Genomic DNA, 550,944 nt, shown 5'->3' on the forward strand with positions numbered 1-550,944 from the left:
ACGCAGAGGGTAAACCCCAAACAAAGAGTTAATTAATGCTGAATAGATTATGGGCAAATGGGCAAAACCGCACCTTTAGATAGGAATAATTTGTAGTAGGAGGATGAGGCCATGGATTTCTTGCAGAATAACCCAATAAATTCTTCGCTTAGTTATTGTTTGATATTGGAAACTTTTGCCATCGGTAGCCAACCAGTCAATAAGTCTCTATAGAGAATCTTTTACATTGGAATAATTTGAAGAACGAGTCCATGGATTTCTTGTAGAATATCCCAAAAAATTCTTCGCTTAGTTTTTGCTTCAAAGTGGGTCAACCAGTCAATCAATCAATCAATCTCTATAGAGAGTATATCCGGGTAGTCTCAAAAAGTATTTAATTACTACGCAAAAAAGGCTCATGCGAGCGTACAATAAATAGGTGGGCGATGTCGCTTAATGTCCTTAATGTCCTACGATAATACAAACATATATTTATCTACGAGATGCTTATGCACGGAATGTACTTAGAGATGCAGTTGCTTAGGCTTAAACTTTGGAGTAGCTCTGGGATGGGGGCGTACATTTACAGCACATAATAATAGAACCAACAAACAGAGGGGAGGAATGGTTGAAAGCAAATCAATTACAGACTAGAAGAACAACACTTGAGTGGAGAGATCGGGGGGATCGGGGACTTCCTCTAGCAATAGACGGGATCCGTTGTCGCTGTTCCCGCTGCTGCTCCTCCTGTGCTCGGATGATACGCACTCGCGGCGTCCATTTGGATGTTCCACACGTTGTCCACTCCCGTGTTGCTGTAGTAATAGTCCGCTGCAGCGTCCTGCTGCTGCTGCTGGTAGTTCGTCTGCTGGTAGGCGGCTGCCTCGTCGTAGAACAGCTCCACCGTAGAGGGTCCACCGCCATTCAATGTGGACTCGAAGACACTGAAGATTTCGGAGCTGGTCGTGTAGAAGCTATCCTGGGCAGAAGGATTGTGGCCGTTTGTTCCTGCTCCTCCGCTGATATCCAGGGACCCAGATGCAGGCAGTTGATAGCCATTCAAGTAGCTGTAATCCTCGGAACTGTAGCCGGAACTGCTGCTGCTGGTGAGGCTGGAGGTGTCGTCGCAGCTCTCGTACAGGGGCATGCCACACGGATAGCTGGCGGTCATCGGTGGCTCGTAGCTGGCATTCATCGACTCCTGCACCGAGGGAAGCTGCTGCAGCTGCTGCTGATGCTGTTGTTGCTGTTGCTGCTGAAGGCTCTCCTGGTAGTAGCTGGCGTTGGAGCTGTGGGAGGAGAGCGGCGAGTGCAGCATGCTGTAGCCACTGTACATCCCATTATCGTAGGCGCCTGCTGCTGCCTCCTGCTGTCCGTAGGCCGAGTACAAGTCCCCGCCACTCCATTGGCTTCCATTGGTCGCTGGATAGCCGCTCTGCTGGCCATTGAAGTTCGAGGAGGGAATGTGGTGGGGTGTGGATGTGGACAGATAGGCTGCTGCTGCGGCGGACGCTGTGGCTCCCTGGAGCTCTGCCTGACTGGGTGGTTGCGGCAGCTCCATTCTCTTCCGCTTGCTGCCTGCCTCCTGCAGCAGCTGTGTCTTGGCCTGTCGCTTGCTGGGCCGCAGGCTGCAGAGTTTATCGCTGAGAGCCGCATCCCGGGCCAGCATCACGGCCAGGCTGCGGACACGTCTGCCCCCGGCGAGCAGGCGTCGTGCCTCTGTGGAGCCCTTGGCCTCTGGACGCGGATGATCGTGTGTGCCCTTCGCCTGGAAGTAGATCCCATTGCCGTCCCGCCGCCAGAAGTGTGTGACGGGGTAGCCGCAGTGGCCGCGGCAGGCCTGGATCTCCAGTCTTCCATTGCAGTTTCTGTACAAGCAAAAAGGAACGAATCTGAGATTAGCATCTGGCATTTAATGGGGAAGTCTCCATCTATCGGACTTACCTATTGGGACACTGTTTGCCCTGCTGCTTGCGCCGCGCCTTGTCGCAGATGGCGGGTCGCAGGTGGACGCTGGCTCCGTTCGGCAGCTTGCACTTGGCGCTGCACAGGAGCACTCCGAGGCAGCTCTTCTTCAGGATGTTCACGTTGTGGTTGTTGGTGTTGCGCATGGCCCAGCCGCTGGCATGCTTCCTGGCCTCGTCGCTCTGCAGTCCGTAGATGAGGCGACAGTGGCCATTCGCCCAGTCGCTGAACTCGTCAAACTCCGCCACCGTCGGCATCTTTGAGTCATTGATGTCCCAGTCGATTTGGACACGGGATGTGGTAGCCGGTGGACTGGCCACTGGCACGGGCACTGCCACAGGCATAGGAATGGGCATGGCCATGGTCATTCCGTTCAAGACCATTTTGTTGTTGTTAATGTGGATTTAGTTTCTTTCACTCTTTTAATTGTTCTTCACTTTTATTCTCGTATTGAATATCTCTTTTTTTCTTCACACTTTTTCTCTCTGGTTTTCTTTGAACGTGGCGCGACGTGGACGTCCGTTCGCAACGACTGCGCAAGATTGACTGTTGGAACCTGGTCCGCGCACTGAAGTTAAGTTCCCTTTGGCCGAAGCAGCGACAGCGAGCGGCAGGCAGGGGTGGTTTCTCGTTTCGTGCTGCTATTGGCTGCCGTTTATCCGCGTCTATCCGCACTTATCCGACACACACATGGATACACTTGGGTTACACACACTCGCAGCAAACTGGAATCATTATGTGGGTCCACTTGGGAGTGCCTTTGATTGGGCGACGGTAGCCAGCAGCTGGCGATGGAGAATGGAGCTGCTGCAGTTGGGAGCAGTGCAGGGCAGGGGGGAGTAAGGAGTGGTTCTGCCCTGCTCTAGCACCTGCGGAGTCGAGTGCAGCAGCACGCGCGCGCCTGTTCCCCTGGAAGCGTGCGCTCCACTGGATAATTTCATGATACGAGCTCCACAGTGCCCCCACAGTCTCCCTACTCCAGGCCAAAGCCAGAGTCAAAGCTAATTAAGTTTCAGTTCGAAAAAAACACAAAAAGAGTTCAACAATGACTGGGGGGAGGAGAGGGAGGTGGGACTGCTGTGTGTACTGTGGATTTGGGGGGCATGCACCTGGCGACAGATGCCACTGGCAGCCGTTGGGGCAGCAGCAAATGAGTGCCGGAGGCACAACAAAATGGAGTTCCTGATGCTGGATATATAAACTAACGGCACTACTTCTCACGATCTCAAAACAAAGATAAAGAACATAAAATTAAACGCTTGCAAAATATAAAAAAACGAAACAGAAACACAAATCACCGTATGGGGACGCTATCTCCATGGAGAGATCGGTGGAAGATCGTAAAACACACAATTTAGCACGCAAAAAAAAAAAACCGAAAGGACACGGACCACTAGCAACCCTTAGGACTAGGAAAGAAGCCAAAAGGATGCAAAGCAAAGAAATTCCTTCAGCCACGATCTCAAGTCAAAGATAAAGCAAACAAATACAATCATTAAGGAGAAGAGGGAGATGGAGAGGAAGTCCCGGTGCGGAAGGGTAACGGGCTAAGGAAACTCCGTAATTTTCACACTTCCGACAATCGACAGCCGACAGCCGACAACCGAAAGCCATGCAATTATGACACGAACAAGAACGAGCGAAGAAAGAATGAGCAGCCATCCCGCGGTGCGGTGCAGTGCGTCGCTCGTTTTCTTGGGAGATCGGACAGCTCGTAGCACGCGATAGCATAAGCAGCATCAAAGGCAAACCAAAAAGGATTACATCCCAACCGATACGAAGCCGAAAAGGGTGCGCCTGAGGGGCGTTGACACGAAAGAAAGTCATGACGTTGCATTAATGCTCGAGAGAAGGCGCAGGGGAGAACGCGCTCTACCTGGCACCACACAGCCTCAACTACAGCCTCTGCCGGTGGGTGTGGCCCCGTTAATGATGACCGAAAATTAACTTCGTTTATTCGTTTCAATTACGAGATCACTTTCCAATCAAATTTATTTGACACTCGCCCCGCGGGGGCCACATACGCAGAACAGAACTTCTTTGCTCCATTTCAATTTCGCTTCTAAGCATTTCCACGATTAGTTGTGAATGTGGCCATAAAATTTAACCAAAACTTGGGCATAAATGTCATCGTAAATTGAATGTTGACTTACCCCATCAGTCCGCAGAGTGTCTGTGTCTGTGGCTCAATCTGTGTCTGCGGTTTCGTGGGAAGGTTACGCCCATAGGAAGCAGCAGCCTCTGGGCTTTTGAAGGGATTTCGGAAACGGATTAGAAAGAGTGTCACGAGTGATGAGCATATGGTATGGTAGGGAACCAGACATGAGAGAGAATATTCCATGAGATCTTTAAGCAGAGGAAAAGTGTCGATTTGCAGGCATATTTTGAAGCTTTGCCAAGAGATCTTTGCCTGCACAATAAGTGAATCAATCTTTCAGTTCATTGCATCGAGAAGTGCCTGCTTTGACTCTCTCTAGGGACAATAGAAAGTTGCATTATGATTTCACCAGCTTCCACCCCGGAAGGAAGCTTATCAACCAGTGCACATCTCGGGATAACAATTCGCAGCTAATTAACTGGAACTTCCTGCATATAATCGGAGGGAGAGAGAGAGAGTTGGCCACAATTAAAACCGCATATAGGAGGAAATCATTCGAACGACTAACGAGGAGAGGCACAGTCACATCAACAGGGAAATCCTAATGCCAGCGAGATCCTTGCAGTCAGATAAGGCCAATGATCGCAGGATCATGGCAGGATGGATGGTAAATGATTTAAAGCCAAGCCTCATAATTTCTCATTGTTCAACGGTCGAGCATTGGACATTTCCACAAACTGATAAATGAAACAGAAAACAACATAAACGACAACAGCTCCGAGTGAGAGTCCGTCCGAGGGAGATCGAGTCAAAGCGATAATACGATTCACACTCTGCATGGGTCCCGTCCGTCCCGAGGAGCACCGCCGCTGCCGCCGTTGCGATTGGAGTGTCCTGCGGCGAGGGAGATCGTGGGCCTGCGATAGCGGATTGGACCCGGAAAATGAGAAAATTGAAATGTTGCCAGCAAAAGAGGGAGAGAGAACCTAAACTCACTCGGACATTTGGGAACTCAATTCAAATCCACAGACAAGTTGATCGTTTGACCGCTTGTCCGTTCGCTTGTCCGTTCCCTTGTCCGTTCCCTTGTCCGTTCGCCTAAGTAGCTCTCTGGGACTCTCCTTCTCCCTCTCTAATCTGTCCAAACAAACGCAGGTCGGGGGTCAAATTCAGGTGCCCAGGGGTCAGGTGTGGTGGTCTCTTCTTGTGGTCTGTGTCTCTTGTTAAGGTCCATGTTCATGTTAATGCTCATGTTAATGGGCTTACATCAACAAAATATTTATCTTTACACTGCATTCCATTGTCCGTGGTCCTTTCTGATCCTTTTGCCATCGAGGAACAATCGATTATGAGAGAGACTGAAGGATTACACAAGCCAGCACAAATATTTTCATATTTTTCCCACGTTTCAATCATTTTTTCTGCATTATATTTGCATTTGTGTTTTGCGTTTGTTTTGTGTGTTGTGGAAATTTGTGGAAATTATGGCATTGGATTACATGCGAGATATTTAGAGGAGAATCTCTGCTCCCTCCCACACTCCATCGATGCTGGGAGATCCGTGAGATACCCGCATGGCATACCATCCGCAGCTTGTTCCACAGCGCGTGGCATTTCGTGTGGCATTTAAACCAAAATTCTCTTCCGAGAATCCTACCCGAAAAATTGCAGATCTTTGATGTTCCCTCAATCCCTCAATCAAGGCTTTGGAAAATGGAAAATGTATCGCTCGCTGGACACATTTCGCACCGTAAAAAACACCGCAGATTATTCACACTTGCCACACGGTGCATGGAGCACGGACTAGGACAAAGCGATTCGTGCCACGCAATAAAATGTAATTAGCAAAAACTCTCGAGGAAACCAGGAATAAAAAACCCAAACTGTTAAATTTCAGGTACTTCAGAGCCAATACAAAAATTCAATAAAAAAACACACGACAATCCGACACGGCGACGACACTTTAGACCAAACAAAGACGCCCTGTTGCAAGGGACACAAAGGACACACGACGCACACCCCTCGATTTCCACCCGATGCAGGGTCCCAGGGACCATCCACAGGAGAACGATCCTCAAAGATCTAATGCTTATTCAAGCGCAAAGGACGGGTGCAAGAGAAAGAGACTTGCGCAGAACAATTCAGAAATTGTTTAAAATTTTTGCAATTTTAAAAAATCAAATGGCAACAGAAAGTGGCAAGAGTTCCGCCAGAACTGGTCGTGCGCCGCGTGTCGAATGCTGTCAATATTTCCGGTGTGTCTAATGACAAACGCATGTTTACACGAGTGCGAACACATCCGGCGATGGCCTCTGATTGCGGAGGCTGGAGAGACCAGGAGACCATTTCACGGGCATCAAAGGATTCATCCACCCATCGAAGCGGCAATTAAATGGATTTGCTCAAGCGTTTTGGCTTTATTTGATACGGCAATTTATAAATGATGTGCACAGCAGTGCATTTGCACCCTTCCTCCTGTCATTGGATGATGAACGATGCCTTAAAATCCTTTATTGAGCCACTGAATGTTTAAATCGGCAGTTTAGAGTCCCAAGAATATCTAACTCTAGTCCAGCAGCGCTCAGAGTGGTGTATCGTTGTCGTGTCTGCCTTACAAAAAGTTTATTCAACTGCATTTGAATGTCAATTAGCTTAAATTGACTAGTTTTGACTATTACCAGAGCGAGAGAACTATTAACACGAACACGAACACCACACACACACAGAGGGCAAACACCATTCCATTCCATTACCAATTAAGGGGCAGTCAGGAGATGGAGCTGGAGAGATCCATAACATTAGAAGTGGCAGTGGCAGTGGCAGTGGCAGTGGCAGAGTGCATTCACCTCTCTCTCTCAGTAGCATCATGCATTTGCATTTGCACTCGCATGGCTACAGCTGTAGATGTATGTATGTATGTATCTGAAAGATACATTTTGGGACTGCTGCTTCCGCCTGGCATTGGAATTGAAACTTGGAATTTTGTGCCTTCGATTGAAGCGACACAAAAACTCCGTCGCACTCAATTTAATTTAATAAAATTTCATCTCTGCCGCAGAGTTCAGTGCAGGCTTCGGGGTTTTTGGGTTCTACAACTATTTTCGGGGTGCCTGTTGGCCCTTGTGTAATTATTAATAATACAATAATTCCCTGCTCCGACGATTGTTGTTTTGTGTGCACATAAAACGCACTCGTAAACAAAATGGCTGCAAAGTTGTGTTTATTCAGATACGAGGAGGCGGCACGGCACATAACTTCAATTAATCTCAATTAAGTGGCAAATATTCCTAGGGAGTCCAGTCAACCAACGTCAGTCCAACTTTGATGGAAAGTTTCATTTCATTCCGTTCCCTTAGCCCTTTTTTTCGAGTTTCGAGTTTGAGTTTTGTTTATTGAAATTTTGGGGGTAGATCTACCGCCAATTGAGGGAGGGTTCCGCCTTGGGCCTTGGGCACATCAATTCTTATTGTAGAGCTCCCGATCCGGAGAAGGAGGACTTGCATTTATTGGCGTGTTAGCGCCATAAAATATGTTCGTACACTGTGGAGCTATTAACAGAAAAGAATCGTCATAAATTCATTGATGGGATCACTCTTTGCCAGACGTTGAAAGATGAGAGTATGGGGGGAATTATTTACATCTCGAAGAGAACTCTTTTTCGATCCTTAACCCTCGTCTTGTGCTACAAATGAGACATCACACGCTCCTCACTACAATGCCACACATTGTCCTGAGAAAAGGAGAGCAGTAAAGGGAGCAGGCAGCGCAGAGAGAGACGAGTCCAGAGTGCACTCTTGAGGGCTTTTGTGTTATTTTTGTTTCACATTCGTGGCATTTTGCTCACTTGAGCAGCGAAGGGAAGAGGCAGAGGCCTGCTCTCCTCTCTCGAACTTTTCCCTCCTCATTCATTTCCATATTGATTACAAGAAATACTTGGTAGAGGAGAGACCTTTCCTCCGAGTGGAGATTAGGGCCCGGGATCGGGCACTTTTGTGCTCAAATTATCGCATTATAGGGTAGCCCCGAGAGGCCTTCGGCTTGGCCTTCCCTCTCGAGATATTGGTCTATTGTTTCCGGCTATCATTTATGCAAAGTCCCTGCCCCCTTTCAGTCCCGTTGCTTGAATTGCGATAATTTCCATCTTTAAATATTCATTACAAGACGACGCGTCGTCTCATGGGCTGCCTATCGCTTTGATTGATTACTCAAGTGGTTTATCGTGCGGCAGTGGCACACAATTGTTGCATGAGTTCTTGGGTTTCCTTTGGGCATTGTTATGCGAATAGGATTTGGATTTGTTGCAGGCTCAGGCTCAGGCTCAGCACGGGGCGTGGTGTTTCTTTCATTTCTTTCATTCACTCAACGACAGAAAAACCCACAAGAAGGAGGCCGCCGCCGCCAGGCCTGCATGTTGGTCACTTGAGAGACTGGCGACTGTTACTGATTCATTCATTCATTTCGATTCACTTGGATTTCCATTCGTATTAAAATATCTTCAAAAATTTGCATGGCTGGGCATTCTATGGGTTTTCTAGTGGCAGCTGCAAAAATGTAATCGATCTGTTAATTTTCGCATTTTGTGAGGCGGGGGCCGACCTCCAAGGGCGTGACCTGAGCCCTTCAACTAGCCCCGAAAGGTTGCATTCCCTTGCCTATAGATCTCTCCCCCAAAAATCCCCTTCCACTTCATTTCTGCCCCAACGACAACAACATCTGGAAGAGGGGGAATAATGATGATGCGTGAGAATATTTTGCATGTCTGCTGCAAGCTGTTGTTCGGCAACAACGACGACGTCATCAAGCCACAGGAAGCTTCAAGCGCGGCAGCCTGCCACAGCAGCACACAGAACCCTCAAGTGGCACACACACACACACATACACACACAGTTCGAGCTTCCATCTATCAAGAGGCCACTCATATATTTGCAACAACTCGAGTGGGTCTCCGGTTGAGGATCGCGGAACGGGGCATGGTTCAGGGCGGTTCTGAAGCTTCTTTCTGCGACGGCTTCGCTGGCTCCTGCGGTGCTGCGGTGTGCATATGAGCACTCAAGTGTCCGGAATAGCCGCAGAGGCTGGCAGCAGCAGCAGCAGCAGCAGCAGATTGTCGCAAATTGTTTCAATTTTGAGCGTTTTCGTTGCCTGATTGAATTGAGGCTACTCCGCGATGTGTGAAAATGTTTTTCCTTGTGATCTCCAAAGGGAAGATGAATATTCATTTGCTGCTTCCTGTGGCTCGACACTCAGCTGCCGCAATTAAAATGCAAAAGCAGTGCCACAGAGGAAGAGAGATCCCATAGATCCCATGGAGTAATTACCACTCTCTGGAGTATCAATCAACGACTGAATGTGCCCTATCGTGGGTTCCATTTTAATTGAATATTACAAGAGGGATGTACGCATTAATAAGGAAATCAATTTAAATCTCAGTCCGCATGAGAAAAACTAAACTCTAAAAAAAATCTGCGGGCGTAGGATCTACTTCTGCGATCCCCCTGCAAATCAGGGTGATGTGTGTGTGTCGTCTAACGGCTGCCACTGCCTCTGCCACACGCAACACACAACACAAAACTCTCTCAAATCACCCGATGAATGGGAATGAAGCAATAAGTTTCAATTGAGAATTGGAGTTCAGGCAGTAATTAAGGGAGAGAGAGCGAGAGACAGCCTGAAGGTCATGAGAGCATTAAATTACGATTCAAAGAGACTTTTACCTAATCTATAAATTATTCTTAGACCACAAACGACGTCTAATCTTAGTTTGTGCTCTAATCAAACCGATTTCGTATCAACTTATCTGTGAATAAAAATATTTTCCTTCCCTCCATTGCCCGTGCGAATCTTTTGCAGCAGTTCCGCGTTCGCAGATCTCCCATGCGGGTGTTTTGACATTTCCCACAGTGAAAATCGAACCGGGGTAAATGTCTTTCCTTCTCCTGCTACTCGTGCTGGCCATCAGCTCTTCCTTTGCTGAGGATCCGCCTGTGGTAGAGCTCTCCCTGGGACGCGTGCAGGGCTCAACGATGCAGAGCTTCCAGGGGAAGACAATCTACGCCTTCCGTGGGATTCCCTATGCCAAGGCCCCAGTGGGGCAGCTGCGGTTTGCCGCTCCGCAGGCAGCCACTGCCTGGGGGCCGGAGGAGATACTCAAGGCCACCACCGATTCGCTGGTCTGCCCACAGCCTGGCATTTCGCTGCTGATGAGCGAAGACTGCCTCAAGGTGAATGTTTTCACCAGGAACCTGGAGCAGAAGCCTCTACTCCTCCCCGTCATCGTGTACATTCATGGAGGGGCGAATGTCCTGGGCAGCGGCCACAGTCTGTACGAGGCGGGGCCGCAGTATCTGCTCGACCACGAGGTGGTCTTCGTCGCCTTCAACTATCGCCTGGGAGCCCTGGGCTTTCTCCGACCTCTGGGTGGCAGTGTGACGGGGAATTTCGGATTCCTCGATCAAGTGTTGGCCCTGCAGTGGGTGCGGGATCACATCTCGAGCTTCGGCGGAGACCCAGAGAATGTCACTCTACTCGGGATGAGTGCGGGCTCCATGGCTGTGAGCCTCCACCTGGTGTCGCCGCTCTCCCGAGGACTATTCCATCGAGGGATACTCATGAGTGGCTCCGCCACGAATCACTTTGCCATCGACAATGTCTACTGGACACAGAAATTGGCACGAGAAGTCGGCTGCCCCATGTTTGATGGCAACGATGTGGTGCAGTGTCTGCGGAATGTGGCCTGGACACGTATCGTGGAGGTGTGCAAGGGCTGGGAGTCATTTCAGTTTGTGAACATGAAATGGAACTACGAGATCGATGGACACTTTCTGCCCCGGCATCCCACGGAGCTAATGGCAGAGGGAAACTTCAGCCAAGTGCCGCTGCTCGCGAGTTTTACGGCCAACGAATTGGATTACACGGCACATGGTAAGGGGATCCTTGAACTAAGCCCTTACTGATGTTCCCTTTTTAGTTCATCTGGAGAACGAACCGCTGCTGCATGATCTTGGTTCTAATTTCGAGGAGTACGCACCCGAGTTGTTCCTCTACGAGAAAAACTCTCAGCATTCTGCAATCAGCCGCCGCCTGAAGGAGTTCTATTTGGGCAGCAACACCTCAGAGATTTCTGCGCACAACATTGAGCGATTCGGCAACATCTTCTCTGACGCCATCATTGGCCATGGTGTGCATCGGTTGGTCCAGCTGGCCAGGCACTTCACACCCGTCTACTACATGCGAACGGATTACGTGGGAGAGCGCAGCCTCTGGGAACCAACGGATGAGCAGGGCAAGCCCCTGGGCGTGGGGCATGCCGATGATCTGCAGTATGTGTTGCCCAGCCTCTGGTATGGCACTCAAATGGCTGACAATCACACGGATCTCTTCATGATGGAGCGCTTGACCAAGTGGTTTACGCATTTTGCCAAAACGGGGTATGGGTTTGCACTCTTTAAAGAGTTTAAAGAGTCTCCTTTATGCCTCCTTCCGTTTCAGCACTCCTCTAGCCACCGCAGAGGAGGAGGAGCACGGTTCTTGGCCGCCCTGCAATGCCACAGACACGGCCATGCTCTACAATGATGTGGTGGCAACGTTGGGTCCGCCTGCCTATGCCGAACGTTATGCCATCTGGGACGAGCTCTTTCCCACGCCCGCCCTGGGCGGAGGCGTGGCTCGGAGGCAGCAGCTAAACATCGTCGCCATTGTGGCCATTGCCTGGGCCACCAGTGTGGCCTCCAGGCTCTTTGGCTCTGTGCCTCTCGATGGAAATTAATGTAGCAATTAGGTGTGGAAAAAGCTTATCAATAGGCCGTTTAGATAACGACTAATGATGGTCTCTCGGCACTGCAACTATTTACTTTGATTAATTAATCAGCAAAGGCGTGAGATTTTTCGTGTTTCCAGTTCCACGAATAGCCCGCCGAGCGTCTCTGCCGCTGCCGCTGCCTTTGCCTCTGCCTCCCCTTGGGGCAATTAGTCTACGCTGAGGCGAGGCGTGGCGCAGGGGCAGAGGCTGGGGCTGGGGCCGGGGCTGTGGCTGGGGAGGCAGCAGCTTAAATACACATTAATTTGTCTTTAAATGTTTCTGGCTTTTGGTGTTGGCTGGGGGGAAGCTTTGAATGAATGTAATTGTCAGCTTGGCTGGGGACACATCTTGCAGCCTCCTGCTCTCCCCCTCCCCCAGCCTGTAGCAGATTACACACACACATGGGAAAGGACCCTGCTATTGACATTTACGATTTGCTCTTGCGTGAAACATCCCAAACAATGCGAAATGCGGATACAAAAGGATTATCAGCCGCCACATACCCATGCCCCATGCCAGTGCTTACTGGTGGAGGGGGTGGAAAATGGAGAGGGATGAGGGGGAGCTGGAGCTTCATGTGTGTCTGTGTCTCTGGTTTAAAGCTCAAGCTAAGTTATACAGCGGAATGAATGTCAGACAGACAGACGACTCCGCTCATTAGCAGGGCTTCCGCTCTGGGTCAAGTCGCAAGGATAACCACAAAGGACACACCACACACAGGACACACACTTTACGCAGTGTAGAGGTAAAGTTTGGGCCAAAGAAAATATGGAAAATTAACTTGTTAACTTGGGAACAAACCCAGACAACGAGGGAGCCACCAGGAAAAGGCAAACATTTAATGGGAGCATTCCCTTTTGGGATGCCACACACCAAAAAAAAGGTGCACACAAGTCAAAACTTGACAAAATGCATGACATGACATGACATGCCACATGACGAGGCACAAAGGGGCGGGCGGACTATGGACAATGGGAAAAGGGGCAAAACATTTGCAAAATTTTAATTAAATTTCCATTCAAAATGTGCGCAAAATTGCATTCAAATCACACACGAAAGATCACACTCGAGATTGAAGGAGTTCTCAGCTATTGAGAGAGGGTTAAAGGATAGGTAACACCTTTCCACAGAGTGTGGCAGCAGCTGGAAATTCAGGGAAAAAGAGTTGTAGGGGAAATGGATATGCACAGAACCCACAGATCCACAGATCCTCATCCACAGATCGACTGACATCGAGTGGCTTTTGTGACTCAATTACAATAAGTCTATTAAACTTCTGATGCTGCGTCTGTCTGTGGCTGTGGCTGTGTCTGCGGCTTGTCTAGACAGCAGAGCCCACAAAGGAGACAGAACTCTGAGGATCACCACACACAGGGTACGCACGCTGATCAGTCACAATGTCTCTCCCTCGCTCGCTCCTCTTCAGATCATCGTCTCTCTCTCTGCTGTCTAGCGCGTGCCCCTTTTGACTTTGGCTGTGTGCAGGGCAGAGCCGTCTAACAAAACAGAAACCGATGATTCCAAGCGATGATCATGAAGAGTATGATGGAGAGGCTTGTATGGTCGATGATGATGCGAAGGTGTTCCAGCTGCCGATTTAGAGGCTGCGGCAGCGGCTGCGGCGTCTCGATTTCACTTTCGCTACGCTCCACCCCTGTGCGCCTTCGCCATAGACTTTATTTCGATGGAAAACCTGGGTTCTGCGAGTCCTTTGCTCTTTTTTTTGTGACGCATCATCATCGTAGTGCTCGTCCTTTTCTGCTGCGGGTTTTGATTACGCGTTTATTGAGTTCACAAAAGGAGTAAACATTTTGAAGTAGCGCCAAGGATTTCGTGAATGCTTTATAGGCTTGTCAGCAGTCCGAACCCGTCTGATCCCCGTTCCCCTGTTCGTTCTGTCTGTTCCCATCTCCAGGGTATCCCCTGCCTGCCTGGCTGTGTGTGTTTATGCGTTCTGTCAACATATCGGATTACGCCCCACCACGGCCCGACTGATGCGACCGATTCGAGGGTCTCATAATCGCTAATGACAATACAAATTGAGAGAGTGGCATGCCCCGTGTGTGTCTGTGCTTGTGCCTGGGGAGAGGGTGGAGGGCAGGACGCTTTGTTATGCGTAATTTCTGGGAAGTTAGACCCAGGGCCACTTTTGTCCAAGCAGCAGAAAATCCACGAAGAAAAGAGTATTATTTTGGGTTTCAATTGAGTTTCGGATTGAGTTCCATTAAACGTTCCGTTCCCCAATCGATGATCGATGCGAGTTCGTGGAAGGCAACGATCTGCCACACGGACAGGGGCTGGACAGAGGTCCCACTACAGGAATCGAGAGAGAGAGTTTCTCCATCTTGGAATCATAAAAAACAACTTCATTAATTTTCCCATTCCCCATTTTGGTGGCGCCTCAATCTCCCTTGGATAGGCCTACATCTCAGGGATACTTTTGTCCGTAATCAAATATTTAGACAAATGTAAATTGCTTTTGATTAATGATTGCCCCGCACTTGCCCCGTCTGAAGGCTCAGCAAACATCAAAGCGACTGCAAATGGTCCTTCCTGCGCGTTGCCTTTCTCCTTGCCTCTCCACTCTCCAATCTCTACTCTCTGTGTGTTTTTTATGGGTGAAAGTGTTCTCACATCAAACGGCCACAGAATTAATTGTTTTTACCCCTCAGATTTCCACGTTTTAGTTCTGATATGAAGACCCATTCGATAACACATTCGATAAGCAAATGAACATGCCACATACGAGAGGAATTGAATCGTTTCCATTGTCTCTCTCTGGCTGTCTGTCGCAGGTCTGCTACTCCTCCAAAAAAGGGTTCCAGTTCGAGTTCTGTGTGTGTGGTCTTTTGTTGTCTGTCTGTCGCTTTTGTTTGAAGAACTGAGCCAAAGCTGGGGACACAGGAGATGGAGACACAGCCACTGGTTGCCCTGAATCCTACACATAATTATGCCCAAGAGACTACCCATCGGAATGCCAATAATCAACTGCACCACAGCTCCGCCCACTCTCCATAGAGCAAAGGCATAGATTGCCATCTGTTTTTGCACCCAATTCGATTGATTCGATGGCCATAAAAAGCGCAGCAATGTTGCAATGGCAACATCATTACAAGCGCGTTAAGTGCCACACAGACACACGAGTGCTCCGAGTGCCTCCGTGTCCTTTGCAAATATTTGTTTGCAGTTTTCCGATATGCGACTCCCCGACACTCCTGCCACTCCCAGGCACTGCCACTGTGTTGTCAAATGTGATTATTAATGTGCTTTAAATAATGAAAATGAAACAACAAACAACAGCCAGGCAGGGCACCCTCAAGCGGCAGTGGAAATCAAATCAGTTCACCCTCTGGGGTGAGGGCAGGACAAGCGTATGCTAGTTGTCACGAGAGGGTGTGATGTGATAGCCAGGACTCAGGCAGAGGACCGACCGAAGGACCAACTAATGAGTGTAAACAAACGGATGGAACTGTGTGGAAAAAAGACAGGAGTACAGAGAGAGTACAACAACAAACAAAAACTGCCACAAACTGTTTGATTTGTCGCTTAGGACTAATGAAACCGAACATTAGAGGAGAGAGAGCGAACCGCACCCCTCCCCTGCCTCTTCCTGTACATTTAAGGAGCAGACACAGCCTCGAGGAGAGGCTTCAGGGGATGGACTGTTGCAAATTCTGTGTGTGTTTTTTTATTCCGGGGATGATGGGTGCCCTGTAAGTTGATTACGTGGTTGACGTTCGACACTGGAACTACGACAATATGAGGGCAGGCACAGAGTGTTGCCACTGCCACTGCCACTGCCACTGCCACTGTGTGGCAGCTGTAATTTCTGGTATTTCGCGTGAACTGCAGCGTAACTCTTCTCCCTCCTTGGGGTTCCACCTGGATCTATGTACGTGCTCGCACTGGCTAATGCTTTCTGCGCCCTCTTCTGGGGGCACACACCTGAGAGGTGCTCAGACAGAGGCCTGAGTTAATGTAGCGCCACATACAGCCCATGGTCAGTGGCAGGGGCAGGGGGCAGGGGGCAGGGGCAGTGGCAGTGCCAATGGTCTTGGACAAACAGCAACTGGAACAGTTCGGAGTTTCGGTGCTTCGTGGGAAACTCTCTCGAGTGGCATGCGGGTGTGTGTGCGGTGGTTTTTCCATCCTTCCTTCTTGCCTTGCCACTGCCACTCGTAGTGCCACAATTAATGAAATTGTACAAGGTATGCGCCTCTTGTGTGTGCCACAATTCCAGCGTTTGATTAATGGAGTCTCCCGCCAAAAGGGGAGCACAGCTCTCTGGGAAAACGGAATGCTGCGAGTGGGCCCCAGGCTGCATAGGATGGATGGGCTGGGATGCACTTGTTCTAATGGATCCTCCACAGACACTCAGGTAAAGGAGGATCCCCATTATTGAGCAATTAGTTGAGCGATCAACTAAACTGTTGACAGTCGAAGCATCGACTGAGCGACTGAGCGACTCAGCGACTGATTGTTCGATTGATCATTCATCAGTCAGACGAGTGCAACTTTCTTGTACGTTAATTTGTCATCAATCAGGTGTATCTTCAAGCTGGAGAGAGAAACATTTGGTCTCGTTTGTACCCACCAGTAGAATTTCTGACAGGAAATTAAACAAATAACTCGAGGGCTGAGGAATGCGAGGGCTTCTCGGATAAATCTCTGCTGCTGCTGCAGAGTCTGAGCAGAGTTCATCTCGAGAGTCGCGTCTCTTAGGGTTTTTCCATTAGAGAACCGTCGCCTCCTGCAGGGAGGGGCGCCGCATGTCAGTCAGTTAGTCAATAACCGTGCAACACGATCCATCATCCATCCATCCAGACATCATCCAGCAAGTTGAAAGCTGCAGCAAAAAGCAAAAGGATCCAGGGGATAAAACTATTATTGAAACCCGATGCCGCGCGCGATGACAACAGACAGAAACACAGAGAGAATGCGCTGCTGCTGCTAGTCCTCGTTGATGTTTGAGGCTGACAGACAGAGGGACAGACAGGACATCCCTACATACAGCCCAACTACAGCCCACAGCATGAGAGATGAGAGGCCGCAGCTTGCGATCGACTCGTGGCACGCGACGAGGACCTCGGCAAAGCTGCCACTTGAAAAGGTTTTCCAATATGCAACGCCACAGGATCAGGAAAATTATTAAAAATGCTACCATCCCCCTGGTTGCTGTTACCTCTGTTTTCCCTCTGCCTACTCCTCTCTCCGCACTCCTGCTAATGGTTTTCTCGCCAGCTTATCAGCACATTTTCATATTCCATCTGATGGATCGCCCACGCGCCTCACGCAATTGTCTGTTAAATGCTTTTCCTTTCCCTCTCTCTCTATGCTAATTACTTGCTGGAAAGTGGCAGGTCAGAGGTCAGCAGTGGGTGATAATAGGGTATAGATCGTGGAGCATGACATGCACCATAAACTGGGATAATGCCAGGCATCAACAGCGGCACTCGCTCTCTCCCTTTGTGAGGGAATTTTCTATATTTCTGGGCCACATGCCTGGAGCCTGCTAGAGCTAGGCTCTCCACTGCCGAGAGTCCGTCCTAACCCACTTCCCAGAACATTTTCGCGCACCCACACCCACACAGGTTCCGCCTGCTTTCTGCCCCTCTCTTCTGCTGAACTTCCACCCAATAAATAGCTGGCATTGCTGCGACCCAAGTGACTCATAAATTGTGATGTGTGCAATGCACATTATCCATCGCAATACAGAGGAGACTCCGAGTCGTAGTCTGTGTCCGTCCCGAGTCTGTTGGTGCCTCCAGGCGATGGAGACACTATTTCTGCTGTGTGTTTGCTGTTGCAAGTGTTGCGGCTTGTCGTTGTTGTTGTTGTTATTTATGAGTTTTGTGATGTTTGTGCAAATTTTTCTATGTAAGAGCGACAAGCGCGCATTGGCGTGGAGATCTTTTGGCTTTGTTTTGCCACAGAGTCTGCTCCGCAGTGGAACTGTGTCTTGGGGCCCCTTGAGGCTGCTTATCGCGCGTCAATTGCCAGACAACTTCATTGCTGCCACAGTTGGCTGCAGCAAAGCGAGGCAAAGAGATTCCTGCGCATTGATGTTGACAGCAGGAGTTCCAAGCACGCGTTGCAACCACAGAAGGAAGTGTCAGTTGCACCACAGACACAGCCACAGCCACAGAGCTTTGTGGTGCGACTGGGAGGACTCCTCAGAGTCGTAGCTGCAGATGGTCTGCCGTTCTCGCGTTGCAATCTAATTACATTTTGTGGCCAAGAGAGCGAACTGGCAGTGAAATTTCCCAACTGCTTTTTTGAGCGATTTCCATCAGTCAATAAAAACCATCCAAAAACCAAACAGCAAATGCCAGACAAGACACAGCCACAGCCACACGCTGTAGTGTGCCACAGTCCAGTCTCCTCGGGTCTCACTCAGCATGAAATGCAGCCAGGAACCTGGGGACTTGGGAGACTCCTCCACACTCCCATCTGATATCGAGGAGGCCCTGGGGGCATAGACGTCGCTCTGGGAGGATCGTCGCTCTCACAACTTTATTTGCGCTGCGCGATTCGCGGAAATGCAAATCGAAATCTACTGCCAGATGCGACTCGATGCTTGGCGACTCCGCTTGGCCTCTTGTCCAAATATTTCGCTGGAAATTGGAATGCCAATTCCAAAGTGAAACTCTCTCCCTCCTCCCTCCTCCCGCCGCTGTGCCCCCTGCTCTACTTTTGCATCTAGCAAATTATGGCAACATGCAACACTCTGTGCAACATATGCTGCTCCCATTCGGATGCCTCTGCTGCTGACAAGCGAAAACAATTAAAAACTAAAGTGGAAACGATCAAAAAGAGCAACCCCGACATACATTCGGATCCATTTGGATCGCAGATAGCGGAGAGACCGCAGTGTGCCCTGCAACAATTTGCATAAATTAATATATTAAGCCAAGTTGCAACAACAGGCGGTGGCCCTCTCTGGTGGCACACCCCCGCAGGATGCAATGATGCTATGGCGTGACTCATGGCATGGATTGCCTTCCTCCTTCCCAATTGGAGGGATAGATGGATGGATCGCTGGATGGATGGCAGAGCGTCATATGTTGCAAGTATGCTAATGAGCAGCAGGACACGAGCCACGGGGTCGAATTGGAAGCCACTTTTGACATTGTCATGCCCTGGAGCGTAACCAAAACTCGAAAACTCGAAAACTCCGATAAGAAGAGTGGCAATAAAATTACGAAACAAAATAGTGGCAGCAACACACAGATGTGTTGTGTGCGGTGCGGCAACAATCATCAGCACAGAGGTGGCATGTGCGGAGGTGGTCGCTGCACTGAGAGAAATTATCGTACTTTTCCCTCTTTTTGTGGTAATACATACATATATGTATGTACATAAATAAATAGTCGTACAATGTACTTACCATTTAGAGCTTCCACTGCCACTGACATTGGTTGCCTACAACTAGGCCTGCAAAGATAGAAAACAAAATACATGTAGTGAGCATGATTATAGTTTATTGTTTATCTTAAGCCTTAACTATGTGTAGCTGAGTAGTAGCTTAGAAGTAACAGGAATTTACAACCGAATTTTTAAGTTAAATTGAACATTAAAATAGTTTTTAGAATAGTTTGAAGAATGTCTGTGTCTGTCATAAATAGTTCCTTACTTCGGAAATCATTGAAATAAAATGTTTGAAATGTTCTTCGTTCATCGAATTATTTTAGATCGGAAACAAATGATAATACATGTAGTGTGCATGATTGGGCATGTTATGTGTCTGTAATAAATAGTGCCTTACTCTTAATTTTCCCTTTGAAATCTCCTTCAAATTTCTCTCAGTGCATGCAAGAGCATTGGCACGCGATCAGCGACAGCGAGCACCCATAATGCACGGCACGGCACGACACGTACCACAACGACTCAGTCGCAGGGCTGTTATCGGTTGCCCCCTTCCGACTCGACTCGACTGTCATATAATATATGCACCCACACAGACGATGACACCCAAACCTCCACCAACTCGTAAACAGAAACCCTAAAAACCCATCGAATTGGAGGAAAACGCAGCAATAAATATGCCAATTGGCTTCATCACTTCGTCACTTGGCAACTGCCGAATGGAAAAGAGGATCAACAACAAAACAATCATGGAGTAGTGATGTAGCCAAGTGGCATTTATTTCAAGTACAGTAGGTGGCAAAAGCTAGACATCCTTCGTTTGGCGACGCCAATTCAAGGGAAAGAGACGCTTCCATATCTCATAGCGGTCAGAATTGAGATTCTCGTGCAGAATGAGCTGATCGCCAATGTCCAGATAGTAGCGCTTCTTGAAGCTAAAGGGACGCCAGCGAATATCCCTCAGGGCAGAATCCGTAGGTTTATTGGGATCCCTGAAAGAGATTTTGTTAGTGGAGAGATTGGAGGATGGAGAGTAGTGGTTACCCCTTGTAGGCAAAGGCTGAGAACATCCTGACCATTATGTCCACCATTCGGAACTCGTCATCATCCTCCGTGAACATGCGGCTGATCGATGGCTCCACAAACAGATACATGAGATCGTCGTGGTGCACCACCCCGTAGGGAGCATCCTCCGGGTAGTAAATGTGACTCCTGCCACCCTGATAGGCGAATCTATAGTAGTAGACCTTCGTGGATCTCGCAGCAAGATGCACAAATCGATGAATCCCAAATCCCGTGAGCGCATCCGAGTAGAGGGAGGAGAGGGCCGCCAGTGAGCGATTGGCATCGATGGGCTCCTGCTGGAAGTAATGCTCCCGCAGCTCCAGGCTGATGTTGCCCGCCCGAGGATTGCTCTCATTAAACAGAAAGAAAATGGGGGCCAAGGTCTCGAAGTTCGCATTGAGAGTGCTCAGCAGTGAAGGACTTTGAAGGATTGCTACGTGAAGGAAGAAGCTCTAGGGTCAGGGAGGATCTATGAAGTATTTTTCAGGGACACTCACAGAGGGCGGGACCCACAAACTCATCCTTGGTCATGCCCGTTATGACGGGCACCTTCATGAAGTCATCGTTCTGGTAGCTCTGCACAGGACTCTCCACGAGGAAACGCTCCTGCCCAAAGTCCGGCTCGACCACAGGTTTCCATAGAATCAGTGGATTATTTCGCCCAAAGTCAAACATTCGCGGCAGGCTGTTCGCGTACTCCAGATAGTGTTTCTGTGTGGGGGAATACAGGATGAAGGCTGAGGGACACAGGGGAATACTTCAATCCTTACCCCTCGCATGCAGTCAATCATCTCTGTGGTGTTGTCCGTGTGGCAGTTGAGGAGCGTCGCCTGCCGCATGGCCACCTCCATTTGGTGCTCGGGCAGCGTCCACTGGCCCGTGGCGGCGCCACTCATCACAATCGCACGATGGAAGAGCCCTCGTGACATGGGGGAGACCATGTGCAGGGTGACAGCCATGGCACCGGCACCGTAGCCCAAGAGTGTGACGACATTGGGGTCCCCGCCGAAGCGGGAAATGTGCAGCTTGATCCAACGCAGCAGCTGCACTTGATCCTTGAGGCCCATGTTGCCAGGCGCCTCCTTGGTGCCGGTGGCCAGGAATCCCAGCGATCCCAGGCGATAGTTGAACGTGACGAGGACGAGATTGCGGTCCATGAAGTACTGGGGACCCGCAAAGTTCTTGCTCTGCCCCGAGAGGGAGTAGAAGCCGCCGGGATGGATGAAGACGATCACTGGACGCCGCACGTTCGGCTGCGATTCGTTGGGCAGCTCCTTGGTGTAGACGTTCAGCCGGAGGCAGTCCTCGCTCACATCATCGCTGACGAGTCCCGGCTGCGGGCACTTGGGGCCATCGAAGGTGGCATCAAAGACATCGTACCACTGCTCCACGGGCTCGGGGGCTTTGAACCGCAGTCGTTCCACGGGCGCCTTGGCATAGGGTATGCCTCGAAAGGCGAAGAAGTTGCGACCCGACTGGGAGGGCAGAATGGTGCCTCTGATCTTGCCCAGTGCCGTGGTGATGACCAGATCGGAGAGCTCCTTGTTGTATCCAATGGGATCGGTGGCATCTGGCGGCTCTTCCTCCTCGGCATCAAGGGAATGGCCAGCTCCCAGCAGCAGGAACAGCAGCAGGATGAATCCACAGAGACGCCACATTCTGACTGAAGGCTGGAGCCACGTATTCCTCGCTTTTATAGCAAGGAGTCGCCCCACACTCAAGTGGAGTCCAGTGCAAAGAAACGCGGGGATTATGTCACCATAAAGTGCTCCGAATTGATGCGATTCTGTCTGTGGAGTGACACTGGGCGTTTGGCTTCCATGTTCTTCGCGTTGTTCCCTGGGAGAACATCTCTTCCCATATCCAATTGCATTCAGCATTTGCAGCAATCCATAAATAACACGCGGGCAGCAGGAGTCTCTGCCTTCCACTTCCCACACACACCCAGCCACAATCGCAAAGGGGCATGCCACAGTGCTGCGCCTACGCGGCAGATACTCAGAGTTCGAGTCCGAGGCAGATTCTTGCTCCAGTTTTGTGTGTGTTTGCCCAAACGTGAGAACTTGTTTGCGTGCTTGCGGCTTATTAGAGATTAGGTGTGCTGCTTTCCTCCCTCCCTCCTAACCTTTTGTGACCTTCCCATCAAACGCTAAACACCAGAGACACAGATACAGATACAAAGATACAAAGAAGATCCTTAAATGCCCGCTAATAGCGTTTAATGGCGAGCACAAAAGGTGCGCAAGTCATAAACTTTCGAGGCGAGGACACCACCAGCACCACACACCCCTCCATTCCACTCTACTGAAACCCACGAGGCAGAGACAGAGATCACCACAGAGAGAGCGAAAAAGATCCCTTGAGAGCCCGATGAAGTGTGTTAAGTGTTCCTCCATTGTGTGTAGTTCCTTCTCCTTCCTCTTCATTTGTTTCCTTTCTTCCGCTCTGTACGGTTCCTTTTCCTTTCCTTTCCCTTTTTATTCCTTCCTTTCCTTACCCTGCGAGTTCCGTGTGAGAGCAGCAGACAAAGGCGTGCTAATTGGATTTATATTGGTCGATTCTCGGCTCCTCTACAGCCAAAAGGGTCTCGTCTCTGGCTTCTGCTTCCTCGCCGGTGTGAAAACGTTTTGTTAGCCAAAGTAATCCCATAAATATCCTCAGATATTCCCTCAGATGGGTAGCCATAAATTGAATGATTTAAATTGTAGCCCATTATTTCTATTGCGATAGAAAAGTTACTCGTATTTATAGGGGAACTCAATCGTTGGAGAACCTAAAGCTGCTGTAGGGGCTCCGCCACAATCTCTTTGCCACATTACTTTTTTAGGATGCAGTTCCAGTCGTGGTTGCAGCTGAGGAGCTTCCTCTGTGGCCAGCCAGGGGACATATTCTAGATTCTGTCTCTATTTGGTAATTCTGTGGTCGTCGTCGTCTCTTCTTCCATTACCAGGTAATTGTAGCATCAACGTGAGGCACGGGCCCGGCAGGTGGCAGACGTCTTCGAGTGACTTCGAGAGACACTAATGACGCAACGACGATCTCTTGCCATGCGCCACAGGATATGTGTCTCTGTCTGTGTCTCTGTTTCTTCTGTCTGGGCGAATCTTGTCTCTGGCAAGGTGTGAGATGTGGTGTACGCTCGAGGGAGGTGTGAAGTGTGTGTTTCTGTCTGATTTGCCCTCGGGGCGACGTCCAAGTGAGCTGAGTTCTTGAGACCCCGTGGAGATTTTGTGGCATTTTCCTTATAAAAGTGATTTTTTGGCATTTAATTTTCACTCACGATTTAATTAGTTGGCAAAATGTTGACATATTGGGAACCCCAATGCCTGCAGAGTGCCGTTTGTGTGGTCTGCCAGGATCGATCCTTGGAAAACACTGATAGCAATCGAAATGGAAATAAATAAAAAACTGATGGCAATCTGTAGAGGTGGATCCTTCGATCCACATTTTGCACGACTGTCATAGGAACATAATTTATATCCCGAAAATTAGCATCGAATGGAAATGCCTCCCTCAGCATAAATGTCCTTTGACTAATGAAATGTTTACGCTCCTCAGAGCGGACCACCCGTTCCCCTGTTTCCCCCCCGATGGCATTTTTCGAGTGGTGGCCGTTGACGAGGTCGTTCTGGGCCAAATGATTTGAGTAATTTATGGCCCATGGCCCACAAAATCGTGGTGGCTGCCACACACACACACACCCAGCATCTACCCCTCCGTGTCCCTCCCTCCCTCCCCTCTCGTTGTTTTGTTGTTTGCCTTTCCGAGGGTTTTCCACATAAAAATAGAAATTTTCGCCATGGTTTTTTCGGGGTTTTTCTATTGCTAATTTCTAATTCTATTATTTGCGCGGTTCCTGTGTTTGGTTCCTTTGCCAATTTGCATTTCGATGATAGTACGCCCGCGATTTGGCTGTTAATTAGTGGGTTTGTTGTTTGGTTTTATGGGGCATGCAGAGAGCCAGCCAGCCTGCCAGCCAGCCACCTTTTGGGCACGCGACATTTCGCTGCCCATGCGGGAAACGGGGGAAAATATAGATAATTTTATTGCATTTATGGCTGGTAAATGATTTCCATTCAATCTGTCTCTTGGCTCACACTTCTCCCCCTGCTGCTGCTGCTCCTTCGCTGGCACTTTAAATATCCATTAGACCAGAACCAGCTGCTGCTGCTGCTGCTGCTGCTGCTGCTGCCGTGTCCCGAAATATCAATCACTCTCCTCTGCTCTGCACTTCCCCTTGGCATCGGGAGTCAGGAATCAGCATATGCAAAAAGACTGTCGCTAAAAACTGTCAAAGGCAATTGTCGGTGGCTTTGTTTGGACTGTTTCCATGGGGCGGGAATCACAGACAGACACAGAGACAACGGAACAACAGATCGCTCGCTCTTCAGTGGAAGAGCCAGAGTGATTGATCATGTGAGGGGAGGGAGCATCATCAATGCATCAATCTATCAATCTCGAGTGGGGAGGAGTCACAGAATAAATGAACGTGGGAGTTTTTCGGTTATTTTCGATGTTTGCACCTTTCCCTGAAACGCATTGAATGCCAGGCACGTGCTTGCCCTGGCTCGAGGCATGCACCAGGCATGTAAATCTTGACTCCAAGTGTCGTCTAGCCTCATGCCTCATGCCTCATTCTGTAGCCAAAGAAGCCAGTAGGCCGGCCGGTCCACCAGCATAACTTGAGTCCAAAAGGAGAGCCTGCCTGGCTGGCTGGCTGGCTGTTGCAGCTGTTGGGTTGGCGGCTTGCCGCAGTCTGCAGTCTGCTTGCCACTTCCTCTGCTTCGTGGTCTGCTTGCAGCAACCCGTGCCGTCTACGTGCCCTGCATCCATTGCATCCACTGGGATCCCCCTCCCGCAGCCCAAGCCCAAGCATTCCCACTGCCATAATTTTTGTTTTGAAACTAAATTAATTGTTGTTATTATTTACTTTGGTTCTTGGCTCTGTTCTGCGTGGCTCCTTCTCTTTAGCACCTGTTTCTCCTCGTGTTTCCCTTCGCCTCTCCCGCTCATTGGTATTCCTTTCGGACCTCTTTGCTCTGTCGATCTGTAATCCCCTTCATTTTGATGGGCGGCTGATAAGTTAAGCTCTCTCATGAGCGAGCATAATCATTATCATAATCATAATCGTAATCGTAATTAAGTTTAAACGGTTATTCGAACCATTCACTTATTGGCGTCTGCTGACCCGCTCTTGAGGCAGGTCCGGTCCAGTCATGCGTGCCACTGGATCTGGGATTGACTCTTGATTGTGCCCCGCCAGCCTGCCGCATGCGGCACAGATCTGTGACCAACAGATTTCGCTTGCTCAGGCGACAATTGAAAGTGAATAAAAATGAAATCGGAAATCCAGTTTTCAGCTCTGGTTTATCGTCGAGATTGTGTACCATTTAGCCGTATCTTATCGTGGTATCTGGGACACAGAGGCATTGGCTTAACCCAAGAGAAGGTCAGCGTAGAATCATCGTCTAACTTCAACTGGGGAGATGGTTGATGTCAGATGCCTTCGATTGAGTACCGATCCCCACTCCCATTTACGTGTACGTGTACGAGGTACGAGTATGAGGGTCTCTGTCTCTACCGTTCTCTGGGGTTCCTTGTCCCCAATCAAACTGCTCATGAAACCAAGGAACATTAGGGCCATCGATTGAGGGCACCTCCCAGCTGCCACACCCCCAAATCCATCCCCAAATTGAGTGGCTGCAGTGGCTCTCATTCTGCAAACAAGCGAAGGAAGAACCGAGGGATGGATGGATGGACGGACGGACGCGTGGCTCCAGGAGCTGCCTGCCACTTGCCCCCAGAAGGTGATTACGCTGCCAATTGCCGAATTTTCAACAGTCCATTTAGCTGATTAAAGAGTGTGGCAGCCACCACAGCGACAGCCACGTTGCAGCGATGCGATTTCGGGCAATTTGAGTGATGAAGAAATGGCAGGGTCTTTAAGCACCTTCGGTGCGAAAATTACAGTCCTCGCTGCACATAATTTTGGCACCTTCTGCGGCTTCATTACACAACTTCTGGCTCTTTTTGTTCGATGTAAGAAGAGATCTTCGGTGCTGGGTTGGAGAGTGTTTTTGTTGCTTGGGTCCCAAAGAAGTCATAAACTTAAATTTATGAGTCATAATTTTATGATCAAAAGTAATTCCCTCCCCGCGGGAAGAATGGCTTTCGGGGCTGCTAGGGCCATCAGAGCATTCCACCCTTGTAATTGGGTTCTAATCGAACTCATTTATAAGAAATACACCAAGAACGGGGAGCAGCTCCGCCTAAGAGTGGGTCTTGTCTCCTCCGAACAAGAGGGCCATTAGCAAGAGCTCGGTTTACCCCTACCCCTTGCCACTCCCTCCATCCAACCACCGCGAGACATTTGTCAAAATTTCATGTTTTTCGTTACTTGTGGGTGATGCTCGTTGGTTGCGTTTGTGTGTTGCTGGCAAGTATCAATCATTCAATCAGTCAATAGACAAAATGTTAATCCATGAAGCCCTACGGAGCTCTGGCTCTGGCTATGGCTTTTGGGGCTTTGGGATTTTCGTGGATCTATTAGTGGACCTCCCAGCGTGACGACCAATTAATTGCGTAAATGGAAAGAAGTGAACCTTTTGGGCCTGTGCCACACATCACACTCCCAGGCAGACTTCGAGTTACAGAGTTGGAGTCCCAAATTGGCAGAAAGAACGTTGCCATAGGGGCCTGCTTTTCTCTCAGTGTAGCTCCATCCAGCAAATTAATTATTCAAATATTTTTGAGGTCTCGAAAAGCTCTTGGAACTCCATTTCAGAGTACACCAATTCCAATTTTTATTGATTTTTACAGATCGATGATTAATCTCGTGCGCCAAAAACACTTTTGGTGCCCCCAATGACAGGGCCCGGGGGAGAGCGGAGGGCACGCGCTCATTAGGCAGTTCCCAGCGGGACTCCGCCTCGGAGGTCCACGTATCTATCGTTGTGGGGGGGCCTCTCTGTGGCTCTTTACCTACATTAAACTACGCAATGATTGTAAAATAATGTTGAGCAATTAATTGCAAAAATCCCCCTGCCCCCAAAGGGTGTGTTGCAGCTGCTGCAGCATGAACCATGAACCATGAACCCCCAGGTGAACCGCAGAGTTATGTTCCAGTTCAGCTGTAAAATTGTGAATATTTCTCTATCATTTCTTTCTCTCCCTCTCTGCGCCTCCGCTGTCTTCTGGCCAATGTTGTTGAAATATGTATTTGTCACCCGTATCATTTGCTGTGCGTTGCTCTGTTTGGAGGAGCGTTAAAGCGACAACAAACGGCAGACACAGAGGTTGAAGAGGTAACACAGGGGGGCAAGCAAATGGCCAGCAGCAGCCATTAATTTCTGTAAATTTCCGCGCGCAGTTACACAGTTACTCCTCTCTCTCTGTGTCTCTTGAGGGCCCAATCCCGTATCTTTGGGTGCCTCCCACTCCAACTCCTTTTTTCCACACATTTTAATTACGGGTCACAGTCGATGAGCAGCAGCAACAGTTGCCGCTGCCACTGTGCCGCTTTGCATTTCCTGTCAACAGTCTTTTCCCTTTTCCCTTTTCCATTTCTACTGGAACGCCGCCTGCCTATTGGCGGCTCAGCTCGGTGCGGCTCCTCCATTTCTTTTCTTTTTCATTGCTTTCAAAGACTCCTCTGATGACACGGCTTCTGCGTCTGCTTCTGTCTCTCTGTCGTTGGTTAATTGTTCCCATTGTATCTGTTGTAAATGTATTTGTATCTGTATCCGTATCTGGGTGCGTTGTGTTTTTTTTGTGTATTTGTTGCCTGTATTTTAGCTGTGCCCCAAATGGCGAATGCGGGCGATGCGATCAGGTGAAAACACACACGACACGGCAGAGCATTAGCCCCCAGGAGCAGCCCTCCTCGCACTCCTCTTGTGCCCTTTGGCTGATCTCTTTCTGTGGCCCTGATATTGTTACCACTTTCAGCTAGGCCCAACGCCACATTTAGCCCTAATGGAAGTGCGTAAGAAACTGCATTTATTCTAGAAATTTCATTTAAATTTGGAGTGCATTTAAAGGTTTCGGAATATGTACTATATCTGGAATGGATTATTCAGAGTTATCTTCTCCATTTAGTATCCATTGGTAGGTTTATTTTCTACCATAAATCATTGAAATTAGAAATGATTTACCAAACATTTCAGAGATGATACAATCAGGAACATTCTCTTGATTGCTCTGCCTGCCAGTCGTTTGCTTGTTTGGCGTTGGGCGGGGGACTATATCCATCCTTCGACGGCGGAACAATGGGCGCCTGATAAGCGGCGCATAATAAGTAATTAAATTTCTGTGATTCTTATCGGCTTGCACACACACACACACACATATGTAAGCCCCTCTACATCATCCCCTCCCTCTTCAGAACTTTAAAAACTCTCAAAGCAACACAGACACAAACACACACAGCGAAGAGCACAAATACTCCAAACAGAGAGAGAGCAAGAGAGACAGAGATGAGATGCAGCGTGGCTGCGTTTATCCGACCAATCAGCAATGAGCAAATGTCGCTGCTGCCCTGGAAGAAGTCGCTGCCTGGAAGGGAGCTCTCTGGCTCTGTGTATCTGTGCATCTGACGGATACATTTCAGCACACTCTGTGGCAGCTGCGGCAGCTCCTCTGCGCCCTGTTGGCTGCTGCTGTTCGTGGCCGTTGATTATGCGCCGACGTCGGACCTCCGATATCCCTATGTGTGTGTGTTGTGTGTGTGTGTGGAGTGTGGAGTTTTCGCCAAATTATGCGGGTGGTTCCGTCGTCTTTCCATCCATCTGTCCGCCCTCGCTCTCTGCTCCCCCGCTTGCCACTTGCCTTCTTTTTGTGTTGTGGGTTTTTGTAGGTGGAGCCAGAGACAGAGCCCAGTGCCCAGTGCCACACAGAGTAAGAGCCAAAATCCATTCCTTTTGTTGACAAAACTTGGCATCGCTCGCACGCCGTGGCTCCGTGTCTCCGCTATCCGCTCTCTCGCTCTCTCTCTCTCTCTCTCTCTTGGTGTATCTTTAGCGCTGAAGTTTGCTTTTGTTTGCTGCCGTAACGCTGCTTTTGTTTTTGTCTCTTGCACGAGGAGGAGTATCTGGCCGCACACAGTACCCAGCACAGAGTTGCCTCTCACAGGTTGCCACACGGTGAAAGGTCGTCGTCGTCGCGTGCGTTTCACAATTCGTTAAATTAGCGACGGCTAAGAGCGGGCTTAGCCGTGAGATCTTTATGGATAATTGGATGACAATGTTCATCGAGTGCAGTGGCAATAGTGAAGCGAAATAAGCTACAAAACTAACTGCATTAAAAGTGCTTTCATTAGTGGCATCCATTGGGATCGACTTTCCACACTCAAAACACTGGGATTACAGCAGCTGATCACTCATTTGGATTCACTTGGAATATGGTTGTAATGTAAGTGCATGCAGCAGCAGGGAGTAGAGAGATAGAGAGTGGGATATGGATTATATGGAGAGAGAGAGAGAGAGAATCCTACAGAATAGGACTAGGAAGAAGAGGCACCTCAAAGGACAGCACTTCCTTAGATATCTCCTGCAGAATGGACACCCAAATCATTTGACACACATCCATCTACATCTACAGATACCGATCCCAATCCCCATCCATGCCTCCAATGAGGCATCTCTCTCCCACACCTCCTCCATAAGAATGTGCCACAAATCAAACGCTCATTGAGGGGCGAGCAGAAAATGTAAATGATTTCCAACGCTTTATTATCACACGCTGTGGCCCTGTGGCCCTGTAGCCCTGTAGCATGGGGGGTGCACCATGTGCACCACAACTTAGTTAATGTGGCACTCCAATCGCGAGCGATCCATAGAGATGCCGCCGCAGGAGGGAGACCACACACACAAATGCCCCACAAAAAGGCGGGGGCGCATATAGCAAGGGCCATGAGGTAAGAGGCCAGTGAAAGGGCCTCGAATATAGAGACATATTTTCTAGGTGACAAACTTATTATGAGAGTTTCCCGTAAGCCAAAGGGGAGAAGAAGAACCAGAACGAAGTGAGATGCAATCAACATCTGAGATAAGCGAGCGACTAACGAGCGCCCCAAGAGACACCCAAGTGTCAGGCAGTCAATTTACGGGCCCAAAACAAAGCGCTAAGAACACGGACAGCCGACAGCCGACACACAAGCGACTTGCCACACGACGCACAGAACAACAGGTTCACAACACGGAAAACTCAGAGAGGGGGAACGGACCACCAAGTGATTGAAACGACACGACACCAGGTATCGAAATAAGCATCAGAATCAGAGTTAGAGTTAGAGCTAGAGTCAGAGTCAGAATCGGTGTTAGGGCCACAGTTATTAGCAGAGGCTTAGGCCAAGAGGCGAGCCAACCTGCTGGCTTCCAAGTACACATAAAAACAAAAACCGCTCGGGGCTGGGTGCCTGGAATCGAAACAAATTTATGGCTAATTGCAGAGACCGCGAGCCGCACTAAACGATCGGCCACACACTCCACTCCACACTCCTCCCACACACACGTGGGGGGCTGCCCCTTCAATCAAGTCTCGATCAACTCTCAATCTCGTGTCTGACTCAGCCGCTGGCGCTCCACGCTCCAAACTGGCGCTCAAATTACGATACCAAGTCGGACTCGGATTGGATTACAACTGGAGTTGGGGCTCGGACTGGAGACTGGAGACTGATGCTGAGGCAACGGTAGATTTATGCGTTTCATGGGCAGGAGGCAGCATCGTAAATGCTGAAGAGCAGGCAAGGCATTTCATTTGATTGACAGACACACAGAGCGAGCTTCACAGTTTAGGATGCAATTAAGATGGAAATTGCTTAAACGAGGCACTAAAAGTGAAAAATAAAGGGAACACATCCCACATCAAAGTAGAGCAACGCAATCCCAGGGGGATTACTCATCCAAATCGAACTTCCTTCCACAGAAATGGCTACAGCTTCAAGTCGCAGCAAGTCCCCAGCAATCATCAACAAGATCCCCAACAGCAGCAGCAGCAGCAGCAGCAGCAGCAGCAGCAGCAGCAGCAGCAAAGCCAGCAGAATATTTGCCACTCTGCTGGAATGACGGTCAAGACAAAGCGGGACTGGGACATCAATGACGCCATTGTGCCGCATGTGGCAGACTTGGAATTCGACGAGTTCAGCGAGTGGAGCGACGGGCACGTGCGGCACATTTACGCGCTGCACAATGAGGAGGCCAAGAAGCACATCTCCGGCTGGGCGATGCGCAACACCAACAACCACAACGTGAACATCCTCAAGAAGAGCTGCCTGGGGGTGCTCGTGTGCTCCCAGCACTGTGTCCTGCCCAACGGATCGCGGATCAATCTGCGGCCTGCCATCTGCGATAAGGCGCGACGGAAGCAGGAGGGCAAACAGTGCCCCAACAAGAGCTGCAGGGGCGGTCGGCTGGAGATCAAGCCCTGCCGCGGCCACTGCGGCTATCCCGTGACCCACTTTTGGCGCCACTCGGGGAATGCCATCTTCTTTCAGGCCAAAGGAGTCCACGATCACCTGCGTCCCGACCCAAAGAACTCGAGTGTCTCGAAGCGGGCCTTTGGCAGGATTCCACTGGGTGGGAAATCCTCTGTGGGGGGAAGTAATCCGAAGAAGTCCGTCATTGCGGGTTTGGTGAAGCAAGTGAAGCAGCAGGTGAGTCCACACAGTCGCCTCAGCAAGAACATCTTAACCCCAGAGGAACACTTTTCTATCTTACAGCAGAGTCTCATCGGAAAGGGCATCAAGGGGCATCGTGCGACGGTGGCCAGCAATCCCTTGGGCCACTCTGCCGCCTCCGCTTTGGACATTTACGCGTTCAATGGCTGCGGCAAGTGCCACACCACTTACAGCCACTGCACCTGCCACAGCTACCTCGAGGGTGGCCAATCCTCGAGCTACGCGACCAACGGCGTGGCGACGGGCGGTTGGCCATCGCTGACTGGTGGCGAATCAACGACAAATCCCTGCGAGAGCTCAGCGAATGTGTTCACGGTGAACCATCAGCACATCACCTACAATTATCCCACCATCTACCATGCCACACCGGCGGCTGCCACGGCACCCAGCAAGTCCCCGGGTCTACCCTATGCCTGCATCTCGGAGCTGGCAGCGGCCTCCTACCAACAGCAACAATCCTCCTCCTCCAGCGGTGGCTACAGCAACGCCATGTGCCACCAGGGTGCCACTGGGTGCCACATTCCCTACGAGTCGAGTCCACAGTTGGCGACGCCGGAGCCCGAGTTCATCAATTACTCGCAGATCAAACAGCATCTGGGTGCAACGGGCATCCATGAGGAGGCGGCTGGCATCTGCAAGGGGGAGGGGGAACGGGAAGGGGAGGCGCATCCAACGGTCAAGTATAATGCCACCGTGGAGACGCAGCCGCTGGCGTATGCGGAGGACAACTACGACTATTACTACAGCAGCCATCGGGAGGGAAAGGGACTAGTCCAGGACTACGATCTGCAGCAGCAGCACCACACCCACGCCCACTCCCATCCGCACCAGCAGCAGTTCCCTGGCAGCACCGCAGGACACTTTTACGAGAGCGCCAATGGCTACAACGGAGTCAGCTACTTCGATACGGGCACCACTGTGCCGCCCGTGTCCTCAGTGTCCGCCTCCGCCGCCACATCGAACCACGATCATGGCAGCGCCTCTGGCTATGGATCCTACTACGATCATTATTCCTCGTACGAGCAGCAAATGGCTCAGATCACACAACCCCCCTCGATTGTGGCGCCAGCGCAGCCGCCCCCACCGCCCACGCTCACGTACCATCACCATCATCATCACCACTTGCACCACCCAGCGGCAGCATCTGCCACCCACGCGGCACACTGATAGGGAAGTACTTAAGTAAAAGGAATCACTCACTAGCCGGTAGCCTTTAGTTTAGTGATAGTGATTAGTGGCGAAATCTTAATTTCCGTAAAGTTTTTGTGGTGTTGAAGAATTGTTTTCTTTTTAAAATAAATTATGAAAAATGTGTTGATGTTCACGACTTTTGAATTGTCGTTGCAATCAGCGCCATCTGTGGTGTTGCGGCGAAAACAGGGCACCCAAACTCCTCTATGGGTACTGCGAGCACCAGCTGACAGCATGTTAACAACTTGTCAGTCGCTGTTAAGCAAACAACATTCAGCAAAAGTTTAAAATAAATTATGAAAAATGTGTTGATTTTCACGACTTTTGAATTTCCGATGCAATCAGCGCCATCTGTGGTGTTGCGGCGAAAACAGCCCACCCTAATGCCTTGGAAAGGTTACGTAAATGTCCGCTACGAGGACTGTGGGCGCTAGCTGACAGCATGTTAACAGCTTTGGTGGCAGCGGCGCTGTGCAGTCGCTGTTAAGCAACAAAAGTTAGCGAAATGTGTCGGGAGAGCGTGAATCGTTCTCATTTGAAGATCAATCACCCAAATGCAGTGGATAAGTTAAAGAAATTTCCACTAAGGGGCCTGAGGGCGCCAGCATTTTAACAGATTGTCAGTCGCTGTTAAGCAGAAAAAATCAGCAGAAATTTGTCGGAAGAGCGTAAATTGCTCTCTTTCGACTCGGGCATGGCAAGGTGTGAACATCAGGTACAAACGGAAAAGCTTATTACATAGCTGGTACAAAGCTCACCTGACACAGCTCGTACTTGATTTTCATGGTATGTTGAAAGCTGATTTAAAAGCTCGCTACAATCAATCGAATCCAACACCGAAACGAGCTTGCGTCGTGGCGTAGCTAATTAAGTAACTTTTGTACATTTTCTACCGCCGGTTCCGCCACACACTGCACACAGCACACCTCCAACAACCTCCTAAGCAACATAATGGTTTACCAAGTGAAAGACAAGGTGAGTGAATCATTCGCGAATAAGTGTGAATAAGTTCCGGCTCCAAGTGTGGAATAACCTTCAACCCCAACCCAATCGGTGGCATAGAAAAAGAAGTGAAAAAGTGGAAATGGAATTGGAATTCCTCTACTCTTTATTGCTCCCACATTTCGTTTCATTTCATTCTCCACGCTTTTGCCATACGCTTACGTTCGCTTACGACGAATAGTGTGGGGACGGCGGCGGGGCGGGGGGTAGCTGCGGTGGCTGTGACTGTGGCCCTCATGCAGTGTTGTTGTCGCTTTGGCGGCGGCTCCAACGAATGTCTGTGGGAAAGGAGGAGGCGACAGAAACAGCGAAAACAATCGAAAAAGAAAGCCCAAAAACCAGTCTGAGAATAGCATAGAGAAGCAGAGAGAGGAGGAAAATAAGAAGAGAGTAGTGTAAGGAAGGGTATGATATCATCTCTTGAAGATGACCATTCCGTTTGTCCAAATGAGAGCCTAGAAAGTAGTGGAATTTTTCTATTCATTCGAACTTATTATTGAGTAATCTCTGGCCTGCCATAGATATAGTCCATGAATGTGAAATGAATAAATGTACTAAGCGAGTGTGTGTGTGTGTGCTCAGAGCATGAGTTAGCTATAAATCGCTATCGGGTCTCGGGGTTACTCGTGTAGAGGGTACAGCAGGGTGTACTGTTTTTTACGCGCCATTCAAAGGCACAGAGGCCGGAGCGTCAGGCGGCGTCCCCTTCGGAAAGGGGTGGAAACCGGTTCAATGATTGCCCTGCAATTCGCCTTTCCCCTTTACCACTTGCACGAGTATCATAAATACAAATACAATTTCAAATATTGCGTCAGAGAGTGAATATTTCAAGTTCCATCACTTGGTATTTAATGCACTGCACAAGCAACCTAATAACAGGTTCACATTTGTTCCACTTGTGGTCTACATATTTATACCCCGTAAAGCCACAAGAAAATGTGTTCCTACTTATCAGCGGGAAGTGCCAGAATATTCCTCAAAGTAAATACAAAATTTAATTCATTTTAAAGTGATTTAATCATGGAATGAATGAATCATCGATAGATCACTCATCTTTAAACGCGATTCCCAGAACTTGTTCCGTTTATGTTAATTCTCTCCCCGAAAACCGGATCTGGTTTCTCCCATTCCCACCCCGGGGGAGTCATCATTCCCCCACCTGTCCACCAGTAATTCCATTAGAGCGATTTTTTCGACTCCTACGTTTGCGATTACCATCGCGCGCATACCCGCAAATTAATTAGAGGTCACCGCGGAAAACGTGACAGAGGCGGAGCCCCCAAAACACACAACAACACCCAGCCCCAGCCCCAGCCCCCAGAACAACCTTTCATTTCACTCTCGACTGGTTCGTGTCATATGGAATTTATAGGTACACATACCACATACATATGTATGTATAATTTAGAAACAATTCTTGTAGTATATTGATTTCTGTGCGGAATTCCGACATGGCCAGAAAACATTTCAATCGTAATATCGGATCGGATTGGAACACACTAATATGTGCATAGATGTAGAAACAGAAACCTCATTAACATCTGATTAGCACCAACAGGGGGTTGGGTTGGGGATTTTGGGGTTGCCAGGCAATACTTTGTGGCAGGCCTTATCGCGCACATGTCAGGCGATAAGCAGAGGGGAGTGCTGTTCTAGCAGCCCCTGGGGAGATCAACGAACAGGCAGACGGATGGACAGGGAAAAGTGGGTCAGTCAAATGGGGTTGGAAAATCTACATGTTAAACTAAACCTCTCCTCTTTTGCATCTCCCCCAGGCTGACCTCGATGCCCAGCTGCAGCAGGCAGGCAACAAGCTGGTGATCGTGGACTTTTATGCCACCTGGTGCGGCCCCTGCAAGATGATTGCACCCAAGCTGGTGGAGCTGGCCACGCAGTACGCCGACAATGTTGTCGTTCTGAAGGTGAGTCCCTGCTAGATATCCCCCCTGAGTGCTTCGCTTATATATAAAAATCCATATCTATCTGCAGGTCGATGTGGATGAGTGTGAGGACATTGCCGTGGAATACAACATCTGCAGCATGCCCACATTTGTGTTCCTCAAGAACAGCCAGAAGATCGAAGAGTTTGCTGGCGCCAATGCCCAAAGGCTGGTGGATGTCATTAAGGCCAATATCTAAGATGGGAGTGAGGAATGCCATTCCTCTGCGACACCTCTACGAGTTCTACATAACATTTAGTTAATTATTCCATAAGCGAAGATCAGGAGGATCAGGATGAGGTTCAGGAGTGTTGTTTGTTGTCCCCCAAAAGTGAAAGAGAACTGCAGTGCAGCTCCTGAAATAAATGGAGAGGCGCACTCGCAGCAGCAACAATAAAGTGAGATAACTAGTGGCTTTTAATCGTTTAAATATTTGCTTAATCAACAATCAAAAAACACACACAACAAAACGAATTGTAGAGACATTTGTACACCACCCACATAAGCGTAAAAAACTTTATAAGAAAAATAAATGTAACACCCGTTCTATCCGTTTGTAAAAAGAGATTCGTTTTGGTATTCATTCAATGGATTCAAGTGGCATGGGATGACTCTTGAAATGTCATATTATTGCGAAATGGTAGGTAGCCAAGTCAAATATCAGTAAAAGGCCCAACGAGCTTCGTAATCATCCAGACAATTGCTGCGATTAAAATTTGCGATTAGATAAGATACGAATCGGGAGATGGCAAGATCAGCGAAAGTTTCACTTTTTACCCTCTGGATAACCCATGTGTGGGGTGACAGGGAAGAAATTGTAACCTAGTATTTATCCTTTATCTCCTGGAAAACACTTTCCCATTATTCCGTTTTGATTTGAATGTTGAAATATAGCCAAGACTTGAACCACAACAGACAGTTACAGTCTGCTACTATCCAATGCAACCCTGTGCCAGCAGGTGCACTCACCTTAGTAGTCGGAAAAAGTGTTTAAAGTATTTATTTTCTATGCAGAATTTAAAGCCTATGGCGGGAAGAAAGAAGTAGGAAAAAACAAACAAGTAACTTTACTGAAATGCTAATGTCGATTCGGTGCTAGTCCCTGGGGTCCGTCAAGCTCAACGTCATTCTCAGCACCCATTTGAAAATTTTAATCGAGGCTAACGTGTGTGACATGATGTCAGGATGATTTCTGTTAATAAACCGGAATACCTTCAAATATTTATTCTTGGGGATTGTCCGAACCCCTCCAGCTAATATGCGTCAGGCTAAATGGGATTCCATCCAGGGCCAACATACGGCCATCTCTTGAACGTGGATTGGGAACCCCTGCATGAATCCCAATGGCGATATTGTTGCCACGTTCTGAGCCAATCCCACTAAAAGCAATCTCCTGCATGGATCCATTTGGCATTCATTGTGTTATTAAACTTTTATTCAATTTTCACACATTTTCAAAAAGGTAACGGCTTCCTGAGAAGTGTAACCGTACGGAATGCGGCTTTCACCTGTGGTCACCCACTTCCGCTAGCAAATGTTTGCTAGCAAACGTATTTTTCGAGGCTTAATGTAAATTGACATGTAAATTTTACATTTCCGTTCCCACTCACCTTTTTAGTTTTTGACTTTGGAAACATTTCAAGAAAATTAAGTCTTGAAAACCAAACCATCTTGTGGAGAATTGATTGATACATTGGATAAAATTATAGTTTTAGCTCGGAGACTCCTAACTAGCTAGTAATATCAAATAGAAGATCAAAGTCGAGGAATAGTGCTTGCACATGTAAGTATGAACGTATATTATTTTTGGTATATTTCTGTGGGATTTCTGTGCTCAAATTGAGACGCGAAAATTTCCATCACTTAGGATTTCAAAAGCAGGTGTAATTTACCTTGCATACCTGTAATTTTTTGTGACGTATGTATTTACCTTTTTTCGACACCTTAGTTTTTTGATATAAATTTCGCACCATGAAAGCTCCCTTGCTCTGTTAAGGGAATTTTGAAAGCTATTTTCCTTTGCGAAGGAACAACTACTGAGAACAACTAAATATAATATAAAATATATTAATATTTGACTATTGACAATACATGGTTTTTAGTATTTATTTATTTATTTTAAACTAAGAATTAACTGCTAATTATGGAATAGGAATAATTATAAATTAAATATGAGTACAGGAGAGGAAGGAAAAACGATAAAATTTACAAAGTTGCTAAACTAAGGTGATGGTTGGTAAATTAAATATTTATAATTTATAATCATGGCATTTTGCGTTTGTGTGGTAAGACGCATGCAAAACGTAACACCGAAATACATTGGTATTGGTACGAATCACTGTAATACGCGTGTACGTGAGCGACAGAGCCTTGTCCTATGCAAATAGATAATAGATAAGGCCGTGCCGAGCCCTGGTTTGGAGGGAACTGTATAATCTATCGGCCCCAAAAGCGATGGTGTAAAAACCCACTAGTTTTAGCCTAGATCGGTGGTAGGAGTCTGTCAGAGTCCCTATCAGAATAACAATAGAATTTCGTTGTTGCGCGCGCTCTTTTTCAAATAATTTCATGATATCAGTTAACATACATGTGTCTCTACATGTTACACTTACATACTGAACACAAAGCTCCCTTGCTTCTAGAAAGGGTGATTTGAATGAAAAATGTAAATACAAATTGGTAAAATATAAGGTCATAAGGCAGACAAACCAATAAAAATTAGTATTTACAATACGTCAAATTGATCCTTTAAACGGATTAAATTATTGTTTCAGTGCTTAAAGTCTTTGCAAGCTAGTAATATCAAATAGAACATCAAAATCGAGGAATATTATGTAAGACTACGGTATATTTACGGTATAATTTGAAAATGCAAGGGTATAATTCGGTATATTTCCAAGAGTCTGCCGCAGTCACACTGGAAAGCGTAGAGAGAGAGAGCGTAAAATAACAACAAAAGCAAAAAGCAACAATAGAAAGAGAGAGAGAGAGCAAGCGGTGCAAAAGTTTATTCCGATTTATTCCGATTTTTGTCAAAGCTTCGCGTGTGTTCATTCGGCTCCGTGCATTTGGATTTGTGTTTTTTATAGACAAACATTCCCTCTCGTCGGCCCGTGTCCACGCGAGTGTGTGCCCGCAAAAACACAAAAACAGAAATAACAATAATTGTGAAAAAAAAGACAGCGGCGGCGGCCAAGTGTGCTTGGAATTTGCATAATTTCGGGTCTTTCTTTCGTTCTGTGCTCGGAATTGTATAATAGTGGAGAGAGGAGAGCGAGAGGCAGGAGGACGGCCAGACGAGGCATCTAGTCCTACCCTCCCCACCCCACACAAATGGCAAACGCAGCCACGCGCTGCCAGCGTCGCTCTCTGCATCGTAGTCGTCGTGGGATTCGGGGATGCAGCAGCAGCAGCACCAGCAACCACAGATCTGCAGCAGTAGCAGCAGCTGACGCCTGAATCTGATTCTGAATCTGAGTACCACCCGAGGAGAACCTTGCACCGTGCCGCATAATGCCAAGTGCCTATTACGCGCCACTCGACCAGCCACTAACATCGACCGACGACGACGACGAGGAGGCGGACATCGAGAGGCATCAACAGCAACATCAGCGGCGCCCCAAGGGTGCCGCCGCACCCTCTATACCGTTCCTAGAAGCCCATCACCATTCACCCATGGCCCACCTGCGCGTTGCCAGTGGTGTCGTTGGTGGCAGGCGACGCTGCTTGCTGCCCCTCGTGCTCGCCCTGCTCTTCCTCATCGCCTTTTGCTACTTCACCTTTGGCGCGGACACGCGACTCGCCCTGGGACTGGGCGGTGGCGGAGGCGGCTCCGATGACTCCGATGATGGCATGCACAGCCTAGGTAAGCAATCCCAATCCCGTGGCCTCTCCCGCTTCCGCGTGATAGCCAGCCAACGCAAGACAATGCCCATGGGCGATGCTCAAGATCTCCAAATCGAAATGACAAGAAATCGAAAAGATTCAAGAATTCGTAATCCATATAGAAAATGTGAGTGAGTTGCCTACCCTCCCTTCTAACACTCTAGATGAGTTGCATGTTGCACCTGTCCAGCCCACTCCCGCTCCTCAGTTAAATGCATTCTCACGACGTACTGGAAAGTGATTTACGACAGAGAGAAAGGGAGAGAGAGGGAGAGACCCCACTTTCACTTTCTGTTTTTCAGCGTTTTTTGGCTTTTGGCCAACGAATAAAACGGACTGCGATACCCTACACGAGCATGGGGCATACCCAAATGGGGGGCACTGTGACAGCCACTTCTGCCTCCTCTCCGACGCGTTTATTTTCCCCCCGGCTTGATGAGTAATTGGCCGCGGTTATTATCGCATGTAACTGGTCGATCCACATCGCTTCGGTGTTGGTTGTTTGCTGCTGTTTCGGCTGTCAGTTTCTGGTTTCAGTTTCATGTCGCTCTGTTGCTGTTGTTACTTTTTGTTATATTATTTATTCCCCCTGCGCGGTAATTGGTCTAATTTAATGGCATTGTCTTGCAACGGGTAACTACACGCGACAGATACACTCCATCACACTCCCCCCCCATCGGCCACCGCTTTTTTATTGCACGAAGCGAAAGCCGCGCCGCGCCGTTGGCAAGGTCACATTTTCCAAGTCTAACTGGGGCTTTCCACTTCACACGCCTTCACCAAAGTGGGCACAAAGTATAGGTGGAGAATGGGTGTGACAATAGTTATTCTATGGATAGTAAACCCTCACATGCTATGGGGAATAACCAATAGAAATCCAAAGCCTTCAATCATTTTCCTTGCCGGTGTGGGTAGGGTATTCAAGCTGCTGCTAGCCTCCTTTCTGGCCTTCTCGTTGGCCGATGGCCGATGTGTAATTTATTAGCCAATTTCGCACTGTTTCTTCGTTGTTCCGGGAATACCACGGTGTGCATGGGCATGTCCATTGTGGGGCAGCTATCGATTGATTTTGCTTGGCTAAAGAAATCTGCAATTAAGCGTCCGACACCCATTGGGGTATTCGGATTCGTAATCGTGCAAACAAAATTTCATATCTGCAGTCTACGACTCGTACTCACATTTGAATCAGTTATTTATTTCTGAATGGCACACCTACCCACCCCTTATTTAATTGCACTTTTCCTTCCTTCTCTACCTCTTCCACTTTTTTCAACTTCCACTCAAATCAGTCCAGAGTTCGCATTCGTTTTGGATTCTCGTGAGAAAACAAACAAATGCAAAAAGTACTTAAGAGGGAGAGGGGAGTAGGTATGGGAGGGTGTTTCATAAGTGTTTCCACTTGTTGCCCTCCCATAATCTGTGTCGATGGGTGATGTGGGGGAATCGGATCTTCTCTTTATTGTGGGATTATCTGTTTGTTTCGTTTCGAGTCGATTTCCATATCTTTCAATTGCGCGTGTCGAGTGCTTGTGCCGCTTGCCCCCCCACACACTTTGTTTGTGTATATTCTCAGGCGTGCCGCTTGCCTCATGCCACAGCAACTCAAATTGCCATCAAACTGTTTAACGCAAATGTTTACAAATTGTAAATTTCCGCCTCTCCACACAGAATGGGAGAGAATTGAACTTGAGACCCAAAAATACTTGTGCCATGATTCACATTCATGAATCAAGACATTAAACAAAGTAAACGGATTCATGAATGGATTTACTTGGAACTAGAATTAGGAACTAGATTGGAACTTCTCTGATAAATTCTCAAATAGGATTTAGTCTCCGAAAACATGTCTCGTACCATCAGTGCGGCTAAATGGATATCTAAAGATTGATTTACTTTTTCGGGCTTGAATCATTATTGAATAAAGGAAAAGTCCCACAAGTCAATAATATGTAGATAAAGGCCACGCATCACGAATCACGTATCAATCCGGTGACTGTTTTTGGCCATGCCTTGGTGCTCGGTGCATGGTGCTCGGTGCTCGGTGCTCGGGGAATTCAGAATGAGCTTCCTAATCAGCGAGCGATTCCAATCGCCCAATCGAGACTTCAGGTCTATCCGTCTGCGTTTTGATTCATTCCCGCAATTCATATTAATATTTTTACTCGCGTGCGTACTCTTTCTATGGCCAGCAATTAATCATTAAAATGTAGGGTACGTGCGTGGGGAGGTATCTACAGATTGCCATTGTCCCCATACCATTGTCAAGTGTTTAGTTTATCAGCCCGCAGCCGCTGGGGGATTTGATTGGACTGGAGGGGAGGGGGAAGGGGAAAGAGGGCAAGCCAAGTGCAAACACACATGTGACGGGGAGACGGTGTGACGCGGGGGGACTGCCCCGAGCCATCAAAAGTTTTACGATTATGATTGCTGCCCCTGTGATATCGACAAATAAACAAACGGCCAAATGCTCCATTATTCGGAGTATTCCACGTGAATATTCATCATCACCGAGGGGCGGTGCTTTCCTCATTTGTGGAGTCAATATTTAATAACTTATTAGTGTGTGTGTGTGGTGGTGCCATTATCCCATTGCCCCTTTTGTTATCAGGGGAATTGTTATATCGGGGAGTTTCCAACCCATTCCGATCCTGCACAGCAGTTGCGTGTTTTCCGGATTTCAATTTGGGTATTTCGTGGGTTGGGGAGGAGCATTTTTGGTGCCATAATGGAGACGCCTCACGCATTGGAAGAGATCTCCGGATAAGGATTCCATTATTCCATTGCGTATAATTAACCCTTTTTCTCCAGCTACGGACCATGGGCAGGGGAATGAGAATAAAGTCATTAAAGGCACGCGGCTGTCGAATGCTGACGTGATTCTACCTCGAGACTCAGACACTGGGGATCAGGGGTCAATGGGAGGGGTCAGTCTTTAGCAAATTGTTTTCTAATTGTAAAATTCTGATTCATCGCTAATCATTCTCTCTCTCTCTGTGCAGATGGCATCCTCTCTCGTGCTCTCAATGAGACGCTTCATCTCTGCAGCGAGGGTCTCTTTGATCAGCGGCTGTACGTGCAGGATAAACCGATGGAAGAGTATGGAAATCTGCCCATCATTTATTTTGTGACGCCCACGTATCCGCGCAGGGAGCAGATACCGGAACTGACGCGCCTCGCCCACACGCTGCTGCATGTGCCACGCCTCCATTGGCTGGTGGCCAACGATCAGGAGGGATGCAATGTCTTTATGGATCTGATGCTCAAAGGATTCGGTAGCTACCCCACTTAGATATCCTGCCAATATCCTTCTAATTCGCTCTATTTTGATACCCTCTAGGCATTCCCTACACTCATCTGGCTAGTCCCATGCCCAGCAATTTCCGCAAGGCAAAGCCTGCCCCAAGGGGCGTGGCCAATCGCAGGGCTGCTCTGCAGTGGCTGCGGCAGCGGAACCTCACCAACGGCATCCTCTACTTCGGGGACGATGACAACACCTACGACCTGAGGCTCTTCTCCGAGATCCGTCAGACGCAGCGGGTGTCCATGTTCCCTGTGGGCTTCATCGCGGATTATGGCGTCAGTGGTCCAGTGGTGCGAAAGGTGCGTAAAAACCAAGAGATGATCTGTGGAAATGAAGTACTGATCTTCTCTTTCAGGGCAAGGTTGTGGCCTTCCTCGACTCGTGGCTCGCGGGCAGACGCTGGCCCGTGGACATGGCCGGTTTCGCGGTGAATCTCCAGTACATGGCACAATTCCCAAACGTGAATATGCCGTACAAGCCGGGCTTCGAGGAGGATCGCTTCTTGCGTAGCATCGGCCTGAGGCTCGACCAGATCGAGCCGCGTGGCAACAACTGCACGGAGATTCTCGTGTGGCACACACAAACGAAGAGCAAGAAGGCGGCGGTGGTGCGGCTGGAGAGCGAGTATCTCGACGGACGCTCCAATCTGGGTGCACTCTTTCGCTCACTGAAGATCATGGGCGTGGCAAGTGCCTCGGACACGGAGGGTATGTGCAACGCATTTTGATCTGTGGATCCCAGCTAATTATTACTTTCTTGTAGGTCCCAAGGCGCTGATCAGCAAGAATGGCAAGGCTGCGGCTCACTCGACAATATTGAGCTGAAGATCTACTCCCCATATCCCAACATCATTGCTGGATTAATACTCATCATTCGGAAACGATTCCCCAACTGAATGAAGCTCGTGCTGGCTGCTGCCCATCTGTTCTCTCTTGATCTTTTGTTGCTGATTGTCCCCCTGATTGTTAATTAGTTTTGTAGATACTCTCTATCCCCTCTCCTCTCTTCTCTCGTGATAATCAAATAGGAAAGACAGACAAACAGACAGGCTGGATCCGTTCCGTCTCTCGTTACTTTCTTTTTTCGCAAAGACAATGTTTAGAAATCACTTAAATTAGTCGCATTTTGGAGCATGTTTTAGCGTTTTAGTTAGTGGCTGCTTGTAGGTTGTAAAGATGTGCCACACATATCATAGGGAGGAGAGCGCTCTCCGATCGAATCACAGTTCCCATCACATATTGTGTGGGGTATGGAAAGCCTTTAGGTTAACGAAAATGTCAGATCTACGTCATTAAATAATTTAATATAATATAATATGTAGATGTATGTACGTGTATAGGTATAAGCGTACCCCTCGTGACAGAGTGGGCAAACGGCAGACCCAAGAATACAATAATAAATGCTACGTTTTTGAAAGCTTACTCCAGCAGAATAATTTCACCTTTTTCCCTACTTCTCAGAGAGTGTCCTCTGCAGGTAAGTGCCCCCGCTTGGTGTGTGTGTCTGTGACAAGTGTCAACGGAGGAACGGAAGGCCATGGGAATGTGGCATAAAACAGCAAACAATATTTTTCAATTAAGTTTCAGCTCATCCGCATTCGCAACTCTCTTTTCTTACTTCCTCCTGAGGTATGGAAAATGAAAGAATCGCCCCAGCCCGAAAACACTCATTTCTCTTGCTGCCTGCAAAAGACGAATAGCACTAAGAAAAAGTTGCAACATTTCATCCCCGTTTATCTCCTAGATTTCGGAGTAGAGCTTAGTGGAGAGAATCATGGAATACCCTATAGAATGCACGATTGGAATGAATATTCGATTCTCTTTTACTTCGAAAAAGGTAAGTAATATATCCTCCTCCTATTCCCTATCCTTCGATGGAGCGAATGCAAACATTTTCCTGGCTCTCGATTCTCGTTTCCAAGTCACCAAGGTGCAGCTGCATGCGGCAGGTAGTTCTTCTTTCTGTGGCACAGAGAGAATCATTGGAGCAGCGGTAGCCACTGTGAATGGCACGAACGTGTTGCATATGCATCTTCTTCAATGTGAAGTTATGAGGCAAGAAGTTTCTGTGGAGCAGCAGCAGCATCTGCTACGTGTGAATGGAGGCGGAGGCGTACAGCAATTGGGGGCAAATAAATAGTCGTTCGTGGAACTCGCTCGAACTCTTTTCTGGAGCTTCGCTTTTCCTGGAAACTTGTTTGGTTGGAAAATTGCTTTAAAGTGCGGCTGGGACAGGGACAGAGGCAGTGGCAGTTCTTTCATTAATACTCGAGTAGCAGCACGCTCAGAGGCAAAGGGTTTTCTCTTATTTAAACGAGAATCGTAAGGTAGGAGTCTCACACAGCCTGTGGGATGTGTCAAAAGATTCATTCGTCTCTTCCTGCTAGCTGCTCCTCCATGTCAGCGCGGCTGTCGAGAAGAGCCAGAGGCCAGGGGCACGAGCCACGGCAATGGCCAACGCGCATTAGGCCATTAAAGCTAATTATACAGATGCCCCACAGCCACTCCGCCACACAGCCAGTCTGCCTCCTGGCCCAGGACATGCCCCATTCAATCCTCTAGTGCTTCTGCCTCTTCTGGGATGGCTGCCACACGCCTTATTAAACGCAATCGTAATGCGAGTGCCACAGCAGACACAACTTGATGATGAGGTCGGGATTGATGTTGCAAATGAAGTCGTTGCAGAGCAGCCTCTGCCCTGCCCTGCCGTCCTCCTATAAGCCCTGATTTTGCGCCCACTTGAACTTTAAATGGAAAAACCGCAAAGCCATGGATGCGGACACCATGGCAGCGGCAGAAGCATAGGAAATGGAATACGGAAGTATTGCAGTTTGCTGCAGTTCCTTCCCCGTACCCCCTGCCATCCCTAACTACGATCCTTGGAATAAGTTTCTTTATTCATGGAAACGGGGCTCGAGTTCATCGGTTTCATCAGCGCGCGCGATACACATAGCCAGCACGGGCCAGATCTTCAGCGCCTATTCGATGCAGTCGATGGAAGGGTCCGAGGGGATTCCGTGCACGTAACGCACGTCCAATATTGGGGAAGAGGCGGTGGTTACCTGCCCCACGGAGTCGTAGGCCAGAGAGACGCCGAGAACGGCGGCGCCGGTTTCCCTGTGCAACTTGCCGCAAAGCCCAGCGGTTCCTGACTGCTATCGCTTCCGCTGGAAACTCTTCCGCTGGAAACGCTTCCGCTGGAAATGCATCTGGTTCTTGAGAAAAGTAAAACACAGGCTCAAAAGGCGCCTCACCTTCCACGTCCGTTGGGCTTGATTCCACCAGATTTTCGCTGGAGAACTGCTGGCAGTACAGTTGCATCCATTTGGCTTCCTCCTCCTCGCGATCATCCACTTCCGGTGGATCAATTGTCAATGAAATGTTCGACATTATGTCCCAGCTTGCTTCCTTGTTTTGCTTGTACAAATTTCAAAGACTAATCCGAAAATTGATTGAACTTTGAGACTCGGGAGACTATTTTGCGAATAATTTAAAATTTACAAAAATTACCAGAAATTTTGTTCTATTCGAATTCGGATCCTGTGTGTAGACTGAAATAATACTGAATATCGAAACCGGGGGGCCGGCTACTTTGTTAGCTTGAAGTTTATAGGCCTTAGAATTGTAGATAATCATGTACCACAGAAATTTCAAAATACAGGAGTGGAGCTGCCGTTATAAATCGAATGCCAATTACCCCGGCCACACTTCCTCTCCCTTACCCTTACCCTTTACCACCCTCCCTCCCCGCAGTAGCTTAACAAGTTAATTTCCACAATGTTTGTGGCTTGAGTGCGAACAAACAAATTGCGTGGCATTTCCGCTGGCCTCCCAAGGGGGCGCAGGGGCACCACAATTCGGAGTGGCGACAGCAGCAGCAAAGAGAACAACAAATCAATTGGCTTACAACAACAACAGCAGCAGCAGCAGGAGCAACAGCAGGAGGCAGGAGATGGGGTTGACCCTAAACAACCGCCAATCAATGCTGCCGCCACACGAACACGAGGGGGACACACGGACACAGGGACACAAATTGAAAATTGACTATTGATTGAGAGCGTTGGCCACACGCAGCACACGAAAACTATTGCCACTGCCACACCCCACCAATACTCCACCCCTCCACTACCCCGCGCAATATGTCCTCACAGCAGCAACAGGAACAGGAATAGTAATGTGTAAATTATTATTACTAATACGACATGTGGTCGTCGATGGGTGAATGCTCGATGGTTGAACATAAAGGAGAGAAGAGAGTGCGGAGAGGGTGAGAGGGTACAGTGTGCGAGGGAAGTTTCTATGGATGGAAGGGCCTTTACTGCAAATCAAATTCTCTGATGTCGGATTTTCTAAACTATTCTATTTTGCTAAAGTCTATTCCAGCGAAAGTAAACGCAATGTAACAATGCGATTTTCTGATAAGTCTGGTCCATTAATGTCTCTATAAAGTGGTTTTAATTAATGGTTAACCACGGGGTTAAAAACTCTCGGTGTTTCTTTCGTGTTCGCGGAGATTTATCCATTTATCTCGATATGTTTTGGATAGCGTAATGTGTTAGAAAGACTAAGTGGATAACTTTTTTCAAGAATCACCTTTCCCATAGGAAATAATAGTAACAATAATACAGTATTCATTTAAAAAACAAAATACCACACAATACCGCAAAAGTGAACTTTGGCTAATTTGAATAAGTTTTCACATCAAATGAAATGCAATTTGTTTGCAGGTTACCTTTCTATTTACTTATGTACAAAAATATCTCTAGAGAACTATATGGGAGTTTTATTCTTTGTCGACATTTGTCGATCCCATTCTGTAGAACAATTTGTTTGGAAAAATATTCTAATATGGAAACTTTCTACTGCTCGGAAACAGCTAAAGGTCTCAAGCACAGTCCCAAGTGAATCAGTCTCCTTCGCGTGTATACAGAAAAAATCTAGCCCTAACCTTTGGCGCAACCCTCTCAATTGCTCGACTTTCGATTCCCCGATTCCCAATTAAATGCATTCCACGCACACACCAAATGTGGCATACATTTGCATACACATGTGCGTATATGTATGTATGTACGTGTGCTGCAGTGCTTCAGTGCGTGCGACCGGGGGGAGAGACTGTAGAAGGCAGCAACGGTGATCTCTCTCTCCTCTGGCCCCCAAAGCGTTAATGCAATAATAAATTTTATTTATACACACAGAGACTGGCACTTACACTCTTTTGGGGTAAATGCACTTATACATGGAGCCCACATTGACACAAACACACACAGATACATGTGTATGTACATGTATAAAAACTAATTACACGCCACAATGATTACATTTTACAACGCCATCGAGCATTTTGTCGGGCAACAACTACAACGACACAAGCAGCAGCAGCAGCTGGGGCAGGAGGAGCAACAGTAGCCGCAAGTGTTGCACAAACATAAAGGGACCGATAGAGAGAGAGAGAGAGAGAGAGAGGGGGGAAAGAAACTTTGGGTCCAAGCCCGAAAAATGTTACGAGAATTAAAAGAGACTAAAAGGAAAGGGTTTTCCAGAGAGGGGAAAGAATAGAGAGGAGCTGAGCGGAGCGGAAGGTAGAACGAGTTAAACATGCCACATGCCCCACGGCATTTAGAGGGGTAGAGATAGAGTTATAATAATAATAGTAGCAAAAACTTTCCACTCAATGAATGACACCTTCGGGGTGCCACACCACACCACGCCAGGCCACACCGCACTCCCAATCCGATCCGATGGCACAGGGGGGGCACAAGTGTAAATTTATGCACAAATTTAAACGCAAGATGGAAGGTGGCAGGGGCACGGGCGAGTTCCCATGGAGCGAGGCACTTGGCTCTGCCACTTCTCTTATGTAGCTGGAAAACCACACGCCAATTGCCGCCACAGCGTGGGGCAGCCTTCGCTTCGCTCCACTCCACTCCACCAACAGAGTGAGTGCCTTGCCACTGGGACGGAAGTCTACTTTTCGGCGCAGTCAAAATGCCTGTGGCTGTGGCTGCCGCAGAAGGATGCACTGCTGAACGAGAGTCAACAGCCAGCATGCCACACATCATCGTGCAGCAATTCGGTATTTCAGCATTATTCAGGCATATTTTAATCACCACAACAATATCGCATCAACGCTCTTCAGAGTGGGAGAGCGAGAGTGAGGTAAACCATTGAACGGACGCTTGCAGCCCTCCCAATGCTATGCCCCATCCGGCCACGAACATTTCATTCACCTTTCGGTCTTATTTTTTGCACTGTTTGTTCTTTTCTGTTCTGTTCATCGCCCTTCGAAATGCGATTATTGTTCAAGAGACAGACGGACAGACAGACGGACAGACGCTCCTCAAACATGGTTTGTGCTTTAATTATAACTGCGGGGCAGACGCAGCATCTGTTCACCCCACAGGAGACGACTCCACAGGGGTCCAGGCAGAGGGATCGCAGCGTTGCATGCGTTCTCTGAAAAGAGGTGAAACACGGACACGGACAAACGAACACAGTCCAGTGGCCATTGGCCCTCTCCTCGCTGCTGTAATCTTGTTGAATGCTCAACTTTCAGGCGGCAGAGGACAGATGGAAGAACCGCTGCCAGCACTTTTGGTTTTATTGAAATTCATTGAGGCTGCATCCGGCTGGTGATGAAAGTAGCCCTAAAAAAACATTTAAGCACTCTACAGGCACAACATGGCAGGCATCCATTCAGCAGGGGAATCTTCAAGGGTTTTCTCTCTGTCGCCACTATTCAGACCCTGCCACAACGATGCGTCAGACGCACATATCAATGGTCATGTGGCGGACAGTATGGTACACGGACACGGAGACTTCAGGAGTTCAGAGCTACAGGACAATGCGATTTCCATTGCCATGGCCGTTGAGTAATGTGTGAAAATTGTATTATAAAATTAAAATGAAATGCCTTTTCCCTTACGGCTGCAATTAAAGGCTGCCTCTGCATTTCCATTTACCATTTTCCCATTTGCATTTTCATTTCCATTGGTAATGTTAACGTCGTTTCCAGAACGAGGCGTACCATGAATGAGATGCATTGGGGCAGGACCCCTTTTGACCATTGAAATATGGCGAAAACAAGACAAATTATTGCATTTTCTCTTGCTCAACGTGTGGCACAAACGAGGGTAGAGAATCATCCATTAAAGAACTCGTTTCGTTTTCCCCTTTTTTAAAGGAACATCAAAACTTTGGAGTCTCCCAAAAACTAAATGCAAATTTCATTATTTTAATGTGTTAAATATTTAAAATTAATCACATTTTCAGTGGCCAAAGCACGAGGCAGGAGGCAGAATTATGTCAGTGGAATTATGTTTCAATAATCTCTCATCAGTTGCCACACAACCGATCCGCCAGACTCCATCCTACAAATATTCGTGCCTCGGGCCAGGAGCGATGTTTGCACATTTCATTATGCAACACTTTCATCGCATTACACAAACAAAATCCCCGCCACTTGCCACTTAATACAGTTAAAAACATATTCGCGGCAGCATATAACCGATGGATGCGAGAGATTATGCTTTAATGAGGCGCGGAGGGGGGGCAATGCCACATAATGAGAATCGCTGGTAATGCCACAGAATGCAAATAAATGCCACAAATTCATTGAATATTAAATATACAAAAAATTTCACCATCACATAGAATTTCGAGTCCCATTCCCAGACAGCATGCGGGGGTGGAAAGTTTTTAATTTCCGTTTCAATTGCCGGGCGGCCTGTCGGACCGAGGCTTCTCCCTGTGTCCCACTGTCAGGCAACACAACCAGGAAAGAAATTTTTAACAAAACATCAATTCTCTGCCAACGGCAAACAGGAAATACAAATATTCCAATCCCCAAAAAAAGCATAAAGAATGCTCTCTAGGGTGCCCGAACACACACTCCTCCCGTTCCACCAAAATGCGTGACAATCGAGCCTTGCCCCTGCCCCAAAAAATAATATTATCTCTGCAGAAAGAGAGAGAGAGAGAGAGGGGGATCTCCTATCGGACTATTTGGATACACGGAATAAACTACAGAGTAAGCCGGAAGGAAGGACACGACAGGACAGGACTTCGCGTACTCGTGCCCGCCCCGTGGCATGTGTGTGGCATGCAGCAGTTACGACTCTTAACGGTGGCTCTCGAAACTTGTGAAATCTAATAAATGGCATAAATCGCGTGGAATCGTGTGCAACAGTGCCCCCAGAGTAGAGTGTTGCAAGTGCCCCACCACCACCCACACACCACCATTTGTGGAGCAGCCACTTTTATGATTATTTTTCATTATCAAAGCAAACGTTGCTCTCCTCTCTCATCTCTGTATCGATGGTTAATACAACAATGCATGCCGCATGCCTCATGCCACTCACATGTCCCCACTTGCATGCTCCACCCCCCCTTTACCGAAAGAACATAGACGACAAATTGTTGAAACTTGTTTACTGCCATTTTCCGCTGGGAATTTCCCAAGCGAGGGATGACAAAAATGGGAAAATTTAATAAAAAGGAAAAATTCAAATTTCGAGTAGAGTCCATGGCCCTCTGCCTGCCCCGCGACAACATGTCGTATACGTAATACACACGTGTGACAGGAGTAGCAGTGGCCGGGGTTTGTTTTAATTAGTCGAGGGATTAACTGCAACTGCCCCAAATTGAAAATAGTTGTCCTTCTGTTGCAGCTGTTGCGGGGCATGGACGGGCCCTGCCTCTGCCTCGCTCCCTCATGAAATATGCAACACAAATGTGGCGCAAATGCGGCAATAATTCATCGCTTGATTAGCCATCGATGCCACAAGGAGATGCTATGAATGTTGCGTCGAGAAGGCCTCTCCTTGCCTCATTGTTATGTGTGGAATGTGTCTCCTGTTTGTGCCCCTAAGTACATCTTGGCCTTACAGCTCCTTGCCTCCCAGAAGTGACCCTAAGTAAGGCCTGTGCCTGTGCCTCTCTGGTTCTTGGGCCTTAGAAGGTAGTTTGGTATTTATGGCCCACGTCTGAGGCCTACATGGAAGCCCTGTCTTTGTGTCTTTGGGTGGCAGACGGAGAGCCTAAATATCAATTTCATTTGTGGAATATTCGACTCCCGCCTCGTGTTAGCAGCTTATTGGAGCACACACTGTGTGTGCGTGTGCCACATGTCACGCTTTCTCTCCCTTTGCTTGCGGGGGTGTGCACATATTTGAATAACCTTACATCTGTTGCCTGCCCCCCACTCAAGCCAAAGGGAGCATCCAGTTTCTCTCCCTCCCCAAACATTGGAACTACAAAACGTTTCCTCAATAATTTTCCCAGCGGCTGTTTAGCGAAAGTTTTCCACCCCTCCCCTGATGCAAGCGGAAACGAGCGGAAACTTCGGATCCTTCGCTTGGAAGGAAGCAGAGTCATGATTTCATTTCCGCCCTTTGCTTCTCTCTCCGCTGGCTGTGTGCATTGATAGCTGCCTCATTTGCGTCGTTCTCTGTGGCATTACATTAACCGTGTCGCAAGAAGCTTTCGTTCAAAGTGCAGCAAAGGGTCTCCCTTCGCCATCCCTGAATGATTTACTCCGCATACCCTTTTGCAATAATTAGCGACCTCTTTCAGTCGTTGGGGGCAGCGCACTTGTGTGGCAGGGGGCACTTCTTTAATTGAAACGTCAAAACAAGAACAAAACTTTTCGTTGGGGCAGGCATAACAATATGCCCCCTGCTTACCACCCATTCATTAAAAAACTTTCGTGGCCAAGGCGCAACACGTTCCTCCTTTTCTCATCATTTCTCGACTCGACTCGACTCGAGAGTTCTCTGGCGGGAGAGTCGCAAAAAGTTTTGCGATTGTCAAAAAACTATAAGAAAAGGCACACGCAAAAAACCGCAAAAAAAGTTGTACATTTTCTAGCATTTTCTGGCTCTGCTTTCAGCCGCCTTGCCCCACCCCGCTTCACCCTTGGAAAAGTAGCAAAATCAAAACATGGCAAAAACTACGAAAAAGTGAGGGAAAAGGGAAAAGAACATCAACAGTAGGAAAATCAAACGGAAACGGAAACTCTGTTTCTGTGTTTCCTATGAAAAGTTTGACATTTGATGCCACCACAGAATGAGGCACGCGGCACGAGGCAGGATGGGGCACTTACACCAGTGGCAGATTGCAAATTAAAACAAAGTCTGGTGCTACTGCTGCTGCCACAACATTCGGGAATTAGTTTCGGGATCATCCGCAATGTCCGCTGCTGATTAAACCCACCGGAAGGGAAGACAGTTCTCCTTCTCCTTTTTTGGGGGCGAGTTGGATGCCAGCGACAGTAAATCTTTCATCCATCTTGTCCGCCAATCCCTGTCTCCTTCCTCCCTCTTCTTGCCACAGCCACTGCTGCAGAGGCAATTTGTCCTCGTCCGTCGTCTGCTACGGTTTTGTCTCCACATCCTCGTGGATCCTTCCACACACACTTGTCATCCTATTTATGAGTTTATTATTTTTCCCGCTTCACTATTATTTAGCCAGGCCACCCGTCTCCTCTTGGGGAAACCTCTGGTAAAGCTGCTGCGGAAAATCCTTTCGCTTGGCGCTCAAAAACTTTCTTTCATTCGCAAGTGATGCAATTTTTCACAACTTTTAGTGCAACATTTTTGCCAATCCGCTCCAGCAGCACAGTCTCCCTCTCCTTACCCTCGTGAGTTTATGGTCATGTTATTTATTTAGTCTGAAGTCCTCTCCGCTGCCACAGAGAGAGAAACAACGCTGGCATTTCAGGGTAGAAAAGACTCAGGAGTCTGAATTAATTAGAAAAAGAAGGGTCAAAGATGCACGACAGAGAGCGAAAGAGCGAGAGAGATCCTGAAATTCTCTAATGCGTGAAAGGGTATTCCTGATTCGTTTCGTACACACTGACATCGCATCTTAATTTTCCTCATTTTGTCCATTTTCCCCTTTTGGATATTTGTTGTGTTTTAATCTCTTTCCCTCTATTTTTTGTTGGTTGCTTTTGCAGTTTCTTAAATTGTTTGCAATTTTTGTCAGTGGCGGAGGATCTTTCATTATGACAGCAGAACGAAGGACCCAAATACTCGTCCCCCTGCCACGCTCTGTGGGTTGTGTCTGTTGGTTGCTGATGCAGCCACAAATGAGAAATTTTTGGGGTTAAAAGATGGAAAATTATGAGGCAAAAATAGTTCTTTGGCAATAAGAAAATTTCGAAATTTTGATTGAAAATTGCAAAGATTTGGATGGAATTTCTGTTTCTGCAACAATGGGATAAAGGGAAACATATGTATTGTACATTAGAGAATGTAAATGTGGAGTTCCAACCCCCCACCCCTCAAAGAGAGAATAGAAGAGAAAGCCAAAATGCAAAATGCACATTCGATTGGTGAATTTTTAATGGAAAACTTTAACCTTCGATTGCGATTGCTGCCATGTTTTTCGGGTGGGTTTTGGAAGTTTCAGGAAATGGTGCAAGAAATGTTGTTATTTATCATTCATGCCGCATGCGGCATGCAACCGCACAGCAAGCAAAGAGAGGAGAGGGGAGATTCCACTCGCACAAATCTCTTCTAGCACAAAACTCAACTTTCGAACACTCGAGGCAGTTGGCCCCCCTGCCCTGGTCCGGTCGGTCCCTCTCCTATGATGAGAACTCTTGTGTTTTCTTTCGGTTGCAACTTGTTACAACAAGACACTGCCCCTTAAGACACTCTTCTGTGTTGGGGGCAAGAGAGATTTCTCTGTGCTTTCTCTGTTCAAGTATTTACCACTCATATGCATAAAATGTGCAACAGACACGAGCAGCAGGAGGAAGCAGCAGCAGGAAGCAGCAGCAAAGTGCTCCAGCATTTATTTTATTGACTCACAAACGAAAGAAGGAATAGGAATGCGTATACCAGGATACGACTCCAATTCCCAGTGGCACTGATGCACAGATAGAGCAGAAGTTACAGCTACAGCTACACCGCTGCTTCGACACCTGGCAGAGGAACTCCCAGGACACCCATTCATGGGTTTCCCTCCCTCAAAATCTCTCAATTTGCATACAAAAATAAACGATAAATGGTTCAAAAGTTCCATCCAGAGAGCGTGCAGAGTGCAATGCACCTGAGAGGGGGAGAGGACAACATTTGGACAACAATTTTGCATTAATATTGTTTTTGAATCTTACGCACCATCCTTCCACCCATCACCCACTTCCTACTCCCTCCCAGGGGAAGGAAAAAGTCTCATAATATTTTTCACATTTCATTTCATTGGAAAATTAAATTCCTGGCATATTTTTTTTGCTTTTGGTTGGGCAAATAATAAGAAACCGTACCGCAGAATCAGCAGCAGCAGCAACAGAAGGCGCGACCCAAGAAACAACAGGAACAACAGCTGCCACAAAAGGTCTCCTCCGAAAGGTTGCCTCTTGCCTGGGAAAACATCATATGGCAGGAGGATGGAAGCACGGCCCAAGCATTTCCATTCCTGTCTGTGTAATCAAACGGGGGAATCGCCATTTCAGAGAGAGAGAAAAGGGAAATCTTATCAGCAGCGGACATTTCAGCCATGGAGATTCACACTCGGATGGGCTCTGCTACAGCTGATCTTCCCCTTATTATCTGTGTCTTTGCTGCCTTGTTATCGCTCTCTCCCACTACACATGTATCTCCCTTTGCAATCAATCAACTGCTCCCATGCAAGGGCCACTCTGCTGGAGGTACTCCTCCTCCTTTGGATTTCGGCATTCGACATTTCGGTTGTTGATTTTACTATAAAATAAATACATGAAACGCAGCGGGGCAGCAGCAGTAAAAAGGGAGGGAGAGTAAAGACAAGAGTAAAGAATATAAAATATAAAGTCCACACACACCACACACTACACTGATAAGGAAAACATCAGTAGATACTATGTAGAAACAGCAGCAGCGGCAGCAACGACAGAGACAGCGACAGATGGAGGACAGCATGAAATCGAAATCAAATCAAAACAATATACAAAATACTTGTAGATGTCCCCAGGCCAAAAGAAACGAATCAAAGAATACCCTATAAATAGTGGAAAATCCTTTGAAATATGTGTCATGTGGATATGCCATCCAGTGCGAGGTCTGTGCCACGCATTGATAACACAAACTGAAAGACGGACAGACAGGACAGCCGAAGGGACAGAACTGAGATGTGAAAGGAAAGGGATAGCTCTGATTGTGTCCGCATGCGATGTGTGTGAGATATGTATACGCGGCAAGCGACAATTTCATTCATGCCCCAGCCAACGACATCGACATTGGACATTAGCTTCTAGGTCCAGCGACAGCGACAGGCCATAGCCATAGCTTCAGATTCCAATTCACAGATTCATTCACTACGCATTTTGTAAGCCGAGAAGATGTTCGTTTCGGGACACAAAAAGAGACAGAGCTGCCGCTATCTGCTGCTGTCCCTTGCCCAGCCCCTCCACCCGCCGCGGGGGGCTGTCTGTGTGGCGTATCTGTGTGTGTCGATAGTCGGCTTTGAGCAGCAGCCGAGCCTGGAAACGAATGAAATAAACGAGCGAGCAGCAGCAGCAGCACTACCAGTGGCAGCATCAGTGGCGCCAGCAGCAGATTCCTACTCATTCGTGTTTGCCGCTTCGTGGGCAACGGACGCATCCTCGAGAGTTTTTTTCTGTGACATCCAGAGGAAACGGAAATCGGAATCCGAATTCGGACAAAGGGTTTTTGGCGGCTACTCGTTTGAAACGGAAGTAAGGATGCACTCGAAACGTTTTCTATTCGGTTTTTCTATCCTGTTGCGCCGACGCATTCCACAATCCACTGTTTCCCCTTGCCCCTGTCCCTCTGTGTGTGTGCTTAACGTACCGGAAGTGAATTTGCAACTCATTAATGTGTGAGGGCTCTGTTTTTTGTGCCCCAATGTGCATTGAAATGTGAGAAATGTGTGCAGAAAAGTGCAAAACTTTGCTAAAAACTAAAAAATCTGCTTAAATGCCATAAAGAATGTGTGAAAAGTGGGCGAAAATAAATGGAAAATAACCTCAAACTAGTGTAGAGCCACATGTTCGACGATTAATGAACCCTGAACCTCATACGTGTTTCGTGGTAGATCCGTAGATCCGCGGATTCGGAATCGGAATCAGCGGCTAGTAGCGATAAGCCGATCCGATCGGTTCAAGAGTTCAATAAAAATATTTATTCAAATGATGATACAGCATACAAATACAGCCAGCGGCAGTTTTTATAAATAAATAAAGTGTGTGTTGAAGTGTGTGTCAAATGATAAGCGACGGAGAGAGCGACTGTTCTTTCTCTCTGGAATTATGAATAAATTGTCCTCCAAGAGATCTACTCTAACAAATAAATGGGAAATAATCTACATATGTATAGCTGATAATAATAACAGAAACGTGTGCAAATATTGAATGCTGTTGATAAGCAGCTTCTCTCCCTTCGATCTTCAATTGGAAACTACTACAAAGTTGATCGAACTGTAGATCTGCGAATTTTGAGATCTCGAATGATGATAATCGTTGATTGCCGCAGCTAAGTGAAATATGAGATCACTTTTAAACCCTTATATGCAATATATTCTAGTTTTTAGGGACTAGTAATCGAAATCGAAATCAGAGTACAAAATATTTACACGATTTACACGATTGAATGATTTTCAATGGCTATTCTCGTGGAATAAATATGGGATCTGTGAGGTGTTGGCATGGGTTGAAAGTGAGGGTTATTAATATTTATAAATTTCTCCCCAAATGTTAAAGTGAAATGTAGAAAGAGTGACTCGAAAGAGAGCTTACCCCAAATGTTAGCAGCATTTTGATACATTTCCGATCTGTTTTCCTTTTCGTAGGATTTGTCTCTTTTACGGGTTTTTTCCTCTCTTGGGTAGAAATTACACTCGCGAACGCGAAACACTTCACATAAAAAAACACTTGAACAGTGAGACATAAAGTGAGAGAGAGGCGACAGTCAGACGACACACATAAACCCATCCTAAAGGTGGGGATTACTCACTCTCCCTGCTCTCCTTCTCTGTCGACTGTCGGCTGTCCGTGAGCGTCAGAAAGGAGTGCAGGAGCGGCACTCCCCTCTTGCCGGGTTTTCTTTAATTTCCTCAAGTGATCTGTCCGCCAGAGTGTCGTCCGTCCACTTGTTGGCCAGCACGCACTTAACCCGCACTGAGCCCCAAAAATGTCAGACTCCAAGCATGTGGGGCATGTGGCGACATGCTTTCCTGTCGTCATGCCCATCAATCTGCCTTAACCCCAGCAGCCATAGGGGCAGCAGGAGACACGTCTGCTCCGCCTTAAGGTGCATGCTGCATACGCTACGCTTCTCGTTTGTCGTCGGAGTGGCCTCCAGACACATGACAAACCGACGGGGATTAAGTTTGTAGAGCGGAGGTCCAGCGGAGGCGCGGGTGGGTTTCTCCTGCAAAAGTGTAGAAGTAATCTGGTTAGAAACGAGAGTCCAAATACTTATTTAAGGCTTCATTACGGATGAACCACATACCCTCCTCTCTGCTTTCTGCTTATGAAAATCTCCCGCCTAAGTGGGGCACAGCAACACGTGCAGCAGCAGCTTTCAATTAGAGCCAGCCAGCCAGCCAGGCCCACACATAAGAACAAGTTGGACAACAAGTCCTGGAAACACCGCTAAAAGGGAGGCTTAACAGATGGCAGCCTGGAGCCAGGTGCTACGAGTAGTTTCCTTTCACCTTTCCTTCCTGTCCCTTCTGCCTGACCACCTGACTCTTCCTGGTCTCCTGGCCTCATAATATTTTTAATTACAAAGCCATAAAAATTAAACGAACCAAAAGTGCGGCGACGACTGCGGCTACGACTGAGACTAAGAACTAAGTAGCCGCTCACAACGACAGGAGCCACCACAACAGCAGGAAAAACAGCAGGAAAACAGGGATAAAAAGGAGAAGGCAAAAGGGGCAAGAGGAAACAGGGGCGTCTGTGGAAATGGCTACGATTTAAGCCACATAAGACCAACCAACAGTTCGGAGGGGGAAAGAGGCAAAAGCAGCAGACAGCCAGACAAACTGCTGTTGAGCCATCTCCGCCTCCCTCTGCTTTCCGCCTGAGGTGGCAAAGAGGCAGGAAGCTGCCACACTATTTACAGGGCAGGGCGATTGCTTGGGCAACACCTTCATCTGGGAGTTGAGAGACCAGGGAACGGGCCTTCTGCCTGCCGCACCCCTCCTTCGGGCTGCTCCTGCAGTTGACTGCAAGTCTTTTCCTTCGAAATGGCACAGGGGATATTTTTTTGTTTCAATGCTTAAATGCAAATTTTGCATAATAGTTCCTGCTGCATGAGGCAGGGGCAAGAACTGGCATCAAAATCTAAGTGAGAGCATTGCCAAATTATGCAAATGTCTGCCTGGCTGCTGACTGCTGCTTACTGCGAGCAAAGCAAGCGATGAAGCGACGACTCCTGCTGCCAGTTGCAGTACAACGGTGCGTATCCGTATTGATTTGAAGAGCACTTTGCAAAAGGGAATCTCGTCACTCCAACAGGAGCTGTGGTTGCAGATGGAAAGAAGGGTACCACAGCACTAGTCTGTGCAAATCTCTTCTAAGTGGATCATAAGAACAGGAACAGCTCCTTTCATATTTCTACCCAAATAAACAAAAAAATGCATACTTTAAATATCCGTTTTATCATCAATCGCTTTAGCCCTTCCCCTGGATTTCATTTACATCTATTTCCCAGGCAATTTCCTTCCCTTTTCAACACTTTTCCCATAGTTTTACCCCTCACTTTACGGCTGAAAAATCACAGAGGGGCCGACTCTGTAGCCTTAGCCCCATTTTAATCTCGTTTATTAGCCATTTTTCAAGTGATACACATAATTTTCAATTTTCCAATTTCTCGCCCAACTCACGAACGATTTTCACCTGTTTCCCCTCCGCCCCCCCTCTCTCGTTTCACCTTTCACCTTTGTCTTTATTGAACATGGGTAAAAAATGCATTTCATATTGCATCCACGTCCATCCAGAAGGAGGAGGACAATGTGGAGTTGTAGGACGCAGGCAATGGACAAACATGGCGCCCCATTTGGCTCGCGGAGGCCATTAGGGGTCCATCCATGGGATGGGGGTGCAGTGTAAAAACACAAAATGGGAACAAAGCCAACAATAACAAGGAGCAGCCTATCCATGGAACACGCGCCTGCTACCATAGATGCCAGGATGAGAGACTGGAATGTAGAGTAGCAGCAGCTCCAAAAAAATAAAAAACGAAAGAAATGAATATTCCTGTTGAAAAACTAATAGAAGTCGCAGGCGGAGGAGCTTATTGCCGCTTGCGCTCCAATTTTCCAGCTGCCCTTTTCAGCAGGAGCCCTGCTCCTTTCTCGTAAATGCAGGATGCAGGAACAAACTGCTTTCCCTTTATGCAATAACTGCGTGCTTCCTTACTGCCTTTCGTTGTCAGCGCTTTCCATTCCATTCCGACTGATGATGGGGCTGTTACTGATGCTTCTGCAGCAGCAGGACTAGACGCACTCTTCAAAAAATGATCGAATAAACGCAATGCAATCGTCCTCGCAGAGGATGCGCTTCTGCTCCATTCTTTCAGCCCACGAACTCATACTCCACCCATCCAAATCCTTCAAAGTTCATGTTTCCTCTCCTTCGTTGCATATGGAACTTCTTTGCGTACTTTGTTATTAGATTTGCATGCCATGCAGCCAAGTACCAAAGGACGGGACGACGTCGACGACGTTGACGTTGGGAAGTGTTTCCGCCTTGCAATTCATGTGGAACATATGTATGAGGGGTGTGCGGCCGGGAGGAAGGGAGTACGGCACGCATGACCCCATCCAGGAAGGTGAAACTCTACCGCCCCGCCACGCTTCACCCTCCACTAACAAGTTGTTGCAACAAACGTAATTGCATTTACGTTGGAATTTATGTTAGTGAAAATTTCTACGCTTTTTATTAGTTTTTGTTGAGCTGCGAGGAGGGACGAGGAGGCTGAGAGGAGGAGATCACCAACGGATGGACAGAGGCAGGGCAGGTGTCAGAAGGGGGCATGGAATATCAGATTTACAAATTATATGCATCTACCTTGCCTTTTCTTTATGTCTGATAAAATAAATAAATTTCAGAACATTTTTATTATTATAGATGTTCTGAGGCTAATTTTCACATTTTTTCACCCCGCGTTGCTTGCACAGAGTTAAAGAGTATTCCCTAGTTGTCGCTTTGGAAGCAAGCGATTTCTTAGCTGTTCTTACACACTCTCTCTTTTTCGCTCGCTAACAATCTGCTAAAGTTCTTTACGCTCTCTCCACCGCTCTTTCACTCTCTGCTCTCCCCCTCCACCATCAGCGAAACTCAACTGCAACTTCACCTTCGCTTGAAAATTGCATTTTTACCAAAATGTTTGCTTCGTGCTGGAGTGCGAGGGAGTGGGGGCATGTGAACATGTGGGAGAGCAGAAAAAGAGCGGGAGAGCGGGTGTGCAAAAGAAATATGAAAACAAATGGCTCCGTAGTTTTCTGGCTTTGGCCAAGTAACCGTAAGTTTTGTTTGTTCCGTTATGCCAATGGCAAAACGGGCAAGGGGAATACATGCACAAGAAGCGTGGGAGGGGTGGGGAATGCTGAATTTATGGGCACTCTGGGCTGTCCTGGTTTTTCTAGTATTTTCGACTTTGTTTTTATTTGGATGCGGATAACAGATCAAAGGCTTAACCCAAAGTGCATTATCGGGAATCATCAGCATCAAAGAGAAGACCAGTCCCAAAACCACTTCTATTTCCATTATTACTATTCCCCAAATCTTGCCAAATTATATCCATGCATACCCTGCCACTATTCCACGTCCATTTTTGTGCAGGGGCAAGAGAGGGCTAAGCCGCTTATCGGCTTTGTCCGCTGCGGCAGCGACGCCTGCAGCGGCAGAAGCAGAAGCACCAGCGTGGAATGACCCGCGGGGCATCTCGGGTCGTCGCCGCTGACAAGAAGATAACGCAATAGCTTCCTCTTGCCACAGATAGTATGATGCAGCAGTATCTCGACTCCACTGTGGCCGTGTCTGCATGGGGTGCAGTCTGCAGTCTTGCAAAAATCCCGTAATTGAGGTTAGGGTGAAACGGCTAAGCCGCTGAAAAAAGCAGCGGTCTTGGTAAAACATAATTTCGTAATTATTTCCACACTCGACAAACAAAAAACCGAAGAGCGCACAATAAGTGCCAAGCGCCGCGACCAGCAAACGAAATGGAGTGCTGCTTGTCGTAGGTCAAGTTTAATCCGCCGGCATCGGGTTGAAAGCGCACTGATTTTGACCGTTTAATGTTTTTAAACCATTCACTGATCTTAGCTGCACTTGAATTTACGAACATTTTCATTCGCGACGCGCAGAATCCATTAAAAAACGCAAAATACCGGCGAACTTATTAGCGCAAAACGAAGAGCACAACAAAACAAAAGAGATCAATTGGTTGGTTCGCTGGAACCAGTTCATCTGTAGATATCTCTATACAATTCCGATGCCCAGTTCATATGGATTAGTTCCAACTGCAGTTCCTCTTGTTCTGGTTCTTTATCATTTCCTTCTTTAATCCGCATGGACGCTTGTGGCGGAACAAGAAAAATGGCAAAACTAAGCGATAAAACATATAGGAAACTGCAATTTGGCCAGATTGGCGTCAGCTGCGTGATTTGAAGTCATTATTTACCCTTTCGCAGTAGCGAACGAACGCAATGCAATCTGTGACAGCCACACACAAGTATTCCGACAGCCAGCATCGAAGGGAAGCAGCAGCGTCGATGGATGGAAATGGACGAATTGATGTACCAATCCCCCTTCCCCACCCAACATAGTGTGGCGTGTGGCGTGGGTCGAAGTGCAAAATAGTGTTAAGTGCTCTCACTGTTTCTTGCAGCAATCATTGTCAGCAAACACCCTGAACCGCAATCAGACCTCAGGCCCAAGCCGCAGCAAGGGAGCAGCTTCCGTAGAGGAGACGAAGCCCAAGGAGCAGAGAGGAGCGTTGGGAGGAATGGGATTTATATGCGTCTGCAAAGTGCAGGGAATGCAGAAAGCCAGACAGAAAAAAAAGCGTACACTTTTGTGTTGGCTTTTTGTGCGCCGGGCACCCGCCCGCCCGTACGATAGCTGCTCTAAAATCAAATGCAAATGCAAACAACAGTTGGCATCAATCGAGCTGTCGAACGCCACGCCCACTTTACCCACTTTATTGCTGGAATTAATGATGGAGGAGGAGTATAGGATGGAATGCGTTATTCTCTGGCTTCTTCTTGGTTGCCTGGCGCCTGGTCCCTAGTTTTGTGTGTGTTTTATGTGGAATCAAGTGGAAATTCAATTGATTTGCTTTGGCTTTGCATTTGGCTTTCAGAAAGCGATGAAGCGATGGGGCCAGGGGGATGTGTTATAATAATGGACGGATGACTCCTCCACTTTCTGGATGGCATCAAAGGAAAACATCAGTAGAAACCACACCACACCACAGAAGTGCCGCACCCGCACCCTGCACACACTCCTACTGACAAATGCACAAAACCTAAAACCCACTTGAGCGAGAAATCATTTTGCAAATATTACACAAGTAACGCCATTCTTCTCCAGCTGCTACTGCTGCTGCTCCTTCATCTATGGTTTCTGCTGGTGTCAGCTTGTCAAACGGGGAATGCAACGAATGGATAATGGAAATGTCTTTAATCAAGTTACGGCCATCGTTGCGGCGGCCTTTGTGTCTAGTCTAATGCAAAACTACATTTATGAAGACAGTCCCCTAATGAACTATTGCCCTATCCTTTCGTTGCAGGAGAAGTGTGAATCCCTTTGGCCAGAGCAACGTTCGATCGCCCAGCCATGGGCGCACTGTATAGACTGGCGGCAGGCCTAGGGCTGCTGCTGCTCATTGCCGCACACTGCCAGGCAGCGCGAAAGAGTAAGTTAAAAAGCGATCTTCCAGCAAATAAATACTCAATCAATATTTCGAATAGATCCCCTAAAGGATCCCCGCATCTGCGGACGGCCACAGTGCGAGATCGAGAATCCCAAGTTCAACTACGGCGAGAAACTCTACAAATACGAGTACACGGTGGCGCTGCGCACCGAGTTCGCTGGATCGGGGGACAACAGCTCGGATCTGGTGCTCAAGGCCAATCTGGACATATTCTTCCCGAAGCCCTGCGAGGGTTACCTGCGCATCAACGATGCCAAGCTCTATGACCGCCTGGAGGATGTGGACAGTGAGCCCGAGAAGCCCAAGGAGGTGACCTACGACTACTACGACAGCCTGAACAGCGCCGAGAGCGTGGATGAGTCGCAGCCGTCTGGGGACTTTGACAATCTGCATCCCCAGAGCACTAGCCTGGCCGTTGATCTGAGCAAGAACCTGCTGCGCTTTGCCTTCCACGACGGCCTCATCGGCGAGGTGTGTCCCCTGGAGCTGGAGACCCCCTGGGTACTCAACATCAAGAAGGGCATCCTCTCGGCCTTCCAGAACACCATGATGCGCTTCGATGTGGACTTCAACACCACAGAGACGGATGTGTCCGGTGAATGCCTGGTGCAGTATGCCCTCGAGGCCACGGACAGTGTCTACGTGACGATACGCAAGACCAAGGACATTGCCAGCTGCCGACAACGCTATGCCACGCACTCAGTGCTTCAGACGACGCCCTACACCTTCCGCGATGACAAAACCATTTGGCCCATCCTCAACTCTCAGAGTTATTGCAATGTGAGTGGGGGATAGAGACACTTCCTTGAGCCAGAACTCATTGCGATCTCTGTTTATTTCAGCTGACTGTGGATCAGAGGATGTACCGCGAGATCAGCTGCCTGGAGACACATCTCCTCGTGCCCTTCTCCAATGCCAGCTCGGGAGCACTGACAACCAGCCGCAGCCGATTGCTGCTAAAGGAGGAGGATAGCTACAGCGCCGGGGAGTTCCTGGAGCAGAGTAAGTTATCGATTTAACCACTTTGTATCATAGCTAACTTCTCTCTTCCTAAAACAGATACCGAGTTCGTGGAGCGACGCGCCACTTTGGTGTTTGATCACACGCCTGCGGTGAAGCCAAGTCATGATGAAATCAAGGCCGCCCGCGAGCAGCTGTTGGAGATGTGTGCCGTGGGTTTTCCCAATATTCAGCGCGAGTTCATTGACATCTTCTCGAGCTTCCTGCACACCTGCAAGAGCCTCGACTACAAGACGCTCTCCGTTTTGCTGCAGCGTTCGGCCGGCACTTGCGATCAGGGGCGGAACCATGTCCTGGAATCCCTGCCGTACATTGGCAGCACCGCCTCGTATCAGGTGATGCGTGACCAGATTGTGGGCGAGAAATTGCCCAAGCACATGGCCCACAGCTGGATGACATCGCTGTCGTTCATCACGCGCCCCGACGAGCAGACCCTCGAGACGTTCTACACGATTCTGGAGTACGCAAAGCACAGACTGGATCCGGAGTACACTCTGGGCGCGACTGCGGTGGTGCACAGCTACTGCAAGCATCACGAGGCCTGCGAGGAGAGCCTGCGCGTGCAGCAGATCATCAATCTGCTGGAGACAGAGTTCCTCAGCAGATTCCAAATGTACAAAGGCGAGCGAAAGCATCGCGAGCGTCTGGTTGTGCTGCTCAAGGGCCTCGGCAACATTGGCGTCATCTCTGCGGCCTTTGCGGAGCAGATCCAAGACATGATCCGTGACGATGCGGTGCCCGTGGATCTCAGACTGCAGGCGATACTCGCCTTCCGGCGTGCGGACTGCCTCAAATATCGAAGCTACTTTCTCGAACGCTATGCCAACTACACGTTCAATTCGGAGCTGAGAATCTACAGCTATCTGCAGGCCATGCGCTGCCCGGACTACATATCCGTGGGCAGCATCAAGGCGATCCTCGATCACGAACAGATCAACCAGGTGGGCTCCTTTGTGTGGTCACACCTCACGAATCTCGCCAAATCGAATTCCCCCGTGCGCATCGAGGCCCAAGGACTGCTGCTCAACGACGAACTGTCGGAGCGATTCAAGCTGGACATCCGCAAGTTTTCGCGTAACTACGAGCACAGTTTGTTCTTCGACGAATACAATTTCGGGACCACCACCGATGCTAACCTGATCTTCGGCACCGATTCCTATCTGCCGCGCATCGCCAGCGTCAACTTTACGGCGGATCTGTTTGGGCAGTCCGTGAACTTCTTTGAGTTTAGTGCACGGGCGGAGGGACTGGAGGAACTGGTGGCTGGTGCCTTCGGACCCAAGGGACCCTTCAACGGTGAGCTGCTGCGCAAGAAGCTTTCCTTCCTGAACCGCTGGCTGGGCAACGAGAGCGCCGAGGAGGAGGACACCATCGAGAATCTGCTGAGTCTGGACAACCTCAGGCTCAAGCGGAAGGCCCAACAGGCAGCCGAGGCTGCAGGAGGAGCCGGACAGGAGGAGGAAGACGAGGACTACGACTACGAAGAGGCGTTAAGTGGCTCCAAGAGGCATAAACGCGATGCAGGAACTGCCGCAACCGCCCGCAAAGATGCTATCGATCGAAATGTGGATAAACTCGGCTATAAACTGAAGTACGACTACAGCAACCCGCGGGCCCAGTTCGGTCTGCGAGTGTTTGGCAACGATCTGCGGTACTACAACGTGGAGTCTCTGGTGGAGGTGATGGCCCTGGCGGCACAGTTCAATCCCTTCGAGCAGGCCAATCGCGTGCTCTCCGGCAAGGAGTTCACCTACACAAAGTCGCGGGTCTTCCTCGATGCCTCCTACACGGTGCCGCTGGTAGTGGGTCTCCCACTGGCCATTCATGCCTTTGGAGCCTCCTCCGTGGACCTGCGTGTCTCTGGCAGCTTGGACCAGATGGAACCACCCACCGACTGGCACTTTGATGTGCAGGGAAGATTCAAGCCCTCCGTTTCGGTGGATATCATCTCCACAATGCAGACGGACATGTTCTGGGGCGAGTCGGGGATCAAGGTGAAGAGCAATTTGTACTCCAACTCGGAGCTGGAGGCCACGCTCAAGGTGCGAGGCCGCAATCTCGTCTCCTTCGCCTTCAACCTGCCGCAAGACAAGAACGAAATCTTCAGCGTCCGCTCGGAGCTGCTGGTGATGAAGCGCAACGAGGAATTGCCCCAAGCGGGCATACCCAAGCGAAGCTCAAACTCCACCTGCACTTGGCCGGTCCTGGACCGTGCCCTGGGCCTGCAGATGTGCTCCCATTATAGTGTCGCGGATCTGAGCAATGCCACGAGTGCGTATCCCAGTCTGCTGCTTGCGGGGCCCCTCAATCTCAGTCTGATCCTCAAGAAGTCCGATCTGAGTGCCAAGAAGTACGTCTTTGAGTACAGATGGGACCAGCATGAGCTGGACAACTTCTCCTTGGTATTTACAACTCCCGGATCGAAGGTGCCGCGCGTACTCGTGGCGAATGTCACCAGTGTGCCGCACGCCTTCAATGCCTCGGTGGCGTTTGTCAATGGCAGGAATCGCGTTTCCGCTGGCTGCAGCTATGACGGCGATCCAGAGTACCGGCGGCTGGATCTCTACCTCGACACCAACGGCAATCGATCGCTGGATCTTGGCATGGAACTGAGACGACAGCAGGACTTTACGGCTTGGATCTACAAGCCACGAATGCTGCTGGCCATCAATGGAGTGAACATCACAGGCCTCGTGGGTTCCATCAAGATCAACGAAAAGAACGGCATACGGCAGCACGATGTGGATCTGTCCTTTGAGACGAAGAAACTCCAAGCTGTCGTGAGGGGCAACATTGTCCAGAGCGAGGTGACAACCTCCACCAATATGACCATCAAATATAGGGTATGTTCCGCCTCTAAAGCACCCTCTGTCCATGAACTTTAATGTCTTCAATTCCTTCTACTTTTAGTTCCAAGCTAACACCATCGAATCAATCAACTTTGCGGGTCGTCTGATAAACAATGGAGACAGAGCCAAGACCGAGTATCGGGGCAACATGAAGCTGCGCACCTCAGCCTATCCGAAGCTGAATTTCGCCTCGAACGCCACTTGGTTGAGCCTCCAGGGGCACACAGAGGGCATGATTACCTACAACAATGCCCCCGACTATGCGAATCCGAATTATACGAGCATTCTGCGTTTGATCTTTGCCCGCTCTCAGTCGGAGGATCTGATCTGGGAGGGTTCGCGCACACGAGCGAGCGTCGAACTGAAGCTGCCACGATCGAAGATCGATTATAGAATTATGGTCAAGTAGGTAGAAAGTCTTCTATGTGCAGGATTGGCTTATAAATCTTTACTTCCAGACACGAGGAACGCAGTAAAAATGGAACGGAGCATAATGTGATTGTGGGCTTAAAGTACGCACCGGAAAGGGAGGTCACTGGCCTTTTTTCTGTCCATTTGCCAAGGAGAAATCTCTTTGCCATCGATGCCTACATGAATGTGACGGTGCCAGAGTTCAATTCCTGCACTGCCAGCTTGAAAGTCAACGAAAAGGCACCCAAGGAGTATATGGTAGAGTGTAACCCTCCTGCCACCCTCTAAGCCTTGAACTAATTCTAGCTTCACTTTTGTAGATCTTCATCAATGGTTCTTGGTTCACTGGACACTCGATTGCCCTCAAAGGCAACTACAAGGATCGCAGTTCGCGTGTTCAGGCGCTGCATCATCTCAAGCTGATTGTCGAGAGTCCCTCGTTCGAGGCGACTTCGCTGAACATTGTTTATCGCCGCAATCAGCTGCTGATCTTCTACGACCTGCAGGCAAAGTACGGCAAGGATCCCTACGGTCTGACGGTGCAGTATGCCGCGAATGCCCACAATCGCAACTCGAATGCCGAAGTGCGCTTTAAAGTCAAGGAGCGTGACTACTGGATCAATGCAAAGCTGCTGTCAGAGCAGCCGAAACTCCTGCAACTGGAACTGCACATTGACAAGTAAGTGGGGGGAACATGCAACGGAAACATACCTCAAATATTGATCAATTATTTCCATAGAATTCGAGATGTGCACATCAAAGTGGGTCTGCTGAACGTGGAGAAGCGCAAGGAACTTTCGCTGGAGCTCAAGTGGGATGCGAATAGGGATCCCAGCCAGAGGCTGGGACTTCTTGTGGAGTACAACAATCCGGGAACGAAGCACTTCGATGGCAACGTGATGGTCACCTATCCCGAGCGCACCATCAACTTTGGCTTCAACACCTTCACGGGCGGACCCAAATACTATGGCAAGGCGCATGCCTCGTGGTCCATCACCGAGGTGATTGAATTCGAGTACGATGCAGGCATCTTGCCCGGCCAGACGCTTCACAATTGGGTGCACGCAGAGCTAAGGACACCCTTCGAGGGTTGGCGCACCAATAGCCTGCGGGCGGGGATCTACAACCAACAGAACCTGATCCTCGTGAACTCCACGCTGTTTTGGGCCGACGATCAGAAGCTGGAGCTGGGCTACAAGAGCGACTACGAGATCAGCGATCAATTAATCTCATTTGACGTGCGCTTTGGCATCAACAGCACCATCAAGGACATACCCACGATCAATGTGAAAGTGATCCACTGGCAGGATCCGCAGAAGGTGGACACCGATCTGTATCTACGCTACAGCCAGAACGAGACATTCAGCACCTACGGCATGAACTCAAACTGGGAGATTTCGCGCACCAAACGCCACCACAATGTCTCCGGGAGAGTGCACCTCGTGAGTCCCTTCGAGGGTTACCAGAAGGGCGGCCTCGTGGCCCGATTCTCGCTGAGCGATCAGCGTGTGGTAAGCGGTGCAGCGTCCCTGAACTTTGACGTGCGAGAGTTTACCCTCACAATGGATGGCTATGTGAAGAAGTTTACGGACAACATGCTGACCATTAACATAACGACGCCCTTGGAGAAGTTCCGCACTATCAATGGCAGGTTTGGGTTGAACGAGAAGAAACGCCACGCGGTGGCAGAGGTGCGTGCACCCACAGCTGCGCTGGGAGTTGAGGCTTTGGCGGACATCAAGAGTCTACTTAGCTTCGATGTGAAACTGAGCGTGGCCACACCCATCGAAAGCTTCCAGCAGGCGGCTATTGTAGCGCAGGTGAACGCCGAACGCGTGGACATGCGTGGCATGTGGAACAATGCGACGCTGGGCTTTACGGGCGTCTGGCACATGAACAATTTGACAGACTTTGAGTACTCGTATCTGGTGTTCACACCGCTGGCTGGCTTCGAGGAGAACGGCTTCATTGCACAGCTGCTGAAGCGGGAGACATTCGTGTTTCAGCTGCATGGCAAGTTGTCCAACTATCGGCTGGGCGTGAAGATACGCGGGGAGCCCAAGTCGGAGCTGATCAATCAGCTGGGCAGCCACAAGATGCAGCTGGAGATGCTCTACGACGAGGACTTCAAGCCCGCGAATGCGGAAACGGACTACACACCGGATGCGGATGAGGAATACTTCTCGTACTTCACCTCCTTTGAGGTGGACTCCCTCGTCTGGCCCACCATTGTGGGCACTGTGGATATCCAGGAGATTATTGACTTTTATCTGATTGTGGGACACGTCCATCTGCCCCAGGGACGCCTCGAGTTCAAGGATCGCCTTCACTACCCAGACTACCTGAATGTTCACAATCTGCTCACGCTGACGACACCCTTTGACGCCGCGCGGGATGTCAAGTCCATTGTGGAGTATCACATCGATCTGAACTTTAATTCGTTCTACGAACGCATCAAGTTCAGGGTCAACGATGTCCAGAATCACATCCAGGAGCTGGGCTTTGAAGTAAACTACACAAAGGTGCAGGACAATGTGAAACCCAAGGCCCATCATGTGCAACTGAAGCTGACGACGCCCTACGAGCTGCTGCAGGAGATTGACATACGCGGACGCCTGGAAGTGGATGACAATGCGTACAAGGGGAACATCACCTCGATCACAGCACACACACATCTCTCGCTAGCTGCCTCTGTGGAGGTACGCATCACACACACGAGTATATCCTCTCCCTAATGAATCCCTCTTCTCTCTTTCAGAATGAAGACAACTTCCTGGAGACTGCTGTGGGTATACTCCTCGAGACAGATGTCATTCCGCACTATGCCTGCGAGGCGTACTTCAAGAAGGACTTCTCGGCCGTGGACAACTCCATTGACATTCGCTTCGAGGTCACCGACAATGGGACCGTCAATAAGCTGCAAATCGAGACGGACTGGCACACGAGTCCGCAGCATTATGTGAATGCCAATGGCAGGATTCGCACCACAATGCTACCACTGCAGCAGGCCTCCACCTCGGTGCTGGCCACCAAGGGAGCCAGTCCGCAGCTGAGCTTCGACCTGCAGTTCCAGAGCAGAGACGGACAGAGCATGGCCTATGGCACGCGGGCCAACAAGAAGCAGGATGTCTTCAACATCGAAGTGTGGACGCCGCTGAAGAACTACAGAAACATCTCGATGCATGGAACGATTGTGCGGAACCCGCGCGACGCCCAGCGCTACGATGTCTCTGGCTTTCTGTACAGGAACATGGCCACCTATGGCATTGCTGGAGCTGTACGCATGGGCGACGGCCTGCCCATCGATGCCACGTTGCGTGTGCAGCCCAAGGCAGGCGGCAGGGACGGGGTCATCGAGATGAACATCAATGAGGCGGGGCCGAAGAAGATTCGCTTCTCGTTCAGCGCCATCGAGGACGGCAAAATGTGCCAGATATCGGGTGGCTACAGCGTCAGTGACGACGGCATGGACTTCTCGGTGCTGGTGGAGAGCACGGAGCCGGAGATTGCGCGCATCAACTTCTACGGCACGTTGAAGCCTGGCTCCGAGCGGGGCGCTCTAGTGGCGGATGTGAATCTGCAGACGCCATGGAAGGAGCTGGGCATTGAGTCGGTCCACCTACACTCGGACGTGGGCGTTCACTCGGACAGGGGCAAGATCGTGGGCGAGTACCAGATTGGGCCCTACATCGGACGCGGCAGCTGCCTGTGGTCGTGGATACTCGCGGAGAACCTGCAGCTGGTGCTCGAGAGCTACATGGAACGGCCGAGTGCGCAGCCCCGGAAGGTGCACGCCAGCGCCAGGTATCTGAATCCCGGCAAGAGCTTCCAGCAGATGCAAACGGGCGGTCGCCTGAGCGTCGACTCCAAGTGGAATCTCGATGTGAACGGCAGTCTGCGCTACGCCTCTGTCGATGACTTTGAGTTTGGAATTCTCACGCAGCTGCCGCTGCCAGTGGGAGATCGGCATCAGATCAGCGCCCGCTACAGGGGAAATGTCATCAGCCAGCAGTTTATCGATCCGAATCTGTTCCTGGAGGCCTCCTACGAGGCCCTGGAGGCACAGAAGCAGCTCCTCTCGCGCATCTCCTACCGCAACGAGACAAACAACCTGCAGGGCCTGGCCCACGTGCAGTGGGGAGCGGTGAAGAGCCCCGCTGTGGTGGAGGGAGACTTCCAGCTGCTGCACAAGCAGGGCGTACGTCGGGAGTTCTACGCAAAGGTCATCACGCCCAAGTTCAAGGAGGAGCACACCTTCGCCTTGACCGGACACTACGACCAAAAGGACAAGGAGTACCACAATCTGGTGTGTGCCCTGGACTACCCAGCGAGTCGACGCATCAGCGACCTGGATGTGTCCTTCAATTCCCTCACGAATATGCATGGAACCCTCAACAGCACGACGCCCTTCCTGAATGTCACCTGGTTCAAAACAGATTTTGAATTTACAACCAAAAGGTAGGCCCAACATCTGACTCGATTAATTGGATTCTAATTCAGATTTCTTCTTCCCTTTTTATAGTGGTAAAAGCTATCGGTACTGTCGCTGCTTTTGGCCACAGGACAGCGCGTACTTCAAGCTGCAGAGCACCTACAACAGTTCAGCGGACAACAGCAATCACAATCTCAATGGCAACGTGGAAGTGGAGGTGCCGCTGACTACGCGCCACAGGGCAGACATTGCCTACGGCCTGCAGAAGCGTCGAAATACGGATTCGGGCAATGTCAAAGTTGTCTACAACGAACAGCAGGTGCTCGATGGCAAGTACAAGCGGAACGAACAGCAGAAGACTCCCCTCTACAGGGAGACCACAGACATTACACTGGAGAACGATGTCAAGCCCCTGGGCATCCATTATGTCAACACGCGGGACACCAGCGACCCCACGGGCGTGCGGGACATTAAGCACATCGAAGTGTACGAACTGAGGAATGCCAAGAACTTCAATCTAACAGGAGAACTGCACACACGCGTCATGATCAACGGCCAGGACATCAAGTTGGTGGCCATCCATCCGAATCGTGCTGTGGTGCTGTACACCAAATATGAGGAAGTGAGCCCCGAAGTGGTGCGACAGCACACAAAGCTGGAACTATCCGAGACGGCATGGATTGGCTACAATCTGGAGCTGGGAAACTTTACAACGGTATGTGGGGAGAGGAAATCATTCAATCTATCATTATTTATCGCTCCTTCTATCTCCTACTCTCTATAGGTTGGCAACGAGTCCCAGAGCTTCGCTTTGGACATATTCTACCCGAAGAGAAACCTCACGACCTCCGGCCAGTACTACATCACGGACAACCACTTCAACTCGGATCTGTCGTTGCAGTGGGGCGGCGGGGATCTCTACCAGCAGCCCAAAACGATTCGCAGCAATTTGCATTGGACGGCAGAGCCGCTGCAACGCGGCGATCGTGATCACAGAACATTCGGTTTATCCGTGGCACATCCCTACCTCGAGAAGGACATCAACTGCCGGGCCACGTACTACCGCGGAGCGCAGGATCTGCTGCGTACGCACCTCACCATTGATTACTCGGAGCAGCCCGAGCAACTGATCGTACTCGGAGCTCAACTGCGGGATCTTTACAGCCAGTTGGGGCACACAAACTACACCTTCAAGATCTACGGCCAGCACCAGGCATCGGAGTTGGATGTGCAACTGAATGGCACTCTGGCGGCACGCACTTCCTACTACAAAACAGAATCGACAGCGCACTACAAGCGGGATATCTTCCCCGCGCGATATGGCAAATTCCTGGCCCTGCTGGATCTCAATAAGCGGGAGCTGGAGTACGAGCGCCAGTCGCCGTTCCATGCCGTGCGGCTGCATCTGCTGCCAACGTGGCAGTATCCCGTCTACGGGCTGAATGCCACCATCTGGGACACGCCGGACACGAACCACACTGGCTATGTGTACGTGGATCTGGCGGAGAGGTTTGCCCGCATGGACTTTAACCTCACGGAGGATGCCAGCCAGAATCTGCAGATGGTCGGCTACATTCCGGACACGCGCAGCGGCTACCTGGACATTTGGCGGAACTACGACGAGATACGAGTGATCGATGTCAGCTCCTATCTGAAGATGAACCACTCGCGCCTCATCACCGGCCGCTTCCACTGGCGCCCGTCCATTCGCGGCGAGCTGCGGGAGAAGATCCATGGCGTGGGCAACTCTGTTTACAGCTCCTTCTCGGAGGGCATTGACTTCTGGATCAAGTCCATCTACACGGAGACGGTGGAGTCGGTGGGCGTGGTGTGGGCCACGGCACGGGAGTACAACAAGGAGTTCATCGAGGACATTGGCCAGCTGAGCGTGCTGGAGGAGGACCTGAACGACCTGCGGCTCTTTGTAAACAAATCCTACGAGGCCAACGACTTTTACATCAAGCACGTGGTGAACTTTACGCTGACAATCCTCGACGAGCTGGCCATCAGGGACCACATCGAGTCGCTGCCAAAGATCTTCACGGAGCTGTGGCAGGCGATGGGCGACTCTGGCAAGGCGCTGCGCAACAGCATCGTCTGGCTGATTGAAACAATCAAAACGACTTACAACAATCTGCTGGAGGCAGTGAGCAGATTCTTCCACGGCGAGAGCCTCAGCTACGTGTCCACGCTGATGGAGAAGGGCATCGAGAAGTACGACAAGTTCGTGAAGGAGCTGCACATCAAGTTCATCAAGTACATTGAGAATCTGTGGCACAAGTCGTGGACCCTCGCGGAGAACCACTGGAAGAACGTGCTGAAGCGCTTCGAGCCGCACATGTTCAAGATGATCAGCTTCATCGAAACGACAGCGTGGGACCTCAGCAAGGAGGTCTTTGACTTTATCTACAAGCGCACAAATGAGCTGGCAGAGTCGCCGTACTTCAACAAGGTGTCCAGCTTCACGGCGGATGCGGAGCGACTGTACAGGGACTTTAAGGCCAACGATGCCATCACAAACATCAAAAAGTACTCGACTCTGGCATGGAATTTCGTCAAGGAAAAGTACTTCAAGCTGGTGCCCTTTGGGGCAGAGCTAAACGAAGTCTTGACCGAGATCTGGCAGGAGCTGAAGGAGCTGGAGAAGATCGAACAGGTGCAGATTATGGTGCAAAAATACAACGAAATTGTGGCCAAGATCGACTGGGTGGCCGATGAGCTGCAGCTCGAGCATCGCCTCCATCAGGTGTACGGCCTGTTGAGGAATAAATTCAGGAACTACGCAATGAATGCTCTGGAAACGGCGGACATGTATCGCGAGGCCAAGACCAAGTTCGTGTTTGATCCCGAGGTGGGTATCATTGATCTGGAGCAGAAGCTGCCCATGTCCTGGCACGCGTTCAATGAGACGCCCAAGTTCGAGGAGATACCCGAATACCAGATGCTCTCCAAGGTGCAGAGTTTCTTCTCCGAAACGAATTCCTCGATTGTCATGAAGCTCTACAACATGAGGGCGCATCTGGATCCCAAGACATGGCTTCCACCCTACTATTGTGAGTTTATTGGACAGAGAGGTTGATTGAGAGATTCACCTAATGCATTTCTTTCCTTTAGCTCGCGCCTTACTCATCGATTCGCGCCACTACATGACCTTCGATCAGCGCTATGTGGGCCTCAATCTGGACTTTGATGCACTCGCGAATCCCCAGTGCAGCTACCTGCTGGCCCACGATTTCTTCAAGCGGAATTTCACTCTACTGCTGGAGCCATCATCCCAGAGTCAGGGCCTCACGCGAAAGCTGAGCTTCATAGCCAATGGACAGCTGATAGAAATCGATCTGGCAACAGATGTACGTGACAGTGGGATCATTTGTGACCAAGATATAGAACTCTTTTCCTTCTCCCTCCCCAGCACATAAGTGTCAATGGCAATCCACAACCGATTCTGCCACTCAAATTGGGTGCTGTAAACATCCACAGGGAACTGGATGTCCTCTCCATCACCTCGGACACACAGTTCAGCCTGCACTGCAACGTGCAGTTTGATCTCTGCTGGTTCGAGGTCAGCGGCTGGTACTTTGCCAAGACCGCTGGACTTCTGGGTACCCTGAACAACGAGCCCTACGACGAGTTCACCATGTCCAACAGTGTGATTGTCAATGAGACGCAGACACAGGCATTCACCGACTCCTGGAGCCTGCAGCAGTGCCGCCAGACGCAGCCGTCCGCTAGACCGGCCATCACCAAGGAAGTGAGCGAGACGTGCAGCAGCTTCTTCCGCACGGGCATACTGTCCACCTGCAGCGCTGTTCTGGATCCCACGCCCTTCTACGAGATGTGCCTGGATCTGGGCATGAAATCGTCGCCCATCCGCACCGGCCATCCGGCTGTGAAGGGAGCCTGTGCCGCGGCATTGGCCTACATTGAGGCCTGCACGGCCCTGAAGGTGCCCATGCGTGTGCCCTCGCAGTGTGTCTTGTAAGTGATTCAATCTACCTTCATACAGTTGTGCTTTTCTTGACTCTGCTTTGTGTTTTCCCTTAGCTGCCAGTTGGCGAATAGCTCGTATGTGCCGGAGGGAACTTTTATGGAGCTTACAGGGGCAGATATTCCACACAGCAGCGATGTGGTCTTCATTGTTGAGGCCAAGGACTGCAATGCCAATCTGAATGTGTCCAAGAACATTATGACTGTCGTCGGCAGCATCGAGGAGCAGCTACAGGCCGCCGGACTGACCAACAATCGGTGGGTAGTCGTAGTCGTAACCCTTCAATCCTCTGTTTTACATTGAATCTGTTCTGTCCCTGCAGCTATGCTGTCGTTGCATTTGGTGGAGTGGCGCCATTTGACCGAGCACGCAGCATCATTTACGAGCACAACGAGTTCACGGCAAAGCCGGAACAGCTATCGGATTACTTTGGCCACATCAACACCGGAAACGGTAGCAGCAGCGACATCCTAATGGCCATTTCCACAGCAGCCAAATTGAACTTCCGCCCGGGTGTATCGAAGACATTCATCCTGCTCTCCTGCAGCCGCTGTTCCGCAAAGGACATGCGCTTCGACTACACCTCCATTCTGCAGTACCTGCTGGAGGAGGGCATCAATCTGCACATCCTGGCCGACACGGAATTCGACTTTGAGCGCAGCCGGAAGCTGCGTCACTTCTTTGGCATGGACCGTGACCTCGTCTACTCGAAGCGCTTCCCTGAGGGCGACAACGAGACGCGCAAGCAGGTGCACATCCCCAAGAGCAATCTGGGCATCTGCACGCCCCTGGCCCTCGAGACAGAGGGCTCGGTGTTCAGTGCCCGCAAGCTGCAGCCGGAACGCAGATATCCCATCAAGCGCTTTGCCACAATCTTCGCGAAGCGCGTGGCTCTCAGTGCCAAGCCCATTCAGGGTCAGACATGCGAGTGCTCCGCCCACAACACGGGCGTCTCATACGTGGCCTGCTCACCCCGCACCCTGCCCGAGGAGAAGGGCAATCTGGATGATTATGTGAGTGGGGGGAAGAACCCATAAAATTACTCTAAAGACTATAATTTTGCTTTTGCTTTTGCTTTTCTCTTAAAGGATGACTTCAACGACTGGGAATGGGATGACGAACTGGATGCAGCGGCGCCCTAAAGGAAGGAAGTTCTTCTAGTGCTTAGTAATCCACAATTTAGTTAGAGAGTTTTGACTAGTTATGGCACTATGCCATGGCATAACTAGCGGACATATTTTGTAAAAAAAATAAATCACATTTGAAAGCCATTTGTTAACCAGTTTCTATGCGCCATGCGGCCCACTCTTTGGACTCTGACTAAAAGTTGTCTGACGGGAAAATGCTTTGGTCTGGACTGGCCTGCTTGGACTATCACTTTTCCAGCTGCTACTGGGTGCTGCCACTGCCACTGCCACGGTTGACGGAAGCAATTGGAGCAGGAGTACGTGCAACAACCTTAACCCTAAAGACTGGACTCCATTCACTTGATGGCCTCTTGAACGAACGAACGACTCCACTTGATACCCGCTTGAACTCAATCTGGCTGGCTGCCTGGCTGGCTGCCTGTTGATATAATAAACATTTTCCACCTGGAAAATTTGCACAATGGAAATTATGCGAGCGAAATGGTAATGGTAATGCAATACTTTCTATTTCGATGTTACATCAGGGCCTTTTGGCCTTCCGATCCACTTGCGAATCTTTCACTTTTGGGCGGCGTTTTGGTTGTGAGTTTCGGAGGCTATAAAAGCTAGCGGACAGATGGCAACCATTCGCATTGCTCAACAGAGTTTCAGCCATACAGCACACACAACAGGATATACAGGACACAATGTGGAGACTCGTGAGTACAGTATAGAAACCTTTTCCAGATCATTTCCATGTCTTCCTTTCTTAGATATTGATTTGCGGTCTGCAGATGATTTGTGCTTCGGAGCACAGTGACGAGGGATGGGCAGGCGGGGATGGAGGCAACTACGGTGGCAGCGGTGCCAGTGCCAGTGGCAGTGGGAGCAGCGGTGGCGGAGCAGAGGGTTACTACAATCATCATACACCCACCACATATTCGGAGATCTCTAAGCACGTGCCGGTGCATGTGATCGAGAAGATTCCGCTGCCCATACCTCATCCGGTGGCGGTTCAAGTGCCGAATGTGATCCGGCTACAGATACCAGAACCCTACGCTGTGCACGTGCCCGTCCAGCAGGAGATCCAAGTGCCAGTGTACAAGATAGTCCCAGAAATAACCGAACGGAAGATACCCTACACGGTGGAGAGGCCCTATCCCGTTGAGGTGGAGAAACCCTACCCTGTGGAGGTGATCAAGCAGATTAGGATTCCGGTGCCGAAACCCTACCCCGTACCGATAACCATCTACAAGCATGTCCTGCAGAAGGAGCATGGCTGGTAATGAAATAGGAGTTGAGTACAAGGCTTAACGCTCATGTTTAACGAGTTCTACAAAATGATGTTACTACATATTTAAATACAGAGTTTAAGCAAACAAAAAAACATGTTTTGATTTCAATAAAACTTTATACACCAATCCTTTAGATCATTATCTAACGATACTCCAACTTTTATGGTAATCGCTTGACATTTACGCACGCTACCATTAAAAGTACCCACGGGTTGTGTTCTCAGCTGGGTTCCATAGCGTTGCAAAGACCCGTTATGTGTCGTGTAGAATGTACAGTTACATGTGTACAAGGAAAGAGCTTTCCGAGAAGCTATCCTTGCCAAAAACCAAAGCTTTTTTCTTCCTTTCTCGCTTGTGCAATACATAATGGCCGTATACAAAGTGCGTTTACACAAGTACAGTAACACACACACACACGAATAGCTGACACACACACACACACATGTAGAGGGAAAACCCTCCCAAGTTCGTTAAACTTTTGCGAATAGAGAGATTGACGCGTGGGGCAGGCTTTTCCTCAAACCGATGACGTGCGCACACTCAGCCCACCCTGCCCCCCTGCACTGCCCTACTGTTACCTGGACTCCTTTTGCGTTTGCTATATTTGATATCCTTGCTGTCCTTGACGCTCCGGACAGAACAGAACAGAACGAAACGGAACGCTGCATGGGGTGCAAAAAATTTCCGCGATTGTCAAAGCAATCAGTGATTTCCATTTGTTGCGCACATACGAGTGGAGTCCCTCACCCTCACCCTCTTCAGCTCCAGCTCCCTCTACTCTGTCCATCGCTCAGTCAGTCATTCAGTCATCCAATCAGTTAGTCAATCAACCGCAGCAGCTGCTATAAATTATTTATGCACAACTTGTAGCCAACAGAATATACGCAGAGTGTATCCGAAAAGGATATGTGCGATGGCGACTGACTCCGGGACTAATACGACACATGCGACGGAGTACGAGTGTGACGATGTGTTTGCCTACGTGTTGGGAAACTTTAATTTTCCATCTGTGTGTGGATAATATGTAGTTATCCTCACCCGCTACAAGCCCTTCCATTTGTTCCCTACAAACTTCCCCGCTGGGACGTCGCAGAAGCCTCCTTTGAATGCATGCAAAATGAACGAGCAGCAAAGACTTCCTTCGAATACGAATATATTATTCTGGGTATAAAGTCAGGCCACAAGTTTTTCCTAATTAGATTTTCAGTGCCCCACCCCAGACCATGGAGGGTACTTGTTGGCCTAGAAGTTTCCCTACGACTTTGCTCGCCATTAAATTAATTATGAAAATATGAAAACTGATTTCCCACATTGGGGATATTGGATATTCGATGGGAATCGATTCAGTTTTAAACGTCGCCTAATGGCCACAAAGTGCAATTGATGTCTTATCGTCTCCGCTGTCCTTCTGCTGCTGCTGTCAGTCCGAGGACCTGCAGTCCAATCATTTGGAAAATTTCGTAATTGCACTGGCAGTGGGAAGAGCATCGGAGCTATCAGTCGATAATTGTCGTGCGTGTAAGTGGGAGGTGGGTGTCCTGCGGTTTTAAAGGTCATTAAGCCAGGACACAGCACAACAGAAAGCGATTGACAATCGTTGGGTGGGACAGGGGGCAGGGACTGGGGCGACTGGGGGTAATTAATATGGTAATAGCCTTGGGCAAGGCGTTGGCGGGGCGCTCCTCTGATAGATTTCCAGTCAACAATTATCCTTTGAGAGAGCGTCGCTCTCAATAATTACGGTTCATTATCCATCGATGGAAATCCCATTTAGTTTAGGGATTTCTCTCTATATCTAACTCTATTACTATCCCTAACCCTATTCGTATACCCCCCAAAAGGATTTACATTCAATAGACGAGTCCCAATTGAATTCATCTGTGGCCTATGCCATGCCATCGATTGGGGGCACACATGCCTCGTTTTCATTCGAGTAAAATGCAAATTAAATTGTCGGAACATTTGGTATTACTCGTACAGCAGCAGCAGGAAGAGTCGCAGCCAAAGCTGTGGCTCTGCCCTGAAAGTCTGATGCAAACAAATTTTCAATCCTAAGCTCATGCGAGGACACACAGAGGATATACAGAGGATACATACAGGAGATGTGTGCTTGTGTGTGTGCCCAGAATTTGGGATTCTCACGAAAGGGGGAAAACTTTTGCCATAGCAGAGAGAGAGAATTGCGATTCGTGGAATTAATTTAAGTTAATTGATTTTTCTGCCAGGAGCCGACGGGACGCCGCCTTTCGCCTTAGTCTGTGCACGTGCAAGACGTTCGTTCTCCCTTGGCCAGCAAATCGAAGAGGAAAAGAGGAAGTGGAGGAAGGTCTGGCTGAGAGCGGAAATTGACAACTGCCTCGAGTGTTGAGTGCTGTAAGGGAAATACATTTCCATTCACACTCTTCCTTCAGGCGCCCCATAGAGATGTCACTGATGTGTCGGGATGCTTGACAGCTACGGTCTGTGGTGGGGTCCTTGATGAACTTCCTTGGGAGGGAACTTCCTTCTCTCTCCTCTCACTTCATGTGCGGCTAAAAATAGTCCAACTCTGACAGAGTGGATGCCCCGTGTTGTGACTGTGTCCCTGTCCATGGATTCGATGACTAAAACTAGCAGCAGCAGCGGAGCAGCAGAGGAGCAGCTGAGGCGCAGCTTAGGCTAAAGTGTTATTAACGCCGGATTAATCAATTGCCCAGCGACTCGAGAGTTTTTCCACCAGCATCCCCACATTCACATTGTTTATTTTTTATTTATATTTTTAAGCATTTCAAAGACTACACTCAGCAAAACAGAGCCACACAGAGCTCCTCCTGCGGGCTCCTTCTGTCTCCTGTTGTCTAATGAAGTGTAAAGTGGTGTGAATGCATGGTAGAACCATCCTTTGATGGCGCCCAGTCCAGTCTCCCTGCCCCCAGTGGAATATATGTGAAAAATCCCTCTGGCAAAATTATTGATTGGCGTCTCTGTCTGTCCGTATGTATAGGTGTATCTGTGTGTGTGTGTGTGTGTGTGTGTAGGTGTGGATACAAGTACTTGTCCCTCGTGTGCTGCTGCTGCTGCCGCTGGGCACAATTTACCTCTTATCCCACCCTAATGTTATAATTAGTTTGCCCAACAGCCAATGCCTGATGTCCATGTCCATGTCCATGGCCATGTCCGTGTCCATGTCCATGTCCGTGTTGCATGTTTGGGTTTCCCTTTCTTCGAGAGAAAACCCTCTGCTTCCTGCGCTATAAATAGCCGCCATTGAAGAACCACCGAGGGGACCCCAACCCAGAATAAACATTAAAAATTGTATACAAAAATATGAATCAATGGGAAAACACAAAAGCCAAAGCTAAAGCATACTCCTCCCTGTCTCTATTGGTTTTTGGAATAATGACAAATCCCCAGCAGAGGGTAAAAGTGAATGGAGGAGCCACACTAAAGTCATAAAAGTCGCGTGGACCAAATTAGGAAGAGCTCTGCTCTGCTCTGCTCACTGTTTGCCATCCTCCAGCTACAGTCTCCCTACTTTTCCACATCCTCCTACGTATTTTATGTGCACAACAATTTTAAATGACTTTGAGGAGACGACCCAGGAGGACACACACAGAGAGATACACACAGTCCGGATATACAGAAGCGGCAAACGTAAGTAACAGATAAGATTAGAAGCCCAAGCCCAAGCCCAAGACCAAGCCCAAGCCAGTGACAACAGGCAGGCAACATGGCTCTCCTCCACACCCCCTTTTGAGTGTGCGCTCTCGCCTCTACACTCGAAGAAAGAGTCCGAACACAGCCATGGTATCCATCGCATACTTACGTTCTGCCAGAAATGTCTCACAGTGCAGGCCGTAAGCGAGTCAAGGTTAAGCTCCAAAATCGCTCGAAACGAGCCTCAGACTCAGGCACATGGCACAGGCACAGGCCATCAAAGGCAACAAATATTTTCACTTCTTTTTCTCACATTTTCCTTCTTTGGTTTTCCTTTTTTTCTGCTTTACCGTTTGCCGCTGCTGCTGCTTTTGTTTTGTTACGGATGTTGCTGCTGCGCGTGGCAGGGAAAACAGCTGGCTGGCTCGTAATGATTACGAGAGTTTTATGAGCGCTCGCTGCAGCCCCCCCTCTAGCCCTAAAAGGGTCTCCTACCCTACCTGGCAGCAGCCACCTCCCACCCCCCGCAGCACTCTATCATTCGCACATCGTTGGGTAAAGTTCGGAAGCGTTTATTGAAACACCTACACTCCCGCCTCCCACCTCTTCGCTTCCTCAGAGATGGAATAAAGTTAAGCGATTATGGGGCAGAGCCTACTTCTACGATTTTTTCACTCCCGCCCGGTAATGGGAAACGGTAGGCAGTGCAAAGACTGTGGATATTAAGAAAAATATATATGCTCCACATAAAAAGTAATGCAAAAATCTAAAATGAAACGTTTAAGATTCAGCTGAAAGCTGTCGCTAAATTAAGGCACTTTTTGGAGTGAAAAATTCAATTCTGTTTTTTTTTGCAGGTGGAAAAGAGTCCTTGGGATTCACATTTGGTTTATGTTTTTGTGTGGGCTTATTCCCTATATTCTCTTTTCACTTTCACTTTGATTTATGGGCAAAACTCGTGTTTATGGTGTGTCGCAGAAGGTTTACTTTCATATTCTGTCATTTTCTGTCCCCGTAATTCTGGCGCCACCTTGCTGTTGTCTATTATCAAAATTGTGTCTTATATGTATATATCCTCCCACTCCCTCCTGTCTCTCTCCTTTCGTGCAGAACTTTTGCACAGCATTTGGGTTGCGTGCAAAAATAGCCCAAAAAGAGAAAGAAAATAAAAAGGAAATCTAAATGAGAAAATGTTTGTGCAGAATGGCACATAAATCAAAGCACACTCCCACACAGATCCATATGTATGTATGTATAGACATTTATATACATATATAATGTGAATGGTTATGTATATGATGCATGTACTTGATGGCTTTGCATTTGGCAAAACTATTTAAATATTATTCCAAAATGAAGGGCACTTCCTATCGCACTTCCCAAGGTCCTTTCGCTCGGTTCGTTCGGTTCGAAGTGCGTTGTTATCGTTCGGATATTTGCATGGAACATACACAGAATATACTCATATACAGACAGATCTGTTCCTGTGTGTTTGGTGTGATGAGAAGGCATTAAAATATAACCTTGAGAATGCCAGACACGTATTCCTATACCCCTGCCACGCTCTGTACTCGGCAGCACTCAGTCAGAGGCTCATAATGACAGTCATCCCTCGCACTCTCTGTGTCTCTGTCTCGCTGGCTGGAGAGGAGCTTTAAATCTTGGTTGTTAGGGTTTTTGCGGTCTTTGCAACCCTTCAGAGCCCTGGGAAGTGCCTTCAATTTAACGTTCGAGCGGGTTTTCATTAGTTGGGATTAGCTGATCAATGTTCCGTGTCGGGGGAAGGAATACCCTGACTACAGTTGAGGCATGCCCAAACTGCCAATCCCCCCCACCCCCCCCTGTTGGTAGCTAATCAATCTTCATGTAAGAGCAGAACACTGTTGGCTGTCTTTAAACATCAACCACGTGGGGGCTGTGCTGCTGCTGTGTGTCCTTCGGACCAGTTTGCCAGAGCTACTTTTTGGTGGCACTTCACCTTCGTGCCAGCCTCTGCCACTCTCTCTTCTGCTGTGGCAACTATCAGTGTTGAGTGAAAATCGCTGATGCATGGTGGAGCGGCAGTGGCAAGGCAGGGAAAATACATTTTTCCAGCAGCAGCAGCAGCGGAGAAAGCAGCTTAAAGGTTGTGTTCGTGACCTTTGCCAGGCGTTTTTATGGTTGTGTCTCCAACGTTCAACGTTCCAGTGCCCGCCTGCGATTGCTTTGCCTTGCTGATTTGGCAGCCTCACACTTGCCACACGCCACAGAAGAGGCGTGGGGCAGGGACTCCTGCTAGTTGGTTGAAAACTCGTGGCATGCCTCGAAACGTGCCATAGCTCTCAGAGACGACACCCGCACGCTCCCGCCACGCACATTTATGCTTTCTTTTCTATATAAAGAGCGAGAGAGTGCTGCAGCATCCCCGTGCCCCAAGCAGCCACTGCTGCACATTGCGTATACGCAACGTTGTCACAAAATTGTTGCCACAGTTCCTTTGCAGCAAGCAGCACCATTTGACCTTTAGTTTATTTGCGATTTTGCTCTGGTTTTTATTTCCTGCTGCAATCTGCAAGCCAATAAATAATACACGTGCCACGCAAACTTTCCTCCTGGCCAAACTTTTCTGTGGCATTTGAAATTGGTTTTTGGGGCTTAAATTTATCGCTAATTTCAGCTCCAATTAAAGGACACACACTGCAGGGCTGCAACCATTGCAGTGTCCTGCCCGTCGAGACCAGAAATTGCATTTCCTAATTGATGTCTGAATCCATGCAGCAGAGACCCAAGTGCGATGTGATGGCTGATTGATTCCAAAGTGCAGACAGGGCCAAAGAGAGGGGCAGAGACTCTGTCCTGCTGTTGCATTCCTTTGTTCCATGAACATTTTGATGGCAGTGTCACCTCAGAGATGCCTGCCACACAAGATTGCCTCATTGCCACATTGCCTAGGCGCCTCCTGGGCCCATTAATGGTCTCTCTAGGCTTTGCCTCGTTTTATGGCTGCCACGCAGCAGGGGGTTCTGCGGCTCGTAATTGATATTAAGACAAAAACGAGCCTAATGGGAACCCAGCCCCTCCTGCAAACAAAAGCCGCAGAAAGTGGATTTATTTTTAGCCACACAGAAACTTTTTTGGGGCTCATAAGTTTTTACGATCTCGTGAAATTACAGAATATGAAAATGAATGGATATTGGAGTCGTATAGAGAGCTCTGGCATTAATAAACTAGTCCCAGTGGAACCCTTCATAGATTGTGGAAGGTTCTGCGTAAATCAATCGCAGGGATCGAGGCGATCTCCCACCAGAAAGAAAACCAAAAGGAGACCTTCATAATTCACAGAAAAATCAATTTGTGGCATCCACAGTCCAATAAATCACAGGAAAAGGTTACATAAAGTAAAGACTCTGGAAAAGCTTGCCAAAAAAATGAGAAAAAAAATCTAAAGAAAAGAAAAGAATGGAAAAACTTTGCAAATAAATGGAACAGGGGACAGGGAAGCCGTACCAATGGCTGCACTCGAGCAGAAATGATCAACTGCAGCAGGCAGCCGGCAGCGGCAGCCGGATGATTGCCCCAAGGTAAATCCAACAAGGAAGCTGAAGCCAACAGACAGTGCAACCAGCCAAAGCGGATGTATCACCGCACCATGCGAGTGCAGGAGGCACGCAGGCAGGCAGGCAGAAGGCAGTGGCAGCCAGGAGCCACGAGCTGAGCGCCTGAGCCGATTGGAGCCTCCAGGCAGACAGACAGACGGAGAGACATCCCCTGGCAGGGGCTGCCGTGACGTTGCACATGCCATCTGCGGTCTGTGCAGCCTTTAAGCCTTTTTAGTGACTGCTGGTCTGAGCCGATAAAACGCTTGACTGCTGCCACTACCCAATCCCCCGTTCCCATTCCCATTCCCATTCTCTGCCACTGCCACATGGCATACTCAAGGGTAAAAGTTTTGGGGGGCAATTTATGCGTAATGGACACACGCTAATGAAGCAAACCGAAAGCGTGCGGCGGTTGGAGTCTCCTCTGGCCGTCGCCGGCGGCGGGTTCCTAATCCTTGACACGTGTTGCCCAATACACACACACACACAAATAGAAAGAGACAGAGCTGGCAAGAGAGAGAGAGAGACAAACAGACTGCGAGGCATTTGAAATGCGTTCCCACAATTATGGAAATGATGTACATAAATAAACATAAAAGAGAGACAAACCGAACAGTGAACGCTCTTACAAACGAATTTATTTCAATTTCTGAATGTTTTTTGCTGCAATTAAGATGATTAAAATATTCTTAAATGTTACTTTTGCAAGGGTACAGCAAAAGGACATCCATAATGGCCAGCATGCTGATGGTTTAGGCTTCAACGAGAAGGGAATGCAAAGAAACGCAAAAAATGGTCAACAGCACAAGAGACAGTGAGAGAGAGAGGCAAAATAAAAACAGACCCCAGAGAGTGGCGGCATCCCTCCTCCTGCATAGGCAGAACTCATCAGGTTTTGTGGTCAAAAATAAATAAAACAAAAGGCGAAAGCAAAACGTTCCAAAGGAAATGACAAATGAAAGACAAAGGAATATTTAGCAGAGAGAGCAGAAAAAAAAGGTTCTGTTCTCTGCAGAGAGAGATGCAAATGTGGAAACGTATTAGTCGTTGGAAGGGATTTCCAAATGAATTTAAAAGCCATGTCCAGTAATCCCCCCCAGCTGCCATTGACAGTGGACAATCGACAATCAAATGCTGTCATCCCAAGCCCTGCAATCACCGAATTGGCCAGTCAAATTTTCTCAATCTCCCAGTCCCTATCTCCAACCCTGTCCCTGTCCCTGTCTGTGTCCATGGTCGCTGTCCAGGGCCAGCTGTGGCCATACATCTTGGCCGTGATTGCATTTCAATATGTTTTGCCGGACACTCCAAGGGAAAGCAAGAGAGCCGAGAGGGAGCTGTGGCAAGTGCATGGCTTGAATATTTGGCATTTGCCAAAATCCCAACCCCAAATCGAGGGGAGGGAAGTTCAAGGGCAATTATAGAAATGCAGACCAGACCCACACTTCCATCCCTCGCTTCCCACACTTTTTTGCTGGTACTTTTCCATTCAAGCTGCGCTGCGGCCGTGACGTTTCGTTTATCAACAAAAAAGGGAGCTCTAATGCGTCGCAGCCCGAAAGTAGGCAACGGATGCCAATGGGAATCGCTCTAATGCGTCGCAGCGCCAAAAGTGGGCTACGGGGAGTGGGCTGAATCCATTCAGTTGCTAAAAATAAAAGCCCAAAACGGGGGAAGGAAATGAATGACGCATATTACATTGAAAGCGCTCTATAAATGGCCAAAAACTAAGGGAAAGGATAAGGCAAAAGGGAACACAAGCCAACTCGTTTGCTGCGGAAATGCAGCTGCCAGCAAATGAAGATGGAGGCAAATACTAGTGCAAGAGTCGGTAGAGAAATGAGCTGCTAATTGCGTGCCCAAAGGGAGGTGAAGGCACCCTTTCCGAAAAACAAAATAAAATAAAAACCCTGACCAGATGCGGCACAAAGAGAAAATTCAATGGAAGAGAACGGACCACAAAGTGCTGAAAAGCAATGTAGAGCACAGATGTAGATACAAGTGGAATGAATGGCAGCGTCTGCTACGAGTACGAGTATCTGAAGGTACATTAAGAGTAGGTACTATACATATGTATGTATATGTGTATGTGTGTGTGCAGTAACTGAAATGGCTGCAGCAGCAGCACCAGCACCAGGGCTTTTAAGATACGAACCAACAAGGAAGGCTACGGATACGCGGCCAGAAAAAACTTAACGAAAACAGAAGAAAACTTTAAACGGTATTTTCATGCAACTAAACATTAAATAAATGTAGTTTTGCAATAGATTTTGTGCACTTTAATTGTAAGATGAAGTAATTCCTGCAGATAGTATGTAGCTAGACCCAAAAAATTAATATAAATCACTTCACTTACCCTCAATATCTGCATAAAAGTGATCACAAAGTGCCAAAAAAACCACGAAAATAGAATACAAATTAAAACGATATTTTCATTCAACTAAACATTAAATATTTGTTATTTTGTATAAATTTGTGCGATAAATATCACTTCTTTTACCCTCAATATCTGCAAAAAGTGCAACAACAAAAAACGACGACAACAAAAGAAAACTTAAACGATATTTCCAACCAACAAAAAATGAAATAAATATCACTTTGTATAGACTTTTGTGCACTTTATAAATGTAAGATGAAGTAATTCCTGCAGATGATGTGTGGCTACACCCAAAAAATGAATAAAAATCCCTTCATTTAACCTAAATAACTGCACAAAAAGTGCTCTAATAGGATCTGCGTATGGTGTATGACACCCTGAAAAGGTTCCTCCAACTGAGTTCCAGCTTTTTATTTTAATATAATTTCCTTTAAAATAAAACACAGAGAGAGAGAGAGAGAGAGAGAAGAGAATACTTTTAGTATTTTAAATTAATTAACATGGCCAAAAGAGGCAAAAATTGTCTGTGGCAGCGACAGGGAGAGAGAGAGAGGTGGAGAGAGAGAGTTGGTATGCCATTAAGTGCTGCTGCAGTGGCGAGAGTGGGTATAGCCAGCCGCCTGCCACTGGGGCACGAACATTTTGAGCCAACAAAGGGAAAGAAGAGGAAAAGTTTTTACTTTTGGACCTCCTGCCGAGGGCTGAAGCGGCAACAATGTTGACGACGACGTCAACAGAAAGTTTCAGCTTCGCTGAATCCTGAAATTTGTGCAGCTTCAGCTTCGCCTGGTTGCCGCTGCTGCTGCTTGTTGCATGTTGCAACGTGTCAGCGGCACAACAGGAGACACATCTACGCCAGGCCCCTGTTGACAGGTCGCTTCGTGGACGTGGACGTGTACGAGTGCGTTTGACAAACGCCCCCATTGACGTCATTAGAGTTAACCCTTGGCCAAGGCCAGCCAGCCAGCAGCCAGCCCAGCATTTGGGGCTTACAACAGGTACATGCAGAGGGGGTGGAATGAGGCGGGAGTGTGGAGAGCCTCTGCTGACAACGTCAGTTGATGTACAAAGCTGCAAAAATGCTTTTGTGGCTTAAACCGTCGCGTCCGAATGGAGCCATCGAAGCGTGCCAGGGACACGAGGCGACACATCATGTTGCCCCATGCTCCATGCTCCATGTTGCAGTGTCAATCCCATTCCGTTGCAGAGTTGTGCTCCCAGCGGGAGGCCTTTGGCTGATGGCTGGAAAAAGCAGCTTAAACGGCAAAACGATTGGAATGACGATAATAATCGCATCGCTCCTGCCCAGAGAGAGGATTCCCCCTAGGGAAGTGCAACCCCCCGGTGGCTTAACGATGGCCATTCTTCTGGTATTTTTGGAATGCATTCCATTATGTCATACGCAACAGCTGTGGCATGCAGATACATTTGTATCTCTCCATCTGTGTGACAATTAATGGGGAAATTAGCAGCCGCAAAAGGTAAATATAATTTTCCCATGCCGCTTTCCCCCAGGCCACTCGTTGTGCACTTGGCTGCAAGTCCAAAGCGAATCGAAATTCGGCCACAAAAATTAATTTCCTCAATGGGGGAGATGGCGGGCGTGCTGGCAGGGGGTGTAGGAGGAGGCAAAGACAGCGACAGAGACGGACAAGAAGTCATTTGCGTCAACCATCCGTCCTGGCAGCTGACAGCAAATTCAATTTGTAAATTTTCATCTCATTGTTGCTCTTTGCCGTAGTCGAGAGTGGTACAAGTGGGCGGTGGGGGGCCAGAGGGTGGTATGGTTGGCCACAAACGGCTGCAGCTGTTGGCAACAGTCACACAGGCACGAGAGGCAGAGAGCAGACGGAAGAGCAGCAGCAGTGGCAGCAGCAGCAGTGCCATCCCAGAGACTTCTCCTTGTTGGCGGGCAGCTTGGTTTCAATTGAATCAAATTCAATTCAAATTATTCGATAAAGTGAATTCTCCTTAAGAGATAGAGAGAGAGAAATGTCATCAAATGGTAGATGGAAAAACTTTTAGAGGGTATTCCTACATTTCATTCTGCAGACAATTCCGAATTCAGTTGATAGATGCCAAGACATTAAGCAAATTGAATTAAATTCCATTAAAATTAGTTCATAAATCTAACAGTCTATCGAGATACGAGATAGTTCTCTCTCTCTCTCTCTCTCTCTCAGTGTTTTCATTCTCTTTGCGGATTATCTAAATTAATTTTTCCACACGTTTATAGATGGCAGAAGACAATGTTTTTATTTGCGTTTTTTGTTCGCACTTTTCATTCGAACGAAGCGAAACGAACGAACGAATTGACCTTGTAACGAATATTCGCAAATTGCAGTGGCAACAAATGCAACACCAACATCAAAAAACTGCAACAACAAAAGCCAAAACGCTGCACACGACATGCCACACACACAAACCACACACAAACACACACAAACACACACACACACGCGATTGCATCTGTATATACTCGTTTGTGTGTCTGTCTGTCTGAATGTCTGTCTTTGCGCTCGACAGGCGCTAGTTTTAATGCTTACATAAAGTGGCGTGCTGAAAAGCTGAACAAAAATATTTATATCCATAGAGAATCCGCAAAGAGAGGTGCAGAGGGGGGCACACAGAACGGAGTCAAGACTGCAGCGAACTCTGGCGGTATGGCGTGCCTTGCCCGCGATTAAGTATTGCCTATAGCCTATAGACTATAGTCTAGTATATATCCTCTGGCCACGTGCCACCTTTGATTGTTTGATGGAAATCTATAAATGTTTTCGAGCACTGAAATGTGGTTCAAGGTGCAGCTACAAAGGAAATCTAATAATAATCCCCCCAATGCCTACCGTCCTATTGGATCGATAGAGGAACAATTATCCGCATGAACTTCTCCGAAATCCTATAGAAGACCAATTGCATTTCGAATTAATTAAAGCATCCAAATCATTCAATTTTCCAGTCATTCAACTCCCCCTGCAACTACGGGGCGTATGAGTAATTTGTCTCGCAATTAATTAAATATATGCAACAATTTGGATGGCAGCCATCAGAGAGGCAAATATGCAACAGTTATGGGTCAACAGACACATAATATGAGAGAGACAAAGGAAAGTGGAAAGGCAAAGAGAGGAAAATCAGAGATCAGAATTTGCAGCTGAAACTGAAACCCAGCACGACATCACAGCGGGCGGCCGTCCCACCGCCACTCCTCCTGCCGTTCTTCTCCTCTTCGAAGCGCAGCTCCGATGGGAACGAAATCCGAGTTCAGTTGCATCTTTACGACACGCTCTAGCTGCCCCAGAAGTTGGCCATTTAAGTGGTCGACACTTGAGTGCTATTTTGGGGCACTGCCACTGGCACACAGTGTGCCACTCGCCAAGGGTTCTCCCGATAAGAGTCGCTTCGAAATGATTGCCACACCTTGCGACTGCCTTGCCACTGCCTTTCCACGGCTGCAATGCTAATCAAATATTCGATTCGTGGGCTCTTCTTCGATTAGAGTTATCAATGGAAAGACGGAAAAGACCCAAAACTTGGGCGGAACCTGATTTAGATGAGTCCAACAGGTGCATAAGCCAAAACGAGGGCGTGCGACTGCCGGCTGCTTATCGAGGGATATAAATTAGAGTGGAAATTATTTATAGACAGAGACCAGAGGTTGACAGTTGTTGGGGTGTATTCATGGAGTCGTTAGTATCTGACATTAACACTAAAGGGTAACTGTATGGGGTTAGAGGCGGCGTCGGCAATTCATATTTGAAATTTGATTTGAGCACTCAACCGAAATGAACAGAACAAATTCATTTGCCGCACAATTTGATGTACGATTAAGTTTTATTATTTCTATTTTTACGAGTAGCCAGAGCTACGCTACGTCCGATCTGTGAGCATTATAGTATTCTATAGAGCCATAGTGGCATGTGTATATAGAGCTGCCGTTTCGTAATTACCAGCAATTTGTATTCACTTAGCATATGAGCACACACAATGGACACGCAGATTAGATTGCTCTTGCTCACAGATATGGATGGATAGAGATATGCACACACAGATACACAGATACTAGTGGGAGCATCGTTTGGAAGTTGCTTTGGTTGGTGCTTGGGAGATGTTTGACAACGCACTGCCCCTGCCCATGCTCACTGTGCGTGCCCCAACAGCTGAAAATCTGTACAATAAAATGAAACTGTGATTATATATCTACAAACAGATACGATATATACGATATATGTGTATGCTTCTCAAGCCAACGTGAGCGTCATATTAATTTATGAGCTCCAAAAAATATGCCAAAAGCCAGACAAGAATTGAGCAAGTGCAAAAAATACAACAGAGAGGGAGACAGGCAGAAAGAGCGAAGTCGTCATCGTAAATTCGTGCACAAAGCAAGTGTAAATGTATCTGAGACGAGTATCTGGCGTACTGTAAGTCCGCCTCTGAGTCGTAGTCGACGCTTTGTCGCCATTTTTGGCCAGTTGCAAGTTACGCATTTGTGTGTCGAAATCGAGTACGAGTACGACTGTCGAATGCTTTGCTGCTTACTCTGCTCTTTTTTTGTGTCACTGCCCACAGAATTCCACATTCGAACAACAAAAAATCACAACATTTCAGCAGCACTCGATTCGATTTGGATTTCACATTCACGCTGCGACGAGGAGTTACCAGTTTGTGTCTGTGGGCGTTTATGTACACATGTCTATGGAATATTTAAATATCTGTGGCAGTGGCAGAGGCAACATCAACTTTTAGCTGAACCTCGACTTGCATGAGATTCGATTGCAGACTTCATGGCAAATATCCAATACCCAAAGTAAATGCCAACAAAAGCGCCTGCAATCGCTTTCCAAATAATGTGCGGATTAATAAATTTTAGAGCAAACTATACCAGACACACACACTTTAGATAAACACACCAGAGCCCAGAGCCAGCACGGAACCAACACCCCAAATAAGACACACACGCACACACTGCTAAACAGATACAAACAGATACGTAATGTACAGAGTCAGAGTCGTTTGTGTGCAGTGTGAAAATGTGGTGGTACGGTATCAAATTCAAGCAAGGAATAATGTGGAAAATATCATTAACTTGGCATTCAAATGGGATTGTTAGACAGTTAACTGAAGGGGAAAAACGACACTAGGGCGAAGCCTGTTACGCGCGGAACCCGGTAGGAACGCACTCCTCCTCACGCCCAAGCGACCGAGGGGCGCTGTCGCATGACGCGCTACGCATGTAACCCAACAGGTCGCAAACATGCAGGAAAGATAGAGGTGGTGGAGCGAATTATAATTCGAGAAGTGGAAGGGACAAAGGAATAAAGTTTCTAGTGGGTCTTATAATTATGGAATTAAATAAAAGTTGGTTCGAATAAGAAGACATTTACTATGGAATTATTATTTCGAAAACGTTAATGATATTCTGATTTCGATACCGCCCAATCTTCAGTTTGTTTTCCTTCTTGGCTGCCTTTCAAGCACTTCTCTCCCTCTCTGTGGCGTTAGTAGACGGCAACGGCGCTACATTTAATCTAATCTTTAAGCAAATAAATGGCATCACACACACAGACAGACACACACAGTGCTGCATATATTCCGATTTAGATATGATTGTTTGTTGTGGGTGTCGCCCACTCTCTGGCTCTTGGCGGATTTCCACTCGGATTGCGCTCCTCGGGCGAGGTTTTGGGTTGCGCGTTGAAAACGTTAAAATCACTTTGCAGCCTCCGCCGAATGCCGCTGCTGCCGATGACTGATTGACTTTTAATTGGGGATAATTATAGATGCGATAAGCGGTTCAATCTATCCATCCAACCATCCATACATCAATCCATCTATTATGCCCAATATATAATTGTATTCGGACACGCTCTTCAATTACCGACCTATGACATTTTCTCTCTCTCTAGGGGACATGGGAATCGATATTTGCATGGGAACGCATTCCCAGCCCATTCCCCTGAAACCCGGAATGAAAGAGGTAACTCCGCCATGCTCCTATCCCCTGCAATGCCCTGCCCGTGTGTGGTTGTTGTCCTTCACTCACTTTTACCACATTTCAATTTCCGTTTTTTGTTTTATGGCTGAAAGCATCAATTTTCGTTTTATTGATTTCGATTTTTATTGTCAACAAAAACCACATCATTCAATGGGAATGAAAATGGAAGTGGGAAATGGGAATGCGCGACAACAGCAGCAGTCAAATCGAAATGCAAATGGCTGCCGAATTACAACAGCAACAAAAAAAATGGTTAGATTTTTTTGGTATCGAAACATTTGATACTCTTCCGAAGGAGATACAGATGCTATACAGATACAGACAACGGAAGAACATGGACTATGCATCTGGTTGCAAATGATTCGATAATCGTGCAGAAGACGAGTCTGTTGATGCTTCCCCCTCAAAGTCTTGATCACCTCTGGAAGTGTATCAAAAACGAATGAGAACTGAGCGCACAACAGCGCACACACCACTCACGAATGAAAAAGTTTTCATAAAATAATGAAAATAAAGAAAATTCGCAAATAAATCCAATTAACGCCTCGTGGGTCAGGGTCTGGGATACACGGTCTGGGCCTATCTCTGACCTAAACTCAATTTTGGTAGCATTTCTCGTTGCCCTTACCAATCCCAAACCCAATCCCGATCCCCATCCTTACCCAATCTTTGCTTTTCACTGTTCTCTTTAGTCTTTGTATTTTCTTTCTCTTTTCCTTTGCTTGTTTTTCGCCTCCTCATTTGCATTTTCGTTTCATTTGCTGCGAAAAACGGAAATGGTTGTCTTTTGGCCTTCCTCTGTTTTTCCAGCATTTTGCAGACAGACCGCTCCCTCGGCTCTGGGGGGTCACCTTCCAAAGGAGGAGGCCAAAGCGAGGGATTGGCATGCTACCTTTTGGCCAGATTAACGCAGCTGCTAGCCAACAATTTGACAGAGCGAAAGAGATATGCAAATGTACACACACAGCTATTGGAAGAGCTGATAAATGACAATGGGAATCTCACTCACTCTCGTGTATCTTTCGACCTACATATATCTGTAGCTGCATCTCCACTTCCATCTCTATCTGTATCTCCTTAGATGCGTAAAATATTCCCTCTCTCTCTCGATCAATAAATTTCGGTCCATTATGGTTTCGGTCCAAGAGGGAGGCCCGTACCGGACCATTCATTGCTCGATTTTATGGCCGAGATTATAATTCTTGCCCCAGCTCCTGCTGCCATTACGCATACGCCTTGGTTGTGGGTGTGTGTGTGCGGGTCATAAAATGTTTGCGAATCATAAATAATTGTGCATTAATATTTATGTTTTATACATGCCACATGCCACAAGGAGAGGCACACATCAATTGTACGTTTAATTCGGAAAATACATTAAATATCGCAATTTCTCTACCATTCACAAGGTTTCTCCGCTTCACAACAACGGCTGAAGACGGACCCCACTTGACCTGCAGTTGAGTGAGGGTTAAAAGGGAGCAACGGGTAGCCGCCCTTCCTATTATCTGTCCTGTGCTAATGTATTGGGTTTCAAGGATACGCAAACAGAAACACAGGCAGACACACACACACACACACACCTTCTAGCGAAAAGGATAACAGCTGTCAGCTGTGGTCAAGGATTTCAAGGTGTGTTCTGCGTTCAGTGTTCCGCTGATAGTTGAGCGACAGACAGTCCCCGCCAGCTGGCATTACGCATGTACATAGATATCCATTCATATATTCCTGCCACATGCCACGTGTACGTACGCCAGTGTGTGCCTCTGTCTGTGTGTGTCTTTCCATGCGAAACATATTGATATGCGTCATTTTAACATTTTCCAGTGCATTCGCATCGAAATAATTGACTTAATTAAGTATCTCCCCCCCGCACACTCATCCCTCGATCCATTGATTTATCATCATTCTCCCCACCACCTTTTGTCTCTCTTTCGTACAATCGAGATGCCATTTTTCATAGCGACACCCCGGCACCTGCTTTCCCTTCCCTACCCTTCTTTTCCACCTGTTTTGCGGTGCGTTGCGTGTGGGCCGTGAATGAAATTTGCAGGCGGCCAAAGTTGAGCATTCGCTTCATTTGTTAGCCAAGTTCTCAGCTTCACGCTTCACTCTTCAGTCTGCACTGTTCTCTGGCATTTTCAGTTCTCAGAGAGAGAGTGAGAAATTGAAGCGGATGCGGAGACTGCTCAGGCGTAAAGGAGGCTTGCCAGAAGGTCGCTTTCGAAAGCGCAGGCCAAGGCAATCGCTCAATACAGCCTCCTATCCCATCACATTCCATCCCAGCCCTCCCCCCTGCTGCCAGAGTAGTAATCGAAAGTCCCATTGCCCCCTCAAAGGCTCGCTGAAGCGTTAGAAGCTGCTCCGCTCCTCGGTTCAGTTAGCTCAGTTAGCTAGAGGCAGGTAGAGGCTTTCCGACAGTTCTCTCAACTCACAAACACTCCACTCCCTCCCTCTGCTCCCTCTGTGTAATTAGCAAAGTTTCCTCAGTTTGATTCTCAACTGTGAAAAGTTATTAAAATTCGCTCTTAATTTAAGCCAACTTTTGCCATATTGATTAAGAATCTTGAATGGGTTTTGATTCACCGACTGATTCGTAGCAGAAGGCGTAGAGAGAGACAGACTCTTTAATGTATCTGATGTATTCCATGCTCCAATGGGAATAGTTCTCGCAGCAGATTTTAATCTCATCCATATTGATGAGGGGGCCAACTATTTGCTAGATTCTCTGCCAATCAATTTTGCACTTCATCAATCCGAATACGTATACAGAATTCCCTCTGCTGCCCCTCTTTATGTTTATAGTTTACTTCTTCTTCCATTATTTCATGCGCTGGGCCACAATATTATTTATTTTCTACGCATATTTTGACGCCACTGACGCGTGTAGACCGTGTGGCATGTTATTGCGTGTATTCACTACTCTCTGCCCTGCTTTATCCTCTGTGGTTGTTGTCAATTTTAGTGGGATTCATACGGTTCAATGGGTTCATCTGACTGACTGTCTGACGTATGCAAATGCCATCATCGAAGGAGGGGCAGGAGATTGGCGAGGAGAGTGTAATACAAGTATGATAAAGTCGTAGCCACAGCAGAGGAATCAATCTACCAATTTAAAGCCACGCGCTGCTCTCTCGACGGCAATCAATCTGTGTGCCGAGGGGGCAATGTGTGTGCGGTGGATCATCATCTGTTGCGGCTGTTACTTCAGGGGGGGGAGTCAGAGACACAGAGAGAGTGTGGGAGAGGGTGAGCTAATTAACGGACAGTCGACGGAGGATTGAAAGCAATTGAAAGCCAACGCCATGAGCTCATCCACAAACGATACACCACACACGATACAGATACAGATGCAGATAAAGATACACACACGAGAGAGTGGAGATACATTCGGGAACTGACATCGTAGATACTCTACAAATCCGTGTTTGCTCAATTAAAGCGGTGCCGAGTAGTCGAAGGCAGAGACAAATCAAATTAGGGGCAAACACGTTTACCGTTTTTCGCTTTTGCCACCCCCTCCTGTCGCTTGTCTCTTTTCATTGTTGATCGCTCTCTACGTTCACGGGAGGGGGGGCAATTATGGCGACATCCAATCGACAACACTCATACGCCGTGTGCTCCATGCGTTTATCTCAATTTGCGAAATATACAGATACAGCCCCACTGATTCGGAGTGTACGTACGGCCTGTGGCCCATTGACGGTGCTCGCTCGCGTGTTAACATCATTTCTAATTAACCGCAAAAATAATATCAGAGCTCGGAGCTCAAAGTGCGTTTGAAAGATTCTTAAAAGTTTATCTCTCTCCCACCCGAAGAGTGGGGCTTCAGCTTCGTGAGGTTAATGTACCCTAAAATTCTTGATTTGTCCCCCTCTTTTTGGGATGGATTTCTGTGCACCTTTTGTCATCATATCTGCCTTCTGTTATGGGTTATGGTTTTCAATTCATTTTTAGTATTGCATTGACTGGAGCAAGTGTCATCCTTTGTGTGTGGCCAATTAATGGACTTTTGTCCTTCACAATATTTCTGCGCATTAAAATCGATCCAGAGCCCAGCCCCAAAAACGTTGGACTGTTGGCATTGGCGGACCCTGACCGACGAAGAGCAAACAATTGTAAATTGTTGTGCGACATTTCTGTCTGTCTGCTTTCTCTCTGTGTGTTGCTTTTGGGCCACGTTCCTTAATTACTCGTTCATTGGTCTCTCCACCTGGACGACACTCCCTACACTCCCATCAGTTGCCGCAGAATTATTTGCATTAACATTAACGTCGAGCATGATTCAGCACTCTGCTGAACCCACAAGACTGAGCCTCTTAGCTGGAGCAACAGAAATTTGATTGGACCAAACATCAGAATTGATTGATTGATGGCTAAAGACAGAGTTGGACGAGTAGATCATGGTCAAGGAATGGCTAGGGATAGAGCAGCTCTACTTCTACGTTTCTAAATTCCATCATAAATTCATTGGCAACCGCAAAAACATTTTCGCTCGATTAACTGACATGAAAATTTCGTACAAATCATTTAATGACACTCAATAAATGTGAAACATTGTACATACATAAATATATTCGTGGCATAACACTGCCAAATTTTAAACACAAAAACGCGAAAGCCTATGCCATGCCATGCCACAAATGCCGTAACACTTCATATAACCCTCACAGACACATACACTCCGGTTGATACAGTATCTGTGTGCGCCCATTTCCATCCGTTGAAGCATCCCTCTTTCGTCCGTTTCCCCCATTTCTTCTCATGACTGACATGACGACGACGACGACGACGCCCCCGCGTCAAAATCGAGGCAAAATAAACACACGTGTGAACATGAATTGAATGGCTACCCAAGAGATGCACTGAGATACTTCCCATACATACATAGATATACATACATATGTACATATATACGACGGACGGACGAACCACCAGATGAAGAAAAATCAACGCAAAATTGACGTAATTGTCACAAATTTCAACTTTTGTTAAAAGGGTGTGGGAGGGCAGACCTGCCTCCACATCTCACAGGGGAAACCCCTTGGGTAGAGTCTAGAGTGGTACTTGGGCCACTCTTTGTTACCTGTAGGGAAGCCCCACTGTACTAGAAACATTTCTTTTTGGCTTAGATGTGTGTGTGTGTGTGTGTCTGTACTCTTTTTTTGGAGAGCCTCTTCTCCCTCGACGCAGGCGCACTTGCCCACCCAAAAAAAAAACAGTCGGCGCTTTTTTGGGTAAGGGCAGAATGATTGAATGACCAACTGACAGTCGGACCGACTGGCAACAAGTTTTTGTTGTCTATTTGGCTGTGGATGCTGTCGCTGTCCATGCCCATGCCCTGGTCCTCCCCCATCAATTAATACCAATTTGAGGGGACAAACACACAGATGGCTGGGAGAGAGAGGCAGGGAGAGATACACCCCAGAGATGGATAGAGAAAAAACGAGAATGAGAAATGGAGAGTATCTAGTGGAAGAAGCAAAATAGAAATGCACAAACAAAAGAGAAGAGTGCCAGCGAAACGTGTCGGTGGCTGAGAAACATTTCAATCAGAACAACAATGTCATAAACAAATTAGCGGCTACTGCCACTGCCAGTGTAAAGCAAATTCGAAATTAGTATCTTTGATTTTCTATTCAAGGGCTAAAAATAGAATAACCGGTCGAAAAAAGCCTCCAACGCACTCGGAAATAATCAAACAATAGAAAGGAATATCCACAGTAGAAATAGATAGCATTTTAGCTTAAAATGTAGATAGATATTGCAGATAGACATGGGCAATGGATGGGAATAATAGTCTGAGGAAAAAGTATCTTTCCGTTCTCTTTATCCATGAAATATTCCCATAAATATTTCCCTCTCTAAAAAGTGTTTATATTTCCATATCAATTGTTTGTCTATCGAGTTCTTCTAATTTGTTAATAACGTTTTTTTTTCTTGTTGTTGCCAATAAAATTTCAGTTTATGGCTCTGATAATACAATTATGTGTGGAGCTGTTAAAGCAAACACATAGAGTAAAGATATGCATACGAGTATATGCATTAGATGGGAATAAACAGCAGTTGTATATATAAAGATATACAGACAGACAGATATACACAGATAGACAGACAGACAGACCCTGATCTCTTGATTCCGGCTGTTCTTTTTCTTTATTTTTAATATTCGGGTTTTTATTTATTAAATTTATTTGTTTGTCCTCAACATTTTGCTGACTTTTTTTCACCTCTTTTTTATATAAATAAATAAAAAAAATACGAGAAATGTTCAAGACTAGACTCGCATTTGATATTTCAGTTCGGTTTGAAGCACAATCTGTTGACTTTTCTTTAGCGCTTTTTTTATGACTAATATTATTTATTTTTCATGCGTTTGCCTATGGGATTGTGTGTGCCCGGACTAATTTTCAGACATTTTGGACATTACTCATGAGGGAATTAGCGGGCAAGCAGAATCTCTAATGGAATGGGTAGCAGTGGTAGCAGAATTAGTGAGCGGCAACTTCGATCTATATCTACACTCGTTCCGCATTCAATTTGCATATCGAGATATTACTCATTTTGCACTTGGCAGAACAGACTCTCCATCGGAGTTCGCCATCTAATTAACAGCGAATTCATTGGAATAATTGCACAGTCTGGACTGGACCCATAAAAGTTGTACTTTACGAGTGCCGCCGCCGCCGCCTCGCATGGAAATGCATTCGTAACTCCCCGCTGTGTGGGGGAGGTTTGGGGGTGTCACACTTTGTGTGTGTGCAGCCAGTCGGAAAATGAAATCAAAATTCAGTTGCAGCGCTGGACTCTCTCTCTCTCTCTCTCTCTCTCTCTATACCAGCGAGTGAGTGCAATGCGAACTAAAGCAATGTTAATAATTAGCCTGTAAATTGCACAGAGGGGACGTTGAATATCCGTTGGATATCGTTTGGGTTCTGATGATGCAACCCGCAACGGCAACGTGCGCTGTGCGAGCAGGGCTCTATTATTAGTGTTACACATAAATCAATCAAAAAGCAGTGCACTCTCCCACTTCCACTCTCTTCTGCTGAAGTTTCTCTGCTGTTTGCTCCATTTAAAAGTTGGTTACTGAATCGACATTTAATTAACGTATCTACCACTCTGTCGTCAGACCCTTTTCTACTATATCTACATATATTTACATACACATGTGCTATATGTTGAGTGCCCTGCCCTCGGGTAGAGAGCGAGAGAGACAGAGGGAGAGTGTGTGTTTGCACAGCTGCCGCTGCTGCTGCCAACACTTTTGCGGGAATATATTTAGTCGAAACGGTTTGAGAATCGGAATGCTCTGCGGCCTGAACGCTCTGAAATGTAGTTTCATGATTAATATAGATTTAAATTCCCCCATAAATGCCTAGATAAATTATGCGCCACATTTCATTGCAGATATTTTTGCTAAATGCAAATATTTCTCATGAATTCTTTTGCCCTGCGGTTTTCTCAGGTATCTCGCATGAAACTAGAACCAGAATGGAATGGTTCAAAGACCCTGTCCCTCTGCCATTACCTGTCCTGGACCTATTCTGTATCATCGCTGTATCTGTATCTCTCACAAAATGTATTTTCAACTTATTTTCCAATTACCAGATCCAATTGCCTGCCACGTACACATTTGCTGCCACAGCAGAAAACGCAACAAAGACCAGAAACACAGAGGGAGCAGCGGCCCCCCTGGTCGGTGCCACATGCCACATGCCACATGCATACTCGTATAGATTTCCTCCACCACCACAAATTGGTTGGCCATAATAGCGTAGGGGGGACAGGGAGTAACGGGGCTTAGCAGAGGGTGGGAATCTAATTGGTAGGACGGCGACACATTGAAAAGTGGCCATTGCCTTCTCCCTGTTCTGTGGTTCGTTCTCGCTTGCTCCTTCTCCTTCTCTGGTTTTTGCAAGCCAAGCCAGAAAAACAATCATCCACCCGCACGAGGAGGAGAAGGAGGTCAAAGGAGAGGAGCACTCATACGAGTGTACAGTGAAATAGCCACAAAAGACACGTGTACCAAACACACACAGAGGGGTGGGCACGGGGAACATTCTACTCGTAAGTATTCCTTCAATTGATTCCAAAAACTATTGATTAGAAATTAGAAATGGAAAACCTACAAAGGTTTTCTTTTCCTTTAATTTGCGCCAACTATTTTTTGGATTTCCCAATGTCTCCTCCTCTTTCCATACCCCTTTTGGGGGTAATCTATTTGCGGAGAAAACTCCGCTTTGATGTCCCGCGCACACAAAGGCTCGGCTTCACTGTTCACTTGGCCATGGCTGGAATTATTATTTTGCGACTCTCTAACGCTCTCCCTCTCTGACTGCATAAAGGAAAATTCCCCTGCCCCAGGCCAGGCCCCACAAACACACAGAAGCACCACACACACAAATCATAAAGCTGCTTAGCGTTTGTGCCCACCAACTACCGTCCGGCAATGTCCTTTCCTGTCCGTACGTATCCCGACCTAAACTTAAGGACAAACTTGGCGAAAGGAGCAGCAGCACGGCATGGCATGGATGGAAAAGCCAACGTCAGAGTGGAGCTAATGTGAATGTTGGCCGAAAAAGTGTTACTATAAATAACCTCAGACGACTACGTCTCCTGTTGTTCCTTCCAAATAGCTTGCCATGCCATGCCCTAACCTCACATTCCATATTGTATACCTACAAATTACATATACATATACGTGTACATAAATATGCATATAATGCGGGTGTTTTTCTCTCCCGTTTGTGTGTGCGTGTGTATCTGTGTTATATGGCATCCACACACGCCAACTTTTGTCTGCAGAGACCCCCCACTCCCCCGAAAAATCAAGGAAATACAAAATAAAACTGCTTTCCTCTCTCACTCTCACACAGTGGGCATGTGGAAATGTATAAAGGAAAAGCCAACGGCAAGTGTGTCAAAAGGTGTACCTATCGTTTCGTATCGTACGTTATGTATGGCATGGAAAAGCGGAAGGCGAAAGAAAAACGAAACAAACCCAAAAAAATTATGCACAACTTTTTGACAGTCCCGCAGTCCTTTTTTTTCCACTACGATTTTACCTCTCCTCTCCGTACTTTGCTGTCGTTTTTTGTTTGTGGGAACTTGTTTAGTTTTGTGTTCTCTTGTGTTTTGGGGGCATGCGAACAAAAGTTTTGGAATACTAACTTCAAATGATACGAACACCATGTGGCATGTGTGTTTGGGGCATGCTCAGCATGGAAAATAAGTCTGAGAAAATGGAAAAATGATTACTGTGTGATTACTATTGGATTATAGCCGAAAAATAAGTTCCATCGGAGTATTAAATTCAAAGATAATGACGGACAGACTGTGGGGGAATTCGCTAGGTTCCTGCCTAGAATAAAAACAATATTCTATTAGGACTCAATTCAAATGGAAGAAGATAATATATTCCATATTGCAGAATTTGGTTAAGCTATTGCCAAAACAAATAAACCCCGAGACTTACACACGCTCTAATATACTTACTTATAGATACTTATACTTATTCGTAAGATGGGATTACTATATACACAGTCATGTGTGTAACATCCCGACATCTGGCGTGTGGCAGTGGCAATGGCAGGTCTCCTTCGGTTGAAAGGAATTTCCAGTGCAGATGTTTTCTACTTGAGAATTTCATCCATGAAATTCCTTTCACACATTTCGTAGGAGTCGCTGTCGTGACAGCAGGAGTTTCATTCCATTTCCGTTTCCGGCCCATCCACCCCTAGAGAAAATCTTAAAGCAAATCTCTACCCAAGCACCCACCCACCCCACCCAGACATCAATGAGAACCCCACATTTTGTGTATATATTTTTTAAGGATTTCAAATTCATTTTATTGGTTTTTTTTGTTTTGTTTCCTTTCTTTTCCTTGTGTTTTTGTTGTTGTCTCTCTCTCCATCGTATTTTTAATTTGTTACTTATAATTGTTTTACTTTTTCTTTTCGCAAATTTGTTGGATTTTGTTGTTGTTTTTAGATATAATTTTTTGTTTTTATTGTATGCTTGTTGTATGTGTTTTTGTTTTGTTTTGTGGTTTTGTTTGTTTGGTTTTTTTTTGTAAGATTTTGCAGATCTTCTTTTTTGTTTTTAAATATATATATATATATATATATATATATATATATATGCACTTGCTATATAAACTTAAATTTATCAACTAAATTAAATAATTTGTTTGAATTTTGTTTGCGTTTCTGCTCCTCCTCGTCTGCTCCTCTTCTTATGGATATACATATATATCATTATATATGCATATATTTATCAATAATCTGCACGCACACACATGTGAAACAACGAAAAACGAAAAGATTTTCCACTCATCATTCTTCTTTTTTAAATAAACTTATCGAACAAACTGTTGGACTGAGGAAGGAAAAGTTCCAGCAACAAAAAAAAGATAGGTAGATGGATAGATTATATTAATCATTAAATACAGTTACAAATTAGTGCACAATATTCCGTTTAATACATATTAAAGTTAAGCATACAGATCAAATCATTAGTCAGATAGTAAAGCTCTTCCAGATACTTTCAGATCGATAGATCTTCTGCTGCAGTTACCGTAAAAAGTTAACCAACACAAAAGACTAAAACACACGAAAAAAAACAACTAAAATTGCACAACTTCCTCTTCTTACTGCACATATGTTTCTTGTATATATATTTTAAGTTATATATTCTCAATATTAAATTGTTATTCTCAGACTACTACCATACTCGTACCACTATTTTCCATATATGTATGTATGCGTGTGTGTGTACGGGACATATGTGTGTGTGTGTGTTTCTGTCAGTGTGAGTAAAGAAATGACTCAAGAAATCAAATCATCAATCATATAATATGTTTCTGTTTCTCTATTATGATCAAATGGTCATTGTGATGTGTGAACATTTCGTGGCTGCTAGAAACTCCTGCTTCTGCTTCTAGTTCGGCTTCTGGTTCCTCAATTGATTTCGGTGTCTATTTAGTTTTTAGTTTTATTTTTACTCGTATTTACTCGTATCGTAGTTACCATTAAATTTAGCTGCTTAATTTGTATGCCTATTTATGACTTTTGTCTCGCAACTATAGTTGAACAAATATTTTACTTGTATATAATCATCGTAGAAAACATAAAATGTACGCGTATATAAATTAATTTTTATTCTTTTTCTTTTTACGACTCTATCTCTCTCTGTGTCTCTGTCTTGCGCTACACATCTCATATCTCACATCTCTTACTCACAACAACAACAACATCAAAACGTAATGGGGAATAAAGTCTTCACTTTTAAAGAAATAAATAATAACAGAGGAGTAATTTTTTATAAAAGAATATTTCTGCCTAATAGAAATCTCTCCTTTCTTTTGTGCACTTTTGCACATAACAAAACAATAATAAATATAAACCAATCGACAGCTACCCTTTGGCATGACTATACCTGCTGCATCTTCCATTTTTCTTCTCTATATTTAGTTGGCTTTTTGTCTGCATCCTGCCATATCTTGCGCCTGATACTCGCTTCGCTTTCTCGCAATTGCTTCAAACTTTCGACACTTTTGCCTGATTCTTTGACTCCGATTTCGCCTCCGCCTTCTTCTTCTTCTTCAATTGTTTTTTTAATGCTACGTTTTTTACGATTCCTTTACACACAAATGTTTTCAGTTTTTTGTTTTTTGTTTTACGTGGCTTAAATATTAAACATTAAGATTTTATTTTTGTTTTTTTAATCGTATATACTTATATATTTCTTGATGCGTTTTCCATTGTTTAATTTGTTACTTCCTTTTTTCATCTTTTTAATATTCATTATTTTAGAATCTGAGTAGTTGTTGGTGTGGTTCCTTTTGAGAGTTGTGGATGTTGGATGTTGCATGTTGGATGGATCTCTATGGATAACTATTCATGAGTTTGCGGTGATGGGTTGGTTTTAGGTGCCACTGTCCCACTGTAGGAAAGGGGTTTGCTGCACGTTTTATTGTTGCACGTCGTCGCTGATTGTACAACATTTATATATGTATGTATGAATGTGTATGCATGTAATATATATGTAAATATCTAGAGACATGTCTACACGAGGCCTACACACATATCGAGAGCTACAAACACATGATCGCAAGCGGGGCGCGCAGGGGCATAATGCTGTTCAGGAGCTGACCAACACTGTCTGTCGATGCGCAACACTGAATCTCAATTGCACTCACTAATCACTTGACCGACTGCCTGCCTTTCTCTCCGGTTTTCTCCGGTTTCAAGTGGTGACTTGTTCTCGCGCTCTCATGTATCGCTGATTCCTCGTAATTATTTTCTTTATATAAATATTACACCATTTATTTATCATATGATTTGCCTGCTGCTTCTCGTTCTTCTCTTTCTTTCCTTCTTATTGTTGTTGTTTTTTTTTCAAGCACACTGAGTGCGCCATAATTTTTTTGTGTTAAATTTAACCTTTTGTATTTAATTTAAAAATTATTAAAGCGTTTTTTACTCTCAAGTTGTTGTTGTTGTGGTGGTGGTGGTGTTGTTGGTAGCTTCCGCTGACTGACTGACTGACCGAATGATCGATAAATCGATTGATTGAACGATTGGTCGATGGATGGATCTGTGAATCTGTGGATCGGGGTTCATCGAAATGAAATGTGAAATTCTTTAGCCCTTGCTTTTTTTCTGGATGATGATTTTTCTCCTGGATTTCCTCTACGTTTGTTTGTTCTCCTTTTGTTTTCCGCTTTCTCTGCGTTTTCTTCTCAATTCATCTTCTTCGGTTATAAGACTAAACTACGTTACAACTAAATATCTGTAGTCTCGTGGTTATATACGCTATATGTATGAATGAATATCTATATGTAAGTCATTTGTAATTGTTTCCATTGCTATTTCTATATCTCTATTTGGGCTTCTATTCCATTTTGGGCATTCTTTCATTTTCATTTTCATTTCCCTTCCTTTCCTTTCCTTTCCTTTCCGTTCATCCTGTCATCCCGCTTCTGGCCCTTTCTGGCTGGTCTCTAGACAAAAAGGCTGCTTCGGCTGAGGTTTGGCTTCGAGGAGGAGGAACACTGTTCCACCTGTAGATTGTAGTTCTTGTAGTTTGTTGCAGTTTTAGTGGTTCATGCTGAAAGATACAATTAATCAGTATACAAAATAAGAGGAGTTAATTTGCATAATTTGCTATGCCTCGTTCAGCAGCTGATATTTCTTCCGATCCGTTCAGCGATCAGCCTTGAATGCGGTCTCGTTTTGTATATCTACTTCCTACTCGGGTTTCTTGACCTCCTCCGCTATCCGTAAAATATTCAAATATTCACATATTCATAGTCACAGCTCGCATCGAATCGAATCACTCACCAAAAACTAATCACCGAATCTCCAACTCTCAAAGTTCATGACTTTTGAGAGTCTATTAATAATTTTGGTAGTTCTGTTATTTCTGCTATTTTTTGACACGCGAAGAGCTGGGTCAAGGTCATCACTTTTTGGGGCTTTTGATAAGAGTCTTAAAAGTTAATAGAACGGAAAAGTCATGCAAGTAAAAGCGTTTGTGGGTGATTGAGGAAAATGAGTGGGTTTTAGACAGAAATTACATTTTTGGTTACAGTATTCTACAGAGTACAACTTTTTCTGCCACAAAATGAAATGAAATAAAATGAAATTTCTTTTAAGCTATTCATGGGATAGATCTGATGGGATTTTTACACCCTACCTTCTGCATTTCAGGAACTGCTTTCCATTTTATATATCCCATTTGAGGAAAGTGGAAGGCATTTCCCATTCCAGGAGTAGCACCTGCCGCATCCATCAGGTGGAAACATTTCCCCGCTTGTGTCTGCTGCTGCAAGCATATTGGCATGTAAAAAGGTTTATAGATTTTTCGCCTTATCAGGCCTCTCCAGCACATGCTTCCACCCATGCCAACCCCCCTTATCGCCCTCCATCTCTTTCAGAGGCAGTGGGGCAACAGCTTATGACGTAAGCGGGCCACAGCAGCGTGCTATATTAAATCTCTTGTACAAAACACAGAGACAGATACACACACGCACACTTATGAAGATATAAAACAAAAAGAATAACAAGATACAAAAAAGTTGGTTGTATTTTCAGGCGGCATTTTATCGCTGAAACAAAAAGCGTCACTGACTCCCCAGCCACCGCCGAAACAACCGCTGCACCCACGCAAAGGTGTACCCATAAAGATACAGATACGTATGTATTTTGTATACAATAGATACGAACAAACAAACGAACATATATCTGAAATTGGAGAGGTGCAATATACATATAGCATTACGCAGTCGTCACTCTCGAGTGTCCCTCCACACACTCTGCTCCCCTCTGTCTGCGAAGTTGTGGCATTGAAATTACAAGAGATCTCTGGCTTTGTCTCTGGCTCTTGGCCTCGTATTACATAAAGCCAAAAAATCGTACAAATTATGGGCTTAAGGGAGGGCTAATGGACTCAAGCCGGGCTAATGGCTAATGGGAGTACACATTACGTGAGGCCAAAAACAGAGACTTTCACTTGTCCAGAGATCGAACAGAGAGTGGCCTTGAAGTGAGTGGACACTCGCACAGCCCACCCACCTCAAGGCAAGACAAAAAGAGTTTTTCAGAGACCAAAGAGACGGCGCCAAAGGTGGGAGGTGCACTCATACTCTTAGGCATTTATGGATGGTAACGAAAGATATCTTTTAGAAGGAGAAATAGTTGGCTCCATGTCTGGCAACATATTTGACCTACAGGCAATGACAAAATTGTTGCCAACAAAGAGAACAATCAAAATATATAAAATATATGTATTTTCAAACGATATTTCCAACAGAAAACAACGGATACTTAAATCATATGAAATAAATTAATTTATATAAGAAAAATATCCCCCCTCTGCTAAAAAAGAAAACCAAAATTCAAGAGGAAAAACATTTCAATAAATCAACAAAAAGACTGAGAGGACCACAGCCACTGGCACTGCGAGTGGACAAGACCGAAAATATCTTTAGATAAATGTACATACATACACACGATCTATAAATGAATGAATATGTATATTTCACACACATGAATATATGAAATATTATAAAAACGAGTTGATTGTTGAGGCAGATGTTCCTTATCCTCGAAAAACTGCACTTGGAATGCAGTGGGACACACCCTACACATTACCCTGAGATTTCCCCAAAAAATAAATATTTACATGATTATGTTATATAATTTATACAGAAAACATCGATAACCGCAGACGAGGAGCCACCCACCCACGCACTCACTCATGCAAATGGCGTACGACGCACGATTTTATTCATTTTTTTTATTTATAGTTCATATTTTTATACTCAATCCACACACATTCCACATTCATTCGTCCCTCCAGTTAGTCCGTCAGTCAGTCATTCATTCCCTTCGTCCATTTGTTTGTCAGTTTGTCAAGGAGTCAGTCGGTTGTTGAGTGGTTTCCCCTGGTCGGTAATTACACACTTTTTAAAATGCAGTTTGTGCCATGTAGATACCCATCAAATATTCAGCTGAAGGCCCAGGCCCAGCCCCAAAGATTGCCCAGAGATGGAGAGAGGGACAGAGGGGCGGCTAACCTGTGCGAACGAGCACCTGCTGTAACCCAGTCGTTTGGCCTTTTATAAAATTCACAAGAGAGAAAAAGAGAGGTGGACAGACCAGAGAGAAGTATGTCAAATGTCTGTTGAGCCACCCATCCACCCACCGCCACAGTCAGCTGCTTAACTCTGTCTCAAAGGCGGAGACAGGGTCCAAGCCCACGCATTTCATATCATTTCATATCAGATATGTTCGTATCATATCTCAGTGCCAGAGAGACACAGATAAGAACAAGGTGAAACAGAAAGCTAATGAAAGGGGGATTCAAGGGGATTCCAAGGGAATGAGGAAACACTTGTCACACTAGAAGCTCTCATAGACAGCAGGAGAATATGAGAATAGGAGAATCACAAAAGTAGAAAAGTTTCCATCCAGCATTTTTTTATAGATTTGAAATTGCAAGAAATAAACAAAAAGTATCTTCAATAAAAATTCCATTCAAACTCTTTCAACTGAACAACATTCAATGTTGACGAACGCACTCTTGACCGGGAGGAGGGTCCCCTACCATTGCACGCTCCCATCAATCCATCCATACTCCCATCTGCCCTTACGCTTCACTGACTTTGGCAGCAGCTTCCTCTCCGGACTTCTGTCCGCTGGTCAATCAGTCTAGTGCTCCTACTCTTCCCACCCCTCTCCTATCTGGTTCGAGGGTTCAATAAACGTAAAAACAGAAAAGAGATCTGCAATTTGCAATTCACTTTTGGCTTTCGGTGCTTTGTTGTTCTCGTTGCTTCATTTCTCAATATTCTGTTCTCACATTCATCTCCGAAAGACAGACAGACAGACATTCGCTTTGAACTTTCAACTTTGTTTAATGCGAAAACAAATGCAAGGAACGACCACAGCAATACTCATCATTAATTAGCATACCCTTTCAATGGAATTGAACCTTAAATGGGGGATCGGGGATCGGCAATCGACATGCCAATTATCTATCCCATCAATGTAGCTCTGTCGCTCGTAAAACAAAGTGTGGAAAACTTTTTGGGGCTATAATCGTAGTACGAATAGAATCGATGCGGCGTTACGCCGTATCTAATGTCAATAAACTTTTTGGCTTTGAAATCAAATCAATTTTCGTGCCAAGCGAAAGCGCAGACATCACGAAGGAGGAGCATGGGGCACGGGACATGGCACTGGGGGATGACACCACACAAAAAGATAAAGAAAAGAAAAGGAAAAAAGGGAAAATCGATAGAGGCCCTCAAGACAAATCAATTAAAGAAATTGTATATGCATAAAATACGTTTTCCATTTCATATTTTCTCTCGTTTGCTCCGCAGCAGCATTACTACAGAGAGAAAATGTCAAACGGAATGAACAGGAAGCGGAAACAAGAGACAACCAGAGGGGCAAGGGCAGAGAAAACTGGGAAAGCTGATGGGCCAAGCGACGACGACAAGAGCGGAGAAGCGCAAATTAAAAGCAAATTTCAATTTTTGCAATGACATTGTCATTGTTGCTGTTGCTGTTGCTGTTGCTACTGTTTTCTGCCACTGCCGCATGCCCCGCTTCGCTTTTTGTTGTAACAGAATTAACTACGAAAGTAATTAAAGACCAGGGGCACGGCCAGGCAAGACACGGTAGTACTCAGGCCAGGACCCACACTTTGGTGCAGGATTGGGTTTGGTCTGGGGTCAATTGTGGTGCCCGCAGGCAGCAGCAAGGCAGCAGGCAGCAGCCAGCACGAGGGTTTAAGAGGATGACAAGGGTATGAGGTGGATGGGGGTACGAACAGGAGACTCAACTTGTCTTGCGCGCGCATGAAGGCAATTAACATTACACACAAACGCACCTACACCCTGCGAGGGCAGACCAAACAGTACTCCATGAGAGAAATAGTTCATCTCAACACAAAAAACTTTTAAGAGTACACAATTCTGGGCTTCAAAATGGATAGATGGACGAATCCTCTCAATTCTCAGAGAGAATTTTTTTCGAGCCGCCCTCTCTTTCTCGCTCTCTCTCGCTCCTGACATGCCGCCCACACAGCCACAGGGCACACTGGCTAAGGAAGCCACTGAGGAGGATAATGGGTGGACTGATGGACACAAGAGGGGAAAATGGGATGGATGGGGGCTTACACGCAACAGCGCCGCCGGGGGCGACATGGCGCACAATTTGTGCGCTGCAATAAAATGAAATTAAAATTTGAAACAACTACAGAAGCAACAAGAAATATTCCAGGAAAAATGAGCAGGGGATGGAGGGACGAACGGAGGGAATTGAGTGCACTGCGTGAGTGTGCGTTCGGGGGAGTCTGTGGATGAAACACAGCTGAGAAGCTTAAACGCCATCATCCATCGTCATCATTCTTATTTCTCTCTCCCTCATCGCATTATTATTTCTCCTCTTTTTTTTCCTCTGGTAATTATGATAAGACAGTAATTACATTTATCTGCTGCTGGCAGCATTCGACAATTGAGGGGCATACAAATTCACTCTATGGCAGCGGCCCACACTGCGTGTACGTATGCGTAATGTATGCAAAGCAAAACATGTTGCGTATACGTCATGCGGTGCTGTGCGGTGCGGTGGCATGGCATCCAAGGTAAAGTGCATAGAGAATTAGATAAATTATCAATGCGGTTCTAGGGGATGTGGCTGCGGATGGGGATTACCTTCAAAACTCAAATGAACGACTAACGCAGCGGGAGATCGTCGGGCACTGCAGTTGTCTATAGGTCAAGGACATTCAACGAATTGTTTATGCGAAAAGAGCATCATCATCGCAAATGCGTAAGTGGAAGAATGTCAAACGACTGACGTCATGAATGCGTAATAACCCAATTAAAAAGAGAGAAAAATACAAAAGCGAGCACACAAAAAATGTCAAATAGAAAAACAGAGCTAAATGATTAGGCATGCCCCTGCCCCTCCTTCCGACTCACAGCCAATCTACACTCTCCTACAGGGTAGAGTGTATTTGTCATTCTCTAAAGATTGATGATTCCATTAAAAGAAGGCAGTCCCTTAGCCCCACTCGCCTCACCGTGGCGCAGTGTAATTTCTGTTGGGTAAAAAAAAGAGGCACACACATAGAAATAATTAATCAATAATTACGCTACGTGCGCTGTGTGGGGTGGAGGCAGGGACTAGGGCGATAATAGGCAACAAATCTATTCAATCTAATATACCCTTTGCGGCAGGAGGTGAGGGTATTCTGTGTTGTGTCTTGTTAGGAAGGCATCCGTTCGCTTATGGGCACATTTTTACCGCAAATAAAAGCATTCTTCCCATCCTTTGACGCGTGTCTCCTAAATTAAATAGTTGCCAGAGGGGTATCAATTCTGCGACCCTTGAAATAAAATTATATTCTGTACATTTTTTTTTGTATTTCTTTTTTTTCTGCTGACTGGCACCTGGTCCCAGGTTTAACTTTTCCCCCGCTCTCTTTCTCCTCTACCGTGGGCCGCCCTCTTTCAATGTCAGAGCCTCTCTCTCTCTCTCTCTCTTCCTTATCCTCTCTCTCTGGCAACAATATTATTATTGATTACATGTCAATTTTATTGAATTTGTGCAAGAGAGATGGCCGCTCTCTTCCCCGCTAATTGTATTCCCCTCCGCTGCTGCTGCTGCTGCTGTTGCCTCTTCCCCTGCTTCTCTCCCGCTCTTTCTTTTTATCAAATTCAATTAGACGCACGACTATAACTGTAATTGTATGTTCGCCGTCACATCGAGTGAGTGGAGGAAGAGGGAAAGGGTATGGAGAGAGCAGGAGGGGGCCAATAAAAAGTACTGTTATTGTTGTCTTTTGTTATCAGGACACATGATGATAATGAATGCATCCCAACACAATGATAATGACGACTACAACGACGACGACGATGATGATGTAACCATGAAAAACTATGCCAGGCCAGCCCAAAGTGGGAGGGGATGGGGTGATGTGCATACTCTTAACCCATTTTCTACCCCCCACTCTGAGCCTCTACTACCCATCATTCAACCAACAAAACAAATTAAAAACCAAACAAAAGACAATGAATGGGGGGGCCACAAGGGAAAACGCCTGAAGGCGAACCTCTCCGAGACGCCTAACCCGAGAGAGCGAGCGGCTCGTTGGGGGACAGAGGGCAGGGAGCAGTGGGAGCTGCATAAATGAATCTAATAACTACCTTTGTTTGTTGCCACCACTTGCGTGTACCCTCCCACCTCTCCCCTTCCCAACAATCACCTTGCACCTCCTTCATTCTTATCGCCAGCTGTTTCTGCTGTTGTTTTTGCTGTGTTGCCTCCCAAGTTCTGTTTTAGTTTTCATCCAGTAACCCCCCACCACGACATACCGCTAGCACTTCTTTTAGCATGACAAGTGGCGTCAATAGGTTTTGTTTTTCTACTGATAAGTGAAGGTATGACCCTCCATCCCTCCCTGCAGCACTCGATGGGTTGTCCGCTATTTGTTTTCCAGCCAATTCCTTATCGCGGCATTCAGAAAAGTGTTCGAGAAATCGAATGTCCATTAAATAGAAGGCAAAAGTGTTTCGATTATAATTGAAATGAATGAAGTCCATTTCCCAGAAATTCGATAGCGAAGTCTGAGAGAATATCTCTCTCTGTGTCTCTCCCAAAAACTTTACCCCTCTGCTGCAACTTTGTTTTGGGAGTCATTCATCTTTCTCTTGCCTTCCATTGCATATGTATACCTGCCCATAAATAACGGCACAAGTAAACACAAAATAAAAGAGAAATTTTCAATTTTCATTGTGGCACTGTTTTTCCATGTTCAATTCTATTTTATTTGCTCATAAATTCTGAATGAAAATTGCCTGCCGGCCATTGGACAGACAGCTACAGAAACTGACTATGGGGACGTTTGTATCTCATAGATACACACACACCCCGCAACGAGTGAGATAACTCTCTAGTCTCAAGCAAAGGGTTCAACTCAGAGATAGAGAAGAGCGTAATATACCATATACCCATATACCCATACCCTCCATTCATTCAATGGCTATGAGAATCGGGGCGAAAAGTACGAGAAGTAAAAATAAGTAAATAAACAGCGACTACAATTTGAAAGCAAAAACGACGAAAATAATTGCACAAATGAAACAAAAAAGAAGCATTAAAACGAGCACAAAAACAGCACGAAAAGAGGGCTGCGGACGACGGTGACGAGTCGAAGCCGAAAGACAGGGGAGACAGGGAGACAGAGAGACGGACGGGCACGACGTGTGTGCGTTATATTTAAATGATTTTGCTCGCAGTTTGCCTTCGTTTTGCCGGTGGTGCTCAGACTATAGCTCCGTGTGGATCTCTGCTTCTGTGTGGTGGATCTGGTCTCTGACTGACTGACTGTTGTCTCAATTTAAATGCCACTCCCCTAACGTTTTCAGAGAGAGAGAGAGAGAGAGAGAGAGAGAGAGAGAGAGAGAGAGGGGATGGCGACTGCGAAAAACCCGTTTGCAAAAACCTCAAAAAAAACCGAAAAACCTCAACGAAAAAGTTAACAAAATAAGCAACAGAAAAGCACATTTAATTTATTCTCATTGCGTATGAAAAAACGAAAATAAAATAAAATAAGACGAGAAGGGACGTGTGAGACGCTTCTTACGCGTCACAACTTTTATACCCGGCACTCAGTACTACATCTGCATCTTAGCGGTTATTTGTCAAATTTTACATTTTTTCTTCATCTGTCATCTACATCAACAACACTGCTCACGCCAACACGCTCCTTTAGCTCGCCACCCTCCCCTAGAGACACACTTTGCAGAGTCAGGGCAGAGTCGCGGCAGAGGCAGCGGCAGAGACGTGTAGGGGCAGAGGCCATAAACAGCGCGAGGCAGAGTGTGAATGCTGCGGGACGGAGTGGGTTTGGCCACTGAAAATTAATTTCTTCATTGTGGCTATAATAATGATCCAATCGGATCCCAATTTGGTGATCTGATAGACATGGTAATTCCCTACGGAATGGCGTTTTTAGTTTTCTGTTATCTTCAAAATTGTAGATTTGGGAGGTTTTCGCCCTTTTGCGGGGGCGGAAGGGGGCGGGGCTCATTTTTGAAATACACTGGTTTCAGTGTGAGCATACAGCAGTCTGGTGCCAAAATTTGGTGGCTCTAGCTCTTATAGTCTCTGAGAACTAGCCGACAAACAAGACGGACGGACGGACGGACGGACGGACGGACGGACGGACAGACAGACATGGCTCAATCGACTCGGCTATTGATGCTGATCGAGAATATATATACTTTATGGGGTCGGAAACGTTTCCTTCTGTGCGTTACATACAACCGTTATCCGCACAAATACAATATACCCTATTTACTCTTCGAGTACCGGGTATAAAAATTTGAGTTTTGTTTCTCTTCTGATTTGCATTGCTCATACGCCGCGCAGCAGCAGTTTTTCTTTTCTTTTCTTTGTTTTTGGTAGTGGAAATCTCTGTTAACCCTAGCAATGTTGAGCGTTGGGAAACTGGAGAGCCAGAAAACACATTTGTCTTATTGAATTCTTGGGAAACTCTCAAGCTCTCTTTCATAATTGTTTTCGTTGCTTTTCTTTTGCTGTTTCTTGCCTTCCTTCCTTCCTTTAATTGCGAGCATTGTCTGCTCTTCGCCAACATTTTCTTTGGATTGTGGCGCGTGCGTGTTGGCAAACCCCCGTTTTGAGGGCACTGTTACAAGGCTGAGATCCCCCCGGAGCCGCCACCACCTCTGTGTTCATAGACCCAAAATTGGCCAGACAACGTCGTCAGATTCACAAGCGCGTTGGCAGCTGCATTCTTGTCGTGTCTACAGCCTACGAGCTGCTTTGCTTGGCTTTGGCTTAAGGCTTACAGTCTACGCGCTGCTTATTGGAGCAAGTCGAGTCGCTGAGAGTGTGTGGCGTGCAGAGCGAATTCTCAGAACAAGTTTGGGGCGACCTCCAGCTGTGACCTGAACTTTGGCTCCAAATAAACCGAAATGCCGAAAAGTCATGCAAAGAAGAACAAACCTACTTTAAAACATTTACCAAAACGATGCAGGCTCTAGAAATTCTCAGATCATAATGAAACTTGGCACTTGTATGGGTCGATAATGCCCAAAATAAATATTTGCTCTAGTTATTCTCTATGCAGCGTTCACTGTACCGGATACCCCGCCACTTTCCACTCTTCATCGCACCCTTTCCCATTGATAAACAATCAGAAAATCCATGGAATACATTTCGTTTAAGGTAAATAAGTAAGGCTAATGCCTAAATGCCTAATGCTCAAATACTCGTACTTAGTACCCATGACTACGAACGAAATCGTAATTGACTTGGCCCAAAACAAATGATTGATGGCCTTCTCCTCAGCGTTGTCGTCGTCGGTGTCGGCTTCAGCAGAAAGCCAAGCGACACAAAACAGAAAGCAACAAACAACAATTATAATTGGTGCCAATAAAATTTGTAGACGAGACACACATGTCACATGGAAATATACGATTCGTACAGGGTATAAATAAAGCGAAACAGCGGGGATGGCAGATATTTAGACACACTCTGGGACAGGCCGCAGAGGCTTGGCTAAAGGTCAGACAAAGGTCATGGTCACTCAATATATTTTTGTGATCTTTCAAGAATTTACAAGTTTTTGCCACAGAATTTTCCAATGATTTTTATGCGGCATTTGCACGCAAATTTTGCGGAGGGTAAAGGGGGAACATCAAAAATATTCTAATTTATTAATTACGAGCCAAAAGAGTGGTAGTTTCTTTACTTAATAGCCAGCGGGCACGCAAAAGTCGACAAATGAAAAAGTATTCATAATATTTCATGTTCAAAGTTTTTGGTTTCGGATTGCACGAATTATTTACGAGTATATACCCCCCAGAAATGGGTCAATTGTGAATATTCCTTGGGAGAATTAGAATAGAGTAATTTGCTAAAACTCTGTCAGGAAAACAGATAAAGATAATAGAAAATAAATTAGAATAAAAACGGACACAAAGAGAGGGTTTTCCCCATCAAGTTGTGTGAATTGCGAGCACATTCCATGGCAACAAATAATAATATTATCAGTATTCTGTCTGCTGTTTGTCATTCCAGAGGATAAGACACTCTTTTCGAATGACTTATAGACATTGTGGAGCTCTAACTAGCCGTAATGGTACGTCTCCGTATCTGTTGCCAGGAAATACTCGGAAAAATGTGGAATACATCACGTATATAGATCGGAAAGTAGTAACCAAGGGGTATGTACGAGTCATCGAATACGGAATATACAAGTTCGAGGGAATCTAATTAAAAAAGAATGCCGTGTCGATCCATGTATTGTGCAAACAGCAACCAACAAACAAATTTCTGAGGAATGCCATGCCGCTCTTGTCTCATAACGAAAACTCTCTGGAACGCACTTAGCCTGCGAGCAAAGCAATCAATCAATCAGACTGATGCTCGTCCCATCAATCACATGCGAGAAAAGTCGCACACAACAAACAATGACGAGTGCAGTGGAGAGGAGAGTGGAGAATTACCCTAGCGCTTACTCAAATGAAACCTCATTACGAAAAAGGTTAATATTATTTATAGTCAATAGATTAACATTCAATTATGCAATATGGTTTATGGTGGCTCGAACTATGGGGTAGTCATGCTTTTAATAATAGAAGCAATAGATTAACATAAGAGAATATGTTGCTATGGTGTTTATACTAGTAGGAATGAATAAAGCAGTGGAGATATAATAATAATAGTTCAAGGAAAAATATATAGAGATATGTAGACAATAAACAGAATAATGAAATAATAATGGAGAAAATATACTATGTGCAAATAAAGATATAAATACTTATGAGAAAAGAGAATGGTACAGGGGAAAGCATAAATAGGGCGAGAGGTTTTATAAATATACAAATAATGAAGTGATATATAATAATGAAGTGTTAAGTGTGTATAAAATGTTGTATAAATTATGGTATGAAGGTAAATTATGGTAATGAAAGTGCTCTTCAAGATTGCGCATGGTCAAGGGATTAGTAACCCATAACCAAAGTTAGTAAATGCATGAAATAAACTACATACATATAATGGGAAATTATAAAAGTATTCCTAACTATTGGGATAGGTTTTTCATATAAGAAATCGTGCATATGGGTTTCCTACCCGAAAAAGTGACTGATATTCTTATTTGTTTATAAAGAAGTTCTTTCCTCAGTGATTCATTTAAGTTTGGAGTTTTCTTTTGCTATCTTTTAAGTTCTTTCCCTAAAACATTCCTACAGAAGTTCGTTCTTTAATCTGTGATTTATACACGCTTCTATATGTAGGGGAAGTTTTGCTCTCTTCCTTTTCTTCTCGTTCTTTTCCGGATCGAAAGTTCAGCTGCTCATCGTATTGCAAAAAAGGCCTTAGAGTCTATAGTTTATAACAAATGTACTCACATTTATGCAAATTGTTGTGAAAAATCCAATGTAGTAGAATATATAGCGATGTTTTTGTGTTGTTTTGTGTTGTGTTATGTTGATGTGATTAGATAGTTCGATACGTGGGGCATGTGGCTGGTTTTTGTAGACATAGATATAGACATAAACCATATGTCCAGACGTAGACGTAGATAGTAGTAGTTGTTGTTGTTGTGGCTGTTTTTTGCAGTTGCAGTTGCAAGTAGAAGTAGACATATAGACAAGACGACGACGACGACGACGACAACGACGGCGGCGGCGGCTACGGCTATGAGGACATGGTCCGCCAGGCCGCAACAGCAGTTGGGCGACAGTAGCAACTCCAGGAGCCAATGTAGCACGGAGCTAGTGCAGGAGCAGTGGAATTGCTCTGTCCTGCTGTTGTTCTTGTTGTTGTTGTGGCGGTTGCAAATATGTGGGTGGAGTGGAGGTGGTGGAAAACTTGATCTAGAATTCAGCAAACTCCTTGGCGCACTTCTCGGTGCTGGAGATCCGCAGTGCCTCCTCCTCGTAGTCATCGAAATTGCTTGTATCGCCGGGCCCCTTACACCGTGGTATGAAGGGTGCCTCGATTTTCTTTTGGAAGATCGCAATCCAGTCGGTGGAGGCGAACCACTTCTGGTTCTTAATATCATTAACGCCCGCCTTCAGATTGCCATAGCGCTTGGTCAGGTCGACCTGCAGCAGATTGCGCAGCAGGTCCTTCAGGTCGGAGCCAAAGTGCGAGGGGAAGCGCACCTTGCCCGAGACTATCTTCTCGTAGATCTGGATGGGCTGGTCCGCAAAGAACGGCGGATAGCCGGCAGCCATCTCGTAAACGAGGACGCCGAGCGCCCACCAATCGACGGCCTTGTTGTAGCCCTTCGACAGAATGATCTCCGGCGCCAGATACTCGGGCGTGCCGCACAGCGTCCAGGTGCGGCCCTTGACGCGCTTGGCGAACCCAAAGTCCGTGACCTTGAGGTACCCCTGCGAGTCGATTAGCAGATTCTCGGGCTTAAGGTCCCGGTAGATGAGGTCCAGGTAGTGCAGATACTCAAAGGCCAGCACAATCTGCGCCGCGTAGAAGCGCGAGTGGGGCTCCGAGAAGCGACCCACCTTCCGCAAGTGGGAGAACATCTCGCCACCGGGGACATACTCGAGGACCATATAGAGGTTGGAGTTGTCCTTGAAGTGGTAGCGCAGCGAGACGAGGAAGGGGAACTGGATGGCCTGCAGGATGCGCTTCTCGTTCAGCGTGTGCTCCACCTGCTTCAGCTTGACGACCTTCTGCTTGTCGAGGATCTTCATGGCGTAATAGTCTTTCGTGGGCTTGTGCTGGACGATCATTACGCGGCCAAAGGAGCCCGTCCCGAGAGTCTTGATCCGCTCAAAGTCATCGAGGGCGGCGGTATTGGTGGGGTTGCGTCGCCACTTGTCCTCGAACTCCTCCTTGGCCTGCTCGAGGAACTCCTTGACCGTCTCGGCGGCATCCACCTTCTTGTTGGACGTGGTCGCGTTGTTTCCCATCTTTGAGATTGTACCCGTGAGCGACGAAAGTCGAAACGTGGCGCTGGCAGAGACCTGTGGCTGTTCCTCACTGGAGGCTCCTGCTGCTGCTGTTGCTCCGTCTGTCGTGCTCGCTGCTGCTCCTCCTTCGGATGCTGCTGCGGCTGCGGCCGTTGGTGGTGTTGTCTTTTGGCTTGCGGCGGCGGCGCCTCCTCCTACTGCTCCTCCTGGCCCAGCCGAGCTGCTGCTGCTGCTAGCCGCCTGCTCCGGTCCTCCTCCACCGCCGACGCCCTCCTCCTCGTAGCTGGACTGCTGCTGTAGCTTGCCCTCGCCCGATGTCGAACTATGATGGGATTTCTTCTTTTTTAAGAATTGCAAAATGGATTTAGCTATTTTGCCGACCTAAAGGACCACGGAGAGGAGAGGAAATTGTTGTCGCTGGTTGGTCACGCGCGCGTTGCCTTTGCTTTGCACTTTGTCTCTTGTTTTGTTGGTTTTTGGTTTTTGTTTCAGTTTTAGACGCGTTTAAATTCTCGTATTGGTTCCTACACTTAGTTTACACTTAGATTATCGGCTTAGATTTAGCATTTGGTTTACACTTTAGATAAATTCCTAGTCGCGCGATTTGTAAATGTATGACAGAGATGGGAGATGCTGCAAAGAAGAGAAGAGAGAGAACACGGAAAAATTAGCATCTGATTTGGTAGAGAGACAGAGAGGGGGAGTGTATGTTGTACGCCATGTTTTTCTTTTTCACTGTTTTCGCAGTTTGTTTTCAGTCTGTAAGTCTCTTTTTTTCTTCTCTTTTACCGCTTTGTTGGCACTTTGCGTGGCTTTGCTATTTTCATCTCTTTACGCACACACAAGTCATGGAGTGGGGGAGGGACAGGGAGAGAGATGACGATCGTGTCAAGTGTCAAACAGCTGATGGTCAGGCAGGGCATGGATATTACCTACTCACTCGCACTCACTAACTCACTCACACACACATACACTTGCAGCCACTAGCATTTTTTGTCTATTTAAATTATTAAATCGTTTGCCGCTGCCCCTGCCCCCTCAAACAGACACCTTCCTGCTGATGATTCTGCTTTTGCACATTCACTACATTTCTGTTTCTGTTTTTGCTTGCTTTTTTTGTTTTACTTTTGCCTTTGCATACGCGCGTACGTGTGCGAGCGCGAGTGTCACGCTGTTGCTGGTGTATGCGTGTGCCTGTGTGTGTTGGGTCTGCGCTTCTGGTTGAATATTTTACGGCTTTGCTTTTGGCAGAGTATTCTCCGCGGTGCTAGGTGTTTTCTCGTGCATACTTTAAATGAGGTAAATTGCCTTTTATTGCACATTGTGCTACATTTTTCGCCACTCGCCTCGCTCGAGTTTAAACAAACGCACACGCATACACACAAAAACCAGCCACACACACATACACCACACTCAAACGCAGTGCCGTACACGTACACAGATTATCCAATCGATTTTTTTACACTCATTTCCTTTCTGCTTTTGTTTGACTTTGCTTCGTCTTCTTTGGGGAAATAAAATAAATTTACCTTTTCGCAATATTATTTACTACGTTGCTAGCGAGTTATAAACACATTTAGAAATATTGAATTGAATTTCCCGATTCTAGCACTCGGCTTTACCCGTATATATTTTACTTTTTCTCTTTCGATTTTAGCTTAGATTAAAAATACCCGTATTGCCGCCGAACCGATTGTTTTTTATTTTTCACACTCTTTTCTGCTCTCTCGGCCTGGCTCTCCAAAGAAATACGTTATCCAAAATTGTGCTTTTCCAAGATTTATTTGTTATCGGAGCGCGCGCAGAACCACGCGATAAGAATTGTGAATGGTACTATTGTGACTTGGCCATTTTTACGATTGTGACTTGCTCACTTTGACTATTGTGAATGGGCAATGCAATCTGTTGTTTTTGGGAAAGGAAATTTTCGACCCACAATATACCTGTGCAATATCCCGTCTCGTGCACGAATTAAGTACGCAACTATGAGTAAAACGCCTTAAAAAGTCAGTATATGTGGTATTTAAAGTTTTAAAAGTATTTATTATTGATGCAGCAATTTCTAGTTTTGTCAGGGAATTCTCATCTGCTGTTAACCGAGCAGGGAATTTCTCTCCTGTTTCCCTCCTCGAGAAAGAGACTGAACGATCATTACTGCTTTGCTATTGCTATTTAATGGAAATTTTGACTATTGGATTTGGAACTTTTTTGGGAAATATTGTCAAATTGTAGGGAAATTTTAGACCCGAAAAATATACATCTGAAATATCCCGTCTCATGCTCGAATGTAGAACTCAATTGTGAGTCAAACGCCCTGGTACTTGAAGCGAACATTTTCGACCCGAAATGTACCTCTGAAATATCCCATCTCAAAACAATGAATAAAGGTACATTTTCTTCGGTTTTGATATTCTTCTTAACATTGCCAGTTTTTGGGACTCTTAGCAGAAAAACCATACTTTTGTTCTACTGATGAATTAATTCTCCACCTTGGCTAGTTTCCATGACTTGCCATTATTGTATTGTTTCAAAATAAGGTGTAAACCATTTATTTTGATCTTTTGTTGCGCGCGCTATTCACTAACATGTTGACATGTAAAAATGTGAAGTAATTAGTTTGTTAAATGTAAGGTCATTAGGTATACAATCCAATAAAAAGGCGTATTTATAAGCTTAATTAATTCTTCAATCGGATTATATTATTGTTTTAGTGTCAAAAGTTTTTGCAAGCTAGTAATATTAAATAGAATAGTAAAATAGATAAAATTGATTTGAGAGTAGGGTATATTTGCATGGTTTTTTTAAATGAGAAGCTTTATTTTGGTATCTTTTTCAGGGTTTGACGGTATATTTTATCGACACTTCCGCGGTCACACTCTCCCTAATCAGTGTTGCCAATTTAGCTATTTTCTCACAAGATCTTGCATTCTTCAATTTGCTGGATATATTCCCGGGTAGCGGGAATTGTAACCATTTGTCCAAGATATTTTGGAGTTATTTTTGCTTTTACAGAACATCTTCAATCTTTGCGTATTTGTATGCTTTACTTAAGTACGTTATGGTATTGTTTCCATTTGAAGCATTTAATTGAATCGAGTTTTATACTATCATTGACGAAGTAATTCAGAAGAATCGATTTTTATACTATCGCTAACGAAATAATTCACAATGTAAGGTGAAAATGCCTGAGATATACATGCAAGCAAAAACCGCGTCATGTCTGGATTCAAGACCCAGCATTGAAATGGCTTTAGGCGATGATGGGAAATGATTTTGCAATTACAGCACAGTCTCACAAATTAGAAAGCGCACAAATTTAGAATTGTGTATTTTATGCGCATTTTATGACCAATTAGGCGTTTTTTTTGTCTCCATCAAAATTATCTGGCTATTTATGTATTTTTTTAATCTAGCTTTTTTCCAGTTTAGCTTTTTTATGACCACAAGATTTGGTAACACTGTCCCAATGCACGTGTTTTGTTTTGAGCGCTTCCTTACTTTATTTACCGCCCGCCATTGCCCTCAGTGAAGCAACAAGCCGAGAGGTTGCATTTAATTTTGAAAATATTCCAACAAGCAACTAAGAAAACCTTTAACATGGTAAGAATCATCAATCCAAACATTGGTAAAGTGAAAAATTAACATATTACCGTCTCCCACAGACCGAGGAAGTGAACCCGAAAGCATTCCCCCTGGCGGATGCCCAGTTGACGGCCAAGATAATGAATCTGCTGCAGCAGGCACTCAACTACAACCAGCTGCGCAAGGGCGCCAACGAAGCTACCAAGACGCTGAACCGTGGCTTGGCCGACATTGTGGTGCTGGCCGGCGACACGGAGCCGATTGAGATTCTGCTCCACTTGCCGCTGCTGTGCGAGGACAAGAACGTGCCGTATGTGTTTGTGCGCTCCAAGCAGGCGCTGGGCCGCGCCTGTGGCGTCTCCCGGCCCATTGTGGCCTGCTCGGTGACCACCAACGAGGGCAGCCAGCTGAAGTCGCAGATTACGTCCATTCAGCAGGAGATTGAAAGGCTGTTAGTTTAGGTTTAAGTGATTGGTTTAAGCAACCATGCGTACAAAGTCGTAACATAAATAAAAAGCGTGAAAGCGTGTATTTTTTCCAAATACAACAAAAAATTGAATTTTTCGGCACATGTCTGGCCTTATAGTATGACCGTATGAAACCGGAAATTCGGATTTTGGGAAAATACCAGATAAATACCGCAACAGTGGAGGGTCAGCTGATCCGTTCCGTGTGAATGCCACTTGTCCGCCGAAACTTCGGGTCGACTCTGTGTGTAATTTTGGGGATATTGGTTGATCAAATGACAAAAATGAATCGCGATTCACGTGGACCGAGGGAACATACAGCCAGATTCAAGTGACAAGCAGCTCCCCGCAGCTGCAGCAGCAGCAAACGCAAAGCACGCAGTGCCTACAACAGAAAGAAAAGTAAACCCTCCCTGACGCCGGGATTCGGGAATCCTTAGGATTCGTAGGGCGTAACGATATGAAACTGCTGGGCAAATACGTAGACAAGGGCATGCAGGGGTGAGTACTCCCATTCCCCCACAGAAATTATTAATTAATTGCTTTTCTTGCAGCAATGTGACCCTCATGCCCGAGGAGTCGGAGGACATGTGGCACGCGTACAACCTAATAGCGGAGGGCGACAGTGTCCGCAGCACCACCATAAGAAAGGTGCAGAACGAGACGGCCACCGGCTCCTCCACCAGCAGTCGGGTGCGCACCACCCTCACCATTGCCGTGGAAACGATCGACTTCGACACGCAGGCCTGCGTGCTGCGTCTGAAGGGGCGCAACATCGAGGAGAATCCCTACGTTAAGATGGGCGCCTACCACACGCTCGACCTCGAGCTGAACCGCAAGTTCGAGCTGCGTAAGCCCGAGTGGGACACCATCGCTCTGGAGCGCATCGAGATGGCCTGCGATCCCACCCAGTCAGCCGATGTGGCCGCCGTTGTCATGCAGGAGGGCCTGGCCCATGTCTGCCTCATCACCGCCAGCATGACACTGGTGCGCAGCAAAATCGAAGTCTCCATACCACGCAAGCGAAAAGGCAGCGTGCAGCAGCACGAGAAGGGCCTGGCCAAGTTCTACGAGCAGGTGATGCAGAGCATCCTCCGTCATGTCAACTTTGATGTCGTCAAGTGTGTGCTAATCGCCTCGCCTGGCTTTGTGCGCGACCAGTTCCACGACTACATGTTCCAGCAGGCCGTCAAAATGGACTACAAGCTGTTGCTGGACAACAAAAGCAAATTCATGCTCGTCCATGCCTCCTCAGGGTTTAAGCATTCCCTAAAGGGTAAGCTACAATCCCTGCCGCTTCGAATTGTCATTGTCATTAATTTCCCATTCCCCAATTGCAGAGGTTCTCCAGGATCCCGCTGTGGTGGCCAAAATGTCCGATACAAAAGCCGCTGGCGAGGTCAAGGCTTTGGAACAGTTTTATATGATGCTGCAGTGCGAGCCGGCCAAGGCTTTCTATGGCAAGAAGCACGTACTCCGCGCAGCCGAATCCCAGGCCATTGAAATGCTGCTCATATCCGACAATCTGTTTAGGTGAGTCCCAGTCATCGGATTTCCCTTTTCAAGGGTAATTCCAAGCGGAAGCACAACCCAGACAAGATACATCAAGCCCAATCAAGCGGAGAGATCAAGAGCACAGAGAGAGAGAAGGAGAAAGAACCTTCAACTTTAGCCAATTACCAGCGCGACGACAATTTATGTTCAAACATGGGGACTGCAACTGGCACATGTTTTAGGGAGAGTTGCATGAGGAGAGAGACTGAAAGTGTTCCACCACGATGATGATCCACAGTTCAATCTTCCGCCTGCGTAGATTGTAGATTGATCTCTAATCCATTGGCAGGTTTTATCCATTTAAAGAAAGCACGTCCCAGAGCAACAATTTGTGTGTTTGGCCCCATGGCGACGTGCTCATGATCAAGGCCGTGCGCCGTGCCCCGTCGTTCTCTGCCATTTTTGGCTGTCTGCTTTGTGCCTCTCTTCGCACTGATCTCCAGCTAGCTTGCTTTTGTTTACCATTTTGTACGAATTTAATGGACCATTGAAATTCCAGCAACGAAAGATCCAAAACTGCCTCGCAATTAAACCAAAATTAAGTGTTTATCGGGCTCTCTGGTTGTTCTTTACTTAATGTTTAATGTACTTAAAATTCTAGGCAAAAAGGTGTGTTTATTGTAGCACTTTTAATCAGTCAGCTTTGAATTAGTTGCTCCCCGCATACCATCCGTATCTTCCGTCAGAAATTGTTCAAATCGCAAGTTGTCGTCGTCGTCGCTGTGGTTGTGGCTGCGGCTGCGGCCGTCTCCCCTTTATCTCGACATTTTTGATTGCTGTTGATTGTTTCGCAATTGTGGAACAAAAGAGAGAAGACAGACAGTTTTCGTTAGATGAAAACGCGCATTTTCGCATTGCAAAGTTTCATTTGATTTACCGCCTGCGTTGCTGTTCGTTCCACTGATTCTTGTGTTGCTTCTGGTGGGAAAGGTCATCCTGCTCCTCCTCTTGCCTCATCAATAATCGTTGGAAGTAATCGTTGAGTGTCTCCCGCATGGGCAGCAGGCGGCTGGGCGATGTTGGAGGCGTGCCGAAACAGGCCACCGAAAGCTTTCTTCTGTCCGCCTTCATGTGTGGATCGCATGGACAGGGATGGCCCAGATCGGAGATGGTGTAGTCGGGCTGTCGGTTGAGCATCTTCGAGGGTGTTAAGTGGCCGGCACTTGAGTAGGAACTTGAGTGGAGATTGAGAGACATATACATTGTGTTCGAGTTATTTAACGACGGAGCTGGAGCTAAAGTTGTGCTTGGAAGTTGTGCGTTCATTTTGGTGCCTAAACATTCCCTGCTCTCCTAATCCGCCGCTCCTCACGGCCAGTCCCCAGTCCCCGAGCTCTCGATTTGCGTTTTGATCTGTTTTTCGTTTTTTGGGTCTCGTCTCTGTTTATAGAGCTGTTTTCGCCAGACGAGTTTAGCGCGATTTGCACACGCAAAAAAAAAACTGAACTAAACTTTGATGTAAATCGGATACGTGTGTATATACTGCGTTTCCATCTTTGCTCTCTGAAAGCATTTCTTTGTATAGGTTTTCTCGCTTAAAGTATCGCTAATTACTAGCAGCACCCAATATCAACATTCGTGGGCGACAACTCGAGCGAGGGAGCAGGCAAACAGCAAAAGAGCAAAGCATTTTTAATTTATTTAATCGCTCCGTTTATGGATCAGCAGCACTCTCGCTCCCACTTCAGCTTCCCATTGGAAACGCTCTCAATGGGTTCCACAAGCCACATTTGTACATACATATGATCCACTTGTAAAGTTCTGCTAGTTCTGCATCCATTAACCGATTTCCCTCGCACTCTGGGGCATCGACTACTAGTTCTCTTGCTGTATGCACTTTTATAAATTATTACCAGTTTTTCTAGTCTTCTAGTCCCTCTTTGTCTTACAAGCAACCTCGTCGTGTCTTTTGCATCCAAAACGTGCCCCCCTTTTCGATGTATTTTTCCGTTTTTCTGTTGTCGCAGCTGGCGGCGCATGTTAATGCTGTCTTGAAAGACAATTGTTTATAAGTTTACATATAGGGGAAACAGACCCAACACGAGCATTGGGCAAGAAGTGAAAGGGTTTGTCCATATATATCAGATTTTGATACCCTTAATGGATTGAATGTATCACTGAATATGATATCCATGAATCACTGAATCATTCACTGAATCTTAGGGCCATTCCCACAGCTCTGTTTCGAGAGTGTTTTGTATCACTGGGGTTGGGTTTTATTTGGTTAGCGAAATCAATGAGTTGTCCCCGAGACATGCATAAAATTGTTTCGCGAGTCGAAAATCAAAAGAGGAGAAGAGCGCGGAGGTGCGCTCACCTTATTCGAGTGCTTTCACTGTTCATTCCCATTTCTAATTTCTTTGTCAGCGTTTTTGGAGCGTATCACAAGGTTCGTGCAAGAGGCAAGAGGAGGAGATTCAGTTCGGTTCAGTCAAGTTCAGTTTCCACCGCACCTCGTCACTGCCGGCAAACGGCCTCACATTTAATTAGACATTTTTACGGGCATTTACTGATATTCGCACTCGCATTCGTATCTTGTGTCGCACATTCCCTCGCATTCCCTATCCCCGGTACTACTTTCTGGCTGGCCATGTCATGGCTCTTTCGGCTAGACGTGGCGGGACCTCGTGCCTGGGACTGGAAGTGGGAACGGGGACGGGGCCCGCGGTGCACGCTAATTCCATTATAACAATTGATTCCATTGTGCAATCATTGTCACGCAGTGGAAAACAGCAACAATTATTGCATCTACAACAATGGGCTCTCTCCTGCTCATCGCAGCTTGCGGTTAACGGATGAGTACAACAAAAAACAGATACAGATACAGGTAGCTGAGATATACACAATAATTGTTGCTGCATTGCTTTCCGCTGAGTCAACGAATGGAACCCTAAACTGTATCTGTCAGCGGGGATAGCTTCCTCCATGAACACAACAAATCCTCAACAACTTTCACTCGTTCCGTTTCCACACACATACACACACACCTTTGTTTTTTATGCGTGATTTGTGCAGTATTTCTGCTTTCGGCTGCAGTTTGCAGATAGATGGACGGACAGATTGGGAGACCCGTTTCTGTGGCAGCAGCAGCAGCAGCTGTAACGCGGGTCTTAGCACCAATTTTTCTTTACGCGTGGCACAGTCTTCGAGCCTCGTACACGTTCTTCGATGCGTCCCCCAAGAAAGCCGCTTTGCAACTAATTCTTCAAGCGAAGACATCGACGAGGCAGTGCCTCAGCTCTCTCTCTCCCTCTCTGTCACTCTTGCTGGCACTGCACGTGCTGTGGAACGTAAATGGCTTCCACATGGTGAGAGCTGCGCTCCCCCACTGGTCACCGATCGAATGAAATTCCGCTCTCTGCACCGCGCTCACTCTCTCGCTCGCTCTTTGCAAACAGAGAAGCGGTTTTAATTAAAATTGCGATTGGGATTGGGACTGGGATTCCTCTGCTTCATTGTTCTTACTTTCGTACGCGTTACCTGTTAATGATAATGCTGGCTAATGGTTTATCATTAGCATAATCATTTATAAGGGGTTCTTGAACTGTCAGTCGCTTGTGGTTGCATTGCTCTGGAAAGCCCCGTTCCGAAGGGAAGACACAATTTCCAATTAAACTTGACACCTTATCCACTCTGCATTCCTATGCTCATCACGTGCCATTGCTATTATTTACGATCCAACCGATGTTGGAATGTCAAATTCAATAGCTATCACGATCCATAGATGTCTAACCGATTCATTTGACAAATATTTCTAACAAATTTTCCCTTTCTTTAATTTCAGATGTCAGGATGTTAATCTCAGGAAGGAGTATGTCACACTGGTGGAGTCTGTACGCGATGCTGGTGGCGAGGTGAAAATCTTCTCCAGCATGCACATCTCAGGAGAACGTGAGTATCAGGGGCAACGAAAGAGAGCGAGTGACTCACTCTGAAGCAGCTGAAGAATGGAGAAACTTCTATGAAGTGGGGGACTGGGTAGAGCAGTTCTTTGTGCGTGAATAGATTCTTCTTTCCACAGTCTCACTTCAGTCATTCCTATGCTTTTGCTGAATTTTAATAATCGTGTGCAGGGGCCTGGCCTGGCCTCCCCCCTGTCTGTCTAATGACCTCGTTAAATATTCTATTTTTACATCCCTCATTGCACTGCGCCACGATATGTTGTTTGTGTACGCGTAAATGTGTGTTGTAGATGTATTTCTTGGAGGGGTCTCCCCCATTACAAAGTCCATTCAGAGAGGAATGCATCATCTCCATCGGACTGCCAAAATGTTTGCCCCCTTCGGAAGGGACTTTCGATTTCGTTTGCATTTCAACTTGTAATTTAGAAAGCATTAATTGCACATATTTGTGTGGCTTTAAATAGTCATTTCATTCGACAAATGACTCACGTGTTGGCAACACTTTCCGTTTCGGCGTGAAAATGGGTCGTTGCAGGTTCCGAAATAGATCCAGATCCCATCCCTACCGAAAACATTGTCCTAATGCTCGTCTATCCACACTTGTAAGTGGATTTCTCAAGTACTTCCCATTCCCCTTACGATATCTTTTTCTCAAGTTGCTCAATGAGCAACTGTTTCCCGCTGGGCAGTTTAATCAGCTTTGAATTACATCAACGTATAAACATTGAAGTGGAATTTAAGAGATAACGACCGGGGCCTGGCAACCCACAAAAATGATTCGAGTAAACAATGTATTATCGTGTGGAACCTGCATTAATCCAGCGATAATTGGGCAGGCAAAGAGAGAACAGAGCGAGAGAACCTTTTGGCCAAGTTCATAGATTGAGTCACAGCTGAGACACTGACAACCGGAGAGCCTTGAAACGGGAACCGCCCACGTACCCAGGCAGGCCATTAAGTGGAAAAGTTGCATTTGACTATGTCATGGGTCTAGCATGCAATTGACTTGAAATTCTATATATGTAGTGCCCAACAACATAGAGATCTTACCATTCTGCTGGTTGTTGTTTTTATAAATTTAGTTTTATTTAGCGCTGAATCCGAACTTGCAATCTAGTACTTAAAGAAACCAATTAAGATAAGGACCAAACCATATGCTATACGCAGCAGGGACTGTCAATGCGGAAATGGGTGTTTATAATTTTTTTTAAGTTTTGGCAAAGCCCAATCTTTTTCAGAGGTCGTACAGGTAATAAACGAGCGACTGCGGTGTCTTGTCAGCCTGTCAGCCTGGATGTCTTCCAATTCGCTGCTCCACTGTGTGCAGATTAAGGTCGCAGTGTAGGGTGGAGCCTCGCACATTCCACGGGCAGTTTGTTGCTTGTCCCAATGCTCGATTTTGTAGCACCTGTATGCGTTTGTAGTTTGTGGTAGCAGCTATTCCCCAGATCTGCACTAAGTACAGCCACAACGGGCCACACAGTAAACATACATATGTATGTATGCTGATTTTTTAGCTTTCAACGTAATTGTGCTTCTTCTGTTTATAAGCCACCGCAATTGCTGCATCCTTTTCCACAAGTTTTGGTCGTGGCTTTCAATTGTGGGCCAAAAGTAAGACGCTTGTCTGGTATGATACTTAGCCTCCTTTGGTTGCTCTAGGGTAACTCCTCTACATTATTCTCAACCTTGGCTGGTTTAATAGGCAGACATTTTTAAAGGTGTCAGTAGACTGTCATGTATGGCCAATGGCTCTGGCCAATAAATGCAGTGCAAACGAATTGGTCTGCTCTTCCTCGTTTCTATCAAGGACACCGGATAGGAATCTGTGTGAACGGTTGTCTCTTCATGGATTTAAGTACTTCCAAATCGAATACCCAGCATCCACTGTGTAATCCATCGAAGCCAAATCCTGCTCAAATAACTTGCTTTGAACATATCTTATGATGTTTCAAAGTTGCTTAGCAGCGCGGTTCCATAGCACTTGGTTCCAGGGGTCTTGAGATCGTATTGCGCTTCTTTGAAGTCTCCTCTTCACTGTTAACAGCTCTCTGGCTGGCCTCTCTTTTTAGCACAATTCCATATTTGGTGCATAAAAGAGGATTAGAAGGCGTAGAGACAGCAGCAGCCATATGAATGTTCTTTGTGAAGTTCTATACAGCCATCTCAATTGCTAGTATCTCTAATCTTATTTTCTATAAATCCTTATCTTTCTTTCTTCACCACAGAACTGGCTCAACTAACTGGTGTGGCGGCTCTACTGCGTTTCCCTATGCCCGAACTGGAGGACAGCGATGATGACGATGATGAGGATGGTGCGGCAGGCGGAGATGATAGCGATAGCGACTAGCAGGAATAGAGATAGAGAGAGGATAGAGTAGAGTAGCGTATGAAATGGAAGCTGGCGCGGAGTTTGGGCATTTGTTAAACGAAAAATTTGACTTAGGACTTAACTAGCGATCGGATTATACACGTAGATTAATAGATATATGAACTACAGACAGACTGCGGACTGCGTCAGGGCTTATACAATACACTATTATACAAATACGATACGATACGGATACGATATACAAACTATTGCTTTAGGTTTTACCCCACCCTGCATGGCTGGGCCCAGAGAATCAATTGTGTTCTGTTCTCAAAGAAGGATGCTGTAGAAAATAAAGTCCCGCCACCACTTAATATTATTGCTAACAGATTGCTAAACCTAATTTCGAGTTGCTGTTGACAATTGTTGTACAATACTTTAACCAAATTATAAAGTTTAGCTCCGTTTTTTTGGTCCGCGTGTAAAACGATTGTTCATAATTTTGTAAAGTGCAAAATAAAGATTATATATACATAAAAGTACTTGGGATCCGTTGGATTTTGATTGACATTATCATTGTTTATTGTTTTTAGTACCTAGATCAACTCGAACACAGCGTTCCACCTGCTCACTTCACCATTTTGGCTGCACGGGCGGCGGCCTCGGCCGCCAGTTTGCGAGCCTCGCGTTTCGCCGTCTTTTTAGCCTCCTTGGTGTCGGCGTCAATGTTGCGGCGTTTCTTGCGCAGCAGCCACTCCTCCTTCTCCTTGGTCTGCTTCTCGCGGATCAGTTTGCGGAACAGGTTGCGGTGGCGCGGCTTAACCATGCGGGCCTGCAGGCGGTGCTCATCCACCTCGGCTTTGTGCACCTGCCGCTTGTTCACTTTGTGAACTTTGCCCGACTGCACGGACATCTTTTCCTTCTCCTGCAGCTTGCGCTTGGTCGCCTCATCGACATCCTCATCATCATCTTCCTCCTCGACGTCTTCTTCATCGTCATCCTCTTCGCTGAGGTCTTCTTCGTCCTCGTTGACGCCATCGGGGCCGCCGTATTTCTTGTACTCGGCTGTCTCCTGCTGATAGGCCAGCTGCAGCTGCGCATCGAGCAGCTCCTGGTCAACCTCCTCTTCCTTCTCGGCGGCATCCTCCTCTTCTGACTCTTCCTCACTTTGTTCTAAAGAAAAATGTACACTGTTAGATATGTTTACGGATTAAGGAGATTTCAAAGAACTTACCATGAGTCTCGATTAGAGAGGGATCGTGGAGGGCCTTCTCCTCGGGTGGTATGTACGAGTCGCGCTTGGAGTCGACGAATGGCGAGAGATGGGGCGGAAGTGACTCGCCGAGGAAGTAGTCGTTGGTGGGCAACAACTGGCGCTGATTGACACAGTCGAAGAGCCACTGGGGCTGAATGTAGTCCCTGGAGATGTACTGTGTGCTCAGGCTGGGTCTGTCCACGATCTGGTGGGTAATCGTCTCGTCGTTCTCGGCGAAGGTGGCGCCGGCGAAGACGGACGCGTCCCAGGAGACCTTGCCGCCAAACGAGCGAATGAGGATGACGAGGGGCTCACGGGGAACTTCACGATTGATGAAGAACTTCAGACCCTTGAAGAGGGTGCGCAGGCGAGATGTTTCCTGTGCCTCCTGCTTCATTTTGATGATGCGCTTGGAGTCACCGTCCTGCTCCAGTAGCTCCATGTCAATGTCTGGCTCCTCCTCGTCCTCCTGCACCTTGTCTGTGCGCAGCAGCTCAAAGTTCAGTGCCGCAATGCGGTCCGATACGAAGCTGGACTCGTCCTTGAATGTGTCTGCGCTGTCTTGCAGCAGGGTGGAGGGGAATTGAGGTGGATAGGCCAGGTTGAGGCCGTGGAAGAGACGGAAGTTGGTGAAGCCCAACAGAATTGTGTAGAACTCCACGAAAATGGACATGACCTTAAAGTCAACCTCCTGGCGCGACTGCGGCTTGAAGGGGTAGTAGTGGGGCACGATCCAAGTGACCTTCTGGCCCTTAATCTCGGCCTGGAAGTAGTATCCCTTGATGGAGATAAATACCTTGCGCAGCGACTTGGAGGCGATCACATAGTGCAGGAATTCGATGGTCAACCGCCGGCACAGATTCGACTGCTCGCGGGGAATAAGATGCAGCGAGGGGAACGTGCTGAACAGGAAGAGCAGGGTCAGGCAATCGTCGAGGTCCTTGAGCGCGTCTATGAAGGTCGGATAACGTTCCTTGACAATGTGATCGAGCTTGATTTCGGGGAACAGTTCCATTCTGCGCTTCAGGTTGCGGAAATCTTTGATGGCGCGGTCACGGCTGCTTTTCTTGGCAAAGATCTGAAAGAGGAGAACCATTCAAGACGCCGCTGGCAGACCAGGTCATTCCACGCTCCACTTACCTTGTAGTCGCGCAGGGTCCACACAATGGACTCGTGCAGCAGGAACCGGATGTCCTTGGTGTGGTACAGGATCTTGATCTCCGATGATCCCTTCTGGGCGCGACGCCTGTGCTTGGGCTCTCGAGGGTAGACACCCTTGAGGATGCACAGGCGGCGGAAGTCATTCAGCGACAACTGCAGCTTCCGGATTGCCGCCCGACGGCTAATGTATTGGGTGGCCTCTCCAGCCTCGTACTGCGTGGGACAAGAACAGTTATTTACATGTACATAACCTCACAGCGTTGTCTAAATGCTAAATGTGATTGCGCTACTGCTTACCTTCTTCGGACGCCTCATTGTGGATGTTTGGAAAACTGCTCTTGATTTCTGGTAAAATCTGTTATATACAGATTTATTTGAAGAAAAACACGCTACAAACCAAAACACACGTTTTTTGTGTTGTTGGGCGCGTGGGAAAGAAAGTGTGACCGCAGATTTATCGGTCAAATATACCGACAGACTCTCAGAAATATACCAAAATATGCCCTTGTATTTTCAAAATATACTCTAACTACACCGAAGATCTTTAATTAATTTTCCTCGATTTTGATGTTCTATTTGATACTACTAGGTTATTAGGAGTCTCCGAACTAAAACTATAGTTTTACCCTCTTCATCAATCAATTCTCCACAAGAATAATCAATGAACTCAATTTCGTAGTCAATATATGCTGAGAAGTATATATAATATATACTATTATATACCATAAATTGTCACCCTGAAAGAAAGTGTGACCGCAGAATTAGCGGTCAAATATACTGCATAACCAAAACATACCATCTCTCACAAAACATACTGTAGAAAACGTGGTGGCGTAAATGTACATATGTATATGTATATAGTGATAGAGGGAGTGAGGTCAGCGGCAAATTTGAAAATGCAAAACGTCATGTGCTGCATTTGGATAACTCATTTTATTGAATCTGTTTTTATTGTTTTTTTTATAGGTATTGTATTGAGAAAATAACATACAGTCTAAGTTTGTTGTATTATATAATATTCGTTATATATTAGTTAGTTTGAACATTAACTTCGTTTTGGTTTTCGCAACATGCTTTACTGCAATCAACTGCAATTTACGACTGGTTGCATTTTTAATAACAAAAGTTTATTAAACGGCCATTCTTTTAGTTTTTTGCTTCTTTCTTTCTTTCCATTCTTTATTCGTTTGCTGCGGCTCTGCTACAACTCTGGCTGCGTAACGGCGCATTCACACCGTTACCGACGTTCGTGTGTCCGTGTCAGTGTGTGTGTGTGGTGGTGTCTTAGTGTGTGTCTGCAATGTAAATGTATTGTGTGTCTGCTGCTCGTTCTGTATCTGTATCTTTATCGTTATCTGTATCTGTATCTGAGTGTGATTTGTTGTATATTTCACCTAAATAACTAGTTAACATTTGGTTTTTATTTGCTATAGCTTCGTTTTGATTTACATAAGTGTCGTTTCCGTTCCGTTCCCTTCCGTTCCGATCCAATCGGCTTTAGGTTTCACTCTTCCTTCCTTCTGCTCCCGATTCCCGCATTGTCCTATCCTTTAAAATGCTTTCATATAACTTTATATAATTCTTGTTTCATATATGTATGTATTGTATATTTTTTTTGAGTGCCAGCCATATACGTTTTGCATGTATCGTTTAGAAATTGACTATATATTTGATTTGCATTACTCCTTTTGCTGCTCCTGTACTTATTCTTCTTCTTTTGATGATCTCTCAACCCATGAGCTTCGAATGGGTTTTGGTTCGCGGTTTTTGGGGTGTGTACGGGAATGAGGTGTGTCTCGGTGTGGCAATATGAGTGCGAGTGGGTGTGTTGGGTGTGTTTTGTATAAAATCTAAATGTCGTTAACTAGTCGTACTTGTATAAAGTAAATAACTCGCTGTATTTCATTACATATTCATCATTCGAACGTTCGTAAGGCCGAAGACGGTATGGGGCCCGAGGGGTTGGAGTCCTCCGATGACTAACAGCAACATAGGGGGGGTTGGGGTTGGAATATCTAGTGTTCTTCGATCTGAATATAACTGAAGCCCGACTTCTGTGTTGTTTTGACTTCTTCGTGGTTTGTCGTTATTATGTATATAAATCATTTGTACAATCTTATGTGCTAGAAGCGTATCAGTTATTAAAATTATGTCTGTTATTATAATACTCTCATTGTTCACTATTAAAATTACTCGACTCGACACTCTCTGTACTAATAACATGCCCGTCGTCTTTAACACTCGATCTGTCCGTGCCTGTCCGTTCTGTTCTTTGGTTTTGCCTTTCGAAAAAATACACACTCGTAAAGTAAAAGTCCCAACAATAAGTACAACAATCGAAACTTAACAACGAAAAATCTTTTGGTGGGTAATGATAATTGTATTACACACGACGGCTGGCTATATATGTATATTGACGTTCACGCACTATATACTGATGTGTCCGGTCCCCATTTGCTACATTCGCTAGATCGCATGGCATTACAAATAATAAACGCATCTTGTTCGTACACATATAAATTTGAAAACGCTATAAAATCGTTAAATAAGTCTACCAATATGTTAACTATTACTTTTTACTGGATTCATATATTCATATTTGCTTCGGTTGTTATTATCGTATTCGGTATTCGCTATCGTTATCGTTATTGTTATCGAACGCAAAATCGAAAAACAAATCGAAGCCGAGCGCCAGTTCAGTTCCGTTCCGTTCCGTTTCGTTCAGTTTCACGCGGCTGCCGAAATTTATTGTTTGCTGTGTTTCTTGTGTTATAAACAACGGACGCAACTTGAACGGTCTCTAAATATTGTATAATCGAATATAAGAGTATTGTATACATTGCATTTCACTTGTTCTATTTTAATATTTTTGTATTCGTATTCGTATTTAATATTCGTATTTTGTATTCGTATTAAAAAAGTAATTCTTTTTCAACGGGTTTGCGTAATAAAATCCCACCCACTGCTGGCGTACTCGTAATATATAGTACTTGTTTATAAAAGTCAATATATATATAATTATATTTGTTTTGTGTTGTATATGTGTGTTCTATATAAGTAGTACGGTCTAGGTTTAAGTCTAGTTTATAGATTATTTAAAGCTGAAATCAATGATTATGTGCTCGTTTGTTTCGTTCGTTCGTTCGTCGGATCGTTACATCGTTAGATGGTTCGCATAAGTTATGTTCGTACGAGTATTTCTTGGTGTTTATTCTGGTAGTTTTGTTGTTCAGTTACAGTTACAGACGATTGTTATAGGTGATTGACTTGAGAGCGTACTCGTAGTAATTGCTGTGGCCACATCTCTAGAAATGCTTTCGAATGGTCTGTGCTTTGTTTAGTTTTGTGTGTTTGCTAATTTCATACAAATCTTCGAATCTGTCTTCTTATTTAAGGTTGTTAAAATGCCAATTGATCGGAAGGAAATATAGAAATCAATCGGGCTATACTTACGGTTGGGTTATTCTGCAAAACTAAAAATTTGGTCGGGGACACAAAATTAGCAAACACCGAATTTCAGCTTCTGTTTTTTTTAGTAAGTTTACTTTTTTCACTTTAATTTCAAACAATGATTTTATTTTCATAGTTAAATATTTCATAAAGTATATATAGCATTACTATATCTGTTTCGTTTCGTTTTGCTTTTCTTCTGCTTGTTTTTATAATTATTATTATTATTTGTTTTCTCCTCTTTGTTACGCTTCGTTTATGTTTTTATGAACGTTTTTGCTAATGTTTCAACAATTTTTTTTTGTATTTTCCATTTTGGTTTTTTGTCACTTTTACTTTTTACTTTTTACGCAATTATTCAACTTGTTAAAAATCTATAACCATAACAATTTCATATATATATCTGTGTATATATATACATTTCTTGTATATACTTCATTTTAAAGCGCGACTTCTACGGCCACTCCGACATTTGTGTGTTCAGTGTGTTGTGTGCGTTTGGTAATGATTTTTGGGGCAATGTGGGGACATGGATTAGTGGTTCTTGGCGGGTGAGGGGAGGTGTGTTAATGTTAATTGCGACTAGCTTTTGATTTGCTTTTCATTAAGGAGAAGAGTGCCTCACAAAGCTATGTAAATGTATGTATCTGTTCGTTAACAATTTCTCGATTCAGTTAGTAACATTCTTGGGATATCGTAGCATACTTGTAGTAGTAGTTCCTACATAGGTTTTTGTACTTTTCGTGTACCTTTTTTTTATAGAGAAAAGTGGGCGCGATATGTGTGATTGTGTGTGTTTTTGTTGTGAGTGAGGAGAATCTTTAGTACAAGTAATTGCTGGGTGTGTGTTCTTCTTGTTAGGTTCTAATAAGATGTATTCAGTTAAGTATGAATGTTTGTTTAGCTTTCAAGTATTTGCTCGCTATATATTAATATATATATGTATGACTTGGTTTTTAAATTTAATTTGGAAGATATTTTTTTAGGTTTTTCCGCTTTTGTTTTTTGTTGTTTAGTTTAACATACAGCATGTATAAAAGATTAAGTTAATTTGTTGTTTGTTCTTGGAAGTTGTCTCTGTTAAAGCCTGGTGACCGAGGCAATCTACTCGTGAGAAGTGAGCTTGCTAGTTGGGATATATCTATTATATCGATGATATCGATGGACAATACAGTCAATAGTTTTGGTGTTGAGAGTGTGATAATGAGAGCCGAAAAGCAAAGAAGTCTCTAAGAAGGGAATGATTGGAGTGATCCAAGAAAGCTTAAGGTGTAGTGTAAGGAATTCCCTATTAACATTTGGTTTGGTTTAAGGCATGCTAGAGAACCCCAACACTATCGTAGAAGGACATCCCAAGATCTAAGCCAACCCTAGACTAGTGCATCGAACGGCAGGGATGGTATGTGCCTTATGAAAACAGCGAGAGAGAGAAAGCATTTTTCTGATTAATCTTTGTCGTAGGAGAGGGTCTTTGTACAATGTCTTCTTCTCCTGGCTCCCCTTCTTCTGTTTCAGCTTCTTCTCAGCTGTAGATGTGTTCTCTGGTTTCTGTCCATATTCTATACTTGTAATTATAATATTTTTTATCATATATATACATATATGTATATATATATATATATATCTGTGTGCAATCGAATGCACTGCACCCATGGGGTGTAAGAGCAGCCACTTAGTTACGTTAATTTCTTGCATTTGCATTTGCATATCGCGTTATTCAGTAAGTACATTACATTACAGCATATATATATATGTGTGTGTATTTATAACTATGTCCGATGGCTTCCACAACATCAACTTCAGTTGCTCTGCTGCTGCTGCTGTTTGATATGCAGCTTCGAGCGCTTCGAATCGGTGTACAATATATATATGTATATAAAGTTATGTCACTGCTTCCTCCTAGATCTCTGGTAATAAAAATTATTGCTTTCTGTTCTATGTGTGTATGTTGTGTCTGTGTCTGTGTATGGGTGTGTGATGTGGTGTATCTTTGTTTCTCTTTGTTTGTTGTTCTGTCTGTCATTTCCTCAACTTGATTGCGAGCCATATGCAAACGTTAGATACATTGCCTACTTAGGTATAGTTTTTGTTGCATATATATATGTAAATGTATGTATATAGTAAGTTATCTTTCTGTTATATATAAAATATATAATGTATGTATATATTTAGGTGTATATATGTATGCGTATTATGTTAAGTTATCTTCCATTCGTTTTGCTTAATCTTTTTATGCATTTGCTTTAGCTCGGTTTGCGGCCACCTTTTTTTTTGTTAATACGAGTTTTAGGGTTTTAGTTTTAGTTTAGAAAAATGTTACGTACGTTCTAAATAAAGAGAGCAAGTTGATTTTCTTTCGTATTTCGTTTAAATATCGTTTTATATGTCGTTTATATATATATATATCAATATCTTTATATGCTCATATCTATATGTTGACTTTTTGGGGGACTTGACTCTTCAGTAAGTATATGAAATTAGTTTTGGTTTCTTTTCTTTTTTTTTTGGATTTGAAATAGTCTATAATAAATATGGTTTAAATTTAAATTTAAGGTTCTGCTCGTTCTACACGCCAGCAGAATTAGAATTAGAATTAGGATCAGAACTAGAATCATAATCATAACTAGAATAAGAATTAGAATTGGATTTGGACTTGGAATTTCAATCAGTATAATCGATAATCATAATGCTTTGGTTTTGGTTTTTTTTGCTTGTTTTTGGGTGTGTGGCAAATGCATTAGCAAAATGTTTTTTTAAAGTATTCCTTACATTCGTCTCTGGTTCGCTTTCTGTTCGCTTTGATTCGACTTTAGTTTCGAGTATAATTGTAGCTTACTTTGAGAGTTTCGCTTTTTGCTTTTGCATGTTTAATAAGTACGCAAATTATCACTTAATCAATATACATATGTAGGTATGTTTGTAATGTGGTGTAGGTCAATATATAGTGGCAAGTGTTCGTGTGAGGGTATATGGGGGAAAGGGTATATATTCATTCCTCCGCATTCCGTATGTAGTATGTATGTTTATAGGTCGCTAAACTAGAGATAGAGTTTTAGAGAGAGGCTCTTGGATAAAGCTTTTAGGAGAAGAAATCTTAGTAGAGCACGCAACTGAAAAGCGACAAAAATTGTAGTAGCATTCGTTTGCTGGTTCTTCGCTATTCTTTATCGTATCTGTATATCGTGTATAGAGGGTGCCATTGTGCCAAGATATACATTTTATGGATATATATTTATCTTTTAATCCTTTAGAGTAGTTTAAACCCAAACGCTTAGGTGGATACATAGATAGATAGTAATTGGTTGGGAAGCCATTGTTCTCGTCTTTCTTTCTAATAAGGTTGCTCGTAGTTGATCATGGTAGATCGTAGATAGATAGATAGATAGAGACGATAGATACGATAGAGTTCGTACAGTATAGAGGGATATAGGGTTTAGGGTACAGGGTGCATAAAAAGCTGCGGCTAAACACTTTAAAGTAAATGTCTTTCGAAAAAGAAACGCTGGCACTAACTAACTCGCATTTTAACGTTAAGTTTTTCGCATGTTCGTGTGTATGTGTGTGAATGTATGTGTCTGTGTCTGCATCTGAGTCGGTGTTTGTTTAACAATTCGATTATTTAGCTTTAGTCCACTGTTAATTAATTTGTTATTCATTCATTAATTTGCTTTTGTATATAATTTAGCTAATTGGATGAGAGAAAGAGATTTTGCCCCATCAAAACAACACGTTTTGGGCTCTCAATCTCTTCGACATACATATTTATGTATATCTTCTTCGAAATCTATGCGGTATATGTATATTGGTACACCTCGGTTACCGTTGGTACTATTTTGTCTTTGCCCTTGCCCCTTAACACACATCAGATTTAGAAGGGACAAGTGATTACATCGTATTCGAACATCAGCGACACTGCGACAAAGACAAAATACAACAGAAACATGGTAAAGCCCAACCCCTTGTTCATGCGCCAACGGAAGCAGGCAATGGACATCACCACGAATACGAGCATCATAAACAAAATGGTTATGGAACACACCATGCCCACCGAGTTCACCTCAACGGGCGCACCGTAGATGATGCCATACAGCAGCCAGGGTATCGGTAAGCTTGCAATGCATTCATATTAGATTAGTTCTCAATATTTCCGGGAGCTGGATTATTAGTAGTCTCGTATTGGGAAATGGATTTACTACTTACCCCACAGTCACATCGAATATGTTGCTGCCCACGGAGCTGGAGACGGCCATGTCGCCGAATCCCTTGCGTGCCACAATCACCGAGGTAATCAAGTCCGGAATGGATGTGCCCGCTGCCAGGAAGGTCAGGCCCATGACCTATTCGAAAACGGAGAAGGAGAACAGTGAACAGAGAATCAGTTTGAGGTTCGGTCGGGTTCAGGTTTCGAACGGAACGGAATAATGGAATCGGCAAAAGTACCTCGGGCGGTATGCGGGCCGTGTCTCCGGCCACGTTTGCCCACCACACCATCAGATAGGAGAAGGCCGCTATCCACACAATGGAACCGATGAAGGTGACCGGAAAGAAGCGCTTGCCTCGCGGCGTTCGCGTATCGGGCAGCGTCAGCCACATGGGCACCAGGAGCGGGGCCACCAGGACATAGGTGAGGCGCTTACGCGCCGTGTCCGGCCAGGCCATGCTCAGGGGTTCCGGGTCGTCCTCGATGTCGGGCGCCTTTCGGTTCGGGAAGGGAGCAGGGAGCAAGAGACATTCAATTAGAACCCTTGGACTCAACATTGTGTGCTTTTTGTCTGCTGCTCTTTACATTAGTTATAGGCATAGTATCTCTGTATATAGTACTTATTGTATTTATAATAGAGAATATATATAATATATAATATGGAATTTTTGTTATATAAAATATATAGTAAAAATGCCGTGTGTGTGTGTGTGAGTATGTGAGTGAGTGTGTGGTTCTTATGTACGAGTACGAGTACGAGTTATTCGCTTAGTGAGTGGAGTGATTCGGGGATCGAAGACTGAATTCAATTTGAATTGTGGAATTATGGAGTTGTCTGAGCTATGTATACAGATGAGCATGAGTCACAGATACTTAGACTCTTTTTGGTCATAGTACAAATTTTGTTACGATTTTGAATTGAGAAAAGTCTGCAGGTTGTTTCTTGGGTTAGTTTCCTCTTGTGTGGGGGGCTTACAGAGTGTCGTTCAATCAAAATACTTAGAGTGGTACAGAGAGAGGTGCACTTACTTTCTATCAAAGTTACAAATACAATACGATACGATACAGAGTGAGTGACTTAAAACGTGCAGAGTTCTATCGGCATCGCAAGTTCTATCGGTACAGTGGGTACCTCAGTGGTACAGTGGGCATGCTCGTATTTTGTCTAGCAGGTGCAACAACACACCAACGACACGTCTACCAAGTCAATTAGTTAAATTGTAAACGAAAGTAGAAAGTAAAACTGGTTATAAGAAAATGCTAGAACTAGTTTAAATAGGATCTAAGATCTACTCTACACTGAGTGTACAGATGTGAGTGTAATTTGTCAGAGGCGACACTGAAGCATTTCTATAAGTGATATGTGGGCGGCGGGTGACGGTTCTCTAAGTGGAAATTTATCTGCGGTTGGCACATGCACACGCTCCTGGCCAGTGGCCCCCTCCTCATAGGGCCTGATTCTGATTCCGATTCGGGATCTGGTTTCACATTTTAGTCAGCCTTTATCATCAGCAACGGCTGCTGCTCTGCGGTTTCGACTAATTAATCATATTGGAGTGAATTATTGATTTCCAGGGAATATTTTTATACCTGAGACACTCGATTAAAAGTAATTTTGAGGAACTTTACAGATGTTATGTCTTCGCACAAATTTATAATATGAATTTCTTTGGTATGTAATCTATGACGAGGCCACTACCAAGGAGGTTGAGTGTGCCATGAGACCGCGTGCTCTATTGTCGGGTAATTCTTTTGTTACTGAGTTGAAAATAAATAAAAGCTTCGTTGGTTACAATACAGTAATAGTATTTGTAATAAGAAATTATAAAGATTGTATGCAATATATTGAAAATAGATAGTATTTAGAGAGAGAGAGAGAGCGACAGACAGATAGATAGATAGATACAGAGAGATAGCGAGAGAGAGAGAGATCAATAAAAATTGTTCATGAAACTAACTTTGATGCTAAATTTGCGTGTCTGAATTTTGACCCTCTGCTCAATCCAGCTAGGACGTCGACCACTCAACGATGGCTTTAAGTTGATTATTCAAGATATATTATATATAATTGATGTTTATATATAAGGTATTTTGGGAGTAGATTATACACATTATATAAAAAGAGAGACAGATTGTTGTAATTATAAGCTTTGTTGGCACTTGTTTGGCACTCAAGTTCTCGGATTTAGATCAGATATCGAAATAAAACTTTGGTTAAAACGTTTAAACTTAAACTTGTACAGATAGTAGAAGACTTGGGGGAGGATAGACAGAAGAGAGAGAAGACTGTTCGCAGTATGTAGAATAAGTGTACTTGGGATTTGTTTCGGGGTTCACATAACAAACACATACGGGTACGGATACGGATAGTGGGGATAGATAGCGTTGAAACACAAACACAATTTGCTTCTTTTGTAGTGGGAAATAGATTTTGATTTGAAATATATATTTTTTTTGGGATTTTTTTTCTTTTGAGAGCGAGACCCAACTCGGAAATATTCCATGTCAATCGTGAGTCGAATTCTAATTATTGCAGGGTCAGAATTTTGTTTGTTTGCTTTGTGATCTTTGCATAAATCGATAGAGCCAAAACAAAAAAGTAATTAAAAACGTCAACTAGAAAGCGGTTTCTATCTTCGGAAAACCGAAGGCTACATACCCTTGCAGATCGTTTATGGAATGATATATTGATCGGTTGATGATCTAGCTTTAGGTTGCTTTTGATACAGACACACATGAGATATGATCTCAGAACTTTGATGGCCTCTGCAAGGGGCTGTGGAATGAGCATCCGGAATGCAATGCTACTGCTGCTGCTGCTGCCTGGGGGGGCCAAAGCCAAGTGCTTGCGCCTATGCATAAGAATGTTCGTTTAAAAACCAAATGCCAACGATTACGATATTACGATATATGTAAGTACGCTGGAGCTAGAGCTGGAGCTGCTGTGTCTCATGGGGTGTCATGGGGTGTGGATGGTATGCGCTGATGTTCGATTGGTGTTTTTTGGGGGCGCAGCAATTGAGGCACTACTTTGCATTGGAATGACTGCATCGCGGCACCGCACATTAGTGAAATATGAATGGCAATTGTAATATGCAAGGCATCGCTTGGCTCTCCTTTAAAAGTATTTGTACGAGTAATGTCTGTTGTCTGTTCTACATATATAGTAGGTATATGCGGCTTTTGTTGTGATTTTGTGGGTAGAGATCAACACTAGGTACGAGTTAAGGTAAATAAAATATGGTAAGGTAAAGACACAAAGCAAATGAGTTCCAAATGGGGGTACGATAATCATACGGTACGAGTATATGCAAAAATTTCACTATTCCGAATTAGCTCTTCATATTCTTATTGTTTATTATTATTTCTGGGGCAAGACAAAACACACACACAGATAGATAGATAGATTGTTTGTTTGTTTGTTTTAGATGGATGGATAGATGTGGGAATGTTGTGTGACAAGAGGGAGAGAGAGAGACATAAACATACACAAAGAAAGAAATAGAAAGTACAGGCGCACAGGAAGAGAGGCGAGTGTCCTGTGTCTGTGTGTCTGAGTGTGAGAGATAGTGGGGGTGTTTGTGTGTGTGTGTGTGGTGGGGGATGGGGTGGGTGGAACAGTTGAATGGAAAAGAATTCAGACACAAATCGTTAAAGAATTAACTAAAAATAATCCATTTAAAGTCACACATAGACGTTGCATAAATACATTTTCACTTTCGTTTTAATTGTTTTTGTTTTTTGTTCATTCGTTGGTACCTACACACACATGTAGTTTACATTTTAGAAACACGGATTGAAAACGTATAAATGAAAAAAAGAAACACATCGAAGAGTAAACACACATTGGGTGGGAATTTCTGAAGGGCAGAAAAGAGGGGACAGAACATCAAATATGCACGAATAGGTGGATGAGTTGTAGGGAACACACCATTTTTTTTTAGTTTAGCTTAGAATCAGTTCAAACGTTGCATCAACCAGTTAATCAATCAATCAGTCAGTCAATCAATCAATTAGCCATGTAAGGGAAACATGCCAACAGTTAGAATTGTGAAATTGTGTGTACATTTTTGTAGAGCGCGTGAACTGGTCGCTAAACCCGTGTCTATAGGGTTTTAAATTCTAGACAATAATCGATTAACGATAATGAAATTCCGATATTACAAGTTTATCTTGTACGAAATACACGAGTTATCTCTTCGATATTCAGGCACGTATACCACGACGAATGGTTAACGAACTCAATTCCGATTTACGATATTCAATACAATATATATTTAATTCCTAATTGTTTGCTTGTATGAAGAATGCAGCGCATTGTGTGTGACACAATCAATTTGTTTTGTAAACGAAACACGATAATCACAAACGGAAAATCAAAGAACATATAAAATCAAGGAATAATTGAAACCAAAAAGTCATGCCTAAAATAAATAAATCATGAGGATAAATTCATTAGCACATTATATAATTATGTTTCAGATATATCCTCCCGAAGGAGAACATGGGGGCTATAGATTATCGGTGGGTGCAAAATGATCACAACAACTTACCGAATCGAGCGTCGTGTCAATATTCCCATTGGGCCGATCCGCCAGGGTGGTCTCCTTGAGGTTGATCTTGACGTGGTTCGCAGCCGAGGTGGTGGCGCCACCCCGCTGCGGCTTGGTGGCGTCCAGCAGCACCTTAAGCGAGGCAATGGCGTGCAGCTGCGTTGCCTTTTCGTCCACTTTGCCTGGAACATCATCTTTGTCATTGTAATTGTGTGTGGTTTTTTTTTTGGGTAGGGTGTGTTTTTCGATAAATAATGCAGTATTTTTTTGGTTGTTGTTTACACAATACAACATGTGTGGTGTGGTGTTGGTGTTGAAGGTGTTGTTGGTGGTTTTGTAGGTGGTGGTGGTGGTGTGGTTGTTGTGTGTTGCGAGTAGCAGAGTAGAGTAGCGGTGTTGTTGTAGTAATAGTTGTAGTTGTTGTTGTTGTAGTTGGTATTCGATTTTCATTTTCGGTATCGTATTTTTTGGTATTTTTTGTTGGCACACAACGAATGGAGTTTTTTGAACGCAAAATCCAAGTGTTTTTTTTATTTATTTGATTTTTTTTTGTATTTTTTTTTTGCGAAAAATTAAACGAAAATAAGAAGAAAAAGAAAGAATAAAATTGCATCGATTAAAATCAGAAATAAACGAATTAACCCAGTTACGAGTTTCAGTTTCGGTTTTCAGAATTAGTTTCTTTCTTAGAGATTTTTTAATTTACAAACAAATTTAGGGCCTAGCCCAAAGGGTACTTTGGATTGGATTGGATCGTTCATAGTACGCATATATCGTTTATACGTTTATCTATATGGTAGGTATATTGAAAATATTTTATACAAAATGTTGATGTCAGTTGCGAAACAGCTTTGGAGGTTGCTCGTAGTTAGTACGAATAAGTAGGGGGGAGGGATATACGAGATACGAGATACGATATACGAGTAGTAAGTAGTCTAGTCTATGGAGAGAGTATAGGGATGACAGAGCATAGCGGAAGAGCAGCAGAGTAGATTGATTGTGAAAGAGCGGACATTGGGCTGGGGTAATGGACAGTAGCGGGGGATTCTTAAGCCAACTATGACTACATCTATGGCTATGTATAGTAACTAGATCTAGACTAGAGAACACTACTGATATTTACCGTGTCAGAGTCAGAGTCTCATGGGTATTTGGTCTAACTTTTCGATCGATTCTCGATCGATGTTTTGAGTGTGAACTTGTGTTTTGCACTAAGAGATTTGTATTATTATTAATCGGTCTGGATGTTGGATGCTAATGCTTGGGGATCGGACGGGGGTTTTCTTATGGATTTTTAGAATTACTTTTTATTGTTTGTTTGTTGTTGTCAATGCGGCATGAAGTAATCATTCAATTGATTTTTTTCCTAAGGGGATCGTCGGACTAAATGGCTATTCGAAGGACCCCCTATCTAACATTGCTCCAGTTAGTATATACATATACATATGTGTGTATATATGTACACGATTCAATCGACTTATATCATAGCTTAACTTACATATCTACAGTATATATTGGCATGTGAGTGTGTACAGTAAGTGTGGGTATGTATGAGGGGGTCGGACTCTGATGACTATCTTTTGAATACAGACCTAGAACATGCTCATACATGGAACGGAGCAAAAGCACACTTCTAAGAGATGTGGTATGATGGTACTTGTGCTTTTGGGTCACACACAATTATTGATTATTGGGATCATTGCCATAAGAATGGCTTCCGCTCTGTTCGGTTCTGATCGGGTTGGTTCTTTGCCGGATTTCCACCAAGTGCTGCCAAGCCCCAAAAACACAATTCCCATACAACGCGCGCACATAGACAAATAAACTTGCAAATACACAAAAATATTAGACAAACATTCCATAGGTGACATAAAGCGATACCTAGACAAAAACCTATGCAAAAACAACCCGCTCGACTAGTCGCACATGCAGCCCGAGCCGGAGCGAGCGAGTTGATTGTTTTTTTGAATGATCTCTTGCGACTAAATATACTCGGATATGGGGATGGTTGTGGGACGAAGTGAGTTGTATGAGAGCCTATGCCTAAGCCTTAGCCTAGGTCCAAGTGGAAGCCAATTTCGAATCGAACCGCATTGCTGCCAGCGAGCCAATTGTACTAGTTGCTAACTAATTACAATTTCAATTACGTTAACAATAACAATTACAATTACAATAACGATTACGATTAACACATACAACATTGACAACGCATAGTTAATATATGTACAATCCAATAAATTGTTTTGTTTGTGTCACGCGTCAAACTCAACTCAACTCAATCCACAGACAATTCCATAGGTACTACGGCATACCTATGTATAAAGACATATATTGTATCTCTCGCAAGTACGTATGCCATTGAGCTGCGCTCAAAAACTCTAGGAATTTATGATAACATTTTTTAATGCTAGATATATAACGCATATGTATATATATATATTTATAGATATTGGATATATATTGTTGTTGGTATAAATGTAACTCCAAACTGACATTGAACAACATAAAATATTTTCGTTATTTTTCTTTATTTTTTTCTTCTTGTTTGTCTCTCTTTTGTTTTAATATATTCTTTTTTTAGTTGATAATGTTTTTCTTTTGTTTTGTTGTTTGCAACAAAATGAAAAAAGCAAAGCCAAAAATAAATTAGCAGGAACTCAAAAGTAAAGAATAAATTTTAGGCGAAGCGTGAAACCCCTTTGGGTCGGGGATTCCTTGAATATTCAAATGATAAATGCGTTTTGAGTCAAAAATCTATCAATTGGATAACTTAAAGTCCCTGTCCAGCTATGGATATCATGAGTTTAAAGCGAAACCTCCCTCAATGTATAGCTGGGAGACCCTACTCCACGTTGAGGTAGGCTCCCCCACCACTTGGCTCCACACGAATTCTAACACTTTGCACCTGCGAACCTTGACGAGCACGCCCCAAAGGCCGACCCTGGCTGTTTGTTCGTTCGGTGTGGGCCATTGCCGTGGCAACAACGACTCAACGTTGGGTCTGTCTATCCCATACATATTTATGGGTACGAGTACGAGTACATGCACAGACCACTGCTACTACAATGTGCCTAATCCATAATAAATCAATGGTGATTGGAAATTTTGGTTTTTGGTTTGCAACTGAATCAGTCTGGGAAGGGGAGCGGCAAAGCGAATTCGAGTCCCAGGGCTGACCTTTAAATGATTTTCCGCTCAAGCCGGATGTCCCTCCTGTCTGCCTGCCGGTCCGGAGCCCTAAACAAAAGGGTTAAGCTGTCAATTTCCCCCTGCTTCCCCCCTTAACGGACATCCGCACTGTTTGTCGACGCTTCGTCTGGGACTGGCTGGCGTGCTAATTAGGTAAGTGGCTCCAAGGTCGCCATTAAAAAAGAAATAAGAACCCAAAGAAACGAAAATAAAAGAAAGAAAAGCAAAAGGAATACAAAAAGGAGTATGAAAACACAACAAACCGAAGGCAAGTACGCAACTTAGGGGTAAGGAAATGGAAATAGAAATTGAAATAGACACAGATATAGTTACGGATATGGATATGGATACAGAATGAGCAAAATAAAGCACAGAAGGAGAAGCTCCTGGCTGGCAAGTCAAACATCCAATTAGAAGAACACAGAATGTACACAGACTTTTCAAAAGGAACTAAAACTGAACATAACTTTAGATACAGATACAGGGTACAGGTGGGAGGTGGAAGGTAAAGGTGAAGTTACAGAAGGTATATATAGTAGAGTATATAGAGTAGAGTTTGGCGTAGTTGAGATATATGTTATTGCATTTGTTTTTATCTTATTTTGGATGTAAGCGTGGTGGTAGGTAGGTGGGATTGTGGATTAGAACTGGGATTTGGCAGGGGCTGATTGGGGACTTAGGGGTACTTTTGGTTGGGTTTTCTTTTCTCATATTAGTATTTTGTTAGGCATTAGGCTTTTTTTTTAGGCTTGACTTGTGCAAAACACACTGTGGCAACAACTCAAAGAACTGAAGAACTTACCATCGTGTAGTGGATCTATCGTGTGTATCATTAGCTGTAATAGGCCATGACGGAATTTGGCACCGGTCTGTGTACTACCCGAGGTGCCACCACCGCTGCTATTACCTGTAGCGCCCGCGTTGCTCGAGCCGTGCGGCCCAGAGCGCGTCTCGCTTGCCGCACGCGATGTCACCGAGCCGCCCGGCTGGGTGGCCATTGAGGTTTCCGATGAGTTTGCCGCATTACCCTGAAGTGGAACGAAGAACAAGAACGGATGGACGTGGGTACGTGGATGGTAGTGGTACGGTTACGTTACGGGTTTACACACACAGTTACGGGGAGATTACGGGGATTACAGATTATTACGGATTATTGTTTCGTTTTTTGAGTTTTCAGTTTTGAGTTTTCAAGTTTCATGTTTCGAGTTTCGAGAGAGCGGTGTAATGGTTTTCAGATTTGGTTTTTGGTATTTTTTTGGTAAGCATTATTCGAGAAAAAGGTGAAAAGAAGAAGAAGAAAAGTTTATTATTGCAATTTGTATAAATTTACAAGTTGAGTGTAGTAGTAGTAGTAGTGGTCGTAGCTTTTGTCTATCTTTTGTCATGTTGCATGTATGTATTTATGTATCTGTTTCTTGTTGTTTTCTGGCTGTGATTTGCTTTTGTTGTTGCTGGCTGTTTGTTGGTGTTGTTGTAGTTGTTGATGTTTGTTTGGTGTTCAGCTTAAGGACTAATCGAATCGTTAAGTGCAAGTTAGTTGGGAGCCAATATCTGAACAGAACTCAAGACATTGAAACGAAAACCGAACGGAACAGAACTCAATGAATGTCAAACTCAAGACAAATGTCGAAAAAAATAAACGATTTACCACCCAACATCCAACACAATACGATTCGATACACGGACCACTTAAGATCTGATCAACTGAATAATCTATCTATAGTCCAATGAGAGTTCCTTAGATAGATCGCAAGTCGCTGGAACATTGAGGAACACTAGGATTGCCTGCCATCGTCGTTGGATTGGAGTAGGGTTTTTGTGCAACAAATTAAACAGTTGGATTGGATCTGTGTGTTATATACAGAACATAGGCTCTCGTGGGTCGTGGAGCTGTAGCATCGGGGCATGCTTGAAGGAAGGCCTCAGGGCCTCAGAGGAGGGATCCAAACGATTCTTAAACTTATTACAAAATCAAAACGATAAGTTCGAGGATGAGGAAACAAAATATGTAATGAATAAAACATTTCGTTTTTTTTGGTCGTTGAAATTTTTCTGTTTGTCTGTTGCAACATTTTTTGTTGGGTTTTTATACATACAAGCTTTTGAATGACTTTCTTTTTGGGTTTTTCTTTACTTTTTTCTTTGTTTTTTTAGATCAAACAAAATATACACATATATATTTTTATATACGATATCTGTATTGATATTTGTCAAAGCGCAGTGGGAAGTTTTGTTGTATTTCATTTTGCCTTCACTATAATCAAAAAGAAACAGATAAAACACAAAAACATTTGGAAAAACATTTGTCAGAGAACAACTGAAAACCGAAAAATACTTTTCAATTGATGCGAATTAATTGGCACATTAGCGAAGGAAGCGCACAGGCAGATGAGGGGAGGATCGGTATCGGTGGTAGGTGTAAACAAGTGCAGGCACTAATCATATACATATGTATGTACTACATATATATTACAACTATATTTACATATAATGGGTATGTGTGTGTGGAGGGGAAGGTGACTAATGGGGACTCTAATGAATGAATGGAAACGAGATGATAATTGGTGTTACATATACCCCCGTACCACCCGAACTCGTACGTTCGCTTGGAAAACGAGTCTTTCGTAACTCCATTCATGAATTGAACTGGAACTGCAACTGAAGCTGAAGCTGAAGCTGAAGCAGGTGTAGGGCAAGTCAAGATCAGACCACTTGACCATTGACGAGTCGGAGTGGCTCGTGCCAGGTGAACTACCCCACCAATCCGATTAGAATGCTAATTAATGCCCAGTCATGTTGTTGATCGTAGCCCATACACTATGGGATTTCTAACCCCACCAGCCACTCATTCACGTTTCGGACTAACTCACTCGTCTCTGACGCAAAACCTGAAGACACCTGCGAAATGCGATCCAAACAGAGGGAATATCTCAAAGCAGAGAGAGAAAGAACTCTCTCTCTTAATCACCTTGAACCCGTACTAAAGAAAGATCTGTCAGCTGGTTCTGATTGATTTTGACAAATAAAATTAGCCACAATTAATGGTGGACTATCTGTATTAACCAGAGCCGGAGCTGCAGCCCGTGCATGAAATCACGTTGAAAGTATTTTATAATATCGACAATTCATCACCCAATCGGAGACAGAGGTAAAGACAAAGACAGACTCTGTGTTGGATAGGGACAGCAGACAGCAGGGCAACGTAAGTTACCAAAGCGCTTAAATCACATAATGAATTATTTAAGTCCAGCATGAATCATTCTCAGTAACAATTTTCAAAAAAAAAAACACTCAATTCAACAGCTTGAAAATTTCGCCTGCTGTTTTCGAGTATTCGAATCAAGAGGGCGACCGACCTGAGAGGCTTACCAAATGATCTAAGAAATGCAAATTGTAAAGCAAACAAACAATAAATGAGATTCGACTCACACTTGAGCTCAATTTGTCACTCAACCTGTTTGTCGTTATTTGAAATGAAATGCAATGGGAATCGGAAGAAGTAGCAGGGCGACCCCGAAACCAGTTCCAAGAAAAACCGTTGATATTCCTGGTACTGGGGACTCGATTTTGACGTAGGCATACTTTGTTTACATACAATCCGTGTTTGGAATAGTGAACGCTTAAAGATAAAGCCATACGAGGCTGATACACAAGATCGTTGATCGCTGATCGCTGATCGCATGACCGCCGCTCGTTGTCTCGACTCGAAGCGAGCCCCAACGACTTAGAGCTTCGCTCAGACTTCAGAGCTTCGTCGTCTGAGTGTGAGACGGAGACCGAGACCGAGTAGAAACCGCGCTGGCTGACTGCATCGATTGCGGTCGATTGGCGTTGTAATTTTTTTATATAGCGGGCTTTTGCGCACTCCGTGCATCATTTAGTAACGAAGCTTAAACCGAACCGCATCGAGCTCTGAAAAGCGCGCGCGCTCTCCTTCCCCGCGGAACCATCGAGAACCAACATCGAAAAGAACCAACAACCACAGCGAGAATGTTTCAGAAAAGGATTATCGAACTTATTGTGGTGCTGCTGTACTGGATGGTGATCACGCCAGCGGTCTACAAGATATGCAAGGACAAGAACATAATCCAGGTGGATATGAATCACCTGCTGGACACCGTGGCCGAGCACTGCACCTTTGGCCTCTGCCTGATGGTGGGATACGTGATCCTCTACCGCATAGTGATCTTCATCTACATGAAGCTCAAGGTCTGCGACATCCAGATGTGGCACAACCTGAAGAAGACCCAAGACGACCCCGAGGCTAACCTAAGCAAGAAGTCCCACTACCAGGCTGTATCCACGGAGAACATTGACACTGTGGACAGTGGCAAGAAAAGGCCAATGACACCCAAGATGATACGGACCATCAGCAATCCCTTGCTTATCGAAAGCGATTTGGCCCGCATTCACGTCAAGCACGAGACACGACCGCTACAGAGTGCCACCCTGCCGAGGTTGCAGCACGCCCAGGTCCACGCCAGTCCGAGTCCCAGTCTAAGAAGTGCACCGCCAGTGCCTATGCAGCCGCCGAATGTCTACAACCAAGGTGTGATCATGTCGCCAAAGGTCCTCATGCCAAGACATCCAGACATGGTATAGAGAAGGATAATGGAGAAGGATAACGAGATCCATTCCAAGTATAAGCTACAACCCAAAGATCGAAAAGACAATCGAAATGCCCACGAAATTAGTCAATCATCACAGCACAAGGCTCTTCCTGCAGCAGAAAGAGTTCGAGTGAACTTTAGTTAGCGAATTATTATGTTTTATGTACATATGGATATTTATTATTAGTCGTAAGAATCCCAGTTGTTATGTGAGTAATTATCGAATCGCATATGTGTCATATGCCGTTATTTATGTATAATAAAGAGAGAACAATTTTCAATTTATATTATTCGAAAGACTTATCATTTGAGGGACCGCAATCCAAATGAATCAATCAAGCAGATATGTTTCCCATTTCGCAGCAGAGTGAAGTTATTAAAGTTCTATCCCAGAGGATACCATTCCCTTGTAGCAAAGTTAGCACAGTTTTCGCCATATTATGAAACTGTGAGCTACAGCAAATGAAATATGTGTGCGAACGAGATGGATGGATGTGTTGTACAGAGCAAGAAGCGTAGAATGAACAAAAATACAACTCAAAACTGTTCTACGCATGCGCACGCGTTCTCTCTCACTCATTCACTCTTTCACTCCGCTCTCACTCACTTGCACTCTGCATGCGACGGACGACGTCTGGTTTATGTCTCGGCTCAAGATCAAGTTCGAGCTGTGTGCAAAGTTTCTTTTTGGGGCTTTAGATTTAGTTTACTTTCCATGCAGAAGAAGATTTTTGTTCTCTACGGATTGTGATCGTGTGAGGAGGAGATAGTGTATGCCTGTGTAGGTGTGTGTGTTTGTGTGTGGTCTCAGCTGTGTACGTGAGTGTCTGGGGGTGTGTCTGCTTAGGTGTGTGGGTGTCTCTTAGGGTGTTAAGGGTGTTCAAGTCGAAAGACGGCATAGCAAATCAAACTTTTGACTAACAAATGACTCGAAGCTAAGTACTAAAGAAGAAAATAAGGAGTTGAACTAGTGATCGAGAGAAAGAGTATTTAAAAGAATAGTTATAGTTCAATAATAAGGAATAATCATAAGAGTTGATAGAAATTGGATGTGGAACGCAGTCGGGGATACCAACCAGTTGGCAGATGTTTTGGTTCTAGAAAGTTTCTACAAACCCAAGAGATCCTTACGTGCGAATACCCTATTATTATAGTCTAGGTGACAACTATGAGAATCTACTAGAAAATGTATAGACGTAGATGTGAGTAACGGATCAAACTGACGTCTCCATATTATTTACATTTATATATGTTATTCTGTAGGATCTAAAATGCGCCATCAGGTGTAAAAATAACCTCATCTAACCCTAAACCGGTTTGATATTTACTATATATTATAAATATTTCCCCTAGACGCTAGAAGAAACCGGTTTTCTGGGGGGGGGAAAGACCCCAAAGATGGGTCTAGAAATAAATTTGACTTCGCATTTCCGATTTCAATTTGTAATGAAACCAAAAGTGGGTCAAGGTACTGGAGAGTGGGTCGCTTTCAGTTCCTGGACCTGTTTTCGGATCGAACTCACTCGAATTGCAGTGTCACAGGTGAAATTTGAGTCGAACTCTGGCCACTCAGAGGCTGATGCTGAGTTATTGAGTCGTGCTTTCAATGTCACTGTAAAGATCTCTTAGTCACGGACGTTTCATCTGCGATTGCAAAAACAACCACGAGCAACCCGAGGTGTTGTGTGCCCTTAGTCATAGCAACTTAAACACCTGCCAACTGGTTACTGCCTGGCACGCGCCAACAGCTTGAATGAGTTTCGGGGAGAAAGATGGAGATGGAAGTTGGGTCGGTGTGGAAGATGGACAGATGGGTGGTTAGTGGGTGGATATTACGGTGGATAAAAAGGAAGGAAAAACATACACAAAACGAAAATCAAAAACGAAATTTCGTTCCTGGCAAAGGATCTTCGTTTTCGTTTTACTCTTTGATTCTTTTCTTTTCATTTGGCACACAAAATTTTGGCTTTCAATTTCGCTTTCTCTTTTAACGTTTACGATTTTCTTGATTTACGTTTTTTGTAATTGTTTTTATTTTTTGTTAATTTCTCTTTTTTTTTTTGTTAAAATTTTCAAGAGAGAGAGAGAGAGATTTTGTTGGATTTTTTTTGGATTGATTTGATTTGATTTTTTTTGTTTGCAAAAAAACTTCCCAACTACTTACTGCTGGCATAAGTTGATCTGTACTTCGGACGCGAGTCACCTTGTTTTTGGTAATCAACTTCTTGACGCACTGCTCCACCTCGACGTTCCACTTCATGAAGGTCACGTAGGCGATGTAGATGGTGAACAGGATGAGGGCCTCCCACCAGAAGATGCGATTGTCGCGGAAGAAGTAAATCAGCACCAGGAGGCTGATGCTGTAGAATGAGCAGTCGCGGAAGAGGGGCCACCAGGTGAGGGAGAGCACAGTCTTCGAGAAGAGAGCGCACATCCCGATCACGAATAGTATGTTGAAGACCGCAGAACCAACGATTGTACCAATGCCAACGTCGTCGAACGACACGAAAACGCCAATCACACTTGTGAAGAGCTCGGGGGCACTGCCACCCGCCGCCATGAAAGTCGCGCCGGCCACATCGTCTGTAATGCCGAGCTTTTCAATGATTACGTCAAGGGAAGGCACGAAGAATTCATCGCAGACAATTGCCAGCGCCACAAACATATAGATTACTCCAATGATGTGCAGGATGACAGCGCCGTTTTCAAGCTGTTCTTTCGTGAACAGATCTTTCGGGAATAGTGGCGTTTTCGTGACTGTCGAATTCTCGCTGTGAGTGTCTGCAAAAAAGGGAGAAAAATAAGGTTAGAGTTTGTCTGACATTTAGGTAGCTTCGGGGCATCCTTTCTCATTCCCTTAAGAATTTGGAAAATGTATTTACTTAGTCATAACAGTAGCTAGCGGTAATGAAATCGTCTTCCTCCGTTGACTGACAAATTTGTCATTTTACTGACCTTTACCTTTAATAGTTTTGCCCCATCCCCATGAGACATCCTCAATTAAGTGGCTCGACCTTTTGGAAACACTGCCTGAACAGAACTCCCTTGCTGCAAGCGGCACCTTTTGTGTGCAGCGATTTTCATGGGCAATTATCTTTAGAGTAAATTATGCACCAGCACACTTTGCAACAATTAACAAATTGCACTTATTCGCGCTGCCAACTGTCGATGTTGATTCCGATGTCAATGATGATGATGATGATGTATAGTAGATATGTTGACTGTAGTTGTGGGGATGTTGAATGGTAAATGTTGGTAATGTAAATGTTTATCAATCATTTGCACTTTGAGCAATCATTTTGGCGCGTGTGCCGAGCAAATAATTGACGCGACTTTAATCGCTCGCGTGGCTCGTCGTCGTCGATCGTCGGCATTGACTTCTGACTGATTCATTGCATATTTACACACACCCCGCGGGATCTATCACAGTTTGTTTATCTTCTATAAATTCTTGTGGCGCCGCAAAATGCGTAAGGAGTCCAAGGAAGGGCCTCATTAGAGCCGCTGGGATGGAGTCACCACGGAATTAGAGCACTCCACACGGAGGTTGACTCACTTTGAGGTCAGATCTGGGACAGGCAAATAGACAGACAGGCAGACAGACAAAGAAATTTACTCTAGAACCGGTTCCTGATTCTGTCGCATTTGCATGCAGCTAACGGAGAACGGAGAACGTACCCCACCGCCGCCACACCCACTCAATTAACCCACCTTTACGTGTGGGTGAGGATGGCGGGGCGGGACACTCGAGACCCCAAGCCCGATGCCCGCTGGGAGCATGAGCCACAAATGAATGATTTTAATGAATCACCTGCCAAATGCTTGATGAGTGACGACGACGACGACGACAGCGACGCCTCTAGAAATTTTTCAATTTTAAGGCTGAAGCCTATGTGCCTTCGGCTGGGTGAGTGTCGTGGGTCGACGCCGGTGCCCTGCATATCAAAAGTGGATCATCGGCCCAGGCCCCCCGTGCTTGGGTAACCAGACTCTTTTGATGTCAGTTACACACTCATTCTGTTATGAATTGGTCAATCATTGGGTTAGCGGCTTAAGAAGAAAGCAAATGGTATCGGAAACTAAACTGAAGAATCGCCTCATATGAATCATCTAGCAAGGACCACTCGCTCTTATCGGTTTAAAGCGACTCATTACTCATTATGCCACACATAACTGTCATTAAAAAGATATTTCTTGTGGTGGGACTTTGAGATAAAACTTCTTTTCAAACTCTTCCTTTCATTCAAAATGAATAATAATCATAAAGATTCGCTCTAAGAATCTAGGGGTAAAAGGCAAGCAGATCTAATCAGAGAACCTCGAAGTTGGTCATCAAATTGTTATTGGGTTCACTTGCGAAGGTAACCAAATAATGACTATTAAATATTGTTTTGTATTCTTTTTTGTTGTGCTTATGATTATTTATTGCCATTGCCCATGTGGGCGTCTGCCTCGACGGCTGCCTGTTGTCCCAGTCTCTCAGTTCCCCCCCTCAAACCAGTTTCGAGTGCCGTTCTTGAAATGGCACTACAATTTGACTAAGCGACTGCAGGCAGCAGCACCAGCAGCGGCAGCGGCAGTCGTGCTCAGAGCCCAGAGTCAGAAAGCTTCTAGAGCACATATGCTAGCGGTGGTTGCGTGATAAGCACCGGGAGAGAGAGTGGGGGTGGAACACTGCAGAATAAATTTGTTTTAGATAGCGGGGGAGTGACGTGTTCTTATCAGTGTTCATTCAATATTTAAGCTAAGAAATCTTAGAAAGCTGGCAAAAACTCAGTTCCTAGGGATGGTAGCGTGACAAGACACGAAGGCGCGTGACAAGGCACGAATGCACTTTGAGATTGAAACTATGAAGAAAATATACACATTGAGATGTGAGAAGAAGTTGTTCCTTCTGATTCAGACATGTTCTATCCTCATCCATATGCTAATTTATGCGATGACTGTACTGCAGTTGGCGATGGTCGCGTGATTGCTCACGAGAGCTAAAATTTCGTTGAGGAATTGCTGTACTTAGGAGGCTCGTCACATCTTCATTCACTTAACAGTTTTGTGGCCAATCAATGAACAATTTTTGTGCGCGGATCGTGACTTGTTTTATAGTCTCCTCTGTGGCTCCCATCGCCATACACATACAGCACTCTCCCATCTCGTGGATGCGTCATCGTGCGACTGAGACGCGTTGTTTACGGAGCAGCAACCGAAAACGAAACGTAACAAGAGAACAAAACCACAGAGCAAACAAGCCGCTGCCGCTGCCTCTGCCTCTGGCCTGGCACTCGCATTCTGAATTCGCAATCAGTTGCAAAGTGGAACCCGATTCGCCCAGATGGCAGCCACAGTCAGTCAGAGTCCCACCCGTCACAGTGCCAGCCATGGCTACGGCCAGGAGCCGCTCTTCGTTAGCCGGGCAACCATTCAGCTGCAGTTGAGGTCGCCTGCTGCCCCGCCGCGCATCTACGAGTGGCATACACAGGTCGCAACGCCACCCACGCCCACGGCCAGCCCCAGCCCCAGCCCCACCCCAGCGGCAGCGGAAACGGCAGCGAAATGCATTAAGCAGGCGGGGAGTGCGGCTACAGCGGCCACGCCCAAACGATATACGCCTCCGCGGATAATGGGAACCGAAGCGAAGCCCAAGAATCTTCCACAGACCCTGGGCAACTTCTTCGAGGTGGAGCGATACGAGAGTGGCTGGAATCGCGTGACGAAGAGAGACTTCTAGAAGAGAGAGGCAGAAGATGCAAAATCGGAGGAGGAGCAGATGCCTTAATCGACGAACTTAACCCATTAAGAGCCAGGAGAAGGAGCTACAGTGAACACACACACACAAGAAAGTGAAATTCCATTGGCAAAATTCCAATTCCCCCGACCCAAACTCAAACCAAAATCCAGGCCCCCCATGAATATTTATGTATGATAAAGCAATAAAAAGTATTATTTGATAGATCGAGTGGAATTCTTCTTCAACTTTCGAGCTCCCAATGGGTTAAACGTCATTAGGGGGGGTGGCTGATAAGACCCATTGGCCCGTGAAGAGAGAGGCTTTCCTTTCCGCTACGTCATCAATGTGCATAAATCACGGCTGAACAAACGCACGAAAATTACACAAACGAGAACGGGAGCAGGAGCAGGAGCAGTGGCAGGACCCACCAATGATGGGACAACAACAAAAGTAATAGTAAAAGTTAATAGAAAAAGAAGAAAATAAGCAAGAAAAAAGCGCTTGCCATGGCCGGAAGTTCATTATGGAGGCTCGTAGCACCCGAATCGGAAGCGGCCCCTAGCAAACACACACACACACAGCACTACGAGAGGTACGAGGGGTAGAAACACTCTGTGGAACGTGTGGTACGATAGTGTCCGCATGTTTTCACGCTTCGCTCTGACCCGCAGTGTTCGCTGGCTCTAGTCTGCCGCGAAAGCAGCTGCTAATTTATCAGAGAGACAGCGCGCTTTGGCACGAACGGAACAGAACGGAACGGCACGGCGGTGAAAGAGTTTCAAGGTGGCTCTGGGGAATCGATTAGACCAGCCAAAATCAGACCGAAAGCAAGCGAAACGTGCAATGCACATGCAACATACAGCCAGAGACAGAGCCAGAGCTAGAGCCAGAGCCAGAGCCAGGGTTGTCAAGTGGCTGTTGAATCAATGCAGGCATGGGCCAGCCTCGTCTCTAGTCTCTCTAGCAGCCCTGCCGCAGTGTGCTCAATAAACAGTGGGTGGAAGTGGCAGTGGAAGTGGGAAGGAAGGAGAGCCGGGGGCGCACTTAAGGATTGCCGTAGAAAGTTTTATCACGGCTATGAGCAGCTGTCAATGAAGGTTGCCTGACGGCAACCCTTGCTGCTACCTTTGCTTTGGGGCCACTTTCAAAAGTTATGGCTACCATAACTTGGCATAGTTTTTGGCCCCCAAAAAGCACACACATGAGTGGGCCGCATTTTAGCCTAATCAAACCGTTTCGTCCCCTGGGCAATACCGTTGTGGATCCAGCCCCAGAAGTGCAAACAGAATAGCAGTACCATACCATAACATACACCATGTGCTTGACCCAATTTCAAATAGAATTACACTCATTACATAAACGGCATAAACTGAAAAGGCTTCGTACTTTAATGAGGCAACATTTCTTCAACTAATTTTCACAACTTTCAAGAATTTATGGACACATTAAAGTTTCCCCATGCATAAAAGAGATCTCTTGGAAACTTAGTTAGAGATTCATTTGAAAGTTTTTCGAGTGCAAAACATTGTCATTCAAGCAAAAAACCCATGAATTAATTCTGAACTCACGGCGTAGTCCCCAAAGAGTAATGAAAACCCGACTTACGATATTTCTCAATGATTCAATGAAGGTTTTTCTAGACGAACTTCTACAAATATTAAAAATTCCAATCGGTTTTTTGCTCATTCGATTCGTTTTCGATTCATTAAGATGTGATATGGAATGTTATATGGTTTTAGAATGCAAACTGATGTCTGAAAATCATTGATTAACAAATCAGTGTGTCTAAATTTAACATAGCAAAACCTTTTTCTCCGATAAGATAAGTTTCTTTAGAGTGTTTCATGATATAGGGCTTTGAATGGAAACTGATTTGAGTGGAAACTGATTAGCTCATTCACTTCAGTGCTGCTTTAATCAAACATAAACAATATCCACTTAAAAAATTTACATAATTGAACAAATTTTGATCTAGTATATGCTCGAGAGGTTTCGGTTTCCGATTTGCTTACGCATTTGTTGGCGTAGTAGTGCCATTCGACACATTTGAGACCAGACTACGGATTGCACATTTGATAACCGGTTTCCCAGAGACAGTCGGATATACCGCAATCCCCGTATTTGAATGAATCAGCGAATGATAACGAAGCGTGCACCTGTCATTGATATCGAGATGAACAGCAGTCGAACCCCTCGGGGGCCCTCAATCATGAATCACCCCTCGAATCACGGCTCACTCGGGGTTTTTGTGGAATATCCAATCATAACTGTGTTGTGTGTGTATGTTTTTTGGGTACTGCGATTCCGATTATTCCTGTTGGGAACAGCAGGGCTTGCAGGGTTTATCCGATTAGCTGAGTCAGTCCCCAGGGGGAACGGAGTGGCCAAAAGTCCAGAAGTGATCCAATTGTGCTGCATGTTGCAGCTTGGATTGAAATTAATGCCGAATCACAGTCGGGGGACCAAAACAGACAAACACAAACACAAACACACACAAACACACAATCGGGCCAGCGAGGGACAATTAGTGTGGCCACAAGCAATGGGTGGACCGAAAGGACATGGAATGTGTGTATGTATTTGTCTGTGGTTGTGCGGGGGGAGTAGAGGAGGTTGAGCGGAATGTCAATAATTAAAAAGGCGGGCAAATGTTGTCATTTCAGGACCCCAGAAGCCTACAAAGCAGCAGCAGCAACAAAAAGAGTGGGGAAAAACTGGTAGAAGGAAGGAAGGAAACGACTTCCTGCCACCCACACACGAAGCAGCCATTTGCTGAGCCAACCCTCCATACCCCTACCCCTACCCTTACCCCTTCACATTCATCGTTTCTCGTGGCTTTTAGCATGCAACTCACACGTCCTTGCCAGTACCTCCTGCTCCTGCTCGTGCTCCTGCTCCACCATTCACCTCCTTCGACGTACTGTGGTTGCTTTTTCCTGTTGTTGGCATTTTGATTTATCGATTTAAATTTTGTGTTTAAGGCGCTCCGTGCGTGCTCCGTTTTTTTGGTGGGGGGTTGGGATTTTCCTTTCGGCCAACTCGTTTTCCGCGTCTCGGCTTGTGCTTCTTTTTGTGTGTTCTGCTTCTGTTTCTTGTTTCTTGTCTCTGTTTTTGTTTTTTCTCAATCATTTTTCAAAATGTTTGCATACACAGCCATCCATACATGGTAGATATGTTTATTGTATATTTTTTGGACGCCTGCCGTTTAGGTCGAGGTCTTTACTTAACTTTATATTCTTTTCCTTTCTCGCTTTTTGCTCAGGGTCTGACTGGGCTCGGGCTTGGGGCTTGGGCCCACCCACACGACAAACGTCGACGTTGAGAGCTTGAAACGTCGTTAACAGCCACGTTTGCGTGTGCCCCACACACACACACACACACACACACACAGATACACCATGGTCCTGCACACACACATACATAGTATAGCTCACGGGTGAGTGCGAGAAAAGCGGGCTCGCAATTTGGGTCGATGGTAAAATAGAAAAGCCAAAAGCAAGGCAAATACATACACATCCCAAAAAACATACACACACACACACACACATATATGGTTATAGTAGTAGGACCACGTGCACACACACATACGATACGTGGTATAAAATTTCGAACAAAGGTCGTTGAAGAGAAGACCAGTGCCACACTGTGGCACATAAAAATATATACATATATATGTACATATATACAAACTCACACGTACACACATATAAATAGTATATCCCCCCACCACCACCCCTCCAGATACATATGTATTTCGGGTGACCTGTATGTGTTTGTGTGGGTCTGTCTGCATTTGCTGTTTGAGCTTTTCCCATTTTGGTTTTGTTTTTTCCAAGTATTTCCCGCTGGTTTCATGTTAATTGCTCGTTGCTTGTCGCTTGTTCCACCAATCTGCGTTTATTTTAAAGCTTGATTTACACACAAAACACGTTCATGGTTGAGATACAGATACAGCTTCTACATCCAATACAGAACCGATAAAAAAAGCATATTTATGGTTGATGTCTCAATTGAACAATGTTATTCAGTTTCTGCAAGTGTACTTTCCCTCCCCTTTCAATAGTTTCATGTGTCACGAATTCCAATTTCGATTTCAGTGGGTGGTAAAAAGAATGGGTGGGTGCATGGAGAATGCAGGGATTTGTGGGAGATTTTGCAGATTGACATCATCATCATCATCAATGGAATCCACTTAGGGCCATTGCCAATCCACACTTTATAGGGTGCCCATATAGTCGATTACTGAGTGCCGCATTCAGTCAGCCATTCCTTTGTTCATTCAGCCACTTTCAGACACACTCACACGGAGCACACAGGACCGACAGAACAGACAGAACAGACAGGCAGGAGCAGACCAGAGACAGCTCTGTTGAGTCATTAAAATGAGAAATGGCTCTAGGGTCCGCACGCCTAAGCAAACAGAGTGCAATGTTGGGTTTAATTGTTGGCCAAAATGTGACTGCATCGCACACGTGGAGCACACAGAGAGACAAGAGACGGGGGCCGGAATCAGGGTTAAAAGGTGAGAAAGGGGGAGCCAGCTTGACTTTCGCTGATGGGGCTGTAACTGAACTGAACATAGAAAAAAGAGACAGGCACAAAAAGTGCCATGGACATGTGTGCACAAACATAAATTTATATCATTGTGTGTGTGAGGCGCTCGGCAAGTGTGAGGGGCAAAACTGCAGACAGATGTTCCATTATGTTCATTTGCAGTCGCTTATGCGGTCTGGCCTGCAATGGGGCATATAATTTATGTTCACAATATTACGTATACGCAGAGCGCGTGTTTCCCCTCAGTAGTGGCCACTCCGTGCACCATACGTTACGTATACGCAGTGGCAACACATAAATATCGCGCATACGCCAGACCCGTGTGGGCCCCGTCGGTGTACAAGAATTACTATGTGCCGAAGGAAGCACAACGGCAGCGCGGAAAGAGTCCATTTACTACATAAATATCAGGCATACGAAATGGGGTCCCTTAAACTACGGCTGGTTAAGAATTTCAACCGTAATGGTAACCAGTTTATTTCTTTAAATTTCTGTCCTCAGTGGCATACGAATGGGAGACTTTGCCGCTTGACTTTTAACAACTTTTGCCAACACCTTTGGCATTGTCAGTGAGTGAAATAAACAGTTAAGTAGATGATGGATGGAATGTCTTGCACACAGTCCGCCCCCTGAACTTTATACGATTTGACTTGCCTCTCCCTCTTTCGAATTCATCTGTGCCGCATGCAAATCAAACTCAATTTGCCTTCTTCTTCTCACTCATACGAGTGCAAATCCCACCCTACCCGCCACTTCTTTCTTTTCCTGCCGCTCATTTAAATACAAATGCCATTAGTCAGGCTCCTACTCAGACGCGAAGAAGCGTAAATTCCACATACGAGCACCAAGGATGATTTAAATACGACAAGAGAAGGAGATGTAGATGGAGGTCTGACACTTACCATTGATACCACGTTGATTGCCAGCATTATCCTCGTCAGAGCCAGGCGCTGCATTCATGTTCATCTCCTGGTCCTGCTCCTCCTCCTCGCCGAACATGTGCTCCCCGGACGTGAAGGGGTACATCAGCTCAGCCTCATCCTCGCCCGATGTCTGGGAGGGTTCACCCTGATACAAGGGCGGTGCATTAACTCCATTCAGCACATCGTTGTTCTGGTTGTTGTTGTTTGGGTTCTGGTTGTTCTGATTGCTGCTGTAATGCTGTTTGGCGGACTTGGGCTTGTGTGCCTCAACACCAAGTCCCTGAGTGGCCAGGCAACAGCCAACCAACAGAATGCAGTAGATCGGCAGGCGAAAGCGGCGGCAGCGTTGTGTCTGATGCTGAAGCTGTGGCTGTGGCAAGGAGCAGCAACTGCTGCTGGTCAGCGAGTCTTCCTTTGCGGTTCTGCCTCTTGTCTTTCCTTTCGTTATTGTTGCGGTTGTTCTTGTTGATATTGTATTTAATGTTAATAATACTAAGCGTTTGAAAATATGTACACACTCTTCAAGCATCTTTGCTTGGAACATTGGTTGTTCTTTGGGTACTTCAGAGGCTGAGGCTGAAGCGACCTCCTCCATGCCCCGTAGACGACCCCTTCGACGGCGACTATTGAAATCTATCGTTGTGCTGCTTGTGCTGATTACGGGCAACATGTCGCTGCTGCTGTGGTTGCTGTAGCTTCTGTGGCTGCTGCCGCTGCTTCTGTCAGTGGCTAAGGCTAAGGCTAGGGCTCCATGATCTTTAGCTATCGGCTGCCGCTCCTGCCGATTGGCTGCTTTTTCTGTTCCCACTGCTGCTGCTGCTCCTGCCGCCGCCGCCGCTGCTGCTGCATGTTCTGGTTGCTGCCTCTGCTGTTGCTGTTTGCTGCATGTTGTTGGCTGCAACATTGGACCCGTTGGAGTGTTGTTTTGGTTTTTGGTGTTTTTTTGTTTGTTTCTTGGTTGTTTCAGCTGGCAAAACCTTTTGTTTGTTTGTTCTCGTTGTACGCTTTGGATTTTCGACTTAAGTTGAAGTTTATCTTTCGCTTAGTCGCTTATTGGATATCCGGTTTGGATCGGGGTCGTTATCATTATCGGGTTTCGGGTATCGGGATCTCCGCGATGTTCGATCTCCCTTTTTTTGTTATCACACAAACTTTATATATACAACACACTATACATAAATAACAATTAACACGAAACAGACTGTGAGAGCGTGAGACGTGGGGACAGACACACAGATTTAAGACTTAAGGGGGGGAACAGCGAGAGCGGGACTCGAAATTATGTGGAGTACAACGTGGGCGATATTGCCACTGTCGCTCCTGCTGCTGCTGCTCCTTCCGCTGCTGCTGCTGCTGCTTCTGCTTCTGATGTTGCTGCTGCTGCTGCTGTTGCTGTTGTGGCTGCTACTTCCGCTGCTGGCGTCGACATTAGAAGCCGCAGCATTTCTTCTTCCATTTCCAGCACTCGCGATATTCCTTTCACCTCCTTTTCTGTTCTGCTCTTTGTTGCTCCACTGTTCTCGTGTTCCGTTTATAGTCACGGGTTGGCCTGGCCCGCTGCTACGTTGCTCGCTGTTCTGGCCATTTGTCTGAGGCTATTCCGTTGTCGTTGTCGTTGTCGCTTCCCCTGTGTCCTTTCTGTATAAATGTGTGACTGTGACTGTGTGTGTGTGTGTGTGAGTGTGGAAAAGTTTCCCTGAGTTCTGTAGCCGTTGTGGCGGGAGCTCCTGCTGCTGCTGTTTTTTCTGCTGCTGCTTCTGGTGCCTGATGCCGGAGCCGGAGCTAGACGACAGCACGGTTCGCACTCTGCTAACGTTCTGAGGCAGCCTGGCCGCTGGAAAACCGACGAAGGATACGCGGGCACGACGAGCCTGGAAGCTCATCCAGTCTCTGCCTTCACTGCTGCTGCTGCTGCTTCCTCTCTCTTTTTTTATGGCAAAAGAGAGGGAGAACCCGAGAGCTGATGCTGCTGCTGCTGCTGCGCCTGCGTTGCTTTTGTTTACATTTTCAATGTTCGGTCAAAGGATGACTGCCTGCAAGAGAGAAAAGAGAGAACATTAAAGGATATTCGTTGGTCGTTTCTCTTTGCTTTGCTGATTTCCAAGCACACACCACACACACACACACTTTCTCTCTCTCCCGCTTATGCCGCTTATCTGCGAGGCCTTATCGCTGCTCACGCTTCTGCCTCTGCCTCCCCTCCTTCTGCCTCTCGCTTTCGTTTTCTGCTGTGTTTGTTGTTTTTAGCTTACGCTTACAATTCTTACTTTCATTTTGGGTTTAGTAGGTGACTCGCCTGGCCCACAGACCCACAGACACACACAGAGACGAGGCCCACACCCACAAATGGCTCCTGCTCCCGCTCCTGCTCCTTCCCTTCCGTTTTTTACGGTCCCTGCCTGGCTCAATGTGCGGTTATGTTCATTGTTATGCTTTGAGTAGCTTCCCGCTGTTCGTTCCTAGACCTTCTCCTACTCCTACATCCTTCTTCTTCCTCTTCCTCTTCCTCATCCTCAATCCCCTGCCTAATCTGTTGTCTCTCATCCTATCTATGCCTTTATTTTTAGCCTGGGCCAGAGTTTTAGCCAAGAATTCAACCGTGTGGCATTGTTATTAATTATGTTTTTTTTCCCTCGTGGTTTTTTGTTTTCCTTTTTCTGTTGCTGTTTTCTTTTTTTGTCTATTTTTTGTTGTTGTTTTGTAGCAAATTGCGTAACATTTTGTTCGTTTTCTTTACATAATTGCCTCATCAGGCTGATGGAAAGACCTCCCCAACAGAGTATCTTCTACAGTTTCCTCTGAGAAACTTGAGAACTTTTTGATTCTTTGTGGAAATTTGTTCCACATATTTCCCGTTACCCTCACTGCCCCGGATGCAAACATTAATCAAAACCAAAACGCTGGAATTAACGTAATTACGGATACTATTTTATATATTTTAAAGATGGATATTTAAAGTTATTCTTTGGAGTTCTTGAACAGTTTTCAACCAGATATTTTACTACAATCTTTACCACACTTTTGTAATAGTTCTTCCATTACTTTGGTTCCATAATCATAAAAGAATAGTGAAAATAAAAATCCTATGGATCCTGGAAACGAAACGCCTCATTTATGTAATTTCTGCCAAGGAATTCTTGTCCCAAAAGTATGCCAGTGAAACCGCATCAAAGATCTTCTTACCCGAAGGATTTTTTGGCTAGAAAATGCTTTAAGCATGCTTTGGGTCTCGCTTTGCTAATTGTTATATCATTTGCTTTCGGGGAAACTTTAAAGGGGCGGGGCTGGTGGCCACTTTAAGAACGGGGTCGGATACGGTAACGGACTCAGCCGTGGCTCGAGGCACTGCGGAATGTCTGACTGTTAAATTTTCTTCTTGACCAGCCCGCAAAAGGGGAAAAAAAGAAAAGAAATGGAAACAAGCATGGCAGAAAGCAGAACTTTTGCACACAGCCCAGAGAACAGGCAGAGCAGAAAGCAACGTTTTGACCTCTTTATGAAAAAGGCCTCAAGCACGAGAACGCACACACACACACACACACACACACACAAAACACATACACAGTTACACACAGGCACAGGACACAAACGTAGGCTGCCTGCCATTAACGTTTCTGCACTCACACAGACGACCGAAAAAACGCTTTGCCTGTGCCCGTGCCCCTCCCCACACCTTGCACCAACCATCCCCCCAGCCGTTCTGCGGCTTTTTATTGCTTGATTATATAAAAATTGGCTTTGAATTGGGTTTTCACCGCATGTCTCTGATTTTCCCAAATAGAAAATGTATGCGCCCCGATTATTCCAGGATTTCTGCTACGAGTGAATCCGATTTGGGGCTTGCTTTGGTTTGGTTTAAGTTTTTCCTTTGATTTCAAACTGCAATAAATTTTCCAACACCTCACACGGACACGGGACACAGTCACAGGACACACACACGAGCACGGGGACTGGCAGGCACACGGTTAACAATTTCTGCACACACATACACATAGGGGAGGAGACCCGTTGGACGCACCGTCCGCTCGTTGGTCCTGCGAGGATGTTGTCAGCGCAGCGCCCGAAAACGTTGTGGGGCCCCGACAGGCGACCACGAACCTGGAGACCCACTGGGCACGAAGCCATTGGAAGCCCGATGGCAAAATGACGAACAGTAGACGACGAGGGAATACGAGCGAGAGAGAGAGAGAGGAGACTCCGGCTCCAGGCTCGTGCTCGTGCTCGGCTAATGGGCTCCCTCCCGGCTCTTGTCTCCTGGCTGTGTCTCCTGGTGCTCCGGTATCTTCTGTCTCCTGGCTGGTGCCATCTTTTGTTGCTTCGATTTATAATTAATTAATTTACGATGCTTTCCGTTCGCATATATTTGCATTAACCCAAAACAGGCAAACATACTCTCCGACTCAGCTCACTCTCTCTTTCTCTCTCCCTCTCTCTTCTTCCAGTTTATAGCATACTTTGGGGCTCAGGGAGAGAGCGCGCGCAGCTGTTTGGGCGCTCTCTCTCTCTCTCTTTTTCTTGGCCTTACTAGTCCTCCAGGTAGCCTCCCTGCGTCCTCCCTCCCTCTTCAGACAAACACCAAAAGAAAGAAAGAAATAAACGTTTGTGGATGCGGTACAAACACTCTCAAACACATACACACAGATACTCCCCCAGATACAGATATAAATACACAGACAAGCACACTCCACTCCACGCACAATTGTATTTTGATTATGCCCGGCTTGGTACGCCGCATACCTCGGATATTTCTACGCACAACAATGCCAGCCAGCCCTTCCTCCAACGCCCCCAACTCTCAACCGCACCAATCCCCAGATCCCAGATCCACATCCCAACTCCACTCCCACACCCATTGTCATATCAAATATTTACGGAAACAAGCGGGAGCCAGAGAGAGTGCGAAACATGTTCGGATTCTGACTTTAAGAAGCGTTTTTATCTGTTTCGAAAGTGGAAAGAAAACTCGTGTCATTCAAATAACTATCCAGAAAGTTTAATAGTTTCACGGTCATATGAATTTTGAGTGTGTCTTTTGGGTTTTTGGACATTAGATACGCAACTGCATCGAAATATCGAATAATTCCATTGCCAATTCGATTAGAAAAGTGTTTTTTTTAAGATAAATAAAAGCCACAGAAGTCGGAGAGAACAAATCATTTACAAACTGAAAATGAAGATATATTATGTTGGAGCACTTGTACTTCTTGGACTCGCTGGGGCCATGGCAAATATTGGAGTAGGATGGTCTTTTAACAAGAGAAAATAAACCCGACTCTTTGATTCAATACAATTACGAGGGCGAGTTGAAAAAAAGTAATCGAACTTACCAATATAACGCATTTCTAACCGCCCATAAATAATTTGTTCGATTAGTATTTTCTATCAGCTCATCGCTGGGAGTGTTTCAGACGGTTTTGATAAATCTTGTCGTTTTAACGGGAGTTTTAGCAAAGGTCACTTTTGGATTTATAAGACTAAATTGATAAAAGAAAATTTCGCGTGCCAATAAATTATTTGTATTGCGATAAAAAAGCTCCACTGAATCCAAAGCTAAGCTTGCTAAATACCATGGTGGCTCTACACAATATATTTTAATGGTAAAAAAGTTGCTTACTGTAATTCATTGCACCCGTGATTTTCTAGAGACTATATCGCGTTTCAAAACCTGGAGAAATAACTCAGCGGAAAAAGACTTAAGTGCAACAATGAAGTCACATCGCAAAAAATGCCTATTTTGAGCACCTCGACAAATTATATTTTTTTGAATGCCAAGAAAATTTGAGAAATGGTAATAAAGGTATATAGCTAAAAAGAAATAATGTTGACAAATAAAAAGAAAACAATTTAAATAAATGCTTTATTCTCTAACTCTTATTATTTAAAGGACAGAACTATGCGTCACAGAAACCGTTTTGGCTGTGCATATTGTTAGATCTCTTAAGCGATTTTTGTGAACCAAAGATCTGCACACTTAATCAGGAATTCGAACAAAAAACCGGCTGTTTGTTATGCAAACAGCTCGTATAATTCCATTGCGAATTCGATTTGGCTGGGCATTATTCTTGTATAACTTCCACAGACTGAAGGCACAAGTCAGACACAAGTCAGTTGCAAACTGAAAATGAAGATATATTGTGCGTTCGTACTCCTCATTCTTGGACTCTCTGGTGCCATGGGTAGAAGGGAAAGATGGTCTTTCCTTTGGACTACAGATGAAGATAAATGACTTATTAAAGGAATAAATGGTCAAAAGTCCATATATTAATTGATAAACTAGAAATAAAAGAGTAAACCTATAGCCAAAACTAGTGCCTGCGCTCCCTGAGGCGCAAATGGAGGCCATTGTCAGACTTAAGTGTGAGCACGGCGGATAGAATGGGATCGTACTTGTGGCGGCTCGCCTCTCGCTTCTGCTTTTTGTCGGGCGCCATTCCCAGGTAGGTGTTCAACTCCCCATCGGTGGAGAGGAGTTCATCGACGGCGGGTAGCACCTCGAAGGAGCGCACAAGCTTTGAGATCACAGTCTTCAGCTCAAGTAGGGCAAACTTCTGTCCAATACAATTGCGTGGACCGGCACTGAACGGCACATACTCGAATGGGCCGGGCTTCTCTTGTTCGAATCGCTCCGGTCGGAAGTGGTGGGGATCCCTAAAGATGCGATCGTTGTAGCCGAGCAAAACGAGCGCCAGATTGAGAGTTGTTCCCTTGGGCACGAGGGTGCCATCTGCGAAAAGGGAAAATAAGTGTCAATTGGGTGTCGCTTTAACAAAGTGTTTGAAGCGTCCGCTTACTGATCATGTAGTCCTTGTCCGCATAGCGGCCAATTATGGGCACACTGGGGTACACACGCTGGGCCTCCTTGATGAACAGATCGAGATACTTCATCTGCGCTATCTCCTGGAAGGTGGCATCCCTGTCCAGCTCGCTGCCCATGACATCGCACTGCTCCTCGTACATCTTTTGCTGTGATTCGAAAAATGTCTTTAGCCGAGCAAGGGGAATACTGGGCGCTCAAATACCTGCGCTTCTGGGTGCCTGGAGAGGAGATAGCCAGCAAATGCCACTCCTGAGGTGGTTGTGTCGTGACCCTCGAACATAAACGTGGACACCTCCTCGTAGATCTCCTGGCGTGTCAGTGGACGACCGTCGACGGTCGAGGAGAGCAACGTGTCCAGGAAGGCCATCTTCTTCCGCGGCGAGGAGGAATCCGACTCGTTCTTGACTCCCGCCTGCAGCGTCTCCACGCGCTTCTCAATGATGTCGTAGGTGAAGTCCTGGAGCGTCTTCAGCGTACGCTGGTAGGCCGCATACTCGGGCGACAGACTGTGTATGCGATTGGAGCGCTTGAACGGATGGAAGGCTCGAATGTTGACGCTCAGGCACATGCTGTAGGAACGAAGATTAGCTGCGGATTCAAGGCAAGACCATCACTTCCACTCACTCTTTGAAGGCCTGCACAATGGCAGAGTTGCGGTGCTCCATCGCATTGATGGGCACACCCATGGCCGTGTCACAGATCACGTCCAGCGTGAGGTAATGCGTTTGATCCTGGAAATCTATGATGCTATCCCCGGCGGCATCCCGCCTCAGTTGTGCCATAAACTTCGTGGAGTTCTCATTCATCACCTCGTGAAAGTCCTGCAGAATGTTGAAGTGGAACGAGGGCGTGATCATCTTGCGGTGTTTGTGCCACTTGCTGCCATGGCTGGTCAGCAGTCCGTAGCCCAGCCACGGATGCAGCAGGTCATAAACGGCGGACTTCTGTATCAGCGTTTGGCTGTTCAGAATGTACTCCAGGTGCTTCGGATTGGTGATGGCTATGTGCGGTGTATAGCCGATCCAGAAGACAAAGTTATCCTTGCCGTACTCTTGCCACCAGTCGAATATTGTCGCCAGTATCTCTGTGGAACAGTCACGAGAGCGAGAGCGTAATTAGGTCACTGCGATCTTTGGCACGAGCCCACTTTTTTATTGTTCTAATCGCAATCACCGCCTAGAACAACGACCAACTGATTGCACTATCGGACCCAGCGTCTAGACGGGGCATGGACGAGCCCCCTTTGCTTGGGGGCAGCTCTGGGTTAATCATGACTAACCTGCGGGAGTGTTGCCCGCACGATTGGCATTGCCCAGCACGGGCACAGGAGTGGGTCCATTGAATTCCTTGAGCATTTGCCTGCGACGGCTGGCCCTCAGTTCAAAGTACACGAGAACGATCAGCGGCAGTGCCAGCAAAAACAAAATAGCAAACCACATTCTGAATGACGTCTGAAACCTGTTCGTATTGTGGATGAATTAACACCAGACGGAGTGCGCGCCTGTCTTTTATAGTATCAGCCAATCTCGCACTCCGCTCTCCGCTTCTCGCTCTCCTCTCTGATTAGACAATCCAAAAACCAGTCGTAGCTGTCGTAGGTGCGATCGGTGACTCTCTTCTCCTTTCCAGCGTATGCTACGGAGAAGAATCTGGCTCCGGGGCATACTCCAAAGTTCAGTTTTCTACCGCACGCACCTGGGACTTCAGTTCTCGCAACTTTCTTATCTTTCGGCCATGACAGGGTATTGCTAATTCGTAGTCAAACGAGAAACACAGAGCATTAGGTTTTTAGGTTTATTTATTCGTGTTTTCTCTGATGTTTCTTCTCTCTGCTCTGTGTCTGGTCGAGAGTTGGTGGACTTTGTACCTGTTTTTTTTTGACACGAGAGCCAGACAGCCAGACAGCCAGATGGGCGCAAAATTGGCAAAGTCTCGTATCAGTGGAGGGGCTCGGCATATTCCGGGTTCTGCGTTCAAGTATCATTTATTTTCAGGCATCATAAAAATGCCATTTATAATTATAATTTGTGGGAGGTGGCGCAAAGGGGGAGAACATCCCATCCTGGCGGAGCAGTAGATGGAGTCAAGACAAACTCTGGACAAAAGAGATCGTTCCCTCTACAACAATAGAACAGATGGGCTTGGCATCTGCTTAATAAAGCATATAATATGTGTATTAATCAAGGGCTGAGCATTGACTTTTCATTTGCCACAGAGAGAGAGATGAGCACGTGACACGAGGAAAGCCCATGAATAACATTTCCCACAGAGCCCTTTCCCCCTCACGTTTGCATCTCCCTTTGGGAGGTCATAAATCAAATCCATGGCAAAAAAAAAGGCAAAAGGAACGCAAAAAGAAAAAGAAAAACAGGCAAAAGTTTTGTGAACAGTGTGAAAGGGGCAGTGGCGTTGGCAGGGGGAGAGGGGAATGGCTTTTATGGCATTTGTTTGGGGCTTCTGTAATTCGCTTGACATCTCAATGCTGCTTAATGCCCAAACTTATAACTGGGCGAAAATTTTAATGAATGACGTAGTCATCATCATCAGCAGCAGCAGCAGAATCAGTGGCAGAAACAGCAGCACCAGCACCAGCACCCGCAAGGTCGACTCTTGCCACCCCCTTACCCTGTCAAGGACATGTTTGGAGCTGAGGCTGGAGGTTTTCGGTGGCAGTGGCATGGCAGGGGGGGTACAAACAAACAATTTCAATGAACTTTGATAAATCGCTGCGAGGCGAAGGACAAGTCCGAATAAAACACACACTGTTGGGGCATACTCATTCTGCTTGACTGCTCGACCCTGCTCCACTCACTGTTCTCGTTCGGCTTTCTATTTCCGGTTCCCATTTGGTTTCTATATTTGGGACTGCGACTTGCGCCTGCCGCTGAATGTTCAGTGATTATGTAAATTGTTCTGGCCATTTGTTCGGCAGCTTCCCCTCCGTCCGCCCGTCCAAATGAATTTATTTTCAGGCCCATCGATTGCAGGGCCTATTATGGGCAACCCTCTAAGGGCTTATACGCGTGCTCCCGAAAGAGGTCTGCTTCTGCCTCTGCCTCTCGCATGCGAAACGGAGGAGGATTCTCTGGGGTGCCGCAAAGTATGCAAAAGTATCTTTGGGATACAATCTTTCGGCCAATCATCCCCGGAGGCGGGGGGCACACATGTCGTATACTCAATTAGCCGAGTCGCAGAGTTGGCCCTGACTTTTGGCTGGGCCCACTGCCTGGGCCTATTTCAATGCATCTCAGTTTCAGTTTCAGCCACAAGCAATAAGTAAATATTGCGCATACGCCACGTTGTGAGCACGCAATCCTGCATAACATGTTTAGCACACGTTCAAAGAGAAAACCCCGAGAGCAGAGAGACATGGAGACGACACGAAGAAACCACATTTACTAGCCACTTAAAAGAGAGAACTCCCATGCGGCCAGCCATCCCAAACCAAACCAAACCCAAACCAAGCCCAAACCATCCTTCAACCCCTCGAAAAACTATGCAAAAGGCTAAGCAGCCCCCATAAAAAGCTGTATAGAATGTTGCAATCAGTTAATTTAAGTGCAGGCCAGGCCAACACACGAACAAAAAGAATGAGACGATGCCGCGCACGATGGAGAGGAAGGAAAGAACAGGCCAAAGGAACAGCAACAAAACGAAAAGAAAAATGGAAATTTCAATGCGAAAATATATACAAATGTATGTATGTATGTGTGGGTACGAGTGTGTGTATCTATGTGTGTGTCTAAACAAACACGCACACGGCGGGGGCCACGACGCACAGTGGGTCAAGTTCCACTTTGAGTGGATTCATCCCCAAAAGCGGGAATGAACGGGAGGCAAGGAGCACTGAAAGTTGCCCCAGGACAAAAAGCAAGTTAAATTTCATGGAGGGGTAAGGCACGAACACACTTTTGTGGGTCTTTCGCGCTGTTTGAATGCTTTTCCAGCAATAGCTCGAAGGTTCCGAAGGCTCCCCGAAGGCTGTGTTGCCTTTCCCTATTTTTGCATCTGCCTTGCTGAGCCGCAACTAAACGCACAGCACACAGATACATACTAATACTAATACAAACAACACAAAGCACAAGTGGCTACTAATGCAAATAATTTACAAGTAGCAAATGTGGGCGGCAAACGCCAGCAGCAGCAGCAGCAGCAGCATGACAGCAGCCAACGTCAGCAGAGAGTATCAGAGGGGGGAAGCGAGAGCGAGAGAGAGTGAGTGAGAGAAAGGACAAAACAAAAACGAAAGAAAAGCAAAAGCAAAAGTAAAAGAAAGAGAAACGACACACAAAATGTCGTCAACAAAAAAAGAAATATAAAATGCACCGAAAAAACAACAGCAACAGCAACAAAAGAAGAGAAGCGAAAGAAAAGAGGGAGAAAAACGAGAAGGAGGAGGGAGGGAGGGATGGAGGATGTAGAGAACGACCAGCGGGCACAGGCGGATAAAACAGAGAGACGGAGCAGGAAGGCGGGCAAAAAGGACATTATGCGTCTTTTCACATTTGAGAAAAGGACAAATTTGTAAGGACAAGTGTAAGTGAAGGAAACCGTAACAAACACACACTAACACAAATACAGCAGAACACACACATAAACGAATGCCGCAAATGTTTCAAGACCCTACGCCCCATTCTGGAGGCTGTCGAGAGAAAATCAATGGCAGACCATGAATCAAGATCAGGTCGGTAAAGGCCAGAAAGACCTTTTATTTGGGGAAACACCCCGAACGCTATAATAGTGGAATCGCTTATAGAAGGCTAATAAATACCCTGAAGAACCCAGAATATTCATATTTAAAGCAGTTAAATGCTGGTGATCCCTCTTTAGTCATCTCGGGGATGGTGTGCCAGCCAAAATAGTTTCAAAGTTGACATCCATCAGATAGCGAATGCCCCAACCCTGGTGTTGCCCTGCTGTTCCCATGGTGTCGGTGTCGCCTTCTGTCGCAACATTTTATCAATTTATCTGTGGATAGTTTTGCTGCATCAGCATAAAAAGTAAACAAAATATGGAGGGAGAAAATAAAGAGAATGCAAAAAGAAAAGGAAACTTTTCCCAAGAAATTCTTAAAGCGGAAAAGTGGAAAGTACTTTAATTTTTGGCTGACTGACTTTTTACAAGTTTCGCGGTAAACGATTGTCGGGCAGCAGGGGGATAAATGGAGAAATGGAGGAGGTCTGGCGACCAGGGATGGTGCCGCATCGTCGCTGGCGATGGCGATGGCGATGGCGTTGGCGCGTGGAGGTAATTGAAGTGACGTTTATGAATGTCATCCGTCAAGCACTCAAGGACATTTACATACAAACCCGCACTCACACACACACACAGACACACACACAAAGCAGATAGAGAGACAGAGACATACAGCAAGGCAGCGATGGGACACGCGTGGTGGCGGGGTATTTGGTTGCTTGACAGATGCGAGAGCCACACAGATTTCTTGTTGTTGTTGTTGTGTGTTTGTATACCCGTTAATCGGTGAGGGTATAACACCTAGAGGCAGACACCAACCGATAGACCTACAGAAAGATCTAACATTTTATTTGTAGAATTGTAGAGGATCAAATGTATTAGAATCCCTTGGAACACCTCTTGCTAGCTAGCTGCCAAAGTTTGATACGGATTCAAGGCTATAATCGCATAACCCAAGCGATTGATCTATGGAAAGATATTATTCTATATTCCATTGGAATTCCTCATGCTAGTCATCTGCCTAGTTCTCATTGTGATTCCACCTGCCTTATCTCAGTTTCTATCCCTCAAAGTCTGCTAAAATACTCCAGAACCAATTGCAATATCTATAATAAATTCAAGCCTAATTAGCGGGTATCCTATATTCTCTATACGTAATTTCCTTGTAGTATTTCCTTTTTTCTCCACGTTTTTATAGACAAACACGCACACACACAAACACAGTCTAGCACTCACCACACCAATACAAACATGAGTTGTCGTCGTCGCCGGCGTCCTCCATGGAGGATGCGAATACCAGAGAAGAGAGAGAGAGGAGCGGGAGAGAGAGGGCACGTGTATGTTTCTCCTTGTGGTTGTGTATAGCTGTATGTGTGTGTGTGTGTGTGTGTGAAACAATTTAAAAATAAATACAAGAAACTAGCGCAGAACGTGACGATGGTGGGTGGGGTGATGGCAGAAAGAGCGAGGGCAGAATGATAGATTGAGAGGAAGCTCTGCGCTGACTTTCCACGCTTACAGCTCAGCGACTGTGGGGGGGTAAGCGAATGAGATATGGGTCATGGGGGTGCCACGAGAATAGTTTGAATTGACAAAGGCTTCCCCCGAAATCCATATATCATTGTCTTGTTTGTGACGCTGATGAGCCGAGATTTGTTTATGCACAGCAAATAAGAAGGAAGGAAGGAAGGAACGGGCGGATGGAGAGTGCCCTATCGATGTCATCTGCTGTCAGTTCGATACTCTTTCATCTCTGGATAATCGAATGGATGCCATTTATAAATCATTCAAATCATAATCAGATGCAGATGCATCTCGGAACTCTTGGCATCACCCACGCACAGAGAGGCACAGGCAGAGGCAATTCATCCAATGCTATACATATCCGTACATAGCTAGGGCCTCCTACAATCGTGTGTATATGCATATGGGCCTGCCTGCCTGCCTCTATATAGTGGCAGCCCACTTGGCTTGTCTACTAATTAAAATGCATGCAATAACCTGAAGCCTTTGTTGCCGAGGCTGTTGCTGATGCTGATGCTGAGGCAGAGGCTCCTGTTGTTCAGTCCGCTCTATGCGTAGAAGGACGACGCAGCAGCAACAGCAGCGTTGACAATTTGTACAAAGTGCTTAGACATGTCAGAGAGCAGGGCAGGGCGGGGGCGGTAGGACAACATTTCTTAAGGCTAACAACTTGTGAGGTAAGAAAAAAAAGCGCCCAAGATGCGAATCACGTGTTCGTTTCTTGCAGTGCAATCTGCCATCTATTGATAGGAGAGGACGGATGCCTATGCCGAAAGCCAAATACATTTTTAATTGTCTATCAAAGGCGGCTATTTATAAAACAAAAGATGCCAAAATGTCCTTGCACGCTAATCTCAAGGGAGAAGCACACAAGCACACACGAGGAGCAAAAGCTACAGGAAGGAGCGCAACTGGGGGTTCCCCCCATTATATGTACATATGTCCTACGATTTGTGCATATTTAATGACATTTGCCAACGATTTGCCCCAAAACGCAGTCAGCAACAGTTGCAAAGTGCAACAGCCAATGCCAATGCCTGCAACTCACGTGTACAGCAAACGAAAAATTAATGTAAATTTGCATAATAAAACCAACACAATAAACGGACTATACACAGGTGGAGGGGAGAGGAAAGCCCTTGCATGACTACCGAAATGGCTGTTCTGTGTTCCAAAATGTTTGGGTTTCTCTTGACTAGTTATTATAATAATTGAAATTTAATAGCAGGGTCTAGACAGGACTTGTGGGATGAGATTTCAAAGCGAGCCTCAATAGATTTGTGTCTTCAAAAAGGCACTTCATCAGCATTGACCTTCCCCCATACATCAAATATACATATATCGTATCGTCCGTGTACTTGTTTATATATGCAAATAAGCCCCCCACACACGATTCGATTCCATTCACACAAATGTTCAGATTGACGTCACTTTTAGCAGGTCCGCAGGGGGACTGGGACTGGCTGTAGGTCGTCATAGTCATAGTCATAGCAGGGGCACTAAATTGTAATCAAGCTTCGAGCCCAATAAACTGCATGAGTGTAAATTTCCTGAATGTAATCACCCACCAAAAATCAAAGAGTGCCTGCCTGCCCTTGGCGTGCTTTCAATGGGGGAATACTGAATTGTGGATTGGGGGATTGGGAATCGGCGGAATCCGAATCCGAAACGGAATCAGTGTCGTGCACACGGACTGTAAAGGGCAAACTCTTGTTCCCTGGGTCACACTCAATCAGAAAGAAAATTGGTGGATATAATCGCATCAATGGTACGTACGCATATCTAATTATAGCGATAAGCGTGGGCGCAGGGCGTGGGCGTATGGCTCTGCACGGTTGTTTACATGTTGATATATTCTATATATAGAGCAGAGCGGTTCTTAAAAGGGTGCTCCCAGAGATTTGTATAAGATTGCGGCTCAATTTATATAAACTCGAGGATTAGCTTTCCCTTTTCCCCATTTCCTTCAACTTACAAATTCAATTTTCAAACTCTCGCGCCAAGCCACTGACTAAAGCAAGTGTTCCTGTCTCTTTCACAGATAGTTCCGCTCACGAACTAGTTCTCTAGTATTCGATATGAACGCTCCGACCAGGGCTACATTGCCACACCAGGCTGCACAAAGAAAAATAATTTAGAGAGCTATTTGAGAGCAATTTTGAAATAGGGTATAAAATACTATACTATACTAACATGTTGACAAGCAACAAATGGTCACTCAGCAAATGTTAACTTTTTATGCTATTTTTGTTGGTTGGTGTTCTAAGTTTGAAACCTAATTTGCAAACATACCAACAAAGCGAAGTCGTGAAAACTAGCCAATCTTGTGGAGAATTGATTCATATCTCATCATCAATCATAAATCGGATAAAAGTATAGTTTTAGTGCGGAAACTCCTAACTAGCTAGTAATATCAAATAGAACATCAAAATCGAAGAAAACGATTTAGGATTACGGTATATTTAAATATATATAACGGTATATTTCTGTCTGTCGGTCACACTGCTAGCCACCCTCGACTTGGGTTGACAAATATTTAAATAATATCATATCGGTGATATATTTTGTTTGGAAAAATTATCAAAATGACACAAAATATATCACTGCAAAAATATCGATATATTTGATTTATATATATTCAATTTAGCGCACAGATTAACTAAATAGTTCCCATATAGAAAACCGAAACCTAACATATGTTTATAACATCTTTAATCCTTATTACACTTTTCTGTGTTTTTATACCCGGTACTCGAAGAGTAAATAGGGTATATTGTATTTGTGCTCAAAGTGAATGTATGTACCCCATAAAGTATATAAATTCTTGATATTGATGGATATTTTACCCTAGTACTCAGATCAAAAAACAATATATTTTACTAGCGGCAGAGTGTGACCAAAGGTGAAAACCGCATTCTGTGCGGTTACACATCTCAGGAAGCCGTTTGGATTTGTTTTCCTTTTTGAAAATGTGTGAAAAGTGAATAAGAGGTTAATAGAACAATGAAAGCAAAATAGATCCATGTAGGAGAATCCTTTTCGTTGGATTGGAATATAAAACAGATCTGTATTTGTCGAGCTGCTAGAAACAAAATCGGATGATTTTCTAGATTTAATCGGGCAGTTTTTTTTCCATCTGAGTACTGCCTGGCGTACAGCTGCTAGAAAGTAGTTTGTGCGCGAAAATATTTCTTATCGGTTCCATACGAAAATCATCCGTGATTTTTCTAGCGGCACATTTTTTTCGATCTGAGTACTAGGCTTTTGGCAAACCAAATATCACGATATAAATATATTGTGAAAAAATATCGATATATTGATATTTTTGACAACCCTACCCTCGACATATACAAATTTTCATTTTTTAAAGTGTATTAGCAAGTTGTTAATTTTTTTCCCAGTGCTGCACCCGCAAAACAAAGCAACAAACAATAAGCCCCCCCATTTGGTGTTCGTTAAAATGCAGCAGGATCGTGTCCTTTGGAGATATTTGAGTGCAGCCCAAGCCAGCGACGACGAGACGGTCTGACACCCTCAGCCGAAGCAGCGCAGGCGGTGTCTGTGAGAGGAGAGGGTGTACCTGTATATGTACCCGCGCCCGTTCCACAAAGGCGACGCCAATTGAGAAGTGAATAGCCAAGCAATGGGTAGGTCATGTCCCGGTTGGGAAGTCAAAGTGCAATTACCAGCCCCCAACCCCCTCCAACACTCACACACCAGGGAGGAACTTTGCAGTGTTTAATGTACGAAAACTAATCAGAAAATCCACTCCCCAGCTGCAGAATCAATGGCCAGCGGTAGCAGCGGAGGAGCAGTGCAGAAAATGCTGGTGGAAATAACCACAGATGGAGTGCCGAAGCTCCACTGTCCCGTGTGCAACAAGGCCTTGATCTCCCTGGCTGGATATGTGAAGCATGTGAAGAAGCATGAGCCGCCGGGCGGCTTTCAGTGCCGTCAGTGCGAGGCACGCTACTGCCATGAGGATGAGCTAACGCAGCACGTGAAGAGTGAGCATGCTCCCGCCGCGGATGAGGAACGAAAGCGAAACTCCAAGACTGCAAAGAGCCAGCAAACAAGCGATCCAGACGAGACGCCGCCCCTTAAGGTGAGTGGAATCAACACGAATCCAATGGATTAGCAGCACTCAAACGTCTTATCTTTCAGGAGAGTCTGCCCACAGATGCGAGAGGAGTGCGCCCAGTGGAGTGCAAGTGCTGTTCCGAACGGTTCTCCTGCTCCTCGAACCTCGCCAAGCATCGACGCAGTCGCCCCGAAACCTGCGGCAAACTAGAGCCCAGTCCTGGCCCCTCCAAGGGCCGACCAAGACAGAGAGCAAAGGTAAAAGCAGGTGCATCCTCCTCGGATGAGGATGAGGAGGATGCATCAGCATCAGAAAGCGACGATGACATTCCCCTGGCCAGCAGAATCAAGGCGAAGACGGTGCCGGCACCGCCGCAGCTAAAGGAGGAGAACATGAGCGACCAGCAGCAGTCCTCAGACTCGGGCGACGAGTGCCCCGACTTTGAGCCGAACAACAGCGACGAGGAGGCGGACGCCGCTCAGTTCCAGCTGCCCGCACCGGCCATGGTCAAGGTGGAGGCCTTCGATGAGGATTTCGAGTACCAGGATGCCAGTCTGTTTGTGAAGACGGAGAGCGCGGATATTTTTAGCAGCGAGAAGGACAAGCTGCTGGATGTGCTGCTCAGCACGGACGAGGGCGATGGCCTGAAGCCCTTCGAGAGCCTCAAAGTGGAGCATGCGGGAGGGGGGATCCTAGACGAGATAGCGGCTGTGCCGCTGGGGGAACACACCGAGACGGCGGAGACGGAGGAAGACGTCCTGTCGCTGAGGCACAACTACGAGGAGAAGAAAAAACGGCCCAAGGACTCGACGGGCAAGCGGAAATACCGCAAGCGAGGCACCATCAGATCCCCCACACCCGAAGAGGCACCGACGAGCACACCGAAGCGTGTGGCCAAGATCACCAAAAAGGAGCTGAAGGAGCGGCTGAAGATGATCAACAAGATGGAGAAGACCTGGAAGTGTCCGCACTGCGTCAAGATCTATCACATACGCAAGCCATATGAAAAGCATCTGCGGGACGATCACAAGCTCAACGAGCAGGACATCAAGGACATCTTCAAGGACGTCGACGTGCATGCAAAGCTGGACGAGGAGGTGTTCAAGTGCCCCATCTGCAGCAAGATCTATCTGGTGGAAAAGCGCCTCGAGACGCACCTAAAAGTCCATGGAGAGGATGGAAGTCTGATCTTCAAGTGTCCCTGCTACTGCAATCTGTTCTTTGCCAGCAAGGAGCTGGCCACGGAGCATGCCCACCAGCAGCACAAGGAGCTTCTGTACTGCGAGAAGTGCGACAAGTACATGACCGGCCACGATAGCCTCAAGAACCACGAGAAGAACTTTCACTCGAAGAAGGAGCCGCGCAATCTGCCCCGCAATCTCATCTGCGACAAGTGCGGCAAGAAGTTCACGGGACGCACCTCCCTCTCGGATCATGTGCGCTCCGACTGCGGCCGGTTGCCGCTCTACCAGTGCAGCGTATGCGGCAAGCGGCTCTCCACGGCGGGCATCCTCAAAACGCATCTGCTGCTGCATCAGTCGGAGACGCCCTACCAGTGCGACAAGTGCGGCAAGACGTTCAAGGTGAAGGCCCAGTACAAGTCGCACTTGAAGACGCGGCACACGGAGTACAAGCCGTACAAGTGCCATCTCTGCCCCAAGGAGTACCCCTACAGGGAGAGCCTGCTTACCCACATGACGGTGCACACGGGCATCAAGCGTTTCCTATGCAACAACTGCGGCAAGCGGTTCACGTGCATCTCCAACCTGCAGGCCCATCGCAAGGTGCACGCCGACACCTGCGGCCAGCTGCCGCTCAACGCAAAGGCCACCCAGTACATGGGCGTGCAGCGGGGCAAGCTGCTGATGGGCGCCAAGCCCGAGGCGGGCATGGAGTACGAGGAGACAAAGACTTTGATTGCCCAGGACGTCATAGACAAGGACATGCCAATGGCACAGGAGCTGAACTTCCCCTCTGACGGTACGGCGCCACTGGCAACGGTGCCCCTGAACTACGCTTCCACGCACCTCGTACCCCACATTGTGCTCCAGACCATGCAGGCCGAGGCACGGCGGATGGATTAGCATTAGGACATCCTAGACTAGACACAAACCACACTCAATACAGATGCTTTTGTAACCGATATCAATATTATTTATACCTTACGCACTAGACGGGGCAATGGGGTTCTGGAATCAATTTAATCTGAAATATGGCTGCTGGTAGCGACCTATGGGCATGCGATCCTTGGTGCGCAGCCGACGCACTGCCTCGCGTATGAACTTGGGTTGCAGGGCGCCCGACTCGCCTTGGGCCTCCATCACGTCGAGAGCCTCCTCCACCACCTCGCCCACAAAGACCTTGGCAATGCCGGACATGGCTATGACAACGTTCTGGGAGACCGAACAGCCGGTTATTGTCTGCATCAGCCGCTTGACGGCCGCCTTGGGAAACGCCGAGCGTCGGTACATTTCATATCGATCCAGCTGCTCCTCCGTGAAGTTGGAAACCAAAACTCTGGGCAAGAAGGGAGCGTTTTTTGGGGTTTGATCATCTTCAAATTCCATTCGCTACTCACTGCATGCGTTCGCGCTCCTCCTCCTCGAGCTCCTTCTTGGTCTTGAGTTTCTTAAGGGCCGGCTCGCCAGAGTCGCCATCGCCATCTGCGTTTTTTGTGTCCATGTCGCCGTCTTTGGCATCACGGTCCGCCTCATTGGCCGTGTCCGAGGCAGTATCGCTGTCTTTCCTCTCGCCGGAGGCTGTGTTGAAGAACTTGAGATCGACATCGTCGCTATCGCTGAGTGAGTTGCTCTTTTGTTGTGTGGGGAATAGGATTTCGTCCATTTAAGTGGATTTTGTACAAAAACGAAAACTCGCGTATATAAACAAAAACTCCCCAGGGATGGAAAGTCAACACATTGCGAAATCGAATTGTTTTGCAGCACTGCATTATCTCGAAAATAGTTAAAAGGAACAATTTTAAGCAGGAAGAAATCTGGGAAGCCTAATTGTTCATTTCTTTACTGTTGCAGCGTGAATGATACCATATATATGCCGTAAATCGAGAGAAAAAGGCAACCAAAATATTTGGCACCACAAAATTTTCATTGTTAGTCAACACTGGTGGTGTTAGAGCTGTCAAATATTAAAAAAAATATCATATCAGTGATAATAAAATAAATCACTGTAAAAATATCGATATATTTAATGTTTTGATATTTTTATGTACTTTCTGAAATTAAATTCAGCGCGCTGCGGAAAAACATAAACTATTACTGCTGCATAAATTGCACTTTTTCCTGTTTTCCAGAAAAACTGTTAAAATTCCATGGGATTTCAAATAATTGGGACCAATCAAAATATATAAGAACATTTTGAAAAAATATGACGATATAAAAATATTTTTATATCTAAAAAATATCGATATATTCATATATATTTGACAACCCTAATTGGTGGTACCTCGTGTTTTTGTTCTTTCTTCTGTATCGCCATCGCCAGGCAGCAATCAGTTTTTCGTTAATTTCATCAGATTTCGTTAAACAATGTCCTCAACCGAAGCACTGAACGTGGAGGCGGCCGTCACCGAGAACGGTGCAGCCGTCGAGGATGCAAAGAAACAGAAAAAGCCAAAGCCGAACAACAAGAAATTGCGTCAAGGTGAGTGACCTCTGCGCAAAATGCAATAATTGCAAATGCCCCGCCAACCGTACACGCCTAACTTTCTCAACCCCCTTTCCGCAGAGGCCGCAGCCAAGAAGGCCGAGGGTGGCAGCGATGAAGCTGAAGCTGCCCCAGAGGCAGATGCAGAGACCACAAATGGCGAGAAAAAATCCGCAGCTGCCGCCTCGGGCCAGCCGGCAGCGAAGAAGAAGAACAATAAGGGGAAGAAAGCCGGTAGCGGCCAGACTGAGCCACCAACCATACCGATTTCAAAGCTTTTCCCGTCTGGCGTGTTTCCCGAGGGCGAAATTGTGGAGCATCCCACGCCCAAGGACTTGCCGGATGATCGCACGGCCAAGGATCGCTTCACCTCCGAGGAGAAGCGTGCCCTGGACCGCATGAACAACGACATCTATCAGGAGCTGCGTCAGGCAGCCGAAGCTCATCGCCAGACGCGTCAGTACATGCAGCGCTTCATTAAGCCCGGCATGACCATGATTCAGATCTGCGAGGAGCTGGAGAACACGGCTCGTCGCCTTATCGGCGAGAATGGCCTCGACGCTGGTCTGGCCTTCCCCACTGGCTGCTCCCTTAATCACTGTGCAGCCCACTACACCCCCAATGCAGGCGACCCCACGGTGCTGCAGTACGACGATGTGTGCAAAATTGATTTTGGCACCCACATCAAGGGACGCATCATCGACTGTGCCTTCACCCTGACCTTCAACAATAAGTACGACAAGCTACTGCAAGCTGTCAAGGAGGCCACCAACACCGGCATCAAGGAAGCCGGCATTGATGTGCGTCTATGTGATATCGGTGCTGCCATTCAAGAGGTTATGGAATCATACGAAATCGAGCTGGATGGCAAGACATATCCCATCAAGGCTATACGTAATCTGAACGGACACTCCATTAGCCCGTACCGTAAGCTTGCCCCTTACCCTCACTTACCCAAAACATAATTCTTTATCCTTTTCTTCCTTTAGGCATTCATGCTGGCAAAACTGTTCCCATTGTAAAGGGAGGCGAGTCCACTCGCATGGAGGAGGATGAGTTCTATGCCATCGAAACTTTCGGCTCCACGGGCCGTGGTCTGGTGCACGATGATATGGACTGCTCGCATTACATGAAGAACTTTGACTTGCCATTCGTGCCTTTGCGTCTTCAGTCTTCCAAACAGCTTCTGGGCACAATCAACAAGAACTTTGGCACTCTGGCCTTCTGTAAGCGCTGGCTGGATCGCGCTGGTGCTACCAAATACCAGATGGCGCTCAAGGATCTGTGCGACAAGGGTATTGTGGAGGCATATCCGCCACTGTGCGACATCAAGGGTTGCTATACGGCCCAGTACGAGCACACCATCATGCTGCGTCCCACTTGCAAGGAGATTGTTTCCCGCGGCGACGATTATTAAGTGCGTGCATCCGTGCGAGTGCGTGAGTAAGCAACAAGCAGCAGCAGAGTTTGCATTATAACATTTTTGATATAAGTCCATTCGATTGTTGATCATTTGTGAGCGTATTTCAAAGCGATTTCAATATAAAGAGAGTATTTATGCTCAGCATACATCCGAGGAGAGTTACGCGCTAATTGGGCGCCCTGAATCGTTTAGGCATCAACTCATCCCAGTAGAGACTGTGCCCAGCTCTGACTGTCCTCTTGCTACATGATCTGTAGATGTAGACAAACCATTTGCCCGTGAGGTAATAGAATATCTCTATGTAGCTGACTATACTGAAGCCGTACATAAGCGAGAGGATGCCACCAAAGCGATCTGCACGGGTTAACAAATAATAAAATCATTCCCTAAAGAGCATAGAGATGGTATAACTCACTCAGCAGCACCACCCAAGTGCTGACCAGCTCCGATTTGGTGGCCTGTGCAAATCGCAACTTGAAGTAGAACTTGATGACTGCCAAGGGACGTTCGTTGGTCAAACCTTTGCTGCAATTTAAACATTTTAGTTCGAGAAACAAAGATACAGTCCAAACTCACAGTAGACCCATAAAGTAGCCCGTTTCATTGTAGTTGCGACGCAGAGGCGCCACATTGCTGGTGATGCTGAAGCTGACGCCATTGCAGGTGGGCAGGCAGTGGGTGCATTCTCGTTGGGCCATCTGGTCCTTGCCCTCTTGCAGATACGGATACTCGTCGTAGCCATACCAAATGCTCTTCCACTTGGACAGGCAGGGCAGATCGGGTAGGCCGCAGTATGTAACATTCGTGGAGCTACCAATCATTGGAGGAGAGACGCAGCCGCAGTGATTCATCATGCTCTGGCTGCGACACAGTAGCAGGCACTCGTCTATGGAGTAATACGTTCTGAAACATAACTACTCATTAGTGTATTGCTCCAAGGGAAGGTCTGTGGCTTGTATTCCTACTGGTTGAGTAGTTTTCTGCCCTCTTCGGGAAAGTAGCAGCGTCGAGCTTGGGGTGGGACGTTGCGCACTCCTTCGCTGGAGCTAAAGAACGTGGGCTGAATGGGAATCTCCACAATGGTGTTGTGATCCACGAGTATTTCACCCAAAGTTGTGGACTGAACGGTGGCATAGTCCTCCTGCGGGAATATTTTTAGCTAAAAGAAGAGTTCAATCCAAAGTTTAGAGCCTAAAGAAATGTGAATCTCTCACCTGAAATGCATTGTTAATCATAAAGGTATTGGTGCGATCATTCTCTGGCGTGTCCTGCAGCACAAACTGAACGCTGTTCAAAATGGAATTGGACTCAAACACCACCTTGGGCTGGGCTCTCATCTCGGCATTGTCTTCCTCACGTATGCGCCTGTAATTTGCTTTGATTCGTGTTTAATTTACTCTCCTGAGGGGATAAGATTCACTCACGCAAATCGGGAGTAGCTGGGCCGGCGATAGTTAAATATGCAGCACACATTCGATGAGGTTGGTCGCTTGACAAACATTTGGCTGGTGTTCACTTTAGAGCCGTAGACAATGCCTCGGATTATCAAGTCGCCGCAGTCTGGCGACAATTGACGCAATATATCACGCACCGAGTAGCCGCCAGTGTCGCTGTGGTAGCTCGTGAGCAGCCAGTGGAGTCGCTGCAAGTGCGCCACGTCCAGGCGCGGGGCCTCCAGGGGATTCAGATAGAACTGAGCCAGCACCAGCAGGCGTTCCGCCATTTCATCCACATCTAGGGCCACCCGCTGCAGCGTAGAGTCATCGCTGGAGTTGAACGTCTCCTGGTGCTGATAGCTGCAACGAAAAAAGCGAAATTAGCATGCAAAACACACTCCAAAGAGGTAGTATAAAAGACCTAGTCCGTGGGCATTCCACGATTAGTGCGAGAATGAAAGTTCTACCAGTGTCACTGTCGCTTGTGTCTCTTGTGGCCCTGTGCCTGGGGGAACGTCTAACCTTCACGGATCATCGTGTGTATCGGTTGGAGCCAAAGACCGAAGCGCAGTTGGAGGGACTGAGGCCATTGGAGGCCATTAACGAGAGAGTTATTTTCTTGAACGAGCTGCATCTTGGTGCATTTAATGTGCTGATTTCTCCCAGCTACAATGAAGAGTTTTTGCAGCTACTGCAACGTTTGAAGCTCGCCCCAGAACTGCTCGATGCGAATGCACAAGAGAGCCTCTCGCTGGATATCGAACCCGTGGCGGATGCGAATCGTCGCAGCGATGACTACTCCTGGACGGAGTATCACGAACTGAATGACACCCATCGCTGGATGCAGCAGCTCGTGGAGAAGAACCAAGTCATTGTCACCACCTTTGTGGCTGGCCGCAGCTACGAGGGAAGGGAGCTACTGGGCCTGAGGATCAGCCACAGTGCTGGGGTCGAACGGCAGGCCATTTTCTTGGAGGCGGGAATGCATGCCAGAGAGTGGATAAGTCCAGCCACCGCTACGTACTTTGCCAACCAATTGCTAAGCTCCCAGCAGCCCGAAATCCAGAGCTTAGCCCGATCCTACGTATGGTACATACTGCCCCATGCCAATCCCGATGGTTATGTTTACACTCATTCCACGGTAAGCTTTAAGATTAGTATAAATTTCCTTATCTTACGCATTCTTCCCCCTGTTTAGAACCGCTTGTGGCGCAAGACACGAAGTCCGCAGGAGAAAAACTGCATGGGAAGCGATCCCAATCGGAACTGGGGCTTCCACTGGCGCGAGGTGGGTGCCAGCGATGAGCCCTGCTCGGAGTCGTATGCCGGACCCAAGGCCTTCTCGGAGCCCGAGACGGAGTCCCTGTCGCAGTATCTAATGTCCCTGCCAGAGCCCGTGTTCATGTACGTCTCGCTGCACTCCTTCTCCCAGCTGCTGCTCTATCCATACGGACACACCTCCGCGCTGCCTGAGAACCATCGCCAGCTGGAGCGCATCTTCTCCGCCGCTTTGGGTGGCATGAAGCGTCGATTTGGCACACGCTACACGGGTGGGAATGTCTACGATGCCATCTACCCAGCGGCTGGTTCCAGCATGGACTGGGCCTATGGTGTGCTCAAGACCAAATATTCCTTTACCTATGAGCTGAGGCCCTCGGGCTACAGCTTCTGGACTGGCTTCAGGCTGCCAGCGTCACAGATAATACCCACGGGACAGGAGACAACGGATTCGCTGGTGGAAATGATAAAGGCAGCCGCCTCCATCGAGGGTTACAAATTGCAATAAAAAGTAAAGACTTTTGAATGAAAAGAAGACTTGAAGACTCGAGACTCTAGTGTGTTGACACTTGTGTCTCATGAAATGGCAGTTTCTTGGAGGTTTCTCGGGGGACGTCATGCAATGATTTACCATGCGAAACGGTTGAGACTGTGATAAGGGCCACCCACAGATTAGCCCGAGATATTTACAGCCCCTAACAGAAATGGACAAAGCCAGTCGGGCAGCTCGCAGCTCGCACTATCGGACTATAAATTAGGTTTCGGCTCTTATCGGCTCTCGCCTGGCCTGGCCTGGCCTGGCCTATAAAAGCATTCAACGTAACCGTTCGGAGCTTCATAAAAACAACGACAAGCATGTCGCTGACCAAGTCCCTTCTGTTCGGCCTCCTGGCCGTCGTGGCCCTGGCGGGAGTTAGTGCCGAGCGCGCCCGCTATGACAACTATCGCCTGTACAAGGTGAACGCGGAGAATGCCGACCAGCTGGCTGTGCTGAAGCAGCTCGAGAGCTCCAGCGACTCCATTCTGTTCCTGGACGGAGTGCACATTGTGGGTGCCGATGTCAAGATGGTTGTGGCCCCCCATAAGGTGCCCGATCTACTGGAGATTCTCGGCAAGGCTGAGATCAAGTACTTGCTGCAGTCGAGCGACCTGCAGAAGACCCTCGACGAGACCGACGAGAAGGTGGCCATCAAGGGACGCGCCGGCGAGAGCTACAACTGGCAGCAGTACTACGAGCTGGACGACACCTACGCCTGGCTGCAGACATTGGCCCAGGAGAATCCCGGAGTTGTGACCCTCATCGAGGGCGGCAAGACCTATCAGGGACGCTCTATTCTGGGCGTGAAGATCACCAGGAGCCGCAAGGAGAAGCCTGGCATCTTCCTGGAGGCCGGCATCCACGCCCGCGAATGGATAGCACCCGCAGCGGCCACATACATCATCAATCAGCTGATCACCTCCGAGGTGGAGGCCATCAAGCAGCTGGCCGAGAACTACACCTGGTACGTCCTGCCCCATGCCAATCCCGATGGCTACGTGTACACCCACACCACGGACCGACTGTGGCGCAAGACCCGCACTCCCTACAACGGCTGCTTCGGCGCCGATCCCAACCGCAACTGGGCCTTCCACTGGAACGAGGTGGGCGCCAGCAGCAACGCCTGCTCCGACACCTACGCCGGCCCCGCTGCCTTCTCCGAGATCGAGACCCTCTCCCTGTCCCAGTACATTGCCTCGCTGAAGGGCAAGATCCAGCTGTACATCTCCCTGCACGCCTACTCCCAGTATCTGCTCTACCCCTACGGACACACCGGGGATCTGCCCGACAACGTCGCCGACTTCAAGAAGGTCTACGACGTGTCAATTGCCGCCGTGAACAAGCGCTACGGCACCACCTACACCGGAGGCAACATCTACGATGCCATCTACCCAGCGGCTGGCGCTAGCGTGGACTGGGCCTACGGCACCCAGGATGTGCGCATGTCCTTCTGCTACGAGCTGCGCCCCTCCTCGAACAGCTTCCTCACCGGCTTCAAGCTGCCCGCCGCACAGATTGTGCCTGCCAGCGAGGAGCTCCTCGACTCGATCGTGGCCATGGCCTCTGAGGTCAAGAGCCTGGGCTACTTCAACTAAATCTAACGCTGAGAGATTACTAAATAAAGGATACTCACAGTTTGACGGCATAACTCCGCAGCAGACGCTGGCTGATCTTATTCGCGGTGCAAACGCCGACGGCCGGGAAGGGGCTGTTGGCCACATGCACCAGATCGGGTGCCATATGAATCTCCGTTGGCTGGTCGAGATACTCCAGTGTGAGATTGACAATAACAACGTGTGTCCACACCACAATGGCCGCCATCAGCACCAGCCAGAGTGCTCTGCAAATAAGTTTCTACTTAGCTCTTGATTCCATTTAGATGAATTTTGCTCACCCACTTGGCATAGCGGACGGGTGTGGGGTAAATGAACGGATGCAGTCCATTGATGTAGCTCTGGCGCAGAAACTCCTTGAACAGGCGGCGATAGTTGGAGCGGGACTCCACTTGAGTCATGTTCGTGATGCGTAGTGCCTGAAGTGTGCTCGATTCTCAGTCAATTTATTGCGATGCGAGTGCTGTGAGTGCTGCTCATCAATCAGAGCTCTAATTAAAGCGTGTCAAGAGGCAAGAGGTGGGAGGAGTGTGCAGTGTGCAGTGTGCAGTGAGGGTGGTGTCTCTCCCTCTAATCACGGTTGATGTAGTTGAATATGGGTCGAAAGGTCAGAAAGTATAGAAACTCAAAGGCCGTCACAATGCTAAAGCCCATAATTAGACCCAGCAAACCACCAAATGAAGCTGTCAAAAGGGGGAATATATCAGGGAATATATTTAGGGACTTTTTAGGCTTAGACTCACCCAAGGCGGATAGCCAGTTCTGGAAGATGTCTGTACGATATCTGGTGCTCATCAGATCACTGAAGAACACATGCAGCAGAATCCTATCCGTGTCGTTGCTAAAACAAAATTAATCTATAGTTTCTGCTACCAACTAGGGTTGATCCCTACACTCACCTGCTGCCTGGACGATTGGCAAAGTAGCTGACATCCAGCCTGCCCATGGTGCTCTCGGAGACATAATGATTCGACTGGCAATCGGGCAGACAGCCGCAGGGGAAGCTGCTCGTCTCGCGCACAATCGACAGCGATATATTCAAATTAGCCAAGGCATGCGAAAAGAGACCTAAAAGAGGAGCAGAGTGATTAGTGGACGGACAACAGGGACAGGTACCTATACCTACGCTTGCCCTGTATCATGCAATTGGCATCCAGCACATCGCATACCTTGAAGCTGCCATTGTTGTGAACATAGGGGGGAATGCAGCCACAGAGATCGAGGATCATTACAACCCTGCACTCGAACATGCAATTGATGAAGGAATAACGCTTCAGTCCGTGCATCTCTCGCTCGCTGCCGAACAGGCAGTTTCTCAGGGACAAGTCCATGCGGCGAATGTCGTTAGTGGCATACGTCGACTCTGGGTTGATGCGCACGAAGCTCTCACGCGTGGAGGTCACAACCTTCGTCTCTGAGTTCTCATCCGGAAAGTTGTAGGCATCATGGAGCAGCAGCTGGAAACCGTAGCCGCTGAAGAAGGTGCCGTAGTAATCAGAGGCCATGGGACTGAGTAGGACAGTCAGACCCGTGGGATAGCCACAGCCAGTGACGCGATACGGCCGCTTTGGCACCTGGTAGGCAATTTTCTCTGGGAAATTATTGGTTACACCTCCGAAATAATTGAAGCTGCAGCACTGTCCCTCCATTGTCTCAATGCGCTGGAACAGACTGTCGCAGCGCGTGTTGATGCCCTTCCAGATGCAGCTGGAGATCATGTCAATGCAGTCCGGCGACAACTGTGACGTCAGTGTTGTGAGTGTGATATTATTTAGCTTTAGGATTCTATCATAAATCTGCAGCGAACTGTTGCTGATCATGTTGTCCACGGGCAGCAGAGTGAGATTGAAAAGACTGTGCAACTCCGATCGATTGACACCAGCAGGAACTTGCCTAAACAGAGAAGAAAGTTCTTAAAAGTCTTATAAAAATCGAAGAAATTTATGTACTCACATTTGCTGCAGCAAGTTGATTGCCTTTAGCTTTGATATCTTGTTGAAATTGCAAATGGTTACGGCTGGGAAGGGTATGTTCCAGGTGGGAAAGTGTGAGCTCTCGATGACCGTGACAGTGGGCGTCTGACGGGCCCACTGCCACGAGACAACGACCAGCACAATCGATGTAATGATGGACAGAATGACAACAATCAGCCAGAACAGCCGCTCGTTCCGGCTGATGTCCTGCCGCGTGATGTAGCTGAAGCCGTGCAGCGACGTGGTCTGGCAATAGTTGCGCATATTATCGCTGAACCACTCGCCAAACTGGCGGAAGCGATGGATGGGCTGAAGGCTGTGAGGATTAGATCGCTTTGAGGGATCGCTGCGACTGGAGGCGGCCAGCTGTTGGGCAGCCTGCACTTGCCGCAGATCGAAGATGCGTCGCTTCTTGAAGGCCATCTCTACCGCTTGACCTCTGCCCGATGACTGTTGCCGCGTCGGCTCGTAGCGATTCCTCACGCACTTAATTACCGCCCAACGCTAATGAGCCAGGCCCACTTTAGCCTGTTTCCTGCGGCGACGCCAGAGTATCTGCTGGCGCGTCAGCCAGTTGCAAGTGGGGCGCACACACGTAAAGAATATTAGCTCGAAGACCGACACGAAACTGCAGCCCATAAATAGGCCGTTTACGCCGCCAAAGGTTCCTGCCCATTATGGATGAATGAATGACACTTTAATTTGGCTTCTTGTAGGTCGTTTCGTTAATGGAATATGCCCTTGGATACTTGCCTATGAATGCCAGCCAGGTCTCGTATACGACCAAAAGCTGCTCTTCGCTAATTGCCAGATCGTAGTAGACCTGCAGGCGGACCTCATTCGTGGAATTGGATCCCTGTATGGGACTCACGTCACTCTGGAATTGATATCGATGAAATTTGCACGGCGGCAGGCAATTGCAGTCACTCTCCACCGACGTAATCTGCTCACTAATGCCATCTGTTAAATGGGAAATCAATCAAAAAACTTCACTTTCGTATTAGATATTCATTCACTTGCCATACGCCCGCACACACGGCACTTGCTTGAAGTCGCAAATGGGCCAATAGCTCTCCCCGGGGTCATGGGGCGGTACACAACCGCAGGAACGAAGGATTTTTCTGCTGCGACACTCCGAAAGGCAGTTGCCTAGGCTGTAGGTGGAGTAGAACCACAGGCGACGCTCATCGGGTAGAAAACAGCGACGTTGCTCGATGGGAAGCGCTGCCAGATTCGATGTGAAGCGCGTGGAAAATGGACGCACCATTAGGTGAGTGTCTGACCCACTTGGTATCAGAATCCTCACGGTGGCAGCATCTGTTACCGTTTGGGATTCATGGATAAGCACTTCAAAGCCATCGGATGCAATTCTCGAGGCAGCGTAGTCATCTTTTCGAGGATTTAACACTAGACTAACTCCCAACTGTGAAGTGTAGCGAAGTTGTTGATGATTAAAACTGCAGCAGAGCCGATTATCAGAGGTCCACAGAGGCTTCAGGTCACCCAAACAGCTGTCTAGGCCATTCTCCCAATTGCAACTTTGGATCTGCTCACAGATTGGGGGAGCCAGATCCTCCAGAAGGCGCAACCAGGTGAGACTAGTTTGAGACAACTCCTCCATGGCACCATTTCTCAGCGTTTCCTCCGACACTTTCAATTCCTTGGCTCTTTTCTGTAGCTTTTCCTTGGAAATTGCATTCAGAGAGCATATTGTGACCGCCGGAAAGGGAATCTCTGAGCTTGGCTTCATCATACTGTCTATATAACGAATGGTGGGCCCCTTTTTGGGTGCCGTGAGCAGGATAACGTTTGACAGAATCACCGCAGTACAAATCAAAAGCCACCAGAAAATTCGCTGCCAAGTTTCGGCTCCGACAAACACATGAAAGCCGTGGATGCTGGCCATTTCGCAGTAGATCTCAAAGCCAGTTTTGCGCTTGCACAGGCCATCATCCTTTCGGGCACGCAGGAAGCCCAGAAAACTGGGCAAAGGCAGCTGCTGAAAGCGTTGAATGATTCTCGAGTGCCAGCGGAGGATCTTGAGACGCTTTAGGCTTCTGGTTACGGCTGAGATTTTCCCCACTGGCCTCCTAAAATGTTGCAGATGTGCCTGCTGCTGGTGTTTCTTTGGCCTGAGATAGTCCTCAAAATAAACCGTGTACACAGGAGGCGGAGACTCTGCTGCAGACATGTCTGAAATCGAATGAAGGAAGGTTTTAGCTAGAGTTTGAAATACTTTTGCGTCTAACCTGAGTTGTTCTCCGTATATATAGTCCATGGGAGTGCCGCCCTAATGGCATTCCTGTGCAAGCCACACACGCCCTCAAGTTGTAAAATCCACAATCAACAGAACGTCATCATGGGAGGAGTACTTTCACCTCTCGGTATCCGTGTTTGTGTGTGCATTGATTCAGTTGTTTTGATCACACGCCCCCAACTGGAACAGAGTAGAGAAAAACAATTATCCACACATTTATTTGCCTATCCATAAAGTTTGCTTCCGAGGCACTCGGGCGATAAGCTTCTCAAATATGAATAGGAGGAAATTGTTTATAACAAATAGACTTCCTACTCTCGCTACTCCTCCCCGGCTGCCTGACCCACAGCCGTAATTGTTATTGTTTTCCCCTCGACTTGTTAATGAGTTTATTGTTATCTGGTCTAAGCAAAGTACCCACCCACCCACCACAGCTATTGCACACCACCCGTTCAACTATAACTGCGATATAATATGAAATTCAGGTCGCGTCTCCTTTTTGCTGGAATGCCAAATGTCATTGTCCGTTTCCCTTCTCTCCCCGTGCACCATTGCTAACGCCTTGGACTTAGACTTGCGACTGGGTTTCTTATTGATTTCTATATTCGTATTTTTGTCAGCTGATTCGCCTCGAGTGTCGCGCCTCAGATTACCAATCTGTTTTATTTTGATTTTCACGATTCCCCTTAAACCTATCACGGCACAATGCCAGCACACTCAAGAGTAAGTAATTAATGTGTCTAGATCATCGGGAAAGTGATAAGGTCTCATTGAGAATTGGGAAACAAGTATTAGTTCCCCTCCTGCCATTCCACTAGAGGTGCGATTTTTAGGGGTAAAACTTATTGTACCTAGAGTACATTGATTTGAAATGTGTACACGGAAACTATACCGAAGAAATTATGAAGAAGAAATGAATCAGCAAAGTAGGAATATTTCAGCTGGGACAGGCAGTCCCTATAGCTCCTCCAACTAAACTTACGAATCCCCACAATATTTACACGTCTTATTTTAGCTAGAGTTCAGTCTTTGCATTCGATTTTTGATATTATGTGGGAAGATTGATTAGCAATGTGCACAAGGAAATTGTACCGAAGATATTATTTAGGAGAAATTAATCGGCAAATTTAGAACATTTCATCATAAGAACTTTCTGTATCTACGGCTGGGACAGGCATTACCTATAGCACCTTGAACTGAACTTAAATTAAACTTGAACTAAGCACCCACTATATTCACACGTCTTATTGTACCTTGAGTTCAGTTTTTACTTTCGATCTTTGATATTTTGTGCGCTCCGGAACATTGATTAGAAACGTGCACACGGAAATTATACCATATTTAGATTATGAAATCGCATTATGAATTTGCCAATAAAGAATATTTCATAATCAGAACTTCCAGCTAGAACATGGCATCTACATTTAGGCATTCCCTATTGCTCCTTCAATTAGATTATATTCAATAATATTAATAAAGGTCATCAGAAAATTCTGTATCTACGGATGGAACATGGCATATACATTTAGGCATTCCCTATAATTCCCTCCTTGAACTAAACTTACGAAGCCCCAACTTTATTCACACAGCTCTGGAATGTTTATCCAGTTTAGAACTTCCTGTTGGTTCTGACTTGGTTCCCACACAGATTCTGGGGGTTTTATCCAGAATCCAACCATAGCCATAAATATTTGTTCCCGCATAATATTTACGAGCAATTGTGACTTGAGGGCCGTGCAAATATTTGAATTCAATGGAACTGTAAGAGCCATAAATTTTCCCTGAATTGAAGTTCGCATGGATTTAATTAATTGGATTTTTTTGTTCGTTTTGCTCGTTTTGGTTTTGTTTCGTTTTATATGAATTTTGGCCAAGGCTGACCAAAATCTTTCTAATGATATTCAGCGGGCATTTCGCCGCCGTCTTCATTTGCATGCCACGTGCCCGTGTCCGTGCCTGAGAGAGACTTTCTGAGTCGCGTATCTCGTCTCGCGCGTCTGACAATATATTACACAATTATGGTTCCGATGTCGGGGCCCGATAAGGCCCTGCACGGCCCGGCACGGCATGTCAGTGGCGCTCTGAATCAGCTGCTGCTGGCAGTCAGGCGGTTGGGATGATTCCCAGATTCGCTGATTCTCAGATTGATTCCCTGGTGCAAATGCACTCGTCGACAGACAACGCCTGAGAATGAGGGCTTGGGAATTTGCTTCGCGTTGGGTTATTTTCGGTATATGGCTTAAAAATAAACCCACCGCGTAACGGTGCACCGGCTTGATTTGCGTCACGAGCAACGGTAAAGCCAGCTGGCTGGCAGTGCAACAACTGTATTATCCCTGACCGAATCATCATACGCGACCAATTGTGCTATTTTTGGCATCATTTTGCTGTAAACGAAAATTGTTTTGAATGATAAGAGATGATCCAACGCACCAGAGATGAATCCACTCTATTGTTTCCAGGCAAAGGCCCCCCGGGGAGCAGGCTGTTGTCTTCTCTGCCACGATGTGTGATATGGTGAGTATTTATTATCAGGCGTTGATTTATGTGGACGTTCGCATTCGCGCTCGAAACTAGAGCGAGGCTAATCTTTAGCTGCAATTGACGCAAATTGATTTTGCACTCGAAATCGAACACGTTCGTCCCTCCGTCCGTAGATCTCTTAGGAAGGAACGTGGCTCTTCTGTTCTGTTCCGTTCTGTTACAGAGGGGCACTGCTGTTTTCCCTTCTTTCTGGCCATTTGATTGCGAGGCAACCATTTCCGATCACATCCCAATTAGCAACAAGCCAATCGACAATCCATGTGCTAAACAAAACTTCAAACGATCTGCGAGATCAGAGATCAGAGCGAGGTCTCTTTGTTTTGCCAAAAATGAACAGACGATGACATAATGCGGGCAAAGAAAGTACTCCTCCTCGTAGTACGCTAATGATCATTCCTCCGCTCTATAGATTTTCTTGATGTTGTGGTCTTAATTGCAACGAAATTCCTTTCGTTACGATTGCGTTACCGAAGCGCTTGAAGTGAGAGGAACACAAGACAGCCGTTGTTTTCATCTCCGTTTCAGATCGTTTGGCTCGAATCAATCAAATTGTTTACACGCACATAAATATTTATTATCGTTTTTCGTTTCGTTTGTTTGTTTCTTGCCCAGGTTCTAATTTTACACTCACTCGCGGGCCAGCAAATTGTTTCTCCTGTTATATTTTTTTTCGCCATTTCATTGCTGTTTGTGCCCTGCACTCGGCTGGCGGTTGGCAGTCGAGCGTTTTATTTCGGTTGTGACCCCCAGATCGATCTCAGTGTCCAGCAGTAGATAAGAGATAGCGAGGCTCGCGCCATTCACATGTTTGTATGAGGAGTGGATGGAAGCGACACTACTATTTTTAAGTTGCGAAAAAATCATTCACAAACGTAATGACAGTCGGCACAAATTAGCAGGTTGATAGCCCCCCGAGGAGTGTTCAAAACAAACTCTGCTATCAGCTTACAAATGAGAGCATTCTTAGAGGGATTCGCTGCGTTCTGTTGCCATGGGAAGGCTCCATTAGAAGAACAACTGGTGAGTTTTCATATCGATTTGGGGAAATGGGGGAAACACTCTTTGAGTGCTCTTGAGATTGCAATTCCCCTTTGGGTTGCTTTTTCTTTACATAATTACCAGGCACCATCCATCTGTGACGTATTTGAGAGAAATCTTTCATCAGAAAACGTTATCCCCACATTCCCCCACTTATCAGCATCTCTCAGCGCTCTCAGATCGTGACGTTGTCGATGTCAGACCATACAATATATACAATTATCAGTCAATTAATCATTTTTTATGTATGTATATCAAGGAAAGTTTTCCAAACAAATTTTATGGCTTTCGTTTCCCGTCCTGGAACTGCAGAATGCTCCATGGACCACACTCACATGACGCTGCATTCAATGGAAAAGCTGTTTTTCACTGCCTCGGCTAAGGGTTTATCCCCTGGGCCATTTGGACTCCATTCTGTCTAGAGTCTAGACCTATGCCATCGGGGAGAAACCACAGAGTGGTTTACAAACTGATGACATATTTAGATTGGGGTTGAGAGTACGAGTAAAAGTGGTTAAGCGCTTGAAACCTCAAATAAAGTTCAACATAGATAAGGGAAACCCTAAACCCACGATAGTCAGTTCTTCGACAAATGTGAGTTTATAAATTCAGCGACTGTTGGAATGTAGTTTTTCCTTTTATCCCACATTTCCATACTTTGATGGCCATTTTCCCAGCAGTTCTTTTGTGTTTCGTGTACAAGTTCTCTCGCTGTACGAGTATGCATGAAGATCATCGGCTATACACTCCCACACTATTTTGTATACATGGAGAACATGTTAATGAGGAACACTTGTTGTAGTTTTTTCTGTATATATTTTTTTTGGTTTTTGCTTTGCGTTTTGTTGACTCGAGAGCTTAATACTGTGACGTCAGGAAAGTCATTGAGTTATAATTTAAAAACGAGCGAGCGAGCCAGCGAACGAGCGATCGGTTGGCAAAAATTATAACAAACCAAACATTCTGTGTGGAGTATGATCGAAATCTAAACCAACATTCAGCAGAGGAGGAGGATCGTACGCGTAAGCGGAATTGGAGCCAGTGAAGCGTCAGAGTTTCAGAGTGGAAGCTCTTCCACAACTCGTACCTGAGAAGCATAATATTAAGTTACAGAAATATGACGAGCGCGATCGCGATTCAAAGTGATTTCGAAGCCGAAACCGATTCTGAGCCAGTGTCGGCCAGTCAGCTACGATAAAGTCGCGAGATTAAAAAAGTCAAGTGACACTCAAATGCGTCAATCGAAAGCACAAAAGTGACACAACAGCAGCAGCAGCAACAACAACAACAGCCACAACAGAATGACGGGAGTACAAAAGTCCGACACATGGGAAGAGGCGCCGCCGCCCGCTGGTCCGTTGTCCGCAGGAGATTCTTTGTCTTAAGCCCGTGCTTCGATGTCGATCTTTGTCTTTGCCTTTGTTTTTGTCTTTGTCTCGTGGCCATGCCACTGACCACTGAGGCGTGCAGAAAGCCAATCCTCTTTCCTCTGCCTCTTTCCATGACAAAGAAATTTCACGCAAAACTTTACGTTTGACGTCAGGGCCTACGACGGCTCTGGGAATCTGGGGCTTTCACATCACCGCAGAGTGACTGCTGCTGCTGCTGCTGCTGTATGATGATGATTATTCATGGAATACATTGGAAAGACGAAGGGAAGTGCCATTTGAATGAAGCTGCGAGACGCCGATAATTTAGCTTAATTGATGGGCAGCCCCAGCAATGCAATGAGCAAGGGCCGGACAGCGGGTTGTGTCTATAGATCAACCCCCTCTGCTCGGCCCTGACTTCATTCTGCTTCGTATTTGCATTATGCGAGGCCGCTGCCTGCCAGTCGACTTTGTTTTTAATTGCTCAAGAATAAGTAGCATTTATCGTTCCAGTTGCAATTGATGGTTTTGTTTTGCTTGAAGCTTGAGGCTTGAGGTGGCAAGTGGTCACGTGCCTCGTTAACAATTATTACTCATGTGCCACGTTGCATGCAGACGACCAGTGACCAGGTTCAATGCATTTCGAGCGACAGTTTCCCGCGAACCCGAAACCAAAACCAAACCCGATGGCGAGTCATTACCATTCTGGGGTTTGCATTACAATGGGACACACAACTGACAGACAGGCAGACTGACAGACAGACTGACATGCTGACGAACTGTCGTCTGGGTTGTCTCTGACGTAGTCTCTGGGGAGTCTCTGTTCGTGGCAGGAGGAGAGACGACTCTGGACTGCAACTCGAACTCGAGGTTTGTATGTCAGACTGACGCACGCATCTCGTCTCGATCGACAGCAGCATCGACATCGACATCGAGCCATACTAAAATATGCGCATATTGCACTCACTCTCCTTTTTCTCTCTGTGTTGGCCATTGGCCATGAACCCAGCGGTTGGAATGGTGGAGAATCTGCAGAAATTGGCGCAGATTTTTGGCGACAGTTTGCATAATCGCACCCGAAAGACCCCAAGACATTGCGCAGTTGCCTGCCAGGCAGGCAGGCATTAGCATTGCAGATAAGCTCCAGGGAATCTCTGCTCGCAGAAGTTCAACAACAGCTCCGATAAAAGAGAGATCTAAAAGAGACATCTTCAAGAAGACGACGAGGAGGGCAACGGTTCAATGTCTGACCTTAGATGGCGCCACGAGATCGTTCCATCTGTCTGTCAGTCTGTTCTGTTCTGTTTGTCCTTCTGGAAGACTCTTCTCTCTGAAGATTCTTTTGCGCATCGCTTGGCCGCCTGGTTGGGTTGGTTGTTGTTCTAGGATTTCATGAATTCCACTTTGAAAATGTATTCAGTTCCATTTGTTTTCTGTTTTCCCTTTCGGTGGTAATGCGAATTTCTAAACAAACAAGTCAATTGTTGTGATCGCACTTCGACGAGCCCTCTCGATTGCGTAGAACAGATCGCAATCTAATTGAGAATTCCACATTGACTACGTAGGGAATTCAATTTGGGGATCACTTTCCTATCGCCAGCATCTAATTGTAAATCCCTTTGTAAACAACGCTTCGATTTGGTACTTTTCCATCTAAATATAGATTTCATTGGGGTATTGATGCTAGAGATTATATTCTCTATGACTTTCAGGGCACTTTCAAATAATAGATTGCAATCTTTACACCTTTAAAACGATTCCATCTCCATGGATCTCCTGCGATTTTGGCTAGAAATATTTAAATCCAAAAGGGATGCATCTGATTGATTGATATTGATCAATGCTCTCCCCAAAGATGCCTCTCAGCACCTTTTTTTTTGCACCTAGGGTGTTGGGCTCTCCGAAAAGCTTCTCTCTTGCCCACGCTCTCTGGATCCACTCGGAGAGCGCCGCTCCGCTCGGCTCCCCACAATTCCGAGCACTCGCTCGTCACCGACTCGACTCGACTCGACTCGGCGACTCGTCAGCGCACAAAAATGGATGCCAGATGGCGAAACCAGTTAGTCGCCCCTCAGAGCTCCAACAGCAAACGCAAACTTCTCTGATTTCTCTACGGCAGTCGTTGTCGATGTGCGCGATCGCAGCAACAAAAAAAAAAAAAACAAGACTCTTAACGGGCCAGAAAGATAAAGAAGTAAAAGCAAGCAGCAAACAGCAAGCAATGCAAAATCAAAGTTAGATAAATATATAAGAAAAAAGTTTCCAATGCAAATTGCGAGTGAAAATCAATTGAAAGGAGAACGCAGCAAAATGCCAAAGTGTATGGAAGCATAAAGCGTGAAAATATCAGAATCCAAATCATAAAACACCACAAAAGCAAAGGCAAAAGCAAAAGCAAAAAGCAAATCAAAACCCAGTGAAATAATATTCATTCGTTGTGCAAACTCTCGCGAGGCGTGAGGCGATAACTCCGACTGAATGACTATGACTTCAACAGTGCTCCAGCGGCCTCCAGCAGCAGCAACGTCACCGAAACAGCAACAGCAGCAGCAGGCGGCAGCTGTCACGAAAGTAACGAAGCCAACGAAACCCTCCTCCGGCAACCGCTCCACAATGGCCTGGTCGAATGAGACGAAGATGCGCTTTTCATGCATCGATAACATTGGGCTGAAGCAGTTGTGGAAACTAATTGCCTTGGATACGGGCGCCAGCACGAAGCAGCACAATGCACACCACATCATGTTGGATGTGGAGCAGCAGCAGCAGCAGCAACAGCAAAAGCAATCGAAATCCAACAATAATAACCATGAGGTGAGTGTCCGACAGAAAGAAAGCTTGTAATACTCTCGAACCACAAAAGACAAAAGACAACAGACAACCGACAACCCAACAGGCCAACAGACAGACAAAAAGACAATGACGTCAATGGCAACGATGGTGGTGGAGGATTGTCTTGTCCATCCACATCCGCGTAGAAAGCAACACTACAGAGAAAGTGGCCAAAAATAAAAGAGAGATATGTATGTACATATATAGAGGTGTAGGGGTATGGTTATGGGTCCAGGCATGACGTCTGCGGGGAGGTTTATTTGTTGTTGAAACAACTGTGGGGCCTACCCAACCCAGTCACCCCTACAGCAACTTCAGCAAACTTCAGCACCTTCAGGCCTTGGCCAGGAATGCGGCCTGTAAACATTACTCGTATCTCGAGCGGATCTGCAGCAACAATAAGTCCGTACTCGTAGCACTCGTGGGTCTGTGTCTGTCTGTGGGTCGAAAATGAGTCCGATAATCCACGTAACGTCAATTTGCATACAGCAACGAGTCTGCGCTAATTAAAGACAAGCAACAAGATATCGGACCAAGACCAGAGACAGAGTCCACAGTCAGAGCCGGACATTGCCGGTTATGAGAGGCAGACACAAGACACATCACACATCGGACATGGGCTATGGATGAGGCATCCATTTGGTCACATGGTCTAGCTACATGGACAAACGAATCGATTCATTTCATTTCATTAAAGACAATTGATTCGTTGAGGTTTGGGCATCGGAGATCCCTCTTTTTGGCATTGCGACAGAAAGTTTCTCTCAGTGCATGTCAAATTTCGAGCACAACAGCTGCCTGTCTGTCTTGAAAGCATTTTGATAACTCGAAATCAGCTTTCCTTGTTCTGTCATTTGGAGTTTATTGACTCTACACACATTTCTCACAGTGTATTGCCAGCACTCGACGCTCCTCAAGTGCATCGGCCCACACACTTTGCCTCAGGTTCAGCCTCAGCCTCAGTCTCAGAGCTATCATTGGTTAATTTTTGCCAGCTTTAATTTTAATTTGTTCGCTCTCTAAGATCAAGGCCCAGGCAGCGAAGGCTGTCCCCCCAAACTTTGGGTCATTCATTCGATCTAGTCTAGTTTCTATTTTAAGCACCCGGTTATACCCCCGAATATTATTCAGTATCTTCCGTCTGAATCTCCATCTGGTTTTTGTCGCTTGGGATTGGGTTTGGGATTAGTCACATGATGGTCCCATGGGTGTCCGAACTTTTGCAGCTAACGGCTGTGATTCACGGGCTCTGGCCGAACCCATCAATGCATTACAGGGAAAGGCATATTGACGCATTTCCACGGCTGTCTATAGCGGATCCGGTTTGGATTTGAGTTTCGGCTTTGGGACCTTTCCTTACAGAACTGCGACGCAGATTAATGCCGCAGGGGCAGCGTCTCGAGACTCAAGACTCGAGAGAGTGTGAAAATTCTTGAGTTAATTAAGGCTTTTGATAGTTTAGGAATAGTTTCTCCCTCCTCTCTCCTCTGGTTCCCTTTGGACATGCTTAACGGATCTAATCCTCTGCCAATGGCCTGGCCTTTTGCGTTATGTCTTAACGTAACTGGTTTCCACACTCACTCCCTCCCTCTCTCCCTTCGAGCCGTGCCCCCTCTTCATTCACTCCTCGTTTCAGTAGATTGACGTCAATGCAAATATACATACTATGTATACGTTCATACATGTATACATATACCCCCCAAGCAAACGACTGCGACTATCTTATATACCGATGGTACGGTATACCGTATACTCATCCCAGTCTCAGTCGCAGTCTCAGTCCAAGTCCCATTCCCATCCAGTCCACTCTCTGGCGAGGTCTCCGCTCTTGCAGACACTTCTAGAGGATTGTTTTTGTCTCCTTCCATAGTAATTTTTAATGTCAGGGTTGTGTTCTACAAAAAGCGACACATCAGCAGCACCACCTGGACTTGGAGAAGGCTGCACCTGAGTCACCTCTAGAGGCACGATCTCAGCGAGGAGAACCTGTTTTTGGGGCAAGTTGTTGTACGCACGAATCCCAGGTTCAGGGTCTCGCAAGCCTTTAGGCTGGACCTCAATCGCTACACTTTCAACTCAAATTCGAGCCAATTTTCGGCTGTTTGAATTTTATAATTTTGTTTAATTAAACGCAACACTCTCCTCTCCTCCGCCCCTCTCCAGAGCGGGGGCCTTGACGTCACGCGCATAAATTGATTTGAGCTAAGTTTTTATATCAGTTTTTTTGTTGCTGTTTGCCGTTTGCAGCGGCTGTTTCTCTGTTTCTGTCGGTTAACACGTTCCAAATGTTAAGTAGTCATAAATAAACACCACTAAACTGTGAGCTTAGCTAAACATTGGATTGGTGAATCGACGGATTGCCGAGTCGGTGAATCGGGGAAGGCAGGCAGCCTAAAAATAGCCCAGGGTCTGGAAAGTCGCCTCCCTCAGACTTCTATCCGACTCATCGAATTCACTCAAGCGAAAAGTGCTGTAATTTTACAGCCACACACTCATACTGCCTGCCATCACTGTTGCAAGTTAATTATTGTTTTGCACACTTTGCGGTTTCCCTTTTTTTTTACATCGCGGGAACTGTCACAATGTTTATCTGATGGATGCGGCTTTCTGTTGCTGCTGCTTTTCCCTGACCTGACCAGACCGCTTTTCCTTCAGCGCACACGAGTGGCAAATTGTTAATAATGCGATTACGATTGCAGATAAAAGTTGAATAATAATTGTTCCTTGAGTTTCCCATGCCGTGACGCATTCCGCAACTAAAACTAAGACTAAAACCAAATTAAAGCTTAAATGCTAATTAAACCGAGTCACCCCAACGGGGTGTACGTGCAAAAATGTACGTTTCTGGACGGGGTTACCCTCCACACACTTCACTCCTCCATTTTCGATTCGAATCAGTTGTAAAATGCAGTTGTAAAACGAGTACTCAATGAACAGCGGACGGACGGACTTGCTACACGTCGATCGATCGATCGTTTGATAGATAGCTGCTGCAGTTTTCTATAATTAAACGCCCGACTGTTAAGATCGTATCATTCCACAAAGGTCAGTGCTGACGACACGCCCGAGCAGCGTACCTCGAATATTGGTTAATAGAACTCGATATGCCCCCTACCAATTGCAATTTGCCGCTTAACCAAATCTGACATCTTATTAGCGACTAATTAATACATTTTGTGAGAGCAATGTGAGAGCAGAGGTCAAAGAATAAACATAGTACACATGTTCCCCCGGGGGGTGCTGCTCTAATCCCAATTTAATGCCCGACTGCGCAATATCTCAATCTGTAATCAAACATTTGTCTAAGGCTCAGGCACACATGCCACACAAATGATAAGCACAAGATCATGCGAGAACCTGGCTAGAAGGCTGATAAGCAACACGTTGACCCTGAGAAGGGGTGTTCACTGTACCCATACCCCTCTCTGCTCATCGCACGCGAGACGAATTTGTGCCACATATGCAAATTTGTTAAGTTCTTAATGTACGCTTACGTAAAGATCGCTGGGGCAGCGGAGTGTTATTAACCCAAGAGAAGGAAGGACTGACTGCCGCAGAAATACGCAGCGTTATCTGAACACTTAAGCGATACGATAATAGTGTAGAGATAGCGCTAAAGCTGAAGCAGAAGCTGAAGCTAAAGCTATATAAGATGCTGCGATACAAAACAAGTTCCGAGCGCATTACCTTAATTTGTTAATTAATCAAAGCGTAGCGTAGAGAGGTGATGGGGCGACTATTTTACTCGTATGGGGGCCAGTGGTCCGGTCTATACGATCGCCTTCTACGCTGACAGATTGTTATTTGTTATGGCCAATGCTTATGGCTCAATTCGCAACAGCAACAGCAACAGAAACAGAAACAACAACGATCTTTGCATACTAAGTGCCTCATTAGGGACACGGCAGTGTCGTAAACCACACACGGCGTCCCATAAACCAAGAGCCAGCCCATGCACAAACAAAACGATCGAAATATTTCGCCTGCATTCTGACTGAATAATTAATTAAGACTTGAGTGAATCATTTGAACAACACAACACTTCTAACAATACCCAATAACCAATTCCCCTCTGTTTGATTGCAGCTGCAGATTCCCTGCGACAACTTGGCCGACTATTTGAGTCTACAAAGAGCGGCTCAAGTTCAGGCACAGACCAAGGCACAGACACAGCAACGTACACAGACACAAGCTCCTGCTCAGCAAACACCACAGATGTCATTGCTCAAGTTCTTGGCCATTGTAAGTACCGACATTTAAATTGTATTTCCCATAAACACACATCAAGGAGCAGGGCGAAACTTTCCACATGGCTGCGATTCAACGATTAAACGCCTCTGCTTCCTGCTTGCAACCTCGCACAATGTGCGATTGCTTGTCGGGTCGCATAAATTTCACATTTACGAGGGCCCGGGGCGTGGCTCCCTCTCCGAAGCAAAAGCAAATAAAATTTGTTTGATTATTTATAATCATGAGCATACCATAATGATGGAAGAGAGAGTGCGAAACAGACAGAACCAGTTCGAATCGCAGCCGGACAGAGCGGACCCCATATTTTGACTTTATCAATGAATTCTTTTCACTTACCCATTTTGTTCTCCTCTCTTGCAGAATGCCCTGGAACTGAGCGCTCCCGCCACTCCACATCTCCTCCAGCAGCAGCAAGCGAAGCCCCAGGGCTGGATGCAGTTGTCCGGCCATCCAGAGAGCATTGTGCCCATGTCGACGGGCATTGTGCGGAAACGCATCGTTGGCATCGACGACAGCGAGGTGCACGCCTATCGCCAACTCTGCCAGGAGCCACAAACATCCCAGATTGTGCCCGCGTACTTCGGGATGCGGGAGATGCAGTCGCAGCACTACATCGAGCTGCAGGACCTGCTGGCCGGCTTCAAAGATCCCTGCGTGATGGACATCAAGATGGGCAGCCGCACCTTTCTCGAGTCGGAGGTGAGCAACGCCACGCTCCGGCCGGACTTGTACCAGAAAATGATTGCCGTGGACCCCAGCGCACCGACGGCGGCCGAGAGCGAGGCGCGGGCTATTACCAAGCTGCGTTACATGACATTCCGCGAGTCGCTCTCCTCCTCGCACTCCAAGGGCTTCCGCATCGAGGCGCTCCGCCTGCGCGGTCGTGCTCCCGTAAAGGATTTGAAGACCTGCCGTAGCAGCGAACAGATTTCCCAGACCATCGAGCAGTTCCTTGGAGCCCGCAAGTCCGTGCAGAAGGAGCTGTTGAAGCGCCTGAAGCATATGCGCCTTGTCGTCGAACAGTCCGAGTTTTTCAACCGCCACGAGATCGTCGGCTCCAGCATATTCATTGTTTACGACGATGAGCGTGTGGGCGCGTGGCTGATTGACTTTGCCAAGTCCCGCCAACTGCCTGCACAAATGCGTGTAGACCATCGCAGCGACTGGACACCCGGAAATCGCGAGGAGGGACTGCTGAAGGGCATGGACGAGCTTATTCACGCCTTCGAGGAGATCTACGCACGTAACGGAGGCCACCGCAGCTGTCTCAAGATCTAAAGCAAAATGGCGTCCGGCGACTGCAGCTGGATCTGCCACGCCTACTGTCTGCCCATAAGACTGATCACCCCCATACTCCATTTGTACAGAAGAGACGAGGATTCATTGCATCGACCGTACTGCGTCGCACTTTTTTTTTACTATTTTCCATATTGGAAAAAAAACTCGCCCCAGTTCAAAAGCACCGTTAGATTGTCGCAGAGGAAGCTGGAACTGGGAGAGAGGAACACGATTAGTATTTGATCACCAAACAGCATTTGTTTGAATGAAACAGGTTTAAACTAAGTATTTTGTTGCAAACACTATACATCTAAACACAACAATAAATAAGTTAAGAACATTTACTTGGAATTTGTGTTTTCTCTTCGCTTTTTTTACGGGCCCATTTCTGCGATGAAACGGTCGATTTAACTATCGATGTCCAATATCGTGTGGCTCACTATCGCTGGCTAATATCGTGTGGCTCCCTATCGATGTAGAATTTGATTGCGTTTTTTCGATTTTCCAACACTGGCGAAACAGCTGACCAAGAACTATTTACAATTTTTTGTGTTAAGAAAATGAACACAATTCGACCATGCGGCTGCAAGGGCGTACGAACCTGTTTGAGCTGTGAAAAGGACTTCCAAATAGCCAAACCGTCGCTGCACGAACAGTTCCAACAGCTGGAACCCTGGTCATATTGCATTCAGTGTGAACGTCTGTACTCCGGCTGGGACACGACTGCGGTTCAGGCGGAACACCAGCAGCACGACAAGGCGAAAGGTCTCCCACTCCCTGGGGTTCTAGTGCAGGAACAGTTTCTCAGCAAGGATGAGGGCGCCCAGTTGATGGCCGACTTGGATACGCTGCGCTGGGACATTTCCCAGAGCGGACGCCGGAAGCAGAACTTTGGCCCCAAGACGAACTTCAAGAAGCGCAAGCTGCAGGTGGGCACATTCGCCGGCTTTCCTAAGAGCACAGAGTATGTTCAGCGCCGTTTCGATGAGGTGCCGGTGCTGCGCAACTTCCAGACCATTGAGCAGTGCTCCCTGGAGTACGAGCCCAGCAAGGGGGCCAGCATAGATCCGCATGTGGACGACTGCTGGATCTGGGGCGAGCGTGTGGTGACTGTCAACTGTCTGGGCGATGCCGTGCTCACCCTCACCGTCTATGAGGAGCAGCAGGCGGGCAAGTACAACCTGGATATGGTGGCCGAGTACGAGAATGAGCTGCTGGAGCCACTGCTTCCCGATGAACAGTTCTCGGAATACAAGGGAAAGGTGCTCCGCATACCCATGCCAAAGTAAGACTCTCGATATCACGGTGAGCGTGTGCTAAATGCTAAATTCCCCTTCTTTTTAGCCTCTCGCTGATTGTTTTGTACGGGCCGGCGCGCTATCAGTTTGAGCATTCCGTGCTCCGCGAGGATGTGGTGGAGCGACGCGTTTGCATTGCCTACAGGGAGTTTACGCCCATGTACATTGCTGGAGCTGACCAGCAGAAGGGTGATCCTGTGAGGGAAAAGTCGCAAATCTTTTGGCAAATAAACTAACTTTAATTCGGATTGTACTGCCCCCTGCTAGCGGGTCTGTAGTCCAAGAGCGCCACCTGAGCGGGCAGCTGGACGCCGTGCACGCGCTTTAGGTGGGCTCGGAGGTATCTGCTGGTGCTGAAGATGCTTGTGCAGACCACGCACGGATGGTTTGGGTGCTTGTTGCGAATGTGATCGTTGAGATCTTTGTACTTGGCAAAGGCGCAGGTGCAGTACTTGCAGACGTGTGACTTGCGGACATGCGTCTTCAGATACTGGGAGGAGGAGAAGGCCTGCGGACAGTACTTGCACTTGTAGATGGCCTGACTGCCGCTCGGCTCGGCCACGTGGAGGCGGCGATTCGTCTCGTTGTAATCGTCCAGATCGTTGCGCTTTAGTTCGACGGCCGCATAGTCCACTGTCCACTGCTGCAGCTGCAAACCACTTTCAGAGGATCCTTCGGCCAGGGGCTTACTGGTGGTGACGGGCAGGAACTCGGAGACTATCAACGAATCTAGATTTGCCAGCTTCTTGGATGGAACCGCATCCTCGGGAACTATGGACTGAAACTCTTCCATTATCTCTAGGGATTCGTCTATTAGCAGTGGACTCTCGTCTATTGTCTCTGAAGACTCGTCAATTGCCTGTGAAGGCTCCTCTTTTATGTATGCGCCCTCGTCGTCTATGGCCTCGAGGTCGAGTGCATCTGCCTGCATTATTGTCTCTATCTCAGGCTGTTGCTCCAGGAGCGAGCAGCCTTCCTCGTTTGGGTCACCCTCGTGTACCACATACATCTCGCCACCTTGGGCCTGGATGTAGAGTTGAAGCAGCTGTTGATTGGCCATCTTCAGCTTCATGGAGAATGCATAGATCTGCATGAAATTATCCAGGCAGGTCGCGCATATCATTGGCAACTGGTCTCTGAGGTCCATTTTCTGTGGGACAGTAGCCATTATCCATTAATTCGATCTGCTCGCAAAAACTTGTCTTACCTCTTGGAATGTGGCGTCCATCATCTCAAGGACTGTGTGCTCCGGCCAGTCGCTGGGCCTGTGCAAGTTGATGTCCACATCCGCGCTGCCATCAAAGCAAATCCTGCACAATTTACGCAGGTCCATTATTGTTAGATTCTGCGATTTTGATTGTTTTGTGTTTTTTTATTTTGTTTTGTTTTCTTTTGTGTCCGCAGACTTATCGATAAAATATACCGCACGACCCTAACATATATACCGAAATATACCGTACATCTTAAATCATTTTCCTCGCTTTTGATATTCTAATTAATATTACCAGCTAGTTGAGACTCTCAGCAATAAAACTATAATTTAATCCGATTTATGAAACAATTCTCAACCAGATTGTCTAATTGGCAATAATGTTGCCAGCGGCATGTTGATGGCAAAGTGTAGCTGACTCAAATGAACCCAAATGAATCTGGAACCAGTGTACTCGATGAATTTATCGCCGCTGAAATTTGAAACTTTATTTGTAATTAAAACTTAACAATGAAACAAGTTAGGATTTCTCTTTTCAAAATAAATTTTTATTCAGTTTTTGTGTGTTTGTCGCAATCATTTCTCTCGATTTTTAATATTACTTTGTTTATTATTTAAATCATTTAATTCCTTTTTTTTCGCTTACAATTAATTATTATCGTCAATGTGACGAAATTTACTTGTCTGTCAATAATACTTATCGACAACAGACTTTTGCTAATTTTTTGGGTTTCCTTTCTTTTTTTGCGCCTTTTCATTACATGCATAATTAGTTGGAAGTTTTTATGTTTTTGTTTTTTGTGTTTTTTTGTTTTGTTTTTGTTACTTTTGCTTTTGACATTCGACAGAAATTGTGGTAACGGTTTAATAATTATGCAATTAGCTATTTAAATTGAATTGGTAGTTAGACTTGGAGGGGTTTTTTTGGGCTTGGAGGTTTGGTTTGGGTTCGGTTCGGATGTGGACTGTGGGTTGGGTCTTAGGTTGGGTTGGGTGAGTTTTCGTGCTTAACATTTGCGGTTTATAGCCTACGTTTTTTTGTTGTCATTTAGTTAAATGCTAATTTTAAATATATTTTCTTGGTTTAAAAAATGTCCCGATCGAATTGGTTTTTTTAATGCTCTATTTATTGTTGTTGAACTGTTTTTAATTGCTCTTCTCGGTCTCGGCATGATCATGCGGAATTGAAACGAAAATTCAAACGGATTTCTTCGGTTTTGCTGCATTATTCTTTATTATTTTGTAATACGAACAATTCTCGAATGTTACCATGATTCAATGTGGGCTGGATGGAGTGTGTGTGGGGGTGTGTGTGTTTTTTTAGGGGTCGTGGGCGTGTACCAACCGTTTGCATAATTTGCGTATTGCGTGTGTTACTCTGATCAGAGGAAATTAGATATTACTTGCAAAGTAAGTTAGTAGTAAGAAAGTAGTAGAGTTTTCAAATGAAAAACATTTTTCTTGACTACATTCTTTTCAATTTTAAATTCGTTTATCGTTTTTTTGTTTTTCCATCATTTTCTTTTCATTTTTCCTTTTGGTTTTTCGCGTTAGTGGCCCTTTCCTAATGTAGGACGCTTAGTTTATAGTTCCTTGCCCGCCATCAACATCATCATCATCATGATCATCGCCTCCATTTGGTTTATAATTGCCTAGTTAATGCTATTTTATTATTATTATTTTTATTATACATATTCTCGTACATGTAGAGTTCAATCTTTTAAAGAGTGTAGAAAATGGTTTGCTTTTTAAAATAGCTTCTTTTTATCAAAAAGACATCCATACACATATACATAGTTCTAATTACGCGCCTAGCTGCTCAAAGATTAGCACTAAATTAATTATAAAAAAATTAAATTTAAACTGCACACACTATCTCCATCTCCATTTCCATCTTCAAGTTCCATCTTTATCTGATTCTCATTCGATATCGATACCGTATCGTGCTCGTATTCAACGCAGGATATCAATTTCAGTTTGAAATTTGAATTTGAAATCGATCAAACATCGATAAAACAATACATAAACAACAACCTCATGGGGGACAGAGCAGTTTTCGGTAGGATTACGCATCGCTCGGGGCGTAAGTAAAAATCTTCTCATATCAAATATCAAATGTACTCGTAAATGCAAATAAAACATACTAAGTGAGTGTATACACGTATAGCGCTTAGATCTGCAGTTCCTTCACTTGAATTCCAGCACTCAATGGTGTTCCGTTTCCTAGACTGTGTTTGGGTTCGGGGGTGAGCTGATTTTCATTTCCTTTAAGTAAACTTTTCGTCTGGCTATCAAAAGTGGTTCGTGGTGCACACAATTCTGTTAGAAATTCTCTCGGATAGGACAACACATAAATATCTACTATTCCGGAAATAGAGTGTGAGAGAGAGGGGTATTTTACTCAGGGGGAAGACAGAGGAGTGCGATTAATACGGCAGTGTTGCTTCATCTTCTAATCGTCGATCCATCCATGGGATATCGGATCCGTTTGTTATCGTTTTAATTTGTTTACTTTTCAACAAGGAGGTAGGTTTTTCATTGATCATTGATTTTGGTTTTGGTTTTTGTGTGTAGAAAACATTCACATTAATAGGTTTCGTAGGTGGGTTCCGGAAAGAGTGTTTCGTGTACGAGTTCGTTCTCATTGGGGGCTATACCGTAAATATCACTGTTTTGCTTTGCGTGTGTGAGGGGAGATCGTTAAGGTTCGATTCGATTGGATTGAATAGAGCAGAGAGTAAAGTAGACGAAATTTGAAGCTCATATCTAGGAATACGTTGGGGAAGAGAACTCGATACGAAAACTATGCGAAAACTTCCAACAAAATTGTGATTTCCTGGATTCGATTAGGTTTGGTTTGGGGCTTTGTGTTCTGGTTGGTTGGCTTTGTGGGAGACTCTTCTCGGGCTGCGCTGCTTCTGCTTAGTGTCTGTAGTTTTTCTCGTTTCCGTGTTGGTTTTATTAAAAATATATATATTATGTATGTATGTATGTATATTTATGTATGTATATATGCGGTGATATATGTGTCATAAAATATATATACACCTGTTCATGTTGCATTGTTTTCTTGGATTTTGGATTCTGCTTTCTCTTTTTTGTGTGTGTTTCATTGTAATTATTACTTTGACTAATTAATTGCTGACTATAACTCGGTTGTTTGCTTCGGTTCGTTCATTTTTCATATTCATTTCGGTATTTTCGATTTGCTACAATATTTCAACAATAAATTTTCTAAAAACATTTCGTTCAACGAACATATACTCGTACTCTCCTGCACAAAGGGTTCGTTCGCGTAATGCGCCTTTTAAAAATTAATTTCAATTCACTATTCAATATATACGCATGTATGTATGTATATATATATTTTGTTTGTATCCATTATTATGTGTCAGTTTGTTACCATGTTACACTTAGCTATTCTCTTCACTTTTCACTTGTCCATCTTCACACTCCACTCCAAAAATAAATAGATGAAAAGCAAGATCTCAAATTCTCATAATATGAACGAAAATAAGATTCTTGAAGTTCTTTCTTTGGGATCATATTTTGTTTGCAAAATGTGAATAAAGGAAATCAAACAAAATATTGTTGGTCCACGTGATCCCAGAAATCAAAAATCAATACTAAAGATTAAAATATGGTGAAGTAAACTGAGAGAAAAAAATCGCTAAGTTAAACCTTCTACTGCCTACACTCGCCTGCACATAATTTCTTTCCCATGTTTTTGCATTTGTCAATTAAGTGCTTAAGTATCTGTGTGTGTCTCTGTCTTTGTCTCTGCGTGTATGTGTGTGTGTGTTGCCATTTTAAATACATATCTAATGTCTCATAGGAACAATCTCTTATACATATATATATATCATATATCTTATGTGTTTGTGTTTATGTGTTGTGTCTCTATATAGTGTCTGTCGTCTGTTCATCTTACATAAATTATAGCAAACTCAACGTGTTAATTAACTTATAACTTATACATGTGAGCATCTGTGTATGTGTGCTCTCATGCATATGTAGCTTTTGTGTGTGTCCTTTACCGCGATGTTTCCCTCCACCCTTGCAATTGGCTTGCTCCTCCTCTATCCCTATGCAAATTTTGGCTTGCTTTTGCCTTTTGTTTGCTTAACTTTTATAATTTTTGTTCGTGTCTGTGTGTGTCTGTGTAGCTTAACTAACACTTTTGTTTTTCTCTTATTTATTCGGTTTCTTGTACGGCAGTAATTTTTGCTTTTTTGTTTGGTTTCTCCATAAAATATTTTGGTTTGGTATATGATTTTGTTTCTCTTTTCTTTTTTTTTGCGAAATTTCCTTTGCTTTTTTTTATATTTTGCTTTGTTTTTGACTTAAAAATGTAATTAACAATTTTTTTTTGTTGGGTTTTCCATTTGTTTCTTTGCTTTTTGCATTCGGTTTCGAAGCAGCTTCGCTAGTTTTTTGTTTGTTTGTTTGGTTTTTGAAAAAGAACTTAACTATGCATCTCCCCCCGTCCTAACACACACACACAGACTCCGCACTCCGGCGTATCTAATCCGCGCGTGTGTGTGTGTGTGCGTATCCGTATCCATATCCGTAGCTTAATTGTCTAAATTGAGCGTCCTTATTGCACGATTATGTGCGGAGCTGAGAGCAGCACGGTTACCGTTGCAATAATCGTAAAGAGCGTGAAAACAATTAAACAAAATCTGTGAAGTAGAAGAGCAAAGCGAATCAGCAGCGCCACAAAAACAAAATGGCGGCGGCACCATGTGTCGGCCATCTTTCAATATTTGAGCCACGTGCTCTCTCTCTGTATGTGTGTGTGTCTTTTGTGTTTGTGTGTTTTTGTGGGTGTGTAGGTGTGGGCTTTGTGCCTGGCAAGGCGTTCCGCCGGAAGTTGTGTGGCAGCCAAAGCGTTTGCCAAGCCTAATTGTTTGACTTGGATAGCGGCCATCGAAGCATGCTGGCTTCGGTTCAATAATTCCACACAGGAGTGTGAATATTTGGATGCACATAATGATGTGGCTAATCACAGAAGATGTCTGGACAGCGGAGCATACCACAGAGAGCAGCCCTCTGAATACCATTTGAAATGGTAACATTATAATTAATAGCAGAATATAGCTCCACAAGATTGATTTTGCATACCCAAGCATAGTTGCGGTTAGTCAGTCAATTTGCTCTTAATGTTATGTTAGTGCATGTGAAAGTGGAAAGTGTTTAATGGGAAGAATGTGCACTCACCTATCCACAACCATTGCAGCGAACTTCCAATCGCTTATCAATTCCGCTTCGTCGTCAGCTTTGCGCATGCGCGACGTAATAAATTGCAATTCTTTAAGAATTAAATGGAGATCTTTGTGATTGCAGCCAATGGCCGTGTGATGTTCTTCCACCGTTGTGGGTCGGCCAAAGCTACTGCAGATGTGGCAGAAAATGTAAATTTTTAGCAATGGATCATCTCGGGAGCGTAGAGTATAGAGAAGTACTTACGCGGACGAACCGATGGCGGTTTGAGATCCTGATATTGTATGCCGAAAGTCATCGTCAATGTCGAGAACATTGGCTAGCAGGGACTTGGAGGAGCGCTCCTTCAGCTCCAGTTCCTTCATGCGATTGCTTAATAGTATTGTTTTGCGTGTGATCTTGCGGCCGGGTCGACCCATTCGCAAGATCCAGGGCAGCCATTGTAGGAAAACGGATTTGATCTGATCCAAACCAAAAACCAGAAAGGATTCCAGTCAGCGGAGTATCGTAAGATGAGGTACAAATTAGGCACTTACCCACGGTGGCATCTCGTGGATGTCCGCTGTGCGATGGTGATAGTTGAGCACCACAACCGTGAGCACCACCGACGATGCGACCATGAACATGATGCAGTTGAAATATGTGCCTACGTGGGATTAGGGGTATAGCAAGAAGATATAGAGAAAAGCGAACGTTAGAGCGCTGATCGTGGGGCCTTGCAACTCATCAAAACACTAAGAACAGAAGCGTTAAATCATAATTTACAAAAATCGTACAACATTACTTTAGTTTAGCTTCATTTCATGACAGACTTCGATTAGAGTTACGTTACGGTTAGAGAAAGTAGCGTGATCAAGATTACTGTGTGGATTGCAAATGCTGTACTGTACGACTACTGTACTTTACGTTACTTTAAATTTACTTCACGTTACGTTACGTTCCGCGGATGCAACTATAAAATACGTCTACTCAAAGCCACTACATTTTATGTCAGGCTTCTTCCATGCAGTTTAGTGTTTGAGTTTTTGGTTTCATGCATGAGTTCTGGTGACACGAAGCGAGACAAAGAACAGTCAAATAGGATAAACATGATATTTTTTAAGAGATTTATTGCATAAATTCAAATTTGAACAACTATGTAGATCCACTTGACTGTTCTTTGCTACTCGTAGAATCGAATAAAACATTCATTAAAGCAGGCATGGATGGATTGTGGGGGTGGTCTTTGGGTCTCGGGTAATCGGATAAGATTTCAACTCTAAGCTAATTTTTCTAGAATGCTGTCGTTTAGTTTAGTTTCTCTGGCGTACAGATTATGTATTTTTGGTTTGATTTATTTAACGTTTCTCTGGTTTACGGTATGCTCTCTGAATATTTAATGCTGGATGGTTAAAAACTAAGAATTCTTTCGATTTATGGACTGTTTGTTGAGTGTGTTTTCGATACTTGGGTGCGAGGAACTTACGATTACCTAAAGCATAGATATATTGTATGTACATTGCATATCCGGTTGTAAAAGCAAACGACCCTCAAAGGCACAATCGGGTGGAAAGATAGTCAAGTGCTAGAGAGTGTGTGTGTGTTGATTAGAGTTTCTCTCAAAATGTCAAAGAGGTTCAGCCAAAAGTCTAAAGAAGCAGAGGTTGTTCGGTTGGGTTCGGGTTTCAGTTACGGTTACGGGTTCCAAATATACATTCGGTTCAGCATCAGTAGCCCGGAGTTGGATCATATCATGCTCATCATCGCTTAACATTCGATTACCTACTTTATCGCTCGCTTTTTACAATATTCTTTTTGATTTTTAGCTTTAGCAAACTTTCTTTATGTCTAATGAGTACTTTGTACAATCGTTTTTTCTTGGTTTTTGAATTTATTTTCGATTTAGCAGCTAAAAGAGAAGAATTTTGGTTTGTTTTTTTAAGTCTCTAAGAATTTTTGATTTAGTTTGGTTTTTTTTTGGTTTGGCAAATGATAAACTCAAAGTTACAATTGAATGTTACGAATACCTAGCAGCGGTATGGCCTCGCTGGTTTTGGTAATGACATTGCCGACCAGCAGTGAGAAAACTGTTTGCGATAGTAGTATAGTAACACCTGCAAAATATTTGGTCAAATTTTGGTAAGATTTCGTGTGTGAGTGCATCAGGGAATCATCGGGTCATCGGGGAGGTTCTCATTCATCACCGATCATCGGTGGATCGTTCGTCCGGGTCTAGCTCCGTTCAGTGTCATTGGTAATAGATTGAAATACGAGCAGTAGGGAAGTGGTAGTGGAGACAGGTGCTAGATAGCTTCAGGGTTAGGCTAAATGATATTTTTTGGCTGAACCTTCTCGGAGAGAACACAACCCATCATCATACATACAACAACACAAGACTCATCGTTTGTTTGGCCGGAGGGAGAGAGTGCGTTTCGAATACTTATATGTTCTTAAATATTATCATTATAATCTGTAAAAAAAAGCAATCTTAACGAAATGATACCAGATATGCTATTGTCAATGCTTTAGTAACCGTAGTTTTCAGATAGTATACATAGGTACTTATTTAGTTTGAGTTCTCAAAAAAGGTTCTCAAGCAAAAAATATCATTCCGAGAAATGGTTTAAAAGTGTATCTTGATAGTTAGATGCAGGATGAGGACCGGGACCAGGACCAGGACCGGGTATAGGCATTTGGCAGATATTAGCCTAAGAAAGTTATATAGAAGCGTGTGTGGTTCGGTGGATTTCTTGTGGAGTGATCTGTGATCTGGAGTAACTGGTGGTGGTCTGGCGGTCATGACTGAGAGTTTCTTGTGTGAACGAGCGAGCGAGCGAACGATAACGAGAACGAGCTTCAAGATGGTGGAGTAATACTCATGGACAAACTTAAGGTGTAAAACATATTTTTATATTGTGGTGTGTGGGTGACAATGCATTAAACTGACAATCTAGAAATGAGTTAGAGGTGAGTGATAGTGATAGTGAGCGTGAGAGAACCAAATCAAACACAAATCAAAGCTGTTAGCAAAAAAGTCGAAATCATACAATACAAGATAAAAACTTCTTTCTTTCTTAATTGATTTCATTATTTTCGGTCTGTGTGTGTGTCTTTGACGACGACAGGGCATCTTTAGCATTTACTGGCATCTTGCACAAGAAATTCTTTAATCTTTAATTTGCGTTGTCGTTGTCTGGTTTCTGGTTTATCACAAGTATATTCCCAAACTCACTTGCATTGAAATCTGTCTCATAAGTATCTTTTGTAATTACGTATGGGTGGAATTTGTAGTTGAGGGATTGGCGTTTTGAGCGAAGCGGAAGGTAAGACATAACATTTACCATATATGTAGTACGGATATTCACATACATTTATACGACTAGGCATATTATGGTTTGTTGTACATACATGTGTGTGTCGAATTATAACAGAATGAACCCTTTAAGGCGGAGGCTCTGATGCGATAGAAATTCAAATTTTGAAAGGAATTTACATTTAAGTGGGATTTGGTTTCGAATTCAGTTCGATATGAAGACAGATATGGGATCTATTGCATCATTGAGGCCCAACCGATTCGGTTCTGGGAATAGAGGTTTCGTATTGAAGGGAAATGTATCAATCATTAGGGGCAGCATCTTTGGATGGCAAGTGCTTCCCTCTTCAATGAAGTTATTTGGTGGAAGAAATTGAAGAAAAAGCGGAAATTGAAGTATAGATAGGAAGTGTATAACGATAGATAACGATAGCATTTAAAAGATTGCCCTAACTAATCGTAAAGCCGGTCTTTCTGGGGCTCTGCCTGGTTCTGGTTGTTAATAAGAAGCGAACCAAAAAGTTTGTTGATTGTTAAAATGGAGACAGTTGGAGGAGATATAGTAGAGATATAGTGATAGAGAGATAGAGAGACAGCAACAGAATACAGTATGATCAACTAAGGAACTGCTTCGATTATAGATATATCGATATTGGTATTTGATTGTAATTGATATTTGATATATTTGATATATTATAACTTCAAGTTCAGAACGATTTAGAGAGCGAGAGAGATAGAGAGCGAGAGATAGGGTATTGGGACAGAGAGAACGAGTTATAAGTTAGAATTTGAATTGATTTGATTTGGTTTAGTTTGGTTTTTTGTTGGTTTTTAGTTTTGAGTTAAGTTAGTAAGTGGCAAACTGTTGTTGTAATTAGTAAACATAGTACGACGTACACAAATAACATTTATCAACTTTATTGTCGCTTAGAGTTGCTTAAGGGGGTGGTACGAGTAGTAGTAGTATTTGTTTGACTTGGTTGTTGGTTGGTTATTTGGTTGATTGGTTGATTGGTTGGTTAGACTATTACTTTATTTAAGTTTTAGTTTCATTTTTGGATTCATTTTGAGAGGGGATTATATATGCGAACAATTTAGCAATGTGTGTGAGTAATATAATCGTAATAGATATGTATATATATATATAGATAACAACAATAACAATAATATTCATGGATATACATATATATATAGATATAGATACGTCTATATATACATATATATGGCATTTAGGCATGTACGTATATGTAAATCATATTAAGTAGTTAGTTAATTATTCGGTTTTTTGTTTTTTTTGGTTTTGACAAATTTGAATATATATTTGCATTTTGGTAAGTATGTTTTAAATGCAATCGCTACCTAACAAGGGGATTGCATCAGATACTTGGGGCAATGTCTCAGCTACAAGGTTGAGAAACACTGTGAGCGATAGAAGAATTGTAACTCCTGAAACAAAAGAATTTTGTTTTCGTTTTGAAAAAATACAATAACAACCACACAAAAACACAAATGACACAATCGAAAATGGAAATCATAAAGCGTACGTTTATGTATGTGTAAGTATATCTGTATTTTGTATCTGTATCTGTGTCTGTGGCGGTAGCTGTGTAGTTTGGACATTTTGGAGAAGTAAGTTAATGGGTAATACACATGTTCTGTATGTATGTTCTGTATAGGTGTTTCAGTCTGTTCGTTGTTCTCTTTTCTTCCGTAGAGTCCGACTTCTGGAGAGACTGGAGATTTTGTTTATATTTAGAAGTGAAGTTTATCGGTTGCTTTGATTGGTTTTCAATTGATCTTGATCTCTGAATGAAGTGTGCTTGAGAGTGGATATATGGAGTATATGCCTGAGAGAGTATGCTGCAAACTCAAAATTCGAAACGGTTTCAACTCAAGTCTGGGTTCGGAATCGGAATCGGAGTAAGGGTTCCCTGGATTGGTATTGGCGGAGCTCTCACAAAGTTGTACCTCTCCTGAGATGTGTATGTTGTACGCATTGGAGATTACGATCTGACAGAATGGGCACAAAAAAGTTCACAACGTCTCAGAGTATTAAGTTGTATTTTTGCAGAAAGAAAGAAGTCAACTTTTCAAGAGCTTAGTGGCCAGAGGGGGGTTGGGTGACACGGCAGCGGGGTAGTCTCAACTTTGACCCATTAGTAAGAGGCGTGGGCGTGAGCGGGAAGAGTGGGGAAATAAACTTTGAAAGTAGAGCAAGTTTTTCTTGGTCTCAGAGTATCTGTAAATTGAACTCGAAGTCCGCTCAAGTTCCCGGCCTTGCACACAGCCCTTTCGCCCCACCACGACGCTTTGCTTGGCACACTCGTGCTACGTGTTGCCAATTTGCCACGCCCACATGCGCGCCTCATTTAATTTGCTACGTGCCACAACGGGACATGGTGGAGTCAGAGAGGCTAAATGGGCATTACGAGTTGAAATTTGCACACTGCATGCAAATGATTTGTCAAGTCAAGCTGGGGGGGTTTGGAGGCTTCACTGGTTGCGGCTGTTGGAAAAGGATTCGGTAACGGATTTTGTATCGGAATAGGGTAATATATACTATATATGTAGATAGGGGTATGTACTATATGACATAATATGAACGCATGATGGGCTCGACATCATGAACGGTACGATATTATGTGGAGTTGCAACTCTACCATCTGATCAAATGGATCTGCATAAATGCAAGTTCAAATGTTGCTTTCGAGTTTTGGTTTAACTTTTTTTAGGGATTCGTTTCGTTTAAGTGAGTTTTTCGTTTAGATCAGGGGAGACCTATGGTTCTATGTGGTGGTGGTTCGAGGGGGAGACTGGGGAGTGGTTGTGGTGGACGGTTTAGATGCCAGGAGTTTACGGGTTTCAATATATGAGTTTGTTGAGCAAGAAAGATCTAGGTTAGTTTGGTGTTTTGGGGTTTGGTTTGGTTGGTTTGTTTGGTTGTTGGTGTGAGAATCAAAGAGAATTCTTGCCGCAGAGATTTATATATATAGCTATATGGATATTTATATACTGATATATATACTGAGAGAGAGAGAGAGTTAGAGCGAGCTAGTGAGCGAGAGTTAGGGGTAGAGAGAGAGGCATAGAGAGAGAGTGTTGGAGAGTGTTTTTAGCTTTTCGTTGCATGCGCTCGTGTGGCGGCGTTCGATCAAAAGTTCTGGTTGCTCTGTTTCTTGCTATATTTTTGTTCAGTGTATGGTGGTGTTTCAGGTTCTCTTGTTTCAGGTTGTGGCTTCAGGTGTACTTACGTCTGTTCAGCGTGTTGTCTATATACAGTGTTCGGTATTGTGAGTGTGGGTGATCGGTCTTGATATAGGTATATAGTATAGTAGTATATATATATTGTATATAGTTATATGATTTATATAGATGCTTATTCTTTCCCGAGGCGATGCTTTTTTGTACAGCTTAAAAACAATACAAAACAAGACTGACTCCCGGTAATGAGAGTCATATACCTACCGAGAGAGGCCTCTACTACAACGTGTGGCTATCGTGTGGCTATGGCAGGTACATACGTTATAGAGTAGAGAGTATGTCAAGCATTTAAATACAACATCTGTGTTCTGTCCTAGCTAAATGGCTATTCCTCTTTCTACACAAGGTTTCAGATTCAGTGTCGGTATCGGTTTCGGTTTTGCTTTCGCTTTCTCTACGAGAACTGTTCTATTTTGTGAGTGGCATTTGTACAGGTTATATATCACATAGTATGTATGTTTGTACGTTGTGTATATATAAGCATGATTTATGTTATATGCATACAAAATCAGGGAAACGATTCTACCAGGCAATACTCTGTGGTCTCTCTGGTGGGTGGATTGGTTGGTTGGTTTGTTGGCCTTTCCTGCTTTTGACATACGACAGAATCCACAGAAGTAAAGAGCAGAAGGCGGGCAGGGGAGTATAAAGAAGGCAAACGGCTGAGGCAGCAATAGAAATGTACTACAAGTGCATTGGCTGAGGTTCGAGCCTCGGGCTGCATTTCGAACCAGTCTACCTTCTCCCACTCTTTTGCCCTGCCTTCCTGCTCCCCCCTTGCCCTGTCTGTTTATGTTTGTCTGACTGTACCAAACAAACACAAAAAATATGAGAGAGAGGGAGCGAGCGCAGCTTTTTTGTTTTTCTGCTTCCTTTCGACTTTGGGTTTTTCTCCTGGTAGCGAAAAAAGGTTTTTCGTTGGATTTTTCATAGTTTAAACTTTGGTTTATACAGATACAATATGTATAATGTGTATATATACAAGATTTTGGCTAGATTTTAAATACATTTTTCTTTAATTGCATTTCTGTCTACGTTTTTGATGCTATGCTTTTTAGTTTTTAGTTGGGATGATTAGCCGGGGCGGCAGTTGAGGATCGGGGAAGTCAGGCAATGAATGTGGAGGAGATTGGATTGGGATAGGTTTAGACATGGTCGAGTCTGAGTTAGGCCCGTCCTAGAGCGTGATTATGAGGTGAGCACACACACTAAGGACAAGCGTATTTACAGGATGATCGGGGCTTAGTCGATTCCATTTTAATATTTATTAATATATCATAATATATATGTATATGGTTTGGCAAGCTAATAAAAACTGAAGACAGAAAAACGAAACGATACGATCTAGAGGCACACGTAGATTAAACATAGAACAAACGAATCCAACAAACAAACAAACAACCAAACGACAATAAGAACTCAAGAAACGATTATATAGGACAGCTTTATAGGCAAACACAGCAAAATTGAAATGAAAAACTTTCGTAATCGTATTCGTTTTTCTGTATCTGTAGCTGTTGTATTTGTATTTGTATCTGTACTGTAACTTGTGACTGTGATTGTGTCGGGGGCTTGTGATTTTGTGGCTTTGGTGCTGTGGTGGCTTTGTTTTGTCTTGTGGTCAAATACCAATTATGTCAGAGCTTTCGAATAACCCGTAATAACCCACCCAATGGGAGGATAATCAGATGAGCTTTGGTATTAGCATAGAAAAAAGTATTATAGAAAAGACTGATAGGTAGTAAGATAAAGAAAGAAAATTATAGCGAGAGATTGAGTTTTCCTCTTGCTCGACTCGAGTGTACTTTACGTGGCTTTACGTGGGACATAGAGATAGTACTTTGGAAGGTGTTCGGGGTATACTGGAGTGTTGTCAGTGGTGTAGGTGTGGCTCTAGGTCTATCCACGATCCGGCTCAAATTGGTTTTTTGTGATGGCACACGAGGTGAAATTCCAGAGAGTACAGAGATATATATATGGTAGATCTATTAGCAAACATACGAAGAGTGGTTAGGATAAGTTGATATCATTCCTCATTCGTGTGTGTGAGAGTGTTCTGGGTGGTTCGGAAGGTTTTTCGGTGGTGTTTCTGTGTTCCAGGGTAGAGACAGAGAGAGTGTGGTGTTTGAAGGCTAATTTAATTGGTATTGGTATTTTCGTATTCGTATCTTTCTGCTTGGTTAGTATTCGTGGTTGGTTTTGGTTTCGGTTTTCTTTAGTTCATTGCACTACTGTAGCAAAACTAATGATCAACTAAAAAAAAACAGCATGAGGCACAGCACGACTTTCTGTTGTTTTGTTTTGTTTTGTTTCGGCTCTTGTTAGTAATTTAAGTTAGTTATGATGGATACTGCTCGATCGGATCGGATCAGCTCGGTCTGCGGTACTGTACTTTTAAGCTAAAGCGAATTAATTAGCGTGTGTGTGTACCTATAAGAGGAACAGCATCCGACGTTGTCGGCATGGACTCGGCAACAAGGTTTAGAAATACTGTTAATGATAGTAGTATAGTTACGCCTGCAACAAGAGATACGAGATATAAAGAGATAAGAAACGCAATTTAAATTAAAGTCGAACGCAAAACTCATCGGAAAACTGAAAGATCAAGATCAAAGTCATCATCATTATATTATCGAACAAATAAACAAAACTTTTACACATTTTTACTTGTTAGTTTATACTTTGCTTTTGTGGGTTTTAGGTTTTATCGAGGATTTTATATTGGGGGTTGGAGAGGGGAAAGTAAAAATTGTATTTTATCTTGGGCAGAGGACAGAGCAGGGACTTTAAGTTAGAGCACATGGAGAGAGTGTTTCCCAACAAAAGGCAGTTCAATCCTTACTGATTAAAAATCGTTTTACGCCTGTTGTTTCTTGCTATCGGAAAATGTGTGTTTCTGCATCTAAATTTGGTATGCCTTGCCATGAGGGAAACACTCTTCGATTTGTGTGGTTTTAATTTACTTTTAAGTTCACTTTAGTTTTACTCAACAAAAGACATGCATAGATTGACTATCTTTAAAAGCAGCGTTGAATATATAGAGAATTTAAGGGGAGAGTTTTTTTTTGGGGAGGTTTTTAACTTGGTTTTCGGCGGTTTTTGGGGGATTTAAGTCGTATACATATATTTAAATCCAGCTAAGCCTCATTTCGCTACCTTCGCTGCTTGACCTCACCAAACTCGATAAACGGATAGATAGATAGATTAGATTGATTAACTGCTGGACCACCTAACTATCACTAACTCAGACATCTACTTGAGGGCACTTGAGGCACCGCTGTCACCGCTGAAAGAGCTTATAAAATGCATTTATATTGGGGAATAAAGTAGATCAGATCATATCATATTGTATATCAGATCAATTGTGAGGCATGTAAGATTTGTATTTGTGTATGGACTAATAGGGATTCAGTTGGCATACTCACCCAGTGTCAGCTTCTCGCCCGAATCCGGAGGCAATGTAAAGCCCAAGAGGGCCATCGATGAGATAAGCACACAGGGCACAATTAAATTGAAAAAATAATATAATGTACGGCGACGTATTTGTATAGTAAAGGTGATATCGACATATGGTTCTGGGCAGCAGGCGTAGACTATCGTATTCTTCTTTCCCGGCATGGCTGAACGACAAAACGGATCTCATTAGTAATCATCGGGCAGGGGTGTCATCGATAATGACAGAGACACAAATACACACACACACGGATATGTACAACAGATATTTTTTTTACAGATTATGTACAATTTAAGCATATAACTAGATCAACGAAATCAAGATTCTAGACAAATCATAAATGACTATGAAGCAGTTTTTTCAGTTCGGTTTCGCAAGCAAGTTGGAAAATCAAAACAAATTGGATTATTTATATATTTTTGTGGTTTTTTTTTATTATTTTTTGGTGTGGGATTAAGGCTGATTAGACATTTACAAATGACAACGATCAAACGAAATAACAGTTAGAGAAATAAGCATAATGAGGTTTCGTTTACTAACCAAGCAAGTACCACTCGCCATTTGTTATGAAATCGGAAAGATCCCCTCCATCTTCGGAATTCAAAACCAAATCCAACTGATTTTCAAACGATTTTTGTTTTTTGTTTGTTTGAATAGATTCATTCATATTCATATTCATAGAGAATTCATAGGAAATTCATTTGCAATGGGCAAATCAATTTTGTTTTTTTTTTTGGTCATTGAGATTTGAGTTTGAGTTTTTGGTTTTTGTTTTTTATATTGGAGAAAAAGAACATTTAAGATTTTAGTTTGTTGTTGAATTTGTTGTTGTTTAGATTTTACAAAAAGCCACATTGAAACAACATTTATGTACAGATATAGCATGTGTTCAAGGTGTACGAAAGAGAGAGAGAAAGAGTTATATAGAGAGAGCGAGCGAGCAAAATAGAGAGCTTGAGTTTTTCTTTTATTTTCTTTGGAGATTGCTTTGTAACTTTTTTTGTTGGGTGCAAAATACGTGGGAAATAAAAGCGCTGTAAATTATATTTTTACTCAAAACTTCTTTTTTTGTTTGAATATATTTATTTTGTTTGAATTTCATTAAGAGTCTTTACGTCGTCCAAAAATATTCTTCTGTTGCTGATTTTTTTTTTGGGCGTGGTGTTTTCTTTTTTTCATTTGCCTGCTACCATGCAAAATAGTGGAAACCTTAGAGCTTCTAGGGTATTCCACACATGATTCCTCTTCTTGTGAGACAAACCTACGCGAGAGGCAAATTTCCGCTTCCAACACTGGACGGTGTTTGTGCTGGAAACAGCTGCCATGGGGCATTCTTTGGCCTTTGGACTAAGCTCAGAGTACATTTTGGCGTGTGACCCTAAAATATCCAATCAACTCTGAGCGAATTGAACATTTTAGCCCACACACTTGACTTGAGTGAGTGCTCAGTCTGACAGTTCAGTGCTGTTAACAACACTGCGATCTTTTGGTTTTGTAATTCGCAAAAACGCAAAGAATTGTTCGAGATGATAGGATAAACCAACTAAATATAAACTAGAATATAGATTTGGGTAGATAAAAATATACTTGGAGAGAGCGAGAGAGAGAGAGACAGAAGTTTGGAAAAGCATATAAATAAAATGAGAAATCTGTCAGTGGACGCTAACGTCGCATATCCCTATGGATCCCTGCCATATTCCTATCTAGCAACAGTCGACTCTTTCGCGTTGGTTGGACTTCCCTTACGCGTGTTTCGTGTGATTCGTGTGTGTTTCGTGTGTGTTTTTTCCTGGTGCGTGAGTGAGTCACGTGATTGGCATAAGCGTGATTTTTGTGCTCGAGTTGGAATGTGTTCTAGTGTTAGTTTTAATGTGAGTGTGATTGGTGTTAGTGTTTGTAGCCTAGTGTAGCCAGCGTTCACTGTACTATTAACTGTTTAAGCTGTTTGTTGCGTTTGATATTTGTTCTTTCTTGTTGTGTGTTTTTTGTTTGTTTGTTTTGTCGATTGCCACTTTACCTGATTTCCATCGTAAGTCCAACTACCGAATTTCATTTCGCAATGTTGGTCATCAAATGGGAACCACGTGATGTCTATCTTGCATGTGCTCTTGAAGATACCAGGGGGCACGTACAGACAACTGCCGTTATGTTTGACCACAATGTTGGTGTGATACGTGCCATCGAATCCCTCATCCGCGCTAGATTATTGTACAATTTGTTTTAATGGATTATTCTCTCGATCGATTGTTATTGATTGTTATACGACTGTTATATTCTTTTGCAATTCGATTCATTGGCATTAACCTTCTTTTAATTCATCATTTTTTTCTTTTCTTTCTTTGTTTTTGTGATTCAGGGTTTTTATTTTCGTTTAATTGGTATTCAATATTGATCGTTTCTTTTCTCTGGTTATTTGTGACTTGCGCTTTGGTTTGTCTTTTCTTTTCTTTTTCTTTTTGTTTTGTTTTTTTTTCATCGCTAGTTAAAATGTTTTTTGTTTGGATTGCTCTTCGGGGAGGCAGTGAGCCAGAGGGGATCTAGGTAAAATGTCTCTACTTTTGGGAGCAGTTCTTATAAGGGGATTTTGTGTGTGTTTGTTAAGTGTTTGGTCTTAAGAGCTACAATACCATAAAAGTGTGTGTGTGTGTGTGTGTTCTAGCTCTACTGGAAGCTGTATGAGGGGTTCAACTCTGGGGGTCAACTCAACATACTTAGGATGCCACTCTCTCAGCAGTCATTGACCCAATCGGAATGCCCGTTTGTCTCGCACACAACAAATGCCAAATACAAATATCTTTTGTATCTTTGTGTCTATCTCCTGTGTGTCCTGTGGCACTACCCAATATGTGCATATGCAAATGAACCTCAGCAGATACTCCAAAAATGTGAACGTCCACTTCTATGCGGGTCTCTTGGCAGGAAGCATACATAAATACATTTATATAGAAACCCATTTATTCGAATATATTATATAGTGGAGCTGTATACATTATGTACGAGTATCTCTTAACTTTTTGTCTCCCCGCAAAATGCTGCAATAAAATGCAATTACAGCTCTGATTCTGATTCAGACTCTGGGGGGGACACTGAGTATGTTGCGTAAACATTTTGTGGACAATTTTGTTTTGCATTTTTTGTGGTCAAAAGGGGCGATCCCCCTTAAATCGAGTGGAACTGATGTGTTATGGGTATGTCGTCAGGGACCAGAGGGTAACGAGGCTTATATGCAATTTCTGTGGCATTTAAGTGGAATTTGTGCGCTGATTAGCGGCAGGTCAAGCCGAAAACACGAACACACAATCGAAACAGAAACCGAAACCAAAACCGATACCGACACCGAAATTGAGCACAGATGATGCCCACTCGGGCCTAAGGGATTGCGGTTTGTATCCTGAAGGGAGGCGCGAATTTAATAGTTATTTGAGCTAATTGAAATCGCAGTTGGATGATTGCATTCCAATCTACATTGAGACCCTCGTCACACACACACACACACACACGTTTTCCCCACATTCAAAGTCATTTTAATTTCTGTAAGTAAAACAGTTGTTTGCGGCTGCCTTTCTTTTCACACAAGTTTTGGCCTTGGACAAGTAAATAAAATCATTGCCCGACATTATTAATATTGACGTTGGTCTGCGCCTCCGTCTCTGCCTGTGCCTGTTTCGGTTTCTGTTTTGGGGCATGGAATCCTGACCAGAGGTTGGCCCCCGGCTAAGCCGACACCGCTGTCAATTTCATTTCAGATGCGGCTTACTGGCGTGTTCTTCTGTGAAAGTTGTAACAGATACGGATACAAGATACGGAGATAATGTTGCAATTACAGTGAAAGCTTTTCATTCCGCGCGGCTGGCTCTGGCATTGGCGGTTTAAGGTCCGGTCCGGTTCGGTTCGGTTCGCTCCAGTCCGGCATCTCAATTAAGCAATGTGAAAGGAGCCGGACGTAATCTATAGAATGAATACGTATACCCGTACACGGCTACGAATGAAATCAGCATAAGTAAATGGCAAACAAAAAAAAGAGCTGGCTGCCGGAGCCGATTGATTCGCGGAAAGACGCTCCATAATGAGGCAAGGCAAGGCCATTCTCTCTTTGCCTGTATCTCCATTTGTATCTGTAGCTGTATCTCTTTTTGTTTCTGTATATCTTTATGCCTCGTCGTCTCGCTATTGATCTAAATGATGGCCGCACATTAGCAGCGATGGCGACGCATACAAATTAGGCTCTAGGCGGGGGAGCGAACCCCAGCCAGAGGTAGGGCTGGCTCGAAAAGAAAGAAGAATTAATAAATTAAACGAAATAAAACTCTGGCAGTGCGATGTTTCCCCAAACGAATGCTCAGTCAATCGGACTATCTGCGAGCAGCCCCCGAGAGATACCTCCGAAATGGAGGCGAAAGAGTTTCCCGGAACCGCCAACGCCACCGTCTTTCCATTTGGTTTGGCTTTCTTTGTCGAGGCACGACCCTGGACTCGGCACTCTGACTCTGACTCTGTGCAAGTTCATTAGCAAATAAAGTTGACAGCCGAAAGGTTTCTCCAAGGGGAAACGAACGGTGCCGTGCCAGGACGCTCTTCTGCTGCTCCTTGGCCATCTACTGATTTCCCCTGACTATGCTGACTACATGGCTAATCAATATGATTTTCATTTCAAGCCATTTCTCGCGTAGGCCTCGCTTGGCCAGTTCTTTGTTCTCCGGCCAGTCCTCCATCCCTCCCTACCCCCGCGCTGAGCTTCTGCGAATCTCCGACGAATCAACGCCGGATGCTGCGTGCCCTGGAAATTAAACCCGGAGCGTACGTGTTTTGATTCATTGTTTCAGGTTGGTGGTCGGCATGGTCGGGTAGTCGGTCCGGGTCTGTTTCCTTTCCTTTCTTTTTTTGTCCCTGTCGGTGGCATCCTCTCTCGTGTGACATGTAAATTCCATTTGCCACAGGAGAACCCCATGCGAACATGCCCAATGCGTCAATCAACTGTAAAATGTTCACCCCCCATTAGGTTAAATAAGCTTCGCACTACTGCAAATATAAATTGCAATTAGCTCGCCAAATGCAGCTGCGGCACACTGCACAAAGCACACACACACATGCCACACACTCGTGCGACCAGAGGTGGACAGACACTCCGCCAGGTGCATTTGTATCCGAGAGCTCTGAAAGGCTCTCTGCCGCTGCCGTAGTTTGTCTTCATTTGTGACCAAAGTTTATGCACCTTTTTTCTGTGCAGACCCATGCTCAGGGGACTGGTGGCATTTAAGTTGTTTTTAGTCGGCACCTGGCAACGGATAGGATTGGAGAGCGGCTGCCACCAACACATTTTGACATTTAAGTTATGGCTTAAAATGTTTAAGCCCCCAATGGGCGCATGGGCGGACATGTATTTGGTTGAGTGGGTTTTTTTACGGGCTTTTTGCTGCAGCAGCAGCAGCAGGGATTTGCTGCAATCGTATTCGGTGAATGGGATCGCTTTTTGTGCAACTGGTGGAGGCGGAAACTTTTATTTTTTTTGCACTATGACAGCTATAGTTCCTTATGCGGAATGATATATAAATATAAAGTAGTCCCTTTGAAGTCATTTGTCTATGCACATACTGGGTGTACTCGGAGCACCGCAAAACTTTGCAGTACTTCATTAGTTGGTCCTTTTGCAGCTGTACTTTTGTGTGAGTGTGTTTGTGTGTGTGTCCTTAGATCTATACTGATGTGGTGGTGTGACATGCAAATAAGTAGAGCTTACAAGTTATTCACTTAAACTAGCTTACACACAGACCTAATGGCTATGGCTATTCGTTGGCCAATGATGCACACACGCACACTCAGACAAAAAAAGATATTGGCATATACATACATATACATTACATATGTATAGGAGGATAGTTTAGACAGTTAAACACAATGAGAACAGACAGCAACAGCTAGAGATATATAGAGGCATAGATTTACGAGTAGAATGCTTTGGTTATATAGATAGATAGATAGATAGATGATGATTATAACTGGACACCGAGCAACAACTGGGAGTACATGAGATTATAATTTATATATTTGTGTAGCAAAGAGCTATAATGAACGATAGAAATTATAGGTACAGATATAGGTATAGATATAGCATAGGTATAGGTATAGATATGGCACACACATCGACAACAATTGATTACTCTGATGATTGCCAAGCACACAAAACACACACTCACTCATCCACTCATTCCCCTCCTCTTTTGAGGCAGACATTTTAAAAGCGAATGGCATGGAAAATGAGAAATGAAATTGCAATTATTTGGAGAACACAGAGATGGCGAGACATCGAGAGAGGGAGGAGGGAGAGAGAGAGAGAGATGAAGTAAACATTTGTAATCGCCTCGTTTTTGCAATCCTCGATGCTGTTGAAATGTTTTCCCTTTGGCTTATGAGAGGCAGTATGCATGATGATGCATGAGCCATGGGCCGTAATTACTACTGAAGCGTGTCTCTGTTGTTGTTATGTTTTACTGATTGGCACACACTCACACTCTAAACCACTCGCATACACACACGCATACGTCTAGATTAACTAGTTGGACACATAAACTAACATTTAGTGATGGCAATTTGGATATCAAGCTGTGAATGTTTAGACAGTTGAACCACGGGGGCCCCAATGAATGTTTATTTGCTTTTAGATTAGATGATCTTTCCTAGAAAATATTCCAAACTATCAGTTCCTTGAATGGTTGTAGATTTTCATAGATATTTTAAAGAGTCTTAAGCTGCAGCTGCCGAGAACAAAACTCTTATGAAATATTTATTTTAGAGAGCTTTGCAGCGGCTCAACACATCAAGAGATTATAAAGAAAACTTTCAAGTAAATTCTTTATCAACTCTGAAAAATGCTCACAGCTTAAATTAACAACAAAAAGCCTTCTCTGTTCGGCTATAGATACTTTTGTATCTTCTGGAAAGTTCATCTAACTATAATCTCAAGTTTAGGGTTCTTCTTCGGTGGCTTCGGTGAGTGATAGTTGTAGAGATCTCTGCGGATATCTTTTAACATTAACTTGATGGAGAATGCTTAGCTATCTTAGCTAATATTTTGTGTATTTAGTCGAATGTATTTAGGTTTAACTTAATTATGTATTGAATGGGCATTTAGAAACATTTAGAAACACTAATACATTTAATTTTGGCGTGTGATTTGTTGTGTGTATGGTGTGTATCATGGGTGTATGGGTTAGTAGGTGGCTTTAGGTTTAGTCGGTGGCCAGACAAGCACTTTGCACTGGTAACCTCGATGGTTAGATGAGGGAATGTCTTGGGGTTTGGGCTTGGGTTTAATAACTTTGCATTTGGTATATTTATTTATATGAACTTTTATTTAGTTTTTGTCTTTAGTACGAGGGATTTGATTTCTCATGCACAATACTTGAAAATCTATTTTGCCATCTATTTCAGTGATGTTTGTTCTTTAGTTGAGTTGAGGGTTTTCTTGTTCTGTTTTTTGCAAGCTACGTATGAGTATGAACAAAAAACATTTTCTTTTCTCATTCTTCGTTTTCGTTTTTGATTATTCATATGTATATTTTTTTTCATGTTACTCTTTTTTGTTCTTGGCCAAATAAATTCAAGTACTGAACGTCTAACCAGAAATATTACACCAGCATATTGTTGAACAATCTCTCTGTTGGTTATTGTCTTTCGGAAATAATGTGTGTATGCATTAGCCTTGAGATTGGGTTGAGATTCACAGAAGTTTCGCAGAAGTTTCAAGCAAAAGGAAAGCGAAGCGGACCACAGACAACAGACCACAGACGGTAGACCCCGCAGACCGCAGACCTCGCGAGGAGTCCTCTCTTTTTGCAGGAGGACATTTGATGGCTGATGGTCGGTTACGGTTTCGGTGCTGTTTCGAACAAACTACATACTTGCGCAATATTCTGGTTAAACAATGTTTAAGTTGTTTGGTATTTAGTCTGGGCGATTATTTAGCTTGTTTTTGTTTGTCATTGCATTGGGTTTTGGTTTAGTTTTAGTCTCTTTAGTTCGGCTTTAGTTATGGCTTGATGGCTGGTTTTAGTTTAATGCTTGAATAACGCAGGCATTTCATGTGTTATACAACGTTCGGTTAGCATTACGAATCCAATTACAATGTGAGGCCCACATCAACGGCAAGCTGACAATGTACAGTCCCACTAGACAACCACTGCGTGTAAACTACTCTTATTGAATTAAACAAAATGTAAAATATTCTGGTTATATATTTCTTTTGATTTTTGTTTTCCTTTTTCTTTTAAATGTCACTCTTTTTGGAACAGAAACATTGAAAGCAAATCATAAGTGGGTAACATTGAAACACAAATATTAAATATTATAATGTGGGTAGAGTCGATCGAGGTTGGCCCACAGAACATAAACATTATCTTTGATGTTTAAGTTGTGGCTTTGGTTCGATGTTTCGATCTTTTTACATATAGACACACAAACAATAGCGAGTGGATTATGATGCGTTTATAACACAACAGCTACGTATAAGTAGAGGATATGGATACGGGATATATGGGGGATATATATGGGGCTGGGAATATTGATAAATATAACATCTGATAATATCGTTTGCAATTCAAAAATTAACTCAAATAATATAGAAACGTACAAAGAATAATTAATAATAATCAACTAACGATAGGGTTTGTTGGGAACAAGTTCTCTTCTCAACAAACTCCTTTAAAGCCACACAGATGGAACCCATCTTCCGACAGTTCCATCTGTAACTCTCAAAGTTATCTAATCTAATCTAAAACCAACTAAAGTGCACTATCCATCTACATAAGTTATATAAGTATTTATTTCTATATAAATATTGGAACGCAAACGAAACCATAAGAGAACGGTCAAGGGTTTATCATACGATCCAACAGATTAGATCTAAATCGGGTTATGTTTTCTTACCATTTCTCAAGAGTATATAGGACGAGTATATATAGTATGTATTTAAAGATATTCTGATATAGATATGCCTAGAGTTATCCCTGAAGCTGTTTATAGCGCAAAACACTTTTTTAGTTTGATTGATTCATTTGGGGGCTTGGCAGCCTTTCTATTCGGTTAGTTGTAAAGTCGCTCCCACTGTGGACACAGACCACTTACCTATTGTACATGAGCACGTCGGGTTTCCACAGTTTGTTGGGCGTGATGCGAAGATCCTTGACTCCGCCATATTCCGTCTCGTTCCAGCGCAGATTGTAGTCATTCCATTCCTGTGTCGATACGTTAGATTTGAAGTTAATGGCAGTGCTTACACATCCTTATAATAATTATGTACATATATCTAATCAAATAAAATTCTATTAAATGAACTCAAAATGCGACGTGAAAGAAAATGTGATATGTATCTTTTTTTGGGGGATTCTTTGGGGGTTCGAGTATGGAAAAGTAAGTTCAGAAAGAAAGTAAAGTCTCCAAAAAAATAAATCTACTCAACTGCTCCATCACATGCACAGACATGCACCTGCTATTAGACTACTTTACGTTACGTTACCACAAAAGAGGATGTTGGCCCCTCTCTGTTAACTGATTGGCAAGCTGTTGCGCTGCACACACGCACACACACACGCACTCACACTGTTGCTATGTACACAGATACTCTTACGTTTGCATTATACAACGCACATCTTGACAACAATTTCAAGTTAAGTCAGACTCGCTCAAAACCAGAGTTTCTCCCCCTGGTTGGACCACCGCACATGCGACAAGTTTTATCAACGTTCCTCGTTTGCTCTTTTCTGATCCTGTTTGTCGGTCTGCCATGGCTACTACACTGAGGGAAAAGTTCTTGCAGCATCGCTACGAGTATTTATCTCTCTCTCTCTCTCTGTTTTCTTTCAGTGTTGTCAAACAGTGCTTTGTGTCATTCTGTGGTTGCCTGCAACGCGCTTCCTCCATTGCCGCTCGCTCCTGTCTCCTCAATTCTCACTCCTCGCTCTGCCCGTTGCGTTTTGTGGCTTGCCTACAAGTGGTTCATGTTCATGTCATAAAAGCGGCAAAGTTTTCTCCTCTACTTAGTTTTGCCCCGTGCTCCTGCTCGGCCTTTTTATTGCTGTTGCTGTTGTGTTTATAATTTAACACATTTGTGGCATTTTTAGAGCAAGCAATTGTCCTCACCGACCCCAAGGCTACACGCGCCACACCCAATCCCATACATACACACATACAGAATCCCTTTTTTAAATCACAAAAAATTTAATTACATGCCATGGCCCCGTGCAGCATTAAATTATACGAGGCTGAGGATCTGCATCTGTGCCAGCCAGGGCTCTGCTTTAAAATCGTTTAAACCTGGCTGGCTGCTCTTCTCCGCTGTTATTGTGTGTGTGCGGCTTTTATGACAGCTGTAAAAACAGATGCCTCAGTTGCCCGGATCCCATTAGAGGTGTGGCATCCACCCATCCATCCCATCCAAGCCCTCAAAACATTTTGCAGCTTTTGTGGCGGCAGCGGAAGACACAGATTTTGATGCGAGTGTGGCAATTATTTTGCGAAATAGTTACGGTTGGCTTAACGGTTATGGCTACCTAACTAAATGCTAGGTTAGCAAATGTCAAATGTCAAAATCTTTATAACAATTCTTAGGCTATGATTTTATGAGGTTTATTCATCGATTGATCATCAAGATCTATCAAGATTGATCCCTGCAGGTATTCTAAGCACAATGGAACCCACTGTGGTCTCTATAGAATCGATTTTAAAAGTACTTTTTTTTTGTCTATCATTCCGCAACATCAGTTGTGATTGTTTTGGCGTTCGCTTAGCGGTTTTAATTGCCACTCCACGGCATAATTGAGCCGTCGAGCAGAACAACATTTTGCTGACGGACGGACGATGTGGAACAACTCGCATTTGAAATTCCCAACAGCCAAAAGCCTGCCTGTCTGTGGTCGCGCGTGGCAAAATGACAAACATTCAGGGCACTATTTAAAAGAGTGAGAGAGAGAGAGTGATGCGGTGAATGTACATATCTACTGTCAGTCAATAAACACCGCATGGCCCATCGATCAATCATAAATATTGCCAATTGCAACAGCTCGGACGCAACATTTGGTGCGGTGATGTGAATGTTTTTTGTTCGATTGCAATCGCGAAATTACTAAAATTTATAGACCCAGCTGAGACCCCCAATCTCTTACATTATAAAATGGATGGGGATGGGTATTGGGCTGGGGGATGTAATATACAATCTACGTGTTAAATAAATAATTTAATTAATTTCACAAATTGACAGGGCTTGACGAGGCTAACATGGACCGAGGCCGTGGCTGACCGGAAATAAGTAAACTCCAGCTAAAAAAAATGGCGTACAAATTCCCCGCTGCACTTCCGCTGTCCTTTCGGTGATGTCCGTGTCCGTGTTCATGCATATATCACTGTTTTTCTCTCAGACCAAAAGATAAGCGCTCACACACAGTGGCAAACATACTTCCAATACATTAAGGGGCATGCAGTACGAACAAAACGAAACGAACATCGATTGAGGCACTCTACACGATGCGATCTCTTGGGCATGCAGCACTCAGTGTTAATGTATGTGTTCTCTGTGGCTGGGGCTTCTGTTTAGAGTTGTTTTGTTTCGGTTTGGTTCGGTTTACGTGTTTGGTTTTTAGTTGCTCTTAGTAGAAAGGAAACTGAAACTAACTCGAATCGAGCTCTAAATCAAAAAAATTTAAACGATTTTCCGCGCTGGAAAACACCATACATAGTTGTGATTGTAGATCTCTATGTAGAAAAGTTATAAATTCAAAGAGAATAAAAAGGAAATAGCCAAAATCAAAGTTTATTTAGCTGCTGTGGTGTGTGTGTGTGTTGAGTGTGAGTGGGAGGAGTATGTCTTGTGATTAAGCAATGTTTAGTCAAATATTTAAGCTCGTATTTAGTTGTACTTATTTAAAAGATGATTTTTAAATAATCTAAGACACACACGAGTAAAGCCAACACAAATCTCATCGAGAAAAAGGAGCAGGAGCAGTATAGGAATGGATAGATTGAAGAGTATCTTACAATAGAAGTTTTGGAATAGATGGAAAGATAGAGTTTTGAAAACACTCGATCAACTCTTTGGGGTTACTTCGGGGGTTCAGATCGTGTGTGTGCTTAAACTATGATCGGACCAGACACTTCCTGGACCAGGATCAACTGCTATTTAGCTACTTGATGGAATATCAGCAGAGGAACCTGAACAGGAAGCACCCGTCTCAGTTTGATTCATGATTATATATGTATTTAAAGCATTTACACATTAGTTAAGATACTTTTTAAGCTATTTAGTAGGATTTGAAGTGGGGGTTAGGTTTGGTATTGGGATTCGGGTTTTGGGTTTCAAGTTGATGGCTATTTATGATGCGGCGAGTTTTAGTTGAGACTTACCAACGAAAGCCAAAGATTCGTTATGAGAAGTTGATTTTTCTCGTCCTACAAATTTTGGTTTGTATTTGTTGTATACGCCAAAAAAGAACAGAACGCAGACAAAACAAGAGGTTCAACGAAATCAAAATGTTAAGTCAAAAGAGTAACGAAATCATACAAGTGAAAAGTTTAAAAAGAGCAGAGCATGGTAAAAGAAAGTTTTTGTTTATACATTTGTTTTATGAGTTTTACAAGAGATTTTTTTTTTGGTGGTTAATATATTTATAGCATCGTTTATGTATATTCAAATTTTCAGCTTTAGTTTAAAGAAGTCGCCGCTGGACCTGCATCCGATTGGGTTATGGCTTTAATGTGCTTTAAATCTCTATACCCAATATGCCATCTATCTCTGGCCAGGTGTGGTGTTTGTTTTCGTTCGCCTTTAGGCTTGATAGTTTTCTGTCTGGGCTTACTGATCCAATTAACTCTTCTCGTCTCATCTTCCATCATCACTCAATTGGCAGCAGCCGAAACGGAGAAAATCCGAAATGGAATGCCATCAAAAACTTTGTTTGCCAGAAGCAGCAGAAGCAACAGCCTTGAATCCAAACCGAATCTCAATCTCAAACCGAATCAGTCCAGTCCATCAGTCCCTTGTCCCTCTTCCCACAATTTCAATCTGCTGGTTGCCCGGCCTTCACAGGCTTTGTCTGTCCATTGTGCCAATTTGCTTTACATTCTTATCTCACAGTCTGTGTGTCTCTCTCTCCCTTCTATTCCTGTGCAATAAAAACTTTGAACTAGGTATCAAAACCCATTTATCTTTATACAAAATTTTAATTAAAGATATTTCATGCTGGCACATTGTCAGTCACTCAACCACCCAAACACCGCCGGCCCCCAGTCCCACACCCAGTCATCTGCATGATAGGAATTTAACACGACAGAGAATAGTTCAAGGTGGTTCCAGCAAATTCCGTTTGAAATGCAGATGAAGGACAGCAGATCTGCATGTGAAAGCCTTTGCTCTCTCCCTCTCTTTATCGGAGGTGACTGTCATTAATAACTTGCCAACAAAAATGGTTACAAAACCCACAAAAATGGCCGAAAAATACAAAGAGAGAGAGAGAGAGAGAGAAGCCCTCGACTTGGGTTTTCAGGCAGCAGCTGCAGTAACGACTTGAGCCATTAAAAAGATTCAGTAGGCAGTAGGGTCTTGTAATGATATGCAGGGCCGAGCAGTGGAGTTCCTCCTCCTAAAGTGGGCAGAGCAGGAGCACAGTGACCCAGTAAGCTTCGGGGTATTTCGGTTAAGCCAATATGCAGGGACTTGAGTGTTTTTATATGGAAAGTCTCTCCGTGTCTTCGTCTCCGTCTTTCTGTCGGGGCTGGTTGTGTGTGCGATATTTGCTGTTGACACCTTATAAAAATGGCGATTTTGTGCAAATTTCATGTTTATGACATGACGTCTGCCAGGGTGTTTTCCCTTAATTCTCCACCGGATGCGACGCCTCGTACGAATCCCCTGACATTGACGCATACTAATGACATTTTGGGTGGCTCTTTTGGCAACTTTAAAGCATCATTTGCAACAGACTCCACATCTGCATTAAGCGTTCGCTTAATCGTGGCAAAGTTTCTTCATGCTGCGCATACACACGTTTGCTCAGATACAGATACATTTACAAGATACACAAAGGAGCAGTACCCCAGTACCAAGTACAGGAGTCTCGTCTCCTCTACTGTCATTGGTTGTGCCATAAGCTTATAGATTTATTTTGCATTAACGTGCCAAATTGTTTTTAAATGAGTTTCTAATGAGCCAACAATTGCCGCTGTCGTCTGCCAGTAACAACAATCCAGAATCCAGATTTGAGGCACTTCCATTCAGATTCAAGATTCAATCTTTCTAAACTGTGTCGTCATCGCACTCCTCTCAGTGATGAATGAATGTTTTTGGCAAACTTCGTAGCTGTTGTTTGCCTAACAAATGGGTTATGCACATGAGAGCAGAAGAGAGATCCCAGTGCCAGACCCTGAGAGCAGGAGTAATGCTGCAGAGTAGACCAAACACCAACTTGTTCAAGGACAAAGTTTGTTGGCCTTGGTCTCTCTCAGTGTGTCGGGTCGTGTAGGGTCGGGCTAGGTCGAGGCTCGAGACAAATGAGTGGGTGATAAGTGAGCGGCGCAGTTTGCTTAACGTTTTGCCAAATGACTTTGCCGTACACTGGAAGGGTAATCATTTTGGTGGCAGATTGTTTATAATGGCTTTTAGGTGCTGCTTACATCGTATCGATGGATATTTCTAATACGTTTGAAGATTTTCCTGCGTTGACTTTCGTTCTTGGGGTTGCTCCCATAAGTAGGCTAAAAAGTGAAGTCGATGCCTATATTTGTTAGCTAAGGAAAATCCTTAAATTATATTGAAGTAAGGCTTACACATGTCACAGGTTTATGCTGAAGCGAAGAGTATGCTAGGATTTTAAGGTTCCTTCATCGTATTGAATCGAAATGATTCCATCTATCTGCAAGCTCTTTTATTGCCTTTGTTTCCCACACACACTGTGCCCCCTAAACTATTCCGAAATTCGCCCACAGATGGCCGAGTAATCTGCATTGGATTTCTGCCCTCCGAACTTTTGACTTTGGCCACACCCCAAAACAACAGATTAAACACCATCAAAGCTTGTTCGGCTCACACCCACGACTCCTTCCCTCCCACTCGACACTTTCCCACATTCTCAGCCACTTTTTTTGTAGCATTTTGGGGCCAGAACCTTTGGCCATTTCCTTTTGACACATATTTCCATGGCCAAAGTCATTTAGGGGGGAGAGAGAGATTTTTGTGGTGCAGCCAACCTGGCAAGTCATTAGATGGAGAAGGTTAGGCGTCGTCGGTGCTTTGGTGTTAGCCGAAAAATGCTAATGACTTTATTTTTCTTTACTTTGCTACTGATGCTGATGGCGTACCCCAGCCACAATGTGCATTTTAATGTCGTGCCAAAGGAGTCAGGCATTCGGTTGCAGCTGCCTGACATGCCCCATCACCATCATCATCATCGCCATTGCCAGCTGGGTGGCAATCGTGGAGCAGTAGCTTGAGTAACCTTTGGTAAGCCACAAGCACGTGGTCGTCCAGAAACTTGACTAGTGAAAAGGCTTCAGCAATTGCAAAACTTTGGCAATTGTCAGCGCTTCAGTGATGCTCCCTCCCGGCGGACATTCATTACATAGTTGACGGCGGGGGGCAATTTGAGTAATTGACAAAAGTGTGACCGAAGCGCCGATGGAAATGTCATGGCTGTGGGCATCATAAATCTCTTCACTCGTGGTCGATTTATAATTTATGCCACTGGAAATCAACACGCGCTGCGCGTTCCACGTCCCCTACCTCCCTCCCTATCAGTCCGATGGGGGCCGAGTGCATAAATCAAATTATTTCATACATATTTAATTGTGTAAATTAAAATGCATTTGATTGGGGAATCCAATCTACTCCAATCCAATCCATAGAAGTCCCCCCTTTAATTATATAATTTATTCGTGAGCAAGAGAGAGAGAGAGATTCAGGGTATGAGGGATAGTTGCAGCACATTAAAGCCATAGCCTCATCGCCATTATTATAGTTATGGGAAATCTTTTGGTTTTTTAATAGGTTTTTTTGCGGTTTAGATTGTTAGTTGTGTTTTGCAAATACATTTATATGGCAATATATAATTTGTTTATATGTACTTATAGCTATAGCATATGTAGGTACAAAGAAAACACCGATTTGAAATTGGTTTTAGCTGTCACGCTCTTTTTTGTTTGTCAAATTTAAATGCACTTTGGTTTAAACAACATGCAAGACACGACTTTAGTTGTTCCTTGTTTTTCTCTTGTGTTTTCTGTTTGGTTTTTGTTGCGTTTAATTGTTGCGTTTTTGCATTTTACTCAGACATGTATGGCACATACTATATGTATAATCAGAGAACGCTTTATGACATGTACCCAGCAAATATATATAAATATAAATATATGTATATCAAACATAATTCCGCATTGCACACACACATCACATACATACACACGGGCATACGTACGTACACAAAGAAATGCAAATTTAAATGAAAATCGAACTCAAAATCGAAAGTGGGTTGAAATGGACTGAACGGTGGGTGGTTGGGTGGCTCGTAATCTAAGAATAATAGCCATGTAAATCATACTGTCAATTGATTAATGCACTTAATGAAGGCAAACTAATTTGTGTGCAACGTTGCTTCTCCTTCTCCAACTTTAAGGAGTGACATGGCGATGAAATAAGATGATAACGAGGCCATGTGGGACATCATGTTTTTACAACAGACGCAAAGGCAAAGGGGGGACACTTTATCATTGATTTATGAAAAGCGCAGTAATTGCACTCCACATACGTGTAATAAAAGGGATTACAAGGGCCTTTTCCAGCCGCTGTGACCATCGGACATTCCATTTCAGAAATAATTTCCCCGCCGCCTAAGCACATTTATTCACACGGCAGGCCGCACATTTCCGGGGAATTATTAATAAAATGTTTTGCATTGGCGCACACTCCAGGGATACAAATTAAAAAACAATTACAATAAAATAGGAAAATCAGTTAAATCGGATGCGGAATGTAGATGTCCATGTAAATCACACAAATAGAAACAATAGATACACATAAATATGGGAAATAAAAACGCCTAAGCACGTTTGCGGCTCAAACAGACAGATTTCCATTTAATGCAAACAATTAAAAATGTTTCTATGTTAAAGTTTATTTGTTTTGTTTGTTAGTTGGTTGGTTGGTTTTTTTTCCATTAAAACGACAATTAGTTGAGTTTTTGGTGAAGTTTACAAAATGACACACAATAAACAATAAAAAACAAAACAAAAACGCCAAAAATTAAATTTTTTGCTGGGAAATATTGAAAATTGACGGCCAAACATAAATCATTGCATTTGGACGCAAACGATTCGGTGTAGGATGAATGGAGAGGCTATTAATTTTTTGAAAAGGGTTTTACAGGGTTCAGGGGTCACCATTCATGGTCAGAGAGTGACCAGAGAGAGAGACAGAGCGAGAGCCAGGTGAGAGAGCGTTGAAAAAAATGGCTGTCGCTCTGCAAATATAAATATTATTTATGTCCTTTGGGGTCCTTTGCCTTGATTTATTTGTTTATGTTTATGGCATGGCCTGGCAATTTCTGCCAATTTAGCAATGCCAGGGGAGAGCCAGGGTGAAGGTCCAGCCCAAATGAAATTTGTGTAAATCAAAAGTGGGAGATAGCCCAAGGAAAAGGACGAGCCAAGGAGCCCACATCGGGTGCGACTGAAATCACGACTTGCAATTTGTGACTAAGCATGTACCCACTCTCTGATTTTTTGCATTTATCAAACTTAATTATTTTTAATTGGTTTTAATTTGTTGTTTGTTTGTGTGTTTTAGTTGACATTGCTTTTAATTGAAATATTTAAGCGATAACCGGCAGACAGACGCCACATAAAAAGTAAACAAAGTGAAATGAAATGCGAAAAGAACAAACCAAATGCAACAAATAAGCATTGTTCGAACACTCACGCATACACACACGCACACACTCGCACACAGAAACAGAAACAGAGACATATCGAGACAACACATATACATATGCAAATATGTATTTATTTATTGATAAAGAAACCCCCTGAGGGCCAATAATTATTGAATGCCAAATACAAACTGAGAAATAACGAATCGAACGAAAAAATTGTTTGTGGTTTTGTGGTTTTGGTTTTGTGGAGAATTCTAAAAAATTGCGTCGCTCTTCGCTTGCCCATAAAACGGAAAACGGAAAATGGAAAACGGAAAATGGAAAACGGAAAGGCGGGAAAACGGGACAAAAACTGAAGCCCAAAGGAAAACGAAACAGAAAATCGGACTGAAAAATTCCCAAAAAAGTAAAGAAGCAAGAAAGCTGTGATAATGAGACACACAAACGACGGGTACATGTCACTTACCAAATTTAACCACGCATTTGTGGTCAGAATCTGATTCTTTTCATCCTATAAGAGACGCAATCAATAATTGTTAGTGCTTCTTAATCTCACAATCGCAATCACAATTCATCAATTCAATTCGATCAGACTCGATTATCAGATCCCCTTTTTCGATTATTCTCGGTTATACTGGGTTATTTTTCATTGGCAATTGGCAATTGTTTGGGCCAATTGATGCTTTCGGAAATGTTAGTGAGGGTCTGAGGCTTCTGAGGGAAGCGAACACTTACCACATCGATGATCTGCTGCAACGTCAATCCGAACTTCACCTCCAGTGGTTCCGACTCATTGGCGACGGGTCGCTCCAGCGTGTTGTAGGTGGAGAGCAGGTGGTTGAGCAGACGCTTCTCATGTGGTCCCTGACAGCTTTCTGCAAAAGGAGTGGAGAAAAATTAAGCTGCGAATCATATTCGGCAGTGATTTATGGCACTTTCTGCCAAATTAAACTAATAACTGGGCCCTTCACTTATTGGCAGCTTCGGTCCAACTCATTACGAGGGAAAAAGCCATTAAAAAAATGGCTTGTACTTTGGCAGCGTGATGAGTTTTTGGGGCGGCCAGTTAATTGGTCGAAATCATTTCTGCACACACAAAATGAAATGAACTTTTTCTGCCCAGAGCCCTGGCCCAGCACTGTGCCTAATTGGTATTCGAGGACTGTAGAGTGGGTACAGCAGAAATGCTGTTGTGTATTAGTCGGAATAATTTATATTCATACTTGCGCTATCGATAATTGTCCACTTGTCCATCGGTTTCGATTGCACAAATGAATCATTTCTCATCTCTAAGCACACTTACGACAGCAGCGTTATTCGTTCATAAGTCGAGGGAGTACACTCCTACAAATTGCTCTTCCAACCCACTCAATTTGGCCAGCCCACACGGTGCCAGAAGCTCACATCTCGCATCTCCAACCTGGCCTAGGTGGCAGTCATAAAATGCCATTAAGTGCCTCCGTGTGTCAGTGTTAGTTTTTGGGTAAGAGAGCAGAGCAGAGCTGAGTAGCAGGTCTCCTCGCATTCGCTGGCTGGGTGTGGGTGGTGTACACATTGTGTTAAAGCAAACCGTAAAATGGGCGATGACAAATATTTGAGATGAGAACAAAAAAAGTTGAGAAATTTACGACCATGAGACAGCGATAGTCCCTAGCTCCCTAGGCTACCCAGTGCCCAGCTCCCCTGTAGCTAGTCCCAGTCCCATCTATCCGGCGCTCGCTGCAAAATTGACAACTCAATTGTGAAAACTATTTGCAGGCCATTAGGCGATGCCTGACAGCAACAAAAGGTGTGAGCAGCTGGACCTGGGGACAAATATTGACAGGCCTGTGCTGGCACAAAACTCGAGCCAAACTGTGTGTCAACTCATTCATAAATGCATTTGGGGCCTCCTCCGCTGGAGTCTCTCAGTGGCTTGGCACTGCTTCTCAGATTTGCCTTCACATGTCGCAGGCAATCGAATTCATGTTGGAATTGCGTTTAAATTATGCAACCGGGACACAGGAGGAGCGGTCCAGAAGCAGGCCATGAATTTGGCATGGCTGGCCAACCACTTGGAACCGGCCAACCACTGACGAACTGACCGAACCCACATGCTGTCAAGGTGAACAACGATTGTGTTTATTACATGAGCATTAATATGCAAAGCCCATTGCAGGTCAGTGGGGTGCAGGGTGTGGCATGGGTTGGGACTGGCAGCGGGAACGTTGAATGAAGGATTTGTCCTTTGTTCTCAGTTTTCTGGTGACAAGTGACACTAATAAGCAACAAAGTGGGTTAGCCAACTTCATAAATCAAAGGTATTTTCCCCTGGAATCCATTCACATTTCACGCCACATCAAATACTCTCTCTCGGTTCTGGAAGGGAGTAATGGTTTTCCGTACCATTTGGAAGCATTATTTATCAGGCAAATTGCAACGAAATTAAAGCCAAGTTTCAATTTAATTGAATGAAATACATATGTATGTATGTACATATGTATATGTTTAGTAACAGGCATACATCCGAGATGTTCACATTTCATCGTTTGTAGGCTGTCGCAGGTTGGTCCTGAATTGATTGTACTCCCTCCCACACATGTAACTTTAGCTGTAACTATAGACACACGTGTGTGTGTAGCGTGTGTATGTGTGGGTGGGTTAGTGGCAATTTATTTGTGTGGTGTGGTGACCCAGTTTCTCTTCTGTTGCTGCTGCTGGCCTGATCAATTTGGCCTTGAGCGTCAGGTAGCAACTTCTCCTGCTTCAGCTGCAGTTGTCCTTGCACTAAGTTGACATTTGATTTCTCTAGCTGCTACCCAGGCACACATACCAAACCCCCCTGCTCTACCTTCCTATGCTACCACATTTCTCTGGGGCTGTCGTTTGCATGATTTAAAACTATTTAACTTCTCTTTTAGTTAAGGGCTTTTTCCTTTTGTTCTGTTACAATTTGGACTGAGATTCTCCTCCATTTTGCACCTTTTCATGCTGAGTGGTTTTTTATTTTTTGTCGAGCACCCGAACACCGCGCGGCGAGCACTGCACTGTAGCACTGCAAATGCTCTATGCTCTCAGCTGGTGTTCAAAAATGTATGAGTGCTTTAACCTTGGGCTGCAAGTGAGGGCGCGGCCAAAGGGCTGGCTGGCTGGCTGATTCATTGCACGGCATTTCGCTCTCCCATCTCTCTCTCTCTCTCTCTGGTAAATTGTTAATTACCATTGTGATGCATTGTGCTCTTTGCTACTTCCTCCCACCATTACGTATACGTAATTTTAATTTTGGCCATTCAGTGTTAACTGTACTAGAAGTAGGGCTAATGTGGCTGCAGGGCAAACCGAAAATTAACACGCAAATCAGCACAACAAAATATCAACTTCTAGCAGGGAAAACTTACTGAAAATCTTTAGCAATTCAAATGCAAGAAATTCGCACGGAAAGTGCCCTCTTTCCATTAACTCCTGGCCTAAGCACTGCAATTTATTAAACTAACTACTTAAGCATGCGAAAATACAAGGCACAAGGAAAACACAACACACATAAAAATAATCTAACACACTCTCAGCACAGCAACTTAGGGAGGCACTCTCTTGGCCAGAAGTGAACAAGAGGAAGGAAAGAAGATGAAGGAGAAGTGGCGAGCATGGCACGAGGCAAGAAGTAGAAGTACTAAAGTGGCAGCACACACTTCAAGGCTCGTCTTGGCAGCCAAAGAGATATTTTCAACACGTTGTTCGACAGCAAACAACAACAACAATATCCGTCACAATGGGAGGCTACACTTTGAGAAAAAAATAGGCTTTAACTCCAACCGTTGTCCAGCAAGGTTCCATATTATTTTCCCAACTTCTAGCTTGTTGATCTTTGAACCAACTTCCAGGCTTTTCCCTCAGTGTATTCATGCTTTTTGCAACTTAATTGCAATGTGTGAGGCAAGGCTCGGCCTTTGCATAATGCATGAACCGACATACGGCTCGTTATTATCATTTTGGAGACTTCTTTCGGAGCATCCCACCTGCCGCCTTTTGGCGCTAATTGCAATTAAACAATAATGCACGCAGAGCAAGGCATCAGCGGTGGAAGTAGGTTTTTCTTTTGGGGTAGGGACTTTATAAGAATTTTCGTGAAGAGAAATTCGTTTAGGAAAAATGTCCAACTGGCTTGTAATTATGTCGCGCTCGCACTTTTGACGGCAAAAAAGGCGTTTAATTAAATGTTAACAGCGACAGCGAAGGGGAAGACAATTAACACAGGACTCGTCGACTCGTTGTTGCTGTCGTTGCTGTCATTGTTTGTATGTATTTGCATATCATTAAGTCAGGAAAATAGCTGAAAAGGCTCCTTTTGAGAGTGCATTATCAACATCTGACATCTGACTGAGGGCTCGAGGACTGGATGAGAGGCAAGTGTTTAATTGCCTAGAGAAATTGCCACACAACGAAGTTTGTCTTGGATAATGAGGCACAGTCTTAGTCACAGCTGATACCTAAGGGGAAAGCCGCTTACTCTCTGCTTGTCGCTGTCTCTCTGAGCCTTAAATGATAATTGCTTTTGAAGTCAGTCTGATCAACAGAATTTCAATTGACCTAGGCAAAGCAGTCAGAGACAGAGGCAGACCCAGAACCATGCCCATCTCCACGAGCATTCAGTTTGTCCTAAGAGCCACTTAAGAGCCATAAAAAATCAACACCCAAAGTGCCCAATTTCATTACGCATAACATTTCGGCCCTCTTCCATCTACCATCCTCCCTATCATCCCTATATATAGTAGCCATATCTGTATATATACCCCTAAAACCTATTCCCATTTAGCTCTCAATGAGCTTGATGTGTTTTTCAATTTTTTTTTTCGGTCATTTGGTGAGGAGAGAATTCAACGGGGAACAGAGCTTCCTCTTCTCATATTAAATGCATATCGCAATACGAATGTGTAAATTCATTTTTTTTGCTCGATGTATGCGGTAGGGAGAGCGAAATAGTCATAGATAGGATGTGTGAGTGAAAGGGAGGAACCGAAAGTTAAGCGGAGAAAAAAAGCGCCGCATCTCCCATGCAGCATGTTTGTGTCACGTTCGCGACTTCATTTGAAATTCATGCATAATAAGCAGTCAAGTACAGTCACCACCCATCCCCACACGCACACACAAACACATCATCATCGTGTGCGTGTGTGTGTGTGTGTGTGTGTGCAACATCATGAGGGTCGCTGGGGTCGGCACTGGGACTGGCACTGGGACTGGGACTCTCGCTTGCTTGCTCGCTCGCTCGGTTCGTCGGCGGTGGCTGCTGCATAAACAAGCACCCAATGTCGGAGCTAATTTTATTAAAAAGCAACGCCAGCAGCCAACATCCAACAGCCAACAGGCAGCACAAGAGCTAAGCTAAAAGGCAAAGGCACCCACAATCCAGAGAGCGGCAGAGCACGCACAGTGGTTCCAAAAATAAAGAAAAACTTCCAGCGGCTTCTTCCATCTATTCGAAATCGAATTAAAGCTACGGTTAACAGATCAAATGCTATCCAACACACTGGAACAAGCCACAAAGGCATAGAAGATCATCAGGGAATCGCAGAGGAAGGTCATCAAAGCATTTTTGCCACAACTTTGACCCTTGACGGGATGCTTCATATGATCGTAGCAGACATCAATTTCTTCTTTATTTTTCATCAAGTCCAGTATCTGGAAGAAGTCCTGGCTAACGTTGTAGTCCTTGTTGCATATCTTCACTGTCGAATTGAATCTTTCGATCACATTCTGAGCCCGTATGGCCACCTCCTGATAGCAATCTAGCCTCCCAGTAGACCTTTTCACATGGTCAGCTATGTGATTCCAGAACTGGATGGGATAGTAGAAGAGTTTCTTTAGCTGTGGCAGCTCATCCAATAGCTGGTGTCCACCTGTGTGTGCAGTCAGGCAAATGAAGAGAAAGGCAACCGAATAGAGCACCTTCATTGCGGTCGAGAGTGAAGCTCCAACTGAGATCCGTATCTATCGAGTTAGTTGTAATTTTCATGTTTCAAGCCTCATTGTACTGTGACCAATGTGATTGTCAGACCACTGTGACAGCTACTGCGACAGCGGTGGCGGCAGCGATTGGTTGACTGTGTTCAGCCTGGTTGACTGCCGACAACCCGCTGCTATGTAGTGCAGTGTAGTGTAGACTGATGGAGTCTTGCCTACTCCTCCCACTCGCTCACACTCTGCCAGAACATAAAAATGCAGCTCTCGAGCATAAACAAACAAAATGCGTACCCATGCCACAACCTCCTCCATCACCCACATTCCCAGGCACCCATAGGAAACAGGGGGCATGGGGCAAGCGGCAGCAGCAGGCAGCGGCTGGTTTCTGGTGGGAAAAATTTATGCGAAACGAAGTTAGGCGAAGCGCTTAGCATACAGCAGTGGCAGCAACGAGGCGGCCTGTTCCATTCATTCAGAGCTTCTGCTTTTTTTCCACTTTCACTTTCACTTCCATTTTAATTAGATACATAAATTTCTAGCTTTATAGGAGGCAGAGTCCGAAAGGTGGGCTGGAATTGAGATTCTATCTGTTTTTATTGTCTCTGTCTGTTCAACGTTAAAGACTTGTCATCAGGCAGGATAAATCCCCATCGGAATGGGTCCTGCTACGCATATGCCCCGAGTGGAGAGAGATGAAAAGTTGGTTGGGATGGAAACAACAGACAGTTATGGCAGCAGCCTGGAGGAGTCCTCTATAAACATGCAGCCGCATGAGCACTTTAAAATTAATCGCACGATTTATGACGCTCAATCCAACCGCTAATTTATAAGGCTTAAAGCCCATGCCGGCAGGCAGGCCCTCCTCTGGCCATCCATTCGAGTGTACACTCGTATGAACGAGTAGAGAATGTACTTGCGTGTGTCCCCGCTGCAGTCCACAAAACACTTTGCGCATTTGAAATGAATATTCGCAGCACTCATGCACGCAGCTCGTTCTGAGCTCGTTTTTGGGATGGAAATGAAATGAAAGGAGTACCGGGATAAGGACGGATGTATGGGCAAGGAGAAAGAGTGTGTTTGTTCATAGATTCTGATCGCGGTTTTTGCGTTTGCGGCGCCTCCGACGTTGGAAAATTCAATTTCAGCACGAAAGCCGCCAACGTCGACAACGTCGACAACATGAACGACGAAGCCATTATTTTCAGCTGCACAGCAAACCGCAGAAATTTAATGTGCGAAATAATTTAAAACAAGGCGAAGCTCTTCGACGGAAGTATTTGTACTAAAAGATACCCTGGCAGCACTCGCAGCACTCGTGGATCCGTTTACCCTATTTACCCCTTGAGTAATGGGTGCTCTTAATGAAAAATTGGTTAGCGGGAAGATTACTTCCATTCACCTCCAGAGCCATAGCCACAGCCATAGCCATAGCCAAGGCCAACGCCAACGCCATATGGCGCCATTTGTGCGCAATTTTCATTAGCCATTTAATTTCCATTGTACAATTGATATGAAGGCCAACGAATGGAAATCTAATTAACAAGTGTTCCTCATTCCTTGTTCCAACTTCAACTAATTCCACTAAGTGCTTCACTTTCGTTTTAATCGCATTCTCATTCTGCGTTTTGCTCTGCGCAAAATTTTGATTTAGTTTTGCGCTCTCTGAATGTTTTTCACGTTCAACTCTTAAATAATTTGGCACGAAGTCTCATTATCGTTTGCCAAAAAGGGGCTGTTGTTACCGACCTCCCTGTCCCCTGGAGTGGGTGCTCCACAGCTAGGAAAAGTTATAAATTGCTACATAGTTTTCCTGGTGGCCCAAGTTTTCCCCACCAGATCCCCTTTCTTTCTACTCAGCTCTGCTGTGTGGGTGACTGTGTGCGTAACAAAATTAAATGTGCGCTAAGTAACGAGATATTGTATGTATGTGTTCGTGTGGGAGGAATAGTTGGTATTTCCCTCTGTGTGGGCGGTGAGGGATGTACATACATACATACATACGTTAGGTGCAGGACGGAGGCTGCTCGTCCTCGGAGGCTGCTGTCTAGTCTTTGCTAGGACAAATTAAAAGCACTTGGAGATTCCATTTTATGGCCATTTCCATTCCCCTTCCCCAGACTACCCCCTCATGCGACGAAGATGCTCTTGAAAAATTATGCATATGTTAGAAGTCAACGAGCAGGTCCATAAATTCTCTAAAAAGATGGCAAAAGTACTCTGGGAATGTGGGAATGTGTGCTCGCCCGGAGTCGCAATCCGAACCAAGCACGAAATTGATTTGGTTTTAGTTTTGTAGCCAAGAGACTAAATGGCAACTTTGGTATGTAATACATATATGCATGCCTGTACGTATACATACATACATACATATGTATCTTTCTGTTTACTTGTAACTTTATCTGACAGACAACTTTAATGGATAGAGTTCTGTATTAAGCATGGATATGAAGATTTGAATATGTCGGATCTTGTTTGCAGTGTATTCATGGTTATTCACTACGAAATTGCAGTGCTTGCAGTGTTCCCTTTCGTTATCTTCTTTGCACTTTACCGTTTGTTATTGATCACTGCTTATGCCATCGCTATGCACGCACCGTCTTGTGCACTGGCTGACTCATAGCTGCGTTGTTGTTAGTGTTAGAGAGAGTGAGCGTAGGGAGGACAGATCAAAAGGGAGACGGTAACTGGAGATCACCGTACGAGCGTGTTGCTCTGCAGCAAGCTGCTTGGGTAGACAGCGGAGAGAGATCTACAAGCTGAAAATCTACAAGCTGTAAACAATGAGAGTCTGAAAGGGGTGGAACTTGATGCTCTCAGAAGAGTCGCTATGTGGAAGCATGCTTGGGAATTCTGCTATGGGTACGACATAAAAAGAGGAGAGCAAGAGATAGGAGGAGAGATATGTATGAAGGAGTAAAGCATGGGCAGTTCAGGGCAGGGCATCGCATTTTGCTTACCCTGTTTAGGTTCTTTCAGATGCTTCTGTTTGCTAATGAGCTCAAAGATATTTGTACAATTTGTGCCAATTTAAAGGCACGTGAACTCTAAAAGCAACTTGGCTTTCGATTCCTTTGTACACCACACATAAATTTGCACATCTTCTTTCTTTTTTTTTTACCCACCCCTAGGCAAGACTCTTGAACTGTTTAAGGGGAAGTCTCTTTTCAGTTCAGTTCAGACTCTGCTATCTATAGAACAGAGGGAGATGGGCATTCACAACCAATTGAGCACAATTTGTGTTCCATTCAGGCTCCATCGTCATCTCTTTCGCTCTCTCCACCCCCCCCTTTGGCTGTCACTTGGCAACTCATTAACGTTGGGCCTCCCTCCTCTCTTGATGCTCTCTAAATGAAAGGAGAGTGCTGCTGCTATGCCTGGCTATCGATAGCATCAAAAAGGTTTCAGGTTACAGCCGCCCCTCGCCACCATGAGATTATAATCTGGTACAAATGAGGAAATCCCAGAAAACCGACAGATTAAATTTGTATTCCAGTTGTACTTCCAAAAACGGATGTGGCCATGTGTGCAAAGTTGAGTTCCCTTACAGATTATACGCCTTTCTCTTATGCCTTTTTGTGGGTGTGCGTTGGTCATGGGTGTAGTGTAGTGGGGGTGTGAGTGGGAGAAGGGGAGCCGTACTTCATTTCGTTATTTATGAGAAGACAACACAAATTAAACACAAATGTGAGAGACAGAGAGTGTTGTCCTTTCCGGGGGTAAGTAGGATATATGATAGGCACCGGCCCCCCCTCTCTTGCAACGCCCCTGTTCAAGCGGTCCGAGTAATTTAGAGAAAATATTTGCCTCTTTTTTGGGTCTGGTCCTGGTCCTGGCACTGGCTTTTCGACTGCCAGTTAGTTTGCCAGAGGCCTCCCCCCACAAATGTAATTTTGTGTAAAAATGTTCATGAATGAAATCGTTGTAGCAAGAGTGTGTAGGGCAGGGAGTGCGGGAGCCAAAGCTTAAAAGGGGATTTCGTTGTAATTGTTCTTGGAAGCAGCAGCAGCAAGCAGCAGGAAAATGGCAAACTGGCAACAGTTTTCGGGAGGACAATGAAAAGGCAGCAACGAATAAAATTGCATTGCTTGAAATAAATTCTAACATATTCATTTACTCTCGGCAGCGCACAAGGCACATAAATTTACAAAATTCCTTAGACCACAAAAGGGATGTGTAATGTGTGTTTGGGTGCATTGGCTGTGCCACAGGTGCTGCAGTTTGCACCTGGCTGTGGCTGTGTCTCTGCCTCTAATGTCTGACAGCTTAACGCCTTCCAATCATATTTCATTTGGGAGCAGATCATTCGCCTTGCAATTCCCCCAGTCATTTGTCTACTCAGCCAAATTACTTGCAAGGGAAAGGGACCAGCTAGAAGGTGAGAGTTTCCTACACTCGATTCAGCGTTTGTGGTTGTGGATAAAGTTGCCGCTTGATTAATGACACTGCCACACAGAGTGTGCTTTCAAGTGTGCACACTCCATGGGAGTCACTGCTCATCGATGAGAGAGAATTCTTATCAAGAGTTTTCCAAAGGTTCTCTCAGGGATGGCGCTAAAATCTTATTAATATTCCGCATATATTTGCTTTCCCTCCTCAGGAAACTTTACGAATTACGAGCATTCCCCATTGGCAACTCTGTTGGCACCTGTGCAACGCGCTGTGGCAGTGGCAGTGGCAACTGCTACAACTGCACTGAAATTGCATATATTTTCTATAAATTATATTTTCACAGCAGTGCCCAAAACTAGGCTAAGAAAATGTTTCGACAAAGTTCTGCCTTTGCCCCATAAATTTCGTCCCAAATGAAATTGCGCAGATTTTGCAAACAGCCAAACAGGCTACAAACAGGAGGCCTCGCCTCTTCGCACTGCCAAAGGTTTTGCTTTCGCTCACTTTAATATTTATGAAAACAAAAGGCGTGTTGTGACACACAGCAAGAGACTGTCTCGTGTCTCTGTATCTCTGCATCTCAGTGGATGTGGATATGTGTCTGTCATTCATTTATGCATGTTCTGTACATATTTGATGGCTGTCAGCGCGATGAGTAGAGCCCGGGTAACAGTATCAGGGCGAGTCTCGAGCCTCGAGTCTCGACAGTTCCCCGACTTAAGTGCCCTTCATCATATTTTATGTAGGCTCGAGTTTTATGTGTTTTAGAACAGCTACAGCTTCAACCAGGACTCGACGTCTCCTTTCCACGTTACAGGAAATTAACACAAGTAAAAATTGGCAATAAGACGAAACCCATTCGGGCAGGGCAGGGCAGGACTACAGGGCAGGGCAGAGCTACTAACCGAGCTACAGGCCGTTTGCGTCACCAATAAATGTTCAAATGAGCCAAGTTATTTACAGTTGTTAAGAGGGGAGGCATGCCCCACAATTGTAGCTCGTAAAACAGCTTAAATGATTGCCGAAATGGCCAACAGGGTGTGGTTGTGGGCCAAAAGGGAGGCCGTGTTAAGCCTTTTACTGCGTAGCCTGTCCAAAAATTCATCGTAAATAAGTGGGCAGCAAATTCTATGGAAATTACCCGCTCCCTCCTGCCATCCTGGGAACCCCGCCACATGCCATCGAACAACTCTTTCGCCCAACACGCGCATCGCGACTTCTTTCTGTGTTTGTTCTCGTTTGACGTCGGGCAATTACCGCCAAATGAGTCCGAAAAATAAATTCACATTAATTGTGCTTGTTGCTGCTGCTTTTGTAGCTTATTTTTGGCCATTTTAAAGTTTTCCTCCAGCATCCTGGCGCGCCAAAACAATTTAATTGCCCACCCAGACGCACGGCTCTGGATTCGCCACAGAAAAGTTGAATGGTGCGGGAATGATGGACTAACGAATGCTCAGTAGAGCAATAGAGCAACCAATGCTTATGCCCATGTTGCCAGTACAGTGACCAATCTCAGCGTATCCTCTCGCTCTCTCCCTGTGCATCCTGTGTCTCTGCTGGGTATACGAATAGCCAAAACGGCAAACAGGAACATTTGCGCGGCTTGTTGATTGTCGCGACACATTGCCCAAAAACGTGAGCCGAATGCCAGGCAGCAGGAAAGAACACAGGAAACCGAATTACAGTTACAACACCAGCAAGAGAGAGGCAGAGGCAGAGGGAGACTGGAAAGCGGAAAGTGGGGCAAGCGACAGCATTCGAGACTGAATCACAGAGCCCTAGTCCTCAGTCCTGAGGTGGCGGCAGAGGTGCATTTAAGTATTTCACTTACAGCTTTTATGGCAATTGGCGTGAAAATTGTAGAAATGCATTTTGTTGCCTCATTTTTATCTTCCGCTTCGTTCCATGTCCCTGTCCCTGTCCCTGTAGCCTGCCCCTCGCTTGCTCTGTGTTTTGCCAGTTGACTAAATTGAGTTTCAATTGCCGACACATGGCTCACATGGATGGTGGCACGTGGGGAATTCTCTCAATTGTTTTCTGTTTTGGGACACACTGGCTGGCTTTTCCATTATTTATGGATGGCCAGCTGCATGGCTCCACGTGCAGGACACTCAGTCGGAGGCCCAGTGCCAGGCCCAGGCCCAGAACACGATCTAAATAATTGAGCAGACAGCTTTCTAGAGTTCTCTATTCCTGAGCATTTGTTGACTCTTCTGCCAGAGGCTAGAGGACATTGCAAATTGCCCGACCGGTGTCGAAATGAGGACAATGACGTCGCCTTCAATGTCGTCAGAGTCAGAGTCAGAGTTTCGACTCTTCACTCAATTTTAATGCCATTTAATTAATTGCAATGCAGCTGATTCTGATTGACATTTCCTAAGCTGCCAAAGCGTTTTCCTTTGGCACTTTGATCTCTGATAATTCATCAGCTGAAGACATGCATAAATCCTTACAAAGTTTAGGTTAATATTTCGGGTATCTTCGATGATGATTCATGTTCATGGCATTGCACACAATTCTCTCTCTCTCTCTGCTGCTGCTAATGCTAATGCATTTTGTAAGATATTAACAACTGTTTATTCATTGAATTACAACTACGCAAGGGGTTCAGGCATGGAATGGAAATTCAGGCATCAGCATTCATGGCTGCAGCTTTCCATCTCAGTGGGTTTTCCTCTGTAAGGGATCGGTTGTGTGAGTGGATACAAGAGTTTCTAAATGGAAGATAATTCCTTTGAGTGTTCTGCACTAAAACTTAACAAAGTTTCCCTTGGCATACACTCAATATGCGTCCCTAATTGTTTTCTCTAGCGAAACAACTCTATTCCTGCTATGCATCTGCTTTTTGTTTAAAGAATTTCCCCACACGATGCACGTTTTTACCCTGCACTGCCACATTTATGACACCCAGAAAGGAGAATAGAAAAAACAAGTGAGGGGAAGGCCATCAAACAAATGGCTGAAAGAAAATGATTAACTCTCCAGAGTAGCAGCAGCAGCACCAGTACCCCCGACAATGTTAAGTAGAGACACGCACCAGATGCCAGAAACGAGGAGGGAACAGGAGCCAGAAGCCAGGAGAGACAGGAGAAAGAGCAGCAGCAGCAGCGACAACCACGCAACAACTTTTTGCTGTCATTTCGAGTATATTTTTCATTTTTATGACGAAGCAGAGATGAGTATTGTGCACTGGACTGGCCATTCATTCATTCATACAGCCACTAGCACCGCCCCTCTGGCTGCTGTGTCTGCTTCTGCTTCTACTTCAGCTTCTGGCTGATTCTGTGCTCTTCTGGGAGACAGAGATTAATGAGAAGCCCTCGCATTTTGTTAATTTTGACAACTTCTGCGCTGACTCCGAAGCGAGTAGAGAGTCCAGGGGCATTGAGTTGTGGACCACCAGTAGAGCGGGACTAAGCAAATTTAATTGCCAACTTCTCCTCCTCCTCCTCCCGCCATTCCTCATCCTGCCACAGTCCCCGCACAGCACTCATTATGCTTGACGGAATTTTGCATTTTGTGCCTGTTACTGTGGTTCATTAAACTTTTCAGTTTCATTTGTCATTCCAGAGAGGGTTGGCGAGAGGGGATCCAGTGGGGGAACAATTGAAATGTATTTGTCAGATAAAACTTTTGTCATGGCCGCGTTTCTAATTTAGTTGCAGATTACTCAAAGGTGGCAAATGACTAAAACTTCAAGCCCCATCAAATCTGTCAAAATGTCAGGCTATAAAGGGTTTGCAGGACGAGAGAGTTTTAACAGCCACAGGGAAGCATACAGCAAAGGATGTAGAGGGATAGAATGGAGCGAATAGCCCCGCGCTTGAGTGTGCTCATTGGATCATGAATGGCTCTTTGTTGAGATGATTTTGCTGGAATCTGGGATCTTCGCCTGAGGGCCATACACCGCTGTTACTCTTTCATGTTTGCTTGGCTCTCCACTGGCTCCTGCTCCTGCTGGTGCTCCCTTTTTTGCCGGGAAAAACTCATCATCCATTAGAGTAATTAAATTGACAAGTTATTTTCTTTGTTCTTTATGTATTTACAACCTCATTAATTTTATCTGTCACTCTCTCTCAACTCTTCACACTTTTCCTCTCTTTAGTGACATAATGCACTTTACTAATCGATTCATTTCCTCCACTCAGACTGCTGTTCTGAGGCCTTAAAGGTACACTATTTGAAGGAGCTTTAAGTGTTCCTTTCTGCTCTTCTTCTCACCTCATTACCATGGCAAATGGCAACGGAAATTACCCGCGATGCCATGTGCGATAGTGGAATGGAAACACGCGCGCGGATCGAGGAGTAGTTCCCACATGAACTGTTATATATCTTAATTAAATTGATTGCCGTTCGCTGAAATTACTTTAATTCGGTCTCCATTCCTCTCTGGCTGCCATCTAGCTCTCTCTTTCGGTTTTCATTACTTGCACGCTTTTATGCATTTTAATTAAAGTTTATTATGCTCACGCCCACACACGAAGAGGCTGGAGGAACAGCCGTCACTTCGAGTGGGCTAACAGGAAAAAAGGCAGCAGCAGGAGCAAACATCAGGAGCAGCAGATGCAGCAGAAGAAGTGGAATAACTATTGTCCCGGAAATGCAAAGTTGCCCCCTGCGCCGCGTGAGCAGTGCGAAAAACGCTGGCCCCAAAAAGTTCAACTTTTGTTAATGAAAATAATGCAATTACAGTGGGAGAAGCCGGAGCATCGAGGGGTTTAAGCTGCAGCTCATGTGTGAACGTGTTTGTGGTTTCAGTGAGAGAGAAAGAAGACGGACGGGACGGGGCACCAAAAAATAACTTTTCGCTTCTTGTCCGTCTGTCTATCCCAACTCAACTCAACCGATCCGATCCATTTACCATTCCCGTTTCCCCATTTCCATGACTGTTGATGCTGTTGTTTGTTTAATGCAATTAAACGAAGCAGAAGTAATTCCGCTCGAGTTGCCTGCTGACTGACTTCTGAACTGACGGGAAGTGCTCGTAGTTTTCGTTCGCTCGCTGGCTTCAAAAGAGTTGAATACCAGCCACTAATAATGAATCGTGAGGCATAGAGTTTCATTTGTTACTGGCTCTCAAGCTTTGACTTTCTGTTCTTAAGCCTCATTGGAGACGAACCCTGCCAGACCCTGCCAGACCCTGTCAGATCTCGGCTTATTTGTCTATGACACTGCCTCAGGGGCATATCAGGGGTTTGTTGAAGGAAGAGGGAAAGAACAAAGTTTTCTGTTCCTTTTTTCTTTTCTTTGCTCTTCTCGTCTTTTATTTATTTAACTGTGCTCAAGTTTTAATTTCTTTTTTTCTTCTTCTCGGCTCGGCATTGTTTCCGCTCTTCAACCTACTAAAAACCTCCATCACAGACGGCGACAGTGTGGCAGTGGAAGGAGCAGGCTACTTGCCTCAAGTTGCTGTTGCGGTTTTGTTGCCATTTCCTTTTGTTTGGCTTTTCTTCTCGCTTTGGCTTGCGGTGCATGTTAAAGTGGAAGCTGCACAACTGAGAAGGCGCCTCCGTCTGCCCCGTGCTTTCCTGTGAATTTGATTACCGCCTTCATAATTATTGTCACAGTGTTTTTGGTCACAGTCTCAAGTCTCCCATGGCTTTGGCCTCCATCTTGACATGTGTGGCACGCTCCCACCCTGAGGCCTGTGCTCACCAGATTGCACTTTATTGCAAGTGCAAAAAGTTGTCCACCCACCCGGCAAACAAACAAACAAACAAATGGAACGAAATGAAACGAAGAGCAGGCTGCAGCAGGCAGCTGACAGCGGGAACTGGGGCTAGGGCTGGTGCCTGCGAAAAATCTAAAGCGTCACCAACTACGGCAATATGTTAACTAAGTTTATACAACTTTGTTGCTGCCAGCAGCAGGCAGAGCCACCGAGTATGGACCTATCCCCTTTCATGGTGGAAAAAGGGCTGAGCAAGCGCTAAGCCTTTCGATCAACTAAAGATGTGATTAGCCAACACCTTCTCGAAGCAAAGGTGCTCCCCCTGCGGCTAATAAACTACTTCCCTTCCCTCTTCCTCACCTCACCCCTCATCATTTAGCCCCTTGCCTCATAATTTAAATGGGCAAAACCGAGCAATAATCCTTAATTGCTCATTTTGCTTAAGCATCTCATCTTGCGCTCTGCACAGCGAGCTCCCTCTGCCATTTGCCAGTGCCTTTCCTCTATCCGTGCTACCCGCTTTCCTTTGGCTTTTCATTTTCATTTAAAATGCCCAGAGCAAACAGAGCGGGGAGACGCGGCAGGGGTGTGGTGTGGGGCAAAAAGAGTGTGAAACTTACTCGGGCAGGACGCGGACTCTGTACTCTACATCTCTGGCAGGTATTCCATTATGCATGTGCCTAGCACACACACAATTTTAGGCCTTTCAGCGGCCGCCACATGTGTATTTACTTTACGTGGCCAACAGGAGGAGGGCAGGCACTGGAGGAGGGTTCATGCAAGGGTTACTGCTGCAGGGAAAGGAAAACTCTGCTGCACAAAAGACGACACAACGGTGGGCGACGGGCGACGGTCGACGGATGTTCACTTGCAAAATGCACGTGCAACGTGGCGTATGCAAAATATTTGCATTGATAAACAGCCACCGCACGGACGCGTGTGTGTGTGGCACTGAGTACTTGCTTCGAGTGTGTGCGAGTGAGTTTTTGAGTGAGTGCTCGGGGCCATTACATACCAAGAGTACTCCGACGAGCAGTGGTTACTCTGAAGTTGCAGGAACAAGAGCCCCAATAAAATTTGAATATTTGCACTAACAGCTGATAAGTAGAAACACCTGAAAAGATCTGCCACTGCCACAGCTTTAGAGCGGGCCAGAAATTAAAGACTAAAACCTGTAAGGGGAACACCCAGCTCAAATGAAAGTGCGAAAGGCAGTCGATGCTTCCAATTTAATTGAATTTCATTGCTGCTCTAAGCACATTCCACATTCCATCAAATACGAGCATAAGAGCAGGGGAAAGAGCAAGCCACACACATGTACGATACGCAAGGATGAAGGCAATGAAAAGAGGGACACAGGACGACTCACATGCCTTGCAGCACTTAAAGTTTTTCATTTAAAGTTTGTGAAAAGGTGGTTCGGGGACCTTCAGTCCCCCAGTCTCTCGCTCTATGCAAAGAGCTTATCGATTGGCACATAGCGACACACAGCAGAGCACAGTCAGGAGCAGGTGGGCGAGGTCTTCACTGTATGCAACGGAATTTTTATTATATCCTTTCAATGGCAGCGAGCGCAAGCCATTCAGGCACAGACCACTAAAGGTTAGGGCCAACCACAGGTTTATTGATTATTATTAACTGGCCAAGCAATTTACGTTAATAAAAAAAACGAGCGACCTTGCCACACAATTATTACACGAGTGTATGGAGAGAGAGAGAGAGAGAGAGAGAGAGAGTGCTGTGAAGGATCTGCTCTTTAATTGCGCAATTGAGTGTAAATTGCCAGATTGACTCATTGACACAGACCAGGAAGAGAGCGGGAGAGCAGGAGGAGCAGCAGCACCACCGAGAGCTCTAAATGCAGTTGATGTGCCATGACAATGCCCCAGCACTCGCACTGTCGATACCAATGCCAATTTTTTTTCTACAACTGCGAACGAGCGAGCGAGCAAGCGAGCGATGATGATGATGATGCACTTCATTGAGCAGAAATGCAAACAAGCAAGGCAAAAGGAATCAACAAGGAGGAGGAGCCAGGAGCAGCATGCATCGTAGTGTATTTGTGTTATTTTTTTGGCATGAGAGACAGCAGGCAGCAGACAGCGAGAGCCAGAGATGGCACACTAGCTTTTGGCTTTTGGAGCAACAATCTGCTGCCGCTGTAGCTGCCACTGCCACCGCCACTTCCACTGTAAATTGACAAGGATCCGCCACAACACATCTCGAAACCAATTAAAACAATTTAACATGCATTTGAGTGCTTGCAAAAGAGGATTTGCTTGTCTTGCTACTTGCCCTCTCCTTTGCCTTTGCGTTTAATTTAGAATTTCACATTTACTCGGATTGAAGACTTGAAGTTGTGTCAGCACTTTTGACAGCTTGCTGGCATTTATGGCATCGTATCTAGCAGCATAGTGCATTATGTTTACTCACTGCCACATGCTCAGCTGCAGCTTTTGCTCTCTCTCTCCATTGCACACACATGCGGCATGAGGCATGAGGCACGACGGCGACTGGCATCCAAAGAGTTGCTTTCAATAACACAAATTTCGTGATCAAAATAAAAATACGAAAGCGATAGCTGTATCTACGTTCTATGTGTACAAATATACATATATGTGGAAGGAGACACAGATGGAGACAGACGCAGACACAGAGACACAGAGCTGGAGATGGAGTCTTGTGGAACGGCAACAGACCGACATGCAGCCAGGGAAAACAATTTAATGATGTTGTACAACGCTTTGTTTGCCTGTCTCTATCTCTCTCGCTCTATCTATGCTCTCTCTGTCTCTCTGCATGTGAGTGTAGCAGAGACAGCTGCTGCACTTAACTGATTTCGAGTTGGTCAAAGTCAGGGGTTGGGCGGGCGACCCACAGCACTCGGACTTAATTATGACAGCAGATGTGTGCGAGGGAGGGAGCAGCGGAAAAAAATGTAGCATAACTTTCAGCGCTTTTGCCTATTTACTCAACTTTTGTGGCGCTGCCAAACAGCTGACAACCCCAACCCAAAAGCCAACGCCAGTGGCAGAGTCAGAGTGCCAGAGCGTTGGCCAGGCCATCGCTATTGTTGCTGGCGTTATGGTCCAGTCTTAATTAAACGTAATTAAAAAGTTAGCCACGACACGCATTTGTTAACGTGCTGCAAAAACATTTTCGCCTTCATCTTGCCCCTACTTTCTCTCTCTTTCTCTCTCTCTGTGTGGCTCTAGCCTTGAATGTAGCAAAAGTTTTTGGCCAAGTCGAAACCTTTTTGCGATCTCTTCTCTTTCTGGTTTTTATGACTTGTCTACTTTTGCCCCTTTTATGGTCACTTCGAGGGGGAATTTTTGCGCATAATTAGACAAAGTTTTGTAGAGAGCTCTGCTCTGGCCTCAAAAAACTTTCGCCCCCCAAATGTGCGAGTAAAAGTTGCCCCACAAGGAAGTCATACAAGTACTAGCAGAGCAGCGGAGACCTGCCAACAGATTTATGTGCTGCCTGCCACACACAAGGAGAGCAGAGGGACTGACTGAACTCCCAATCCTACCTAGAGAAATGAAGTCTGTTATCAATTTTTCCCTTCAGACAATTTTTATCGCCTGCTGGCGAGGCTGAAACTGTCTTTCAATTTGCTGGGAAGCTCTTGAGAGGATTCCACTCTTAGTTGATTGAGCATTAGGAATTGATCTCTACTTTTATGGCCTTGTTTACTCTCCAACCACTCGGCCGGGTAGCCCAAGGTGTCTAAGGTGTCCAAGCCTGCACGCTGACCAGCTTTTTCGAGTGTTAGTTTATGGCAAATGAAAATATATATAAAATAAATAAATGTGTATGGATTTATATGGCCCAAGCCATCACCTGGAAACCTGGTCATCCGGTCTCTCCCCCCAAACAGCTGAGCCCTGTTTATTGCTTTCATTTTTCTCGATTTCATTTTGTTATTATGGCTCGTAAATATTTTATGTTCTCACATTTTTTCTCTCTTCTTTCTCTCCCTCTTTGTGGCTCTCTGTTTTTTTTCTGGTGCCTTCACTTAGCATCAAGCCAAGTGTCAACACAATTCCGCTTCCACCTTAATTGATGGCCATAATGCACACAGCTCTGCTTACCCTTCAAGCCTCTAGCCTCTCTTCTCACTCTACTCTATCCTTTGGCCTCGTCTGACAATGATTTTAATGCCTCGCAACATGTTCGGTGGGTAAGAATTCAGTGAGGCATAGATACACACATACAAACATATATTTCGCTGTCATTTTTAACACCTTTTCGTAGCCCACTCGGCTTGCCTCCTGTCTCGTGTCTCGTGCCTCGCACTTCAATTACTTTAATGAGGAGCGGAGGGGTGCCGGTGCCGTATGCAGGGGCGGTGTGTAGCATGCAACATGCCGCAAATGTCTTAAGTGCCTTGGGCGGCAGCTTCGTTGTCGACACTTTGATGACACTCGACTGCCAAGGGCTCAGACACACACACACAAACACACACACACACCCCCACACACTACCTCATTGGCGCCTAGAATTTTGTGTTGCATACTTTTCTGGGCACGTGTTGAAGGTATTTTTGACACTTGACGACGCCCCCTGCCCCTGCCGCCCTCCCTGAATAACCTTTTGGGTGAAGGTCACTTTAATTTCAGCCCCATCTTCAAAGGGAAGGCAAACCCTTTAAAGGTCCCCCACAAATGTTTACACAAGAAATTAAAACAATCAACGAACCAATGTCTCTTTTCTCGGTTTCTCCTTTGCCCTCAGTATTTTGCACTCCCTAAGCCCCTTTGAAAGCCTCCTCTGAATGAGCAAAGCAGAGGAGAGTGAGAACAGGCAAAAGGGCGAAAAGTAAAATGCGAATCCAAGCTGAAAATGTGTCAAGGTCCGCGGATTTGAATTTAAAAGCGAGCCCCAGGACCGAGCCACAGTCCTCGCACAGCGTCCTTATCCCGGCCTAAGTAAGTGCGAGACTTGAGAGCCTCTCCCCATAAAACAGACATTAAACGAGTGACAGAGAGAGAGAGAGAGAAAGGGCAGCTAAGCCCGCGAATTGCAGCGCGAACGTATTTAATTTTATTCCCAAGTCCTTCTCTGGGACCCAAGAGAGAAAAGGTCAAAGTGAAAATTACCAAAAAACAAAAATGTTGAATGCTGGACAAGTTCAAAGAGCAAGTGGGGCAAGCCCAGAAGGGAAAAGCAAACAGAGGAGCGAGCACTTTCCAGTAGAGTAAATCTAAATAATGAACGCTGGCCGATTGAACTCGAAACCCATCATAAGCCATACATACATATATATTATATACAATGTACATGAACAGCATTTTCGCATCTATCATTTTACCCACCAGATATTTTCAATTATAAAGAGAGAGAGAAAACCCAGAAGGATAGGGGCAGAGGGGAACGTCAGCTTCTTGCCATTTCGCAGCTGCTTCGCGGGCAACATGGTTTTCCTCTTTTCTCACATGACGTATGAGCAATGTGCATTCATTTGCAACTAGATTGCTCATACACCATGGTTGTGTCGGCGGCGAGTCACACGTCAACTGCTTCGCCGAGCATTGAATATCAAACTCACATTGAGCAACGCCTGTGGCTATAACTGTGGCTCCGTCTGTTGCTTCAGCTAATTTATGCATCTGTCCCATGGACTCTATTACACATACGACACGTTAATCAGGAGATAGATATTTCGGCCTTCACACTGCTTCAAGTCATAAATCCCTCAACTCTCGTCTTCTGGTCACTTTATTGCTGTAATAAGACATCTTTACATGCTGCCACGTACCACAGTCGTACATTTTGAAAGGGTTGTTGTAGGTTGTGCAACTGTTGTACATATTCATGCCCCGTGGCAGTGGCTGTGGCTGGATTTAGTGCTAGTGCTCGTGTGTGTGTACAATAAAATGTCTTGTCAACATTTCATAACTCACTTTGTATGCCTCTGTGTGGCCGCCTCCGACCCTACAGCATCCGGTTTCCAGACAAAGAGAAGGAGGAGGAGGATGGCGGCCCAAGACCCACATGCATTAGCCGGGAAAGGGGGGAGGACTCTGTCTGACACGCACAAATGTCTGACTGACTGACTGTTTGCCAGCCTCTTTCACACACTCATTTGTAGCGTAAAATGTTCAACGTGTTGTAATAAAACATTCTTCATATAGTTCTGCCAAGGATAACGCTGCCCCGACACCAGTCATTGACGTGCTACGAGTATTCCTTTAAGAGAACGATGATGGCAATGTTAAACACCAAAAGTCAGGAGTCATGTGTTAATCAAAGACTGTTTGGTTTTTCGCTTACTCACGATTGAAAGAAAAGTTACCTGGCATGAGAAATGATTTCACAAAAGTGAAAACCCAATGCAAATGTCCTGTCCAAAAGGAAACACTCATTTCCTTCCGCCAAACAGAAGAGACTCATTCAAATTAGCTTCTCAACTTTGTGTGATTTCAATTATTTCAAGTGCTGCTCGAGACAGGAAATCATCGACACAATTGATTAAATTTTACTGTCGTCAGGTGTCCTGCTTTGTGCTTCGATTTGGGCCATAACTTTTTTTTACTTTTTCCCCCATCTGCTTGTCTGGTTGTTTTTCGCTATTTTCCCTGCACAGTCTTGTTTTATGCTCCTTCTGCTGATGCTCCTTCTTTGGCTGCATGTAATTCCACACCAAAAACATCATCAAATGGCAATTTTTACGTTTATCTCAAATGACATTTATGTTTCCCAATGGTTACATTTTATATCAAATTGAAATTGCACAAACAAACATCTTTTGGGTCGTCCCTCTTTGCTTCTCTCTTTCTGTTTATTTCTACCTTTCCTTTTATGTTTTCTTGTTTTTGGCAAAGGGAATTCTTAAATGGTATTTTGATAAGTGTCTAGACTCTACACCAATAGTCGTTCTTTCTTGCTCTACGTTTTCTGAGCATCACAAATGATGAGCCGAAAAACTGTAAAAATGTTTCTGAAAAGGGAAAGAGTTGCGTTTCACAGTAGATGTTTTGAGTTAACAAATGTACCAAGTATTTAAAAGATATCTTCCATGAAGTACTACAACGATCTGTGCCACAAATCCATGCACAGATTTTTCTGTAATTTCCCCCAACAAACTGCGTTTCAATTTCAGTAAAGTGCTTTACAAAACACTTTTCTAACGACCAACAATTGGAGACGTATTTCATTTTTTGAATTAATATGCGAGTTTTTTGTTTGTATATTCAAATAGAGATACTGTGTATCCCCGCCGCCACACGGCCATATATCATCGGGCATATTTGTATGGGTACGAATAAATATGGCCTAAGGCTGCTCCTCTGCCTCTCTGCTTCTGGTCAACAATGCCGCAATGAAAACAATGTCACTTCAAAATGTCACACAAATCAACTCCCCAGCCTACTCTCCAGCCTTCTCTGCATCTCTGGTGGGTGGGTGGCAGGACCATCGATCAAAGCGCATTCGCTTTGGCCTCCGGCCAGCAGAGCAGAGTAAAGCATTTGGTAAAAATATCATTCAATTGTCAGCACTATAAATGTGTGATCATAAATCATGCAGACACACGCAGACACCCCACACAGAGGGCTGCAAAAATAACTAAAAATAATACAAAACAATAAAGAAAACTCTGGGGAGTGAAAAAGAAAATATGCGGCAAGGTGTAACCAAAAGATGGAAGCCAAAACCAATAACAAGAAAGTAGAGCGAGCTTTAGATACTCTCTTTTATCGATTATTTCTATATCTATTCCGGATATTTATAATGTGGCATGCCAGGCATCTGTTTGTAATCATAATATCCCCCCAAAGTCAAAGGGTATACAAAAGGCGAAAGGGCTGCGGCCACAACAAGGCGAAGGAGATGACTTTAGTCCTGGGCGCCATACCAGAAGATGCCAGAACCGACACACATGCGTGGGTGCGTGTGTGTGTGTGTGTAAGTCGTGAGTTAATAATTTATATATTTATGCCGCTGAAGCGTGAAACGAAGTTGAAAAACCAAACCAAAGCCAAAACCAACAAAAGGAATAATACAATAAAAAATACACATAATAAAAGAGCTGCAAATGGAAGGAAATGGGGGAACAATCCACGCACACATAAGCCAGAGAGGCATAAGCATACCGCACACAAACACAGGCACAGACACAGCCACAGAGGAATTTCATGAGAAAATGGCGACAGAAATCGAATTGCGTTTTCTCGTTTTCCACCTCACACCTGATGGAAAGCCTGTGGCAGGGGATAAGAGCTGGAACCAGCTGGCAGCAGGCAGCAGGGGGTTCTGGCATCAAGAGGAAACTATAAAAAGGTTCCAGAGTTCTGGATTAAGTGGGAACAATGAGAGGTAGATGCGTGAGCTTTTCTTTTTATGGAAGTCGTAAAGTGGAGGAGTGGCAGAGAGCGATATTTTGTGCTTTACAAATCTGCAAGTCCGCCACGCCAGTCCTAATTCAGTCTCTAAAATCTAAATCTTCTTGGCAATTCCTGCCGCAAACTGAAAGTGAAATCATTTGCGGTACGTGCTCCCCTGCTGACTGACCTTTTCGCCTTTTTTTTGGTGGTGGTGGCATTGGGTATGCTGAAACTGCTGCAGAATTCCGAGCACTCTGCCACTGCTGTGTGGCATAATGCATAATTAATACCAGCACCGACACACTGGGAGGAATGGCGGACTGGTGGCATGCAACGCCAAGGCTAATTTGGCATAGGCCCATGCATTTCGGGTGTAAATCACCTTGGAAAGAGATCCCCTCAGGGCGTCCCCTTCAGCTGCTGCTTTTGCAGCTTTTGTTTTTAAGAAAACTTTCTAATTGCCACTTTAGCAGGAAACACGCTCACGCTCTCACCCTTGCTGCTCCTCTCCAAAACGACAAACAATGAAAACAAATGGCATGTCAGAGCATCAACACAGCATCAAGTGGGGGAAAGGAAAAAGGCAGTAAGAAAGTGCCAAGTTGCAGAAATCATCCTCAAAAGGAAAAGGGGAACAAACATATTGACCAAACGATGAGTCGAAATTATCATAATCTTCAACCCCTTAAAGAGGAAATTCTCGTACCCCAGGGGGTAAATGTGCGAAGTTCTTCACACACTTGAAAATTGCTCAAGTATTCACCTAACGGACATCGTTTTGTGTAACTCATTATAAATGTACAGCACACATAGAGAGAGAGAGATACACACACCAGGCATGTGTGTAAGCCTCGTATCTTTTGTTTGTCCAGGAAGGAACCTCAGCACCAGTCCCAGCAACAGCCTCAGCCCAGAGCCTCTAGCCACCCAAAAGCCTTCCGTAACGCGATGTTACCGCTGTCCTTCCTGTGCTTTGGCCTGCAGCAACAGCAGCAGCAACAATTGCAACTAAATGGCCCACTGTTGCTGTTTGTCTTCCCAGCCTCCCGAGTTGCCAAAGTTGAGCGTGAACATTTTATTAATATATATGTATATGTATATGAATGTACGAGTATGTATACATATGTATACATATACATATACATATGTATACTCGTGCACAGTGAGAGTGGTTGGAATTTTTTTCATTTCAAAAAATGCTTCAAACTAGCAAAAATGTTTGCCTCTCTTGCCTCTTACTGGGGCGGTCCAAGGGCAGCTTTATCATATTTTATGAGTTGCGAGAGAATGCTGTGAGGCGTGGGCGAGACATGACCTGAGCTACCGCCCGACCGAGAGCTTCAGCACTTTCACTCTTACGCAAAAAGTTCAAGGACTTTTTAGCATTTATAAAGCAATTAAAATTTAAATGAACAATTTTCGGCACAGAATGTTTTACTGCTCGCCAACAGGCAGTGAGTGGGTGTGGGCGAAGGGCAACAAAATGTGACATGCAAGTCATGAAATATTTATGAATTATTCGTTGAACACAGTTAAATAATTGTTGGCATTTTGTAAAAGCATAAGACAGAGAGGGGGAGAAAAGACAGGGACAGAGAGACAGAGAGCGAGGAGCAGCAGCAGCCTTGCCGAGTCGGCTCAAGCAATTAGCCAAATTTGGCTGAATTTTTGGGATATTTAATTTCATTTGAAATACATCTAAGTATTTTTAATGGAAGTCAAAATTAATTAAATAACAATATTCCTCTGAAAGATTTAGTTTCATAAACAGTCATTAATTTTGATAGTCTTTCTCATTTCTATCCGGTAATCTTCAGGCTTGGCAGCAGCCCACAAATTATAGCTTTCAATCTTGGACATCGCCGCACCTGAACTCCCCCCAAGCTACCAAGCTACTCCCCTCTCATAAGCCACCTGAAAGCCAATCCGTATGGTAATTTATTTTGGCCATAATCTAGATGCAACCCAAATGATTGTTGTGGGACATCATTTATATCGACTCTGGTCTCTGTTCTCTGTTCTCTGGTATTTTCAAAATGGCCGACTGTCGGTAGGCATTTGTCTCTCTGTATCTGTGTGTGTGTGTGTGGGGGGGACACATATTTCCATTATAAAGTTTTTGCAGCATTTTGTTTTTAGCGCATTTCAATTATGATGAGGGTCAGTTTTTGGTTTTGTTTCGTTACATTTCGAAACTTCGTTTCGGATCGAGGGCATTAACTTGACTACCGACATCCGCGGCTGCTGCTGCTGTTGCTGCTGCCTGTCCCTGCTGTTGTGGCCATAAATTACTTTGACCGGACAAATGAGAGCGGGGCATGCAACAAGCTTCCGAAGTGCTCGCCGCTGCTCTCCGGCCCTCTTATTTGGTGGCTTGCAGCACGCGAGCATTAAAGTTAAATTGAAAATAAATATGGCCACGCAGCCACCGAGCGATGGAAATGTCAATAAAAAAACTACACAGGAAGAGCACATGTGTGTGGGTGTGTGGGTATCTGTGTTTGCTGCGCAGCTGCCAGAAGTCAGGCGGCATTAACCGGCGCCGACCTCCCGCACGCTGAAATCTTTAAGGAAGTTCCACACCCCGAAGGGAGCTTCCGAAAGTCGAAAGTATGCGATGCGAACATCAACTATAAAGTGCACACTTTATTCGCCCCCCGAAAACCTGTTGTCTCGTTAACTGTGACAACCCTGGCTGGCATTCGGGCGGAACAACAACGCCAACAGCAACAACAATTATAGCCTCTTGTCGACATTTAGACTTAATTTAAATGCAAGACTGAAACAAAGGGGCGAAAACCCAGAGAGAGAATGGCAACGAAAAGAGCAAAACGAAAACAAAATGGAAGGAAAAGGCACGGGGTAAAGGTAACACAAAAGCCGCTCCGCTACGCTCGACGTAACGTAGCGTAACGTAATGGTTGACAACAACAAAAACACACAAAATGTATATAATTTATGTGGATTTTATTTGTTGTTATTTTTTGCTCCTGCTGCTGCTGATGTTCTTTCGCGCAAAAAGTTGTTCATTTCAGCGTTTAAGTTTGGGACAAGGGCACATGCTGCCTCATACCGGTACCCGTACTGGCTTCGGCTCTGGCTCTGGCTCTACATCCAATCGAGTTTCAGTTAGCCCGGGATAAGCGCGCACACACACACACATGTACACCACATAGCGCTTAACCCAATTCGCTTTTGGGAAAAAAAAAGAAACTCAAACTGGAAGCTAAATCGCAAGTGTCTTAGGCAGTTGTTGTTCTTGTTCGAGCGGGGGATAGGGCGGAGGAATGTTACGAGTGGGGGAAGGTAGGTTGGGGTAGGGTGAAACGGAGGTAGTATTTTTCGGTGGTGGTTCGTGTGCGTGCGTTTGGCAGCAGCGGGGAAGCAAGCAACATTTGCTGTAAAATGATTTTCAAAAAATATTCTCAAGCGGGAGGGCTGCTCCAGGAGATTAGCTTTCGATTGGAGCTTGCTGGCATTACTACTATAACGACCCTCGCTAGACAAAACACAACTAAACTGAAGTACACGCTGTGTCTGCTGTGGATGTTTCTACTTGAAATCAGACTGCTGCCCGCCCCTTCCTCTGTGGCCATGATTAACTTTTATCTGAGCAACGTCAAAAAGTGTGCCAAAGTTTAAAGCGTCAGAAGAGACAGGAGGATAATGATAATGACGCGATAACATTAAAGGGGGGACGAGCAACACAACAACTGACAAGCCTCATTGCCCAATAGATAGTTTCCATTGCCAGGGGAATTTTCTCTTTGATTTGGCAGGCGAACTCGTGCGTGCGTTAAATTGATTCGCACCCAAACGAGTGCCAGCCGCAGTCCCACTACCAGTACCAGCGGTTGTCCAGCTTTATGACACGAAACGAGGCGAACTTAAAGCCCCCAACCTGATAAAGTATGACAAGGATACAGTCAGAGGAGGCCGAGCAGGAGGGAGTTTGTATTTTACAGCAGATCAGCCCTTTTGTCACAGTTCCGTTTGCCGTTTCTCATGGCTAACCCAAGCCCAAGTCAAAGCCCATAGCCCAAGCCCAAGCCTTTTGTCCCTGGTCTCAAGTACGACCAAGAAGTGGGGGTAAGGATCCATTGTATTCCTCTGTGTTTATGTGCGATGTGTGTGTAGTAGTGTGTGACTCTCTCAATGAATATGAATCTCCCTCCCTTTCGCATTTCCTTCGCCGCCTGTTTATAATCAACTAAAAGCCAAATAATCAAAAAGTCAACACAATGCCCAAAAAAAAGAAGGCACCAAAAGGAAAAGGGGTAAAACATTGTTTGCGTTTGCGAGGAAACTAAGAGATGGGCTTTCTCGGAAAATTTCCCTGGTTATGTTTCTGAGAATCTTTCTGAGGTATTCCCTGAAGCTTCAAGACCTTTCTTATGTCTGTTAGGCCACTTGGAATTTAATTATAACTCAAGGTTCCATGTAAACGAAACTCACACGAAGATCTTAAGTTCAGTAAACTTAAATCTTTAATCAGAACTTAGACTTAACCAAATTCAATTATTTTCAACTTTGTGCTGATGGAAAACTTCAAGCTACAACAATTTTCGAACCTCAACAAGTACGAGTCTTAAGTTCAATAATCATTAATAATAAATACCTTATAAAGAGTTTACCAATACTGATCAGAAAACATCTCGCTCTCTCTCTCTGTATATATAAATTTATATGTATATTGTAAAAAGCAACGATTATCTTTGGACAGACAAGTCCGTGCAGCTTGTCGCTTGTCACTTGCCACTTGGCAGGCGTTGGCCATAAAAATCAATGAGCGCTTTTTGCCCTAAAAAAGAAACAACCAACGGAAAATAGTTGGCAGCTGACAACGGAACAAGCGGGGGCACGACACACACAGAGCAAAAAACGATGGCAAGATGTTTGGAGATTTTTTTTAAAGCTTTCTTGCGACCTTACTAACCCCCACCAACAGTATTTTTAGGCCGTACAGACGAGTATGTGTTTTGTAGTAAACTTATAAAAATATCCAAATACAATAAGGCAGGAGCAGGAGCAGGAGCAAGAGCAGGGGGTTGGCTGCTTTGGTTTGGTGGGAGGACACGGCTTTCCACACAGCATGTTGCCTACTTTTTGACATTTTCAACATGTGTCCAACGCCTCCCATGCTTTCTCACTCTCTCTTTCTTTCATGCTGTGTGCTGCATACCCTTCCTAAAAGGTGTATTCTGACTTGTAACTAGTTCTAACTATTCCCTAAACCATATATATTCCAGCGAAATATTATTTTCAATCTGTTTACCACATCTAATATTTACCTTAGAAATCTTTGGCTTTTTTTTAAAGTGTATTCCAAAGTTCGGCCTATAACGATAGTCTCTTCATTCTTCCTTATTTTTTTTGCAGCTTTTCAGCGTTGACGTTTGCGTTGATTTTTGACAGCTGCCTTCACACACAGATACACACACACGCACACAAACATGAAAACAATAACAAAAACTTGTTACCGAAAGTTGAGGCAGATTGCTTCTGCCTCCTCATTCCTCCCTGTTACCACATCACCACCCCTTGCTGCTTTGCCCCCCTGATGCTGCTACTCATGCCTCTTGCTACTGCCACTGGCACTGCTCTTCCCAGTTATTGTTAGACTTTTTTGTGCGTTAGATGTGCATACTTTTTGCTCATATCTCTAAGGTTTATGTCAAGGTTTCTTTTTTATTACTTTCACATACACCATAAGGATGGGTGTGTGTGTGTGTGTATGTGCTTTTTAGGGGCTCTTTTTGCGACATTTTTTGTCGTCGTTCCGCTCCATCTTTCACTCACCTCACCCTCTGTGCCACAAATTGCAGTTTAAAGTTGACAGCGAAAGGATATGAGCACTTACCTGTAAGTAAAAGAAAGGTAAAACGAAAGCTGATTAAATATACGAGCAAGCAAAAAAAAACTCTGGACTCTGGACGTTTGTGTGTGTGTGTGTGTGTGTGTTTGGGGGTAATACAGTTAACATTTATGGAGCCATAGAGCGCGCAGTGTGAATGGCCATGGCCATGGCTATGGGATAGACAGACAGACTGGCAGATGGTTCACTTCCTCAATGGTAAATGTCATACCGATTATCGAACTGAAAACTGGAGAGAGTATCTCTGGAGCAATTGCGTGGAAAACGACTTCGAATCGTTCTGAACATTTATTATTACAAATATTCAAAGGGAATTTTTAGATTGGATTAGAAGGAATTTCTGAAATTTAATTTCTCTTTAATAAAGTTAAAACTGCAGGCATACAGAACGTTTCGAAAGTGTAAGACAGGCAGCACACTTAACAAAATCTCTGATAAGTGCCTTACAGCTATGATATGCACTGCACTTGAGAGCTCTCTCAGTGACTCTAAGCCATTGCCATAAGCCCAATTGAAAGGCATCGCATTACATTGCATATTGAATTCCATTTGTCAACAATTTTTACTCCAGCTTTGGCCCTTCTTTCACACCCTCGTATGTGGGACTTGGCCCGGACTGCAATTCCAATCAATTAAATGAAAGAAATTCTAAGCCTCTACTCGAAAGAATTGCAATTACAATATATTGTATACGAATTGTGCTATTTTTTGGAGCAATTTGAGCGCAATGTGCAAATAAAATGCAAGGGAAATACTTTCTGGGCGACATTTTGAATGCATTTCGCAATTGGTTTTTGTTTGCGCAACAAATCGAAAATACAAAAGCCACAAAACATAGATTAAGATTTGTGTGTGTGGGATGATGTTGCCTTAGATACTAAATGGAGATGGACATGGAGGCCCACCAGTAGAAAATCGAGCATGGATAAAACATTGAACGCTTGACTTAAATGCCCAACATGATGCGGCAAAATGGGGGAAAATTCAACGCTCTCCAAACCGGCAATACAACAAGTCAAATATTGATACTAGGCGGGGGCCCAAGCTGTGTGCCGGGGGCTGCTGGGGTGCCAGGGGGTGTGACAAACCAAAGGACGAACAACGAACAACGAGCGACGAGCGATGAAAAAGGAAAAACCAAAAAACTCAAAAAAGTGCACGCGCCGAACAAAACAAACAATTTGGCCAGAAAACTTGGCAAAAGCAATTGCAATTGCAAAGATGGTACTACCATAGGGGGTAGCAGAGGGTAGATAGAGGGTGCGGGGGAGGGGATTGAGTGGTGCATGGAGCACAGGCCACAACAAAGTTGTTGACAATGGCAAACACGTTAACCAAAAACTTTGGCACAAAGATAAACGCAAATAAATTTGCACAACTTGTTCTCTCTCGCAGCCATTTGCAGGAGTTTTGTCTTGCTGTGGGTCCTCCTCTCTGTCTCTGTATATACCTTTTACTGTGGGAAATATTCAAAAAGGCGAAATGCATTACAAAGTACCAAGGGTTTAGGGACACCCGCATGATCGGTGTGTATTGTGGCAGTGTGGCAATTTTACGGAGCAATTCTAAGCCCGCATTCAAATCACATAAATATTGTAAATGCCTCGGACTTTGATCAGATCTTTCGGCCATAAACGATTTTCACGGTTTCAGAATCAAAGCAGAGAAGGAAACAGGCAGAGCGGGGGTGACATGTCGTAGAGCCGGATAAAGAAACCACAAATTGACATGCATTGAACAGGACTCTTCCCCCAAGCAAGCAGCCAAAGCAAAAGCAAAAGCAACCAACAAACCAACCAACCGAAAAAAAAGACACACATCTCCTGTGTATCTGTGGCATCCTTCGCTCTTTTGCTGTGTGCATGGCAATGTGTCTTGCGAGCTGTGCAGAGATTTTGCGACGCATGACACTCATAAGTAAAATGCCGTTGGCCCCAGCTTCGACTACGTGTAGCCACGACTGGACGAAGACCAATGAGAAATCAAACCGAGTGTATCCCTGAGCTTAAGTCAGTCCAGCGGCAGAGCATAGCACCATAAAGTTGAGCAGCGTGCACAGAGAGAAAGCCAATGGACTGCTCTAGAATCTATGGCATTAATTCCTTCCCTAAATTTCTCTCTGTGTTTCTTTGCTCATAAATCGTTTTGCGGCTGACCGTCTTCGCCACTAACCGCTACACACATATATCCCATATCCCGGCCATTTCTCTCTATCTGTGAGGCACCAAGGTCCAAAGACGAAAGCCACACCACAGCCATTGCTCCAACATCTAACAAGTTGTCGATGGATTTTTGGCTGAGCAAACCAGCAACAGCAACAAAGTATGGCACCCGAACATAAAATAAGTCCAGGGAGGGTTGTCAAAGAAGTTTGCCAAAGCGGAAACGGGAATGTACAATGGAAACGGAAGTGCTTTAATGGGATTACTAGATAAAGATTTCGATACTCCACAATCCACCCTCGGCCATGGCCACCCCATCTGTGGTGGCATCTTCAGTAGCATATTGGCTACACTTGTTATTGACAGCTTTGTTGCTGCAGAGACTTCTTTACCCTCCCTGCTGTACGGCATCTGTACGGCTAACTAGTTGGCCATCATCTACACGTACAAAGGGATGACCACAACAAACAGGGCAGGGCAGGAATGGAGCAGTAAGAGTGACAGGGCAATCGCTAAATCATGCCATACAGAAATCTCTCAGGATACGTTAAAGGATATTACAGCAAAGAGTTCAGTTCTGTTTGCCAATAAGGCAAAGCTTCTTCTTCTCTTTTTTTGTCATTTTTATTGGCTTCGAAAAGTGTCAGAATAAATGCGGCCAATCGCGAGTCCAAACCGCACAACTCTCCTCCCTCCCCCTCTGGCTTTGGCTACCATTCGAACGCACGGGACACATATGCGTATACGTAATGTGGCGCGAAGAGGAAATGAAAAATGTAATTAAAAAACTTTTTTTTTTCGGCCAAGTCTTTTGTCATGAGCGTGGTAGGCGTGGTTGGAGACTGGGCGGGTGTCAAGTGAGCAAAAGCCTAAGTTGCAAGCCAGCAATTTGAGAGGGGGGGCGGCGGCCTTTAAATGCAACGAGTGTCATTCAGTTGGGTGGGCAGGCGGAGGCTGGCTGACTGACTGCAAGCTTTTTAGCTTCCCATGCGAGTGCCACGCGAGAGCACCCAAGGGGGGGCCAGAGAGCGATTCATGTGCATGTAAAAAGTGCTCATTAAAACATATCAACAAGCTTTATGGCAGTCTCTTCCGCTCTTCGTCTCTGCCCCCGTTACATCCTTCCATGTTGACGACGCGTCGTCGTTGTTGCCGTTGTCGTTGTCGTCGTCATCGGCACCGACGGCAGTTAAATTCATTCATAAACTACGTGACAAAACGAACGGAAATGTAGAAGCGGAAATTGCCAACAAACACATGCACACAAACATTGACACACTCACACATGTGCAGACACACACACACATACACATATGCAGTCAGACATTGAGACTGAAAGTCGGTTGGTGAAGAGAACGGGTTGAGGCGGAAGGACGGATGGATGGACGGCAGGCACAAAGTATTCTGGCATTCAACCGCCGCCATCGGCTTACCCTGGCATTTACAATCAATTTGGAAGCCCAACGAGATGCAGAGCAAGAGTGGGAGAGATACCCTGTAATGTGGTGCAAGGAAGTAGCAGTCCCAGTCTCATTTATGTTGTTCTTTCTTACACTCATCATGCTGTATTTCTTGCTCTTGAAATATCTCATCTCATCCACCACTGATTGTTCTTCTTGAAGCTCACACTCTAGGGTACTCATCAGGTCGACCTTCAAACATTTCCATTAATTTCCGCTTTCTTTTTTATTTGGCATCGCACGTCGAGTGTGCAGAGCCGCCTCCGCCTTTTACTCTCCCTTCCCCACCATTCATTCACCTTCCTCCACCCCTCCCCACACCCTTCTGGAATGAGCAACACCATCAACCATTACCAATCCTATTACATTTGCAATATTTTCCCTCGCCTTTGCTCAGAGTGAGAGAGATTCAGTCATCAGATTGTTTGACGGATGCGTGGGAGGCGAGAAGCAGCAGCAGCAGCAGAGAGCGGGAAGGAGCAAGAGTGTTGAACGATGATAGTTGGAGGCAGTGGAATCTCATAATATTAAAAGTGAGCGAAGAGGGGAGCAACAGGCAGAGAGAGAGTCAGCAATAAAAATCAAGTGTATTTCTCTGTGCAACGATTTCCGATTGAAATTGGATAGATACGCCGATGGTGCAATCCTCCAAAACATTGCACGAAAATATTCAGTAAATAGAAAAGCAATTCCACAGAAAAGCATCCTTAGGCCAGGGGATAAAATCCTTTACAAAGAACTAATTTTTCCAGCCATTAAATTCACTTTCTCCTCATGGCACTCTCTCTCTCTCTCTATCTCTTCTCCTGCGGCTGTGTGCTATGGGCTTTAATGCCGTGAAAAGCTTTTAGTTGTAAGCCAACAAGCTAACGTTAAATGCAACTGCAACTGTAACTGTCGTTGCCCCCCACAGGACCTGAAGGACATGCCACAACTGAGAGGAGAGACTGAAACAGATAGACACACTTAAAATAGCAAACAACTCAAGAGTAGCTGATGCTTCTGTAGTTGACCCAATTCAACCTTGACCCATTTCCCAGGTCCACTGCTTGAGCCACACTGCGATACATCCCGCTGCAAGCTCGAACTATAATTAAATGTTAATTAGCAGACACAACAGCGGAGCACAGCGGGGTACTGGCGACTGGGGACAACTTTTAATGGATTGAATGCTGTTAAAGCAGCCAGACGGTCAGCCACGAGTTGTTTCGTTTTCTTTTGATCCAGTAAATCCCCAGAAGCAATGGAGAAGACAGGCAGGAGGCAGTCAGGAGGCAGGCCCATTCGTTTCATCGTAGATAACAATCAATTCCAATCTGTCAGTATCGTTTCACCTGCTCAATATGTATTCATTCCACACGCAGCGCAACGAAACCAAAACCCACACCCACACACAGAAGAGAACGTGGGAAGGACCTCGCTACCAATCGCAATCCTTGGACATTCGTGAGTTTCGTTCTATGTAGGTTCTGCCTCTGCTCGTTCTGTACGATAAATGTCAAAGTCAATGCGGTATACTCGTATTCTCCACCAGTTCCCAAGCAATCATTCAGTCAAGGTCTTGTCCCTTTTGTAAAAATATACAAAATTATTCGTATTCGCATTCGTATGCGTTATCTTTCTGTTTCGCTCTCTCTCTGTTCTAACATCTGTGTAGCCGTCTCTTTTCTGCTCTATTTTGCTGAATAATTGAAACGATAAATTTTACTCACAATAAAATGCTAGAAATTCAATAAAGTTTACAATTTTACTGTGCCACATTTGGGGCGTGGCATTGACATGGCATCCCAACGCCGTGGCATGTTGTAACTTGTTGTAACTTGTTGCTATCCATGCGAGAGAGAGAGAGAGAGAGTGGAGCAGAGGGAGAAACGAGAATGGGACATGCATAAACATGATTTTATGTGCACACAACACGACAATAAAAATCACGCATGAATTTCATGGATCCCCAAACTCAGTGTCGCCTCCAGCTCCATCATCCTTCCCCGCACCCCACCTTACGTGCCACTTGCATAAACAACTAAGCAAAGTATATCGAAAAGAAAGGTAAGGCACAAGGAAAAGAATCCCAAATGGAGACCCAATATGGAATATACCCTGCAACCAAGAGAAACAAAGACTAGGAGGGAGTGGGGGAAGAAATAAAAAAGGTCGTCGTGAGAGTACAAAAAACCTCAACACGAGTAAAACAAAATGTAATTACAACAAGGACTTTTCAACAGCACCATTTTGCACATTGCAACAGCTTTGTCGGAACCATGGAGAGAGCGAGAGCAAGAGAGACACGTTGTGGGGGGTTTACAGATGAAGAAGAAGGTGAAACAACAATGCAATATAGTACGTGAAATGCAACAATGTGACACACGCACGCGGCACACAGATCGGGGGGCACTGGGGCACACGCACACGAGTGTGAGTGAAAGTGAAGGTTAGCTATGGGACCGAGTTTAGCAGTGCGCCACACGAGCTGCCTGCAACAGCATCAGTGGAGCAGGATTTGGCGTTAGGCACGGGTAAGGTGTATGGGGTATAGGGTGTTGGTGTGGGTGGGATAAGGACGGTCTACACTTGAGCTTTATTGCATACATTAAGGGGCCAAGGTGCGCCGCAGAGCAACACATGCATGCAGCGCGTGCAAAAAGGAGCCACAGATTCAGTGGGGGCGCGGGATTCGAGTGGGTCTTCCATTTTGTGTTTTCTACGTCTGTTTTGTTAATGGACATTGTCGCTTTCTACTGCCAGAGGAGGAGTAGAAGGAGGAGAAAGACTGACAGGAGGGAGGGCACTACCATAAATCAAGACACAAATTTAAGTTCAGGTACCTCGAAGAACTATCTACAGATATAGCAAAGGTTAAATTTGGAAGCCCCTAAGGAAAGGGTTCGCTGAAGACCTCTACTTTCTCACTAACATATTCCATTCTTCATTTTTAAACCCCACAAATTTCCTTGAGCACACATTTCACTTAGTGGTTGAGCGATCAACATTTTGGGCAGCCCCATCATCGTCGTTGTCGCTCATAACCATAGCCCTGGGTCCCACATGAATACCAAACAGGCGACCGAGACAGAGACAGAGACGGAGGCGGAGGAGGCACTGCTCATTGTTTGGCACTTAGTCAGGAGGATGTTGGTGGCGGCAACGGCAACGGCAACGGGAAACGGCGCCAGTGCCGCCGCCGCCATGTCGATTAGATGATGCTCCTCTAAGCTGCTACCAGCTGCCGGGAAACCCCCGCCTGACTAACGAGCGGCTGATGCGACAAACGCCATTTGGCTTTTAGGTTGGTTAGGAGGTTACCAGGTTGAAGGACGGTGAGATGTGCTGCTGTAGTGTAGTGTGGTGTGGCATGTGGCATGTGCAGGGTATATGCACCTGCAGTAACAAGCTGAGGACAAGCAACGACGAGTTGGCGTCGACATCCTTGACATGCTTGCGGGATGCCATGACAATTGCACGAGGAATCCCGACCTCTGACCCATGCCTCCTGCCTCTGCAGCATGCCTCGGAATGCCTCTACCTCCACCGCTGTCTGTGCGCATATTTCTTAATTAAAACGCTGCCGTTTTGGTCTCAATTAAACGTTTGGGGCCTCCCAAACACAGCAACGCACTTTACTGACTGCAGTTTCTCCTCTAGCAACTGTTGACAGCAGCTAATGGAAATGGAAATGGCTATGGGTACGGGTACGGGGAAAGTTCTCCCCCCAGACGGCAGGCACATCAAAAATTCAACTGTCTGTCAATTATGAGAGCAAAAAGGAAAATACACACACTTGATGCTGTCTACCCATACACGGAAAACACAAAGGACGTGGCATACACACTGATTGGTATACATATACAGAGAAAATCTATTGAATGAAACTCGCCAGAACATAACAGAACTTGAACTTTTGAGTGAAAGAGCTACGCACCCACGCAATCGACTCTCTCTTTCAGGACTCTCTCTCTCTGTGGCTCTCTCCTGGAATTGAGCGCAAAAAGAAACGGGAATAAACATGCGCATCCCCGAATATCCTTGAAAAGGCAAAACTGGATGCGATACGAATCTCAATTCCAGATTTTAATTCATTATATGGCGAAATAACTCAACTCAAATTGGTGCTCAAGGGAGCACACAAAGCAGAGCCTCACACCTGCCGCCCCACAAAACCTCGGCACACGCTTCACGTTGTTAATGTCACCATGGAGACGGGATTCAGCAGGAGCCAGTACCCAGGATCCAGGACTCTGGACTGGGCGCCCTAGCGTGGGGCTATGCAAATATCTCGACGCACAACAAAGTAAAATTCGCTGGGGGCCTCTTCCCAGTCCTGCACACAGCCAGCCAGCCCAGCCAGCCAGCCTGGCGAAATTTGCATGTTTTTCTTTCTGTCTGTTTTTCCGACAGACACGCTTTGGGGCAGGAGCGGAGGGGGTGGCTGTGGAGCTGGTTGTCGGTGTGGATTTTGCTTCTTGCTGGCCAAAACTAGAGACAACCCAAGTCAGTCAATTGGGCTGGCACAGTCCCACAGTCTGTGGCCCCTGCACATACATATCTCTGTTGTACATTCACTTTCATTTTGGCTGCCGTTTTCAACACTCGTATTGGCTGCCACTGCTGTTGCTGTTGCTGCTGCTGCATACATTAGGGCGCCCCTGCGCTGTACCCTCGGGCTGCCTCTGCCTCTACCTCTGCCTGTTTGTAATTCGCTTTGCAGTCGCCAGGGGCACAATTATTTTTTACCGTTTATAGGGCATCGCGCTTAGGTGCCGCCAGAACGGACCAACTCTACTCTTTTCCACCCATTTTGTTGTTTTTCTTGTTAAACGCTCCTCTGCTCAACGGCTTTTAGTGCACGGGAGTGCGGCTAGGAGTACGAGTATTGACAGATTTGGGGGGCATTGAAGTGTCTGGCAAACAGCCGCAGAAAGCACACTTCAATTCTGGCCCATCATTTCTGTGCCATCAGGGGATGTCTTTACTAAGAAATACTTTTTACTGTGCGCCTGGGAGATGGTTGTTATGCAGAGGGTACAGTTTCAGGGATAATTTAAATATCATTTTATCATTTACAATTAAGAATATTCGAACATTTCGTAGAACTTAAACATTAAACCTCTCGACAAACGTGTTCAAAGTTTCTTTCATTCTTTTTACAATCAATAAACGCCTTTTATGTTATGTTCGTAATGATTTATAGATTTAAATTTTATGGACAAACTTTGTACCCGCTCAATGGGGGATATTAGCGATTGGCCGTAAAAACGAAATGATTGTTAATTGGAGGACCAGAAGGACAGTCAGTCGGTCGGAAACGGTTTCCCAATATAGCCCTAAACTTTTCGAGTACCGGCTATAAATATTTTGATATTTGAATATTTAAGAAATTTATTAAAAAACTATCAAGCAGAAGGATAGTTATGAGTCATTTTTCTCAGTCTTTTTTGTAAGCAGAGAGCATGGAAAAAATCGCTTGACCATACTTTACGAGCTCTGGTAATGCCTAATCAATGACTAAAAACTTGAATCAATTACTAGACAATGTCTTGTACATTTCAGAGGTTTAGTCCTCCGTCTTTTGTGGAAAGAACCATAACCATTCGAGATTTGTGCAAGTTCGAATCAAGGTTTAAATGAAAACAACATCCAACGCATCTGATTGCAAATGCCAATGGCTTTTTAAGAAAAATTCGATGTTAAATGTAAGACGAAATCGTAAACAGAAAATGTACAGTCAAGAAATGGATGGGAGGGCAGCAAAGGTAAGACGCGGTGGGATAAGGTGAGGGTTTACCTTCGCCCTCACCACCCTCACGCTCTGGTGTCCACCCCTCTTGATACTTGCTTCGTTTTTATGACATTTTTAAGTAAGTCGCGCAGCTTGCAGGGTACTCCCATTCCCTGTCCCTTCCCCACCCACCTCCGCTGTCTGACTGCCCCCTCTCCTCTTGCTTTATTATTGCTTTCTTTCTTGCTTTTTGTTTTCAGCATCTTCTTTTTATTTTGTTTTGCTTTTGTAATTGAATGCGTTAAATTACAGCAAATTTATGCTTATCAAGTTTTTGTTTCTTCTCTGTTCTTTGCTCTTCCCTCCATTCTCCCCTCTCCCAATCTCTCTCCCCACTTCCTATCGTTGTCTGGGGGGCCCACGAGTGCTGTTTACGGTTATTTAGGCGCAGGCACTAAGTTCTATCTCTCTCTCCCACACTCTCTCTCTCTCTCTCTCTCTCTTGTGTGTATTTTTTTACGAGTCTAAGGGGCTGGGCTGGATGTGGTGGAGGAGGCCCTGGGATTGGCGGTATAAAAGATACTTATTTGCAAACTTTTGTGGCGGCATCGCTGAGTCATTCAAGGATGACAATGAGCAGCGGAACGGGAGCCGTTGCTGGCTGGAGGAGGATGCCTACAGGTGCCCCCAAGGGTAGTCGCGGATTTAGAGGAGCTCGGGGATTAAACAGGAACCACGGAGGTGGCAACGTGACTCACGAATGCGGCTGTTCACGCGCCCATCTCTAGATCTGTGTGGGTGCAATGCTGGGACAAGGTTATCCCTTGTCGTTGGCGCCACGGAAGTGCTGAGCGCGTAACTAAAACTTGTTTTCCTTGCACTGCCGCAACTTGCTCCACTTTCGTCCTGCTCCAACTGCAACACAACCTTGAAACTTCCTCCTGCGTGCACGTAAAAGGGGAGAACCGAGCGAACCGGAACGGAACGGAACGAAACGGAGCCGGAAGCTCTAACCGGAGCCAAAGCCAAAGCCAAAGTCAGAGTCAGAGACGCAGTCTGGTGTGGGTTATCCGCTTTACCTGGCACACATAGAGGGAAAAGGCAAGAAGGAACGAGGCCGAGTATGAAATTTAAAAGTTGGGCTCAGGCCAGAAACCAAGAGGAAGTTTCCCACATTGCGTGGGGCAGTTATCTTCCAGGATATTAACAAATATATAAATACTGTGGCCAAGCAATGGCTCCCCTTTCTTGTGCCAGCGTGAAAATAAATGTAAATTAAAGCTTAACGAGAGGGACACAGCAGAGAGCAGAGAGTCGTCGCTGCTTCGTGGCTTTGCCACGCAAATCCAATAGAAATTTATGTCATTTAAATGCACGAAAATGCGTAAAATGTCTTAAAAAGAAAATATATGACCCGGTCATATATAAGCACACAGACGACAGCAGCAGGAGTCGCAGTCTTCAGTCCCACAACGCAATGGCAACGTTTGACAGTGTCAAGGTGCTGCAGTCAGGACAGGACCCGAAATGCCGCACAATTTATGCGTTTGCCAACTGCCAAACAACAAGAAAGAGCTATAAAAGAGACACAACGACTATTCGATACCCACTAGTCGAATGTCTGGGAGTGTAAACTGAAAGGCAAATACAACATGAGACAATACGGAATACACCCTTACTGTGTACAGAATAATGGGTACTTTACGTTCAATTTTGAACGCTGAATTATTGTATTCTGGCGGCGACCCACCGTACTCCCGCCCGGCATTCGTTCGGCAATTTCCCAACTGCTGATTTTCCAATCAGTGCACACTTTGATATCGGCTGCGATGAGGCAGCTTATTGAAAATATTTGTCATTTGCTGCCAAACGAAATCCAATCCGACGACCGATGCGATTGCTGTGTCTTCATTAGTCTCTGTCGGAGAAACAGAAACGGAAACCAAAGAGGCAGAGGGAACACAGAGCAGAGGGCGTACAGAGCACAGAAGAGCACAGGTCAGGACAAAGTCAAAGATTTGCTCGTCAACTCCCTCAGCGGTGCTTAAGTAATAACTTTTCAGCGACAACAAGACAATGGGCTCAGGCCGAGGACCTGTGACACGGGGCACGAAGCACCAAAGAAAGGAAGGGCAGACAGGCAGCAGAGGCAGATATTTTGAATGCGTTTCCACTGGCCAGCAGCTCACAGACAAAAAGGCTGAGAGGAAGCAATTAGGATTAATTGATTGGTTCGTCGATAAGAATTAAGCTTTTATTGTTTTACCCATAAACTCCACTACATAATAAGTGCTAGTGTGGCTGCGGGATCATAATGGAAAATCGAGGATGTGGAAAGCCAAATTTAAGCCGGAAGTTGATTTCCAAAATTGTTCTTGCTTTGCTTTTTCAAGCGTGAAGAAAATACATTAAATATTGATCATTTACAGTCAGATTCCCAAGATGGATTTATAGGAATAGAGATTGTGTTGGGTTTCCTTACTGAAGCATCCCTACTGTCGCCTCAAAGTGGAAACACTTGGCAGCAAGAACCGACTAGAGAATTGACTCGAGCAGAGCCGCGCGCCGTGCCATGCCGCAGCTTGTTATTTTTGTCAACAGCGGGGCACATGAGACTTCATTTTGCCAAAGCCACGCCACGCCACGGCACAAAAAGAATAAAAAGAAAGAAAACTTTTCAACTCTCGATGCAACTTAAAAAAAAGGGACAGCAACGAGTATACCCTTTATAGAGTGGGCAAAGAGGAAGAGAAGCTGCAGGAAACGCATGTGTTTTGTTCTCTCCTACTCAAGGAGGTGGAGGCGGTGTAGCACCCTCTGGGGAGCAGATGGCGGATTTGAAGTGCGGCCTCCTGGGGCTCCTCCGTATGACAATTGTATTTTTTCTACTTGAATATATCTTCGCATTGCTCTCCCACTTCCACTGCCTTTCGTCTGCCCCTTCTCTTTCTGTCTGTCTGTCTGGGTCTATTCACCATCTTTGTTTTTGCAACTTTTTCCGCCCGCTTTTGCCTGGCAATTGCCGGAGCAGCTCAGCGAACAGTGAAAACTAAAAATATGGCCAAGTTTGGCTCTGGGCGATCTCCATGTGAATTTATGGTCCGCTTCGCGTGGGAATTTCCCGAATGTACCCAGGCACACCCATACCCCCATACCCACACCCGTACTCCGCTACAACATCTGAACGCAAGAGTATGGGTTTTTGTGTGCTTTTTGGCTTTGACTTTTTTACAACTTTTTATACATTTTTTGTGGCGTTGTGTTCGCCTGCTTAAAGCGCCGTAAAAATGCTCACAAGGAAATTGAAAAATCGGATGCGGAATTGAATAATGTTAGAGGGGGTCGCAGGGCCATGGAGTGTCACCTTGCAAGCAAAGATTTATGCGCAAAGGCAGAGGGGCATTGGAAAAGATTTCACATTTGAAATTGATAGTGGTACATGAGTGGGGAGGAGCTGTTTGCAGCAGCATTTGGGGAAAACCCCAAGCACTTGTTAACGCAAATGTTAGTCTGCGGCGACGGCGGGAAGATGTTCGTTCTATCCTCAAGTTGATGGAAGATGAACTGAAGGTGGGTGTGAAAAGTGCAACAATTTTCCCACCCATTGAGCGCCACTCTGAACGCAGAGTTTCTCCCGGCAATTTAATCAGAAAAGGAAAAGTTCTTTTCAGTTCTCTCGGTTGAAAGACAAACAAAAGTGTCGAAGAGGGTTTGCACTCACCTTTAATTATCGCCAGAAAGATCAACAGGACAAACAGCGACAGAGACGACGGCAGCGAGGAGTCCATGTCCTTGGTTTGCTTGCTTCGCTTGCCTCTTGGGTTGAATAGCTGCCTGACCTCCGACTGCCTGCTGCTGCTGCTCCTCCTCCTCTGGGACTAGCAATCCTTGCCTCGTCACCTTGGTTAAATAGTTGGCCAGGGCTTCCCCTTCGTCACCTCTTTTCAGGCAGGGCGTCAGTGGTCGTTTGCAGTGTCCGCGATGATTAGCACAAAAGCGGCGGCAGCTGGAGACAAAAAGCTGGCGCTTGGACAGGAGACGCGCTAGCGGTGGGTCAGAGTTCACAGAGAAAGAGTGTCAACAATGGCCGCCGGTGAAGGCGGTCCGTGGCCCTTCCCTGCTTCCCTCTGAACGTGCTTCAGCGCTCATGAAACGTGTCCCGCTATTTTTTCGCTTTACTCCCGAATGAATCTCTCAATTTTCTGGGTATGCTGTTGGTCTGCCTCTCCTCCAACTGCTTTGATTATTATTTTATTCTACTATATTTTGAACAAATATTTGGCACGCGTGTTCCGTTTGCTCGACTCGGATTTTGCTGCGGTTGCGGCTGCTGCTTCTGCGGCTTTCTCTTCCTTTTCGGGGTCTGGTCTTTGAGGTCTTGTCGGGGCTCCTGGTCGGTCTGTTCGGGGGGCAGCAACGTTGCAGATTTAATTTCCGGTTTGCCTGGTCACAGATCTTTTTGTGAATATTTCTCTCTTTCTCTCTCTCTGTCTCTCTCTGTTTGCTGCCGCTTCTATTTGACGAAATCTCTTTCCTTTCGTTTGCTTTTGCCTTTCCTCCTTACTTCCCCTCAGCGTATTTGCTTTTTGCTATAATTTACATAATTTGCACTTGTTTTTTCCTTTATTTTAGGAAATTTTGTTTGTATCTTTTTTGTTTTTGTTTTTTTTTTTGGAGCTTGAGAAACCTTTGGTAGCAGTTGTTGTTGTTGTTCTTTCTTGTTGATATCCTTAAGTTCAGTTTAGTATCGTTGTTTCGTTCAGTTTTTGAGTTTTTAGCTGTGAATGGTAGAAAATAGAGAAGAAATTACATATAAAAGTAAATTTTTGGTAGAGAATAAACATTATGAAGAAGTAATTAGTAGACATTCTTTATTAAAACTTTACTAAACAAAAACTTCCAACATTTTTTTAAAAACTTTCCACTTTGCCCTTTTTTCTTCCAACTCGAACTTCAAACTTCAAGCTGCTTGTATTCAAGGATACACTCAACATATCCAGCAAAGTTTTCACATAAGTTGAGATTGCGTTTAACTTATTTTACACAGATATCCTCAAGGAACAGATACATATATTATTGCTAAAATTATCGCTTACTTCGCCCCACTCTGCTCAAAAAAGACCAAAAAAAAGGCTGTAGAAAGCTTTCAACTCCCACAAAATTACTCTGACTCCTTGAATATTCCCTCTATATTCATTAATTCTTTCGTCTTTGAGGTTTTTCGGGGATACACAGAATCTTAGTGCTAGCCCTTTGATGGCAAATCCTTTCGGCCACAACTTAGCGGACTGCTTAAAAGGAACCGCAAAGAAAAGTGCCACAAAATACTCGAAAAACACACAGAAACTAAAGCCAGCAAAGAACCACACAAAAGCAGACAACAGAGAAAGCAACAGAGCAAAAAGTTGGAGCAGACTTAATGTTTAATTAAAAAATATATTCTGTTAACCCCATTAAGTGGTGTTTTTTTTTCTGGTTTTTCTGTTCTTTCTTGTTTTTTAACCCAATTTCTGTGTGCGGGTGCTTTGTCACCTTGTAGGCTCCACCTCTGGATCCACAGACTCCACTGAGCAAAAGCCCGAACCAGGGGAGGGCACCCATTGATTAGTTTTTGTTTTCGGTCAACAAACTTGAGTAAATTAAAACAATGAATTTGCGTAAAAACGCAGGCGCACAAAAACAACAGCCACACAAAGCAAAAACCAAGAAAAAACCGTGCCAGGGTCGAGGCTATTGATACCCTTACCTATTACATTTGGAACAGACAAACTGACGGGCGTGGCAAACGTCCAGCCAAAAGCAAAATACCCTCCAACTCTCCGCCCTTGAAAGGGCATCAAAAAATGCGATGCAGAAGCAGAAAAAATAACAAAAGCATGCGAAGCGCAAATTAAAACAGTGGCTACGGCTGGAGCCAGCCTAGGCCAGAGGGAGAGGGCATGCACTGGCGTAGGTGGATCTGGAGGAGGCAGGGAAATGCAGTAATTGAAATACATGCGGCGGTGGCGGTGGCGGCGGCATGGCTGCGTGTGGCAAAGAGCGCCAACGATGCTGCCAAGCAACAAAACAGCACCGAGTTCCAGCAGGAAAATTCCCAGAGGATGGAGTAGACTAGACTACAGGAGTACCCGCTACTCTGAGAGAGAAACGCAACTATAGTCGATCTTCAGAATGTTCTGGTGTACAAAAATTTGTCTATAAATATAGGGGATCTTGGATCTTGAGAGACCATTTATATAGTCTATAAAGAAAGCAATCTTTTCCACCTGGTTTCTAGGAATATACCCTGAAATGCTTCAGAGTACCTGTTAAAAGCAGCACCAGCACAGCCACAGAAAGCCACAATAATTTACACGTGCTCGATGACCACAAAGGGTGGCAAATAAAGACACACAATGGGAGAGAGAGAGACAAGAGCATAGACCCACACCATGGTGAATTTACTTAGAAGGTGACTTTGTCCGCTGTGGGGAGGACCAATAACTTATTCACCACGCATTGAGAGACAATCGCTAGAAAGGGATAGAGCTAGTGCTATTGGTCCCCGAAAGAGACTCTCTTGTGGTGAAGTCGTCATCGTCTAAGTAAATTCATTTTGGTCCAAATCTTCTCAAGGGATAGAAAGCTATTTGATTCCCGAGTGGAATCAGCTCCCGCTCCTCCTCTCTGACTCTTACTCTCGTAGAGTCACACCCTCTCTCGCATTCGCTGATATTAAAATCAGTATATTTTGGCTGCTAGCTGCGTCAGCTGTTTGTGTAATTAGAGGTTTTACGAGTTATGTGTGTGTGTGTGTGTGTCTATAAGTGCCCAAAAGCAAAGGCAAGCGCTAGGGTTCTTGGTACTCCTTGCTGGGGTTGCGCCGAACGAACAAGAACGAAACCTTTGGCCCTTGTCGCGGTTAATTAAATTCAAGTTTAGTTTCAGTTCGTTGCTGGCTGGCTATGTGTTTGTGTGTGTGTCTGCGAGTGGCACAAAGCTGGCAGGTAAAAAGTTTCAAAGTCAATTTAATGCTTCGCCAATGATGAGAGGCAACAGAAGTGGCCGAGGCTGAATTCTGGAGACTGTGGCAGTGCCAGTGCCAGTGCCAATCTCCCACATACACAATGAGCCTTGAAATTGGAAAGAGTAAGTGTAAGTGTAAGCACCCAAGCAGCAGTAAGACCCTGGTCCTTTATCCCCCTACTGCTGTTGACGGGTTAAATATGCAACCGCTTAGGCGCGACAAAAAACGCGCAAAAAGTTGCCTCTGGTTCGGTACTCGTTCTCGGGCTCCCCTGTGGCCACTGCCTGCCTGCCTGCTGCATTTTTAACATACTGTACACGGCCTCAAATTACCTGCCAGGTACACACACACTCACCACTCCCGTGTGGTAAGTGGCCCACAGTATCCGCTTTCAACTTTTTGCGGTCGTCTGTTCATAATTGAACTCTCCAGAGGCACACACATGCCGAGAGATCCATGGAGAGGGCTGAGCAAATTTGCTTTAGCTGCCTGCAAATTATGCACTGGGGAGGTGGTGGCTACTTATCGGGGATTTTGAGTTGAATTAGAGCAGAGTCTAACAATGGGCACAGATTCCTGAACACACCGATGACTCCTGCGGCACCCGATGACGCCTGCCCACCCCGAAGAATCCCTGCTAATCAGGCGGCAAAGTGCGATTCGAGAGCCAATCAAACTAAAACTGCATGTAAAATGAGCTTTGAATTCAGAGTTTTGGAGTGTTGTCGATATGTCAGACACGGCGGACAGACACCGCATAGATACAGGGGTGACTATCCCTCTTGGCCTTCCATTCATTCATTCATTCATGCATTCAAATGCCGATAAACACACACAAAATTCAATGCACTCACTCACACACACTCACCCAACAGCAGCACTCGTACACACACACACAACACACACAAACACACACTCAAACACCCCCATGCTCAAATATTGCCCCATCGCGATGCATCGATGAACTGCGGGGCGGCTCAAAAGTCATTTCGGCAAAATACTGCTGCATACTTTTGTGCGGCTTTCGAGTGCGGTTATTGGTGCTCCTCGTTGAATCGATGCAGGGGGGAGCCTTTGGGAGTAGGAAGTGGCAGGCTGGTGGTGGAGTGGAGTGGAGTGAAGGCTGGGAGTCAAAGCTTTTGTTAGCACAAAGCCAAAACAACAAGTGCCATGTAATTACAACAACAGCGCAAACGGCAAGGGAAATGCAGAAAAGTGCAGGAAGACTGGGAGAGAGAGAGACAGAGACGAGAAACAGAGATGGAGAGGGAGAGAGAGGAACGGCTTATTTGTTGTTAACCGCGATGGAGATGGACTAGTGCGAAACAAAGCACAAATATCACGAGAGAAATCCAGCTCAAAATGAAATGCTGATTCAGAAAGATTCAGGAATCGCACCAACATATATTAAGATTAATTTTATTTGTCTCTTTTATGGTGACTAAACTGCAGCCACGTGACCGCACAAGGTGTCACGCACTCATCTCCAGGCTGCCTGTTGCCCAAGCAACCAACCAACCAACCAACCAACTGGGTCAGACATCGCATCGATAATGATGAGAGATGTGGAATGCGGAAGCATCTGCATGATGATGATGAGCAGAGCTGACATTAGATACAATTTTAATAGACATTGGCGTAGTATAATTAAAATTGCGAACCAAAAAATATTCAACTATAATCTATGGCAGGAAAAGATAGAGAAGGGAAATAAATATATGCCCAGAGAGCGAGAGAGCGAAGTTAATTTCATGGCGGAAAGCGGGGAAATGGCACAGCAAACAAAGACAAAGACAATGGCCAGCAGCCACCAGCCGAGAGTCACCCATACCCAGGACACATCAGGACACACCAGGACACCCACACACACACTGATGCAGAAAGAGAGAAATTAAATTGGAAATGTTGTAGTACGTGCAGCAGACAGCAGGCTAAAAGGAAATACAGCAAAGGCATCCTGCAAAAAAAAAAGCTGAGGAATGTATGTGTATGTGTATGGGTATGTGTGTGTGTGCAACAACAAGTGGCCGCCAGGACATGGCAAACGGAAGCTGTTGCTGTTGCTGTGGCTGCTGTTACTGCTGCAGGATGCAGGACTCTGTGCCCATTATACAAATGGAGGCAGGCGGCCTCTTATAAGTTGGAAATTGTCTCAGATTTTCCGAGAAAGAAAAATGAGGGGGGGAAAGCAACAAGCAACCAGCAAACGGAAGGAACGGCAGGCAGTCACGAGAATACGAAAGTTTGATGCCCTCTAAAGGCACACACAAAAAACTTCTGAAGAGGAAACTATTGAGCAGAATGGAATTTAATAAACATTATTGCAGATGCGGAACTACTTACTACTCCTAATCTGAGCATAAAATAACATCGTAGATGTGTAGTTATAGCAGCTCCAACTCCATTAAAAAGTTATTCAACTTCAAGCAAGAGATAGAGAGAGATGCTCCACCATTCAGTGTCTTGGCCATCTTTCAAAGCGACAGACAGCCAAGACAAAGGCAGGACTCCCAAGATGCCACACGGAGGATGGGAGATGTGTGTGGGGATCTCGGAGTGCACACAGCAGCAAAGGAAAGACCCAACATTATTTAGGTTTAATCAGCAAAGCAGATTTGCATACGACAGTTCGGTTGCAATGAAATAAACCAACTGGAATCCCAGCGTTCAGTATCCGGAGAGAACATCGAGGCAGAGCTGATGGAAATGGAAAGCAGGAAATACATCAAACAAATGAGAAGGACTCCGCAAACGGGTGAATCGAGGGAAGGAAAAACTATTATAAACTGTTGACAACTGGGGAAATGAACTTTTCGGCCGAAATGGCAAACGTCCATCTCGGTCCAGCCCGTCAGCCAGGGGGCCACAGACCACGGATTCTCTCAGTTTGCATTTCGCAGTTTTTGGCTATCAAATTCTGTTCTAAAAGTGCAGCACGAAAATTGCCAAAGATCGTGGGAATTCCGTTCCAAAAGAAACTTTAGCAACTCTATCCAAAAATGCCAAAAATTAAAGAACAAAAACCCAAAGACCTCCTCCCATCTATGGTAAAAGTTGTGCTGAATTTTTAATTGATGCTGAGCTGGCAAATTTCAATGCGTATACGTAATTTCCCTTGCACTAAAGTTTCGGGTGTTCTGTTTGTGTTGCCTCAATCCCAGTGTCAGTGAATTAAAATCAAATTAAGCAACTTTCAACTTTCGGAAACGCAATGCGACAGCAGCAACATCCAGGGGGTGACAGCCACCAGCCTGAAAACAAAAACACTGAAGGGGGCTTAAAACGCTACAAAATGCATCGTGTTCCGCATCCGCTTGCCACTGGAAATTGCTCACAAAAAACGAATGGAAAGGGAGAGTGAGTAAAACAAATTTTTTTGGTCAGCAAAAAAGAGTACAAATTCAGCGAGGAATTTCCAAAACGTCTTTATGCGGGGGGAAACGGGAGCGAACGAAAATTGCTTTCGGTGATTTTTATTGGATTTTCCTGTGTGTAATATGAAATTCATAACACAACCAACGACAACGAATGTCCGACAAGCAAGAAGGGGACTACGGCTGGTTCCAAACTGCGATTGCATTTGGCGACGATTTGCAGTTTTTCATGGAGCTGCGAGCTGCCTTTATGCCATTTTGAATTTTCCTATGATTTTTTTCCACTGCACTTTGGACAGCGCTGAGCTCAACACTATTTGATTGCTGGTTGCCCGACGCGTCCCACTGACAAGTTGGATATTTCCAAATGCCCTAACAAAAAGTTGGAGTTGTATACTAACGACACGACCATCTGGTAGTGCTCGTTACGGGTAAATGTTACTAGTTAATGTAGAAAAAGTAGATGTAAATGAAACATAAGTGCACTTTTTTTAAGGGCTTTAAGTTTCATTAAGATTCTGGATTCAAAAGCACTTTAATTAGGTTTATCTTTAATTCAAATTATTTCCTTCCTCTTAGAGTACTTTTTTCCTCTATTTGTTTCCTTTTCAATGGACTTGCTTTCTATTTATCTTGTGCCCTTATCAGGCAACCTACTACTTTTTTACCTTCTTTATTTTGTGAAGGTTGCAGACCAAAAATACAAAATTTAGAATGTCTGGACAAAAATTGTATTAAGAATTTTTTTTGGGAACAGTCTTCTTATTTTATCGCAAAAATATTGAACCTTCCCCACTGTACATGCATTCCATAGAGAGCCCAAATGCAAGATCAGAAGCTTTTATCTTGAAAAGCTCTCTCTTTCGAAATTGCACGTGCGAGCGCCGTTCACATGTGAGCTTTTCTCTCCGCAAGCATAGCTTACGGCTAGCCCTTCGAGAACCTTCTTAGCTCTCTCATACCCAGCTTTTGGAGGGGTAAAATAGTTAGGCTAAGTGCATGCTGCACAGAACAAAAAGTGCATTCAAGGTTGGAAGACTTAATTAATGTGCGTACAGAACATATGAAAAGAAAAACGTGGTGAAAATTCTGCAAAACCATAAAAGGGAACATAAACCCAATAAAAACCATTTGAAAAGTGTTGTGGCTGCAAAGAACAAAACAAAAACCAAACCCTGGATAAGGTACGCAAAGAAAATGAAAAAGTGACCTTATTACATAATTTCACGTATGTACTGTACATACATAGGTTATGATCCACGTGTGGCAGAAAATTGCTGACCTGGCCTGACCACCCTCAAGGAGGGGGTCCGCTTCATGACGATCATTAGTCCTTCTTCTTGGTGCCACCGGACCTTGCCTGCAGGCATAGAAACGGATGGACTTGGCGATCGGGACCGAGCCGTTTATATACATATATCTCACGCGCAATTAAGCCGCTCAACAACAACGACAATATAAAACCATCTAAAATATTATATCACCGCGCCTTGTGTAAAGAAAATGTTGGTGCTTGCACATGTAGGGTGTGGAAAAATTAGCTCAGCGGTCATTGCCCTTGCGGCTGACCATACACCTATGCGCATTTAACTAGACCCACCTGACCGTATGTCACCTATTCTCTCCTTCTCTCAGGTTATTAAAATTGTTCGATGCCGACATTCTAAAAGCCACTTAAGGGAAGAAAAATAAATCACAAAAATCTAGAAAAGAAAATTTAATGAAAAATTATGGATCGAAGAAAAAAAATAGAAAAGAAAATTGTTTAATAATATTAAATATTCCTAGACGTTAACTTAGAAATAGAAGAAGAAAAAAAAAATGAAATTTATGCCTAGTTAAGAATAGATTTTAAAAGGTGCATCATCGGTCTCATTGTGTCCATGGAAGGGTATTGGTAAAATACCTCTTCATAACGCTTCTTGTTATTTTGCATATTTCTACATTTCTTTAACAGTTTTTATTGCAAACGTGAAATTGGGCCCAACGACACCAGCAGCTGTTTAAAAGTCTGTAAGTTGACACACATATATACACATACACTCCGGGTCAGGAGAATAGCGTCTACACAGTGAGACATGCATGCTTAACCATATATAAAATGAATTATTATTAACTACCATCACTACAATTATGCCATTTAATTCCTTTAATTAATTCATTCTTACTTTATATTTTGATTATATTATTTTTATTCATATTTGATCATTCTCTTGAATTCCTATGTCTTAAATTAGCCCCACATATATATACACATGCAGTAAAAATAGTTTTAAGGGTTAGGGTAGAAATAATGGGGTTACAAACAACATGAAGTTATACAAGTCAAAGTAAAATTATAACGATTAACATGAATTTCTAATCTGATTTTTGGGAGGGGTTCCTAAGGCACATAGCGCAGCAGCAGAAGGTTTTGGGTAGAACCATAATGGCATATTCTTATGTTATTCTACATGGAGGGTGGGTCAAGAGGGAAGAGCACAACCACCTTGCTCTTCACAGTAGGTAGTGGACCTTAAGTTCCGTCCGGGTTTGTAATTCCGATCCCAGTTCCCGTAAATCTGTCTACGATTTTGTTAGGTGACGGAGTTCGTTTTCGCAGCACAACACCCACCCCATTTTCCCTGAGCCTAGCCGGCCAACCTTTAGTAGACAGAGAGTGCTGACGAGACGACACTTCCCGTGTCCGTTACATAATAAATGGCGCCCAACGTGGGGCCCAAATGGTCCGTATCTACCAACGTGGGGCCCAAATGGTCCGTATCTACCAACGTGGGGCCCGAATGGCCGTACCTACCAACTATATATTCTATGGTTATAGGTTCCCTCACGTTTTCCCCAATAACCTTCCCAATCCCTTCCGCAACCCAATATTGATCCAAATTTTAAAGTAGTTCAGTTTTTGTGTTATATATCCAGCTCGGAACAGCTGGGAATCTGATCATTGTCGGACCCAGACCAGTGGATATATTGCATAGAAGAAGATCACAGTAGACTTCATTATATCATTTCATCAGGATACTAGGAACGATAGTTCTGAGTAAATTGGTTCTATACCTAGTAGCGAAGATGAATGACCTTTATTCTCTCGGGATTAATTGAGACTTGTTCAGACTGGAAAATTCGGTCCTGTTCCTCTTTTTCTCGAAAGGATCAACAACAAAATTTTGTTTTCTTTCTTTCTGCTTACGGACTTAAGGTTATAACAACCGAAGACATTCCTTCTGCTGTGCTGGTGCCTGATAGGAGACCCGCACAATCATTGCCCATATTTTCGAATTTAGAATCAAAAAAAAAAAAAAAAAAAAATCGTTCATAGTCTTAAAGACTATATCGTTTTTCCTTAATCATAATTTGTTACAATGGCGGTAAGGCGAAGTATTGACAATATAAATGTTAATCTCGGCGAGGTAGTCGTACACTGCACTATATGCAATGATACCAGCCAGGACACCGACATTGTAGAAACCCATTGCAAACACAAATACCACAGGTCGTGTTTATCGGATTGGTTGACATCCAATGAGACATGCCCGATTTGTAGGCAGCTGTGTTCGCTACCGTTGCGTTCACAATCTCAATCGAATTTACAGAGTGGGGAAAATGCCGCGGCGAATTTGTCGTACACCGGAGCAATTCCGAAAAATCGTCCTAAAACAAGGTCACAGGTACGAAATACCCCAAAAGCCTCAAGTGCACGACCTAACCCTCGACCAGGACCTGGCCAGACTAGACGTGTGCCGGAATCAATGTTCTTTCCGAAGGAAATATCCAACGACTTATTTCAGAGTCCATGACTAAATTTCAGCAAAATATGACCGCAGTTATTTCAGAGAAAATAACAACGGAGCTGAGGAATCTGAACCTGACAAATGTTTCTAGGAACTTCAGGGATGAGCCCCAGCTTGAATGGGAGAGTGATATTGCTCCATCCTTCCCTCGAATGAGCAGCGCTAGTAATCTTCGTAACAATAGTTACAGGCCACGCCCATCTAGTGCTCGTGCGAATTTCGCAGACATTCCTAGTGAACATCCTGATAAGATCTCAAATATCATTTCCAAGTGGCGTATAAAATTCAGTGGATCTTCCAAAGATATTCCCATCGAAGATTTTATTTATAGAGTGAATTGTCTTACCAATAATTGTTTAAATGGAAACTTTACCTTACTGGCGCAGTTTGCCAGTCTCTTATTTACTGATTCAGCCTTGTCATTTTACTGGCGTGTTCATAGGACCACGAATAACCTTGACTGGTATGAGTTATGCAGCCGGTTGCAAGAGATACCAGGACCAACGTTCGGATCGAGAGATCAAAGCAGCCATGCGTAGGCGTAAACAGGGTGGTAATGAAAGCTTTGACGATTTTCTAGATGCGATGCTATCTATCGCAGACTCTTTACGAGAGCCTATGCAGGATGGTGACGTCACCATAGAGGTTCGCGAGAATTTAAAGTCGGAACTGAAGCTCGACTTGCTTCATATCGAAACTCCAGATTTGGCAACCTTACGCAAGGAGTGTCACAAGCACGAGGAATTCTTTCGAAATCTGAAGTCAAAGCCTTTTTCGCGACACGAAGTAGTGAATAGCAAGAGGTTTGTGAACTCCATAAGTCATGACGAAGAAGCTGAAGATAATTCCGAAAAGAAGGGGACTCCCTTGACGAAGTTTATGCATTCCGATCTTCCGATTTTAGTAAATGCTGGAATTGCGAAGAACAGGGCCACAAATACCAGGAATGCCTAAAACCTCGTCGTATTTTCTGCTATGGTTGTGGTGTACCTGATACGTACAAGCCCAACTGTGCAAAGTGTAAATCGACTACGGAAAACGTATCCCAGGATGTCCGTCGGTTAACAAGACGCGACATCCGACGTTAGTCTCGGATGCTCAACATATACATCTTATTACCGGACGTGAACTTAAACCAGACATATCCAAATCATCCTCAGACATACCAATCCCTCCACATTTCAGACCATACCATGTTAGACTTCGAGAATATCAGAAGCGTAGAGCCGAAATTTTTTATCCCAAACCTCCTTTAGCGGTGTTGTCTCGTTCAGCGGAACGAATGCGCGAATTTTGGAAGCGAAAGAGAAGCCTACGTCACGTCACTGTTTCCTCGGTCGTTCACAAAGCGAGCGATATTCGTCCTTTTACTCAAGTTGAGATACTCGGTGAGAGTTACCTTGCGCTATTAGATAGCGGAGCCAATAAAAGCGTCATCGGAGGAAAATTAGCCGATAAAATTCTCTCGAAGAATCTTCTGACAAAAAAAAAAATGAAAGGCGTTGTTCGTACTGCTGACGGTCAGACTCAGATGGTAGCTGGTTTTATTAAAGTTCCTCTGAATTACAATTCAATACACTCGGACTTTGAATTTCTAATAGTTTCATCTATCCAACAGGATATAATATGTGGAATGGACTTTTGGAAAAGATTTGGCATTTCTATCGTTCCATCATCATCATGGACAATAAGCGAATTATCATTTCAATCCGAGCACGAGTTGCTCAAGTTAGCCTTGTCGATTTCTCAAAAGAAGCAGTTACAGCACGTGATCGAATTGTTTCCGTCATTTGAAAAGAATGGACTAGGGTTAACAACCCTAATAGAGCACCACATTGATACGGCTAACCGCAAGCCAGTTAAGCAAAGATTTTACCCTTTGTCTCCAGCAAAGGAGACCCTTTTATGCGCAGAGATCGATCGCATGTTGAGTATGGACGTTATTGAAGAAGCTCCGAGCTCCCCGTGGTCATCTCCTGTCACACTGCACATCAAACCTGGTAAGGTGCGACTTTGTTTAGATGCCCGCAAACTCAACGCAGTTACAGTCAGAGATGCGTATCAATTCCAATCATGGATGGCTTGTTAAGTAGGTTGCCGCCGGTTCACTGTATTTCAAAGATAGACCTTAAGGATGCCTTCTGGCAGATTAGATTAGACCAAGAATCTCGTGCGAAAACAGCTTTCACAGTACCAAATAGGCCGCTTTATCAGTTTAAAAGAATGCCGTTTGGATTGACAAACGCGCCACACACGATGAGTCGGTTGATGGACATTGTAATTCCGTATCAACTCAAATCTCATGTGCTGGTATATCTTGATGACTTATTGGTGCTTTCAAGCAATTTTGAAGACCACTTGCTACATTTATCGGAAGTTGCTCTTCAATTACACAAGGCCGGACTGACAATAAACGTGCAGAAGAGTCAGTTCTGTCTGAAACGGGTGGACTACCTTGGGTATCTTGTGGGTGAGGGACGCTTCAAGTTAATTCAGAGAAAGTACGAGCCGTGGATGAATTCCCGATACCGAAGACTCAAAAAAGCAACTAAGGAGATTTCTAGGAATGACTGGGTGGTATCAACGTTTTATTCCCAACTACTCTTCTGTTATCTTTTCTCTCACTGAACTACTCCGTGGAAAGTCGTATGAATGGAATGAAAAGGCACAAGCAGCGTTTGATGATATCAAGTGTAAATTATGCTCAGCTCCATTTTTAATTCATCCTAATTACGATAAGCCTTTTGTAGTTCAATGCGATGCATCTCTTCATGGGGTAGGTGCAGTTTTTTAGCCCAATGTGACGACTCAGGTTGCGAGCGTCCGATAGCTTACATGTCCAAGAAGCTGAACAAGGCTCAGCGAAACTACACGGTAACGGAACTCGAATGCTTGGCGGTAGTACTGGCCATAAAAAATTCCGCATGTACATCGATGGTCATCCCTTCAAAGTTGTTACGGATCATGCAAGCCTCCGTTGGCTTATGAACCAGTCAGATCTCAGCGGTAGATTAGCCAGATGGGCAATAAAATTACAAGGTTACTCGTTCGAAATCGAGCATAGGAAAGGAAGCGAAAATGTAGTGGCTGACGCTTTGTCTCGTTCATTCGAAGGTGTTACGGAAGTAGCGGTTTTGGAATGCGAAGTGTTACCGGAAATCGATTTAAAGTCGGATGCGTTTCAGTCGCCGGAGTATCGATCACTCAGAGAGAAAGTCGTGCTCTCCAAACTCCCAGATTTTCAAGTAATCGACGATTACATATATTATCGTACAGGGTTTTCCGTGTTGGATTCTGACCAAGCCGATGAGTCTTGGAAATTATTTGTTCCCGAAGCCTTGAGACAGGGCGTAATTAAAGCTGCGCATGACCAACCTTCCTCTGCACATTGTGGGATTGCCAAATGCCTCGACCAAATAAGGCAACGATTTTACTGGCCAAAAATGGTAATAGACGTCCGCGATTATATTTCCGCATGTGATGTATGCCAGACCACAAAACATCCCACACGCTCTCTCAAACCTCCTATGGGCGCTAGAGTAGTTAGCGAACGTCCCTTTCAACGGTTGTACGTTGATTTCATTGGTCCCTTTCCTCGAAGCAGAAAGGGCAATATAGGAATATTTATCATCCTGGATCACTTCTCAAAATTTACCTTCTTAAAGGCGGTCAAGAAATTTACATCCAAGATAGTGATTGACCTATTGAGGGAAGAGATATTTTCATGTTATGGAGTGCCGGAAGTGCTAGTGAGCGATAACGGTACGCAGTTTAAAAGTAGTGATTTTTCTAAATTCCTTTTGAAGTACGGTGTTCAGCACTTATGTACAGGGGCGTATGCTCCACAGTCGAATGCCGCGGAAAGGGTTAACAGATCGATTAATGCCGCGCTCAGAGCGTACGTTCGTACTGACCATCGTGAATGGGATGTGTTCCTTAGTAGCATAAACTGTTCGTTGAGAAAATCAATACACCAATCAGTTGGTATGGCACCTTATTTCGTGGCTTTTGGTCAGCACATGATTTCACATGGCCAAGATTACAAACTGTTGCGAGAAGTCGAATTACTCAACGAGGGCGAGGGAAAATTGTCAAGAGCTGACGAATTTCAGAAGATTCGCTCAAACATCGAGAAACACCTGACAAAAGCTTACGAGAGAAATCAACGCACTTACGATCTGAGATCCAAGCCTCGTTCGTTTGAGGTAGGTCAAGAAGTAATAAAGAGAAATTTTTCTTTGAGTAGCGCGACCAATAACGTTAATGCTAAACTAGCTCCAGTTGGAGTGAAGGCTCGCGTAAAGCAGAAATGTGGCCAACTGATTTATCTACTGGAAGACTTGAACGGTAAAGAGCTGGGGAAATTTCACATTAAGGATATTTGGTAGCTAGAGACAAAAGTCTGCACCCTTCCTTGTTTTTGTTTCAGTTTTATCTTGGGTCAAAACCCTAAGATAAAATCTGGCGGGGGTTGTGAAGGTTGCAGAGCAAAAATACAAAATTTAGAATGTCTGGACAAAAATTGTATTAAGAATTTTTTTTTTTTGGAACAGTCTCCTTATTTTATCGCAAAAATATTGAACCTTCCCCACTGTACATGCATTCCATAGAGAGCCCAAATGCAAGATCAGAAGCTTTTATCTTGAAAAGCTCTCTCTTTCGAAATTGCACGTGCGAGCGCCGTTCACATGTGAGCTTTTCTCTCCGCAAGCATAGCTTACGGCTAGCCCTTCGAGAACCTTCTTAGCTCTCTCATACCCAGCTTTTGGAGGGGTAAAATAGTTAGGCTAAGTGCATGCTGCAGAGAACAAAAAGTGCATTCAAAGTTGGAAGACTTAATTAATGTGCGTACAGAACGTATAAAAAAAAAAAAACGTGGTGAAAATTCTGCAAAACCATAAAAGGGAACATAAACCCAATAAAACCATTTGAAAAGTGTTGTGGCTGCAAAGAACAAAAACAAAAAACCAAACCCTGGATAAGGTTATGATCCACGTGTGGCAGAAAATTGCTGACCTGGCCTGACCACCCCTCAAGGAGGGGGGGTCCGCTTCATGACGATCATCAGTCCTTCTTCTTGGTGCCACCGGACCTTGCCTGCAGGCATAGAAACGGATGGACTTGGCGATCGGGACCGAGCCGTTTATATACATATATCTCACGCGCAATTAAGCCGCTCAACAACAACGACAATATAAAACCATCTAAAATATTATATCACCGCGCCTTGTGTAAAGAAAATGTTGGTGCTTGCACATGTAGGGTGTGGAAAAATTAGCTCAGCGGTCATTGCCCTTGCGGCTGACCATACACCTATGCACACTTAACTAGACCCACCTGACCGTATGTCACCTATTCTCTCCTTCTCTCAGGTTATTAAAATTGTTCGATGCCGACATTCTAAAAAGCCACTTAAGGGAAGAAAAATAAATCACAAAATCTAGAAAAGAAAATTTAATGAAAAATTATGGATCGAAGAAAAAAATAGAAAAGAAAATTGTTTAATAATATTAAATATTCCTAGACGTTAACTTAGAAATAGAAGAAGAAAAAATGAAAAATTTATGCCTAGTTAAGAATAGATTTTAAAAGGTGCATCATCGGTCTCATTGTCCATGGAAGGGTATTGGTAAAATACCTCTTCATAACGCTTCTTGTTATTTTGCATATTTCTACATTTCTTTAACAGTTTTATTGCAAACGTGAAATTGGGCCCAACGACACCAGCAGCTGTTTAAAAGTCTGTAAGTAGACACACATATATATACATACACACTCCGGGTCAGGAGAATAGCGTCTACACAGTGAGACATGCATGCTTAACCATATATAAAATGAATTATTATTAACTACCATCACTACAATTATGCCATTTAATTCCTTTAATTAATTCATTCTTACTTTATATTTTGATTATATTATTTTTATTCATATTTGATCATTCTCTTGAATTCCTATGTCTTAAATTAGCCCCACATATATATACACATGCAGTAAAAATAGTTTTAAGGGTTAGGGTAGAAATAATGGGGTTACAAACAACATGAAGTTATACAAGTCAAAGTAAAATTATAACGATTAACATGAATTTCTAATCTGATTTTTGGGAGGGGTTCCTAAGGCACATAGCGCAGCAGCAGAAGGTTTTGGGTAGAACCATAATGGCATATTCTTATGTTATTCTACATGGAGGGTGGGTCAAGAGGGAAGAGCACAACCACCTTGCTCTTCACAGTAGGTAGTGGACCTTAAGTTCCGTCCGGGTTTGTAATTCCGATCCCAGTTCCCGTAAATCTGTCTACGATTTTGTTAGGTGACGGAGTTCGTTTTCGCAGCACAACACCCACCCCATTTTCCCTGAGCCTAGCCGGCCAACCTTTAGTAGACAGAGAGTGCTGACGAGACGACACTTCCCGTGTCCGTTACAATTTCAGTTTTCATTTATTTTTCCTGTCGTCCTTCCTCTGACTCTCACCTACCTAACTACGTTCTGGCAGTTCTCTTTCTGTTTTTCAGTTTCCTTTTCTTTGAGTGTTCCCTAGACCTTGTCTTTGCTTTGCTTTCCTTTCCGCTTCCTGTCCTGCAGGGCACTTTCCAGCAAGTGCAAAGGGTATTCCCGAATCGTTATGGCTATCCAGGAGTCATAAATCTTTCTCTACATTCTACATTCTTTTTTTTGTGATGCCTGCATACGAGTATCCTGCGTTGATTCGACTCGTGTTTGACTTGACTAGACAGAAAATTGTGTGGAAATTTAATTTCAACATGTGCTAATTCGCTCCATTTATGGAGCATTTCGTTTTGAGCTCTACTGTCCCATTCCCTTCCAAGCTATCCATATAATTTTCTTTCCACTTACCCAGCAATTTTTTGTAGAGTTGAAGTTGAGGCTGCTGCTGCTGTCGTGGATGCTGTATCTTCTGGTTCACTTTTCTGGTTTCTGTTGGTCTTGTGGTAGAATTTGTTGTTGTAAATTTAGTTGTAGATTTTCCCAGTCGGCGTTGTTCAACTGATGACAGCAGCTGGAAACATTCGGCGACCTTTTCGTTTAGAAGATGGAACAAACACAACAAAAATGTTGATGAATGTTCCATAATTAATGGAAAGATTTAATTGCTCTTTGTTTTGGTTTGGTTTGCTTTGTTTTGTTTTGTTTGTGTGGCTCCTCTTTTGCCTCTGTGCCTTTGTGTTTCTGTTTAGGTAATTTTTTAATATTTGTTTTAATTGGATATTAATTTTAGTTTAGTTGCTGGTTGGATTTTTAGCTGCGTGCAATTTAATTTTTAGTTTTCTTTTTTGTCGTTTTCTGATGGATTAATGGCAGTGGCAATTGATGATAGAATTGCTGGATAGTTTGCCTGCTGAATTTGGTTTGCTGATCGAATGATGAATTGAGTTGGAGCTGCCATTTTGTGTTATTACTTGTTGGCTTCTTCTCATTGTGCATTCAGCAGCAAAGACAGAGATACAGATGCAGATGCGGGTGCAGATGCAGATGCAGAGATGTAGAGATGCAGATACAGATACTGATGGTTTGGGTTTCTGTTTAGCATAATTACTTTTAAACTTTAATCTTTTCTCTGCTCTTTTCTTTTTTGGTTTAATTAATTCTTTAATAATTATGAACACATTGTTGTTGGCTGTGGGTTTCCTCTCGTTCGTTATTTATTTGCTTTTCTTAATCATTTTTTCTGTATGGTTTTTTGTTTAAATATTTGCATATTGCATTTATTTAATGAAAGCAAAAAAAAAGAAAAACGTTTATTGAAATTGGATTTTATCTGTATTATGGATGCGAGAAAAAGAGAGAGACAGGAAGAGAGAGAGAGAGAAAGAGAAAGATAAAGAGTGAGTGAAAGTGCGAATATTTATTTAGTTAAATGTTTACTCGAATATTAAGTGGGAAGCGGGAAAGTGGGGGGAATGGACTGTCATTTCATCGATTTATCTATCTCTGATGGAGGAGACTCAATCAATCTGTCAGTGGAGTTTCCAGTTTTCCATTGATTGATTTGCCAGCCAACAAAACAAAAGACTGGCTACTAAGCCAGAATTGGAAATCATCAGCCGGGGCTTAAGCATTGTTCCCCAGATACATTTGTATCTCTTTCCCACTGCCTGTTGCACTGCCACCACACAAAAGGTAATTGGATAGGGGGAGAGTCTCTCCCAGCCTGAATTCCAGAAACGATGGACCCAACTTCGTTTACGGATATATCCATTTCCCATGCCCCGCACTCAAAAACTGTCACAGACCATAAAAATTCAATTCTGAAAGCGAAACACTGAAGCAATAAGAAATAACAATTGCCTTGGTCACGCCCGGTTCTAGTCCAATCGTGTCCATGCCACAGCATCCTACAGCGACGCCATTCCCAACGCCCATCACGTGCCACAATTTACGGTCAAAGTTTCGAGGGTCGCAACCATCGCAAAACTGTTACGAATGCCAACTAAACATTAGTTTAATGTTTCTCCGTACCCCCCACATTGATAACTAGATATATATGTACATAAGTACTCCATATTCCGAATGATAGCCGCCACGGAGCAGTAGCGGACACAAAAGTTTGACAAAAGTCACTTAGAGAGCAGCCGCAGCAGCCATTTGGAGTATCAGTTACGAGAGAACAAAATCCAACAGAACACAGACAAAAAGGAGTGAAGTGAATAAAAAAGAATGAAAAAAGAAAGGGGAAGTACAGAGTACAGAAAGCCAGCTCCGAATAAAGCTACTCGAATGAGGAGTGTCCCTTAAGTGATTCCCGAAACTAAAAGTTTTTTTTGCACTTCTATTTTTTAAAAACTTTTCTCATAAATCAATAAGTTATCGATGGATGGTAAGGGAAATTGGCCAACATGGGATCAAAAGAGATCAAAAGAAAGAAGAATCACAGTAAAATAAATTATTAAAGAACAAAAAACAATAAACTGTAGAATTAATTAGAGAATAATACAAAGACCAGGAGGTTACATTAATGAACTCTTCTTGATTTGTCGTGCTTCCGTTGAAAGTCTGCTCTCATTCGAGAGACTATAACGATCCATAAACGTAATCCACCTGACGGCCCTGTAAATACCCTGGGGACGGCCTTTTGGGGGGCAAAATGATAAAAAGAGTTGAGCCACTGACCAAGAGACACCCAAAAATAAAGCAAAGAATGAAAAAGAATTGAGAAAAAATCCCAGTCACTCAGCTACTGGGGATTTCTTTGTTGTAGTTGCTTCCGTTATAGTCTCTAGCTATACCCTTAAATTAAGGGTATAATTGTTATCGGTAGATGTTGGGGAAGCAGCGCAAGAGGAGTTTCTAGGGACTTTCAATTGAAACGAAACTGTGCAAAGATCCTTCTATGTGGTGCATCGTGAATATAAATCACAATCGGATCATTGGTCATGGAAGCAATAGATCTGCAAGGGTATCGTATGCTTCGGTATCCAAATTCACACTTCCTTTCTCCCCTTTCTCTTTATTTTTTTCTGTGTGTTGCTCTGTTGCTCTGTGTTGTTGGTAGACAACGTTGTTATTTATGACAATTTCATTGTCTTGTCCACTTGCTGCCCTTCTTATTTCCGTCTTTGCCTTTTGCTTATTTACTACCACACATACAGCGACACAGCCAGACACACACACACAGACGACACTGTGAAGGGAGAGAGAGAGAGATAGAGAGCTCTCTGGGCTTTTGTGCGCGCGGCGTTATCAAACGTTTTCCGCGCTGTTACTCTTAGGATTCTGTGTGCTCTGTGTGCGTGTGTGTTTTTTTTTAACCATTCACAGGATGTGGGTGTCTACCCACTCCACTAACCAGTGACTAGGACATCTTTTTAAACAGCTCTATCTGTGTGTGCCTCATTCTGTGAACATGTGGCTGTTATCAGTGCCACAGAACTCATCGCCCATTGATGGAAAGTTTGAGTGCAATTTCGGGCTACTCATTTTTTGACTCAAACGTAGAGAGATAGTGAGAGAGAGAGAGGATGAGAGAGTCGAGTGCTGCTTGGAAACGGGACTCAGGGAAGTCGTCGGAACTCTGTTTACACTTGAAAGCGCAGGGCGGGGGTCCAAAAGGACTTCTGCCAATTGTTGCAAACCCTGTATACTGCTTATTGATGCTAGCGTTTGCTGTTCCTAATATTAAAGAGGGAAAAGCGGGAGAAAAGCTTGCTGAAAACTCCCACAAATATTTATGTATAACCAATTTTGAGCGTTGCCTGCCGTTCGTTCGTTCGTACTTTTTTTTAGGGCAAAACGTGGCTTAGAAATTTATTTAATTAACCCTAAACTGACAGAGAGAGTTAAGGCCACAAGTTCTCTGCTTACCCTCACTCCCGGAGTGACAGAAAAATTGTCTTTTAAGTGTTTTATGAGTGGGGCATGATTTCAAATGATTTTTCTCTCTGTCTCTGTTGCTCATCTTGTTGTTGTTGTTGCTGCCATGTGCTCCAATTCCCCCACAAAAAAAAGCACACACGTACATATGTATCCAAGCACGCATACAGACAGACAGATAGAGTGGGAGAATTACAATGGCGGGGAGCAGACACACAAAAAAGAAGCTGAGAAATAAACTTGCAACTTGTTTGCACGCCTTCTGCGTCTCTCCTTTGTCCTGATTAGAAATGCTTTTGATGTACGTCTCTGATGAAAATACGTTAACCAAGCGAAACGAAATGAGCTTTACTGCCGTAGCTCTGTGGGCATCTCTGTGGCAGGGCACTGCGGCAAGTGCAGCCACCTTAATCAAACATAATGAGCAATTAAAAAAAACTTTCCTTTCCTTTGTTTAACAATTGAAAGAGACCGCCAAAGAGAACCTATGGAAGCATAGAGAATGGAGAATGAGGGATGGAGGAAACCTTCGAACATTATAAAATTAAGATTAAAACAATTGAAACTTGAAGAAAGTAGAGAAATTACGTAAGAGGGGAGCAACATTCTGGGAGTCTAGTCTGCGGAAACTTAATATTTAATTTCAGTGCGAAATTATATTCGTTTCTTATCTACGTCCCACATTTAATTGTGCGCAAACTTCTCTCACATTTAATAGCCGAATTTTGTAGCTGGAAACATTTTAAAGTTTACACCTACCGGGTATCAGGTGGTCCCTCTGCCATTTCTAGGCTCATAAACTATTTGCTGACCCCCTCAGCATTTCCTGACACCAGATTCTGCACACTCCACACTAACATCCAATCTCCTATTCCCACTACATAAACTACAAAAACTGGCCGTGTGTACGGGTGGATTATATTCCATTTTATGCATAATAACTTTTCTTTTAAGGATCATGGTCGCTTCCCGCTCTACTCCCTGCTGGTGCATTGCCTCTCATGGGCTTCATGTAGCATTCCTTTATTTCTTTTTTTGTTGTCTGCTTGAACGTGGCCTTCAACACACGCCTCTCCATGCCCCACCACAACCTGTCTATACAGTTTTTCCCCTCTCTGCAACCCCTTTCGGTTGGTTGTATGTTAAACCAAAAAGTTGTAAATCTTCCAACTTGCGTTTAGTGCAACAAAGTCGCGTTTTCATATGACGAGAGCATAAAAGAGTAAGCAACAAACAACTTTACACACTCACACACAGCAGAAAGAGACAGGGAGAGAGTGGGAGAGTGTGAGACAGGGATGGGTAAGGGCCAAGTTTAGTGGGTGAGTGGCAGGACTGGGCAGAGTGGGGCAAAAAAGCGCCGAGCTCGACAGAAATTCAATGCTGGCGACGAAGATGTTGTTAAAATAAAACAGAAACGAAAACGAAAACGAAACGAAATGAAACGAAAGCGAAGGCAAACGTAAGACGAGCAATAAAAAGTGCGTAGGGAGGAAAAATAGAAAATGCCAAAGGAAGAAGAAGGAACACGAAGCGAGAGAGAGAGAGCAAAACGAGAGAAGGTAAGGGCAGAGCAACGATGACGATGTCGAAATTAATACGAAAGAATCACATTAAAACTTTCACAAGGAAAGGAAACAGGCAGCAGCCAGGCAGACAAGCAGTAGAGGCAGGACTCCCCTCCTGTGAAGCTCTCCACTCCACTCCACACCGCTCCACTCGTTTCGGTCTGCAGACTGACGAAAACGAAGCTTTCGGTTGGGTTAAAGACGAAACATATTGTGCGTAGACGCACACAAACCCAAATAAAAAAGGACGAACACAGATACACACACACACACACACACACACACAGACAACGTGTTCATGTTTAAGTGTTTTGGTGCAAGTTCTCGGTGCAGAAGATGGGAGGCAGAAAGGGTGGCCATGTGGAGCCAGGTTGATGACTACGACGAGGGTTGGGATTTGGAATTTTGGTATTTTGGATTTGTACTCCCCATACCCCATTTCCACCCGCAGACAGATAGACACACACATACACCCACACAGAAGCAGAGAGAAAGTGGAGCAATTTCGACGACTCCATTTGTATGGGTGTGTGTGAGAGCAATACCTTTCCCCACTCACACACACACACACATACATTTTTTCCATTCTTTTTCTTTATTATGTCTACTCCTCAGACACTCAGAATCGACAGGAGGTGGATGTTGGGGCTGGGGCGGGTGCGGGGGCTAGAAGTGAAATAGAAAGGACAGCAGATAAGGACAATAACATCGAAAACCATTCGAAATCAGAAACATCATAAAGAAAACCTGAGGCAGGTCGAGAGCATCGGGAACAATTGAGAGAGCAGGAACAGGAGCCGGAGCAGGGACAACCAGGATAAAAATAAGATGTTTTGCTCACCACAAAAGGGATATAGACTTAAGCTGCAAGGATCAGAATAGCTTTCTTCATTTGAGGTACATAATGGGGCAGCTCCAATTGGAAGGAATACGCGTACGATATGGAATTGGTTCCATCGATAAAAATTAACTTGATTCAAGGGAGTCATGAAGCTTAATCTAGATTTAATTTATCAATCGACTGAAGCGAATTATTTATGTGCAGAGAGAAACAAAAAATTCAAATTATTTAAATGGTCACGAACATTTTGGCAACATTTTCAAACAATTTTGTACACAAAATGTATAAAGGAAAAAACCAAACGCGTGGCACCTGCAGCGGAATCTGATTTGCTGTATATTTCCATTATTTACAGATTTATCTCCCAGGCATGGTCTACAAAATCAATAAATTAAACTATTTAATTTGCGAAAAACTCAGCGGAATTAATTCTATATATTTATTGATAATTAGTTAAGATAGGTAAGCTTAGACTCTACAACTAAATGCCACATAAAATATATTCATAGAAACGCCAATCATTATTAGTAAAGGGAAGCAGCCCCTCCATCTATTTTAAATCCTCGCTTAACTCTATTCGATAAGTGAAACCATTCGATGCTCAATTTTCAGCCTTCATTCTGAGCACATCCATCCACTGAACGTTTTATTTTCGACCTTCAGCTTCAGATGCCCTCTTAAAGTCTTAAAACACACGGCATCCATCTATCTGTGCATCTGTCCGCTTAAGGCGCCATTGGAGCTCTCTCCCGGGTCTCGTGTTACCGAGCTTTCATGTTTGCCCACGTTCTCCACCCCACATCCTAGATTTCACCTACACCCCTCCGCTATCCCCGAGGCAACTATCGATGGGGCTTCTCTGCGGCCCAATTTTTTAAACTACAAGTCTCCTAAAATGTGAACTAGGCGGCGTAGTCAAGCAAAATGATTGATGAAAAATCTGCGTGTGTACACAACTTGCCACTCAACACGGCACACATACACACACACATACATTTTCGTTCACTCACACACATACATTTGCAGCCACACGTCACACACACACACACAGATACATGACCACTTACGCCCACTTAGGCACGCCGCGTTCTGGTTGTTGGCCCTATGTTTTATTTGTTTTTTTTTTCTTTTGGTCTTTGGGCCCGTTTTTTTTTGGCAGAAGTGTGTGTGCTGCTGCTGCTTTCTCCGGTTGTTAGTTTGGCCGAAAAGTTGTCTTTTCCCCTCCCTTGGAGAGAGGAAAAGATTAAAAGAAAAGTTTTTCTTTTGGCCAACTGATTGATAGCAGTGCAAATGTTAATTGCATAAGGATAGGGCAGTGTCAGAATGTGTGGCAGTAGGAGGGGAATATAATAGATGGGGGACTGCCACAAAAACTACAGAAAAACGCAGTGAAACAAAATCAGAGCACAATGAAATGGCAACTAAAGTTGAGAGTATAATTAAAATTTAATTATCGTAGCAGCAGCCACAATTGGAAAACCCCCACACACATTGACACTGAAACAATCACTGCTGGAAAAACATAAATATGCGTTTAAAAATGCCATGAGAGCGCGCCATAAAATGCGCTCTAATTTTGAAATCAGTCAATCAATCATAGCACTTTCGGGTAGCAGCAAAAATAAAGCATCCAAGTGGAACGAAAAGGAAAAGAAGGAAATCGCCAGGGACGACGGCCAAAGGAAAATTGCCTCGATTCGTGCAGATAAATGTCAGAAGCAACAGTTTATAAGCCAAATAACTGACATCCCAACTGCAAGACGGATCAGATCCGAAAATCTTGAGTGGAAAATTGCTGCATTCATGTGCCAACAATTTATGTACACATTTCCCTTGCGAATTATTTGGTTTGCCACAAGTTTATCACTCTTTTCACTCTTTTTAATTTGCATTTCCAGCATGTTCTATCAAAAATCAAATGAAAATAAAATTGTTTTAGTTTCCAAATGATATCGAGATTCCATTGACCGACCTTTTCTCTCGGGCCAATCAATTTGTAAGAAATTCAAATGAAAACATATTCGATGATGGTAAAAAAAACAACAAATAAATCAACACACATTTCTTCAAAAGAAATACATTTTGATGTCCGCATAATATTTCTCTGTAAACAAGTCGCTGTGAAATAATTTTGCTTTTTGCCTTGCCCTAGAAACGAATATTAATTCTGAGCACTAAAAGTTTGGCTTTAAATTTAAGACAAAGTTATCGAGTTACACACAAAATAATTTCCACATGAATTACTCGCAAAGATTTGTATTTACAAAGGTGGAAATTATTTTATTGAAATTTAATTTACTTAAAACCTAACGCATATTTTTTTATATAGTTCCTAATGGAATTTTAAACCAAAAACAATATGTAGATACATACATATATACAATATGTTGTCAAACTTTCACATGGATATATATATATATGTATGTACATAAATTCATACATATGAACATATGTACTTGTACATACATACATTTATTTTCGCTTTGCTTCATTTTCTCATAGCGTTTGCACCTTCAAGCGAAAGAAAATCAACAGCACACAAATATTCTTATCAATTTTCACACAAAAATATATCACAATATATATTATCACTATTACTTTTATTAATATTATTAAAGTAGCGAACAATTCCCCCAATCAGAACATGCACGGACATGAGCGGGCATGCAGAGAGCTGCACGGGCAGCAAGTCAAAGCGCAACAATTACACAAAATGTTGAGTGAGAAAAGTCGTAGCATACAAGTAAGCTGTTGCATCAGAAAACGAGTGCAGCAAGGGAATTAAATGGGATAAAAAAGAGGAAGGAAAGCGAGAGAGAGGTAAAGGAGAAGCTAAGGATGGAGCAACAATTTTTGAGATTTTGTTTACCTTGGTTCTTGGATTTTAAGCGGTTTATTTTTTAATGGAGTTTTAGTTTAATTTCAGCTGTTGTTTGTTTGTTTTGTTTAATGAACACACTCTTTATTTTTTTATTGGAGCTGGAGTTTTGGGATACGCACACGGACACACACACGCAGAGAGACGCGGACACTTACACACACAGACACACAATTGTACGCGCGGGAGGATGGCCAGAGAGTAAAACTGGAGTTTAATTCTGGACTCTGGATGCTGGAGCGTTGTAAAAGTTGTAAACTTTATTCTAAGCAATAATTCTACATATGTATGTATCTATATGTCTGTCTGTCTTCTTTTTTGAAGGGGTACTCTTTCTATCTGAATCTGCTGGGCTTTATCTTTTGCACAAAAACAGTTGGTTCAAACGGTACACACACGACACAAGGCAAGGCAGACTCGCGGCAGCTCGGAGAGAAAGTGCGTCCTGTCTGGTTGTACCCTAACGAATTAATGCGCTCAACGCAGCTTTTCACACGGCCATGGACCCATGAGCACGCAGCATCCACATGGAGCATGGAGCACGAACGGAGACGAATCCTGACCCGAACCCAGAGCCAGGCCTGTGTATGCTGTGGCAGCCGAAAGCTCCTGCTTGAGCTTGAACTTGAGTGAAAGCTTCCCCCACTCGGCCACTCGGCTGGCTGGAATGTTTACAGTTGAGTAGAGCACCATGGCTACGCCAACGCCAGCAGCGACGCTAGCTTCACCTTCAGGAGCGTGGGCAGCATCCAGAGATCTGGTCAACGTCTCCACTCGTACAAGTACGAGCACGAGCACGGGTATATGTATGTACATACATACATATGTATGTGTGTACATACATACCTGCAAAAATAATGGACACCGACGGCGGGCGAACATCGCGCTGTGTGGAAGCGGGAAGGAACCCTTATTAATGAGCGACAAGTGTGCCACGACTTCGAGTCCAACATGTGCTCGGCGCCTCTAGCGGTAGTTGATGAGTGTCCAATATTTTAGTTACCAGGAGACAACGACAGCTGAACCGATTTATAATGACAGAGACAAAAATCAAAGCGCGATTTGCAGGGGGGAAGACACAGTGGAATGAACAGAAGAAATTCTAGAGAAAGTTCCGCCAAAACAGATGCACCAAGGATGGGTTTACTGTATCCCAATCGCGGATATTTATAATTTGATCCCACTTATCTGTAACCCTCCCATGAATACAGCAGAGGTAGAGCAGAGAGCCAGAGCAAAAACTGACCGCCAAAGGAGATGTCACTATTTGTAAATCAGTTAAATCTCACTCCATCCAATATGACCTTGAAACAATCAGCGTTATTCCACTCATCCACACCCCAAAACATCCCCAAAAACACCACCCACCCACCGAACAGAGCGTTTACAGTTTGTGTTCGGCTTACAAGCGATGAATTATAGAAACCAATAAAATTAAGTGCATTAATTTATTTGGCTCTTGTTTTTGCCGGACTTCAAAGTGGAACTTGGAATTTGGTTCTGTGAAAGCCAAGGGCAAAATAATCAAACAGAAGACCAACGGAATGGATGAGGATTATATTTGATGCATGCTGCACATATTTATAAATATATAAACATAGGCATGATATGTACATACATAAATATGTACCTGTAAGCCTCGGGGGCACACGTTGAATTAAGGTTTGTGGGAAGTGCAGGTCAATGCAATCTCAATAAAGTGTCTAATTTTAATTGCATTAATAGGTAATTGATGGAAACGGATTAGACAAAAGGACAAAACGGGAAATGAATTGCAGTGAATTGTAAGACTATTTTAACTCTCTATTTCGATTTAAGATTCGAATTTTAAAAATGGAGGGGCGCTTGAATATCCAGGGCCTTGGTTGTGGTGGTTCATTTAAATCTAAGAACTGGTTCATTTATACCCGGAGTGGCCGACACCCGATAGTACATGTATATTATCGAGCGGGTTTATTTCACAGACTATACGGTAACACCAGGTTGACCATTTAGGGTATAAATGTCCTGGAGGATTCTCTCCTCCCAGGGGATTTTTCTCTATCTCTCTTGAAGGATCTTTCTCTCTCGCAACATGGCAATTCGCATTGCAAGAATGAGTTTATGTGCCCTCCCTCCCCACTTACGTATTTTACCGTTGGCAGCATCATTTGTATGGAACAGCAACATGCTGCGAAAAGTGAGCAGCATGCTGCGAACACTAAGAAGCACTGTTCCCCAACATTTTTGGTGGAATAAGCAACATTTATTACCCTTGCACTATGGGTAAAAAGCCCGAATTTTTGGGATTAATGTAATTTTTTTAGGTAAAATAATTAAATGCGACTTACATTTTCTGATTCCGGAATATCAAGATGGAATAAAACGGTTTTTAGAAGATTTTTAATTAGTACCATACATTTTTTGCGCGCTTTCGAAGTCGGCTGATTTTGAGATGCTTTGACTTGTGAAAAAGTGCGGGAAACATTGAGCAACTTGCAGCATTAATTGTAGCTCGATTTCAAACCTTAAATATAAGTAAAAATATGGAAACAAAAGGTCGAAGTATGTCAATTAAGGTGTAGTTTTTTAATTGTCCAATGTTTTGTTCGTGTATATTTTTAGCTTGGTACTAATAATTGCACGTCTGTTCTGTGGAATATTACTTTTGCACAGCACACCACTGCACTGAGGTTCAAGTTACATGTTATTAACCAATTATTATAGAATCATGTGGTGTTAATGCTTTTTGCCCGTTTTTACCCCTTTTAGGACAAATGTAAATTTGCAAATGCTTATGAGTTTACTCATGCAGCACTGCTGGAGGTCTGGAGCAACAACGTTGCTCACGTTGGAGCGATTCCAATCAAATTACTTTTAACCAAGCAATCATACAATTAGTAAATCAAACATATTTTTTTTTTAAGTTCTAAAATGTTTTAAAAGATCTTTTATCATAATTAATCTGTTGGGTAGATTTTTTTATAATAAATACGACGTAAAAGGGTTCAAGTACGTATGGGGGCGGGATGTAGTCGGGTTCCAAAAGACTACATTTTTTTCCGAGATTCTACTTTATTCTAACGAACATTCATGCCAATTTGTAGAGCTCTAGCTCTAGTTTTTGGATTAATGCCAAAAAACGGGCTTTTTACCCATAGTGCAACGACTAATAAACGCTACGACAAAATGGATATCAATAGCTTGTGATCAAAAAGGACTCCTAAATCATTGATTCGATCCAGAACATGGTGTTCTAGAGAATAGGCAACCAAATGTGGAGCACGGCCGTGAAAGGTCATAAGGTAGAAGGTCATAAGGGCATAAGAAAAGTAGCTTATTCGAACAAATTAATTCATCAAGGTGAAGTTGTACGCGAGTATGCAAGTACCAGTCGGAAAAGGAACGAGAAGGGACGTGTGAGACGCTTCTTACGCGTCACAACTTTTATACCCGGTACTCAGTAGAACACCTGTACCTTAACGGTTTTTTTCAAATTTTAAATTTAAAATTTTTTCTGCATCTCTCATCTACATCTACATCACTTCTCACGTTGAGCCACTGCAAATTAATTTCTTCACTCTGGCTATAATAATGATCCTATCTGATCCCCATTCGGTGATCTGATAAGATATGGGCATTCCCTACGGAATGCGGGGGTGAGGCTAATCTTTGAAACTATCGTGATATTATCAACCACTATCGAAGCTTTAAACCATCGATAGTGAGCTAGGTCGATAGTGTCCAACCATCGATAGTACCCATACTTCTCCACCTCTAATTTGCATTTCCAAAAATCAAAAGTGCAAAATCCATAGAAGCCGAAACAAAATGCCGGAAGAAACGAAAAAAATCGACCTGTCTGGAGATGGTGGCGTGCTCAAGGAAATCCTCAAAGAGGGTACCGGCACCGAGACTCCACACAGTGGATGCACCGTCTCCATGCACTATACCGGCCGTCTGGTCGATGGCACAGAGTTCGATTCCAGCGTGAGCCGCAATGAGCCCTTTGAGTTTGCACTCGGCAAAGGTGAGACATGAGACATGAGGCCAAAGACGACGCAGTTTCTGGAATTTTCTTGTACGTTCTTTTCCTTGTCTTAGGCCGCGTCATCAAAGCCTTCGATATGGGAGTGGCCACCATGAAGCTGGGTGAGCGCTGCTTCCTGACATGTGCTCCCAATTATGCCTATGGCGCTGCCGGCAGTCCGCCAACCATTCCGCCAGACTCTACGTTGATTTTTGAGGTACGTTAGAGACTAATGCTCAGCCAGTGCAATTCTCAATATCTCAATTCTTGTTTGCAGCTGGAAATGCTGGGGTGGAAGGGCGAGGATCTGAGCCCAAACCAAGACGGAAGCATTGACCGCATCATTTTGGAGCCGAGCGATAAGAAGCGGTCTCCCAGCGATGGCGCCTTCGTCAAGGGTAAGTCGGGGTTCTATCTAGTTTCTGTGGTTGGCTTAACCTCAATCGGGGTCTGTGATTTGCAGCCCACATTTCTGGTACATTCGAGGGAAGAGTATTTGAGGATCGTGAAGTTGAGTTTGACTATGGCGAGGGCAGCGCCATCGGTCTTGTGGATGGCGTTGAGATTGCCCTGGAGAAGATGAACATAGGAGAGACTTCAAGGTAAACAATGTTAACACGGAAAAAAGATCCATTCCAAAATCGATTTTCCATTAGAATCAAGATTAAACCATCGTATGCATTTGGCGGCACTGGCAATGAGGCATTTAAGATTCCACCCAATGCCACAGTCGAGTACAAGGTGAAGCTTATCGACTGCGGCAAGGGTCTGGAGGAGTGGAAGCTGAGCGACACTGAGCGCATTGATGAGGCCAAGGTGTACAAGGAGAAGGGCACCAACTACTTCAAGAAGGAGAACTGGGGCCTGGCCATCAAGATGTACACCAAGTGCAAGAATCTGTTACCCAACAGCGCCGACACCAACGAGGAGGTAAAGAAGCTAAAGGTGGCCACACACAGCAACATTGCCCTGTGCCACCAGAAGTCCAACGATCACTTCGAGGCCAAGACAGAGGTAGGTGGAACGTGCACATAGAGCATTCAATAACATCCATTGACATTTTTTTAATTTTCTTCAGTGCAATGCTGTGCTCGCCCTGGAGGCAAACAATGTGAAGGCCCTCTATCGTCGCGGACAATGCAATCTGATCATTAATGAGCTGGAAGATGCCCTGGAGGACTTCCAAAAGGTTTGCCATCATAGAGAGAAAATGTGCCTATGCTAAATGATTGTTTGGTTAGGTTATTCAATTGGAGCCTGGAAACAAGGCCGCTGCCAATCACGTGGTCATCTGCAAGCAGAAGATTAAGGAGACAAAGGACAAGGAGAAGAAGCTGTATGCCAATATGTTCACCAAGCTGGCGGCCAACGACAAAGAGGTATAATATGCCTCTCAACAAGTGATGAATAAATAAAGCTCAACCCTTTTTTCATCCCCCTCAACTCGCTTGTCATTCGAAGACCGAACCACCACGGGAAACAGATGTGCTCAGCAAATGCGGAGAATGGTCCGAAGAGGATGCCAAACGCGAGGCTGATCTAACGCTAGAGCGCGACAATATAATAATGATCTAGTCGAGAGGACGAAGACGATCAATTGTTTAGCATTTTAAGTACTACTCCTTAATGGTCGAGTGAGCCAGCCCTTAATTATTTCCACATCGAAAATCGAAACAAAATCCAATATTTAACAAGCAAAAATGGTACTTCATTATATGAAAAAATAGAAATAGCATTGAAACCCGTTTACTTTTCTCATTTGTCTCGCGGCAGCAGCTGAAAGCTCGGCCGTGGCTCCCTGTCGCGCAGCCACAGCGGCAAAGTCGGCACCTGGGCCTTGATATACTCCGAGGCACGGAAACAATAGCCGGAGCAGAATTTCTTTCGCTCTGTGAGATCGTATACCTTGTTTCGCGTTGCGCTGATTTGGTATTTCTGTTTGGGTACACTGCAAGTAATTCAGTTAGTCCGGCAGCCACCTTTTGCAGCGTCCACTTACTTCTCCAACGCGTTGGAACAGAGCGGGTAGCCGCAGTTTTTGCTGATTTCCCGCTCGTCCACAACGTCGATATAATTGTGGGGTGCGATTTCCCAGAGCTGGGGATAGGAGGAAATGTTAACTAAATCTTGGATGCAATTAAAAGCCATGCAAATACCATGGCCAGAAATTCAGTTTCAGCTATGCCGGGTTCCAAGAGTCTCACAACAATTTCCTGAGCCCGCGCAATTGCGGCGCGCTTTTTCACTACCGCCGCGATTAGCTGTTCTCTGCAAAGGGTTGAGTTGTTTAGAATAGTGCATTTAAGAGTCCATTAACTTACCGTAATTGTTCATTCTTTTCTGTCATCTTTCCTGCATTGTTTTTTATAAATTTTACCTGGGCTGCTACAAACAGATGGTGCTATCGATGGCACTATTGATAACACTATCGATGGCTCTATCGATAGTACCGATGGTTTGTAAAAACAAAACAAATTTATGAAAAACAAAAAAAATGGTTTGCGAAAAGTGTGAGGCGAAGCTCACAAAAGTCTCGGCTCCAAATCCCTGGAAAACTAGTACTGCCCCAGCAGGTGGACGTAAGATAAATGAAAACAAAGCGCTATCCTCGGCCCGAGACCGATTCAGTCCCATGGGCACGACCCTGGCACCTTGCCGGTAAGAAACAAACAGACTTTGCGTTGTGTTCCAGGCCACTGACGAGATTGCCTCCGATTTCAGCATCTGCCGACAAAAGGTCCACCAGATGGGATCCCACTATTGCCAAGCGTGCGCCTACAAAAAGGCAATATGCGCCATGTGCGGCAAGAAGATTCTAAACACAAAGAACTACAAGCAGAGTTCTACGTGATGCAGTCCATGGCCACACGGCAGCAAGGAGTTTATACTTAAGACTAGCTTAGTTACAGACAACATAATAATTATATCAGATAATAGTAACAACAAATGCATTAATAGTTACGTCAGGCCTCCGTCGTTGGCTCTACCTTCTCCTTTCTCCGCTTGGCACTTTGGACCTGTGAGGAGTAGCTGAGCCCCTCCTTGTCAAACTCGAGCGGCATGATGCCCAGATCGCCGCTGTAGCGGTTCTTGGCTATCTGCAAGTACTTTTTGCCCCGCACCGATGTCAGTCGCTTGTCCTGAATGATGAGCACATTGTCCGCCTCTTGTGTGGCTTTGGCGGTGCCAAAGACGGAGCTCGTGGTGAGGTCATCCTCCTGGCGCTCCTTGCGCGGGTGCATGACTAGCGTTACGTGGACATTGTGCTTGGTGGCGAAGCTGCGAAAGGCTGCAATGATGGCATCCTGCTCCCAGAACTTGTCGCCGCGCATCGAGGAGACTCCCATCATGAACTGAAGGTTGTCGATTATCACATGCATCACGTCGTGCACGTATGACGCGTGCTCGATGGCCTCCAGCACTGGCTTCAGCGGCTGCTGGCCATGGAAGGTCATAAAGTAGAGCGGCATGCGCTCAAACTCCGTGGCCCAGTGGTCAAACTCTTGCAGCTTATTGTCCAAGGGGTAGCCCACATATTGTCGCAGCAGCGTAGCCGCCAGACGGGTATTGCGAATCTCGAAGGAGCCCCAGAGCGTGGAAACGCCCTGCATGGCCAGATCGAGAGAGTACTCGCTCATGAAGGTGGTCTTCCCGCTACCCGTGGGTCCTGTCAGTATGGTCAGCTCTCCCCTGCGGTGGCCCTTGAGCAACTTGTTCAGCACTGGGAAACGCTTCCACTTGACGCCGTTTACCTTTTCAATGTTCTGCAGCTCGCTGAGTATGTCGTTCTTCATTGCACCAAATGTGGTGATGGCCTTGTGGCGCACCGGCGTGGCCTTGAGCAGTATGTGGCGGAGGTTGAGGCGACGGCGCAGTGCCAGGTGGGGCGCTGGTTCCGTTTCGGTGGGTCTGATGAGCAGGCATCGTTTTTCATCAATCTTTTGGGCAAATGCTCGGGCGGCATCCCAGTTGTGACTGCTATCGTAGTGCAGCCAAAAGACCAGCTCCTTGAATCGCTCCAATCCAGGCAGGCATTCCTGCGGCAGCATCTTCAGCTCGTACGGCAGGCAGACAATGCAATCTGAAAGACAAAAGGGCATGCTGTGAGCTGTGTGAATCGCAGTTAAAGCGGTTTGCACGTACGCGTTTCGAGGTTTTGGCTGGAGAGGACAATAAAATCTATCAAATTGCTGACTAGAACCGCTTTGCTCTTATTCCCCGTACCATGAACCAGCAGACCTGAAATGCAGCTCCCCTGAAAGGTCTCCTCATGACGATCGCTTAAATGCAGCACCTTCTCGCCGACCACCAGCTGCGCTGCGTTCCGTAGCTTGAAGTGCAGCAGATTCTGTTCCGGCTCGAATTGGGCCCCAATGGCATTCAACTGCGACTCCTTCAATCCCTTGATTCCAAGAGGATCACATGCCTCAGGCGTCACATCTATTAGGTTGGGAAAACGCGTTTCATAGACAGGCTTGCTTTGTTGGGGGCGCTGGTAACCGGATGGCGGTGGGACCTGATAAGCCGCCAGAGCATTGGCCAGCGAGGTTTTTACATCACAATTTGGGCAAATGAAGGCACCTAAAAAGCGGAAAACATAAACACTGTGTTCTAAAGAAAGTCCCCGTCGTTACACACCCGTCCGCTTGTTTACGTAAGCCAGCAGCCCTTGCTCGGCGGTGCCGCCTCTTGCCTGTGCTGCAGCCGGCTGCCTGTTACGTTCACACAGCCGGCACTCCAATTGTAAGCACGTGTGTCCATCCTTTGGATGTACATTGATCTGTCGCAGTTGTCTCTTAAAGTCCAAATACTCCTTAGGGTCCAGTAAGCTCTCCGCGTAGTCTGTGTCTATGTGTGTTGCATAGTTTTCCTTCCAGACTCTGGATTTGTGGTTATTTATGCGCAGCAGCGGTTTAATTAAACCGGCGCGTCTCATGGTACATGTTATCGATCAACACTGCGCAAAAGGCGGCGGCTAGGGTTTTCCCGGTAGAACGCAATTGAGGTGATGGAAGCCATTTCTGTATTGGCCGTGTACTACCAACAATTAAATAAAAAATTTCATGATTAGCATTTGTTTGAAATCAGCTTTATTTCGCATTAGATTATTAGCCAGATGCAACTCTTCTTGCGGTGAGCTATCGATATCGAGCGCGGCTACTTTTGAAAGACCAGGTGAGTGCACCCATAAAGCAACTATATAAGGAGGCCTCGTCGGTGGCAGAGTTGCTTCATGAGTGCACCTTTGCAAACTCATCAATTCCAGATCATGCAAATTATATAATTCAGGAAAGACTCTCTCCTAAAAAAAATCCCTGGATATCCCAATCCCCATTATCAAAGAAAGTAGTACTTTTTAAATTTTGTATTTAATTGGATTTATTTTGTATTTAATATGATTTATATTGTATTAAATAGAAGGACAATTGATGTGCTGTACGCCATATTCTGAAAATAAATAAAGAACGTATTAGTTATCAACGAGTAAACGCATTTAACGCAAATATTTCATTACAAATAGTTAATCAGACACCTAAGCCCATCATTAAGCCGAAACTTTCTGGTGGAAACCGCAAAAGGTATTTAAGGTAATCATCATTTAAACAAATGTAATAGTACATAAACAGCTATTAATAATTACCCTTTGCATAAGTTGGGGGATTACAGATTTTGTAGTCAGGTAACCAAAATGCTGAAAAATTAAGAAATAGATTAGTTTGTGTATTTCAAAACTGGGTTACAATATATGTATATTCGTATAGACATGCTTAATCAGACACCTAAGCCCATCATTAAGCCGAGGCTTTCTGGTGGAAACCGCAAAAGGTATTTAAGGTAATCATCATTTAAGCTGCTACGAATAATCCATGTCAAATGGGAGAAAATATTACCTTGGTTTGGAGTACCATGCGCTTGGAGTAGACATCTGAAGCACAACCTCACAGCAGAGTTCGATACCTGAAATGAAGTACATTTATTAAAGAAAATCCAAACCGAATATGCAAGCTTTGAACTGGCAGAATTTTTAATCAGGTTACATATTCTCTGCACGATTGTCTTAGTACAGGTCTGTGTAAAAATTCATCACTTCTGTTTAATATTCTCTAAAATTAAAGTCTTACCTTCTTACAGACACTTTTCTACTGCATCGTCCCTATGGTGGTTCGACATAACCTACAAAAACAAGGAAAAAATCTCATTAATGTCAGAATTCATACACAAAATCACGTTTTTTTGCATTGTTAAATCAGTTTACATTTTTCCGCATGAGTCTATTCAGTACAGGTCTGTGTAAAAGTTCATCACAAGAAAAAAAGTGCATTGCAAGAAGTTCCCTTACCTTCAATGTCCACAGGAGTCTCACAGGGGCTGACCGGGCAGAGGTGTCTCATAACCCTCGCGTGTCCGCAGGGCCGTCGTGCACGCACACACGCATAACATCAATTATTCAAATTTTCACCAAAGTATTTTGTATCTATCCCTGCAAAACCAAATACATGTCCATACATTCCCTTAGAACAGCAGTCAATCAAAGATCACTCAGCAAGAAAATTAAATTAAATGCCATCAGATTGCCGAATAATCTTTAATGAACAAATATAGTTCAGCGAAACATTGAAAGATACAACGTTAAGCCAAGAAAAATGTTCTTTCAGTCTCGTCATCAGTTTCATCATTTTGTGGCACTAAGTTTGTTTAAATTTTTTCACTAAGTTCCATTTGCTTACCATTTTGCTGGAGTTGTTGAAGAAAAGTGAAGCCACATCCGGGCGCACGTGGAAATGTAGAACGAAAATGGCGGAACAGCAATGCATCTAACTTGTATCGATACTCCGCAGAGGTAATTTCATGTTCTTTCGATATATTTCAGCGTTGCTTTGTGGGGAAATGCTTGTATCGATATTAGCTAAAAAACAGCTGATGACCAAAATTGTTTTTTTACACGTGCGCCTTTTTAATTTGATTTTAAACTGAAAATACCCTAAAATGGTAAATATATAATTGCATTAAATGTGTCCTTTAATAAGAGATGTATTTTTCCCACAGGGCAAGCAAAAGAAAACCCAGAAGGTGAAGAAACAGCGCAACGCACAGCTGAAACGCCTGATGAAGCCCACAGACTCGCGTCTGAAGGAGCAACTCCGGGAAAAACGAAAGAAGGCCGAGGACCCGCACCAGGTGAAAGTGCATGAAGCCACTCAGCAGAGCTCGGCGCTCTTCTTCCAGTACAACACCCAGTTGGGACCTCCCTACCACATAGTCTTGGATACCAATTTCATCAACTTTAGCATTAAGAGCAAACTGGATATTGTGCAGGGAATGATGGATTGTTTATATGCCAAATGCATACCCTACATTTCGGACTGTGTGCGCGCAGAGTTGGAGAAACTGGGCAACAAGTACAAGCTGGCCCTGCGCATCATATCAGACCCCCGCTTCGAGCGCCTGCCCTGCCTGCACAAGGGCACCTACGCCGATGACTGCATCATCGAACGTGTGCGACAGCACAAGTGTTACATAGTGGCCACCAACGACAAGGATCTTAAGAACCGCATACGCAAAATACCCGGAGTGCCGATTATGTATGTGGCTGCCCATAAGTACGCCATAGAAAGGATGCCAGAGGCGTATGGCGTGAAGGCGTAATCACCCTATGGATAGCTTAACTTTAACGATTAAAATAAACTACTTTAAGAAATGAAAAACAGCATTGTTTATATTTTTATGTCATTGAGTTTATTTAAAACCATTGGTTTGCTCTTGTGTGACGAGTCTAGGCATCAGCGTGCAGACGGGCTGTGGGCTTGGACAAGAAGTCAGAGTATGCCTGGTAGGGTGTTGAGCCCAAAGGCATCTCCTTCCACAAGTCTGGAGTGAGGTAAGCGTAGGTCTTGGCAATGGCAGCATAGGTGGCCTTTGCGAAGTTACCCAGGGTACCGGTGGAGCCACGGGCCGAGGTGTAGCAATCCTCAATACCAGCCATGGTCAACAGCTTCTTGGGGACGGGAGCCGAGACAATGCCAGTACCGCGGGGAGCGGGAATCAGACGCACTGAGACGGAGCCGCACTTGCCAGTAACCTTGCAGGGCACGGTGTGGGGCTTGCCGATCTTGTTGCCCCAGTAGCCACGACGCACGGGCACGACGGACAGCTTAGCGAGAATGATGGCGCCACGGATGGCGGTGGCAACTTCCTTGCTGCACTTGACACCCAGGCCAATGTGACCGTTGTTGTCGCCGATGGCAACGAAAGCCTTGAAGCGGGTACGCTGACCGGCACGGGTCTGCTTCTGCACAGGCATGATCTTCAGCACCTCATCGCGCAGAGACGAGCCCAGGAAGAAGTCGATGATCTCGAACTCTTTGATGGGCAACGAGTACAGGTAGATCTCCTCCAGGGACTTGATCTTGCCTTCGCGCACCAGGCGACCTAGCTTGGTGACTGGCACCCACTCCTTGGAGTCCTCCTTGCCACCACGGCCACGGGCACCACGTCCACGACCACGACCGCGTCCACCACGACCCCCACGAGAGCCAAAACCGCCACGGAATCCACCACGGGCTGGAGCTGCGTCCGCCATTCTACAATCAAAAAAGAACAAATATTTCGTTAGCCCATACAAGTTGTTACCAAAATCAATGTCAATCTTTAATTATGTGTGCTTGGATCAGACTCCTAAGGCCATCTTTAAGCAGAATGCTTTCTGGTGGAAACCGCAAAAGGTAATTGAAAGAATCATCATTTACGCACTGCTAATACTTTTTTTCAGGAGTCCCATGTCTGGCATCGCCATTTTGAAACACGTGGTTTCAAGTTGGTTATGTTTTACTCTAAATTACAATCGAATCTTTTGTATTTAACACGAAACGGAACATGTCACAAGTATTTGCGTAGGCAGACACACAAATTTCAATATATTTTAACCCATTTTAAACAAAATTATAATTAATTTCAGCTTACATGTGTATATTAAATGTGTTGGGGGTGAGAGAAAAAACGAAATGACCGAGAACTAGAAAAAGTGTGACTGTGGACCCTCTAAAATATACTTTCTCATTTTAAAAATATACCGTAAATATACCGTAGTCTTAAGTCATATTCCTCGATTTTGATGTTCTATTCGAACTTACTAGCTTGCAAAGACTTTCACCACTGAAACAATAATTTAATCCCATTGAGGAATCAATTTGGCCTATTATAAATACTTATTTTTATTGGACTGTATACCTTATGACCTTTTATTTTACAAATTTTTATTTGAATGTTTCATTCAAATCACCTCCTCTGGAAGCATGTGAGCTTTGTCTTCAGTATGTAAGTGTATGTAAATTATACGATATTGATATTTTAACGAAAACCATCAAGTCGTATTAAGGATTTCCTCTACAGGTGCGAAAAAGGTGGGAGCTTCGAAAAGTTCGTCCTTTTTTTACCTACTTGGCATACCTTGCCAAGAATTAGGTCAGCATTCACCCTCCCGGACTCATTTTTGGGTTTCAAATATGAGCTCGATCTAAGGAAAATATCGATATATTTAACGTCTCCGACACATTTCTGCTCTGAGCACAGAAATACGCGCCTTTATTTAAAATAATTTCTTTCCTTTCTTCTCCATTACTTTCCTTTATAATAACACTTTATATAATATATCGAATACATTTGTGTTCGTAAATCTATTTCTAATGTTTCTTTTTATTCAAGTCACTTATATGATTCCATTGCATTGCCATTGCAACAATGTGCCCATATGTCGTGCGACCATCCAATTCGCTGTAGCGATATAATACCAAAAAAAATGTGACCATATAGTATGACATCGCGGTACTGAAAGAGCGAGAAAATCTGCAAAAAATTGTTAATTGTACATAAACAAAGAAAACGGGGCTGAAATGCCATAAAACAACAAGCGTGAAACAATAAAAATGTAAAAAGTTGGCTGGCGATGCCGTAAAACCCTACAAACATGCATTTTTCCATACCGGACACGCAGGAACTGGGCTCGCCCACGTACACTGTGTATAATATACACATAAATGGGAGCTATCATTGTTTTCTGCGCTACAAGCAGTTACATTCCTTAAACGAGCAAATGCGACGGCATTGCTCGAGTTTGAGTTTGCCCCCGTTTCCCCCTAAAAGGTTTCTGCCGCTAACCAATGGGCAGCTGGAGACGAGACGCAGTGGCCTGGAGCAGTACCTGCAGATCATTGGCCAGGATGCTCGGATTGCTCGCTTGCCGTTCCTACAGCAGTTCTTCCAGCGTGCTCAGCTGGACACGGCACTGGCCGAGGGCAATGTGGCGAGTGACAGCGAGGAAAAGCAGCTTGAGGTCGAGGTCTACACAAATCCGAATGGAGCCCAACTGCTGATTAATTGCAATGTGCAGCAGAATGCCAGTTTGCTGCTGAAGAGCGTGTGCCGTGAACTGAAGCTGCCCGATGAGCTGATGAAGTTGTTTTGTCTGTACCTGATGCGCAAAAAGCGGGAGTCCGATGAGCTGGTTCTGGTGCGTCGCCTGATGGACTTCGAGTCGCCATACATAACGCGGCTCCATGCCCAGCCATGTGAGTTGCTGCTTCGCACGTGCTACTGGGACTCGAGCTGGGATGCCAAGCTGTACGGGAATAAAGTGGCCCTCAACTTGCTGTACAATCAGACCGTGGCGGATGTGAGTAGAGAGTGGGTTGTCATCTGCTCGCCTGGGCTTGGTCGGCAATTGAGTCATCTTCAGATGCAAGGTCGCTGCTTGGAATATATGAACGTAGTACGCGACTTGCCCTCCTACGGTTGCCTGCAATTTGAGGCAGCGAATGTCGACTATCCGGATCCGAAAACTGTCGCTTTGGTCAGCATTGGCAACAAGGAGCTCAGCCTACGGACGGCGCGCGGCGCCAAGATCTACGAGACAAAGTTTCGGGTCACCAGAATGCGCTCATGGCGTGTGAGTGTCACGCACAATGCGCTGGAGTCGCGGCATGAGCCCTCTCAGCTGCAGTTGGCATTTGAGTATTTGATTGCGAAGCAAACATTGCGCTGGATAACCATCAGCAGTGACCAGGCCATGCTGATGTCTGTATGCCTGCAGGCAATGGTGGATCAGTTGTTGCACGGCGGAGGAGGGAAACCAGCTCCGAGTAGCGATGATGAACAGGATGCCGGAGCTACATCGTCCGCATCCACACCCAGCTCGGTATCGTCCACGTCGACCTCGACCTGTGCATCCACATCGTATTCGACGACAACGACAGCGTCCATGACAACGCCGCCAGTGAAGTTTCTGGCCCAGGACTTGACACCCAAGTCAAAGCAGCAAAGACTAACGACGTCCCGCACTTTTGGAGCTGTATTCTTTCGCAACGATGGCGAGGCTGGTGCACATGTGGCCAATGAAGCGTTTGAGGGTATCGGTGATGATGATCTCTGAAGCGCTCGCCAAACTCTACGAATGGGTGCCAAACTAGTTGAATTTTCTTGAATATAAACAATATAACAAATATCCGCATGTTTTGTAACCACAGTAATTGTTAACGACACAACACAAATCGAAACCGCACATTTAAATTAACAAAGTTAGTCAGTTTTGCGTGTATATAAACCTTTATATTCTCGGCTGCTGCTTGGCTAACCCCCAAGGGAACTGGATGAACCGGTGATGTATTTTGATGACTGCTCAACAGGAAAGCATTTTCTTACCTTTATTATTTCTAAGAAATGTATGTTGAGTTTATTATTAATGCTCTGTAAATGGAACTCACTTTTTTTGGACACATTTGTAACCTGCTTATTGTTTAAAACTCTTATTGTAATATATTGTGAATCTTTTTTATGTTTACTCTTAGAATAAATACGTTATGCATTTGGAAAGAATAAATGTACTGATAACTACTCTGTAAGGTTTATGTGTTTTTATTTCTGTGTAAGGTTGGTTTTTTAGGTGAAACGTTTTATTATTGTGTCCATAAATAACATAACAATTTTAAGGCATATTACTTTTCAAAATACGGGTATGTTGCCGCCAAATGCATTTATCGATAAGAAATAGCCCTATTTTTGGTATTTTTGTGAGAAGATGTGAATGTATATTTTTGAGGGTCAGACAGTAGTTTGATCGATAAATCTGCGGTCACACTGATCATAATCCAAAGAAGTAGACGCGCGCGTAAAATTAAGAAAGATTAAAAATAAAGTGCAATGGCCGATACAAATAATCTCGCAACCGACAATTGGACGCAGAGGCACACCGTCGCTGACCCACAGTCACTATCGTCAAATAATCAAGTAAACAAGCTTAAAGTAACGAGTTAACAGCAGTGCCGTTATGTACCAAAATCCGTAAAAACTTAGTTACAAATATACTTTCTTACAATTTGTTTTGGTTATTGTGTGCTAATAATATTTTGTGCTTGTGCTTACTGATGTCACAATGAACCAAGTGGAGTCGGAAATAGCGCCGAGAAGAAGAAACAATGAAGAAATAAATGCGACACAGGTAATAATGAAACTACTCACATGTTTACGCATAGAAAAAAGGTAACGGGAATAGTTGGCAGCACATGTGACAATGGCGGCGGAAATGCTAGAGGAAGAGACAACTAAACTTTTGACTAGCGGTGATTTTATTACATATAAACATGTGGATTCACATAAAAAGTTGAGCCTTAGATTAGCGCTGAGACTTGGGGAGTCATTTGGCACTGGGGCTTGGTGTAAAGTGAAGTGAAGTCCGTCGGGGTTAGTGTCACTATTTTGCTGGTTCCAAAATAAATATTTGCTTATGCCTAGAGTAAGAGTTACGAGTAAGATAAATAGAACAGAAGGTTTTGCAGGCCTAAATGCAAGTCGACAACAAAAATGATAGCTGATAATGTCTTGCGATTGCCCGATTGCCCGATCAACCCTCTTGGATTCCAGTCCCTTGTCCAGCTGTGGATTCCACACCAGCTTTTCCCTTCTAGTTGTTGTTGTGGGTGTAGTAGAGGACTGTGTTGCCGGGCAGCTGCCAGTGGGAGGCCTTCAGCTCTATGAGCTGCAGCAATGTCCGTCGTATGGCAGCGGCCGAGTCGCCTGCATTCAAAAAGGCATCGCGCACGAGGCTCATGAGCAGCTCCAGCTGCTGTGGCAGCTGCTGCTCCACGTCCTGGCCAATGCAGGTGAGCACATAGAACAGGCACTCAACCTGGAATGAGATTATCATCAATCATTTTATCATTTAAGATATGGTAAACGCACCTCTGATAGCGAGCGGATCGGCGGACGCACACAATCCTCGCAGCACTTGGACAGCAGACTGAGCAGCACCAATGGTGGTGGCGTGCCCTCGTGGTGGGTGCGCAGCTGGATTTGCCGCCGCTTCAACTGGCAGAACATCTCCGTGAGGAAGGCCATGAAGGCCGTGAAACGAACACGGGAAGGTGACTTCATGCCTTGGATGGCAAACAGAAGCTAAGGGAAGACAGATTAATTGTGGATTGAAGCTTTGGATAGTCTTCGCTTATGGAGTACCTTCTCACGCTCCTGGTACCACTGACGACACGTATTGAGCAACGCCTCCAGGAAGGTCTCCTTCTGCTCCCTGGCTATGATATTGAGGCACAGACGGGAGATGGGCAAGGCGAAGCGACGGCTGTCCACTGCCCGCTTAATGAACTGCGACGTCAGCTCCATGAGGCAGCGCGAGTTCAGCTGATTGGGATCCTCCAGAGCTGTGTCGATCAAAGCTTGGATCTCCGGCGTAAACCCGCCAATATCGGACATCTCATTGCCCAGGCCCAGGCCCAGACCGGCCATGCCACGGGTCAGAGCATCAGCCGAAGACAGCGACTTGGAGCGTTGCAGGGCATTGCCGTTCATATAGGGATCCAACGAGCCATTGAGGTTGTTCCCCTGATAGGGCTGTCCATAGTTCGGCTGGAACTGCTGGTTGTGGTTTGCCGAAGACTTTTGCTGCCCTCTGGGCTCCGGGGCAAACTTTACACGATTCGTTGTCTGCAATAAGTAAACACAAAATGTAAGTTCAAGTGAAGTCAACCCTCATTTTCGCCTCCTTACATGTAATATATTGCCACTGGATGGGGAGCTCATTAGAGGCATTTGTCCACCCACCAGGGGACTGATTGGATGCGTCACCAAAATGGAGCGATGATGGCTGGCCTTCATGCCGCCGGGCATGTTGCCCAGGGAGAGACCAGCCTGTCGTCGGTTCACGTTTACATTTACGTACTGTCCGGGTCCGTTGGTGGGGAAGATCAGCGACGAACTGGAAGAATGTTGTAGATTGTAGTTTAGCTCTGCAAGGAGACGGGAAGAGGGGTAAACGCTGGCATTAAAAAGGTTTTGCTTTACCGATTACTGAGTGCCTCAGTTGGCGAACAGTTGCCCGTCATCGTAAACTCCTGGGCATTCACATTCAGTTTGTTTGCACCTGCAACTGCACCACCTGCACCTGCAGCCATTTCGCCGCGCACATCTGTGACAGAGGCATTTATACAGAGGAGGAGCAGGGAGGAGTTTACACCAAGAGTTTATAGCATGATGATGTGAGGGGCAGGGCATTGTTTTTGGAGTGTATATAGAGTATGAGACAGAGAGACATATGAAAAGAATCGAAAAGAAAGACATTTTTCTCAATAAATAAGTTGGTAAGGCTGTGTATAAAGCTTGCAGCTGAACGAGCGAATGAGCCAGGAAAGCAACTGAGGATTTCCCCCGGGAAAACTAACAAACAATATGCTAAGCATGTCCAACCTGTTGTAGGTATTCTATGAATATCTCCAGCTCTTCTTAAAGCATTTATATCTGTACAGAGCTCCCCAAGAACGATCTGCACTGAAGCGTAAATGAACAGCCGTGTAATCTAATCTCTATCGATTCCAGCGAGTTTATATTATAATGTACTAGAGGACTACTGTTCCATAGACAGCCTAAAGTATTCCGCAAAGCTAGCTAAGCAGGAGAGTGCAACAAAAAAGAGAGTAAAGAAATGAATTACTCACTTGGCGGTCGATATATATCCATGGCGGGCTTGCCCCGCATCTGTCCCGACTGCTGATTTCCAGGAACATTAAAGGCCAGACTGCGCCTTTTGTTGATATTCTGAAGGCGAAAGAAACACTTAAGTAAACAGCAAAATGAAGGAGAGTGATAAGTGAGAGCGCACCTGTTGATTCGAGGTGCGCACAAAGCTGCGTTCTCTGGATATAACGCCGGGCATCATGGGTTGAAAATCGGGCGACTTGCGCACCTTTCGAGCATCGTTCTGTTGACTGTTCAGGCTGGCCTGTGAGTGTTCCACTTTCTCGGCCATTAGTGTGCTGATCTGATCTTTTGTTAGCCTAATCTTTGGTAGATTATATCTGTAGATTATCCACTGGTTAATTGATTTTCCACTGGGTTTCCTTGGAATTAGAACCTTTGGGTTCTAGGTTTCTAGTTGTGTGTTTTTTTCAGTATTTGAATAAAAATTTGTACATATCACAATAGTTGTTGATTCCACTCTGATCCGATCCTTTGTTCTGTTCGAGCTGGAGTTGAATTTCTCTCTTCTTAATACAATGTTTGCAGAGTCAGATTGCTTGGTCTGCAATGGAATGAAGTGGTGGATCAGAAAGATTGCAGAAAGCCCAAGCCTCAAGCGCCATAAACATGTTCACCTACTCAGGAAATACATCAAAAATATACGCAAGACACTCGTACAGAGAAGTGTTTGCCCAAGAGAGAGACAGAGAAGTCGCCAACCGGCTTTATAGATGAGCGTAGGAGTTGCATCTGGTTTGTGGTGCCCAAGCCGGAGCTCTTCAGCTCCACAGCAGCCATGACATCAGCCTCAAAACTAATGTGAGAGAGATCCAAGCGCTACCCACCCAGATGTAGAGCACTGCCATGTACATATCGTATGTCTACTATGTGTTCTCTCAAGAGCCACAAGCCCCCTGCGAAGATTGGAATTGTGGGGAGTGAATCACTTACCTTTTTGTGCAAAGTTTTATGCTTCTTCCAATTGTTTTTCGAGCTTTTGTGTTCGTCGATTCGGTTGCTGCTGGGCTGTTGTTGCTGCAGTTATTTATTATTTATATTTTTAGTTCGTATAAAGATATTTATCTACTTCATAGATACGCTCTTTCTGTTGGTTCGTCTATCGTTTAATTATGCTGGGCAGGCACGCGCTCAAAGTCCAGCCGCAGAGCCATAAGCCATAAGTAATAATTCCGTAAATAGTGCCGGAGATATTCCAAATATGAATCCAAGTTCTTTTCTAGCTATGGAATCTCTCGCACAAAACACAAACAAAGATGCAGAGGCACGATCGTGTGGGGGGTGGCCCGTAATTGTTTGGATATCTCTTGTTTGATTGTTTGCTTGTGTGTGTGTGGGAGGGTGGAGCAGCTGTTCGAAGAGAGAGGAGTTGTTGTATGCCAGATATGAGTCAATGGGGAAGGGCGGGCGGTGTTCCGGCTTCTTTATTGAGTATACGCACCGTGCGGGCAGCTATGGCTGTGCTTTTTGTGTTTGTTGCTTTGTGCTGCTCGTTCTCTCTCTAGCTCTCTCGGTGGTTCTGTGCTGTAATTGCGTTTTCCTCTTTTGCTTGTTTGGGTTTTGTTCGCGTTATTTTCGTTCGTTTCTCTTTTAAGTGTAGATCGCAGATCGCTCGCTTTATATATTGTAGTTCTTATTCTTCGGATTACTCACAACTAGACACTGCACACACACATGTACATGGAGAGCGGGAGGAATTATTAATTATTTGTGTACATTTATTATGATTTTGAGTCATAAGAATTCGTAGGATGACAGCATCCAAAAGCTACTTTAAAGTGATTCTTTTTAATGTTTTTATTATTTATTGTCTGGCTCTCTCCACGCGCTACCTTTCTTCCTCTATTGCCAAAAATCGCTCACATGTGCCACTGCCATCGTCGCATCTATATTTATACTATATGACCGGACGGATGGATGATTTGTGTATGTATTTCCACGGACAAACAGACAGACCGAGAGACATATACATATGCATGCATTTTGGCGTTTCTTCCGTTTCCGTCAGAGCCAAAAACTCAGAACTGGGTGTGACGCGAAACACTGGGGAATCTATTTCATTATTATTATTATTGGCCTGATATTTATTTAGTATTTTGTGTGCAATATGATTTCCGTCGTTCGCAAACTGTTTCCTTCTTTTTTTTTTCTATTTTTAAATAGATTTCGGCTTGCTTGAGGAGCGGCCAAAGCCGAAAAAAAGCAAAGAACGGGCCTGGGGCATGGGGACGAGGGAAAAACTTATGTACTCGGCATGAATCACATCACATAATAGCAAACGGATTCCGCTTCTGATTTCCGACGATTCGTTAGAGTGGAATAGAGGCAGAGGCAGAGGCAGAGACCAAAACCAAACAGTTGGATCGCGGATGGCACTGGCACATACTGTTTTTGTTTAATTATAGAATCTGCTTCAGCTGTGTGCTGCCTGCTCCGTTTGGCTCCGTTCCGTACCGATCCGCTTCGCGTACTACTGCAATTGTTCGAGTTTTTGGTTTATGTTTTCGGGGGGTCACATATGTTCGTTGATCAGACTCCTCCAAGTAAATATGTATATATCGTCGTACACTATGGATATGGTATGGTTCTATCCACTATCCATCTATCGCTGTGCGTCGTGTCGGGGTGTGTGTGTGTGTGTGTGTTTTTCGCAAGTAGTATGTTTGTATATGTATGTGAGTAACGCGCTTAAACTTAAAAATTAAATCATCGGCGCGAGCGATCAGTTGAAGACTGAAAAATGTTGATGAATCGCCCCGCCGCGCACAAAAGCCAACTGAAAGCTTCCTCTCTCTCTCTGGTGCACCTACATATGTATATAAGGTGGTTCCGTCGGCTGCCCAATCGCTTCGTTTTCGCACCCCTAGAGTTTTTCTTGCAATAGCCAACTTTAAACCCCATGCCATAAAAGTGTTAATCAGCACACTCTACTGTCGTTTCACTCACACTTACCACGCAGAACCATTTCACTCGCTCTAATTGACAGTATTGTTAGTGATGCCGTTTGGCCGACGAGACCACCTTATATAATTTCATCATGGCTGAAAGCTCCTCTCTCTCGCTGGTTCGAAGCGCAAACAAAGCAGAGGGAGAGCGTCTCATCGTACATATAGTAGACACCCGTTTGGGGGCATGTTTAGTTTTCAATGCACAATAGATCTTTATACTTATAACAAATCATTCAAACTTAGTAGAAAACTTAGTACAGAAATGAAAATCAGTGCTAAATGAATGCAATCCGAAGAGGTCTTCGAATCGATGGAAAACATTCGTACGCCTTAGCTTACATATCGTATCATGGAATTATTTTTTAATGGTTAGACAGTTGCATGTTTTTCTGGGGGAGTTACTTATTTACTTGTATAATTATCCAAGCAGATGAAATTACAATTCAATGCCAATTATTGGTTGCTTAAAACTATGAAAAATTATGTTTTATGGATTGTAGATTGGGCGAGGGGATGGATAACTACTTCGTGGGCGTGGCAAGGGAGTTGTTAAGCGAGTTGGATAGCTGCTCTTCCTGGTCCTTGTCGAGGCCCAGGGCCATGGTTAGGAGCTTGACCACGCATCGCTGCTCGTGAACCTCGCCCTCGCCCTTTTCGGTGGAGGTGATCTCCCTCTCCAGCTTTAGCTTCTCTTCGGCTGCTAGTAGAATGCCCTCCTCGATGGTGCTCTCCGCCACCAGGCGGTAGATAGTAACTGGCCGCTGCTGACCCATGCGATGACACCGATCCTCGGCCTGCTTGTCGTTGTACGGATTGAAGTCAATGTCGTGAATGATGCAGGTGTCGGCAGCCGTCAGGTTGATGCCCACGCCGCCCGCCTTTGTGGACAGCAGAAACACAAAGATGTTGTCATCCACATTAAAGTCTGTGATGAGATCCTGTCGCTCCTTCACAGCGGTGGCTCCATCCAGGCGGCAGAATCCATGCTTTCGTATCCGCATATACTCCTCCACAACGTCCAGCATCATTGTGAACTGACTGAAGAGCAGCACCCTGTGGCCCTCCTCCTTCAGCTTCGGCAGCAGCGAGTCCAGGTACTCGAATTTTCCCGAATCGCATATCAATTCATCCGGAATTCTCACATCGTTCATTTCCTTTATCAAAGAAGAGGGAATAATTAATTTTTAATGTTTCAATTTTCTTTTTTTGGGAGCACACTCACATGCTTGTTGCATAGCTGATAGACCTGAAAGTCCGAGAGGATGGCCAGCTCCTCGAATATGTACTGCTCGTTGGTCTTCTTGTAGGTTGTGGCGCGTGCCAGTCGCTTGGCAAAGCCGCGCAAATCCTCATCGGTGAAGTAGTGTCGCATTAGCAGCGGATGATTGGCACAGCGACGCATTTCCATCATAATGGCGACGCCAGCACGGTCGCCGCTGCTGCATACGACGCCTTTGTTATTGGAATAATAGTCGACTAGCTCGTGGTAGTACTCCCTCTGTTGGCTGCTCATGGGTACTTTTTCCTATAAACAGATTGAAACGATCATTTTGGTACGTAAGATTTCTGACCCTTCCGCTTACCACAATGCTTTGCTTCTTGGGCAGGTTGTTGAGGACATCTTTCTTGAGGCGCCTGAGCACAAAGGGCTTCATGATGCGCTTGGCTCGCTGTATTTGTGTTTCTTGGAACTGGGACACCTCCTCCTGGTCGCCATCGGTCTTGCCCTTCTGCAAAAAGTAAAGCAAAAACTTCTTTAGCTGCACATAAAAGTCGGTTTCAGCCCGGACTTGCCTTGACAAACAACGATTTGATGTCCTCGATACTCTTGGCAAAGAATTTGGGCATTACGAAGCACAACAGGGAGATCAGCTCCAGCAGATTGTTTTGCAGCGGTGTGCCCGTGAGCAGGATGCGCATTCTGGCATTGATGGTGATGAGATTGGCATACCGCTGTGTGGTCATGTTCTTCAGCATGTGCGCTTCATCGAAGATGACATAGTCCAGCTTGCACACACGGAACATTTTCCGCTCCTCGGGCGTGGATCCAACGATATGATAGCTGTTACAAATGGCCCCAAATTATTGGTATGAAAGACTCAAGCGACTCGAATGCTACTCACGTTGTCAGCAGGACATCGAAGCCAGTGAAACCATCTTTGGCATACCGTCCACGCATCCGTCTTCGCTCGTCCTGCGAGCCATGATACTTCTCCACCACCAGGCTGGGACACCAACGCGCGATCTCAGCCTCCCAGTTGTCCAGCGTGGACGAGGGCACCACAATCAAGTGGGCCGCCTTGCTGAGGCCATTCTCCTTGAGATACGCCAGAAAGGCAATCACCTGTATGGTCTTGCCCAAACCCATTTCGTCAGCCAAAATGCCGTTCATCTCCTGTTTGTGCATCACGGTGAGCCAATTGAGGCCTATTATCTGATAGTCGGCCAATTGCATTCTGCAATTCATTTGATATTAGATTGGAGTATTTTTTAACGATTATCCTCGACTTGGCTTACCCGCTGCTCAGCATCTTTGGCTGGTCTACGATGCCGCCACCATTAGAGATGGCCTTCTCCAAGCGCGTCACCATATTGTTGCATTTGTTTAAGATTGTGGCCACCGTGTTCTGTTTGTTGATCAGATCCTGTGCATAGTTGAGCAGATCGCCCGACATTCGGATGCTCTCCAGCTTCTTTCTCAGCCCAGCCCAGTCGCTGAATGGCCGCTGCTCAATGATCAAATTTGCCTTTTTCTCGGAGAGCGTCTTCACCGACTGCAGCTCTATGATGGTAGCCTCGTTCATGAACTGGAACACCTTCTTGCGCTGACCAGTCATCTTGGTGGCCATCTCGGAGTCGCTGTCATCACTGTCGTAGACCTGATCCTTGGACTGCTTGACATCTTCATCGTCCGAGCATTCACCGTCCGAGCATGTGGGTGCCCTGCTGGAATGTGAGCTGGGCTGCAGCTTGGGCCTGCCCAAGGGACCATTTTGACCTTTCGGCTTGCAATTCTCTCTCAGATAGCGTATGGAGGCTGCCACATCCCAGTTTGAGCGCGAAAGAGAATCTTGAACAGCCTGAAATAACGGGGAATGCAATTTTTATACCAGACTCAAAATCGATTTCCGCAGTAATGGTTATCGATATCAGTAATCCCCCTTTTGTGACGCCTCTGTGCGTGCCAGCTGTTTTGGTACGCCGGCCCTGAACATCACATCGCCATGTTCCGCGCACACATATGTATGGGACGCGTGCTTCCCGCTTCCCCGCGACAGAGTTTTTACCTGCCCTGAATGATTGAACGTACCATTGTATCATACTGCGGCGATATTTTCGCAGCTGCCATGTAGCGTTCCTCCTTTTCTTTCACCGTCAGCTCCAGCTTGGTCTTCTTTGTCACTTGGCTGTCGGCCCCGTCGCTGTCACTGTCTGCCATTACCTGGATGCGTTTCTTGCCAGGAACTCTCTCTGGAAAGGGTTGTCACAATTAGAAACACCTTCGCATGAAATGTCAATACCTCAGTTACCCGTTTTTGCCTGGCCTGCGGAGACGGCTGAATTTTTATTGATGCGAAACTGTCGCAAATCACTCAGGCTCGATTTGGTAGATGAGCTGTCTGACATCTTTGGGCAAGGCTGGAGCGAACTGACAGCTTGTTTACTTTTTAGTCACAATTATGCGTTTCTAAATACGCGATTAACATATATGCGAAAATAATTTTCCTACACCTTTGGCTTTTCTTTGCGTTTACACGGAAAACGATAGTCACGCCGATAGTACAGGCCGATACGCCTTCATCGATACACATAGTGTGCCGTGCAACCCTGTAGTGGCAATCGAAAGTGTGTGACGCGCTTGCAACCCTTGCATTTTTTTCGCTTGCTTGTAGGTTAATTGAAAGTATTTTTCTTGCAAATAAAACGTTTATTGAGCTGAGAGTGCTCCAGCAAACTGGCGACAATGGCGGGCGGCAACACTCCGCGTGTTATACAGGTGACCAACATTGCGCCGCAGGCCACCAAGGACCAGATGCAAACGCTGTTCGGCAACATCGGCAAAATTGAGGAGATCCGGCTCTATCCCACCATCCGGGATGTCTCGTGCCCTGTGCAGTCGCGCATCTGCTATGTGAAGTACACGGAGACGACCAGTGTGCCTGTTGCCCAGCATCTCACCAACACGGTGTTCATTGATCGCGCCCTGATTGTAATACCCGTGCTGGCCATTCCCGAGGAGTACCGCGCCCTGGAGATGCTCAAGAACGGCACCATAGTGCCGGGTCTGCAGAAGCCCGACTCGAAACTACCGCCTGAAGTGATCAACCGCATCGAGGGCCAGCTGCCGCAACAGGTTATCAAGACCTATGACCCCAAGCTGGTGGAGTTCAATCTGCCAGAGTATCCGGCCCTGCCCTCGTTTTACGATGCTCGCAAGATCGAGGAGATCCGCCGAACCATTATTGTTTGCGACGTGAAGAACGAGTGGCGCTTGGACGACCTAATGGAGTGCTTCCAGCGTGCCGGAGAGGTTAAATATGCGCGCTGGGCAGAGAAGGAAAACAAGACCTTCTGCATGATCGAATTCTGTGAGCAGACGAGCATCATTCACGCCCTACGCATGCAGGGGCAGGAGTTCAAGGGCGGCTACCTGAGTGTCTATCATGCGACTTACTGCATCACCAAGCCCGAGGCCAAGTCCAACGAGGCGGCACAGGCGGAGATCGAGGAGGCCATGACCATTGTGAAGGAGGCGCAGAGTATGATATCGGCCGCTATTGATCCAGTGATTGGCATGCTGGCCAAGGACAAGCGTCGCCGTTCACGCTCCCGATCTCGCTCTCGTGATCGCCGCACCAGCCGCTCTCGCTCTCATCGCTCCACGTCCCGTAGACGCTCACGTCGCTCGGGCTCGAGGGAGCGACGCAGTGGTTCGCGCTCCAGGCGCTCTCGCTCCAGGGGAAAGCATTCGTCCCGTTCCCGTAGCAAGCGCTCCAGATCCCGTCACCGTCGCAGCACCTCCCGTTCGCGTAGATCACGCTCCCGTGGGGGCAAACCATCACGGACGCGCGGCAAGCGCTCTAGGTCCCGTCATCGTCGCAGCACCTCACGTTCCCGGCGCTCCCGCTCGCACGGCGCCGGCGGCAGCACCAGCAGCAAACGCTCTCGTTCCCGTGAGCGCAGCAAGAAGTCGCACCGAGAGAAGCGCTCCTCCCGTTCGCCCAGGTCTCGCAGCAAACGCAGCTCGCCCTCGCCACCACCGGTGATCGCCCTAAGCAGCAAGAGCCGTACAAGCCGCAGCAAAGATGTGTCCACGGTTGTCGTCAAGACAGCCTCTTCGGTCGTCCGGCGCCGCGAACGCTCTCGCACACCCGAGGTGCCAGTGCGCAAACTGAAGGTCATCTCCGAGGATATAGAGGTGAAGAGTTCGCGCTCCAGCGCCGATTCCAAGTCGCGCAAATCGGTGAGCGTTGAAAAGTCGGACAACATGGATATATCCAACTCCCCCTAGAGCATAGATATATATGGACCGCACAACAATGCATAATAAATTACACATTTAAGTAATCCCCCAAAATAATATGATGTCAAGGATGGGATAACCTCCCTTCCACTTTCTTTCTGATTTCCCATCAAGTATAAAGTAAAATTTAGAACTGCGGCATTACGTATTTGTATCCCTCACTCGAGAGCAGTCATTGAAAATACATAGCTAAGCTTCTAAGAACAAATATTTGTTTCATTTAAAGTTAATTTCTTGCAGTGCATGGCACAGCTGAGGAGGAATGACTTGTTTGTCGGCTGCAGCAAAGCTCTCGCGCCAAGAAGCTCTGCAAGCTTTTTCCCCCTACTAAAATGCCCGCTACAAAGAGTCGGAATCAGACAGAAGTCGAAAGTTGTCCACTCGAGCGGTTGTTTTCAGTCTACATTTGATAAAGAATTAAAAAGTGAAATTATCACAAAATGTCTGCAGCAACAAAAGGTAATATATTGAGAAAAACCCTATCGAATGGATAGTGGATAGTTCCTGGGCAATGGATGTGACGTGCGAGAGAGGCTGTTCCGAGTCTTTGGCGAGAATGAACTTTGGACTTGTTTTTGCCTTATCTGATGCTATCCCCCGCACAGTGCCGGGTTGCACTTTGGACCTGTTGAATGAAAAAACAACATTCTGACTTAGTTCCCACAATTTGAATAATTATTCTTGCTTACACGAATAACATAATATATGATATGAACAGGAATTTATATTGTGGCTGCCAAGCGCACGGCTTTTGGCACCTTCGGTGGCGCCCTGAAGGGCATTAACCAGACACAACTGCAGACAGTGGCTGCCAAAGCTGCTCTGGAGGCGGCTGGTCTGAAGGGAGAGCAGGTGGACACCGTCATTGTCGGCAATGTGATTGCGGTGAGTGGGAACGAACCTCCCTCGGTTCCCTTTAGAATCAAATTGATCGGGAAATTCTATGTTGCAGTCTTCCTCCACGGACGGCATTTATGTGCCCCGTCATGTAGGTCTTAACTGCGGTGTGCCCATTGAAAAGCCTGCCCTGGGCATCAACCGCCTGTGCGGTTCTGGCTTCCAGTCGATCGTAAACGGAGCACAGGACATTCTGGTGGGCGGTGCCAAGGTGGCGCTCACCGGAGGCGTGGAGAACATGTCCCAGAGTCCGTTCATTGCCCGCAACATTCGTTTCGGCACCACCCTGGGGGCCAACTACAATCTGGAGGATGCCCTATGGGCAGGACTCACCGATTCACGCTGCAAACTGCCAATGGCCCTCACAGCCGAGAACCTGGCCGATCAGTACAAGATCAGCAGGGAGCGTGTGGATGAGTTCGCATTGCTGTCGCAGAAGAACTGGGAAAAGGGTCAGAAGGAGGGCGCCTTCGATGCGGAGATCACTCCCATCAAGCTAAAGGTCAAGGGAAAGGAGGTCGACTTTGTCATCGATGAGCATCCACGTCCCAAGACCACCATTGAAGGCTTGAACAAGCTGCCCTCGCTCTTCAAGAAGAACGGAGTTGTTACCGCCGGCACAGCGTCTGGTATCTGTGACGGAGCGGCCGCCGTGATTGTGGCTTCCGAGGAGGCTCTCAAAGAGTACAACCTCAAGCCCCTGGCCCGCTTGGTCGCCTTCTCCTTCGTAGGCGTCAACCCTGAGATTATGGGCATTGGCCCAGTGCCTGCCATCCAGAACGTACTCAAGGTTGCCGGCAAGAAGCTGGAGGACATTGATCTCATTGAGGTGAGATTAGATTCCACTTAAATGGATGAAGACCCTATTGACCTTTTCCTCGTTTTCCCCCTGGCAGATTAACGAAGCCTTTGCTGCCCAAACTCTTGCCTGCGCCGATGCTCTGAAGCTGGATCCCTCCAAGCTGAATGTGAATGGCGGTGCCATTGCCTTGGGACATCCTCTGGGTGCCAGTGGCTCTCGCATCACCGGCCACCTGGTCCATGAGTTGCAGTAAGTTTTCATTCGATGCACCTGTCTCAAGTAGACATTTAATCTAACTTTCCCCTCTCGCAGGCGTAAGGGACTCAAGTACGGCATTGGCTCGGCCTGCATTGGCGGTGGCCAGGGCATTGCCTTGCTGCTTGAAGCTGTTTAGAACTGGACAAAGCTCCTTTCCGCATTTACAATTAAATTAGTACTGAAAATTCCCCTCAAAGAAAAACTAGTAATAAAGAATGAAATTATTTTATCTTTACAATTTATTAAATCTTTTGCGAATGGAAGTTGATCAGCTTTCTACAAGAAAGACAACAATTGCATCTTCGTGCTATAAAAATTTCAATGTTCATTGCTGGAAATGATTAACGGACGACTGATGGGTGGATATGTCTCAGCCGCTGTTTAGGGTATTGATTCCCAATCTCTTAGAGGGTCTAACATTAAGTGTAGATGACGAAATTTGTTCAGTTCGTTTGGGCACTGGTGGAGAAGAGCGCCAGGGCTCCGCTGGCGAGGCCAACGGAGAAAATGTAGTTCACAAATGGCGTCGAGTTCTTCAGCAGAAAGAAGCTGATGAAGATGATCACAGCCAGGTAGATGGAATTGTTGTAGAAAATTGAAAAGGTGGTAGCCTCGTAGTCGGCGACCTCGTTCTTCTTCCAGAGAATGCGCTCGTCCTTTTCCTTTCGCGTGACCTTCTTGTCGTCGCCCAGCTGGCGGTTCACCTCCCGGGTAACAGCATCCTCGCGACGTCCAGCGATCTTGTGCTTCAGCTGGAACTTGATGTTCTTGTAGGCAGTGGCCATCAGATAGGTGCTAGCGGCGGTCACCAACACGAACAGAATGGAGCTGGGCCACAGATCCATGTTGTGTATGCGCCAGAAGAGCCCTGCAAAGCAAAACTTTCATTCATAAAGGGCGGCCTAAAAATCAACAACGTGTCACTTTACTCACAGATGGGCACCGCGGACACTATAAAGGCATTGCCGTAGAAGAGGGCCGAGGACTTTGTGCTCACATTGCGGCTGAAATCCTGCAGCAGAAGCTCCTCCTCCTTGGTGAAGCCGGAAGACTGCACTTTTTGTTGCTTGCCAGAGCCCATTTTTCAGTAATTTAAGTCAAACAAAAGCAAGAGCTCAGTGAAAGTTGCTACAGCGCACGCAAAAGTCTATAACGAAGTGTACACGAATGCAAGAGTCGAGGGTAGTCGGCTTCTTGCCGATGTGACGTGTAAACGTCAAGAGCAGAGTTGCACTGGGACTGGGTCTAACTGACAGCCCTGGTAGTCGATAGTTGTGGATATCAGCAATACCATTTACCGATAGGAGAGCAACAGGTTCTGCAGCTGAGCGGAATTTGATTTTACATTAACTTAGTTTGAATTTAAAGGTGCGCTAACGAATACAGGGCATCTGGTTAATGTTGCGGCTGTTTTGGAAACAGTCTTATTAGTTACTTGAAAGCTTAGACGCTAAACTATCACTGAAAACCGAACCTGTCCAAAGGTCATTTCAAGTTGTTTACATGTTTTGTGCCTTTTAGGTCTCTGGTCCGTAATGCTCCGAACAAAAGTCTTCAATCTGTTGGCCCGCAATGGGCCCAGCCGGCTCATGTCCACCGCCACCAAGCTGACCACAGTGGAGGTGAATGACAAAACAGGAATCGCCACCCTCACCATGTGCAGGCCTCCAGTGAATGGACTCAATTTGGAACTGCTTAAGGATCTGAGTACCTCCATTGGCGAAATTGAAAGCAACAAAAGCCGCGGTCTCATACTGACATCCGTAAGATAGTGCATTGAATTCTCGGCGAACATATCTAATCAATTGCATAACTTACTCTCAGTCCAATGCGACAATATTTTCAGCCGGTCTGGATATCCTGGAAATGTACAAACCCGAAAAGGAGAGGATTCGTGCCTTTTGGACGCAACTGCAGGAGGTTTGGCTTGCCCTCTATGGTAGCAGTGTGCCCACTGCAGCTGCCATTAATGTAAGTTGCAAGATACGAAAGCGAAACCCACACCTGCTCTAACGATTTGATTTCGCAGGGTCACTCCCCCGCCGGTGGCTGCCTTTTGGCCACATCGTGCGAGTACAGAGTCATGCTGCCAAAGTTCACCATTGGCTTGAATGAGACGCAACTGGGCATTGTGGCGCCCAAGTGGTTCATGGCGTCGTTCCTAAGCGTCCTCCCACAACGTCAGGCAGAGCGGGCTCTCAACCAGGGCCGTATGTTCACGACGGAGGAGGCCTTACAAATCGGCCTCATCGACGAGACTGCCAGCAGCAAAGAAGAGGCGGTGGAAAAGTGTGCTGCCTTCATAGGTACATTCGCCAAAGTGAATCCTTTGGCTCGGTCACTGACCAAACAGCAGTTCCGCGCAGCCGATTTGCAGCAATTGGAAAACGAGCGTCAGGATGATCTGGAGAAGTTTTTGTTCTTTGTTAACCAGCCAGCCGTGCAGAAGGGTCTGGGCATTTATCTCGAAGGTCTGAAGAAGAAGTCCAAGAAATAATCATTTATTGAGATTATAATTGCCCATTTTTAAATAAAGCCAATTTACTTTTTATATCAGTTTGTTTTAAAGTGCAAGCAAAATTTCTTATATTCGATAACTGATAGTCGATAACGATAAAGTCGTTGATCGATAGTGGCAGAGCAGGTTCTGTTTTAGCTGAATCGATTTTGTGTTATCCAGCTAGGAGGATCCATATTTATATAGGTGAATACTAAATTTATAGATTTTATATGTTCTTTACTGCTTTTATAATCTTACCGTTTTTTTCTTTGCAGCTCCAGGACAACAATCTCAATTAAACCGGCACCGGAACAAAGGTCACCTTTTGTATACTTTGGTGATAATGATCTCTTCGAGACTCGTAAGCCTTGGGGCTCGCACAGGCCCCAGACGTTTTATGTCCACCGCAAGTAAGCTGACCACAGTGGAGGTGAATGACAAAACCGGCATTGCCACGCTTACAATGTGCCGTCCTCCCGTAAATGGACAAAATTTGGAACTGCTATTGGATATTAAATCCTCCATCAAAGAAATTGAGAACAACAGCAGCCGGGGTCTCATAATCACATCCGTAAGGCAATCATTAAGTTTGATATGTATCAGCATAGTTATGGCATTCACTTCCTAGGCTAGTCCGAAGGTATTCTGTGCTGGCTTAGACATCCTTGAAATGTATAAGCCGGAACAGCAAAGGCTTCGGGCCGTTTGGACTGAACTGCAAAATGTTTGGTGTGCGCTCTATGGCATTAGTATGCCCACAGCGGCTGCCATCAATGTAAGTCTGTAGATATGTACCACACATTTTGTACATGCCAATATCTTAGGGCCACGCCCCAGCCGGTGGATGTCTTCTGGCCACAGCCTGCGAATATCGTGTTATGGTGCCAGATTGCAGAATTGGACTGAACGAAACCCAGCTGGGGATTATTGCGCCCAAATGGCTTGTTTCGGGCTTCTTGAACGTCCTGCCAAAGCGAGTGGCGGAACGGGCTCTCACTCAGAGTCGCCTCTTCACCACGGACGAGGCCCTACAGGAGGGCCTCATCGACGAGATCGCCACCAGCAAAGAGGAGGCTGTGGAAAAGTGTGCCGCCTTCATAGGCACATTCGCCAGAGTGAATCCCGTGGCCCGTGCCCTGACTAAGCAACAGTTCCGTGCGGATAACTTGCGCCAGTTCCATAAGGAGCGCGAACAGGATGTCGAGAACTTCCTATCCCTAGTCAACCGGCCAGAGGTGCAGAAGGGGATAGGCCTTTATCTCCAAGGTCTGAAGAAGAAGAAGGCCAATAAGAAATAATCAGTTTTTTACATATTTTAAAACTAAAATCAATAATATCAGTTAATTTTCTTTTCTAAATTCGTTCCATTCGATAGGCAGTTTTCACAACGATAATCGATTGTAGATCAGCTGATCGCTTCGGTTTCATTTCTTCTGTTTGTTTCGGTTCGCGTCCCGACTGCAAAGCAAATGAAAAAACAAGTTAATTTGTTTAATTTTATGCCTGCCGCTGAGTGCGTGATTGCTCTTCAAGTTCAAAAGTCGTAGAAATGTTGCGCAACAGGCTGTTGGCCAGTCTCCGGCAAATAAAACCCATTAATTGCAGCCCATTTTTGCGATCGCTCTCAAATGCAGCAAACTCGGGTCTCACTCGGGTCGAAGTTGACGACAAGAGTGGGATTGCCACATTGTCGATGAATCTGCCGCCCGTGAACACTCTCACCTTGGAGTTGATGCACGACTTAATTGATTCCATTAACCAGATCGAGTGCAACAAGAGCCGTGGGCTCATTCTGACGTCGGTGAGTCTGGGCAGTGGACAAAGGTTTTCTCTGACACGATATCTTCCATTATTTTGCAGAGCAATGACAAGGTTTTCTCTGCCGGACTTGACCTCAAAGAGCTGTACAAGCCCGAACAGGGGAGGCTGAAGGAGTTCTGGACAATCTTCCAGGACCTGTGGCTGGCCCTGCATCTCTGCGGCATTCCAACAGCAGCGGCCATCAACGTAAGTCCAAATTGTGCATCGAAGAAACACCCAATAATCATTGTACTTTAGGGTCATGCGCCTGCCGCTGGCTGCATTATGGCCACGGCCTGCGAGTACCGCGTCATGCTGCCGGATTTCTTTATCGGAGTGCATGCCACGCGGTTTAGTTTCCTCGTCTCCAAGTGGATGATGCTCTCCTATCAGAGTGTGCTGCCACGCCGGATTGTCGAGCGGGCACTGAACCAAGGTAAGCTATTCAGCACTCAGGAGGCCCTGGAGGTGGGCCTCATCGATGAGGTGGCCTGCAGCAAAGAGGAGGCCCTGGCCCAGTGTGCCGCCTTCATTGGCACCTTTGACAAGGCCAATCCCATTGCCAGAACACTGACCAAGCGAATGTGTCGCGACGCGGATGTTCGCGAGTTGCTCAGAGATCGTGCCGGCGACTTGCGTTCCTGTATGGACTACATCAATACTCCCCTGTTCCAGGAGGGACTGAGCGCCCACCTCGAGGGCCTCAAGGGGAAAAAATAATTGGTCAACTCATCAAACTGGTGCTGTCCAAAGTGTGCTGCATTTATTATAGAAATTTTGTATATTAAACTGTTACTCCCAAAAACTTATTCCTGGTTCAACTCCTGTGGAAGATTGGCCAGAGCCTCTGTCATCATTTCCATGAACGAATTAATTTCCAAGATTTTGGCACGATGTCGGTCCACTTCCTTGCTGTTAAGAGGAGAGTGTCTATAGTGCCTTTTGTTGTCTCTAAATTTGGATTCCACTCACCTGTTCAGCTGCTGAATCATGTTGTCAATGAACTCCCTGCTGCGCGTGGCCATGCGATCCTCGCGTTCATCAATGCGCAAGTTGTGAGTTGTTCGCATGCACTCGACCAGTTTGAGGACAGCCTCGCGATCGTCCACACACATTGTCAACTCCTTGGGCACGGCACCAAGTTCCTGACGAGCCAATTTGGTGGCCAGAAATTGCGTCACCATCTCCGTCATGATGTCTGCAAAGTGGCCGCTGACATCGCGTAGCTGCAGGAAGAACACCTGAGCTTGCTCCACAAAGCCGGCCATCAGTTGGGAGATTTTGTGATGAAAGTTCCGCGTGGATTCCTCAACAGCCTCATGCAAGTGTAGTTCCTGGGACATCAAGCTCTGCCACATGTCGCTGAGGGCATCATCAAATTGTCTGTTGAGTGTGTCCACCTGTGCGTACGCTTCTGATCCGTCCTCGCTCTCCTCCAGCTCACGCAGCATCGAGCGTAGCTCCTCGAATGTACGCTCCTTGTATTGCATAAACTCTTCGATCTGCGACTGGCCCAGAGACTGCAGCTCTTGCTGCCCTTCCTGCATGTTTGAGTTAAAATCTTGGATCTCCTTATCGCGTTCTCCAAAGCGCTCTAGGCCCAGCCTGTAGATCTTCTGGGTCAATTGGTGGACGTCTTTGGCATACTCCTCGGTCAGCTCTTGCGCCGTAGCCCCTACCAGCATTAGGAGTCGCCCGTTCTCGTCGTCTCGCCACAGGGAATCGTACAGCTGCTGGCCATCTAGATGCTCCACAAAGCTGGAGGATAGTCGCTCTGCTTCGGCTGCCTCCCTTGCCGCCGTTTCCAGGGCCTGAATCTCACGCTCTTGCTTGTCCTCGATCTCACGTAGTTCGCGACTGTTGGGAAAGAGAGTTGGATGTCATCTGGATGAGGGCATTAATGGAGGTAACTCACTAGAAACGCTTTCGCGCCTCATCACGGGTGTCCGCTTTGATGAAAACATATTCGTAGTAATTCAATTGGGGCAGAATGGCAGTCACATAGAGAGATAAAGGGAAATCTGGTTGCTGGGCAATGGGATTACCTTCCAGATTAAGCACCTTTAAGGTGTTTACAAAGCGCAGTCGTTCGATCTGGAAAGACACAGAAAAAAGTAATTTGAAGATGTATTTTCTTAGGGCGAGATCTCACCCCATCAACCGTATCGATGAGATTATGGCCAATGCTGAGAATGACCAGCTTTTCGAGGCTCTCCAGGTTCTCAATTTTCGTGATGCGATTGCTGAACAACGAGAGGGTTTCCAGGTTGACCAGCGTCTCCAGGTTCTCGACTTTCGTGATGTAATTGAAGCTGAGATTCAGCTCCTTGAGCGCTGTGAGCATTCCAATGTGCTCTATGACTTCGATTTTGTTGCAGTTGAGGCACAACTTGGTGAGATTGGGTAACATCCAGAGATGGTCGATTCGCAAGAGATCTTCAAAGAAGAAATCCCTCAGATTAGACCCTCTTTAAAGCGCTTTCCAGTGGCTGCTTACTCTTGAACTCCAGTCTCATGGTTTGTATGCGTTCGTAGACCACAGGCTCCAGCTGATGCAGGCGACTCGACTCGCCCTTTTGTCCCTCCCCCAGGTATGCTGTCTCGATCATCTGGCGATCAATGATGCCCGGCTCTGGGCAGTTGATCTCCTCGAGGAAGCCCCTCGCCGGCTCCACACTCTCATCCCCCGAAGCCTGGCTGACCTGTTCGTCCATTTTGATTGACTCCCGCTCGACATTTGCCAGGCAGAGTCCATTCCATATCAAGGCTATGGTTGCCTGGGGCAACCGAAAACAACAGAGCCCTGCCTAGTAACCACTTGGGTCGTGGTCTCAGGTGCGTGTTCCACCCCTTCGATGACTCGCTGGAACAGGTGCAAAGGGGTTTTCCTTTCTTTTCTCTCCGGTGAGGCCGGCTCCGTGTCCCGATTGATTCCACTCGTAGACCTTCGTGCGTTCGGCTCTCTCTGGGGGGTGCAGCGGAGCCAAGGGATGGTCTAGTTAGGGTTGCGGTTGTTTAGCTTTTCGGGTTGTTGTGGATATCGGCTCTGGCAGTTGTTAATATTTGCTTCTAAAATAAACTCCTGTTCGCGAGCGATACTTACCATAGGGAGAAACTCGATAAATCTACATTTAATTCGTTTGAATCGAATCATCCAGACAGAGATCAAGTGGAGAGCATCGGATTTAAATGCGATTGTGACTCGAGGTACGACTAAGGGGCATTTCAGATTGCAGAATAGTTAAGCAAAGCCCTTCCCTTCGGTGCATTGGATAACAGGCAGACCCCCCATTGACCGAACGTCGAATCGATAAAGTGACCCCGGGAACCTTTTGTTTATTTCTTTGTACACAGTGCGAAAAGTGTCGCATATCAGATATAGTAATACTCAAAGTACTACCCAACCCTCCGAGATGTGCGTGTTCCATGTGCAAATCTAATAAATTAGTTAAATGTGAATGGGTTCAAGGCCTCGGTGGGGGCAGCCAAGCATCATCACGTCCAGACCCTCCTCCATTGGCCATGGCACCAGCTACTCCAACAATGAGGACCGCAACAATGCTCAGCTTCATCTTTAGATTGCAGATGGGCTAAGTTGTCCACGATGTGGATATTTTATAGGAATTCTCGGCATCTAATTGAATTGGCAATGCCTTCATTTGAATGTTAACTAATTATGTCCGGTGCTTGCATAAGCCTTTTTGCTTGGACTTTGGAACAGTATTTGGATTTAACCCATGCCATCGTCCTAAGACTCCATCAAACGAAATTTGTATGTGTATCTGTGAAGTAAATAAAAACGAGTAGGTTCGTTTGTGAGACGCTTCGTACGCGTCACAACGTTTATACCCGGTACTCAGTCAGGACGACTTGGACGACATACATACATACTTACATATGTACATATGTACATGTGTATTTAAACTCATTATTTTTTCGAATTCTACATTTTTTCGGCCACCTCCCACAGAGCAGCACACTGTACAAGGCAGAGTGTGCGAGCGAGATGGTATGAGCAAACAAAATAAACAAAGCTGCTGGATAGGGTGAGGGGGTATGCATTGGACATGAATTTCTCCATTCTGCCTATAATAATGATCCAATTTGATCCTAATTCGGGTATTTGATGGACAAGACCATTCTCTACGGAACTGCGTTTTTTTTCTCTTATCCTTAAATTTTGTATGTAGAAGATGTTTACCCTTTTTTGGTGGCGGAAGGGGCTGGTCGTAATATTGAAGTAAACTTGTAACAGTGTAATAGTAAAGCAGTCTGGATGAAAAAATATGGTGGTTGTAGCTCTAATGGTCTCTGATATCCAGGCGCTCATCAAGACGGACGGACAGTCAGACAGACAGACAGACAGACATAGGCTCGGCTATTGATGCTGATCAATAACAGGTGATAAAATATGTTCTTTATGGGTATACATAGGGTTACCCTATTTACTCTTCGAGCACCGAGTATAAAAAGCTGCGGGTACAGTGAATAAATTTCGACCTCAAGACACTGAATTCGCCGAGTGACCAAAAGACCATTACGAAACGCTAAGTAATTCCATGATTATTCCTGTTGTCTCCTAAATCAAAATAAAAAATACATTCCAGCAATGGCCATGGACCTTTTCGAATAACCCCCCGTTACTAATTCAGTTCCAACTTATGGATTAGTGATTTTGTCCGGTGTTTGCATAAGTTTTTCATGCACATAACATATAACCATTTCGTATAAGTAAATCGATAAAACGAACCCTTTCGAATTCAAAAGATTTTACTCAAATATGCAAGACTAATAGTATGGAATATTCCCAATCGAATTGGGAATGCGCGAATGCTGTGGATTAGCTCTCTTAAGACGGCATTGAGAATTTGATTGGGAATGCGATTAGTGATCATCTATAAAAGTCTTAGCAAGATGTGGTCTCGAGTCATTTAATAACTGAAGATGAAGCTGCAGCTCCTCATACTCCTACTACTACAGCTCCTCATTGTGGCCAGCGCCGGTGGACGATACTCCTTTGGGTTGGGAAGAAAATAGATTTACATTTTTCTTATCCACACATTCAGCTCTTCTTTAGAGGGGAGCGAGCACTAATGCCTAATACACATTAAAATCATGAATCCATAAATAATAATAATCTTTTATCCTATCTTCGATTGGGAAAGGTTATTTTCCATAGAATGCAAGCAGAGCTTTCTTTTTAATTGTCATATCTAGAGAGGTATGCGATTATGTGCTGATGATAATAGTTAGATATGGTTTTATCCTTTGACAAATTAACTGAACAATAAGTGTAGAATTTGGACTAAAGTTGCTTCAAAAGTCACTCAAATCGTCCTGAGACTTCTTCTTTCCAGGGTCACCTTTTCACACATCCCTTTTCCCCGTCACTAATTCAATTGGCAACACACTCCAGCAGAAGATGTCAACTAATGGATTCCTGATTATGCCCGGTGTTTGCATAAGACTTCCATGTGGAAAACCATTTAGCACAAACCAATCGATATATTTATTAAGTTTTTGTTTAATTTACACTGGCCTCAGGCCAGCAACAACGATTTAATTTTGCTGCAGAGTGGCACTAAAGCAAACACCGCTAACAAATTATAAGTCTAAAGCTGATAAAGGAGTTGCCAATTCCATGGGTGAAGTTAATATAAATATTCCTTTAAAGACAAATAAGGAAGGACATTCAACTGAAGATGAAGCCAACGACATTAAAGCATTCAATTGTCCCTATCCACTTCAGCTTGGGTTTTGTGAGTACGGACCGCAAGTTTAACCACCTAATTTAATCAGGAATCCATATAATGAATTATAATGGCGGCTAGACAGGTTTTAGTTGAAATCTATTTTGCATATTTAGCAGTTTATTTTTTCCATTACAGCTCCAATTCAGCTGTGAATGTGTCCGGACTTTAGTTGTCTTTTATTATCTACGACTCTTGATTTGTGTGTCGAACAAGCTGTAATTACAGACCCTTCGACCGGCCACTTCTTCCATCCCATCCTCAAATGTTTGTTGGTGTATCTGTGACCTTGACGGAGAGTTGTTTTTCGGTTGAAATCAAATGGAATTCGGTCAAGCTTATCGGTTGGGCGCCTCTGGATCAATATATTGATTCCCAATTGGATAGGTGGCATCCGACAAATCGGGGCACACACATGTCCGGCTCATGGCCGATTCGATGTCGATTTGATTCCATATTTAGTGCATGTCATTTAATTAGAGCTCTGAGATTCGTTGGAGGTTGGCCCCAAGTGGGTTGGTGGTGGTGCATAAATAATAAAAATCCTTTCTATTGCTTATTCTTTTGTTTATTTCCTTGTGTACAGGTGCACAGCTAGAAACTATGTGAAGAAACTGAAGTTTGCTATTTTGTAGTAAGCATGAACCGATACATAACGCTGACCCAACTGGGGGACGGCACCTACGGCACCGTCGTGCTGGGCCAGCGCAAGGACACCGGCGAGAAGGTTGCCATCAAGAGAATGAAGCGCAAGTACTACTCCTGGGAGGAGGCCATGAATCTGCGTGAAGTTAAGGTGGGTCCCAAACAAGTTCCAGCATTCGAATCCTTCTGCTAATTCAGTCCACAATTTTCAGTCGCTGAAGAAACTGTCGCATCCGAACATTGTTAAGCTCAAGGAGGTGATAAGAGAGAACGACACGCTCTACTTTGTGTTTGAGTACATGAAGGAGAACCTCTACCAAATGATCAAGGATCGGGACACCCACCTGCCCGAGCCCGAGCTGAAGAGCATTCTCTTTCAGGTGAGCTGCCACTGAGATTTTTCTGCCATCTGTAACTATCATCCTCCATCCTCCTGTTTAGGTACTCACTGGCCTGGCCTTCATGCATCGTCATGGCTTCTTCCATCGCGACCTCAAGCCGGAAAATCTTCTCTGCTCCGGTCCGGAGCTGATCAAAATAGCTGACTTTGGCTTGGCAAGGGAGATCAGGTCGAGGCCGCCTTTCACGGACTATGTGTCCACCCGCTGGTATCGGGCGCCCGAGGTGCTGTTGCACTCCACCAACTATGGCAGCACCATCGACCTGTGGGCCATGGGCTGCATAATGGCAGAGCTGTACACATTCCGACCGCTCTTTCCGGGCAGCAGCGAGGTGGATCAGCTCTTCAAGATCTGCTCCGTGCTGGGCACGCCAGAGAAAGTGAGTGAACAGCGCAGGGAACATCGCAGGAACATTCTAATCACTTTTCTATTGGCAGGGTGACTGGCCAGATGGTTACCGACTGGCGTCCATGATTCACTTCCGCTATCCAGATTGTATCAAAGTGCCACTAAGCAGCGTCGTCAGTCGCTGCAGCCAAAACGGACTCGACTTGCTCGAGGACATGCTCGCCTACGATCCCGACAAGCGTCCAACGGCCCAGCAGAGCCTCAAGTATCCGTACTTTCACTCGCTCAAGCGAATCTCACCCACGGCGGCCACCAAGGCGAGTGTTCGCCTCAGTTCCAAGTATGCGGCGGCTTCCTCTGGGTCCCACACTGTGTCAAACCACGTGCTTCCGGTGCAGGAGAAGCTGCAGGCTGTCACCGAGCTCATCCACCAGGGCAACAACAACATGAACAACAACAACCTAAGCAATGGCAAGGGTCTGTCGAAGAACGTGAGCATGCCGCGAAAGTATCAGCCAAAGTTGAGCTTCTTAAACAGCCACGAAATGGGCATGCCTGCTCCGCAATCCCTGGCAGACTCTTCCAGCTTGGTCGGAGGACCCGCGGTAGACCAAGGGCAGACGCAGCATCAGTCACAGCAACAGAACGGAAGTGAATCCATAAACGACATCTACTTGAATCGCAACATTGCACAGCTTTTTGGCTTGCCAGCGGCAGCGGGCTCACAGCAGCAGCTGTACCATCCGAATGTCTCCTTCAGCAACACCATGGCCCGCAATGCGGGTGCCATTTATGTCAGCGGCAGTCAGCTGAGCTACGACACGGCCAAGAACAATGCCAAGAACAACGGCGGCGGCGGCTATTATGTGCCGGTGACACGCAGCTCCCTGCTGGCACCCGATGCCAAGGTCTACAATGTGTTCTCCAAGGTGAGCGCCAGCCAGGCACCGCCCAGCATAATCGTGCGACAGCCACAGCAGCATCAACAGCATCCCTCCTACGAAGCGTCAGCCATCAATGGAGCGGCCATACGTTTGTCCGCGCGAACCCGTCCGGCCGGGCAGGAGGCCAAGCTGAGGTCTGACGATCTGGACCAAATACTCGGGTGAGTAGGGAACGACTCTTACGGGGGGTGGCACTGTACTGTTTGAGCATTCTTATCTGTCTTTTGCCGCACTTTGAGGTTCCTTTCGTTCCCTCACCATGTGACTTTGTCTTTGTCTTTCCGTGCAGCTCCAAGCTGAAAACCTCCGCCAAACGCCAGCGAAATGCCAAAACCAACATGCTGCTGGAGGACCTCTTCGGGCAGCTGTCAATGGACTCCGACAGCGATGGCAAGTACCCGCACACTGTGCCACCCACGCAGCAGGCGAAGAGTGGCGCCCATCGGGAGCGAGATCTCTTTGGCGAAAGCTTCCTGCGGCCCGGCATACGGAAGAAGAATACCCAGAGCAGCCTGGAGGTGAACAACGGCAGTCACGCGGACTCGCTGTAAGTACGGAGTGAGGCGGCGGAGGAGAAGCTTCCCTGGCCTGCATGCATCTTGTAGAATTCTCATGCTCTCATTATCATGCGCTATCATCCATGTGCTCCATCTTGTTGTGCTCTCTCTATACTCTGTATCTGTCTCTCTCTCTCCTCTCTCTCTGCCTCTCTCTCTGTGTTTCTGTGTCATCGTTTTGTGTGTTTTCATTTGCTTGTGTCATTGAACATTTTGCGAGGGTTCCCCAAGTGATAACTCCTCCTCATCCTCCCCCTCAATCGATGAAGAATGTCGCTTTTGGCCCATAAGGTAAAACCCAACATTCGCTCCCCAAGTTGTAAATACATTTGAGTAGATGTAGGAATAGCTACAAGAAAGTATTACTCTCACCATATCATATATCCATCTGTACCCATTATCGTAGCCACAAAGTTATTATTTGGGATAAATTACAGACCCTTTGAGTTTCATTTCTTTATGGCACATTAAACTTTAAATAAAATAAGACTTCGATGAGCTCTTTCATGCTGTATTTATTGTTAGTTTAAAGCTGCTTATCCACACTCTTTCAGAGCACAACACACACAGAAGCAGAAGCAAGCAGCAGCTGGGAACGGAGCCGCGGCATTCCCCTGGGATGAGACCAACAAGACGGAGGATGAGAAGCTAACCGCTTGGATGGTGGCCGAGAATGGTAACTTGAATGTGGGGCAACAGCAAGCACTCCAATAAATCCAAGTAGTCGATTAGCAACTGAAAATTCGTGACAGCACCACATCAGCACCAATCCAAAAACTCACTGGCCATGAGGTATTTATTTTATGCCCATTATCATATTCCCAGGATCGCTGCTGGAGAATAAGTTCTGAAGGAGATCATCGACCAGCAAAGTGCCGCGTTGTACCTGAAACAGAATGGAATGAAACTGAAACTGAATCTGAATACAAACCGTCAAAACATCAAATCAAATCATCCAAACGAGCGTTTAGAGTTAAAGTTAATATTGTTGATGCTGTGATACAGAATAAGAGATAATTAAGTTATACCTTAACCGATGCTAATATAATCCAGAGTGAATTTTGAACATGTTATAGAGATTACTGAGTGATAAAAGTAGAGCTGTAGCTGAAGCTGCACCTGGAACTGGAGCTGGAGCAAGTGCGAGTGGGTTTCGGTTTCATTTCCCTTTTGCGATTTCGCCAAGAGTTTGGTGGCGCTCGTTGCATAAGCCCCAACCGTTGCACTGTCTTTGCGGCAGATTCAATTTCATCTGCCATAACTTGGCCACTGCGACAATGGGCCAACGGGGGCTTTGCATATAAAAGCGGATCGAGACAAGCCCTAAGTCAACAGTCGATAGACAGCCACAACCCACAGCCCATCTCCAGCTTCAGCTCCAGCATGAGTGCCCTGGTAAGCGACAAACATTATGGAGTGTATAAATCAAGGTACAAAGCATCCCTTGAGTAGTCTTCCAGCATTGGCCTTTGCATGTTCCTGTGTGCATTGGCCGCTGTGCAGGCTTCCATCATCGCTAGCCACAGCCATCCCGATGAGTTGATCTCTAGTCCAGCTCAGTATGAGTTTCAGTATGCAGTCCATGACAGCCACACTGGGGACATAAAAGATCAGTTCGAGCACCGTCGCGGCGACTATGTGACGGGCCGTTACTCGCTGATTGAGCCCGATGGGCATCGTCGCATTGTGGACTACACCTCCGATCCGCTGCTGGGCTTCAATGCTCAGGTGCGCCGTGAGCCGATTGGGAGCATCTACCAACGCTACTGAAGCAGACAACGAAAAGGATATTCGCCGCTGAAGAGGAACCATAATATATGACATGATCTGTATTTGTAGAATATATCCACAGGCTGTTTGAAGAAGTGTTTTCTGTTTGAAATTTGTTTTCGAAAAAATGCATTTATTGCCTTCTATTTACACATAATATGTACAATATTACGCTGATGAGATAGCACCACCCTTATACCTTACACCAATCCACGGCGGTACTGATAACTGAGTGGCGAAGAGTCTTAGTGGAAGAAGCGTCGAAGAATATAGACAGAAGCATAGGTGGTTGTGTAGAAAGTGGCTACGAATAAGTGTCTGGGTATCAGGTTAGATGCAGCTGCTGGATGCGGATGGGTGGTCGTCGTCGTCGATGCAATGAAATCAGTGTTTGATATCTCTCTCTGTCTCCCCAATCCAACTGTCTCTCCCGCCTTAGTGGTACAGGCCGAGCGGCAGTTTGGGTGCGGCAAGCAGCTTTGGTGCCCCATAGGCCAGGGGCAGCGGAGACAGAACCTTAGCAATGGGCGCAGCCTTAAGCACCTTGTGGCCCAAAGGATCCCGACGGACGACGGCATTGAAACCATTGTGGGCATCCGAGGTGTAGTCCACAGTGCGCAGATATCCATCAGCATCGATCAGCGTGTATTGGCCCTGCACTTGATCGCCCTTGCGGGACTCCGTCTGGCTCTTGATGTCGCCAGTGTGCTCGTCGTGCACCGAATAGGCAAAGTCATAGTGGGCAGGCGCCTCAACCTCGACAGCCTTCAGCAGGGGCTTGACAAGTCCCGGGGAGTGGTAGATGGGGCTCAGTGGCAGCTCGATTGCAGCGACAGCGCCCACACCCAGGATGAACAGAGACAAAAGCTGCAGCGAAACAGATTGGAAAAGGCAGTTAGTAGAGTCTACGATTCTCCCTGATCCTTTAGAACTTACAGCGAACATTTTGGCTTGGAATTTGTGTTTGGATTTCGTTTGTGCTGGCTTGGTAGTTGACTTCACTTGGGGCTCTTGCACTGAACTATGTCTCCAAGTGTCGCGTTTGCATCTTTTATATGGCTCGTTGAGTCAAAGCTCTCTGGCCGGCCGGCCAGCCCCACCTCCACTCAAAATTCAAGCCCAAGCCCAAGCACACGCACCGCGAACCGCTAACCGCTAACCGGAATCCGTCTAATGCAAAATTTTCTAATTTTTATTAATTTTATTTTTCGCACCGTACGAGCACATGGTAATAAAACATTCGCCGTGCTCTGCTCCAGTTTTTGGCAACAATGTAGGCAAGGTCCAAGCTGTTGTCTTTGGGGCAATCGGGAGCAAAATGAGCCAGACAATGGCACCCTTTTCAAGCTACGAGATCATGTACCAAAGTCAAGCGAAAGTTTGCTGTTATCAGTGAAACAATTAATCCAATATGTGGGGATCTTAGTGATTTTTTTATTCATTTTGAATGATTGCTGGAAGGGCTTTGGCGACGTATACTTAAGAGAGCAACCCATAAATGTGCTCAGCCTTTAGCCCATCACCCTTCCACCCCTATCTAAATAATCCATACGGGTCCTCTAATCGGATCAGCAGACTGCTGACAAGTTAGCTGACATATTGAATGGCTGAATCGCTGACTGGCAGGTGCATACGAGTATCTTACGCCGTCACAACAAACAAATTGCACGTTGACATTCGCAGATCGTTTCGCTTGATAGACAAACCCAAGATACGCCGCTAAAAAGCTTTGCCGATTTTCCACTAAATTAATTAATCAAATTGCGACATCCGCCTGCGGGCCGTGCCCCCCAAGATCTTTCTGGGTCTGATCGCCTTCGCCTTTCACGCTGGCACCGCACACAAATCAATGCGAAAAAAGGTAAGCAAAGTAAAGGCTTCAAACACCAAAACTCGTTGCTAAAATTCGATATGAAGTAATATGCGCTGGTGTGGAGTGCTGTGGAGTGTGGGGTCAGGTGAAGTTGAGTGGGGTGGAGCTGACAGGTGGTGGTTGGTGGTGCCTGTGCGTATTCGCATCTTGCGCCACATTCATTTAGAACAAGATTACGATTTCATTGCGAGTGGTCGTGGAGCAATTTTTGAAGTCGCCACCGCCTGCTCACGCACTTGGACAGCTCTCCGCTTATTTGCCTCTGCGCCCTTCTCCACCAACTCGCGAGCGTGCCTGCTGTCCAGCATCGCCCAACCCATTCAGCAGCAGACATATAAGACATGTAAGAAGTCTCTATAAATAATAAGTTGTGTCTACTTAGCGACATGTACACACGAGTAGATCGTGTCTGATACAAGTCCAAAGAAGGGGATTGGATTGGATTGGATTTGGATTGGGGAAGGAAATTACTAAATTGCATATAAATCAGCTTTTCTGGCGAGACTTGGGTGAGACTGGCATCAGCGTGTTTGTTATTGTACAAAAGGATAAATCCCTTTTGAAGTTTTTCTTAGAATATAATTTTGAATGATTAAATCGCTTAATCCATATCCTGTCTGATTTCGGCGTGCGATGGTTGTCTGTAATTTCAAGGATATTTCCCGCTATTTGTAGATAGATCTGAGCGTGCCACTTTCTTTTCTAATCAATCGAATTTTATTGTAAAACCATTGCCATACAATTTTACGCATTTCTAAAATTTTTATTATCCATTTCAATTGCGGTTTGATTTTGTTTATGTTTTGGTTTTTTTGAAATATCAAAAAGTTGCAAATAGATTTACATATTCACTGATTTGTTTGTTGTTTAGATTTTCTTAAGTTTTCAAATGTGTTAACAATACGACGCACTACACATAATCATTCGTCCCACATATGAGTTGTATATGTAAAAAAATTTAAGGAAATCGCTAGCACATTTCACTATGTAGAGGCTGAATAATAAATATTTTCATAATAATTGGCAATTTCGAAAAAGGTTCAACTTGCACTTTGCTTGTGCCTTAAACCATCAATTCGTCATTTAAAACAATTTAATAATATTAAACACAATAAGAACAAAAAAGACGAATAAATGGTTTCAAGCACAAACAAATCGCGCCAGTGAGGTAAACAAAAAAGCAAAAGCAGTTAACAAGAAATGATGCCATGGTTCCCAGCTGACTGACTGACACCGTGTGTCGCACGCAAAGTCTCTCATTGTCTGAGGGAGAATGACAGCTTGGGCCTGGAATTGTTTTTGCCTAATATGACTTTTTGCTCTTCTTTGACGCGTTTCTCCTGCTCTTTGCGCATTCGTTGGCGTTCCTCGTCCATTAGACGCTGCTCTTCAATTATCGCTAAGCGTTCCTCGGCCTAAAACAGCACAGAAAGTAAATAAGACAACTTTTCCAATGAATTATAATAATAATTGTTTATGGCTTACCAATTTTCTTTGCGCCTCTTCTATTTTACGATTATTTTCGGCCAAAATCTCTTCGAGCTCTTCGCGTTTTTGCTTTTCATCCTCCTATAAAACCCAAACAAAATGTCGTATTAATAAATCATGCCTAATCTTTTAGCCACAGCTTAGAACTATGAAATAGAAACAGTTTCTTGACATCAGCGATGCGATGCAAACTGTGCGAGAATTGGACGCACAGAAGTTTTGTGGTTGCAGGTATTTTTTTTTGCTTGATGGGCCTGCAAATGCAGTAAATCTATTTTTATGTTTAACAATAAGTTACAAAGAAAATTTTGGTGAAAGTAAAAAACATTTAGTAGTGTCTAATAAAGAATGTTATAAGTAAGTTTTTCTTTTAGTTTTTTTTGGTTTACAATATAATAGCACACAACATTAACAAATGTCTATTATTTCTAAATTGTTGGTCATTTCATTTATTTATTTTTTTGTTTTTGTTTTTTTTTTTGTTGCTACTTACTATTTAAATGGGTCATTATTCCAGTATAATGGCTAAATTTGTTTGGTAATTTTTGAATATTTTTTCATTTTTTATTTTTTTTTTTTTTTTTTGCTAATTCCATACACGTTTTTGGAAAAATAAAAAGCTTCAAAAACAAATATGAAAATCGCAAACTGGGCAAGAGTATGTGGAAGAACGCAATCCGGCTTAATAAAATATTACAGACAGATACAGGATGTGTTCCATAAAACTAAAACCTTGTCGAGTGAGTCTTAAACTAACTGCAGAGTCTTCTGGCGGTCGATCACAATTGTATATTGTTTAGCTTTGTGTATCGTTTAATATCGTTATAGTTGATGGCTTATCACACCGTCCACGTAGTATCGTTTGCTTAGGACACTCACCCGTGTTTTGTCTTTGTTTTTGCAAGCAGCGTACAGATGGAACTAATTAGTCGGCAGGCTCAAAGCCCGCCCCCACAACTAGACCACCTAACTATCGCAACTAACTTAGTAGAAAGCAAGACTGTACGCGAATCGGGGAACCTTTTTTCAAGAGAAGAGTAGTGGAGAGAGGAGTGTGTGAGCAACCTTTGCGTATCTGTCCTTCCATGGACCAAGTGCTTCACAGCAGGTTTGGGTTGCTTTAAATCCGGCATGGGGGGCTCTGTGTGAGTTGCTGGGATTTCTGTGTATTTATTGCGGGCTCTCGCGAGGAGAGTATCCCGCTGAATACGGTTTACAGAAAGCGTAGTATGCGTATGCGCCCAATGATAACAACGGGTTACAAAAACCAATATGTACCAAAATAAAAGTTTTAAAAATATATGAATGTAGGTAAAGAACAAACAAAAGATGAAGCTAAGAGTAAAAGTATGCAATACTTTTTTTGGCATCAAAACTGTGACACATGCGCGACACTTGGCAATGTCGTCATTTTGGCTTTTTTTGTTGGTAGGAAAAATAAAAATTACAAAATTATTGGCAAGAAGATAGATGCGAAACCTGCCGCGGCGTTCCCAGGGGCTCAGTGCGGCTGTGTGTAGCCTTGTGGCGTATACAGGCGAGCTGAAAAATGCCAGGTTAGTGATGCGAATGGTGGGGTGGGATGTTAGCCATGTCTACGCCCTTAAGCAGTTAAATATGAGGTGGGTTTACGGATTGTGCGAATTATTTTAGATGATGGGATGAGGGCTTGGGAGTATTTTACAGATGCATGTACACACGCGCACACTGAGCCGTTGCTGAAAACGCCGCCAGAGCGATTTCTGGTGGCATTGTGAAGACGACTGTTTTTAACTGCTGTTTATGTTTGTTCATGTTCTCGGTAGGTGTTGTTTTGTGTGTAGTTTTCTGACAGTGATAGCAGCAGTCGTCCAGCGAAATCTGATTACGAGCACCTACCTCGCGACGGCGTTCTTCTTCGCGTATCTGCTCGCGCCGCCTCTCCAGTTCCAGCATCATTTCTCGCTCCATTTCGGCCTTGGCTGTCTCGACGCGACGGTTAACCTCTTGCTCAATCTCGTCGCGCCGCTTTTCGAGCTCCTCCTCCACACGCTTCTTGACCAGCATCTCAATACGTTTCGCTGCTTCCTCCTCCACGGTTTTTTGCTCAGCTTCTTTTTGTCGACGCTGCCGCTCCATCTCCGCAAGACGCTCTACCTGCAGCTGGTTTTGCTGCAATTGATTATAGATACATTTCGTGTAATCCCTATGGTAGGACTTATCCAGCTTACCTCATCCAGTTTCTTGAAGCGGCTGCGCTTGTGTCTGCTACGCTGAGACTCATGGTCCGAGTATTGGCTGTCACCGCTCGATGAACTGGAACGTTTTCGAGGCTTTGATATAGACGGTGAGCTGCGATATTCTGTGTGCCTGTCGCTGCGATGCCTCTCCCGCTCCCGGTCACGCCGGCTATGGTGGTTCACCTCTGTTGATTTATCTCTGCCATTTCTCGTGCTGCTGCGCTCGTGGTCGTGGTCCCGATCCCGATTGTGAGACTTACTGCGTTTCTTGTGCTTGCTTTTGTGATGCCGGCGTTTTCCCGACGTGCTCGGAGTGCGTGAACGGGAACCCATTGCGAAATAATTGCAATTATTTCTATCACTAGCTTTATTGGAAGCTGGTTTCAGCTCACACAACAAAACAATCAATCTAATCAAGTAAATTTATACAATTTTCACAATGCTCGAAAACAGTGCTGCTAACGTTGCTAGAATCCATTTTTCGGACACCCTCTAGTGCTATTTTTAGTTGGTATTTTTTAGTGCTTTTCTTTAGTGTTGCACAACTTGCCACACTTTGTTTATTTTGGTTTGTTTTTATAATTTAAATTGACTACTGGGGTTTTTCACGAGCTACAATTAGTTCGTGAAACTTGTCGATCATCACTTGATAGTCCTTGAAGCCCGCGCAGTCCTTAGCAGCCTCCTTGCCCAGCCACTTCAGTTCCGTATGCTCCTCGGAGAGAATAGGTTCCTGGTTTGGATTACGCAGCTCAGCCAGCCAATAGATAACGATCTTTGGCTCTTTCTTCACCTGATAATTAAGCGTTATTGGAGTGTTCTTGTCTATAATCAAGTCATTTTCGTCATATCTGTTTATTGGTTTTTGATGTACTTTAATTAGATTTGTGTACACATGTGCGGCATCATAAGTCACTTACCCGGCTTCCTCTTTCGTTTCCCGCAGCGCTGTGGTGAAATCGTCCTCTCCCGGGTCCACATGTCCCTTGGGTGGGCTCCAATGAAAGCTGCCGTAGGAGGCTTTTAACAATAAATACTGGATTTCCCCACAGAGACGCCGGAAAACAACAAATCCGGCAGCTTTTTTCATTTTCTTGCTGTTGACTGGCTCAGTGGTGGAAAGTTTCAACAGGTAATAACATGAAGAACTTAGTGTTGAGAACTGTTACCGGTTATAGCTAAAGGTTTAAACTGATATCGCTTGATTGATCGTTTTGCAAATTTGATCTATTTTGTATTTGTTTTTAGAACTAATCAAACTCAACTAAACTAAGCTAGTCTAATACTGTGACTCAAACCAATGTACGATTTAAATCCCCATTTTGTAAACTCATGTAGTGAACAAGGTTTTTACAAGTAAAAAAAGTTGCATTCTTTAAGGGTTCTCACATATGATTCCGCTCAAATGTATAAAATATCTTTTGGAAGTTTGCTTTATTATAACACGAATATCATACTTTCCGGCTAAAGTGATCTCGATATAAAAAAAGCGTAAAACAGCCATATCCTGCAGGCATCGATGTCCTTTATAGCTTCAAACGATACGCGATATTGTCCCGAACAAGAGGAGATGTGATATGTCCTGATCCGACGGGAGTTATAGCGCTATACGGATTCTATATAAGAAACAACGTCAAAACGCATTATCCTCCAAGGTCCTTGTATCCAAAGAATTAAAAGCAACCTGTCCTGTTGTTGTTGTGCACTTACGTGGTTGTTGTTGTACAACAGGAAAGTGTTTGTTGTACAACAACAACAACGTTTGCACAGTAGCGATCCTGCTAAGACGACGGCCACTTCTGAAACTAAAATATAGTACTTCAAGAATCTACCGCTCAGGCTTGGGGCGTCACTGGGCCACGAATAAACTATATAAGGAGGTCTCGTCGGCGGCAGCGTTCCTCGTCTTATTTCCTTAAATTTGCTTGTCGACGCGGAAGGTTGAGCGCACACTCCATAGTCGTTTTACTCACACTTAAAGCGAGAGCCCTTTCACTCGCACTTATTGACAGCATTGACGAGACCTCCTTATATAGTTCTTCATGCACTGGGATAGTTTTTGGTTTGCTCTTTTAGTTCCAAAAGTGGCCGTCGTTTTTGTTGGTTGGATTTTTTAGTTTTAAACTTAATTTAGAATCATTCCAATAAAAGGGAGTCATGAAAACCAGCCACTCTTGTGGAGAACTTATTTATAAATAGGATAAAACTATATTTTTAGCGCTTCGAATTCTAAATACTTAAGAATATTAAATAGAAATTCAAAATAGAGGAATATAATGAGTCGGATTCGGTATATTTACGGTATATTTTTTATGGTATATATTAGACTTTATCGATAACTCGGCGCCTCCATGTGCGTAAAAAATTAATTCATTACATAAAAAAAATCGTAAAATTAAACTTACACGATGTACGCGCTACTTCGCCGCTTTGCGGGGGCCTCTATCCACACCAATCAGCTGAGATGTTACTCCTCCTTCACGCCGAGGGATGTGGTGCGGGACACCGCCGATGAGGCCGGCACGCTGCTCACACGCTTTGCCAAACACATCGCGCTGGAGCGATACCAGGATAAGGAACAGGTGCTGCCTCCAACGACGGTGCGCTATGCGGACTACTTTCCAATCACAGACGTTCGCTACTTCCAGCGGTCTGTGGAGAAGACGGACGCTACACAACTGCCAGCTCTGATCATTCTAGCCTCCAGCTATCGATCCAATGCAGCGGTTCCAATGTATGTAACCGCTCTGAACACATTGGATGCACATGCTGTGGCACAGCTGGGCAAGATGGACACCTCAACGGTGCTTGTAACGCTGTACTCATTCCTTTTCCTTATACCAAACTGGCTGAAGCGAACGGACTTCCATCAGGAAGCAATGCGCCGACTGGCCAAGGAGAGTTTCCATGACAACAAGGAGCGATTCCTGCAAGTTTGCTTCTACATGGGTCTGCAGAAGAAGCAGACAACATCGAACGACTTCCAGATGCTGCTGGAGGAGCACCTTCCAAGGCATTTGCCAGCTCTGACTGAGTTGGATCTCGCTCTGATTAGCAATGCCGCCTACAAGACGTCCACCGTCATCACGGGCAGTGCGAAAGAGACTTACGACACAACCTTGGTCAATGCGGTGTTAGGCTTGAAGCTCACGCCGGATAACTCTGCTTTGCTGATCTCTTTAATCAAGGCTCTGCGGCTGCAGCGTGTGCGGGACGAGCGTGTGTGCCAGCATCTGCAGCAAATTTGCTTGGACCCCACGCAAATAACCCAGATAGAGCCTCGAGGATTGGGACACATTTTTGCCTTCTTTGCCGAGCAACTTTGGGACCAAGAAGAATGCGTGACCGTCGTGGTGGATCGACTGTTGAGCTTGCTTAAGCCAGGCGACCTGCGCGCCAAGGATTTAGCCACATTCCTGTGGTCTAGCTCCCAGCTGAATTGTCAATTTTCCGCCGCACACCTCAGGCAGCTGGAGCTGGCTGCGCTGCGAAAACTCGATCATGGCGAGTATAATTATTACGCAGACAATCTGGTAGACACCTGCCTATCCCTGTACACGCTGGGACACCACTCAAAGGATTTGATAGACGCCGCCGAAGAGCTGAAGGCCACGCAGCATCGCTCAAAAGCGCAACCCAAGGTGGACAGTCGCTTGACAGTCTTGCGTTCGGCAGTGGCCATTGAGCATCCATCACTGTCCAAATTGAAAACCGAACAGGTCTTCAAGGAGTTCAACCGCGCCCCTGGCTACTTGCTTAAGGAACGGGCGGACTTCGCCAAGTATGCCGAACAGCTGGGCCAAGATGCTGAGGTGGAAGGCGTGGATTTAGTCTGCCCCATCAATGGCATCAATGTACCCAGCCTGCGGGTGCAGACAATGGGCGATGAGGCGAGCGTCTACTTCGTCGAGCTACTCACCGCACAACAAACGTTGAAGTTTAGCAAGAAGCCCACATCATTAATGCGCCTCAAGCAGCGTCTCCTGGAATCCTTAGGCCAGAAAGTTGTTATGGTAGGAAGTTCTCCCATTAATCACTGCGATTAAGTCGTACTAATTGTTGTTCTTTATAGCTGCACTCTGGAAATATGGCGACCAGTGCCAAGGAGCTCCATACGCTGCTGCAACCAAAGGTGCAGAGCATCGAAGCTGCTGAGGTCGTCAGCAACTGAATCGTGTGATATTGAGGCTGTTCTTTATACTATGTAGGCTTCGTAGGCTAGTTACAGACTGTAGCTTTATTTAACAGTGTTTTTATGTACGTGTAAATATTATTTAAATATTAATAGCACTAAACAACAAGTAATGTATAATACAAGGGAACGGGTTACGCGACAGACAAAGTTCACTCTCATCGAATGGATTTAATCTTCGCCTTGAGAACGACATAGGAAGCGAAGCGGAAAATGAGAATCATCGCACACAGCGCAATGACATCGTTCCAGAACTGATCGCCAGACATTGTAATCTCCTCCAGAAATTTCTTTGGATACCTGAAGGCACAAAATACAAATTAGAAACCAGATTTACACGGGGAACTGATTTCTCTGTACCTGTAATGGCAATATGGCGCCTCATTGCACTCTAGCACTCCCCGATCTAGGCCGTAGATGGCTGATATGAAGCCCTCCAGGCCATATCTTAAATATGATATGTGACTGCCCCAGCGCAAGTAGCTGGGAAGGTCCCGCAACGTCACGCCGAAGCCAGCAAACATCATCATGGGAATGGTGAGCACAGGAGCCAGGAAGGTGCCATTAGTCACATCGAACCACGCACCAATCATCAGCCCAAAGCTATGGCCCACGAACACAGTCAGCAAACTGATGGCAAAAACATCCAGAAGCGAACCCACTCCATGGGCTGGTAGCTCCACAGATAAACGATTGAGGTGAATAGGAAGCAGCTGATGATCTGCAAAAGAAAACTTGAGCTAGAGAACTTGAGATGATTATTCCGAAATGATCACTCACCGATATGGGCAGATCCACGAGTGTCATGGCTGTGTAGTAAGCTTTCATGGAGTACCAGCGGTTGAAGTGTTCCTTGATCAGAATGGACATCTCAATGGGGACTGTTAGAGGTGGAAACGATTAACATCAATTATGGCTGATGACAGTGTTTGCTTACAGGTCAGAACTGTTAACATCATCGTGGTCATGGAGTGGTGCATCAATATGGCAAAGAGTAAATTGTAATTATCCAACACACGCGATCCCTCGCGACCCGTGTGATCGTACATGGCACCGAAGAGCAGCGCCACAGCAATGTTAACACCAATGCGGAGATGTGTCATGGTCGTATCACGGCGCGCCTTGATGTAGCCCCGCCGCAGCAGCACCGAGCACTGGTTCGCGTAGCTGGTGTCCTCCAACGAGTGGCTCTTGGTGCGCTTGGGTATGGGATACTTTCGCATCAAGGCCTCGGAGCGCAGCACCGCACTGGCATTGTTGAACCAAGTCAGGCAGCTACCGTTCTCCGTGGCGCTTTTGAGCGTATCAATCTTGTCATAGCCATACTCCCCGCATGCCAGTTCGATAACTGAGGAGGGGAAATAAATGCTATAAATCTGTGCCTTCTTCCGCTTCTCTTTTACTTACTATAATCCGCGGGGTTGTGATACATGGGACAAGGCAGGTCCACTGCTTGCAGGAAAGGAACCAATTTCTCAGTGCCACCCTGGTAAACGCAGTTGCCTGCCGACAGCACGTACACCTGATCGAATATCTGGAATAGCTTGGCCGTGGGCTGGTGGATGGTGCAAATGATGGTGCGGCCCTGGGTGGTGAGTTTCTTGAGCAACTCGAGAACCTTGGTGCAGGAGCTGCTGTCCAAACCACTGCAAAAGAGGATGAGAAATGGTTCAGCGACAAGCTAAAAGGGGAAAAGGATTAAGGATCCTACGTGGTGGGTTCGTCTAGAAACATAACAGTGGGATTATTGATCAGCTCCATGGCAATGGAGAGCCTCTTCTTCTGACCACCTGACAGGCGCAATGTGAGTGTCTGATCGTGATCGTACAGCCCCAAGAGCAGCAGAATATCTTCAATCTGTAAAGAGTAATTCCAGCATTAAAATCAGTCCAACTTTTCATTGTTTAAACATCTTTCAGACATACCCTGCTCTCCTTTTCCTCGTAGCTCACGGTATGACCCAATTTCAAGTCTGCGGCTATGTGCATATTCTCGTTCACCGTCAACAGTGGCTGCAGACGATCATCCTGTGTTATGTAGCAGGACATGCGACGGAAGGAGGCTGCACAAAGAGAGAAGAGACCATTAGTAGGGGAATTTTTATGCCATAATTTCCCCACTACTTACGCAAATCGCGCCTGCGACCATTCAGCAATATGGAACCATCCACGCCGGTGGTCTTGAAACCGGAAAGTGCATCCAGCAAGGTGGACTTGCCCGCACCCGAGGGACCCATAATGGCAATAAGCTGACTGCCAGGAAACTTGCCACACACATTGTGCAAAATTTCCTTAGATCCTAAAAAAGAAAAGTGTAAAGTGCTCGTAAATGAAGCCATAATAATAGCAGTTATAGCTGTTTGTGTCTCTGTGTGACATTCCGAGTGCAATCGCACGTTTCGGAAGGCCGGTTCATGGGGGCAATGGGTAACCGGTTAAAGCAACTACTTATATGAGAGTAATCCACCTGGAACTACATAATAAACTAGAATAGTTAACCCATTTTACGATACACGTAGAAGCAGAGCATTGGTGATGTATCAAAGTGCATCTTAAATGAATTAAGTCGCTAACAGAGACATAATTTCAGCTTTCTTAGTACTGGGAACTGTTATTTGTGCCCTAATCAAGTTACCAGGGGGAAAACAATGTCGATATAGATATCGTGTTCTTGTTGCTTATTTCTTTGGTTCTACATGAACTTTGAAATCGGCAAAAATGGCTTGAAAACCCCCCGAAAGTGCTCTGATATCGAATACAAAATACTCTTTCGCTTTCTGCATTGCTTAACGCTGTTTAATTTGAACCAACTTTCGACATGGACTCTGAATGAAAGGAAGGAAACTTATGAATGATTCGGCAATCGAGTAGGAAGCGGGGAACGCGTTGACGCGGGGGCTAGTCGCTTATCTAATCAACTTTGAAGAATAAAGTTAGCGAAAGAGCACGGCAAAGCAAGTGTTTATAGCTGTTTGGCATGTGAAGCATAACCAAAATCAATAACCTTGAAAGACACTTCTGCTATGCCATAGGTGGCGCCCTAATCTTGGATATGAACTGGCAACTGGGAACGGTTGCGGGAATTATTCCCTTTCTCTGGTTGCTGCATAAGAAGTAGCCGCTGATCATAAACCGAATACAGTCATGTCCGCTAGCTATTATTAAACAATAACCAGTTGGACAATCTTATCGAACCATATCTTAGATCATGCGATCGTAGCTGAATGTGCCCTCACCTCGATTGAAGCCCAAGTTCACAGTCAGCGACAGCTCCTTGAACTCAATGTCCACAGGCTCGCGTGCTGGCAAGTTGTTGAGGGCATCCGTGTCAAAGTGCACCTCCTCCTCGGCCACAGGCTCCAGTGGTGGCTGCTTGCTGGCCGCTGCTCCATTGCTGTATGCCACTTGAGGTGGAGTTGGGTTAGCGGAAGTGCTGCTGGTGGCTGTGTTCGTCTGACCATTGCGCCAATTGCTCGCACTGGTCAACGGCACTGTGGTGACATTGTAGACTCGTCCAGAGTTGGCCTCTCCAATCTCGATGCCGAGCCCAATGCCAGCGACACCATCGCCGGCGTTAAAGAACTGCTCCCGCGCTGTCGGCATTATCTTTGGTCAACTGCAAAAAGACATTCAAAAGCAAACAACTTTGATTATTCCTCATGAATCATGGATTGTGCGTGTGCCTTGTCTCGTGTGAGCCAATTTACAGCCATTCAAGCCAAAGATCCAAACCAAGGTGAATTTACTTCCAAGGTGACGTCTTCACCACAGGGAATCTCTAACAATATCTTTGAGCGTGGTGAATAAGTGACTGGTCCTCCCCGCAGCGGACAATGTCACCTTGTTCGTAAATTAGCCTAGTTCCAGACCAGCCTGGCAGTTTATAGAGATTTTCCCCACAAACGGGTTTAACTGAGCGACTCATCATTTCGCACTTTGATCGAACGCTGACTGATTTCGAATCAAATCAACCTTTGAGGCTGTCCTCTCCTCTGTTACTCTCCCTTTGTTACTGATGAGAGTGTCTTCCTGTAAACAGAGACCGCCGCTCGGCTAATCCGAGGTTCATCTGATTCGGACTCTGCCGCTGACGAGCGAAATGACGAAACATTTCAATTATCTCCAGCAGCACCAATTAAATGTGCATTTACATAAGCGAAAATGTAGCACGCAGTTTGCTCCACACACTTCGCATACAGCCAGAGAGCCATTAAATACGAGTAAGTATATTAAATGCCAGCACAGATTTTTGCAAAGAGCTCAAGGCACAGCCAGGGCGGCAATCAAATGCGAATAAAAATCAACAATAGTTGTGACAATTGCTGGATGCCCCCCATCTGCATTGATCTCCTACAATCCGATGGGATTATGGGATCTGATTCTGATTCGGATTGCAACAAAAGCATTGTCTAAAGTACAAAACAATTGCAATCGTCGCAGTCGCAGTCGCAGTCGTTGTCGCTGTGACGAGGCTACAGCTAGTACTTCTGTTTCTTCTGTGTGTCATCTTTAACCCGCGGCATCTTATCGCCATGTGGGACTATGGTGCGAAAACAAAAGCCACCGCACGCCCACCGTTCAGCTGGGACATTTACCTTTTGCATGGGGAAAGGTGAGCATTTGCTAATGAGGAACTGCACTTAAATTCGCGTAAACAGTTATCAGCTGTCCGCTGCAATTACCACACATGTCAATGCCCCAAGTAGCAGCCCCAAGTAGAGACCCCTGGTAGTCTCTAGGGCTTAAACGTAGGGTGGGGCTAGACCTACACTACTCCAGAGTGACGTTGACGAGTCTTAATCAGTTGAATTTCACTATTGATTGATACGAGTGCTGTGCTGTGCTGTTCTGTGCTGTCTCTCTGCGCTGTCACGTTTTGCTGGACTTGCTGTTTTCTTGGACAGAGACCGAGACCGAGTCTTATTTAGACATGATTTTCCTTTGTTCCGTCTTGGATTTACATTTCATATTTGCCTGTGACTATCCCCACATACTTGTGTACACATTGACGAATCTTTCTTGGCTATCTTCGTGTCTCCACCCCCACCCCTTCTGAAAAATGTATGCTGGGGCAAGGTGAACTCACTTACAGGGTGACGTCTTCGCCACAGGGGACCAATAGTCAATCTCCAAACCTTTCTAGCGCTGGTCTCTCTGTTCGTGGTCAATAAGTAGTTGTTCCTCCCACAAAGTCACCTTGTAAGCAAATTCACCTTGTGCTGGAGCCTATTATATAAATTCTCTCTCCAAGTAGATACAAGCCTTGTATGTACACACATTTGTCTGTATGTACAGGCTATGTGCCGATGCTGACAACATTAAACATTGTTTTGTTTTGTATACTTTGCTCGCCGCACAAACCGGTTCACAGATCGCCGCCAATGCAGCTGGAGAGCAGGAGAGCACGGGAGCACTGAGAGATTCGAAGCAAAGAAAGCCAAACAACAGCTGTTCCCAGAGCAAATTGGAGCAACAGCAGCCCCCAAATCGATGGAAGAGATTTATGCTTGAGCTTTGTCTGAAGAAATCTGAAGAAATTGAAGGTACACCTTTCATCCATTCACTACCGCAGACCTCTGTGGGATTCGACTTAGAGTTGGCACTTCTTCTAGCTGGAAGTTCAATGAGTTCAACCTTTATTTCATTTATTCTATCCCTTGTAACTAAAAGGAGTGCTTTGCTCCTCACTGATTTACACATAATGCCATCGATTTTTGGCAAGCAAACACACTGATAAGGCCTGGAACCTGGAAACGTATCCCCCTTGCCACAACCATAACTTTCAACGGAAGGTTCACAATTAATTAAATGTTTATTAGATCGTGCCTTAATTTATTTGTTTAATTTGTTTGTGCTTATATCGTGTTTTGTTTTATATTTTCTTGTCCGCGTTTTCAGTGTTTTTGGGGAATCCTTACCCGATTGAATGTCAGCAGGTGCTAAGATTTTCGTAACGGAACGGAACCCTTTCGGTGGTATCTACGGGTGCGAACTCGCGATTAATCCAATTAACCGAGGAGTAACAGCGTCTTCGGAGCGACGAACACGACTGGCGGTGCCAGTAAAACACAAATAATGATCCCCATCTAGCTGCGGGGAGCGTTCAAACGCGTTCCCTCAGAATTCGAATTCCGGTGGAGTCCGATCGCCGAGCGGCCAGCTGACGCCGACGACTCATGCAAGACCCACACAAGCACACAAAGAACACGATCGAGCGTCTCAGCAAGTGGAGATACACGCACACATGCTGAAACGTGTGTTGTGCGGGCTTTTGTCTCTGCCTGTATGCGTGCGTGTGTGAGTGAAATGCAAGCTTTATCAGCCGAAGTCCGCAACGCCACTCGGCGGCAGCCGAGCCGAGCCGCTGCTACTGCGCCGTGCCTGTGGCTTTGACGGTTCGGACACGGTTACCCCTCTCTGTTGGCGTATATTTTGCATTGGTTATTAATGTTTTGCCGTTGTTATATTTGTCGTTTTCCTTCACTGATAAGAAGCTCACACTCTTTCGCTCACACACACTCACAGGCACACTCTTGAATAACTGCTAACAACGCAGCTGATTGGGTTTTTGGTAGCACAATTTACAGCCCGATCGCTCGGGTCGCAAGTCCACATATCGAATTACTTCGATTCTTCATTTATTGTATGTAGAATGTGTGCACTCGTATTGTTCGTAATAAAATGTTTTCTTAGTTGTTGTTGGTTTCTTCATTTCGCTTTTGGTCCGAACTGACTGGCATCATAAGCGTAGAACAATGCACAGCTCTGTACCAGTCATGACATTATTGAGAAACTGTACAATGGTACTAAATATTTACATATTTGTGTACGATACCCGAATCGTAGCATGAGCTTACCTGGTGTACCTGTACCCTGGGATCACTCTGTCCTCTGGGACATGGTGAATTAACTAATAACTAAGTAATTTCACCATGCTTTGGGATCTTACCACCTTTGTGTCTCTCTCAATTGATTCTCATTGATTCACCACTTTGAAGGGTTTCGTCCTTCGTCCCGATGCAAAGCAGTAGCCAAACGTTTAATCTTTCTATGTTGGAGCGCCCAGCCCAAGCTCGAATGTTTCTTTCAGTTTTTTTGGTTTTGTTTAGTTTGTAGAATAAACTTGATTGATAAGTATTTATTTAGCTATTATCGTAATTGTTCCCTCATTACACAATCCATGAACCGACAGTCCGTCGCTGTTAGTACTATGATTCAATCCTCTGGGTTGGACTTTGAACGTTCTCTCGACTCTAGCTAAACAAAATCCAATTGAAATTGTATGTTCCCAAGCGTAGTAATCGCAAAGTTGTATAGAGAATAATGGAAAGAAAAGAACAAAATGAAATGAAATCGGGTTGAGCGATACGTCATGGATTTTTTAACTGTTGAAGCTCCATATCGAAGTTTGAGCTGGTTCCGGCGGCTCGTGCCCCGATTAGCCTCGAGCGAGCACTTGATGAAATTTTAGGGAAAATTTCGGTAGAGTCCGGACTGGCATGGGAGTGATCAAATCTCTGAGGGAAGTCAAATATGTGCTATAAATAACAATTTACATAAGTGTTTGATAGGTTCAAATATTGACTAAAACACAATCTGCATGGCTGTGAACAAGCAACCAACCAGCCAAATGATAAGATTACAATTTACGATCGTTCACGCCATACCTCCACACGCGTTAGCTATAGGAAATCGTAAATAAACCGCCTGGAAACGCATCTCTTTTGATTACATACAGGAAATCTTAGGCTAAATCCCCATTTAAATGCCCGGCTTAAGCGATTCGCAGTCCTCTCAGTGCAAGCAGTGTGAGAGCGGGAAAGCAAGCAGTGCAAGCACAAATATCATTCCAGTGCCAGTCCATGTCCCCCACACTCTATCGTACCAGTATTTTCATGTACTGTCCATGCCGCTGTCGTTATGTTATGGTGCTGCTCTGCTAAATAACCAAAGTCCAAACCAATGACGGCGTCTTTGAAATCACTTGATCGACGTCAACGCGAGTATAAGTATCGTCGCATTGTCGGGGGCGATCTATGATGGTCGTGCGCTTTGCTATAAAGATAGCTCTCTCCATTGTTCTCACTGAACAGATTAGGCAAACGGAATGACTTTTGACTTGACACACGTCTGATCTGCAGCGCATCGGAAGTGATCCCTCTTGAAGTACTTTCACAACTCACCACACAAGCAGAGTTTCAATCCCGATTCCGGCTGGCGTGTTGGAGACATTCCCACGAAGCTTGCTTAACAAATTTCTCACACACCTGAAATTTTGCTCAACCGGAATGAAAGACCAAGGACGGTTACGGTTCAGCAAGATACAGGCGCGAATGAAATATGCCAGCACATGAATCGAACATCAGGGAAAATGGATAAGCACCAAACACTTGTAGGGACACTTGGTAAGGAAGGAACCGCGACCGCAACTGTTCCTAGCAACGCTCGGAGTTGAACTGATGCACGGAACGGTGCGGCAACCTCTAGGTAGTCTCCCTCAATGTGCCACTTGTGATCGACCCGGAGCCGGGCCTCTGTCTATGTGAAACATTTCTCGCCGCTGCTGCCGCTGCTGCTGTTGGCCGGGGTTAGTCGGCATTAGAATTAGAGACTCGGAACAAAAGGAACTACTAACGCTGGTTGGCTGAGTGGTCGGCTGGGGTCGGCTGACTGGCTGAATGGAATTGCTGGGTGGGTGGGTTGGGTCCACTTGCAACAGCGGCGCATGCTTTCTAAGCGCCACCGTTGTGCCACGTTGCTGCTGTTGCTGTTGTTGCTGCTGTTGTGGGACGCACCTTACTAACACAAACAGCCAAATGGAAGCAGAGCGACAGCTGACACCATCATGGAACGCGCCTTTTTAACGAGCGAAGCGACGCGACGCGACCCCACCTAGAATATAGAAACCGACCAGCACGGGGCTGGAGATGGGCAGAACTGGGCTTGGGGCTTGCCACATAATATGTAGCCGTTTATCATGGCACGAACGAGCACATGCTCGTAGCTCTGGATCCTGTCATATATCCTGCCATTTGAGTGTTAAATGAAACTTATAAATGGGTTAATATGTACTTGGAGAATGCATTTCCTAATTAAATTTGGAGACGAGGTGCAGTGCAGAAATTAGACTCTGGATAAGGTCCATCCCATAACGGGGTTTCGCAGCTAAATCCTGTATTCCGGCAACCCCTTAGTGCTACAAAATCAAAGAAAAACTTGGATACGGTTGGACAGTGAGTGTATTCTCGGGATATCCCACATGTCGAGCACTTTAATGATTGCTAGCCCTTCGCTAGCCATGTTTATTAGTCAGTTATATTTATCCACGGTCTGTTTTCTGTGGAACACACCTTCTGCCAAAGCCAATCCCTAAAAGTTCACCTAGGACTTGGGGGGGGGGTGTCACCACACCCAGCCCCAGCCCAGTGGACGTGCCACATTTCGCGCCCCACAAGTTGCCCTTTTTCAACCCACTCCCGCACGTTGTGCCGCACAGACACACACGAGGACGAAGGGCACGGAAATAAGGAAGCGCTTCATAGCTGCGGGGATGATCTGCGGCCATTAAAAGGGCGCGTCTCACATTAATGCCAGCAAACACAGACCCACGGCGACCGCCCAAATGTCAGCCCATTTCGATGGCAGTCCCAGCAGAACTGGGCTTGGCCAGACATCTGGGCTCTTCTGATCTATTATCGCTAATTGAAAGTTAACAATTGGGATTCCCAAATGGGGGTTACATTCGAGAAAAGATCAGCAAATAGTTTCAGAAATAGTAGGCATAAAGGTAGCTAGATTTAAGAACATATTCTAATGGTCCGCTTGGCGCCACACCCACCTGCTGGTTAGCCAGCAACCCAACTCCTCGACAAACACATTGACACACTGCGCCGGCAACGCTGACCATTGGCCAAGCGTTTGTTCATGTACAAGCCATGGTCTACATACATTTAACTTACATACATAAAAAGCTGATCCCACCCTGCGGCCAGGCCAAGCCATCCGAATCAGCTTTTGTCTTGGCGGCATTAAAATCTAGGTGAGGGAGTGCCGTCCAGCCTTTCAACGAAATTTAGTATCAATGAGCGTGGATGGGGCTCTGCCAAATGGTTAATTTAAATGCAACTATTTAATTAATTTCGTGCTCCGCCTGCAACGATTTGTTTGCACATAATTAAATCGACTAATTGAACGACAGTTTTTAGTATCAATTAGGCGAGGGCGGACATGGGAGAATGTTTAACATTGAATCAACAATTCCTAAACTTAGACTACGTCCACTCCGGCTGGAGATGCTGAGCTGTTTGGGATTGGTTTCTTGTTTTCGTGGTTGGACTGGATGGTTGCAGCGGACCCACGGCCATGGGCAGGCGATCGCCCCAACGGCTGACTTTGGCACAGCTGTAGGCGGATCTAGAACAAGGAAACAGACAGTAAGTATCGTGAGACAGGAACGAAAACATATGGAACATCATTTGGGGTACTTACTTCCCGTGCTTGGCCTTCGTGAAGATGACCTCTTGCAGCTTTCCCTCTTCCGTGCAGAGGCGGCAGATTGCATGCTTTGACCGCACCAAGGTGGGACGCACAATGCGGGGCCAAGGGCGAGAGGTGTCTGAGACGGGACCCTTCTTCAGAATGGCATAGCTGTAGAGGGAGGTGTGGCTATCGCCCGAGGAGTCGCTACTCAGTCGCAGTGGAGCGTACTTTATGGGGAAATTGCAGGGCGTTCGATCTGCCAGATCGCTAAGGCGAGGACAGCGCACATCGTGTGGGCACTGAGAGTGGAATACATGGACTCAAATAATTGTGCGACAAGAGCTTTCAAGAGCTTACCGGAGCAACTGTGTGGCCTTGCAGTTCCTCATCGTCGACACGCAACAGGAAACGGCGGGCTTCGTTGACCAGCTCGCTGCCACGTCGTGTTCCCTCCTCCGCAATGACCATGTAGCCATCGCACTTGCGCCACAGATTGAGCAGAACCTCTTCTCGCTGCGCCTTGTCCACCATCTCGAAGAGCGTGTGCGAAATAATGACTAAATCATATTTGGTTTCAATGGCGGGCAGAAACTGGCGGTAGAACACGTTTCGCAGTGAGATTTGCTTATTTTCCTGGCCGTCCCGTAGTATCAGCTCGGAAAGTTCATTCATTTCCCTGGATCGATCCACATTGTAGTACTCGAAAATGTTCTCCTTCCACAGCTCACTGGCCACCCACATGCCAGTGCCGACACCGGAGCCGAAGTCAAAGTAGCTTCGAGGCTTAAACTGAACATCTCGCTGGGCCAGCTCTGTGAGAATTCGCTTCAGGACCGCATACTCCTGGGCTCCTCTGGCCACCGCATAGACAATGGCTTCGTATGCACCGTACTCAATGCGCTTCCAGGCATAGGTGCGCTGGCTCAGGCGTTTGTTGATCTCCAGCTCTCGCTTGCGTTTCCAGCGATTCGCTTCCTCCTCGCTTAGTGTGGCCAAGCGTTCCAGGGACATCTTGGAATTAACTTCCTCGACGATTAGTTTCTTTTTGTTTTCGATTTCTGCCAGTGTGGGTGGAGGATGGCGGGACTTGATGTACGAATTGAGCATCTGGCTGTCCTGCAAGACTTTCTTGACGGGATGGTCGCCTACAATCTGCCTCAGAGTGTCGCTCAATTTTTGCGGCAGCTCAAGATGATTGGGCTTGACGATGCCAGGATGCTTCCTCGGCTTCAATGTGGCTTGCTCCAGTCCGGAAATCACTGTTGGCTCCACATCAACGGCAATTTTACTTGTAAACCGATACAGTCGCGGCACGACATGCCGTCTTGTGGAATTTAGTGTAAATTGCATTTTATTATTGTAACTGTAAGTGATGCAACATGCAACACGCGTTTGCTTTGCCGGTGTTTTGTTTTGCAGACTAGTGTTGCAAAATGTCCGTAGCAAACAGCTGAGGGCTCACATACAACATACGTGTTTGCCTGTAGTTGTGAACCCCTCGAAAATTGACAAACTTTTGCGTGCAGCGATGCTTATGCTTGGCATCAACAATGAATGAATACGAAGCACAGGTGAGTGTTTTCCCCATTTCAACCGGAATTTCCTAATCACATGCTTCCTTCCTGCAGTTGGTGGCTGTGGAACAGGCGCTGAAAAATGCCACCGATGAGCAGCAGCGGGAAGAACTGTCAGCGCTAAGAACGAATCTGCAAGAGCTCTTGGCCCTCACTCGAGAGACAGAAACTGACCAAACAGCTCAAGAGGGGGACATATTGGACGATGAGTTGCTACGGCTAAAGAGCGAACTAAATGAACTGGAGGAGGCAGCTGCAACCGTTGGAGCCACAAAAAATGAGGACGAAGAGCAACAATTGGCGGATCTGCGCGCCAAGTACAATGCTCTAATAGGAGAAAAATGCTCGGCCCCTCACGAGCATAGCTGGGGAGCCGTGAGCTATCACAACGCGCTCATCTGTGGCGTGGACGATGAAGTAATCATCAACAGCAATGCCGTCCTGGACGTTCGGTTGCGCGTGCTGTACATAAATCCCACACACTGCGAAATGCTGCCCTGCAACTACTATCTCGAGGGAGAGTGCCGCTTCGATGAGATACGTTGCCGTTATTCGCATGGTGCCTTGGTGCCCGGTGCCTCCATCAAAAGCTACATTCCCCCCGATTTTCCCAGGCTTGCACGTAACTGTCCGGTGCTGGCCAAGATGCCAGATCGCCTGTGGCATCGCGGGCGTGTTCTATGCGCCAACTTAGTGGAGCAAACGTGTCGTGTACGTTTGGATGGACAGGACCACAAAGAACGCGAGCGAGACTTTCAATTTGAGGAACTTTATCCACTGATTGCAGAAGAGGAAGATGAAATGACCAGCGAGGACAGCACCTCAAGCCTACACGATGGCAGCAGTGACGAGATTGAATCGGATATGGATGACTTAGAGGCGGCGCATCGATCGCGCATGGTCGAGTTAAGTTTATTTACTTTTAAGCCAACAGAAAAATTAGGCGCCTGGGAGCAGTACACACGAGTAAGTTTTTGAATGAACTTAAACTAACAGAATAATGATAATAATTATTACAGGGAATAGGATCCAAGCTGATGGAGAAGATGGGATACATCCACGGCACGGGACTGGGCTCCGAGGGCCGTGGTATTGTAACGCCAGTAAGTGCTCAAATACTTCCGCAGGGACGATCTCTGGACGCTTGTATGGAGCTGCGAGAGGCCGCCAATGGAGACAAAGACTATTTTAGCGTCGAACGAAAGCTGAAACGTGCCCAGCGCCGCCAGAACAAGGCCAATGAGAAGGCCTATGTTCGGGAGACCCAGCGCACGGATGTCTTTTCCTTTCTCAATGGAAGCGTGCTTGGCGGCAGTGGCAAGAGCGGTCAGCAGGCCGAGCAAGCAGCTAAGAACACAAAAACAAGCGATCTGCAACAGCACTCGACTAAAACTCTCAATGTGGAGACTGTGCGAGTGGCCGATGACATACGACGCAAGCAGAGGGACATTGCTAAGGTAAAACAGTCCCTGGACCGCAATGCCACCGATGTGCAGCTGCAGAAACGGCTGCACATGCAGTTACAAAGCCAGAAGCAGGAGCTGGCCACACTGCAGGCCCATGAGCACAGACTCAGCAAAGAACAGAATACGCGTAAGAATAAAATGTTTGAGTTTTAATAATGTTATCCCCAAGAATCGGGTATGCCAAATGCCTCCATCCTTAATTATATGATCTTATTTTACCCACTATTAAATACTGCCAAATGCACCAGCTGTAATTATGGCGGTCATGTACTGTTCTAGCAAAGCCTGAGCCAGATGGGATCCATGCTCTACAGCCAGGGAATAGGCTGTCTCCCCGTTCTCATTGGCAGCACTCAAGTCTAAGTCTTTAGCCAAAAGTTCATTGCAAGTATGCGGATGATTGCCGGCAGCAGCGTACATTAGAGCTGTATTGCCCACAATGTCCATGTGTGAAGAATGGGCACCGCGCTCTAAGAGATACCGCACGATCTCATTGTGTCCTCCGGCGGCTGCCAACAGCAGAGGAGTTACCAAGTCTGGGGCCGTGCTGTTTACATTTGCCCCAACTGCCAACAGCAATTGCACTGAGACCAGTTGGCCATACGAGGCGGCCCAATGAAGCGCTGTGAACCCATTGGCATCCTTGTAGTCAACGTCTTTCTGCCTTCCTAGCTCCGCCGTCACTTGCTCCTCGGTAATCTCACCCTGACCCGCTCGCTCGTGAAAGGAGAGCGACACTTCAACGGGACAAAATGTTGCTTCTGTGTTGCCTCGCTGAAGATTGGTCAGGACGGTCGACTGGGGACGATAGGGCAGAAATGCACTTTTGCGCTTTGCATCCAGCAATAGCATGGAAGTGGGCGCCGCTCGCACGGACTCATCTTCGTCGGAATTTGTACTATTTTGCAATGTGTTTGCAGGCGCCACCATTTGTTGTAGATTTTAATCAATTTTAGTCTGTAATATACCAAAACACTAAACGGATATACCTAAACCTCAATTCAACTTCAAAATATACCAAAATAGTATATGATATAGTGAAAGCGGTAACCCTGGTCTTGTTCTGTTTGGTTTTGTTTTCGTTTCTCTTTCAAAGTTTTTATTTGCAAATTAAATTATGTAAATTTAACCAGATTTGTCAGCAGCACTGTGTTCGTTTGTTTCGTAACAGGTTTTTATTGTGTCGCAGTATTTTTTTCTGCAAAACGTCCCTGCACCTGTTGCGCCAAACAAATCATTTTCAGTGCAAACGTGCGTTTCGCCTTTTTTATGCCCTTTACTTGTACAAATAGTACGCTGAGAGAGAGAGAGAACTAGCTGCCTGCAAAATTTATTGCGTCGAAGTGGACTAGACCTCGCAGCAGCAACGCCAATTCACAAATATGGGCAATACGAGCTCAAAAGGCGAATCTGACGCCAGTGAACCACCTCTGGAAGGTGGGAAACAGAAACATCATCACAAATCCGCCACACAGTCATCATCTCACTCTCACAATGGGAGCTCGGACGGTGGCGCAGCGAATAGCGGGAGCGGCAGCGGCAGCAACAACAGCCTCAAGGTACAACAACAATCGCAAACAATGACCAGGTCGGCTTCGGGGGCAGATGTAACGGAAAAGTACTTGACGCAGCTGGTGCCAGTGGAGAAGCTGGCAGAGATCCTGCGGGAGCAGACGTCGGCCAAGTATGGAATCAATGGCATAGTGGCAGATGTCTTCGTGGTGAGTAATTTGCCATTAACTGATAAGAAGAACTCATTGATATACGCTGTTTTTCTTCCAGTCACAAGTCTTTCCACATTACGCCGATCTGGGCCATCGATTGTTCCAGCTAATGCACACGGCCTCCAAGGCGACGACGAAGCACTTGGGCACAGTCGCCTTTCGCCAGCAATGCGAACGATTCCTGGGCATCATGGACGATGCCAAGACCCTTGAGTGCTACATAAAGATGTACGCGCAGGAAGACAATTCAGATTTCATAGATAAGACGGGCGTGACTCGGCTTCTTCACATTTGCTATACGATAGCCATGCAGCATTCTGGCAACGCAGTTCTTTGTACAGCCATTAATCGCACATTTGGCTCGGTCACCAAGTCCATATTTCTGTGCCACGATAGCCTCAGTCTGGGCTACGTGTGCCGCTGGTTTGAGCAGAACCTAATCCGTCTCGTGCTGCTCGTCCACAAGTATTGCGTGCACACGCTATCCACCGCCTATCGCGGCCTCGAGCAAACGTCACTATCCTGCGGCATTGAGCTACAGACGCCGGTCTTGGAGCAGCGCAATCCTTTTACTGATACAACGGATCACAGCGGAATTGGTTCGAACTTCCCGGACTCTCTGATGCCACTGTCACAAGCCTGGCTCTTGGCTGGCGCTTTGCCCCCACTCTATTCCAAGCCACAAACCATTGCGCCATCGCCAGCTAACAAAGCCAACAACAGCGCCTCGTCGGCCGTCCAAATCTTCAAGGAGAAACTTTCAATGATGCCATCCCACTGGACGCTGCTGTATGATTCCAACGAGCATGGAGTGGGTGCCAATCGCTTCTTGCATCACGTTCTCGGCTATCGTGGTCCAACGCTCGTACTGCTCCACACAAAGGACGAGCAGACCTATTGCGTTGCGGCACCCAGTGAATGGAAGGAGACACACTTGTTTGTGGGCGGCGAGGGCAGCTGTGTCATCCAACTGTTGCCCAAGTGCGTATCGTAAAAGAACGCGGATCCCTTGAACGCTCTTCTAACCATTTTTCCATTGCAGATTTGTGATACTGGAGAAGAAGCCCAATATCCTCTACTTGAACACCAGCATACGCGGTTATCCCAAGGGTTTGCGTGCCGGCGCTGATCCGCGCAAGCCCATCATAGCTGTCGACGAACATTTTGAAAATGTTGACTGCAAGGGCTTGGCTGCTGGTCTCATTTCCATAGAGGTGATCACTTTTCAAGTGTATATTTTTCTGTACTTTAATCGTATTCATGTACAAAAAGCCTTATTTAACACAGTATATATGTGTGTATATGTGTATATGCATATATGTATGGGTATATGGTGTAAAATTCATAGACGTACACATAAACGGCGTAATTTCCAGTCTAAGCAGTTAAAAACGAAACACACTTTGCTGCCCAACAGTGTGTTTTACGATGCAATTTCAATTTAGTCTACATTTCTCATTACCCAACAACAAATTTACCAACAACAAGAACTACACGGTGCTCCCCGTCTTCTTTTCCAGGTGTGGGGCTGCGGCGACAAATCATCACGTGAAGTGCAATTGGACATCAAGAAGTGGCAAATCAAGGAGGCCGAGCGACAGCGAACAGTCAAGCTTACAGCCGCCGACTGGATGGATCATCCAGACCGATATCTACTCGAGTTGGGCGGCAGGCAGAACTATAACAATTAATACGATTTCCTTTTCTGCATCTACTGCAGCTGCGTGTATGTGGGCATGCATAGTATATGTAAATTTATATATTATATGTCTGCCCAAAAAGCAATTTGAGGTGCCTCCTTCCATATCGAAGCACGTCACGTCACGTCGAAATTTACTGGGAATTTCTATTACAATTATTATTCACACACGTAGCACAGAAGTAATCACTGGACTGAATTTGTTTTTAATTGATGTTGATTGATATTCGGTTTTACTTGTTTTTCTTTCCCGCCCTCTACTGTACTCAATTTTGATTTATGTTCGTAACCGTGAATTCCGTCTATGCTTTTAAATGTATTTTTTAAATGTATTTGTCTACTATCTAGCCTGTACTTATAGCTGGAGTCCGTCTATCCATGTCTCCGTCAGTTCTGTTTGCTATTTTAAAGATTTTCTGTTTTTGTTCTACGTCTTTGTTTTAAATGATAAAATGCAAGTATTATGAAAAAGGCCTAGAAATGATAAATGCTTAAAATAAATGTTACAAACAAATGTGGCTATTGGTGCTCTGATATTTACCCCCCGTTATCAGCTACAAAACGAAATCAGTGCGGATAAGTGTCTGTATCTTCGCGGTTTAGTGGACGATAAGAGAAAGTTTAGATAAAAGCAGCAGAGCGGGCATTGCTGAAGGGAATGCCATTTAAAAATCAGTAAATTTAGGCATGTGGGAACGTTTAAACAACTAAAAATTAAACAAATATTCACTTTCAATTGGGTTGAACGCAAATTAAAAATCAATAAAGAATAAAATAAATAATGAAAATAATACAATCATAAAAGGCGTTGGCAAATATTTTTCCATATTATTATTGTGACGTATATTAGGTTTACAATAAATGATTCTATTTAAATATAAGGAACGCCCTTTTCTGACCGGCGGTAGTCACAAAAACAAATTCACAATCGGTTCGGGCATGCTTCAATTTAACTACTTGGCCTAGCGGATAAAGGTGTAAAAATGTATAATTGAGGGGGAGCTCCAAGAGTTGATAAACAGCCAAGACCCTTCCTATGTATGCACGGGATAAACTATACGATTGCTAGATGTATGTAAAATCAGTTGTTGCTTTCGAATTTGCAAATTAAGGCCACAATTTCAAAGACAAACCCCATCCTATGGGGTGTTGCGAGAAAGTTTGTTGCTTCGAATGAGTATTATTTAAAACTAATATTTGCAAATGACTAATCAGAATATTGGGGAAGAGTAATAAATATTTAAGAATGGGGAATTACTGAAGCAGAAGAATTCATGTCTAGGGTCTAGGTGATGTACTCGCGATCGCGACGACGCCGCGTCGTGGAGGCAACAACCACAATCGGATGCTGTTCCTCCTGTTCGTCAATATCGTCATCGTCGTCGTCGTCTTCGTCCTCCTCATCACCACCTGTTGAATTTGACCACTCGGATGCAGTTTGGTTGCTGCACGTGGCGCTGAATTTCAAACTGCTGGACATGCCAAACGAAACGGACAGCGAGGCGCTCAGTGACGAGGCATTCAAATTTTGACTAACATCTACACCATCTTCATCTTCGAACGCATCATCGATATGCGGGTGGTGGTGCTGGTAGTGGTAGCGATGTCACCTGCCCGCTCCCGCTCCCAGCAGTAGTGCATAGTCGTCGTTCGACTCGGGTATGGGCGCAGCTGATGAAGCAGCTCCAGCGACCGGCACTAGGCGCAAGAAGCTGCTTCCACCAGCGCCCACAAAATGCTGCTGCTGCTGATCGCGTTCCCGCTCGCGCTCCCGCTCTCGGAGATGCTGAGTCTCGCGCTGACGCGGCGATGGCTGTGACCTCGCACCCGGCAAGTGCAGTTGTTGTTGTTGGTAGTTGTTGCTATTGCTACTATCACCAGCCCCGGCTGCGCCTGCTATGGGAAATTGAGAGTGTGCGTGAGTTTGATTTGGTTCGGTGTTCAGACTGTTCAGCTGCCCCACATCAATGGGCACAATCAAGCGACTTGATGTGGCCCCATACATGTTACCTGATTGAGTTGAACTGCCGCCCGACAGCTGCTGATCCTGCCGCTTGCTAATTAAGTACTCCGATTCACTGCTCGATCGCCGGGGACCACGTGCCAGCGGCTGATAGGTGCTGCGACCCTGAAAACGGCGGCTTAATGTGCTACCCACCACGCCCAGATGCTCGGTGACATCCTCCTGCATGTCCGATATGTCCATCATGGAGAGAAAAGCACGACACCAGCTATGATTCGGATTGTTCCAGTACTGGGGCGAGTTGATGTGGAACGGATGGTGCGGGAAGCTGTAGATGTGAGCCACAGCGGCGACAAACATCTCAATGCAAATGAGAAAGTTCTGGCAAGGGGTTAATTACAGGTTCAAAATGATCTCACTACATTCACTCACTTGCAGCATGGATGCCAGATTGGTGTCGCCCACATCTGACCCGAATATGTCCTTGATAATGCCATAGTACACCAGGACATTGAGAAGCACTCCCTGGCTGTAATCAAGAGTCAAAACTGAATCTGAAGCATCAATCGAGATCAACACTTACAAGAAGGAAAAGAACACCACCGCCTTGATGCACAGAAATTTGGGAATGGGCTTCATGGGCTTAAGATCCTCCTTGTTTGCACGATAGAAGAGCACCAGGCAGTACATGGCCACGAACTGTGAGATGTTGTTCACGACTACGATGTACGGGAATGCCACATTGCCAGCGAACTCTCCCTCGCCATAGACGCCGCACAGCTCGCAGATGCTAAGAGTTCCGGGAATTATAAAGTGTAGAAGGCAAGCGACGAGGATTCTATGGCACTCACACAGCTATGAATGTGGTTATGGGCCTAACCACGGTGTACTGCAGGATGCCGTGCTTGCAGTTATGGATGAATTCGCGCCCCATAATCCACGGACGCATGCAGCAGAGGGGAAAGAAGTGATTCACCTGCGGCTTGTACTCCATTGTTATCTCCAAGTCCATGTTGAGATTCAAGTAGTTGAGCAGGTAAACCATAAAGTTGTAGATCACATACGCCTCATAGCATTCGCGAAACGAGTCCACGTATATCGAATGTTTTGGAAAGAACAAACCAATCCACTGTGAGACGACAATAAATAAAGTATTAGATTTCATATACAGCTGCGCTCAATGGCAAAAGCAGACTTGTGGTTTCTGTTTCTGTTTCTGTTTCTGATTCGATTCCAGTTTCGCTTTCGCATGACCCACTTACCGCATTCAAAGCGTAGATGGGCACCATCCACAGTATGCGTATGATGTGCTTCTGCAGAATGGGCTTCGTGAAATGTATGACGTGTTGTATGATGTGCCATATTGACACGGGCACCGCCGATAGCACAAACAGTCCGCCAATGAGTATCAATTGATCGTTGCGCTGGAAGCCGTCCTTCACAGAGTTCACGATGAGCAGGGGCACCACAATGATTGCGAATATGCCATAGGTGACAATCAGCAGCGGGCGTATCCAGATGCGCCAATCCTCGCAGAAGTGACGTATGTCCAGGCGACACATCTCTTTCTCCGGACTTCCCTCTAGAGTGCCTCTGGAGTTCTCGACAGCAATTTTTCACAGCCGATGTTTTGCCGAGTTCTTTTGCTTTCGTTGTCAAACGACAAAACAACAAAGCAACAAAGCTGTTGCCGTTGTCGCCGCCGCCGCCGCCCTGTAACTGTTTTCGCTGGGTTGTCGTCGTAGTCGTTGCTCTTTTACTCAGTAATTTATATTCTCCGGCTTTTGCACCCACGCATCTGATGGCTTCTGCGGCACATTGTCAGGTTTAATCTTAATATCAATGCAAAATCAACGCTTTTATTTTCAATATTTATCAGTTTTTTTTTGTTACTGCAAATGCGGGCAGTGTGACCGCGGAATTAGCGATAAACCAAACCGCACAGCACTAAAAAAAATACCGAAATATACCTTAAGCTGTGTCGGTAAACGCGACAGTAAATATGTGAATATACATATGTATGTATGTAGGTGCAATTAATAACAATAAAAACAATGAAACCCGGACCCTGCGGAGCCCAATATACCGGAGAAAGTCATATGAATACACATATGAGGTTACTACATTATTTTTATTAAACAATAATACTTAGAATTAAATGATTATTGGGACAGAAAATAAGCAAGATCCATTTTAAATTTATATTTAGGTTTCATATTATACAGAAATATGTGTGCCCAATGCTCCAGTAGAAGGCCAAGTCTGACTTTCCTTTGTCTTCATTCGTTTCCAATTTAAATAAAATCCCAATTAATAGGCCGTAGTCATATACAAATAGATTAGAATAAGTTCTGGGGTTTAAAAAGGGAAGTTAAAAACAATGAATTCTGTTGTACATTCAGTAGAAAATCAGAATTCTTCATTTTCCTTCGACTACGAATAAGAAAAAGCCACAATATCCAGCGAGCCATGCTATGTGCGATTGATTAATTTCTGTGATGATTCAAAAACAATATTGCATCGATTTGGTTTCCTGTGAGCATGGAACGCTTGTTGAAGTCATATATCTGCTCTCGCAGCGCCTTCTTAAAGCTGAGGGTCACCACGCCGGGCACACTCTGATATAAGGTGGCAAGATCGCACAGCGTTGGATAAATGTGTCCCATCTTGACCCACCACTCAATGGGGGACTCGTCCAACTGTACAACTACCTCATTGCGGTAACGTTTCAGATCAGTTTCCACATTGCTGTCGGCATCCCGCTTGGGTCGGTTTGGTATCTCGGCAACATCAAACAAAAGTTCCAGCTCTGCAGAGGAGTAAGTAATAATTAACTGGGGTTCCAAAGGTCCACACAAGCCTTGAATACTTACTCGACTTCTTGGCACCATCGCTGGTTCTTGCCTCTGTCTTGATGTTAACAGTGGGCAAAGTGCTCACGGAGGTAGTGGCTGCCACTTCTGTTGGTTCGCCGTTCGATCCGCCGAACGATTTGTTGTATTTCTGTGTCAGCATGCGGACACATCTATCCAGATTCTCAATGGTCGTCAGGCGATGGAATCGGGGATCGAGCAGAGCAGCGCTGGCAAGATTTTCATTGGATATAACGTAGCTCTGCAGCACACCAGCAATGGTGCGCTTTATGTTCATCATCAGTGAATCATCCTGCTCCACGATGCCCAGTTTCTTAATCAATATCTTTGATGTTATCGGCGACAGCATGCTGCACAGTGGAATATCCTCGCCCCTCAATGTGTCCAATGCAATCTAGAGCAGAGTTTTAGCTTATGAAAAGATATTCAGTTGTGGAAAGAGTTGAGAGAGTTCATACCACCAAAGCACTGAGTGCTTCTGTCACTGTCTTGGCCGTCAGCACTAGTTGATCCATGTCTTCAGACCACGAAATCGATTCAGTAAAAAACTTCAGCATCTCATAAAGGGTCCAAGGGAAATTCTCATTGTACGAGGGCAGCTCCGAAACCTTTGAGCTAATCTCAGCCGAATGCCGCTGAATGATATCCTTCACCTGCTCTAGCAACGAGGCCACCTCCTCTATGTCAAACACGCGCAGCAGACATTTGTCAATGACCGAGACATAGCAGAGTACAATTGGAATATCTGAAAGGGCAAACATTAGTTAACTGTACACTTAACCGTAAACACATTTCGTACGTACTCTTTTCTTTGAAATAACTGTACAGCAAGTCCTCTTCTTCGTCGTAATTGATGATTACCAGGGTGCAGTTGGTCAAGTAGAAGTCGGTAAGCAGATCATCAAATACGATGTAATCGTTATATTCCACTGTTGAATGCAAGGCGCTGCGTACGGACTGGGTCTCCTCGTCCAGGTAGTGGTAGTAAATGGTGAGGAAACGACGCTGCTCCACATTCACCCAGCGTTCAAAGGCCAGCGAAAAGGGTTTCTCGGCACTGAACTCTCGCGTAAGTTCTCCAATCTCCAAGAACTTGGAGGCGTGCATCTCGGACAGAAGGGAATCAACCTTTTCCGGCTCGGGCATGATCGCAGCATTGCCCATGGCCTGACGTATAAAATCGCTGAGACCCACGTCGTAGAGCGTCTCCACATTGCGCACATCCCTTATGACTATGTCGGTCAGGGCCTCTGCCAAGTTGGCTATGTTAGAAGTCGAGTAGCCGCCATCCTCGGTCTTAATGGCTCGAGTGTGGTGTAGAGCAGCCGGCGGCCGTCCCACTTTTCCTACCTTGCGTTGAAACTTTGGCTCCACGGAAACGACGCGCTCCTCCTCCTCGACCACATTGTCAGATTCTTCGTATGTGAACGGCACCATCGACTCGTACAGTAGGGTCTGAGACGACGATTCCTCCTCGGCCTGCATGGCGGCGGTGGCAACGGCGGCCTCGTCCATTTCGTCGTCGTCTGTGGCATTGTCATGATTGCGATTATTAATAAATTCCAGCTTCACGCGACGTGTGGAGACGTTTCGCTTCGTGAGCGGCGAATGTGTGACGTTGCGCGGCGTTTTTCTCGGCGGCACTTGGATATCATGTTCCTGGCAGAGGTCCCGGAAAAGGTCTTTGTGCCGATGCTGCAAGTGGGCCCGCAAGTTGGTCGTATTCCCGTGGTTGGTCAGCACCTTGTGGCACTTGATGCACACCACGTTCTGCTTGGTGATTACCTCGTTGTTGTCGTTCGAGGGAAAGCCAAAATAGCGCCAGTAGACGCTCTTCATTTTCGGCGAGTACAGTTTGGAAAAGTTCAGCTGCGAGACATCTTCGTATTTGATCTCGTTTACCGGAAGGGGGGACGCGGCGACCTCGTCACTCATCTTGTATTTGGTAATTATTTATTTTGATTATGCGATAATGACTTCCAATGCGAGAAATAAGCGCGCAATTTCTCGATTATAGATAGACAGTTCAATAGTCAATAGTTTTTTATCTGTATCAGAAGTACAGTACAGAGTTGCCACGCGACACGGCAGCCAATCGATAAGGCAAATGCTTCAATTAAATGCTTCAAAATGCACGAATTACGAATAAATATTATCCTTGCTTTTACAATCTATTCGCAGCTGTACTGCAACTTTAATGCGACAAACACAAAAAAAATAGTGTGAATTGAAAACAGTTTTTAACACTGATTGCATCACCAATCGATAGCTGGGGAAATTTAGCCCTCGCTGGAGGGAATTTTCTAGGGAAATTTTTGTTCTTCTGCGGCGTGAAGTTAGGGTTGTCAAATAGCTATAAAATATCACATCGGTGATATATTTTGTTTGGGAAAAATATTCAAATTACTCTGCAAAAATATCGATTGTTCGATATTTTTGATATTTTTTTGCTTGTATCAATTTGATAAAATTCAATTCCGCGCTCAACGGAAATAAATTGCTCCCATAAAGAAAACAGAAATCTTACATATGCTTTTAACATCTTCACAGTACGAAAATCCTCCAGCTCATATTTCTTTCGCACTTCTCCCTCACAAAAACCACCACTGCTACATAAATTGCACTTTCCTATTTTTCTAAAAAACAGAAAAAATTCTTTTGCGGAGGTCAAGGCAACGAGGAAGGCTTTCTTGGTAATTCGGAACAAACCACTAACTATACAGGCAACGCACCAACACACACACATGCGGTGTACGTATAAAGTCGGGAAAATCCCAGTTTCGGGAGCTAAACGAATAGGGATCCCTAGGGACACTTCGTACATACAATTGTATCAGTGTGATATCACAGCAGTCTGGGAACAAAATTTGGTGGCTCTAGCTCGTAAAGTCTCTGAGTACTAGCCGACAAACAAGACGGACATACGGACAGACAGACATGGCTATTCGACTCTCGAGTACATACATACATATATACTTTATGGGGTCGGAAACATTTCCTTCTGTGCCTGTATTTAATTTATTTAGATCCTGTGGTTACCAAACATTAAATATAAAAAAATACCGAAAAAAATATCACGATATAAAATATCGATATATTGATACTTTGATAAATTTTTGACAGGCGTACGTGAAGTTGGCTGCGATTTCCTTTTTAATTCGTTGTTGGGAAGAAAAGGTGCGTGAATTTTTGTTCGACATGGAAATTATAGGAAATAACACAAAAGAGACCCTCAAAGAGTGGAATTTACTGTGTAACATGTGCAGATAACATTTCGACATTAATTGCTTCGTGCAAATGTCGGCAAAGAGTGCTGGACTGTGCGGCAAACAAATAAAATATGCGCAGCCACGTGGGCCAGCCGCTGCTTGGTTATGCCGCAGCGTCCGACCGCAAATACATACAACTCATATTTACTGTGTACTTTTCTGTTGCAGCCAATCTAAACCGCCAAGATGGGTAAGGGAAATAATATGATTCCAAACCAGCACTACCACAAGTGGTGGCAGCGTCATGTGAAGACCTGGTTCAACCAGCCTGCGCGTAAACACCGCAGACACGAGAACCGCGTCAAGAAGGCCAAGGCAGTGTTCCCCCGCCCAGCCAGCGGTGCCCTGCGCCCCGTGGTCCGTTGCCCCACCATCCGCTACCACACAAAATTGCGTACCGGCCGTGGCTTCACCCTGGAGGAGCTGAAGGTGAGCTTAGCACAACAAACATTTGCAAATTTGCAATTTTAAATTGTGTTTTCTTTTATCCACAGGGCGCTGGCGTCAGCGCTAAGTTCGCCAAGACCATTGGCATTGCTGTTGACTTCCGTCGCAAGAACAAATCCCTGGAGTCGCGTCAGCGCAACATCCAGCGCCTGAAGGAGTACAGAAGCAAGCTGATTCTGTTCCCCATCAACGAGAAGAAGATCCGCAAGGGTGAATCTTCTGTGGAGGAATGCAAGCTGGCCACCCAGCTTAGGGGACCCATTATGCCCATCAAGGCCGAGAAGCCCGTGGTTGAGTTCCGTGAGGTTACTCAGGATGAGAAGAAGTTCAAGGCTTTCGCTACTCTGCGCAAGGTATGTTTTTTTAACTTGTTTAATTAGTTATGCTTATTTGACAACATTTTAACCATTTTTCAGGCTCGTACTGATGCTCGTTTGGTTGGCATTCGCGCTAAGCGCGCTAAGGAGGCAGCAGAGAGTGAGGAGGGAGCCAAGGGCGATCCCAAGAAGGCCAAGAAGTAAGCTGCATCTGCCCACGAAAGTTCTGTCTATAATAACAACCAGAATAAATAAAATAAAATTAGTTTTTTCTTAAACGTGAATTTATCCAGCAATTTTTATTGATGTGGCAGCACTGCGAGCTGGTGAAGTTATCGATATTCCGAAGACAGTGACAATTGATAGTTAACCGCGCAATTTAAATTTCATGATACAAGTTTAAATGTATGTGTGTATAGTCTCGTATTCTTGATTGTTAATTGAGGGTCTATAGCTTTAACAAATTCTTATCTTATGATTAGCGGCCATAAAACAAGAGACACATCAGTTCTTACTTGGACCACAGCAATTTGTGTATCAGCTGTGTAATCAAAATCTGTTTTATATCATCAAAAAACGCTGCGCCGCTTCAGCGATTGATTGTTTTTGTGTCGCTGCAGATGGTGCAAGTGCACCAATCCTCAATGACCTCAAGATCAGAACGTTCAAGACCTAATCGGCTTGGTTTAATTGCTGGCGCAACCCCGAAGTGGTTTTCCATATGCCATAAAAGGACTTAAATCATAACTAAACACTGCCACATGCGAGGTCCAAATGGCAATATGAGCAGATACAAACATCCACATCCCTGCCGCTGCAGATGTATGCAAAAGCATAACTTTCTCGAGTGGAGGAAAAAGGGTTGAACTTTCTCAACCCAATTGCAGATTGCGGACAAGCCAATTCAATTATCGGGTGGCACGAACATCGACGTGGCTGCTGGAGAGCAATTTAGACAGAAGCCGACCCGCACCTCGAGCCTTGTTTATTCATTTCACTGATTTTTATTTCACTTAACCTTGTTTGCTTCTCCCTGAGTCCAGGAAAGGACCAAGGGCTGGGTGTCGTGTCAACTGCATTCAAATTTTTATTATTGAAATTTATGAGCGCAAAAGTGATTTTCCACATAGTTTTCGTGCCACCCCTTGATTTTTTTTGTGTGTGTGTTTTTTTTGGGTTGTTGCTTCTGTTTCTTTCCTTGTTTATGGTCCATGCTGGTGGCTACTACTGGGGTGGATCGAGGAGTGGTTGAATCGGTAAACAAGGGAAATGTTGCGCCGTAATTGGCAATTGTTTTTCTATTTTCGTGTGTTGTGTGTGTCACCTTCCGCACTCCTGGTGACAGTTGCCAGCGAAACTTTTTTTGCAACATGTGCGCGCTTGGGCGACAAATCAAATGCAGATTTTCCAGTGCGGTTCATTTGAATGAAGGATGTGAATGCGAGGTGCGAGGTGGGAGGTGGGGGTGCGGTGGCTGCCAACGACTGAAAGTTACTGGAATGATGGAAATTGAATTTCTGTGACCCAAATGTAAGACTTTTCTCTCGATTCCAATCGATTTTCTGTTAAATCTAAGGCGCTGAAATATCAGCATAATTGATGTTCAAGTTCAGTCCCATCCAGTTACTCATTTCAACCCCATCTGCATCCAGCAGTGGCCTAATCTGCATGTGCTGCGACTGCGGCTGTGAGTTGTGAGTACTGTCCTTGCTCTGTATACAGATGTTCATATGCACATGGACACGTAGAAGTACAAGTACATACATACACATGTGCACCATAAACGCAATCAGTGCTTAATGATCCAGGCGGCAATTGGATTAGTGTCTGCCGCCAGCCTGCGAGGCAAATACGCAGACAGCGGGATAGGGGCAGATACGCACCTTGTGCTGGCTGTGATGCCGATTTGAATTTAAGAGATATTCAGATTAGAATGAAAATGTCTCTGACTATGTTTAGCAATACCAGAGAAATACAAATATATTGCATTAGGTGCAAATGCTTGTTCAACTTTCGTTCGACGCTTCCGGGTACGGGAGAGCGGCGCTAGTTGTTCAATTCTCTTTTGGGCCACCTTTCGCCTCTGAAATGCAACTCGGCCTCGTCAATGCCTCGGCCATCGCTGAAGTCTTTGGTGCGGCACAGTGGGAACTCTGCCGAAAAGAAGTGGAAAAAGTAGAAGAGCTATATTAACGCTTTGGATATAATAAATAGACGCAGCTGGTGGAGTATTTTCGAGAGGCTTCATAATAATGCATTTTTAATAACATTTTAGTTTACTGAAAATTGTTTCAGAGTGTAAAAACGTATGGAATTCTCATTCACTTATTAATTTAGCAGGCTGAAAATTGCCACTGTTCTACGGGCATGACTCGCGAGAGTCGAGACTTCTGTCTGTGTGCGTCGTTGGTGAAGACATTGGCGAAAAGATGGCATTTGGGCAGCGGGCAGCAGAGACTCGGTCAGCGACGAAGCATAGGTAAAAAGAGCAATGAGACCCGCGCGCTCCCTCTGCCCATATCACACTCCGCCATGGAACAGCTTTTTGATCGCTCATGCAGAATCTTGGTATTGGTAATTCTGCATTGATTAACGGCAGATCTCTGGAGATTCTAAGCAATAAGTAGAGATGAAGTGAGTGTAAGATGGGTCTGCCAGACTATTTCATATGCGTTCTATACCCATCAGACATCATCCCTTATCGGATCAGCTCATCAGAGTGTAGCCCCATAAATTGAATTTGTAGCTAATCCATGACCTGCCCTTCCTCCTCACTCCTCCTCAGAGCAAACAATAAACTGCTTATTATTTTCCCATAAAAAACAACCCAAAAAACCAAACAAATTAATCAAATATGCAAATAAGCGGGAAGAGGGAGAGGCAGAGGGAGAGGGCGAGGGGCCCTGGTCCCATATTTTCACGCATAATCTATCAAAAATTGGCACGCCATAAAAAAGCGCAGGCAATGCGAATGAAAGGACCCTCATGCGCACTCTGCTGCCTTTTCAAAGCCAATCGAAGGGCCCAGCCACTTGGGACGGGTCGATTATGAGATCAATGGAGAAGGAGCCCGCGACCGAGCCCGAGCTCGATCCTAGCAAAACAAATCGTAAAAAAGAACAAATTGCAAATGCCGAGTTCCGGACAAATGGCCGTGAAATATCAAAATCGAATTAGAATCACAAAGGGGCGGGAAATATTCGCATATGCAAAACATAATTGGCGAAAAATATGCAAATGAGGTGCGACAGGAGGCGGGAGGGAGGCAGGCGCACTCGTCAGTGCAATTGTTTTGTTTTCTCCAACTCCTTGTGCGGGAGTTGAATGTCCTCTGCGAGACGCCTTCGACCCTTTTGGCTTGAAGCAAGTGTGGGGACAACAGACGTAAGGTTAAACAATAACAATAACAGTGGGCGATGCACTTAAATGCGTTTGGTTATTGATTTTAGAATCTATTTTATGTGTGAACGAACGAGCAACGTGCCTGCCACAAACTTTGCCAAGTCCCCGCGTTATGGCAGCAGCAGAAGAGCAGCAAAAACATTCGAACGATTCGTTCTGCTTCCCTTTTGAGTTGCAGTTGCCAGCAAAATCCAAAAGCCTCTGCCAAGAACCAGCGATGTGCAAAACTGGTTAAGGATTTCACATTCTCTTTCATTGGGAACAGAAAGTAATCTGCGAGCTCCTCCTGCCTCTCTCATATCATCCAAAAAACAAACTTAAAATGTGTTCAAGTGTTTGCGGACAGCAGTGTGGTCGACTGTCGACTGTCTGCCACCGGAAGAACCAATCCCGAGCCCGAGTCCTTCAAGCCCGAAACAATTACGCAACTGTCCAAAAGTGCAGAACATTTAATTCCGTTCACAACCCAGTTTATCGTCATATCAGAAGCAGACAACAAATTTAAATTTTTGAGTAGAAAACACATGTCCGTATATGTGCCAGCCACCCCATCCACACCCAGCCAGACCGAAGCCCAACCACAAGTGTAATCGCAAGTGAAACATTTTGAATGCTTTGCCTTGGATGTCGGACAGACGGAACAGACCGCTCTAAAATCAAGTGTCTGTGTGTAATGCGATATTTAAATTTTTACCCCGAAAAAAAGCGTGCATAAAAAACGGTCAGATAGGCATCTCCTATCTGTGGAGTGGTGGGTTGGTGCTTCGCCCTGAACCTGCTAATGTAAATACAATGGAGAGCTACTTGAAATGATCCCCGGATCATTTACTCATTTACTCACGCCATCGACCGCAGCAACCACCCTACTGCAGCTCTGCCCTCCTCCCTTCCTCGACATTCAGTTGAATCAAATCAAGCAACCCCTTGCCACAGCCCACAAAAAAGGTCGTCGTCTGACTTTCAATTAATCAAATTATCGCGCGCCCGTTCTAGGACTGGGAGGGAGAATGGGGAGGGTGGGCAGCCGCAGCCGCAGCCGCAGCCACTCGAAAATTGCAGATGGGAGGATGCGAGGAAAAACATTTGTCCACTTTTTTTGTTGCAATTTGTACAGGTCAACCTTTAGGCTCCGGGATTGATTTTCGGTTTTTGTAAACTTCTGATTGTTGCTATTTGTCGCGTGTGGCAGCAGCCAGCAGCCAATAAATTGTCAAAATGTGTCAAAAACTTTAATGACTGTGTGACGGATAATAACCGAAAATCGATTTGTTCAAGGCGGAGCCCATTGATTTCGATTGAGTTTGCAATTTTCGATACGAACCACTTTTTAGGACACTGTTGTGGACGTTTTTATGAATTGCCCAAACACAATCGGACTCATGAACCAGGGGCAATTTTAGAGTTTTTAACGTCAGTCGGTAATATTTCATGCAGCTGGAAAATCCAGGCATGTGGGCGATGACACTTTGGAGAGAATGGCGAATGCTTGAAGTTAGAAATATTTAATGAACTCACTTTCAGCGAAAAGAAAACATTTGAAGCCCCAAAGCATCACAAATAGCCTTTCAACTAGCCAAAGCCGCAATCCCTGGAACCGTCGCACCTGTCGATTGACGCCTGCAAGTGCAGAACTACCCCTACCCCCACTCATCCCGGTCCATGGTCCGTTTGATTCTGTGTCGCAAAATCAGTGCCGTAGCCCAAGTTAAATTTACATAGAAGGTGCCGTTGTCCGCTAACTTATTCACCACGCATTGAGAGACAAGCGCTAGAAAGGGATGGAGAGTAATTTCACCATGGTCTAACCCTTTCGGCTCAATTGCTCTGGGTACAATTACACCCAAACGATAAATGACAAACAAAGTGAAAACCCACATCTGCATACCGGAGTCAATGGTTGTATAACATGCATAAATTATCGCACAACTGTGACAGTCGCGTCTATTTCACTTCATTAAGGGACAACACCACCAATGATCTGGTCTGGTGGGGTGTACATAGGTCTGCTGGCCTTAACCCTTCTATTCCCGGACATACAACTGCGAAGCATATGCAAAATAATGCCGCATCATTAGTGCGTGCGGCGGTGGCAAAAAACAATGGGAAAGGGTTGCAAGTGGAGCACGTGTTGCGGAGAGCCCAGCCCGCTGGACAGCACATGGAATGGGAATCGTGGCAGAATCTCTTTTGCACTTGCACATGGCGATGTTCGCAGCAGGATAACCTTTTATGCCGCTGAGAGGCCAGCGGTGTTCTACCTTTCCCCATAATTCCCAAAAATCTGTTCTATTTCGGCTGGCCACGCCTCCGATTCTCAGCTCCACGCATTTCTCTTCTTCATCGGCCTGAGATGCGAGTAATTTTCCCACAGGCAAAAGCAAAAAGCTTGACCTTGTTAAGTTTTTGGCAATAATCCATCCATGGGCAAGGCCAGGAGTGGCCAGTTACCTGCTTGTGCAGAGAGCTTGGACGGAGCATCGTGGACAGCCTGGACAGGTACTCACTCATAAGTCACGCCGTCAGAGTACGCCTCGAAAGCGTATAAATCACCGTCCTTCGGTGTGCACGAACACACAGCGGTATCTCAGCACAAATATCTCTAATAATGATATCAGAGCACGCTCGCTCTATGCAGTTGCAGCACTCCGACAGCTTCAGCATTTGGGCTTTTCTCAGGCGGCGGGCATCGTGAGCGCATCTTCGAGCTTGCATCCGAATCTTCCTCCCCCCTCTTCACCCACAACAGAAACAGAAAAAGAAACAAAAACAGCAGTGTTGGATAGAGAGCAAAAGCCAAGAGAGGAGAAGAGCCGCTGCGTTCACTCTCTCTCTCTCTCTGTCTTCTCCCACGAAACGATAAATACACCAACAACAGCAACAGCCTCCCAGAAGGTTAAGGGCTCCCAGAAGATGCCCAGGCATATGCATACGTATAAGAAATTGCGACAATGATGATCATCATCATCATCATCATCATTATTATCATCCGACGAGCGACGATGTGATTGAAACAAAACATCTTATTATTACCTTCGACCGACCAAAGGAACGACCCCGTGCGACCCTGGTGTGGCGGCCGAACAAGGAAGAGAGGAAAGAAGGAGGAACAAAAAACAAAGAGCTTGCAAAAAGAATTCCCACGGTCTCACGCCAGAGGTACGAAGCAGCGGCCAGAGGCCGCCTTTTGTCGTCGTCCCATATAAGGCAACGTCCTTCCCAACGCCTTTCCAACTCCAGTGTGTCCATGTCCATGTCCCGCCCCCCCATCGAAGATTGTGTCGAAATTTCTGCGGCTTTGCTTTCGTTGCAACCAGCAGCAACGCCCTCCCTCAATCCTCATTCCCCCATTCCCCCACTCTACTTTGTTGAGTGGCTGGAGGGGCTGGGTAGGGAGCTGCGATGCAGTTTGGTGATTGATTTCACTCTGAGCCCGGACCCGAACCGATCCATTCCGTGCATAATTTCTTAACTTTCACAGCCCATTGAGCTTGAAAAATCACGTCACACGGTACACCGTCCCCGTCTGCGGGAAGCGACAGCGGAGAGGTGGAGCCAGAGTGGTGTCGAAGACAGGTTGACAATTGACAGGTATCAAGTGGTTAGGGCTCATAATTATAGTTTTTAGTGAAGCGTAAAATGTGTTTTTTGTCGGCAAAAAGCAGAGGATGAGATTTTTCGGTTTCGGCAACTATTCGAAATTGCTTGCTCCGGCTGTGGCTGTGGCTGCTGGTTACTCAAGTGTGCTGGTCTGTTGCCCGACATGAGGCTCCACAGGGATACCTTTCGAAGGTAATTCAAGCAGTGGGGAAGACCGAAAACCACAAAAGCGGATGGTGATGGGCATGGGATCTAATCCAAGGAGCTGCCCATTGAGCCACATTGTTTAACATTTCATTAATGTGCCGAAAAGTGGAAATACTCGTACTTTCAATGAAAGCTGAGATGGGAGTCAGAGTCAGAGTCCCTGTCCTCTGTCCGTGGAATCTGTGTTATTGAAGAGCTGCGCAATTAACTTACCAGAGGCTTTTGATTATGTTGCACAGTTGCCGCAAAGGAAAGAGCAGATGATGCCTACCTACCTACCACCGCAAAAACACACCACGAGCAGCAGCACACCACCACAAACAGCGAATGGTTGTCCAACAGGTTAAAAGACACCATCCATGCTGCTGCTGCTGCGAGGGCTGCTATCCACCACTGCGTCGGTGGTGGTGGTGTGGGACGAAGATGCGTCGTATAACTGTTTACTGCAGACGATGGTGAGTTGCAACTCCCGACCTGTTCAGTCGCCGAGCTACCCAGCGGCCCGACATTCGTTCACCACTCGCGCTCCAGAACGGTCGTGCCTGCCCTCGGGAATCATCATCATTTGACGGCACAAATCAGAGCCAGAGCCAGAATCGGTTGAAAGTTCAAAAACTCCGCTAATTTCGCTGCTTGTCGCATTTTCAATTAAAATAAATTGAATGCAATTTGTGAGACGCTGCAAAGAGACTGCAAAATGTTTGTCTAACTCCCCGTCGAGAAATCTCTTGCTCGTTGCTTGTCGCGTGTTTGTCGAGAATCAACTCCAATCGAAATCATAAACAAAGAAGTGCCAATCCAATCCAATCCCATACGAAATGGCTGATGAGAGTCTGCATACAATGCCGCTGGAGCATAACATAGACTATCATATAGTGACATTGTTCGAGCGCCTCGAAGCGATGCGCAAGGACTCGCACGGGAATGGCACAAACAACCGTCTATCCAGCACCCTGCAGGCACCCAAGCGAAGCATGCAGGCAGAGATTCGCACTCTGGAGTTTTGGAGGTGAGTGCCCCGTCTTCAATCCTTTGTGTCCAGCACTATTATGTGTCTCCGTCTGTGTCTGTCGTATGAGGGGAATAGGCAGCCTCTAAGTAATAGAAAATGAAGTGTTCCCAGACAGCATCAAGATAATAATTTCCCCAACCAAACAGTTGGCAATGAAACTTGCGAAATTTCCCCAGAATCTTCCCTTCACCACCTCGAGATGGCCTTCACTTCAGACAATGTCGAAATAATTAACATTTCATCACGAGCTGATGGAGTAATTAAATCTTTGCCGCATTGAAAGGCCTGCCAGGAGCAGGCTTTTTGCTTCTCTTTTGAGCCAATAAATTCCAACGAAGCGACGTGACTTTTCCCCCTACCCTGCTCCAAAAATTCGTCTGGGGTATAGATTCCCGGAGCTCAGAGCAGCTGCCACTCCAACACAGCACAGCACAGCGCTCCCCAGCGCTTGTTTGATTTTTCGTTATCTTTTGAGCTTAAGGCGAATCCGACATGTCCCTCCACCCTTGAGCTTAATTGTCAGTGCAACAGAAGCGGGCATTGTGCAACTGAATTCGTGCAATATTTACCCACCAGAGTCCTCTGTACTGTACCCAGAACTCATGAAGAAACATCTTCTCCTTCCCTCTCTTTGCAGATCCATCATCAGCGAGTGCCTCGCTTCGTTCCTGTACGTGTTCATCGTCTGCGGAGCCGCTGCGGGCGCCGGCGTGGGTGCCAGCGTCTCATCCGTGCTTCTGGCCACTGCCCTGGCCTCCGGCCTCGCCATGGCGACACTTACGCAGTGCTTTCTCCATATCTCTGGTAAGGCTACAACACACACACACACACACACAACAAACAGACAATAAACAAGCACGGCGACAAGTGCTTCGTTTCGTGCCGTTTGGGGGGACATTTGGACTTGCGTGGGAATTCCCTCGGTTCGGCTTTATCCACAGAAAATGTCCCACAGCGCGGGAGGGTGAACAACTTCAAATGAAACACAACAGAAAAACGAAAAACGAAAAACAGAACAACGAGAACCCCATTTCTGTTTGTAATTTTTCAAAAGGCATTGCACTCCGACTGTCCCACCTCCCACCTCCTGGCTCCACTCTTATCGCCTGCGGCGCACTTGCGGTGCCGTCGACTTGCACAAACTTATTTTTTCTGTTCTCCCCCTTTTAAATTTGTGCATATTCCCCATATTGTACATATATTTGTTCATTTGCGTTGACATTCGAGGCAATTAAAGGGTTTCATTTCACAAAAAGTAAACCACAAAAAACAGGAGCAGAACGAAGCAAAGCAAAGCGAATGGAATGATATGGAATGGGAACATGTGTTGCTGATTTTGCCTCCCCTCCCCCAATGGTAGATGCATATTTGGTGGATTCCACGACTCCCCCATTTTCACAACCAATTGGTTGAGCATTAAGTTATGATGTTATCTTCGAGCAACAGGGGGCGACCTTCCTCTCCGTCTCTTCCGCAGAAAGTGTCAAAGCGATATTTAATGTAAATATTTTCTGTTTCTCTTACAGGCGCCCACATCAACCCCGCCGTGACTCTGGCCTGCTGCGTGGTGCGCAGCATTTCGCCCATTAGAGCCGCCATGTACATGACCGCCCAGTGCGGCGGAGGCATCGCTGGAGCTGCACTGCTTTACGGGTAAGTGGAGAGTCCATATCTAAGGGATATTCAATTTCCGTTGGGGGGGAGGGCAGCTCGTTAGATTGAATGCACATTCCAGTCTCCAACTTTGTGGTTGGAGCAACATATCAATGCCAGCACTTGAGGCCGAGGAGGAAGTGCAGTTTGACCGCACAGCAATTTGCATCAAGGACAATGCGTTGCAGCTCTCATGCAGCTGCTGGGATTTGCTCTACCAAAAAGTAAACTCTCCACAGCCTCGAATTAAATCCAACAGAGTGCGCTCGCTCTCTCTCGCTCTCTCCGTGTCCCTGTCGTAAATCAAGGCGTTAGGAGAAAGAGACATTCAGACAGATGATACGCACTTCGGGCCATGGGCGATGACTGTACAATTCTTGGTAGGAAATACACGAAATTCGAGAGTGCAGAAAAGAAAAGAAGTAGAAAATGGTACAAATAGGATATGCAGGTAACCAAAGGCTATGCTGTGAGTCCTTTGCCACACACACACACACACACAATCTGGGAGGACATCACCTGCACGGCTCAGTGGCGGGGCGGAGGACACGCAGGTAGCGGGATTTTGTCGTATCGCTTATAGAGATAGAGAGAAACATCTGCCCCTGCCTGTTTCTGTTTGGTCTGTGATTTCCCATTTTGGAAACGTCAGCGGCAGCAGGCAGCAGGCGGGCAAAGAATGGATTCCTGCCTAGATAATGGCTCAAGGATCTTCACGCACCGTGGCTTCCCCTTCCCTAGCCACATAAATATCCTGCCTGGCTGGGTTTCTCCTTTGTATCTGTGCAGGAAGAAAGGAACGAATTTTTCAAATGTCGCTCCAATTTTTTGGTGCGTCGAGAGGAGTCGTGGTTAGTGGCTCTCTTCTGTGCTCTGTCTGCAGTCCGTTGTCTGCTCGACATCTGTTTTTCCTCCCTCCTCCGATTCCTCTTCTCTTTTTAAGTGCGTTGGCATCTTTACTTTCTACAGATCCAATCCCTTGCAGACCGAAGCAAGGAAGCGGCCAAGGCGGGGGCAGGAGAAAGAGGAACGCTGAACAGAAACATGTTTCAGCTGCTGCTGCCGCCGCTGCTGCGATCAGGTTCGGGTTGAGCTGAGTTTTTTTTAAGGGTCCAACGAGTTCAAATTTTAGTTTTAGTCGGAACATATGTTTTGTGCTGCCAAAGGATGGATGGAGACAGAGAGAGGGAGAGAGCGACTTGGACTGGGTCCATCTGGCTGATTAATTGCTTTAGATTTGGTTTATATCTTGGCTTTGTGTATGGCATCTCCACCCGGTTTGTTACTCCGCTAAAGGGGAGTTTCTCCAAGTGCCTAACTGTTCAACTCCCACCACGAGGCTGGCTTCTCCTTCCTGTTTTCACATGTCACTTGGCACTTACCCTAATTGCGCTGCCACATGTGGCCACGGAGACGAAGCAGATAAAAAGTCTTCCTGTACTCCATAATCTTTTTTTCGAAGCGGATAACGCTTGAGAAAACATTGCGGGGCGACAGGCAGACGGAGACGAGCCCGCAGCACTTCTTGCGGGAGTATCAATATCCGGCTCAGGCATTATTTGAATAGTCTTTAAGCTGCCAGCACTGCCTGTCGCCTCGCCTCGCCTCGCATTTCAATTTCAATGATTTCTGCCCGGACTTTGTGGAAACGCGCGCCGAGCACGTTCCAAAAATGCGCCACAGGAGAAGTCTTTGAAAATGATGAAAGATAAAAATCAGGTAGAGGCCGAAACACACACAGAAAGCAGAGAGAAAAAACATAATTAACATTTCCAGTGGACATTGGCTTTGTGCGGGGTTGCGCCTGCGCAGGACGTGGCAGGCGGCGTTGCGGAAACTTGAAATCAAACACGTGTCGTCGCCGCTCCACTGCTCCTTTCTGGTTGGTCAGACTGCAGGCCCTTGCGGGCAGCTGGAAATATTCACGGCACGAAGGGCACACCTGCCGCCACAAATTACTGTACTCCAAAGAGATACACACAAAAACAGGATTTTCGAAGCAGAAATTTAAATTTTAAATACCCAAACCGAAACAGAAACAGATACAAACACCCGAACACCACACACACACAGATGAGTGCAGGTCAGCCCGGGAGGAGCTGGTCAGTGGTGGAACAGGAGTTGTTTCGGTTGATTTGTATCTAGCATGGAAATGCACTTCCTGCACTCGAATTTGGTGAAAAGGAAAAGGGACCAGCAGCAGCAATAGGGGGAAAAGTAGGAATCGAAATCGAAATCAATTCGTGTCACATGAGGCAATTCAATTACGGAATCCGCTTGGCAGTGCTGCATCCGTTCCCCTTTTATTATTTGCTTCTCTACGCTCGGCTTATCATAGGAATGGGAATGGGAATGGGAATGGCATCCTGCTAGTGCTTCCGGGTCGCCTATGCCCCAGGTGGTCCAGTTGCAGAGTCAGTTTAGAGCTCATAGAGCATTTCACATATTTAGTAGATTTAAGGGAATAATTTGATTGGGGATTCAAGTGCCAGGAGCTGCCGAAAGCTAACCAGTAGCCACAACCACCAGCACATGGCACAGAACCTCTAACCTCTCGCCCTTCACCCGCATGCGGTGGCCCGAAAAAACACACACCCAAGAGCCGGGGGGATGGATAACTCTTTCCCTCTATTCCCTTCTCATCCTCAGTTGCACACTCAAATCTCAGTTTTTCACAGTTTGTTTGTTAGCTGTCTCACTTTTTATTCCGTAAACAATTTGCGCAGGAAGAGCTTTGCTCAGCGCCACACACACAGAAAGTTGCTGCTATTTCTCTTGCCATTTCCGGCTACTTAGTTGCTCCTCCTCGCTTCTACGCCCTGTATCCTGTGTGCTGTGTGGGTGGGCGAGGGGTTTTTGTGGTCATTCGTGAGCTCTGTGAAATTAGCACTTTATAGATTTATGAGCAAACAGGCACTCCCCAGTCAAACTTTGCAGTTTTCCAAAGCGTTCAAAATTTCATCATTGAGGATTTACGTGGAGCAAGTGGAATGCCGAATGTCTCATATCATACAGCTTAGGCCCGTATATAAGACCCGCTAAGTCGGCAGACAAATCCCCACCATAGCTTGCACCTCAACCGCGCCGTATCTGTACCGGTAAAGGGAAGGAGAGTTGAGAGTTTGAGCTTTCTATTTGCTCAAGTACTTTTAAGCAGCATTTATTTCCGGATATTCGCAGTTGCTCATCGTGGGGGGTGGGAGTGTGGTAGATTGCTTCCAGGTACTGAGTACTGAGTACCGAGTACCGGAGTTCTTGCCATGCAATGAAGATTAAGTGGGGCTGAAGAGTGAGTGAGGAAAAAGCAGAAGCGTTGATGCAGTGTGTGAGTGCTTGTTAAATATTTGCTTGAGCAGGACTCCGCTTCTCACACAGGAGATTGTCTAATGGAGTTGCCTACAACAACAATTCAATGTTTGAGTAGCGTAATATTTTCCAAATTATCCAAGCGCTTGATTTACTCATAAATCGGTACTTTTGGTAGCCGAAACTTTTACAATCAGAACTGTGTTGAGTCAGGACTAGGACTAGAACCATACAAGGTGAATTTAGTTAGCAGGTAACGTTTTCTGCTGTGGGGAGAAAGGGATAGAGATCACACAAAAAGTAAATTCACCTTGGGAGCATACATATGTGTGCGTGTGTGTGCATTGGGTTTGCTCTGGTTTTTGGGGTGGAATTGGAATGTTGAAGGGTTTTGTTCGCTCTAACGGGCGAGCTGTCAGAAGAGTTATTAATAATGAATAACTTGAAACGAAAGTCAGTCAGCAATCTAATAAATATATTCTCATTCTCTCTCTTCGACAGTGTCACTGTGCCTGGCTATCAGGGCAATCTGCAGGCAGCCATATCCCACAGCGCTGCTCTGGCCGCATGGGAACGCTTTGGCGTGGAATTCATACTGACATTCATGGTCGTGCTCTGCTACTTTGTGTCCACCGATCCCGCCAAGAGGTTTATGGGCAACTCTGCGATGTCCATCGGTGCCGCCTACAGTGCCTGCTGCTTTGTGTCGGTAAGTGCCACAACCTCAGCGAGGAATGTCGGACAGAAATCTCGAAAGTCACCGCCAGAACGAGACTGAAAGCAAAAACAGAAATGCACCTGCCTGCCGTTGACTCTGTCGCAAAATCGCAACGTGACACACACAGGTAGAAGGAAGGGGAATAACGAACGAAAGAGGACAGGGGACAGAGGAAGGTCGCATGGGGTGTGGGGAGAGATAATTAATTTAGCACGAACGAGAACCAAACACAGACGCAGATTGTTAACGGAAAGATCTTGACGCAGGAAATCTTTAATCCTTAAGGAAAACCGATTAAACTGAAATCTGTAATGATTTTCTCCTTGCAGATGCCCTACCTGAATCCTGCACGCTCTCTGGGTCCATCGTTTGTGCTCAACAAATGGGACAACCACTGGGTCTACTGGTTCGGGCCCTTGGTGGGCGGCATGGCCTCCGGTTTGGTGTACGAATACATCTTCAACTCGCGCAGAAGCCAGCGCCACAGCAAGGGCAGCATCGACAACGACTCCAGCTCCATCCACTCCGAGGACGAGCTGAACTACGACATGGATATTGAGAAGCCCAACAAGTACCAGCAGTCGCAGGGAACCTATCCGCGGAGCCAGCCCAATGGCAACGGAGGAGGCGGAGGTGCCTCAGGCGGACAGCATGTGGCGCCCAACATGGGACAGATTGCGGGTGTGGTGGGACCCGTGCAGGGCAACTACTGTCAGAATCTCTACACTGCTCCGCCGCTCTCCTCCAAGTACGAGCAGCAGCAGCAGCAGCAGGAGCCGCTCTATGGCGGCACTCGGTCCCTGTACTGCCGCTCGCCCACTCTGACGCGCAGCAACCTGAATCGCTCCCAGTCTGTTTACGCGAAGAGCAACACGGCCATCAATCGGGACATTGTGCCGCGTCCTGGTCCGCTGGTGCCTGCCCAGAGCCTCTATCCCATGCGCACCCAGCAGCAGCAGCAGCAACAACAGCAGCAACAGCATCAGCAGCAGGCGGTAAGCGCCGCCCAGTCCTCCCACCTGCAGAACCAGAACGTACAGAACCAGATGCAGCAGCGCAGCGAGAGCATCTACGGTATGCGGGGATCTATGCGCGGACAGCAGCAGCCACTCCAACAACAACAGCAGCAGCAGCAGCTCCAGCAGGCACCCGTGAATGTGCAGCAGCAGCAACAGCAGCAGATGCAGCCACCGCCACAGCTGATGGAGCAACAGCAGCAGCCGCAGGGCTTCCAGCCTGTGTATGGCACTCGAACGAATCCAACGCCACTGGATGGCAGCCACAAGTACGACCGGCAGCAGCAGCAGCAACAGCCCCAACAGCAGCTGTACGGCATGACGGGTCCGAGGAATCGTGGTCAGTCTGCCCAGTCGGATGACAGCTCGTATGGTTCGTATCACGGATCGGCAGTCACCCCACCGGCGCGGCACCCGAGTGTTGAACCATCGCCACCTCCGCCGCCCATGCTCATGTATGCCCCACCCCCGCAACCTAATGCGGCACATCCACAGCCCATTCGGACACAATCGGAGCGCAAGGTGAGTGCTCCCGTGGTGGTGTCTCAGCCCGCCAGCTGTGCTGTTACCTACACAACATCTCAGGGACCCACACCAACGCCCCAGCAGCAGCAGCAGCAACAGCAGCAGCAACAACAAATGATGATGCAACAACAGCAGCAGCAGCAGCAGCAACATTACGGTATGCTACCGATCAGACCCAACTGAAAGCGGCTCTCGTGGGGTCCAGTGACGACCCCGCCACCGCGGGCAATGCACGCTCTGGGCACCATGACCCTGCACAGCTGCAGCCTGGCCAAGCAGAGCAGTTTGTTTTAGTCGATAACGATAACGATAACGAAGAGAAAGGAGCAAGCAAGCATCCAAAGGAAGTGTACGCAAAGTCTCAGCCCTTAGTCTAACCTAATCATAGTTTAGCCAACCTCCCGACGTATAGCTAGAATAGATTGTAGAATAGAAACAGAAGAAAAGGAACTCTCACCTAGCAGCAGCAGCAACAGCAGATGATCGATAACAGTGATCGATTAATCCGTAAGATATAACCCTAAACTAAGGAACTTTATTTATGTATTTCTTTTGTCTTTTTTGTTGTTGATCGCTCATCAGAATCTTCCAATTGCAAAGAATTTGTTTTCAGTTTTCGTTGCCTTTTTTTTGTGAAGCCAAAATTATAGTTAATTTGATTTTTATTTGTACATAGAAATTTTATAGTTCCCAGCGTAGAACTAAGTCTAGAATATTCCTGTAAGAACTGTAAGCTACAACTATATTTAGTGATAATTATAATAGAACATGTACTGGTAATATAGTTGTTAAATCATCAAAATAACAAAGTCAAATATATAAAGTGTATCAAAGTAAAGGCGAGGCGTCTTCTCCTCCTACATGGCATCATCGTATAAAGCCGAATCTGATAGATCGGAATCAACCGAATCATATTCAACAGATTCCGTTGTCGAATCTACTTTGGTCTGCACCTGCCGCATGTAACGCTCCCACAGCAACAGGCCCATGTGGGAGGGCGGCTCCTTGGCACGCTCTATGTCGTAGGACAACCAATGGGAATGCTGCTGCGTGTACAGGGAGTTGAGTAAAGTTGGCCAGTAGAACAGCGGTCCAACTTTTGACAGCTTGATGTGCAGCGAGTAGCCATGCAGCTTCTCTGAGGCTATCACCACTTCACCCAGCAGATTCATGGAACACCTTTGGGGTGGCGAGGTCTGTCCCACAAAATACGAGAGAAAGTTGCGCTGCACGAAGAGTTCATACTCCGGCACCTTCTGCTCAATAACTAATTCGATTTGGCTTAGGGTCTGGTGCCACTTGACCATGGGCCAGGCAACTGTTCCATCGCGAGTAGTGGCACACTGCAGCGCTTTCACCGCTTCATCCTTCGATGGCTCTGGTGCTGTTGATGTTCCAGGTGTTCCGGCATCAGTGAGGCAGTGAACTGGGTTCGATTTTGATTTTATAATGGTTTCGCTAGTTTCTGCGGGAGTCCTCATTGAGTCCCCTTCATCGCCGCCTACAATTGTTTGCAGGAATCGACGGGTTTCTGCGTTACTTGACAAATTCTCGTTGGCTAACTGGCCATTTAGCAACTCGAGGAACGAGCGCTGAGATCCGTCTAGAGTTGGTTCCAACGTTGGGGAACTAAGCTGGCAATCAGCATTCGCCAGAGCTTGCTTTTGCTCCTCCACTGTGAGGCAACTGGCTGCCATTTTGTACTTTTCCTTTATCTGATCGTCCTTCCTGTCTACATTCGGTTCCGGAGTCCTCCGGCAATCAGCTTTCTCCACTGCTTCCATTGTATCGTTGTCCTTTCTCTCCGCTTTCAACACTTGCTTCTGCATCTGAGGCTTGTCCTCTTCTCTGCTTGTAGCTAAGCCTCTGCAGGTGAGTGAATCCACGGGCCATTGATCAAGGCTTTTCGTTGCCAGTTTGCCAAATCCTCGCGCAATCAATTCCTTTCGCAGCACAGATTTGAACACACTGGTTCGCAGTGTTGGGCACTTTTCGATCAGGATGATTTCCTTGACGTAGGCCACATCGAGCATGGAGAAATTGACGGTTATTTGAATGTATTCTCCATCTTGCAGACGAGAGAACGTATCTTGAACCCACTTGAGGGACTCTGGTGACCACTTGGCCTCTCCTGTGGTTGGCTCCACATCCGGCAGCTTCACATCCATGGCCAGCATTGGCAGACCTCTAAACTTAGCATCGCACTCCAGCAGGTCCCAGGGTCTAATCTGGATCAACTCCGTGCCGTGATCCATCAACTGAACCATTACGGCTTCTTCTGAATGAATGTCCATGACGCGGACTCGCTTGTAGAGCCCCTGCTGATGCACGAGGCAGATGTCCGAGATGCGGATGGATTGGTGCTGCTTGGGGTTTGATGGCACACTCAATTCCACCTCCGCAATCCAACGACTGACTGGATATGGCGCATCCAACCAGACAGTTGTCCCTTCCATCATGTACTCCATGGGCCAGAGGGCCATGTGAGCCGGATCGTAGATCTTGCATGGCTTGCACCGCACAACGGCTTTGGATTGCTGGCAGGGATTACGCGATGTCTGTATGTCCGACTTGAGGAAGTGATGCCGCATGTTGCACTGCCTCCGAGTGCATTCGCCCGTCTTCACGTGGTACAGACAAAGGGGAAGACTGTCTCCGACCTGCGGCAGCAAGCGAGACATCTCCTCCGACAACTTCTCCGTAGAGAGGCCGTGGACTTTGAGGAATTTCTTCAAAGAGGATTCAAACTTGGAGTTGCACTCGTCCAGCATCACATGGGAAGTGATGGTGGGTGGCGGGAGCTGCTTTAGCGACTCGTTTAAACGATTTTGCACGAGATATTCCATGACATGGAAACGCAGGGCAAAGTTCTCCCACGATTTTGGCACGCTAAAGTGGATGAGTAGCTCCTTGTTCCGTCCCATCAGCAGCAGCTGCTTTGCATCGTAGACCAACAACAGTTGATGTGGTTCCTACAATAAGAGATTGATTAGGTTCGTCATAAAAAAGGATAACAGGATAACTCACATGCTCCTGGGCCTTCCACATGAGCACACACTGATGTCCAGCATTGGTCAAAACTATTCTCAAGTGCTTCAACTCCTCTGGAGTGTTGCAGAAGATGATCGTTCGCTTCTGGGGCTTCGGCTGGCAGGCAAGGAATTGTAAGAGCTGCGCACACTTTTGCTGCGACTGTCCCACTGCCATCGTTAGCTTCACGCGCCCGTACATGGCTGCCTCCAGGAAGTCCCCAAAGATCAGCATATTCGAGGAGGTCCATTTGAGAAGCTGCGGAAACGCTTGCTCATGCCAGCACTGGGCCACTATAATGAGTTGCATTTGCGGTGGGCGCAAACGTCGCAAACGATTCAAACTGTCGTTCAGCAGCTGCGGAGCCGCCTGCTGCATGCGATCGAAGTCGTCTACGACAATGTGCTTCAGACGCGCTGGCTCGAAGAGGGCTAGCCCTTTGCGTTTATAATCCATCAGGGCATTCAAATTGCCAATTGTGGACACCAGAATGCCGCAGGAACCGAGCAGCATGGTGACTACTTCGGGCTCGGCATGGTCGTGGGTGTTAACCACTTTTAAGGTTTGAGTTTCAAAGTTCTGCATCAGCACAGAGCAGTGCTTGGACAGCAGCTTGGCTTGTTTCGAGCATTCGGTAAGCAGTACGGCCAGTGGGCCCTTCTTCTTGATAATATCTCCATCCGCTGCCATGGAGCGCATCACCAAGGAGCAGAGTGCCGGCAAATAGCACCAGGAGCGACCTGTGCCCGGGGCATTCACCAGCAGCAAGGAGTTGCCTTTCATGAGGTGCGGCCAGGCAAAGGACTGCGTGGAGACAGGATTCCGAAGGCTGAGCTTCTGCAAGGCATTTTCAATCTCCTTGCCTAGAAATGCATCGCTCATGTTGTGTGCAAAAGAGGCTGACACTAGGGCACTGCTGTGGGTGAAGCATCTCTTGGCCAATAAGATGTTTATCTTCTGCCATGGTTTCTGCTCGGCTCCGACGACGACTTGCCCAACAGTTGCAGGCTCCTTCGGCAGAAGGGAAACGGCTGCAGATGAGCAAGCTTTGGGCTCAGATGTCTCGCTCCGTTGTTTATTCGTATCGATGTCTTCCTGACCAGCCAACAATCCAGAGTATCTGCTGGGAGAGCCGCCTTCACTCATCGAGGCACGACTCGTCAGCTTAAGCTCTCTCGATTGTCCCTCCACTTGATTTCTCTTTTCGACTTTTTCCTCTACGTTTTCCTTTTTGTTTGAACCCCCGATGAGTGCCGTTTGGACAGAATTGTCGCCAGAACCGCTGACCTTGCTTAAACGCCGAGCAGCGTCCGGTATTGGCGGTTCGCTGCGCAGCTGAAGAATTCTCTCCAGCTTCTTGGGATCCTTGGTGGGACAGGGCGGACTATGATTTCGTCTGAATGGATTTCTGTCCACACAGAGTTCCGTGTTAGATGGAATGCGATGCTGTTCGATGGCCAATGGAGGATTGGAGGCCGCCACTAGCTGGATCATTTTTGTGGCACGCAATCCTGCTTTCAGCTCCTCATCGTTAATTTCCGCCAATTCAAAGGACAGGGGATCGAGGTAGTGTGGCATGTTGCAGCTGTTCTCCCTGCGTCCATGTAGCCGCTCCTCCAGATAGTCGACTGCATTCACAGCTTGCCCGTTCGACTTGATCCACAATATTCCAAAATTCTCATTCATTGGCCCCTGATATCTAATGTCAAGGTACAACATGTGGGCCTCCTCCAGCTTTTGCCCGAAGACGCTCAGTGCAGCCTTAGTCCATGTGTTGCCTTTATATGGCGTAATGAACGCCACTCCTCCCATTTCCACGTCATACAATTTCTTGTTTAAGTTTCCTGGCAGAATCCACAGATGTTTGGCTGAGCAGTTTATGGTAAAACCATAGTCCATGGCAAACACCAGATATTCCTCCGACTGGCGCTTCTTAATGACACCACGCATCAGCTTCGGGGGACTGCACAGCATGTACCGCACAATCACCTCCAGATACTCAGAGTAGGACGCTTGTTGGTTCTGTGGCTGGCAGTGTTCGACCAGTTGCAGCTCCATTTGTCGCACCAGCGCACTGCAAGCCTCGACATTCTTGGCACTGATATACCAGAACTGTTGAGGGCTGATATAGTGAGTGATGAGGATCCGTTTGCCTTGGCAATCCTCCGGCTTAGCTAAAAATTGATGCAAATAATTATTGTTAATTGAACAGCATAATCACAAATTCTTCTTAAACATAAGCAATGTGAAATTTCGGATATTCAGAAACTTTTCCCGATTTTCTATATCAAAGTTCAGTATATCAGTGTTGGATAATTACTCATAATGTTTCTGCACAGAAAGGAACAGTTAAAGACAACAGAAAGTGTAAGCACTGCAGTGGCAGTAGCAGAACAAAGCAAACTCTGCGCTTAAGCCGCCAAAGAGGAGGAGGGGTGGTGCTTGTGTCGAATGCTATTTGTTTGCATTGCACTAGGACTAACGGACGAGTAGCCCCCACGCCGCAAGTCCCTGGGTACCCAAGTGACGCGCCAGTGCTTCAGAAGTCACGCGCTCTTCAAGTTTTTGTTTTTGTCAGCCGAGAGAGAGTAATTTCCAATGGGTATTTAATTCACTTAATTTCACTAATTCATACGGTAAATGAAAGGAGAGATGAAATGAAGCGAACGGAATTCACAATAGAGTTAAGGCATTAGGCGACTACGCCCGACCAACCCTCACTTTTTGTATTGGGGTTTCACCCTCATAAAAAGCAAATATTATCGTATTATATCGTAAAAAAATCTCTCATAAAATGGGTAAATTGTTGAGCAAACTAAACAATATGCAAATGGGTTGATCAGCAACCGTCGAGGGTGCTTTATTGGTGTGGAACATCAATCAAATAAGTCTATTCAGGCACATGATCCACATCAAATTTGTTAATATAGCGAATAAACTTACCCAAATCGCGCTTCGGATCGTTTCCGCTATGCATCCTGTTAGGTGAGATTAAATCAGCGTTGAGAAACTGCAACAAAAATTACCAATCAGAAATTAATAGCAATTCATTTTACCCTAAGATTCTGAAGAGTTGATCTCGCTGCGTTGCAAATACAAATGGAGAACTGAAACTTTCAATGTTCAGATTCAAGCACCGAACACGAACACACACACACACACATTGGCTTGCAACGGGAATAGCGGGAGTCAGCAGTTTTAGCAAATAAAAAAAGAATCCCGGGACAATTGAAATACTAGTGTATCTTGATGCACGAATCTAAACAGAACTAATATTTCACGCGATGTGTGAGTATGTGTGAATGGACTTAAAGATGTATGGATTTTCAAACATAAACAAACCACCCACTGCCCTATGTCAAGCCGCCATTATGGCGAAATACGCGAGCAAAATTGTTGCTTTAACAAACGCACAGTAAGCACCCGAAGCCTAGATCCACTACACTCAACACATACAAATTTTATTGTGCATATATTTAATAATTTATAATGGACCGACAACGAAGAACGGATAAAACCGGCCAATTCGAAATTTTAGTGATCGATGTGTGAGTTTCCCGCGTAAATTAGCGGAACAAGTGCATACCCAGCAAACAATATCTATCGCTGAAGAGAGTCTCAGGCGAATCGCCAAAAGAATGAATTTGATCGCCAGCGATAACGCTTTCTTATGTTTTTCTGATCTTCTGTTGGGAGAAACTGAGCTACTTTCGCGACATTTCCAGAAGAATCGCCGAAGAGTCTGTCGGAAGTGTCGCTGCAGAGCCTTTTGGTAGATCGCCAAAGAGTCCTCCATATGTGTCATAGAAGACTCTTCTCGGAGATACGCGAGGGTTTAATCGCTGGGATAAACACAACATATATGAGATTTGTAAGCATCATAAATTGAATGGTCAATTACAATACGTAATAAAGGAATGTTGATAAAGGGAATTCAATATTCGATGAAATTACTTTAAATAATATAATGGACATCTCATCAACGCAGGGTACCAAAACTTCCATACGCAAGTTTTTTCTTTAATTTTTCGCGCTCTCTTTACTGTTGTAATTTTCGGTATATTTCTGAGGGTGGCGCGGTATATTTTATCGATAAATCCGCGGTCACACTGTTCTTCTTTTTCCGCTTCACAGAGTTGTATTTTCAAAGCTGAAGAAAAAAAAATAGCGGAGAGGGACGAAGAAAAATTAAGAAAATAGTCTACTATATTTGTGCTATAGCAAATAAAATAATTAATTTGTGTGTCGGCAATTAAAAGCAGCAAAATAACCAAGTTTAATATTCGCCTAGACACCATAATGTCGAAGAACAAAAAAATGTCGCTATCGGGCGGCGATGCGACAGAAAAATTTATTTACAAACCCAAGGATTTGATATGGTAAGCTGAGTGCCAATCCTTAGTGCTCAGAACATAAATTTGTGGGTTTATAACAACAAACAAAGTGTGCATATAATGAAGAAAACCTATATTTTCGTGTGGACTAAAAGCAACAGCAATCACATAACCTCAATGGCCGCTCGGTTAGCGCTCCAAATAAAGTGAAGTGTGCGTAAAAAAGGCAATTAGCGTTCGACAAAGCCACGCAAGTTGAACAATTTGGGTTCTGATTACCCTTGAAGTCGCGGCTGTCGTATAAACAAAATATATATAGTATGTAACTTTGTAGTTTATGCGACCGCGATGGTCTCTGCTGCGAGAGCGACGTTGACGTCGCTGCGTTGGCGCTTTTTCGCGCGCTCTTTTTGTGGTTGTAGCTGAATGAAAATAAACCCAATAGAAATTTTTGTGATTCTACCATAAATAAATGTGTTTCTAATATATTAATATTTTTTGCAGGGCCAAAATGAAGGGCTTCACACCGTGGCCAGGCATGGTAAGCGGAATGTTTACGCTGCGTCGCTGTCGTCGTCACTGCCTCTGCCTCTGCCACTGCCGCTGTGTTTGTTTTCGACTGTACTTTTTTATGCAGCACGCCGCCTCTCTGCCGCTGCTGTTGCGTTGCAGTTGCTCCCGCTGCCGACGTCACAACGCACTTGCACCCGCTTTGTTAGTGGCTTAAAATGTGTTTCGTATGGAGCAGAGCGCACTGGTTGCTATCAAATCGCGGGCGCGGACTAGCTTTAGTTATGTACAGCCCAAAGCACTCACAGCGAGCAAATGTATCTTGTACATGTGTACATATGCAGGGAGCAGACGACGCGCGACGTCGTATCTTTTGCAAGTGACGCTCGTGAAAAGATGAATTTAGATATCTTAGAGCGCGCCCGCAGAAGTGAGTCCATGATTCGGGTTAATAATAAACAAATTTTCTTTAGATTGTAGAGCCGCCTCTGGACCTGCTCAGCCAGCAGCGACGTGCGAATACCAAGTGCGTGTTCTTCTTTGGCTCGAGAAATTTGTAAGTAGCGAAGAAAAAATAAAAAGTAAGCTAAGCTAATGTGGGAATACTCTCATACCCTTAGTGCATGGATCGAAGAGAACAATATCAAACCGTTTGAGGGACCCTGGAAGGATGAACTGGCCAAAGTTAGCAAGCCTGCAGCCTTTCGGCATGCAATGGCAGACATTGACAAATACATTGACGATCCGGCCGAGGTGGACGATCAGATAAACGAGAGCTGTGGTATGCCCAATCATGCCACGGAGGCTGATTTCGATAAGATACGAGATGCCGTCGATAGTGATGAGAATCCCATGGACACGGATGCCGATGCCAACAATGGTGTCGTCGTTCATGTTGTCGGCAGCCCGGATGTGGAAGGTTCCGAAGTCGTTGAAGCCGGGGAAAATAATGCAGATTCTTCAGCCTCACCTACCGTTACTGTTGCGACGCCAGCGACAACGAAATCGCCGGGCAAACGGACACCCAAGGCAAAGTCGGTGTCTGCCGCGGTGTCTGCGACCAAGGCAGCAAAAGCTTCCACCACAAAATCCGCACAGAAACGGCGAATTTCTGCACATCAGACGCCGACTGGGGCAAATGCAAGTGGAGCACCGAGCGCTAAACGGGGCAAGCGTGTCGTGTCGGGAGGCGCTGCCGCTAGCAACTTTGATGGAGCAAGTTCGTCATCACCTACCGCCCGCCGTCGCGTTGAAGTAGATGCGCTGTTGGCATCATTAGCTGCGAAGCGTGCACCCAATGCGATTGCCTTGTTGGATCGTCCAGTGGTTACGCGGCCTGAGACACAGGCCATCGACATGAACTCGCGATCCAATACATTGGCCGATCGTGACATTGTGCCGTCGGACTTGACATTTGGCTTCCTTGGGCTGGGCATGATGGGTTCGACTATTGTAAAGGATTTGATATACACAGGGCACAAGGTAGTGGTCTGGAACCGCACTATCGACAAGGTGAGTGCTAGAACTGTGCTGCTTAAGCTCTAGAATGTTTTATAACAATTATTTTGTGTACAGTGCCAGCCATTTGTCGAAGCCGGTGCCGAAGTTAAAGACACGCCCATGGATGTGGTGGAGGCGGCTGACATAATCTTCTGCTGTGTTTCGGACCCGAAAGGCGCCAAGGATGTGAGTTAGAAATGTTTATAAGAAATGATATAGGACTAAACAAATACTTGACTCTTTTTGCCACGATTTTAGCTAGTTTTTGGCAACTGCGGCGTGCTGCAGCTGAAGGATCTACGCAATAAGGCGTACGTGGAAATGTCCACAGTGGATCCAGACACTTCCCTGGATATTGGAGAGGGCATCAAGCAATGCAATGGACGTTACCTGGAGGCACAAATCCATGGCTCGCGTCAGGAGGCTGCCGAGGGTATGCTCATCATACTGGCCGGTGGCGATCGCACGGTATTTGAAGAGTGCCACTCCTGCTTCAAGACCATAGCGAAGAACACCTTCTTTTTGGGTAGTAAGTAAAGAATCCCACCGTCTTAACGGCACCTCTAACTGGGAATGGGAATGAAGCGTTATATTAAATTTGTCCCCCATTGTTCCCTAGCAGATGTCGGTAATGCCTGTAAAGTGAACCTGATTTTGCAGACCATACAGGCTGTGAGCCTGGTAGGACTTGCTGAAGCGTTAGCACTGGGTATGCAAATATTAATGAAACTACCGAATGGGACACTTAATATCCATATCCTTTTGCAGCTGATCGCTTTTCCATTTCGTTAAACGATATCATAGACATTTTCGACTTGACTTCAATGAAATCCCCGCTGCTGCTGGCTAAGGGCAAGGGTACGTAAATCATATTATGTTTATAGACACTATTGTTATTGTCGTTGTTCTTGCAGAAATGGCCAAGGGTGACTTCAATCCGCAGCAGCCTTTAAGTCACATGCAACGTGACTTGCGTCTAGTGCTGAATATGGCAGAGAATCTGGATCAATCGATGCCTGTCACGAGCATTACGAATGAGGTGTTCAAGCATACCAAGCGCTTGGGCTACAGTGAACACGACTCGAGCGCCGTATTCGTAAGATCCAGATTTTAACATTTAGTTAACACAGCTACAATTTAAACTATACTTTATCATTTAGTTTAAACCCGTACACCGAACAGAACTTACAGCACGTAGACATTGACACTAAAACCACGCTCACCCACACCCACAGACTCCTTAAAAACCATACTGACAAAGGCGTTCGATACGTGCAAAATCAATGCATAACTGTTGCATTTTCTATTGATATTGCCATTTGAAACGTTATCCTAACCATTCATATTTCCCCCCTATCCCCACCCACATACAAAACCAGCGTTACTGCTATGCAGATCAAAGTCTCAAGAAATATTGCAAGCCGATCAAGATACAGAGCCCAGAGCCTAGAGCTGCACGCTGGCCAGAGTGGTTAGCTAGAGGCGAAGTGTTCAAGAGGAATACCTTTGGCAACTTACATTTTGACAGATCTACCAGCCACATTCAAAAATTGTACCGTTTTTGTGGGTTTGTGTGTTGTATCTTTTTACTTGGTTTCTTTTGAACCGCGTGCTGGTTATGCGACGTTGCCCCCAGCATTGAATGAATTGAAAGCCCAAGGAACATGAAGCACTTTGTATTTTAGGGCGACTGTATTTGAATGTTATGTATGTGCATGTTGCTTCCCCCACAAATAAAAATAAAGTAATGCATACATCATTTTAAATGTATAGAAATATCACAACATGCGAATAAACTGTACAAAAAAATACTTGAAAACACACAAATTTTTGACTGTAGTATACCGTACCGAACCCCGAACACCCTCCCTCCCGGCTGAAGGAGATAGCCCCTTCGTTTTTAACCACTTATTTATGCATTTATTCAATCATTTTTAACCTTTTATTTTTTGTGTAAACATAACCCTTTGGTTCCCCCGGCACAAGCAAAACACATTTTAACTTTTTTGTCATAGAATAAATAGTAAGCAAAACGAGTAATAAATACCGCGCATGGGCGTTGGCCAAGGACAGTTTAGTAGTTAGTTGTCTCCTTTATAATAATAATAAATAAAAACCGAAACCTAACATACAGAAACAGTAAACTTTGAGCGCCAGGCATTGGCGTGGGTCAATATTAATAATAATAAGAATATATAATAAATAAATATATTTTACTTATTATTTAGTCTGTATTTTGTTGTACAACAAAGATTAATAAAAAACATAATTTTAATAGTAATCGATGTAAGAAAATGCAAATGTTTTAATGACTCGCAAAAGGTTCGCTGACAGTCGGTCTTCCTACATTAGTTTCTCGTTTCAAGAATTATCTGCGGCTCGAGTTAACTGGAAACGTAAGTGGATGGCATAACAGTGATAACACAAAGCAAATCACTAATCTTAGTGGATCAAGTAAGGCTTAACTTTGGCATTCGAAATAGCTGTACATATGTATATTTCTACAGTAAGCACACACAATATTCCTACACCCTTATCACTCAAGTATAAATTGAGTAGATATGTAAGTGTTTATTTTTTCACAAAATAAGACCACCCATCATGGCTTACAGTTGTGATCCGTGTCAGTTGTCTAACATATTCGTTATTTAGTCTTCGCAAGTGCTCTCAATGTAAAACATGTCCCATTTGGACTCACTGTTAAGACTGTTTAAATGACGTGGGTTGAATGGGTTAAGGTGAACTTATTCAGTTCGTTCCCTGAAGTGTCAGTATATTTCAGTATATTGCTGAAATAGTGACCATTTACGGTTTATAATATACTTTTGGGGATATTTGAACCATGAAAATATATATATAATATATTATACTATTTGGTTAGTGGCTCAATGTATATTTACTTTGCATCGGTATATAATGGTAAATTAAATGAATTTCAACCTTCTATTAAATTCCATATTTTAAGGTATATTCAAGAATATAGGGTATAAAAACTCCCATACGCATTTATTTCAAATGTCCCTAAAGGATTTTCGCTTTTCTCCGTTGGGATTTTTCACTCTCACTTAAGGGATGTTTCATCACAACAATGTGTCTTTATTCCATCCCCACTTACGTTGAATTACATGACCACTAACGGTAAACCGATGGCAGCAAAATTTGTATGGGCCAGCAACATGCTGCGAGGTGATCAGCCCTGTTCCACAACATGGGCACGAATTGAGCAACATTATGTTACCCTTGGAAAAAGGATATCCTCAAGGAAGTGTTGGGAATCCCTTTCAATAACAAGTCAATCTGTGATAGAGATCTTAACGTAATTTTGCAGATTATAGGTACAGAGAATGTATCTGGATCGATATATAGTACATACATATGGACATAGAAAACATATGAAAAGATTGAAAGGATGTCAGTCTAAGATTAAGTCTTTGGTAAATCAGTTGGTGAAATGGAGATTTAATATTATTATAGCAAATAGGGTACACATTTTTCCATATTATACTATCGGGTGGCCAGCAACAAATTGTCAAATGACGTGACATTCCATTCCCACTCACGTAACTTTTAATGCTATATTGTTTGGTTGACCTTTTCAGTTTTAAACTTATTTTGCAGTCAATCCAATAAAGATAAGTCATGAAAGTCTGCCAAAATCCAATAAAGATAAGTCATGAAAGTCTGCCAAAATTGTGGAAAATGGTGTGATGATTCGAATAAAATTACATTTTTAAAGATGAAAGTCCTAACTATCTGCTAATATTAAACAGAAGTTCAAAGTCGAGGAAAGTGATTTTATATTACGGTATATTTACAGCGTATTTAAAAACTGAAAGGGTATATTTTGATATATTTCCGAGGGTCTGTCGATATATTTGATCGACAAGTCAGCGGTCACACTAGTCGTGCGTGTGGCAAAATTAGTGTCAAAAAGTTTATTAAAATTGATCTAAAAGTTGTAATTTGTAAAATCTGAGCCAGCATGTCGGAGAAGAAACGAACGCGTCGTCGCAAAGATGTAAGTGTTTTTCCAGACCACTCTCGACTCTCGACTTGGCAATTTTGTGTGTGTGAGCGTATGTTAGCGCACCGTCCAATTGGTGTGCTGATTTTGTTTTTTGTTTTGATTTTGCACACTGGGAAAACATTAATTTATAACAATGGCGTGGTCAGTGATATGTGACATGTGGGATCATATGGCACATTTCATCTGCGTTTCTGCGTCGCGAGGGGTTAAATTCAATGCTGTCGAAGGCACACATATATGTGCATCAATTCCTCTGCGTGCCAGAGTGTGACCCCCGCATGCAACCGGCTATAATTAACTCTGCCCCCACCCCTCACTCTGTACTCCGACAGGGAAAGGAATATTGGAATTTAATATATTTGGTTAAATTCCGTTGCTGTACTTTCGGGCGTTCTTCTTCCTCTTTTCCTGAAGTGCAAATAAACAGCTGTGCGCTTGTAATACATCTGGTGGCAACGCTGCTGTTAACCGTATATTTGTAAGCTTGCCTTGTAAGCTGATCTCGCTCTCTATCTCTCGCTCTCTATTTGAATTACCCACACTTGTCAGGTGCACCCACTTATCAGCTGCTGTTGTTGTTGGGGAAAGTTTCAATGGGCACATGTACATTATATATGTACATACATATGTATGTGTGTACGCTTGTGTTGATGTTGTGATCGAGACTCGTTTGACCAGACACTAAGTGTTGCTAAGATTCAATACTTTCTAGACCGTCACAGCGATTGCAACACGTCACAGCTAACAGCTAAGAAAAACATATTTCGGGCTGGGAATCGGGTTATAGTGCAAGATAAGTTTGCGTTTGTTTTCGAGTTAAATAATCTGTGAAATGAGCGAGGACGAGCGGTTTGAGGAAGATGCGGAGGAGGAACAGGAGATCTTCGACGATGGCATGGTATTAAAACGGGGGCTGGGGAGTCTATCAACATTTACATATGTGAATGAGTGCCAGAGTGTGACGGGGAACTAAATTTGTGTCGTGGCCTATATTTGCCTTTGCTACGTCGATTGTGGCATGGGAAAGTGTGCTGATGAAATACACTGACAATCATATTCTTTCAGGAGTACGCCGAGCCCGGACAACAGAAGGTGGACAAGCCATCGAAGGATGAGAAGAATGTCGCCAAGTGGCTGAAGAAGAATGTTAAGACAAAGAAAACCAAATTCTTAAGCCACGTTGTCGAGTACTTTACTTCGTGCAAGGCCCTGGATGCTCTGATGAAATCGAAATTCGCCGAAGGCAACAATCCCCTCTTCACCACACGCGAGCAGGCCGTGGAATTCATGGACGTTATGCTGGAGCATAAGTTTTTCCATCGCGCCAAAAAGGTGCCCGTCACGCTGGACGAGATACGGGGCAAGTCTGCTGAGAAAAAGGGAGAGATTAAGGAAAAGGAGAAACCAAAGGACGATAAGAAAGACACCGATCTGGAAGCGGACAGCGGCAATGGCGACGGCCCCTCAGCGACCACCGAGAAAGAGAAGAAAGAGAAAAAGAAGCGCAAGATTCGCCTGGATATGCATCCCGAGCAAATCTTTGTAGATGGCTCGGAGGCATATGTCTGGATCTATGATCCCATACCACTGCACTATTGGATATTCGGCTTCATTCTCCTGCTGGGCGCAGTGGGCATCTGTCTGTTCCCCCTGTGGCCGCCACTGCTGCGGAAGGGCGTCTACTATCTCTCCATCGCTGCGGCAGGCTTCCTTGTTTTCATCCTGGCTCTGACTGTGGTGCGTTTAATTGTCTTCACCATTGTCTGGGCTTTAACTGGCGGCAAATTGCATTTCTGGATCTTCCCCAACTTGACCGAGGATGTGGGCTTCTTCGCCTCCTTCTGGCCCCTTTATGAGGTACGTGGAATTCTTTGGAGATGCTTTGGAGAAACTAACACCTAATGTAATTTTTACAGAGTAATTATGGCAGCGATGCGGCCAGCGCATCGTCAAAGACCGACAAGAAATCAAAATTAAAGTCAAAGAAAAAGGAAAAGGACAGTGACGCCGAGGACACAGCTGTGGATGCGGATGGTGATGCCGATGCCGATGGTGATGGTGATGGTGATGTCGATGCTGAGGTCTCCACCTTAGAGCCGGAGAAAATTGAGCTTATCAAAGAGCACGATGCCGACATGGAGGTACGCAAGCGTCGCAAAGTCGGAGCCGACGAGTACGAAGACGATGATGTAGATGTCGACGAGGAGCCTCAGAGTCAGCCCAAGGAGTCCAAAGCTGGGTAAGCTGGGGGTCCGCTTTTTAATTGACAAGGAATCTTGATGTGTTGCTCGAATTTATAATTTATGATTGATGATTTGTGATGGCGTTAACTGGTTTTGTTTTTGTATGTCTCCACCATAAAAAACAACAAAAAGCGCAAAAACTACATGCATTAACTTTAGCTCATAATTGTATAACTTTTGTTCCTTAATAAATATTATTGTATCTCTCCATTAATTGCATTAATCTTTTTTTTGTTTACATGCTTAGAACGCGTTCATTTTACTTTTTTAGAGCATGCATTTGTAAATACAATTGATTATGGATAGGTGAAGCCTGAAATGGTAATGGTGAATGGTTCTTAGGATTTGTATATTTATTTATCGATCAAAGAAATTTGTTTATTTTTGCAAAATTTAATTCGCCGTCGCCTCATTGGTTTCCATGGTGGAACTCTCGCAGATGGTTATTCATGGTTTGTGTCTAAGGTGTTGGGAGGTGTTCATATTCAACATTTACTTTTTCCCCACACTGAGTAAGTTTTACTTTTATTATTTTTGCTTTAACTTAAGCTTGCGCACACAGATTTTTACACTTATCCTTGTCAATATCCTTGCCAACTATTGCTGAACCATTTACTGATTCTATCTTTTTTCCCTTTCAGTACCCCACAAAACTCGGAATCGGATTCGGAGACATCCAGCAAAGATTACGAAATAATTAGTTCGAGTGAGGTGCAAAACGTTGCTGGCAACTAAGAATGGAATTAAATCATAATATATATAGATTTAACGATCCACACACCACATCTAGCTAATTGATAAGACATAGAACAAGAATCACACATCAAGTACATACAGCAACCAACACACACCCATACTCTCTCATGCGCGCCCCTCTGTGCGTGCCCAATATTCCAAGTAAAGCGAAACCTCAGATCTGACCCATGGTGAACTACTTACCTTTCTAGTGCTCGTCTTTTTGAGCGTGGTGAATAAGTTAGTGGAAAACGTCACCATGTTGGTAGTTTCACCATGATGTGAGCCAGTTCTTTGATCGTGAGTTTTCATTTGATAGTCTCAATTTTATTAGACAGCATTAGCTGGGTCTCTCTCTCTGATCGTGAGATTAAGGTTGAGTTTAAAGTTTCAACACAAGCATTTTGTTTTTGTTTTCTTTTTGGCTGCAGTACACAAGTTTTCGCTACTGTTTCAGCCAGATATTATTTTTGTTTTTGACTTATCATTATGTAAATGTATACAAAAGGAGCACCAGGCCCAAAAGGAGGCCTTGTTTAGTTGAGTGCAACAAACAATTGCAGTTGATAATAATATTAAATAATAATATTAGACATTGATGTGCATAAATATTTACTTTAAATGTAATTAAAGCAGAACTAATATCTACATAAATGAATGAAATTAGTAGTGTAACACGCAATTAACTATTACTATAAATAAAATAAAGCTAGGCAATTCTGATCTTATGTGAAGAGACACGAGTATTTGAGCATTTTGTAGTTCTTGCTCGAACGTTTTATTAAAAAATATATACACACAATTCATAATTCGTCTTTGAAATGTCGTTCCCTGTGATCCTGCTTCAGCACGGAGTTCAGCACTCGCCACGCATGTCGTGGCCAGACCAGGCCCAAGAGTATGACAGTTCCGGATAGCTGCAAAGAGCGGTATCAATCCATCTGATCGGACCAAGTCCCCCGCTTCATACTCACATAAATTATGAAATAAGCCAGCCAGTACATCATCCAATAGGCCACACTCGCGAGTCCAGTCATGAAAGCTGCCACGGGATTGCGATAACGCACCCGAATAGCTGGTGAGGGGTTGCGCCTGTGCTTGGGATTTACTGCTGATGGCATTCTTCTACGGCTTGCAGATCTGTACTAAGAAATGGTACAAGGTTAGTGTTCTGTGAAATTAGAAACGAACAAAACTGGGACAAGAAACAAAGCTCCTAAACATCGTTCAAGCTACCTCTCGAATTCTTTGCCCTAAACAGATTTTAGCTTGAAGCTAAATCTGGCCAAAGTCTCGTGCAACTATTGTCCAGATCTTTCTTCATCCGGAGACAGAAGCTGTATTGGCTTTGTCATCATTTCTTCAAGTTTCATCTTCAGCAAATACTCTCTCCGTTGTTCTGCCTCCGACTTTGCCTTTGGAGTATCGAACTTGGACTTTACGAGCACATTGAACCTGCGCTCCAGCGAATGCTCTCTTCGTATTCGCCTTCCCAGTCTGGTCTCTGGAGTTTCGCCAGTCGCTGGAACATTGCCATGACAAAATTGAGTCATTCGTCCCTCATCAGGCAGCACCACGCTCGCCTTTTGTTGCTTGAGGATCTTCGGGTTTGTCATTAATGTTAGCCCACTTTGTGTTCTCATCTTTCGTCTATTGTATTTTATAGAAGGAACGTCGCCAGGCCTCATGTGCCTTGGTGTTGGAGAGTGAGCTACAGGTGTGGGAGAGCCGCTCGAGCTCACAGCATTATTTTGCCTGGAGGTTTTGTTAGCCATTCCACATTTATCCACCGCTTTGGCATCTATGTCAGGCATGCGAAACTCAAAGATCGCCATAATCGTAGCTTCTTGATCCGACAAGGTGCTCTTCTGGAGATTTCCCATAACATTTGACCTATGAGCAGCCATTTTAGGCTTCTCGCCACAGACATGTGTGACGGTTCCCAAGGTGTGAATCTCCCGGATTGTAACTTCTGCCCTATCCTCTTTTGGCACGTATTCAGCGGGAAGACTTTCGCAGAAAGAATTGTCAGAATCTGGTACTGTCTGTGAAGAGCTTAAAGGCTCTGCGTCATTACTCAAGTTAAGATATTTCGTGGAAGCCTCCTCTTGGGGTTTCATTGGAGTGTTTGAATAATTTGTAAGATCTTTGATCTCCTTGCAGCTGGGCTTAAGACCCTCCAATTGTGTTTTAGCTAAATTAGTTCTGGAACATCTATGAAGTTTATCACTCTTAGAATCAGGTGTTTGTTTACCAACAACATTTTTAGAGATTCTGCAGACTTGTTTGCATGTTTCTGCATGCTCCTCAACTTCCATTCGGATCTTCCTTGATACTTTATTGGAAAATTTTCTAGAAGTCCGCTTGACACTCTTTCCTTTTGTATCTTTATGTGGCATAGCAGCAACGCCAGCGTTTCGCTGATGTCCGCATTTGTCGCACACTAATTCTAGCTTGGATTCCCGTACCGGAGACCTGGTTTTACTCATTGGTTTTACTCCCGCCCGCTGCCTGCCGGTTAGCCTGCTGCACACACTGAACCCAGGTACATGCAAGGTCTTCATTGATGGATCTTTTGAATACTGTTCATCAGTCTGATATTTATTTGAGGAAATTACACGTTCATGTGACACATCACAGATAGGTGTCTCTACTGCTCTACTAAAGTCGAAGGACTCTAGTTCTTTCTTTACAGCAGCTTCAACTTCGTGATCGATGCTCATCTGATGCGCAACTTCAGCATGTCCAGAACTGATCAGACGAAGGCCTTTCATCATTTGCATGATTTTAATTTCCAACAAGCTGTATTTTTTCCGTGGAAGGTCTGGTGTTTTGATAGCTCCGGAGTTGCTGCTGTCTAAGGATGTGGCCTTTGTGATGTCAGTTTGCATTTGAGTGCTTGAACGACGCGCAACTGGCGGCGTGGCCTTGTCGAGAGGTTTGGGTGAGGCAGAGATAGCGCCCTCATCCGAGCCAGTAGAGGATATGGTAGGACATGGTAGGGGCAGACGTTGAACGGGTTTCATGTGCAGTGCCATGGGCTGCTGCAGCATGGAGAGGGCGCTGTCTACGACCAGTGCATCCTCCGATGGTCCCTCGTAGTACTCAAAAGGGAAAGGGTTTCCGTCCTCCATCAAATCGCGACTCAATCCGCCACCTTTGGCTCGCGCATTTGGTTCCTCTTTTTCAGCCAAAGTGGAGGCCAACACTTTCGACAGCGGCTGTAGCGGGCGGCTGGGGCGAGTGCGCAAGAATCTGCCTCGCTTGGAGATTGCCCCGCCAGATGGGTCGGTGATGGGTGCGCCGAGGCGACGGCTGACCAAACGTTTTCCACGGGTTGATTGGGAGGCTTCAGGCGATGGCTCCCACATGGACTCAAATGCGTGCTGTGCAGACTTCTCAGATGAAGGCGATGTTGATGGCGTTGCAGTTGGAGTCGGATCGCGTTCTGGAATCTGTACCCCACGACGCCACTCCGGCAAAACTTCAATGGGCTTTGGCAAGTGTTCCAAGCAGTCCGAGTTGTCTTTAGTCTTAAACTCTTTGGCTCTTGGTTTGGGCATTCCGCCGCACTTGATGCAATTCTTGCAGTTGTGCATTGAACATGGCTTCTTGACTCGCATGGCACCCTTGACGCGCGCAGCCCCGTGCAGCGCCTCCTCGACACGTCGTCGCTCTAGAAGCATCTTCTGCAGTTCGTTATCTGCGGCCTCCTCCTCATCGCTGGAGCTAGGATCGGGTTTAGCACGCCGCTCTAGTCCGCACACATCGCAGCGCAGGTTCGGGTTCAACGGAATATGCAGCGCAGCTCTGGGTAATTTCTCGCAATAGCACCACTCTTGGACCAACGCTAAATTGTCGGTATTGGCGTTGTCCATGGTTTTTAGGAACAGCGAGTACAACTTATATAAGCGAATCATTAAAATACAACTAAAATGTGTGACACGGCCTGCTAATATATTCCAGTGTTGAACAAGGCCGGTTTGTCAGTGCTACACATTTGAGGCGAACCTAATAAAAACTCTTTTGTGCTTTATAAAAATACACAGCACAAGAATCGAGAGGAAACCGACTGAAAAAAATATCGCATCAGAAATTGGGAGTCCCCGAGTTATTGAACAGCGTCTTATCTTTTGATACACATATTGAAATGTATTTTAAATGATGACTGACGAAGGTCGATAGCCCCTGGAACAAAGTTGCTATAATTTCTGCTTGCTCTATCTGCTTTTCTCGTTTTTTGATAGATTTTCCCATTACGTAACAGCCAAGAAAATCCAATCGACTGTTGTGCATATCACGAACCTAATCATTGAAGTATTCCTATTGCTATTCCCTAGTTAAATTGTAAGCAAGTTATTCAATTTAGCTGTGCTTAAAGTGAACCTGGTTTTCTCTGTGTTTTGCTGTAATTGAACTTCCCTGCATGGCTTCGAAAATATATATGTAAATACGTGTTCTTTACGCTTACCGGATTAGGAATTTAATTAAATCTCTATTGCATTTTTAATGTTAGCGTACGTATGCATCTGCACTTGAGTATTATTGCATTTTTTGGGCTATTGTCCGACTCGAACAACCATTCATTGTGGCACAAACTCTTGGACTGGCGGCGTCCTTCGAGTGCAACATCAGGATACAGTATATTGCACGCGTATTAAATATAAATGTAGTTTACACACACTCGCACTCTTCCTCCGCAGATTAGTTGCATGAAAATCTAAGTGAAATTTCATGTTTCATATGCAATTACTGGTGGGGTTGTGCTTTTGCTTGTGCTTGGAGTGCAATGCACACATGTACTGGGACTCTGCATGCATGCATTTATTGACAAACGCATTCTATTCTGCCTTGGAATATCAAATCCATGAAATGTACTTACATTTTTCGTGTTATAAATATTCACAATCAGACTCAAAACAGAGCCCACAAATACTCCTTACCTTTGGCACCATCAGGATTAATTAACTAGATGGCATTTGATTGATTGGCCTAATCTCTCGAATGACTTTACCCATTTCCCCGTTCGTTGGCAAAGTCAAAAAACACATTAAAAGCGCATTGGCCCAGACGCCTCACGAAATGTTCTCCATCGTCGGCTCATTGATCAGCGCATCCAAAGGCGTTGCACAGTTAAGGCGTTTGGCAGGGAATTTATGTACTCAAATCAAGCGAAACTATAAATTATAGAGCAGTCGTTATCCGAACTAAGTATGCATTGCACGTTCCTCTGTCCATTTTGAATTACAAGCCAGCTGTACGGGATTTATGTGCGCCATTGGCCATAAAAATATTATTCCCAGACGTCTGCAGCCCTCCGAACCCGGAATACATTCGAATCGGCGCCTAATTGTTCACAATAGATTGTATTGAAATACAGTTGGGGACAACGAATTCGACTACTGCCCCGACGACGCGTCGTACACGAGGGAGCAACAAAATTATTTACTTCCTGGTGAAGGCATTTTAATGCATTTTTATTGCGCTACTTTTGGCGTGATTTCATTTTCGGCATTTTTCCTTGCCATTTTGCCATTCTCTCTTCGTTCCATCTACTGCGCTTTTCGTTTCTCTGCTTGTTTTTTTCATTTTACCATTATTTACATACATATTTATGTACATATCTTAGAAGCTTAGCAACATTAATGATACAGAATAAACAAATCTATTGTGTGCAAGCAAGAGAGAACAAATCGTTTTTAACACTAAATTCAAGGTGGATTTACTTACAAGGTTACGTCTTCATTAGGAGAGTTTCTATCAGCTACCAATATCTGTAGTTAATCATCCTCGCCACAGCGAACAACTTCACCTTGCAAGGAAATTCACCTTTCACACAAGCAAAATCATGGAATGAGCGAAAGAGTGAGAGCGGCGAATGAGAGAGAGACTAAGCCGGCTGCGCAGTTCAAGAAACTTCGATTTTTTACACGCGTTCATGGTCAGCTCCGTCTTTTTTGCCGGTTTCGGTTCGGAAAAAGCAGGAAAATTGTGAAAAACAATCGGAAAAAAGTGTGTGCTAGTGTGGTGCATTGAAAAATACAACAAATCATGGCATAAAAGTGTAAAATCTACGAAAATATGAGTGGCTAAGGCGAGGCAGCGGTAGATAAAATGGCAAAAAAGGGAAAAAATGAAGTGAAAAACTTTTAATCTAAAGCGGAGGTGAAGCTGCTGAAAAAGTTCAGCTCAACAAGTGCTTTAGATATTTCATAAACATTAAAACATTATTTCATTCAAGTATTGCATTTTTCTTGTGCAAAAAGTAGCTAAAATGCCAGAGAAGCATAGGTTCCGTTATACATATGTACATATGTATGTACATACATATGTACATAGGTTCCGTTATGTCCGTGGTGTCGCCCACGCCCACTGTCTCGCGCTGCATGTGTGTGTGCAAAAGGAAATTGCAGAAAATCCACAAATCTATTGCGGTCTCTTTCTTACTCCTCCATGTGGTAGGCCGAGAGATGAAGATGATCAAAAAAGCCTACGTGACTGCGATGGCGCCTTCGTTCCTTGATGTCTCCATAAAAGGGGAGGGGAGATGATGTCGCTCTTTCCCTTTCTCTCTCTCTTTCTCTTTTTTTTGGTGTGTGCACCTGCACACTACGTGTTTTAATGCACCGTAAACTTGTGCGCTAATTTAAATGTTGCTTAAATTTTTCATGTATGCTAAACAACCGGGAAAAGCTGAAAAGGCAAAAGGGGGAAAGGGCGCTGAAAAAGGAGATGTAAAAAGAGTGTTTAGTCTAACGCGGGGCCAAAGCAGCGGCAAAACATGTGTAAAAAAAATTGTGGTGAAAAAGTGTGTTTAATCTACTGCAGGAGGGCAGCAGCGGCAAAAAGTTTAAGCAAAAAAAATCTTGGCATATGCGAATCAAAGGAGAGAAGCAAAAAGAAAAGAGCAAGAGATAGCCTTCCACGCACAATTCTCTCTCGTTACAAGTGTCGCAATTATGGGCGGGGTGAGGCATGGCATTCCAGATGATTGCTCTCTCGTTAAGTGAGTGTCGACGCATTTGGGCAAATCATGGGAGGATTATCGTGGGAGTGGATCCTATTCTGACCTCACCTTATATTAATATTCTCAAAATCTCTTATTGGAAATTGGAAATGCCAATGTAAAATCTGAAAAGTACGTGACGTAAACTAAAACAGCAGCAACAACCACAACAACATAACGGGACAGTGTGCACAGTTAAGGCTGGCGTATTAATGCGCAAAGATTTCCATGCGAAATTTTTGGAGGTAGAAGTAGAGAGAAGAAAACTGCCTGAGAGAGAGGGACAAAGTGAGCGTGATAAAGAGGAGGCACAAAATATATATAAACACGGACACCATGGCGTCAATCTGGGCCTTGTCTCGGTCCTGACCCTCTCCCATGTGTGGAAACTATTTGAGGCATGCACATACTTGTACGCATGCAAAGCTGGGTTTGGGGATTGCAGGCGGAAAGAATATTTTGCATGCAGCTGGAATCGTCCAGAAAATTCATTACATATTTTAGGTGGCCATTGAATGTTTGCCAGACTCCGGCTTCCCGCTCCCATGCTCCCTACCAGATGAAAGGTAATGAAATGTGCAAGTTATCCGGAACAGATACTCCATGCTGGCCAACTATTTAATTTGCTAGGGTCGGGGTCGTACAACACAACCATTGCGACTTCGGTTAAACAAGGCATGAACAGATACTATTTCATCAGAAGCTTGGCCACATTCCGGAGCAGCATTTCCATTTCGTCCGCTGTCAACGCCAGCAGCGCTGCTCCAGTGGGCACGAGTGCGAGGGAAATTCCAATTGTATATTAAATACTTTCCATTAAGTTTAAAGCAAATTTTAATTACAAACCCGTTGCTTCCGCCATTTAACACAAAAACAATTTCCGCCACCCATACATATTTTAGATCAAATATTGCAACTGCTGCATGGCTCTGACTGGAAGGGACAGCTGCTTGTACAGCGTGGGGCTGATCGGGGATGGGAATTGCGGGGGTGGGATGGAATGGGTTGGCATGGGAGTGGGTTTGAGCGAGTTGCCTAAATGGTTTTTTTCTGCTCTGTTGGGCGGTGGGCTGCCATGAAATGTGAAAGTCAGTTCGTGGATACGTGACTTGAGCGTGTCTGTGGGCAAAATGTTCTCAGGGAATATGGGAGAGGGGGGAGCAGGCCCCGTGTGTGTGCATGTTGCACAAACGCATCCTCTGTTTACTTATTTAACACAATTTTCACATTTCATAATTCAAGTTGGAGGGATAGAAGTGGCAGCTACGCTACCAGGCAAGCATGCCACACAGCACACAGCACTCAGCATGATAGGTGTCTGGTGGGCGGTGGGGCAGGCAGTGGGCGGGATCTGCTGTTAGGACACGCATGCGTAACCTCGCCTCAGGGCATAGATGTTGCTCTCCTGCCAATCTATTTGCCATTTAAAGGTGTTTTTGTCTATCTTTTTTTTATTTACTTATTTATTTATTTTTTTTTTTGGGGTAAGTGGAAAGCGCTGTCGGGGATCTTCGGTATGCAGCGACAACCTTGAAAAGCACTCAACAAACAAAAGTACCAACGCCTCGGTCGCACAATTATGGGAACTGCTGCCAGGAGTTCATCAGTTTGTGGATGCAACTCACGTACCTGCAAGTGAGTCTCGCTCACGGGGCCTGACTTATGATTCCCTTGAACATTTTGAGCCGCTGCAACCGAAAACTTGCTCCTGATGTTTGCACATTGCTCAAGCCCTGTGTGAGCGCGTGTGTGCCTAGGGCTGTAGAAATCAGAGGTCTCTGCCTCTGAAAATGTTTTCCCATGTACGAATATTGATTTGGAGCTAACTCAAATCTTACCACATCCAACACTCGCAGTGTCCGCAGGGGAGTCCTTAAAACGTTGTTAATGGAACCCAAACATTGCGCTGCTACTTTGCTTTTTTCTGACTGCTCCGCCAACTTCCGCGCTCATAAAAGCACTCCTAAAGGTAATTGTTTAAAAATGGTTTTTATTCAGTTATGGCGCAGGGTCCCCACACACACAGTCACACACAGACAAACACACACACAGGCACTGTCCGTTGCCAATGGCCCCATAGATCGCTTGTCTAGTCATGTGTGCGCCCTGTCCATGTAAATTTAAGCAACTCTCCAAACTAACAACCGACACAAATTGCTGCTGTTGCGGTTTATTTTGTGTTGCAAAAATATGCAGTACCCATACCCCTGCCTCTGCCTCTGCCTGTCTCTAGTCTTCCACTTTTCCGTTCTGGCAGCATAGGTGGTGGGGAGGAGTCCTCTTGTGGCGCATTGTTTGGCTTGACTTTTTGTTTTGCCCATTTCCCGCCAGCCCCCCTCCGAATGTTGCTGCGCGTTTGTTGGTTGTTGTTTGTCGTCATGTATGTTTGGGCTGGGCTTGTTATTTTACCCAAAAGCTGTTAAATTGCTTGAAACAAAACTAGGGCCGGACACTTTATGCGAAGAAGCTGCTATGTGGCCACATAGCATCGGCCACTGGCAGAGGGAGGGAAGAAAAGGGTTCCGAGCTATGTCCATGCCTGCACTAGTCCATAAATATTAAAGCGGGTGTCAAAAGGAATATGTGGTGCGAAATGCTTTGAATGCTGCTTACCAGCCAGCCAGCCAGCCAGCCAGCCAGCCAGCCACTGGCTGTTGTTGGAACGTGCGATTCGACAATGAAATAAATGCGTCGCGATATGAGCGAGGGCCCCACCCCAGCCGAGGGCAACTCCACGAACGTGCCCGGGATGAGCTCTTTGTGCTAGCGATAGTGAGAGCTTTCAATCGGGACATAGTTTCCCTAACCCTCCTGCATAAATCAAAAAGCGAGGATGTGTCCCTCATCTGGCAAACCATATTTCATTGTCCCAATGTCCCCCGGAAAGTTTGCCATTTAACAGAGAATTAATTAAAATGTTTCCCGAAACTTGGGTTTGCTCACCTTGAACGAGGCTGGGGGAGGGCAGGCCACCCATAAATATTTTAATCAAAAATCTTAGCAGCACAAAACGAAAAGAGATTCCCATTTTTTTTGTGTGTAGCTGCATGGCCCGAAAGTTTTCTTAACAAATTATTCAAGACCAAGTTTTCGTTGTGAGTGTGCAAAAAATTAGTTCTTATTATTTATTGTACGCTTAGCCCTTTCTGGCGATGTGTTAAGAAATTATGGTGGCCATTCCAGGGCTGGCATGGAACTACGGAGCAGCGCGGAGGGTTGGGCTTTTCTTTATTTTTTATTAAGTTTCCAAACGCTCAAGAGCTTTGCATTTTATCTGGCTGGCAGCCTTTGAGCGGGCTTGAGCTTAACTTTTGGACTACTCAAAGTATCGAGCCCTTCTTATTTGTTATGAAAACTTCAAGTTGGCTGCGGAAGAGGGAAGGGCACAGCGCGGCACGGCACGGCACGGCATAGCAGCGGGAAGGATACGACAAGTGCAGCTCTCTAGCTTAACGTCTATGAAAAGCTTCTCAAGAACATCCCTTTGACTCGGGGAAGCAGTGTGGGAGTGGGAGTGGGAAAGGCAAAAAGCTATGCGTACGGCCGCCTCGCCTCCCGACTCAACTTGACTCCCCGCCCGTTCCCCGTTCCACACAGCGCGCTGCTAGTTCTTGCGTGTGTTTTCCAGCTGTTAGTGTGTGTGTGACTTGCTTTTTCTTTTAGGGTGTTTGTGCGTGTTTACCACTACTTATGTAAGGGGAAGTTGTTGGCTTCCTAAACGGATATACCCGACTTCAAATAGTTTTTTCCCTCAGTAAGCTTCATTCTTTTATGCTCCTTTCTTCCTCCCATCTTCTTGCAGTTGTTGTGGTTGCACTTTTTTGTGTTTGGTGCCGGTATCCTTTGGCTCCTTTCTGCTCCCCTTTAAGCTGCGGGGCGGCAGCACGTGCCTGCGGTGTGTGTGTTGTGCACGGTGGAGCCAGCGCCATGCAATGCAATGATGAGTTGTGGAATATTCTCAGAAAACTTATACTGGGCACTCCTGGGCAACTCTTTGCTACATTTGCACCGAGCTTGTCTGTGGTCCACTGTTCCCATATCCACACCGGCAACGGCCCAACTGCCCAGCCAGTGCACTCATCGAAGATGCTTCCATTCCCTGTGCTGTGCTGTGTGCTTGCTGTTTTATATTTACTAACAGCCACTTGAAGTTCATCGTTTACAAACATATTTTCACATCACATACTGGGGGGGGGGAGTGGCTCTTATGCCCGCAAAAGTGCTTATCGCTTTATGATAGCTTCTGTTCAGCTCAGGAGAAGGGTTCTCCCCTGCTCCCCTCTATGGCAAAATGTGGCAATTATAAACTTGAGTTTTCAGTGTTCAATGGCCGTTTGCTGGATAAAGCCATTGGGGTATCAGGTTATACGGGCTGACTGGGCTTTGCTGTTGACTCTTCTGTATCGGCATTAAATAACCAAAAGCCCAAAGCTTTTTTTTGCTTATAATTTTAAACATTCTGCTCGGCATTTTTGCTTAATTACAGCTAACAGAAGACAAAAATGTAGCTGGAAATATTTGTGCTGCATAAATTCATTTCACTTTTTTTTTACACGCAGGACAAAGCCTCAGAAATTGTGTGGCGGGCGCTGCCACTGGAGTGGAAGCAGCAGGAGTTGGCCGTGGGGTGTCACAGCATAATCACGCCTTGACCGCCTGCCCGTGTCCCCCCTCTCTATATATATATATCCCGACCCCATCCGACGTTGCCCTATCCGACATCGCCATGGTCGGGGCAGTGCATTTAATCTGAGTAACATTTCCTTTGGCGCCGAGGACGCGCAGCCTGTGCAGCCCGTGGTATGACATTTCCTACCTGCAGCCAGCCCCCGTTCCTCGCTTCCTTCTTTGCCCCTTCTTTCTTTTCATGTGTAAGGCGGAGAGGGGGGGGGGGGGCTGCTGTTAGCGTCGTTGTCGAAAACAAAAATGAGTCCTGCCGTAAAATGGCCAAAGGAAGTGGCAAGGACTGACTGCAGTAACCGACTCGGGCAGTAAAAATTGCAGTAATGTGCAGCTAATTAAGTTCAAAGCATAGTTCCAGGCGCTGCCGCTGCTGCTGGTCCCAGTCGGTCTAGTCATCGTCCATTAGGTCCACCAACCAGCAACCAGCAACCACCAACACAGCCAGCCTTGTGCAGTGCACGTCGGAGGATTGCTGCGGTGGGCAGAGTTGACAGAGCCCCAGAATCCTCTGTGAAGTTTTATATGATTGGCCCTGTCCGCCCTGTCCCACCTGTGGTCGACGCTGGGCAACATTGTGGCTGGCCAGATCTGTTGTTTATACGCAAATAAAATAGCAAAAACTGATACGATTTCCAATCAGCAGCAGAAAGGGAATCAATTCTCAGGCAGGCGTTCGCCAAAGGGTCGCCATGGAGACAGCAGGCTGCTTGGCAGTTCCTCCTGGAACTTGGAGCTCTGATGAGCTGAGCTCCGGGACCTTCCGCCGTGAACTGCTTTGGACAGGTGGCAAGAACGTGCTGAAGCAGGTACCCTCCTGTGGATGAAACTTCATTTTAAACCGCTCAAAACTGTGTGCACTCCATTGTGCACATTAAGTTTTATAATTGCATAGATTGAGTCTCCATTAAAAATGCAAAATGCGTTCCATGCCGCAGATGCCGCAGCTGCCGCAGCTGCTGCCGGCTCCCCCTAAGCGGCCTGCCGTAACTTCATCAGGGGCGGGGGCATTAGCAAAGTTTTTGTCGCCCGTCTTATTTATATGCAAACTGTACGCTCGAAGCATAACGCAGACTTCGCACCACAATGCGACTAATTGCCACGAGAGCTGAGCACTTGCAGTAAAGAGCAGTTTAAACTCATTTCGAATGTACTGCGAATGCCACACTGAGTGTTGATTAAATACTTTTGCCATGCGCCCGCCGTGCGGCAACCGTCGCGTCGAGTGTACCCTGATGTAGGGGCTTGTGGCAAGGGATATCAGTGCCGGCCACTCCGTGCTGGCCCACTTGTTGTCGCACTACAAGACAAACATCGAAACAGTCGCCATTTTGCATAAAGTGCTAACAAAACTAAACAACGATGCACGAAACACGCAACTAGCTTGGGTTCGGGCTCGGTCTAGGGCTGGGGCTGGGGCTCAACTCCTGGGGGTATGCAACAATATTTGTCCTGCAGTTGATAAAACTGTCCTTAACTCTGTTGGCCTGGTTGAGGGCGATGGGCGATGGTTGGTTTCTGCTGATGATGGCAGTGCAGGCTCCCAACCATTTGCCGCATTGTCGTTTTGTCTGATGAGTTTTTAAGTACAGGCAATTACAAACGACAACCAAGAGCAGGCACCAAATGCAATCATGTAGCCGCATGGCAGTCACTCGCTCGCTCGCTCGCTTAGCCCAGACTCAAGTCAAGTTATATCCTGTGCCCTGCGTCTGTCTGTCTGTCTGTCGTGTCTTCTGTGCTTTCTCCTTTCGCTTTGCGGTTATTCCATTGTGCTGCGGCCAGTTAAGCTGCTTAATTGAATTAGATTTCGTTTTAAAACGTAAAAGGCTCTTGATTTGGTTTTGCACAACTTCCATGAAATAATTAACATCGGTTTCCATCTCCAAGGATTGACTCTTGAGTGCAGCCAAGGAGATGCCCAGAAACTGAGATGAATCTGCCACAAAACAATTCCCAAAAGCAATATGTGAGCAAGCACTCTTAAAACGAAATTTCAAGTGAAAAATGTACAAAGAACAAAAAAAGGAAATGCCTGGCACCGAGCTGGGAATATTTGTGGAGAGTCAAAGTGTCAAGTGGCTGCGTGGCTTGTCGCGGGATCAGATCGGTGCCTGTGACAGGCTCTTCCGTGCCCTGCGGGACGACACCGCACAGGAGTCCACGTATCGCGTGTCTCGCTGCATGAACAACTTGGGTCTGCGGCCCATGGTGTCGCCTTCCCGCATCAAAACTATCATGCAAATCAGTCATGGCAGCGAGCTGGCATTCCTCTATTTCCTGTGGGAGGCCGAGTACAAGCCGATCACCGAGGACTGCCCCACAAATTTCACGGTGAACGAACAGCTGCTGCTCTCGGCCATCGCCCACCTGGACATGCCGGCCACGTTGCGGGAGTTGGACCGACTGCTGCCACCAGCCACGCACTCATTAGAGACTCTGCGACCCGCGGGATGTGTCAAAATAAAGCACGAATCGGTGGCACAGCCTAAGGCCAAAGGCAGTGATTATATGAATCCATATTTTGCTCCACTGCCGCGGCCTAAGCAGCTTCCGAAGCCAACGCAGAAGAAACAGTTGGGACCGCCCGGTGGCAAGCTGCGATATCCCGAGTATGCCAAATATAATGGGATGTACGAAGTGCCAGAGGAGACTTCACGTTGGTTCTCACATTACCAACTGTCACCCGCCAAGAGAGTGATCAAGAAACTGCTGTCGGATGAGCTGAATCGCCTGATTTTGGAACCCATTGAGAAGGAAAAGGAGGAGGAGTCCCTGTGCCACACCCATCGTCTAGTCAGGGAAGCAGCGACTAAAAAGCAGCAGGAAATGTCCGACGCGGTTTTCCAGAGATATCTGTCCCTACTCGACGTGTCGGGCGCTGACCTAAAGGCATCCCGCAAGCGGGTTATCCAGCAACTAGAAAAGGAAATCGAGTGCGCAGCCGACAAGATTCGACACTTCTCAAGGCGAAGGCTGATCGAAGTGGGACAAATTCGCACTGGGAGAGTGAACGGATCGTGTCAGCTGTGCACTCAACTCGTGAGCACGCCCCAACTGAAGAGAGCAGATTTGTCGCTACTTTTGGGATCTGATTTGAATGCACTTGCACATCCGCCGCCCCAAGATGAAGGGCTGATTAAAGTTGTAGAGCTGCCAGGAGGTGTGGATCATGCCATCAGCCAATGTGGCGCGGGAGACTGCCAGCTGCTGGACGGTAATGATTCAGTAATTAAATCAAGCAAAGAGAAAGTCCAACCGCACAAGAGAAAGACCCGTAAAACGTCCAGATTTAGCCAGAGAAGAACGCGCACAACCCAACAGGGTTCCAAGGTTCTCAGCTCAGACTTTAAGAATCTCAGCGAACTCGTTCCTCCCTGCAGTCGAACTCTGGAGTGTCCACTTAAGGGGAAGGTCTACCAAGAGCCAGATCGTTTTACCACAAGGAACAACCACGGGTTAGAGTTTGATTACTTTAAGATATTCAACCTGGCAGGACTCCATGACGTGCAAGATGTGCGGCCGCATTCGGATGACTTTCCCGTGGATCTGGAGGATAAGCAGCCGCTAATTAAGAGACTTTTCATTGCCGCTCTCAACAGCAGCAACGATGAGGGGCCAAGGACACAGATGGAGACTGAATGGTGCCCCAAAGCTGTGCCCAAAGCAGCCGCTAGCTGCGCCATGGGAATATTTAGAGAAAAAGTGGCCCAAAAAGCAACTTCAATGGCAGCTGAAGATCAAGTGGAGCCTGAGCAAGGGAAGCTCGTTGATCCCAACGACAGACAACAGATCGAGGAACTGCTAAAGTCAGCGCTGAAGGTGATGAAAACAAATCCCAATTACGTGCTGGCAACATTTCCCAATGCACACAAGTTGCCCATGCTCATAGATTGGGTGTCAAACCGCTATGGAAAGCGTTACACGCGCCAGGAGATGCAAGATCTGGTCAATTCCTCGTGCCAACTGATCGAAAGGATCCAGCAAAAGGAAGCGGCACGCCAGAAGCGGTTGATGAATGTGAAAATCCCCACCAACAATGGACTGGTCAGCTATGCCCACAAAAAGGCGCTCATGTGCGAAGCCGAACAAACCAAAAGGGAATACTACGGGAAACTGAATCAGCTGGCGCTGGAGGAAACGCGTCTGACGTGGCTGGCGCTGCGCGGTGACTCCCATCTGGGCGGCCACATTGGGGACACGTTCTTCGCCTACATGCCAGCCAATGAAGCTGATCTGAAGCGGCATCATGTGTGGCAGTCGCGGGACTATCGTGACATGGTGCTGCACAGGCAGCTTCGAGAGCGACGCCGTCGGGTGTGAGCGGTCCGAGAGGACAGTGTGGAGCACTTGCCGCTGCGATGTGCTCCACAGTGCCCTCCTGGGCCCTAGAATGCGTGTGGACTGGCAGAAATGTTTCCTGCATTATCTCATGATCTGATTAGTGGCGGGCCCAACCGCCCAACCGAATCAGGCCACGTCGTCGCTGCTGCTGCTGCTGCCGCTGTCCATTGTTGATTCAAAGTGTCCAATGGAAAATTGTCATTTAAATTTCGCAGTCGCCCACTTATGTAAACCAAACAATGCATAATCCCAATTAAAAATGCTGATGCCCCGACTAAAAGGGGGGGACAAACACACAACTCCAAACATGACAAAACAGAGGCTTAGTTTCAGACTTTCAGCTATCTCGCCGCTGCCAGTGCACGGTGGGGCACGCTGCTCATTAATTAAAAATGTAAAAAAACAACAGGGGAAATCAACAAACGGCGGCAGGCAAGCTGCTACCGTGCAGTAGCGGCTCCAATGACGCACGTGACACGTGTGTGGCATGCCACTGACAACTCAAAATCGACTCGCTGACAGGAATGTGACGCGGACAGGGCGGGACATGGCAGGGTCTGTGGCTGGGCAGCTGATTCGAGTGCGTTGGCGGTTTGCCCCCAGGCCCCCGGAGTTTATGTATTGAATCAGTAAAGCATGTGACAGGATTATGATATAAATCATTGGATACTTTACGGCAATTCGATTTAAGTGAAAATCTCCCCGGGGCTTAAAAGCAGCACAAAAAGTGCATCGGACAGATGGAACCTACATATTTGCAGGAAAACTTTGCAGGTTCGATGAGCAGTGAGTGAGCCCCAATCACATGCACAGCCCCCAGGGGAAACGTATTGTTGCGGACACAGCGGAAAACTGTCGCGCTGGCCGAGGGCTAACACAATGAGCAAGACCAAGCACCGCCCCCCCATTGAATGGTACCCCCTGGAGACCGTTGCCATTTGCCATTATATTCAATTATACGACAATAACGTGGCGCTTAGGGCGCTGCGGCTGCCCAGAAATTGAAAATAATAATAACGCGGGAGGATAGATAAAAAGTGCAAGCTGTGGCGGGGCGTCCGTGGGTCCGTGCACAAGGACTTGGACAAACTATCAGCAAGAAATTATGATTAGCTTTTGGCTAAAGTTTTTCGACCGCAGTCAGCAGTTGCCAGTCGGAGAGAGAAAGGCAGCACCACAGCCACAGCCACAGTCACTTCTGAAACTGCCAGGGCATAAGCTGAGGCATTGAAGCGGGTGTCATTGAAATGGCTCCACGGCCCCCGCCCCTGGGCACTGGAACCTGGAAGGACAAAAACGGAAATTCTGCAAGCGTAACGTTTTAATTTTCACTCGTGATTGTGATGCCATTGTGGCAGTGCACTGCATTGTGTGGTGTAATCGTGGCTAATTCCACTCCATTTTCTGCACTTTATTTAGCATATTTTGGAGCTTTAAACATCCCGAAGCATACCATTTTTTCCGACTTATACGCAGGATTATGTTGTGTTTGCACGCATCATTTTCTCCCTAAATACCAACTATCCTTATTTATGTCATTCCACTTAATTATGCCATTTACATAGAAAGCTTCCATTACTTTTGGGTGAAATCTTAACTTAAATTTGTAACTCTTGATGGGGCGGACGGAGAAAAGAACAATTTGTCACAATTATTACACACAAAATGACAGGCAAATGAAAACCAAGGAGCTGGAAAACGAGCGAGCTCCGGAAAGGCCGTGCCCTGCCCCAAGTAGTGTGTGTGTGTGTGTGTGTGTGTGTGTGTGTGGCAAGGCAGAGCCGAAAGCTTTGACAAGTTAAATGTGTTTTGTGCCTGCACAATGATGCAGCAAACGTAGTTGGAGCCACCTGCAGAGCCATCCGAGGCGAGGCCTGGAACAGGAACTTGTGTACGACATTTTGTCATATTTTTTGGTTAATTTCAAAAATGCAAATCATCGATGGAGCACGTCCTGTCGTCTTTTTGACAAATGTCCCCATTCCGGCTCTGCTCGCAAGTGGATGCGCCCGTTACAACTTTGTAAAATCACTCTCCTGGGTAGCTCCATTTTCGACTGGGAATTTGTTGCTGCTTTTGGTGCCATATTTGTGTTGCTGCTTTTCTTTGGGGAGCTGCTCGTTGCGGTTGATCGTTTGCCGAGGACGAGCTCCGCTCCCCATTTGTTTACAGCTTATTGGAATTGTTGATGTTAGTGGCACATGCTTCAGTTTGCTTTCACAGAAATGTTTTCGAGCGCAAACTTGAGTTTGTTTCATTTGCATTTCACATACCACATTTTTAAATTATTCTCTTTAAGTTTAACTCTTCTTGGAAATGGAATAAAGAGATGGCAAAGATCGTGGGAAAAGCTTTCGATCGGCAGTGAGAGAAAAAAGCTTTGCTAAGCCGCACTTAACTGCGTATTCGCTCTCTCCTGCTCGCTCTCTCTGGCTCGTAATTGCGTTGTGGTATTGAGTATTTTTCCATGCAAAACCCGAAATCACTCAAATCGAACGCAACTTGAGCGCCTTCCTTGCACTCAATGTGTGTTCACGTTAACGGGTTTTAATAAACAATAAAAGATTGGCTTAAATCCGCTTTCAAGCTTTAAGTGGTCCCAAAGCTTGGTGAGTGCAGTCCGACAGCGGACGAGGTAAAATGGAAAGATGAAAATGGAGGAGGAGTGCAAAAAGTGAATTTTATGCAAAAGGTTTTCGCATTCCATTAAATGCCATTTTAAAGTGTCTGAAAGAATTTTAATTGGAGTTTATAAATTAAACTATCTGTCTGTGCAGGTTTACGTTGACTAATAAAATGGCGCTTTTGAAAATTTGCATATTTGCGCTGGCTTTGGCTGTGGGTAAGTCTGAACAAAAAAGCACTTAATTGCATTTCCCAATTAATAATACGTCATTAACACACGATGCTTCCCATTCACCAATACATTTTTCCATAATTTATTCTGACTTTAATGCTCTGCACACACACACACACACACACACACACAATCACACCCACAATCGCCGTCTAATTGTTGAAACCAAAAGCAAATAAACAATCCAACAAATGGAACAATATGCAAATGTTGAATGGACCAAGCCAAACATTTGGAAAACTTTTCCGTGCCAGCATCTAAGCTGGACATTTTGTGGTTAAAATTATTTCTGTTTGTGCTCTTGTTTATGTTTATATCTGCACTCGAATCATGTCAATTTGTGTGTCTGATTTCGATGGCAGGAATACACGTGTAAAGAGACAAAAGCCCTGCCCCGTGTCCGACACTTGTTGTAGTTGTCAACTTGCATGGCATTTGGTTAGTTTTCATGGCCGCACCCAAAAATGCAACACGAATTTCGGGGGAATTTAATTGCGGGCAAATTGTATGCTCATTTATTGCGTGAAAGCTCATTAAAAGTTTGTTTGTCTCCCCCGTAATGCCCCCCAATATGCAGAGCATTAAAATTTCATATTGTTAACAAATTGAAATGCAAGCAACTGTTGCGTCTGCACGTGTGTGTGTGTGTGAACGTGTGTGTGTGTGGCCGAATTTTGTAATTACATTAAAATGGCCATGAAAAATATTGCAAATTGTGGCAGCTCATAATTGAATGTATTGCAATTCTCGGATTTGCGACACATTCATACGGGAAATGGCATAAATTAAATCTGCACTGGAAAGCCTCCTGACGTGCAGCGAAAACTCCGACGAAACAATGGAAAAGTTGTAATTTAATTGAAGCTCACGTATGCAAAGAGTTTATAATTTATTTAACTTTCGGGCTCGTGTTGAAATTGTATCCCAAAATATTTTAACATTCAATTGCACAATTTTGTGAGCTCAGCCCGATAGGTGTTCAATGAATGACTTGAAGAAAAAACCATCTTCAAACTGTTTATTTTTAATCTTTTTATTGTTCATTGAACTTAACACGCATGCGACATGCACAACGCCTCAACACCCACAACGTGTGTGTGTGTGTGTGACTTGAATTCAATTGCCGAAAGAAAACGGATCACAGAAAAAGTTCAGAGAGGGCCCAAAACCCAGACACAGGCACGGGCACAGGCACGGGCACGGGCACGGGCATAGGCACTCAATTAATCTAGTTTAACCGGACTGGAAACCAAGTCAAACGGGACGGGGCTGGGAGCGGGCTCTCGCTTTTCGACAGACTCCGCCTGACTCTATGACAAACTTGTTGACAAACTGTCAGAGCGGCTGTCAGTGCCGGGGCCGGGTCCAAGTCAGCAACTCAAACCGCATAGGCCACGCTCTGCGACACACTCATCTGCAGCCAAAAAAAAGAGTCAGTCCCATAAAAAAGGAGAACAGCTTCATAAGAGCGGCAAGCCGACAAGGAAATGCCCTTGGACAGGGTCACAGTTTTCATGCAATTTTTAGGCGAACAAAATTATAAATTAGCAGCAACTTATTTTGGTCTTGTTGCAGGAATTTCCCGAGCCATCACTTTGTGCGCATTTAATAGAGTATTAACCAGCTCAGCTATGAAAGCTTTTGGTACTTTTTCCTGTTTCTCTTTTTGTTGCCCGTCCCGTGTACGAAACATGTTTCAATGACAAGCAGCGACAGCTGCAGCGGCATGAGCAGCGAGCGACACCAACGCCGTCGCCGTCGCTGTCGACTTTGGCATTTTCTGTCGTTGTTGTTGTAGTTGTTGCTGTTGTTGTTGCTGTCGTGGCGAGGTTCGGTTCTTGTTTTAGTTGTTGCTGCTGCTGCTGCTGCCTGCCTGGCTTAAATGTTGCCTGGCTGGCACTTCACGCACTAATTGCTGTGTGGAATTGTTTCTTTATTAACGTTTAATCGAATGTCAGCCAGAGCAACGTCAGCATCAGGCAGCTTGGTGGTTTTGAAATTGAAATCGTCTCTTACTCGTTTCTCGAGCTCAGTTTGCTTTTTGTTATTTCTTTGCGCAAAGCCTGGTTGGAGTGGTTTACCTTGAGGAGCGCTCCCGGCTCCTTGCAGTTGTTGTCGGAAGTGCATGGCTGAGACAATGTCTTACCGCTGATTGAGCGTGTCTTGGGTTCAAGGCCCACAGCTGATGCGGCTCAAAAACAGCTGTCCATGGGAGACTTTCACTTTTAAGGTCGCTCGGCCGCTTAGCCTGTGTCGCAATATTGGCCAACGGAGAGCAAAAAGCCCACGGAGCAAAGCGCCAACTTATACATAAATGTATGCATAAATGTGTGTACACATTTCTGCATAAGCATTTTGAGTTGTCTCAAACTGGTTTCTTGCAAACAAAGTGGAAAAGTTGAGCTTTAAAACAAAGCTTATCTACACCGAGCCAAACATTTTCAAAGCTTAACCGGTCTCTCTCTCTCTCTCTCTCTCTCTCTCTTTGCAGGCATCCAAACAACGATCGCACAGCAAGCCAAGTACCGTGGACAATTCCGCATTGGTGCGGGTCATCCGCCATCGCAGCGACACTTTCCACCACGCGATCGCGACCCCGTGGGGGAGGCGGCTGTGGTGCCCAAGCGCAAGCAGGAGGCGGTCGAGTACGAGCCGAGCGAGGAGTGCCCGGAGGCGAATGGCTTCTATCCGGACAGCAAGCAGTGTGACAAATACTACGCCTGTCTGTAAGTGTCAACTTGTCAATTGCCAGTTGGAAGTTGATTGGTTTTGGGATGTAATGTTTGATTGACTGTTCGTTCCTTGCACTTCTTCCACGCAGCGATGGGGTGCCCACGGAGCGGCTCTGTGCCGATGGCATGGTCTTCAATGACTACACGCCCATCGAGGAGAAGTGCGACCTGCCCTACAACATTGATTGCAGCAAGCGGTCCAAGCTACGTGAGTATACAGCCCAGAGGCTTTGCTTCCTTATTTGTAAACCCAACGTGCAACCAAAAAATCCCACCCGCCATGTGCTATATTTAAACCCTCCTGCGGCCCCCCCGCTTCAGTCGTCGTTCTGGCCAAAATCAAACCATAAACACGCTGCGTGCCCGCACTTATTTGCTCGTTACTTCTGCCTGCGTTTTTTCCTCCTTCGGTTTGTTAACTTATTTATTATGCAAACGGCATGCGAGGCGGTTAACCTAAATTGTTGTCGTCAATAGGTCTTTGGTCGCGAGAGGCTCGAACCTCGAATCTCAAGTCTTCGGCACGGTGCTTTGTTTTTATTTTTCGCTTCTCCGTAGACTTGTTTTATTCGTGATTTTATTATTTCCCTGATGCGAGCGAATTTTTAAGCCCAAACCATCCCCAATTGGCTTCCCGTAGCTTAAAGCCAAAGCGGGAAAAGTCTTTGACATTTGGCCACGTGTAGGCTCGAGCATCCTTGAAACTTTTCCACGAAATACTTTATTAAAGTTTCACTCACCCGTGCCCATAATACGAGTAAAGTTACGAGTGGAAAGGGAATGCCTTAGCACACACTTCTTAGCATATTTAATAATACCTTAGTTTAGTTTTTAAATAAATTATTTGCCACCCATCAAAGCAATTAGAGCTGCCCCCACAGTCCCTTTGCTGACTCGAATGACTCTGCCAAGTGCTTCATATGTAAATATTCATTCACCTAAATGTACACCAGTTGTAATTAATTTATCCCTACACATAAGTGCGTAAAGAAAAGGCTTCCATTCGATGAGGGGAATGCTTTGTTTGGCTTGAAAGTTTATAACATTTCCCCTCATTTATCCACCCACAGAAACGCCCCAATCCTCTCAGCACTGCCCTCGCAAGAACGGATACTTTGGCCACGAGAAGCCCGGCATTTGTGACAAGTTTTACTTCTGCGTCGATGGCAAGTTCAACATGATTACCTGCCCGCAGGGGCTGGTCTTCAATCCCAAGACCGGCATCTGCACGTGGCCCGATGAAGTGGGCGTCACCGGCTGCAAGTCGGAGGATATCTTTGAGTTTACGTGTCCCAAGGTGAACGAGAGCGTTGCCGTAACCCATCCCCGCTATGCCGACCCCGATGACTGCCAGTTCTTCTATGTGTGCGTCAATGGAGACCTGCCACGGCGCAATGGCTGCAAGCTCGGCCAGGTCTTCGATGAGGATTCCAAGAACTGTGACTGGGCGCGCAAGGTGCCCGATTGGTAAGGGCCATACTTTTGGGTATTTTATTTCATATTTAATGTATTTATTTCTTATAGCGCTGACTGGTACAAGGATCGCCTAACGGATGCCGAGCTCGATGAGCTGGAGAACCCGAAACCCAAGTCCACAACCACCAAGAGGCCGCCACGCGTACGCGGCCCCTCCAGGCGCAAGCCCACGCCCAAGGTGGAGCAGGAGGAGGAGGTCTAAGCATCGACTGTTTAGTATTTAGTGTTCGAAACGGAACTGCAAATTAAAAGCTTGTAGGAGTTATAATTAATGATGTGGCGGCTGTCTGTTCTAGCCCTAATCCAACTGATTTACAGAGCCACTTGGCAGTCCTCAATGTGAGCAACAATCCGCAGATAGCGCTGCAGAATTAGCCCCTTCCCTGCGCTCAGCTAAATGTAATATGCAGGGGAATTTGTGTGAGAAGAGCTTGATGGGTAGCCAGAACGACAGGATTTTATGCGCACAATCCGGAGCACTCTCCATGCCAATCCCCCGCCCATCCACTGACATGACGAAATCAATGCTTGTCCCTGCCCTGCAACGACTCCTCGCTGAGAGTTTTGCCAGTGCCCTGCAGCGCATAAATTCAATTTGCCGATGAGCGTGCACAAAAGTATGCAACAAAATGGCAACAACTCGACACAGATACCCGCACACACACACACACATGCACAGCTGTGTGTGTGTGTGTGTGTGTGGAGCAGGGAACATGTGTATGACGTTTGGCAGACAAGAGCATTCGATAAAACGCATTGAAATTGCATTGTGAAAATTGTGAGCTGAGCAGTTGAAAGGCGAGATTTACAGTGGCCATTGCAATGGGAAAAGGGACATCCCAAGAAAGAGGGTTGGGCAGGGAGGGAAAGGGAAAGGGTTGAGAATTCTTATTGTTTAAGCACTAAAGTAAAGCAAAAGGGATGACACTTTACTTGGCAATGCTTGAAACATTTGCTTGAATGTATTTATTTATTTATTGATTCGATTGGGGTAACGATAAATGGATTCTGTGTCTGATATTGGTAATAAGACGGCTCGGGTCTAGGAACTAGATGCAGCCAAGGAGAACGGCTGCTGAAATGGAATTGAATGCCGGCCAGTTGGTAAGGAAGAAAGGTTCCTGCTTAAGCTCGTGCCTGCAATGCTTCATTGCCATTTGCCAGACAAATTGAATAGAGTCTGGATATACTCAGTCCTTCCCTTTGATTGCACGGCTCTCTCTTTTTTGCTATTGCTTATTTTTTGGCGTTAATGAGCCACAGCCACGACCCTTCCAGCGGCGACTTATGACGCAAGGCCACGTGACACAGACAGCCGCAGCCGCAGCCGCAGCCACACAGCAGTCTCCCCCGTCAACCCCACGAAGAAATGGACAGGCGAAAATGCCTCGGGAGCATCTGGCTCTAATTAATCAACCAACACACACACACGCTCCCATGTACACACAGGTATGTGCTTGGCTGTGTGTGTGCCACTCACTCAGAGCCCAAGCTCGCCCTGCTGTCAATAATTTGGCACGTCCTGTAGCCTCCGCTGCCCCACGACGCGTCGTTTGCCTCATGTCAACTCGACAATGGACCCCCAGCCGCCCATCCACTCGCAGCCACCACAACAAGCGCTGTCTGAGGGTCCACGTTGGTCCACGGGTCCAGGTCCAGGTCCAGGTCCATCTAAAAAGCATTTCGTCGAACTCAGCGCCTACTTAATCAAGTGTAACATGGACATGTCCAAAGTTCACCTGCCGCCTGACATATTGCGCCGCGACTCTGCAGCTCTCCTGCTGGAACCCTTGGCCATGTCCTTGTTGGCTGGGAGCCTGCTTGCTGGCCAGCATGCGTTCGTATCAAATGTCAAACTTGACATAAACAAGTGTTTACATAAAGACAACAACAATTTGCGTAATTGTCACTGGCAGGGAGCAACCAGCAGCAGCAGCAGCAGCGATGTTGTCAGGGGGACGAACCGTTGACTGTTCAAATAGCCAAGGGCCCCCAAGGCAGCGGGAATCACAATTCCTCACTCCTGATTGAGGATGCATTCCTCATTGTCTCTCCATTGCCATACGCAGCACTTGGGTGGGTTGCTCGCGTGTCTGATTATTTGATGGGGGAAAGCAAAGTCTGAAGGTCGAAAATGTAGTTCTTTGACTTGTGGATAAGCTCTGCCAATTCCTTACAGGGAACAAGCAACCAAGTCTGGGCTTCCTGGTTCCTGCCCACTTATTTAGCTGCTCCTCATTATTAGCCCAAAAAGAAAACGAGGCATTGTGCCTTATGCTCCGGGAAAAAGTTGATTGTTTGGCCCTTGGGCTGTTTGCTTTCTTGATGAAATAATTAAATGTCATTCATTGAGGTCGTTTGCCGCTTATTCTTGGCGCCTTTGCCTGGGTCCTGCCTGCTGCTCTCCGCCCCCAGTCTAGTGTAATTGTTGACCACTTTCGCATATCCTTTTTGCGCCTTGTGCCGGCTAATTTGTGCAGACAGCGCCTGAGGGTCGGCCACTGCTCGGGTGCGGGTGCTGGTGCGGCTGCGGGTGCGGGTCCTCCTTTTGATTTCAGTTATTGTACGCATGTTGAGCCCTCATCTTCCTTCCGCATCCGCAGCCTCAGCCTCAGCCTGCCAAGTTCATTAAACTTTTGGCCTGCCCGAGCATTTAGTTTGCTAATTAAGTGTTGCACACTCTTCTGGGCAGCCCCAAGTTTAATAAACTAAACGTCTTCGACGTCACACCTGACGCATCTTGTCCAGGAATCTGCATATTCATAAGTGCGCCGTCAGATACAGCCACAGCCGCAACAGACAGACAGACAGACAGGCAGGAAGGCAAGGGAAACGTCTGAATCAGTTTGACATCCAATTTGGTGCAAAAGTTTCGGGGTCTTGGGCAGTTTTCAATTTGATGAAAGCCGTGAGTTCGGTCTGCGTACATCCCTTTCATTGCAGAGGCAGGCCAAAGTTTTGGCAGACTTTATTGGCCCTGCCAAGTGGCAGCGGGTGGGAAGAGCCGCAGGAAAATCAATGCTCGCGCCTCAAAGAAGCCAATTGCAGGTGGCACCCAGATGGAAATTCCATGGGGGCCATGGGGACATTTCAAATGCCTTTCGCTACTCCCAGAAGTCTGCCTGCCATGTTGTGCCAACTTTAAAAGCTGTCAAAATGGACCTCCAAATGCCAACCCAAAACTGTCAAAAGTTATGAATTTGCCAAAACTTACACCCGAGCCCAGCCACGGGCACGAGCCGGCAATGCGTGTGCGTTATGGCAAAGGCATCCTCTGGATTACAATTAATGCGAAAAAGCAATTTGAACTGCCGACTGGTAACTAGCACAGCCACCGACAGCACACTGAGGCTAGTTGGCTGTGTGTGTTGGTTGGCTCGCCTTAGGCATCCCCATATAAATCATATGAATTTATTATGATGATGGCATAAATCATAGAGAGAGAGAGAGCGCCATGCAATATATAAAATTGCACCACTTTATGCTATGCTTTTTTGTTGGTGTCCGTTCGAAGCAGCTCGGGATGGGATGGGCATTGTTTTCGTTGTTTAAGCACCGCAAAATATGCAATTCAAGCGATACCAGTTGACAACTAGAACCCCGGCCAGCGCCATAACCCCGGAGTGTCAACGGGTTGGTCACTGCACACAGAGTGCACCGCTGCGGCGAAATTTTTAGACATCTCTGCCACACGTTCCCGTATTTGTGCTGTGCTCTCTTCTCTTTCTGCTGGGGGTCCAGTTCGTTGGTCCGTTGGTCGATGGATGCTGAGCTCAACATCCTAAACATTTTTGTGTTCCATAGAAATGAATTTCTTTGTTTTTGTGTGCTGGGTCTAAGCTTGGGGCGTGTGCACTGCGGCCGCTTCCGGAACGGAACGGAACAGACCCTGGCTCTGGTTCCTCTCTCTCTCTCTCTCTCTCTCTCTGGCCATTTGCAATTTGTTTTTAGTGGCCTGTGTGTGTGTGTTTGTGTTTTAAGTATTTGTTGGAGTTGTTGTTGTTGTTGTTGTAGTTGTAGTTTTTTTTGGCGGCTGTCACTTTTCATTGCCCGGCATGTTCATAATTTCCATGTTAATATTGCCCTTGAGTCACAACTCAGCAATGAAATTAACTCGACTGTGTGCGCGCCCTGTGGTCCCCGCCAAGCCAACAACAAACATGCCCATTGCAATTAGCATATGAGCAACAAACCATACGAGCCATGTACAGTTGCAGGGGAAGTTGGAGTTAGAGAGGGAGAGAGGGAGAGGCACTGCTGTGGTCAAATTGTGGGCGTGGCCATGCTTGTAATTTATGAAATTTTAGCTTAGGGACTTGTGCAGTCATTTAATGATGAAGGCGGTTAGCGGGCAAGCCGCATTTTTAATTTGATGTACATTTTGGGGATTAGCAATAGGAGCCACGATGATAAAGTATCTGTGAGGTCTGGCCTCTGGCCCGGGAGCGGTTCCGTTTTAAGCGGATTAAATGAAACGAGCTATCCTTCAAAAGGTAAAATGCTCAATAGAAATTTGATGCTTTTCAGTTTAACTAAAGATATTAGTTTTCAGTTAAATGTACATTCTTTGTAGGTTCTTAATATTGTGTGCAGTGTAAACTTGGTTAGTGCTTGCTGTTCTTGCACTGTTCATTTCGTTGTCTTCTTTGCACTTTACCGTTTGTTATTGTCCACTGCTTATACCATCGCGATGCAACGCCATGCACGCACCGTCTTGTACATTCTCTTGCTCATAGCTGCGTTTACGTTAGTGTAAAAGAGAGCGAGCGTAGGCAGAGCGCTGATGCTCAAGCACAGATCAAAAGGGAAACGGTTACTAGAGATCATCGTACGAACGCGCTGCTCTACTGCAAGCAGCTTGGGCAGAGAGAGAGAGAGATGCATAGAGAGAGAGCTGCAAGCTTTACAGCTACAAGCTGCATAAAATGAGAGGCTGAAAGAGATGGTTCTCAGTATTGCCGTTTCATAAAAGCTTGCTTGGGAATTCTGCTAATTGTACCGCATAGAAAATGAACCGTTTATAATTTTAATCCGAAATATTTTGTGTACCCCATATATTCTATATATTGTTTAAATTCAAACATATTATGCATGTTCTTTTCTCCTAAACCATACATAAAGTTCCCTACAAATGCAAACTTTTGTGCGCACCAAAAACAGAAAAAAGAGGCAGAAACAGCCACAACTTTAAACAACCTCATACACTAGTCGAAAACTGGGGAAACAATTTCCAAACAAAATATAAATTCTGTAGAATTCTTGTGGGAGCATTTAAAAAATGTATGCGGTCAGTGATTGCTGTTGCGTTCGCCGCCGCCCCGCCGCCCCGTCGCCCCGTGGCCACGCTGTCTCTGCCGTTGGCACTATTGCTTTTCGTTGCCACAATGCTGAGCCTCCGCTCTCTCCCTATCACTCTCTCTGTGTCCCTCTCTGTCCTTTTGCGCTTTTGCAGCTTAATTTAAAACAGCGCAGAAATCAATACACACCTACTCTGCTAGATGGGATACTCGGATATTGTGAAAAGTTTCCTTTTTGCTCCTTCGATTGAGATAAGCGAGCGGCGAATTGAGCAAATGCATTTCGTTAGTTATCTTATAATAAAATCGTATAGAAAATGGAAATATACAATTCCAATCGAACCCAATGTGGACGGGGGTTTGGCATTCCAAATTTTATTATTTTGTTTTTCCGAAAAACACGACCATAAGTCTTTAAGGTGTCGCAGTCCAAGCTGCCATGGGGCGCTCGTCAGGCGCTTTCGAGACAGCGCGGCAGCTTGAACTATGCAGCAGCAATCTGTGCTAACAACAAACTTGGTCGAGAGTGTAGTGTGTCTACGCTTGACTGTGCTGCATATTTAAAGGCGCTTAAGTGCTGGCAAAAAGTGCAACCTGAACCTGGAGTGGAAGTGGAAGCGGAAGGATATAAGTAGAGCGGAGTGGAGTGGGTGAGGACAGGGACAGGGACAGGAGCACACGGGCTGCGTCGTCGTCTGACACATCATTCATGCTGTTTTTGAGCCCTGATTGTTTTGAGTGTCTGGCACACACGAGCACACCCACACCCACACACCCACACACACATGCACAACAATAGTTGTAGGAATTGATTGCATTTGTGTCTGCTGCCAGGAGTCACTCCCCATTCAGACAATGTCGTTGGCATGGTAAGTGCAGACTCCTCCGGACGCCCTTGTTTATGCCTAAAAAGCTTCCAGAGCCCTTGCACTTGGCTGCTCTGTCACTCGAAAACTCCGGCACTCGTTCGTGTGTGTGGGAGCTTTTGGGAGCTGCAGCCGTTAGCCTTTACCAGTGACTGACCCTGCCTGCCTGCCTGCCTTGTTTCGCAAATAGTCAAACAATGGCAGTTTAGGGCCGTCGACGCCTCCGACAATCGTCAAGTGTGGCAGATAATCACTGCACTGGCACCAGCTCCCAGCACCCGGCACCTCGCACCTTTCTCCGCTTCAAATATTGACTGCTTTGCATATTGATTGGCCTTTGTCTCTGCACCAAGGCTGCCTGGCTGCCTGGCTGCCGTTCTTGACGCTATACGGCCGTGGCAGCCAACATGCCAACGACACCTACATCATCAACTTGTTGACACTTAAACATCGGCAGGCAGCAGCAGCAGCAGCATCCTGCTTGCAGTACGCCCTCCTTGCTCTCTCGCTTCCCCCTCCGTTTATGGCTATGAAAAACACTTTATGCTCTGCTCTGCTCTGTTCTGTTGCGTTGTGCGTTGACGTTGTTTGACATTGTAGAAATTGCTTTTAATTAAAATATTCCGCGCGGCAAATAGCGCGCTCTGCTGGGGATGCGGGTGGGGCAAACAATATGCGAGGCGGGCGGTCGGGCGGTCGGGCGGCGCCGGCTCCTAGCTCAAGCCCTAGAGTAACGCTTTTTTCTTCGCGGTGTCGCATCCACAGCTACTCGTACTTATACACACACACACATACGTTCATGTGTGGCTCCTGTGTGCTCGACTGACAGACATTGTGCTGCTGAAGAGTTTATTAGTTTAATTTGGGATACAGGGCTAATATGGCTTGAGTTTAATTTGAATTGAATTCAGGCATTTGGCCCTCGAGTGTTGCTTTGAGCGTTGCCGCTGAACTTTTTGCATCTGGCATCTCCCAGTGCAATTAGCTCTCGGGTCTTCCCCTCGGCTCATCCCAATGCAATTTATGCTGATTAGTTTGCATCTTGGAGCAGCGACTCGAGCTTAATGAATGAATTGTTTGGGGTTCGCTCCCTTCTTGGCATTTTTCAACAAAATCCGCTTAGCAACTTTATAATTAGCCAGCGTTGACGTTGTAGGCGTCACATTGTACACTCGTTGTCAATGGCCACAAATCCAGCCGTCAACTTGGACTGGGTTCTCCTATAGCCATGGCAATTGATTGCATAATCTTTAAGCTCGGCCAGCGACAGCAAACAGCAAACAGCAGACAGCAGACGAAAGGCGAAATGGAGAACTGAGAAAAAATCAATGGAAATAAATCACCGAGAAGCGTGCGGCAGACTCGTAGTCAATTTTTTTGCTTGCCTCAACCTAGACAAATGCCACGTCCGTCCGTTGACGCCACGCGAGACTCCCCCCACTAATCGGATCGTTAAATTGATTAATTTCTTTATTTGTACAACCGAAGGAAAATGTGGTTAACTTCGAAAGGGGTTTGTCTTGTGCCCGAAGCCATCAAATATAGGATTCCGAGAGTTCTTGAGGAGTTTTAAAGATCTACTTGCGTTTGTTATAATTTGACCATTTATGGAAAAATATAATTATGGCAGCATTAATTCAACACGATTCTTTTCTCTACTATACCAAGGTGAATTTAATTACTCTTTTTAGCGCTTGTCTCTCTGTGCGTGGTGAATAAGCTATTGCTCCACCTTCCACTAAACAGCGACAACTTGCTGGTATTTCCCATCTATACTTCCTTCTCCTTGTTATTGTTGTTGTTTTCGATAGCTTTAGCTCAGAACAGAATCTTTAACGTCAGCCCCTAAGCGCTTGTAGCGACCCGCGGCGCATATTTTGATTTCAGTTTCAACGCCGCCAATTTTGATGGATTAATGGAGCTGGGGCGACATTTGTTGTCATTGTCGGCATCTCGGCGTCAAACAAAAGCGTAACAGCGGCGCGGCGGCGGCTGCGCGGGTGGGGAGTGTGGGCTGGGGGCTTGCCAGCGATTAGCTTCGGGTCGTTTGTCTTAGCCAGCGGGGTGTGAGGGGGGAAGGGGGTATTATGAAGCTGTCCGCTGTGTGCGCGATGTGTGTGTGTGTGTGCGTGCACTTCATTCATAGAATGCGGAAAGGTGATTATACGCTTGGGGTTCGGCGGGGGCTCACTAGTTTTGATCGATAAGCCAACACTGGCCACCGATGGCAGCAGATATTTCCCCCCTTAATTGGCCACAGATGTTGCCACAGTTCCTGCTTGATTGGCCGAAAAGTTTTCCGTTTTCGATTTTTCAAGTTAAAGGCGAGTGCGAGAGGAAACTTTTAACCCAAGGACTCAGTCGGGCCCAGCACCTCCGCTTCCTTTCCGTTCGAATGGCTTGCTCAATGGCCGAGCGCAGCACCAACACACCCACAAAATGTTTATGTGCGAGTATTTGTGCGATTCTTCTGCAAATTGTCTGCAAAAGCCTGGCATGAAGTGCACCGACTAGCACTGGCACTGGCATTTGCATTTCTGTCTGCCCCAACAGCCCTTCGAGTTACCTTTAACGCCCACTAGCTGTGATTTCGTTTTGCATACTCGTACGTACAATCTTCCTCTTCCTCTTCCTCTCTCTCTCTCTCTATCTCTACCTCGCATCTCCACGCCATCGCGTGACTCATTCTCATCCATTTCGCCCTTCCGGCCAGCACACACCACACCACACCACACCACACCACTCCACCACACTGATGCCATGCTCATTTCGCCAGCGCCAACTAAAAATGCATTTCCTGTCAAGTGTAAAAAGGAAATGATGCGATGCTCTCCGGCTTTAACGTGCAATCAATCATTGCCGTCCCTCTCCCATGCACCTCCAGCCCTCATCGTTGGCGGTGCCAAAGTCAACGAAGTCGGGTTTATTAAGTCTGGCAAATAGTGTTAAGTATTTGTCAAATGTGAAATGTCAAAGAGCTCTGCTCAGCTGTGCTGGCTGGCAGGTTCCTGTTTCCTGGTTATCCACACACATTTCATTTTAATTGCAATGCTGATAGGCAATTGAGCCCTTGTTCCTCTTCCTGTTCTGGTCGCTGTACCTGTCCCTGTCCCTGTCCCCGCCACAGTCCTCTCAATGACACGGCATCAGTTAGCATTGATTTGCCATTTCCGCCAATTTCGGGCGAGAGAAATTGAACGAACTTAACTTATCGAGATGTTTGAGCATTGGCAAGATGTATTTTTCATGTATTCTTTTTTCGTACTTAAATATCCCTTTCTCTCTGTCTCGGTAAAAATTAAAGAAGTTTCGAAATAACATTGTGAATCCAGACAGAAAAGTCTTCTACATCTTCCCCACAGGGGAATCTCTTTCGGGTGCGAATACCTTGTCAGTATGCATGAACGCAACAACAAACAAGCGTGGGGAATAAGCTATTGGTTCTCTCCACAGCCCACAAAGTCGCCTTTATTCACCTTGATCTAGGCTAAGATAGAGTCAAGTACACAACCATAACTACATAATTCCTCGTTTTTAAAGTGTTTTCTCATATTTAATCAGAATCAGAATATATTTATTAAAGGCAAATCCTAAATCTCTGCTTGCAAAATTTTCAAGTTCCATCATTTGAGTGCCATATGTGCATATCATCTGAATAATTCTCGCTCTCTCTCTTTCCGTTATTGTCTGCCTACGCATCTTGATGGCCTGTGGTACGTGTTCGGGCACTGTAATCGGATGTTTATGGCACCACACCAACCTCTGAGACGAACCGTACACAAAGGCTTATGGCCCATGGACGTTTCACGCACTTTCAATTTGGTTTGAACAGCGATCGCCTTTTATTTCAAGTTCAGCGTAATGTTCCAAATGGGCCGCAGAGTTCCTTGAAATCGCTTAATTACAACGATTCGAACCGCCAAAATGAGTTGACAACTTTTTCCTGGTCTATGGGGGCATTTCCAAGAAAAACCTTTTCGGACCGCCTTCAGTACTTTTGGTATTAATTAAAGTCCCACAGCCAATGAACCGTTTCCGTTCTTTTCCATTTTTCCCTGATGGAGCTGGAGCAGCTGCTGCTCATTCGTGGTGGGGACTTTTAGCAGAAACTTTTGTAATTTTGGATTCCTTTCAAGGTCTTAAAACTCCCATTCATAGAAAATTGTTCACCCACTTGATGATTTGCTGGCCCTTTAATGTAATATTTGACCTCAGAGTGCCCCATTCAGGTGTGTTCCGAGAAATAAAAGGAGTGCCATAATTAGTAACCCGCTTTGGCGTTTGTTCGAAGCACTTGAAGCACAGTTGTTGAGAGATATTTCATGTACATACCATACCGTACATAACTGTGCCAATTGTCTGCTTGGTGGTGGGTACAACCATGGACACCCACCATAAAGTAAACACGAAATGGGAACAAAAATAAATTTTCTGAAACGAAAAACTGAAAATCATGCCGCAAATGAAGCAAACGCTACTGACATACAAACGGGCATCCAAAGTGAAGCAAAAGTGACAACTCCCCTGTATATCTTTGCAGCAGGTGGAGAGGGGGGCAACCTGACGACGATTTTTGCGCTCCATTGGCGCGCATGTCTCCAAGAAAAACAAAATGAGTGTCAAGTGCTGAACCCACAGCGTGGTGTAATGGCCAAAAATGCCTGCGGGGGGGCTGCCGTGAAAAGGTGCTGAGTTGACAATGGGAAAGTTAATTGAATGGTACTCAAATCGCAATTAATTACGCTCACACCCCGCAGTAGGCCTACAAGGAAGCGGCGGCAATGAGCTGAACTTGAAATCAAAGTTCGAAACGAAATGAAAACGAAACCGAGTCCGAAATCGATACCAAAGCGAAGACAAAAACCAGTTTCGCGAACAATTGTCAAATATTGTCAACTACTTTTGTGCCCATTACTGGTTTGGCCACAGAGCCACTTCTTATGGCTAATTCTGTTGGGGGCTGTGTCGCCCCATATAAAGTGACAAGCGACGGGAGTGAACCGCATCATTAAGGCAACGTCGTTCGCAACGCCAAGAGTCGGGTCGGGGAATTCAAGCCTCATTCTCACAACAAACACGGATACAAACCGCCAGTAAATCTTTCAAAATGCAACCAAAAGTAAGTCCAAGGATACAAAGACGCATTTCAGCAGCTCATGGCAATCCCCCTCCCAATCACAGGTTCTGACTGTTGTCTCCCTTCTGGCGATCGCCGGCTGCTGCAGCGGAGGATTCGCTGGCTACCATCCGGCCACATATGCCACTTATCAGGCTCCAGCAGCCGTTTATCAGCAAGCGTACGCCGCTCCAGTCTACCAGCATGTGGCGCCAGTGCTGGCCAAGACCGTGGTGCCCGCGGCGCCCGTGTACACAAAGTCCTATGCCCTGCCAGCTGTTGCCAGTGTCAAGCACGTGGAGGTGGAGTCGGCGCCACGTTACGACTTCTCCTATGGAGTGCACGATTCCGTGACCGGAGACATCAAGAGCCAAGTGGAGACCCGCGACGGTGGCAATGTGGCTGGCTCCTATAGCGTGCTCGATGCCGATGGCTACAAGCGTACGGTAACCTACACCGCTGACGATATCAACGGATTCAATGCCGTGGTCCAGCGAGAGCCTTTCGTACTCGCCCGTTCCGCCCCTGTCGTCTCCCTGCCCGCACCCATATACTACCCCCAGCAGACGCAAATCCACCACCAGCAGCAGCATCATCTCTTCGCCTCCCCACCTCAGCAGGTGGTCAGCCAGCAGCAAGGTGAAGTTGTAGAGGCACCGGCACAGCCCGAGCTCGAGCCCACTCCTGTGGACTATACCGAAGGACAAGAACAGCAGCAGCAGCAGCAGCAGCAGCAGCCCGACTACCCCCAAGATCAGCAGTTCCCCCCCTACTCCCCTGCCACGCCAGCTGCCCCTCCCGCTGCCGTGGACAACAACGATGACTCCGATGTGGTGGAGGCGCGCTCTGCTGCCCCCAGCGAGAACGCAACCTCCACAGTCGCCCCAGCGCCTGTTAACGAGGAGAGCAGTGGAGACGACAAAAAGTCGGCCTAGATTGTGACACACCTGAAATTTGTTGAAACAATAAATGCGAAATAAATTGGAAACGATAAAGAATTGTATTACAACGTTCTCGCTGCATACGGCCACAATGTTGGGGGAGTCAAATAATTATTCGGAAATTTAATTAATTGTATTTTAACTTTTAACTCAATTACAAGAGTTAATATAATTTTCGTCTCATTATTCAACAATCAATTGCGCATGAGCCAGAACCGTTAAGCGTTAATATTTAAACTGGCAGCGAAATTTGCAGATTCAGCTCAGCTGAATTACTTGTGTGTATTTACAGGGAGAACAATTTTGACCAACAAATTTGTGGATCTATGATCAACGAGGGCCCCTTGCTTTGATATTCGAATCTGGCGGGCAATCTCTAGTTGCCGATATCACTCGTCGACGGACTAGTGACGAGTAGAGTAGCTCGGTCGGTGATCAGATGCGACAAACTAGTTCACAAGTGACCCTTTTCGGTAAATTGAACGATGCCCAACACCGCACCATTACACAAAATATTAAAATGATATTCATTCGCATTCGACTAACACATAAGCATAAAAATTTGCCAGTCGAGGAAAATCATAATAAAAATACGGTATATTTATGGTAAACTTTCAAAATTAAAACTATATTTTTCGGTGTAGTTCCAAGGATCTTCCTCTGACCGTTTAGACACAGGTGAGAATTTCCCTGACCATTGAATGAAAAATCCAATAAAGATTTGTAAAATATAAGAACATAAGACATACAATCCAATAAAGAGGAGTATTTATAATAAGCCAAATTGATTCTTCAAACGGATTAAATTATTGTTTCAGTGTTAAAAGTCTTTGCCACCTAGAATATAAAAAAAAACATCAAAATCGAGGAGTAGAGTTAAAGTTTACGGTATATTTTGAAACTGTATGGTATAATTCGGTATATTTCTGAGGATCGGCGGTATATTTGATCGATAAATCAGCGGTCACACTGCGCAAACCCCAGCTTGCTTTTCAAATTAAACGGTAAAAACATTTTTCTCCTCATTTCTCAGTTGCCAAGTCCAAAATTTATATGTGAAATAAAAAATATTCGTGAACAATTTTAAGTGATTTTAACCAAATAATACAACGCGGAGGCACACACACACGCATTGTCGACGCGTTTTGCACATAACCTGAAGGTAAGGAAAAGGGACTCCTATTCCGTCCCCTCTGTGTACCCCTTCCGTCCGTCCGTTTGCTTGTCTCTATCGCAATTCGCGAAGGCAGCGCTGTCGCCTGTGTGCAAATGGCGGCTGGCTGCAGCTGTTGCTTTGTTGTTGTTTCTGGCATTGGCCTCCGAAAAGCCGGTCTTTCTGCCTGCGTCTTCACCTCTTCTTTCGTCTCTAGCGCTACCGCCTTTGCATTCTCTGCCCTGCTGGCGCCGTACGCTCAAAAGGAGAAGCAAAGAAAAGGGAGAAATAAATCAAAGCAGCCCTTGTCATTTCGTCTTTCACACTTCTTTGCAACATCATTTATTTCAGTTCTACATTCTACACTTGTCATTCGAGGAGCAACTGGAGCTGATCCAAATTTTATTTGAAAACAAATTTTAATAAAAAAAATTTTCGCCATGAGTAAAGCGGATGCAAATACACGCCAGGGCTCGTACAAGTCAAACACAATTAATACGCAGGTAAGTGTTGCAGCGGTCCAAGGCGGGGTCGGAACTAACCTCACTTTTGCTGATCTGGTAGGACTCTCGCATGCGTCGCCATGAGGTTACCATCGAGTTGCGAAAGTCCAAGAAGGAGGACCAGATGTTCAAGCGTCGCAACATCAACGACGAAGACCTCACCTCTCCGCTGAAAGAACTAAATGGCCAGTCGCCGGTGCAGCTGTCGGTGGATGAAATTGTGGCGGCCATGAACAGCGAGGATCAGGACAGGCAGTTCGTGGGCATGCAGTCGGCACGGAAGATGTTGAGCCGCGAGCGCAATCCACCCATTGATCTAATGATTGGCCATGGCATCGTACCCATCTGCATTCGCTTTCTCCAAAACACCAGCAAGTAAGTAAACCATCAGCTGTATGTTTGTGCATTACAGTGACCCCCTCCAACCACCACCTCCTCAGTACCATGTTGCAGTTTGAGGCAGCCTGGGCATTGACAAACATTGCCTCGGGAACATCTGACCAGACACGCTGTGTCATCGAGCACAATGCGGTGCCGCATTTCGTTGCCCTGCTGCAGTCGAACTCCATCAATCTTGCGGAGCAGGCCGTATGGGCATTGGGCAACATTGCCGGCGATGGAGCCGCTGCTCGGGACATTGTAATTCAACATAATGTCATCGAGGGTATTTTGCCGCTGATTAACAACGAGACTCCGCTTTCGTTTTTGCGGAACATTGTCTGGCTGATGTCGAATCTGTGCCGCAACAAGAATCCTTCGCCGCCCTTTGAACAAGTCAAAATATTACTGCCAGTCCTGTCGCAGCTTTTGCTCAGTCAAGATATTCAGGTATTAGCCGACGCCTGCTGGGCTTTGTCATATGTCACCGACGATGACAACAACAAGATTCAGGCGGTCGTTGACTCCGATGCAGTTCCTAGGCTGGTTAAACTTCTGCAAATGGATGAGCCGAGCATTATTGTGCCAGCACTGCGCAGTGTGGGCAACATTGTCACTGGCACCGATGTACAGGTCAGTAGACAGAATCGAATGTTACCTTTTTGGGCTATTAGCTAATGTCAATTGTTCTTTGCAGACGGATGTTGTTATTGCCGCGGGTGGCTTGCCCCGACTGGGCCTGCTGCTGCAGCACAACAAGAGCAACATTGTGAAGGAGGCGGCTTGGACTGTTAGTAATATAACGGCAGGTAATCAGAAGCAAATCCAAGCAGTTATTCAGGCTGGCATATTCCAACAACTACGCAACGTGCTCGAGAAGGGCGATTTCAAGGCACAGAAAGAGGCCGCTTGGGCAGTGACCAACACGACAACCTCGGGCACCCCTGAGCAGATTGTGGATCTGATCGAGAAGTTCAAAATATTGAAGCCATTCGTTGACTTGCTCGATGCCAAAGATCCACGCACCATCAAAGTTGTCCAGACGGGCTTGGCCAATCTCTTTGCGCTGGCCGAGAAACTTGGCGGCACTGAAAACCTCTGCCTCATGGTCGAAGAGATGGGCGGCTTGGATAAACTGGAAACATTGCAGCAGCACGAGAACGAAGAGGTGTACAAGAAGGCTTTCGCAATTATCGATACCTACTTCAGCAATGGCGACGACGAGGCCGAACAAGAGCTCGCACCCCAGGAAGTAAATGGAGCCCTCGAATTTAATGCCACTCAGCCAAAGGCTCCAGAGGGTGGCTACTTATTCTAGGCCTGTTTTATCACTCATCCCTCATACATACCATATACTATGCCAAGTACATATTCCACATCAAACAACTTTAACCTTTCCATCGCGATAGGCTTACACTTAGTGCCATCTTTGTCATCTTCTACACACAGCGCACAAAAGTAGTCCAAAAACAGAACACACTCAAGCATTTGGAGAGTATCAGCACAGACACGGACACAGATATTTTTGCTTACCTGTATCAGCATGACATTCCCACCAAAATGGGTGATACGCTGGTGTGCATTTACCACTCCTACGGATTAACTGAATCTCTGGTAATGCATTTTACAATAATTTGATACATTTTCAAACTCATGAATGCAAGGATTCTACTCAGCTGTGCTGTTAGAGCATTGCCCTGTGACGGTTTTATAGGTCGTCAATCTGAAGCGTGTGTGGTGTGCACCGAGTTTTAATTTTTGGTAGGCTTTTGGGCCCCCGTTTCAAACATTATTTTAGGTTGTTAGTATTTATTTATGTATACAGATTATGCTTCTCCCATCCACCTTCACGCAAGCATTACAACAATTTACAATCCCATCACCAATGTCCTCATCCTCGATTCGTAATATTGTACTTTTAGTTGATGAATAAATAATGAATTGTTTGAATGATTAATTATATTCTTGTCCCAATTCTTATGCATTTATCTGTCATTAAATTGTACTCATTCACAAATTGCCGTTTCTGATTGATGCATTTCTGATTTAGGCAGTTATATTTTTGGAAATAAAAACTGAAATGTATATCAAAAACAATGACATGATTCATACATGTAGAATTGCCATGTGGTGTGTGTCTATATTCAATATCAGATCTACGCCGTCAGGTGTCGCCACTGAGTCTTGTAGTTATGTTGTAGACAATTTTATTGCAAATTACATGATCTATCAAATTGGAATGAAAAATTATACTGATCAGATCAGATTATTCAGATCTTTAAAGAACGCTGGGTAGAAAAATCGTCTTAATGGTTTTATTATCAATAAATATATGTACTTTTCGATTAGGATGTGAGTTAATAAATCCTGTGGCGATAGATCAAATGTGCACTCGACACCGTTTCGGACTAACTTCACTGCTTCCTCATCTGCAGCTACAAGCGAGAACACACGTACACTGAACCACCCATATACATACGCGCACAGCGACCCCAATCCAGATTAGATAAAATGATTAAACAAGAACTATGGAAACACAAAACGAACCACACAGCTCAATTCAATCAAAAGTGACGGGACAGATAGCAGCGTCAGCATCCAGCGGCAAGCGGCGGTCCAACACAAAACCAAAACTCATGAACGGTGGACGGTCGGACGCTGAGGAACACCCACACCCTATGCAGAGGCAGGCAGTCAGTCCATCGTAAGTATTTTTCAGTTTAATTCACGGCAAACAAATTATAAAAATAGCTTAAAATGTAGCATCGGAAAAGTAGTTTGCCGAAAATGTGTACCAGTATGAAGACATTGGCCAGAGCTAGAGCTTTTCCCCGCCGCATTGCCCAAGTGTCGTCATCGATGGAGGCGGCGAGTGTGAGCAGCGCTGGCGGAAAACTTAATTGGTTCTTTTTGAATTCTTTTATTGTTTCCGAGCGCGCGAGAATTTAGTTGATTTTTGTGCGAAGCTGCGTGCGGGCGTGGATCTTAACCAGCACAAACTTTATATAATTGTCTGTTTGTCTCTGCTCGGCATTAACTCGATAGAACTTCTAACAATATTTGCGAAGGTAAAAGCGAAAAGTATTCTGCAATTGAAAATTAAAAAAAGTAATGTAAAGGCTGTAATGCGTTTGATCAGAGTAAATTCTGATTTGTGCTTGAATTATTCACCAAAGACTATTGTGGTTGATGATGCCACTTCGAGAGCGATTCCATGACCTCGCACGCAGCACGCGGCTATGGAAAATCCAGTGAGGATTTGCCATATGCCACTCAGCCATTAACGCTGGATGTGAATTTTGCGCTCTATTTTGCAATAGAGGCTTTAAATATTAAAACAAAAACAACAACTAAACTCATGATATATGTAGTTAATTTCGTAAAGAAAGAAAACAAAAATTGGCGTACCAAAAATAAACAAAAACAATATATGGAGGAAGGCGCTACTTATACAGCGAGAGAGAGAGCGAGAGCGAGAGAGCGAGAGAGAGAGAGCGAGCAGTGACGTTGTTGTCGTTAGCGTAGGCGTATCCGTCGTGCTCTTGCGATTTTTGAGCGGAAAACAGTTCGTTTTTATTTTTTGCTTTCCATTTGGGGCTGAGGGTTGGGGTGCAGTTTGTTGATGGGACTGGGGCTGGTGCTGGGACTATTAAGCAAGCAGAAAGTGTGCGCGCCGCATAAAAATCGCCATGAAATGCAACTCGGAATTGGTTGAGGGAAGGGAGAACCGCGAAGAATAGACCAAAACCAAAATTCGCGTGAAATTAAAAGTTGCCGCAAAATATATGGCCGAAAGCATTGTCAGAGTGCTATCCGCCTCGGCGCTTCCGTTTTGTTTACTTGTGCCCAAAACAGTGTCAAGTTTGGCCTAGTGTTTGGCTCTTGCACACTTTATTTATTTAGTCATTTCGGTTTTGTATGCCGTGTGCTTTTATTTGATTTGATTTCTTAGGTTCATGTTTAGGTATTAAAAGCATTGAATTAAATCTTATTAGGAAACTACTACTAAAGATTTATTTTTGAAATGAAAATAAGTGTGTCGGATGGCGGCACATGTGCTTCACATTATGTTGAAGGACAATCTGATGCCAAGAGAGTGCCTTTAATAGATCATAAATGGGAAACATGTGAAAACAATTGACTTATATTTATATTCTCTTATTTTACAGCATTCTAACGCAAGGGCGCTGATCTGAGCCAAATATGAGTGAAGTCCCTGTGAGCGTTGTTCCACATGAATCCAATCTCGCTGCGGAGATTTATCACAGCATTGCGTCAACGGCCATCGATCAGAATGTGGTCATGTCGCCGCTGCTGCTGGAAGCCAGCCTGGCGCTGCTCTACCTTGGCTCAGATGGAGCCACCGCAGAAGAGTTCCAGAAGTTACTGAGGCTTAAGCAACGCTTTCCCAGCAATGCCAAAATGGCCAACTATTATGCGGCAGAGCTGGCAAATGTAGCGGGAGATGCGGATACTCACTTTGAGCTACAGAATCGCTTTCTGATACAGCCACAAACCGGATCTAGTGCTGGAGACTTAGCTGAAGACTTTCAGAAAATTGCTCAAACATATTTTCATGTGACTGCGGAGAGCATCAACATGGAGCACACCGAGAAGCTGCGGCGTCACATAAGCGAACAAATATTGGCCAGCGCTGGTGGCGGCCACTGGCAATCGACTCTTGTGGAGAGTAGTCCTGCGGCCAAACTGCTCCTCTTGCTGGCGGCGAACCTGCACAGCAAATGGTTTCTGCCCTTCAGTGCATACCGCACGGGTCTCTACGAGTTCCACAGCAACGGCAGTCTCGACACATCGAAGCCGGTGGCTATGCTCTTCGACGATGACATGTTTGTGAAGTACGCGGAGCTGAGGGAGCTCAATGCTCGTGCCATTGAACTGCCCTACGAGCACGCCGAAGAATTGTCCATGCTGCTCATCCTGCCCAACCAACGCGATGGCCTCTCGCAACTGGAAAATCAGTTGCGCGGCATTGATTTGGGCACATTACAGCAGTCCATGCAAATGGAGGGAGTCCAGGTGCTGCTTCCCAAATTCAATATCGATTTTGAGTGCAGTTTGCGGCAGCCGTTGAAACAGGTCAGTAGACGAGAGAGTATGGGAATATTTCTAAACATATTTAAACATTGCAGCTCGGCTTTGAGGACATCTTTTTGCCATCAGCGAACTTTAAACATTTGCATCCCGCTGGGCAGCTGCCCGTTTGCGACGTGCTCCAAAAGTTGCGAATAAATCTAAACGAGTCTGGTTCTGGCTCGGAACCAGCCAAAGTCGCAGCAGGTATGTGCAATATATCGTAAATGTAACACAATCATTTAAAGCCACTTCCTTTTTGCCAGAATATAAACCCATTGTGATCAGCAACTCCTCCCGTCAAAAGTTCTTTCGCGCCGATCATCCCTTTTTCTTTGCAATACGCAGCGAGAATGTCACTTACCTGATGGGACACGTGGTAGTGTTGTAAAATACCCATTTAAAATGGTGTTGCACATGTGTGGAAGGTAGAATTAAATGATGTATTTTATGAAACTTATTTAAAAATAATATAACAAGCGGAATTTGTATGGGAGTTTGTTTATTTGATGGTGGTAAATGTTGCTATTTTGTGATGGTTGCGGAAAAATGAGAAATATTTGCGGTGATTGGTTATAGGAAGTACTTACACTTTAGTGATACTTTATGGATACTCGGGTTCTCAGTTGGGCTTTAATCTGTTTAGAGACTACTACCGAAGTGCTTTGTAAGTTGAATAATATAAGAGCTCCCTTCACCCATCCCATTCCTAGTTGAAAAGAATGTTTTGCTTAGATTTTTCTAACAAGAGTCTTGAGTTTATTTAAAGATATATCTGTATAATTAAAGTTTGCAGAAATAGTCCTGTTATTCTTATCAGTATTACAATTATTGTATTTTGTAAGTTTTGATGTCTTAAATGGGAGCTTAACTAGGAAAACTTTTAAATGAAATCAAAGCTTGTTCTCGCTCTCTAATTTATCATTTATCCTTTTCATATTGTAATGTTTAGTACCCTTTCTTTTTGTTGTAAATACTAGCTAAAAAGTTGCCTTTTTCTTTAAATTCTCTCGGTTGGCTTTAATATGCGCTGTCGCTTAGTAAAGTTTTGTAATCTTAATCGGAATATGGTTATGCTTGATGTCGAAATCACTTTGAAATGATAGTTTTCCAATCTAACAGAGTTCGAACAGAAAATTACTGACTGCCTGACATATTTGTATAGCTTTTAGTTTTAGTTAATGCATAAAAAACAGAAATATTCACAGAGCTTTCAACTTTAGGTCTAGTGTTTTTCTAGTCAATTTATTTACAAATGTGTTTGTCTGTATCTATGTACACTTGATATTCAAAATCGAAGCCTCGTAAATGCATCGTTGTGTTCTAGGACTAGTTTAGGCCAAATATAATAAATTTGTTCACTTTGTTTGCTGTTTGCTGTTGCTGTTTGCTGTTGCTATTGCTGTAGATTCAGTTGTGCGTCTCGGAGCTGGGCGGTGGCTCAACTCCTTCCGCGTTTTCCAAATTTCCCCGATTCAGTAAATAGTCGAGGTCCATGGTGATGCGATCGAGCGTGGCATCATTGGCACTACCTTGCGTAGAATTAGGATTTGCAGACGCCGTCGTTGTCGCAGTGCTGGTGACCACAGAAGTGGAGACGACTGCAGCCACCATTGTGGGTAGCAGAGGATCGAAAGTCGCTCGAGACGTTGGTTCCAGAATGGTCACTCGCTTCTGGGTCTTGGGGTTCGGTGTGGGCAAGGTCATCGAAAGTGTGCCATTGGACATGCCAGAGCTGCTCAAGTTGCCACTTATGGTCGGCGGCGGCAGCAACTGAGGAGCTGGCAGGCTGAGGATAAGTGAGCTGGGCACAAAGTCAACATACGGATTATGTTGCAGCGGAACATAGTGAGAGGCGGACGTGGCCGACGAGGGCATCATGGTGCTGGTGTGAATTCCAATTATGCTATCTGCAAGGAGATTTATAACGGTCCCATTTGCATTTGTAGTTCTACTGTTTCGATTGGGGACATACGAGTATGTAGGAAGCTGCTGGGTTTACCTACCTGCTGCTACACCTTGAAGTATATCCAGTGTCTCGACACCCACGAAATCCCCGCATGGTCCCGCCCGGAAATGAGTTGGCTGATGCTGATGCTGGTGCAACGTTCGTCTTCCAAGGCTACCTGTAAGTCCCCCAATCCCCATGCTCATCGTGTATGCATCGTATGCTTTGCCTCCACTAAGCAGGGCACAGCATCGTGTGTCCGGCGAAGGCGCAACAGTCGCTGGCAGCGTTTGACGGTCACCGAGGAAGGTCTCCGTCGAGCTTCCAATTCCAACAGCTGCAGCATTTGCTGCCTGGCAACGCGGCGCCGTTGAAATGATTGTCAACGGCAGCTGCACGGCAGCTCCATTGGCACCAGACAACTCCAGGCCCACCTTTGATTGCAGTGGTGGGGCGTTTTCTCCAGACGAAGCAGCCTCAGCTGCTGCCGCTGCCGCTGCTGCTGCTGCTGCTGCTCTTGAGTTTGTCATTGACAATGATACCGCACAGTCGTTCTCCTTCTCCTTGTCATGGTTGGTGTAGACTGCAAAAGGATTTTGGGTTAGGCATCATTTAACTAGTTGTTCCCATGGCGACAACCTACAGCTTAATGGACTGTTGACGTTAGCCGTTGTGGTGCAGTAGTTATCGTCCAGGCTGCTCCTACTCGTGTTGAACTTTGTTTGCTTTAACGAGCTGTTCTGACTGCTCCCGTTGCTGCTCAGAAACGGGGGCCCACGCAGCTGGCTCTCAGCCTTGATGATGAAACAAAAGAGGATTCCAAAGCCCTGCAAATGGACGGGTTCGTTAGTGCGTTGTAGTAAAACTTCCATTAGCTTTCGGTTGACCCTAATAAAATTCGTGTATCAACAACATGGGGCTTATCAAGTCGATTGAGTCATTAAATATCGAAAGCGACTTCAATTAAAGGTATCCTTTCGGAGTGCCCCAACATGAAAATCGAAGCAAACGATTGGGAAATTAAATGTATGACCAAAATAGAACCATAAATCGATGGAGCTGACCAGTCCCACTACATTCTTTGTTCTTATGTCCTTACTCAAGACTGGAATTTATGGAAGGCAGACATCAGATTCCGGGCTGGGATTTTTCGACCGAATTAATTACGAAATTAGCGAAAAAGCTCAGACTCGAGGTGCCAAATGGTTCTCATTGTATTGATTTCCCTTCCATGTGTCGGAAGACGCCTGGAACTTTCATGTGTGCTTTAGTCTCTGCTTAAATAATTAAATAGGAACGCAGACAGAGCATGCCCATGCCCATGCCCACAATCAAAGTGATTTTGGTGCACATTAATAGCCCCGACCACTAACATGGAGAGGGTTGTTGTAGACATTGCGGTTTCGATTCAAGAACGGGCCTCGACCTAATTTGTTTGTATTTGAATTTGAATGTGCCGAATGCGCTACACATGCCGACGACTCACTTGCCGTCTCTCCCCACATCAAAGTGGGTGCGTGCAATTATGTGATTAGTTTTGCAAGGATACACCCACCCAATGTCTTGGATTGTGTAGATAATTGTTTATTTAATTGGATTGTGAGCTGAGAGTTGTGGGGCGTGCGTATAGCGTTGAATAGTTGAATAAAGCAGGAATAGAAAAATGGCACAAGTATGTGTCGGATCTTAGCATTGTTTGCAGTGTTCCCTTTCGTTGTCTTCTTTGCACTTTACCGTTTGTTATTGGTCACCGCTTAATGCACGCACCGTTTCTTCGCTGTTTGTCTCATAGTTGCGTTGTGGTTAGTGTTAGAGCGAGCAAGCTTTGGGAGAGTGACAGATCGAAAGCGAGACGGTAACTAGGGAGCGTCATTAGAGCGTGTTGCGAGAGAGAGAGAGGGAAGAATCGAGTGAGAGTTAGAGCTTCAAAGCTACAAGCTGCAGAAAATGAGAGTCTGAGAGGGATGGTATACGATGTTCTCAGATGGAAGCTTGCCCAAGCAGTTGCTCGCAGGGGAATTCTGCTAACTGTAAATATCTGACATACCTTTACCTTAGTCATCCGTCCCATTCTTGGAACCCACTAAAACGATATACTCTTCCGTGTGCCAAGTGCCAAAGGTGGAAGAGTCAAGCGCACTTATTTACTTTGCACAGCAAATCAACGACGAGAGGGAATAAAAAGAAAACAATAACAGCTTGAGGAGGTGGAAACCAAAGCCAAGTGTCAGTGGCAAGTGCAAAATAAACACAAAAAGGCTTCTTCCGTCACTTTGATCTGGCAGCTAATGCAGTCAGCGTGAGGAGCAAGCAGTTTGTTGCCGCGCGTGGTTTTTGTCGCACTTTCTTATGCTCTCTCTCTCTCTCTCTTTGTTGTTTTTGCATGCATAATTTCACCGTCAACGGTAAATGTATGCAGGCTCTAAGCTTTGATGAAATATGCACATTTAATAAGACATGAAAAGACGAAAAGAACTCGATTTGCATTTGAAACCCAAGAAAAGAATGAACCCAAACCCCCAAGCCAATAGTTTTGAGAGCTTCGCTGCAAATTTCGAGCGGCAAAGATGTACTGCAATTGAACTTACGACCTGCAAGCCAATCATTTGCATAAGTAGCAGTTGTACTACGTATGTACATATGTATATTTGGTTAGTAATCCCCTTTGGTGCTTAGACTTACCAGTATTATACACGAAATGCCAAACGGATATCCCCATAAAGTATCCGGTAATGAATTAACATAAACAATGAAGAACCCATCGGTGCATAGTTTAACGAGCAGCAGTCCACCTGCTCTATAAAGTAGGCCAAGTCTGTCGGAATAGAGTGGAAAACGGATGAATATCAAGCTGCGATTGTTGCGGCTGATGATTTTTCAGCTTAGATTAGCTTGAAGTGACTTCAACTGGGTTCTTGTAAACTTTTTGCTTTATCTAAATTTGAGTTTTCGTTGGACTTACCGCCGTTGCAAAGCCAGATTGAATTTATCCAGCGGATGCGTATGCACATTGCGATTCTTGTGCCACAGCCACAAAAGTTTCTTCATTAAAATGGCAAACAGCGCAAAGAAAAGGAAAATGAAAAGAAAATCGATGCAGACGAACAGGATGAAGCTCAGAGATGGCGACAACGGCGTCGATGTTGATGGGAGAGCCGCTCCGGCTTCGCTCAGGCCGGAAGTGAAAGTCGCGGCCTGTCCATACCCTGAGGTATAAGAGGAGTAACGGTTAACGGGCAGCTGCTGCTGTTGTTGTTGCTGCGGCCAAGTCGAGGCCGCAGCTACTGCGACTGCCATGCCATGACTGTCGTTGCTGGCTCTGATTGATGACGTTGACGTGGCCGCATCGACGTCGTCCAACCCAATTGAGGATGTCTCAGCTGGAGAGCTCGTTGCATTGCCCAGCAGCGCTTCCGATTCCAGCAGTAAATTATCGCCGTTGAGTAGCGAATGCGTTGAATAGTAGACACCGCCGCCATCAAACTCCGTTGGCTCAGAGTCGGACTTGCTGGCGGAGTCATCCGAAGACGATGCTGTCGAGAGAATGTCAAGCCACCAATGGCGCGGCCACTTGCCAATGATGCTGCAGATTAGTGGGGCGGCCACAGCGAAGAGTAGCGGCAGCAACCAGCTAATGCCAATGGCGCCACGTATGCCCGCCGCACCGCCCTCGAACGAGGAGTCCCTGTTGCCGTTCACGGCCAGCGGCCGGTGCCGATTGTGGCTGGCCCCCACCGGCGGCGACTGGGCGCGTATTTGGGTAATGTTGCTTAAACTCTCGCGCTCGCGGCGTCTTTTGTCCTGCCTGGTGGGCGTCGCCGGCTGCTTGCTGCCGATTTGCAGATACTTCTTGGGCATCAGCTCCGTGTGTATGACCAAGGCAATCGCAATCAGCGTGGAGACGCCCAGCAATAACAGCGATGCCAGCGAGCTGCTAATGATGGCATGCCAGTTCTGCAAAGAGGAAATTATGATGGAACGTTAATAAGGAAATGGCGGCTGACTCGCTGCAGCATCATTATTTTTAATTAAATATGAGAAGTTGTCAACCAGCCAACCAGCAATAATAATTTTTACAACTCAAACAATGAAATCTCGTCACATTTTTTATGACTACATGCACCTAATAGACTCTGCCTGCAAGATTGGGACATAAGTTCTTAAAAAGATGTAAAACATTTTGTGGTTTATATTTTTGGTGGCTCCTTATCTTTGGCACACTGCTAGTCCATTACTTATTTGGTGCCACTCCATTTAAAAGTCGCTTTTTGTGTTGGAAAATGTTTTCTCCTGCTTTAAGCATCATTTGATATCTGTTACACACAGCTGACTAGAGGCGAGGTCGTCGCGAAATTAATATATTGCCCGCTTAGCCTTCAGGGAAAAGTAAAACAAATTTTCAATTTACAATACGAAAACGAATACGAATAAGTTCCACATCGTCGCTGCTTTACCGCGGAATATTATGAGTTAAGTGCGCTTAAAAGCTTTTGCCTTTCATATGTTCTGCTGCAGTGGCACGCCGCCGCCGCCGCCGCCGCCGCCTCGTGCTTCATGCCTTCGGGGGACGCAGCGAGTCGTGTACGTAATTTATGTTTTCTTATTTATTTATTGTTTTTTTCTCGTTCCGTTTAACTGTCGTGCTGAAATTGTATTTTATTTATGCACGCAAATATATACAATAAGTAAAATGAATATTTTAATTGTATTTATTGTGGCATTGAGTGGGCGTGTGCGTGAGCGTGGGCGTGGTTGCGGCTCGGTCCATGCTCCATGCTCCATGCTCCATGGTCTGGTTGCTGTGGTTGACGGCCGTCGCCGTTGGCAGCTCCTCTCTGCTCCTCGCTCCGCTGTGACACGTGTTCCAGACCATAAAATTTGCATGTGTTCACATGCTTGTGCTTTACTTTTTAATAAAGTTGCTCCGCCCTGCCCAGCCCTGCCCAGCCCTGCCCTGCCCGCATGTGCGCGAAATTAATGTGCAATAATAATAAGTGGGAGCGCCGCCTCGTGTTATTAAGACAAAGTTTCCCTTTGGCGCGTTTTTGCTGCGCTGCCAGAGCCTACAGGCTGTCAGTCTTTGTGACATAAGTCGCTCATTATAACGCTAGTGCACATCCCTACACACATGCATCAACTCGATGTCTAGCTGTCTGCGGAGCAAGCAGGATTGTTGTGGCACAAAGACTTCCTGCGTGCAAAGATATCGCCATTCAAAGCACCAAACTCTGCGTCTATCACTCATCCATTTTGCTCTACGTGGCAGGAGAGATTCAAAGGAATCTTTGAGGGTTTGCCTTTGTCAGCGTTTTAGCCAAAGTCCCGCAGCTCCTCGTCTTCGTTTTCGTTTTCCATTTCCATTGCTTAAACCTTTTCTGGCCGACTCTCTGCCTTTGTTGTCCTGGCCTGTCCCTTCTCGTTCGCTCGTTCGTTGTCGCACACAATGTTTTATTTGTTTTTCATCCATTTATTGAGCCGTTGTTTTCACAGCGCACCAGTTTATTACTAATTCAAAAATGTTATTTTCTTGCAGGAGCTCTCAGCTCGCAGCTCGCAGCTACTGTTTTCGCAGGAGTCTCTCCGCAGCGCCTCGCAAGCCCACGGGATTAAGTAGCGCAACTTTACTCGCTTATACTTTTTTACGTTTATAATTTAGGTGGTTCTTTTCGGGTTCTTCGGGGACTCCCGCAGACTCTGGCACTGGGGCTTGGGTGGCTCGCATCCCTTTTTCCCATTTACATTCTCCGCGCGGCTTCAAACGTTTGGGAATGTGCGTTTATAAATATTAATTTCGATTCTAGTTGGTTCCTCCTCCAGTCGTTAAGCATTGTTGACTTTTAATTTCCATCCAAGCCAGCAGCCAGCAGCCAGCCGGTAAGGGTGAGCAGGTAAGGGAATTGTTTTCAATGACTTTTCCGTTTGGCTGCCACACAAACTAAATGTAAATTACTGACTGGAGTTGGTCAAAGACTTTGCCAGACGACACGCTAATTTGTTTTGATGATGATTAGAGCTCCAGCTCGCTGGCTGTGATTATGGTTTGAAAAGTCGAACAACACTCGTGTCGGTGGGGAAATGGCACTGCTTAAAGACACAGAAAATAATTGTAATTTAAGGGTTGGCCGCTGGGAATCCTCTGCTTGCCTTTAAGAGCGCGAGAGAAACTCATTTGTGTTTCGATTGCCGACTTGTGCCTTTCTCCTCCACGTCTTGTGCACGCACTGCCCCCTCCCCACTCCCCTTTATTTGATGCAACACTTTTTATTATTTTACTTTTCTCTCTCGCTCTCTCTCTCCTTTGTTCGTTGTTGGTTGGTTGTATATTTGGTTTTGGTTTCGGGTTGCTTTGCTTTCAGCTTGGCTTTCCTTTGCTCCGTTTTATTTGTTTATTTGTTTTGGCGTAATTAAATTTCACGCTTTGGCTCCCTTCTCCCACTCGAGGGCTTTGTTTTAAAGGGTCAATGGCGAATGCATTAAAGACTGCCCACGCACAACAATCCCTCAAGAGGATCAAACCAGAGAAAAGAGTTAAAGCTGATTAGAAAGGGGGAAATGAAAGGGGCACTCACCACTGGCAGCATTTTCGTGAAGCCCAACAGATAGATGGCCATCACGCTCGCCGTCGAGATGCAGAACTGAATTTTAAGGAAGGTGATGGCACACTTCCGATTGCACCAGATGGGCACCAGAATGAGCAGAGCCGAGCCGCACTGCAGCAGACAGCAGGCGCAGCTGGCGATCACGAAGAGGGGGCGCTGCGGGGCATGCGGCTGCGGGGTCTGCAAAAATTAGAATCGAGAGCAAACAGCAAACAATTAGCAATTCAAATGGGCATTAGCATTAAATAATTGTGCGCCTGGGAGACTCTGGGTCTTGGCAACAATTAGGAGCAAACAATTTAAAGAATTGCCAGAGCAGAACCGAGAGCCGAGTGCATTCGGAACAAGTTCATGGCACCAAAGGCCAAGTTGTTGATTTGCTGCGAGCAAGGGAAGCGGAAATGCGGACGTAGCCGCACAAAGGAATGGCAACCAGGTGTACGGGTGGCACAAGGCCATCAGCCAGCCACTAAATGGCAGGTCCTGAAAGTGCCATAAATCAAAAGGAGCTTTCCACTTTGGTACACGTGAACTGCATGAATGGGAGCGGGAGCCCAATGCCAGCATGGGGCGTGGCATAAATTAAAGCGTGGCCTTGGCGACCTTCGTGTCGCTCTCTCCGTCTCCGTCTCCCTCTCTGTCTCAGGCTTACATTCTGCTGTCGCTTGGTCAGCATGACCACATAGGTTCCGGAGAGCGGGCAAATGCAGCGGGTTATGTTCGCCATCAGATGCTTGGTGATGCACAAATCCGATCGCCACGTGGACTCGAACGAGGCTTTGTAGTCGTGGCTGCACAGAAAATAGATTAAATGTAGATTTAATGGAGTGTAAAGTGGGGGATTTTCCACACGCTTCTTACCCGCACACGGCCACCCAATTACCCGTTTTGGGAACACTTTCGTGCTGGAAAATGATCTCCACGTGCCCCGACTCGAAGGGCACGTCGAGGGGCTCCCGAAAGTTGTCGTTGGATCGATTGGACTGGAACAGCCAGGTTTGGATGATCCTCGAAGCCAGCACATAGTCCGTGTCCATGGGATCGCTGCGCATAAAGTTTATTAAAGTTGGATTCAGTTTAACAAATAGTTCAATTATGTGGGTCTGTGGTTGGGATTTGTGTTAGCATTTGCTGTGCTACGGAAAACATTTCTTTTGTCCATTATCATTTGTGTGTTTTGTGTGCACAGTTGCATATTTGCATACGAGACTTTGCACAGAAGCTGTCCTTGTCCTTGTCCTTGTGCCTGCTTGAGCCAAAGCCAAAGCCGTCGTGTTGCACACATTTGAGGGGTGGCAAAGGCAAACGTTGGCTTACAAATTATACATTGGTGCCCATAATCTGGGACTTGTGCATGTCGGTACGTTAAATAACTGTCTTGAGCAAGCAACATTCAATCGTGAAATGCATAACACAAGTGCTGGAGCAGAGCTCTGCCAGCGGGTGGACATATTTCCCTTTGGGTCTCAGCCAATTCCCCATGCTCTCTTCTGCACTTTCAAATTGCGAAAACTCATTTACATTTTTTGGTATTCATTGCCGCCCGTACACATAATTTCTTTGAACTTTCTTGGGCAGAACTAATTACAAAGCGCAATGATGACCACACTGAAGAGAACTTTCTCAGGCTGTCCAAGACAACGAGCCCCGAGACTTACCTTCCTCTTGTGTAGTAGGTTTTGGGCAGGAAACTTTTCAAGTTCTTGTACGAGATTACGGACGCGAATATGGTTGAGTTGGCCATGATATGCAGCAGGCGGCTGGATAGTCCTATGTCCATGTAGAGTTGATCCGAAAATAAGTCCTCGCTGGCGAAGGCAGGGAGAGAGAGGGAAAGTGCACGAGTGGCAGTAAATCAAGCAGAATTGTAGTCACCTGCACTTAAGACACTTAATTAGCTAAATTAGACACTTGGCAGCTTGGCAGGAGAGTGTGGCCAGCGAGGCAGGCAACCAGCAAAAGGAAGCCACCAGGATTGCCCAGGATTCGAGCTCCTCGCTCTTCGCTATTCGCTCCTCGGTCTGCGTCTTCGGTGCAAGTTTTGCCCGAGGAAACTTTTATGAGCCATTCTTCATGCTCAGCCCTCGCTCGCTTGTTTAATGCATTTATTATTTATGTTTGCTCATAAAATAAATTTTCCATTAAGAGCTGAGGCAACGGGGAAATCGCTTCTCCCCTTCGTCGCGTACATTAATCAAGTTTACTGCAGGAATTTGCATTTTCACTCACTCTTAATTAGAACTTATTGCAAGGCCGCTTACTCTTGAGTCTGATTTCATTTGGAAGTGGTTTTTCTTAGTTTTTCTTGGTTTTCTTGGTTTTCACTCACCCATAAATTCGCAAATTGAAGGGCAGAGTCTTCACGGATGTCATGTAAATGCGCAGCGAGTTGAGTCGATCCAGGGACAGCGTGTCCTCATCGACTGTCAAAATGCTGGAGGCTCCTCCTGCTCGGCCATCGCGAGTCGCTTGCAAACTTCCCGCAGAGCCAGCAGAAATGTTGTCGGCCCCCGAGCCACTGCCGCTGCCGCTGCCGCTGTCATCGCCCCTGACGTTGCCGCCGGCCTGTGCGGTCAGCGCTGTCGAGCTGTCAGCTGGCGACGGCTGGCTGCTGCCGCTTGTCGATGTGGCCAATTGTGAGGCCGCAATTGTCTCGCGGTTCAGCGCCGCCGATTGCGTCAACAGCTGCAGTTTTTTAATTTGCTGAAAGCAAGCAGAAGATTCACTCAAAAAGCTAAAGTTTATGCTGCGCGGACTGAGTCCTATTCTGAGGCCAGCAATTGTGTTGTGTCCGTCGATGAGTGTCTGCCAAAACGTACGAAAATCAATGGCCACCACTCGGTCTGCCGCTGGCATTGTTCATCTTTGCCAAGAAGCAATATAAAAATGCAGTCAATGAACCCCGTCCATAAAAATCATAAATTGTTACATTCTCGAGTGCAGTTACAAAGCCATAAACCGAGGCCAATAAGCGGGCAGCCCCAGTGGTCGAACAACGAACAACGAACCCATTCAACGATTTTTGCAACTTTTAATGCGAATTCCCATTATTGCGGCAGTTCTTGTTTTTTATTCTTTATTTTTGTGTGTAGAGATTATCGATTCTGCCAATTTATAATGTATTGGAGAGGGTTAGGGAGTGAAAACTGCAAAATCAAAAATAAAACAACATTCTATTTCTAGTGTTCGTTCGGCAAACAACTCTTTTTTGAGTTCAAAATTTTCAGTAACTTTTTTATAATATTCAACACAAAACTGAAGTATCTGGTCAATGCGGACTCATCTCTGCGACCAACCAATTTCGCTGTAGCGATTAAATATCAAAAAAAAAAAAAAAAAAACAAAATCAAAGTGAATTTTTACAACTGTTTGCGGCAACTAATCGAAATGGAAAACAATCCCGATTGGAAAAGTTGCCGTTATGCAACTTTTTCAAACAAAAATCTTCAACTTTAGCATTAAGCAGCATTAAGGCGGCATGCCACGCCCCTGTGCCTATGCCTATTCAAATTTGTTCGCATTTGTATGATTTCTTTAAAGGGCGTTGAAAGGCAACACAGAAAAAAGGAGAAGGGACGTGTGAGACGCTTCTTACGCGTCACAACTTTTATGCCCGGTACTCAGTACTAGATCTGTGCCTTAGCGGTTATTTGTCAATTTTTACATTTTTTCGTCATCTGTCATCTACATCTACAACACTGCTCGCGCCAACACGCTCCTTTAGCTCGCCACCCTCCTCTAGAGCCACTAGGCAGAAGCAGAATGAGAGAATGTGCAAAAAAACAAATATAAGCTGCGGGACGGGGTGGGTTTAGCCACTGCAAATTAATTTCTAAATTTGTGGCCATAATAATGATCCAATCGGATCTCAATTTGGTGCTCTGATAGAGATGGCCATTCCCCACGGAATGGCGTTTTTAATTTTCTCTTATCTTCAAAATTGTAGCTTTGGGAGGTTTTCGGTTTTTCGGTTTACGGGGGCAGGGCTCAGTTTTGAAATACACTTGAAACAGTGAGAGCATACAGAAGTCTGGATGTAAAATTGGGTGGCTCTAGCTTTTATGGTCTCTGAGATCCAGGCTCTCAACAAGACGGACGGACGGACAGACGTACAGACGGACAGACGGACGGACAGACAGACATGGCTCAATCGACTCGGCTATTGATGCTGATCAAGAACATATAAACTTTATGGGGTTGGTCACCTTTTCTTCTCTGCGTTACATTTGCACATCTACTTTGTGCACAAATCCAATATACCCTATTTACTCTTCGAGTAGCGGGTATAAAAGCTACGCAAAAGTTTCCCATGTGCAAATTTCACTTATCTTTCGACCTAGCCACGTTTAGCAGTTTACCGGCAAATCATTTGGGCGCCTCCGACTGTATGAACTGCGAGTCGATGGGCGTGGCCGCACATGTGAGCGAGGCAATTTTTTGCAAACTTTTTCTTCACATCCGAAAGTTTGGGGCTGCGACTTTAGGTCACGTTTGCAGTGAATACTTTTTGCTAAGTGATTCGTCGTGATTTGATTTGAATGCGTTCTACGCTCGTACTTTCCCTCCACCGAAAGTTTTGGTACGAATAGTTACAGCTTGACCAAATCCTGAAGTAGGTCAGGCCAACTTTGTTCTGCCATTCGATACGGTCAGCCGGCCAATAACGAAACTTATGCAAATCGAAGCTAATACCTATGCAAGTGTTTTAATTAGCATTTCACAGAAATGAAATTGCAAAATGGCATTCAAAAATGAGCAATTTCGTCTGGCCAAAACTTTTTCAATTGCCATTTCCACACAACCAACAGCAAATAAAAGCAGATGCACAGAAACCATTCCGATGGTTGCAAAAAAATAAACAACAATTGGATTTAAGCATTTTTCAGCCCGGATTATTACTATTCATCAGCATATTGATGAGGATTTTCCGCGAAGCTCGCGTGAATATTAAGCAAAATTAATTGAGTTGGCTTAAAATTATTCTGATAGAATTTTCCGACTACTGAAAGCTGCCGATTCTTTTGCAGAAACTCTCAAATTGTTTTTAAAGCAGTGAATGTAAATACTCTGCCTTGATGGCCATCGTCAGGCCAGGGCTATTTACTTTTCAGGGATCCACCTTCCCGCGCACTAATTAAACTTCATTGCGCGCGAAAAATTCGATGAACTTTCTAGGGATTCGCTCGTTCGACTTCACTACATTAAACTTTTTTGTTCAGTCAATAAAAACAATGGGGGAACTATTTGCTCAACTTTGGCGAAAAGTTCGCCGAATGCCAACACTTTTTAATCGACCCAATTATGCTGCCAAGTTTTTCAGGCTGCGTCAGCTAATAAAAATTTAACATAAATTGTTCCTTCTCGAGGTTATCCTTTTTATGGCTCACGTATATTGAAATTCCATAACTCAAGTGAGCTCGGGCCAGGTCTAAATTAATTGATATGCATTAAAAACTTGCACCGGTTCATCTAGCCTTTCTTTCAACTTTAGAGCAGAGCAAGCAGAGGCCAGCTCTAAGCAAAACTTGTTTCATGTCCGCGTGAATAGCTCTCCAAAGCATTCAGCTAATAGATTATGCTGGAGCTGTCTATAAGCCAACAAATTTGAAGAGCGAGCAGAGTCAGCTCCTTGCCAAGGAGACCTTTGCCAATTATCCTCAGAGCAGGAGTGCTGTTTCGTATTCAAACAGTTGCAATCAACACTCTCGTAAATTTGCATACCAAAATTTCAGCCTTATCCTGGCGGGGAGCCTACAGAGAGAGGGGGAGAAGAAGCAGGTCCTTTCTTTTACTTTTATGCCGCACTTCATGTACATATACAAAATCTTCCACTGGAATAATACATGAGGCACTCGACCCGCCCCACCGTACTTGAGATCTTCCGTTGAGCCGGAAACAATGGCCGCCTTAGAGTAACCACAACTACCAGATGGAGGGGATGGGAGGGCAGGAAAGGACATCAAGGCACACACAATGTTGCTTTAAAAAGAAAGCGTAACGAATCGCAATTTTCAGCAGCATTTGGAGACTGGAGAAATTGGCCAAAGTGCTGCTCCTTTTTGTCGAGGTGATAAGGAAGTGGTTATCCTCTACCTTTGGCTTTGTTTGTTTTGCGGTGCGCGGAGGGTCGCGTAAATTGTTTGATTGCCGCTCATTAGCAGCATATTTGAAACTTAACTGAGTGTCGTTCACGCGGCTTCTCCTTCGTCACTCCTCTTGTGCCGCATAACAAGCGACGGGGGAGCACCTTCCATTAGCCATGCTGCCAAATGGTGCGTAAATATGTCCTAGATTGCAGAGGGTAGATGGTTAAACGAAATGAGGATTCCTTAAACGAACTTTAAAAGGTACAACTATTGGAGAGTACTCAGCAGTACAGAGTCCTTTATTTTACCTTTGACATGGCTTTTAGGTCGCAGTGAGCAATGACCAAATACCACAGACAAACCCGAAAATGCCTCGATATCGTGCATATCAAAAGAGGTATTCATTACCAGCCAGCAGGACATCAATTTTCTGGCTATTTTAGAAATCCGAGCACGGACAAATGCTTGGATGTAAATTCCAGCCCCAGTGACAGACCAACTACAGGCGGCTAAATAAAAGTGGTAGTGGAACATGCGAATGTGTGTGCCATAAATCCTGGCCAGGGTCGAAAACATGCCTGGCAAATATTGAATATGGTTGCAGGTTATAAATTATTGCGCCCAAACGCCCGACCGGTCCTCTCGCTCGTAATTTATGCGCAATTGCAGCCAAAGCGCCTTGGCTCGGCTCTCGGCGCTTTGCGCTGTGCCACTTACCTGTTGACTGTTCAGGGATTGAGAATTCTGCATGACTTTATCCAGGATGCGCAGTATAACCTCCGCGGCCATCTCACGCTCTAGTTGGGTGCCCTTCAGCTGCAAGTAGGTGTCGAGCTGTGAAATGAGGATGGAAGAAGCAAACGTTGAGACAACATAGTACAAAAGGTCTGCACACCGAAAGGGGGAAGAGCACGAGCACCTTCTTGAGGCTAGGACTCTTCTTCGTCTCGGCAATTCGTTAGGTGGAAAATTTGTGTGCGCATTAAAATGAAAAATTGTTGCTAGGCGACCCTAAAGACGAGCCAGAACTTTTCTTTGACTGCAGTTGGGCAACCGAAAATTGTGTGAAAAATGGCAAGCCGCCCGGCACCAGCACCAGCACCATCTCCAGCTCCAGCTCTCCAGCTCAGCGGCTTTTACATTCATTTGCGTGTAAAAATAGTTGCCCGGGCTTTGTAAAGGAGCTGAAAAGACTTTTGGCTCTCCCTGAAGAGGCTGGGGCCGGGCTGTACCTGGAAACAGCTATTTTTGCCGTCTGTGGCTTGAATGTGTTAAGGGCCTTGCGGCAAGCAGACAGAGTCCGGGTCCGGGTCCAGACAAACAATTTAAAACTAAATTCCCGAGCACTCTGGCAAAAGAAAGATGGCAGGCCGGGCCGGGCCGGGCCAGGCCGCATTGGGAATCACATTGGAAAATTGATTTTGATTGCAGTAGTTTCACTCTTGATTAGATCAATTTATCCCAAATGGGGCAGAAATAACTAAATATGTTTCTGCCACTTTCCACTCACCTCATGCAACATGTCAATGAGGAAGCTCGCCTCGCCGGGCAGAAAGCTGGAACGTCTCTGAATGGTGTAGTCGAAGCAGGCCTTGAGTATGTTTGAGGAGTTCGTCTGCTGGAAACCGGCACTCAAGGCCCGATACCGATTGTAGATAATGAGCAGCTCATCCCGCACGCAACCCGAGAAGTCGGGCAGCAGCCAGCTCGAGTTTCCAGTGTCTCGTTGCTCGCAAATGCGTCGCAGATGACCCTCAAAGCCTCGCGGACAATCCGTAATGATGGGTGCCCCGGGGGCACTGGTGGGCCAGTGCACCCCGTAGGTGGACTCTGCGGCACACACGTGCGCCGCATTGCGTTCAATCACATTGATGTAGACACTCTTGGACACTGGGCGCACACTGTTGGACACGAGGCAGGCGTACTCGGCGGACTTTTGTATGTTGTTGATCTTCAGGATGCTGCCATCGGGATACAGATCCTCCCACATGGCGGTGGCTGTGTTCGACTGGAAGAGCACACCGTTTCGGGTCCAACTGTAGCCCAGCTGGGCGTATCGTTTGATGTCATCGTTGCCGGGCGAGAGGCAACGCACTCGCAGGGAGTCCCCTCGCTGCAATGTGACACTGGCAGGATCCACTCTCAGACGGGGAGGTGACTTGATGTGAATGTGCAGGGAGCGGCATTGCTCCACGCCCCAGTCGGTGACCTGCAAGTAAAAATGAGTCAACATTCATTAAACAAAGTCAAGTCCACATAAAATGTCTGTCATTGGCAAACCATAACTCGATGACCATTCATCAAGCGGTAGTCCGCTCCCAGCCGGACGTTCATTGATAGCCTTTAGACCACCTCCCCCGACCAAGTATCAAATGCCTTGTCGGAGTGCATGCCACACATCCTGGCGGCAGGCAGACAAGCAGCTTCAAACAGATAGACAGACAGCAGACAGATTCTGCTGATGTCCTTTCCATGTTGAAACTGGAGAGCAAGGCAGCATCTGATGTCAGCTCCACTTTGATGCTTGTCATCGCTTGTACGATTACTGTTCCAAGATATGTTTTATGGACTTTATTGTGTGTGCTGATTAGAACTGACCAACTGTAATTATGCTTGGCTTGCTATTTGACCCTGGCACAGTGCTTGCAGTGCTCCTTTTGGTTGTCTGCTTTGCACTTTACCGTTAGGTTTTGGTCACTGCTTGTGCACGCACGCTGCTATGCACGCACCGTTTACTGCCCACTGTCTGACTCATATCTGCGTTGTTGTTAGTGTTAGAAAGAGCGGGCGTAGGGAGAGCGATCAAAGAGGAGACGGTACGAGCAAGCAGCTTGGGTAGAGTGAGAGAGAGAGATGCATCGAGAGAGTAAGCTGCAAGCTGCACAGCTACAAGCTGCAGACAATGAGAGTCTGAGAGGGTGGTTCGCGATGCTCTCAGTTCAGCCTACTTGGGATTTCAAATAATTGTACGACACAGAAAATGAAGAGCAACGACAATCAGCAAATGTGACTTCTGCATCACATTCGATTTTTAAGTAAACGTAAAACCCTAATACATTTCACGACAAAGAGAATTGACAAAAGAAAGAGTGAAAGAGTGCCCCTACTTAACCCTACTAAGATTTGTATGCGCTTGTTCACTCGGTCACTGAGTCAAGCCACGAGTATGTCCGTGAAGACTTGCGTCCGTTGTTGGAGGGCTCTCTAAGCATTTACGACTACTTGGGCATTGCTAAGGCTAAGGCAAAGGATGGCTACTTTAATCGTTAGTGCCATGTGGGCAATACGGCAGTTGAGCAAACCTTTTGCATTTAAGTATTTCCACGTGGTCTGCAATCCAACGAATTGTAAACTTCTGTTGTGAATGTTGCTCCATGCTGTTGTTGCACGTGCCTCCTGGGGGAAACATAGCGGTGGCTAGCGTGGAGGAGTGGCGAAGTGCAGGAGGCATAGAGAGAAATCATAGTCGTTACGACAATGACAGCGAAAAAGATGATGATGGGGGGGCTGGGGCATGAGGACACAATGCGGAATCGTCTGCACTTGCCTTGCCCTGCCTTGCCTTGCCTTGCTACACTTTCAACAAACTTCCGTTTCAAATTTAAAATGAAATGAGACTACTAACGAACGGCGGCGACAGACCTCGCTCGGGGATGTGATTGTCGCCAATGTGGAAGGTATTGCACTTGTCTGGATCGTTTTCCGTCTGTGTATATCCTTGTCTGATATCTTCCCCCTTCGGCGCTTTGCTACAGTCGACCCGGAAATATTTAATATACAACGAAATGCTCTCAGTGCAAGTCCGAGGGTGGGCGGCATTTTTATGGCAAACAAAGATTTAAAATTGCATGGCAAAGTGTTTCCGAGTCTCACAGTCATTTACGACTCTGCAGCGTCGACAATCTTTGCCAGCCACAAAATCCAAATGACAATTAACTCATTTAGCTTGAACGTTGCCAGACTGCAAAACTTCACGGAATGGAGGAAGCATTTTGTGGCCAAATGGCATTTTATTGGCCCTGATCCGGATAGGTCGCGTCTCATTAACAGTCAAAGTCGTTAAATGGCACATTTACGGAGTACGGAGATGGAAAACCATTTGCCTGCCCGATTTGCGGCTCATCAATTAACAGCACTCCAAGGAAATTAATAGTTCATAAAAATGGCTTTTGCCATAATAAAAAAAATAATTTATTGCGATTATGTTAATGGGTATTGACAGTCGCATCCCGGTACTCGAAGGGTGTTGTTGTTCAATGTCCAACTGTTCAGCTGGAAGTGGCACCCTTCCGAGTTTATGGCAACCTCAAGTTGTCTTCTCCATTTAGCAATCCTTTATCCAGCAATTCTTTCCTCGATGAAGGAGCAGTCTAAGCGCACTCTAAGCCAAAATCGTGCTCCGTGGAAATTGAAACGGATTTAGAAGCAAAACTTTATGCAGCAAAATTAAAGACAGCGCCGCTTTGGCTCATTGTGCACGTAATGGACCCACGACGATGCCCGTTCCCCAAGGCAAATGAATTAATTGCAACAAGGCGTATACTTAATATAAATTCATAAATAATAGATGCGCAGAGGCGTACTCCCAGCCATAATGGACAAGTTATGGACAAGTAGACATGCAGTCCCCAATGCCTAATGGGAAAAGGCATTGGCAGGCACTTTGTTGACTCGGACCTTGAGGCGAATGTTATTGAAAAGGATTCATGCTCTTGAGTTTTGAGTAAACAGCTGAGCGACGTGAGAACAATCGACCTTCAGGGACTTTGCCCCCCAGGGCAACCAGCCAGCCAGCCAGCCAGCCAGCCAGCCTTCCCCTGATTATCGTGCAGGGGTTCCAGCTGGCAAGCGCTTTGAATTACTATCACCATTCCCCCGGACGCCTTTTCTCGGCGCCCCCATAGCTTCCTGCCTTTGATCTGGCTGCGTCATTACGAGGTCCAAAGCGACAATAAGAGCGGACGGCAGTGGGCACAAAGCGGCAAAGAGAAGGGTCGCTAAAAGCGTAGGGGCGCCGCGCCGCATAAAGAACTTCACAAAATCCCCTCGGAGAACTCGGACCAAGCACTAAATACAATGGCCTGCCTCCAGTTGTTGGCCCAAGAAAGCGACAGCTTGGTGGGCTGCACCAGGCAACAGATGCCGCTGCCGCTGCGGCTGCGGCTTCAACCGAGCGAAAATTTCTCGTTTTGTTCTTTGCAATCACAAGCTTAAAGTGTAAAAATGTTTTACTTAAATTGATTCAAACCAGAACAGAACGCAGAACCTATGATGAAAGAGTCTATGCATACAATTCACTTAGTGAACAATTCCGAATTTGATTTATTATCAGGAAACGTACACATTTTATTGCAGCCCTCCCCGCACAAGCAATCACATTACCATTTGATTTATTGCTGACTCTCCTCTCTCTGTAAGTCTCCTAATATTCCCACACGCTTATTGATAGCAATGTCTATGCGTGCCTTGGTCATGTGTCCACGTGTTTGGTGCGGTAACTTCCTTTCTTTCTCTTCGGCAAAAGTTTCACGTGTACGAGCGAGCTATTTTTATGTACAGGCCAATATTTTTTTACAGGCCATTTGCGTAATATGTTATTACCGGAGCCATAAAGAAAGGACGAACCAGCCGGACTGCTGCCAAAACGAGGTAAATGGACGGAACACGGGGAGTTTAAGGTCTAATGGGGTGGAACGATTTAAAGCTCTTATTTGGTGAGGGACTCCGAGCACGAAGTACAAAGAAACATTTAGCCACGTTAGGCTTAAAATCATATTTAAGCACCCACAAATTTAAGCCAGAAAAGAACAGTCAAAAGAATGTTTAATACCGTAGATTAAAATTTAATTGGCTGTTGAAGAAGCTGTTGAAGAAGCTGCATTCAGCTGCTGTGGCTGAGGCTGGGAACTGTCGGTTTCAACCCGGTATCTCAGTTGTTTTTCTTCATCCAGCACATTTTGCTATCTGGCTGGGCTACCATATTTTAATTAGTCTAATTAAAAGCTACGCGAAATTGAAGAACAGAACTGAGAACCTGATGTAATTATGTGGCCTTTTGGGGGGGTTTCCCAGGCAGAGCTGGACGCACAAAGATATGACAATTGGAGTGGTTTGTATCTGGAAATGAAGGGCTGATATCCACTTACCTTACAACTGTAGACACCCTCATCAATCCGACTAGCCTTCCTGATGCCAAGGATCGCCGTGTAGACATCTTTGCTTTCAGGTGGCAGTACAGTGGTCCAGATTTCCCTGCAGACAGAGAGCAAATATTAGTTGTGGATGCTTCGCGCTTTGTGCCACGGCTGTGCTAATTAGCACTTCACTTTCGGTTTCCCCCAAGTACTTGGAACAGATACACAGCGTTCGCATGATGCCAGTCAAGCATTAGTTTTCACGCCCCGAACCAGCAGATGTTTGCCACGTGCAACTGCACCAAGTGCACTGCATCATATATGCAACAAGCCACGCTAATTGACATACTAATAGCAGTTCACTTATCATAGCCACCCCACCCGTCCAACCGCACCACCAGTCCGCGTGGGTGAAAGAAATCATAGCTAATGTGAAAACAATCGCGGATGCTGCGGTTCGAAGTCAATTAGCATGGAGCATGTTTAATTTTCAAATGTTTTTCGAAATGCTTTCGCTGCCACAATGCAATGTCGGTGCTCAAATTGTAAATAGTTTTTAGCTTCATGGATAAATGGGTCGGTGCATAGCAGACGCGGCTTTCTGGTATGGGTTCATCCATTGAGGGAGCCTTCAGGGAGAGTTCTGAGAGAGCTTCACACAAATATTACCTGACGCTAAGATTATTTTACTTTCACAAAAGATACGGAATTGGAACTTCATAATTACGAATATAAATTCCACTCGTCAGCTCTTTGCAAAGTTTTGCCAACGATGTACATATCTAAAATGCAGGCTAAGCCTATTAGACTATCTCTGGCGTCCCCCCATAATCCTCTGGAGAACTGCAAATCACAGCATGCGCCGGCACGGCTGTGTGGAGCACTAAGTAAAACAAACCGAAACCTTCCTTCCACCTGGCAACAACTTAAGTGCTGTTTGAGGTTTTCGTGGCCAACAAACATCTGCAGCATTCCCCCCAATCTGCCTGCTGCTCTGCCGCTTTCGCGCCAGCTGAGTGCATTTCACTAATAACTTTTACGCATGGGTAACGGTAACGCTGACGTCACACCACCAACACCAACACCAACACCAAGAACAACATGAACGACGAACTCCGTTTAAAAAGCCTTGAAAAAGCGCCCAAAAACCGCACATGGCGAAAGTGCCGTAAAGGGAACCAGCCTTCGTCCCTAACCACAATCTCCGTGCACACTCCGAAATCATGGTTCCCAGCTATTTACAGCTGTAGCGTCTAAAAATGCGTTTCTGAATGGGCACAGGCAAAGGTAAAGGCAAAGGCAAAGGTAGAGGCATGGGCTTTGCTGGCAACTGGCTCTGGCTCTGGCTCCGGCATGCAAAGCACTTAGCCTACAATTTACTAATGGCCCATGGCGGAAGATTTCACCGGTACTGGAGCACTACACAGCCAGCACTAACCCTAACCCCAGTGAACGACCAAACCAGGCACCTTCAAAATCAATTAAACGGCAACGGAAGTAATAACATTCTGTGCAGGAAGTGCGTAACGGTTAAATGCAGCGGCAACACCAAAAGCCGAAGCCACGGTAACTACGACTACGCCAGCCGTAGCACTGAGTTGCTTTGCAAACAAACAACCACAAAAACGGCCAAGCACCGTTGCGCTCCTCTCGTTTCCAGCAAATGAGCACCATTGGAATGGATGGAAGAGGGAGGGAGAGAGAGAATGACATCCACAACAATGGCAATGATTGTGCACAGGAAAGCAGCCTAAGCGCCAGTTACTCCACTAGTACGATGGAATGCGCAACTGCTGAACCGGTCAAAGATTAGAGACTATCCCGTGGGGATAACTCTCGAAATGTTTAAACAAACAAAATGGACACGTGCACAATATCGATGCAGTATCAATAGAATTTTTTGTTTAGAGCTTGCACTCGTTTGATTTTATCCATGGTATATGCACAATTTTAATGACAAACTTTCTTCAGTGCAATTTCCCTCACGTAACCATTGCCATCAATGACGGCTGCTGCAGGAACATTGTTGGCTGTGGTTGCAAAACGCATTTTCGTGGGGCGGGGGCTGGCGCTGACCTCGCCATTGCGCGCGTTACAAATAGCCCGCAAAATGCGTTTACGTACGGAGGCGTGCATGTCTGTGTGTTCCAGTGCGTGCCCTGTACTTACTCGCACAAGTGAAGAGCAGCACATGCTCCAGCGCAAGGCATAAGTACATAATAACGAAGAGTGCGGAGCTTTTCGAATCTGGTTGCGCTTTCGCCCTGCTGAAACAACTCAAACCAACGCATTGGCGGCAAAGTACGTCAGGACTGGCACGCAATGCATTAGACGTCAGGAAAAATGTGTTAAACGTTCGCAGATCAATAAGCTGATGGGCGTGACTGCCACTGGAGGCGTCTAGATTCGACCTTTCCCTCCGAGAGTGGATGAAGTCACAACAATTCGCGTAATTAGTTAAGTGCCCTTTGGGATTAATTTTAGAGTGATTGCAAACTTTGACGTTAATAATGCATAAATAATACGTGTGTACATGTGGGCTGAGTTTTGCCTATGGCGATCCCTAGACAAAACACCAAAACGAACAAGCGCGAATTCGCGTCACTGCGAATTGCAAGCAGGAGAGCAGCACGCAAAGAAAAACGAAGGAGAGCGAATTCAGGCGACAGCGAAGAGCGGATCGTCGAGAGAGACGCCGAGGGAGCTTTTTTCCAGCCTCCGTCGAAAAAGTTTAGGTGCGAGAGCAGACGATGTTAAAGCCCAATTCGTATACCATTTCAATTGTGTTTTGTTACTTATTGAACTTTACTTTTAAACAATAAACATAAACCTGCACATACAAATGTATGTACATATGTAAATTTTTAGACCTAGTCAATCACACACAAACATAAATAATCAAAAGTGATGAACAGAGAATTAGTTGCCAGCCAGCCACGTGACGTATTCAGTGTTGTGGCAAGCCAGACGACATAAAACAACATCCATATGAATAGCTCAAAGCGATGCTGAATGTTCGCTGGATAGAATGATGTCTGTGGTGGGCTTTTTATTGTGGCTGAAAGGGCGCCGTGTAGCCTGTGGGCCCAGTTCGTCTTACACATATGGATATTCGTATATCAAATACAATTCCATGGCCATGTTTTATGAGTTCATAAAATTGGTGTGTAGGTGTTTATTATCTTTGTATTATTTTGGTTTCTACCGGGCTTTGCCAATAGCATGGGGAATTGAAATTGTGAAGTTACTTTTCTGCTGAATATTTTATCGTCGTCCTCCGAAATACTCGTAAATATGGATATCTCACGCCACAGCCCGTCCAATGTCTTAAAGCTGCAGGGCGCATTGCCGTAACTGTAACCGTAACTTGCTTAGAAGTAAGGGAGTCCGTCTGCTAAATTCGAGGGCCCCATATAAAAACTTTATTAAACGCAACTACGCATAAAAACAAAACGATGACAAAGTACGCGACCTCGTCGTTTGTCGTTGGGAACGGAACGTTGGCAATTTTGCCAGCTTCTGGGTTGCGGCTTGCAACGGACAAGGGACAACAACGATTCACTTCAAGATGTAGCAAATTTCATTACAATCGTAACAAGAAAACGTGTCTCAACGGCTAAATTGCCAGGGACCGAAAGCAAATCAAAAAAAAAACGAAGCATTCGTCCACGAAAGTCCTGATTGGCCTACAGAGAACAGAACTCTAGAGTTTTCAACACTTGAACAAAAAAACAGTGCACAAAATTTAATGTATCAAACTTCATTTTGCGACATAAACTTTTTTATTTTCGCTGCTTTAGTTTTGCAGCGAAATCTTCTTCATAGATTAACCCCAAAATCCCACACTGTTTGCACAAACCGAGCAGCTCGGGTTCAAAAAAATTGTCTCAATGTCCGTATTATTTACCCCTTGGCTTTTTTCCCTCAATGCCAGTTTTTGCTTCCACTGTTTCTCGTTTAGCTGAGGTCGAAATGTATCTTTTCCTTTTCGTTTTTGTTTTTTGCTGACAAGCTCCTTCCTTTGTCTTTTTATGGGCCATGTGCCCAAGTCGAGCTGGCAACAAGAAACGATGGGATGTGTGGGAAGCAGATGAGCAAAGCGGAAAAAGGTGTTAGTGAATTTTATTCAAATTTGTGCTAATCAAAAGATGCGTGACAGGAAAGCTAAGAGCCGAAAGAAATCGAAATATTCCAGTATGTAAGTCGGGGTGGTTAATCCCAAAAAATATCTGGAAACTGGTTTTTGCCAAAGCGAATGATTTATCCAAGATTTCGAATAATTTATGCGATTAGCCCTCGGCTAAATAACACACAAAAAAATGTTCGTTTTGATAAAGTCCTTTATTGGCAGACAACAAAGTCACAAGCGGAAGTGAAGATTCTTACTGTACTGAAGATATTTTCTCTTAGAATAATATCGACCGCGTTCCAACGATTTGTTCTACGTGCTAACTAGAACTAGAATTCAATCCTATTGTGCGTGTGCTCTGTGTCTTGGCTTCTTCTAGGGGCTGAACCCTTATGCCCAAACTTTTCCTTCACTTGTCCGTCGCTGGCCCAGCAGCATTCTCCTCGGCCCCTTCACTGGCTGCAGACTGCTCTATGGCCTTGGCTGCACTGGGGTCCGCAATGCTGCCAAAGTAGTTGCCAGTGGGCTCAATGTCCACCACCCGCTCGACATCGTCCAGTTTCGGGGGTGCTGGCACCGTAATCATGAGTATGCCGTCCGCGGAGAATGTCGCACGTGCTTGGGTACCGTCGTAGTGCCTGGGGAGCTTGTAGGTGCGAGAGAATTCTCGGGTAATGCACAGCTGAGCTTTGTCCGCGCGATCGTCTGACCGCTGACCCTCCACACAGATTGTGTCACTGTTCCTCGCCTTGACGGTTAGCTCGGAGATGTGGAAATGATGAACGTCTAGGACCACCTTGAAGGTGCCACGACCCAAGGAGTCGGGCTCTGTTCCCGTCTCGATAACCACGCGTCCCACCAGACACGAGCCGTGACACCAGGCGCTGTCGTCCACGCGCAAGTGGAAGTCTCTGGCGCACACGTCTAGCTCGTGGGACAGATAGTAGCGGCGCTGACGGCACTTGGGCTCTCCCGATCCTGTCCAGTGTCGACGGGGGGGCCAGTGATAATGGGCGCCTCCGTGCTCATGCTCGTGCTCCCAGTCCCAGTCCCAGTGTATGGGCATGGTTCAGGTTTTTGCTGGAGTAACTCTGCCCTGTTCGACTCTCACTTGCTAACTGAATATCTGAGGAACCTACTCCAACCGCGTACCCAGCGCGTCGTACTTCTGCGCTATTTTTGAGCTCCTTTCAATGCCGCGCATAAACATCGCATTGCTCCAGCCCATCACGAGTCGGAGTGGCAGAATGTGGGGCGCTTTCTGCGCGGTGCAATGTCAAACTGTTTGATCAATACTCGTTCCAGCAACCATCCAATCAAGCGCGGAACTTTTTTTATTGCACAAATGGTGCCAGGGAGGCGGAAGTGGGAGACAGCAGAAGCAAGACAGAATGGCACACAGTGTAACCAGTTATGAGATAATGCCAAATTTCGGAGGAGTCGAGCAGCTCGGGTGGGTTTGTGCAACTAATTGTGGCGCTGTCATTGTCACCCCACAGCCAGCAAAGAAAGCGGAAAACATCCGGCCAAACGCACTGAGCAAAATGAAACTAATGAAAATCGTGACTCCCCCTTTACAGTTACTCGTGTGGGATTGTGACTCTCAAGCATGGACTAGACAGGGTGTCCATTCAGATGTAAAATACACCAAGGCAGGGCAAGCCCACTGTTGCTGGTTACACCCTGTATGAGCTTCAGCTGGTATTCCATTGTCCTAGACAACGGCGTTGCGTTGCGTTCAGTTGTCAAGACAGTTGCCGCTTTTGTTGCTCAAATTTTGTATTACTGTTGCCCCGGGTTGAGCCAATTTGTAAAATATACGAAATATATTTTACTTGTGTCTCTTGGCTGGAGCTGGGGCTGGGACTGGTTCTGCGGGTCTGGCAATTTGGCTGCATTGCTGCCGAAATTGAATTTTGCTTTGGCTTTTAAGCAAGTTTGACAAATTTCCAGAAGCTAGCCAAAAGTGACACAGAGCATCGAAACAGTTTTGTTGGCTGCAGCCAAAGACGCAGTCTGGGATCAGACAGGGGCAGGGGCAGGGGCAGCGGATTAAATTGCATTGACAGGCAGTCAGAGAGAAACTTCAACCCTTTCCATGTCATGGCGCTGAGAGAAACGAAAGTTGCAAAAAAGCTTAGAGTAAACTTTACACAAATCGTGGTTCATGCCCTCTTTAAAAGGTCAACTGTTGGTGGCAGTCCCTAGACATAACATATCAGTGCAAAATGCGTCAAATGTTGTTACATTCGCGAGCTCTCGCTTATGGAATTAGCGATAGTTTGCCAGGCGGATGATGTGTGTGCATGCCGGTGGGGATATTAAAGTGTCAGAGATAATCAGTTCCAGCTCAGTTTATTGCTGACAGCACAGCTGTGAGCAAGTTACCAATAGGAAGATCGTGAAGTGAATTGTAAGAAAAAGAAACAAATTTAAGCGCTTGTCGAAAAGTGAAAAGGAGACGTTGTCCGCTGTGGGGAGAACCCATAACTTACTCACCACGCACAGAGGGACAAGCGCTAGTAAGGAGTAGAACCGCTTTGGTGAAGACGTTCAGCTTGTAAGTAAATTCACCTTAATCGGAGCAGCCTCCATTCGGCTGTTCAGCTCAAAACCAATCAGGCCAACGAAGATAGGCAGCTTATTCAATGAGGAATAGTTACGTAGACTTAGTTGGCATGGGCTAAAACTAATAATAGCATTAGTACCGTTGTAACACTTAATCAGCAGCACATTTGGCCCTCGGACTGGGCTGCTCACTCCAATGGCGAGGAGCGGGCAGACCCACATTCTAAAGGAGACAGGATTAGTGTGGCAATTAATGACCGAGCCCTGCCACATGTGGCATAGGAACGCCAAGGCATGTTAATCAAAGCCCGACCTGAAGGCCTCTTGTTAGTTTTGGTTGCCGGCGCCTTGGGAGGCGGCTTGGGTTGCCAGCGTTAGCGACGTGATTGGAAAATAATTGCATTCATTAAGTGGGTTATGGTTGGGTCTTCGGTGTGTGACCGTTAAACAGCTGTTAACTGGGTCAAAATCGGGCGACTGTTAGCAGTCGAACGCCTCAATTTTCAGCTTTAAGTTTGCCCAACATTTGGACACAGGAAATACCTTCCGCCGGTTTCGGAATTTATATATAAAATATACTGGTAATGCTGCTGCGGAGCTCTATTCGGAAATGAATAACACTCAGCCACGTGCAATGTTCAGCTGCGGTGAAATCAAGCATTAACAATTGACTTACTTCCGGCTGTTTTAGTACGCAAAAGTTAGGTCATCGGACGGATCCAATGTGTGTTCGTTTGTGCAATGCAAAGTTAGTAAATGTCCAAATGAATGACTTCACTTCACTTCATTTTAGTTAAAATATTTACTAATACCCGCACTTGCCCCAGCGTTGGCGCCGAAACATGTGTTTGCGGCTTGTAAGCCAGTCATTTTTTACACATCAATGCGTTCAGGTTGGGGTCCTTGGGTGGGGCCCAGACAGGACCAAACAAGTGCCCACAAATGTGTGTGTGTTTTGGGTATGCAGAAAAGTAATCATAAGTTCGGGCTGCGACTGCGAGTAAAAATAGAGAAGCAGCCTCTGTGCCCATTGTTTTTACCCGCTTTAAGTAATCCTACCAAAATAGGTTGCTTATTGGAAAGTCTAAGGTTGAGCGCACATTGATTTATGTTTTGTTCTGTTGTATTTTTAAACCATTAAAATGTTGTGGAAGGAATTGTAATATTCCAGCATTTGCCTCGGAATTCTAATGACACGAAACACACTTAAAGTTTGTGCTCAAGTCATATTGTTGGGGTCGCAGTTGGGCCTAAAGCTAAACCCCTGAGAGCCACCCCGCCCTGCCAAGTGGTCCACGTAACAGCCTCTCGTTAGTTACGGCCATAGGGCTTTTATGTAATTCAGAATCCAGAATCCTTAGCATCCCCAACCTCTGGCTGCTGGCCACACATGTGCTCCAACTGCCTCACACTGTTGAATTTTTGATCAATCATTCGGCTGCTCTCGCTGCGGTTGGGCTTCGTCCGGGTCTGCACTTTTGGCTTCTGACAAATCTTTATCTTTGGCTTCACTTGTTTATCCCTTTTGGCCGTTTCCTTTTTATTTTGTTCGGCTATTTTTGATGTCATGTTTATTGATGTGTAAAAGTCATAAAGTCAAATGGAACACTTGTGCTGGCCATCCCTTGGCCCATCCCTGCGCTCCCGCGTGTGAGGATTTCCTCTTTATGCTCTTTTGATTAAAACTAGGAACCAACTGAAACGGGGGGCCTTCCGGTGGCTGTGTGATAAGCAGCTGGAGCCTGTCTATCTACTTACCTCGTTGCCTTGCTGGCATTCACCGCGGCTCCGTCTTTGAACCACTGAAACTGCATGCGGGATGAGCCCTGGGCCGTGCAGGATATGATGAACTCACTGTCCTCGCGCACGCTGGCCTGCGGTTGATTGACGCTCAGCTCCTGCAATGGAGGAACGCATGGACAGCCGTCAGACAATGTTACACTAATTAGACATTCGACAGTTGGGCTATGGGCTATGGGCTATGGCCTGCGGTTGAGGTGTGGCTTGGGGCTTGGGGCTGCTCCTGTCAGAGCTACCAATCTTGCCTGGAACCGCCTGAGGTTTGGCGGCTTGCTCGTCCTGTTAATGCAACTTAATTGCAGGCCTCCTGATGAGGCCAATTGTGCGCTCAGGCAGGCCGCAATTAATAAATAATTATTCTCGTTGCTCGGGCCCGAGTGCCAAATGCCGCAGTGTTGGCATATTTATGTACGAGTGCGGGTGTTGCTTTGCATATTTATTAACGATATTCCGGCTGTTGTTTTTACTGTGCCTCAATAGTTCATGAATTATTGGATCGCAAATGGAAGTGTATGTATTTATTGCACTTTTAATAGCCAGCCAGCCAGCCAGCCAGCCAGCTTCCTGTGTTAATAAATGTTCCACTCGACAAAAAATCAATCATGGAATGCTTTCCCATTGATTGATGTTCTCAGGGAGCAGAGTGCAAAAGTGACAAATTGAATATTTATTTTCAATAGATAAGAAACGAAATGAAATGTCTCTCTTTGGAATACATTTTCCTGCTCGACTTTCGACTCACCAGCACGTTCAGCGGTGGATTCTCGTCGATGTGATGGAAATTCGCCACCAAAGTAAAGTTTCCGATCCTGCCACGTTCCACCATTCGTGTGATTGCCTCCCGAATGCGCTGCGAGTCGCCTTTGATGCCGAAGAAGTGGAAAGTCATGTCCAAGCGTTCGGTGGAGTTCGAAATCAGCTCGAGATCGCTGATTTTTGTTATGTTGAAGTTGCGCAGCACTCGACCAAGCTGCAAAACAGAAGAACAAATATATTTTTATGAAAAGAAAATCCTTTAAGCGCGCTTAACTACGAAAAGTGTGCCCCAGCATGGAACCCTTTAATGCCCATCTCTGGCACCTTTTCCCACCTCAACCTTCGACTCTGGCACTCTTTCATAATTTGGCATTAATGATAAAATATTCCAGCAAATAGCACCTCTGAGCATTGAGCACGCATCCGCGTACGAGGTATCGCCACTAGATAGCAAAAAAGGAAAGGAAACATTTTGCGGCCAAGTAACCTGCAGAATCTTACACAGGAGAGCGCTTAGGAGCTTCGCCTTTTTTGGGTTTGCTTTTTGCTTATCGGACTTTAAGTTGCGGGCTGAAGCTGAAGCTGAAGCTGAAACTGGCCATAAAAGACATTTTTCTGGTGAAACTTTTCGGAGCTTGGTGGCAGCCGTGTGTGCTCCGAGCAGGACTTAAGGTGAGGCTTATCCTTATTCAAATGATTATGCATTGAGCTCAAGCCAGCTCCTGCTCTGGCTGGTCAGCGGTCACTCAACCTACTGGAAGAATCTGCTGGAATAATCGAACTATCTTTCATAAAGATGAGACTGGAGCTACCTCCAAAAGAATATCTAGTTTCGTTTCTCCATTACCCACTCACTTAGTGCTGGGTGGGTGAAAATTGGCACTCATTTTGCGGGGTTTGAACTTCTTGTGCGTGGCAGACACAACCAATTAGCGCTTTTAATTAAGACGGCATTACACTGCCACAAAAGTGTGGGGAGCAATGGGAGAGAATGGGGGCAAGCCACGAAATCAAAAGCTGACAACGAAAGTCTTTCGGCTTTTCCTGGACTTATTTACTACGACGTGGACACTGTAGGTTGGCTGCTGTGGCCAAAACTTATTGGTAGTAATTATGTTTACCCTTCCAGCGCCTTTCAGGGAGTGGCTGCAAAACCTTGGAGCGTCAATTGGCTTTTGATGGGGATTTTTTTGGGGCTGCACTTTGTGATTACTTTGCACCGAATGCGAGGCTAATGCAATTCTCTTTTGCCCTAATTAGGAACTCGCTCGCTACTCATACAAATCAGTGGGTGGGCCCCATTGTTGCTGGGATCAACAATGCAAAGCAGCAAGTCAAATCCGAGCAGAAGTGAAAAGTAAAGCTCGAACCGGGCCGGGGGTCTCCAGTGTTGCACTCTCCACAAGTGGCCCGGCCCGGCCCGGCTCGTCGTCGCGGAGGAAAACTTCACCCGAGTTGTGTAAATATATAGTTACGGAATTAATCAGAAAAGTGCGCACAAAAAAACGAAGCCAGCAAGCAAGAAAATAAATATTTTCGGTTAATATAAAAGAATTTCCTGCAGCCTCCATTCTCGTGCACACTTCCCACTATTCTCTCTGCCTCTCTCTTCGCTTCCTTCTTTCTTTTTTTATAAATATGCCGCAAAATGAAAGATGGCAAGTGGTAAGAAAAAAAAAGTGCAACGTGCTGCAAAGTGGCTTCGGTTGTTTGGCTTGGAAGTTCTTAAGAGGCTTGTGGGGAACGGGTGAATGAGTTTGTTGGTCTTCTGCAGAACGGCACAGAACAGAATAAAGATGAGTACGAGTAGGCCGTTTGTTTGCTGTGCAGCTCCTGTGAAAAGTTGTTAAGTAAAAGTGTGGAAAAAATAAGGTACTGCTGCCGGCATTAAAATTGTCCAATCTGGCATGAACTCACTCAATTCAAACTTTGATTTCTTTGTGTGTCTACTTGTTCGACTACACCTTCGAGTGCCCTTCCAAATAAACTTCGTTCACAGCTGGCTCGAGTTGAATTTACTTGCATGGTTACGTTGTCCGCTAGGGGGCGGCCAATAACGGCCAATTCACCACGCACAGTGAGACAAGCACCTTGTACGTAAATTCACCTTAAGCTGGCTGCAGGCCTTATGTATCGAAGCCATTTCATTGAAGAGTACAAATTCAAGCTGCATTAAGTCTGGGGCTTATTCGCTTACACTTATGTACATATGTACGTTCGATGGCATGAACTCAGCGGAACTCCAGCAGATACTGTCAGGAGCCATGCCAACAGTTTGAAAGCAGAGGCCAGGCGCAACATCAGCACTCAGGCGTCAGCGATATCCTGCTCCCGTCTGCTCTGCTCCTACATACATTTAATCGTACTTGTTTCGTTTTTATCTCAACTCTGTGCTAATGGCATTTTAATTTCAAGTAGACGGAAGAACTGTGCGAGCCAATATACACATTGGTTTGAAGGCTTGTTTCTTATTTTTTCCAGCTCAGTGCACTCGAAAATCGACTTTTGGGCAAATACTGCGCAGAGGCAGTTTTATATTTGATTGATGAAAGGAAATTAATGTTGAGCAGAAAAAGTTTGTATGGCTACGGACCCAGTAGAGTCATGCTAAGTATTTTTAATTAAGAAATTTTAATTCACGTGCATCGTGGTGAGTATGTTCGTGCTCTTGAGTACATAAAATGCAAGCAGAACTCACGGCAAACTACTGATAAACGACCTTAAGTTCTCATTTACGACTAGCTTGTCGGCAAGTGGCTTCAGCGTTAAAAAGTTTAGTCTTAAAAGGTGAACATTTAACTAGACAGAGATGCTAATGCACTGACTGAATCTACTACTAGTCGCAGTCGTCAGGGTTAATGGGGTGCTTTTGTTGCTGGGAGTGTATTTCTACGGCTTATGCAAAACAGAGTTATCTGTTTTGAATGCATTCAGGAGTGGCTGAAAGCAGTGCACACTGTCAGAGCACCTGGCAACTTTTTGGCCAGCAAGTTGTTGGCTGTGCCCTGGGAAATTTAAATGAAAGTCTCAGTATCTGGCGGCTGTTAAGCTTTGGCCTGCTTCGAAACACATTTTGCCAACTAAACGCGGGCCATTTTGGCTTATCCATTCACAGGGGCAGCAGTGGATAGAAGTCGTTGACAGCAGGATGCCGGGCGTCGTCTTTCTAATCGTTGTGCCGACGGCAAATTTTGAACGTGAGCTGATTTACGGTAAGTCCGTGGTACGAACAACAAAATTAAATAAGCGCTTGTGCCTAATTAAATACAAAGTTGCAATTTTGTTTACACGAACATGTAACATTCATCTAGGCGGCGCGGCGCCGGCAACCACATAATCTGCCGAGCGGCCTCTCACTCAGGCTCTGCTCTCGTACTGTTCCGTTACCACATCCACACACCCACACACACACAGACACACGCCACCTACCCTACCTGTATGCATTGGGCTTAGCGCGTAATTACGTTGTTTAGTGGCGTTATTAATTATTTTATGATATCGTAAAAGTGTTTCGGGGCCTGAAAGCATTCCATGAATGTTGTATGAACTCCCATCAGACACACACACACGGACATAAACACAAGGATTCTCCGCTTTTTCTGGGTGCTTAACACAGTTGGGCTATCTTGGGCAGAGTCTTAGAAGAGGCTTCTAGGAAGCTGATTTTACGAGAGGATGTCAAGAATAGGAAGAACATTCTGTCGCCAGAAAATGTAATATTAAAATTTAATTAGCACTAAAGAAATTGAATGGATAATTGTGGAATATAACAGTTTGGGACGAGCATCAAAAGCGAGAATCGGTCTGGGCTATGTGTGTCTTATTTAATCGTTTTGGTGACAAACATACATATGTACATATGTATATATGTACATATACATATTTCTGTACATATCTACATATGTATGTGATGGGCAGAGGTGGCTTTGGAGCTCTTCTTCTTCTTGCATTTTTTGTGTCTGGAGCGCATCGAAGCTGGAAGCAAACAAAGTGATTTCTATTCCTTGTGCCAGCCACTCTTTGCTTACGCAGTACTTTACAACGTACTGCATCATCCTCTCTCTTTTTTTAATTCCCTTTTGATCCTCCTCTCTCTCAAAAGGCAACCACCGCCACAGTCATAAAGAAACTATATAAGGAGGTCTCGTCGGCAAAAATTAGGAAGTTAAGCGAGTGAAAAGTGCGAGTGATCTCCTTGTATAGTTTCGTCATGGCCACAGTCGGCTGAGGCGATACTCTCTCGATGTAAAAGCTCGCTCTCAGCAACAATACGAATAAGAGGAACAACTGTTAATTTACTGCGTTCTTTCTTTTCTTCTCTTTTGCTATTATTTCGCAAGGCATACATTTCTGTTTACATCTTCAGCACTTCTCATTTACATCATCTCCTACAGTGCAGGTTCACCGAAAAAGTTGTATTAATTTATAAAAACTCGAACCGTCAATTTTAGCCAACAATTTATCATAATCAAACGCGATAAAAAATGTATATAATAAAAGCTCATAAACAATGTAATTTATGAAAGAAATGGCCACATGGAAATACGAGACTTAGCGTCTTGGGAAATCTGACGCCAAGAATGGCGAACGGAGCGAACAAGCATGTAGAAGTCAATTTTTTGCCAAGAGCATTAATCAAATATTTATTTTAAATACAAAACAAGCCGAAGGCGAAGCCATCAAAGAAAATCATCATTAATTTAGTTAGTCGCTATGGCAGCCGGCTTGCTGATAATGACAATGAAGATAAGCTGATGAGTGGCAGGGTTTGGGGGCAATGTGGGGCGTGAAAAAAGTTTCATTAGGACCTGGAAACAACGAGTGCCTCAAGCCCAGGGAATTACAACAAATAACACTTTGTTATTTGGCCTGAAAAAATATAAGTAGGAAAAGTTAAGATGTCCTTGGCGACGTCTTAAAGTGTGTCAAATAACGAAAAAGGAAAAAAGACCGAAAATGGTTTGCATGCATTTAAGTGGAATCAGTGAATGAGTGGTGTCAGAAATAAATTACGATAGATATCCGAGATTTCCGATACTTTGGGACCATTCAATGCCAGCAACCGAAACAGAATCAAATAGTCAAAGCAGAACCAAGGACTAAGGTTATGGTCAGGTATTGGCCGAGCCACGGGTGGCAAATTTGCTGACTTTGGCAACTTTGCCCACTGGAGTATGTAACTATGTGAAACAAATTCAGCCATACACGCCACTCCGCCCGGCAACGCTTGCGGCCGGTCTTGGGGCTCCTGGCTCCTGGCTTCTGGCTTCGGGCCTAAGCTCATTTAAGCTTTATTTCGGCATTTGTCAATGTGGCGGGATTTATATTACATTTCGACGTCTGTCTGCTGCGCTCTCAGTCTCCTCCCTTCTTGTTGGCATAATAAATTGTGATCCTTTGTGTGGTTTTTATTTAGACTTTGATTTGATTTTTCGCTTGCCACTTGTGTGTACAGATGTATGTATATATACAAATGTATGTTTACAAATGTATGTATGCATGCACAAATGTTGCTCAAGTGGAGCTTAGTTCGGTGCCCATGCTTCATGGGCTTGTTTCATTTTTGGTTGGCTCTTAATCAGACTTTAATTGGTAAAAACACACGTATAATAATTGCATGAAAACAATGAATATTTGTTGTTGGTAACGTGGCATTTAATTAGCGTAATTTGCTGAAAAACTGAGCTTAGCGGTCAAAAGACCATGAACAAATGTTTATTAAACGCTTAACTGGCTGTTCAAATATCAGAAGCATTTACGCTATTTACAATATAAATACTTAAATGGCAATAAATAAACCGAAATGTGATACATACAAAAACCTCCAGGCTAATAAATTCTGCGAATGTTTTTGCATATATTCAAATACTGATTACAGATTTAAGATCTTCCATGGATAAGATAATCCACCTCAATAGTGAATCAGCTTAAATTTATGTACATGTCTGCGTCACCTTTTCATTAACCAATTCCAGGCACTTCAAATGTGGCTAAAACCGATGCTTCAGTCGGGATTGTTGGTGGCCATCATGGACTTCAACCTTCGGCTGGCACTGGTGGGGCAGGAGGTGCAGGTGGAGGTGGCAACAATAATCTGAACATCAATCTTCCGGAGAATAACAACACAATACTACGACTCGAAGTCGAATTACGTGACAAGAATGTGCCCAAGTATCGACGCGGTGTGGTCGGTGGGCGTGGTGGAGGTGGAGGTGGCGGTGGTGTTGGTCCAGGAACTGGACGTGTCGGTGTCGCAAGTCGACCAGAAACAGAGGGGCCTAAGCGTACTGCAGGAGCTCTAGGATCTGACACAACTGCGACAAGTGCGTCGCTGGACAGACGTAATTTAGTGGTGCCGCTTGAAAAGGTAAGTCGTTCTCCGGGCAGTTACAAGTGCCCTTACCCTTACCCTTACCCTCACCCTTACCCTCCCCTCATGCTATCGACCAGAATGTATGGTCAAGTGCGCCAGAAGCTTTATGTTTCCCCAAAGCACTTAAAGTTGGTTTTCGTGTGAGTTGTGCGTTGTGCGTTCTGCGACAAGAGTTTGATTTCAACTGCGACTGCGACTGCGACTGTGAATGCTTTGTGGGATGCACTTAACGAGATAGAACGTGACTCGAGCGCATTGCATACTTTTGCGAAACGTAAAACGTTTCCCAGATGTTATCATGTGGTAGATTATGCTGATGAATGAGGTGGCTTAGATGGGAACCCAGCTAAAGATTGATGAATGCACCACATGGGGGACAGAGGTTCAAGGCTGAGATAAATCTACAGTCGCCAAACCATTAAATCAAATTCTATTCTGTCCAGTCCAGTCGTGTCCCCAGCGATCCAATTAAATGCAAAAGTTGTAAGTCAAAGGAATATTCAGCGCTAAGCTGTTGCTTGTCTTTCCTTTGCAGGTACTTGAGGAGTTACTTGTCAAGCTTGAAATTGAGCACGTTACTTGGACAACAAGCAAAAAAGGTTATTTTCATCACGTCGTTTTTCCACTGCAAGCCGGCGATGCCTGCGAGACCACTCTCCACTGTCTCACGGAACTGGGCATTGGCACTAAATTGAATTCCAGTGTCAGGTAAGTTGAGACATTGAAAGGCAAGGGCGACGCGGGGACGCAACGCGAAACGTGCCGGGAAAGCCAAGTCACGTCGGTCGCTCCACAGTTTGCCGTGCAACAGCTGGCAACCCCTTCGCCTGTCTCTTGGTCTTAATAAAAATGCAATAAAATGCAGAAAGCTGAGAATCTAAGGTTTAGCAGGAGATCAGTTGCAAGAGCTTGAGGTGTGGTGAAATATTATACAAATAAAATTAAATTTCCGGGCTAATTTGCTTCTCCTCAACGGCAGAACATTTGCTTCCAGAGTAATTAAATAAACAAAAATACAACAGACCTCGAAGCGGACAATGAACTGCAGTAAGTAGCGCTTTAAGTAAATTAAAGACCAAGAACAAAGGCCAAGAAAAGGGCATACAAAAACAAAAGCACCAACAATGCCTGGAGCAACAGACAATAAACTGCAGCAGGAGCAGGGGAGGAGAAGATAAGTAGGTGTGATAATCATTTAATAGCATTAAAGAGAAGCGGGCCCAAAGTGCAGTTCCCAGGGGAGAGTCGAAGCTAGTTAAGAGACAAAGTGCAGATGGTTTTCATGCCTTCGGGCGGAGTAGTCAGCCAAGGTGAAGTTTTATCCGATTAATATGCGCACAAATTCAATTGAAACTGAAGACACAAAGTGTCCTCCCATAGGAAGGCGCAGTCTACTGTATTATTAACGCATAAAACATGTGTATTTTGTATGTCTTCTAAACTAATGTGTCAAACAAACACATTTACATGTGTTACAATTCAAGGAATTTCAAGAGAGAGCCCACGGCGCTAGGTTGATGTCTTGGTTATTTCACCAAGGTGAATTTACATACAAGGTGACGTTGTTCGCTGTATTCACCACGCAGCAACCACAGGCTTGCTCTGTTCACCTTGCACTGGGCTGTCTTGCGAATATTGATAGGCGCTGACGTGCTGGTTACATATTTCAATTGATATCGTTCTCCCATGCAGCGTTCTGCCGTGCAGCGTTAGCTATGACGCCCTCACAGATGCGTCCAACATGCGAGATGACTACAGGTAAGTGCACCCACACGCAGTCGCCTGCATTGTACTAGAGCGTGGTATTTCACTGTCATTGTAGGTGGTCGTTTGTCAGAAAGTGAACGAGTAGTTTGCAGTTTGCAGTAAAATGTCTTTTGTCAGGCACCCACAGCTGGTGCTTTGTTAAAAACTAATTTCAGGTGTTCGTTCTCCTACGTGTCAAAGGCGTCAGTCATTTCATTAACTTTCACTCCCAGTCGCAGTCTCAGTCTCACTTTCAGCGCCATCCTTTGTCCGTCTGGCTGTTAGAAACGTGACATTTGCCGCTTTTACGATGGCATCGCCTTTTGGTTTTTTCCTCTTTGCGCCTCGTCTAGCCGAAGGGCCCCCCCTGTCAGGCCGTAGGCCCCGCTTGGCGCATGCCCAAGTTTATTGCTGCTCTGGGCAGACTTACGAGCTACTTGGCATAAGTATTGTCACAGAATTTGGACACATATGGAGAGCTGGTTTGAGTTTGATAGGGTTATGGCATTGGTCCTCGACACGGGTTAAATGCATCCAGCTTGGGCGCAAAATTTATGTGCTGGAAATGGCAAAGCCGACAGCAAATATACACACGATGACTGCTTGCCCCAGTCATTGTCACAGACTCCTGGCGCACCTGTGTGCATACACAATGAGCTCGTAATTGAGGTTGGCGTGTGCTTGACTTGAGGTTGCTTCCAGGATGATGATTTGGTCAATCATTGGACCAAGACAGAGCAGGAATAAAGCAGAGACATTGCTGAGTTGCTAATCCCATTTAAATCCAGGGACAGAACTTCTGTTTCAACCCAACAAAAAGGCATTGCAGCTATTACACAGCTGGAGCACATTTTTATGGCACTTTGTCCGCATCTTATCCAGCCTTCACGCCAGTTTATTTGATGGCTGTGCTTATTTATTTGGCTTTTATGGCTTTTTCAGCGACGCTGCCGCGGCTGAGGATGTCTCGAAGTGGAACACTTTTGTGGAATCAATTAAATCGAAATTAACCGTCAAGCAGGTGGTGGACGGAGTGCGGGCCGGCGGATCCCTGTCCTTCGACTATCTCCTGCTAATTGTTACCGCCGAGTAAGTTCGAGAAAAATTTGTAGAAACGAAGAGAGCAACAGCTAAGTTCTCCTTTGTTTCTTGCTTTCAGCTCTTTGGCTGCCCTCGGACTGGTGGAGAATAATGCCCCGAATATTGTGGCGGCCATGTTGGTCTCGCCGCTTATGGGTCCCGTAATGTCGATAACATTCGGTGCAATTATCTCCGACAAAGAGCTAATGGTAAGTGCACCACTCACATGCGGCTGCGAGTGTTTTCTGTGCATAGTTTCCGAAATACATAAAAACATCCAACACCTAAGTGAAAAATAGTGTAGAGGTGTCTAAAAGCCCATTTAAAATCGCTTTCGAAGTGTCAACACTTTTTCGTGACTCCGCTATGACTGGTTCAATGTGAGCTACGAGCAAATGTCATTTGAATAATAATAAAAACCAGCAAATTGCCATGAAAGTCCTCGGTCCAATTTGCAATCCTTCCTCGGTGCCAGCTGTCAAAATTCACACACAACCAACAGCAATACGAGTGTGTGCTCTACGTACGAGTGTTTGGGTTATTCCATGGCGACACAGCGCTCGATTTACGCTCTTGTGGCAAATGGTAAAATTTGTAGATTTGTTTATTGACAAGGTCGAAGTCGAGTGCAAATATTTCAATGTGTTCTCGATGCTCTCGACATGTGTTGATGTGAGAAGTTATGTGAAAAGGTGAAATGCAACTTATAAAATAATATTTACTCTTCATGCTGAGAATTTCCCTCGAGCTGGAGACAGATAATCATTTTGTTTGCTTTCTTTTGTATAATCTGAGCTAAGCTTCTTAGCTCTAAGGGCAACCTGCAAGTCACTGTAAATAAAATCTGATGTTGAACCTCAGCTGTTGTTAAAAATGTCATAATTGTCACGAACAGAACTTGGCGACGCCTCACAGCTAAGAAATTTGGTTCGAAAGCGGATTTTGCTTCATGAAACTCAAAGACGAGGCTTAAGGCCACAGCATACACAAAAGCATTGAAATAATGGACAGTTTAAATAAAAATCTAAGCAGGGAAACCCAAATAGAACAAATAAAGTGGTAAGTACGAGCATATTCGTCAGCTACCACTTCTAATGAAGAGGTGAATGAGCTGGCATGGACCTACCTTGGACTGTACCTGCCCCCAGAGCCCCACTAGTTGTCAGCTCGGTGTCTGCTGACACAATTTTAGCCAGAACACTCAGCCAAACATGTACAGCCATAGCCAGGTGTGTCTTGCGGGTGTTGACACCTGCGTACTTCAATTAAAATTTAATTGAAATGAATACACACATATGTATGTCGTCTGTCTGTCTGTCTGCCTGTCTGTATGCATCCTTTTGGCCGCCTTCCTTTCACGAAGTAGCTCAAGTTGCGGCATCATAATCTTTGACATAACTCCGTTGGTGCTTAAAGCGCGAAACTTGAAACGCCCAAAAAAGTATGCTACGTATTTTGATACGCAAAAAAGTATGCTATGACTTGTTTTTATTGCACCACAAAATAATTTGCATGTCCGCTAAATATGAAATGGACACTGACTATTACAACCAACATTCATTCACAGTTTGTGCAAATATTTCACACAGAAATTACCATTTCAGACGATGAAAAAGAGTCCAAATTGATGGCGGCTATTAAAAATAATTGTAACAGACAAGACTTGAACGGAACACCCATAATATAGGGAAAACGAGTTGGTTTGATCATATTTTTGTGGTCCAGTTGCATTGAATGTTATTAAATTGAAATGTTTGCAAATATTTGCATTTCATTTGATGCCGAAAGCGCAGCTTTGAGTGCATTTTGTGTCTGTCTACCTGCAACCACAACGGAAATTAGTCAAAGTTTTCACACCCAACTTTAATTTGGAGTTTGTTAAATTGTTGTGCCAACAGTTTAAAGTGCATTAACTGGAAAGTTTGCTGTGAGGACACTGCCCCCTTGTGTTGAACATTTTTCCGTCTTGTTAGTTCCTCGGTGGAAGCCGCAGCTCCGGAGCAGTTGCTTTATATGCGTCACAGTTGTGTTTGACAAGGGAATGAGGGGGGAAGGAGTGCAGGGCTGGTAGGTGGTTTGGCATACTAAGACGACATCATGTGGCTGACATTAGAGCATTTTTCTTTTGTGTGTGCAGCTGCCAAGAGCAGTTTTGCAGCTGTAGCTGCGTGCCTGCAAATTTGGGTTAACATGTCACGAATCTAGTCGCCGTTTCTTGGCGCTTCAAACTATGCAATATTATCGCTTAAAGTGTCGCTCTCCCTCCCTCTCTGGCATCTTTTGGCATTTAACTTACTGTAACTCAGCCCTCTGTCCTTTCCCCTCTGTCGTTTCAGCGCGTTGGCTTTCTCAGCCTTGTGCTGGGCATGTTCATCTCGCTGCTGTTTGGCTTCGTTTTTGGTCTGATTCTGGGCACCACCGAAATGCCTTGGGGTCAGAACTCGGACTGGCCCACGGAGGAAATGCGTGGCAGGTAAGGAGCCGAATGGTAAGCAATGTTAAACAAGCCCCAAATCATGCCCAATCAAGCCGAACAATTACGTTAGATTGTCGCAAATACCTCACGTTCGGCAGCCACAGTTCCAGCCATGAACAATAAATTAATTCCGGGTATTTGGTCATCGATGGACTCGGCATAATCAAATCTGAATGACATTTTCTGGACTTGTGGCGCCCAATTCAATTCAAATTCCAATTTCGTTTTGATGTCGAATTTAATTAAGAGATATTCATGATTTGCAGACATTTGTGCTCATATCTTTGAACTCACAAACATGTCCAAACGCATCAAAACGGGCTGCTCACGCGGTGGAAAGGCAAAGGAATATTTTGTCAATGTTTGGAGCAGAAAAGTCTGATGTGAAGAGTATCTTTCTGGCTGCAGTGTTGAGAATAACCATTAATAATATTAATTAGGACTAATTATCGCGCGTCATTCATTTCCCGACGCACTCAAATCCCCCTTCAGTTCCAAAGTGACTTAGGAGTTTGGAGAACAGTATTCAAAATCCATTAAGTGCGTTAATTATCCAGTGTCGCATGAGGCACAGATTTCTGCTACTACTTTAACTCATGGCTGAACCTATGGGTGAGAATCTAACAAATTACTTGCAAATAAGTCAAATAATCCGCAGGCCTGGCGTAATGTGAGGCGGGTGGATGGATGCTCGTTAAAAGGGATTTCCCTTCCCCACTCCAGTCTCTGCGAGTGTATATATGAGCACACATTTATTACGGCATCGTTTTTTGTCGAAGGAATCTTTAAGTTGCCACGCGCCGTCTGCGTAAATCTGTTCCAACAGTGGGCACAAAATAGGCTTAGGGGACGGGACGCACACGCCCCGTAATAGCAACAGCAACGGCAGCAGCAACGGCAATAAATTAAGCTCAGCCACAGAATTTGCCGGAAGTTGCGTGAAATGAATGAATGTGTGTCGGCAATTGTGTTAATTGCACAAAATAAATTGTTAAAATAATAATACACAATGCGAGAGACTCCGAGTCGAGTCTCTGACATCTAAATGTGCCCAGCAGATACACAGCCACATGGACACGGACACGGACACGGACATAATGTATTTGTATCTGTATAATTAAGTGTAGTGGCTGGGGCTTGTGCTTTATTGTCGGCCAAGTCCCATGACTATCCACATCTTCATCATAATAATAGCACCACACACCCGTAATGAATCCTTGCAGATTCTTGCGTGAATTTCCTTCTGGTCATTCTTTTGCCGATCCATTGTTGGCGTGCACTCAACTCAGTAATTGTGTCACGTGGCACGTGCTAAGACGCTGGGATTGGTCAGCCACTCATTGACAAAAGACAAATACATGAGTTAAGAGCGCAAAATATTCCCCACCAATTATGTGCTTAACGTTAACAGATGTTTCTCCAGTTCGAGTTTAACTTGCAGAATTTTAACTGCGCATTGCCAATATGCACCTAAGTTCTGCACACAACTAACTTTTGACCCTGCTCACCTGTCCCCAAAACCAATGCAGAAATAACATGAGTGAAATAAATTAAATATGGGCGTGTTCCCTCAGGGGCAATAGCAGGAGCAAAATGTTTAGATGCCCTTGTAAAATATTGAACACTGTGTTTGCTCCTGCATTTCTGCAGTTCACTTAAATCAGAACTAAAAGCAGCTTATGTTTTAGTAATTGTTTAGTTCCATTCACCACTTATTGACACAGACAGAGAGTCGAGAACGTTGGCTACATTTTACCAGCATTATTTTTAAAATGTTTCAACACGCGACTCGAACAAAGTTTGGGCAATTCAAGCCCTGATGTGCCCTCATTTGCATTACGAATTTCAGCCATTAACAATTTGTAGGCCCAAGCAAATGTTTCTGGACCATAATTGAGCGTAAATTGCCGCCGTGTAATAAAGTGATTCTTGGAACAAAAAGTTTCAACTCTAACATTCATAAATTAAACCCACACCTACGACGAGGCAACAAAGCAAAAAAGTTAAAGCGCCATTAATCAAGAAAAGTTGCTCCCCGGTATAAAAAATATGCACAATTTTCATACACATAGGCAAGGCAGGAGTTCAAATGAGGCGAATGAATCAAACGCCAAGAGAGGCGGAGCATAACTCAGGATACCCTTTTTGGTTGGAGTATTATACGCGTGATTATCAGTAACATAAACAATATTAATTGTACATTTAACAGACAACAAATTAACTTATTATAAATGAAAGACTTTCGACAAAAAGTGTAACTTCTTTTCTTGTTTTAATCACGGAAAATGCCCCCCGAAAGAGTGTTGCAAAACGTCGCAATGAAAAGTTTTCCAACATTTTGCGCCATTAAATAACTGTGACTTCTGACTCGACAAGCCCCGGGGCGGCCAGGTTGGCTGTCGGAAGTGATAACAAAGCCGCTGACACTTGACAAACTTGCGCGAGTGTCAAAAAATCTTCGTGGAATGAGCAAGAAAAAGTATAAAAAGTCAGCGTCACCTGGCAACAGAGAGAGAGAAATGCTCTGCCCTCCCGCTGACCCATGCCAGCACAGCGAGTCGGCTAAGCAGCAGTGTCAGCGACAATCGTCGCTTGTTGGCCAAACATTCGTCTTAATGTGACTTAATTTGCAGTTACCCGCCACACCCCACTCCATCCTAAAATCCAACAATGGAAACATTTAGTGGGGAGGGTGGCCCCAATGACATTTGTCATTTGCCTTCTGTTGTGCTCTTAATTAATTTTCATAATTCGTTTTGTGCTTTTCCATTTGCCATTTTACAGTTGATTTTTTCAATAATAATCTCTCTCTCTCTTCCAATACTCAGGGGCAATGTGCGCGCCTTGTGGATGGGCGTTCTGTGGGCGTTGACATCTGGCACTGGCGTGGCTGTGGCCCTGCTGCAAGGCTCGGCGGGCCCGTTGATTGGTGTCGCCATTTCGGCCTCCCTCCTGCCGCCCGTTGTCAATTGCGTGAGTAGCTAATTAATGTGTGTGTTACGCACCAATGCAGAACGTTATCCATGTCTGAAGTGTGCCTAATTGGTAAGCCGATACCTGAGGCTCACAAAAGACGCCGTCAGCATGCATGAAGATGGGAATATTTTGATGGAAAAGATTTGCAGGAACCTAAAAATGTGTCCCATTAGTAGGATTTCAACGTGAAAAGAACTGCGCAGTTGATGATTTCCGGAAACACATTCGAATTCTGATCCAATCATTTAAATCCAATTTCAAAGCTTTCTTTTCGAGTTAAATTCGTATCGAAGGAACGATAAAGTTCTCTATTTATTACAGCCCAGTTCATAACTATAATTCAAGTGTTGCAATAATACGAAAACCTACCAGAAACTGCAGGACATTAAGGGCCGGCCAAGGATTGGTTTAGGGAAAAATGCAGGCGAGCGTAGAAGAAGTTTTGGTCATGGAATTTTTTGTGGCTTGAACCCTGAAGTGAACCTCGCCATAAATTAGACTGAAATACAATTTGCTGATTAATCTGAAGTGCATTGCCCAAAAACTTTTCCCCATAAATCTATCCGCCTGCAGGACTTTGAGCAGAGAGAGAGAGAGAGAGAGAGAGCGCTCCCCCGAGCGCCAGTTCTCAGCTGTTTTCCTACTTTGTGTGGCGTAACCGCAACGAGTGCATAAATTTCGACCCAATTTTCAAGTGCAAATTGTGAATCCCAACCAGAAAGCCTGCTTCCCAACTGCAAGCGGATGTTGCGTAAAATTATAAAGCGAACTCGCACACGCACACTGCCAAAGAGACAGCAGAAGGCACCAAAGGGAAGCTCAGACAAAAACTTGCACATAGCAAAAGGCAGAGCAGAGCAGAGCAAGAGCAGCGCAAGAGCAGAGCAGAGCAGAGCAAGAGCTACACAAACAAACAAGCAAACAAACTCGCCCAGCAGCGCCGCTTGCTGACATTTATCAATGCTGACAGAAAGACAAAGGCGCGGCTGGAAGGCGTAGGCCACAAGCATGACAAAATGATGCAAAAAGCAAATTATGGATACTGGGGTAAAATGGGCTAATGGAGGGAAGAGGAGAGAGGCACAGAAAGGAAGCTCCGACCGAAGCTGAACTTTAACCGGCTAAAACAATGGCGCCGAAATCGCTTAATCATGGTGGCCACTGTGCTGGTCGAGCATGTGTGCAAGTGCCGCTTCTACGCCTCCTTCCATTTGTTCCGTCAACTTACACGAGTACGAGCTGCTGTATGGGCGGCATAAATCAGCGGCACGCACTGACACTGAAGTGGCCAACGGTCGTTGTTGCTTTTGTGTACACAGTAACAAAAAAAAAAAAGCGTGTTGCAATTAATTTACATTTAAAGTAATTACTGCTAATAATTCGACAAAAATATCTTTAAATTACATATTTTACATTATTACATACATATGTATATGTACATACATATGTATGTACATACATCTTCTCGCACATTTCTTGCAAAATGAACTCCAAACTTCGTAGAAAATTTACTGCCCTTACTTTCAAATCCAAACACGCAATAATTTACGGAGCAATGATCATAAATTCGAATAACAATGAAAATAGTAAGTCGAGGAAAAGAAATGCCCTGAGCTTGCAGACAATTGGAAAAGCAAACACACACACCACACCCGAAGATATACGGAAGGCACGCACCATGGTGAAATTGCGAACAAGGTGACGTTGTCCGCTAACTTATTCACCACGCTCAGAGAGGCAAGCGCTGGAAGGGGAGAGAGACGGAGTATTGGCACACGAAGAGACTCCCATGTGGTGAAGACGTCACCTTGTAAATAATTCACCTTGGCACGCACTTTCGGACTTGCTGAGTCATTATAATTTATAATAGCAAGGAAACGAAATACAAAAGCAATGAGCGAAGAAAATAGAAGAATAACAGAAGGAGAAGAAAATGCGACAATGCGACAATGAAGTTTTATCTGCGAGTTCTGTGTGTGTCCCCCCCAACACACATGCTCGTACTCGTACTGTAAAGTTATAACAATTCAAGGCCGGCTGCCACACTACTTTGTATGCCAAAGCCAACGGCATTCTCCGGCAACACCCCCCTGCCAATGACCATTCGGAACTAAGCACGCGGCGACCTTATGACCTCGAAAGCAGACGCGCCAGTCCAACCACATGTGACCAGAGCCACCGCCACCACCACCACCACCAGAGCAGCGACCATGACAAACTTCAAAGTCACTCTCCTCTCTCTCCTCTCTCTCTCTCTCTCTCGCTCGCTCATCTCTGTCTGTGTTCTCTTTACTTTGCCTTGCAGGGTCTATTCTGGTCACTGGCTTGCATTTGGCTGATATATCCGGAGAAGCGGATGAGCATTCCGCACTTGAAGAACGAGCCAATGAACTCAACCAGCGCGTATCCCTTCCTCTACACAAGCTACTTGCCCACGGAATTTCTGATCAATGGCATTGTGTCCGCCTGCCTGACAATTGTGAATGTGATTTGCATATTTATCACGGCCATAATAGTGTTGAAGATTAAAGAAGTATCCGCGCCATACACAGCTAGTCCGGACTTGAAGCGGTGAGTGTAGATTTATAGTTTAATTATAAGTAATACATAAACTTATGTACAACTCCTTTATATGTACATATTTACATATTTACATACACCCTTTGTCAACGCTTGCTCACAGCAACATAATACTTTATGTAAAAATCTGTTGAACGATGTGCACTGGGAATATATTTAATGATGGGGAGAAATTGCTTTTGCGCTTATCATTTCCGTTAAATGCGCTTGGCCAGTTTTCCCATTTGTAAGTGTAATTAATAATGACAACGCACTCGAACGCAGGCAGATATCAACCACAAGGCTCGTCAGTTTCCCGTTCATTGGCTTGTTCTTGAGGGGTTTTGCCTTTGTGGTCGATCACAGCCATATGCAAATACATTTCTGTCGTATTTGCACATTTTACACATGCCCAGCATTAACATTGGCTCTGACTTAATCAGATCTAGGTTGATAAATCTCAGTTTGTTTATTGGTTTTTGGCTCAATCTTAGATTAAACCATTACGTACCGAGTGGTTAAGCCCACAGTGGGTAAACACACTTGCCACAAACGACACGTGTGCGTGTGCGTGTGCTCGGGCCAACTAGCTGGGGAAATTAACTTGGATTGTCTGACACCCATCAGCAGGCTGCACATTTGAATCAATAAAAGGCCAAAGCCGAGCAGAGTATCGGAAAAAACGATTCATATTCGTCTGTGCAAAAGATTTCCTTGCGAAAACAATTTGCCAGAATTGTGTCCAACACTCACAGAAAGTGATTTTAGCTTTGCAGTGCTTGATGGAGAGTATGATGTATCGCATAATTAACTCACTTATTCCATGTTTTCTCCTAATGAAACATTTCTTAATGAAAATAAACGCCCGGCATTGCTAGCTGAAATGACAAATGGGAACCCAAGTTGCCTCAGCGTGTCTAGGCCGCCCCAAAAACAGTCCAGACATATGGCTGGCTGGGACTGGGCGGACCTTTAATAACTTTAAGCGAGTGCTGAAAGTTTTTCCATCCAAGTTGTGCTACCATAAAGTGACCGCGAAAAAGTGTGCCATTTTATTTCATATTTTTGCCAGCGCAAATATGTGCGAAAACATTTTTTGTCTATTCCAACGTTTATTTAAGCACGCACACGCTCCCTCCATCGACATTTCGTCGTTGTTTGTTTGGCTAGCAGAAATTGTGTGTGCTGAATCCATGCTCTGGCAAGGGATATATTTATTTTGAGCAGAAGTTCGCCAACATTGGCGATATTGATTCACAATTGCACACTGCGTAGAGTGGGTCGAGATCAGATTGCCATATAATCTAGCTCTTACAGCAGCCATTGACCAGAGCGTACAGACGTTTGTGTAAATCTTCTAGTGCTATCCGTTCGCAATTGTTTGGTTTGTTTGTTTTTCTGCACTTTGCAAGGGCGAAGAGTCGGGTCCCGTGCTGCGGCCGAGCGCAAATAAAAGGACGCAATATGAAGGCCAATCTGAGTGGGAGCCGAGGGCTCCGCCATGCCAGGGCGGGTTTAGTTTTCGGTCCGCAGGCTGTTGCATATTACGCATAAAGTGCATGATTTCATATTTATTTGTTGTTATTCAGTTTGCCCGGCTCTTGCGAATTGGTTTTGTTTTCATTTCTGTGGCTTTCTTTTGACAGCGGTTTATTGTTGCGAATTTCGTTTCGTTTCGCTTCGCTTCCAATTCCAAAATTATTTTTATGTCGCACAAATTCTTATGCCAACACAAATGAGGACTGTTGCCAATAGCCCGAAGGATATTTCATATAATAAGAAAAGTTCAGACGAGCTTAACGGATGCAAAAGTGGTTGCAGAAAGTCATCGAAAACATTGGATACTTAAAAGATATTTTATAATGCCCTTAAACTATTTTCGATTTAAATTAAATTTCTTCATTTCAACAGATTCTGGGAAACCGATCTTCGCACCGTCCGCAAGACAAATCGCTCCACAATGCGGCATCCGGCCTCTCGCACTCGTGGCAGTCTGTCAGGCACTGTCAGGGGCATGGACAAGCTATTTGGGTGAGTGGCAAACATAGATAAGGGAAAATGCCTGCCGCCTTTCGAGTCAATTTTAAGTGTCGCCTACAATTGCCTTCTGCATGTGTAAATGGGTCATGACTCATGTCCTGAGGCAAGACAATTTACTCCACACATTTGTCATGAAAAGTGCATGAAAACAATTTGCAAAGGTAAATAATGTGAGTTATAATGTCCGGGCGGGGGAATGAATATTTTTTATCGCATAATTGAAATCATTTCAAGTATTTGAGGCGTGCCTGAGGCCTGCAGCAAATGGTCGTAGAATATTCTATTAATTAACTCATTTCGATTTTTGCATTTTAAAGACAGCCAAAAATCTTAAGGTTTTGTTTTAAGGAAAAGTTTGACAGCAATAACACATTTGTTCGTTCTTCCTCAGAAGCGGCCGATATCAAGGGTTGGAGGAACGCGATGTCCAAATGGATAATGCCCTGGAGCGTGCCTTGGCCCAGGCCGAGAACGATGCCACCTTCAAGAAGGTCAAGCGGATGAGTTACTCAAGCAATGCGGCTGGTGAGGTGAGTCGTAAGCACTGAACTCATTGGAAGTGCTCAGAATAGAGTTTCTGCCTGGGCTATCCTCAGTTTATTTAAGAAATGTGAAGAGAAATCTTAATGTAAGGCCACGTTGGGTTGCTCATAAATCAATGTAACTTGCAACCAACAACTCGGGATTACTGAGTAGCTAAAAGTCATAAACGATTTATTGTTGAACAAGACCTGTTGGACAGGGCCACCACTTCGTTTCTAGTTGTTTGCTTGGCTCAGTTGGGTTGGGTTTAAATTTAAGAGAGAGTCAAGCAACTAAGAGCAGATCTAATCGAAAAAGTTTCATTTTTGATATCTGCTCCTTATCCGTGTGAAGCATTTGCATGCGCTAATGATGGAAAGTTTGCATTCCGTGATTATAGGGCCAGTTGGTTATGCTTAGAAAAACTTTCTTAATTTCCTGTTTTAAGGAGTAGGCGTGCAAGACGCTTCAATTAAAACTCGCTGGGAAGAGGCGTTCAAGAGCCAACCAAGCGTCGATTGCCACAAATCAACTTCTACATTAATTCATTTTGGAGCAAGCGGATAAAGCGGGAAAGAGAGAAGCTCCCTCCAAGGAGCGAGGGAGGGTACTTGAGTGGATGGCAGACTGACATGCTCTAAATATTTCGAGAGACAGGCTGCGAAATACCTGAGCGAAATGCAAAGCCAACTTGCAAAGTCTACGACAAAAACGCCCTCGAAACCCACCCTCTCTCGACAGCTTGTAATCAGTTTAAAGTGAGTCCCGGCCACTAAAACTCAATTAACCCCATTTGAATGGTGCACGAGGCAATTGAAAAAAACACTGAGAAATATAAAGCAAAAACGAAAATGAAAATGAAAACGAATAACGAATAACGAAACGAAGAGTGAGCAAATCAAGGTAAAAGATTAAAAACGGAAATTGCTGGCCATTGAGCACACCACGGGAAGAGAGGGAGAGAGTCCGTTGGTCGCGGCCTGGCATAGGAGAAGTGAGGGAGAGCTAAAGGTTGGCAGCATTTTTCACTTAAAACCGCATTGATACTCAATTACCAGGTCGGCACTCTGCCTCCACCTTGGACAAAACAAACGGATGCGAGACTCAGGCAAACGGAAGCACTTTGCAACGGAAATGAAACATCAATTAAAGTCGCACACCGACCAGCTCCAAGCACCAAGCGGGCGAAGAGCGAGCGCCCTGACCGAAGAGAGAAGAGCGAAGAGCGAAGAGCGGGCCATCGACAGAAGAGAAAAGAGCGGGCGCCCTGACAGACCTGCCAGCCGCCGCCAGCCTTCGCTTCCGAAAATATATTGCTTTTCTTCCATTGCAAGTGCGGCTTGCCTGCTGGCGTAAAGTAAAGAGAAAACTCTCTCTCTCTCTCTCTCTTCGATGCTTGTATGGTGGTTCAATTTCCTCAAGGCCTAAGGGCATATTTCGTTAGTTTTTATTGCTTAATTGTAATTTCTCATATGCATGCCAGAAAGTTTAATTGGTTACGTTGAAATATCAGTGATACAAGTAGTTCTAGAACAAGTTGCTCAACTTTCTGTTTTCTTTTTTGGTGTTTCTAGCTCACGGAACGACTGGCAAAGATTGCCGGCCTCAACAGACTCAAACCAGATGGCGACCCCGTGCAAACGAATTCGAGCAGCTTGGCTGGCAGCCGCATGAATTCCATACCCAACTCTCAACTAAACGTTGATCTGAAGGCCCTGGATAAGCTCGTGAGTAGTCTGCTGGAGCAACATTCTTCGGGCAGTAAGTCTGTGGAGACAGGCACCCGAACGCCGCCACTGCAGCGGATGGTTTCCAAAAAGCTGAATCGCTGGCGTCCTTTGTCTCGATCGGCACACAACCATTCACGGGGCAGCGAAGGTATCGATAATATTGGTGGCAGTTTCACCCAGCTGTTGGAGCGCAACGAGCCGCAGTCGGCTCTGGCGCAGCACACACCCAATATGCCGACAATTATGGAGAGCAGCGCTGGAAGCCCAACACCGAACAATGCACAGCAGCAGCAGTCCACCCATCACCCATGGACCTCCTCGCTGGATGGCACACCCGGAGCAGTGCGTAATGTTCTGCACAACATCAATCAGGCTGCCACCAGGCGAGAGGACGAAGATCAACGCAATTTGACGAATAATTATGTGGAATAAGTTATACGAAAGCCCACTTAATAAAATGTATATAATGTAGCAGTGCTTAAACTTTAACTTCTAAATATTCTCACCTGTCTTTCCATCACACCCGATAGCTGCTCCCTTTCAGCATATCGATAGTATCCCGTTAGATTTGCACCAAGTCTCATCGTCACTTCGTAACGAGTTTTTCCGCTTCGTGCTAAATTGGGGTTACTTCTCAGTACCGAGTAACTCTGACTGGAACTGGAAGTAGCTCCGTTGTAATTGTCAAAGTCGCAGGCCTGATGACAATCGATGGAGCTCGCATTAATAGTGCAACCTAGAAAGGAAATGCAAAAATATTTGATAGTTGTTGCCAGAAAAATGTCACAAAAATGTTATAAAGGGAATCCTTTGCTAACTGTAAGTAACTACCAGCTGGCTACCACAAAAGAGAACGGTATGGGAGTCTGTAGAAGCTGTATAAAAGTCCCAAAGTCAGGTGAATATAATTCGAAGAATGTTCTTGGCATGCACTTGGTGCCAGTTGCTTCTGCCCATTCATTTTATTTCATACCTGAGATTCGAAATCGATTAAATTGAAATTTTTCATTTACGGAAACTTGCTAGTTTTCAACTTTGGCTTTTCAGAGGAACTTTTGCAGGTTTTGTAGAATGCTAATTTAATTATGATTCATAATATCTCACATTTGCAAAATGCCGATGAAGACTCCCAAGTATTCTCTTTTAGCTCCACTTTGCTGGAATTTTCAGGAATTTAAGCTTCAACATTGTTGGGTGGTCTTGTTTTCTGTGCAAGTGACATGGATTTTTACTGCTTTGCCTGCAGCAACGACATGAAAATTGGCAAGGATACCATCCAGTGACAACCTGAGGTTTTTCATGGCCCCCCTTGTTTCTCTTTCACTGCTTTCAGTTGCAGTTGTTATAAATTGTTATTATGTTGTCACGCACTTGTCGATTAAATGGTTCGAGAGGCGCTTCCAGAGGGGAGAGCGACGACCGCACCCTCCGCTTGGATGTCTCTTCATTCCATTGTACATTTGTATGTATGTGTGTATGTGCATAGCATTGGTACCTCAGCTGGCATTGAGTACATTCTTAATAATAATCATTTCCCTAATTACATTTTTCCACTCTAACAACTTTGCTCTTTGAAATGATCTGCACCACTTTTCTGCACTGGCGCCTATTATGTTTATATGTAAATACATGTCACATTAACATTTATTTTTGCACTTACCCTGCGTTGTCCTTTTTATTTCGGGTATTTCACATCTGGTCCCTTTGTACCCCACTGGACAGTGGCAAGTTATGGCCGCATCGCCGATGTGCCTAAAAGTGACGATACAAAAAGGTGTCTAAGTGCCAACATAATCTATATACACAAATATAAATGTATGTTTGCATTTCTGTATGCCTTCTTATTACGGTCCATTCAGCAAATAAAAAAACAAAGAAAATTACATCGCGTCTCTTGCGTACTGTAACTGTTAACAAAATGCTGTGCAAAAAAAGCAGCGAAACGGGAACGCTCTCTCTCTCTCTCTCTCCTTACAAATAAGGTGACATCATCACCACACCTGCTCTCTTTCGATCCTTCTGCAAGTTTCTCTTCACTTTAGCGCTACTCTCTGAAAGCCGAGTGAGCGAGTTGGAAAAGTAAATGGTTCTCTCTACAGCGGACCACGATGAAATTATACAATGCATTCGGTGTATTTCTTCTAGTTCCGATCTGCTGTAAGCCATTCCATTATGTACATAATAAGTATGTTTGTTTTGCAGTTATATTATATTGATTCTATTGCTTTTTTATGCGCAACAAACAAATTGAACTGAAATAGTTTCATATGGTGTATACAAAAATAAATACACTAAAGTACTTGTGTGGTGTAACATATGTATATGTACATACATATTTACTTACTTGCAGGTTCCACCGTTTTGGCACACATTTGTGTGGATGTCTTGGCATAACGGACCGTGGCCACAATCGCTGCCGCTGAAGCCTGGAAAACAGGCGCAACCATACGAACTGCAAATAAATGTAAAACGGGAGTTGTGAGCACGGTTCCGTTACTATTTGTGTTGGCCCCTCTGGTCAAAGCTGTTAAACTGCGCTGCGGAGCTGTCAGCCCAGCACACACATTTATGTACATTTATATGTATGTACATATGTACATATGTATCTCTGATTTTGCGTCTGTGCCTGACCACAAGTGATGGGCTGTCCTGATTATGACTCATAAAAGTTGTATTTTGCTGCATTCATATGTAGTTATTTCAAACTCATCTTCAAAACAAATCAACAAACATCAACCACAGATATTGGGGTCAAACTACTTAACTTTTTTTTAATTTTACTACATTATTTAGGGCAAGACAACTCAAAGACACAAATCAAGATTGCAAGAAACACTTTATGAAAAGTTTTGGATAATTTGGCGGGTACAAATCTTTGAAGACTTTCAATAATAACAAATACTTATTTATCTCCAAACTTTTCGCATTTAATATGCTACATTTTTTTTCTTAATAGTCATTAAGATAATCGTAAAGATTGTTCTCTTTTGGTTCAACTAAATTCGAATTTAACGAGAAAATCATTCTAATTGATCTGCTATTAGTAACTATTAGTAACATCTGTCGCATTCTATCTGTAATATTGTGAACAAATCGAACCATTAATAAAAGTGGCCAAATCGTCATAAATATCCGCTTAGGCAGAAAGAAAAAAAAAAAGCGAACGGCCGGGCCACAGCAGATAACAAAAAGTGGCGAGAACATTTTTCATGTCACAAAACATACTTTTATTTTTATTTGTTCAGTCGAATTATTTGAGGTTTTATTGTGTAATTTTTGGTTTATAAACAGTTCCGTTCAACCAAAATGCATACACAATGCATGTGTACATATCTTTACATTTTCTCGGAATGAAGTCATTTAACATTTATGCAAATGGAAATGTATTGCTTGGATGCGGGAGAGTCCGCCATAATATTTACCTAATACACTGGCCTTGCTCTTACATCTGTGTTGAGTGTGACGGCTTGCACGAACGAGTTGGTGCTATTGTATTGCGGAAATTAATTGCCTCTGTGTTCGGACATCTGTGCAGCTTACAAGTCCAAGCAGCCCACTGCCCGGCATCACTTGCACTGCTTGCTCTGCCCTCTGCTACGGAAATGTATTATATTCCCATGCATTAGCTGTTCGACAGAATGCTTTATTTTAAAGTTATCGACATGAGTTCGTAAAGGATTTCCTTTCCTCCCTGCTGTCATTGAAACAGGCTTTGCATTTTTTATATATCATTGAAAATCACCTGCAGCTGCTGGCTGGCTTCATTCGTGTTGCTGGCTCTCCGCTTTTTCTAGGATTTTTTCTCGCGCTTTTCTGTATATTTTGCGACATGTGCACTCCCCCAGTTTTTTCGCACACAAAATATTTGGCGCACAGCATTCTATTTTTAATGCCCTTTTTTTATTAAAAATTAAAAGTTAATACCTACGGCAGATTTTCATAGTTCTCGGAGAGAAGGAATTGTTTGGACTGCATTTCGACTCCAACTTAAAATTGAATTAAATTTATTCAAATTTGAAATTCGAACAATTAAAACCGCTTGCCAAAAATCTGCGACTATTTTATAGGACTCCACTCGAGAACTGCTGACAGAGCACACAATATGATATGCTTGACTGCTTTTGGCTAACCCAAAAAGCAAACCCATACGACTGTCGTCTGTCCTGGCTACTATGTCATATCCCTCGCCAACATTTTCTACATTCTCGCATCGATAACGAAGAAAGAGTTGATGCACAGCGCTCCAGTGCAGAATGGGATAAGTTTGTACTTAGTTGGGCAGCAGCTACAACTGCACTTTAGAAGAATTTTGACTCAAAGCCAAAGTGCATGGACAGAAAAATATGGAAAGCAGCATTCATAAAGCTTTACACAAGCGTGTACATACATTTGTACATACATATAAAATGTACATTCATTCGCATGGCAATATCTGTTCAAATCTGCTAAAATGAAATAAAGTTACAATAAATTGTTGTGTGACGGTAAAGGGAATCGGTTTGAAGAAGTAACATCTAAATGCTGGCAATTACTTTTTCACCCTTTCAAATAATGCAATAAAATTGTATTTGATGTGTATCCTAAGTGTAAAGGTGACAGAAGGTGTAGGGATTGTTGAATGCAGGAAATGTTTAGTGCTTCCTTTTCTGTGTACAAATTATTTTTGAACACTTTTAAATGCTTTTTTTTTATCACTTCAAATTTAATCATTTAATTAAACCTTTGTGTATACCCTGGTATTTTTCTTGTCATTCAGGCATTAAATATTTGGCACATCTGTGTCAATATCGAGAATTTTTATAAGTATGTATGTATGTACATACCTACATTTACATATTTAAATATGTATGTACATAAGTTGAAACTTTTCTTGTTAATCTGAGGTGCGTACACGTCGCATGTGCCCAAGTAATTCAGGAAAATTAAAAGTTTTCATTGAGGCGAATTTTTGAAGAGATGATCTGACCCAGAAATGAGACCAATGTTCCAAATTTGAGGCCAAACCGAGCTTAATTGCAATATGGCTCCGCCTGTAGTCCTTGTGTCCCTTTTCTCGACTTTGGGCATATGAAAATGTTTGGACCTGACAAACAATGCACGAGGCGCAGGCAAGCGAATCCAGAATGACACTGACACGGATACCATGTGGCGAGCTGCACATATGTAAATATGTACATATTTATGTACATATGTACATACAGCGGTGGCATCGATATACTCCACCTCCTGCGTCCTTTGCCTTTTCGTTGGTTTTGGTCACTGAGCCCTGATCTCATTTGGTGCTGGCTTTTTTTTGTTGCTTCGCCTTTTTGTTATTAAAGCTGTATCAGACGCAGATCCAGAGCCATGGGCAACGCACATTGATTGCTGGACATGTCCCACTCCCACTCCTCCCATCCCTTCTGCTGTGGCATGGGGCGGCACACACAATTTGCCGCTTGAAAGTGGCCTAATTCTGAGTGGATGTCATTGCCGTTGCTGGTGCTGCTTCCCCTTGTTTACCGATAACTGTGCTGGTCTTTAAAAGGGTTGCCAATCAGTTGGATGGGAGCCTGCCTTTCCACACACTCAAAATGTTGTGGCAGGCAATCCAAAGAGCAAAAGGCTCGCATCTGTTCTACAGATTTCTGCACAAAGTTTAAATTATTAAATCAGATCAATATGGAACTTTGTAATGACCCTCAAAGTACACAACTTTTTCAATTTGGCTTCTCTTAATAAACATATAAACTTGGGCCCTTAAAAAAGCAAAGAAAACCAAATTGAATGCCCAAACGAAAAAGTATTTAAAAATATAAATTGGTTACGGCTATCTGGAGTTTTGCGGTGAGGCGCAACAGATTTTCATGCATGCAACAAATAAAAGCATTACAATTCATGTAGAAATGCAAACGTCATCAAAGTGGAATGGAAAAAAAGGAATGAAAAGGGAATGACAAGAGCAGACTTCATTCTGGCTGAGTCTGGCGAATTGTTTATGCTTTATTGTTTCTGGTTGCCTTTTTTCAGTTTAAAGAAAAGATGATATGTACAGATGATTTATTAAGCACTCGAACTGCGCGGGTGTAGAATTCTTTGTGATTATGTATGTATCTATGAAGAGTGTAATGTGGTATGTATGTACATATGTATGTAGAATCGAATGTGTATGTTGACTCACGTGTACCGGAATGTACGGGGGTGGGTAGAATACTGATCTTAGGCATGAAGAAACTATATAAGGAGGTCTCGTCGGTGGCAGAGTTACTCGCTACTTCTGCTTATTTTCAAATGGTTAATCAGCACACTCCATTGTCGTTGCCCTCACACTTACAGCGAGAGAGCCCTTCCACTCGCACTTTTCACTCGCACGTTCTGCTTATTTTTGCCGACGAGACCTCCTTGTATAGTTGCTTCATGATCTTAGCTTAGCGGCTGGCTGCCCGCCAGCTCGCGAGCGCCTGGAAAGAAAGAGAGCGCGGGAGCGAGCTTCGGCTGTTAGCAACAGTTCGCTGTTAACTCGCTGCTGCTACTTTCAACAAATAACGAGAAGGGACGTGTGAGACGCGTCTTACGCGTCACAACTTTTATACCCGGCACTCAGTACTACATCTGCACTTTAGCGGTTATTTGTCCAATTTTACATTTTTTCTTCATCTGTCATCTACATCAACAACACTACTCACGCCAACACGCTCCTTTAGCTCGCCACCCTCCCCTATAGACACACACTGCAGAGTCGCGGCAGAGTCAGCGGCAGAGGAAGCGGCAGAGGCAGCGGCAGAGGCAGAGGCAGTGACGTGTCAGGGGCCAGGCCATAAACAGCGCGAAGCAGATTGTGAATGCTGCGGGACGGGGTGGGTTTGGCTACTGCAAATTAATTTCTTCATTGTGGCTATAATAATGATCCAATCGTATCCCAATTTGGTGATCTGATAGATATGGTCATTCCCTACGGAATGGCGTTTTTAGTTTTCTGCTATCTTCAAAATTGTAGATTTGGGAGGTTTTCGCCCTTTTGCGGAGGCGGAAGGGGGCTGTGGCTCATTTTTGAAATACACTTGTAACAGTGTGAGCATACAGAAGTCTGGATGCAAAATTTTGTGGCTCTAGCTCTTATAGTCTCTGAGTACTAGGCGCTCATCAGGACGGACAGACGGACAGACGGACAGACAGACAGACAGACAGAGACTCGGCTATTGATGCTGATCAAGAATATATATACTTTATGGGGTCGGAAACGTTTCCTTCTGTGCGTTACATACAACCGTTATGTGCACAAATACAATATACCCTATTTACTCTTCGAGTACCGGGTATAAAAAGCAAAGCAAAGATTTTGTTGAAGGTAGGATTCAGTAGTAGGATTCAGGACTCGTCGCTGTTATCGCCTTCTTCACTCGAAAGTAATTTTTGCATCCCTGCTCGAAGGTTCCTGCTGTGTTTACTACTTTGCTTATCTAACGCACGTAGACAGAGAATGGTGAGGAGGCGGCCCTTATTTGCCTCTAGTTGGTAATTAAGTTACGGCCCGCTACGTGTCTGGCGCGAAATTATTTATTTTAGACGAACGGGGCACTGTGATGAAAGGTCCGAAACACTCCGAAACACTCACAGTTCAGACACAAAGAAAGTTCAGCTGTCACTTTTGTATTAATTCTCCCTTGTAGCAGCACAATTTGCTTTGATTTGGGCATTGATATTAATAATCAATTAGCTGATCGAATGGCCTACCAATTAATTATAATTATGTTAAGTGGAAGTGAAGTGGCAACGTTTGCTTTTGCTTTGTGTTGCACCAAATGCCAGACAAAAGTTTTTTGTAGTTTGATTTTTTGGGGGGTCATTGTTGTGCTCAGTGCTAATTCGGTGTTAAATGCTTTCAAAGTGCTTCAATTATATTTTTTAAAGGGAGTTTTATGTCGTTTTTGTATATTCACATGTCTTTCATGAATCCGGAACAGAAAGCACCTGTTCAAGTAATCAAACAGCAGAACAATCTGTCCCCGATTTAGCCTGGAATGGGAGTACATATTCCAGAAGCTCCTCACGCTTACCACCACACGTCAAGCTCAATTGCAAAGCTTATCCATAAAACCCGTTTACCTGAATTCTGTCAGAGCAAATGCATCACGCTTTCCAGCTTTTCTTTTGACTCTTCTGTTCGCTTTTTACACTCTTTGAATATGTTTTTTGTTTTTTAAATGGCGATGCTTTATATTGTTTTGGCTCCTGTCCGGGTCTCCACGCTGGGGATTTCAGCAGGAGGTGGGCGGCAGGAGTACCAGCAGCTCCACTCATTGAAACATTACAAATGTATGGCTCCCACGTGGGTTAGGTTGTTGGAAGCCTTCAATCGAGAACCCAAAACAAAAATGCAAAGCCGAAACATTTCAACAACTTTTGCAGAGGAAAGACAAAAGGAAAAGAGATTGATGTGCAAGCAGTTGGCAGCTTCAACCGCTACCTTTCGGGTTATTTTTTGGCTCCATTTACCATAATTGCTATCTGTGTCGAGTGTAACCTCTGTGTCCTCTTACCATTAAGCGTATGAATAGAAAATATAGTCAATAATTAAAACTAAAACCTACCCATAGTCCGCGCTGGCATAGCAATTTCCCAGGAAGCGGCATTGGAGCGTATTGCACTGCGTTTCCTTCACCTCGTGCTGCACCTCGTAGGTGATGTTGAAGCCGTAGACATCCAGCAAGCGATCGAGTGCCCGCAAGTGAGTTCCGTCCAAGGTGGCCATGGTGAATCGTATCTCCAAGTACTGGCTGTGGAACTGCACCCAGGAAACCTGCGTTACCTCGTCTTCGGTTAAGGTGAAAACGCGATGTGCTGGCACCTTGAAGTCATCCGAGTAATACATGTACTCGGTGAGCTTGAGGCCGCTCAGCACGTAGAGTTGTGTGAGATACACGACTATGGATACGTTTTCCTTGGCCTGAGATATGGGCAGATCGGAGGCGTCGATTATCCAGACGCATTCGATTGGCGTGGCGAAGCGAAGCGGAAAGTTGGGCGTTTGAATGATGCCGCTCCTCGCCTTGAGCACACCTCCGCACCCGGAGCTGCTGCCATTGATGGCTCCAGCTCCAGTTAGGCGTGAGGGAGTTCGCTGCTGGTCGCCCGCAAAGGCGTTCAGGGAAAAGTTGTGCTTGGCCGCCGAGAAAGGCGGCGGAGGCGGTGGCAGCGGTACGGCGGGCAGCGAAAACTTTTGATCCATGTTGTGGCGGGCATTCGGCTGATTGTGTTTGTCTTCCATTTTGTGCTGAGGTGCCACTGGCAGCAGCATCGCCAGCAATACCATCGTTGATAGCCCTACAGCCTGTTTGTTCAGCAGCGACATTTACTTGTCCTTTTGTTGTCCCTTGCACCTCGTTTCAATGTATTTCAGCTCGCAGGAGCTACCATTTTCCATGCTTTGCAATAAGGACATGCGTGCCAGTTATAGTTTTTGCCTGCTGCTCATTGACATCTGGGCCGCTTTTTCAACTGCAAGTTGGAAGGAGAAAAAAGAGAAGGAAAGATCAAGTCAAATTTTTAGTTAAACCCATTTGGACAGCTGTCGTTTGCATTTGAATAACTGCCGCCTGGCTGCTGGCTGCTGGCTGCAGGATGCTGGCAGACCCGACCCATATTCTGTCAGCGTGAAAAAAGCAATTTGAAAATCCACTAAAAGCGGCGGCTTCAAATGGCGTGGCTCGCGTGGAAGCTCTAGCACATCAATCATGGCTTCATGGGTGTCGTGAAACGTGGACGGTCATAAAACAAAACACACCAAAAGTACTCCCACTCGTACTCGTTCCCGTACTCACTTGCACGCCTTTCAAATTGTTTTCCCGTATTTCGTAGCTGGGTTTTTAAGCTCTGAACTGCGCCCGTTTTTTAGCTCTCATCTTAGATGTCCTGAATCAGTTCGGGTTTACCATAACATAATGATTAAGATATGTTTTCAAGTGGCTTTGGAACTATCTTTATCTAAAGCGAATCGGCTATGCACAGCTTTAATCTTATCAGCCCCAGATAAATGTGCGCGAAGCTCAGAAGCAAATGCAAACATGACGATAATTAGCCTGTCCTAATCGCATATGTACACATTATGACTATCAATATATAAATGTAGATGTGTAGCACATAAATAACTCAATACCCAATCAAAATGTAAAGTGCCAAATCCTTTTGCAATGTGGCTCTTAAGCACACATCAATTATTTATGTATATGTTGGGCAATCTCTGTGAGTTCTGTAAATGTAGCTTCCTGCAGAAACGGACATTTGGGAATTACAAGGGTGGAAACACATTTTTCGCGAGCCTAAAGCATACTTTAAGGCGTCACCAACAAGAGAATCGAGGGAGAGAGAGAGAGCCATGGAAATTGCTTTAGTTAAACATTTTAAAGCGAGAAAAATAAGATTTACATTGAGAAAACTTTCATAAACATTACAAGATACTTCATTACATTATGTCTCAATCAACTTGCTACATTTATTTTGTATAAATATCCTCCTGCTTTTGGCAACACTTGAACGTCGCGCCCCTGCTTTCTGGGCTAAAAGCGAACGTCTCGCGTTTAACAATGACGCCTGCCTGGCATGCCCAACACTTCTCCATAGATAAGAGCACTAGGCAGGCACTTCAACTGATAAACCGATAAACATAAAGCTAGTCAGCCGTTGCCGTTGCCGTTGCCGTTGCTGTTGTCGCTGCCGTTCTGTGGCTACGCTGACGCTGGCGTTGGCTGCGGCCCGGCGTTACCTCGTCGGGCAAATTGCCAATTTAAATTGTCCACATTAAATTAGTCGAGTTATCAGCTTCCACAGCGGCAGGTGTACGGGCGGAAAAGTGTACGCATCGGATCGGATCGGGGCCGCAATAAAAGCTCTTTTTTTTTCGCCGCAACGCTTTGAGCAGCCTTGAGGTTTGGGAATTAAGTGATTCAGAACTCCAAAAAGCATGGTGCGAAGCCATTTATGACACATGCTGTAAAATAACTGACCCAACTGAGTTCCCTCTGAGTTTTCAAGTCGCTTGTTAATTATTCAAAGATACAGCCTGATACATGACCAGTCTGCGTGTTTCGCTCAAGTGTTTCGTTGAAAAAGTAGAGCCAAAAAGAAGAGTGATAATAAAAATCAAACAGTGAGAATTCAATGAAAGTCTCCCGAGTTCGGAATACTTTCAATTTATATAAAGTAATAAAAATCAACGCATATATCCAACCTCTTCGATTGCCTGGCATCGATATCTAATCAATAAGATTTGCCTGACATATTCTCAAATATTTTGTGGAAAAATTGGAGTGTTCTAAAGACAAACAGCATACAGCTGGTGTTATTGAATCAAATAAAGGTTTGAGTTCCTGGAAATACGTTCTGTACTTGTGAGATTACCATAAAAAGCCTATCGCTGGGCAGAGCTGAAAACCAACGACCAAACTTTACCCCAAAAACCGAAAGCTTATCGCTAGACCTTGTTCGTTCAATTAGCCGAAATTCAAGCCCAAACACAATTCAGCTATAACTTCATTCAATGCAATGAAGAAATCATTGAAGCAAGTGAAAACTAACAGCAAGAAAAAGTCCGAGCTGATAAGAGCCAGCGAAATGTCAATAAATTAATATAAATGAGTGACTCGTGACTTGCGACAATTGCGAATCACTTCGAATCGGCCTCTCTCGTGTTGTTGTTCGCCTCTCGACGAATCAAATTACAGCTCGAAAAGTGAAGTGAAACTGTTCCTTTTTGATTTGGAATACTAGAATATGAAATAACAGAATACTCAAGTGGTGCATAAATATTGAAGCGAATAAAAGTTAGAGCAGAAACAGCTCTCATTTGCAGTGAGTCTGTAATTCCAGCAGAACAATGCAAACGCCCGGCGCTGCTTCCTTTTCGCTTTGGGCCGAGATCGTTCAAGGCATTTGATCCAGAGCTTTTAAACAAACAATGAAAACCCCCGCATAAATAGAAAACAATTAAGCATTTTAAACGATAAGAGAAGTGCGATAAAAGGCCAGCAAGCATACTGATTCATCGCTGAACAAACTGAGAGCCGAGCAGAGAGACAGCCGCGTCGGAGGAATGAACAAAAACAGAGAAAATTGGCAGCAACTCGCTCGCTCGCTCTCTCTCTCTCTCTCTCTCTCTCTCTCTCTCTCTCTCTCTCTCTCTCAGCAGCAATTAAAGCAGCGCGGGTTGACGATTGACCAGTACTTTTTCTTTCACTTTGAAACTTTTCTTCTTCAAACAAATTTATCAGATACAAAGCAGGAGCGAATTTCCTTTTGTTTTGGGCCAGTTGATAAGCCAATGTTTAGATGCTTTGTGCTTTATTGTGCCATCTACAAACTAATAGTTTGCTGCTCTTTCGGGTTTGACATTGAAAGAGTAAAAAAACTAAATAAGTGCTTGGTGCTCTTCCCTTTACAGACGTTAAATATACAGTTTGAAAAACACACAGAAAATATATAACGTAAATTTGATGATTTATTGAAATTGTGTGGAATAATTAAAGGATTTCATGTGCCAAATAAAGTAATAAAATAAAATAAAATATTAACAAGTGAAATAACAAAACCGCACGCGACCAAATACGCAAATAAACATACAAATAAATAAAAAACAAAAAGGCAGGCGACAATATGGCCTGCTTTCCGCGTTTGTTCCATCATCGAAGTAAAAATAAATTTACTCCCGCGCAAGATGAGAACACCGACACGATACTCAACACACATGATAGTCCCGTGGTGAGTTTCTGCATTACACCATGCAGATCGTGCTGTGGTAATGCTTCTGTCTGATAAGCCAAACGATAAGTTGGGCAAGTGCTTAATTCAATTAAACGGGGAGGTGGCAAGAACAAATATAAACAATGTTTAGTGTATAGATAAGTATTCCGCCTTAAGATTCCAACAGTTTTTACAAAGAACCTACCGCAAAAAGTGTACAAAAAATTACGAAAGAAAAAGTTCAAGTATTTAATACAATTTTTCTTTGCTCTGATGATCGGGAATACTCTTTCAGTTGAGCAACATAGGGTGTTGAGGCGAAACCTTGTTCCTTACTTCTCTTATCATTTCTTTCGCTACCCATGACGTTCCCTCTTCGAAATGGTTATCAAAATTAAACGGAAAATTAACGGAAGCCCTTTATCAATTCGCTCAATTTTGGCAGGAATATTTGCACATGTCTTCTCTTCTACCACTCAAAATGTAGGCATGAAAATGTGTTTCTTTTTTACACGAGTCTTCAGAGTTGTTCACACGAAACCATCGAAACTTATCAGGCGCCCACTTCAAATAAACTGAAAGCCTAAATATGTTACTTGTTTTTTGAGCAATCTTAGCGTTTTATCAATAACAAGCATACCACGATGAACTATCATCAAATATGCAAAAATATGAAAGCAAATAAACAGATATAGACAGCGAGTGAAAATGTTGGCAAAGAACGTAGCAAATGTCACATAAATATGCAGGATCCGTGGCATGCGTGATTATCTACGGACAAATCTGTAGCCTATCTCCCATCTAAGACACCTGCGAGGGCTGTCATGTTTTTTCTTAACGATGAAGATGAAAGCGAACGTGAGGTTTTTTTAATAACTTGTGGACTTCAAAAGTCGCGGAGTGGATTGTCAATTGCAGTCAGCCCGTCGTACCGTTATCAGAAAAAAAAAAATGTTTTTTGAGCTTCCGTGGGAGAAGGGAAAACATGTCAAAATGTCGCCGATTAGGTCGATTAGCATATCAAAGCCAAGCTAGCTAGGCGACTTGCAGGGAGACATGTGATTATTTGTGCCTACACATGGCCCTCAAACAAGCTTTAAGATTTCAATGGCATATCGACAAGCTAACGGATTAAAGGTGTTCACAGATGTATGTACATATGTAAACTGCATGTATCCATACTTAATTACATATATGTATATGTACATATGTATGTATGTAACTGATGCAACTTTATACTTTATACTTTCGAGTAGTTTAAAGTCATCTCAAAATGGAATTCAATTTAGTTCAAAGTAATTATACTCAAAAAACATACAGCTTGCCGCCCGACCGTCATTTAATTAAACAGAAAAGAGGCATCATGTAATGTATAGTGAATAAAAGTATAGTTCTGATGTTTCAGCAAATTGGCTTGTACATTCGGCGCGAGGAGAAACCGCTTTACACGCCCATCGTTACACCCAGCGCTAGTGAGGTGAGTTCAGTGCACACAGCTGTGGAATTTTTCGTGCAAGTTCGACTAAATGTGCTTGTTTTTGTGAAACACAACTAATATTTGCACGCATGTAAATGTTTCTTATACTTTCGAATCGACGATACACTTGTAAACATGTACACACCACACACACACTACCACGCCAATGATGAACACAACACAAATATCCACCACGGCCACGGCCACACTCCACCACTCAACTCGAACAACAACAACAACAACAACGATAAACTTGTGCGCCTTCCTTGTTTGTGTTGGTAAATGTTTGGCGGGGTGGTTTTTGCTCGCTTTCGCTTTCTTCGCACCTGTGCCGTTAGGCCAAACTGCAACGGCTAAGACTGCCGACCGCAAACTCCTCCTCCTCATCTTCGTCACCCAGCAGTTTCCCACCACAGACGCTGGCCGAAAATTACAATGCAAACAATACAAACAGCATGCAGCGGCAGCCCAAGAAGTTTCGCTCCAACAAGAGCAAGCTGCAGGCAGGCAAAGGGAAGGAGAAGCAAAATGGCCAGACGCAGGCGGAGGCGGAGGGAGAGGGAGACGGAGACGGAGACTCTGTCAACGGCAATCCAATTAATGTCACACGCTCAAATTCAAAATTAAAACCAGTCAAAGAGCGGCGACCGACAGCCCTGCCCACAGAGGCGCCCAATATCGAATTTGTTGATGCGGAGGAGGAGGAGGAGGAGGAGGAGAATGCAGATGGCGGTGCCTGTGGTGATGATGCCATGGATGGCAAGTCAAAACTCAAAGTGAATGAGAATGGCATAATTGATGAGGTCCCAACACCTTTATCAGAGGGAAAAGTCAAGTTTTTCATTGGTCACACACAGGAACTAAGCACAGAACCAAAAGACGATACTTTGTCCTGGCAAAGCAGCGATACCAACAACAACAACAGCAACAACAGCAACCTGCCCCAAGAAGGCGGAACGGGAGAGCTGCTAGCGACTACAATCAATGGCAAAAGTAGCAGCACTGTGTCCCTCCATGGTCTGACAAAGAGCAGCACAGACAATCATCGTCGCCGACGAGTATCCACCATGTCCGATATTCACATACCGCCAGCACCGCCGATGCCAACGGAGCTGTTGGTGCCCGGCACACCTCTGCACTTGCGGAAGAAGCGCAGCGTCGAGTGCCAGCAGAATCAACAAACTGATGAGAAACTGGCGCCTTTGGAGGCTACAAACAATCAAGTAAGTAATAAGGTTTCCAAGACCATTTGTCCATTTGCTTACCTGCCAAACACCCGAAACTGCAAGGAACAAATGCCAACACCTAAGGGAAGCTGCGATGGCGAGGAATCAGTGACTACAAAGGCTCATCGCGTGGAGGGTGGCCTGATCTATATACGACCGACTCATCCCATTCAAGGCGACATTGAAATTCAATCAATTACAAAAGACAAAGCGTAAGTAAAGCAAACAAACAAACAAACAAAAAATAATCATCGACTATTACCCAATCCCAATCCCAATGCCAATCCCAATCCGCATCGCAGCACACATAATCTCATCCACATGGCCATTGAGCGCAATGACTTCCTGAATAACCTCATGGACAAAGAGCGCAAGGAGATGGTTATCAGTGCAATGGCGCCGGCCAGCTACAAAAAGGATAGTTACATCATACACGAGCACGAGGAAGGCTCCGAAATATACGTCTCTGCAGAGGGTCACTACGAGGTTATACGCGCGGGACAGCTTGTGGCTAACTTTGGACCGGCAACTGTCTTTGGGGAGCTGGCAATACTCTACAATGCTCCCAGGCAGGCAACCATTAAGGGTAAGTAGCTTATGGAGTGAACCAAAGTTCTCTTGCTTCATCTTCTGCTGTTCCCCCTAGCTGCCACCGATGCCCGAGTGTGGAAAATAGAACGTGAGACCTTTCGAACCATCATGCAAATCTCAGGCTCCAGGGAGCGTGAGGAGAACCTGCAATTCCTTCGATCGGTTCCATTTCTGCAAGAGCTCGACAAGAGCTTGCTCAACAAAGTTGTTGATCTCCTGCAAAGGGTAATAGCCAGACACTTTTGCTATTCATTTATTAACAAAGATTGTTCGATAGAAATTCTATAAGACTGGCAGCTGCATTGTACGTGAAGGCGAGATAGGAAACGAGTTCTACATCATTCGAGGCGGAACAGTAACCATAAAGAAGGAGGACGCGTCCAGCCAGGAACAAGTTGTGGCAATGCGGAAGCGGGGCGATTACTTTGGCGAACAGGCGCTCCTAAATGCGGATGTGCGGCAGGCCAGTGTCTATGCAGATGCACCAGGCACAGAGGTGCTCAAGTTGGACAGAGAGTGAGTTGCAACAGAGACATCGACACAGGGCTAAAATATAAAATGTACTTTTGAAACAGAGCTTTTATAAGCTATTTGGGCACCATTAAGCAGCTGCGCGAGAAGCCGAATCAACGCATTGAAACCCATGGTCGATTCAGCAACAAAAGTGTGGAATTCGATAACGAACATGCCCAAATTGCCATCTCTGAACTGAAGAAAGTTGCCACACTGGGAGCCGGTGCATTTGGACGTGTGGATCTGGTGGCCCATGGCCAGCAAACCTTTGCCCTGAAGATTATCAAGAAGATTGAGGTGGTCAAGCAGGACCAAATCGAGCACGTCTACAATGAGAAGAATGTGATGATCAAGTGCAGGAACTCTCCCTTCATAGTGCAGTGAGTGTTCGAGTATCTAATCGACTCCTCTTTTTGCAAACATCTCTTTTTGTTGTAGACTCTATCGCACATACCGGAATGACAAATATGTTTACTTTCTGATGGAAGCCTGCATGGGCGGTGATGTGTGGACAGTGATGTCGAAGCGGCAGTATTTCGATGAAAAGACCGCCAAGTTTATAGCCGGCTGTGTGGTCGAGGCGTTTGATTTCTTGCACTCGCATAATTTCATTTACAGGGACTTGAAGCCGGAGAACCTCATGCTGGGCACAGATGGTTACTGCAAATTGGTAAATTAAATCATATTTATATTTGTGAATCAAAAATCATTTAATTACATTAATTATTCCCCAGGTTGACTTTGGTTTTTCCAAATATGTTCGTCCCAATGAGAAGACAAACACCTTTGCCGGCACGCCTGAGTACGTGGCACCCGAGATTATTTTGGATCGTGGACACGATCGTGCCGTCGACTACTGGGCATTGGGCATTCTAATATACGAGCTGCTAGTGGGCAAAACGCCCTTTAGAGGCGTGAATCAAATCAAGATTTATCAGCAAATCCTCAGCGGCATCGATGTCATCCACATGCCCACTCGAATCCCAAAACCCGCACAGCATTTGGTTCGTCATTTGTGCAAACAATTGCCGGCCGAGCGTTTGGGCTATCAGCGCAAGGGAATTTCCGATATCAAGCGACACAGTTGGTTCGAAAGTCTGGATTGGCAGCGGCTGAAAAACAAACAGCTGCCATCCCCAATAAAGCGACCCTTGAAAAGTTGGACAGACTTGCAATATTTTGGGCCGTCTGGCGTGGAAAACGATTATGAACCACCCGAAGAATTAAGCGGTTGGGACATCGACTTTTAGTGCTTACAAATATGCCATAAGTAGAATTATGATACACTTAAGCTTAAGTTAATTAATGTAAGTTGCATTTATATTTATACCATTTTAAGTCGCGGCTAAGCAATACTGTTAAATCTTTAATATTAAAAATAAATTCATAGCTACTTAAGCCTTAGACTTGCATTAGTTTTGTAATGTTCAATTTTACCCAAGTGATCGGATCCGCTGCAAAGTGTAGCAGTTCATTCATCACCTTATTTTTATTCGCGGAATCAATTAGAACAGCAAACTTTGTTCCTTTGCTATCATCAGAACACACCGACGAATAAACAAAGAAACTTTTAATTAAGATTTTACGTCACTCAGTGCTGGTCGAACGGCATCGACTCCGGCATCAGTTGATAAAGTAACAATAAAAGAAAATTTACATATCTGTTCTCCATTGAAAGACATTGGATAATGGCTACTAAATTGTGCCACATCTTTCTCTATATCAGCAGCTTCATTATACCCGGTACTCGAACAGTAAATAGGGAATATTTTATTTGTGCGAATAACGGTTGTACGTAACGCACAGAAGGAAACGCTTCCGACCCCATAAAGTATATATATTCTTGATCAGCATCAATAGACGAGTCGATAGAGCCATGTCTGTCTGTCTGTCTGTCCGTTTGTCCGTCCGTCTTGTTGAGCGCCTAGATCTCAGAGACTATAAAAGCTAGAGCCACCAAATTTTGCATCCAGACTGCTGTATACTCACACTGAAACCCCTTCCGCCCCCGCAATAGGGCGAAAACATCCCAAACCTACAATTTTGAAGATACAAGAAAACGCCATTCGCTAGGGAAGGACTCTTTCTATCAGATCACCAAATTGGGATCCGATTGGACCATTATTATAGCCAGAATGAAGAATTAATTAATTAATTTGCAGTGGCTAAATCCAACCCGTCCCGCAGCTTATATTTGTTTTTTACACATTCTCTCATTCACACTCTGCCTCTGCAGTGAGCGGCCTTTGCCTCTGCCGCGGCTCTGCCTCTGCCATGACTCTGCAGTGTATGTCTCTGGGGAAGGGGGGCGAGCTTAAGGAGCGTGTTGGCGTGAGAAGTGTTGTAGATGTAGATGATAGATGAAGAAAAGATGTACAATTTGACAAACAACAGTTAAGGTACAGATGTAGTACTGAGTGCCGGGTATAAAAGTTGTGACGCGTAAGACGCGTCTCACACGTCCCTTCTCGTTTTTCTATCGATTTATATAATTTTTGGTCTTCAATAATACAGATTTACGGCAGAGTAAAATCATTCTCAGAAAAATGCCGAAACGTGCACGTCGAGTCCAGTTTATTAATCAATAATTCAACAGAAACGCTGACGTTACCAAATGGTCAACAGAGTGGGAGAAGGTGGAACCTTTTCTCTCTAGACATTCGCACTCATTTAACAATTTTACGCTTCGTTTAAGAAACGTAAGAGGGACTGACTGGCAGGGACCTTTGAAGGGTTCGCTCTACCTCGCTCTTTATGCACAGGAGTTGTGTGTGTTTTTTGTGGGTCCAACAATTTTGTGGAAATAAAAAAGCATTTTGCATGGCTTCCTTAGTTAACCTTTTCCTACAGTCGCTCGGTGCCCACATCTCTGCTGGAAACGAAGCGCCATATTTTGTTCCACTCCCCCCCTTTGGCTCGTCTTCGTTGTCAGATAAGTGCGCACAGTTTCCCATTTGAAATGATGACATTTCGTCTAACTTTGTCGACGCGGTGCTCAGTCGCATAGAAATGTTATTGCTGTCTGAGAAGTGGCATAGTCGTGCATTGAGGCGACCTGCGACAGAAGCAAAATGAAACATTTTTCACATCCAAAAGGAGCAGCGGAAATTGCTAAAATGTTCTCGGGGCTCCTTTCATTCCATTCGGCTTCTGGGTGCCACAAAATTAATATTGTGGCAACATTTTGTCACCATTATTTTCATTGATTTCCTTTACATACTTCTTTCATTTTTCGCTGCAGTTTTTCAGCGGACGGAAGGTAGCAAAATGTTATTATCAATTATCATTTGTTATTGCGGGTCGACTGTGAACCGTTTCGCTTGGTCGAACATGTTTTATTTTCCACTGTAAACATTTCCGTGCAACTGTTTTCATTATGTGTGTGTGCAGTTTCTTGTTTGCAAAAGAAGAAGGCAAAATAAGCAGCGAAATGGCAAAAGCTTACAACTATTTTGTATACTGAAACATAGCCGACGGAGCAGCATTTTTTTGTAATACACAATCTCAGTGAGGCAGAAAAAACAAGCTCAAATACTTAATATATGCATGGCCATAGCTGCTCAACAATTTTACATTGCCTTTACATGCGTATCCGCACTTGTGGAAAGACCTTTGGGGTCTCGACCGTCCCGTCGATACAAATGCAAATTATATTCCGGGCTTGTAGGCAAACTCTGAACTAAAATTACACCCTAATCAATGGGACTATTGTTTACTTTTTCCTTACAAAACCTTACAGCACGAAAAGGGCAAAGCATTGCCCATATCCATGGGCAACCGAGAAATTACATATTTATTTTGAATATCGTTCTGGGCCTGGGCTGGCGCTTCCAAGAAAATTTGTTTCGACAATCAGGGTGTGGTTACCATGTAACTTCCTAGGTCTAAAACTCTATATATAGTTCCAGAAAGAATAGTTCATTGAGTGCGGCTGCAGCAGGACTCAACACTGAATCAGCATCTGCACACAAATTACAAAACAAATCACTGCTGACGCTGCCCATGTGCAGCAGCAACCATTTCCCAAATGCGACTCACAGTTGGCCACTTTCCGTCGCACAGACTGTACATGGGATCACCATGGGTACAGTTTAAATTTGAGAGAGTTCAATAACGATTGGCACAAGGTCTGAGCCAGTCTCCACGGGAACAATCCCCAACAAATAAGCCCTGAAATTGTACCATTAGCAATCGTACAAATGCTTCCAAGAAGCCAGTTCTATGAGCACGTGTGGCATCAGTAACAAGAACAGCAATTATAAACAGGACACGGGTGGTGGCATGTCCGGTGTACCACTCCCACTTGGCAGCAAAATATAATAAGCTTCGGTCGAACAAAATCTGTTGACAATATTCACAATTTTGTTGCTCCTAAAACTAGAACTTGACTAAAAGTTTATTTTTTGTGCTGGGCAAAAAGTTAAATTTGCATATTTGTTGTCCGGCTTGTCCCTTTGGCTGATGTTTTTTTCTGTTAGCCAATTTGTGGCCGATGGTTGGGGGGCTTGCCGCTTGCCACATAAACACTTCTGTGTTGAATACTATGAATAATCAACGAGCTCTGTCTTCCGAGCAGCCAAGTTGCCTGCATGCATGCAGACTTTTGGGAGTGGCTGTTAGGGAAAATAGGTCTAAGCCATAGAACAAGAAAGCCTGGGCTCTTGTGCATGTAATATTTATTAGGGACTGTTTTTTGTGAACAGATTAGTAGATACTGACAAATCAAAAGGTTTTATTTTCTCAAGATTTCTCAAAAGAAAAACTGTTACAGACAACCATGAAGATGCAGACAAATTGTCAACATAAATGTATGTATATGTACACATATTTATGTACAATTGTGCATGCTTACATTTACCACATGCTGCTCCTGTTGGAATCAAATTATGTAATTTTCATGAGCAACTCAAGAATGGGCATGCAAATATTTGCTAGGCTCAAACATTTAATGAGCTCCATCGACAACGCTAACCTTTTTGCCACTCGACCAATTGAAAGAAAGCAACAACAAAGAGGTAGCCAAGCAAAAAGGTCGTTAGATTGTTAACAAGTTCATAAAAAGACTCGGGAACACATGCATAGGCGAACGGGCGGTGCAAGGAGTACTTACTACAAGGTGACATCTTCACCACAGGGAGCCTCTTTCTAGCGCTTGCCTCTCTGAGCGTGGTGAATCAGTAACTGGAGAATGCCACCTTGTTAGCAATTTCACCATGGGCCAGAGCATGGTGTGTGCCTAAATACCACACGACGCGTCTCGCTGCGTATTTACAGAGCACTTTTTCCGTTTTTCGAGTAGCAACAGCAACAACAACAAAAATGCAAACAAGCAAGCAGCAGAGTAGCAGAGAAGCAGCGTGAAGAGCAGAGGGAGAAGCAGAGAAGCAGCGTGGAGAGCAGAGGGCATTTCAGGAAGTTCACAGCGTCTATGAATACCGTTATAAGCATGAGTGTATGCACAACAACTGAAAGGGGCACGAAGAGCTCCTGCGGTTGTTTGCATTAAGCAATTGATGTTTATTGTTGCTTTTGGCGGTGCAAGCCAGCTCACAGCCGCAGTTGGCTTCAATGACTTAGTTTTTGGTCTGTGCTGTAAGCAGTTTAACTTGTATTGTGACATCTACACATGCAGTTTCATATTTTCATATTCTTCTGCAATATTTGTATGTGTCTGCTTTAATTGCTTTAAGAAAATCTTCCGAACGTTGGCACATAATTCACTCAGATGAATCCAAACAAGGAGCCAACCAAACAACAAATAAAATAAAATTATGCGGGTGGAAAACCATAAATTGACTTTGGACCAACAAAAAAAAAAAGAGAAACAAAACTTTTTGCGAGGAGGATATGTTTGTAAGTTTTACGCTTTGGCCGCTTTGATCTACCGCATTAATATTTTATTTGGGTTTGTGTGCTGTGCGCTCCGCAGACATCTGACTGCCTGACGTGACTGCGCGGTGGCACGGGCATATCTTTGCAAATTGTCTTGTCAACAGAAAGAGAGCCAAGGAACCGAAAATGAAACAAAGTTTATCACTTGCCAGCCCGGGACCCGGCCCGCAGATGTCAAGCAAGCTGCATTGAAGCGTGCAAAAGTGGTGGCTTTTTACGTCCTCTTTTTCAACATTTAATAATTTCAGTTCTCCATTCAGCTGTATAAATCATTTTGAGCATTTTCCGCATTGATGATTTAATTGGGTATTCGCAGGATTGGAATTTGAACTATCCCGACTATCCCGACTTATCGTCTCTATTGGCTTACAATTTGTGTCATTTGTTCAACCTTTTAACTTTGACACAATCAAAAATGTTGGCCAAACAAAGTGGCTTTGTATAGCACAAATGAAATGAAAGAAAATGCTTTGGGTTTCAATTGAATTAATTTATTAGCAAGCCATAAAGATTTGTTATAGTTTTTTCTGGCGTTTTTCAACTGTCTGCACGTGTGGGTAGGTGGAGAGTGTTTTATTCCTTCATTATTTTCTCAAAATGTTGTCGTTTTGTTCCTTGACACTTTGTAACATTTGAACTACCCACTGAACTGTGTTTCATTTAGATCCGTAATTATCTAATTGCGTTCATGCCATAACGCATTTTAGGAGATGTGTCATTGCTCAAGCGAAAATTATCGACCACTTTTCGGGTATATTTGTAGCAAATAAGAAGGCAAAAAAAAACAACATCGCATGCGCAACATAAAGCATTGCCTTTTGTCGGATTCATAATTTTTTTACTGCCAAAGTTTTCACAGCCTCAAAGTAATTTATTTGCGAAATCAGCGAAATGTAAAGCCCACGAACAAAAACAGGCACAATCATAACCACATTGCCGGCCCGAAAAGCGAAGGAAAATTTAAATTTTCTTCTCTCTTCTATTCATGACTAAACTGCCCGAAATGTAACCGCATACCAGCAAGTGGGCGCTCAATTTGTACTATTTAATTACACGTCGGGGCAATAGCAAGCAAAATGTATCTAAAAATTACCTTAAAAGTTCTTCTAGAACGTCTGAGCTTCAATGAAAGCAACGCACAAAAAATATTGGTAGGTTTTGCTGCTGCTTAATCAAGCGCCGACCCCGCAAAACTCCTGCGACCTTTGAGTAAAGTTTCGTGAAACATTTTGGCTTGGTGTGGCCACTTTTAGCCTTTCGTATGGGGTCGTTGGCCATCTGCCAAGTTGTTTGCTTTTACGGCGGTAATTTGTTGTTACACGTGGTCGCCATTGCTTTTAGCTCTCTTGGCTGTTAACTGGGACGCATCATTAGTCGGGAGACGCTGATTTCCCGTCTACCTTTTGGCCAGCGATTCATTATTAATTGGGCACCACCAACCGTTTTCCGCCTATTTGCTTTACAAGTTTTTTCTTTGAAACTTCCCCTCATTGGCAACGAGTTTTTCAATTATTTACACTTGTGCGTTTGGCCATGCACCACGAAATAATTCAATGTTTAGGCTTTACCTTTGCTGTAGCCATAAATGTTGAATAAATATTTTCAATTGAATTAAAAGTTTGTGCGGAAGTGAGTGAAAGGTTTAACGAATGCTGATATATAAGGCAGAATTAAAATGTATAAAAAATACACATAATTAATTCACACAATTCATTATAACGCCTTGCCATGAAGCGGCATTTAAAGTTCTTTTTAAATTGATTTTTATTTCTGTTGTTGGCACAACGCTTGGGGCACCAGGGGCTCAAGGCTCTCTTTCTTTCTATCGGTTATTGCAAAACATACTTTATGTATGGATTTTTTAGTACGAGCTAAACTGATGACAGCACGGACCAAGAACGAAATCATCCAAGCCATTTATCAAAAATAATAGCTGAGCAGATAACCGCAAAAACTGCTAAAGAAAAAACATTTTGACCAAAATGGAACGTCTATGGCAAATGCAAATAACAAAAAAAAGGTAAACTATCTTTGGCGATGGGCGAAAAGGAAGTTGTTTTCTTTCGATGCTTTCGACCATGTGGTACCTTGTACTCCCAAAAATATGAACTTCCAGGAGTCTGAGTGTCCGTGGCACAAAATGCGATTACTTATAAATATTGAAAAGGTATTTGCGGATTGTTCTTTTAAAAATAACTACTATGACTTTCTCTGCAGAGGGTTTTATCACAGGTTTTGCACATTTCAACCTAGTTACGGGTTACATAATCGCGACTCTGTACGAATGTGATAAGAATTAAACCAAACGGACATAGTTCGGGGCATTTTAAGCAGCTTAACCATTTATTTCATATAAAAACAAACGAGAACGAAGCCAATTTTTGCCTGACTAAGCTGTGGCTTAATTTCTCCCTCGATGCTTGATGCACACAATGGCTTGCTCCTCAACTCCTCCATGATGCAAACTATTTTTTAACGACGAAATCCTCAAGGAATATTCAACCAATGTTAATGTACAGCTATAATGGAAATTGATATCCCTGCAAATTGTTGTTGCTGATTTTCTGGGCTTTTAATACTCGTACCTTGTTCTAAGTTCTGCTTTTTTTCGGAGCTCTTAATGCTTAAATTGTTCAAGTGTACAAAATTGGCCCAGCCAAAATGTTGACCACTTATAAGGGACCTTGCCTTAGTTGTTTTTTTACCAGACGTGAAATGCTTATTAATAACTGGGAAATCTTAAAGAGAAAACTACGAGTAAAGTTCAAAAACAGTCCCTTCCGTATGCCTGACATACTCGAACCAAATCGCTTCACTTATTGTTTTTCTCTTGTGTATTTTGTAGTTTGTGCTTTGCGACAGACCAAGGGAGGCACTTGAAGACGCCTACCATAGGAGCATTCAGTTAATGTATCAAATGGAGACAACACAAAGAAATAGACAATGGCTCATCAATAACTCCCAACGTGCTTGTGGGTTTTTCTGGTTTTTTTTCATCATTACATAATTTGGCATTTTCTTATCGAATGATTAAAGGCTTTCCACGTCAAAACAAAACTATTTCCAACTTAGGTTGAAGCCGTGGAGAATGGTATTTAGCTTAGGGTTTGGTTTTCCCATTTACTAGGGGACATGAACTCTGGTTTTCTGGACATCGGGACCATGCTGGAAAACTACTTTCATGTTTCTTTCGAGAGAGAGGAAACAAATTTCATAGCCCTGCTGGTCATTGCCTTGAAAGCCCGGCAAAAAAACTTTATAAATGGAAACTGCACTTGCCAGTGTAACCGGAGTTCTGAAGCTCTTCTTAAGTGATGTCATAAGCAGTCAACTCCCAGCTCTGCCGTTCCTGTCATACTTGTGTGAAGCTTGTCTAACTTTCCCTGAAAAGTTGTACAAAACTAAAGGAAGAAGGGTCAACACGTGAATATATACAAATGTACATATGTTCTTAGATACGCAGCTTTTTAAAGAATATTCTCCTAATATAAACATTCGGAAATAATTATTTCTAAGTTATTCATGGCGTGTGCTTCATTTTGTCTTTAATTAAAATGTATGCACATTGAATATTGAACATTGATTACGTTTTGGCAAATAAACTCAATGTGTGGGGCTCCTCGTACTGTTTGTTTTATTCTTTCGGATGACACCCAACAAAACGAAGCCAAAGCAGAAGCCAACGAAATAAACTTCCAGGCGCAAAGCCTTGACAAATCCGATGTATTGGCTTTTGCGGGCGTCCTGCAGAGATAAATCTTTATTGCCTCATTTAGCTTGAAGCCGATTCCAAGTTGATACCCTGCCGAAGGATGCTAGAATATCATCTAAAAATGCACAATGCTCAGTGGAGAGCATCTCAGTTGTGGGTGTTCAAAAGCCTGGAGTTCACTTCCTCATGATTATATTTGTTTTAACATTTTTTCATTTCCTTTTTTTATTATGTTTGCTGGCCTCGATGATCCTACACTTTTTGCTTGGCAAACTGACTGCCCTTCTGTCACTTTTTTGGAACTGCCAAAAAGACAAAGGCTCAAAGATAACATGGATGATGTAAAGCCCGCAATGAAATCAATGCCAACAATGGCAACCATTGAAAATTCCAAATGGTTTAACTTTTCAGCACAATTGTTAATTCTTTAAGAAGCCCAAGAGAAGAGATTAAAAAAAGAACAAAATAATAATATAATATGAGCTAATGTTAAAATTTGTTTTACCATTTACATTCCGGAACGACCGCATCTCGGCACACGTGGATTTTCGATGTATTCCATGGCGTTCAGTGAGAACTTCCTGGTTTTAGCTTCACTTTTAAATCATTTTATTTGTCTACCACGTTCTTGACTTGAATAACATCACTGTATTAATATTTTAAATTGCAGGTAAATCAGATGAATCGTAATCTTTGTAATGAAATGTTGGATGAGTAAAACTTTAGCTTTAAAATTGCTAAAATTCCATGTGGTTTAGTGTGGAAAGTTCCCAGCATTCACATATTTAAACACACATCTATTCATAGAGTCTTATTCCTCTTTTCTGTGTTTAAAAATCAGCAATGCAATGCTTGTTTAAAAACACACAAACCAAACACTGTTTGCTCAAAACTTTTCAGTGTTATGGCTCATAGAAAAAAGTTGCAATAAAAACTAACAAACATAAAAAGGTTCTAAAAACAGTCTAAAAAATGAACACAAACATATGCATGTATGTATGAACATATATTTTCAATGGCAAAACGATGTATTGTTGCGACTGGCAGTTTGTTAATAAAAACCAAAAACAAGTGAACGAAAACAGAGCAAGACCAAGGAAATGCCACGGTGGATTTTAAAGCCTGCCCCGCACAGAGCGTGCAAACCACTGATGTACAAACAATAAAGTTCAAGGATATTTCAAGCACGAATTCACACACGCACACGCACACACATGTGTGGCATATATGTATATATTTAAATAAATACATACAGACGCACATATGTGTTGGAGGAGAGTCTGTTCCATGCTTTTGTGGTAGCAGAAGGCATACGTTGATGGGTCAAGTCGCTCTGTGTTGACTTTGGGAAGCCCAGTTAATGGAATTCTGTGCCGCGCCGAGTGTTTGCTCTCAGCCATTTGGCAAATTTTAATAATGCTAATGTGAAGTACAAGCACCACTCACAAATGCCAACACACTTGCAGGTAAAGGGCTGAAGGATTTCTTTGACTTGCGTATAAGCTAAAAACTATGATTTCAAATGATTGGATGAGACACAAGCACGTATCATTACCAGCACTAAACACTTCCGCCTACTGGTCACTGTTCACTGACATTTCGGTTAGCCAAAACCCAAACATTATTTAGTTACACGAACGGCGGGGCGAGGCGAGATAACTTAGAAATTGACAGTCACAGCTAGACCCACATTTCGACACAATTTATTTGTACATCTAATTTGTTCTGGGAACGCATAGCCTGCAGCACAACTATCACGCTCTGGCAGCAGGAAATTAAATACGCTGTTAATTCGAAAGAGGCGCAAAAACCACGCGTCGTAAAGGAATTATGGTTTCTGAGTGGAGAAGAATTTACAATCCGCAGGACGACCGCACGTATGGGCAGACACCGAACTTTTGAGGGTAGCCTCGATGAAAAAGCGCAACAGCATCCCGATTCGCTAGACAGGGTTGTACTAAGATACGAACTAAACCGATTGCTTCCGACTCATGCCGAACATCTCTTCGGCTGAATGCTGTATAGAGAACATTCGCCTCGTCTCTCTCTCATTCTCTCTTGAATGTGCAGACACAGCGCCCAGAACTGTGTTACAGATTTTATGCTCAGTTATGCTCGTTCAGTAGGTCAGCATCTAACAAGTAAAATGTGGCGCACATGTGTGGTGAGTGACGCCCCTTGGCCCACACTGCATGTGCCACTGCCATTGCCGGCTTTGTGGATTACTTTTTGATTCAATTTTTGATTTTATTCGTCCATGTATCTGCATACATTCGTTATATTGATTGAACTGTGCTAATTTTCACTCACTGTTAGTTTGTTGTTGCATGTTTTATTATTCTTCTTGCTGGTGAAACGCTCCTAAACATTATTCAATGTTTGAACTTCCCAGAGCAAGTCGCGGTAACTGGACAAAAGAACTTCCGCTAAGGTCCGAAACTTGAACGTAAAGTTTTAACAATATGATAAGCTGGTAATGGTTTGTGTTGTTACGCATTTGGCATGACGTGTGGGTAACAAAAAAAAGCTATGACGGGGTAAACAGTTACAAAACATCATAACCATTTGGACGCTCGAATTGCTGGCTGTACAAGACGTTTACGAGCGTTTGAATTTGACAGATTTCTTTTATTGGAGCGACAGACAGCAGCAAAGAAGGCAACCGCTCATGCGTGTTTAATCCAAGCATGGCTTGGTATTGAAGTTCAAGTGGGGGAAAAAGATAGGAAGAATTTAACAGAAAGAAACCAAAGCAGGGACATGCCAAAGGCAGCTGAAAACGCGCATTAAGATGTCATAAAATCTGTTATGCAGTTGAGCGCATTTAAGTTACAAATATTTACTACTGAACATATCAGGAAACTACTTACAATCATACGACATCATATTACAAAAGGATACATCA

At 45.2% G+C, this 550,944-nt stretch overlaps 74 protein-coding genes, 2 long non-coding RNA genes and 1 other non-coding gene across 128 annotated transcripts; 42 read left to right on the forward strand and 35 right to left on the reverse strand.

The window, feature by feature from the left end:
• Nucleotides 1-351: 351 nt before the first annotated feature.
• On the reverse strand, nt 352-2,617 carry LOC117902196 (transcription factor glial cells missing). The gene is made up of 2 exons (XM_034813397.1): nt 1,924-2,617; nt 352-1,847 (listed from the first exon to the last, which is right to left on the reverse strand). Exons 1-2 carry the CDS (start codon nt 2,325-2,327, stop codon nt 680-682), a joined length of 1,572 nt encoding a protein of 523 aa, XP_034669288.1. The 5' UTR covers nt 2,328-2,617; the 3' UTR covers nt 352-679.
• Nucleotides 2,618-9,881: 7,264 nt separating this feature from the next.
• Nucleotides 9,882-11,856, forward strand: LOC117901782 (esterase E4). The gene is made up of 3 exons (XM_034812691.1): nt 9,882-10,963; nt 11,010-11,469; nt 11,531-11,856. Exons 1-3 carry the CDS (start codon nt 9,964-9,966, stop codon nt 11,805-11,807), a joined length of 1,737 nt encoding a protein of 578 aa, XP_034668582.1. The 5' UTR covers nt 9,882-9,963; the 3' UTR covers nt 11,808-11,856.
• Nucleotides 11,857-19,960: 8,104 nt separating this feature from the next.
• On the reverse strand, nt 19,961-21,943 carry LOC117900449 (venom carboxylesterase-6). Its single transcript, XM_034810819.1, has 4 exons — nt 21,041-21,943; nt 20,768-20,981; nt 20,250-20,703; nt 19,961-20,197 (listed from the first exon to the last, which is right to left on the reverse strand). The coding sequence occupies exons 1-4, from the start codon at nt 21,926-21,928 to the stop codon at nt 20,011-20,013; spliced, it is 1,743 nt and encodes a 580-aa protein (XP_034666710.1). The 5' UTR covers nt 21,929-21,943; the 3' UTR covers nt 19,961-20,010.
• A 7,358-nt stretch (nt 21,944-29,301) lies between these two features.
• On the forward strand, nt 29,302-33,205 carry LOC117900448 (transcription factor glial cells missing 2). Its single transcript, XM_034810817.1, has 3 exons — nt 29,302-29,678; nt 31,194-31,920; nt 31,987-33,205. Exons 1-3 carry the CDS (start codon nt 29,668-29,670, stop codon nt 33,109-33,111), a joined length of 1,863 nt encoding a protein of 620 aa, XP_034666708.1. The 5' UTR covers nt 29,302-29,667; the 3' UTR covers nt 33,112-33,205.
• LOC117900450 (galactosylgalactosylxylosylprotein 3-beta-glucuronosyltransferase S) lies at nt 31,287-44,684 on the forward strand. 3 transcript variants are annotated; one of them, XM_034810822.1, is made up of 7 exons: nt 31,287-31,300; nt 38,472-38,476; nt 39,681-40,089; nt 42,962-43,234; nt 43,300-43,562; nt 43,619-43,970; nt 44,026-44,684. In XM_034810822.1, exons 3-7 carry the CDS (start codon nt 39,753-39,755, stop codon nt 44,085-44,087), a joined length of 1,287 nt encoding a protein of 428 aa, XP_034666713.1. In that variant the 5' UTR covers nt 31,287-31,300; nt 38,472-38,476; nt 39,681-39,752; the 3' UTR covers nt 44,088-44,684. The 3 variants fall into 3 exon arrangements, with proteins under 3 accessions (XP_034666713.1, XP_034666711.1, XP_034666712.1); XM_034810820.1 differs by lacking the exons at nt 31,287-31,300; nt 38,472-38,476 and having other exon boundaries at nt 39,044-40,089; XM_034810821.1 differs by lacking the exons at nt 31,287-31,300; nt 38,472-38,476 and having other exon boundaries at nt 39,052-39,942.
• LOC117900451 (thioredoxin-2) lies at nt 33,962-36,592 on the forward strand. The gene is made up of 3 exons (XM_034810823.1): nt 33,962-34,110; nt 35,913-36,059; nt 36,127-36,592. The coding sequence occupies exons 1-3, from the start codon at nt 34,087-34,089 to the stop codon at nt 36,274-36,276; spliced, it is 321 nt and encodes a 106-aa protein (XP_034666714.1). The 5' UTR covers nt 33,962-34,086; the 3' UTR covers nt 36,277-36,592.
• A 1,461-nt stretch (nt 44,685-46,145) lies between the features above and the next one.
• Nucleotides 46,146-46,801, reverse strand: LOC117900845. 3 transcript variants are annotated; one of them, XM_034811360.1, is made up of 2 exons: nt 46,517-46,801; nt 46,146-46,471 (listed from the first exon to the last, which is right to left on the reverse strand). In XM_034811360.1, exons 1-2 carry the CDS (start codon nt 46,650-46,652, stop codon nt 46,194-46,196), a joined length of 414 nt encoding a protein of 137 aa, XP_034667251.1. In that variant the 5' UTR covers nt 46,653-46,801; the 3' UTR covers nt 46,146-46,193. The 3 variants fall into 3 exon arrangements, with proteins under 3 accessions (XP_034667251.1, XP_034667253.1, XP_034667252.1); XM_034811362.1 differs by having other exon boundaries at nt 46,146-46,429; nt 46,517-46,800; XM_034811361.1 differs by having other exon boundaries at nt 46,146-46,444; nt 46,517-46,800.
• Nucleotides 46,802-56,804: 10,003 nt separating this feature from the next.
• LOC117902369 lies at nt 56,805-78,121 on the forward strand. Its single transcript, XM_034813685.1, has 17 exons — nt 56,805-56,940; nt 64,007-64,132; nt 64,188-64,930; nt 64,993-65,152; nt 65,210-68,013; nt 68,081-68,424; nt 68,478-68,688; nt 68,751-69,109; nt 69,170-71,129; nt 71,189-72,888; nt 72,953-73,577; nt 73,647-75,915; nt 75,977-76,212; nt 76,275-76,840; nt 76,907-77,107; nt 77,173-77,863; nt 77,939-78,121. Exons 2-17 carry the CDS (start codon nt 64,054-64,056, stop codon nt 77,990-77,992), a joined length of 13,002 nt encoding a protein of 4,333 aa, XP_034669576.1. The 5' UTR covers nt 56,805-56,940; nt 64,007-64,053; the 3' UTR covers nt 77,993-78,121.
• Nucleotides 78,122-78,684: 563 nt separating this feature from the next.
• Nucleotides 78,685-79,356, forward strand: LOC117901122. The gene is made up of 2 exons (XM_034811760.1): nt 78,685-78,696; nt 78,751-79,356. Exons 1-2 carry the CDS (start codon nt 78,685-78,687, stop codon nt 79,261-79,263), a joined length of 525 nt encoding a protein of 174 aa, XP_034667651.1. The 3' UTR covers nt 79,264-79,356.
• Nucleotides 79,357-107,812: 28,456 nt separating this feature from the next.
• On the reverse strand, nt 107,813-123,186 carry LOC117900317 (cAMP-dependent protein kinase catalytic subunit 1). The gene is made up of 3 exons (XM_034810646.1): nt 122,882-123,186; nt 119,823-121,985; nt 107,813-107,971 (listed from the first exon to the last, which is right to left on the reverse strand). Exon 2 carries the CDS (start codon nt 121,350-121,352, stop codon nt 120,291-120,293), a length of 1,062 nt encoding a protein of 353 aa, XP_034666537.1. The 5' UTR covers nt 121,353-121,985; nt 122,882-123,186; the 3' UTR covers nt 107,813-107,971; nt 119,823-120,290.
• Nucleotides 123,187-124,794: 1,608 nt separating this feature from the next.
• LOC117900322 (NHP2-like protein 1 homolog) lies at nt 124,795-125,481 on the forward strand. The gene is made up of 2 exons (XM_034810654.1): nt 124,795-124,952; nt 125,015-125,481. Exons 1-2 carry the CDS (start codon nt 124,950-124,952, stop codon nt 125,393-125,395), a joined length of 384 nt encoding a protein of 127 aa, XP_034666545.1. The 5' UTR covers nt 124,795-124,949; the 3' UTR covers nt 125,396-125,481.
• A 106-nt stretch (nt 125,482-125,587) lies between these two features.
• On the forward strand, nt 125,588-133,517 carry LOC117900316 (protein pelota). The gene is made up of 5 exons (XM_034810645.1): nt 125,588-125,902; nt 125,956-126,677; nt 126,742-126,934; nt 130,740-130,846; nt 133,086-133,517. Exons 1-5 carry the CDS (start codon nt 125,862-125,864, stop codon nt 133,205-133,207), a joined length of 1,185 nt encoding a protein of 394 aa, XP_034666536.1. The 5' UTR covers nt 125,588-125,861; the 3' UTR covers nt 133,208-133,517.
• Nucleotides 127,501-131,008, reverse strand: LOC117900318. 3 transcript variants are annotated; one of them, XM_034810650.1, is made up of 4 exons: nt 131,001-131,008; nt 129,948-129,998; nt 127,833-128,132; nt 127,501-127,731 (listed from the first exon to the last, which is right to left on the reverse strand). In XM_034810650.1, exons 3-4 carry the CDS (start codon nt 128,090-128,092, stop codon nt 127,638-127,640), a joined length of 354 nt encoding a protein of 117 aa, XP_034666541.1. In that variant the 5' UTR covers nt 128,093-128,132; nt 129,948-129,998; nt 131,001-131,008; the 3' UTR covers nt 127,501-127,637. The 3 variants fall into 3 exon arrangements, with proteins under 3 accessions (XP_034666541.1, XP_034666539.1, XP_034666540.1); XM_034810648.1 differs by lacking the exon at nt 131,001-131,008 and having other exon boundaries at nt 129,948-130,159; XM_034810649.1 differs by lacking the exon at nt 131,001-131,008 and having other exon boundaries at nt 127,833-128,129; nt 129,943-130,159.
• A 200-nt stretch (nt 133,518-133,717) lies between the features above and the next one.
• Nucleotides 133,718-136,038, reverse strand: LOC117900313 (pescadillo homolog). Its single transcript, XM_034810643.1, has 4 exons — nt 135,882-136,038; nt 135,564-135,797; nt 134,403-135,501; nt 133,718-134,341 (listed from the first exon to the last, which is right to left on the reverse strand). The coding sequence occupies exons 1-4, from the start codon at nt 135,897-135,899 to the stop codon at nt 133,797-133,799; spliced, it is 1,896 nt and encodes a 631-aa protein (XP_034666534.1). The 5' UTR covers nt 135,900-136,038; the 3' UTR covers nt 133,718-133,796.
• Nucleotides 136,039-140,027: 3,989 nt separating this feature from the next.
• LOC117900311 (sodium/potassium/calcium exchanger Nckx30C) lies at nt 140,028-168,755 on the reverse strand. 8 transcript variants are annotated; one of them, XM_034810640.1, is made up of 8 exons: nt 166,769-168,755; nt 157,752-158,368; nt 151,885-152,005; nt 147,789-147,970; nt 145,194-145,268; nt 143,475-143,729; nt 143,235-143,371; nt 140,028-143,143 (listed from the first exon to the last, which is right to left on the reverse strand). In XM_034810640.1, the coding sequence occupies exons 1-8, from the start codon at nt 167,691-167,693 to the stop codon at nt 142,903-142,905; spliced, it is 2,553 nt and encodes an 850-aa protein (XP_034666531.1). In that variant the 5' UTR covers nt 167,694-168,755; the 3' UTR covers nt 140,028-142,902. The 8 variants fall into 8 exon arrangements, with proteins under 8 accessions (XP_034666531.1, XP_034666529.1, XP_034666522.1 ...); XM_034810638.1 differs by having other exon boundaries at nt 147,789-147,982; XM_034810631.1 differs by having other exon boundaries at nt 147,789-147,982; nt 151,780-152,005.
• On the forward strand, nt 154,851-155,611 carry LOC117900319. Its single transcript, XM_034810651.1, has one exon. The coding sequence runs from the start codon at nt 154,968-154,970 to the stop codon at nt 155,577-155,579; it is 612 nt and encodes a 203-aa protein (XP_034666542.1). The 5' UTR covers nt 154,851-154,967; the 3' UTR covers nt 155,580-155,611.
• On the forward strand, nt 160,869-161,424 carry LOC117900321 (classical arabinogalactan protein 10). The gene has a single exon (XM_034810653.1). It carries the CDS (start codon nt 160,917-160,919, stop codon nt 161,310-161,312), a length of 396 nt encoding a protein of 131 aa, XP_034666544.1. The 5' UTR covers nt 160,869-160,916; the 3' UTR covers nt 161,313-161,424.
• A 3,172-nt stretch (nt 168,756-171,927) lies between the features above and the next one.
• On the forward strand, nt 171,928-172,638 carry LOC117900323. The gene is made up of 2 exons (XR_004649276.1): nt 171,928-172,102; nt 172,163-172,638. It is a non-coding gene; the product is annotated as an uncharacterized LOC117900323 (long non-coding RNA).
• A 390-nt stretch (nt 172,639-173,028) lies between these two features.
• On the reverse strand, nt 173,029-175,075 carry LOC117900315 (cytochrome P450 4e3). The gene is made up of 5 exons (XM_034810644.1): nt 174,886-175,075; nt 174,231-174,690; nt 173,809-174,175; nt 173,581-173,752; nt 173,029-173,513 (listed from the first exon to the last, which is right to left on the reverse strand). The coding sequence occupies exons 1-5, from the start codon at nt 175,043-175,045 to the stop codon at nt 173,095-173,097; spliced, it is 1,578 nt and encodes a 525-aa protein (XP_034666535.1). The 5' UTR covers nt 175,046-175,075; the 3' UTR covers nt 173,029-173,094.
• Nucleotides 175,076-183,186: 8,111 nt separating this feature from the next.
• Nucleotides 183,187-186,049, forward strand: LOC117900312 (gastrula zinc finger protein xFG20-1). Of its 2 annotated transcripts, none has more exons than XM_034810641.1 (3): nt 183,187-183,472; nt 183,602-183,930; nt 183,990-186,049. In XM_034810641.1, exons 1-3 carry the CDS (start codon nt 183,469-183,471, stop codon nt 185,988-185,990), a joined length of 2,334 nt encoding a protein of 777 aa, XP_034666532.1. In that variant the 5' UTR covers nt 183,187-183,468; the 3' UTR covers nt 185,991-186,049. The 2 variants fall into 2 exon arrangements, with proteins under 2 accessions (XP_034666532.1, XP_034666533.1); XM_034810642.1 differs by having other exon boundaries at nt 183,605-183,930.
• LOC117900320 (transcription initiation factor TFIID subunit 11) lies at nt 186,035-186,833 on the reverse strand. Its single transcript, XM_034810652.1, has 2 exons — nt 186,485-186,833; nt 186,035-186,423 (listed from the first exon to the last, which is right to left on the reverse strand). The coding sequence occupies exons 1-2, from the start codon at nt 186,748-186,750 to the stop codon at nt 186,102-186,104; spliced, it is 588 nt and encodes a 195-aa protein (XP_034666543.1). The 5' UTR covers nt 186,751-186,833; the 3' UTR covers nt 186,035-186,101.
• Nucleotides 186,834-187,375: 542 nt separating this feature from the next.
• On the forward strand, nt 187,376-189,138 carry LOC117900144 (methionine aminopeptidase 2). Its single transcript, XM_034810376.1, has 3 exons — nt 187,376-187,566; nt 187,651-188,496; nt 188,559-189,138. The coding sequence occupies exons 1-3, from the start codon at nt 187,452-187,454 to the stop codon at nt 188,984-188,986; spliced, it is 1,389 nt and encodes a 462-aa protein (XP_034666267.1). The 5' UTR covers nt 187,376-187,451; the 3' UTR covers nt 188,987-189,138.
• On the reverse strand, nt 189,136-194,283 carry LOC117900147 (sodium channel protein Nach). The gene is made up of 8 exons (XM_034810379.1): nt 194,143-194,283; nt 193,878-194,084; nt 190,417-190,788; nt 190,207-190,357; nt 189,958-190,151; nt 189,569-189,895; nt 189,408-189,517; nt 189,136-189,346 (listed from the first exon to the last, which is right to left on the reverse strand). Exons 1-8 carry the CDS (start codon nt 194,256-194,258, stop codon nt 189,159-189,161), a joined length of 1,665 nt encoding a protein of 554 aa, XP_034666270.1. The 5' UTR covers nt 194,259-194,283; the 3' UTR covers nt 189,136-189,158.
• On the forward strand, nt 190,701-192,247 carry LOC117900145 (zinc carboxypeptidase). Its single transcript, XM_034810377.1, has 2 exons — nt 190,701-191,569; nt 191,627-192,247. Exons 1-2 carry the CDS (start codon nt 190,814-190,816, stop codon nt 192,212-192,214), a joined length of 1,344 nt encoding a protein of 447 aa, XP_034666268.1. The 5' UTR covers nt 190,701-190,813; the 3' UTR covers nt 192,215-192,247.
• Nucleotides 192,535-193,902, forward strand: LOC117900146 (zinc carboxypeptidase A 1). Its single transcript, XM_034810378.1, has one exon. It carries the CDS (start codon nt 192,562-192,564, stop codon nt 193,837-193,839), a length of 1,278 nt encoding a protein of 425 aa, XP_034666269.1. The 5' UTR covers nt 192,535-192,561; the 3' UTR covers nt 193,840-193,902.
• Nucleotides 194,284-194,397: 114 nt separating the features above from the next.
• Nucleotides 194,398-196,253, reverse strand: LOC117900143 (sodium channel protein Nach). Its single transcript, XM_034810375.1, has 5 exons — nt 195,811-196,253; nt 194,984-195,750; nt 194,757-194,925; nt 194,601-194,698; nt 194,398-194,540 (listed from the first exon to the last, which is right to left on the reverse strand). The coding sequence occupies exons 1-5, from the start codon at nt 196,251-196,253 to the stop codon at nt 194,428-194,430; spliced, it is 1,590 nt and encodes a 529-aa protein (XP_034666266.1). The 3' UTR covers nt 194,398-194,427.
• Nucleotides 196,254-196,842: 589 nt separating this feature from the next.
• On the reverse strand, nt 196,843-198,303 carry LOC117901123 (pickpocket protein 11). The gene is made up of 2 exons (XM_034811761.1): nt 198,080-198,303; nt 196,843-198,023 (listed from the first exon to the last, which is right to left on the reverse strand). Exon 2 carries the CDS (start codon nt 198,019-198,021, stop codon nt 196,843-196,845), a length of 1,179 nt encoding a protein of 392 aa, XP_034667652.1. The 5' UTR covers nt 198,022-198,023; nt 198,080-198,303.
• A 6,788-nt stretch (nt 198,304-205,091) lies between these two features.
• LOC117901225 (inositol-trisphosphate 3-kinase homolog) lies at nt 205,092-211,741 on the forward strand. Of its 2 annotated transcripts, none has more exons than XM_034811896.1 (3): nt 205,092-205,850; nt 209,958-210,110; nt 210,480-211,741. In XM_034811896.1, the coding sequence occupies exons 1-3, from the start codon at nt 205,518-205,520 to the stop codon at nt 211,395-211,397; spliced, it is 1,404 nt and encodes a 467-aa protein (XP_034667787.1). In that variant the 5' UTR covers nt 205,092-205,517; the 3' UTR covers nt 211,398-211,741. The 2 variants fall into 2 exon arrangements, with proteins under 2 accessions (XP_034667787.1, XP_034667786.1); XM_034811895.1 differs by having other exon boundaries at nt 205,093-205,850; nt 209,955-210,110.
• A 159-nt stretch (nt 211,742-211,900) lies between these two features.
• LOC117902182 (alpha-ketoglutarate-dependent dioxygenase alkB homolog 4) lies at nt 211,901-212,938 on the forward strand. The gene is made up of 2 exons (XM_034813354.1): nt 211,901-212,682; nt 212,742-212,938. The coding sequence occupies exons 1-2, from the start codon at nt 211,958-211,960 to the stop codon at nt 212,929-212,931; spliced, it is 915 nt and encodes a 304-aa protein (XP_034669245.1). The 5' UTR covers nt 211,901-211,957; the 3' UTR covers nt 212,932-212,938.
• On the reverse strand, nt 212,902-226,695 carry LOC117902181. Its single transcript, XM_034813353.1, has 3 exons — nt 226,689-226,695; nt 213,903-214,040; nt 212,902-213,845 (listed from the first exon to the last, which is right to left on the reverse strand). Exons 2-3 carry the CDS (start codon nt 214,026-214,028, stop codon nt 212,934-212,936), a joined length of 1,038 nt encoding a protein of 345 aa, XP_034669244.1. The 5' UTR covers nt 214,029-214,040; nt 226,689-226,695; the 3' UTR covers nt 212,902-212,933.
• Nucleotides 218,257-307,935, reverse strand: LOC117902180 (neuronal acetylcholine receptor subunit alpha-7). Of its 16 annotated transcripts, none has more exons than XM_034813351.1 (13): nt 290,300-291,146; nt 247,774-247,913; nt 247,505-247,549; nt 238,256-238,365; nt 231,153-231,333; nt 229,676-229,751; nt 229,107-229,301; nt 228,112-228,198; nt 223,780-223,866; nt 219,665-219,774; nt 219,375-219,589; nt 219,126-219,299; nt 218,257-218,587 (listed from the first exon to the last, which is right to left on the reverse strand). In XM_034813351.1, the coding sequence occupies exons 1-13, from the start codon at nt 290,364-290,366 to the stop codon at nt 218,503-218,505; spliced, it is 1,572 nt and encodes a 523-aa protein (XP_034669242.1). In that variant the 5' UTR covers nt 290,367-291,146; the 3' UTR covers nt 218,257-218,502. The 16 variants fall into 16 exon arrangements, 13 of the variants coding, with proteins under 13 accessions (XP_034669242.1, XP_034669243.1, XP_034669233.1 ...); XM_034813352.1 differs by lacking the exon at nt 228,112-228,198 and adding an exon at nt 241,526-241,570 and having other exon boundaries at nt 290,300-291,145; XM_034813342.1 differs by lacking the exon at nt 228,112-228,198 and having other exon boundaries at nt 290,300-291,145.
• A 12,197-nt stretch (nt 307,936-320,132) lies between these two features.
• LOC117900037 (FK506-binding protein 59) lies at nt 320,133-321,959 on the forward strand. Its single transcript, XM_034810226.1, has 8 exons — nt 320,133-320,378; nt 320,453-320,595; nt 320,656-320,776; nt 320,842-320,980; nt 321,035-321,392; nt 321,457-321,567; nt 321,620-321,757; nt 321,840-321,959. The coding sequence occupies exons 1-8, from the start codon at nt 320,180-320,182 to the stop codon at nt 321,951-321,953; spliced, it is 1,323 nt and encodes a 440-aa protein (XP_034666117.1). The 5' UTR covers nt 320,133-320,179; the 3' UTR covers nt 321,954-321,959.
• Nucleotides 321,960-322,064: 105 nt separating this feature from the next.
• On the reverse strand, nt 322,065-322,798 carry LOC117900041 (putative RNA polymerase II subunit B1 CTD phosphatase RPAP2 homolog). Its single transcript, XM_034810230.1, has 4 exons — nt 322,700-322,798; nt 322,535-322,646; nt 322,378-322,475; nt 322,065-322,326 (listed from the first exon to the last, which is right to left on the reverse strand). Exons 1-4 carry the CDS (start codon nt 322,723-322,725, stop codon nt 322,134-322,136), a joined length of 429 nt encoding a protein of 142 aa, XP_034666121.1. The 5' UTR covers nt 322,726-322,798; the 3' UTR covers nt 322,065-322,133.
• Nucleotides 322,799-322,825: 27 nt separating this feature from the next.
• Nucleotides 322,826-323,347, forward strand: LOC117900042 (cysteine-rich PDZ-binding protein). The gene is made up of 2 exons (XM_034810231.1): nt 322,826-323,036; nt 323,100-323,347. The coding sequence occupies exons 1-2, from the start codon at nt 322,873-322,875 to the stop codon at nt 323,227-323,229; spliced, it is 294 nt and encodes a 97-aa protein (XP_034666122.1). The 5' UTR covers nt 322,826-322,872; the 3' UTR covers nt 323,230-323,347.
• Nucleotides 323,220-325,416, reverse strand: LOC117900036 (twinkle protein, mitochondrial). The gene is made up of 3 exons (XM_034810225.1): nt 325,017-325,416; nt 324,522-324,959; nt 323,220-324,459 (listed from the first exon to the last, which is right to left on the reverse strand). Exons 1-3 carry the CDS (start codon nt 325,312-325,314, stop codon nt 323,342-323,344), a joined length of 1,854 nt encoding a protein of 617 aa, XP_034666116.1. The 5' UTR covers nt 325,315-325,416; the 3' UTR covers nt 323,220-323,341.
• Nucleotides 325,417-325,790: 374 nt separating this feature from the next.
• On the reverse strand, nt 325,791-327,213 carry LOC117900043. Of its 3 annotated transcripts, none has more exons than XR_004649261.1 (6): nt 327,107-327,213; nt 326,719-326,859; nt 326,501-326,552; nt 326,237-326,336; nt 326,020-326,070; nt 325,791-325,826 (listed from the first exon to the last, which is right to left on the reverse strand). It is a non-coding gene; the product is annotated as an uncharacterized LOC117900043 (long non-coding RNA). The 3 variants fall into 3 exon arrangements; XR_004649262.1 differs by having other exon boundaries at nt 325,812-325,826; nt 326,270-326,336; nt 327,107-327,212; XR_004649260.1 differs by lacking the exon at nt 325,791-325,826 and having other exon boundaries at nt 325,844-326,070; nt 326,270-326,336; nt 327,107-327,211.
• LOC117902845 lies at nt 326,944-327,061 on the reverse strand. The gene has a single exon (XR_004649444.1). It is a non-coding gene; the product is annotated as a small nucleolar RNA Z5 (small nucleolar RNA).
• A 53-nt stretch (nt 327,214-327,266) lies between the features above and the next one.
• Nucleotides 327,267-328,051, forward strand: LOC117900040 (rRNA-processing protein FCF1 homolog). Its single transcript, XM_034810229.1, has 2 exons — nt 327,267-327,368; nt 327,426-328,051. Exons 1-2 carry the CDS (start codon nt 327,366-327,368, stop codon nt 328,023-328,025), a joined length of 603 nt encoding a protein of 200 aa, XP_034666120.1. The 5' UTR covers nt 327,267-327,365; the 3' UTR covers nt 328,026-328,051.
• Nucleotides 328,052-328,092: 41 nt separating this feature from the next.
• LOC117900039 (40S ribosomal protein S2) lies at nt 328,093-329,418 on the reverse strand. Its single transcript, XM_034810228.1, has 2 exons — nt 329,340-329,418; nt 328,093-328,960 (listed from the first exon to the last, which is right to left on the reverse strand). Exon 2 carries the CDS (start codon nt 328,957-328,959, stop codon nt 328,153-328,155), a length of 807 nt encoding a protein of 268 aa, XP_034666119.1. The 5' UTR covers nt 328,960; nt 329,340-329,418; the 3' UTR covers nt 328,093-328,152.
• Nucleotides 329,419-330,185: 767 nt separating this feature from the next.
• LOC117901484 (sorting nexin-17) lies at nt 330,186-331,907 on the forward strand. The gene has a single exon (XM_034812252.1). The coding sequence runs from the start codon at nt 330,343-330,345 to the stop codon at nt 331,801-331,803; it is 1,461 nt and encodes a 486-aa protein (XP_034668143.1). The 5' UTR covers nt 330,186-330,342; the 3' UTR covers nt 331,804-331,907.
• A 1,065-nt stretch (nt 331,908-332,972) lies between these two features.
• Nucleotides 332,973-338,136, reverse strand: LOC117902019. Of its 7 annotated transcripts, XM_034813070.1 has the most exons (10): nt 337,798-338,132; nt 336,853-337,073; nt 336,345-336,761; nt 335,536-335,955; nt 335,372-335,471; nt 334,722-334,845; nt 334,428-334,635; nt 333,882-334,364; nt 333,609-333,821; nt 332,973-333,555 (listed from the first exon to the last, which is right to left on the reverse strand). In XM_034813070.1, the coding sequence occupies exons 4-10, from the start codon at nt 335,680-335,682 to the stop codon at nt 333,331-333,333; spliced, it is 1,500 nt and encodes a 499-aa protein (XP_034668961.1). In that variant the 5' UTR covers nt 335,683-335,955; nt 336,345-336,761; nt 336,853-337,073; nt 337,798-338,132; the 3' UTR covers nt 332,973-333,330. The 7 variants fall into 7 exon arrangements, with proteins under 7 accessions (XP_034668961.1, XP_034668963.1, XP_034668960.1 ...); XM_034813072.1 differs by having other exon boundaries at nt 336,345-337,073; nt 337,979-338,132; XM_034813069.1 differs by having other exon boundaries at nt 336,345-337,073; nt 337,866-338,132.
• A 573-nt stretch (nt 338,137-338,709) lies between these two features.
• Nucleotides 338,710-342,121, reverse strand: LOC117902015 (SWI/SNF-related matrix-associated actin-dependent regulator of chromatin subfamily A containing DEAD/H box 1 homolog). Its single transcript, XM_034813062.1, has 8 exons — nt 341,890-342,121; nt 341,670-341,830; nt 340,877-341,439; nt 340,483-340,815; nt 340,154-340,421; nt 339,943-340,089; nt 339,582-339,884; nt 338,710-339,513 (listed from the first exon to the last, which is right to left on the reverse strand). Exons 1-8 carry the CDS (start codon nt 341,984-341,986, stop codon nt 338,881-338,883), a joined length of 2,505 nt encoding a protein of 834 aa, XP_034668953.1. The 5' UTR covers nt 341,987-342,121; the 3' UTR covers nt 338,710-338,880.
• A 71-nt stretch (nt 342,122-342,192) lies between these two features.
• Nucleotides 342,193-344,060, forward strand: LOC117902018 (probable splicing factor, arginine/serine-rich 7). Its single transcript, XM_034813068.1, has one exon. The coding sequence runs from the start codon at nt 342,324-342,326 to the stop codon at nt 343,869-343,871; it is 1,548 nt and encodes a 515-aa protein (XP_034668959.1). The 5' UTR covers nt 342,193-342,323; the 3' UTR covers nt 343,872-344,060.
• Nucleotides 344,061-344,207: 147 nt separating this feature from the next.
• LOC117902020 (3-ketoacyl-CoA thiolase, mitochondrial) lies at nt 344,208-346,045 on the forward strand. The gene is made up of 5 exons (XM_034813077.1): nt 344,208-344,342; nt 344,602-344,768; nt 344,836-345,609; nt 345,677-345,831; nt 345,895-346,045. Exons 1-5 carry the CDS (start codon nt 344,324-344,326, stop codon nt 345,974-345,976), a joined length of 1,197 nt encoding a protein of 398 aa, XP_034668968.1. The 5' UTR covers nt 344,208-344,323; the 3' UTR covers nt 345,977-346,045.
• Nucleotides 346,046-346,069: 24 nt separating this feature from the next.
• Nucleotides 346,070-347,011, reverse strand: LOC117902024 (translocon-associated protein subunit gamma). The gene is made up of 2 exons (XM_034813083.1): nt 346,774-347,011; nt 346,070-346,708 (listed from the first exon to the last, which is right to left on the reverse strand). Exons 1-2 carry the CDS (start codon nt 346,919-346,921, stop codon nt 346,284-346,286), a joined length of 573 nt encoding a protein of 190 aa, XP_034668974.1. The 5' UTR covers nt 346,922-347,011; the 3' UTR covers nt 346,070-346,283.
• An 87-nt stretch (nt 347,012-347,098) lies between these two features.
• On the forward strand, nt 347,099-348,371 carry LOC117902023 (enoyl-CoA delta isomerase 1, mitochondrial-like). Its single transcript, XM_034813082.1, has 4 exons — nt 347,099-347,208; nt 347,362-347,603; nt 347,665-347,811; nt 347,870-348,371. Exons 2-4 carry the CDS (start codon nt 347,376-347,378, stop codon nt 348,335-348,337), a joined length of 843 nt encoding a protein of 280 aa, XP_034668973.1. The 5' UTR covers nt 347,099-347,208; nt 347,362-347,375; the 3' UTR covers nt 348,338-348,371.
• An 84-nt stretch (nt 348,372-348,455) lies between these two features.
• Nucleotides 348,456-349,655, forward strand: LOC117902022 (enoyl-CoA delta isomerase 1, mitochondrial-like). Of its 2 annotated transcripts, XM_034813079.1 has the most exons (4): nt 348,456-348,544; nt 348,616-348,911; nt 348,969-349,115; nt 349,165-349,638. In XM_034813079.1, the coding sequence occupies exons 2-4, from the start codon at nt 348,684-348,686 to the stop codon at nt 349,636-349,638; spliced, it is 849 nt and encodes a 282-aa protein (XP_034668970.1). In that variant the 5' UTR covers nt 348,456-348,544; nt 348,616-348,683. The 2 variants fall into 2 exon arrangements, with proteins under 2 accessions (XP_034668970.1, XP_034668972.1); XM_034813081.1 differs by lacking the exon at nt 348,456-348,544 and having other exon boundaries at nt 348,684-348,911; nt 349,165-349,655.
• Nucleotides 349,656-349,768: 113 nt separating this feature from the next.
• Nucleotides 349,769-350,949, forward strand: LOC117902021 (enoyl-CoA delta isomerase 1, mitochondrial). The gene is made up of 3 exons (XM_034813078.1): nt 349,769-350,141; nt 350,201-350,347; nt 350,399-350,949. The coding sequence occupies exons 1-3, from the start codon at nt 349,890-349,892 to the stop codon at nt 350,858-350,860; spliced, it is 861 nt and encodes a 286-aa protein (XP_034668969.1). The 5' UTR covers nt 349,769-349,889; the 3' UTR covers nt 350,861-350,949.
• On the reverse strand, nt 350,879-352,975 carry LOC117902017 (dynein regulatory complex subunit 3). 2 transcript variants are annotated; one of them, XM_034813067.1, is made up of 5 exons: nt 352,638-352,975; nt 352,293-352,576; nt 352,056-352,234; nt 351,113-351,997; nt 350,879-351,048 (listed from the first exon to the last, which is right to left on the reverse strand). In XM_034813067.1, the coding sequence occupies exons 1-5, from the start codon at nt 352,852-352,854 to the stop codon at nt 350,994-350,996; spliced, it is 1,620 nt and encodes a 539-aa protein (XP_034668958.1). In that variant the 5' UTR covers nt 352,855-352,975; the 3' UTR covers nt 350,879-350,993. The 2 variants fall into 2 exon arrangements, with proteins under 2 accessions (XP_034668958.1, XP_034668956.1); XM_034813065.1 differs by having other exon boundaries at nt 350,879-351,052.
• Nucleotides 352,976-353,111: 136 nt separating this feature from the next.
• LOC117902016 (serine/threonine-protein kinase dyf-5) lies at nt 353,112-359,814 on the forward strand. 2 transcript variants are annotated; one of them, XM_034813063.1, is made up of 7 exons: nt 353,112-353,347; nt 356,477-356,686; nt 356,748-356,915; nt 356,977-357,315; nt 357,374-358,389; nt 358,518-358,775; nt 359,340-359,814. In XM_034813063.1, the coding sequence occupies exons 2-7, from the start codon at nt 356,531-356,533 to the stop codon at nt 359,497-359,499; spliced, it is 2,097 nt and encodes a 698-aa protein (XP_034668954.1). In that variant the 5' UTR covers nt 353,112-353,347; nt 356,477-356,530; the 3' UTR covers nt 359,500-359,814. The 2 variants fall into 2 exon arrangements, with proteins under 2 accessions (XP_034668954.1, XP_034668955.1); XM_034813064.1 differs by lacking the exon at nt 353,112-353,347 and having other exon boundaries at nt 356,531-356,686; nt 359,340-359,461; nt 359,611-359,814.
• Nucleotides 359,815-360,153: 339 nt separating this feature from the next.
• LOC117900832 (larval cuticle protein A2B) lies at nt 360,154-360,583 on the forward strand. The gene is made up of 2 exons (XM_034811340.1): nt 360,154-360,180; nt 360,238-360,583. Exons 1-2 carry the CDS (start codon nt 360,169-360,171, stop codon nt 360,553-360,555), a joined length of 330 nt encoding a protein of 109 aa, XP_034667231.1. The 5' UTR covers nt 360,154-360,168; the 3' UTR covers nt 360,556-360,583.
• Nucleotides 360,584-360,880: 297 nt separating this feature from the next.
• On the reverse strand, nt 360,881-361,630 carry LOC117900830 (larval cuticle protein A2B). The gene is made up of 2 exons (XM_034811338.1): nt 361,492-361,630; nt 360,881-361,422 (listed from the first exon to the last, which is right to left on the reverse strand). The coding sequence occupies exons 1-2, from the start codon at nt 361,498-361,500 to the stop codon at nt 360,991-360,993; spliced, it is 441 nt and encodes a 146-aa protein (XP_034667229.1). The 5' UTR covers nt 361,501-361,630; the 3' UTR covers nt 360,881-360,990.
• A 1,613-nt stretch (nt 361,631-363,243) lies between these two features.
• LOC117900829 (UPF0430 protein CG31712) lies at nt 363,244-366,613 on the reverse strand. Its single transcript, XM_034811337.1, has 4 exons — nt 366,127-366,613; nt 365,795-366,067; nt 363,914-363,997; nt 363,244-363,843 (listed from the first exon to the last, which is right to left on the reverse strand). The coding sequence occupies exons 1-4, from the start codon at nt 366,466-366,468 to the stop codon at nt 363,685-363,687; spliced, it is 858 nt and encodes a 285-aa protein (XP_034667228.1). The 5' UTR covers nt 366,469-366,613; the 3' UTR covers nt 363,244-363,684.
• A 44-nt stretch (nt 366,614-366,657) lies between these two features.
• On the reverse strand, nt 366,658-367,248 carry LOC117900831 (bis(5'-nucleosyl)-tetraphosphatase [asymmetrical]). The gene is made up of 2 exons (XM_034811339.1): nt 367,056-367,248; nt 366,658-366,986 (listed from the first exon to the last, which is right to left on the reverse strand). Exons 1-2 carry the CDS (start codon nt 367,223-367,225, stop codon nt 366,728-366,730), a joined length of 429 nt encoding a protein of 142 aa, XP_034667230.1. The 5' UTR covers nt 367,226-367,248; the 3' UTR covers nt 366,658-366,727.
• A 1,231-nt stretch (nt 367,249-368,479) lies between these two features.
• LOC117900702 lies at nt 368,480-370,436 on the forward strand. Its single transcript, XM_034811154.1, has 2 exons — nt 368,480-370,148; nt 370,208-370,436. Exons 1-2 carry the CDS (start codon nt 368,544-368,546, stop codon nt 370,304-370,306), a joined length of 1,704 nt encoding a protein of 567 aa, XP_034667045.1. The 5' UTR covers nt 368,480-368,543; the 3' UTR covers nt 370,307-370,436.
• A 49-nt stretch (nt 370,437-370,485) lies between these two features.
• LOC117900701 (ATP-binding cassette sub-family G member 4) lies at nt 370,486-376,446 on the reverse strand. Its single transcript, XM_034811153.1, is given in 11 exon segments — nt 370,486-370,627; nt 370,688-370,970; nt 370,973-371,048; nt 371,108-371,208; nt 371,265-371,675; nt 371,735-371,973; nt 372,039-372,184; nt 372,253-372,389; nt 372,455-372,625; nt 373,563-373,942; nt 376,245-376,446. Coding segments are annotated over 10 exon segments (2,073 nt in total). The 5' UTR covers nt 373,930-373,942; nt 376,245-376,446.
• Nucleotides 376,447-380,436: 3,990 nt separating this feature from the next.
• Nucleotides 380,437-382,217, reverse strand: LOC117901997 (methyltransferase-like protein 17, mitochondrial). Its single transcript, XM_034813011.1, has 3 exons — nt 381,163-382,217; nt 380,815-381,104; nt 380,437-380,739 (listed from the first exon to the last, which is right to left on the reverse strand). Exons 1-3 carry the CDS (start codon nt 382,153-382,155, stop codon nt 380,598-380,600), a joined length of 1,425 nt encoding a protein of 474 aa, XP_034668902.1. The 5' UTR covers nt 382,156-382,217; the 3' UTR covers nt 380,437-380,597.
• Nucleotides 382,218-382,255: 38 nt separating this feature from the next.
• Nucleotides 382,256-384,026, forward strand: LOC117901996 (zinc finger CCCH-type with G patch domain-containing protein). Its single transcript, XM_034813010.1, has 3 exons — nt 382,256-382,376; nt 382,434-383,345; nt 383,399-384,026. Exons 1-3 carry the CDS (start codon nt 382,356-382,358, stop codon nt 383,996-383,998), a joined length of 1,533 nt encoding a protein of 510 aa, XP_034668901.1. The 5' UTR covers nt 382,256-382,355; the 3' UTR covers nt 383,999-384,026.
• LOC117901998 (DNA-binding protein RFXANK) lies at nt 383,974-384,813 on the reverse strand. Of its 2 annotated transcripts, XM_034813013.1 has the most exons (2): nt 384,550-384,813; nt 383,974-384,468 (listed from the first exon to the last, which is right to left on the reverse strand). In XM_034813013.1, the coding sequence occupies exons 1-2, from the start codon at nt 384,773-384,775 to the stop codon at nt 384,071-384,073; spliced, it is 624 nt and encodes a 207-aa protein (XP_034668904.1). In that variant the 5' UTR covers nt 384,776-384,813; the 3' UTR covers nt 383,974-384,070. The 2 variants fall into 2 exon arrangements, with proteins under 2 accessions (XP_034668904.1, XP_034668903.1); XM_034813012.1 differs by having other exon boundaries at nt 383,974-384,812.
• Nucleotides 384,814-384,922: 109 nt separating this feature from the next.
• On the forward strand, nt 384,923-387,782 carry LOC117901995. The gene is made up of 4 exons (XM_034813009.1): nt 384,923-385,566; nt 385,628-386,550; nt 386,612-386,783; nt 387,090-387,782. The coding sequence occupies exons 1-4, from the start codon at nt 385,228-385,230 to the stop codon at nt 387,258-387,260; spliced, it is 1,605 nt and encodes a 534-aa protein (XP_034668900.1). The 5' UTR covers nt 384,923-385,227; the 3' UTR covers nt 387,261-387,782.
• A 302-nt stretch (nt 387,783-388,084) lies between these two features.
• LOC117901994 (transmembrane protein 184C-like) lies at nt 388,085-390,793 on the reverse strand. Of its 3 annotated transcripts, none has more exons than XM_034813007.1 (6): nt 390,494-390,793; nt 390,083-390,360; nt 389,815-390,021; nt 389,664-389,760; nt 389,279-389,612; nt 388,875-389,161 (listed from the first exon to the last, which is right to left on the reverse strand). In XM_034813007.1, exons 1-6 carry the CDS (start codon nt 390,791-390,793, stop codon nt 388,875-388,877), a joined length of 1,503 nt encoding a protein of 500 aa, XP_034668898.1. The 3 variants fall into 3 exon arrangements, with proteins under 3 accessions (XP_034668896.1, XP_034668898.1, XP_034668897.1); XM_034813006.1 differs by having other exon boundaries at nt 388,875-389,164; XM_034813005.1 differs by having other exon boundaries at nt 388,085-389,612.
• A 625-nt stretch (nt 390,794-391,418) lies between these two features.
• Nucleotides 391,419-394,039, reverse strand: LOC117901991. Its single transcript, XM_034813003.1, has 4 exons — nt 392,908-394,039; nt 392,563-392,849; nt 392,105-392,498; nt 391,419-392,040 (listed from the first exon to the last, which is right to left on the reverse strand). Exons 1-4 carry the CDS (start codon nt 394,037-394,039, stop codon nt 391,718-391,720), a joined length of 2,136 nt encoding a protein of 711 aa, XP_034668894.1. The 3' UTR covers nt 391,419-391,717.
• Nucleotides 394,040-395,148: 1,109 nt separating this feature from the next.
• On the forward strand, nt 395,149-396,402 carry LOC117901999 (60S ribosomal protein L13). Its single transcript, XM_034813014.1, has 4 exons — nt 395,149-395,281; nt 395,542-395,802; nt 395,868-396,173; nt 396,237-396,402. The coding sequence occupies exons 2-4, from the start codon at nt 395,560-395,562 to the stop codon at nt 396,339-396,341; spliced, it is 654 nt and encodes a 217-aa protein (XP_034668905.1). The 5' UTR covers nt 395,149-395,281; nt 395,542-395,559; the 3' UTR covers nt 396,342-396,402.
• A 7,439-nt stretch (nt 396,403-403,841) lies between these two features.
• LOC117901992 (neurogenic protein big brain) lies at nt 403,842-412,411 on the forward strand. The gene is made up of 5 exons (XM_034813004.1): nt 403,842-404,352; nt 404,993-405,159; nt 405,882-406,008; nt 409,816-410,023; nt 410,362-412,411. The coding sequence occupies exons 1-5, from the start codon at nt 404,162-404,164 to the stop codon at nt 411,754-411,756; spliced, it is 2,088 nt and encodes a 695-aa protein (XP_034668895.1). The 5' UTR covers nt 403,842-404,161; the 3' UTR covers nt 411,757-412,411.
• On the reverse strand, nt 412,287-418,105 carry LOC117901990 (putative ATP-dependent RNA helicase SoYb). Of its 3 annotated transcripts, none has more exons than XM_034813001.1 (4): nt 417,953-418,105; nt 417,547-417,613; nt 414,601-416,777; nt 412,287-414,545 (listed from the first exon to the last, which is right to left on the reverse strand). In XM_034813001.1, exons 2-4 carry the CDS (start codon nt 417,578-417,580, stop codon nt 412,431-412,433), a joined length of 4,326 nt encoding a protein of 1,441 aa, XP_034668892.1. In that variant the 5' UTR covers nt 417,581-417,613; nt 417,953-418,105; the 3' UTR covers nt 412,287-412,430. The 3 variants fall into 3 exon arrangements, with proteins under 3 accessions (XP_034668892.1, XP_034668893.1, XP_034668891.1); XM_034813002.1 differs by having other exon boundaries at nt 417,547-417,581; nt 417,660-417,953; XM_034813000.1 differs by having other exon boundaries at nt 417,547-417,953.
• A 636-nt stretch (nt 418,106-418,741) lies between these two features.
• On the forward strand, nt 418,742-423,074 carry LOC117900982 (putative oxidoreductase GLYR1 homolog). 4 transcript variants are annotated; one of them, XM_034811575.1, is made up of 10 exons: nt 418,742-418,982; nt 419,442-419,478; nt 419,921-420,003; nt 420,068-420,959; nt 421,023-421,133; nt 421,206-421,476; nt 421,567-421,656; nt 421,716-421,805; nt 421,862-422,043; nt 422,327-423,074. In XM_034811575.1, exons 1-10 carry the CDS (start codon nt 418,903-418,905, stop codon nt 422,549-422,551), a joined length of 2,061 nt encoding a protein of 686 aa, XP_034667466.1. In that variant the 5' UTR covers nt 418,742-418,902; the 3' UTR covers nt 422,552-423,074. The 4 variants fall into 4 exon arrangements, with proteins under 4 accessions (XP_034667466.1, XP_034667467.1, XP_034667469.1 ...); XM_034811576.1 differs by having other exon boundaries at nt 421,570-421,656; XM_034811578.1 differs by having other exon boundaries at nt 418,743-418,982; nt 421,862-422,465.
• Nucleotides 423,075-424,826: 1,752 nt separating this feature from the next.
• On the forward strand, nt 424,827-428,678 carry LOC117900887 (translocation protein SEC62). 2 transcript variants are annotated; one of them, XM_034811417.1, is made up of 4 exons: nt 424,827-424,965; nt 426,040-426,831; nt 426,891-427,213; nt 427,859-428,678. In XM_034811417.1, the coding sequence occupies exons 1-4, from the start codon at nt 424,930-424,932 to the stop codon at nt 427,950-427,952; spliced, it is 1,245 nt and encodes a 414-aa protein (XP_034667308.1). In that variant the 5' UTR covers nt 424,827-424,929; the 3' UTR covers nt 427,953-428,678. The 2 variants fall into 2 exon arrangements, with proteins under 2 accessions (XP_034667308.1, XP_034667307.1); XM_034811416.1 differs by lacking the exon at nt 424,827-424,965 and adding an exon at nt 425,676-425,872.
• Nucleotides 428,679-429,253: 575 nt separating this feature from the next.
• Nucleotides 429,254-431,955, reverse strand: LOC117901124. The gene is made up of 2 exons (XM_034811762.1): nt 430,646-431,955; nt 429,254-429,553 (listed from the first exon to the last, which is right to left on the reverse strand). The coding sequence occupies exons 1-2, from the start codon at nt 431,870-431,872 to the stop codon at nt 429,254-429,256; spliced, it is 1,527 nt and encodes a 508-aa protein (XP_034667653.1). The 5' UTR covers nt 431,873-431,955.
• A 9,699-nt stretch (nt 431,956-441,654) lies between these two features.
• Nucleotides 441,655-443,989, forward strand: LOC117900383. The gene has a single exon (XM_034810736.1). It carries the CDS (start codon nt 441,670-441,672, stop codon nt 443,959-443,961), a length of 2,292 nt encoding a protein of 763 aa, XP_034666627.1. The 5' UTR covers nt 441,655-441,669; the 3' UTR covers nt 443,962-443,989.
• A 2,731-nt stretch (nt 443,990-446,720) lies between these two features.
• LOC117901830 (protein obstructor-E) lies at nt 446,721-451,319 on the forward strand. The gene is made up of 5 exons (XM_034812761.1): nt 446,721-446,824; nt 449,331-449,565; nt 449,661-449,779; nt 450,642-451,038; nt 451,096-451,319. The coding sequence occupies exons 1-5, from the start codon at nt 446,779-446,781 to the stop codon at nt 451,247-451,249; spliced, it is 951 nt and encodes a 316-aa protein (XP_034668652.1). The 5' UTR covers nt 446,721-446,778; the 3' UTR covers nt 451,250-451,319.
• Nucleotides 451,320-462,133: 10,814 nt separating this feature from the next.
• LOC117900544 lies at nt 462,134-463,311 on the forward strand. Its single transcript, XM_034810944.1, has 2 exons — nt 462,134-462,329; nt 462,392-463,311. Exons 1-2 carry the CDS (start codon nt 462,318-462,320, stop codon nt 463,259-463,261), a joined length of 882 nt encoding a protein of 293 aa, XP_034666835.1. The 5' UTR covers nt 462,134-462,317; the 3' UTR covers nt 463,262-463,311.
• Nucleotides 463,312-464,259: 948 nt separating this feature from the next.
• LOC117901097 (importin subunit alpha) lies at nt 464,260-467,258 on the forward strand. Its single transcript, XM_034811725.1, has 5 exons — nt 464,260-464,429; nt 464,772-464,923; nt 464,985-465,298; nt 465,364-465,934; nt 465,999-467,258. Exons 2-5 carry the CDS (start codon nt 464,861-464,863, stop codon nt 466,617-466,619), a joined length of 1,569 nt encoding a protein of 522 aa, XP_034667616.1. The 5' UTR covers nt 464,260-464,429; nt 464,772-464,860; the 3' UTR covers nt 466,620-467,258.
• A 960-nt stretch (nt 467,259-468,218) lies between these two features.
• Nucleotides 468,219-470,856, forward strand: LOC117900599 (serine protease inhibitor 42Dd). The gene is made up of 4 exons (XM_034811011.1): nt 468,219-468,369; nt 469,471-470,398; nt 470,452-470,599; nt 470,659-470,856. Exons 2-4 carry the CDS (start codon nt 469,505-469,507, stop codon nt 470,781-470,783), a joined length of 1,167 nt encoding a protein of 388 aa, XP_034666902.1. The 5' UTR covers nt 468,219-468,369; nt 469,471-469,504; the 3' UTR covers nt 470,784-470,856.
• A 559-nt stretch (nt 470,857-471,415) lies between these two features.
• LOC117900601 lies at nt 471,416-531,386 on the reverse strand. Its single transcript, XM_034811013.1, has 19 exons — nt 530,485-531,386; nt 524,259-524,366; nt 523,575-523,666; nt 522,421-522,650; nt 500,399-500,626; nt 499,615-499,754; nt 491,172-491,277; nt 486,536-487,234; nt 485,743-485,859; nt 481,269-481,642; nt 480,598-480,747; nt 479,801-479,983; nt 479,592-479,730; nt 478,910-479,119; nt 475,303-476,294; nt 475,023-475,155; nt 472,984-473,167; nt 472,399-472,923; nt 471,416-472,302 (listed from the first exon to the last, which is right to left on the reverse strand). Exons 1-19 carry the CDS (start codon nt 531,243-531,245, stop codon nt 471,803-471,805), a joined length of 5,871 nt encoding a protein of 1,956 aa, XP_034666904.1. The 5' UTR covers nt 531,246-531,386; the 3' UTR covers nt 471,416-471,802.
• On the reverse strand, nt 495,482-496,404 carry LOC117900600 (heat shock protein 23). The gene has a single exon (XM_034811012.1). It carries the CDS (start codon nt 496,352-496,354, stop codon nt 495,698-495,700), a length of 657 nt encoding a protein of 218 aa, XP_034666903.1. The 5' UTR covers nt 496,355-496,404; the 3' UTR covers nt 495,482-495,697.
• Nucleotides 497,665-522,380, forward strand: LOC117900598. 2 transcript variants are annotated; one of them, XM_034811008.1, is made up of 13 exons: nt 497,665-497,848; nt 503,528-503,624; nt 506,388-506,779; nt 507,321-507,493; nt 508,478-508,543; nt 509,474-509,620; nt 509,691-509,820; nt 511,948-512,084; nt 514,916-515,060; nt 517,369-517,634; nt 519,534-519,653; nt 520,054-520,192; nt 521,759-522,380. In XM_034811008.1, exons 2-13 carry the CDS (start codon nt 503,561-503,563, stop codon nt 522,344-522,346), a joined length of 2,367 nt encoding a protein of 788 aa, XP_034666899.1. In that variant the 5' UTR covers nt 497,665-497,848; nt 503,528-503,560; the 3' UTR covers nt 522,347-522,380. The 2 variants fall into 2 exon arrangements, with proteins under 2 accessions (XP_034666899.1, XP_034666900.1); XM_034811009.1 differs by lacking the exons at nt 497,665-497,848; nt 503,528-503,624; nt 506,388-506,779; ... (2 more) ...; nt 509,474-509,620; nt 509,691-509,820 and having other exon boundaries at nt 512,081-512,099.
• Nucleotides 531,387-534,479: 3,093 nt separating the features above from the next.
• LOC117901510 (cGMP-dependent protein kinase 1) lies at nt 534,480-539,732 on the forward strand. Its single transcript, XM_034812280.1, has 10 exons — nt 534,480-534,646; nt 536,034-536,105; nt 536,444-537,328; nt 537,395-537,543; nt 537,634-537,917; nt 537,978-538,147; nt 538,200-538,438; nt 538,498-538,815; nt 538,874-539,105; nt 539,170-539,732. The coding sequence occupies exons 1-10, from the start codon at nt 534,542-534,544 to the stop codon at nt 539,683-539,685; spliced, it is 2,970 nt and encodes a 989-aa protein (XP_034668171.1). The 5' UTR covers nt 534,480-534,541; the 3' UTR covers nt 539,686-539,732.
• The last annotated feature ends 11,212 nt before the right edge of the window (nt 539,733-550,944 follow it).

This window comes from Drosophila subobscura, chromosome U (genome assembly GCF_008121235.1).
Source record: "Drosophila subobscura isolate 14011-0131.10 chromosome U, UCBerk_Dsub_1.0, whole genome shotgun sequence".
NCBI lineage: Eukaryota > Metazoa > Arthropoda > Insecta > Diptera > Drosophilidae > Drosophila > Drosophila subobscura.

Bases quoted from the DNA above. Each gene is read 5' to 3' on its own strand.
- LOC117902196 (XM_034813397.1), bottom strand. From the start codon at position 2,327: ATGGTCTTGAACGGAATGACCATGGCCATGCCCATTCCTATGCCTGTG. The intron at 1,848-1,923 runs GTAAGTCCGATA...TTGCTTGTACAG, and splicing joins GGCAAACAGTGTCCCAATAG to AAACTGCAATGGAAGACTGG.
- LOC117901782 (XM_034812691.1), top strand. From the start codon at position 9,964: ATGTCTTTCCTTCTCCTGCTACTCGTGCTGGCCATCAGCTCTTCCTTT. The intron at 10,964-11,009 runs GTAAGGGGATCC...TTCCCTTTTTAG, and splicing joins ATTGGATTACACGGCACATG to TTCATCTGGAGAACGAACCG. The intron at 11,470-11,530 runs GTATGGGTTTGC...CTTCCGTTTCAG, and splicing joins ACGCATTTTGCCAAAACGGG to CACTCCTCTAGCCACCGCAG.
- LOC117900449 (XM_034810819.1), bottom strand. From the start codon at position 21,928: ATGTGGCGTCTCTGTGGATTCATCCTGCTGCTGTTCCTGCTGCTGGGA. The intron at 20,982-21,040 runs GTAAGGATTGAA...TCCCCCACACAG, and splicing joins TGATTGACTGCATGCGAGGG to AAACACTATCTGGAGTACGC. The intron at 20,704-20,767 runs GTGAGTGTCCCT...TCCTTCACGTAG, and splicing joins GTTTGTGGGTCCCGCCCTCT to CAATCCTTCAAAGTCCTTCA.
- LOC117900448 (XM_034810817.1), top strand. The intron at 31,921-31,986 runs GTGAGTCCACAC...TCTATCTTACAG, and splicing joins TGAAGCAAGTGAAGCAGCAG to CAGAGTCTCATCGGAAAGGG.
- LOC117900451 (XM_034810823.1), top strand. From the start codon at position 34,087: ATGGTTTACCAAGTGAAAGACAAG. The intron at 34,111-35,912 runs GTGAGTGAATCA...CATCTCCCCCAG, and splicing joins TTTACCAAGTGAAAGACAAG to GCTGACCTCGATGCCCAGCT. The intron at 36,060-36,126 runs GTGAGTCCCTGC...ATCTATCTGCAG, and splicing joins ACAATGTTGTCGTTCTGAAG to GTCGATGTGGATGAGTGTGA.
- LOC117900450 (XM_034810820.1), top strand. From the start codon at position 39,591: ATGCCAAGTGCCTATTACGCGCCACTCGACCAGCCACTAACATCGACC. The intron at 40,090-42,961 runs GTGAGTGAGTTG...CTCTCTGTGCAG, and splicing joins TCGTAATCCATATAGAAAAT to ATGGCATCCTCTCTCGTGCT. The intron at 43,563-43,618 runs GTGCGTAAAAAC...CTTCTCTTTCAG, and splicing joins GTGGTCCAGTGGTGCGAAAG to GGCAAGGTTGTGGCCTTCCT.
- LOC117900845 (XM_034811360.1), bottom strand. From the start codon at position 46,652: ATGTCGAACATTTCATTGACAATTGATCCACCGGAAGTGGATGATCGC. The intron at 46,472-46,516 runs GTGAGGCGCCTT...CTCAAGAACCAG, and splicing joins AAGCCCAACGGACGTGGAAG to ATGCATTTCCAGCGGAAGCG.
- LOC117902369 (XM_034813685.1), top strand. From the start codon at position 64,054: ATGGGCGCACTGTATAGACTGGCGGCAGGCCTAGGGCTGCTGCTGCTC. The intron at 68,689-68,750 runs GTAGAGTGTAAC...TCACTTTTGTAG, and splicing joins AGGCACCCAAGGAGTATATG to ATCTTCATCAATGGTTCTTG. The intron at 71,130-71,188 runs GTACGCATCACA...TCTCTCTTTCAG, and splicing joins CGCTAGCTGCCTCTGTGGAG to AATGAAGACAACTTCCTGGA.
- LOC117900317 (XM_034810646.1), bottom strand. From the start codon at position 121,352: ATGGGAAACAACGCGACCACGTCCAACAAGAAGGTGGATGCCGCCGAG.
- LOC117900316 (XM_034810645.1), top strand. From the start codon at position 125,862: ATGAAACTGCTGGGCAAATACGTAGACAAGGGCATGCAGGG. The intron at 126,678-126,741 runs GTAAGCTACAAT...CCCCAATTGCAG, and splicing joins GTTTAAGCATTCCCTAAAGG to AGGTTCTCCAGGATCCCGCT. The intron at 130,847-133,085 runs GTGAGTATCAGG...TCTTCACCACAG, and splicing joins CATGCACATCTCAGGAGAAC to AACTGGCTCAACTAACTGGT.
- LOC117900318 (XM_034810650.1), bottom strand. From the start codon at position 128,092: ATGCTCAACCGACAGCCCGACTACACCATCTCCGATCTGGGCCATCCC. The intron at 127,732-127,832 runs GTAAATCAAATG...AACAATCAACAG, and splicing joins AACGAACAGCAACGCAGGCG to CAATCAAAAATGTCGAGATA.
- LOC117900313 (XM_034810643.1), bottom strand. The intron at 135,502-135,563 runs GTAAGTGGAGCG...CTCCTCTTTCAG, and splicing joins GGACCCTGCGCGACTACAAG to ATCTTTGCCAAGAAAAGCAG. The intron at 134,342-134,402 runs GTAAGTTCTTTG...ATTTTTCTTTAG, and splicing joins CTCTCTAATCGAGACTCATG to AACAAAGTGAGGAAGAGTCA.
- LOC117900319 (XM_034810651.1), top strand. From the start codon at position 154,968: ATGTTTCAGAAAAGGATTATCGAACTTATTGTGGTGCTGCTGTACTGG.
- LOC117900321 (XM_034810653.1), top strand. From the start codon at position 160,917: ATGGCAGCCACAGTCAGTCAGAGTCCCACCCGTCACAGTGCCAGCCAT.
- LOC117900311 (XM_034810631.1), bottom strand. From the start codon at position 167,693: ATGTTGCAGCCAACAACATGCAGCAAACAGCAACAGCAGAGGCAGCAA. The intron at 145,269-147,788 runs GTAAGTTGTTGT...ATCAACTTAAAG, and splicing joins TTGACACGACGCTCGATTCG to CCATCGTTGAGTGGTCGACG. The intron at 143,144-143,234 runs GTAAGTAGTAAA...ATGCATTGCAAG, and splicing joins ATATTCGATGTGACTGTGGG to CTTACCGATACCCTGGCTGC.
- LOC117900315 (XM_034810644.1), bottom strand. From the start codon at position 175,045: ATGTGGTTTGCTATTTTGTTTTTGCTGGCACTGCCGCTGATCGTTCTC. The intron at 174,691-174,885 runs GTTAGTCATGAT...ACTGTTCCACAG, and splicing joins TGCGGGCAACACTCCCGCAG to AGATACTGGCGACAATATTC. The intron at 173,514-173,580 runs GTAAGCGGACGC...CCCTTTTCGCAG, and splicing joins GGACAAGGACTACATGATCA to ATGGCACCCTCGTGCCCAAG.
- LOC117900312 (XM_034810641.1), top strand. The intron at 183,931-183,989 runs GTGAGTGGAATC...CTTATCTTTCAG, and splicing joins ACGAGACGCCGCCCCTTAAG to GAGAGTCTGCCCACAGATGC.
- LOC117900320 (XM_034810652.1), bottom strand. From the start codon at position 186,750: ATGGACGAAATCCTATTCCCCACACAACAAAAGAGCAACTCACTCAGC. The intron at 186,424-186,484 runs GTGAGTAGCGAA...CTTCTTGCCCAG, and splicing joins GAGGAGCGCGAACGCATGCA to AGTTTTGGTTTCCAACTTCA.
- LOC117900144 (XM_034810376.1), top strand. From the start codon at position 187,452: ATGTCCTCAACCGAAGCACTGAACGTGGAGGCGGCCGTCACCGAGAAC. The intron at 187,567-187,650 runs GTGAGTGACCTC...CCCTTTCCGCAG, and splicing joins CAACAAGAAATTGCGTCAAG to AGGCCGCAGCCAAGAAGGCC. The intron at 188,497-188,558 runs GTAAGCTTGCCC...TTCTTCCTTTAG, and splicing joins ACACTCCATTAGCCCGTACC to GCATTCATGCTGGCAAAACT.
- LOC117900145 (XM_034810377.1), top strand. From the start codon at position 190,814: ATGCAAAACACACTCCAAAGAGGTAGTATAAAAGACCTAGTCCGTGGG. The intron at 191,570-191,626 runs GTAAGCTTTAAG...CCCCCTGTTTAG, and splicing joins ATGTTTACACTCATTCCACG to AACCGCTTGTGGCGCAAGAC.
- LOC117900146 (XM_034810378.1), top strand. From the start codon at position 192,562: ATGTCGCTGACCAAGTCCCTTCTGTTCGGCCTCCTGGCCGTCGTGGCC.
- LOC117900147 (XM_034810379.1), bottom strand. From the start codon at position 194,258: ATGACTCAAGTGGAGTCCCGCTCCAACTATCGCCGCCTGTTCAAGGAG. The intron at 190,358-190,416 runs GTGAGTGAATCT...AGCAAATTACAG, and splicing joins CCCAGCTACTCCCGATTTGC to GCGCATACGTGAGGAAGACA. The intron at 189,518-189,568 runs GTGAGTTTGGAC...TTTAAATTGCAG, and splicing joins GGCTACTTTATGGGTCTACT to CAAAGGTTTGACCAACGAAC.
- LOC117900143 (XM_034810375.1), bottom strand. From the start codon at position 196,253: ATGGCCTTCAAGAAGCGACGCATCTTCGATCTGCGGCAAGTGCAGGCT. The intron at 194,699-194,756 runs GTGAGTGTAGGG...ATTTTGTTTTAG, and splicing joins GCCAATCGTCCAGGCAGCAG to CAACGACACGGATAGGATTC. The intron at 194,541-194,600 runs GTGAGTCTAAGC...CCCTTTTGACAG, and splicing joins GAACTGGCTATCCGCCTTGG to CTTCATTTGGTGGTTTGCTG.
- LOC117901123 (XM_034811761.1), bottom strand. From the start codon at position 198,021: ATGTCTGCAGCAGAGTCTCCGCCTCCTGTGTACACGGTTTATTTTGAG.
- LOC117901225 (XM_034811895.1), top strand. From the start codon at position 205,518: ATGACTATGACTTCAACAGTGCTCCAGCGGCCTCCAGCAGCAGCAACG. The intron at 205,851-209,954 runs GTGAGTGTCCGA...GTTTGATTGCAG, and splicing joins CCAACAATAATAACCATGAG to CTGCAGATTCCCTGCGACAA. The intron at 210,111-210,479 runs GTAAGTACCGAC...CCTCTCTTGCAG, and splicing joins TGCTCAAGTTCTTGGCCATT to AATGCCCTGGAACTGAGCGC.
- LOC117902182 (XM_034813354.1), top strand. From the start codon at position 211,958: ATGAACACAATTCGACCATGCGGCTGCAAGGGCGTACGAACCTGTTTG. The intron at 212,683-212,741 runs GTAAGACTCTCG...CCTTCTTTTTAG, and splicing joins CTCCGCATACCCATGCCAAA to CCTCTCGCTGATTGTTTTGT.
- LOC117902181 (XM_034813353.1), bottom strand. From the start codon at position 214,028: ATGGACCTGCGTAAATTGTGCAGGATTTGCTTTGATGGCAGCGCGGAT. The intron at 213,846-213,902 runs GTAAGACAAGTT...ACTGTCCCACAG, and splicing joins TGGACGCCACATTCCAAGAG to AAAATGGACCTCAGAGACCA.
- LOC117902180 (XM_034813351.1), bottom strand. From the start codon at position 290,366: ATGGACTCCTCGCTGCCGTCGTCTCTGTCGCTGTTTGTCCTGTTGATC. The intron at 247,914-290,299 runs GTGAGTGCAAAC...CTCCTTTTGCAG, and splicing joins CTTTCTGGCGATAATTAAAG to AAAGCTGTCAGGGACCACAT. The intron at 228,199-229,106 runs GTGAGTATGCCA...CTCTTGTTGCAG, and splicing joins GGGCGAGAAGCTGACACTGG to GCGTAACTATACTACTATCA.
- LOC117900037 (XM_034810226.1), top strand. From the start codon at position 320,180: ATGCCGGAAGAAACGAAAAAAATCGACCTGTCTGGAGATGGTGGCGTG. The intron at 320,596-320,655 runs GTACGTTAGAGA...TCTTGTTTGCAG, and splicing joins ACTCTACGTTGATTTTTGAG to CTGGAAATGCTGGGGTGGAA. The intron at 321,393-321,456 runs GTAGGTGGAACG...AATTTTCTTCAG, and splicing joins ACTTCGAGGCCAAGACAGAG to TGCAATGCTGTGCTCGCCCT.
- LOC117900041 (XM_034810230.1), bottom strand. From the start codon at position 322,725: ATGACAGAAAAGAATGAACAATTACG. The intron at 322,647-322,699 runs GTAAGTTAATGG...AACCCTTTGCAG, and splicing joins GAAAAGAATGAACAATTACG to AGAACAGCTAATCGCGGCGG. The intron at 322,476-322,534 runs GTATTTGCATGG...TCCTATCCCCAG, and splicing joins AAACTGAATTTCTGGCCATG to CTCTGGGAAATCGCACCCCA.
- LOC117900042 (XM_034810231.1), top strand. From the start codon at position 322,873: ATGGTTTGCGAAAAGTGTGAGGCGAAGCTCACAAAAGTCTCGGCTCCA. The intron at 323,037-323,099 runs GTAAGAAACAAA...CTCCGATTTCAG, and splicing joins ACGACCCTGGCACCTTGCCG to CATCTGCCGACAAAAGGTCC.
- LOC117900036 (XM_034810225.1), bottom strand. From the start codon at position 325,314: ATGAGACGCGCCGGTTTAATTAAACCGCTGCTGCGCATAAATAACCAC. The intron at 324,960-325,016 runs GTGTGTAACGAC...TCCGCTTTTTAG, and splicing joins TTACGTAAACAAGCGGACGG to GTGCCTTCATTTGCCCAAAT. The intron at 324,460-324,521 runs GTACGTGCAAAC...TTTGTCTTTCAG, and splicing joins CAGCCAAAACCTCGAAACGC to ATTGCATTGTCTGCCTGCCG.
- LOC117900039 (XM_034810228.1), bottom strand. From the start codon at position 328,959: ATGGCGGACGCAGCTCCAGCCCGTGGTGGATTCCGTGGCGGTTTTGGC.
- LOC117901484 (XM_034812252.1), top strand. From the start codon at position 330,343: ATGCATTTTTCCATACCGGACACGCAGGAACTGGGCTCGCCCACGTAC.
- LOC117902019 (XM_034813072.1), bottom strand. From the start codon at position 335,682: ATGGCCGAGAAAGTGGAACACTCACAGGCCAGCCTGAACAGTCAACAG. The intron at 333,822-333,881 runs GTACTCCATAAG...GTCTTCCCTTAG, and splicing joins GGTACCAGGAGCGTGAGAAG to CTTCTGTTTGCCATCCAAGG. The intron at 333,556-333,608 runs GTGCGTTTACCA...ATCTCATTCCAG, and splicing joins CGATCCGCTCGCTATCAGAG to GTTGAGTGCCTGTTCTATGT.
- LOC117902015 (XM_034813062.1), bottom strand. From the start codon at position 341,986: ATGTCAGACAGCTCATCTACCAAATCGAGCCTGAGTGATTTGCGACAG. The intron at 341,831-341,889 runs GTAACTGAGGTA...AACCCTTTCCAG, and splicing joins CGCAGGCCAGGCAAAAACGG to AGAGAGTTCCTGGCAAGAAA. The intron at 339,514-339,581 runs GTGAGTGTGCTC...TCTTTGATAAAG, and splicing joins ATCAGCTATGCAACAAGCAT to GAAATGAACGATGTGAGAAT.
- LOC117902018 (XM_034813068.1), top strand. From the start codon at position 342,324: ATGGCGGGCGGCAACACTCCGCGTGTTATACAGGTGACCAACATTGCG.
- LOC117902020 (XM_034813077.1), top strand. The intron at 344,769-344,835 runs GTGAGTGGGAAC...TCTATGTTGCAG, and splicing joins TTGTCGGCAATGTGATTGCG to TCTTCCTCCACGGACGGCAT. The intron at 345,610-345,676 runs GTGAGATTAGAT...TCCCCCTGGCAG, and splicing joins AGGACATTGATCTCATTGAG to ATTAACGAAGCCTTTGCTGC.
- LOC117902024 (XM_034813083.1), bottom strand. From the start codon at position 346,921: ATGGGCTCTGGCAAGCAACAAAAAGTGCAGTCTTCCGGCTTCACCAAG. The intron at 346,709-346,773 runs GTGAGTAAAGTG...TTTGCTTTGCAG, and splicing joins AGTGTCCGCGGTGCCCATCT to GGCTCTTCTGGCGCATACAC.
- LOC117902023 (XM_034813082.1), top strand. From the start codon at position 347,376: ATGCTCCGAACAAAAGTCTTCAATCTGTTGGCCCGCAATGGGCCCAGC. The intron at 347,604-347,664 runs GTAAGATAGTGC...ACTTACTCTCAG, and splicing joins GCGGTCTCATACTGACATCC to TCCAATGCGACAATATTTTC. The intron at 347,812-347,869 runs GTAAGTTGCAAG...TTGATTTCGCAG, and splicing joins CCACTGCAGCTGCCATTAAT to GGTCACTCCCCCGCCGGTGG.
- LOC117902022 (XM_034813079.1), top strand. From the start codon at position 348,684: ATGATCTCTTCGAGACTCGTAAGCCTTGGGGCTCGCACAGGCCCCAGA. The intron at 348,912-348,968 runs GTAAGGCAATCA...TTCACTTCCTAG, and splicing joins GGGGTCTCATAATCACATCC to GCTAGTCCGAAGGTATTCTG. The intron at 349,116-349,164 runs GTAAGTCTGTAG...CCAATATCTTAG, and splicing joins CCACAGCGGCTGCCATCAAT to GGCCACGCCCCAGCCGGTGG.
- LOC117902021 (XM_034813078.1), top strand. From the start codon at position 349,890: ATGTTGCGCAACAGGCTGTTGGCCAGTCTCCGGCAAATAAAACCCATT. The intron at 350,142-350,200 runs GTGAGTCTGGGC...ATTATTTTGCAG, and splicing joins GTGGGCTCATTCTGACGTCG to AGCAATGACAAGGTTTTCTC. The intron at 350,348-350,398 runs GTAAGTCCAAAT...ATTGTACTTTAG, and splicing joins CAACAGCAGCGGCCATCAAC to GGTCATGCGCCTGCCGCTGG.
- LOC117902017 (XM_034813065.1), bottom strand. From the start codon at position 352,854: ATGGACGAACAGGTCAGCCAGGCTTCGGGGGATGAGAGTGTGGAGCCG. The intron at 352,235-352,292 runs GTGAGATCTCGC...GTGTCTTTCCAG, and splicing joins TCATCGATACGGTTGATGGG to ATCGAACGACTGCGCTTTGT. The intron at 351,998-352,055 runs GTGAGTTACCTC...CTTTCCCAACAG, and splicing joins GAGGCGCGAAAGCGTTTCTA to TCGCGAACTACGTGAGATCG.
- LOC117902016 (XM_034813063.1), top strand. From the start codon at position 356,531: ATGAACCGATACATAACGCTGACCCAACTGGGGGACGGCACCTACGGC. The intron at 356,916-356,976 runs GTGAGCTGCCAC...CCTCCTGTTTAG, and splicing joins TGAAGAGCATTCTCTTTCAG to GTACTCACTGGCCTGGCCTT. The intron at 358,776-359,339 runs GTAAGTACGGAG...ACACTCTTTCAG, and splicing joins GGCAGTCACGCGGACTCGCT to AGCACAACACACACAGAAGC.
- LOC117900829 (XM_034811337.1), bottom strand. From the start codon at position 366,468: ATGGGTTCCCGTTCACGCACTCCGAGCACGTCGGGAAAACGCCGGCAT. The intron at 366,068-366,126 runs GTAAGCTGGATA...AATCAATTGCAG, and splicing joins GCTTCAAGAAACTGGATGAG to CAAAACCAGCTGCAGGTAGA. The intron at 363,844-363,913 runs GTAAGCCATAAA...GTGCTGTTTTAG, and splicing joins AAGAGGCGCAAAGAAAATTG to GCCGAGGAACGCTTAGCGAT.
- LOC117900831 (XM_034811339.1), bottom strand. From the start codon at position 367,225: ATGAAAAAAGCTGCCGGATTTGTTGTTTTCCGGCGTCTCTGTGGGGAA. The intron at 366,987-367,055 runs GTAAGTGACTTA...ACCAATAAACAG, and splicing joins GAAACGAAAGAGGAAGCCGG to ATATGACGAAAATGACTTGA.
- LOC117900702 (XM_034811154.1), top strand. From the start codon at position 368,544: ATGTACGCGCTACTTCGCCGCTTTGCGGGGGCCTCTATCCACACCAAT. The intron at 370,149-370,207 runs GTAGGAAGTTCT...TGTTCTTTATAG, and splicing joins TAGGCCAGAAAGTTGTTATG to CTGCACTCTGGAAATATGGC.
- LOC117901997 (XM_034813011.1), bottom strand. From the start codon at position 382,155: ATGCAATTTACACTAAATTCCACAAGACGGCATGTCGTGCCGCGACTG. The intron at 381,105-381,162 runs GTAAGCTCTTGA...TTCCACTCTCAG, and splicing joins AAGGCCACACAGTTGCTCCG to TGCCCACACGATGTGCGCTG. The intron at 380,740-380,814 runs GTAAGTACCCCA...TCCTTGTTCTAG, and splicing joins ACGAAGGCCAAGCACGGGAA to ATCCGCCTACAGCTGTGCCA.
- LOC117901996 (XM_034813010.1), top strand. From the start codon at position 382,356: ATGAATGAATACGAAGCACAG. The intron at 382,377-382,433 runs GTGAGTGTTTTC...TCCTTCCTGCAG, and splicing joins TGAATGAATACGAAGCACAG to TTGGTGGCTGTGGAACAGGC. The intron at 383,346-383,398 runs GTAAGTTTTTGA...TAATTATTACAG, and splicing joins CCTGGGAGCAGTACACACGA to GGAATAGGATCCAAGCTGAT.
- LOC117901998 (XM_034813012.1), bottom strand. From the start codon at position 384,775: ATGGTGGCGCCTGCAAACACATTGCAAAATAGTACAAATTCCGACGAA.
- LOC117901995 (XM_034813009.1), top strand. From the start codon at position 385,228: ATGGGCAATACGAGCTCAAAAGGCGAATCTGACGCCAGTGAACCACCT. The intron at 386,551-386,611 runs GTGCGTATCGTA...TTTCCATTGCAG, and splicing joins GTCATCCAACTGTTGCCCAA to ATTTGTGATACTGGAGAAGA. The intron at 386,784-387,089 runs GTGATCACTTTT...CTTCTTTTCCAG, and splicing joins CTGGTCTCATTTCCATAGAG to GTGTGGGGCTGCGGCGACAA.
- LOC117901994 (XM_034813005.1), bottom strand. From the start codon at position 390,793: ATGTGTCGCCTGGACATACGTCACTTCTGCGAGGATTGGCGCATCTGG. The intron at 389,761-389,814 runs GTAAGTGTTGAT...TCTTGATTACAG, and splicing joins GTGGTGTTCTTTTCCTTCTT to CCAGGGAGTGCTTCTCAATG. The intron at 389,613-389,663 runs GTGAGTGAATGT...ACCCCTTGCCAG, and splicing joins ATCTGGCATCCATGCTGCAA to AACTTTCTCATTTGCATTGA.
- LOC117901991 (XM_034813003.1), bottom strand. From the start codon at position 394,039: ATGAGTGACGAGGTCGCCGCGTCCCCCCTTCCGGTAAACGAGATCAAA. The intron at 392,499-392,562 runs GTATGAACTCTC...ACTCTGCTCTAG, and splicing joins AAGCACTCAGTGCTTTGGTG to ATTGCATTGGACACATTGAG. The intron at 392,041-392,104 runs GTAAGTATTCAA...ACTCCTCTGCAG, and splicing joins CGATGGTGCCAAGAAGTCGA to AGCTGGAACTTTTGTTTGAT.
- LOC117901999 (XM_034813014.1), top strand. From the start codon at position 395,560: ATGGGTAAGGGAAATAATATGATTCCAAACCAGCACTACCACAAGTGG. The intron at 395,803-395,867 runs GTGAGCTTAGCA...TTTTATCCACAG, and splicing joins TCACCCTGGAGGAGCTGAAG to GGCGCTGGCGTCAGCGCTAA. The intron at 396,174-396,236 runs GTATGTTTTTTT...ACCATTTTTCAG, and splicing joins CTTTCGCTACTCTGCGCAAG to GCTCGTACTGATGCTCGTTT.
- LOC117901992 (XM_034813004.1), top strand. From the start codon at position 404,162: ATGGCTGATGAGAGTCTGCATACAATGCCGCTGGAGCATAACATAGAC. The intron at 404,353-404,992 runs GTGAGTGCCCCG...CTCTCTTTGCAG, and splicing joins CGCACTCTGGAGTTTTGGAG to ATCCATCATCAGCGAGTGCC. The intron at 410,024-410,361 runs GTAAGTGCCACA...TTCTCCTTGCAG, and splicing joins GTGCCTGCTGCTTTGTGTCG to ATGCCCTACCTGAATCCTGC.
- LOC117901990 (XM_034813001.1), bottom strand. From the start codon at position 417,580: ATGCATAGCGGAAACGATCCGAAGCGCGATTTGG. The intron at 416,778-417,546 runs GTAAGTTTATTC...ATCAATTTTTAG, and splicing joins CGATCCGAAGCGCGATTTGG to CTAAGCCGGAGGATTGCCAA. The intron at 414,546-414,600 runs GTGAGTTATCCT...CTCTTATTGTAG, and splicing joins TGTGGAAGGCCCAGGAGCAT to GAACCACATCAACTGTTGTT.
- LOC117900982 (XM_034811575.1), top strand. From the start codon at position 418,903: ATGTCGAAGAACAAAAAAATGTCGCTATCGGGCGGCGATGCGACAGAA. The intron at 421,134-421,205 runs GTGAGTTAGAAA...CCACGATTTTAG, and splicing joins ACCCGAAAGGCGCCAAGGAT to CTAGTTTTTGGCAACTGCGG. The intron at 421,657-421,715 runs GTATGCAAATAT...ATCCTTTTGCAG, and splicing joins TGCTGAAGCGTTAGCACTGG to CTGATCGCTTTTCCATTTCG.
- LOC117900887 (XM_034811416.1), top strand. From the start codon at position 425,807: ATGAGCGAGGACGAGCGGTTTGAGGAAGATGCGGAGGAGGAACAGGAG. The intron at 426,832-426,890 runs GTACGTGGAATT...TAATTTTTACAG, and splicing joins CCTTCTGGCCCCTTTATGAG to AGTAATTATGGCAGCGATGC. The intron at 427,214-427,858 runs GTAAGCTGGGGG...TTTCCCTTTCAG, and splicing joins CCCAAGGAGTCCAAAGCTGG to TACCCCACAAAACTCGGAAT.
- LOC117901124 (XM_034811762.1), bottom strand. From the start codon at position 431,872: ATGATTCGCTTATATAAGTTGTACTCGCTGTTCCTAAAAACCATGGAC. The intron at 429,554-430,645 runs GTAAAGAAAGAA...ACAAACCCGAAG, and splicing joins ATCACGAAGTTGAAGCTGCT to ATCCTCAAGCAACAAAAGGC.
- LOC117900383 (XM_034810736.1), top strand. From the start codon at position 441,670: ATGCCTGGCACCGAGCTGGGAATATTTGTGGAGAGTCAAAGTGTCAAG.
- LOC117901830 (XM_034812761.1), top strand. From the start codon at position 446,779: ATGGCGCTTTTGAAAATTTGCATATTTGCGCTGGCTTTGGCTGTGG. The intron at 449,566-449,660 runs GTAAGTGTCAAC...TCTTCCACGCAG, and splicing joins GACAAATACTACGCCTGTCT to CGATGGGGTGCCCACGGAGC. The intron at 449,780-450,641 runs GTGAGTATACAG...ATCCACCCACAG, and splicing joins CAGCAAGCGGTCCAAGCTAC to AAACGCCCCAATCCTCTCAG.
- LOC117901097 (XM_034811725.1), top strand. From the start codon at position 464,861: ATGAGTAAAGCGGATGCAAATACACGCCAGGGCTCGTACAAGTCAAAC. The intron at 465,299-465,363 runs GTAAGTAAACCA...CCACCTCCTCAG, and splicing joins TTTCTCCAAAACACCAGCAA to TACCATGTTGCAGTTTGAGG. The intron at 465,935-465,998 runs GTCAGTAGACAG...TGTTCTTTGCAG, and splicing joins TCACTGGCACCGATGTACAG to ACGGATGTTGTTATTGCCGC.
- LOC117900599 (XM_034811011.1), top strand. From the start codon at position 469,505: ATGAGTGAAGTCCCTGTGAGCGTTGTTCCACATGAATCCAATCTCGCT. The intron at 470,399-470,451 runs GTCAGTAGACGA...TAAACATTGCAG, and splicing joins TGCGGCAGCCGTTGAAACAG to CTCGGCTTTGAGGACATCTT. The intron at 470,600-470,658 runs GTATGTGCAATA...CCTTTTTGCCAG, and splicing joins ACCAGCCAAAGTCGCAGCAG to AATATAAACCCATTGTGATC.
- LOC117900600 (XM_034811012.1), bottom strand. From the start codon at position 496,354: ATGCCCATACACTGGGACTGGGACTGGGAGCACGAGCATGAGCACGGA.
- LOC117900598 (XM_034811008.1), top strand. From the start codon at position 503,561: ATGCCGGGCGTCGTCTTTCTAATCGTTGTGCCGACGGCAAATTTTGAA. The intron at 503,625-506,387 runs GTAAGTCCGTGG...AACCAATTCCAG, and splicing joins TGAACGTGAGCTGATTTACG to GCACTTCAAATGTGGCTAAA. The intron at 509,621-509,690 runs GTAAGTTCGAGA...TCTTGCTTTCAG, and splicing joins CTGCTAATTGTTACCGCCGA to CTCTTTGGCTGCCCTCGGAC.
- LOC117900601 (XM_034811013.1), bottom strand. From the start codon at position 531,245: ATGTCGCTGCTGAACAAACAGGCTGTAGGGCTATCAACGATGGTATTG. The intron at 523,667-524,258 runs GTAAGTAAATAT...CGTCACTTTTAG, and splicing joins CAAAACGGTGGAACCTGCAA to GCACATCGGCGATGCGGCCA. The intron at 475,156-475,302 runs GTAAGTCCAACG...CTATTCCGACAG, and splicing joins AATCTGGCTTTGCAACGGCG to ACTTGGCCTACTTTATAGAG.
- LOC117901510 (XM_034812280.1), top strand. From the start codon at position 534,542: ATGGCCTGCTTTCCGCGTTTGTTCCATCATCGAAGTAAAAATAAATTT. The intron at 538,148-538,199 runs GTAATAGCCAGA...ATTGTTCGATAG, and splicing joins TTGTTGATCTCCTGCAAAGG to AAATTCTATAAGACTGGCAG. The intron at 539,106-539,169 runs GTAAATTAAATC...ATTATTCCCCAG, and splicing joins CAGATGGTTACTGCAAATTG to GTTGACTTTGGTTTTTCCAA.